Source organism: Rhineura floridana, chromosome 1 (assembly GCF_030035675.1).
Source record: "Rhineura floridana isolate rRhiFlo1 chromosome 1, rRhiFlo1.hap2, whole genome shotgun sequence".
NCBI lineage: Eukaryota > Metazoa > Chordata > Lepidosauria > Squamata > Rhineuridae > Rhineura > Rhineura floridana.
The window spans coordinates 32,256,477-32,833,192 of record NC_084480.1 but is presented as its reverse complement, the minus strand read 5'-3'; the positions used below and the strand labels follow the sequence as shown (position 1 = coordinate 32,833,192).

The 576,716-nt window shown below is 42.6% G+C and overlaps 1 protein-coding gene, 2 long non-coding RNA genes and 1 pseudogene across 5 annotated transcripts in view; 1 reads left to right on the top strand and 3 right to left on the bottom strand.

Moving 5' to 3' along the window:
- The first annotated feature begins 5,140 nt into the window (after positions 1 to 5,140).
- Positions 5,141 to 13,018, top strand: LOC133375671 (uncharacterized). The gene is made up of 3 exons (XR_009760296.1): positions 5,141 to 5,253; positions 9,133 to 9,214; positions 12,902 to 13,018. It is a non-coding gene; the product is annotated as an uncharacterized LOC133375671 (long non-coding RNA).
- A 75,777-nt stretch (positions 13,019 to 88,795) lies between these two features.
- LOC133375927 (5S ribosomal RNA) lies at positions 88,796 to 88,909 on the bottom strand (annotated as a pseudogene).
- A 202,387-nt stretch (positions 88,910 to 291,296) lies between these two features.
- Positions 291,297 to 535,506, bottom strand: PARP8 (poly(ADP-ribose) polymerase family member 8). 2 transcript variants are annotated; one of them, XM_061617598.1, is made up of 27 exons: positions 535,213 to 535,506; positions 534,379 to 534,480; positions 533,336 to 533,396; positions 411,339 to 411,376; positions 407,042 to 407,131; positions 403,024 to 403,094; positions 394,118 to 394,195; positions 367,744 to 367,838; positions 358,786 to 358,846; positions 350,544 to 350,634; positions 341,882 to 341,948; positions 340,836 to 340,961; positions 336,231 to 336,795; positions 333,286 to 333,339; positions 333,088 to 333,183; positions 312,570 to 312,662; positions 304,835 to 304,960; positions 302,966 to 303,031; positions 302,018 to 302,085; positions 301,371 to 301,419; positions 298,939 to 299,051; positions 298,636 to 298,708; positions 297,625 to 297,694; positions 296,827 to 296,903; positions 295,686 to 295,755; positions 293,981 to 294,065; positions 291,297 to 291,822 (listed from the first exon to the last, which is right to left on the bottom strand). In XM_061617598.1, exons 2-27 carry the CDS (start codon positions 534,467 to 534,469, stop codon positions 291,720 to 291,722), a joined length of 2,577 nt encoding a protein of 858 aa, XP_061473582.1. In that variant the 5' UTR covers positions 534,470 to 534,480; positions 535,213 to 535,506; the 3' UTR covers positions 291,297 to 291,719. The 2 variants fall into 2 exon arrangements, with proteins under 2 accessions (XP_061473582.1, XP_061473591.1); XM_061617607.1 differs by having other exon boundaries at positions 533,342 to 533,396.
- Positions 535,507 to 574,946: 39,440 nt separating this feature from the next.
- Positions 574,947 to 576,716, bottom strand: part of LOC133375670 (uncharacterized) — an 11,788-nt gene continuing 10,018 nt past the window's right edge. The window contains exons 5-6 of one of the 2 annotated variants that reach the window (XR_009760295.1): positions 575,938 to 576,307; positions 574,947 to 575,840 (exon numbers count right to left, since the gene is read on the bottom strand). This is a non-coding gene — a long non-coding RNA (uncharacterized LOC133375670). Of the gene's footprint in view, positions 576,308 to 576,716 lie in introns of both variants that reach the window. The other variant, XR_009760294.1, reaches the window with a different exon arrangement.

The following is a 576,716-nucleotide window of genomic DNA, read 5'->3' as shown; positions in this document are numbered from 1 at the left end:
ATCAAGGTGATTGGCACGTTAGCCATCAAATCCCTTGCTTTGTTTTTGCCACCAGCTGGGGAGCAGACTAGAGGAAGAATGTGCTCAGTTATTGTGATTCCTGAGCTTCTCTGTCTTCAGACTACAGTCGTGCGGCATCAAGACCAAGCAGGTCCTTACCAGTTGTTTTCAGAAGCAGTACTATCGGCTTAAAAGACTGTGCAGACAGTTTGACTTCTCCACATGTTTGATGATGTGCTTCATATGTATACATACAGGGACCACAGAAGCTGGCCTTTACACTAGTGAGAATTTTTCCCTGAATTTAATCCATTTTAATCTATCTGACACTTATGAAAGAAAGAAAGAAAGAAAGAAAGAAAGAAAGAAAGAAAGAAAGAAAGAAAGAAAGAAAGAAAGGAAGGAAGGAAGGAAGGAAGGAAGGAAGGAAGGAAGGAAGGAAGAAAGGAAGAAAGGAAGAAAGAAATCTACACAATAAAAATGCAAGTGTACAAATCAATGCTGTGCTGAAATCTGTCTTCAAGTTTCTCACAAGTTTTCTTCCCCTGTGGAGGCATCCATTTCTCTCCTTCTCAGGGTACTTGAGAATTTCTCCAGGTGTGAGATTTTAAGCTTACCTTATTGTTGTGAGGTGGCCATAGGTGGGATGTGTGTTTTTCTTTCAAGTACACATTTCTGCAGTGCTTTGCAGCCTCCCCAACTGCCCATCTTAGCCATCTTAGCCAAGGGGAAAGGCATTGCAGGACAACAGAGTGCTATATTAAAATGCAGTGCAGTACCTCAGTTTCAATTCCATTTCTGACTTATTGTGGAGTAGCAATTGCCTCAGATGCCATAAAAGGCTCTAGTGTGGAAGCAAACCAAGAAACAAAGCTCAGAATCTAAGAAAAGCCTTGTTTTTCAATGGGTGGGGTCACTAGGGGGATGAGGGTGTTAGCTGCATAAGCACAAGGGCCAGTAGGTGGTGCTGTGCAGGGAGGTTAGAGGTTGCAAACAGGAATGGGAGGCAGAGATTTAGATTCCACACCAAAGGTGTTTCTGAGTGCGCTTCTTTATTTTCTTTCATATACATGGATGGTTGTGTTTAATTTCCTTGAAGAAAAATAAAGTTATGTGAATCAAAGTGCTTTCACCTGGGGATGCTGGGGCAGTGAAGGCAAAATGTGCCCTCCAGCTCTGACACTGGACTTCACTGGCCTGGTCTTTGCTGACCTAGAATTCAGCAGAAAGCTGCAATGTGTCTCTGTGGGTACAGTACAGGCAAATTACAGCCTCCCCTGGTGTTCTTTGCCATATAAATCCCTCCCGCAACACACATACTACTTGTCATAATGATAGGAATTTTTGCCGTCTGGTTCTGTTGAATAAATACAACTTTTCCCCAAATTGTACTTTAACATATTTTAAACACAAAGGGGGAGAAAAAAGAAAGCTTTTCATTGCTTTGAGACTTCTTTTGCTATGCTGCTATGTTGTAAAATGGAAACGGATCAAACATTCCCATTACAGGTCACACTAAGTATGCCAAGCTTCTCATTTCTATATACTTAACTTCTGCCTTAAGTTGTAAACTATTTCCCCTCTTTTAATAAATTGTAGCCTTTTTCAATTGGACTAACGCAACAGGGCTGGCTAATTTTCCTTAGAATTTCCCAAAATATCTCTTTAGGTTTTACAGCCTCATTTTTTGGGCATCCTGGAGTTTTGTACAACCAAGAAAACCTTTTCAGGTATCTGTTGAAGGAAGTGTCCAATTTTCATAATTCAGCAGTAACAGCAGCAGCAATATTACTTATTTGCTTAACACCTCTCAAGTTCACACTTGTGTGGAAGTTTTTAAAAAAAAAAGCATTTTGAATTTACTAAAAATAAATTAGCTACTTTCTCATCAGGGGAAGACCTGACTTTTTACAGTGTATTTTATTTATTTATTTATTGCATTTGTATACCGCCCCATGGCAAAGCTCTCTGAGCGGTTTACAACAATTAACAATTATTTTAATTCCCTGACCACACTGCTTTTACGATGGGGAGTAGTAATGCAGCTGTAGAAAGTGCAATCTTCTGGCAATACAATTCCCTCATCATGCTCACTTTGATGAACAGTGTTTTTAGACTTTAGAAGTGAGACTTCTAATTCAAAAATCCATAATGCTATCATTGGCGTGAAATGGACTTACACTTTTCTGAGATCAAAGTCTACACCAAGCATTGGATATGACTTCAGTTCATTGGAAGTAAATAGTGCTATGGCTCAGAAAAACGGTGCATTAACTAGTTGGTATTATTTATCATTTCAACTGAAGTTGAATTCATGTGTGGAATCCAGTTGGCACCCTTGTGTTTATGGAAGGACAATAGCTCAGTGGCAGAGCATGCGCTTGCTTGGGTTCAATCCCTGGTGTTTTCAAGCAGGGCTGACAAAGATTTCTGCTTGAAACCCAAGAGAGTCTCTGCCAGTCTAGACAATATTGTACTAGATGGACCAATGGTCTGACTTGGTATAAACCAGCTTCCTATGGTTCTATGTTCCTAAAGGATTTTGATCCAGTGAAGACATCTGTTAACAGAAGAGGAGGGGAGGGAGAACTGCAAATAGCATGTCCCTCCTGCAGCTACCCATTCTCTCTGAAAATCAGCTCCAGAGAATTTGGAGACTCTCCAGAGCTGCATGAAAGCTGGGGTAGTGGTAGTGGTAGAAGGGGATATTTGCAAAAATCTCCTTCATTTCCACTACTGGGCATCTGCACTGGATCAAATACCTTTCTGTATGACCAAGGCTGCTAATTGGATTCCACTCAGAAATTGCAGAAATATAGATTTTAGTTGGACCTCTTCTCTGTAATAGTTATCAGTATAATTAGTGTCCTTGTAAGCTCTCTGTATCTTGATCCTCACAATGAGGCTGCATTCAGACAGCAATATTCCATTTTCCTGACATTTCCTTACCTGATCATTTCTGCATTTTATTTGATCTTTCACATGATATAAAAGCCACTTTTGGAAATCTAACGGAATATAGTGGAAGTTTTGCACTCATTTCTGTGTTAATTGCTCCAGAAAAAAAAATCCATTTGCAACCCCATTAACCCAGAAAATCATGGGAGTAAAGTGACAAAATTTGGGCTGGTATGCCGGCATATAGTTCCTTCTCACTGTATTCATGGGGGAATCATGGGGGTACAGAAGTGCACATGTGTGGAAAGGTTGGAGAATAGTGATATCTCCAGTAATGTTCATTACTGTGTCGCACCACACCCACTGGCGTTAATGAAATTTAGCATGATATGGTGGTATATTGGTCAAAAAGCCATGTTTCCATAATGCAGCAGGTACTGCAATACGAAAGGTATGTCAGAAAACAGGACAGAAGCATTATCATTACAATCAGTAAAACTAATGCAATAAACCCCATGTCAGAATGCAGCCTGAGTTTAGAAGTCTTTAACATCAATAGAAATTTTAAATGTTCAGTACTGCTTGCGGTTGCTAGATTGGTTTACACTCATCACTGGCAACATAAGATATATATTTGAAATGAGAATGGCTGGAAAATTGTGGGATATTCTTTACTAGTAAAATTGACTGCATACCATAAGTCCCCAAATACATTTGATCGTGTTAACAAAATACAGAGCCCACAGAGTTTTGTATACAATTAACTCTTTGTCACTTGGACAAGGTCAGAATCAATTTGAAATAATGGTTCAGTGCCATATCAAGATCAATAGTTTGCCTATAGTAAATGTCTTCATTTTTTCAACTTTTGAAAAGCAAATGACCTGAAAACAAAAACAGGAAGTAGAAGGAAGGCCAAACCACAAAGGAAAAGTACAAACAGGATGCACAGAATTGCAGGGATGATTTCAGGAAGGCTAAAGCTGAGAGTGAGCTGAGAATGAGCTGAGGATAGGGTTGCCAGGTTCAGGGCCTGAGACTGATCCTGTATCTTTACAAGAAGAGAAAGTCAGCCAAGTGCAGGTGTTCTTGCAACACTGTAATGGGAAAAACCACAAGGTGGAATTCTCCCTTCCCCCTGCACAACTTTTAAAGATACAGAAGACCTCTTGGTGGCTGGGCTTGGCAACCAAGAGGTCTTCTGTATCTTTAAAAGTTATGCAGGGGGAAAGGAGAATCCCACCTTGTGGCTTTTCCCATTGCAAGAACACCTGCACTTGGCTTTCTCTTCTCCTCAAGATACAGGATCAGTCTCAGGCCCTGAGCCTGGCAACCCTAGTGAGGAATGCTAAATGCAACAAAAAGCTTTCTTCAGGTACATGTATGTTACAAACAAAACACCCCAGTCCCTTTGAGGGGTCCTGGTGGCTTGAGTTCGCTCCCAATACTCACCCCAATAGAGTTCAGAAACGACGAAACAAGATGGAGGAAGAGTATATTTATTACTAACATGTGCACGTGGAGAAACAGCCAGAGCTAGTTCTGACTAAGCTGAACACAGCCAGCCTTCTTATTAACTTTGATATGTTAATTATGCACACATCATTATCATCATGACTACATCACTTTCATTTTCCTTACATCACTTTAATCCATGCCCATTTTCCTCTGGTAACTTCCCTTCTCTTCCTAGCTCCATATTTGGAAGTTGTTATTCACACTTGTTTTTCTCATTTCAACCTTGGATGTTTCACCCAAGTCTGATACCTTTGTCTACAAACACAGCTGCATATTGCAACAAAATCTAATATCTCATTCTGCAAGCACAGCTTTAAACAAACAAGGGCAGTCAGCAAATTAGCATGTCTTTTAACACACACACAAGTAAATTAACTGTGTTCAATTCCCAAAATGAGCAATTTTTATGTTTAACTTAAATAAACAAAATTCAGTGTCACATGTATAGTAAAAGAGAAAATAAATGGTGGTCCAGCTAGTCAATGAGGATGGCAAAATGATAACAGATGACAAAGAAATGGCAGAAGTGCTTAATTCCTACTTTGGCTCAGTCATCCCCCAAAAGAGGGTCTATGACTGTGGAGTTCCCCTTTAAGACCTCTTTGAGTCAGCTGAGAGTAATGGCCTGCTGAAGGGATGTAGCTCATTAAAAGGACGTGGGAAGCACAGTGAATTATGTCTAGGACTAGGTATACTTGTTATGTTTGTTTTGCTTGTACTTAGAATAATGGTTTTTATTACCTACTTCTTGTCTCGCCTCTTGGACACAACATATTTGGTGATAAAGGATGGCTCTTGTATCACTGAACCCACCGGTACCTTTCCTTCAAAGTCCAGGTGAGTCTTCAATTGCATTTCCTGTTTGGATTTGAATGTCTGAAAACTATCTGCTTGCAGCTAATGACATAGAAATCTCTGAAGCAAGGAAAATGTGCATTGCTTATCCACTGTTTGGGAGTTGAAGGTCAGTGTATATTTTGTACACTCCCACTTGATGATAAATATGGGATAGCATTTAAATATCAGACAAATATGACAGATGATAAATATGAGACAGCTTTAAAGAACTTTTTTGTGCCAAAGGTGAATAGTAGCTAATTGCTACAAATTCCATCATGTGAACAGAAACCGGGGGAGTCTACAGTACAATATATTGCTACTCTAAGAGATTTAATGAGCTCCTGTAATTTTGGAGATATGGCAGACAAGATGATAAGAGACCAGTTGGTTGAAAAGACAACTGTGCCTCATGTACGAGAATGCTTACTCGTAGAGACTGATCTTACACTGGAGAAAGCTATGACTATTGCGACCCAAATGGAGACTGCTTTGGCAGAAAGTAATGAGCTCAGATAATGGGGGCATGGTGCAAGCAGGAGACTCCCAGCGTAGAAGTTCTTTTACAAGACAGACGGAGGACCCCAATGAGAGAGCCAACCTGAAACAGCTGATGCTTCAAAGTCAAAGTGCAGTAAAATGTTGTTTTTGTTGTGGGTCTTCACAACATCTTGCAGGTCATACAGGATGTCCTGCTAGGATGGTTCATTGTAATTATTGCAAAAAAGGGACACTTTGCCAAAGTATGTAGGAATAACCAACAAGTACATGCAGTTACAGTGCCAGATGTTACTATTTTGAGTGTGGACAGGATTAGACCCACACATATTGCTGAATTATGTGTACTGTTAATAATTCTGCTATACCTGCAGGGGTATCCAAAAATATTGAATTAATGCTGGATACTGGTTTAGCAGTTTCTATATTATCTAAAACAGTCTGTTTGAATTACTTTGGGAATGTGCCACTTACAAAACCAAAATTGCAGTTGGTATGTTATTTGAAGAACCAAATTCCTGTATGTGGATGTCTGCCTGTAAGTGACTTTTGGGCCATGTTGTGCATCTGTAGAGTTTTATATTGTGCATAAGGGCACACCTATTCTTGGCAGAGATGTATTTGCTGCATTGAATCTTAGAATAGTTGATGGACAAGTTGTTCCTTCTCATTTAAGTGTTACTGCAGTGCAAACACAAATTCCCATGCAATTGGAAGATCAAAGTTAAGGCAAACGTGGTTGTGCATATGGATTTATTCATAAAGTTAAAATGAAAGAATGTGACACCTGTACACCAAAAGTTATGATGTTTACCATTTGCAGTGAGAGATGCAGTATTGGAAGAGATTAAGAATTTAGGATATTATTGAGAAGGTTGCTTCCTCAGAATGGGTTTCACCTATAGTAGCGGTAAGGAAGAAAAATTGTGGTATCCGCCTTTCTGTGGATTTGAGGGAACCAAATAAAGCCATTGTGATTTATAGCCATACTCTTCCACATATAGAAGAAGTCTTTGTAGAACTTTGGGGAGCAAATATGTTTTCCACACTTGACATGCAGAGTGCATATCATCAAGTCATGCTACATAGAGATAGCAGCATCTATCAGAGCATTTATTACACAAAATGGATTATTTCATTTTTAATGTGTCCCCTATGGATTGGCATTAGCACCTAATGCTTTTTGAAAAATGATGTCATCAATTCTTAGGAATGAGAAGGGGGTTCAGTGTTAATCTGTATTACACTGTATTAGCGGAGCAGGCTTGAAGCTTAATTTGGATAAATGTAAGCTTAGACAAACTGAACTTTCCCTTCTGGGGCATGAAATTTCACCACGAGTTGAAGCCTAACCCAGATCATGTGTTAGCAATCCTAGAGGCACCTGTTCCTAGATATAAGCAAACCTTGCATTCCTTTTTGGGTCTTATTTCATGGTATGCCGAATTTATTCCAAATTATGCATCTGTTGTGGAGCTTCTTCGGGAATTGTTATGAGGAACTTCAAGTTCGATTTAGACAACAGCTGCAGAAGTCAGTTTTGAGAAAGTGAAGGGGCTGATTGTTAATAGTCCTGCACTTGCATTATTTAATCCTGTATTACCTGTAATTGTGACAACAGATGCTTCTGATTATGGACTGGGAGCTGTACTTACCCACCTTCCTGGGGATAATACTGAAAGGACTGTGGCATTTGCATCAAGAACACTTACTGAGGCTGGAAGGAAATATTTAACTATTGAAAAAGAAGCACTTGCTTGTGTTTGGGCTACAGAAAAGTGGAGGACATATTTATGGGGCCATGTACTTAAATTACTTACTGATCACAGGTCTTTAACATCATTATTAACTACAAAAGGAGTGGGATGAGTAGGAAACCGTATTGCCAGATAGTCAGCAAAATTACTTTCCTTTACATATGAAATGGAGTATAGACCAGGGTCCCAAAATCTGACAGCTGCTTGTTTATCTTGGTTGTCTTTACCATCATCTGAAACCCCATTGGAAGGTGATGAAGAAGTAGTTGTATTTATTGCTACAACTCTTACTGCAGTTACACAAGAGCAGCTTTTAGCTGCATGTCTGGCATGCCCTATCCAAAAAAAGTTATGGGAATTCTTGACAGGCAGATGGCCAAATCAGAGAAATCTTGACCCTGCTTTGCTGCCTTATTTTACAATATGTAATGAACTCACTTTGCAAGGGGGTTACTTATTGCAGGGAACACACCAGCTACTTGTCCCAGAGGAATTACAATCAATGTTCATACGTTTGGCATATCAAGGGATTGTTAGAACTAATCAGAGACTGAAAGATTTGTATTGGTGGCCAGGGATGGACTCCCAAACTGAGGCAGCTATAAAATCATGTATTACTTGCCAATTACATGATATGACAGCAATAACTCATGCATCACCACTACAGCCTGTTCCATTCCATACTAAATTGAATGTGGCTGGAGTTTTAAAATCTAATCCAGATAGATCCTCCAAATCTGTTATGAAGGAATTTGTTGAGGAAAAAAAAAATCTAAAGGGTATATAGACTATCACTGGGGTGCTAAGGAACAACAATTTGAATGTGTCTCTTTTGTTCGAATTAAGAGACCTGGAATGTTATGTAAGGGAGAATATAGATTTACATCTCCTTGTAAAGTTGTTGAAAGAAGAGGCCCTTATATTTATAAACTTTCCGATGGTTGTGTGTGGAATGCTTCTTATTTAGTTCCAACAGAGTATAGAAGTGAAGCAGATGAGCAGTCTGGGTTGGATGAGTTTTCCATGTGGCCAGCATCACAGACTGTATCAGAAACTGTCACAGATCAATCACAGAGTGAACTAGAAAGATGGACTGTCCGAGTTAGACGACCACCTACTTGGACTAAGGATTATATTATGGGGATGTGAGAGTATGTGGGTTTCTTATGAGAAGGAGAAATGTGGAGTTCCCCTTTAAGACCTCTTTGAGTCAGCTGAGAGTAATGACCAGCTGAAGGGATGTAGCTCATTAAAAAGAGGTGGGAAGCATAGTGAATTATGTCTAGGCCTAGGTATACTCATGCTTGTTTTGCTTGTACTTAGAATAAAGTTTTTTATTACCTACTTCTTGCCTCACCTCTTGGACACAACAATGACTCTCCTGGCAAATGTAGAGTGCAAGTAGAAGGGGCAGGATTGCAGCTTGAGACAAATGGTCAATCAAAACCTAATTACTTTTAACAAGTGCAAATCTCCAGGGCCCAATGAACTGCATCCTAGAGTAATGAAGGAACTGACTGAAGAACTCTCAGAACCACTGTCTATTATCTTTGTGAAATCATGGAGGATAGGTAAAGTGCTAGATGACTGGAGGAAGGCTAATGTTGTCCCTATCTTCAAAAAGGAGGAACCTGGAAACTTCAGACCAGTCAGTCTGACAACAATCCCTGGGAACATTCTGGAGCAGATTATAAAGTGACCAATCTGTAAGTACCTTGAAAACAATGCAATGATTACTAGAAACCAACATGGATTTGTCAAGAACAAATCCTGCCAGACTAATCCTATGTCATTTTTTGATTTTTTGGTGTTTCTGCTTCTTACTGGGAGGGAGGGAGGCAGTGGTGACTTCAGGGCTTTGTGGGCACACCAGAAATGCCACTCTGGTGCTCCTGTTGGTGCAGCCACACAACCCCAACTTTGCTACCACCCAGTGGCAGCTGGTGGCTCCATGTCAGTGGGGCAGTGGAGTCCATTCCAGGTTTTAATCCAAACTTTGAAACAGCTGTCCAAGATGTGAAACCACCACCTCACTCCACCCCATCTCCCTCCAGGAAAGCAGTAGCAGCACTGCTGGTGGGAAGCTAGCATTGTGGCTCCACCTCACTGGACAAATCACTTCTGATTCTCAGAAACTCTTTTTGACAGTCCAGTCCACAATCCTGCTGCACAATGCAGAATTTAAGCATACCATGATCTTTTCCATCTAAACACATTGAATACACAATCCCTGGGCCTACCTGGGATCCAAAGAGTACACAGCTAATAGTGATTAATGGCACTGCTTTGACATGTGACAGCAGAAATAACTTCTAGTGAGGTCCTTGTGGCACTGTATTCCGGGATCATCAAACCTTTTTGGGTCAGTAGCCACATTTGCAAACTGAAGAAGTTGTTGTTGGCACTACACACACACACTGCAACCAAGCACACACTGTAGCCTATTCTATTGGTTTTGATAGAAAGCTTCTTTCAAGTCTAATTTTTCTGGGAGAATGGTGGGAGAACCTGTGGGCACCAGGAAAAGCCTCTATGGCACATAGGCAGCCACAGGCACCACATTGGCAACTGATTTATTCTATCACTAGAAATTTTGGGACTCCTCTGATTAGTCATCAATTATTCTTGGCTGCAAGTGCCAAGTGCAAGAGAGGAGGGCTGCATCTGCACAGCATGAGTGGAGAACCTTTGGCCTTCCAATGCTGTTGGATGTCAGTTCCCATTTGCTCCATCTAGGATGGTCAATGGTCAGGGATGATGGAAGTTGTAGTCCAACAGCATACTGAGGCCATCACTTGGCTACCCCTACATTTAGAGCTTTATTTCAGGGGGGGGAGGGTACCACATGTGATTTCACAGAAATATAGGTTATAATAATTATTTTGGTACATTGTTGATATTAAAAATAGTAAATACCCATCACTCATCTTTAGCCCAGCCTAACCAATGAATAAGTGACATTCAAATCAACAATATATTAAGACAGCATATCTTAAACCATTTACTCTGAAGAACTCTCATTAAAACCAATATGACAACTCTGGGGTAAATAACGTCTCAGAGCATTCAAATATATTTTTGTTTCCCAAGATATGTTGCAGCATGGCAGGGCAAGCATGGACCAATCAATGTTAGAAATCAGCTCTCAACTTTATTTTGATACATTTCAGCAGGTTAAGCCCTTCCCCCCAATGTGTATTAACATTTGTTTAGATGTAGTTATGGAGTGAGAGCTCAAATGCCAATATGAAAGCTATAGGGCTATTTAAAAAATGCCCCTAAAGCAACTTGGAAACACAAGCTACCTTCTTAAAGAGTTCAGCCTCCTATTGGGTGAATTGGCATTCTTTGAAAGCAGGTAAGAAGTGAAAGCTTAGGAGACTAAGATAATATGTTGGGGAGTGCATTGTTTGCCTACTGGCGCCAAGCGGTGTTCTTAAGATTACAGGTCCTAAATCTTTCATTCATGTTATTACTAACTGACCATCATAATCCATTCATTAAAGCCATGGCACAGAAAAGGCAAAAGAAACAAAAAAAGGCTGATATTTTACAAACACAGAACATCCTGACAACATTTTATGTGTCTAAGGCTGCAATCCTAACCCCACTGACCTGGAAGTAAAATCTCATTGAATTCAATAGGGCTTTCTGAGTAGACGTGATTGGGATTGTGCTGTAACTTGGCAGTATGTTCAACTGAATTCAAAGAGAGTTGCTTCTGCGTAGTCATGTGTGAAATTGCACAGCAAATGGGCACAAAGTAATATTAAGCAAATCTTTGCATGTTTCATACTATGACGTTCTCTCCTGTGAAGGCCTGTTCTCTCCTACTCAATAGAGTGCTTTCCTGCCAAAGAATTATTTCATAAAAGCTAAAGACATTTCATTTAAAACAAACAAACTTTGTAGGCAGCAACAACACTATCCTCCTATCTTAGTCAGACATAAGCCCCATTATGTTGTTATTTTTGTTGCATTTTACACTAAAGCAGCTTACAAAATAAAAATTATTTCAGTGTAGCTTTCATGTACAGGATTGGGGCTTACAGTAGTTGTCTGTGTATAGAACTGCAGCTTTAATAAAGAAAAATGAAGAGCTAGTGTAGGGATGTATTGATTATTTATCTTTGAAACTTCTCCCTGCAGGAAGCCGTTCAACTTTTATTTTAATATTTTAAAGGTTTACAAAATGGACTATTTTTACAATATAGCATTTCTGTAAAGCTGCTCAAGGAACAAAATCCCAGCAATTATTCTTTTTCATTTATCTTTATGAATGCTCTGTGAGTAGAGTGCCCAGATAAAAAGGAAAGGGCTCCTGTACCTTTAATAATTTTGTAGATGATGGTATTTCAGCTTGATTTACCCTTTTCTGCACACTGTTACACGTACAGAAGCCTTGTCCTCTTTTTCACCTGGACACTCTATGCACTGTACATTCATAAAGATAAAATGAAATGGAAAAACTATTAGGATTTCATTCCCTGAAAAGTTGTACAGAAGTGTCATATCACCAAAGCCCCTCTGAGTGCAATGGGACTTACTCCCATTTAAGTATGTATAGGTTTCATTGTAACCAAAATTGAAATTATCTTAAGATCCAAGCTGGTAATCACAACAAACATGTTGAAAGGCATTTACACACTTTTAATTTATGGTGGTTATCATACCACAAAAGCAATATAATCTAGCTCTGAACTGTCAACAGGAGTGTCCTATCCCACACCTACTTAATGGATTAGGTTAGAGAGAAACGGTCTTACTCAAAGCATCCAAGCAGCCCTGTGGTTTCAGATGGGACCTGAACCTGGATTTTAAACATCCAAACCTAACAACCCACCCACTGCAGCTCACACTATTCAAAATTGTGCAGGTCATGAATGCTTTCTATTATTCTTTGGCTCCCCATCTGTGGAATAAGCTCCCCAGTGAGGTCCGCCTGGTGCCTTCATTGACATCTTTTTGGCACCAGTTAAAGACTTATCTTTTTTCCAGGCATTTGATAGACTGAGATGATGTTGTTTTGTATTAGTGTGCTGACAAAGCTTTCTGTGGCTGTATGGGGGTGGTTGTTATTGTTTTATTATTTATTTTTATTGAATTGTTTGCAGAGCTTGGAAGTAACTCGTTATTTTTAACGAGTTACTTTTAATTCGTTACAATTTTAAATAACGAGTGGGTAATTCCATTACATTTGGCAAGTAACGGAACGAATAGTAATTTCCCTACTTTTCAGCTTCAACTTTAACGTTTCCACGTTAGGTTGGATGTTACTTGGGGGCGGGAACAAGGGAAGTCAGCTCCTGGCTGTGATTGGTTAACACAAGACATGTGCCTCAAACTGATTGGACCTCTGTGCAGACTGTCTCTTCCCTCGTGATCTGTGTTAGGAGGCACGATAGAAGAGATGAATAGGCAGGGGGAGCCTGCTAGCGTCTGACTCTGAGAGGAAAAAATGGACGCCGGAGGAAAAAGCCAGGGCAAGGAAGGCAGAATGGCGAAGAGCTGTGGAGGTGAGTGACGATGATTTGTGTGTGTGTGTGCCCCGGTGAGTGTGTTTTCGGCTGGAGTCTCTGGTTTGGGGGGGACTCCGGCTCTCTGGCTACCACCCCTTACTCTCTGGACTCTCCGCTTCAATTTTAAAAAAAGTTTCTAGGTGGTCTAATTCCCGAGATATACACCAAAACATAAAACCCCCCTGCACAACTTTTTTTTAAACAGATCATGCTCTAGCTACAACTCCCATCAGCCCAATCCAGTGGCCATGCTGGCTGGGGCTGATGGGAGTTGTAGTTTAAAGTAACTTTTCAAAGCTCTGGCTGCAACCCCGCCCTTTCATGATTGTGAGTAAAGTGCAGACTTGTGTTTGTGTTGTAAATCTCTCTCCCTCCAACCCTATTTTTAAAGAAATTAGGCAGGGTTTATCACAGTTTTTATTATGTAGGAAACTAATACTCATTTTTTAAAAAAATGAATGAAGTTTATTTATTTATTTTTATTATTTTATTTATATCCCATCCTTCCTCCCAGTAGGAGCCCAGGGCAGCAAACAAAAGCACTAAAAACACTTTAAAAATCATAAAAACAGACTTTAAAATATATTAAAACAAAACATCTTTAAAAACATTTTTAAAAGCTTTAAAAACATTTTTTTTAAGAAAAAATTTAAAAACATACTAAAAAGCAATTTCAACACAGACGCAGACTGGGATAAGCTCTCAACTTAAAGGACTTGTTAAAAGAACAAGTTCCTCATCACTTGAGGCTGCAGTTTTCCCTGGTTGAGTAAGCCCCATTGAATACATTGGGACTTGCTTCTGAGTAAACAAACATAGGATTGCACTATAAATATCTTTACAGGTTATATAAATAAACATATTTGATAGTCATGCTTATATAAATATTTTCATAGAATCATAGAATAGTAGAGTTGGAAGGGGCCTATAAGGCCATCAAGTCCAACCCCCTGCTTAATGCAGGAATCCAAATCAAAGCATTCCCAACAGATGGCTGTCCAGCTGCCTCTTGAATGCCTCCAGTGTCGGAGATCCCACTACCTCTCTAGTAATTAGTTCTATTGTTGTATGGCTCTAACAGTTAGGAAGCTTTTCCTGATGTCCAGTCGAAATCTGGCTTCTTGCAACTTGAGCCCATTATTCTGTGTCCTGCACTCTGGGATCATTGAGAAGAGATCCCGGCCCTCCTCTGTGTGGCAACCTTTCAAATACTTGAAGAGTGCTATCATATCTCCCCTCAGTCTTCTCTTCTCCAGGTTAAATATGCCCAGTTCCTTCAGTCTCTCCTCATAGGGCGTTGTTTCCAGTCCCCTGATCATCGTTGTTGCCCTCCTCTGAACCTGTTCTAGTTTGTCTGCATCCTTCTTGAAGTGCAGAGACCAGAACTGGACACAGCACTCAAGATGAGGCCTAACCAGTGCTGAATAGAGGGGAACTAATACTTCACATGATTTGGAAACTATACTTCTGTTAATGCAGCCTGATATAGCATTTGCCTTTTTTGCAGCCACATCACACTGTTGGCTCATATCCAGCTTGTGATCAACAACAATTCCAAGATCCTTCTTGCATGTCGTACTGCTGAGCCAAGTATCCCCCATCTTATAACTGTGCATTTGGTTTCTTTTTCCTAAGTGTAGAACTTTTACTTCCACCCAGTTTTGTCATGCTGTGTCCCTATAAGTATCCAATTGCATACTATGGTTGTACAATACTTCCTTTACATTTTAAGTATGCCTTGGGGTAGTCATGGTTCTCCATTGTTTTCATCCTGAGGGGCCGATAGGCTGAGAAATGGTGAGTAGCCCATGGTCACCCACTACACTTTATAGCTTATTTTCATTTTCAAAAATTAATTAGAACAATTTACATGCAGGCAAAATTTATTAAGCGGATTCACACAATATGTGTAAAGCACATCCAACTCGCATTTAAAGCGCATGACTTCCCCTAAAGAATTCTGGGAAGTGTCATTTCCCCCTCACAGTTATAGTTCTCACCACTCTTAACAAACTGCAGTTCCCATGATTGTGTGGTGGGATTCATGTGCTTCAAATGGGTGTTGAATGTGCTTTAAAGGAATGGTGTGGATCTGCCCTAGGTATGATGTTCATTCAAGAGTGAATTGAAAAGAACAATTTTAAAAGATACTTCTTACTCTTACTCATTTTTCAGACCTCTTTCTGAAGTAAAGGGTCAAATCTGTAAAAACATTTGGAGCAGCCACATTAAAAGATAAGGGCAGGGTATTCCAGGCAGGGGGTTGCCAACCCTGCTTGGATATGGATGTCTTTGCAGAAGAACCCTAGTCAAGGTTTACCAACAGCACAGTCCAAACTATATCTACTTAGAAGTCAGTCCTGTTGAGTTCTATGGGGCTTAATCCCTTAGTAAGTGTGTTTAGAATTGCAGCCTTCAGGAGCCTCCATCTTTATTCCCCAAAGCTCCCATCTAACATCTCCACAACACTAGGCTCCTTTGTCTCTGCTGTGGCCTTCTGGTGACTGCCCTAGCCTGAAGGCACTTAACCCTTCTTGCTGAAAGCAAGTAGGCTAGATTAAATGTTCCCTACCCAGGCTCATATATATAAAATATAAACGGCATTATGTCAAAAGTATTTTTTTCTACATTTTATACCTCATCCTTGGTTTTCCAAGCTTGGCATGGAATGCTTCTCATACAGAATTAATTTGAAATGCTGCATATTTATTATCATAATCATCATATTCAAAATAAAAAATATATGTACCGCCTTCAAGTTGATTCCAACTTATGGTGACCCTATGAATAGGGTTTTCATGAGGCTGAGAGGCAGTGACTGGCCCAAGGTCACTCAGTGAGCTTCATGGCTATGTGGGGATTTGAACCCTAGTCTCATTTTGTTCTCACAACAACCCTGTGAGATAGTAGGTTAGACTGGCCCAGGCAGGGTTATTCAGTGAGCAAATAGGATCTCTTTTAATTGTGCTATCGACCTGCTTACTTCCACTCTGACTGGGGCATCTTGCAGCATGGGGAAGAGATGGGGGCACATCACAGCTGAAGTTCACCCATATAGGAGCATTATCTCTTGTTTATTACAGAGACGCCTGTTGCAGGTTTTGCTGCTGAGAGCAGCAGTCAGTTAGTGTGGCCACTTGAGTCACAGCTTGTTGATCCTGAGGAGGCAAAACTAGAAAGTGAGGTTCAGAAAGGAGGCCCTGTGCACGAGGAGGAGGAGGGCATGAAGCAGTGCCAGTTGCCCACAGCCACATCTGCAGAACAGCAAGTACCATGGTTTGGCTTTGAGAAAGCTTGTACATTTGTGAGCCAGAGTGGGAAAAATGTTGTTGTACGATGCAATTACTGCCTTCCAAGGATCAAAAATCTGAGATCAGCTGTTTCCCCCTCATCCAATGTGAAGAAACATTTTGAGGTAAGCCTTTGTCATGCTGGTCCTCAAAGAGTGTCCATTGTCTATTTATGTTTAAATTGTGAAGTTCCTCTTCCATTTTTTCTTGGATTCATGCTTTGTTCTTCTTCCTCAGAGGGCACACCCTGAGAAGCTGAGAGCAATTGAAGAAGCAATAAAGGCAAGGAGACGTGGCCTTCCTGAACCAATGCATGACACCCCTCCTCCCAAAATGCTGAAGCAGCAGCAGACAACCCTTGAGAGGTGGGGATCTGGCAGGGATCTGCTTCTTCTGGCAGCCTGCGTACACCCTCGCTTCAAACTAGATCGGCTGGAATCGTGTCAGGCCACCACCCATACCAACAAGTAAGAACATTAGGGAAGCCCTTTGGGTGGATTACTCCAAGGGAAATGTTGTCTCAAGGGAGGCATCAGAGGGCTTAAGGTGGTAGGCAGGGGCTGGGCCTTTTCTTCCTGGGGCTCCTCATCACAACCTTGGGTTGCTGCAGGTAATCCTTAAGGGTCTGCTGTGCTGCCCCATGAGTGTGGTGACTTGGTCACCTTCCTACCTTCCATGTCATCATCCACAGGCTCAGGCTGGACCCTGAACCAGGGGACATGACAAGCATCAGGAAATGAAGAGCAGATGATGGTTTCCTAACATATATGTGTTAACATATCCTCTCTTTCTTAGATACGCAATGGAAGCCTTGTTGAAAGCTGAAATAAAGATGGGTGTACTTAATGAGGACAGTGATCAGTCTTCAGATAAAGACCAGGAAGGAGATGACTTAGCAGATAACTTCTTTAACTTTCTGCCCCAGGGCAAGAAGTCAGCAGTGGACACTGCTGAGGAGGAACTGGTGAGGTACCTGAGGTCTCCCAGCAGGGAAGTGTCATCACTCCATGGCTTTCCACGTGTGCTGCGGTGTTTTTTGCAGCACAACACAGGCACACCTTCAAGCGCCGCAGTAGAACGCCTGTTCAGTACTGGTGGCAACGTAATGACTGTAAAAAGACATTCCTTGTCTGACATGCTCTTTGAGCATCTTGTTCTTTTGAGACATGACAGAAACATATTATAAAAGCATTTCAAGTGTAAAATTTGATTTCAAGAGTTGGGGTATCTTCATTGCTTGGGGGGATGTGAGATTCTGTTATGCCATTATGTTAATCTTTTGGATAAATTTTTTTATTCTACTACCCCCTGTGTGTGTGTGTTTATTTTTAATATTGTTTTAGGCTTCTTAGATGTGCAGCAGCCAAGGCCAGCACATTGTAGGAGTTTTTTAAAAAAAGTAACTGAAATGTAATTGTAGTGATTACTTTTGAGAAAAAGTAAAGTAATCAGTTACTTTCAAAGCAATTATAGTTGTAACGGTAATTACTACTTTTTGGGCCAAGTAATTGTAACTGTAATTTATTACTTTTTAAAAGTAATCTTCCAAGCTCTGATTGTTTGTAAGTGTAAGTTGCTTAGAGACCTTTGGTTAACAAGCAACTAATAAATATAAATAATGATAATAATTTCTAAAGATTCGGAGTGAACTGGTTTCCCTCCTATGCATGTCTACAAGAAGACTTCAGATTCAACACACTGTATCTAAATAAAAAACTAGACTCTCATTTTTGCAGTAGTTTCCTCAAATCTTGCTTAATTTCAATGGGTCTAAGCAAGAAATATAATCTTTTATGGTTTTTGGCAGGTCCTGGCCTCAAACTGTATTTAAAGCTTCAGAAAAATGAGTTTGTGACTGTTCTTTTTGCAACCAAAATCAGAGTGGGGGGAACCTTTGGCTCTCCAGGCATTGTTGGATTCCAACTCTCATAAACCGCAGTCAGCATGGCCAATGGTCAGGGATGATGAGAGATGTAGTTCAACAGCAGCTCCCCTCCCCTCAGCCTAAATCCTACATTATCCAGAGAACCTTGGTAAGCCACATACAGCCCTGTAGCCAGGGTGGGGCAAATTTATTTTTGGAAAATTATCTTTTTAATTTGTGACATGATAGACAATGACAACTTCCATTGAAAGAATGCTAGCTTATTTTAAGAACAGGAACAATTTAAGGTAAGACCCTCTGAAAAATTCAGTGAGTAAGGCAGAGCAAGTGCACAACAAAAGCCTCATTTGGGGAAGAGTCTTCAAAAGGTTGCTCACTCAAGACTTTCCCTGACTGCGTGTGAATTTTTCATGATCACAATTGCCCTATAATTACTTAAATGATCCTGAAAAAAACCCCAGTCTGTATAGTACCACGGGCCTTAAAGTTAAAAATTAGAACTTTCTCTTATGGGCTAGAATTAGATTCCACCACTTGGATTTTCCTTTGCTCAGCTTTTCAGTTTCTGTTTCAGTTGTGTTCTCTACCCAGCCAGCAATAAAGAAGCATGTTTGTATGCTTGCAGTAAGAAGTAAGAGTTTGTTTATTCAGCACTTAATATAATGAGTAGAGCAAGAGAGGGTGCTTATTGCTAAAGGGTAAAATAAAAGTAATTGGAAAAAAATCTACACTAAATTACCCTTTACTGTTTTAAAGCATTCACAATCATAGTGGCTATTTTCTTCTTTTTCTTAAATACTTGACAGCAAAGGATGAAAACGGTACTAGAGGAATAGGATATAGTGAGTGCTTTAAAAAAGTAAAGTTAGCTTTTAAAAAAATCCAGTTGCTTTGCACAATTAGTTAGACCTTTATAGAGGAACCAGTTAAAAAGTTTTCCCTTGATTGTCCAACAGAAATAAAATTAAAATGGTCAGGAGACTAGAAGGAGGGACCCTCCAGGAGGAGTTAATGCCTTTTGGTATCCCCTTGTTCACTGTATCTTTAACATCCCTTCTCTTGGCTTCCAGTTGTTTTCCGGGCCCAATTCAAGGTGTTGGTGTTAACCTTTAAATCCCTATACGGTCTCGGCCCAGTTTACCTGAAGGAGCACCTCCAGTACCACCAACTAAGCCGCCCGACTAGATCAGCCACACAGGGCCTTCTCTCCGTCCCACCAACGAAAACAGCTAGGTTGGTGGGGACTAGAGAGAGGGCATTTTCAGTGGTGGCCCCCACTCTCTGGAACTCCCTCCCGTTCGATCTTCGCCATGCCCCTTCCCTAGATACATTTCGCCGAGCCTTGAAAACATGGCTCTTTGGACAGGCCTTTGGGATCCCCGGGGTGGGCTAATTTCTTTATATTGTTTTAAAACTGTCTATTGATGGCCCTAAACTGTTCTGTACTGCTGCTTTTAAAATGATTATTGTTGACTGCACTGTATTTTATTATGTATTTATATTGTATTTGAACTTTAATGTTGTACGTCGCCTAGAGTGGTTTCAGCCAGATAGGCGACACAAAAATTAAATTATTATTATTTATTATTCTCTTATGAAACAAAAAGTATGGCAGTCATTTAATTATTGGTGTTCATACTACATTTTCTGTTAACTTGATCTTTACCTAGCCGATTATGTAAGTTAATTGATTCTCAAATCGCCCTGGGATAGCTCTGTGAGGGGAATAGGGGTCTCCTAAAACCTCTCAGCATCCTTCTCAAACTACAGTTTCCATGCCTTTTAAAGTGGTATAACACTGCTTTAAATGTAAGATGCAGCTATGGCCATAAATAGACAGATAGACAGACAAGCAATTAGATATGGGGATCAGTATTTAGGTCTGTCAAAAACTCCCTGGTCTGGATGCTTGAACTGAGTCAGATCTGTCACCATCTAGCCTAAACTGTGTTCTCCGCCTGGCAGTGACTCTCCATAGTCTCAGCCTGAGCTCTTTCCCAGGACTGTGAAGACAATATAGACTGAACCTGGTCTCTTCAGCAGTCAAGGAATTGTGTTCTTCTACTGATCACAAAGAAGTGACACAGCTCGTTGTTTAATGCAACAATCCATCACTGTTTAATGATCAACTTCTTTTTCCTCCTGCCCAAAGCAAAAGTTTGTGTTCATTAACGACATACAAATATTCCCGTGAATGGTTAGACAAAATGTTTGTGCTGTGCCTATTCTCAGCCTAACCTTACTTATTGTAAGGAAATAAGAAAAATACTGTTTTTTATTGGGAAAGAAAATGTTTTCTCTTACATTTGTAATGATGCTGAATGTGTATCATGGCAACTACACATCCATTCACCAGAGACACCTGGCTGAGCTTTTTTCTATGAATTACTTTTTTTAAAAAAAGAAGTAATTCAGCCTGGCAACTTTATAACCCCAAACCTTTCTCCTCCTTGTCATCCTCCTTCCAGCAGACAACCAGACAGCATCAAAACTGTCAGGATATATAAGAGTGCATGGCTGTGTCATTTGGCAGCAACCATTCCATTAGGCTGCAGCACAGGAAAAGAAAAGTGAGGCCGGCCCCTCTCCATCAACTCTGCTGGGAGATCAGTCACCTTTGTCTCTTCCTCTTTCTTGGGGCCTGTCCATACCACTGTGTAATCTGCAACTTATAGCTTTGTGTCCTCATTAATTCACCATTGGTCATATGATGTTGCAAGCTAGTACAGATTTTCGCATTCACAAATCCACATTAGAAATACCGCCAAAAAACAGGTGTGCTTTCTTAAACCAATAATCAATTGCATTAACATCCGTGCACTCGGATGCAATGTTGTAGACTTCCTGCAATAGGCAGTCCATGTTTGGTATTTTAAAAATATAAAATGAAATAGGAACTAAGTTTTGTGGTCCTATTTCTTAGCAGAAATATAATTGCAAGCAGCAGAGTGAGATAAACCAGTCCGCACCTTTCCCTAGGCACAAATAACAGACACAACCTTCTTAGGTAAAAGATACTAAAGAATATTTACTCACGACCTTTCATATGTTCAGAAACATAGGCTTTAGCTTAAATGAAAGAAACAGTAGGTCTTAGTCCATCTTAGTCTTTGGTTGTGATGCTCTCAGAGGAGAGCATCTGCCATGCGGCCTCTCCCAAAGGTAAAAAGCTCAGTAATGGAGATTATTCAGAAATCTCCAGGACAAAGGAAGAGGAAGCCAGGTAACTAATCCCACCCATTAGGAGGTTACATCATGGTAAACAGGTACATGGGATATTTCCCCAAATATCCCTTAAAGGGAACATCTCTCTTTTTACAAGGGAACATGCAAGTTTGTCTATTCTAACAGTCCATGGGCGTTCTTCCATCTTATGCCAAGCCCCTTGTCTCCTTCCCACCCAGCAGCACATCAACAAACCTGCAAATGCGTAGTAATTTTAAAAAACAAAGATATATGTTTCTGCACTCTTCCAAAAGTGTGAAAAGCAAACTACCATTATGGACCAATCACTGAAAAGGGGTGGAGTTAGGGGAGTAGCAAATGCTAAAGCAATTTAGACCAAAAAAAAAAAAAGCTCACATATATGGATGTTTGATAATCGGGTTTTCACAATAATCTGACCACAAACAGGACATGTATGGATCTCAAGGCCATCAACCAAATATGGAAAATGCAGAATTTGTGGTTAAGTATGGACGGGCACTCAGTTTTTCCCATCCTAGATGGTCCGTATAATAACTTTATAACTCCCTAATGATATGTGATGCTGTAACATTGTTCTGGGGGATCTGGGGAAACGTAAAATGGCAGCCACTGGCTAGGAGAAGCCAGAAATGGACCAGTGAATTTAGTGACCCCATTGTCACGCTCAAAACACACCCCTGACTTGAAAATAGCCAAAATGGCTTCCCCACCTTTGTGGCTTGTGAAGAAGGTAACAAAAATATGTGTTTTCTAGGTGGTAGATTTCATGTTAGACGGATCCATGAAAGGTAGGGTGGGCAGATGTCCTACTTTACACAGGGCAGTCCTCTCTTTGATGGGCTTCCAAGATGACAGTCCTCTGTTTAAAAGTATCCTCTATTTAAAGGACTGTCCACTGTAAAGAACCATAAGAAGGGAGAGCACTGCAGCAGGGGCCTTGAAGTTGCTCATAAACAGTTAATATCTGGATAGCAGACTGAGCAGGCATATAGGCCACCTGCTCACAGTCTTCCCCACAACGGTATGATGTATAGCATTAGTATTTAATTTATACCAATTGGCCAGTATTCAACTAAATAATTGCTCTACTGCAAGAATTAACACTAGTGCAATGGAACTTCCCCCGTCTCCTCTCCCTGCACACATCCACAGTGTCCCTTAATCTGCTCCGATTAGAACCCCCATAACAGATCTAAGGACTGCACAGGGAAGAGTCCTGTTGCACAAGGAGAAATCCTTGCGATGATGGAACAATTTGCATAGCTCTATGATGTATACAATCTATTGTTTCTAAATTTGTATCGCTACATATACAATTAGCTTGTGCAAATGTTATGCAGATCTTGTGCTATTTTGTCTTCTTTTTGGTGATGCATTTCTTCTCACACAGCTATGGTGAGATACATTGAATTAGCATTTAAATTAGGAACATAGGAAGGTGCCTTATCCTGACTCTTTCCCAGCTTTACCTAGAGATCCCAGGGATTGAAAACTGGGACCTTCTGCATGCAAAGCAGATGCTCTACCACGGAGCCACAGCTCTTCCCAGTAATTTAGAAATTATAGGAATTATTTCTAAATTTCTATCACTACATATATATAAGCATATGCAAATTTGTATTCTCTTTCATCCTCTTCTTTTTGTGTGTACGTGATGAGTTTCCTCTTTTTTGGTGATGTGTAAGTGAAAGGTATTGTGACTGGCTTTCAGCTGAGCAGTCTGGCAGCTGTGTCCTGGCTCCAGGTCTTTAATCCTATGCAATCTGGCAAGGTAGCACCAGGGCATAGGATAGGACCGAACATAAAATCTGAAAGGAAGCATTTGCCTCTATATATCTTTGAGATATTCTATAGGTCTCTTGCAGCACTCTTAAATGCTGACAACATAGCTTTAACCAGAACAACTTTGCTTAATGCAGCATGATCTTCTTGAGTGCTTTAGCTTCATAAAGATGTTTCTGGAAAGCTTCCCAGCTCATATATCTGCACTTTAGAGGATGAAGCTGACCAGTATTCTAGACAGGATGACTTATTTTAATGGCAGCAGGTAGCAAATATTCCCTTTGTGTGTCAAAGTGATTGCAGCATCTCACCGTCTCTGCTCAGTGCTGAAAATTACCCAGGCTCCTGCTTGCTGAAAGCAAGCTTTAGAGATTGATACTAAACAGGGAACGCTAGTGAAATTGTGAGATTAAGATGGGTTAACTACTTTCTATAGCTGCAAAACACTTGGGGGCAATTCTTTACCTAAATTCTGACTTTCTTATCAGTCAAGTAAATTTATCAAATGCACTGTCTTTCAGATCTGTCACACAGAGGCTGTTTATGTTTTCTTTTCTTTCTTTTCCATTTTTTAAATAAAAAAATCTAATAGTTATTTATTTCTAGGCAGAATATTTTACAGGAAGGTTTATAGCCATGACACTGAAATAATTCACAGGTCTGACTCATAATATCAAGTATGTTCAAAGAATTTAGTGTATCAGAAATGACTTTTCCTGGTAACCTGCCACACAAAATGGCTAAGCAAAGCAAATGTACTAAGGACAATGTACTGAAATAAATATTATGATCAGTGCTGCCACCTGTCAGGTGCCACATCTGCAGCTGGAGAAGCAACCTAGAGCTGAGGAAATACCTAGCAGGGGCAGCTGGTGGCTCCATGTCAATGGGGCAGGGGAATCCGCTCCGGTTTTAGTCCGAACTCTTGGACAGCTCCTTGAAAGTTCAAATTAAAACCTAGAGCAGATAACAGTTTCCATTGCCCCGGTGACATGGAGCCACCGATCGTCACTGGTATGTAGGGCACATAGCTTTGGCTTCATCTACATCTTTGATTTCTCTTTCTACTTTGTTCCTCATATTCAGTTATCATCAAGTTCTGTTGCTTCTCTCTTTACATAATTGCAAAACTGTGGCCCATTCCCTGATAATCTGTCAGCCCCATTTTAGTAATCTTCTTTCCTTTGGTCTTCTGTTGTCTCACTTTGGGCTCTCTCACCTCCACCCAGGAGCCTGCTGATAAAATCATTCATCCTTCTCATCTTTTTGATATGTGATTTGACTGGTTAAAATCTTGACCCAGCTTACTGTCCACTTCCAGCACCTCATTCTTAGCTTCAAAGCCCTCCATGTTCTCATCTCCTTCCTCCCACATCTCTGCTCTCATACTGTGATGCATCCCTGTTCAGGACCTTCATCTCTCCAGCTCCAATAACTCCAGCTATCAAAAGTCTTCTCCCTCGAAGACATTGCCCTTTCTCCCTTGCTGCCTGGAAGACTTAAAACTCAGTGGCAGTGCAACACAGTGGACCACCTGAAGCAGGTTGCTGTTTTTCCCAAGACCCTTCCTCCTCACTGCCTTTCTCCTCCTCCCACCCACCACCATCTCATTCTCTGTCAGAGTGATTTAACAGGCAATCCTTCTTCCCAAAGAATTCTCGGAATTGTATCTCTCTGAGGGGAATAGAGGTCTCCTAACAACTCTCAACTTCCTTCGCAAACTATGCTTCCCAGGTAAGCCCAGTAGTGCAGTGACAAATTCAGAAGTGCAGGATCCCTTCACGATAGTCATGCCACATCCCCTCACAGCCACGCCCCCTTGCTAACTCACTTGTCATCTCCACACTCCTTAGTTCTTCCCATGTGCAACTTCTCCCATAACAACAGACATCCCTAGGAGCCAATCAGCATGAAAGGGGAGTGTGGAAGACACTTCCTTTCACTCTGATTGGCTCCAATCGGCAGGAAAGGACAAGGAAGCATGTTAGAAGACTCTTCTCAGTGGCCAGCACACTCCCCTTTCATGCTGAGTGGCTCATAGGATGCTGGAGACATAGGGACCCTGCTCCCCAAAAAGTAAAAAGTCTAAGGCCTCCTGAGACCCTGGACTACTACACCCCTGACGAAGCCATGACTGTTTAAAGTGGAATAATAGTGGAATAAATGTATGGTGTGACTGTGGTCTAAGCAGAACAGTATAAATTTACCAAAACAGGTGGGTCCCACAAAATAAAACACCTTAAGTGTCAAAAATGAGGGTAAAAAAGATGTGTCTTCAGCATAGGGTGAAAGCTATATGACGAAGATGCTAGAAGCATCTCTGTGGGGAGGGAGTTCCACAAATTAGGGGCTGCCACAAAGAGAGTCCTCTGCCGGACCTGCATTCCCCACACTTCTGAGGGGGGCAGAACTACCAAGAGGTCCCTTTCCGCTAACACCCAAGAGGGTTAGTAGGGATTGAGGTGGTCTTTCAGATATTTGGGGATTTGTTTGATAACTGGCTAATGTGTTGAATAACTGCCTTTCCTGTTTATTTGTTTATTAAATGTTGTTAACCCCTTTGGGCATTTTAATTGAAAAGCAGTTTTATATACAAGCTAACAAGAACATGCCATTATGCCGTGTGCGCTAGCTGTTTTGTAACAAAAAGGGTGAATAAATCAAGCAGGTCCATGTATAGAACTCTGAAGTATTTAGTGGAATAAATTTTGGTCTCTTCAGAAAGTGTGTTTCACTTTTACAAAGGAAGACTTCCTATTCTCTCCAGTTCATTATACTTTATTTCTAAAATAACACTATAATAGAAAATGCTTTTTCTTCTGCAAATGCCTTATCATTTTAATCAAAAGAGTTCCAAGCTGAGAAGATTACAGTAGATTACCCTCCACATTCTTACTTTGGCAGGTTTTGAATGCTGTTTTTAAGAGGCCTACACAATGTAAGCATTGATTAACAGTGTCTCCTTACCTACAACAGAGGTTAAGCAGGGATAAGGCCAGTCAAAGGGGAGGGTAGGGGACTAAAGGAGAGGTCTGAGATGAGCATGGAGCTAGAATGCTCAGATTTGTAACAGATTAAAGGGTACTGATCTGCCTTCTGCCAAATCATCCAGCAAACAGCCTTTCAAGATTCATCATGACTGATTATGGGCCAGTGCACACATAATCACTGTATGGAAGGCAGGTTCAGTTGCTCCATGGGATAGCTGTCATGATATATGAGGATGGTAACTTGGCATACCAAAAGAAGGAAGGGAGGAAGGAAATGGTGCCATGGACTTAATTATCCCACTGTGTAAGCTTCCGCATATCAACAGATGGTCTGGAAGCTGCAACTGGAGACTGCTCACTGGGGTAGGGTATCGCCAACATGTCACCCCACTGCTGAAAGAATTGCACTGGCTGCCCATTTGCTACCGGGCCAAGTTCAAGGTACTGGTTTTAGTGTACAAAGCCCTATACAGTTTGGGACCAGGATACCTGAAAGATTGACTTACCGCTTATGAACCCAGTCGATCACTGTGCTCTGCAGGTGAGGGACTCCTGCAGTTACCATCTTATCAGGAAGTCTGTTCTGCACATCATAGGAAGTGGATCTTTAGTGTTGTGGCTCTTATCCTTTGGAATTCCCTCCCCCTAAATATTAGACAGGCACCATCTCTGTTACCTTTTCAGTGCCTACTGAAGACCTTTCTCTTTCAACAAGCCTTTTAAGTAGAGAGCTTATCCCAGTCTGCGTCTGTGTTCGAACTGCTTTTTAATATGTTTTTAAAGCTTTTTTTATTTAAAAAATATGTTTTTAAAGATGTTTTGTTTTAATATGTTTTTAAGGATGTTTTGTTGTAATATATTCTAATTTTTATGATGTTTTAGAGTATTTTTAGTGCTTTTGTTTGCTGCCCTGAGCTCCTACTGAGAGGAAGAGTGGGATATAAATCTAAGAAACAAGCAAACAGTTGTCATGTGATGGCACCCATTCTGTGAACCAGAGCTGGAATGAAGTTGCTCCCACAAATCCTCTTCCAATTTCTCTTCTGCACATAATCTATCTATTGCCCTTGAAAGACCAGTTCCGCAGCCTGGGGATCATTCTTGACTCCCAGCTGTCCATGGGGGCTCAGGTCTCGGCTGTGAGCCAGGCGGTGCTGTATCAACTCCATCTGATACGGAGGCTGCACCCTACCTTCCCAACCATCTGCTCCCATCTGTGGTACATGCCCTGGTCTCCTCTCGCCTAGACTACTGTAATGCGCTTTACGTGGGGTTACCTTTGAAAATGGTCTGGAAGCTGCAACTGGTACAGAATGCAGCGACTCGCCTGATTAAAGGCAGCCGCCGGCGAGGTCACATCACTCCAGTGCTGAAGGAGTTGCACTGGTTACCAGTTGTTTTCCGGGCCCAATTCAAGGTGTTGGTTCTGACCTTTAAAACCCTATACAGTTTTGGCCCAGTCTATCTGAAGGAGCGCCTCCAACATCATCAGGGATGCCGCTCAACAAGATCAGCCTCAAAAGGCCTTCTCTCTATCCCACCAGTTAAAACAGCTAGACTGGTGAGGACTAGGGAGAGGGCTTTTTCAGTTGTGGCCCCCACTTTGTGGAATTCCCTCCCAAATGATCTCCGCCATGCCCCCTCTATGATGAGCTTCTGCCAGGCCTCGAAGACCTGGCTCTTCAGGCAGGCTTTTGGAGTGGGTTAAGTTTTATTATTATTGTTGAGATTTTTAATGTTTTAATGTATTTGTATGTTTTTATTTTGTACGTCACCCAGAGTGGCTGGACAGCCAGCCAAATGGGCAACTAATAAATTAAATAAATAAATAAATAATCTATGGCCCTACTACCCTGAACACGTCTGATCTTGGAAGCTAAGCAGGGTCAGGCCTGGTTAGTACTTGGATGGGAGACCGCCTGGGAATACCGGATGCAGTGAGCTTAGAGGAAGGCAGTGGTAAACCACCACTGAATACCTCTTACAATGAAAATCCTGGGAATATATTTTAAAAAAAGACTCATAGGATCGCAATAAGTCATAATTGACTTGAAGGCATATATCAACAACAACATAATCTATAAGATATACACAAAATGCCTGATACTAAGAGTCAGTGTTGTGTAGTAGACAGATTGTTGAACTAGGATTGGGAAGACCCAGTTTCATCTCCCCACTCATAGAAACATAGGAAGCTACATTATGCTGTCAGATCACTAGTCCATCTAACCCCTTGCTTATTACACTGACAGGCAGCAGCCAAGGTTTTAAACGAGTCTTTCCCACCCAGCCCTATGACGAGGTGTCAGGGATTAAACATGGAACCTTTTTCATGGAAATATGTGGTTGTCTGCTGAGCTATGGTCTATAACTATGAAACTCACTTGGGCAAACTTTGGAGAACAGAGAACCAGGTTCACCACCTTGAAATCCTTGGATGGTAGGTACGAGTTCCCAAGTATGGTGTGAAGGTACATGAGGCTACTGTGCTGAAGTTAAGCAAGTCTGGGTCTGATCATGGCTTGGATGGGTTACTGCCTGTGAACCACACATATGGTGATTTGGGTTCCATGATGGAAGAAAGTTGGGATATAAATAAGAAAATTAAGTAATTATGTAATGATATTTTATAATGGTTTATTTCATTTTTTATATTTGATCATGGATAGTTGACATTTTGAGTTGCAGTGATGTTTAACACTTGATAGCATTTGATAGCTTGATATGAAACAGTATTTCATGTTTGATAGTATTTGATGGCTAGACAGGGCCAGCCCTACCATTAGCCAGAGGGAGGCTGCTGCCTCAGGCATTTGATTTTGGGTTTCATGAAAGGGCTGCAAATAATAAAAAAATACATAAGTAATTTATTATTAATGTATTTTTACTGCCAGGGAGGGTAAGAGGTGCTTGTCTGATTTTCTACCTCAAGTGCCAAAATAACTTGACTGGGCTTGTGTACCATGGACCTTGACTAAGTCATGGAGGTGGCAGTGGGGCACCATTTCCTGCTCTGCCTCAGGCAGCAAAATGTCTATATATAGCATGCAATAGAACTCAATACTGGACTTCATTTGTTGGCATACAGTGGTATAGCATTTGACATCATATGATAGGTGTCATGTAATAGGATAGTATCCAGCCACAAGAGCATGAATTTTTCACATTCTGCAATGTTAAATTGAAAATACCCCCAATGCCATTCTGATGCTTCCCATAAGCTCATTTCAAAACAAAAACCTTACAAAACGTATAGTCCTGAACTCAGAAATGCTTGCTTAACAAACTTCTAAGTTTTCATGGCAATACACAAAATAGTCAGAGAGAATTGAGAGTTCAAAGTGTAAAAAGAGAGAGAAACCAGACCACTGTTGGACTTTTTCTGTCAGAGTTCTCATAATTTGATGAAATTAATTAAAAAACAGCCACATTCATAGAGTACCTGTAATCCTATTAATGACCTTGCCTCATACTCTGACCTTCATCTTCTGCAGTTTAAAAGTAAAAAAAATGCCTGGCCAATTTTTAATTAATTTAAGAAATTTACCATTGGAGTCAATGATAAGCCCAGACGTGCTCAGTAAGAACCAACTGTCAGTGTTCTAAAAGCCAGACTCACAGCTGCTTGGCTTGGCTAATTGGGGCCACAGCCACGCTAGACCTTTATTTCACTTGAGACAGTCATGGCTTCCCCCAAAGAATCCTGGGAAGTATAGTTTGTGAATGATGCTGAGAGGAGACTCCTGTTCCCCTGACAGAGCTGCAGTGGCCAGAGTGGTTTAACAGTCAGCCGCTCTGACTGAAGCTCTGTGAGAGGCAGGGCCTCTCCTAGCAACTCTCAGCACCCTTCACTAACTACACTTCCCAGGATTCTTTGAGAGAAGCCATGACTATCCAAAGTGAAATAAAGGCCTGGTGTGGATGTGGTCAGGAACAGCTTTGGTTTAAATTTGGGTAGGAAGCTACATGTGCCTGCTGTAGAATAAAAAGGTGGGGAAAATGCTGAAAAACGATACCGTTCACAGTGTTTTCCTTTTGGAAAGGAAAGGGGCTTCCCCTCTGTCAAATGCTCACCCACCCAATCTCCGCCCTTCTCCTCCCCTCCTGCCCCTTCTTCAGGTCAGTTTCACCTACCATAAGCATGCACAGGAGTAAATTCCACTGAACTCAAAAAGCATGCAAATGATCAAACCTGCCTTCCCCTCTAGCTCCTGCCTCCTATCCCATCCCTTTAGCTTCTCCCCCTCCCCTATCCCCTTCCAATCCCCTCTCCTCTCCCCTCCCCCAACTCCTCCCCCATGGCCAGTTTTACCTATCTTAAACTATCTTAATGGAACTAAAAAAAACCACATTTTTCTACAACATATTTCTGAGTTTGCTTGAATGATATCTAATCTTTGCTCCATAAGTATTTGTCTGCTGGACACCTGTTCTTCATTGGTGGTAATATGGATTGCATAGGTTGACCTATATTATTGTTATTGTTATTGTTATATTACTATTATTATACTTGTTAGTAACTTGTTACACAAAAGTTTCCAAGCAGCAAACAACATATCTAAAAACATAAACATAAATACATTATAATATTGACACATTCATATAAAAATACATGGAATTCATAAAGAATATGCAAAACACCCCCTTCTCCCCATAACAGCTGCAGGAAGCTTAGACAGTGCATTAACAGCAAAAACATCATCACCACAGTCCATCAAAAGCCTGGGAAAATATATGTTTTTACCTTGCAACACAAAGATCAGTGAAGCTCCCACTACCCCATGTCTGGAGGAGACAAACCATGAGCCTGGGTTTGGATGAGACGCTTTGCCAAACCATGGCTTTGCTCACAGTGGCAGGACCGGATGATGAGCAAAATGGTTGCAGTCTCCTCTTTGGGAGCCCACTTGTTTGCATGTTCATGCTAAGCCATGGTTTTAGCTAAAATGTTATTTAAATGTGTGGCCTACTTTATGAACGATCTCCTGCAGAAACTACTAGGAAACATGCAAAACAGATCCTTCTTGCAGGTTGTGGATTAGGAACGTGTCAAGTAGGTTCTGACTGTCATAGCTCAGGTCTCTCAAAAGCAGCATTACACCAACAAAAAAGAAATATTGATAAAAGTGTCGGAGCTATTGGCTCTCCATGTTGTTGCTATGTTTCTGTTCTCTCTCTCTCTCTCTCTCTTCAGGGCTGTTTCAAAAAGCTTTTTGTGCTACTGTGGGGGTAATGTTGTCAGTGGTTTCTCATGTTAAGCATTAAACAGTTATTAAGAAAGTTAAGATGCTGCTGATAATCGCCATTGTTTATAAAGTGAATTACAAGGATTTTTTTTAAAAAAAGTAATTGGTTTTGCTCGGCTGAAGTTGGGTTATAATGAGTTAACTGGGATCATTGTTCCTTGGGCTGTTTCTAGTCCCAGACATTCACAGCCCTGGCAAAGACTGACTCTGTAATAAGTCTCACATTACACATGGATTAGATTTGTAGAAATCCTGTAACTCAATAGGTACCTGCCTATTCTCTCCTGGCGTCAGCCTGCCTGTGCTGCTTTGCTCCGTAGACATACCTGGCATTCCACCCATGCCTACTCACATGCTAAGTGGACTGGAGCCGGCCTACCAAAACATTGGGGTATTGTTGAGAAGGAGTGACCCTCTTGATAGACGAGCGAAGTGTGAAGTTAGCCTTGCAATGCTTTATTACCTTCATATGAAGTATACACACAGCTCTTTTAAACCTCCCGAGTGCTACGGCAAGGCTGGAAATCGGATATCCAGGACAGAGCGTTTAAGGTGAGGAGATATCCTCCTGAAACAGACAATGCTGACCTCATTCTCTTTAAGGCCTCCCCTTCATCTTCCAGTATGTTTTTAGATCAGCAGACAAGGAAAACACAAGCAGACTTGGCACTGGCTAGATAGGGGGACAACGACTGAAATGGGTTAATTTCTGGGATTTGTGCCAGCTATTATAAACAGTTCTGTTTTATCATACACCTGTTATTTCCCTGTACACATGATATGCTATATAATTATTGGTTAAAAGAATAATGATGATAAAACAACAATGTTGTATGGCTTTTAAAGCCATTAAAACAGACGTTGCTTAATAAAAACCTTTTAGATGAGGAATGCTCATGTGTTTGGGTGAAGGGGTTTCATCAGTCATCCTCTGTTGATTTGTAAGAAAATAATAACAGCGAATCAGTGACATATTACATACAATTTAGAAAAATCTAAACTCGTATCGGCAATGTAATGTGAATAATATTGATTTACTGACCAGTGAACACTTGTTGGCAATTTGCTGTTGGGAGAGCATGATCAATTCCCCAAATAGGATACAGGACTCTTCTTGAGCTTAGCATCATATTATTTTGATTCTTGGATAATGTGGGACCCAAATGATTGTACAGGAAGCTTCCAAGCAAACACTGAGACTTCCATACAGGTTATGTGTGCTGTCACTGCAGACCCTCAGAAACCCCTAAAATACCCTTTCAGAAAGTGAGGAGAACCTCCAGAGTAGGTTATGAAGTGGCTTTCAGATGTGAAAAGGTGTTCATAACTGGGAATGTTACATTGAGATTCTAACCACCTTGAGAATGTGGGCTGAAGGGTAGTTTTAAAATGCAACAAATAAAAATAATGAAATAAATGAAATTCTGCTGAATTTTTGAATGGGTGCAAAGTTGTATTTCATTTGCAGATCCCTGCCCCATTGAGGAGAATCTGATTGGCTTGATCTGGGCTAAAAAGCACAAAATGTTTTATGTGACCATTCCTAACCATATGTTCCTGAAAGGCAGTGGCCAACTATCCACTGAACAGCTGGAACGAAAAAGACATTTCATCTTACAAATCTGACAAATGTTAACAGAACATTGTGTAAACATTAGGGCTACCAAGAAATTAACTCTCAACAATGTGCTGACCTGTATGCAGATAGTGAGTTTTGGGATAGGAGTTGTCTTAAGGTTTCTCTTTTGTTTCTTTGTTTGTTTCATTTATGAATTGCTTTCCATGAGATATCCCCAACTGATTTAACAATAAAAACAATAAAACATAAATAGAAACACTTAAAAAGCTTGCTCAGAAGTAAGCCTACATTTTATAGCTGCTTCAATAAGGGAGTATCATGCTCCCTGTATAAGTTCTTTGGGACTTACTCCTGGGTTAGTGTATTGGATTGCACTGTAAAAGTAAGGGATTTTTTTTGTAGGATATTACTCGTGTGATTTTTTCCTTTAAGTCAGAAACTACAAGCATCCCTCAGCTGCCTGATATTTGGAAAACTCTGGCCTATTGTAGAGCATTATTTAAAAAATTAAAAACCTTGCAGTCTGATTCAGCAATTTAGAGTGATTTCCTTTCACTTTGCTATGCCAAAGCTTTGAAGACTGGTGCGTATGTGTATATTCATTAGTTCAGTTGCACAATTTTCATGCCAGTTTAATGGCAAGCAAATTGCAGAGAGCTTGTAAGATGGAAGGAGCTTGAATTAGATTCTCTAGTGACAAAGCTTGCCACTGTTCCAATCCAGGTAGATTAACCTTATTTTTTTTGTCCCTGAAACGGCTACCAATTGGAATAAACGTGAAGTCTCCTTGACATGAAACATTCAAATGAGCCCAAAACATGACATTTTCACAGAGGACTTTATAAAAAGAAATAAAGACTGGTTGGTTGGTTGTTTTTAAAAACATATATCATTTGTAAAGCTTCAAATGTGAAAATCTTACTACCCACAAGGAAAACGAACTGTCAGGAGTCTTCTATATAATATTCAGTGAATCCTTTCTTTTGAAAAGAGGATAGTACTTATGTCGTTTTCTTGATAGGAAAATGTTCTGAATGTTCTGCATTTCTACAAAGGCTGATGATGAGAAGGCCCTTTTCCCTCCATTTCTATGCTTCTGTTGAAATACATTCATTACAGCAACTGATTTCCTTTTAGCAGAGAGAGAGAGGAGCAAAAATTATGTTTTCACATGAAATATTTTTCCAGGGTTGAATAGCAACCTCTGCCCCTCTCAAATATGAGGAATTACTTCCCAGTGGTGTGCCAAATTACTTGCTAACTACTCAGGCAATGGGATATACGCAGGTTCTTTATGGTGAGCCCACAATAACCTTGATAGAAGCTTTCATATCTCTAATTTATAGAGCCAACACTTTTAGCAGCACTTCCCATCTCTCCCTTCACAGTACTGAAGTCTGTTACACAACCAGGAACTCACTGAGAGTCGCATCCTATGAGCTGCTACACTGGCACATGAGATCAAGTGCAACAATGCTGCATCTGTGAAGTTTCCTTGGAGCAATAACATCTGGTGGTGTGGGCCCTTGAGCAAAACTACACAGTTCTTGAGCATGGAGCAATTTATCCCACCATGGACTGACAACAGCAAGGGGAACAAAGACAGCTGGGGTGATGACTCCTAACATTACATTATTCTTTCTTGCCTCCACTGAGTCAGAGACTTGGGAACCACTTTCAATCTGTAGTCTGAGTAAGGACAGCAATCTGCCATCATGTCTTGAGACAATATCTAATTCTGCCAAACTAGTATGGTTCTGTTGAGCTGCTCAGAAGCACACTTTTGGACAGTTCTGTGTCTTCTGTGGACACTGTCACTATTAAAAGGAGACACCAAAGGGGTGAATGCTAAAGAAGTGATGCTTGAAGTGTTGGTTGAGAGCAGGGATGGAGAAACTTTGACCCTCCAGCTGTTGCTGGAGTACAGCTCCTATCAGCCCCAGTGAGCATAAGCAATGGTCAATGGTTATGGGAGTTGTAGTCCAATAACATCTGGAGGGCCAAAGGTTCCCCACACCTGTTTTAGGGTAAAGGGATTTCCCCCCCTCTTGACACTTAGCTTAGAAATAAAAGATGTTGGTCTGAAATCTTGGTAGTGAATGGAGGTGGATGTAAAGAATGTCAAAGTAAAACCTAAGAAGCGAAGTAAGACATTTATTCCTCTTCTTGGTTGTCATTCTGTCGTGTATTGAGGAACTGATATTAAAGGAATGGGGGGATCCTAGATGAGAGTGCCAAACTGGCCTATATCATTCTTGGTTGGGCATGGGAACTTCACCATTCATTCCGAGGCCCTGTTTTTTGGAGTAACCCATTCCTTCGTGGCACCATGACCACCATAGTGTTATTCTAGTGTAATATGGGCTCTGCCCATTTGGTGGGTCATAGTCTTGATTTGATGTACCAGCTGTTGGTGACTTTTGTGTAAGAGATAGTCTACAGTTCCCTTCTCATGCATACATAACCTCTTGAGAACTTTAGACTCACATGGTGTCCTGCCCAGAGTGTGAGGCACGAGACACAGACGAGGGTGAAAGAAATTCTTGTTTTATTAGGGTAATTGAAACATCAAAGGCAGCACGTCTCATTAACTCGACTAACTAACTCACTGCAAGCCCTATCTAAGCTACTAAGCATACTCTACAGCATATGAAGGAAGTTGACTCAGCACCCCAGTCGGGGGGGGGGGGGGCACAAGCTTAAACAGGAAAGGTCTTCGCTCGCAATCTCTCACTCCTTCAAAGAACCTCCCTCTGACTGGCGCGCTTCTCACGACGTCTGGCGCGGGGTAAGAGAGGGCATGCCTCCAACGGCTCATCTGACAATACTGACTGGATAGGTGGAGGCTGGAAGTCAGGAGGCGGGGAAGCATTTGAAGTGTCAAGAGGGGGATCCAGGGGGGTTGGAATTGGCACGCGCGCCAGAGATTCCCCCAACGGTTCTGTTGGTGCGTCTCCTTCAGCAGGAGGACTGTCCGTGGGAACTGACATAGTATCAAGTACACTCCCTCCCCCAGTGTCCTTGAAAGTCTCACGCTCTGCCCCTTGCTGCTCTAGGTGAGGGGGCTGATGCTCCTCCAGCCCCCTTCCTTGATTCTGAGGGGGCTGAAGCTCCTCCACCTCCCTTCCTTGATTCCCTTGAAAGACCTGGGGCTCGACACATGGGCATTGAACCTCTGCAGCAGTGGAGGATTCATTAGGTCTTCCCCCAGATGGACCCTGATGGTTTCCTGATAGCTCCTAGGAAGTTCTTGGTGACATGGATGGCATTCTTAGAGAGCAGGTGGAGTAAAAACTAGGGCAGATCTGACTAAACATGGGCTTAAACCCTTTGTAAGGCCTATTCCATAGGTGGGGAATCTGTAGACCTCCAGATGTTGTTGAACTACAGCTCCCATCATCCATGACTATTGGCTATGCTGGCCGAGGCTAATGGGAGCTGGAGTCCAACAACATCTGTAGGACCACAGCTTCTCCACCCTTGGTCTATTCTGTGTGAATCGTGGAAGTAACTACAAAATACTTCTCTGACACTATTGAGTACACATGATATCATGCAATAGAGTTTTTCTGAGAATTAAGGGACTTCCTTTACTCCAAAGATAGTCATAGCCCATATCGACTTGTATGTGAAGCATTTTGTGGATAAAGTCACTCAGATCAGTTCCAATTTGGATGTCACCTTGGGTGCAATAAAATACAGATTTATGTGCACTAAGGTGTGTATTCCTTGGATGGTATTCAGTTCTTCCAGCCTGACGAACAGTGTGCTTGCCAAAAATGAAGCCTACTACCTGCATGCTCAACCCTTGCCCATTGTGGCCAACAACCTTTGGCCAAGAGGACTGAACTCGTTAAGAGAGGGGGAAGTCCCAACCACTTTGCAGGAGGCTATCTGCTTGGGTGTGTTCCTCATTCTATTACTTCCTTTATGTTAATGTGTAACAAGCAAACATTTTTTTAAAAATGTAATTTTATAATACACAACTCTCCCATTATGAGTTTCAATTTACAGTAATTAGGCAATGATTAATACATTTACATTGGAAAATCTATAAAAGAAAACAGTCACAAAAATCACATTAAAACAAAAATTGATTTAAATTAAATAAAAAAACAATAATTTTGAAAAAAAACATGAAAAAGAAAACTCAATTACCCTATGAAATCTGACAAACATGACAAGCAAACTCGAAAGCCTCACTATCACCTCACTCGCTAGAACAAGTATAGTCCATCAATTAACCTGGCACTGCAGTAGATGCCGTAATTCAGGAGTGGGCAACCTTTTCTGGCTCCACCCTGTGGGCCAACTTTGACAGATGGATAGGACAACCCACCTGTCAATCACACTATATTATGTTGTCACATGATTGCCAGATTGAAACACTGCATCATTATGATATCACATAGTTGACAGCAGCCAGTTGGCTGCTTGGGAACCACAGTGCATAGGGCTGGTAAAGTGTTGCTTTCTCCCTTCCCCATTAGCTGAGGGGAAGGGTAGAAAGAAGCCTGTCTTCTGCAAGCATCAGTTATGCAAAGGAGAAGTCCCGCTTGCAGCCAATGCTTGCAAAATGCAGGTTTCTTTCTTCCCCCCTGAGTGACATCAGTGGATTGTCAGATAGGTGTGGTTTGGGGGAAATGGCCTTGTGGTCCAAAGTGGACTCTCTGGTGGGCCAAAATTGGCCTGCAGGCTGGAGATTCCCTGCCCCTGCCATAATTGCTCCTACTCTCAAATAAAATAAAATAAAAGACTTAGAGCTCTCTCCACCACCACCACCCCTCATTCCTGCTCCTCTACATCACTGGTGGCAATAAATGTTCTCAACAGATGTCTGGAGTCAATACTGGAGTGGCTGAAGGCTAAGTAACTGAATCTCAGTCCAAATGCAAGTAAACCATGCTTCTCAGCATGTGCCTGTCTGAGAGAATACTCCCCTTACAAAGAAAGGGTCAAGGTTCAGAAAAGGATACTTAGCACTGTGTCTATGATACGCATTGCCCAGAGTATTAGAATGGAGGAAGAGGAAGTATGGTGATCACATTTCACTTCAGAAAATTATTGTTTTCAGTAGATATTGATAGGCAGAATGTGCTAATTTATGCCACTCAGTGGCCATTCTTTATGTTTAAGATAACATGGCACTGAAAGAATGCAAACATAAACAATGACCTTGGGTGTGGCATAAATGAGTACATTCTGCATATTGATATCTATTGAAAACAATATTTTTGGGGTGGTTGGGTGTTTTTCCCCCCATAAAAAGTAGGACAGATGAAAACATCTGAGGAAGACTGGTCTTGAAAAAAGATTGTAGTTATTGGAATCAGTGTCTGGACAAGGCAGGATGCTTCATCATGCGTGACAACTGTTGTCAAGCTCACGCCATATTTGTGGGCTTCCCATAAGCACATGGTTGCAGGACTGGTGCCAGCAGTCAGCAGGGTCAGGCACTGGTCAAGGACCTCAGGGACTTGAAAGGGCCCTCACCAGCCTGACCAGGCCCCTGGATAATTTTTAGGTCTAGATAGCCCTGTCACTTTTGAATTTTTGAGCTCAGTTCCCCTCTGCAGCATCTCCCCGCTTTTTTAAGTTACCCAACATGGAAGTTACCCAATATATAAAATGAAATGTATTTATTTTGTATATCTACTGTCCAGGTAGGATTATCCCCACCCTCGTTGGGTGTGCACATTGGGGGGCATCTCAAGCACAGTACTTAGGCCCCCCTGAACTCTGGTGCCAGCCCTGCCTGGTTGACTACTCCGAGAACAGAATACCAGACTATATACGATATCGGTCTGAGCCAGCTGGGCTCTTCCTGTGTTTGCATGCTGTACCTCAGTGTTTTTCAAACCATGTTCTGGTGAACCTCCAGTCAGAAGGCAGAAATGGAGGACAGCTGAAGGACAGTCCACCACTACTGGACTTCACTATGTTTTGCAATGCGTTCTTAGCTAACATATAGCTTGCTGGTGCCCTATGTGAGCTTATTCTTCATCCTAGAGTATTCCAGAATTTTGAATAATGCACAGAGGTTCCTCAGCAGAAATGTTAACGGGAAAAAGATTCCCTGAAGGTAGAATAACCACTGCTATGCACATCAAACTCCTGATGATGAACCCATATCATCAAAACCATTGTCTGGGAGAAACAAACAGCACCGCACAGGTGCTGTTGAGCAGAGATTATGGCACACTGAGGTATTGAATGAGGGAATGCTCTCTTGTCATGGATTTGGATTCTATGTGATGGCTGCACTTTTGTGCTGATAGTCCCTTCCCATAGCATATCAGGAGCCATAAGGGACACCATTCTCTCCTTGTTTCAGCACAAGTGATCTTATAGTAACAGTGCCATGCCAAGCTGGAAGCACAGGAATGATTAATAATAGGAACATAGGAGGCTGCCTTACACTACCAAATCAGACCCTTGCTCCGTCTAGCTCAGTATTGCCTACACTGACTGGCAGCAAATCTCCAGGGTTTCAGGCAGGAGTCTTTTCCAGCCCTACCTGGAGATGCCAAGGGTTGAACCTGAGACCTCTGCCACTGATCAACATCCCTCCCCCAATTATTATTATTACATTTTATTTATACCCTGCCTTTTGGCCAAAGGCCCTCAAGGCGGCTTACAAAGAAAAATAAACACAGGTATAAAAATACAATATAAAAATACAATAAAAATACAATAAAAGCAATACAATTTACAAAAATTAAATTAAATAACAAATAACATTATAATAACAAATAAAATTAAATAACAAATAACATTATCATTATCGGCACCACCAAGAAAGAGGAGGTGGTGTTAGTGGGAACAGCAGCTCCCGAGAGGCAGAAGGGCAACATGCATTTGTTACAGCAAAGCTGTGCAAGAAGAGTTGGTCCTTTCCTAAGGTGATCAGATGCTCCATTTCAAAGGAAAACAACTTGGCCTCTCAGCTAGCATACAGTACAAATCAAACTGTTTCTTAATACCTCTGCTTGCTTTTCCCGTTCCGACATGTGCTAAAGTTCCAATATGCACTTGAATTCCTCCTGCAAAATGGTGACAGTAGGCACATACCAACGATGGTGGAGGTTATTATGGTGATGCAGCTCCAATGCAACAGTACCTGCTGGGCTTCTTTTGGGAGGAAGGCTGGGATATAAATGTAATAACAAATAAATAATTAGGTAAGAAGGACGTAAGAAGAGCCCTGCTGGATCAGGCCAAAGGCCATGTTGTCCACGATTCTGTTCTCACAGTGGCCAACCAGATCCCAAGTGAAGCCTACAAGCAGGACCTGAGTGCAACAGCGCTGTCCTCACTTTTGAATCCCAGTACATAGAATGTTGAGGCATACTGTCTCCAACGATGAAGGCAGAACATAGCCATCAGTAGTTCTCTTCAGTTCTGTCTTAAACTTAGGACAATAATCACGCGAAGGAGAGGAGAGGGAACATGCTCTCCTTCCCTCCCGCATCACCACTCCACCTTCTCCTGAAGGCTCTCCATGGGTTGATGGCATGTCTGCATGGGGGTGGGGGTGGGGGTGGGGGGAGTCTGCTGAATGTATGGAGGCTTTCCCTATGAAATGGAACCTTGAACAGTCAGGATTCCAGTTCACAGGATAGCTTATGGATGCTCAGCAGGCTTCCCGGATGCAGACATGAGAGAGCCCATGCATGTTTGGCAGGATTATCAGCTGCAGGTTAAACCTGTGGTGAACCTTTCCAGAGCTGCATGCATTGGGGTGCTGGGGTGGGAACAGTAGTGTAGTGGCAAATTCAGAAGTGCAGGTTCCTTTCATACCAGTCACAGCCATGGCCCCTCACAGCAATGCCCCCTTCTAAGATTAATTAATAATAAGGCTAGGCTTGAATACTGCTTTCTGCTTCTGTGTTACTGTCGCCATTTGACTGCCTTTTCTCACTGTCAGCAATATTGCTTGAATTACTGAGTTCAATATTTACATGTTTACCTCCTGCTGCTAAGAAACTACTTGATGATGTAGATGGGATGCTATCATCAGGATTCACTGTTTCTTCTGCAGTTCCAGACTTCTCACGCTCCACAACTTGGAATTTTGAAGTAGGAGCTAATAGGAACTCCTTTCAGTCTGATTGGCTCCAATCAGCAGGAAACTGGGCTCCTAACTGAGAAAGTGCGGAATATAAATCAAATAATAAATAAATAAACAAGGATGCAAATTAGAAGACTCTTTCCAGTGGCCAACACACTCCCCTTTCGTGCCAGGTGGCTCATAGGACACTGGAGACATAGGAACCCTTCTGAGTCCTGGGTCCCAAAAAAGTAAGGGGTCTAAGCCCCCCTGAGACCCTGGATGACTACTCCCCTGGTTAGGAACTGGGCAAACATGTGCTGTGCCACTCTCCTCCCTTGTGATTATTATAACATGCTTGTGAACACCTGAAGAGAAATCAGCTGCTGCCACAAGGGTGCTACTCCCCTGCCACCATTAGGACGCTTCATCCCATTTCTAGATGCTTTAGCAGGGAAGCGATGGATGCAGTAGAAATGATAGGAATTGGCAACACTGTTTAAGGTGTTTCCTGAACTCATAATAGTTATAAAGTTCCTGTCTTTTTAAAAAGAAATCTAGGATTAGCAGGGTTCTCTGAAAGCATCTGTGTTCTATGCTAGAGGCTCTAATCATAAATGAATCGCAGTCAAATTGTAGCAATAGAGAAGGACCCCCTTACTCTGCGAACCATTCCTGTAGAATAGAGGTGGGGAACCTTTTTCAGCCCCAGGATTGCATCTTCTTCCTGGGCAATATGCCAGTGGTGGGTGGAGCCTTAGACAAAAGTGGGCAGAGCAATGAGTATACATTTTACCTTTGTACAGTAGGCTAGATTCGGCACCCACGCCCTCTATCGAGACAAGCAAGAGGCTTGATCAGAGCTCAAAGTCACATTCCCCTCAGGCAAAAGCACTCAAGGAAGGTGCAAAGTAGGGCCAGCAGGAGGTGTGCTGGGAAGGGGGTGTGGCCTGGGTAGAGTCCTGAGGGCTTAGAGGGCTGCATTTGGCTCCCAGGCCTGAGGTTCCCCACCCCTGCTGTAGAAGAAGAAAATTTATTGAGTAAAGCATGCGCAGATATCTCAAACAAGCTGTTCCATCTTTTGTATAAGAGTCAAAATGACTACAGAGTCAACCATTTATGATGCAAAAGGGAAGCCGATGCATTGATATGAAATGTTGACATATGTTTGGATCTCTCTTTTTTCATGCCAGGAGTTGCACTCTGCCTGCAGAATGCACGCAGGGCACATTCCATTCTCCGCAATTATATGTATATATGAAATGAACACGCAGCACTGTCCAAAGATAGTGAGTTGGGACATGCATGTTTTGTCCTAATTAACGTTCTGCCAATAAGCTAGATAAGAAACCTCTAAGGAGAAATGCTTTCCTGATCTACACCCAACGCTGCCAGTGAATTTCCTCTAGCTCACTTCATTAATCCAGTCAGCACAATGGATCGGGTTAGAGATGTGTCTCAATAAATCACTCTCAAGTGCTGTGAGTGGGAGTACCTAATTAATCAGCACTGTCATTATGTTTGACTTGTTGCTGCCTTATTGTGTATAGGATGAGGATTCAGTGTATTTAACCTGTGTGCACTCTTAAACAGATCTCCACTTCTTATGTAAAATTTAACCCTTGCATAGAATGCACTGGTTGGTTTTATTTTCATTTTGGGTTTGTTTTTTGGTAGAAAAAACTGACTTAACTTTTAGTCCAGTGGAAGTTTTCCGTAGATGACCATTGAAATGAATAGGTCTTGCACAAAGAGTGCAAACGTGTTCTTTTGTGCAACTTCCATTCATTTCAACGTGGATGGGGTGGCAGGAGTGCCACAGTGGACTGTGATCTTAAAATATACACAAATGGTTTTGCAGCAGCAGTTGAAATATCTCCAACTGCCTCACAGTTTCATTTCTCTTATGCTCACGTATTCATTCTTAAGATTTCATGGGAAATACATGTACTGGCCTGTTAACAATTTAGGGAGGGTTCAACCTTGGTGGTAGAGCACATGCTTTGAATATGTAAGGCCCCAGATTCAATCCATAGCATCAGGTGATGCTGCCTGAAAACCCTGGAGAGCTGCTGGCAGTCAGAGTAGATAATACCAGGCTAGATGGGCCAATGATCTCACACAATAAAAGGTGGATTCATATGGGTGCGACTTTCTTGCCAGCAGTTTTAATCCCTGCCAACATAGGAGCCAATGAATTTTTTAATTTATTTGCTTAGTAAGGGTGGCATTTAACTAAATAGTTGCACTAGCGCAAGGATTAATGCTAGCACACTGGGACTCTCCCACACACACACACACACACACACATGCCCCATGCTATCCCCAAATCTCTTCTGGAGAGCAGGGGAATCCCCAGAACAGATTTAGAGGGTACATGAGAGGGGGAGAACATTATGTTGCACTAGGAGAAATCCTTGCACTGAAGAACCAGCAACTTAGCACTATGTTGAATACAACCATAGACATATGTCCCCATCTTTCTTTCCCCATAGAACTCAAGGTGGTGTTTATGGTGTTCCCAGGCAATCTCTTATCCAGGAAACTGATCAGATTCAGACCTGCTTAGCTTCAGCAAGATGCCTGCTGCATGTGCCCTCATACCATGCCAAAGCTGTTACCCCTCAATATCTAGAAAGATTTGGGGTTGGGGAAGACTCCTGTCTGTGTATAACCCCAGGGGAATGGCAAAAGGAAAGGTATTATGCACACAACAACCTTGCATTTATGTGGGTTTCCAGATGTAAATCAATATTGTGAAGCAGTATCTGAAAGGTGGGTAAATGTGCTGTCATTTCATTATTTTTTTTAACTGTGGCCGCGCATGTGGCATCAGGTGCAACCGCCTCTAGCTGTAACAGTCGACACATGAAATAGTGACACCTGCATCCTGCATTAAAGTCTGGGCACCAGATCTGGAATCCATATCAGTCAGCTGTTATCTGCATTGACACAGCAGGTGCCTGAGTGCTAAGTAGTGCCAAAGATTGCCTGAGCAAAAGGGGACAAGCCTCCAGAGGAGCAACAGGGGCCTCCAATTCAGGGGGAGGTGTGTGTGTGTGTGTGTGTGTGTCAAGAGGAGGGGGAGGAGGGTTGTCAGCGTGCACTACTGCCTTAGTCTGGTATCACTGATGATATTGATGACAATTACTGAAGAGAGTTTAGAAGCAAAGGGAAGGGAAAGACTCATCTGTTACATTATCCATCATCTGTACATGGCCTTAGGCAACTGGAGCATGCTGTTGTTTTTACTGGAAGATGAACACACTGTTGAGGTAGCTGGAGCTTCATGTGCCCTTGCTGGGCTGCAAACTGTTCAGTACGGTAGGGTATCTTAATTTATTTTATTGACAATTAATGGTGATATCTAAAGCACATTGAGGCTTTTGCTGAATATTAGTTGATCTGAGCTAAAAGGCTAAGAAGCAATGACTATTGGTAGTTACAGTATGCTATCCATGTTCACTTTTGCCAACAACAGCAACAGTAGCTTAACACAAAGCAGAAGCTAAGGATTATGATGAGCAGGTAAGGAACATAATCACAGAAACAAAGTTAAAATAATAATATATAATTGTAAAATAACAAAGAGAAAAAATGCATGTGTGCGGTGGGGAGGGGGGAAGAGTTGGAACTTTGTAACTACAAGCAATGCAAAGCAATTGTTCCTTTTATCACTATGCTGCCTCCATAACACTTAAACTTGCTCTTACAGCTGATTGGCTCAATAAGAAAAGCCATAAACCAAATTCTCATTTCATTTGGTAGTATAACCTGGTAAAATTTTGGGGTAATATATGGCTTTAGCACATCCATTCATATGTATTAAGCCTCTTTCCTTTTCAAGTTAAAGCTCTGGAAATCTGCTGAAGATGTTTATTCTTGTTTCCTTTAGTTCTTTCTTTGAATCTAGGCTGGTATACCGGACAAAATCAATAATCCATTTCAATCCGGTTTTAGGCCCGGTTTCAGCACTGAAACAGCCTTGGTCGCCCTGTATGATGACCTATGTCAGGAGAGGGACGGGGGGAGTGTAACCCTGTTGATTCTGCTTGACCTCTCAGCTGCTTTTGATACCATCGACCATGGTATCCTTCTGGAGACACTCACGGAATTGGGAGTTGGAGGTACCGCTTGGCGGTGGCTCCGCTCCTACTTGGTGGATCGTCTCCAGAAGGTAGGGCTTGGGGAACATTACTCGATGCCCTGGACTCTCCATTGTGGAGTCCCGCAGGGATCGGTCCTGTCCCCTATGCTCTTTAACATCTATATGAAGCCACTGGGAGAGGTCATCAGGAGCTTTGGAGTGCGTTGTCACCAGTATGCTGATGACACGCAACACTATTTCTCCTTTTCATCTTCTTCAGGTGAGGCTGTTAATGTGCTGAACCGTTGCCTAGCCACGATAATGGACTGGATGAGAGCTAACAAACTGAAGCTCAATCCTGACAAGACTGAGACGCTGTTGGTGGGTGCCTTCTCGACCCAGGTGGTGGATGTTCAACCTGTTCTGGATGGGGTTACACTCCCCCTGAAGGAACAGGTTCGTAGCTTGGGGGTCCTTTTCGATCCATTCCTGTCGCTTGAGGCTCAGGTGGCCACAATGGCATGGAATGCGTTCTACCATCTTCGGTTGGTAGCCCAGCTACGCCCCTATCTGGATAGTGATGACCTCGCCTCAGTCGTCCATGCTCTGGTAACCTCGAGATTGGACTACTGCAATGCACTCTACGTGGGGCTGCCTTTGAAGACAATTTGGAAACTACAGCTAGTGCAAAACGCAGCAGCCAGACTGCTGACGAGGACCAGACGGTCCACACATACAACACCTGTTCTGGCGCGTTTGCACTGGCTACCTATTTGTTTCCGGGCTAGATTCAAAGTGCTAGTTTTGACTTATAAAGCCTTACACAGTGCGGGACCACAATACCTTGCGGAACACCTCTCCCGCTATGAACCTACCCGCTCACTACGTTCAACATCTAAGGCCCTCCTCCGAGTCCCGTCCCATAGGGAAGCTCGGAGGGCTGTTACTAGATCCAGGGCCTTTTCAGTGGTGGCCCCCAAATTATGGAACAGTCTCCCCGATGAGGTGCACCTGGCACCTACTCTTCTATCTTTTCGGCGCCAGGTTAAAACCTTTTTATTCTCCCAGGCATTTTAATGTTTAATGTTTATTGTTAAGTTAATTTTATACCAAGTGGTTAAATGCTCAAGCTGTATGTTTTTAGTCATTTTACCTGATTTTTATTTTACTGTATTGTATTTTATTCCTTGCTGTGAACCGCCCAGAGAGCCATTGGCTAAGGGCAGTATAGAAATGGAATGAAATAAATAAAAATAAATAAATAAAATAAGAGCAGTAGCTTGAGTTGACCTAAATCTTAGGTTTAGTGTTCATTCCATGAGCAACACAAATTCAGTAAAACCCAGGCAACATGGTAACCACTTGGATCCTAAGATGACAACACTGGGATGAGGAATCTAAGGCCCAGGGATCAAACGTGGCCTACCATGCCTCTCCATCCAGCCCTCAGGACTATTTCCAGGTCTCATTCCATCTCTTGAGGCCACACCTCCTCAGCAACTGTGCTCCTCACCTTCCTCAAGTGTTTTTGCCTGACTAGAATATGTCTGAACTGTCATGATGCTTCTTAGTTGCCTGAATGGAGGATGGAGAAGTGTGCATTTGTGTTCATAGAAACCTCTGCCTTTGGTGTGGCTGGGATGTAGACTACTGTAGAAGTGTAAGAATCACTTTTGCCTTGTCCACTTTTGCCTCTGGCTCTACCCACCTTTGACATGCGGCCCCTGGAAGGTTGCCCACAAAGGAATGTAGCCCTTGTGCTGAAGAAGGTTCCTCACCCTTGAGCTAACATAAGGAACTTTGTGACATAAAGGCTTTCCATCCCCTCTTCCCCACCTCTGTGCCCCCAAAAGCCTTTCTGGTGAGTTGGGTGGGCATTGAACTATGTGGAATGGGGCACTGGGGGCTGTGGGAGAGGAGGAGATGGGACACTTTCCTTCTGTGAACTTCTTGAGTTAACTTCTCTTTGGATTTGCAGTCCAATATTGGGCAATTCCTCCCCTTCTTCAGAAGCTCCCCACATCTTTTTCCACATTTTTCAGGAGCGTCCTCCAATTCTCATGGAGATTATTTTTAGAGGATGCTGGGGCTGAACAGGAGAATGGGAAAACTTTCAGTGAATTTCCTTAACTTATCTTAGGAATCATGTCAGTACGTCAAATATATACGTGCACCGTATGAGATCCGCTTTCCCATAGTATGTTTGTAGGTGACTGTGGTGGGAATATTGCATCATGTAAGCAGGTTCCATAGTTCATTGCCTTCTGTTCTTTTAAGGTGGTGATTAGTGGGAAAGACCCTATCCTCATGGCCTTCCATGCGGTTGTGTGGCATTCAATGACGTACTACAGTTGCATGTGACTATACCAAGACTTCCACATGGCTGAGTGTTCATGTGCTTGCAAATGTGTGTGAAGTAGGCCTGACCTGTTAAATCCTTTCCTGATATTTCTGTAGTGAAATTAGGCACCTGTCCACTCCCATACGGGCATTTGTTTCCATAGAGTTGATCCAGGAAGTTGGGCTAATTCAAGGTCTTTCTCAGCCTTAGCTGGAGATACCAGAGGGTGAGAGTGAGACTTCCTGCTTGCAAAGCATGTGCTCTGCCACTGAGTTATGGCCTTCTACTTCCCTCACTGGGGAAAAGGGCCTACGTTATGATAAAGGTTCATAACCTTCTAGGGAGCCAACGTTTTTCAGCTGAGGCTGAAAGACAATTACTTGCCTATGGCTATTTGAGAAGCTCAAACAGGAACTTGCCAAGTAATACAATGTAGAGAAAGCAACAAAACACACCTGTTCAGTGACTGTGACAGATACATGCTGAATACACTAACATTTATTCTTGTTTGTGGCTGGGGTGCATTCCTTTTTAGAATTGGAATGTCTCGATTCACTGAGAAGGGAGACCTTTTCCCATCTTGTATCCTTTATGTATTTTTAACAGTTGTTCAACATATAAACAAAGTTGCACACATATAAACAGAGGCTGAAGATAATACAATATCAATGCAGTAATACCCTGCATACTGATATGGCTTAGATTTCCTGTTCACTTATTGCACAGCTAAATCAACCTGAAATAATCAGATGCATTTATTCAGTGTTATGCGGTGGAGGGAGGAGGGGATGATAACCATCAGATGTATTGGCATAAGAGTGTTCCAGGGTGCAACCAATCTTGGTTTTAAAGCACACCTGAAGTTGGATCATACACTGTTGTCCCCCGCCCCCAATCCCCAAGTTTTATTCCTGGAGTCCAAAGAGATTCATTCTAGCCAACATGTAACAAGAAGGAAAATGGGGCAATGATGACCCAACTGAATTTAATATTCTAATCCTACACATACTTATCTAGGAGAGGCAGAGCAATCCTAACCTGCTCAGACAGCAGTCCAAGGAGGGTTAAGATGGGGGGTGAAAGTACCTCTTTGTTGGTAGGGGGGCTGTGTCTGCTTTTGAGGTCTAGCTAGCGAGACGTCTGTCTGTCTGTCTGTCTAAAGATTTCTTACCCGCACTTCACAAAAGTTCTAGGGGTATACAGTCATATCTAAAATGAAAAAGCATGAAATACCAATCCAAAATATGTGAAAGACTGTCACGTACAGGGGTGCTCACACATTATCTTCAGCAAGTATCTATTCTGAGTAAAGTGTACACAAATGCTTGAGCTTATGCCTATACAGTTATTCACACATAATTTCAATGAGTGTACAGTCTGCATACCTGTGTAAACAATAGCTGAGCTGTGCAAATCAGCACATGTACATTGTTGCGCATAAACACTTGCCCATGTGTACAGACAGCTTGTACCTGTGTTCAGTGTAACATGTGAACAAGCCTATCTATGAGGAAGCTAATTTGTTTTCTGTTGTTCAGTAGGAAAGGAAGACCTAAGCCAATGGGTTCAAATTACAAGAAAAAGAAGCTTGATCAAACATTAGAAAGAATGTCCTGGTGAAATGAGCTGGTTGACAGTGGAATGGCTTGCCTTGGGTGGTGGTGGGCTCTCCATCATTAAACATTTTTTTAAGCAGAGGCTGAAGGGCCATCTATCAGGGATGCTGTAGCAGCAAATTTCCTGCATTGGCAAAGGGGTTGGACTATATCACATTTGAGGTCCCTTACAACTCTATGATTCATTGATTTTACAGATGAAAAGGGACATTTATAACACCCCAATTCTCATACCAAGGATCACTGTGTAGGCCCTATGTCATCCCCATCAGCATCCATTGTACATTGCTATGGCATGTCAGTACGGCATATCACAATTCATGACCAACTGCTGCATTTGATGGGCCACACGTGTGCATGTGTGTGTGTATGAAAGAGAGAGAGATGCACAATACATATGTCAGAATTTAGCAAGCTCAGAGAGGTAGTTGCGAAACCTTTTTCTCTTTCCTTTTCTTAATTTACTAAATGAAAAAAAAAATCCATGAGAGTGGTTTGCTTTTGGAAAAGGTTCTACTGCCAGCAGAATTGCAATCCAAAACAATGTAGGGCCAAAAGAAAGGGATGAATCTCAATTTGGCAGCAAAGGGATCTTTCTAATTAACTCAAAACAAAAAAGTGGGGGAAGGAATAATAAGGAATGGAAAGATTGTCTTGCTGAAGTACATTGCAGAAGCATGAGTTTGTTGTGGGGGAAAAAACAATAGTGGAAAACGAGTTGCAGCTAGTGAGTCATGTTAAAAATAACAAGAAAAAGTTTGGGCAAGTCATGCTAGAAAGAAAAAGATGAGACAATAGAGCAACTGATCAAGTTAGCAGTGAGATGTTAATACAAAACAAAAGACTTTATGCCTGTTTTTGCTTCAGTCTCTTCACAAGGGATGGAGGAGAAATTAAATTCAGTTCATATTTAAAGGTGAATCCACCTAATTCACACTTTCCGAAACAATGTGTTGTATTCAACACAACGCTAAGGTGAACTTTCCATCGGTACAATGATTTCTCCTTGTGCAACAGAATGTTCTCTCCCTCCCCCCCCCCAATCTGTTCTCAGGTTTCCACCAACCCTCTGGAGCAGTTTTGGGGCTGGCATGGGGTGCGCACAGGGGGAGGAGGGGGAAAATCCCATTGCACTAGCAGTAATCCTTGCACTAGCACTACTGTTTAGTTGAATGCCACCCGATAAATGAATAGAAACACAGCCATCCTTTGAAATTCGCACTTCTCCAAATTTTGCAATACAGTTCTGCAGCCAAATCATGTGCACAACAATACATATACTGGGATAAAGTGTGCGCAAAAATGGACATATTGGTGAAAATAATATAATAATGCATTTTATTAGGGGACACTGGTTTGCAAAAATGTTCATATTGGGCAAAATTGCATAGAAAAATCTGTATATTTGAAGAAATCGGCATTAAAATGCTGATAAGTTTTCATGAGATTTTTTTTTCACTCAGGTGGAAATATGAAGAACTGAAGACTGGAAAAATGAGAAACTGAAATGGACAGACTTGCCCATCCCTATTCTTCACAGAAGGAGGCAGTGCGAATAACTACATTGGTACAAGAAGCAGAGAAAGATCATGTGAACAGCAGAGTAAAAGAAGACCATTTCCAACAGAACGATTCTATGGTCCTGATACACAGGGTGGCATACCATAATTCTGATCCCAATGTGGCATGACAGACACTCCCATGGAATACCTGGAAACTCCACTGCCACCCATCAGTCGTTACATTGTGCATCCCCAACAGTCCGCCTTACCCATGTATGGGAGGCAACAACCAAAGCCTAGCTATGGCAAAGTGCCGCCATGACATCACCCAACCTGGTACACAAATGCACAGCCAGAAGAAGACCACAGATGCCTTCCTTTGCACAGGCATTCACAGGACTGCAGGTAGGGGCCTACATGGGGAAGCCAGGGATTTCTAAGACAAAGGGTTCAAATAGTGAGATGAAGCATTCTGTGCCAGGATGGGGAGCCAAACGTGTCCCTCAAAGCTTCGTTGTGTGGCCCTTGAAACTCTTTCTTGCCATCTCCTCTCTCCCCAGGCCAAGGCACTCACCAGTCTTGCTCCATGCACTCCTTGAGTGCTTTTGCCTGGCTGGAACATTGTGATGATGCCATTGTAAATGGGGATATGTGTAGAAACCACTGTATTTTTGTATGGCTGGAATGTAGCCAACAGTACAAAGAGTCATGGCCTTTGTCCTGCCCATTTTTGCCTCTGGCTACACCCACCACTGGCATTTGGCCCCTGGAAGATTGCCCGTGATGAAAAGCGGCCCTTGGGCTGAAAAAAATTCCCTGTCATTGCTCTGCGCAGACAAATGCTATAACCAAGTCCTCTGTGCATCCCTTTCATTGCTGCTCCTGTGAGAGGAACAAGCATTTTGCATGGGAGAGAGGTATGGAAAGGCACATGAACCAGGAAGGACAGCTATCTGGTATGTGAGGCAATGCAGGGAAAACGAGATGGAGGGAGTCAAGTTACACCCTGAGGATATGAATTGTGGTAAGCATAGGCACAGCCTACCATCTGGGGTCCAGACAGCAACAATAAGTTCAGATGGGGGGGGGGAGACAGAGGTAGTGGGACTCGAACCCAGCCCTTCTCGGGCATTTTTCTCTCCTACCCACCCTTCTTTCATGTAGCCCAACACCAGGAGGAACAATAGGGGGTGAATCAGTGGGGGAGCACACACCTTGCAAGCAAAAGGCATCTCCAGGTAGGGAAGGAGAAGATCCCTTTTTGAAACCCTTGTGAGCCACTGCCAGTCAGCGTAGACAACAAGTGAGCTGCAGGGACCAATGACCTTATTTGATATAAAGCAACTTCCTATGTCCCTCTTTGCAATATTCATTTCTCCAGCCATCCACCTTTAAACGTTGATGTGGTGGTTTCCGAGCCTTGTATGCAAAAGCTCCCATGTTCAATCCCTGACATGTCTGGGTAGGGCAGGGAAATATCCCTCACTGAAACCCTGGAGAGCGGCTGCCACACAGCATGGACGACAATGAGCTACAAGGACCAGCTGGTCTGTGTCAGTACAAGGCATCGTTATGCTCCTAGGAGGACACTGAGCTTCTAAGGCATCCCTACCCTGCACTCACCCTTGCTAGTTGGAAAGAGAATCCTCCTCAAAGGAATGTGGTGGTGGGAAGTACATTGCTTCCCATTCTAGATGTGAATCCGGTGGAATTCAGGAACACCAAAAGCTTCCTTCGGGCATTTGACACGTGCACAAAAGCAACACCTGAGTGGGGAGATTAGGGACAAGCATGCTACACTCTGTCCCATCCCCCATTTGAACTCAATGAACTTCTGAAGCAGGGAGCCTCCTGTACTCATGGAGTCTTCTTGCATAATTTAGAACTCTGATCTTCCACCTTAGATTATTCTTTTCATGGAGGACAGACATAGGAACTCAGGCCCTGCTTGTGGACTACCCATAGGTGTCTGGTTGACCACCATGAGATGCTGGACTAGATGAGCCTTTGGACTGCTCCAACAGGGATATTACATTCTTTTTACTTATGAGAGCTAAATAGATGTTCCATGTTCAGAGGCAATGTACCTGTGAATATGTGATGCGATGGCTAAACAATGGGAGATGGCTCTCATCTCCATGCCCTGTTTGTGGTCTTCCTGGAAGCATCTGGCTGGCCTACTGTTAGAAACAATATGCTGGACCCTTGCTGTAAATCAGCATATATATATATATATATATATATATATATATATATATATATATATATATACACACACACTTTACTACCCAATGAAGGCGTGTTGGCAGATCTGACCTAACCTTGTAGTAACCTGTTCAGTTATGCAGCTGGCACCAAACTGTTTGATATTCAAGCAGCTAATTAGCAATAGAGACAGCTAATTCTAGCCTGAGGGTGCTTTTGATCTCCTGCTGCACCCGATTTTTATTAGGGCTTGTACGAGGGACGTGTTCGAAAGGAAAACACGCCACAAGCTGAGCGAGACATTTGGACTGAACAGTAGTTTACTTATAATTTACAGACTTGTAGTACTTAATACATAATGCAATAATCTGTGCTCTGCCATTTGTCATTTTGGGTCCCGGCTTCAGATTATAGCTTAGGGCAGTGCATCTGTGCACAGATCTGGCAGGAAATGGCTTAAAAATCTTGAACAGCTGAGCACGATGTCTCAGTGTACTCAGAACCCCCAACCTCTGCTCCAGAGGTCACTGGCGTGCTTTAGACCTGACAGGCCAAATTGTTAAGCATGTGACTAATATGCATACAGAACACAGGGCCGTCTGACATGAGGGGTGCTACAAGCTTGATGGCTGGTTAGCGGCTAGTCTTAATTTTATGTGACAATCCTATGAGGGAAGTACCGGGTGGGTGACTAAATGGAGCATATTGATATCCCACTGGGTGTAGCCCCTGTTGTTTTGACAAATTCTCCTTAGCATTTATCAATCAAGCCTACAATGGGGGAGTGCGCTGAATATCTAATCCAGACAGGCTAGTCAGGCCTAATCGAGGCAAGCTAGCATGTTATTCAATTTGTACTTGTTAGCTCTGTCCCACTGTCACTGGGCAATTTACCTCCATACTCAGCAAATGAAAAGAAGAAATTTGCTGCGCTTCAAACACTTACATGAGTTACAAGCAAAATTTTAATTAGCATGTCATTACAGTAATAATTTATTGCTTCTTTGTAGTTGCTCCAGCGTACAGATTACATTTTGCCATTCCCCCTCCCCCACCTCCATCCCCTTTGGAAGGAATGTTCTTTAATATTTATGAGCTTGATAACTTAAAAAAAAGTAAGAAAAAAACAAAGAAATAAAAGAAGAAACAGAGTCAAGAAATTATGTAACAGGATGCATTTCAATATTCACTCAGGCACAGTGACTTATCCATGATATAAAGGATGCTTTTCACTGACTCGCCATCCTGCGATGAAGAAATTGTATCACATTCTTACATTTGCATCCCTCTAAGAGCTGCCTATTTGAATTCCCCCAAGAAGCTCAGAATGGTGTATGTAAGACTATCCTATTTTAATCTGCCCTGTGAAATAGATTAAGATGAAAGAGGGTAACTTGCTTTTGTCAGCATACCAGAAACTTTTTTTAAAGCATCACTCTACTTTCTTCTCCATTTACAGATCACCTGAATTCAGTGCCACTAGATTCAGTGTCACTCAGGGTTCCATCCTCAAATTTTTGTTTTCACTTTCCACAAGAGCCTTTGTGCCTAGAGTCAATGCAATCCCATCCATGCGGAGTGGGCTAGACAAAAAAAGGAGAGCATCAGGTCTTAATGATTCATATCCAGATGGTCTATAGGTCTTCTCAAACTTTCTACCCCCAGGGCCTACTTGAGATGACTGAAAATTACTGAGGCCCACCAGTCACAAAATGGTGGTGCAGAAGCAGAGCCAGTCAGAGAACAGGAGGCAGAATTTGACATAAACAGCTGCCAGTTACAGATGTCACTTTCTGATGATATCTAATATCTGATATTAATCTTTGGAAATTGCTACATTCTTTGCACAGTGTCTTCCTTGTGAGGAGGAGTTCCACAGATCAGCTTTCCTCAAACTAAGTACTGATATTTGCTCTGGAACTATTATGACTCAGCCTCCCCATTTTAGGCAGAATCTGTTGATCCAGAGGCTCTAATTGGAGAAGGCTTTTTTCTTTTATATTTCCCCCGTCCTGCCCCCCCATGCTGCTCAAAGTATTTCTACCCATCTCCTGTAATTTCATCTCCCATTCTCTTTCATACTCAGCTTGTACCTTATCCCCTACATCGCCAAACTGCCATTTTATTTCATCCCTCCTCCCTGGCCCTCTTACATTCACATCCTCCTCTTAATAATAATAATAATAATAAATTTAATTTTTGTGTTGCCTATCTGGCCGAAGCCACTCTAGGCGACGTACATATTTAAATTCAATAAAATACAATATAATTACAGAATAAAATACAATGCAGTCAACACTAATGCAGGCGTAAAACTATGTAGGGCAATCAGAAACAATAAACAATCACAGAAAAATTAGCCCACCCCGGAGATCCCAAAGGCCTGTCCAAAGAGCCAAGTTTTTAAGGCTCGGCGAAATGTATCCAGGGAAGGGGCATGGCGAAGATCAAATGGGAGTTCCAGAGAGTGGAGGCCGCCACTGAAAATGCCCTCTCTCTAGTCCCCACCAACCTAGCTGTTTTCGTTGGTGGGACTGAGAGAAGGCCCTGCGTGGCTGATCTAGTTGGGCGGCTTAATTTGTGGTACTGGAGGTGCACCTTCAGGTAAACTGGGCCAAGACCGTATAGGGATTTAAAGGTTAACACCAACACCTTGAATTGGGCCCGGAAAACAACTGGAAGCCAATGTAGATGAAATAACACTGGTGTGATGTGATCGCGGCGGTGGCTGTTTGTAAGCAACCGAGCCGCCGCATTCTGCACCAGTTGTAGTTTCCGGACCGTTTTCAAGGGTAACCCCACGTAGAGCGCATTGCAGTAGTCTAATCGAGAGGTGACCAGGGCATGTACTACCAGTGGGAGCTGATGAATCGGGAGGTAGGGTTGCAGCCTCCGTATGAGGTGTAGTTGATACCAAGCTGCCCGGCTCACTGCCGAAATCTGCGCCTCTATGTACAGTTTGGAATCAAGAACAACCCCGAGGCTGCGGACCTGATTCTTCAGGGGTAAACTCACCCCATTAAGCCTCAGGTCAACAACACCCAACCTTCCCCTGTCACCCACAAGCAGCACCTCGGTCTTATCAGGATTAAGCTTCAGCCTGTTCCTTCCCATCCACCCACTCACGGATTCCAGGCACTTGGACAAGGTCTCCACAGCCAACTCCGGTGAGGATTTAAAAGAGAGGTAGAGCTGCGTGTCATCAGCATATTGGTGACACCGCAGCCCAAAACTCCTGATGATAGTTCCCAGCGGTTTTATATAGATGTTAAATAGCATGGGAGAGAGGATAGAACCCTGTGGCACTCCACAAGTGAGGGGCCAAGGGTCTGAAACCTCATCCCCCAATGCTACCTGTTGATGCCTGTCAGAGAGAAAGGAACGGAACCACTGTAAAACAGTGCCTCCTATTCCCAATCCTTCCAGGCGATCTAACAGGATACCGTGGTCGATGGTATCAAAAGCCGCTGAGAGATCCAGGAGGACAAGAAAGGTGAATTCTCCCCTGTCTAATGCCCTCCTCATATCATCCACCAGAGCGACCAAGGCTGTTTCAGTACCATGTCCAGTCCTGAAACCCGATTGGTATGGATCCAAATAATCCGTTTCATCCAAGTGTGCTGACAACTGGCTAGCCACCACTCGCTCAATGATCTTGCCCAAAAATGGCAAATTCGAAATGGGGCAAAAGTTGTTCAAGACTTGGGGATCCAAGGAGGGTTTTTTCAAAATGGGTTTTATAATTGCCTCCTTGAGGGCCGGTGGCAGTACACCCTCTTTCAAGGATGCATTTACCACCGCCCTGATCCCTTCGCCCAATTTCTCCTTGCAATTCATAAGGAACCATGATGGACAAGGATCAGTCAGACAGGTGGTAGGCTTCACCGCTGAAAGTACCTTGTCCACATCCTCAGAAGGAAGAGGCCGGAACTGATCCCACTGAACCGGATTGCAACTGGTCAACTCTGGATCTTCTACTGCATCCACAGCTTATGGAATCGAGTTCTTCAGGTGTTCGATTTTATCAGCAAAGTGCCTTGCCAATTTGTCACAGGAAGCCTTAGAGTGCTCCAAGGGTTCCTGAGCAACTGGACCGACCAGGCTTCAGACCACTTGGAACAGCTTCTTGGGACAGCACTCTGCAGATGCAATAGAGGCAGCAAAGAAATCCTTCTTTGTTGCCTTTATTGCCACCTGGTAGGCAGCTATTGCTGCTCTAACCTGTGTCCGAACATCTTCAGAGCGGGATTTCCGCCACCGGCGTTCTAGTCGTCTCACCTCCTGTCTCAGACTTCGCAACTGGGGTGTGTACCATGGTGCGGTCTGAGTTCTGTTCAGGGGGAGAGGACGTTTCGGAGCCATCCGGTCTAATGCCCTGGTGATTCCCTCATTCCACTCCATCACCAGGGTTTCGACCGGGCGACCTTCAGCAGGTTCCAATTCCCCCAGCGCAGTCAGGAATCCATCCAGATCCATCAGGCGCCTGGGGCGGACCATTCTAATAGGTCCTTTACCCCTGCAGAGGGTGTGTGGCAATGAGAGGTCAAAGTTCACCAGATAGTGATCTGACCATGACACGGGGGTAAAAGAAATAGCCCCCAACTTCAGAACACTCCCCGCCATTCCCAAGACAAATAAAAGGTCTCCTGTCTTCTCCCCTTCCTTTCTATGCCCAGTTTGGTTGCTTTTGATGATGATGTCTTTATTGCAATGTTTATTATTGAGAAGAAGAATAAAAAATATTAATGTTTTCTCTCACTTGCTCGTTTCCTTCAACACCTCCTCTGACCCTTTGCTCTCAGAGGGGAGAGAGAGTCCATCCTTCCCTCCTCTCACCCTGAACTTCTCTTTATTTTATTTATTTTATTTAATTACATTTCTAGACCGCCCTATAGCAGAAAGCTCTCAGGGTGGTGTACAACAAATAAAATCACAATTAAAATATGAGCAAGTGTGGAAAAAAATATATATATATAGTACAATTATAAAACATTAATAAAATTGCCATTGAGATTTATAAATTAAGATCATATTAAGTTTAGAATGTTAAATTAAAATATTTAAAAATTTACAAAATTTAAAAAGCCTGGGCGAAAAGGTAAGTTTTTACCTGGCGCCGAAAAGATAACAGAGAAGGCGCCAGGCGTATCTCGTCTGGGAGGGCGTTCCATAGTTCGGGGGCCACCACCGAGAAGGCCCTAGATCTAGTTGTTGATCTCCGGGCCTCTTTATGGGTTGGGACCCGGAGAAGGGCCTTCGACGTCGAGCGTAGTGAACGGGTAGGTACATAGCGAGAGAGGCGCTCCATCAGGTATTGCAGTCCAATGCCGTTTAGGGCTTTATAGGTAAGAACCAACACTTTGAATCTGGCCCGGAAACATATCGGTAGCCAGTGCAGCTGCGCCAGGACAGGTGTTATATGGTCAAATTTCTTTGTCCCAGTGAGAACTCTGGCCGCAGCATTTTGCACTAGCTGAAGTTTCCGAACCGTCTTCATAGGTAGCCCCACGTAGAGTGCATTACAGTAGTCCAATCTAGAGGTTACCATAGCATGGATAACTGAGGCAAGATGCTCCTTGCTCAGATAGGGTCGTAGTTGGGCTACCAGCCGGAGCTGGTAGAATGCATTCCGTGCCACCGAGGCTACCTGAGCCTCAAGTGACAGGAGCAGATCTAATAAGACCCCCAAACTACGTACCTGTTCCTTTAGGCGGAGTGTAACCCCATCTAGGACAGGTCGAACGTCAACCATCTGGGCAGAGGGTCCTCCCACCAACAGCATCTCAGTCTTGTTAGGATTGAGTTTCAGTTTATTAGCTCTCATCCAGCCCATTATCGCGGCCAGGCAGCGGTCTAGTACATCAACAGCCTCACCTGACGAAGATGAAAAGGAGTAGTAGAGCTGCGTATCATCAGCATATTGCTGGAAACGCACTCCAAAACTCCTGATGACCTCACCCAGCGGCTTCATATAGATATTAAAAAGCATGGGGGACAGAACTGAACCCTGCGGAACCCCATATTGGAGTACCCAGGGACTCGAGTAATGTTCCCCCAGCATCACCTTCTGGAGACGATTCCCGAGATAGGAGCAGAGCCACCGCCAAGCAGTGCCTCCCACTCCTAAATCCGTAAGTCACTCCAGAAGGATACCATGGTCGATGGTATCAAACGCCGCTGAGAGATCAAGCAGAACCAACAGAGTTACACTCCCTCTGTCTTTCTCCCGACAGAGGTCATCATACAGGGCGACCAAGGCCGTTTCTGTACCAAACCCCGGCCGAAAGCCCGATTGAAATGGGTCTAGATAATCAGTTTCATCCAAGAGAGCCTGGAGTTGGCGAGCGACCACACGCTCTAGAACCTTGCCCAGGAATGGGACATTTGCTACTGGCCTATAGTTGTCCAAATTATCAGGGTCCAAGGAGGATTTTTTTTAGGAGCGGTCTCACCACCGCCTGTTTCAGGCAGGGTGGGACCACTCCCTCTCGTAAAGAGGCATTAATCACCTCCTTGGCCCAGCCGGCTGTTCCATTCCTGCTAGCTTTTATTAGCCATGAGGGGCAAGGATCCAGAGCAGAAGTGGTCGCCCGCACCTGTCCAAGCACCTTGTCCACATCCTCGAGCTGTACCAACTGAAACTCATCCAATAAAACAGGACAAGACTGTGCTCTGGACACCTCATTAGGATCAACTGCTACAATAATGGAGTCAAGGTCCCGGCGGATGTTCATGATCTTATCACGAAAGTGTCGCGCAAACTCATTACAGCGGGCAATTGATGGTGTTATTGCGTCCTGGGGACCAGAGTGTAAAAGTCCCCGGACAACTTTATAAAGTTCCGCTGGGCAGTTAAGGGATGACTGAATAGAGACAGCAAAGTATTGCTTCTTTGCTGCTCTCACTGCCTTCACATAGAGTTTGGTAGAGAGCTTCACAAGTGCATGATTACAGCCGTCGGGAGTTCGCCTCCATTTGCACTCAAGCCGTCTCCTTTCTTGCTTCATCACTCTTAGCTCTGGAGTAAACCAGGGAGCCAATTGAGCTCTGCAACGGAGAGGGCGCACCGGGGCGATCGTGTCAACTGCCCGGGCCATTTCCGTATTCCACAGCATGGCCAGGGTTTCGACAGGACCATCAATTCTATCAGCCGGAAAATTCCCTAGAGCCATCAGAAAACCCTCAGGATTCATTAGTCTCCGGGGACGGACCATCTTAATTGGTCCTCCACCCTTGCAGAGGGGAGAAAACAGTGTGAGTCTAAACCTTAATAGGCGGTGATCTGACCATGACAAAGGAATAGATGAAAAATCCCTCACTCTCAGATCACCATCCCCTAATCCAGTGGCAAAAATCAAGTCCAGAGTGTGCCCCAACACATGCGTAGGGCCAGTAACAAATTGAGACAGCCCCATGGCTGTCATGGAGGTCATGAAGTCCTGAGCTGCTCCAGATAAAGCGGCCTCAGCATGAATGTTGAGATCCCCCAATACCAAAAGTTTGGGGGAACGCAACAATAGATCCGAGACCACCTCTGTCAGCTCAGTTAGGGAGGCTGTTGGGCAGCAGGGTGGACGGTACACCAACAGAATTCCCAGTCTGTCTCGCTGACCCAACGTTATGTGCAGACACTGTAGACCATTAGCCATCTGGATAGGGTGCCTAACAAGAGGGATGGAACTTCTATAGACCACAGCGATTCCCCCTCCCCGACCCTCGGATCTACCCAGATGCTGAACCGAATACCCAGGTGGGCACAACTGGGAGAGATTAATACCTCCCAGATCGCTCACCCAGGTCTCGGTAATACATGCCAGATCGGCCACCTCATCCACAATTAGGTCATGGATGAGGGAGGTTTTATTATTTACCGATCTGGCATTAAAAAGCAGCAACTGGAGATCCAAGGGTTGGCTGATAGAACTACCAGCAATCCTGTGGGTGTGAGGAGGACCGGAACACGTCACAGCCACCAGTTGTCTGGGGCGAGTTCCCCTTAACTGGCATGTCCTACTCACAGCGCCATACCTCCCATTACCCGTCACTACACTAATAGGGGCCCCCTTTGGTCCTCCCTCCCACAACACTGTCCTCTCGCCCAGGCACATAATAAAAATAAAATAAATAATAAAACTCATGGCATATACACACAATCACACACTCACTCATACAACCCACTCATACATTCAGACAACACAGCAGCATCCGAGGAGCTTCAGCAGCCGATAATCCGTAGTAGCTGATGTAATGGGGCCCAAGAACGATGGACAGCAATGACCCCCAACCTGGTGATAATGACAGCAGCAATGGTGGCATACACCTCAGAAGAGGCAGCAGCAGCACTTCAGTCTCGCATTCCAGGACAGCCCAACGGCAGCAACAGAAACGTCCACGCCCCGATCAGGATCAGGCCTGGGGCCTGGTCCTGCCAGGCAGAAGTCCCTCTGGGAAGGGTGGTGGAGATGGTGGTCCCACGGCGGCGGCAGCAGCGGCGGCAGCAGCAGCGGCAGCAGCAAGAGCAGCAGCAGCAAGAGCAGCAGCCTCTCCTTCCCTTGGGCGATGGTCTCTTCCTCCTGCAGGCCCTGGGTCTCCCAGACCACCTCAGCCAGCCGGCTTATGTATCCCTCCAAAGAGGGACAGGTGGTAAGAATCAGTCCTGGCTGGCTGGGTACCTGGGGCCTGGTCCTGCCAGGCAGAAGTCCCTCTGGGAAGGGTGGTGGAGGTGGTGGTCCCGCAGCAGCAGCAGCAGCAGCAGCAGCAGCAGCAGCAGCAGCAGCAGCAAGAGCAGCAGCCTCTCCTTCTCTTTGGCAATGGTCTCTTCCTCCTGCAGGCCCTGGGTCTCCCAGGCCACCTCAGCCAGCCGGCTTATGTATCCCTCCAAAGAGGGACAGGTGGTAAGAATCAGTCCTGGCTGGCTGGGTACCTGGGGCCTGGTCCTGCCAGGCAGAAGTCCCTCTGGGAAGGGTGGTGGAGGTGGTGGTCCCACGGCAGCAGCAGCAGCAGCAGCAGCACAGCAGCAGCAAGAGCAGCAGCCTCTCCTTCCCTTGGGCGATGGTCTCTTCCTCCTGCAGGCCCTGGGTTTCTTTTTGCCACATGCAAGGAGTTGCTAGTGTTGGTCCAATCAGAAGGCTATGATGCGGCTTGGGAACAGGGCAGACAAGTGAGGAGGTACTGGAGAGGCTTTGGCACTGAGACCCATCTAAAAATGATCCAAGATGCATGGATGGGTCGTAGGCCACGGCTTGAGAAACACTGAGCTAAGGCATATGTAAGATGTCAATTTAGAAATCAGTACTAACATTGATACAGAAATACAGTACATCTTCTTACCTTAGTGAGGAGACTCTGATCAGGTGACCTGTGTGCCCACTCACACTGCTGTCCATGTGCTAATTGGTGGGCAGCTTCAAGAGAGCCAGTGTGGTATAACAGTTAGAGTGTCAGACTGAGACCTGGGAGACCTGGGTTCAAACCCCCACTTGGCCATGAAGCTGACTGGGTGACCTTGGGCCAGTCTCTGGTTATTGTGCGGATAAAACTAGGAGGGAGCACCATGTTTGTACGCCACCTTGAATTCCTTGGAGGAAAGGAGAGAAACTTAATAATAAAATAAAATAAAAATAAATGGCCCCTGCTCTTCCTTCTTATGGTTCTTTATCTTTAAAGCAGCCTTAGACCAGAGACCCCTTCAAATAGAGGAGTTAAGTAGGACGCATGTCCACTCTAATTCCCATTCTAGTCCCAATCCTGCTGTGAACAGCAGGTATGTTTGATGACCTGTAGCCCAGTGTTGACAAAGGCCCATGGACGAGTTAACACCACATATTCATTCATCTACACAAACAGACATGGAGATAATGGCTATCCTCATTTTTTCAACTAGAAAACTGAGGTTGGGAAATTGCCATTTGCCCAAAGTCCTCCTCTGAGACCTTGAACGCAGGGAAGAATCAGGAAAGGAGAAAATGTAAAGCCTCTGTCATCATGAAGGAATTGCATAGCTGTGTGCCCAACACATCAGCAACTGATACCCAAGTTGCAGCAGAGGCTAGTTAGTAACTTGGCACTACTGCCCTTTATTTGACTTTTGCTTTGAGGGGACAGGGGAGACAGAAGGAAGACATAGCAATTAATATTTATCTGGGTCTAGCAAAGATGGATATGATACTGCAGTGTAGACTGAAGCCATGATCTAGAGGTGTGCGCACCAGGCTTGGTTAGAGTTTCCCTATAACAGCAGTTTCCCAATCACTCCTAACCTCTTATTGAATAAAGAATTCATAAATTTCTCCCAATTCAAAAGTGTGTGGAGATGTTTTTAGGAAGGCCTTCAGTTCTTAAAGTTATTTTAGTGAACTTTAGTTGACAGGTTTTTATTGCTGTTGTTATGCTTTTTACGTTTCTGCGTTTTGTTTGAGTGTCTCCTTTTCCATGAGTTTGTATTAGTGTTTTATTGTTCCTTGATTCTGTTTTTATTGTATTGAGTAGAGTTATTTGTATTGTATTGTACTGAGTACAGATATCTATCTATATGCACACACGCACTTTAACAACATCTAAAAACTTATCAGAATTCTTCCCACAGGGCAGTTGGTGGTAAAATGGCTCTATTGACCGGAAGGGGAAAGAAAGATCTGGTTGAAAGAACCCTGAGTTAGCTTTCACCTGCCTGCCTCCTTTTCCTGAACAATTGATGATAGATTGACCTATGTGCGTAGGGAGGGGAAAGTCCAGCTGGAGCAAACCCTGAGATGGTCTTCATCTGCCTCCCTCTCTCCCCTGGAATTCTTCCCACAGAACAATTGCTGGGAGAATGGTCCTGGGGGAGGGGGAGGTCCAGCTGGAACAGGCCCTTAGATAATCCTCACCTCCTTCTCCTGGAAACCTTCCCACAGGACAGTTGATGGTAGGTGGTGGCCCTTAGGGGAAGGGAAAGTCTAGCTGCTGCAGGCCCTGAGGTGGTCTTCACTTCCCTCCCTCTTTCTTGTGGAATTTTTCCCACAGATAGGAGAATGGCCCTGGGAGAGGGAAAAGTGTATGTAGTGTGTGTGTGTGTGTGTGTGTGTGTGTGGCTCTTACTGGGAGGAAGGGTGAGATATAAATCTAATAAATAAAAAAAATAAATGATCTATACTTATATCTATTTCTTTATAAGGTACCTTGACATTTTTGGAAAAAGCACGATATAAATGTTTTAAACAAGCAAACAAATGCAGTATGGGGATAGCGTGAAAATTACTGAATTTTAACTCCTGTTGTATGAGCTCTACCTCACTGAGTTTGCCTTTCAGAAGCTCTTGCTTTAAATCTCAGAGAAACTCGGAGAGCTGTTTGAGAGCCCTCTTTTATTTGTCTGTCGTTTCTCATAGAAACTTGGATCTGTGATACGAGTCCATACCCTTGCGTTGGGCCCAACATAGACAGAAAACAGTGGAATAAGGGCTGATCCACACCATACATTTAAAGAACACGGCTTTCCCCCAAAGAATCCTGGGAACTGTAGTTTGTTAAGGGTGCTGGGAACAGTAACTCTATGAGGGGTAACCACGATTCTTTGGGGAAAGCCATGTGCTTTAAATGTATGGCGTGGATATGACCAAAGTATAACACAAAGGATTAGCTTTCTGTCTATCAGTAGAGATGGATGATGCCACAAAGAGGGGGCCATCATGGTTGAGAGTGAATTGTAATGCAGCAAGTGGAAAAGACAGACCTGTCTCAGCTCTGTTAACAATACATGATGTTAGGGGTGTTGAAATCTCGTTTGAAAGAGATTTAATCTTGCTAAGGATTGTCTTGCCAGGGCCTTGCTTGTTGGGGACTGGGACTTGTTATTTATTTATTTATTTAATTAATATCCCACCCTTCCTCCCAGTAGGAGCCCATGGGAAGAATTCTGGGGGAAGAATTCCAGGGGAGAGAGGGAGGCAGGTAACTTCATGTCATTTCATCCTAAAACAAAACCAGAGGTGCTTTGGCTCAGGATTAGACTTTCTTGGTAGTGGCCCCACACCAGGCCTGTAGCCAGGGGGGAATGGGGGTGCTGCCCCCCTACAGCTGTGCTCCACACCCCACCCTGGATTTCTGGGGAAATTGTCTTCTTTTGGGGGGGAATTTGGGGAAATTGTCTTCTTTTTAATTTGAGACATGACAGATAATAACAAAGGATATTATTATTCTTTGTAATCATAATAATATTAATATTATTATTATTAAAGAATAATAGCTTGTTTTAAGGACAGGAGCAATTTAAGAATATGATCCTCTGAAAAAAATCAGTGAATAAGGCAGGGTGAGTGCACAACAAAAGCCTAATCTGGAAGAGCTCCCAAAAGTCTGCTCACTCACAGGTGGCTGTAGGTGGATTTTTCATTATCACAATCACCCAATAATAACTTAAATGATCCTGAAAAAAACAGCCTGTAGCATGACACTTGAAGAGTTAAATATTTAAACTTTGCATTATGGGCTAGAGATAGACTCCACCCCTTTGCTCTGCTTTTCAGTTTCAGTTGTGCTGTCTTCCAGCCAGCAGTAAAGAAGCGTGTTTGTTTGCCTGCAGTAAGATGTAAGAGTTTGTTTATTCTGCAGTCATTATAATGAGTAGAGCAGGAGTTGGTGCTTATTGCTAAAGGATGAAATAAAAAGATAACTTAAAGTGATCTGAAAAATGGCTACCCTTTATTCTTTTAAAGTACATACTACTCATAATCATACTGGCTATTCCCCCCCTTCTTTTTCTTGATTAATTGATGGCAAAGGATGAAAACAAGCATAGAGGCATAGAAACCTTGCTGTGTATACTAGTGATGGGCTCAATTTCTGCAATAATTGGATTTGCCATTGGATTAATTATTATTTCTGTTATTCTCTATCTGTATGGAGAGAATTTTGAAGTAACACTCTTTACGCCTGGTTTTCGATAAATTCTTCGTTTCTGATTCATTTTTTAAAAATTTGCTTTGAAATCATCAATAGTGTGAGTTATACTTTTATCAATCTACTTTCAGTGTGAGCTCTTCAAATGTGTATTCCTTTCACTGATGTAATGAAGTGTTGATTGTAACTGACAGACAGAAAGCAGTACGGTGGAATGAAGTGTTGATTGTAAGCAGCAGGGGGGAAGACACTGACTTGATTATCTGCCTAAATCTGCTCTGCAATGCACTTGAAAAGGAATGTAATCATTACAGAGTTCAGAATAAAGGTCGATACCAATGGAGACTAAATAATAATAATGATAATTCAGAAAAATTAAAAGATATAAGAGGAAAAAGGAATCAGATCATTAACGACCACCCAGGGGGCCATACTTAAAAATGAAGCATAAAAAAGGGATTCCATCTCTAGTGTATACTACAATTAGCTAGCTAGGTGGTTGGACACCTAGGCTGTAACTCAGGCTAATTTCTGATTTTCCCAATATGTGCAGCTCAGCCCTGCAACCAATAAACAAAATCCAATTGCTTTCCACAGTTAGTTTCCAATTGCTTAGTTCATCCTTTACATACTAGCCAGTTAAAATGTTTTCCCTTGATTGTCTAACAGGAAGGAAAATCTAAAAGCCAGGAGCAAGACTAGAAGGAGGTTCTCTCAAGGAGGAGTCAACAAACACACCCTATAGTATTTGTTTTCTTGCTGCCCTTCCCTAAACTTGCAATATGGACAAGTTTGTTTTTCCAGTGGAATCTAAAATTGAGATACCTAATGGACCAGAGGGCAGGGGGATCGGATGGCACTCTGCGCCTCTCCCCCCCCAGTGCCCCACCTAGAAATGTGGCTGCCCCACCTAGAAATGTGGCTGCCCCACCTAACAAGGAAGTTTGGCTACAGGGCTGCCCCACACCTGTTGAATGCTCTTCCCCCTAAGGTGCAACTGTTACCAACATTGTTCAGCTTTTGGCACCAGCTGAAACCTCTTTCTCCAGTCCTTGGAGTGGGGATGGGGGTTGAGATATTGAGCCACCTGGTATTGTTATAGGAGGCAGATAACGTAAACTATTTATAATTGTTTTATCAATTGATTTTATTTTATCTTTAAAATTTATTTTATTTTTAAATTTTTGTTTTTGTTTTTATCCAAATGTGACCTGCCCTCAGATTGTGTGTGATGAAGGGTGAGACATAAATACTATAAATAAATAAATCCATGAGCTTGGCAAGTTCATTTTACAAAAGAACTAGTTCAATATGTCCAAAAAGGAACTAATTCCAGTTGATGTTCATCCTATTACAAAATAAACTTGTTTAGTTCACAGTCCAGTTGAAGTTCATCCAAATGATTCTTAGCATTTTATTTCCAGCATTCAGAATGTTCAAGCTGCTGTGCTGAAGTATAAAATATGAAGACTAAGGAAACATCAAAACAAACACAGAGTAGAATGTGAATTGTTTAATTTATTTCCCCCAACAATTATGATGTTTAAGCCTACAGGCCCAAATGCTGTAGAGAAAAACACACACATGTAACTGTTGTTTGTTAAGGGTGCTGAGAATTGTAGCTCTGTGAGAGGTAAACTACAGTCCCCAGGATTCTTGGGGGTGGGGAGGAATGTGCTTTAAATGTACGGTGTGTACACAGCCATAAATAACATTTCATTTACATCTCAGTCCTAAATAAGTGAACGTAAAACTGCAACCTTCTGTCTCAATCCCTGTGGAACCACTGTATTCTCCCAATCACTCTGGCTATGTGTGGTGTGTGTGTGTGCGCGCGCAAGAGTGTGGAATGCCCATACCCACCTTTTGGGCACACCTGCTTTTGGCCACCCCTAGTTCTGCCATGCGGCCCCCACAGGGCTTGCAACAAGCCAATGTGTTCTGGGGCTGAAAGAAAGCTTAACCACCCCTGCTCTACACATATATCTCAACACACCAGCTTTCTTGAGTGCTGCCATTTTAGAATGTGTTTTATTAGTCTGTTTTGACTAACAGCAGTTTTTTCTTAATAAAAAAAAAGAGAATAGACAGGATGTTTGTAGACATTTTGGTTTTGCTTGATGGAAATGGTTTTATGATTCTTCTTTTGGAATGCAAAAGTTACTTAATGTATTTTCTGTACTTGGTGCAGCTGGTTGTGTCTTAATCTGTGCATGGCATGCTTACAACATGTATGGGTCTGTGCATCATTCTTGTAGAGGTGGAAAGGAAGTCCTTTTGTAGTGTCTAAGGTAACATGAGTTCTTTTAGTCTGCAGAAGCTAGTGATGTTGCCAATAATAATTACCTGTTAGGAATATTCGATTTGGCACTCTCATAAAATCTGCCTGTATTCTGAGCTGTCTGTCGTCCCTCCCTCCCCGCAGCATCCCACCCGCTCATTTTCTGGCTTGGATGGATTGTAATCTGAGCTCACCCACTCACTTACCTTGGCTGCTCCCACAGCTATGGTGGTAATGGTGATGGCAGGCAGGAAGGGAGGCCTCCTTCTATCTCCCTCTGCAGCCAGCCCTCTTCCTCTTCCTCTGGCATTTGGAACACTGCTACAGAGTTACCGGAATTGGAAAGCATCGGATAAAAAGAGTCCACAGAGATTTAAGACAAACAAAATAACATCACCCTGTAGAGGAGCAACCACCAGAGGTTTATTTGTGTCTCTGACAGTACAACTGAGCTTTAAAAGCAGGGCATGTTAAAGCCATGGAAGTAGGAAATGGAAACAGCAAGGCAGTACAAGCATTATAACGCTTAGGACATGAATAACCTCGGTACTGAGTCAAAGAAGTCACTCCTCCCCCCACAAACATTTTTCAACAACGTGGAAAAATGCCTCCCCTTTTCTGTAGTTTTTTTTTTAAATGCACCTTGAGGGGAAAAAAGTGGTTAGAGTGTTGGCCTAGGACCTGGGAGACCAGGGTTCAAATCTCCACTCAGCCATGAAGCTCACTGGGTGACCTTGGGCCAGTCACAGTCTCTCAGCCTAACCTACCTCACAGGGTTGTTGTGAGGACACAGTGGGGAGGAGGAGAACCATGTGTGCTACCTCGAACTCCTTGGAGGAAAGGTGGCATATAAATGTAATAATAAATAAAATAAAATAAATTGCATTGTTGTCACTTTCCCCAACTTCTTAATTGCCCTCAGGGATGACTTCACATAGCTAAATTTGCTTGGCTGTGTAGCACACATATCATCCTCTTGTCGGTGTGATTCTTGACTAGGTGAGGATTTATTTATTTATTTATTAATAAAGTTCAGTGACTAATACAGAACAGGGAAATCAGCAGCAGCAGTACCTAGGAGAAACCATGGTATTCACAAAGATCACAAACAGCAATTATTTACACAATCAGGTCACATTTCAGGGGAAATATCTCTCTCTTTGAGATTACTATTTTAAAAATGGAAAATACTTGGTACACTCTTTGTCATCTTTATAAATCTTGTTTGGAGCAAATGCCATACCTGTGTAGAACTGGTAACAGTGATGCAGGCACTACAGAGACGTGGAACTTGGGGCCAGATGTCCAACTCCCATCATGGCCAGGGATGATGGGAGTTGTGCAGCGGAATCCTAACCATGTCTACTCAGCAGCAAATCCTATTGAATTCATTGGAGGTTATTCCCAGGTAAGTGGGGTTAGGATTGCAACTGTAATCCAACAGATGGAGTAGAACAGGAGGGTCATCATAGGTTCACCTTCCCGGCACTACACAGAGGAGATAGAATGCTGCTGTGTCTTCTGCTGAGGCTGTACATCTTCCAGCCACCTTGATTATGTATATTTCTGGTTCATTGCCATGTTTCTCTGGGTTCTTGTTTCACTGTGTGCACTGGACTGAATAATAATTGGGGGGGGGGTTTGTAGATGCAAAGCTGTTCAGAGAATGGAGCTGCTCTCTTTGACAACTTTCTGGATAGATCAGCTTGGCCATGTGTCCCATTTTATAGAGAACACTCCTTTATTTGAAGGGTTCTCCATTTGAGGGCTGTGTAGTCCAAGTCCGGCTTAGAGATACGGAGCCATAAAAAGGGGGAGCAGGAGCCTTAAAGTTGCCCATCAACAGTCAGCAGTACATGGTCAGCAGACTGGGCAAGCATACTAGTCACCTGGTGTATTTCTCTGGATGGCGAGATGTATGGCATTCCTATTCAAGTTATAGTTATTGTTTCTAAATTTGCATCTATACATATAAATTACCTCATGCAACTATTATGCAAAACAGTGTCCTCCTTTGTAGTGATGCAAATCCTCTTTTTTGGCAATGCATAAATCGCCAGCCTATTTCAGACAGCTTACCCTTTTATGTTCTTAGAAATATCTATATCTATATGATATATGACGATATCATGCTGCATCCTGAGGTGTATGAGAACTTATTGGCCCTTCCCCTTTTCCCCATCTTCAGAAGAAGAGGCATAACAAAAGCTTAGCTCCTGTTAGGGATGTTGGAGAATTCCGATGAAAACAGAATCTATTGCTCCTTCACCAGAATGGGATGAAATTGCAATGAAATAAATTGGGTGGCATAACATGATGACAATGTAACTTACGTATTTTACATAATTAGTTACATAAATTAGGTAAATTGGTTAATTTCACCACAGTGGACAGCGAGACGTGTGATGTAACTTTTGGCAGAAGATGAACTGCAGCAGAATGGAAACAGTGTTGCATGAGATGAATCCAGGGCAGAATGGAAAACACTGCCTTCTTACATCCCAAGCTCCTGTCTATAGGTGTTATATCCAACATGGACTGATTGATATGGCCTTGGACAAGTTACTATTACCCAGCTTCACAGGGGAAGAGTAGTTCTTTGGATATCCTGTAAATAAAATAACCTGGAGTATGTAAAACAGCTTGGTCCCCTTCCTAAGATGTTGGACTCCAATTCCCAGAATTTCTGACCATTGGCTGTGCTGGCTGGGGCTGATGGGAGTTGTAGTCCTATGTTCAACTCCAGCCTAGCATCAGGTTGGAAAAAGTTGGCCTAGAACACCTACTTTGTTATTATGTAAGAGTTACACAGCATTATGAATGCAATTCTTTTTCTTCCATGCTTTAGTTTCAGTGTGTGTAATTACAACCTCCTCCACTACCAAAATGTAAAACAAAACAATTAACTATTTTTGCAAGTTTAGAAGTCCTAAACATTTGTTCAAAAGCAGTAGATCTACTTATGGCTATTGTTAGGTACTGCATATTTTTGGAGAATCCATCAGGTGTTGTTGATGATGATGATTTTTACAGAGCTTTACAAGCTTTATTTAAGATAATCAAAGAATATCAAATACGGTAGGTTCTTTTGAGGATATAGCATGACATGCACATTTGTAGCATAATTTCAATGGAAGAGTGTAAAAATTAAAGGCAATTGTCTTTGAAACACCTTTCTCTTATTTATTTTTAAAAGACACTTTACAAATTATACAAAAGTGAAGGGGCACCAAAGTGAACGGGGTAGGCTTACAACATAATTGAATTAAGTTGTGTGCGCCACATATGATCACAATGCAGGGCCAAAGCTTGTGTATTCTGAATGTCGGGAGCCTGCCAGTCAATGGGGGAAAAGGACTCTTTAAACTGGTTAAATGCATGGCAAGCATGTGTGGAACCCTCCTAGCTAACAGGTGGCTGAATAAACCTCAGCTGGTGTTGCACAGAGCTCTAGCATTGACCTTCTTGAGGATAATTTCAGGCCTCTTTTTTTTTAATGTTACTGTACTTGGTGCAGTGGAAACAATTTAAGGATGAATACTTTCTTTTAGTCCCTTGAGTTACCAGTGGCCCGCTCTTCCACTCCCCACTTCTCCCCCCTCCCCAACCCCCTCTCTCAGCTGAATTAACATAAAGGAACAGTGACAACAGCAAACTGAAAAGCGTAGCTGGTGGGAGGATTAAGTATATCATTGAAAGGAATTATGTTGTAAATGACTGGGAGGGGTAGGGGCTTCTGTTCCCTGGTCCCATCTGGTCCTTAAAGAATACCTTGTTGTAATTATCCCCAGATGGCTTTGTGCTACGCAGGGTCTGGACAGCCAGGTGCCACTGTACCCTGCTGGGTGTGATATTCATTGCTGCATGCACTAGCAAAAGCGAGAGAAAAAGAGTGAGAGAGACTTCATTGCAACCTCATTTCTTTCTGGGTATTACACAAATATGAAATGAAGCTAGCTCATCCGCACAGAGGCTTGTTTTTCTGAGAGCCAGAGGGTGGCACACCTAATGGAAGACTGACTTTTTATTTCACTTCTTTTTTTTTTTTGCATTGCTATTACAGAAAGAGTAGAAATATAAATGATTTTACAGTGCTTTCCCCCTACTAGCTAACGCATGGCTATTGCTGGCATGATATAACAACAGCCACATTAGAACAGGGCTGGATGAGCCAGTCCTGCAAAGACTGATCATTTCTTAGAATGTCACAACAAACCTGGATTTGCCAATGTGTATGCAGGGAGTCGCAATCAATCACAGCTCTTCAACGTGTGTGCCTGTATGATACATGTGTTTTTAAACACCTGCATATTTATTATTATTATTTTATTTATATCCCACCCTTCCTCCCATTAGTATCATACATCACATTTTTAGGGGTATACTTACAAAAGTAGGGTGGTATTCAACACTAGTCCTACTCAGAGTAGACCCACTGAAATTAATAGGCTGACTACAACCCATAACGTATGAAGAGAGCTTTTGGGCTTAACTAAATAGGGTTTGTTTGTTTAAAAAAGATCACTTAATCTGTTAAATATGTCTCTTCCACAGCAAAGGCCTGTGAATGAAGAAGAAGCAGTAAACAACCACTGCTACTCATTTGAGAGGCAGGTGATGCAATAGATGGCTTGGACAACACTGTGCAGGTGTGCTGTTGGTGGTGACTGACCAGCAACATCCCATGTGGGTATGGGACAATGACATCATTAGCACATACTAGGAAGCTAGTCTGTGGCCCACAGGTGGTGGAAGATGCTGCCCTATCACCCATGTTGAAGTAAGCTTTGCCTCTCACTCTGATTGGCTTCTGTACATGGAGGGGAGGCACCATCTCCTCCTCCTTTGACTGGCTTTGACTGCAGTGTCTATCGTGGCTCTTCTAAAAGAAACTAACAAGCAAGCAAAGCATCAGTGGTTCCCGTGCCTCTGAAGGTTTTCTGAAATAATAACCTCAACGTCAGGGATGGGGAACCTGTGGCCCTCCAGGTGCTACTGGACTACAACTCCCATCATCCCTGACCATTCACTGTGTGGTTGGCTAGGGCTGATGGAAGCTGGAGTCTAACGACATCTGGAGGACCGCAATTTCCCCACCTCTGCTCTGCAACCACTTCTCATAAAGGCAGCAAGTTTGAACAAGCAGCTACTCTGGTTGTTCTTCATGTGTTTTAAGCACGGGAGAGTTCATGATGGGGAAGAGGAGGAGCAGTCATCCACTTTAATTGGCAATTTCTATCCAAGAGAAAAAGAAGATGCTTCCAAGAATGAAGGGCACAACACAAGTCATCTTTGTGGGGGAAATGGGAGGAAGCAGCCTAACACAGTTGGTTACACCTCACTAGGCTTCTGGTTCAGTATGTAACAGTGGTAAATATGAATGCTATTATGGTAGAGACATTTCACTCTGGTGAAAACTATGGTAAAAAATGAATGTCAGACTCTAGTGTGAACTCTGCCTTTATTTCTCTCCTGCTTCCTGGCAAGAAGTATATAGCATGTTTCCAGATAGCTCTCATCAGCAACTGTTCCAGAATGCTGAACTTCATGTGGCTTCCATCATTTTTTATGATTCTGTTCAAGGGAAATAAAAAGTGTTAGCCAAAGAACAGACAAAGACATGTGCATTAATCAGCCAGTACTTTGGCTCTGAAATGGATTGGGTGAGTGATGTAAATAAATGGGTTAGATGAATGATGTAAATGTCTGTCTACCCATGCATCCAAACTATCAAAGCTGAGCCAGATTGATATTTATTTATTTATTGGAAGCAATTTTACCCCACGCTTCATTTGAAAAAGGCTTCCAGCCCAGCTTACAAAATCAATAATAAGACAGTCCCTGCCTTGGGGCTTACAATCTAAAAGACACAACACAAAAGGAAAAGAGATTTGGAGGGAGAATGAAAAAACAAAACAAACTCAGACACTAATTCTTAGTTACAACATTCTAATAATGAACAGCTGGGATGGTAACAGTTCAAAGGAGAGGAGGGGTCCAACATTGCGGGCCTCTCTAAAGAGCCAATGGAGTGATTCTGTAGCTGGATGGTATGGCTGCTGCCAGGTGACAGTTGATAAAGGGAGGGTTGTTGAATGGAAGAGCCTAATGAAGCTGGCTTCTCAGCAGCACTAAGGCCTATGTGCTCCTCCATTACATTGTAAAATTTGTAATAAATAATAAAAAGAGTAAAAGTTAGTGCACATGGGCAGAGAGAGAAGGCACACAATGTTGGGACATGTGCAGCAAAGATTCTGTGGCTGGGGTGGGGCCAGGAAGTGCAATTCCATTCTGTGTTTCTGCATGTGGATTCTCCTTCATTAGACATTTCTAAGCAGAGGCTGGGCGGCCTTATGATGTAATAGTGAGTTTCCTGTATTGGCAAGGGTGTTGGACTAGATGCCCACTGAGGTTCCTGCAGCTCTATGACTCTGTGTGGAGAAAATGTCTCAAACGGGTTCAAGAGAGCTATCTATCAATGAATGGATCCTACATGGCCGAATGAACACCTCAAGAGCACCTTAAAAGTGTCTAGAGGGTGTGAAGGCTACCGTCTTGTGATATGTACTGAAAAATCCTGCCACTGTAAAGTTAGAGGGTTGCAAAGGTTGCAAAGGGTTGCTACTGCAAAGGATGGAAATGCACATTCACTTTTTGGCTTAGGGGACTATAACAACAGCTATAGGACTTTACTTTCAAATAATTCTGTTCAGGAGCATTTCCTTTGAATTTATCCATAGTCACTGGTGGTTTAACACACCCTATACGGCTTGAGACCAGGATACCTGAAATAACATCTTACCCCTTATATACCACCCAGTCAATCACTACACTCTGCAGGTGAGGGCCTCCTACATCTTATCAGGAGGTCTGTTCCACACTACACAGGAAGCAGACCTTTAGTACACTGGCACTTACCCTTTGGAATTCCCTCCCCGTAAATATTGGACAGGCACCATCTCTGTGTTCTTTTCGGTACCTACTGAAGACCTTCCTCTTTTAACCAGTGTTTTAAATAGAGATCTTATCTCAGTCTGTGTCTGTGTTGGAATCGCTTTTTAAATATGTTCTTAAAGATGTTTTAATATGTTTTGTTTTTAAGATTTTTAAAAAAATGTTTTATAGATGTTTTTAGTGTTTTATTATTTATTTGCCACCCTGGGCTCCTTCTGGGAGTAAGAGTGGGATATAAATTTAATAAATAATAATAATAGTAACAACAACAACAACACAGAACTCACTCCACAAATGAAAAAAGTTTGTGGAATCTATGGATGGGCAATTCTGTCCCTTTCAGTTTCTCTCCGTTTCTCAGTTTTTTCAATATTAAGTTCAGTTCTCCACATTTCCTCATCAGTTTGCACTTAAAAAGAAAAAGAAAATTCATTAGCATTTTAGTGTGAATTTCTTCTAATATACATATTTTTAGATGCAATTTGCCTAATATACACAATTTTGAAAAGCAATTTCCTCTAACAGAACATATTTTTTTGTCGCAGAGTGGCAAAATTGGGAATGGAGAAACTGAGTGAGCCTTTATGTGTTTGAATCTTTGCTAAAGATTACACCTTCCCTGCGAATTAGTCAGACAGAGACTTTAAACTTTAAAATAAGAAATAACTACTTTATTCTGGAAGTACATGCTTGATAGGAAAGAGTTCTACATCTAGCTAACTAGCTAAGTTGGAGATGCAAACACTAAGCCTAGTGTTTGCCCTCGTGCTTGGAGGAAAGGGAGAGACAAAGAGAAGATGTCTGCTCTCCCTCTCAAGAGAAAGAAGAAGGAAGGAAGGAGATGTGGTCAGCATCCTATGCATATCAGTCTAGCAGGAAGGGAGAGTCAGCAGGAGATCAAAGGACAGGTTTGATCAGCAATCAGGAGGTCTCCTCTCTAGCTACCCTTTTTAACCCCATGCAGCCTCAACCCACGAGTTGGAGTTGAACCACATATTCCAACAGTTTTTGCATGTTATTCTCACTAATATATGCATTTCTATGCACACTTTACAAAAATGTTTACTTAGGTAAACATTACTTGGCTGGGGAACAGCATTGCAAAGGTTGGTAAGTGCGAATTTCAAAGGATGGCTGTGTTTTGGTTTGTGTATGCTTTTGGAACATGAGAATGGGGTAGGTTCACCTATAAATGTGAACTGAATCTAATTTCTCCCCCATCCTCCATCTTTCAAAAGAAATAATAATGGTGGTCTTTCTTAGTCCCCAACTTCCCCCCACACCCCAAAGGATGCTTCAATGTTTTGCTTTCCTCCTTTTAAAAAAAAGCCATTACAACAGGAGCGGGGAATAAACTGCCTCTTGAAATGAAGTACATCAGAATCTTTTTGATAACAATCTGAAGAAACACAAGTGTTTCTTTTCAGGATACAGTGGTTACAGATTTCCACACAATGTCTATATCAGCCTTTCCCAACCAGTGTGCCTCCAGATGTTGTTGGACCACAACTCCCATCTTCCTGACCATTGGCAATGCTGGCTGAGGCTGATGGGAGTTGTGGTCCAACAACATCTGGAGGCACACTGGTTGGGAAAGGCTGGTCTATATGATAAAAACCCTGTTTTCAAGATGCTGCTTAAAAGCACAGTGTGTGATCAATAATTGCAAAGAGCAAAGATCTAAATTGCAAGAACCACCTTCTCCCTCTCAGTCTCCTCTTCCCTCCCTGGAATTTTTGAGAACAAAATATTCTGGCTACCTCGGTACTGTATTATGAGTAACTGGAGCACTCATAAATCTGAAAACACACTTGTATGTTTCTTGCTTCCTGACGGAAAGAAAACATTGCAGATGTGAAAGGGATGGGAAGATCTGTCAATTTCAGTTCTTTCCATTTCTCATTTTTCCAAACTCGGATTCAGTTCTCCACATTTCTGCAGCGGTTTGCATTTTTTTAAAAAAAAAATCCTCATGAAAATTCATCAGCATTTTAGTGAATTTCTCCTAATATATTTGTATATGCATTTTAACCAATGTGCACACTTTTGCAAGGAATTTCCCATAATATGGTACATTTGTATATATTTTCACTGATATATTCATTTTATGCACACTTTTCCTTAATTGTGATACATGCATTTTTGTAAACGTGAAATTCAGATGATTGTGAATTTTGAAGGATTGCTGTGTTTCAGTTCTCAGTTTGTTTTGGAAAGTTGATAGATTTATATATGTGAATGGGATCAAATTCCCCATTCCTATAGTTTACATAGTTTTATGATCCAGTACAGAATATTACACATATGCTTGATATAGGATTCAATCATTCTCAGTCCCTTCCCTTCCTTCCTGCTTCCCCCTGTCCCCCAGCCAAAGGATTTCTGTCACTAGTGATTAAAAGTCATTAACTGTCAGCAGCCATCACAAACTGCATGGGACAGCATTTGTACAATCTACAAAAGTACAGAGCTTTGAAATCAGAAAGAAAGGGGGTGTTTCAAGATGTAATTAAATTACACTGAAATGGGATTGTCTAATTTAGAGGTTTGTTTTGAAAGGAAAGCTTTATATATACAGGATATGTATATGTATATATGTGTATGTGTATACGTATATAGATATATAGATACACACACATTTGTGCTATAATATGAATATCGCTGATACATTAGTCATAATATTAGACCATTCTTTGTTAAGATTCTTTATTATTTTCTCATATATTCAGTGTGCATGGTATTTGCAGCACATTTAGCAAAAAACACACACCCTATCCAGGCTTTTATTTAGATTTTCAGGCAGCATTAAAAAAAAAAAACAGCCTTTCCTAATACTACAAAAATTTAGCCTCATTGAATTCCTTGCACTACAAGGAAAGTTATGAAAGCCAGAAGGTTGGGGAAAGTTCAGTTGGACTTTCTTCTAAGCAAATTTGTTCCGTATTAGGCCTTCAGATTAGAATCTGATTTGTAAAATTAGAGGCAGAGAGGGATATCTGCAAAGATGATGATCTCAGGAAACATTTACACTTGTTCTCAGCTATGAGAGGGCAATAAAATTATTACATATTTTTATGAATTTCACTCATTGTAACTTCTCTGCATGAACTTAATTTCAGTGTCAGGAAAAAATATTGTAATGTGTGAGTATGGCTCACAGGAACTTTTTTGCGGTGTATACACCAAACAGGAATCTCACATGGTTGTTATGGGAATTAAATGAGGAGGGGGAGAACCATGTACATCACTTTGAGTTCCTTGGAGAAAAGGTGGGCTATAAATGCAATAAATAAATAAAAGCACACATTGCTGTTCCGGTTGTGCAACAGACTTCTGCTTGTGCAATGGAACCTTCCCTTCCTCTTCTCCCCCCTACAGCGTAAGGTTTCCAACATGGGGATTGATCAGGCTTTCTGTCCTTCTGTTGGAAACCTCATGCACAAGTAATATTGTCATATTGTTATTTGATAAATAGTGATAATGTTGTTAGTTGATTGATAGCAGCAGCAATATAACAACAATAATAAAACATTGAAAAATGATTTCTCTCCAATCAGTTCAAAATACAGACATCTTTGGCTATAAACTCACACAACCTGTTTCATCCAAGCTCAGTTTGGATGAGATTTCATGTCCAAACAAAATAAGAGTGCATTTCCATAGCAATTTGGTAATTCAAAAGCTGTATGTCCGTATGAAGGGACCCCAGGCTCATGGCAGTTCAATATTCAATTGATTAAATTCAAAAGAGATCTCAAGTGTACCAAAGACTCATTTCATGACTTTTATGGAAGAATACATTGTTCAGGGAATCACCTCCTCACTATCATCCTCAACACTTGCTCCATCTCTCTCTCTCTCCACACATTAGCTCTCAGGCAGTGGAGACTGGCGGCTCCGATGTCTGTGGGGCAGTGAATCCGCTCCGGGTTTTAGTCTGAACATTCAGGAAGCTCTCCAAGGACCTGAACCTGTTTTATGAATAGGTTTCAGCACCTTGTACAGCTCCTTTAAAGTTCAGACTAAAACCTGGAGTGGATTCACTCCCCCTCTGACATTGGAGCCATCAGCCTCCACATCTCTCAGGTCACCTCTTCCCCCCCACAGCAAAACTGTTCTGAAGGTGTACCAAGCAAGACAGAGCTGTCAGTTACTGGCTCTTAGAGAATGGCTTACCATCTCTCCCTTTCTTTACCAAGACTGACTATAACAGCAGTCTTTTTTCCTAATCATTGGGGGGGGGTGAGCCTCACCTGGCCAATCTTAGAAGGGCTTTAACTTCCCTTGCCGCTCCCGTTTTCTGGGGTCCCTGCCTGTGCAGATATCTGAAGCAGACCCCAAAGATTTTTTGGTAGATGAGAGGGACAAGAGAGGTGGAATGCTGACTGAAGAGGGTGAGGTTTGGGAAAGATGGAGAGTTGCTTGAGGAAAGAGTCTGGCTAGCATCTGCCTCTCTGAGTTTCCATTCCAGTTTGCATAAATATTTTCTGGATTTAGGGAGCAAGCTGGGCCTTGTGAACGAAGGGAGGAGGAAACAGATGACAGCTGTCATGTTCCACTTGTGGAACTGCTATCCACCCAAATAGCAAAGGGCTGTTTTACCCCTGCGTTTTGCTCAAGGACATTAACTCTTGTGTCATTACTTCATATGTTGTCTTGAGTCCTGCTATGGAACACAGATTTCAGGCCTGAACTTCAGTGAGCAACAGTTCTAGTATTAATGCCTTGCCTTGCCCACTCTCAAAACTATAATTCCCAGGGTTGCTGGGGGAGAGACCATCATAGTTAAACTGTTTTAAGTTTATAGTGTAGACAGGATAGGCTATTAACCATTAATGGCTCAATAATAATGGAATCATTGGTCTAGAGCAGCCTTTCCCAACCAGTGTGCCTCCAGATGTTGTTGGACCACAACTCCCATCAGCCTCAGCCAGCATTACCAATGGTCAGGAAAGATGGGAAATGTGGTCCAACAACATCTGGAGGCACACTGGTTGGGAAAAGTTGGTCTAGAGCAAATGACCATGCAGTCAGTCTGGCACTTTCCTTTACACATATAGTTTTATGTGTGCATGCCTGGGCATATGTATGTGTACACCATGTAATGCAAAGCTTCACCTTGAACCAGACTTCAAAATAGTTCAATATGACACAGCTTCCCAGTCCAGTATTGATAGAAAAGTGCTTTTATCAATAAATATGTCATCCGCTATGCTCTGGGATGCTGCGTTGTCTATAAATATTTGTCTCATATTCCAGAACAAGACAGAAGTGAGATGTCAACAATATAGTCATCAAGAATATAGTCATTCCAAACAAAATCTGAAAGTTTCTGAGTAATGACTAATCTTTAAAACACTACTAAGTTCAGCATCATCTGAAAATGATAATGGATTGAGTCATATGCTACCTCACCATAGGCAGGCCTTGTCAAGGTCTTAACATTTGAACAGCATACAATCTGGTCTGGTAAGCATCTCGACAAGAACTGAAATTCACTTTGAAACATTCCTTAGCTAACCTTCCTGCAGAACAATGCAATACAAAACAAGGACAGTATCTGGTTGGAGACAAGGACTAGAAATATGCTGGTGGTGCATTCTACTTTGAAGAAGACAGTCCCCTATTTGAAGGAGTCTTCCATTTCAAGGGCTGTCTGATCCAACTATGGTTTAAAGATGAAGAACCATAAGAAAGGAGAGCAGCAGAGGCACTGACGTTGCCCATCAGCCATTAGCACCCAGGCAGCAGACTGCAATATTGATGTATTGTATTTCAATTTAAATTATAGTAATTATTCTAAATTTGCATCTACATGTATAAGTCAGTACATACATATTTTATGCAAATATGTGTCCTCTGTTATCTCTTTTTTTGGGGGGCAGTGATGCATTTCCTCTCTTTTGGTGATGTGTGTGGCCACCCTACCTAGAAAGAGGTTATCCCAAATAAAAAAGGGACAGTCAGAATGCATCATATTCATAAGTCCCCCTCCCTCCCCAAAAAGGGTTAAGAGGGGAAATGGGATAGTATCCATGGGGCAACATTGAGAAGAAGTAGCTCTAAATAAGCCCCTCTTCCCCAAACTCCCTTTATTTCATTATGCATTCCTTTATTTCATTATACATTTATGTCAATCATCCTATAAATGTGAATGGCAAATTATACTGGAAGTGGATGCTGAAGGACTAGCCCCGTTATTCTGTAATGAAATATCTTCTTAGGTCTAATCAGTAAGCAGACAAGTTAGCTAAAATGCTAGTGCACATCTTTACATGATATTCTCATTGTCAGCTGAACCAAGACAAATATGTAGAGCTCGACTCCTTGGAGGCCAGCTGCAATATTGATTCTTTATTAAGCTACTTAGGAGCTTGAAAGGGGATTTCTGCATGATTGTTCAAACACGCTGTTGAAAACACCCGAGCTGCAAACACCTTCTTTCACTAATTTTAATTTCCACTTTAGGAAACAGCTCAATCATAATTTTGAATTTAGACCATTGACTTGAAGAAATCATAATTCCTTTTTAGACAGCTGAAAAGGTTATTGAAGATTCTTATTCTTCCTCTCATAGGATATCGACCCATTTCTGTCTTACAGGAAAGAAAGAACATGGTAATTATGGCAAGCCCATACCAGCTACTTTACTTGCAGACTCTCTCTCTCTCTCTCCCCCCCCCCCGTGTGTGTGTAAGAGAGAGAGAGAAACCCGAACTTCAGTTGCATCTGCACCTTTGTTCAGCTGTTCAATTCAGTTGTAGACATTCCCCCATGAAAGCAGCAGGAAAGAACTGTATGCTGGTATACCATCCCAAAATTCATCACTTTACTCTCACAATTTTCTGGGTTAATGAGGTTGCAAACAGATTTTTTCTGGAAGTAATTACTACAGAAATGAGCATTTAACTTCCACTATATTCTGCTAGATTTCCAGAAGTGACTTTTTCATCATGTGAAAGATAAAATAAAATGTGGGAATTATGAGTTAAGGAAACGTCACGGAAATGGAATAAACTGTTGGCTGAATGCAGCCCAGGATTGAGGGGGCCCTTGGCATGGTGTTCACACATGGGTTTCCCCAATGGTAGAATTCTCCCAATGGAAGCCAGTCTGCTGCCATTCTAAATTCATAGCAGTGTTATGCTCTGGGACTTTGTGAGAAAATGTAAAATGGTTAGGTAGTTAGTGTGGAGATTGGTCACATTCCTCACTGGACTTCTCCTGTGGATTCTAAACAGCAGCTTGATTCACAGACATTAGTAATTTATAAACTTTTTTTTGCAGTTGTAAAATTTAAACCATGAACTTATACTGTTTTTGTCTTAACTTAGATTAAAATAATTATTTAGATTCCCCTGTCCCCCAATCTTCTAAATGAGACATGGCCTAAATCTCTGGCCCGTGGGACAAATTAGATGTGTCAGGTCCTAATTAGTTAATTAAATGTATATCCTGCCTTTCCTCCCAGAGGAGCCCAGGGTGGTAATACAGTCCACAAGGCTGTTCCCCCCCCAGCCATGCCCACCCACCCTACAGGGACAGGTAAAGCTGCAGCTCCAAAGGAGCGAATGGGAGCCATAAAATGTGCTTCTGATCAGGGCCAGCACAAAAAGGCAGCCACATTTGGCCCTGGTCAAGGGTGTGGGGGTAGTGCTCCCCCTCTGCGATCCTTGGCAGGGTTGACTCCCGACCCTGCTGCAGATCGCAGAGACAGAGCTCCCAGCACAGACCATGCAAGCCCACTGTGCCTGCCTGCTCCACTTACCTCTCCTCCTTTTCTGTGAATGCCCTGCGTGCTATGCATGCAGCTGCCATCAACCAAGATGGCAGTAGAGGCTTCTCTAAGGGGCTGATGCCCCTACCACCATTTTGGTTGATGGCAGGCTTGTGCGCGAGCACACACAGCATAGCATGCATGTGTGCCATCAACAAAGATGGCGGTGGGGGTGTCAGCTCCTGAGAGAAGCCTCCACTGCCATCTTGGTTGATGGCAGCAACCTGTGTGATCAGCATGCAGGGCATTCACAAAAAGAGAGATGAGGTAGGTGGAGTGGTTCCAAGTCGTCTGTAGGGGGGACTGGGAGCAGGGGGCCTGGGACAGGCTGGCGCCCAAGGGCCCAGTCATGCCTGGTGCCAGCCCTGTTCCTGATTGTACCTCTGCAAGCAGGCTTTGCATCTGGCACCTTTTACATGTGGCACCAAATGCCAGTCCTGCTGGGATCGGCTCTGCTCAAGAGCTTCTGATGGGAGCATCTGAGTGCATCCAATCCCTGGCACATGTTAGCATTTTGGAGCTGATTTCTCAATGTGTGAAAATGTGCATTGGGATTTGCAAAATAAACAAACATTCAGAAATGAGTAAGTTTTTAAAAGAAGTTGAATAGGCCAGGTCACCATTTTTGACGTTACAGAGTGGCAGCTTATATAACCCTGAAAATTAATTTATATGCATGTTGAGGCTGCAGATAGAAGGTAAGAGAATCACATAGGGGGGAGAGCTCTCCCTCTGTCTCTCTCTGTCCCCTCAGTTATAACTAAATAATTACTTTCCCTATCCCTACATTAAATGTATATTATTTAAACAAAAATTGTTACAAAGTGCTTCAGTGAAAATATTATGTGCCCATGTGTACATCTTGCATCTAGTTTGAGCTCAGATTGGTTTAACATTGCTTAGTGGCTTACTATATGCAAATTGTGATTAAAAAAACCCCACTTGATGAAGTTTATTGATAGAGACTCACAATGTCATTTATTTAGGGTGGCCTTTGTTGTGAAGGGATATTTTCTCTCTCTCTAGGTGACAGGAAAGGCTACGGCAAAATGAAGCCATGGCCCCTGGGAGATGCCTAACATATGCTGGCACAGATGCTATCAGACGTCCCCCACTGGGAATGATTATTGAATATTAGGGAAATTTGTACCAATGAGGATTAAGGCTTTTTGAGGAAATCATGTCATTGCTCTGCTACAGAAAAGAACAAAAGGCACAAAGCTGAAGTTCAAGTTTCTAGGTTGCCATCCTTTGATATATGTAAAGTATTGCATTCTGAGCAACAGTGGGTTAATGTAAAGATCTCCTCCCTCTGGAGACCGGCATTTAAATCTAGGTCAGCTCCTTGTGGTATCTGTTTGTGCCAGAGTATAAAAATGTTGAACTTCTGTTTCTGGAAAAAAAATGCAGGTCCTCTGAGGTCACTGCTTTTGACCTGTACTTTGAACATACACAAACATAAGGATTTTATTTTGATAATTTTCATTATTTTTAAAAAAATTATTGTTGTTGTTGTTGTTGATGATGATGATGATAAGCAACTTTCTTCTTTTGATTACATCACAGGAAAAAAAAGTGGTAAATGGTAGAAGACAACAAGGCAGGGCCACAAACAGAAATGATCCTTTTTGAGAGAGGAGGGGGAGAAAGCTCTCAACTTATTTTACTTGTGGAAGAGTCTTTATACAATTGGATGCTCAGAGATATGATATGTGAACCCCATTTGAGAATGATTATGGGCAAATCCACACCATACATTTAAATCACAACCAACACACATTTAAAGTACATGACTTCCCCCAAACAATCATGGGAACTGTGGTTTCCCCATTAGAGAGCTACAACTTCCCAGCAGCCTTAACACACTACAATTCCCATGATTCTTTGGAGAAGGTCATGTACTTTAAATGTATGTGGGTTGCGCTGTAGATGTATGGGGGTGGTGTGGATCTGAAATATGATGGACAAATGGATGAAAATAAAATACAATAATAAATTCAGAAATAAACTTTGCCTAGCACCAGTGGAAGGACTTTCCATTAGTTCAAACTCACTGTTGGATACATCCTCATATTTATTAATTAATCTTGAATATGTATGATGCCATTCAATTCAAAGCATCATTTTATCCATTGTTATTTTGACAAAATCACCACCATTCTTTTACACCAAAATATCATTGCATGCTCCTTATCTCATTCCAACTCATCAGTGTCAAACAGCTTCCTCCTATTCTGAGTTATACTGATTCCAGCATTAACAAATTTTTAGCAAGTGACCTTCCTCTTATTTTAAAAGAACATAGCAGCAGCAAAAAAGCAAAAGTATGTGGTGAAGTGTGGGATGTTAATGCCCCACTTTTCTGCCTACATACTCCTGTCATGTGGGTTCATTGTTTTGTCTTTAGAAATAACATTGCTACACATCTGGCCTTTGGCTTCTTTTTTATCTCTGGCAGAAAGAGGGATTTTGTAAATAATGGCTAAAATATCAAAAATTCTCAGATCTGAGAAAAAAAATCCTGAAAATATTGTTTTGACCAACATGGAAATGGAGAGTGATCTAAAGAATAGCCTGCATAGCTGATGTTTGGAAACAAGAATCACCTTTTTTAAAAAAAAATATGGCTACATATGGTCCTAAGCATAATTGCGTATGCTTAAGGAATTGAACCAATGGGACATACGTTTGAGTAATGATGGGTAGCATTAGGCTGAAAGAAAGCAGGCTGCCTATCCACTTGCTTGTCTGATGAGTCTTCCTGCTTTTCCCTTTTCAGTTTGTGAGGACAGTAATCTGGCTACTTGTATATACCTTTCTGACTGTTTGAGATCACCACACAAAGAGTCTACTAAACCACAGATAAGAGCATCAGAACAGGGTGAGGCTAATTAAACCTAGCCCTGGCTGCCAATTTACAGAATCAGGAAGAAGAGGATTAGGTGCCATTAAAAACCTGTCTAAAATTTCATAGAGATCTTGGCCTGCCCTTCAGACCACCATCAATGAAACTACCACTGAACCTTCAAAATGAGTGGTTCCCTCCCCTCCTTTCTTAACAGTTAGCCAGCTAGCCAGGCTGCCTGCATCTCACACTCTTTGCCCCCTGACTTGGTCTGAAACTGGCATCGGTGATTGTGGAAAGCTGGGGAAATTAAGCAACAGAAAAAAACATTTAATTTGCATTTAGCACTAATCCCACTTACCTGGGACTAAACCCCTATGGAATTCAATAGGATTTATTTCTAAGTAGGCAGAATTAGGGATGGGAGAGAAATTCAATTGAGTTCACATTTAATGTACCTAATTCACATTTTCTGAAACAGTATGCAAACCAAAACACAGCTGTTTCCCCCAAAATTTACACTTTTCTGAATTTTGCTATGCAGTTCTCCAACCAAGTGATGTGCACAAAAATGCATGTACTAAGGTCACTACTGCATAAAAATGCATATATTAGTGAAAATAATGCATGATATTAGGGAGAGATGATTTGAAAAAATGTGTATAGTATAGGGTTGCCAGGTCAGAAGCATCCTAAACCCTGAGATTTCAGGGGCAGGCCCTACTGATGTCATAGTCGGTGGCCCTAGTGATGTCATTAAGCATGATGCATTAAGCATCAACCACAGTTGCTTGGAGCATACCACTCAAACAAAAAAAATTCTCTGATTGGAAATTAAGATAGAAATCTTAGCTAAATGAAGGTGTTTCCAGGTCCAGCTGAAGTGACAGGATCATTCCTTCTCACCTGCTTAGAGCTTGGGTAAGGAACATTTAATCTAGCCTACTTGCTTCTGGCAAGAGCGTTTAAGTGCCCTCAGGCCCAGCCTGTCACCAGAAAGCCATTGTAGGAAGAAGGGAACCTAATGTTGTGGAGATGTTAGATGGGAGCACTCGGGAGTAAAGATGGATGCCCCTGAAGGCTGCCATTCTAAACACAGTTACTAAGAGACTAAGCCCCATAGAACTCAAGAGGACTTACTTCTGAGTAGATATTGTTAGGATTGTGCTGTTGGTAAGGACTGACTTGGGATCCTCTGCAACAATATCCATATCAAAGCAGGATTGGCAACTCCCTGCCTGGAATGCTCTGCCTGCCTTTTAACATTGCTGCTCCAAACTTCTTCACAGACTTGACCCTTCACTGCAGAGAGAGGTTTGAGAAATGAGTAAGAGTAAGAAGATTCTCTACTCTTTCCTGCCTACTCTGTGGCCTGCTATAAACTCAGTTTGACAGCCAAACCAATTCCAGTGAGCAATAGTTGACAGAGAGAAAACACACATGGTTTGGACACACAGAGTAGATTGGGAACAACAGCAATTGAAGCCACACTTCCCAGTATGTGAATTCTCTTTTAGCACTATTGGGCAAGAAACAAACCATCATGCAAATAACGAGGTGCATCATCAGCGGGTTTAAGGGGATTGAGCTGACGTCTATGGATGTAAGGGAGTAAGGTCAGAGGTAACTGAAATGAAAATAGAAAAAGAAAAACCAACAATAGTGATGATTTCTTAAATACAATGCCATACCAACCACAACAAGATTCCTATGAGTAAGGCAGAAAACTCAGCATCCCACAGCCAGCAAGGGTTCCTAACCAAAACTAAAAAAACCTGGCAGCCAGTTAGCCAAGGTGACAGAAATCCCCATGCAGCATAACCTGACCCAGGGGCTGCAGTTAGTACAGAATGCTCCAGCACGATTGCTGAAATGAGTGAGACCCTATCAGCTCATAACACGTCTGCTCTGAAATCCACACTGGTTGCTGATTTGCTACCAGGTCAAGTTCAAGGTGTGCTTTCCATGTTATGGGTTCCACATAGTACTTGTTCTGCTCTTGTAAGAAATTGATCCTTTAATGTGACAGCACGTCAAGAAGACTAAAGTAATGACAACAGAAGATTTATGTAACTTTAAAGTTGACAATGAGGACATTGAACTTGTCAAGGATTATCATTATCTTGGCTCAGTGCATATGTGGATCATGCAAAGTGTCATATGGAGTAACTATAAAAATGAAGAAAAATAAGTTTTTTTGATACATAGCTTGAAACATGTAAACAGTAAAAGATAAGGTCATTACTACACCTAGTTATTTGAAAGACAATTCATTAGCTTTCCAATGCAGTTTTAAAATTTTAATTAGACACGTCATTCACACATTATAGCTTAAATTAGAAACATTGGAAAAAGCTGGTTTTGGCTGTCTTGATTACATTATAAAAAGCTTAAGCAATCAGTCAGAATAGGCTATCACATGAAAATACAATTCAGATACATAAACCTTTCAAAATATCATAATGAAATTTTGCCACCTTACATGATATCAATTTGTGATCTGGCCATGGACTGGGCCTGTGCTTTGTAATTTGTTCATAAATGATCTAGAATTAGGAGTGAGCAGTGAGGTGGCCAAGTTTCAGGGTTGTGAAAACAAAAAATATCTCTCCAGACTGAGTGAGTGGGTGCTAAAATAGCAAGTGCAATTCAACGTAAACAAGTGTAAAGTTATGCATATTGGGGCAAAAAAGATATTAATTTCACATATACATTTATGAGGTCTGAGCAGGAACAAGACTTTGGGGTCATAGTGGATAACTCAATGAAGATGTGGACCCAGTGTGCAGCAGCCGTGAAAAAGGCAAATGCTATGCTAGGAATCATTAGGAAAGGAATTGAAAATAAAACTGCTAATATTCACTAATAGGAAACCAAAAAAATAACACCCTTGTGGTTTAAGAACGCACCTGTAGCCAACAGATATTTCTATCAAACTTTAAAAAGCAGAGAAATTGGACAGCTATAGTGAATGCACCAGGGGAGCAGGAGACTTGACCTCCTCTCTGAGATATTGTGAAAATGGAAATGGACTGCCTTCAAGCTGATTCCAACTTATGGGCGATCATTTGAATAGGGTTTTCATGGTAAGCAGTATTCAGAGGGGGTTTACCATTGCCTTTGTCTGAGGCTGAGAGGCAGTGACTGGCCCAAGGTCACCCAGTGAGCTTCATGGCTGTGTGGGGATTCGAACTCCCAGGTCATAGTCCAACACCTTAACCACTACACCACACTGGCTCTCCAAGGAGGAAAAGCCTATGGCACCTGGTATTCCCAGGCTGTCTCCCATCCAAGTACTAACCAGGCCTGACCCTGCTTACCTTCTCAGTCGAGATCGGATATGTTCAGGGTAGTATGGCCGTAGACCTGAGATATTGTAGTGCCCTACAAATTTGTCAAAATGCAAACACAATTTGGGTTGCTCTTTCACAGTCCCCTCCACTTCCTGTGCAGCTTGGAAGAATTTGGTGCACCTTGTTGCTCAGATGGAAAAAAAAAATCTAGGAGAAATATAATGACTGGATGGGTAATCTAGGCCAGATCTGGAATGTTTGTCCCTGAGGGGCTGCAGTTCTGTGGTTCCCCAACATGGGGCAGTGGTCAGTATTTCCTACAGAACGATTTTTACTGAGAGGTTCAAATTATGCAGCTCAGTACATGGGGGGGGGGGAGTTCCTGACAGTGCTGCCCTGCTTCCACATTAATCTATGATTTTTTTTTCAAAAAAAAATCTGCATGGAAATCTATATTTAAATACACATTCCCAAGAGAATTTTTCTCAAAATATGCATTTCTAAATATGATTTATCTCAAAAGTATGTATTTTAAAAATCAGTTTGATTTTGAGCCAAGAGCCTCATCACAACATTCAGAGAACTATAATATCTGACAGTCACATTCAGATTTGCACATTTATCAGCGCATATCAGAATTCACAAATATCAAATTCCTTAAATACCCTTAACTGAGAGGCACCTTAAGCTTTGTGGATAAGGTGAGGAACATATAAATACTAAATAAAATAAGAATTGTGAAGCACATTTTGTATAATACTCCCCACACAGAGAGAAAGCCCTTTACCCTTGTAGAATCAATTCTGAAAAGATTACATCACTAGATGCGCATCCATGCAATGGACCAGTCCTATGCTAAGAAACTACTGTTAGAAAAGTATATATTTCACTACTTGACATCTTACTGCAGCAGCTGCCAAGTCTGGCTTCAACTACCGACTTGACTGTTCAAGGACATAAGGGAAAAGAAAAGGAGCAGTGTGTAAGCAAGTAGGACAAGGTGATCTGTTTTCAAAAGAGTCTGTGTGGACATGTGGTTCACACGGTGCTGGCTCTAGGATTCTGAAGGATCTCTCTGCAGTTCAACATGCAAACCAAGAATTCTGGCAAACTTCATCTGACCTTCCTAGGCTCTTGTGGGTAATGTGAGGATGGTTGCATTGCAACAAATGCCCACCCCTGATAACGTCAGAAGCTAGCCCTGAGTTTTAATGTATTTATTCCATTTGTATATCACCCATATAACTGAGATCTCTGGGTGGCTTACAACATACAAAACAAAATTGAAACAATAAAATGCAAAACAAAACTGAAACAATTAAGAACACTGAAATCAATTATAAATGAATCAAAATATTTTGCGCTAACACCAGCACAAAAGCAGCAGGTAAAGAACAATGTAAAACCAGAGTAAAATCGACAAAGGAGTGCGCAGATCTAAAATGTTTTTAAATATATTTATATAGTCTTAATATTTTTAAATATGTTTTTATCTTATTTTTAACTGAATTGTTTTTCCACTTTGTTATTTGGCATCCTGAGCTCTTTTGGGAGGAATGGCAGGCAATAACTTTAATTAATAATAAGAATAATAGCACTAAAATATATGTACCCATTGTCATTAAAAGGCCTGGGAGAACAAAAAGGTCATCACCTGGTCACAGTGTGGGTGCTAGGTGAGTCTCTCTGTGGAGGCATTCCATAAACAGGACACCACCACCAAGAATACCCTTTACCTGGTCGCCACCTGCTTCACCTCACTAGGTGAGGGATCTGGAGAAGTGCCTCTGATGAAGATCTCAGGATCCATGCAGGTAGAGAAGGTAGCAAGTACCCTGGCCCCAAGTCATTTAGGGCTTTAAAATTAACATATGGACTTTTAATTGGGCCTGGAAATAGCCTAGGAGACAGTGCAGATGATGAAGCACTGGTGTGATGTGAACATATTTACTAGTCTCCATCAGTAACCTAGTTGTCCCGTTTTGGACTAGAGCGGATGAAGTCAAGAATATAGTGTTACCCAGTAAATGGGAAATTAATTGTGGGTCAGTTGTCAAGAGCACCTTTGCGCACGATTGCACTGTCCAAACTTTGTGTACGGGTCGTTTTCCTACAAAGATACACTAAATTAATCATAATGTTTATCACAATTAAATATAGAGGAGTGTCTGAAGAAATTCACATTTTCACATTTAAGATTTTTTGAAAGAAAATTAGATTATTCATCTTTAGTTGTGCTTTTAAAGCCTTTACTGTAGATATATAATTTCTTCCCAGCAGCTGTAGAAAGGTCATTTCTCTCCCCCCACCACCACCATTCCTGTAACTCGCAGTCAAGTGGTGGGTTTATTCATTCCAGAAAGTCAGTTTTATGGAACTTTGAAATGTATTTATTAAAGCAATAGGTTGGCATGATCTGTTTCTATAATTCCTATAAACCCTATGAATCCTCTGCATTCCAACATGTTTTATTTCATATTGATGAAGAGTTCTGGAGAACTCAAAAGCTTTCATATTTGGGGACATTTTAGTTGGTCCTCCCAATAAAGGTATTACCCCACTGTGACTTTTGGATTTTTTTTGCATTGATTACCTATGATATATGTGGGCTTTGGAAGATATTGAATTTAGCTGTACAAGGAGTCAGTCTTTAAACTGGAAGGAAATCATATTTTTACCACCTGAAGATGAGACTTAACTTTTTACTTGGTATGGGGGAGTGTTTACATGTCCTCCAATCACTAGGTAATACTACCTAGCTAAGTTTCTCAGAACATAGGAACCTGCCTTATACCAAGTCAGAATAATAGTCCATCTAGCTCAGTACTGTATACACTGTCTGGCAGCACCTCTCCAGGATTTTAGACGGGGGCCTCTCTTAGCCCTACCTGGAAATGCCAGGCACTGAACCTGGAACCTTCTGCATGCAAAGCAGATGTCCATAGCACCGGTGTGGTGTAATGGTTAAGATGTTGGACTATGACCTGGGAGACCATGGTTTGAATCTCCACTTAGCCCTGAAGCTCACTGGGTGACCTTGGGCCAGTCACTGTCTCTCAGTCTAACCTACCTCACAGGGTTGTTGTGAGTAGGGATGGAATCCACCCACTGTTGACCCACCGCCAATCCACCCTCTGCCTGCCCACCCCCACACCACAGAGAAGGAGATAGAAGAGCCCCCCCCCCAGTGGAACAATAGATGGAAGCCATGGCAACAGCCTCCCCGAGGAGAGCCAGATTGCAGAGGAAGAGATGGCATCACTCTGCAGGGCAAGCATCAGGCTGCAAGCTGGGATGGGTGAAAAATCTGCTTAATTCCATATGAAAGGGGTTGGAACTAAGCAGATTATTCACCCATCCTAGCCTGCAGCCTGTCGCTTGCTCCATGAGGTAGCGCCTCCTCTTCCTTTTCCTCCTCCACAATCTGGCTCTGCTGGACAGCCTTTTGCTGTGCCTCCCCTCTATCATTCCACTAGGGGGAGGTCCTCTTCTCCTGCTTTCTCCTTCTCTGTGGTGCAGGGGCAGGCAGGCATGGGGATGGGTTTCATCCCTAATTGTGAGGATAAAATGGGGAGGGGAGATCCATGTACCCCAACTTGAGCCCCTTGGAGTAAAGGTGGGATATCAGTGTGAGATAAATAAGTAAATACCACTGAGCTCTTCCAAAATAGACTCTGTACTGACTCTCCCCATTGCATCGCCCTATAATCCATCTATAACTTTGCAAATACAAAGATTAACATGCTGCCATTCGTTTCTACTCTCTCTCTTTCAAAGGACCCGCGTTTCTGAATAGGAATGCAGACAGAGCATCTAGATGCTATAGATTCCAGAATGGGAGGATCACCCACTTGTGTTTCTTTATCCCTGTAGTCTTTAGTGCATCTTGAAATCTGTCTTGTTAAGAACGTAAGAAGAGCCTGCTGGATCAGGCCAGTGGCCCATCTAGTCCAGCATCCTGTTCTCACAGTGGCCAACCAGGTGCCTGGAGGAAGCCCGCAAGCAGGATCCGAGTGCAAGAACACTTTCCCCTCCTGAGGCTTCCGGCAACTGGTTTTCAGAAGCATGCTGCCTCTGACTAGGGTGGCAGAGCACAGCCATCATAGCTAGTAGCCATTGATAGCCCTGTCCTCCATGAATTTGTCTAATCTTCTTTTAAAGCCATCCAAGCTGGTGGCCATTACTGCATCTTGTGGGAGCAAATTCCATAGTTTAACTATGCGCTGAGTAAAGAAGTACTTCCTTTTGTCTGTCCTGAATCTTCCAACATTCAGCTTCTTTGAATGTCCATGAGTTCTAGTATTATGAGAGAGGGAGAAGAACTTTTCTCTATCCACTTTCTCAATGCCATGCATAATTTTATACACTTCTATCATGTCTCCTCTGACCCGCCTTTTCTCTAAACTAAAAAGCCCCAAATGCTGCAACCTTTCCTCGTAAGGGAGTCGCTCCATCCCCTTGATCATTCTGGTTGCCCTCTTCTGAACCTTTTCCAACTCTATAATATCCTTTTTGAGATGAGGCGACCAGAACTGTACACAGTATTCCAAATGCGGCCACACGATAGATTTATACAACGGCATTATGATATCGGCTGTTTTATTTTCAATACCTTTCCTAATTATCCCTAGCATGGAATTTGCCTTTTTCACAGCTGCCGCACACTGGGTCGACATTTTCATCGTGCTGTCCACTACAACCCCGAGGTCTCTCTCCTGGTCAGTCACCACCAGTTCAGACCTCATGAGCGTATGTGTGAAATTCAGATTTTTTGCTCCAATATGCATAATTTTACACTTTATATTGAATTGCATTTGCCATTTTTCTGCCCATTCACTCAGTTTGGAGAGATCTTTTTGGAGCTCTTCACAATCCCTTTTTGTTTTAACAACCCTGAACAATTTAGTGTCGTCAGCAAACTTGGCCACTTCACTGCTCAGTCCTAATTCTAGGTCATTAATGAAGAAGTTGAAAAGTACAGGTCCCAATACCGATCCTTGAGGGACTCCACTTTCTACAGCCCTCCATTGGGAGAACTGTCCGTTTATTCCTACTCTCTGCTTTCTGCTTCTTAACCAATTCCTTATCCACAAGAGGACCTCTCCTCTTATTCCATGACTGCTAAGCTTCCTCAGAAGTCTTTGGTGAGGTACCTTGTCAAACGCTTTTTGAAAGTCTAAGTACACTATGTCCACTGGATCACCTCTTTCTATATGCTTGTTGACACTCTCAAAGAATTCTAATAGGTTACTGAGACAGGACTTTCCCTTGCAGAAGCCATGCTGGCTGTGCTTCAGCAAGGCTTGTTCTTCTATGTGCTTAGTTAATCTAGCTTTAATCATACTTTCTACCAGTTTTCCAGGGACAGAAGTTAAGCTAACTGGCCTGTAATTTCCGGGATCCCCTCTGGATCCCTTTTTGAAGATTGGCGTTACATTTGCCACTTTCCAGTCCTCAGGCATGGAGGAGGACCCGAGGGACAAGTTACATATTTTAGTTAGCAGATCAGCAATTTCACAGCTGAGTTCTTTGAGAACTCTCAGGTGGATGTCATCCGGGCCTGGTGATTTGTCAGTTTTTATATTGTCCATTAAGCCTAGAACTTCCTGTCTCGTTACCACTATTTGTCTCAGTTCCTCAGAATCCCTTCCTGCAAATGTTAGTTCAGGTTCAGGGATCTGCCCTATATCTTCCACTGTGAAGACAGATGCAAAGAATTCATTTAGCTTCTCTGCAATCTCCTTATCGTTCTTTAGGACACCTTTGACTCCCTTATCATCCAAGGGTCCAATTGTCTCCCTAGATGGTCTCCTGCTTTGAATGTAATAGTTGGTTTTTATGTTCTTAGCAATGTGCTCCTCAAATTCTTTTTTAGCATCCCTTATTGTCTTCTTGCATTTCTTTTGCCAGAGTTTGTGTTCTTTTCTATTTTCTTCATTCGGACAAGACTTCCATTTTCTGAAGGAAGACTTTTTGCCTCTAAGAGCTTCCTTGACTTTGCTCGTTAACCATGCTGGCATCTTCTTGGCCCTGGCGGTACCTTTTCTGATCTGCGGTATGCACTCCAGTTGAGCTTCTAATATAGTGTTTTTGAACAACTTCCAAGCATTTTCGAGTGATGTGACCCTCTGGAGTTTGTTTTTCAGCTTTCTTTTTACCAATCCCCTCATTTTTGTGAAGTTTCCTCTTTTGAAGTCAAATGTGACCGTGTTGGATTTTCTTGGCAATTGGCTATTTACATGTTTGTTTAATTTAATAGCACTGTGGTCACTGCTCCCAATCGGTTCAACAACACTTACATCTTGCACCAGGTCCCGGTCCCCACTGAGGATTAAGTCCAGGGTTGCCGTCCCTCTGGTCGGTTCCATGACCAACTGGTCTAGGGAATAGTCATTTAGAATATCTAGAAATTTTGCTTCTTTGTCATGACTGGAACACATATGCGGCTAGCACAGGCTAATCCAATGAAGTCTGCTGCTCTTCTCCTGTTGCTTTTATTTATTAAGATGGTGACACAGTGCAAAGTTAACACCATGCCCTCCCCCCCCACTTAATATCCATCTTGATGGAGAGTTCTCGGGAACTAAAAAAAACTTACTCATAACATCGTGACATTTTGATTGGTCTTGAAGGTTTTACCATACTGGGGATATTCAGGTCTGCCTTCCAAGCCATTTGTGAAGTAAAATGCCTTATCGGGCTCTTCAGAGACAAAGAAACAGGGATCATGGAGGATTAGGCTACTAAATGGCTATGTTCTACCACCACTGTCTGAGGTAATATGCTTCTCAATACCAGTGGCTAGGAATCGCAGGAGGAGAGAGTGTTGTTGCACTCAGATCCTGATTGCGGGCTTCCCATGGGCATCTGCTTGGCCAGTGTGAGAACAGGATGCTGGACCAGATGGGACATTGGCCTGATCCAGCAGGGCTCTTCTTAAGTATTGATGATCCATTACAAAAACTTGTCTGGAATTTTCCTCCTTTTCCTACCTATATTGAGTTCTTCTAAGCAAAAATTAGGATTTGAACCTTTGTAATGTGGACTCTAAATTGATAATCTGGCAACCCTGACATTGGGTTCCATGGGCTTGAGAGTAAACACACCTAACTCTGTGTCGCATTGTAACCCAAGTGTAAACATTTATTTATTAAAGAATTTCTACCTGGCCTTCTACCGAAGCCAAGCAAATGCTGGTCAGTTTGAACCTCCAGAAGAAGAGGACAAATACGTTTACCCAGCGTGCTCCACACAAGTATTTCCAAACAGAATTGTCTGCCATGTTGCCGCATTTCCATACAAGCACATGAGACTTAAGTTTGAATTGACACTGGTGCATCCACGAATGTGATGGCTCAGTGTGCATATGATGCATTCCCTCAGAAACCACCACTACAGAACACAACAGTAAAGACATTTGCCTATGGAAGTCCAGAACCATGATCAGTGTGTCATTTTGCAGGACCACCTTACCTTCAGGGGCATATAAGTCCAATGTATGTGGTAGCTTCATGGCACTGATACATTGCTTAGTTACAAGACAGCCAGTGTGCTAGGACTGATTAGGATGATCCAAGAAATACATGTTAACAGACTGACTCAAACTCACCATGAAGAAATGTTTCAAGGAATTGGAAAGCTAAAAAGAAAGCAAGTAAAACTTCAAATTGATGACACTGTGCAGCCAGTGAGTCTACCACACAGAAATATTTCCTTCTACATCAGAAAAAGTAGTTGAAGAAGAATTAAACATCTAGAAAAGCTTGATATTATTAAGTGAGCAGAAGGTCTTACCCCTTGGGTGTCTCCAATGGTAGTTGTCTAAAAGCTTAAGCAACCAGGCAAAATCTGGACTTGTGTGGACATGCGCCTCCCTAATCGAGCTATTAAGTGAGAGAGTCACATTACTCCTATTGTGGATGACATCGCTGCAGATTGAATGAAGCAACATTCTTCTCAAAACTTGACCTTACAGCTGACTCATCAGCTCAAGGTCCATCCAGAATCCAGGTACATAACAACCTTTTCATGTTGTTCTTCATTGCTACAAGTGCCTCAGTTTGGGTATTTTTTTCAGCTGCAGAAATATTTCAGAATATCATACATGAAGTTCTAGTTGGACTCCCAGGAGTTCTTAATGTACGTGATGACATTTTGGTATTTGGTATCACATCAGAGGACCATGGCAATCAACTTGAAGCAGTCTTAAAATGATAACATGAGGAGAACCTGCTACTAAACCAAATAAAATGTGAGCTCAAAAAACCTACTTTGGAATTTGTTTGCTTACATACTCTCCAAGGATGGTATTTCAGCTGATCCCCCAAAAGTTATGGCTGCACATAATGATGACTTCCAGGGCTGGCTCCAAAGGGCTGGCTCCAAAGGGCTGGCTCCAAAGGGTGGCCAGGTGGGGCCCTGGCCAAGGGCCCCTGGAGCTACAGGGGGCCCCTAACATGCCCCTCTACTCCCCTTCTGCTATTTCCAGCAGGATCACTGCCATGGATCACACAGCGAGAGCTCCAGAGCTCCCGCCACTCCCTTGCTCAACCTGCATTTCTTAGCTGTTGTGCAGTTGCTTGCACAGCGCTGCCCTTAACCAAGATGGCGGCTGAGGTTTCCCTAAGGGGCTGAAGCCTCTGCCACCATCTTAGCTGATGGCACACATGTGTGCTACGCATGCGCATCCCTGATATGAGCCAAGATGGCGACAGAGGCTTCAGGGAATGATGAGGGCTCTGAAGTTCTCACCTTGGTATCCGCAGCAGTGATCCTGCTACAAATCGCAGAAGGGGAGCAGAGGGGCATGTCAGGGCCCCCCTGTAACCCCAGGGGCCCTTGGCATGAATTGTTTACCTAAGACCAGGGCCAGACCAAGACATTTAACTGCTGGAAGCAGAACAAGAAGCCACCCCCCCCTTCCAAGTCAAGGTGCATTGTACCCAAATCTGGCCAATTTATTTTGACACCAGAGGCAGAAAATACCACAAGCATCTCTACCTCAGAGTAAAACTACAAAAATAATAATGGAAAGAACTAGCAATTTGCTGTCCTTTCATGAAGACCCACAATCAGTTGCCTGAAATGGCCACCCGCATTCTGTTGAATGGTAGTGTCAGCCCTGTGGGAATACACAAAGGAAGGAAACATCACTTACTTCCATTTCCTCTCCAGGTGCTTTCTGGTGATGGACAATGCTATTTTCAGCTGGACTATCTGGGATCTAATTTAATTTGTGGGAAACAGGGTGTTGGACTCGATAGGCCTTCAGTCTGATCCAGCAGAGCTCTTCTTACATTCTTCTGAACATTCCAGAATTCTAGACTCAGTGGATCCTAATGTGACCAAATGTACTGATGGACAGGTCTCTTTCGCCATGAAAAACCACAGCTGGTGTAACTTTTGTCTCCCTGAGTGACGTATCATACTTCAAACAATTTCCTGATATATGCTATGTTTAAAGATGCAGGAAGTCTGTCCACTAGGGGGTATTGGATAAGAAGCGCTGAACCAGTGCTACTAGATCCATCTGCTGTATCCACCTGGAATTGATCTTGCCTCTGGTAAGCAATGCTAAGACAGAGTGTTTTTTTTTCTGCACCAGGCAATCAGAGCAGAGAGAGTTGGCCCACAGTCTATCAACAGTATTAAAAATGAACAAAGGATCTTAATGCAGCTTTATGAAGACGTGACGGCTTTAATAATTGATGTTAAAGCGGATGTCTGCTCCTACACAGATTGAAGTTGGCTCAGACATGAGGGGAGGTTGTACTTCTTGTTCCCTAGAGCCTCGTTGGGCAATGTGAACGCATTGTTCATACTGTTCTCTCACCCTTTGCATCGACGAGAAAGCACTCTGAATGGCATCCCCCTCAATTTGGGATATGAGCTAGCTGGAACCATCAGAGCAGCTTACACTTTTCTACCTGCCTTTTGATGCATAATAAAGCATTGAATACCAAGTCCTTACCTATACTAGGGGGTCAAAGAATGGATACTATATTCATGTCTAGAGAGGAAGAAGACATTGTTCCAGAGTCGTGCAGAGATTCAGGCAAGGAACACAGCTGAACCTATGGGAGACCCAGAGCTCTGGGGAGGGTTTCAGTGGAGCTGAATGTTGGAAGATACAGAGGAGTCAAAAGAAAGTACTTCATACAGTGCTTAGTTAAGCTATGAAATTCACTCCCACAAGATGTTTCAGGTGCTCACATTAATGTTGAAAGCCCTAAACAACATAGGCCCAAGTATCTGAAAAACTCCCCCTCCTCCTTTACAGAATCTCTTGGGTGAAGGGACTCTTTTGGTAGTTCCTCCACTCTCAGAGGTCCAGGGAGTGACTGCCTTTGAGAGGGCATTCTCTGTGGCAGCCCCTACATTGTAGAATTCCCTCCTCACCAAGCTGGCATCATATGCTGGCCTTTGACACCTGAGATTTATATTTTTAGGACCCACCCTATTCTTGCGACCACTTTTAATATTGTATTTTAAATTGATGTAACCAGACCTGGGTCCTTATGGTGAAGGGCAGGTACTACTACTACTACTACTACTACTACTACTACTACTACTACTAGTAGTAGTAGTAGTAGTAGTAGTGCCATCAACTAGGATGGCTTTAAAAGAGGAGTAGATAAATTCATGGAGGATAAAGCCGTCAATGGCTATGTTCTACCTCCACTGCTGGAGGCAGTATGCCTCCCAATATCAGTTGGAATCACAACTGTGGAGAGTGTTGTTGCACTCAGATCTTGCTTGTGGGCTTTTCTTGGGCATCTGGCTGGCCACTGTGAGAACAGGATGCTAAAGCCTGATCCATCAGGACTCTTCTTATGTGGGTCCTAACTCAAAGAAGCAGTCATATGTTGACATCACACCCTGCATGCAAAGTATGGCTGAATACTACTGCCTTTTCTTTTCTCATGCCAGGATGTCTGTCTGGTTTCATCATCCGGCCTCTTTGGGCATTTGCTTGTGTCCTAGACCCTGACAGGGACCCCTGCTGATGCCTGACCTAGGCCCTCATTTATAAATAATTCTGGCCTGCAGCTCCAAGCAGTGTTGAGTAGCCTGGCCCAGCAGCCGCAAAAAGTTACTGAAGCTGCATCACTTTGAAGCATTGTGGGAATTTTAAATGGTGCCTGCAGCTGCTGGGCAAGCTGAAGGGAGGCCATTAACAGAGGAGGGGGACCACCAGATGTCACATAGCCCAGGTGCTGAGGTTGTCTCTACTCCATTCCTCCCATTGCAAATTGTAATGGGCTTTATACTGACTCTAACTCCTTTGTGCTGTGCTTAGTTACTCTGCAACAGGCTATCCTTCACTGATTTAGAAGCATGATGGTGATGCTTTAATGCTAATGGGCATGCACTTATGTGCATGTGTCCTAGACACAAAATGTGTCCACCTACTCAGAGATTTAACTTCTAGTGCAAGGATGGGGGAACATCCTCTAGATATTGCCGTGTCCACCAGCCCTGATCATTGGCCATGCTGGCTGGGGATGACGGGGCCTGGACTCGGACAATACCTGGAGGGCCATAAGTTCTCCATTTCTCTTCTAAAGACTCTGGGGAAGGGACTGAACCCTGAAGAATAACTCTGACAAGTCACAGTAAGAATGTTTTAATAAAGCATTCCCCAAAGGAAAAAGAGACAAAACGGGGGCAGGGACAGATACCAGAAAATAGGAACACTTGGAGTGAATGGAATGCAAATAGCATATTATTATACAAATAGCATACTGCAGAGATGGGCAGACTTCAGGCTTTGGGTGCTGCTGGTTTTTACTAGAACTCTAAGATCCACAAATTGGAGCCTGATACAAGAGGCATGCACATCATCTCCTGAAGCCCTATTTTAGGGTCTGTCCCCAAAGAGGTTTGATTGGTGGGAATGTGGGACAGGGCTGCACCCTGGGTATGGAATTCCCTCCCTAGAAATATTTGACTAGACCAGCTTTTCCCAACCTTGGGCCCCCAGATGTTGTTGGACTACAACTCCCATCAGGCCCAGACAGCATGGCCAATGGTCAGGAATTATGGGAACTGTAGTCCGGCAACATCTAGGGACCCAAGGTTGGGACTAGACCCTCCCTGAAGATCTTTAAATGGCCAGGAATATATTTTTTTAAATTCCATCTTTTTTTTTAATGGTTGTTTAATTGACACAGAAGGTTTTAACTCTGCTCTTTCTGGCTCTTAATGCTTTATTTTAATTTTGTTCCTGTTTATTTATGATTCTTTTGAATACAGTAGGGCCCCACTCATACAGCAGGTTACGTTCTGGACCTCTGCCAAAAAGCGAAAACCGCTGAAAAGAGGAACTCATTGAATAGAATGGCACGCGATGCTCGAAAACAGCCGTAAAAGCGGAACAAGCACCGTATGAGTCTAATTGTGTCTAATTGAGACCACCACATTAGCAAAGCGCTGTAAAGCGAAGTGCCGTAAAGTGGGATCCTACTGTATTTTTTTCTATTTTGTGAACCACTGCCCAGGGCAGGGGCTTGACAGGGGCAAAAGGAAGTATAAAGTATGTTAATGAATAATAAATAAATAAATAATACATGTGTATCAAAACTGAAAGGAGCCCACAATTCTTCCACAGGCAAAAATCCATTCCTAGTTACTCAAAGCTTTTCTTAATTTCAGCAGAGAGCCATTTGTTTCCCACTATTGTTAAACAATTGGAATTCAGGAATCTTTGCTAACCTATTGCAAATCACTCAGCCATCTACCAATTGATGCAGAGCTACCTTCTGATAGGGATGGGAGAGAAATCCATTGCAGTTCCCATTTAGAGGTGAACCTTCCTAGTCCACACTTTCCAAAACAATACGAGAATTGAAACACAGCCATCCTTCCAAATTCGCACTTCTCTGAATTTTGCAGTGCAGTTTTCCAGCCAAGTCATGCATACATAAATGCATATACTGGGGTAAAGCATGCATGAAAATGCATATGTTTGTGAAAATAACATACCAAAATGTATCGTACTAGGAGAAATTTTCCTGCAAGAATGTGTAGAGGCAACATGGCATACAAATGTGTATAGTAGGAGAAATCCACACTAAATTGCTGATGAATTTTTATGAGGACTTTAAAAAAAAGCAAACTGATGTGGAACTGAACTTAAGACTGGGAAAACAAGAAACTGAGAGAAATTGTAATTGACAGATTGACCCATCTCTCCCTTCTGCCCACCCCAGGTACAGTGGGCCTGGAAGATCCTCTTCCTTTCTGTTCTTCCTCACTACCTCCCACTTGGACTATGTAAACACCTGGCTTCAATCAATAAGCAGTTTTTTGGAGGGAGGGTTGGTGATCTTGTGAAGTCGCTCAGCTCAGAATCAGTTCTTATCAGGAAGTCAGTTGTTGCAAGAACTTCTTGAGTTTTGCCAACCAAAGCTGAGCATGACCAGCACCAAAGAGAGGTTACATAAAAAATAACAGTGGGTTGGTCTTCATCTGACACTATCTGAAACTATTTGTTTTTTATTATTATTATAATTCTTTCTTGTTTAGGTTTTAATGTTGTATTGTTTTTAGTCTTGTAAGTTGCTTTGTGTATCCACAGAGAGAAAAGCAGTGAAAAGCAGTATGTCGCATCGAGTCTATATAACCACAAGGAAGTAGCTCTAACTTAGGGCATTGGGCTCATTCGTCTATTCTGATTTGTCATTTTCCATCAGTAATCTTCATTCTTTTGAGACGCTGGGACAGGGGAAAAAATTTGTTTCAGTTTGCATTTAAAAGCAAATTTATGTAACTCACAATGCAAACCAAAACACAAAAATTCCTTGAAATTTTAACTTCTCTGAATTTTATAATGCAGTTATCCAGCCAAGTTATGTGTACAAAAATACATACATTAAGGTAAAGTATGAATATAAATGCATGTATTAATGAAAATAACATAAAATGCATAATATTGCAGAAACTTGTTTTGCACATGTGTAAAATTACATACAAAAATGTGTATATTAAAAGAAATACACACTAAAGTGCTGAAGAATTTTCATAAGGCCTTTTTAAAAAACAATACAGATTTGCATCAAAAGGAATTAATTAGCTTCTTGTCGGCAGCAAGGTCAGTGGTTGCATGACACTGGAAATATTTCAAGGGGGTTAATATAGAGGAATGATGTTAAATAATATGGCAATTAGCCCTTTTGGAAAAAATGACTCAAAAATTAAAAATGAGTCATGGAGTGAAAAAGAAAGATAATTTTGTTTCTGTGTGGTGCAGATTTATAGAATTTTTGAAAGTAATGGATTATGACTGAACTCTACCAAAACCCCTAGCCCATCTCTGGATGAATTATTTTTTCTATTTCTTTTTCCCCCTTTTGAATCCTTGGTTGTATGTAGGATAGAAGATCTTTGCTGGAAATTTAAAATATTATTTCAGGATTCTGAGATTCATTTTTGAAATCTTGGGTCTGTATCTGTATTTTGACTGCTGTAGTTGATGAAAAATGTAATTTCACCGGTGGCGGGAGGGGGAAGCTTTGAATTGGTTAAGATATAATATTATTTGTGGAGAAAACTTGATAAAAGTTAATTGAAAATGCAAGCTGGTATGGAAAAGTGGAGAAGTGACCTTAAGAATGGAAAAAAGAGAAAAGTGAGAGAAGCCAATATTGACAGATTCTTCCATCGCTACATATGACCCACTTTTAAGTAACGTGCTGGAACTAAACCCACAACATGTACTCTGTCTGTATTTTGTCCTGAACTTTTATTTTGATGTAAACTTGAAAAATACAGACAATAAAAAGACTATCATGTTAATAGTACAATAAGATTGCCAATTAAATGGGGGAAAGAGAAAGGGAAACTCATTGATGACAGTCTTTGCGCTATCAAGGGGGCGGGAAGCAAGAGAGAGTATGGGTGCTTCCAGACCAGAGCTTAATTTGCAAACAGGTCCTTGAGATGCTGCAAACAGGTTATTGGGAATTCTTCTCTTTTCTTTTTTACTTCATGGATTTCTCCCAGAAAGGGTGAATCTAGCTTAAAAGGGGGGGAAATACGGGCTGGCATTTTGATGCCAAGAATGCGATTACCACATTGGCAACCACTGGTATATACCCTGTGTGTGTGTGTCTATGCATCCTGTACGTGGTCCAAGGAGCACCTCTTCTGATACCTGCCAACCCATGCCTTGAGGGACCCCACTTATAGTCCCATCAGCGGGCATGGCCTGTTGCGTAGTAATGTGAAACAGGATCTTTTCTGTGAAGGCACGCCAATTGTAGAATTCTCTCCCTGTGGAAATATGTTTGTCCCCTTTGTTGACAAAACAAAGATTCATCTGTTCCTTCGGGCGTTGCGGAAATAAATGTGAGGGAGTCAACAGTTACTATTTTTATTTTATTTATTTAACAAAATTTATATACCACTCGATTGTAGAATCCTCTAAGCAGTTTACAAAAACGAAGTATTGTTTGGTCGTCTTCATAGGGAAATTGTTTGGGCTGATTTTGTTTGAAAGAATATAGTTTTTAAATGTTTTTAATTGTTGTTCGGTAGAAGTATTGTATTTTATTACCTTGTAAACTACCCAGGACTCCTGTGGATGGTCTAGTAGTACAATACATAAATAATATATACCAATATCAAACACAGTTCTCACAAGTTCCTGGTCTCCTGCTGGGAGGAAGGAAGGGTGGGATATAAATCAAATAAGTAAGTAAGTAAGTGGATTCTTATGTAGCCAGTGCACAAGCGGGGGGTATCAGCTGACTTGAAGGAACCCCGAGAACTGCAGAAATAAAAAAGCAATAAATCCTAAGGGGGGAGACCAACCCCAAAGTAGTCTTTATGTCCCAACTTTTCCTTGAGCTAGGACTGAAAGCCGTTCACATATAAAACCAGTATAACTGAATCACAATTAAATAATCATAAGGATCAATAAAATAGTACACTCAGTGGCTATAAGTCTGTTGAAATGTTTAGATATAGAAATACCTTGCACTCTCTACAACCGAATGAACAAGCCAGCTTTCCCCAGAGAGCCATTTCCATATGTGTAGAGTACTCTGTGACTACACAAGCTTGAATTCCAATAGAGGAGACAAATTGACCAAGGCATGTCTGGGGTAACAAAAAGAACCAAAACCACAAGGCACTTCCATATTATTGGGAATTTGCATATGTGGCTGCAAGGACTTGGTGTTTATAGTAATTATCAATACTCCTTTGTGTACATGCTTAATAATTCTCCAGTTCCAAACTAGCTATGATTTTCTTGTAAACTGCTTAGAAGTTTTATTACAGTCAAGCAGTATTTAAATAGTTAGATAGATAAATAAAATTATATTGTGAACTTTTTGAAAGCAGCACCAACACCCTTGCGAAGCCTATCTCTGGAAGAGCCCTTTCATAGCCTCTGCAGCTCCTCCACTAGAGTCTCCATCCATTCATCCATCCATCTCCCCATCTTCTTGTCCATCCATGTCTCAATTAATTCTCTATTTCTTTCACAGGGTGACATACATGGGGGTTATCACATTTTATCTTCAGAACACCCCAGTGAAATGAGGTTAAGATATAATGACTTGCCCAAAGTTTCCTAGTGAACTTCATTGCTCATTTGACTCCAGTTCTCTATTATCCAAGTCCAGCACTCCATCCTGAAGCCTCTGAAGCCCATCACATTGGCTTTCATTTGGACTGTGGCCATGTTGAATGTTTGCTTTAGAGGAATTGCAGGATGATAGGTGGGTTTAGGAGAGCCACATTATGGTCCCCCTGAGAAGCATGCAGAATTTCCATAGTAGCTTTACTCTTGTACTGACCTGGAATTAGTGCAGCATATTGTACTGTGATCAGGGACTTCAAAAAAAGGTCACATAAGTATGGCTAATACAAAAAGAAGATTGATGCTGAAAGCTTTCTTTTCCTTATGCATATTTGCAATGCAGCCCTTCACCAACTGACTGTATTTTTATAGAATGCAGATCACATCTACAGTCTGTGTAGATTGGCCTAATTCCATTCATTTAAAGGAACCATGATGACTTAAACAAGTTGAGGGTATATTGAGCCAGGTAGTCTTTAGACAACAACAGCAACAAAACACCTGAGACTGAAAACCTCAGACTGGAAGAGCCAATATAATTTCCCTTCAGCCTTCTCAAGATGAGTTGTCTGAAGTGGTCTGGATTTCTTACACAATATGTCATATCCCTTGTGGCTATAGAGTTGTTCTCTTTGAGAGAACAAGGTTTATATATTGAAAAATGGTCAAATGGCAGATATGGCAGAGGTCAAATGTACATACTGTACTGCAAATACAAGCAGTAATTCGTCCACCTGTATTTTTGGAAAAAGATTCCTTTGTGCGCCAAGAGCAAAGTGCTTTTGAGTGCTAGGAATGTCTCATGTGATATTGACTTAAGTTTCCTTTTCACCAGGAGATCTTAAAATGCAAAGAGGGGCTGGGAAATAGTGGCTTCAAGTGGGTTATTTCAGTTTGCAATTACAAAATAGATTATTTACATGATTTCAGTGTTTATCTCTTACTTCAAAGATGTGTGACATGTTTTTGTGTGTAAAGTATGCATAGGAAACATAGAAATGAAGTCAATGGGGCCTTATAATATACATAAAATTATACCTTGCAGATGATAATGAAGGAAAATTCTAATATCTACATATGCTGGCATGTAAATATATATTACACATTAGCTGGGAGATACTGGCTACAAGCAGTATTAGGCTAAAGAAAAATATTTAAATGCTTTAGGGGTGAACTAGACATAACACAAATAGCAAATGTGTAAATGGCTTTTTAAAAACATTAATTGCAGATGCAATGGGAGCAGGTGCATGGGGCCCAGTCTGGATTGAGACCACAGCCAGGGGGCAGAAGGATTTAAAAAAACCCTATCCCCACACCAGGGTCCCAGTCTGGATCGGGCCTCCCATACCCACACACACCCCTGCAATTTTTTAAAATGACAACACATAATTACTGGTTATGTAAATTGCATCTTATCTAGTTTGGACCTTTCAATAACTACATGGGGCAATGCAAAAGCAGAAGCATTGCAAAAGATGATGCCCGAATAAGTATATACTCCATTGCTCAGGGCTGGCCCTACTATTAGGCAGACTGAGACAGCCTCCTCAAGGAGGTAGATGCTAGAGTGGAGGTGGCTACAGTAACACACACTCCCCATTCCTCCTGAGCTCCACAGTTGTCCCTCTCTGTTGGAGGACAGAGCTGTCTCTATCACATGCCCTGTTCCCCCTACACTAGCTTGCTTTCATAGAATCATAGAATAGTAGAGTTGGAAGGGGCATATAAGGCCATCAAGTCCAACCCCCTGCTCAATGCAGGAATCCAAATCAAAGCATTCCCGACAGATGGCTGTCCAGCTGTCTCTTGAATGCCTCCAGTGTTGGAGAGCCCACTACCTCTCTAGGTAATTGATTTCATTGTCGTATGGCTCTAACAGTTAGGATGTTTTTCCTGATGTCCAGTCAAATCTGGCTTCCTGCAACTTGAGCCCATTATCCCATGTCCTGCACTCTGGGATGATCGAAAAAAGATCCCGGCCCTCCTCTATGTGACAACCTTTCATGTACTTGAAGAGTGCTATCATATCTCCCCTCAGTCTTCTCTTCTCCAAGTTAAAGATGCCCAGTTCTTTCAGTCTCTCCTCATAGGGCTTGGTTTCCAGTCCCCTGTTCATCCTTGTTGCCCTCCTCTGAACCTGTTCCAGTTTGTCTGCATCCTTCTTGAAGTGCAGAGACCAGAACTGGATGCAGTGCTCAAGATGAGGCCTAACCAGTGCTGAATAGAGGGGAACTAATACTTCATGCAATTTGGAAACTATACTTCTGTTAATGCAGCCTAATATAGCATTTGCCTTTTTTGCAGCCACATCACACTGTTGGATCATATTCAGCTTGAGATCAACGGCAATTCCAAGATCCTTCTCACATGTCGCATTGCTGACATCCCCCATCTTATAACTGTGCATTTGGTTTCTTTTTCCTAAGTGTAGAATTTTGCATTTATCCCTGTTGAATTTCATTCTGTTGTTTTCAGCCCAATGCTCCAGCCTATCAAGGTCCCTTTGAATTTTGTTTCTGTCTTCCACGGTATTAGCTATGTCCCCCAATTTTGTATCATCTGCAGATTTGATAAGCATGCTCTGTACCGCCTCATCCAAGTCGTTAATAAAAATGTTGAAGAGCACTGTGCCCAGGACTGAGCCCTGTGGTACCCCACTCGTTACTTCCGCCCAGTTTGAGAAGGAACTATTGATAAGCACTCTTTGAGTACAATTCTGGAGCCAACTGTGGATCCACCTTATAGTTGTTTCATCCAGCCCACATTTAGCTAGCTTGCTAATCAGAATATCATGGAGCACTTTGTCAAAAGCTTTGTTGAAGTCGAGATATATTATGTCCACAGCATTCTCACAATCTACAAGGGAGGTTACCCTGTCAAAAAATGAGATAAGATTAGTTTGGCAGGATTTGTTCTTCATAAATCCATGTTGGCTCCTAGTAACACTGCATTGCTTTTAAGGTGCTTACACATTGACTGCTTTATAATCTGCTCCAGAGTTTTTCCAGGGATTGATGTTAAGCTGACTGGTCTGTAGTTCCCCGGTTCCTCCTTTTAGCCCTTTTTGAAGATAGGGACAACATTAGCTCTCCTCTAGTCATCTGGCACTTCACCAGTCCTCCATGATTTCGCAAAGATAATAGACACGGTTCTGAGAGTTCTTCAGCCAGGTCCTTCAATACTCTAGGATGCAGTTTATCGGGGCCTGCCGATTTGAACTCGTTCAAAGTGATTAGATATTCATTGACCATTTGACCTTTCCTCATGTGCATTGGAAGATGCTCCCCATTCTGAGTGTTAAAGTAAGATTCATCTGCCAGAATACTTGACTTCTGTATATGAAGTGTGTGTGTGTGTGTGTACCATCTTGCCCTTCACCTGAAGCAACAGAATATCTTGAGCCGTCCCTGCCATTGTTAAATGGGTAAAGGCTGTAGCTTAATAGTAGTGCATCTGATTTGCATGCAGAAGGTCCCCAGCATCTCCAGGTAGGGCTGGAAATGTCTCCTGTTTGAAACTTGGAGAGCCTCCGCCAGTTGGGGTAGACAGTACTAAGCTAGATGGACCAATGGTCTGATTCAGTATAATATTCCTATGTAATATATACCCATAGGGTTGGATCCAAAATAACACAGATAGAATTTTGCTCAAGCAGCAAGGCTTTTTTGCCCCATCTCTTTGCTGTTGAAGTCTATTTTGTCTTCTGAAAAGTTGCTCCCGTGGGTCAGGAAATCCTCTCATATGGCATTCCAATGAAACATAGGAGGTGGCAGTAGAGGGTGGGAAGGAATTGGTGGAAATCAGCAATGGGAGTGTCTTCTGCTTGTGCAAGGGGATAAAAAATCAGATCCATAATGTGTATCATAAAGTATGTAAACCTGTTCATAACTGGCTTATAGACTGCAAAGTTTTTGAAAGATTGAATAAGAAAGGTGATATTTCCTGGCAGAAGTTAGGAAATAAGGTATTTTTTATGCCGTATCTACAAATATTTTATAGTAAGCTGAGTAAAGATGAGAACAATCCAGTTTTGAAAAGAGCCATCTAGAAAGCAATAAGTATGTAAGCTATGCAGGGCCGGTTCAAAGGGGCGGCCAGGTGGGGCACTGGCCTGAGGGCCCCTGAGGCTACAGGAGCCCCTGAGGGGCCCCTCTGCTCCCCTTCCACTATTTGCGGCAGGATCGCTGCTGCGGATCGCACGGCAAGAGCTTCGGGGCTCCGCCATTCCCTTGCTTAACTTACCTTGTTCTGCGGTTGCACACGCAGTGGTGCCCTTAAGAAAGGTGGCGGCTGAGGTTTTCCTAAGGGGCTGAAGCCTCTGCCGCTATCTTGGCTGATGGCATGCATGCATGCTGCGCGCTTGCATCCCTGCCATGAAGCAAGATGGCGCCAGAGGCTTCAGCTCCTTGGGGAAACCTTAGCCACCATCTTTCTTAAGGGCACTGCTGCGTGCGCAGCCGCAGAACAAGGTACGTTAAGCAAGGGAATGGCGGAGTCCCAAAGCTCTCGCCATGCGCAAATCGCAGAAGGGGAGCGCTGAGGCCTGGGGCAGGCTTTTGTCCAAGGTCTCCAGCGTGTCTGGGACTGGCCCTGGGCACACACACGGGTGTATGTGTGCATGCGCACATGCATGCCAGGGCCCAGGGCAAGCTGGTGCCCAAGGGCCCTGGCATGTCTGGCGCCGACCCTGAAGCCATGGGACACAGCTCCATCCACACACATTCCCAGCCTCCAGTGTTTGGTATTCAGCAACTTCCTGTTCTAAATTGCAGAATGATTTTTAAAAGTAGGTTGGCCATTCACATTTGCAGCTGCTTAAAAGGAAACAGACAAGGGTGGGTGTGGCAGGGTTGAGTGGGAGAGATGCAAGCAGATCTGGCACTTGGACTCTTGGGGACCATTCTGCTGCAGTTTTCTGACCTAGCCAAAGGACCAAGATAGGCATCAAATAAAAACGTTGGCCTTAAACGGTTCATTTAACAAATGTGCGAATCACAAGGTATTTTTGAATTGTTTGCATTTACATGTACCAAGTGTGAAAATCTTGCAGAGTTGTTTGTCTTTAAAAGACATTTCAGTAACAAAGAGGTAGACATTTAGGAATGACAGACAACCTACATGGCTGCTATTGTACTGTATAGCTGCATCCACATATGTTGACATTTGAAAGACAAAGAGGATTCTACAACATGTAAGGTTATTGATGACAATGGTGAAGATAATATTATTACAATGATGAGGAAGAAGATGCTATACATAAAAAATCAGTATTTCTTCAGGCCAGTTGTATTTTGTTATGTTTGTCTTCTTGAATTTCAGCATGTTTAGAATTCCCCCCTTTTTTCTTTTTTCTTTTTTTTTGCCTGAGCAAGGTTGACTTTTCTAATGTTGCGTTTTTAAAATCTGACAAGGTCACATGAGCTTTTTTTTTTTTTTAAAGGAGAAGCAGGGTCATCAAAAGGGGAAAAAATAACAGAACTGTGGTGAAATGGCTCTCTCTTGGCCTTTGTATTGATTCAGAGTGTGTCAAAAGGGGTCTTTTGTCGAGCCCCTACCGCAGCATACTAATTTGCTAGATCAAGTCTGTCAGAATATCGACTGGAAGTAAAGAACCACAGTGGCAGCTTTTGTGTTCCATCCAGCGGGGAGCCTGTGTGTGAAACAGGATTATCAGGGGGTCATGGAGGAAGTCAGGGGATGTCCATCACTTCTCTTCTGGTAATGTAATGGGGCGGGTGCCTAGATGTGATTAAGATGTAGAAGACAGGAGGCATAGCAGTGAACAAATCAGGAACACGCGCATGCAAATCAGCTTGGCTGCTGTTAACCACATATTTCTAATGAAAGAAAGAAAAAAATGTGAGAGCAGAACAAACAAATTGCTAAACAGCTGCATTCAGATAAAACCCCAAACAACTCATTGATAGTGTCTGTTTGTGTGTGGAACATAATGTGGGTCATGGGGGGGGGATTCCATCCTTAGGTTTTTGGGATCTAACATTTCTGCTCAACATGCATTGCATCTGCTTTTTAAATGAAATCTTGGATTGCTATCTGATTTCAACAAATATTATTGGGTTCTGTGTACAGATGAAAATTATGCTTTGTGCGACTCATGGAAAGACACACTCAATCAGGATGCTCATCACTCAGCTTTTGAGCCTAGCCTTGACTTATGTGCCATTGTCATTCAAATGTAGCATGAGCAAAATATCTCTGTAGTAACTGAGGAGGAGGGGGAGATTATTTGTGCAATTGAACAATGCGTAGCTTGATAAGTGCTGCTTTTTCTTTAAAAAAAGTGCATGATAGAGAGTGTTTTGCATTCTGGGGATGCAGGCAGCTTGCCTCTTGCTTAGAGCTTTTGTAATACACACACACACACACAATTTCTAAGTTGGGCAGCTCTACAATCTATATTTAAAGACATGTTTAAATTTTGCTAGGACTATCACTTGATCAAAGTATTAGAGTTATATATATATATAAGCGGAGTACAGAAATAACTGGTCTGTTAAGATTGGTAGTTGAAGGAATAATGAAACTGAAGGTTTATTACTATAAAAAGGTAACATCATACATGCTGAAGCAGCCATGCAGCTTCCACTCATGGAGCCATTACTAGCAGAGAACAAAGTCAGGAAGAGAAGGGAGGAAGGGGAGGAGCGAAGCCTGCAAAAACAACAAACACTTTAGAGGAGGAATCAGCAGAGGGAAGAATACTTTGCCTTTCTGTCTATCACCCCACCCCCTGGTTCAGGTCACTTGTAACATGTGTTCGGAAATATTAGTCAGACATAGATAAATGTTAGGCAATTAATCTATTAATTGGTTATATTTGCATATGTACTAAGCCAGTTGTTCCAGGGGCAGGGAGGGCTTTGTGAGATTTTAAAAAAGAAGAAGAAGCCATTTTTACCTTTAAAATAAATGGAACATAGTGCTGTCAACTTTGATTCAGCATTTCAGACAAAGCAGCTTAAATCTGAAAAGTCCAAGGAGCAGAGGGAGGGAGGCAAGGTCCACCTCAGGCCTCTTTGCTTGGAACCTGGAAACTTTGGAGCTCACTCTTAGGAAAACCAAAGCGAGGAGGCTCTCAGTATGTGCCTCTGATCACCATACATTGCCAGTAGTTGGCCGGCACCATCCTAGAATTAGCATTCCTTCTTCTATCACACAAAGGAGGAATTCCCATTTTTAAGAAGGCATTTACCACTCACTGTGTAGACCTGTGTGCACACAGACCTCAGATTGGATGCCAACTGAGAAGTGATGTTGTCTCTTCTGTGTGAGAGAGGTAGAGCTAGTGAGAAACAGTGGCTTGACCAAGAAAATCATTAACATAAGAACATAAGAGTCCTGCTAGATCAGGCCAATGGCAACATCCTACAGTGGCCAACCAGATTCCTTTGGGAAGCCCACAAGCAAGACCCGAAAGCAAGAGTGCCCTGCCCTGCCCTCCCCTCCTGCGGCTTCTAGCCACTGGTATTCAGAATCATACCACCTCCGACTATTTATAATGTTTAACAAACGTAGAGGGAGACCTAATACAAATATCCATCAAAGGTGCAGGTGTTTCAGTTATGAATAAGCAAACTTTTTTGTAAAAAGTGCCTAACATTTGGCTTGGGGAGGGCAATATCTAAAATGTTTAAGAGAAAACATTAGTTTTAGCTCAGCTCTAATACAGGATGAACATGTGTCCCACATTACAAAAGATAGTTCTCGATTTGAAGGACTGTTAGGTCTAACTCTGATTTAAAAATAAAGCACCACAAGAAGGGATGTTTGTGGTTCCCCTCAACCATTTAGCACATGGACAGCAATCTGAACAGGCACCCAATTGCGGTCTTCTTCACTCTAGTGATTATACAGCCACGAGAGTGGCTGTATACTATAGTCAGCGTGGACTTTCACATTCTGCAATGTTAAATTGAAAATACCCCCATGCCATTCTGATGCTTCCCATAAACTCATTTCAAAACAAAACCTTACAAAATGTATAGTCCTGAACTCAGAAACGCTTGCTTAACAACCCTCCAGGTTTTCACAAAACAGTCAGAGAGAATCCAAAGTGTAAAAAGAGAGAGAGAAACAGACACCCTTTGGACTTTTTTTCTGTCAGAGTTCTCATAGCCTGTTGAAATTAATTAAAAATCAGCCATGTTTACAGATTACCTGTAATCCTATAACTGATCTTGGCCCAGACTCTGACCTTCATCTTCTGCAGTTTAAAAGTTAAAAAAATGCCTGGCTGATTTTTAATTAATTTAAGAAATTTAGCATTGAACTGAAGGATGTCGGGCATGCTCAGTAAGAACCAACTGTCAGTGTTCTAAAAGTCAGACTCACAGCTACTTCACTTGCCTAATCAGGGGGCCACATTCACACCAGACTTTGATTTCAGGTGAGACAGTCATGGCTTCCCCCAAAGAATCCTGGGAAGTGTAGTTTGTAAAGGGTGCTGAGACTCCTATTCCCCTGACAGAACTCCAGTGGACAGAGTGATTTAACAGTCAACCACTCTGAATGAAGCTCTGTGAGGGGAACAGCATGTCTCCTAGCAACTCTCAGCACCCTTCAGTAACTACACTTCCCAGGATTCCTTTGGGGGAAGCCATGACTGTCTAAACTGAAATAAAGGTCTGGTGCGAATGTGGCCAGGGACAGCTTTGGTTTAAATTTGGATGGGAGACTACATGTGCCTGCTGTAGAAGAAAAAGGTGGGGGGAAACCTTGAAAAAGAATGATACTGTTCACAATGTTTTCCTTTTGGAAAACAAAGGGGCTTCCCCTCTCCTCAGTGCCCACCCATCCAGTGCCCACCCATCCAATCCCCTCCCCCTTCCTCCCCCTCCCCTTCCTGCCCTCCTTCTCCCCTCCCTGCCCCTCCCCCAGGTCATTTTCACTTATCCTAAGCATGATTGCACAGGAGGAAATCCCACTGAACTCAAAAACATTGCAAATGATCAAACTTGCCCTCCCTCCTCCTCCCTCCTATCCCCTCCCTCTTGCCCCTTCCCTCCACCTTCCCTCACTCCCCTTCGCCTCCCCTCTGCCCTCCCCCTCCCCTCCTCCTCCCCCATGGTCAGTTGTACCTATCCTAAGCATGATTGCACAGGAGTAAATCCCACTGAACTCAATAAACATGCAAATGATCTAACCTGCTCTCCCCCTCCCTCTCCTGCCTGCTCCCCTCACCCTCCTCCCCTCTCCATCCCCTGTGGTCAGTTTCACCTATCCTAAGCATGACAAGACATGTGCTGTGCTGATCTTGTTTTAGCAGGAGGAAGCAACAATATTAAAACAGTTGATATCATTCAGGTAGTCACTTTAAATATGTTTGAATTTCTTAATAGGCCCAAAATTGAAATAGAGCATAACCTCCAGTTTGAAACACAAAAGGCTGTCTTCACCATCATATGACATTGACCAATAAAAAGGCTTTGAAATTAATAAAAATAAATTTGACACAGATTTCTAGGATGAATAATGAGGGAAATATAATTTTCTAGGTTAGATTCTCTGTAGAAACATTAGTAACACAGAAAAGAAGCAAAGTAAGAAAACACCAACATACAAAAATGTAATTCTCCATCTTTGGAGATGGCAAGTGTTGCCACCAATCACCATATGCTCAGAGGCACATGTTACCAAATTGTTCCAAGCTACACATGAAGTGGATTGGACTGTGAAAGACCAACCCAAATTATGTTTGCGTTTTGAGAAATTTGTAGGGCAGTACAATATCTCAGAGAGGAGGTCAGGTCTCCTGCTCTCCTGGTGCATTCACTATAGCTGCCCAATTTCCCTGCTTTTTAAAGTTTGATGGAAATATCTGTTGGCTATAGGTACATTCTTAAACCTCAAGGTTTTTTGCTTATTAGTGAATATGCATTGTATTTGTATTTAATATAAAGCGGGGATTCCCAAACTGTGCTCCATGGACTACCAGTGGTCCATGAGCTTCATTCAAGCGGTCTGTGGTGTGTCTGTAAAAATGCAATTAAAAATCATACAGCATCTAGCACAGCACATTAGCAATTGCTATAACAGGCAGAAAAATCATTAAGTGGTCTGCAACATCCCTCAACAATTTTCAATTATTTTTAATTGAAAATTAATTGCACCTATACATGTATATTAGAACCCTCAAATGCCATGCAAATCTGCATCCCCTTTTGTATTCTTTTTGTTGATACATTTCCTCTTTTCTGACCATCCTCCTTTTCTGCTCTGGTACAAGGTTGTGCCTTTGATCCTGGATGTTTCTAGTCAAGGGATATCAGAGCCTGGAAAGACTTATCCTTAAAGGTTGCCGTTTAAGTTACTTTCCTTTACACATGTTCCTAAGACAAAGGTAGGAAAGCACTATGAGAAGTGTGTAGCCGTATGGGGCAGCAGCTAGGTTGCAGGTGCATTATGCAAGCAGACTTGGAGCATGGCACGGGGGGCATTCTAATGCTGTGCTCAGGCCAGGAGAAGAGTGCAGGTGTAATAATTAGCCTACTCCCTTCTGAGTCACTTTTGCAATACATTGAAGGAGTAGAAAGGTGAGATTCCTCTGCAAAAGCTGTCTTGTATCACAAAGTGGGTCATTTGTAACTGGTGCATGGCTGAGAAAACATTTTGGCAAGCCTCCCAGAAATAAGTTGACTGCCTGCCTGCCTGCCTGCCTGAGGAACCCACCTCACTATTGCTAAGTTACAAATTTGCAAAGGCACATCCTTTTGCCTGCACAACATCTTAACAAAACGTGTCTAGAAAAATGTGATAATCTGCCTTGTAATTATTAGGGAGATTGATTAAAGTCATACTGTGGTTGCATGGTGCTATAAGAACCATTATACGGAGTCAAGCTTTCTAACTAAACTATTTGTTCTTATCCACCCAACCCGACACACAGAGTTGATGCCACTATGGACTAATCTGAAAATAGAGATTGTGGTCTGAGGACTGATAACACAGGTGGCCCAGATCCTAGTAAAACTCAGTATAAGGTACCCTCCTATGTTCCTATGTTGGACTCCCTGATCTGCTCTACCAGTTGCTATGGGTACCAGCCTCCACTGGTCCATTCTATCATACTTTGAACATTCTAAAGCACTATATCAATGTGCTAAAAGTATCATTATTGGCTCTATTGTGTTAAGCACTACTCAGTCATATTTCACCCCCACAGGTATTGCTAAAAAGAGCTTTTGTTTAATGTTCACCAATGGACACCAGGAGTCAGCAATCCATGCTGGATATGCTTTACTCATTCATTGATCTTCATGGTTGTTGAACCATGCAGTGAGAAGAGCCTTCATTTTCCTCCTCCTTTTTTTGCTGGGGGTTATGGCTGACCATTATAGTTGCTGAAGTGTATTATATTATGTGTAAACTACTTGCCGCCAAGAATGCTTGCCAAGCTATTCAAAGCAACAAAGAAATACTATCTTGGCACCAGATCATGGTGCCCTTAGCATACTGAACAGCACCTTCCAACACAAGGGATCCATTTGCCATAATGCAGTGACATCCAGTCCCACAATCCAAAAATGGGAGCAGTTTAATCCTGTGCTGAAATCTATCCTCCAGTTTCTCAAAGCTTTTCTTCTTCCGCAAAAGAGGTTTCCATTTTTCCACATCATTCTCAGGGCACTTGAGGATGTCTTTAGAATGTCAGTAAATGACCTGATAAAGCTCTGTGGAAGGAATGATGTCTTCTCCTTGATTTGAAGTGCAGGCATCCAAGAAGGCTGCAGAGTGCAGACTGCTGGTGGGATGATTTGCAGAATGAAAGAAAGGGCGCCCACAAACACCCTTCAGCCATCTTAAAAGTAAGGTAAGCGGAACAAAAGCCCATGAGAATGTTGATGACATTTTTTCTCCCCATGGATAATTTTTGGCTGCTGCTTCTGAAAAAAATATGGAGCAATTTCTTTTCCCATTAATTGTCAGAGAATGTTAAAACACAGACACACAGACACTGAGAAGAATTCATCATCATTATCATCTGTACAGCACTAAAGCAGTAAGGATCCCCTTACTGAAGCCCAGAACAACACATTCCAGCCCAGGGGTGAAATGTGGCCTTCCAGGCCTCTCTGTGTGGCCCTTGGAACTTTCCCTGGCCCACTCCCCCTCTCCCCAGGCCATACCCCTCAGTGGCACTGGTTTGCATCCTGAATGTTTTTGCTTGCGTGGATTGTGTCCTTGAACTCTGACCCTCTTGTTGGTCTGGAGGGAAGTTAGAGAGGGGTATGCATGTAGAAATTAGCCTATTGTACAAAGGTAACAGTTACTTTCGTTGACCTTCCCACTTTTGGCTGTGGCCCTGCGCACCACCACCATGTGGCCTTCAGAAGAATGGAATGCGGAGGTCCTCTATTTTACACACACACACACACACACACACACACACAAAATACAGGCTAAGACAGAAGCCCTTCCTAAGGAGGCCTATCAATCTACATTGCTTGTCTTTCAATGAAGATCTTTAACAGAGCTTTGGGCTTGATTGAATTGTTATCTTTTGTGAATCTTTGTCTATTTCTTTTATCTATAGCTATTCACTATAGCTGCCCAATTTCCCTGCTTTTTAAAGTTTGATAGAAATATCTGTCTTTAGGCTATAGGTATATTCTTAAACTGCAAGGGTTTTTTGTTTTTTTTTGCCTATTAATGAATTTCTCTGTTTTTTAATCTGGGAGGTGAGAAATTGGATCCTATGCAAGTTTGCTGAGAATGGGTTGATCATTTGCATGTTTATTGAGTTCAGTGGGATTTACTCCCCTGCAATCATGCTTAGGATAGGGGCAACTGACCATGGGGGAGGAGGACAGAGGGAGGGCTGGAATGGGCAGAGGAAGAGGAAGAAGGGAGGAGAAATGGAGAGGAGAGGAGAGGGAGGGGAAAGGAAGGTCTGATAATTTGCATGCTTAATGAGTTCAATGGGATTTACTCCCATGCAATCATGGTTAGGACAGACAAAACTGACCATAGGGAGGAGGAGGAGGAGGAAGGGAGATGAGAGGCAAGGAAGAAGGGAGGGGAGTGGAAGGGGGGGGAGGGAGGAGATTGGAAGGGGAGGGACAAAGGAAGGGGGAGGGAAGGGGCAGAAGTGAGGTGATGGGAGGGAGGAGGAGGGGGCAGGTTTGTTCACTTGCATGCTTATTGAGTTCAGTGGGATTGACTCCTCTGCAATCATGGTTATGATAGGTAAAACTGACCATGGGGGAGGAGGGGGAGGAGGGGATTGAAAGGGAAGGGGGAGGGCAGAGCAAGAGGAAGGGGGAGGGGCAAGAGGGAGGGGATAGGAGAGAGGAGGAGGAGGAGGAGAGGAGGGCAAGTTTGATCATTTGCAATGTTTTTTGCATTCAGTGGCATTTACTCCTGTGTAATCATGCTTAGGATAGGTGAAACTAACCTAGGGGAGGGGCAGGGAGGGGAACAAGAGGGCAGGCAGAGGAGGGGGAGGGAGGAAGGGAGAGGGGAGGGGATTGGGTGGGTGGGCACTGAACAGAGGGAAACCCCTTTGTTTTCCAAAAGGAAAACATTGTGAACAGTATCATTCTTTTTCAAGGTTTCCCCCCACCTTTTTGTTCTACAGCAGGCACATGTAGTCTTCCACCCAAATTTAAACCAAAGCTGTCCCTGGCCACATCCACACCAGACCTTTATTTCAGTTTAGACAGTCATGGCTTCCCCCAAAAGAATCCTGGGAAGTGTAGTTACTAAAGGGTGCTGAGAGTTGCTAGCAGAGGCCCTGTTCCCCTCATGGGGCTACAATCCCCAGAAGAGGGGGTGACTGTTAAATCACTCTGTCCACTGGAGTTCTGTCAGGGGAATAGGAGTCTCCTCTCAGGATCCTTCAGGAAATACACTTCCCAGGATTCTTTGGGGGAAGCCATGACTGTCTCAAGTGAAATAAAGGTCTAGTGTGGCTGCGGCCCCCTGATTAGCCAAGCCAAGCAGCTGTGAGTCTGGCTTTTAGAACACTAACAGTTGGTTCTTACTGAGCATGCCTGGGCTTATCATTGACTCCAATGCTAAATTTCTTAAATTAATTAAAAATTGGCCAGGCATTTTTTAAACTTTTAAACTGCAGAAGCTGAAGGTCAGAGTATGGGGAAGGTCAGTAATAGGAGTACACATACTCTGTGAATATGGCTGAAATTTAATTAATTTCAACAAATTATGAGAACTCTGACAGAAAAAAGTCCAACAGGGCTTGGTTTTTCTCTCTCTTTCTACACTTTGAACTCTCGATTCTCTCTGACTGTTTTGTGTATCACCATGTAGAGGCTTGTTAAGCAAGCATTTCTGAGTTCAGGACTATAGGTTTTGTACAGTTTTGTTTTGAAATCAGCTTATGGGAAGCATCAGTATGGCATGGGGGGTATTTTCAATTTAACATTGTGGAATGCGAAAAATCCATGCTGGCTATAGTATACAGCCACTCTCATGGCTGTCTAATATAGTAACTTGATATGCTAAGGAAGACTTCTCCAATGTACCTGTTGATTATATCATTTCCTGAACTGTATTATACAAACAAACTCATCAAAATGAAATTAACTGAACATCCCACATCAGATGTGTCCAGGCTACCAAATCAATTGCTATGATGCCCTATGTGTGGCAAGTAGGTCAGTTGTTTCACTGCAACAGAGACTTGGTACATGAGAGATGGGGCTTTTTATCACACAACAGCCACACCACACAAAGGGAGGACTTACATGTGTGCATAATAGTGATCACCGATTAAACACAACAATGACAACTTTTTCATCCCACTTTGTGCTATCTCAGAAACAACGTTTCTCAGTGGTGTCAGTGTGCAAACAGCAACAAGTTGCTGAATGGTAAATTATTGAATGGTAAAATATCAAGGTCTATACAACTAGCCAGTGTGAGACAGTCTCTGTGCTGCAGAATCTTGTGCAAAAGCCATCCAATTAATATGTTTGAGGGAGCAATCTTATGAATTGAAGTAGTTTTACCATGCCTTCTTGAGCAGGGAATGCTTTATGAGTGTAGGTGCTTTGCTCCAGAATGACTGTTGTCTGCACTGCTCAGTTTCACAGCAGTCTTTCTGCACCTGTAGCCTGCATACTGTTTTCATGTCATACAGCATGAGCTGCCTGCCTGCCAGACTCAAGAAAACTGCACTTGTTATTTGTAGGGTAGATTACACCAAGATAAATAAAATCAAACTATGTAGCTGTTTATTCTCTCCTTTCGTGAGAGCCATAGCTCAGTTGCAGAGCACACACGTTTCAGGCAAATGTTTCCAATTTCAATCCCTGGCATCTCCAGGTAGGGCTAGGAAAGAGCTCCATCTGAAACCCTGGAGAACTACTGCTGGTGAGTGCAGAGCAGTCTTCCTCAACCCGGTACCCTTCAAATATCATTACCTGTGCTGGCTGGACTGATGGGAATTATTATTATTATTATTATCTTTATTTATACCCCGCCCTTTTTCCAAACTGGAACTTAAGGCGGCTTCCAGATAAAAATAAGTACATATCATTAAGAACCTATAAAAATATAAAACATATAAACATATAAAATCAGCATTAAAACAGGATTAAACTATTAAGATGTTAAAACCAATTAGATATACACTTACAATACTGCAACCCAGTTTAGGGGCATACAAGTCAAACAACAACATATAGCATCCTCTTCAGTCACTACCCTTAAAGCCTTCAGTTCGAAAGGACTGCCGGAAGAAAAAAGTCTTTAGCTGTCAGCGGAAGGACTGCACAGAGGAGGCCATTCTTGCCTCCCTAGGGAGGGAGTTCCAGGGCCTAGGGACAGCCACCGAAAAGGCCCTATCTCGTGTCATAAGAACATAAGAACATAAGAAGAGCCTGCTGGATCAGGCCAGTGGCCCATCTAGTCCAGCATTCTGTTCTCACAGTGGCCAACCAGGTGCCTGGGGGAAGCCCGCAAGCAGGACCCGAGTGCAAGAACACTCTCCCCTCCTGAGGCTTCCGGCAACTGGTTTTCAGAAGCATGCTGCCTCTGACTAGGGTGGCAGAGCACAGCCATCATGGCTAGTAGCTATTGATAGCCCTGTCCTCCATGAATTTGTCTAATCTTCTTTTAAAGCCGTCCAAGCTGGTGGCCATTACTGCATCTTGTGGGAGCAAATTCCATAGTTTAACTATGCGCTGAGTAAAGAAGTACTTCCTTTTGTCTGTCCTGAATCTTCCAACATTCAGCTTCTTTGAATGTCCACGAGTTCTAGTATTATGAGAGAGGGAGAAGAACTTTTTGCTATCCACTTTCTCAATGCCATGCATAATTTTATACACTTCTATCATGTCTCCTCTGACCCGCCTTTTCTCTAAACTAAAAAGCCCCAAATGCTGCAACCTTTCCTCGTAAGGGAGTCGCTCCATCCCCTTGATCATTCTGGTTGCCCTCTTCTGAACCTTTTCCAACTCTATAATATCCTTTTTGAGATGAGGCGACCAGAACTGTACACAGTATTCCAAATGTGGCCGCACCATAGATTTATACAATGGCATTATGATATCGGCTGTTTTATTTTCAATACCTTTCCTAATTATCGCTAGCATGGAATTTGCCTTTTTCACAGCTGCCGCACACTGGGTCGACATTTTCATCATGCTGTCCACTACAACCCCGAGGTCTCTCTCCTGGTCAGTCACCGCCAGTTCAGACCCCATGAGCGTATATGTGAAATCAAGATTTTTTGCTCCAATATGCATAATTTTACACTTGTTTATATTGAATTGCATTTGCCATTTTTCCGCCCATTCACTCAGTTTGGAGAGGTCTTTTTGAGCTCTTCACAATCCCTTTTTGTTTTAACAACCCTGAACAATTTAGTGTCGTCAGCAAACTTGGCCACTTCACTGCTCAGTCCTAATTCTAGGTCATTAATGAAGAAGTTGAAAAGTACAGGTCCCAATACCGATCCTTGAGGGACTCCACTTTCTACAGCCCTCCATTGGGAGAACTGTCCGTTTATTCCTACTCTCTGCTTTCTGCTTCTCAGCCAATTCCTTATCCACAAGAGGACCTCTCCTCTTATTCCACGACTGCTAAGCTTCCTCAGAAGCCTTTGGTGAGGTACCTTGTCAAACACTTTTTGAAAGTCTAAGTACACTATGTCCACGGGATCACCTCTATCTATATGCTTGTTGACACTCTCAAAGAATTCTAATAGGTTACTGAGACAGGACTTTCCCTTGCAGAAGCCATGCTGGCTGTGCTTCAGCAAGGCTTGTTCTTCTATGTGCTTAGTTAATCTAGCTTTAATAATACTTTCTACCAGTTTTCCAGGGACAGAAGTTAAGCTAACAGGCCTGTAATTTCCGGGATCCCCTCTGGATCCCTTTTTGAATATTGGCGTTACATTTGCCACTTTCCAGTCCTCAGGCATGGAGGAGGACCCGAGGGACAAGTTACATATTTTAGTTAGCAGATCAGCAATTTCACAGCTGAGTTCTTTGAGAACTCTCGGGTGGATGCCATCCGGGCCCGGTGATTTGTCAGTTTTTATATTGTCCATTAAGCTTAGAACTTCCTCTCTCGTTACCACTATTTGTCTCAGTTCCTCAGAATCCCTTCCTGCAAATGTTAGTTCAGGTTCAGGGATCTGCCCTATATCTTCCACTGTGAAGACAGATGCAAAGAATTCATTTAGCTTCTCTGCAATCTCCTTATCGTTCTTTAGTACACCTTTGACTCCCTTATCATCCAAGGGTCCAATTGTCTCCCTAGATGGTCTCCTGCTTTGAATGTATTTATAGATTTTTTTGTTGTTGGTTTTTATGTTCTTAGCAATGTGCTCCTCAAATTCTTTTTTAGCATCCCTTATTGTCTTCTTGCATTTCTTTTGCCAGAGTTTGTGTTCTTTTTTATTTTCTTCATTCGGACAAGACTTCCATTTTTTGAAGGAAGTCTTTTTGCCTCTAAGAGCTTCCTTGACTTTGCTCGTTAACCATGCTGGCATCTTCTTGGCCCTGGCGGTACCTTTTCTGATCTGCGGTATGCACTCCAGTTGAGCTTCTAATATAGTGTTTTTAAACAACTTCCAAGCATTTTCGAGTGATGTGACCGTCTGGACTTTGTTTTTCAGCTTTCTTTTTACCAATCCCCTCATTTTTGTGAAGTTTCCTCTTTTGAAGTCAAATGTGACCGTGTTGGATTTTCTTGGCAATTGGCCAGTTACATGTATGTTTAATTTAATAGCACTGTGGTCACTGCTCCCAATCGGTTCAACAACACTTACATCTCGCACCAGGTCCCGGTCCCCACTGAGGATTAAGTCCAGGGTTGCTGTCCCTCTGGTCAGTTCCATGACCAACTGGTCTAGGGAATAGTCATTTAGAATATCTAGAAACTTTGCTTCTTTGTCATGACTGGAACACATATGCAGCCAGTCTATGTCCGGGTAGTTGAAGTCACCCATTACTACCACATTTCCTAGTTTGGACGCTTCCTCAATTTCGTATCTCATCTCAAGGTCTCCCTGAGCATTTTGATCATGGGGACGATAGATCGTTCACAGTATTGTCCCTCCTGGGGCATGGTATCACCACCCACAACGATTCTGTGGAGGAGTCTGCCTCTTTTGGGGTTTTGAGCTTGCTGGATTCAATGCCTTCTTTCACGTATAGAGCGACTCCGCCACCAATACGTCCTTCCCTGTCCTTCCGATATAGTTTATATCCAGGGATAACCGTATCCCACTGGTTTTCTCCATTCCACCAGGTCTCCGTTATGCTCACTATATCAATGCTCTCCTCTAAGACCAAGCACTCCAGTTCTCCCATCTTGGTTCACAGGCTCCTTGTAAGCAGTGTCTCTCTTCAAGTGTCTTTGGCACTTGTGTCCCCACCAGTCGCACTTGTGAAGGTGTTGGGATTGTGAGAAGGGTCTCTCCTGAAGATCTCAGGGCCCGGGCAGGTTCATATAAGGAGATACAGTCTGACAAATAGCCTGGACCTAAGCCGTATAGGGCTTTATAGGTCATAACCAGCACTTTGAATTTTGTCCGGAAACAGACTGGCAGCCGGAATCATTATACAGAACATCTGTAGAGCACCAGGTTGGGAAAGGCTGGTGTAGGTGTTAGCTAGATCGACCCAGGATCTGACTCTTGTGTAAGGCAGCATCTTATCTTACAGTACTGTCCCAGTTGAAAATGGAAATGGACTGCCTTCAAGTTGATCCTGACTTATGGTTACCCTATGAATAAGGTTTTCATGGTAAGGGGTATACAGAGGGGGTTTATTAAGTCTAATTTTGAATTTTTTCAAAAATAATAAAGATATGTGTTGATAACACTCTCCTGGTTAACTCATACAGTGTCTCAGAAATTGCCTTCTGTGGCACAGAATAATTAGCTTCAAGCTTCTTGAAAATGAATTAAAATGAGATTTTCACAAGGGCTTATTTTCAGGGGTGGGGTGAGTTTACACAAGCATGTTGTTTTATTGGTTTGTTTTTGTTTTAGAAATTTATATGCCACTCTATAGTCAAGTTCTCAGGGTGACTTACAACAATAATAAAATCAAATAAAAACATGCATACAGTAAAACAGTTCAACAATAAAATAAAAATAGCATAAAACTAAATATTCTCTCATCCATGCTCTGGTAACCTCTAGGTTAGATTACTTCAATGTATTATATGTGGGGCTACCTTTGGAGACTGTTCAGAAACTACACAATGGTACACAATGCAGCAGCCATGTTGCTGACCAGAGCAAGACAGTCTGAACACATAACACCAATCCAGGCATGACTGCATCAGTTTCCAGGCCCAATTCACACAGCAAAGGAGCAGGGTGATATGCTCATAATGCCCAGTCCCCGTTAGCATTTGCAAGCTGCGTTTCCAGATCATACCAAGGACAGTCCCACGTACAATGCATGACAGTAGTCCAATTTGGGAGGGGTATTTCCATACAAAAATTAAACCAAATGTGTATGATCAGCAGATAACAACTTCATCATCAACTGCTCTGGAGATATATTTACAGGTGCTAGCTAAAAGGGATTTCCAGAGCTGGCTCTTCCTCATTCAAGCTAAACCAACAATAGAACATTCTCCCCTCTCTGTCACAGAGACAAATGTGAATTTATTACATCAGACTATCATAGAATCATAGAATAGTAGAGTTGGAAGGGGCCTGTAGGGTCATCAAGTCCAACCCCCTGCGCAATGCAGGAATCCAAATCAAAGCATACCCGACAGATGGCTGTCCAGCTGCCTCTTCAATGCTTCCAGTGTTGGAGATCCCACTACCTCTCTAGGTAATTGGTTCCATTGTCGTATGGCTCTAACAGTTAGGATGTTTTTCCTGATGTTCAGTTGAAATCTGGCTTCCTGCAACTTGAGCCCATTATTCTGTGTCCTGCACTCTGGGATAATCGAGAAGAGATCCCAGCCCTCCTCTGTGTGGCAGCCTTTCATGTACTTGAAGAATGCTATCATATCTCCCCTCAGTCTTCTTTTCTCCAAGTTAAACATGCCCAGTTCTTTCAGTCTCTCTTCATAGGGCTTTATTTCCAGTCCCCTGATCATCCTTGTTGCCCTCCTCTGAACCTGTTCCAGTTTGTCTGCATCTTTCTTGAAGTGCGGAGACCAGAACTGGATGCAGTACTCAAGTTGAGGCCTAACCAGTGCTGAATAGAAGGGAACTAATACTTCATGGTATCCTTACAATGTTACCCATTCTTAAAAATGTTAGACCTGCTTTTATCCATAAACTGTGTTTCACAGTTTGTGGGCTACAGCGAAAAGAGGTATTTATATTTATATTTCTGAATTATCTTCTGGAGAAATAATACAATGTTTGTACAATTTTATACCATATATAAGTGAGCAGTTGCCATCTACTAGGAAACTTGTAAAATGTCTTGGCAAGAATTGTAATACCTGGAGACTAACACTTTTCACTTTGGAGTAATTCTAGGATTCATATTCTAGAATACTTTATAAGTTAGAAAACTGAAGTGTACCTTGCATAAATTTAACATGGGGAAAGGCATGGAAATACCCAGCAGCTTACTTTTACACCAGCATTTGTCTCAGAGATAAAAAGGAATACCTGTAAAAATAGTTTTAAAAAATGAAAATTAAGCTGTTATTTCCTAGCATAAGTCTCAGTGGGAAATGATGACATTCCTTCTGTTTTACATGAATCATTAGGAGCTTTCAGCCAAAGAAATGGCTGGTTAGTTCAAATCAATATGGGATAAAGCACCTGCCAACCTCTTCCTTCTACCATTGTTTCTCCTTTAGGGTTGCAAGGTCATAATGCTCAGTGACAATAGGGGTGTTCATAGGTTGCATTCAGTGACTACAATCTGTCTTCCTGTGTAAGCAAATAGTTGAGTTTTATACTTGCACAGTTATCCACATGTAATGTTCACTAAGTGCACATTCTGTGTGTGCCCTATGTACACAAGGAAGACCTGTACAAATCAACAAGTGTATACTCATTCACACAAACATTTGTGCATGTGTAGGAACAGCTTGTATATGTGGTTGGTGTAATGCAGCCTTTCCCAACTAGTGGGCCACCAGATGTTGTTGGACCACAATTCCCATCTTTCCTGACCATTGGCAATGCTGGCTGAGGCTGATGGGAGTTGTGGTCCAACAACATCTGGTGGCCCACTAGTAGGGAAAGGCTGGTGTAATGTGTGAACAAGCTTAATAGGAGGGACAAACAGTAGTATTCTCCTTTCCTCAAAACTTAACCATCTGACCCTCGGATGCCTTGCCTGCTGTTCTGAGGACTCCAAACTGAGGCCTTCCAAACAGGCTTTCTTATAGGCAGGTTGCAAAAATATATTTGCCTTTCTTCTTATTGCATGTTTCTCCTCAGTTTCTTTGGAGAGACAAGGATGGGGGTGGAGGGATGCAGCATCCACAGAAAAGATGTGATTTGGCTGAATGCATAAATGCTGGTCTAAGAACCTTGCTGATGTGCAGGACATAAACGGCCACAACCATAATGGGCTAGTTCCAGACTCAGTCATCAATCAATGGGACAAGTTAGTCATGACTAGAGATGGAAGATGAAGTTGATTAAATTTAATCACCCATTTAAGGCAGACCTTCCAAATTCGCATTTTCCAAGCCAAAACACAGCCCTCCAACCTCCACACTTCTCCAAAGTGTGCAATGCAGTTCTTCAGCCAAGTATTAATTTTTTATTACATTTATTCCCCACCTTTCTTTCATCATCGAACCCAAAGCAGCATACATGCAGTTCTCAGGTGATCTCCCATCCAGGCTCTGACTAGACTAGACCCAGACCTGCTTAGCTTCAGCAAGGTACTAGCCTCATGTGCCTTCCGACCATAGCCTAGTCTTCTTAATGTATACTTAAATGCATATGCTAGGGTAAAATATGTATCAAAATGCATATACCAGTGAAAAGAACATACAAAAATGCATTAGGGAAAATGGTTTTGCAAAAATGTGTCTATTAGGCAAAATGACATACAAAAATGTGTATACCGGGAGAAAATTGCACTAAAATGCTGATGAATTTTCATAAAGATTTTTTTTTAAAGAAATGTGTACAACTGAACTTCATATTGGAGAAACAGGCAACTGAGAAAAATGGAACCTGACAGATTCTCCATCCCTAGTCATGACTAACTTAGGTCCTATTGTTTATAGGTGGTGTAATCTGGTTATGGCTAAGTCTGGATCTAACACAGTACTGCTAATAATCACTGAGGAATACTAAGAAATCTCACTGCCTATAAGTCTACATGCAAGCAATAGTATTGTATGTATTCTCCTACTGTTTATACTTATACTCTAAGGAAGAATTACCCCTTATACTAACAGAAAACCATAGATGGCAAAGGTCTCTCCCCCCCCCCTCAGCTTTATGCTTTTTCACCTTAAGGTCACAAACATAACATCTCCAGCTGGACTTATCAAGATTCAGCTTTGTAAGAGTGCCTGGATGATTTGCCCTTCGATACTCCCCTGCTGTGTGCCAAGTCACTCATGCACTACCAATCAATTCCTACACAGCTACAGTTCAAGAAGTGACTTGGGGAGGGGGGAGAGAAGTTTCTTTGAAAGGAGTGTCATCAAAGAGAAAGACAAGGGAAAACCAGGAGAGGAGATGCACAGAGATACTCAGGAGTTTCTGAACAAAACACTAGGATAAAGAACAGTGAACTACAGAGCAAAAAGATCAAGGGGGAACAAAAATGATAAATATGGCATGGATTACAAAACAGAAGCTAAAATTAGTAAGGACAATCTAAGGAATGTTAGGCACACCAAAGTCCCATTATCAAGGAGACTTAAGCATGCAGAGAAACATTTAAACCCCACTGTTCTCAGTGACACTAAGGCCTAGCTCTTGCTAAAATGGCAAGCCCATACAAAAAAACTGTCCATATGCATAGACAGTACAGACACCCTGTTTATGTGTTATCCATGAACAAGGTGCCCCAACCCATGTAGAGTTTGCTGAGCCATACAGGCCAGCACCAGCACCCCATCGTCCTCATGCACGCCACCCCTCCTGCTTAAGAACATAAGAAGAGCTTGCTGGATCGGGCTAATGGCCCGTCTAGTCCAATATCCAGTTCTCACAGTGGCCAGCCAGATGCCCAGGGAAGCCCACAAGCAGGACCTGAGCACAGGAGCACTCTCCCCTCCTGGGGTTTTCAGTAACTGGTATTCAGAAGCATATTGCCCCCAACCATGGAGGCAGAGCACAACTATCTTAGATAGCAGCCACTGAGCCTTATCCTCTATGAATTTGTCTTATCCTCTTTTACAGCCATTAAAGTTTTTAAATATTATTTTGATTACATTTTCAATTTAATTAAGAAGAAGAAAAAGAAAGAACAAAAAAAGAGGGAGAAAGAGAAAAAGCTTGTCAGCTCACATTACCAAAACATATAACCATCAATACTTCTATTTTAGCGTATGCGTATAGATCAATACATGCTGTCCAAATAGTATCCAGGCAAAGTTGGTGTTTATAGAAAATATGCTCAAATGTAGCAAGGGTAGCCAACAAGCAGGACATGAGTGCAAGAGCACTCTCCCATCCTGCAGTTTCCAGCAAGTGTTATTTAGAAGCATATTGCCTGAGACCATGGAGGAAGATGATCGTGGCTAGTAGCCATTGATAGCCTCATCCTCCATGAATGTGTCTAATCCTCTTTTAAAGACATTCAAGTTAGTGCCTATCATTGTCTGCCATGGGAGCAAATTCCATAGTTTAACTATGGGCTATGTGAAGAAGTACTTCTTTCATGAGTCCTGAACCTTCCAACGTTTAACTTAATTGCACGCCCCTGAGTTCGAATGTTCTGAGAAAGGGAGGGTGTTTTTTCTCTATCCACTTTCTCCATGTCATGTACACTTTTGTACACTTTTGTACACTTTTATCACTTTTTACACCTCTGACTCACCTTTTCTCTAACCTAAAAAGCCCCAAGCGCAGCAACCTTTCTTCACAGGTGAGTCACTCCATCCCCTTCATCATTTTGGTTGCCCTTTTCTGAACCTTTTCCAACTCTACAATATCTATTTCGAGGTGAGGCAACCAGAACTGTACACAGGATTCCACATGCCGTCGCACCATAGATTTGTATAATGGCATTATGATGTCGGCAGTTTTATTTTCAATTCCAACTCCAGCCTTCCAGCATTTAGGTGAACACACTAGAAGCCTCCCCATAACTGGGATTGGGAATCCTGTGTTATCAGGGTCCGGACCAGGCTGGGCAGAGCTGTGCCTCAGCAGCCTGTTCAGCTCCATATGGCATAGGGACGAGCAAATCTGTCAATTTCAGTTTCTCTCAGTTTCCCATTTTTCCACTCTTAAAGTTCAGTTCTCCACATTTCTGCATCAGTTTGCAATTTAAAAAAAGTCTCATGGAAATTCATCAGCATTTTAGTGCATTTTCTCCCAAAATACACATTTTTGTATGCAATTTTGCCTAACATACATATTTGCAAAGCAAGTTTCCACAATATAATACCCTTTTGTATGCTATTTTCTGTAAGATATGCAAATTTATACACACTTTATCCTTGTATATGCATCTTTGTACACATTACTTGGCTGGAGAACTACACTGCAAAATTCAGAGAAGTATAAATTTCACAGCATGGCTTTGTTTTGGAAAGTATGAATGAGGTAGCTTCACCTTTAAATGTGAACTGAATCAAATTTTGTCCCATCTCTAAAGTGGAGTAAATGTAAGAGCCTGTATGTGCTGAGAGTTATTAAGAGACCCCTAACTCCACCCTTCACAACCTCAGTGCTGCTCCCCATCATCTGTTTGCATAGGTGACTGCCTCACTCTGCCTAATACTTATTTGTATTCATACACCCCATCTGCACTATACATATAAAGCGCTATCATACAACTTTAAACAGTCATGGTTTTCCCAAACACTCCTGGGACCTGTAATTTGTTAAGGGTGCTGAGAGTTGCTAAGAGATCTGTATTCCCCTCCCAGCAGTATAGTTACCTGAGTGGTTTAACAGTCAGTCCCTCTTCCCAGGGACCTCTAGAAATTGTAGCTCTGTGAGATGAATAGGGGTCTCCTAAAAATTCTCAGCACTCTTTAACAAACTACACTTTCCAGGATTATTTGGGGGGAGCTATGTCTGTTTAAAGTGGCATGATAAATGTATAATGTAGCCAACACAGTGTAGTGGTCAGAGAAATATTGTGCTTTTCAGAGAAATATTGTGTTTATATTAACATAAAGATATTCTACTTTTATATGCATTTAGAGGTAAAATGGGGGGATTTCAAGGCCCTTACATGCAGCAACTCACAATTATTTTGTTTTTTAAAAGTCATTGAATTCTTTGTTGACCCTCATTTTTATTATTAATGAAGAGCCAAAGTGAAATTTAAAATTATGCTTCCCACCTTACAAAAGCCTTTGACCTAAGACCTTGTTTCTCCTGTGCATACAGCTTGAATCTACTGGCCTTCAGGATATGCAGCAAGTACCATTTAATTTCTCATTGGGTTTTTCCCTCTCCCCCTTTGTTTCTGGGGAGGAGGGGGAAAGGAAGACAGATAGATGCCTGGAGGGTGACACTGATGTTTACTCATACATCTTGTTTGTGCAGGAGAAAGGAAGATACAGTCAAGAGAAACTTGATCCCAAGAGACCTGAGTTGAATTTCTGGATCATTCACACACCTGACCTTTGTGACTTTAGACAAGTCTGTACCTATTCACCTTGTTCCTTTATTATTCATCTGTAACACTTTTTAACTAAAAAAGAAGGAAAGCATTCACAATTGTACATAGATGGCTGTATGTACAGATGTAAAAAGGGTTCATTAATATCACCCATGTCTGAGTGATGGAGAGCATGCATGCAGATGTCTGATTTTAAAAATAACTCCCTCCAATACTTAGTTCCTTGAGTTAGCTTAGGAAGGTGACAAACAATGCAATTCTATGCACGTCTCCACAGAAGTGAGCCTCATTAAAATCAATAGGACTTATTTCCTACTAGTAAACAAGTATAGGATTGCAGCTCAAAGAGTTGCTCAGCTGCAAGCGATAAGGCTGCATGTTTAAAGTCTATTGGTCCCATGAACTTTCTAGATGGCCTTAGGCAAACTGGTGAAGTGTAATGCCGGTGAAGTTTGAGAGCAGACTGTAGAGTTTGAGCTAGAAAAGGGAACTCCCGATTCTCAGAAAGGTGCACTCCAGTATGAGCCAACCCCAATGCTTTTGAGTCTGGAATCGATTTGAAATGGGGTTCTCTGACCATTCCAGCTACTGCTAGTCCATTCTCTCACCTCATGAGAGAATGACTCCACCTTGCCATAAAAAAAGCCCCTCTTCTCTTTCCAGATGGTGAGTGGGTAAGTGAAAGCCAGGAAGTCACACAGACAGGCACTTCCTCTGATGAAGATCACCTCCAGACTGGTGCTTTTTGGTTGTTTTTGGATGTGTGTGCTCTGCATTAGTGGTGGATTTATACTGGGCCACCCATAAATCATAATGCTTTATTAGTTGTTCTGTGATGCTTCCCCAATGCTGCACTCAGGTCTTGCTGGTGGGATTCCTATAGTCATCTGCTTGGCTACTCTGAGAACATGATGCTGGACTAGATGGGCCACCGGCGTGATCCAGCAGGTTCTTGGCCAGTGATCAGGAATGTCCAACAACAATTAGAGTGCCACAAGTTTCCCACTGCTGCCCTAGTTGAGCTCCAATCCTAGACTTGACAAAAACGTCTCAGCTCTGACCACCTTATATGCCCTTAGCTGGGCTCAGTTTCTGAACTGTTCCCAACCTCCATCCCAAAAGCTTTTGGACCGTTCCCAACCTCCATCCAGGTACTGGAATTTATTGTTTCAAGAATAGGCATCCCCACTTCCTACTGCTGTGCAGTTCAAACTTAAGATAGGCCAATTCCTTGCTGTTCATTATAGAATGGAATACTCCATGTCCCCATCAAAAGTATTCCTCTATAAATGCCATTTGGACAGGTAAGGGATGGGTTAAAAAATGTGTCCCAATTGGTAAGAATGAACCAATAAGAAAGTCTGCAGACTCTGTGGTGTAAGCTGACCCTAGAGCTAGCAGATCCAGTAGTTCTCTGGATTTAATAGCCCCAGATCATCATTCACCAGGATGTCATGGGGACAGGGGTGTAACAGATCTCTCTCTCTCTCTCTCTCTCTCTCTCTCTCTGATGGGAGGAAATGGATTTGTCCCATTTTTCCATTGTGTGTCAGTTTCAAAACATATATGATTATTTCTCAGGAAATATATATATTTCAGTGCAGCTTGCAGATAAGAAGACCCCTGCTGATTCACACCAAAGGCCCATCTAATCCAGCATTCTGTTCTCACAGTGGCCAGTCAGATGCTTCTAGGAAGCTTACAGTCGGGCAATTGACTTCTCTACACAAAGGCAATAGACCTCTCTGCTGTTGCTCCCAGCAGTTGGGACTTTTGGAAGCATACAATCTCTAAACTTAGAAGTTCCGTACAGCCATTGTTACTAATAGTTATACAGACAGATCCTTCCTCCATGAATTTGTTCTAATCCATTTTGTAAGTCATCCGAGCCTGTGGCTGTCACCACATCTTGTGGTAGAATGGCCACTTACACATTGCTACAAAAGAAGACAAAGACTTGTGTAACATTTATATGAATGGATGCAAATGTAGACATATAGCAACCATAATTTAAATAGAAATACAATGGTGGTATTCAATGCTAGTCCTACTCAGAGTGGATCCATTGAAGTTAACAGACATGACTAACTTAGGTTCCTTAATTTCAGTTGGTCTACTCTGAGTATGACTTATTTGAATACAACCTAATGTATTTTGCCATAATGAGGAAGACTGTGACCAGGTGGCTTGCTCAGTCTGCTCTCCAGGCAGGGCCGGTTCTAAAGGGCGGCCAGGTTGGGCACTGGCCCGAGGGCCCCAGAGCTACAGGAGCCCCTGAGGGGCCCTCCACTCCCCTTCTGCAATCCGCACCCCCCCACGCCCCCACTTACCTGTCAGCCAGCTTTTTAGCATTGCCCTTAAAGAAGATGGCGGCCGCAGCTTCCCTAAGGTACTGAAGCCGCTGCTGCCATCTTAGTTGATGGCAGAGATGTGTGTGCGTAGCACGCACGTGTGCCATCAACAAAGATGGCAGCTGAGGCTTCATTCCCCTTGGGAAACCACAGCCGCCATCTTCATTAAGGGCAATGGTAAAGACTAGACAGGTAGGGGGGCCATGGGGGCATACGGGGGGGCGCACATGCATGCATATGTGCACACATGCACACACCCACACACCCACCGGGGTCCGGGGCAAGCTGATGCCCAAGGGCCCCCGCATGCCTGGAGCTGGCCCTGTCTCCAGGTGCTAACGGTTGATGGGCAACTTCAAGGCTGCCCCTGCATTCCCTTCTTAGGGTTTTTATCTTTAAACAGGACTTTGACTGGACAGCCCATCAAACAGAGGACTCTTCTCTGTAAAGCAGAACACTTGGTCACCCTATCTTGGGGTGATTCAACTTACACTGGGAGACTTTTGGTATAAATTATAACCGCTCATAATTGGCCTGTGCCAGATATACATGCTACCAATACGCTTCCGGGCCAGATTCAAAGTGTTGGTTTTAACCTGTAAAGCCTTATACGGCGCGGGACCACAATATCTGTTGGAACGCCTCTCCCGATATGAACCTGCCCGAACACTGCGTTCTACATTGAAGGCCCTCCTCCGAGTTCCGACTCATAGAGAAGCTCGGAGGGTGTCAACAAGAACTAGGGCCTTCTCGGTGGTGGCCCCCGAACTGTGGAATAGTCTTCCTGATGAGGTGCGCTTGGCGCCGACATTGCTATCTTTTTGGCACCAAGTTAAAACCTTCCTCTTTTCTAAGGCATTTTAATATAATTTTAATTTAGTTCTTAAGTTTGCTGTAATTGATTCTGATTTATTATTTTTATTTATGTTTTTGTTTTTGTTGTATTATATTATGGAATTTTATTGTTATATATTTGTATTCTTGTTGTACACCGCCCAGACAGCTATGCTAGTGGGGCAGTATAAAAATTTAACAAATAATAATAAATAATAATAATAAATGCCCAACTTGATTTTTTAATTTAAGATTGTAAACCTTTTTTAAAAAACTGTCAGGAGGAAGATGCATTTTTAACATAAATAAAAAAGAACCCCTTGCTTAGCAAAGGGATGTTTTTGTTCTATGATCCCATGCTATTTATCTTACTGGTTGCCGTTTTGCAATTTAATCTTGAATGGACCTAGTAGAAGCCTTTAAATCATACCTAGAATCTTCCGCCCATCCCCTGTACTAAAGTCCAGGCCCAGGCCGCAGCATAGCTTACTGGCTCACCCCTTACATTTTTATATATATAGATTAGGATAAATTGGCACTAAAATGCAGATGAAATTTCATGACTTAAAAATAATATACCCACTAACTCATCTGGAAATGTGGAGAATTCAAGGTAAGATTAGAAAAATGAGAAACTGAGAGAAACCAAAATTGACAGATTTATCCAACCTTAGGGGTGAAGGATCATCTGAAATGCTATGTGATTGGGCATGAGAGGCTGCAGCAGGGCTGCCTTGCACAAGCAATAGTGCCTTGCCACTTGTGCAAGATAGCTCTGGATCCTGTATTTTTCAGAATCTGTATCAGCATGCCCTTAGTATATCCTTCAGCATAGATTCACTATCTCTACTTTATGATACAGTATATTGATGTTTGTTATATAACCTTATGTTGTTTAAAAAGCTCAAACCCTAAATTGTTTTGCCTTTAGAAATAGAAACTGCCTGTGAGTTTATAGACTGTGACAAACACTTATGTGTTTCAATGTGTAGCAAGTTGAACGATTGGTACACAGACGCATCCTAACCTATGTAGAGGTGTGAAGTCATCAATGAAAAGGTTGATAAATTATGTGCAACCACCGGTGTGAAACTATCCATGATTCATCGCCTTAATTCACCTCCTAAATAACTACCATGCAATTGACAAATCAACCAAAGAGTTGCTCCCAGAGATGGCCAATGTCCCGTGACCAGTCTGTGCATGGCTTTTTGCTTCTTAGAGCTTCAGCTCCTTTGAAGAAATGAGCAAGATGTGAGATGACAGGCTTGAAAGCCTAAACAGAAAGGCTTCTGATTGTGAAAATTTAAAAGGCTTCTGAAAATTTAAAAATTGAAAAAGAAGTGCATATTGCCATTTAATATTGATAAGGGAGCCAAGACTTCCAGGTAACTCCAACTCCCCCTTTGTTTGAGCTTTTTTTGTTTCTGTAATCTTTATTTGAAGGTTAGTGAATGGGTTCAAGGTGCTATTGTTAGTCTGCTAAAAATACAGTAAGGCAGATTTCCCCAACCTGATGCCCCCCCAATGTTTAGAACTACAACTCCCAGCAGCTCCAGCCAGCATGGCCAATGGTTATGGATGATGGGAGTAGTCATCACAACTCATATGAAAGGCACCAGATTGGGGAAGGCACAATAAGACACACACTGGAGATACTGCAACATATAAATTCAGGTAAAGCAACCCATACTTCTCCAACCTGGTGCCCACCAAATGTTTAGGACTACAACCAACAACGGGTGAATCTGTGAATTTCTGTTTCTCTTGGTTTCTCATTTTCTACTCTTAAAATCAGTTCTCCACATTTCCACATCAGTTTACAATTTCTAAAGTCATCATGAAAATTTGCCTGCATTTTAATGCAAATTTCTCCTGATACATAATTTTTGTATGCAATTTTGTCTAATATAAGGAATTTATGTATGCTATTTTCACTAATACATGCATTTTATGCAGATTTTACTCTAGTATGTATTTTTGTACACATTACTTGGATGAAGAACTGTGTGGCAAAATTCAGAAAAATGCAAATTTTGCAGGATGGCTGTGTTTCAATTTGTATACTGTTTCAGAAAATGTAAATTTGATAGCTTCACCTTTAGATGCAACCTGAATCAAATTTGGCCTCCATCCCTACCTACAGTTCTCATCAGCCCCAGCCAGCATGGCTGTGCTGCCTGAGGTTGACAGGAGCTGTAGTCCAAAACATCTGGACACCAGATTGGGGAAGGCTGATCTAAGAAAACTACACATATGTATAGGATTCAGAAATATCCTGAATCTTGAGACAAATCAGTGTGTCTTGCAGGAATTTGGGGCTAAGCAGAGACTAAACAAGATCTGTTACAGGTGGCATGAGTTGAAACAGGGACCTCTACAGTGCTCTGTGACACCTTAGCGATCCAGATGTAAAACAAACCCTCTCCAAACAACTATTTGCTAAAAGCGAGATTCATAGAAGCCATCACAGTGACTGAATAAGGTTACAGTGCTATATACCAGGGATGTGGAACCTCAGGGCCAGGCCCTCCAAGTCTTTCTATATGGCCCTTGGCATTCTCACCGGGCTACACACCCTTCCAACCACACATACCCTCCCAAAACTATACCACTCGCTAGCCCTGTTTCATGTGCTCCATAAGTGGTTTTTGCCTAGCTAGAATGCGCCCTTGATCTCTGATAATGCCTCTTGCTTGTCTGAATGGAGGAGAGAGAGGGGGGAGTATGTACAGAAATTAGCCTACTGTACAGAGGTAAAATTTACATCCATTGCTCTGCCTAATTTTGTCTCTTGGCCTGCTCACCACTGACGTGTGTCCCCTGGAAGATTGCCCAGAAAGGAATGTGGCCCTTCTGATAAAGGTTCCCCACATTTCATATGCACACTGACCTGGGAGTAAGTCTGATTGGATTCAGTGAGCCTTGTATCAGCACAGACATGTGTGGTGCAGGATTGCATTGTAAAATTCCCAGAAGTGGAGGAAGGGCCTCCCTTGCCCTATACAGCACCTTGATCTTACCCAAGATCCCAGAGGACCCTGATTACTGGCTGACCCATTCCAGGCATTCAGTATTGCCAAATGGATGAGAATTCTCATATGTGCATGAGAATTATGGATGTTCATAAGATTGCCATCAGCAGAGGCCCTCTTTTTAAAAATTTGTATATTTGCTTTTAATGTTTTTAATTGTTGTAAACTGCCCAGAGAGCTTTGGCTATGGGGCAGTATTAAATACAATAAATAATAAATAATTATTTGTTCCAAAATCATGGTCAAGTCGGCATGGTCAAACAGAGAATAAATCTTTTTGGCAGTTGCACCTGGACACTGGAATCTCCCTGTCTAGAAAAATGCACTTCACCTTTTCCCAGACGGCTTTTCACAACTGTGTGAAGGTCTCCCCCCTCCTTTTTTTTTTTTTTAAGGAAGGCCTTTGGTTAGAAGGCCTATTCACTGCTTTTGCCATTCCAACCAGGGGCAAAATAGAGTCCACCCTCCCAGTAACAGACCCAACTACGTGGGGCAGTGCGCTTCCTCTGTTATGTAAACTGTGGGGAGTGCTTTTGAGGAGAGCATTGCAGAGTTGCAGGTTTATTGAATTTATAAATCACTTCTCACATTGACAACAAACAAAAATACAATAAGAAAAATACATAAACATAATTTTAAAAACACAGAGTAAGAACAATGAATCATTGGCTCCTTCCCAAATGCCAGTGGAGAGGGGACATTGCCTGGTGCCAAAATGATAACAAAGTTGGCACCAGGTGGGCCTACCTGGGGAATGCATGCCATAAGTAAGGGAGATACTACAGAAAAGGCCTGTTCTCTCCTCACTAATCCCTGGACCTCCCTTGGAAGTGGCACACAGAGAAGGTCCTGGGCTGGTTCATTTCGGGAAAAGTGGTACTTTAGGTAGTCAGGTTTGGAGCATTTTTTTATTACTTTGGCTGATTTGGAGGCATTTCTCCCTCCTCCCATGAATTTTTTTAAAACTTTCAAAAAATCTTTGGGGTTTGCACACTTCGTGCATGATATACTGAAAAGCCCACCTTTTTACTATTTTACTGCTAAGTGCTTCTCTTTTGCTTCAGAGGTAGATTATTTACTTGCCACATATCTGTTATTTGTTATTCTTTATTTAAAGTATAATTTATTCCACTCTTCAACTTAAGGCTTCTGGAGTGACTTACAAATATCAGTTATAAGATAGTCCCTGCCCTCAGGTTTATAATCTAAAGGACATGACACAAAAGGAAAAGGGATTGGGAGGGAGAGGAAAAAAGAAACGTTAAGCACTACTTCTTTGTTACAGAGTTCTTGTAATGACTAGCTAGAGTGGAAAGATTTCAAGGACAGAAGAAGCCAAAAGTTGCTGGTCTTTCAGCAGAGCTGATGGAGAGATGCTACAGTTCCATTTTTCTCCATCTCCTGTAGCCTGATGGAATAATCACAACAAAGAAAGAACAAAGAAACAAACAAAAACCCTCTCCCCCTTTTTCACTAACAAATACAGATGTATGACTGATAGCTTCATCCAAAGAGCTGATGTTGATGATAAAACTGAAATCCCCCTTCACAAGCTGTGAAATACTGCTAAACAGAATTAGGCACAAATATAGATACAAGCACATACTACTAAAATGAATGAAACGTAAAAGTGTTTAGGAGTGTAATCCAATACATGTGCACTGTGGTATAAAACAATGGGACTTAAGTCCATGGGCAGGGTAGCTCTGGCAGAGCCATTCCCATTGTGAAGATATGTGTGTGTGTGTTTGTGTGTGTGTGTGTGTGTGTGTGTGTGTGTGTGTGTGTGTGTGTGTGTGTTGGAGTCAGATCTATACTCATCAATTCATGTGTCATTAATATTGGTAGCCTTCTGTCATCTAGAAATGGAAGCTCTTTTTTGCTTTACACTTTATGGAAACCAACTTACAGGATACAAGAAGACAATAATTACCAAGTGGTACCAGTTTCAACCATGTTACTGTATGCTGTAATTAATGCTCCAGTTACCCCTTTTTGGAGAAGTCAAAAAGTGTAAGTCCCATCAAAGTTGGTCAGACTGGATAGTGTGGAATCGTGTACACTATTCCCCCAACAGGTATTCCTTGTTTATGATGTAATTATTGGATCCAGAAAGAGTGTTGTTGTTGTTTTGCCCCAGTGATTGCTCATAAGACTAGCAATTTTGGAATTGCTGCAACTTCTGTGAGATATCTAGATAGCCAAAATGTTTGTATTTTATGTTGTAAGTATTTTAATGTAGAATTTTGGATTAAATAAGGTAGCCAAGCAAGCAGACATAGAACCCACAAGGCTCAAAAGCATGAGGGTTGATTGAGACAATGAAATTATCAGTAGAATGGAAGCTAATTTAAAAAAAAAAAAAACACCCCACAGATTCAATCTGAAATTATTTCTATCTTGGCACAGGCTGTTACTTGTTCTATATCCATATAATTTTGCTAGACAGAAACAAATGTCTGAGTCTCAGATATGTAACTCAGAGGCATGTCTCTATGTGGCACAAACTATCAACCTCCTCCCTACTCTTAGGAAGGCCATACATGTTAGTTACAGAAGGCCATGGCAATGTCATATTTTTTTCTCCCAGTATGACTCAGCAAATTCGCCGAGAGTTTCAGAACTCTTTTTCCTTAACCCCCAATTTTGTTAAGTCCTCAGGAGTCTACAGAGGCTTGTTGTACTGTTCTGTGGATTCCACACAAAATTATGTAGCTCCTATATGGGTTAATTGTCCCTGTCTCAATATGTTCTGGTACTTGTCCCTATTTTTGCTTTTGCGGATCCTTCCTGGGGAAATAGCAACTGTGGGAGCTCCGCTGCTCCTGATAGCATGCTGCTTCCAGTGACTTACTCTGCTGCTTCCAATAACTTAGTGAACTGCTGAAGTCTATACCCCCCTTGTCCAAAGTCATTTGATATCTACTGTGTCATGCTGGCAAAATGATCTTCATGAAATAGAAATCAAGCATAGCTTCATGTGCCTGGTGTGCCAAAATTAGGGATAAGCTGTCCTGAATTTGCTGCTCCACTCACAGGTGGTGAATAACCATTTCCGTTCCATTTTAGGAAGGAGAGGAATGGAAGGGCTTACAATTTTGTCATGGGGAAGGTTCTTATCTTTTCCCATTTCTCCTAAATCTCTACCCCCCCTTTATATTAAGTCCCCCCCCTTTGACTGGGATCCAAATACAGTCATTATAGCTGGTCAAGATGTGACTTATCCCTGTCCCAGCATGATGAGTTCATGATGTCATGAGAAGACATGATTCACTAGAAAAGACAATAATGCTGGGAAAACCAGAAGGGAGTAGGAAAAGAGGAAGGCCAAACAAGAGATGGATTGATTCCATAAAGGAAGCCACAGACCTGAACTTACAAGATCTGAACAGGGTGGTTCATGACAGATGCTATTGCAGGTCACTGATTCATAGGGTCACCATAAGTCATAATCGACTTGAAGGCACATAACAACAACAAAGCATGATGTCTACGAAACCATGCCATGTGATGTGACACGACATCATCATGTAATGAATATTGCCACTTCATGTCAATGACAGCCACTCCTGGGACAGGGAAACTGACTACATGAAGACTCTGTATCACATAGCATGTGTTTGTAGATGTTTCAAAGCAGTGAAACAACTCAGAGTAAGTGGCAGAGGTATCATCACCTTCTGTTTATTTGTATGCCACTTTTCCTAAACATTATGCCAAAAGTGACTCACAACATATTGAATGAACAATAAGTCTAACAATTCAGACAATTTATTTATTTATTTATTTTATTTATATACCGCCCCATAGTCGAAGCTCTCTGGGCGGTTTACAATAACTAAAAACATTAAAAACAAATATACATACTTTAAAACACATATTTTAAAAACAATTTAAAACACAATTTAAAACACATGCTAAAATGCCTGGGAGAAGAGGAAAGTCTTGACCTGGCGCCGAAAAGATAACAGTGTGGGTGCCAGGCACTCCTTGTTAGGGAAATCGTTCCATAATTTGGGGGCCACCACTGAGAAGGCCCTCTCCCTTGTTGCCAGACTCCCAGCTTCCCTCCAAGTAGGCACCCGGAGGAGGTTCTTGGATGTTGAGTGTAGTGTACGGGTGGGTTCGTATCGGGAGAGGTGTTCCATCAGGTATTGTGGTGCCAAGCTGTGTAAGGCTTTATAGGTTAAAACCAGCACCTTGAATTGAGCTTGGAAACATACAGGCAGCCAATGCAAGCGGGCCAGAATCAGTTTTATATGTTCGGACCGTCTGGTCCCTGTTACCAATCTGGCTGCTGCATTTTGCACAAGCTGCAGTTCCCGAACCATCTTCAAAGGCAGCCCCACATAGAGCGCATTGCAGTAATCTAGCTTGGAGGTTACCAGAGCATGGACAACTGAAGCCAGGTTATCCCTGTCCAGATAGGGGCGTAGCTGGGCCATCAACCTGAAGTTGGTAGAAAGCACTCCGTGCCACCAAGGCTACCTGAGCCTCAAGTGACAGAGATGGTTCTAGGAGAACCCCCAAGCTACGAACCTGCTCCTTCAGGGGGAGTGCAACCCCATCCAGGACAGGTTGGACATCCACCATCCGGTCAGAAGAACCACCCACTAGCAGCATCTCAGTCTTGTCTGGATTGAGCCTCAGTTTATTAGCCCTCATCCAGTCCATTGTCCATTGTATTAGAAATAATAATAATGTCAATAAGTAAATTTAAAAAATCGATCCATACACCATTGTAAAAAACAATACAAATATACTAACCTAATTTAACATCGTAAAACTAAACTGGAGAGAGAGAAATGCGTAACACAGAAATAAAATAGTAGTATACAAAAGTATCACCGTGTTCCAGATGATGCACTTGTTTCCAATAATTTGGACTCAAAATCATCATACATCCAGGGCAGAGCTTGGAAGATTACTTTTAAAAAGTAATAAATTACAGTTACAGTTGCATGGCCCAGAAAAGTAGTAATTACCGTTACAATTACAATAGCTCTGAAAGTAACTGATTACTTTACTTTTCCTCCAAAGTAACCACTACAATTACATTTTAGTTACTTAAAAAATGCCTACAAGGTGCTGCCTTGGCTGCTGCACATCTAAGTAGCCTAAAACAACATTAAAAATAAACAAACACATACAGAGGTAGTAGAATAATTATTTTTATCCATAAGATAGCAGTGGTGGTCTCTCCACTGGTAAGGGAAGTGGCGAGGGAGGCTGAGGCCACTACTCAGATCTTTGCACATCAAACCAAGTGCAACCCCCCCACTCAGCCAGCCAGCATAATCTCTCTCACATAACCACCTCCCAGACCCTGCCCTGCCACCAACTAAGGGACACTCACTCAAGCAAACATTTTCCCCTCAGATGCAAAAAAGTTAAAATACTGCAAATGCAACACAGTAGCCAGAGAGGGTGGTGGAGGCCACTTTGTGTACCAAGTGCGAACACAGTATTCATTCTCTCTCGCATGCACGCATGCACTTTGTCATCTTTCACCTCCACAGTTCTTTCTCTCCATTCTGCTGCTGCCTCCTTCCCCTCCTTTATCCATGTTCTTGGCCTCCGGATCCTTTTCCCCTCCACTCCACTCTTCACCACCACTATTCATTTTTTAAAATAATTGTTTTCTCCACTCCACCCCATCTCATTCTCCGCCTCCTCCCTCGTCGCCTCCTACCCATCCACAGAGCATGAGGAAAGAGCAACACTGCACAGAAGCCCAGTTTGAGGCACATGATTTTCATCCACAAATCAGAGGAGCAGAAGATTTCCCCTGCCACCCCCCAAGTAATGCCCAAAAGTAATTCTGGAAATGTTACAATTACTCCACAAAAGTAGTAAAATTACTCCTAGTTCTATTACAATCAAAATGTAAAGGAATTACCCACTCGTTACTCAAAAAAGTAATGAATTACAAGTAGTTCGTTACTTGTAACTAGTTACTTCCAAGCTCTGATCCAGGGGCCCTACCCCAGCTCTCCCCTGGGATAGTGCAGACACTACCACCCTGGTTTTTGCCCAGAGGGGCCTTATTCCCACTGCTACCTTGGGTTCTCACTCCACATGGTAGCCAATAACTTTCCTTCCACACACCCCCACTAATTAGCATACATTCATCCAGGATGGGAGTCTTGAACAAAGTATTTGGGTGTATGCTTGCCTTCATGATGAACCCCAAAATGGTGATTCTGCAAAGGGAAAACTTCCCTTGGTGTTTCCCTCTGAGGTCGGCCTTATGGCAGTGGCTCACCACACTGCAGTGCTCTGCCTTTTAGGTTGTTTTAGTCCAGTGAAACTCCCACCAATTTATCTTTCCTAGTATAAAAGGCAATGTCTAGATCAGCTTCAGCAAATCTATCATCCTACATGAGCTACGCATTTACTCCTGTAATGTGGACCTTAACTCTGAGAAAACGTTTGCTTAGAGGCAGCACGGCACATCAGTAGCAGTCATCGGTACACACTGGTCACAAATTATGGGGTATGGATGAATCTCTTTAACTTTTTCTACTTCCAAGACAGTGCCGTGCCTACACATTTTCATCTTCCTGCAAATATATTTCCCCTCGCACACACATGAGAAAAAAACAGAAGGATTCAGCATGCTACTGAAATAAAAAGGAAAACAATCGTATAACATACCAGGACTAATGGGATGGGGGGAGAGAAAAGAAAGGGAGGGAGGGAAACTATAACAAAAAGAGCCCCACACTGGTAAAATTGTTGCTTTTAACTATGATGCATTGCTGATCCTTTGTACTCCGAGTCATTCTGAAAATAGAAACTTGATGTTTAATTGATGTATCTGTAATGATTTCTGGCTAAGGGTAGAGCTTCTCTTTGAAGCTGATTGATCACTGCGACGCGCTTAAAATTTCATACCACAACAAACCTTTTTGTACTAATAAACAGTGGGGCAATAATGCTCCAGGGCACGGTGGTTCCCTTCCCATTAAAGTGAGGATTTGCAACTTAAGTATGTTCAGGACATAGTTTATGTGCTCCCAAGAAGCCAGCATAATGAACTATTTCTTTTAATGGCAGATTATCCCTGTTTCTATTTCCTGGAGTGAAGACCTCGCAAATTGATGTATCTGTCCTCTGAGGTTTTCAGAGAGGCATTATGGCATTTTAAAATATTAATATGAGAGTACATTTAGCTGAAAGTAGCTAGGCTGCTAGTCTCTGGTGACTGCCGCACGGGTCACCAGAGACTGCCTGTCTCTCAAGGCAAATGATTTACTCTAAGTGTATCATTAAGAACTACTTTTTTGGAATTTATGAGCAAGCCCGTGCACAAAGTTATATGTTATTCCATAAAATTTTTAGTATTTTTATGCTGTTTCTTTCTCCCCTCTCCTCTCTCCCCCCCCTCTTAAAAATCCGGTCAGTGTCACACACAATATGAGTGTGTCACACCTACAGTACTGTTCAGATCCACGCAGAAGACAGGGCTGGATTTTCACATCTTTTTATAAGCTTTTCTTTTTTCCTGTAAGAGGTGAAAAGATTTGCAATTATTTCTCCAATGAGGGTTGTTGTTTTTTTTTTTTTGTGGGGGTGAGCAGAGAAGTGAGAGAAATTCAGTAAATGAGGGCCAGGTGAGAAATAGGGGTGAAAAATAGCATTCAATTCCCATATGCCACACAGAGTCTTCGTTTTGTGGAAAGCTCAAACTCAATAATCAGTCCATAGACATATTTGTTTAACATTTTCCTTCTCGTGACAAATGACATAGTAAATTAGCCTCTGACCTTTCAAATTCCACGTCTGAGTTTTACCAAGTCAACTAAATATTAATCAGAAAGGCATTAGTCCAACAGGGTTCATTTCTGCCTTGTGATCTACGCCTCTAAGCTTGCCACATTGTTTGAATGTTTCTGTCTTTCATTCTGTGTGTGTGTGTGTGTGTGTGTGTGTGTGTGTGTGTGTGTGTGTGTGTGTGTGTGTGTGTAAGATCCCCTGCCATGACATGCTCCCCACTTCCTCATGCAGAAAAGCTTCAGGGTCGGTATTATTGCATAAGAAAGCAGTGTTCCTTTTGGATGAGAAAGAATTGGGAATGTATTATATTTTTGCATGATCTGTTTATAAAAGAGGTGAGACTTTCAAGATCTGTCCCACCCTTTCTGGTAAGCTCCCATTATCTTGATAACCTGAGTTGTTCTGCCAACTTCCACTAAGCCCATGCAATGTTGTTACTGAATGCCAGTTCAGTCTGTAACAAGTTGTCTATTATCCATGGCTTGATTCTGGGCACCAACCTGATTTGCATTACCAAGACTTAGGTGGAAGAACTGGGAAGATGTGTTCTCGTTCAGATGTGCCAACCTGGGTTCTTAGGTTGGTACATCAGCTGTGTTCGCTCCTGGGGAGGGATAGTCTGGTAACAATGATCAATGCTCTTCTAATATCCAGTGTAGACTATTGGCATGAGCTATACATGGAGCTGCCTTTGAATATGGTTAGAAAGCTGCAGCCAGGATTTTAACGGGATGGCTCCCTGGGAACATATCTCACTCCCCTTAAAAGATCTACACTGGTTGCCAGTTCACTTGCAATTTCAACTCAAGGTGTTGGTTTTAACCTTTAAAACCCCTCATGGGCTAGCACATTGGCTCCCTGGCTTGGGATCATCCCTGGCCATTTGCCATGCCAGCTGGGGCTGGTGGGAGTTGGAGTCCAACAGCACCTGGAGGGTCACCAGTTCCCATTGCTCTCATAAAGGAACCAATGGATTGTATTTTGGTACCATCCCCTAGTCCTCTTTGTGGCCGCCAACTGGTGATCACAATTTTTTCCCACCAGAATGTCTTCAGGGCCCTCACCAAAACCTGATATGCCCTCCATGGTTGGAACAGTATAGTTCAGTATTCAATGCCAAGTTGATATTTCTTTTGTATTATTTATTATTATTTATTATTTATTATTTGTTAAATTTCTATACCGCCCGACTAGCATAGCTCTCTGGGCGGTGTACAACAGAGAAATAATACAACAAAGAAATATAAATATACACAGTATATAAGTAGCCAAACAATAATAATAAACAACAAACTAATGAAAACATCTCAATAAATATACAATTAAGCAATCCCCACACACTTCACAACAGTGTCTAACAAAAATATGCTGTAGTCCAAATAACAGCAAAAATCTCCAAAATTAAATCTTGACCCCAAAAACAACTAAAAAACAACTAACCCCAGTAGTCTATAGACATCCCGAGCAGCAGGTTCACGCGCACATACACACACACACGGTCTCTGGCCCCTTCAGCAGTTGCTGTTTTTTGCTGTTTTAGTCTGCAAAAACAAAAACAAAAAATCCCACTGACTTCCAGATATGGCAGGCTCTCTTCCTACTAGCTTTTCTCCTATTCTGGTCGCTCCATGAATTATTTAAAAACAAAAAGCTACAATGCTGTCAGCCTAACCTACCTTGTTGTGAGGAGAAAGTAGAAGAATTTTGAACAAATCCAAATGAACTATTTGGATGAAAGGACTGGATACAAATGTGACAAATAATTATTCCATTATTTTAATTAAAAGTTTGACACTTTGCACTTCCAAGGATTTCAACAGAAAATACTGAAGTATAAACTTTGGTTTCCCTCTGAAATCAATGGGATATTTCAGTGAGAGAGTAAAGTTCATGCTTAAATTGTTTCTGTTGAAAAACGTGGAAGTTAAAATGCTGCGTTTTGTCCATTTGGCACAATCTAGGAAAATATAAGCACTTTTGAATCCCGTTGATTTCATTGTGAATGATTCTAAGTGTGTGCTTAAAGCAATAGGATCTTGAAGTATTCATCCTTGTGTGGGACATGCTCATTCTTCTTCTTTTCTTTTTCCTTCTTTCTTAAATAATTTTTTCCTGTTCTTCCTCTCCTTACTGCAAGAAAAAAACTGATAAAAAGATGATGGAGGCAGAGCCGGCTCTACTATTATGCAGAGTGAAACAGTTGCTTCAGGTAGCTGATTTTGGGTTTCACAAACAGACAGCAAACTGTTAGTTGTTGTTGTTGTTTGCAGCCAAGGATAATAGGTGCTTATGATGTTTTCTGCTGCAGGTACATAAATATCTTGGCTGGTCAAGAGTATTAAGTATCTTGACTTAGGCTTAGTAAACACCATGCATTCATACATTTGAAGCATATCACTTCCCCCAAAGAATCCTGGGAACTGTGGTTTACTCGTCATAAAGCTACAGTTCCCAGCACCTTTTATACACAGCCTTGATTGGGAGTGGGAGATTGGGAGTGGGAGGCAGCAAAACATATTGGGCTGGTCCTGGATGGAGGAAAATGCAAATTATTTAACCATAGTGCTTACATTGGGGACCACTGGGGACAAGATAGCAGGAGATATCTGAGAGCAGCTATGAGGGGGCTGGAATCTGATTAGGTATCAGAACAGTAGGGGTGGGAGAGAAATCTGATTCAGTTCACACTGAAAGTTGAATCTATCAAATTTGCACTTGCCAAAAACAATGTAAGAACTGAAACACGGCTATCCTTCAAAATCCACACATATCCAATTCTTGCAAGATAGTTCTCCAACCAAATAATATTTACAAGAATGTATATATTAGGGGAGATTGAACATAAAAATGAATATATGAGTGTAAATAACATACAAAATGCAGAATACTAGGAAAGGGTGCTTGCAAAAATGTGTCCATTCATCAAAACCACATACAAAAATGAGTTTATTAGGAGAAAATTGCACTAAATTGCTGAAGAATTTCCATGATCTTTTTTAAAAATCAGAAATTGCTGCAGAAATGTGGAGAACTGAACAGCACCTTGTTTGGTTTTCTCCACAAGGCAGATAGGAGTTTGGGGAGGGGGTTCATTGGTAAAAGGGTTAAGGGTTAAGCTCCCCTCCACCTGAGCCATGATCCTGGTCATGTTCCATATCCCTAGTCATGGCTAGTATCCAACATTTTAAAAAACAAAATAAAATAGAAAAAGCAAGAGATATAACCACAACGCTTCCTCTGTCTCATCTAGTTTGTTCCTGAATACAATTTTTTTAAAAAGAGAGAGAATGGTAAGGAAACCCTTCTCCCCCATTTTTTAAAAAAGTTATTTTTTGTATAGAAGTATGCTGTAATTGATATTTTAATTAGTAGTAATAACAATAATAATAATAATCTGATTGTGCCTTCTATCTCTGAAACAAATGCTAAATTTATTATTGTTATTGTTAAATACAAATAAATTGGCTATAAAGCCTTTTAAACAAAAGATGAGTTTTGATTTAAAGTTCACAGTTACTGAGACACTCATACACATTTCAAGAAGTATTTACTTCTTGTTGTGACCTCTCAAAGGGTTTAAATGTGTTTGGGAGATTGTTAGAGAGGCTACAGGGACGAACTCACACTTTCACTGAGTCTTCGCTTACACCAAGCCTTTCCACTTGTGTTTCTTTATTCTCAGATCAATATTGACCTTTGTATCAATGTTTTCAACATTGAGCAGTATCTCTGAAGTGCCTCAATTGTTTTGAAACATAGTTGATGCTCTCCATTAATGTAAAGTGGGTCCCAGGGCATCCCTTCATTTGGTAACCTTGTATTCTACTAAATGCCCTCTACTTGATTTCAGTTCAACCAAGTATGGCTAATGGAACTTGGTTGAGTATGTGTGCCATTCTACAAACTCCAAAGATGCTCAGAAGATCAGAGATGCTTAGAGAAATGACAGGTCACTCTGTTTTCTTCTGTTGCCCATGAATCATTTACAAATATATGTGGAAATGGAATGCAATATCCAGGTTGAGTGGGAGCAAAGTCCTAAACAAGTATACTGACACCACAGGCATAAACTAGTTTAATAGTCTGTTCCCCTTTCCAGAGAATGTTAGTTCTGTGGCCAGGGCTAAGGATCTCTCACAAATAACTCTCAGCATCCTCTACATTTCCCAGAATTCTTTGATAGTAAAACTGACAAAAGAGCACTGTAAGTTTGTTCTATTGACATCTTCAGAGATCCAAGGTAGTGCAACCTGAGGTCCTCTCATACAACGGGGCTTCTCCTTCTTCTCCTGCCTGCACTCCCCCCACATGCCCTCCAAATCTATCCTTGGAGGTTGGAAAGTCCTATTGTGCAAGCAGGTGGGCATAATTAGTGGTCTCTCACAGACTTTCTTGTTCAGGAAAAAAGATGGCTGTCCCCATGTACTAATCACTTTATGATCTCCCCTCATTTCCTGGAAGCATTTTAAAAGGGATTTTGCGTGAACACAGGGCTACTCTAAGGAGCCAAAAATGTTTTAAAAGTTAAAAGAAAGAAAGAGGCAGCCCTTGGACCACCTTATAAGTACAGTGCTTACAGTACTTACTATCAGTGGTTTGGTCAATTGTTTATGGGGCTTAATCCACATGGATCCGGGGGAGGAGTGAAATGGGTTGGTTTGCTCTGAAATGTGAAGCAAACCAGAATTCTCCCCAAGCTTAGTAGTGTATTTGCTTTTCTTCCCATTACATATTTTATTTATTTATTAAATTTATATCCCACCCTTCATCCCCAAGGGAGCCCAATGTGGTAAACAGATGATAAACCAGTAAAAACATGTTTAAAGCAAAACATCTTGAAAACATTTTTAAGAAGAGTTCCAATGCATATGCAGACTGTGATAAAGTCTCTACTTAAAAGGCTTGTTGAAAGAGGAAAGTGTTCAGTAGGTGCCAAAAAGACAATAGAGACAGCACCTATCTAATATTTAAAGGGAGGGAATTCCAAAAGGTAGGTACCACAATCCTAAAGGTCCACTTCTTATGTTGTGTACAATGGACTTCCTGATAAGATTATATCTGCAGGGGGGCCTCAAATATTGTTCCAACACTCTGCAGCCTCCCCAGCTGCCTATGGTTTCTGATCTGGAAAAGCCCCATAGGAGGAGTTACCTCATGACATTTTCTCCTAGATTTTAATTGGGAGTCTCGGAAGCCAGCAGGGTGGTTACTGGGCACCTGAGATCAATCTGGTTGCTGATCTTGAATTTAAGGGAAGTGTTCTCTTTTACCTTTTTTAAAAAAATATATCTTTCTGCACTCATTTCTTTAAAAGTAAAAACTTTTTTAAAAAAATAACAACAAACAACAGCCAGGCACATAATAGTAGCTTCCCTGTCTTCTGCACTTATCAGAAAGCCCAGCTGAGGGTGTCATGGAGTTTTCAGGAAGGCTGAAGAATACAGGAGAAGTGTTTGACACAGCACTAATATGTGCATTATACGTGCAGGATTCAGGTGGGCTTTGCAGAGATATGCATATCCATTTAGATGGTCCCTTAAATGTGGTAGGAGAACATACCTGTAATTTGGACACCATGCTTATCCTTCAATGATAAGCACGAAAGAGCCACTTACAGCTTGATAATTTTGAAGTATTGTTGGCTGCAGAGTGTGAGCCTGCAATGTTTGCAGAGAGAGTCATCACCTCCCTCATAAACGCTTTGGTTGAGTATTTAGCTTGAGAGACTACTAAGTGGTGTTAAAGCCCCTTCCTCTTCATGTGCAATAAAATAATCAGTTCAAACTACAGGAGTACTTACCTTCCCCACCCCCAAAAATTAGGTTGAAATCCTCTGTATCTAGCCTGAGACAGTAGTATTAAGATCAGCTTTTAAAAAAAAAGGCACTGAGAAGCTTAGGCATAGCAGTGAGAGATGAAAGGGGACTAAAATCTAGATTTGACTGTTTGTTATGTTATGTGATGATTGTTGGTGCTGCATAGATTTTTTTTAAAAGAAAGAGCCAATCTGAGGCATGGGCCAGATCAGGACTTTGTCATGGGTGGATGGTCACAGTGGCTTTAACCACTTCCCCCATGCCATATTCCCAATCTGACTAAGCCTCTGCCCTCCACTCATCAGGGCAGACATCAAATCTGGTTTTATTGACATACTGATTATTTGCAGTCACTGTATAATGCACAAGGCAACATACAGCAAGTAGATTTAAAAACAGAAGTAAAGCATTGCATAGCTAGAACTATGCCTCAGCATTTTATTACAGGCCAAAATGTGCTCAGTATAGACATCCATAACATATAATTGGGCGAGCGTATGCGAGTGTACACATAGACATACACACACACTTCATCACATATATATCTAATGAACAGATAGCAAAACTCAAAATTAATCAAACTATTTGGAATCATTGTCACAAACTTTTTAAAATGTTTGTTGTCCACACACACTGTTTTTAGTTAAACACTTTACTTTTATCTATCTTTATTATTATTATTATTATTATTATTATTATTATTATTATATTTATTAGTCACCCATCTGGCTGGTTATCCAGCCACTCTGGGCGACGTACAAAATAAAACGTACTTTCACTTTGGGACTGCTCATAAATAATTGCTTATGGAGCATTTATAGAGAACTTTCCATGGATGTCCAAATCATTTCACAAACATTAACTCCTAGCCAGTGTTCAAATGATGGGAGGGGAAGAGTATTTACAGGATGGCCACATGGCCTGCTTTACAGAGGGCAATTCTCTATATTCACAGGATTTGTGGTGGCTATGTGTCCTATTCTACAGAGAACAGTCCTCTATTTCAAGAAGCCCTCTGTTGGAAGGGCTGTCTAGTCCAAGCCCAGTTTAAACGCACACAAAAAAATCATAAGAAGTGAGAGCAGGGGCAGCCTTGAAGTTGTCCATTCACACACCTGTAAAGCAACTGAGCAGACACACAGGTCACCTAGTCACACTATGCTGAAATATATTTCTCCTTAATTTAGGGGTCAGGAACTAGGTCATTCTGATGGGTGGGGCCTTGGTGGGACCCTCCCACCTGTCAATCATCTGATGTCCCCAGATGGCTGCCACTGTCACCCACTGTCCAAGCTTTATTTATCTGGGCCTGGTACAAACTTGAAAGATGCCTTTCCCTTAGGATCCCTAGTCGGTTTTGTTGTTGTTAAATGGAGGGTCGTTTCGTGCATTTCGGCTTCTTTTAGCTCCCTTTGTTTAGTCTTCTTTCATTTCTGGTTCTCTGGTTTGTATTTATAGACACTCATTGCAGTATGACAGATAATGCATATTAATAATGCACAAATGACAAAGGATTTTTAACCCTGGGGATCTAGTGCCACCTATTTGATACACTCTGGAGTGCAAACAAGAGGCTTAACACATTTGTTCATATATGGCCTGCAAAACCTTTTAGTAGCATTGACTTCCACTGTCCCTGGCAACTCAAATAATTATGGTACTTGCCCCCTCTTTCCACTGCCAATCAACAACCATACCTGTTGCTTCCTCCTCCTTGTACATCAGTCACATTAGCCAGGAATCTAGACAGGATTCCTCTCTATATCTGTACCCAGGGCTGGATCCAAAGGGTGGCCAGGTGGGGCCCCAGCTGAGGGCCCCATGGCCCACAGGGGCCCCTGAATGGCCCCTCATTATGGTGGGGGAGTAGTACTCCCCTTCCACGGCAGGCTCCCTGCCATGGATTGCAGGGAGGGAGCTGCCCGCCTGCTTGCTGGCCCACCCGCACCTCCCTCCCCCTGACTGCTTGCTCACTTGCCCACTCCCTTGCTTGCTCACCCTCCCCCACCCCCCACTTGCTCGCTCACCCGCCATCCATGGTTCTGACCTTTAAAACCCTATACGGTTTCTGCCCAGTCTATCTGAAGGAGCGCCTCCAACATCATCAGGGATGCCGCTCAACAAGATCAGCCTCAAAAGGCCTTCTCTCTATCCCACCAGTTAAAACAGCTAGACTGGTGAGAACTAGGGAGAGGGCTTTTTCAATTGGGGCCCCCACTTTGTGGAATTCCCTCCCAAATGATCTCCGCCATGCTCCCTCTATGATGAGCTTCCGCTGGGCCTTGAAGAGCTGGCCTTTGAGGCAGGCTTTTGGGGTGGGTTAGGTTTTATTATTGTTGTTGAGATTTTTAATGTTTTAATGTATTTGTATGTTTTTATTTTGTATGTTGGCTAGAGTGGCTGGACAGCCAGCCAGATGGGCGACTAATAAATTTAATAAATAAATAAAATAAATAAAATCCCCCCACCTGCTCCCTTGCCCGCCTGACCTCCTGCTCCTCCACCCACCAGGTAGGTAGATAGGTAGATAGGTAGGTGGGGCATACATGCAGGTGCCAGGGCCCAAGGCAGGCTGGTGCCCAAGGGCCATGGCATGTCTGGGGGCGGCCCTGTCTGTACCATTAATTTAAAGCACTCTTATACCACTTTAACAGTCATGGTTTCCCCAAAAGCATCCTAGGAATTTTAGTTTGTTAAGGATGATAAGAGTTGTTAGGAGACCCCCTCACAGAGCTACAGTTCCCAGAGTTCCCTTGGAAGAGAGACTGAGTGATAAACCATTCTGTGAGAAGAATAGGTGTCATCTAACAACTCCCAGCACCCTTAATACATTAAAGTTCCCAGGATTCTTTGGGGGAAGCCATGGCTGTTTAAAGTGCATGGCTTAATTGTGTTTTAAATGTATGGTGCAGATACGGCCTTTAGAAAAGAACAGAAGAGCTATATGAAATTCCTGACTCCACCCAGATAGAACCAAGTCCAGAATTGCCTAGTGACTAAACATATAATGGCTTATATGCATACTATTGATGCAGGATGATAACCTATCTCTAAGATAGGAATGGGTGAGAACTTCGATTCAGATCTCATCTAAAGCCAACTTTATCTAATTTGCACTTTCCAAAACAATATGAGAACCGAAACACAGCCATCCTGCAAAATTCACTCTTATTTGAATTTTGTGATGTAGTTTGTCAACCAAACAATGTTTACACAGATTCATATATTAGGGGAAAGTGTGCATAACAATGAATATATGATTGAAAATAACATGCAAAAAGGCATTATATGATGAGAAATGGATTGCAAAAATGTGTACATAAGTCAAAACTGCCTACAAAATGAGAAACTGAGTGAGACGAAAATGAGAGCTCTTTCCATCCCTACTCAAAGACTACAAATCCTAGAGCAAGGGTGTGGAACCTTAGGCCTGGGGACCAAATCAGCTCTTTGAGAATCTCTATCTGGCTCTCAAGACTCTGCCCAGACCACACCCCTCACTGGCCCTGTTGCCTCACCCAAGTGTTTCTGCATGGCTGGAATGTGCCCTTAAAGTCTGATATTACCTCTTGCTTGTCTGGATGGAGGGCAGAGAAGGTGTGTGCACAGAAACTTGCCTATGGCACAAAAATGTTGCACCATTGGAAGGTTGCATGGGAGAAATCATGACCCTTGGGATGAAAAAGGTTCCCCACCCCTGTCCTAGAGTATTCTGTACATGCGGCTCTTTCACCTGGGCCAGCAGCTGTTCAAAACACTGCTTATTCTGTTCTAACCCTGCCTCAGAAAGGCACCAGCAAATCTCACAAGATCTTGGCAATTTTGGATCCCTATACCCAGACACACCACACGGAAATAAGTCTGTATAAACACCCTCAAGCATAAAGTACTATTTAGGCTGCAATCAATTTACCTGGAGTAAGACCCATTGAACTCAGTTGAACTGACGTCTGAATAGATATTTCTAGGATTGTGCTGTTAGCCTCCTTTTACCCATCATGTGATAGGCTTGCAGCTTGAGCCTGAGCACCGAGGCTCCAGTAAACTGTACTCATTCCACCACCTCCACACCATATGCTTGGGCCCTGCAGTCACAGTCACCAACACCACATCAGCAGCCTTCATCTTAACTGACGTTTCCCCAGAGCTTGGAAAAGTTACTTTTTTGAACTACAACACCCATCAGCCCCAGCCAGCATGGCCACTGGATTGGGCTAATGGGAGCTGTAGTTCTAAAAAGTAACTTTTCCAAGCTCTGCATTTCCCAAAGTACTAGGAATACGATGGTACTCCGACTGGATCCTTAACCCCTGTGCAATGTGCAATGCTTGCTAAGACTACATGGTTGTGATTTTCAATTTTTAAAGAGCAATGCCAATAAACATTATATTGCCTGGCTCCATCTAGAATCCTGCCCTGAAAATTTCTCATGATCTGGTGTTTATGGAGTGCCTTGGGTAGAGCACAGAGAGCACTGTAAATAGGTCAGATTTTATTGTTTATTTTAACAAATGGATTGGCGTGCATTAGCATTGGAGAAAATGTATAAATATTGATTTGAAAACCTGGTACATACAATAAAAGAGCTACCCTTGTAACCCTTTTAGAGAAAGACAGTCATAAATAAAGTCCATCTCCTCCACCCCCTCTTGTTCCCACACACAGCAAAACAATTAATGCATAATTCATCACCAAAAAGTATTATCCTCCCCATTGCTGCTTGTAAGAAACTGGAATTTCTTAAGATGGCAGTCTGCAGTTGACATTTATTTTCAAAATGAAAAGGAGATCATCATCAGTTATAGGACAGATGTGCCATTTTCTATGGAGAGCAACCAGTAAGGGCAACTTTGAGCATGGCGGGCTCAAGGATGGAGCTGACAAATGTTTGAATTATTCTAACCATGACGAAAACAAAATCAATATATGCTAGTGGGAGGGGGATGGAGAAATGATAATACACTTCATAGGATATGCCTCAGTCATTTACTGTGTGTCTTCCTCTGGTTTGCAGCCTCCATCCAGCCACGTTAATAGCAGACAGCTGTATATATTATATATTTAAGGACCTTTTTGGCTAAGTAAACTTTTTGAGAAAGGAGGATGCTGATTGACTGGCTATGGCCCATTTCTTCAGCCAGGACAAAACCCAAATAGAGTTTGGAACATCTTCTCATTGATGAAGAGAACCAGCCTTCATCACAACTATTTGAACCTTCTGATTGGGATTGACCACCTACATGAGAAAAAAAAACCCCACAGATGATGTATGTGTGCTTGGGAGACAGATTGGCCACCAGGCAAAGCCATGTTCATAAAATCCCTCTGTATCAGGCAGAGTAGAATTGTACATCAGGGTAGAATGGTAAATCAGGACCATTGATCTCACGTGACCTAGGCAAAGAATGATGGGAAGTCAGATGTGGGTTCTTCAAATTCCATGTCCATCCTTCATTCATGATGGAATGCATTATTATACAGCCACGAGAATGGCTGTATACTATAGTCAGCGGGGATTTTTCACATTCCGCAATGTTAAATGGAAAATATCCCCCATGCCATTCTGAGGCTTCCCATAAGCTCATTTCAAAACAAAACCTTACAAAACTTATAGTTCTGAACTCAGAAACGCTTGCTTAACAACCCTGTCAATTCTCATGGCGATACACAAAACAGTCAGAGAGAATCGAGAGTTCAAAATCTAAAAAGAGAGAAAAAAACTCAGAGCCCTTTTCGACTTTTTTCTGCAAGTTCTCATAATCTGTTGAAATTCATTAAAAATCAGCCATGTTCACAGAGTACCTGTAATCCTAATAGTGACCTTGCCCCATACTCTGACCTTCATCTACTGCAGTTTAAAAGTTAAAAAAATGCCTGGTTGATTTTTAATTAATTTAAGAAATTTTGGCTGGAAGCCTATTATAACGCGGGGCATGCTCAGTAAGGACCAACTGTCAGTGTTCTAAAAGCCTCACAGCTGCTGCGCTTGGCTAATAAGAGGGCCACACCCACACCAGACTTGATTTCACTTGAGACAGTCATGGCTTCCCTCAAAGAATCCTGGGAAGTGTAGTTTGTGAAGGGTGCTGAGAGGAGACTCCTATTCCCCTGAGAGAATGGTTTAACAGTCTAGCAACTCTCAGCACCCTTCACTAACTACACTTCCCAGGATTCTTTGAGAGAAGCCATGATTGGCTTGAGCCATGGCTTTGAGAGAAACCATGATAAATTGTTTTAAATTGTTTTTAAAAGATGTGTTTTTAAATTTGTATATTTGTTTTTAATGTTTTTAGTTATTGTAAACCGCCCAGAGAGCTTCGGCTATGGGGTGGTATATAAATACACTAAATAAATAGATAAATAAATAATGATTGTCCAAAGTGTAATAGAGGCCTGGTGTGGATGTGGCCAGGGACAGCTTTGTTTTAAATTTGGGTGGGAGGTAGGGTTGCCAGGTTCAGGGCCTGAGACTGATCCTGTATCTTTAGGAGAAGAGAAAGTCTGCCAAGTGCCGGTGTTCTTGCAACATTGTAATGGGAAAAACCACAAGGTAGAATTGTCCCTTCCCCCTGCCCAACTGTGAAAGATACAGAAGACGTCTTGGTTGGCAGGTCCAGCCTGGTCAGTTTTAAATATCCTAATCATGATTGCATAGGAGTATATCCGATTCAACTCAATAATCATACAAATGATCAGACCTGCCTTTTCCCTCCTTCCCCTTTCCTCTCCCTTTCTCCTCCCCTGCCCTCTTCCTTCTTCCGCCTTCCCTGCCCACTCCAGCCCTCCGTCCCTCCCCCCCAGTCAGTTTTACCTATCCTAAGCATGATTGCACGGGAGTAAATCCCACTGAACTCAATAAATATGCAAATGACCACATCTGTCCTTCTTCTCCCCTCCCCCTCCTGCCTGCTCCCATCCCAGTCCTCCCCACTGCCTTTCCACCCCTCCCTCCTCCCCCTCCTCCCTTCCCCATCCCCTGTGGTCAGTTTCCCCTATCCTAAGCATGATTGCCTGGTGTGTGTGTGTAAATCCCACTTAACTTAATAAGCATGGAAATGATCGATCCATTCTCAGCAAACTTGCACAGGATCCCATTTCTTACCTCCCGGATTAAAAAGCAGGGAAATTCACTAATAGGCAAAAAAACTTGCAGTTTAAGAATGTACCTATAGCCCACAGATATTTCTATCAAACTTTAAAAAGCAGGGAAATTGGGCAGCTATAGTGAATGCACCAGGGGAGCAGGAGACCTGAACTCCTCTCTGAGATATTGTATTGCCCTACAAAGTTGTCAAAATGCAAACACAATTTGGGTTGGTCTTTCACAGTCCAATCCACTTGCTGTGTAGCTTGGAAAAATTTGGTAACCTGTGCCTCTGAACATATGGTGAGTGGTGGCAACACCTGTAATCAGCCCAAATAATAGAAAGAAGATATGTCCTGTGCTGATCTTGTTTTAGCCGGGAGGAAGCAACATTATTAAGACAGTTGATATAGTTCAGATGGTCACTTTAAATATGTCTGATTTACTTTGCAATTTTAGTGAAGTTTTCTATAGGAAATCAGTTTCTTTTGCTTTTGTTTCTATGAATATGTGAAGTACAGCAACACTTTGCAAAATTTATACTAAAAAAACTCCAAACATAATTGTGGAATAATGGCACTGACTTCTGCAAAATAGTCTCCAGTGGACCTCAGAAGTGTCTCAATTTGCACAAGATAAAACAGTGGGAGGTGAAATATATTCTAGCAAAATTCTAGGTGTGCTCTATGTTTTTAATTGATCGTGAACACCTTGCCTTAAATAAAGTGGTTTAAACATAGCAGGCTGAAAACATGCATCCTCTTTTTTCCAACAACTAGAGTCATTGCTAAAGTAGCAGCATATTGTAATCAGTCTGATTTTACATTAAACTGCAGTTTCAGGTCCAACTGTTAATGCACACAAAATAGAAATAGACCATAACCTCCAGTTTGAAGACTATCTTCACCATCATATGACATTGACCAATAAAAAGGCTTTGAAATTAATAAAAATAAATTTGATACAGATTTGTAGGATGAATAATGAGGGAAATAAACTTTTATAGTTTAGATTCTCTGTAGAAACATTAGTAACACAAGAAAGAAGCAAAGAAGAACACCAACAAACATACAAAAATATAATTCTCCATCTTTGGAGATGGCAGGTGTTGCCACCACTCACCGTATGCTCAGAGGCACATGTTACCAAATTCTTCCAAGCTACACAGCAAGTGGATTGGACTGTGAAAGACCAACCCAAATTGTGTTTGCATTTTGACAACTTTGTAGGGCAGTACAATATCTTAGAGAGGAGTTCAGGTCTCCTGCTCCCCTGGTGCATTCACTATAGCTGCCCAATTTCCCTGCTTTTTAAAGTTTGATAGAAATATCTGTGGGCTATAGGTACATTCTTAAACTGCAAGGTTTTTTGCCTATTAGTGAATGTTTTTATATTTCTCTGCACCACCGTGATATTTGGTGGGAGGACAGCAGTATATAAATACTTTTATCAATAAATAAATTCACTGTCTCTCTCAAGCCACTCTTTCATCCTCACTTTTTCAATTTGATATGCCTCTTTCCCAGCAACCAAGGTGAGCTCAAAGTAGCTCACAACAACAATAAAGCATTAACAAATAGATACAACACTTCCTAATGCAGGGAAAATATATACAATACAGATGCATTTAGTTAGTTAGTTAGTTAGTTAGTTAGTTCCACGACAGCCAGTGTGGTGTAGTGGTTAGAGTGTTGGACTATGACCTGGAAGACCAGGGTTGGAATCCCCACACAGCCATGAAGTTCACTGAGTGACCTTGGGCCAGTCACTGCCTCTCAGCCTCAGAGGAAGGCAATGGTAAAACCACCTCTGAATACAGCTTACCATGAAAACCCTATTCACAGGGTCGCCATAAGTCAGAACTGACTTGAAGGCAGTCCATTTCATATTCATAATCCACCCTTCCTCCTGAAGGAGCCCAAGAGGGTAATAAATTATAAAGGGACAAAGCAATCCAAATCACGGGGAGCTGGTTGAAGGGGGGCCAGTGGAGGAGGAGCTGGCGGAAAGCCCTGCGGGATCCTCCTCCCGCTTGGGACCTGCCCCCACAGCTGAATACCAGCTCCATTGGGAGCCACATGCACGAGCCAGCCTGGAATCACTGACTCCCACAAACAGGCCTCCTGGGGAGTAAGCACTTGCGATAAGCCATCATGGGAATGTTTTTACTGTGCCGGCCTTTTGGCTGGTGGGAGTTTCTGGGTGGATTGGGACCCAGGGGAGGACTCTGAACACGAGGAGGATCTCATGCAAGTCCTCCATGGCTCCGCCCTGCCACACCCCTAGAACACTCCATTTTTGATGCTTCCGCCAACCCTCCATCTGCTGGGTGGCCATCCGAGGCGGACCCCCCTGGCTGCTCTGGTAGAGGGCTGCTGCTGGCAGAGGCTGGCGGTGCAGGAGCCTGCCAGTGCAGTGGTGGGTACACAGCATCCAATTCCCCCAGCCCAGCAGAAAGGTGAGTTGGATTGCTACTTAATAAGATAAATAAAATAAGTACCAAAAAAAATCAAAACCATAAAAGTACAATAAATACAATACACGAAATAAACAATGTAAATCACACACACAAAAATTGACTTAGTCCTGCAAGATACATCCAGGAACATGTAGCAAAATAATAATAATAATAATAAAAAATCAAGCCATGCCCACCTCTCAACCAGGGTGCACATATTCCCCACCTGCCCCTCATCCTGGGGGACACGTTTCACCAACACGCTCTCCCACTGGGGCAGAAACCAGTTTTCTGAGCATAGCCAACCACCCAGCAGGCAAAACATTCACCCAACCCTACATTGTAACAACTAGAGCCTGTACAATGGTAATCCTATAAGGTATACAACACCCCACTCTCCTTCTGTTTCCTACCTTGGCAGGGGGGCAAGATCCAAGACAGCAGGAGCTCATCCTAGAGTATTGAACAACTACCATTCTCCCTCTGCCAGTGTCCCCACCAGCAGATAGTAAGTATTCTGTACAATACTACATGGTTACATAAGACCATAGATTTTAAAACAGAAAGGATCAGATCAGTAAAATAAAATCCAAAAGAGAGGTGGTGCCCTCACCCTCATGGAAACTCTAAATTTCTATCTGTCAATTTCTGTCTGTTAAGTTTGAATAATAGTTGCCTATTAAACCTGGGCTGTAAGTAGATTTGGCCAAGTTGAATCAGACAGATGGGGCAAGAGTAAGGATGGTGGACAAATTTGATTCAGTTTGCATTTAAAGGTGAACCTCTTTAATTTGCACTTTCTGAAACAATACACAAAACACACCTTGCACTTCTTGAAATATTGCAATGCAATCCTCCAGGTGTATACAAAAATGCATATGCTAGGGTAAAGTGTCCATAAAATGCATGTATTAGTGAAAATGACATACAAAAATGCATTATATTACAGAGCATTGCTTTGCAAAAATGTGTCTGTTAGGCAAAATTGCATACAAAATGTGTATATTAGGAGAAATTTTCATTAAAATGCTGATGAATTTTTCATGAGGACTTGTTTTTTTTAAAAAGCAAATAAATGGGGAAATGTAGACAAGTGAGCTTAAGACTGGGGAGGGGGTATGAAAAACTGAGAGAAACCGGAATTGAAAGATTCGCCCATCGCTAGGAAGGAGGCAGGAGACTTTGGTTCCAGACAAATGTTCTGTCAAGGTAGGAGTGACAGCAGAAAAAGGGGCAGGGAAAAGCACTGGGTTGTAACAGGAAACAATCGAGGCACAAACAAGGTTTACAGTGCAACCAGGGGCAGATTAAGACATGCTGAGGTCCTAAGCCATGTCCAGATTCAGACGCTCCATACCATAAAAATGACAAAAAAGTGTATTACATTACAATAGAAACAGTAATGAAAAAAGTGGTAAACTGTTATATTTGCATATATACATAGGTAAGTATGAAATGAAAGACCTGTGTGGTGATATATGGAGGGGTGGGGGTCCGGACCCTGGCTGAGGGCCCCTACTACCCAGACGGGCCCCTGAAGGGCCCCTCCTTAGGGTGGCACTCCCATTCCATGATCTGCAGCAGCAGCTGTCCTACAACTTGACCCTGCTGCGGATTGCAGAGAGGGAGCTTCCAGGCACCTCCCCCCTATACAGACAGCTCGGACTTCAATAAGCCTGCATGCCCTACCTACCTCTCTCATCAGTGTGAATGCCATGCACGCTGTGCACACATGCCTGCCATCACCCAAGTAGCAGTGGGGGCTTCCCTAAGAGGCTACTGAACCCACTGCCATCTTGGTTGATGGCAGACATGTGCGCTACATGGACATGTCATTTGCATGACACAAGAGATAGGTGGCGCATGTGGGTGGGCTTATTAGCCCTGAGCTGCCTGTATGGGGTGTGTGTTAGATTATGGTGCTGCAGGCGCAGGGCAGGCTGATGCCCAAGGACCCAGTCATGCCTGGTGCCAGCCCTGATGGGGGCAGGAAAGTGGCAAGGAGGGGATCAGCGGAGATGATGCCTGGTGTGGAACGGGACTTTAGAATGTGTTGATAGGCTAGATCCCATTGTCTCCTCTTGAAGTCTGAGGTGAGGTTGAGCAACCTGTGGTTGATGCAAGTAGTCCAGCAGTCCTGGAAGGGATGTTGATGAGATTTGGTGTGCGTTAGAATAGGGAGATCAGGGTTCAGAATTTGGGTGGTGTATCTGATATGAAATATTACTTAAGTCAGAGTGATTTCAGTTCTAATAAGTCCTCTTAGTTATCTCTAACAAATTTAGAGGTCCCTCATAACGTAAGGGCCTAAGCCATGGCTTACTTGGCTTGTTCCTACGTCTGGCATTGAGTGCAATGTATAGTGCAAGTGCCCTGTGAATGACGGAGAAAAACAGATGCAGGACAAGTTTTGGCACCCTAATCTGAGGAACAATAGGAAGGGAGAGTTTCTGGAGGCTTTAGTTAAGGGGACAGTGCACCGTTGTGCAGTACCCAGATACAACATACACAAAGGGGAGTGTACAGGGTCTGGGCAAATCAGACTGTGTGGATCCCCTGATGCCATCTTCCCCCTGCTTCTGCCATCCCTGCTCTATGGCTTTGGTGGTGCAAGCAGCCCTCCCCCTGCTTACTTGTTATTGTCATTTCTCCACATGTGTTTGTGAATATGACTTCCAAGAGTTTGTATAAGAAGATTAATGTTTTACATGAATTTTTAATGGTATAATGTATTTATGTATATATTTTTAAATGTAAATCACTTGGAGACTTTGGTAACAAGGTATTTTATTATTATTATCATTATTATTTGCTGTTGCTGCTGCTGCAGCAGCATATTGTTGCAGTGCACATAGATAGCAATGGTGAAAAAAATTAAGTCTTGATTTAGGAAGACTTCTTTGATCTAGGAAAGGCATTAAACTGTAACCTGAACATGATAGGAATAAACACAGGGAAACTGAGACAGAGAAACTTAACAATGGATCACATTTTCAACACTATGGCATACGAATTTAGAGCATTTTCCCCAAGCCTAAAATAGGTTCATTTAAAACTGTTCATCATAGTAAGATCTGAACCAGGATTCCTCTGTTAGTGGCAGAGGTCTGGACTAAACAGCCCTAGTGGCTCCGAGATAAATCAACAGCCTTTCGTCTATACTCAGATTGGTTTTGATTGATTTCACTGAATTTCTGGTAGGATAAAGACTGCAGATTAAGTCTTATTATTCCATACAAACGAGAAAATGCCCAAGTAAATGTAAAAATACAGGTCATTATCCATCTCTACATGGTGCAACGACAGGCTATCCTGCCAGTATTATTCTGTGTCCATCAAAGTGTCAGCTGGCAGAATTTAATCCATGGGTTTCACACAAATTGCTGATGTCATCAAATAATGCCTGAGATAGAAATTATTTGATCCCTTGTTTGCCCCTTCCCTCAGCCCCATTCACAGATGTGAGCATGGCATGAACTGTACATGCTGTCAGGCAAATCTGCAATTTTTAAAATGTTTTAAGAGAAGCATTGATAGCAGAGACATTTTTACAGGCTTTAAATTAAATCCATAATCAACAAGATTGAATCAGAAGCATGGTTTCTCCTGCCCTGCACCCACTGTTTTTCTGTCCACATTAGGGCTGCTTTCACCCATGGGGATTATTGCGTCAGTTTTGTGGATTAAATGGTAGCACTTCTGTTCCGATTTCTAAATCACACTGCAGTACCTTAAGAAACCGTGGCTTTTTCTGCTGATATTCTGGCATTTCACACAAATGTCTTTCCCACTGCTGCAATGAACAACATCTCATTTTTGTCCCTCAGCTGTTATACACATGTGCACTGTAATTCCCTCATCATTCACTGTGTGATTAGCGGACACATGGGGGTGGGAAAAGGGGAAAGGAGAAGCTGCTACCTGGGCCTATACTGGAATACCAGTACAATTTTTGTCAGACAAAAAAGAAATGATGCAAGCCTAAAGGACGGGACTGCATTGCATGCCGCGATGGCTATCACATGAGCAGCTGCAGCTAGTGAGTTCCCAAACTTGCAGGCTGATTGTTTCTGGAATAATTTATTGCATAAATGAGCACTAAACTTCCACTAGATTCCACTTGATTTCCAGAACCAGCTTTACACTGTGTGAAAGATCAAATAAAATGCACAGATTACCAGGTAAGAAATAGTTGGAGTAATGGAATAAAGTGCAGTGTGAAAGCAGCCAAGCTATGGAAAAGCAGAGACAGATTTCCTTCACAAGCACGCCTATCTTCCGGTTGTGGAATCGCTAGAGGGGTGCAGTTCAACAGTGGAAACCCCCCCATTTGGCCTACAAGGCTGTTTCAGCCGAGCAACACCCATTTGCCCATCAGCTGGCATCATCTGACATCAGGGGTGGGAATGGTGGTCCACAGCACAGCCAAATTCAAAAGGAAGAATTGGGAACACACTGTAAGTCCACTCTTGATTCTTTGTAGGAACACAGGAAGCTGGCCTATACTGAGTCAGACCATTGGTCCATCTACCTCAGTATTGTCTGCACTGACTGGCAGCAGCTCTCTAAGGTTTCAGACGGGATCTCTCCCTGCCCTACCTGAAGATGCTGGGGATTGAAGCTGGGAACTGAGGCATATGTGATGTTCCTGCTTATAGTGTAAATATGGTAAGACATATGATAAGTGGAGTTAAAGAGGAGGGGGAAGTACATGAGCAGTAGAATGCTGGATGATTGGCTGAGCGTTTGAATGGCTGGGAGTATAAATGGAAGAATGACAGTTGAATCTGGGTGGATGTTGGGAGTGTGGAGAAAGAGGTGTTTGAGGGTGGAGGTCAGGAGTGTGGAGAAAGAGGGAGTTGGAGTTCTGATTAATAATAAGTCAAGTACAAAACAGGAATAGATGAAACCATACGCTTGTGAAACATTCTAAAACTAATCTTGTTATTTCTGATATTTAATAAATACTTATTTGGTTTACCAAAGGCCTGATCCTTGGCTGGGGGATATACATACCAGAAGGGAGGGCAAGGTAATCACCAAGGCTGAACAGAAACAGTATCTCATGGTGGCAGCGGTGAAGGGAGGAATAATAACAATTCAAGTATCCAGAGCAACCCAGAGTTGTATGCGTTATCTATAAAGATACAAGGGGGTTGGGAACAGCATAAGCACGCAGTCACAAAAGTAACCAGCTAGAGAGAGACTCAGGCAAAGTCTCTGGGAGTATTGGTTATAGGGTGTGACTGGTGGTGTTGCCTAGCAGGGGGATCTAGTGAGATCTGTGCTAGAGCAGAGTGAGAAACCATATAAAGGACGGTCTGGACTGGTGGTATCCCTGGTGGTGCCTAGTGAAAGGCAGTAGCCACAAGCAGGTGGGAACCTGACAGGGAGAACCAGGGGGAGGACGTCACAGCATACAAAGCAGATGCTCTACAACTGAGCTATGGCCCTTTCAATTGCAGCCAGGGCCTATCTGAATTTTAAAAAGCACCAAATTCAAAAGCTGGGGAGGGAGATTGAACTCAAAATCACCTGAGGTTCAATAATGGGCATTGAGACGGTGCAGCTAGGCCACCATTGGTCTCCTGGCTTCTGAACACGGCAGGGTACTGCCACTGACTGAAAGGAGGAGTTACGTGCAGAGAGTTTGGCACAGTGTGGTTGGTGGCAGCAGGAGTTTTGGATTGGCACCGCCTCTGTGTGCAGCACCACACCAAACTCCCCATACCTCACCCATCCTCCACTCACTCTTGGTCAGCAGCAGTGTCCCACCATGTGTGGAAACCAGGAGAGTGACAGAGCCACATCTGTGCTGCCTCACCAGCCACTACGGTGATATCATATGAGGAGTGACTGGCGGTTGGCCCCTCCCACCTGTCAAAGTGGCCTGCAGAGGGATGGCCATTTCTGTCTCTACTTCTCCACCCCTAGTGTTGTGGGTACGAGTGGGGGACTTCAACGCAGTACTTAACCCTGAGCTTTTCTAGGTGGACTTGGTGAAATAATCTCTCAGCGTTTTCAGGTAAGGGCTGGTTAATTTGGTTAAAAACTGGAGACTTGGTTAAAAACTGGAGACTTGGCAACACTATGGGCCATATTCAACTAACTCACTGTGCTAGCAGAAGGCAATGGAAGGATTCCTGTTAGTTCAATGGGAATTTCCCCTCTCTTCCCCCATGCGCCTGCACACTCTCCCCAAATCAGCTCCAGAGGGTCAAGAGAACCTCCAGAACACCAATCAGGGGGTGGAGTCCCCTTGTTCCATCAGGCAAGACGGAACAATCTCCTTAGCTCTATCTTGAGAACAACCCATTGTGAACTGTCACAAGAACTTTTCTTAGTAGATGGGGTATAGACATTCCAAATCAACAAATAGATATCTCAGGGCCCAATAACATCAGCCATAATGTCACCTGTTCATCTTCCAACATGATATGTACTGCCACCACCCACCCACCATGTCCTTCTCCTTCCTCACTTGGACAAACAGGCAGTGTCTATGAAAAACAGTAAACAGAGACAGATCTGGCGTCAGATATGGTAACCTTTAGAATTTGCTTCCCTGCAATGACCACCCTTTGTTTACAAACCTACCCTCTGAAGCAACAGAGAATAAGTCTGCCACATCTTCTCCTTGATAGCCCTCAGAGATATTCAGGCTAACATCTCATATGCTCTTTTCCAAGGGTTCATCTGCACTATACATTTAAAGCAGTATTATACCACTTTAAACAGTCACAGCTTCCCCCCAAGAATGCTGTTAAAGATGCTGAGAATTGTTAGGAGACCCCCTAGTCCTCCCAAAGAACTACAGTTCCCAGAATGGTTTAACAACCAGTCTTTCTTCCCAGGGAACTTATCACAATTATTTGTGGAAAGCCATGATTTTTAAAGTAGTATGATACTGCTTTAACAGTATAGTGCAGATGGAACCCAAGTTAAATATATCCAGCTCTTTCAAGTAGTCCTCATAGGGCTTTGTTTCCTGAACCATCCTGGTCATCCTCTGAATGTGCTGTTATTTGCCACTGGCCTTCTTAAAATATACTCCCATAACTGGACATGGTATTCCAGATGGAGTTTGATGGGCAGAATAGAGCAGACACTATGTTTTGTTTCAATAAGCCTAAGACTGTATTTGCTTTTTTAGCAGCTGTATCATACTGCTGGCTCGTGTTCAGTTTATGGTTAAGGCTGCTTTCACACTGCACTTTATTCCATTGTTCCGTCAATTTCTTACTGGGTACTTTGTGCATTTTATTTTATCTTTTACACAACATAAAAAGCTAGTTCCGGAAATCTAGTGGAATATAGTGGTAGATTAGCACTCATTTCTGTGATGTATACTTTTCCACCAGGTGTTGGAGAACGAGGCCCTGATCAACTGTAGAGCGCCCTGACCTAAAACCCGCTTGTTCATTTTCTAGGATGTTTTCTTCCTCCAGCCAACTTGATAGTTTCTCGAGAAGATGACTAGCGTATAGCTTGCTGATAATACTCAGCAAACTAATTGGTCTGTAGTTTGCAGGGTCAGATCTTTTCCCTTTTTAAAAAATTGGTATAATAATGGCAAGCCTCCAGTCCTCAGGTATGTGTGCTGACTGGTCGATATAAGTGAACAGGGCCGCTAGAATCGGAGCCCATCAATCTATATTGTTCTTAAGAAGTTCTGAAGGGATGTTATTACCCCCAGGTGCTTTACCCGGTTTTGGTTTGTTGATGAGACTAATAATTTCGGGGATATAAACAGGGGGCCATTCGGGGAGAGTATTTATGTCAACCCACGCCGTACAGACACTGCTTTGCCTCTTGGCATAAATGCCAGTGAAATAGGATTCCCAGGAGCTAACCGGTATATGATAGTCCATACTGGCTGGTAGAGACTGCCAACCCCTGGAGACCATTCTCCAGAATGCAGCCAAATCGTTCGTCCTAGATGCTTTTATTAAATTTTGCTAGGACTCTCTCTGAGCCTGTTTCTTTTTTTCCTTAATTAGGCTTTTATATCTCATTATATTAACTCTCTGGTCAAAAGCTTAGCGGAGATAAACTCCCACCCATCCCAATCTGGCAAACAGATTTTTGTCCAGTCTTCTCTATGCAGACGATGCAGTGCTTTTGTCTTTAACAAGTGTTGGCCTCCGATGCCTTTTAAGAGTTTTAGATTCCTACTGCAAAGATGAAATGTTGGAAATTAATTATGCCGAATCCAAGATTTTAGTCTTTACTCGGAAAAGGATTAAACATCGTTGGCAAATAAATGAACACCCAATTGAACAGGTTACAGTTTATAGATATTTGGGAATAATCTTCCACTCCTCCGGCACTTGGAAAGCACAAACAAGTAATGTTATTGCAAATGCCCAGAGGAGTGTGAAGGCATTATTTCCTTTTTTTTACATCAAAGGAGGACAACATATTCCTTCGCCCATGCAGGTTTTTACTGCAAAGGTTATAGTCCATATGCTATATGGATCACAGCTATGTGCTTATGGCAATTATGCCCCACTGGAAATTATACAAACTAAATTCCTCAGAAGCATACTTGGTGTCCCCAGCTGTGTACCCAATGTAATCTTACATCTAGAGGTAGGGCAACTTCTTATAGAGTCCCGTGCTTGTATGTACAGGATAAACTTTTGGTTGAAGATGGTATTCTCCCCCTTAGGACTGGCTCCATTGACGTTAACGGACACCTTCCAGTCAAAATGGAAATGGGCAGTGAGCAATAAAATACAAGATCTCGGCTTCTCAATGAATGCTATTTTAGATCTAGGCTATATTAAGGCTAAAGCAGCCATTTTCCAACGAATTAGTGATATTGAACTGCAAAATAATTTAAGGTTAGCTGCAGCATACCCCAATTTTAGGAATAATGGGAGGGTATTTTCACCCGCGAACTATCTAGTACATCTGAACATTGCCAAATACAGAAAAGCATCCATGTTAGCCAGATTTAATGAGTTACCCTCTGCATTGTTTGAAGGAAGATTCAAGAGGGTCCCCTATTGTGAGTGGGTTTGTCCTTGCGATGCGGGGGAAGTGGAGACAGTAGGTCATGTTCTATTGCATTGCCCTTTCTATCGGGACCTACGTTACATTTTTATCACTCCGATCCTACAAAAAATGCCCAGGGGTTCCGATGCAAGTTATGTACACGACTTGCTGGCAGATCAGAAGCCTCAGGTTACAACTAAGGTGGCCAGTTTCTACGCAGCCACTATTGTCTGTAGGAGGAGGACGCTGCGAGAATTTTAATGTTGTTTTATGATTTTATCATGATGTGTATATACTGATATTAGTGACGCAGTTTTAAAATGCTGCTGCCTTTTTTGCTACTGTGTACTTTTGGTGCTACTTATGTTATATCTGCTGGTCTGTGACCGAAATAAATAAATACATACATACATTTCTGTGATAAATGATTCCAGAAACAAACAATTTGCAAGCTTGGGAACCTAGAAAGTCATGGGAGTTTTGCACTAGCTTCAGCCACTCATGTGCCAACCATCCTGGCATACAATGTGTTCTTGCCATCTAGGCACACACCAATTTTATTTGCCTGATGAAAATTGTACTGGTATTCCAGTATAGGCTCAAGCAGCAGATTCCCCTTCCTCCATTTCTGCCTCTGCCTCCTTGGGTGAATTAATATGTTCTGGACTGTTGTTGTTAGAAAACAATCAAAGCCTGAAGATGGAGATGAATGAGGTTTAATAAAACTATAAACTCTTTTTTTATTAAAAGCTCAACCACACTCTGTAGCTGAGGATCTACCAGTATATCACCAGCACCAGCAGAAATGGGGGGGGGGGAAGCCCATGCTTAGTTGCACAGTGAATTATGGGGGAACTGCAGTGTACATGTATATCACAGGTGAAGGACAAAAACAAGAAGTTGTTAATTGCAGCAGTGTGAAAGACATTTGCACGAAATGCCAGTATATCAGCTGAAAAAAACACAGTTCCTTAATGCATCAGGTATTGCAGTGTGAAAAGAATTTTAGAAATTTGGACAGAAGCACTACCATTTTAATCCACAAAACTGATGCAATAAGCCCCATGAGTGAAAGCAGCCTAATTCTGGTGGCACCACATGTGGAATCCAGAAAGATCCATTGGTCCTTGCTGTTAGGATTTTTTTTTCCCCTCTGGCATTTTCACACTGAACTGTTGCAAACATTCTTGTTTGCCTTCTGTAGTATTCAGTGTCTTAAATTTTGTTTTACCGGTTTGGGCAACGATATTAGGCTGCAGTCCAAACCCTGCCTCAAGAGTGGCGGACCTTAACAGTGGCAGGGCCATTGCTGCATCCTCAGCCTTGCTGCTCATGTCAATTGAAGCAGAAGATAGGAGAAGTGGCAAATAGCTGCACAACCTTGGAGCTGGCATAGGAACCTGGTCCAATCCCAGCAGATCCCAGGCCACCTCGGCCCCTCTCTGACCCCAGGATGCCCCATTTGGTGGGGTAAACAGGGAGCTCTGCACTGAGAGAGTGAGGCTGATGTCACTTCTACAGTCAGAGACTAGCAGGGCCGGATGGAGGAACACCCCACCCAATCCAACTCCTTCTTCCCCGCCGCCACCTGGCAGAGGGAGGGTTTAAATTGCAGTGTTACTGTTTGGCTATTTTCTAGTTATTCTCTTTTAGCACAGAGAACTTGAACATTACTTTTGAGTATATTTTTGGTGGCAAACCAACTGATAAATTATAAAATAAATCATCACAACTGAAACTGAAATATGACAAACAAACTGTGAAAAAGTGGTGCAGGTATAAAGTCCCTTAACTTAAATTCTGGAAAAGAATTTAGAAAGAAGGGGGGGGAGGAGGAGGAGGAGGGTATGGATTTGTACAAAATGTGCATAAACATGCAAATTTGGAAATAATTGCTAGCTTTTAAATCAAGCCCTTCTCTCCAGTGCATCACTGCCTACTCACTCATTTTTTAATTACATTTCTTAGTCACTAAGTCAGAATGACCAGGGCAACTTACAGAAAAAATTACAGAAAAGTTTTTTAAAAACCATATAAAAATATAAAATATACAACTTTTAAAACCAAACAGTAAATCAACACTGAATCCATAGTATACTAAAAATATCCACCACAAAATAATTAAGAAAAGCAAACTCAACAGAATATACAATTAACCAAAAACAAATAAAAAACGAATGGTCAAATAAAAAACGAAAAACAGCCCATCATGTGCTATCAAATGCCTGAGAGCAGAGGAAAGCTTTAATTTGCCACCAGAAAGAATAGTAATGTCAGTACCAGGCAGGCCTTGCTGGGGAGAGTTTTCCAAAGAATACCAGCCACCACTGAAAAGGCCTATCTCTCAGAGGGGACACATGGAAGAGGTCCAGGCAGCTCCAGCAAATGGCAGTGAGCCCTCTGCAGGGGTGTGGACCTCAGCAAATGTCCAACAATATCTACTCCTGCTAAAGGCCAAGGCTCATGGAATCTCACACTCATCAGCCTCAAGAGAGATGAAGATGTGCAGCCTTGAAGTAGAATTAAAGGCCACAGCTTGGGAAATCTCTCACGGTCCCTGAGATTTGTTTACCTTTGCACTCTGAATTTGAAAATCCAGATAAGTCAGGCAACTGTTTTGGGTCCCTATTCTGATCTGTCACAAACCCAGAATTCAACCAGATTTCTATTCTGAATTGTATTTGTTGGATTCTGGGGCAATCTAAATCCATAATAAAACATCACAAATGATCTTACTCTATTCACCTCATGTTTTTCACTGATTCCTTCTTCAGCTCTATGGCTAAAGGGGATTTTGTCCTCATTTTGAGATTACATGGATAATGTCATTAAATAGTTTAGTCACTAGATGGCACTGACTTGACAGCAGTTTCCTGTTGCTGTTCTGTTTTGTTGGAGAGAAACAATAAAGTTCTTGCCTTAGCTTCCCGACTGTAATGTCCGCTCAAGCTTTCCTTGACAGCCCAGCTCAATTTCAGTGTTCCAATATTGCTTTTATATGATACCTAGACCCTCCATGGTGCAGAGTGGTAAGCAGCGGTAACGCAGCCAAAGCTCTGCTCATGGCCGGAGTTTGATTTCAATGGAAGGAGGAAGTCGAATCTCCGGTAAAAGGGGTAGAGGTCCACTCAGCCTTCCATCCATCCGTGGTCGGTAAAATGAGTATGCGGCATATGCTGGGGGGTAAAGAAAGGCCGAGGAAGGAACTGGCAATCCCACTCCATATATATGGTCTGCCTAGTAAACAGCGCAAGACGTCACTCTAAGAGTCGGAAACGACTCGCACTATAAGTGCGGGGACACCTTTACCTTTTTAGATACACTATGCTCTCTCTGTCTATATCTATATCTATATATATATGCACATGCCTCTTGGACTGTTGATTGTATCCATACAGGTAAATGGATTGTTTGCAAAGTTCATTTTGGAAACACTGTCATACAAAGCACTGAGACCCTTCCCCAGCTGTCTTGTTTCACAGTGTAAATATTGAATAATCTCATTTGCCTTCACTTGGGTCGGGAGGTTTGAATAATTTAACAATAGGTCATTTGAGCTCTGTTGTGTCATCAGCTAATTACTGAATTTATGTCCATCAATAGCAAAGCTGTGGTAGTGTTTTAAATTCCGTTTATTGCACTTGAGCTTAATGCTACTGTTACTCTTCCTTTGCATCTTTTCCCATCATGAAAATTAACCCACAATATATCTTCCCCCCTCCCTTTTCTGAACAGAAAATAAACAGCTTCCTTGCCAAGCCCTTCATTACGCTGCTTCTTTCCCTCGTGAATTGTGATCTAACAGCAGCCTAGCAGAAAGCTTGGGGCCTTTGAAGTGTTGCACTAATTTGATTAATACGTAGTTACATCCTGTTATGATGCACTTTGTCGTGTACATTTTAAATGGAAAATGCAGAGTGGATTTCATCTGAGTTTTTTAAAAACAACAACACAGCATACTAAATGAACAGCACAGAAAGTGGTCTTTCATAACAAGCAAGGCAGGCACTTTCAACACGCAAACGGGCTATTGTCTGTCAGTTAGCAGGGATTGGGCTAAAAAAATACATTTTTATAATCACTAAGAAACCCAGAGAAATACTGGTGAGAGCTAGACTGTAAAACCTGCAAATATTTTCTTGCCTGGTGATTTTATTTTTTAAAAAAATCTCAGAAAGATGGCTATTTAATGTTGCTGCTGCGGCTGTTGTTGTTTTACCTATTCAGAAGAAACCTCTAGCTTAAAAATGGACCAGCCAAGTATAGAAATTGCATGTGATGTCATAAATTATCCTGATCTGGTCTGTACAGGGCTGTGGCCATAGTTGTGTCCTGGTGCCCTCACCATTTTAATTATGAAAATATACATCATACATTTAAAGTATATCTAAAGCACATATAAAGCACATGGCTTTCCCCAAAGAATCATGGGAACCATAGTTTATCCCTCATAGAGATACAGTTCCCAGCACCCTTAACAAGCTACAGTTCCCAGGATTCTTTGGAGGAAGCCATGTGCATTAAATGTGCTTTATTTCTATGGTGTGGATGTCAGCATAGAAACTGACCATGGAGCTTTCTACCCAATTGCTCATGAAAAAGTAAACTTGGATTCTGAATGATTGCAAAGGCATGGGATAACAGACAAGGACTAGACCTCCTCCTCATTTTTACTGTTATAAAATTTCAAATTTTTTATTTTATTGAAATTGAATACAATTCAATAACTTCATATGGCCCTGGACCTGTACCAAGTGATGATCCAAGCTTATCAGTCATTTATTGTAGCTTGGGAGATATATGACAACCTATATTTATAGTCCCAGGCAGTAGGAAGTTTAACAGGCTCTTGATGGACCACCACACATGGCTGGTAAGGAGGGTCAAGGTAAGGGGAGTTAGGATTGCCTAAAAAAAGAGTGATCTCTGTCAGGGAAGCTAGATTAGGCATGGACTGTCTAAATTGTTGGTTTTTTTAAGTTTGGTTTATATTCACAACACAATTCTAACCATGCCTACTCTAAAGTAAATCCCACTCTCTTCAATGGGACTTACTCCCAGGTAAGAAGGGTTAGGATTCCAGCCCTATAGAAGAAACAGTTTGGGGGAGGCAGAGAAAGGGAAGGGAGAGACTTTGTCTATGGCTCTGCTCACAGTACAATCCTAGCCATGTTTACTCAAAAGTAAGTCCCACTGAGCTCAATGGGACTTACTCCCAGGTAAGTGGGGTTGGGATAGGATTACAGCATCACTTTGAAGGGAATGTAGGAAGAGGTGAAAAGGCAGCAGAGAGGTAATGAAGAGAGAAAAGCTGGGGGGGACCCTAAGACTCTGAAGCAGAGCGTGTCTGGCCCCTGTGGGCTCAGAGAAGTTAAAATTGCTATCTTGAGAGAAGGTGGAAGGATGTACCAGTGATCTAGTAAAGGGGGTGGGGAGAAAGTCTAGAAATCTGACATCAGTGCCATCCTAACCATGTCTACTCAGAAGTAAATTTCACTGATTTTAATGGGGCTTACTCCTGAATTGAAACTGAACATAGAATTGCAACCTTTAACATCTAAATTCAATTATTTCCTTTAAATACTACATGGTTTATTAATAAATAATAGAATATTTGTAAAACTGTTAAATGGTCAAGGTGTCATCATGTGACTCTTGTTGTTGCTTGCTATGGAGTAGCACAGCTACTCTTCAGGATTGTGCCACAGATTCCAAAAAGTCTGCTTTAGACTTGCTCCAAATCCCTGTGACATGTAATGAATAATAGCTGCAGTCACAACTGCAATAATAAAACAACTTAATGGCTAGGTAACACATTGCTCAAAAATGATAGTAATCAATAAATAACTTTGGGTAATAGTTATCCCTTGTGTCCCAAGCAGGTTTACTCAAAAGTAACTTTTACTGTTCAGTGGTGCTTACTATCAAGTAAATGTGCATAGGATTGCAGCTTTAATTGTATTTAATACCTTGTTTCCTTTATATTTCAACTTTGCTGCAAAGAGCTCAGTGTGACACACACGGCCCTGCACCTCCCCCATATATCCTCAGAATAACCCTATGAGGTAGTTTAGGCTGAGAAGGTGACTAGCCCAAAAGTCACCCAGTGAGTTTCATGGCTGAATGAGGATTGAACCCAGGTCTCCCAGGCCCTACCCCGATAGCCTTATCAATGAACTGCAGTGGCTTTTGCAGAACCTCCACACTATAGTACCTCTATAAAGCATAATATAAATTACCCACTATTTTTTTCCTTCCTTGTTCTTTTAAAACCTATTGAAATCAATAGTAATATAAATTATGTTGTGTGCTTTACATTTCCTCCTAAAGGTCAAGAGAGAGAAATATAGCCAGGACTCTTCCAATAATTTGATGCCATAGGTCAGCAGTGACAAATGGGGGGAGCAGAATGGCAGTGGCACTGAGATGGCAAGGTTGAGGATGTTTTGGCGGAGACAGCAGCAGCTGGCAGGTGCGTACCCACATGCTGCAGGATGGCAGTGCCACCAACCCTGAACTTGCAGGCACCCATTCAGTGAGTGGTGGTGCTGCCATCACCAGGAGACCAAAGCTGTTGCAAAGTCTGGGATCTAGCCTGTGTTTTACTAGAACCCCAAGAACCACCAACTACAGCCAGCGGCAAAAGACATTCATTCATTCATTCATTCATTGGTGATCACTCGTGGCCGAGTAAGATTGTCTTCCAAGATAAGGTCTTTAACGGTGGGTCCGTAAGTGACTGTGGAGGCCAATTCTGGATCCACACAGCCTCCCACAGTGAGGACATAGGTTTCCAGATGGAAGATGGTCACAACGAGGATTTGCTTGACGTGCTTTCCGCTTAGCTTGTTCGTCCCTTTCGCCCTGTACTAGTGCTTCTTCAAAGTCCATAGCCCCTTTTATAATGGCCAACCTCCAATTGGGACACTCATGGGCCAAGGATTCCCAGTTCTCGATGCTTATGTTACTTTTTTTTAGATTAGCTTTGAGAACATCTTTAAACCTCTTTTGCTGTCCACTGATATTCCGTTTTCCATCCTTAAGTTGGGAGTAAAGTAGCTGCTTTGGAAGATGGTGATCAGGTATTCAAACAACATGGCTGGTCCAGCGAAGTTGATTGGAGGATCATTTTTTCAACACTGGTGGTCTTTGCTTCTTCTAATACGCTAACATTAGTCCGTCTGTCTTCCCAAGTAATTTGCAGAATTTTCCTGAGGCAGCGTTGGTGAAATATTTCAAGAAGTTGGGACTGGCACGTTTATAGATAGTCCATGTTTCACAGGCGTACAGTAAGGTTGGTAGTACAATGGCTTTGTAAATAAGCATTTTGGTCTCCCTGGGAATATCCTGATCCTCGAACACTTTAAGCTTCATTCGGGAGAATGCAGCACTCGCAGAGCTCAGACGATGCTGAATTTCAGCGTCGATGTCAGCTTATACAGAGAGATGGCTGCCAAGATAAGAAAAGTGATCGACATTCTCCAGTGTCGCACCATTAAGCTGGATTGATGGTGCTACAGAGGGATTGATTCGCACTTGCTGATGAAGCACTTTGGTTTTTTTGATGTTAAGTGAGAGGCCAAGCTTTTCATATGCTTCTGCAAAGACATTTAGGATAGTTTGAAGATCTTCCTCTGAATGTGTGGAGACTACATTATCATCGGCATATTGAAGTTCTATGACAGAGGTTGTAATTACCTTACTTTTTGCTTTCAGCCTACTGAGATTAAAAAGCTTTCCATCTGTTCGATATATGATTTCCACGCCAGTGGGCAGTTTCCCTTCAACAAGGTGTAGAATCATGGTGATGAAAATAGCAAATAAGGTGGGAGCAATGACACATCCCTGTTTGATGCCTGATCCCACTTTTAATGAATCACTTTGAGAGCCATTGTTATCCAAAATTGTCGCTGTCATGTTGTCATGGAGGAGTCACAAAATATTCAGAAATTTATCAGGGCATCCAATTTTCAGAAGGTTGGTCAATTTTCAGGGCAGTTCGATTTACAGTATCAAAGGCCTTAGTCAGAGGTCGGTATACACCATATACAGAGGTCGGTTTTGCTCCCTGCATTTTTCTTGAAGCTGTCATGCAGTGAAGATCATGTCCACTGTCCCCCTGGAAGGGCAGAAACCATTTTGGGATTCAGGGAGGATGTCTTCTGAGATAGGTAGGAGGCGATTTGCAAGGATCCTTGCAAGGATTTTACCTGCGGTAGCAAGAAAACAAATGCCTCGGTAGTTCCCACAATCTGTTCTATCACCCTTCTTGAAAAGAGTGATAATTATGGCATCTCTAAAGTCTTTTGGGAACTCCTCCCTCATCCAGATTTTTTCGATGAGTTTATGAAGTTGTTGTGTAAGTTCAGGCCCACCTTTTTTAAAGACTTCAGCAGGAATCCCATCAGGTCCACTAGCTTTGTTATTCTTCATTTGATTAATGGCTTACTGACTTCATCCAAATTAGGGGATACTGCAAGCTCATCTCTAATTTGTTGTTGTGGGATTTGTGAGAAGACCTCATCAGCCACAATAGAGTTATGATTAAGGAGGTCATGGTAATGCTGTTTCCAACGCAGTACAATAGACTCTGTCCTTTAGAAGTTTGGTACCATCCACTGAACGCAAGGGATTTGTACCGTAATTTGTTGGACCGTAGATGGCCTTTGTGGCATTAAAAAAGCCCTGTGCATCATGAGCATCTGCAAAGTGCTGGATTTCTTGATCTTACTTTATCCACCAGGCGTTCTTAAGTTCTCTAGCTCTTCTTTGGACCTCAGTTTTTGCACTGGCATAGATTTTTTTCTTAGCAGCACAGTTAATGTCTTTTTGCCATATCTGGAAGGCTTTCCTTTTCTTGTCAATGATATGTTCAATCTCACTATCATTCTCATCAAACCAATCCTGATGTTTCTCAGTTTGGTATCCAATAATTTGTTCACATGCTGTAATAATGGAAGTCTTCAGTTTAATCCAATGTTCCTCAACGTTTTCAGGGAGTTCCGTAGCTAGATGTTTCTTGAGAGTTGTTTGGAAGCAAGTTCGTTTAATAGGATCTTGAAGGGCATGGATGTTCATTTAATGCCTTGGTTTTCTTCCTTGGAGCCTACATTGAGGAACAATATTAATGGCCATAGTGGATCAAATTAATCGATGATCTGTCCAGCAGTCATCAGTACTCATCATGGCCCTAGTGAGGAGTACATCATGACGATCTCTGGCACGGACAATTACATAATCCAGGAGATGCCAGTGCTTCAACCAAGGGTGCTTCCATGATGTTTTAAATTTATCTTTCTGGTGAAAGAGTGTGTTTGTGATAACAAGATTATGCTCTGCACATTTAGTCAAAAGTAAAATTCCATTCAAGTTGCTATTGCCAACTCCTTCTTTCCCAATGGTTTCTGGCCATAAATCAAAATCACGCTCAACTCTTGCATTGAAATTGCCCAGGAGGATAATTTTATCCTCCTTAGGTATCTCTGATAAAATGGTGTCCAGCTGGGTATAAAACTTTTCCTTGATGTCTTCATCAGCATCTAATGTTGGTGCATTAGCACTTAGAATAGTTGCCTGCTGGTTTTTGGCGAGTTTTAATTGGAGAGTTGAGAGTCGTTCATTAATGCCAGTAGGAACTTCTGACGAGCTTCACAAGATCATTTTTAACAGCAAAGCCTACTCCATGTATTCGTCATTCTTATTCAGGCAGTCCTTTCCAAAAGAAGGTGTAACCTCCTTTTTCTTCCCTCAATTGTCCTTCTCCTGGACTTCTTGTTTCTTGGAGTGCTGCTATGTCAATATTAAAATGTCTCAACTCCCTATCTGTATTGTCCAGCGATGTCCGTATATTCCACGTTCCAAAGTTCATTTGTCTTTTGTGACTGCTAAATGGTGACCCCACTGGATGCGGTGATCCAGTCAGGGAGAGAGAAGAGGCAGACTATGTTTAGGGCACCTTTTCTATCCCCCATATGGAGTGAGCAGAGTGGATCCTGAATAGGACTGCTCAGTCATGGATACAGCTGCTGAACTACTCAACTGCCTCAGTCCTGTATCCACCGCCCATGTGCCGGTCCAATCATTCGAGGGTGAAGACTCTGAAATGCCAGCGGGAACATGCTGCTGCAGCTGCAAGGCAAAAGAGGCAAGATTCAAGGGAGGAGCTGGCTTATATGCCCTGCTCCTTCCTTACTCAGATTGGCCCAAGTGGCCCATGTGGCACAATTTTGAACCCTTCGGGAATGTTCCCGAACCTTCTAGCAAGGTGGGGTGGCGGCAAACATGCCCCCACCTTGGCGGGAACGGCATTGTCTCAGTTCCTCAGAATCCCTTCCTGCAAATGTTAGTTCAGGTTCAGGGATCTGCCCTATATCTTCCACTGTGAAGACAGATGCAAAGAATTCATTTAACTTCTCTGCAATCTCCTTATCGTTCTTTAGTACACCTTTGACTCCCTTATCATCCAAGGGTCCAATCGCCTCCCTACATGGTCTCCTGCTTTGAATGTAATAATAGAATTTTTTGTTGTTGGTTTTTATGTTCTTAGCAATGTGCTCCTCAAATTCTTTTTTTAGCATCCCTTATTGTCTTCTTGCATTTCTTTTGCCACAGTTTGTGTTCTTTTTAATTTTCTTCATTCGGACAAGACTTCCATTTTCTGAAGGAAGACTTTTTGTCTCTAAGAGCTTCCTTGACTTTGCTCCTTAACCATGCTGGCATCTTCTTGGCCCTGGTGGTACCTTTTCTGATCTGCAGTATGCACTCCAGTTGAGCTTCTAATATAGTGTTTTTAAACAACTTCCAAGCATTTTTGAGTGATGTGACCCTCTGGACTTTGTTTTTCAGCTTTCTTTTTACCAATCCCCTCATTTTTGTGAAGTTTCCTCTTTTGAAGTCAAATGTGACCGTGTTGGATTTTCTTGGCAATTGGCCATTTACATGTATGCTTAATTTAATAGCACTATGGTCACTGCTCCCAGTCGGTTCAACAACACTTACATCTCGCACCAGGTCCCGGTCCCCACTGAGGATTAAGTCCAGGGTTGCCGTCCCTCTGGTCGGTTCCATGACCAACTGGTCTCAGGAATAGTCATTTAGAATATCTAGAAATTTTGCTTCTTTGTCATGACTGGAACACATATGCAGCCAGTCTATGTCTGGGTAGTTGAAGTCACCCATTACTACCACATTTCCTAGTTTGGATGTTTCCTCAATTTCTTTGTCTGGTTCCTCTCCCGTGACCTGACCGCCATGGGTGACCCTGCTGGGAGTACATGACTCCCAATGGCATCGCTCACAGGGTTCATTGGAACACACAAGCCCACTCACCACTACAAGGTGATGATCCAGCAAGGGGGCAAAAAACATATGTCTAGTATGAAAGAACATGGTGTCTCTGAGTAGTTGCTGAGCACAGAGTTATCAGAACTGAGAACAGCTCACAGTCTTTCCACACATAGATCTATTCCTAGTTTCCACAAGCACTCTTAATTTCAGTTAAGTTTCCAGATAGGAGTGTGTCCTTTTGTCGCTATAGGTAAACAAGTGGGAGCCAGAAGCTCTTGACAATTGATTATGTATCTCCCAGGGATCTACCAGTAAATTACAATCTACCTTCTGGCCACCCCTGCAGTAAATCATTTGTATGGACACAGGCCTACCTTGCAGGGGTGTAGTAGCATGGTTCAAAAGTGTGCTTACAAGAATTAAACTCTAATCGCAGAGGTAAGACTTCAAAACATTGCCAAAGAAGGCATTCTCAAAACAGCAGTGTCATCTTTCTACTGTGTACCCAGGAACTGAAAAGAAAACTATTTATTTATTTATTTATTATTTATTTATATCCTGCCCTTCCTCCCAGCAGGAGCCCAGGGCAGCAAACAAAAGCACTAAAAACACTTTAAAACATCATAAAATCAGACATTAAAATACATTACACAAAACAACTTTAAAAACATTTTTTAAAGCTTTGAAGACTTTTTTTTTTTTTTAAAAGGTTAAAAAACATATTGGTTGATTTTTTTAAAAAAGGTTTAAAAGCATATTAAAAAGCAATTCCAACACAGAAGCAGACTGGGATAAGGTCTCAACTTAAAAGGGTTGTTGAAAGAGGAAGGTCTTCAATAGGCACCAAAAAGATATCACAAATCCAGATGCAGAATTGCTCATCTCTGTGCAGCTCTCACCATCTGCATCAAGTGCCATGCATCAAAATTAGATACACCTGAGAACTGCTACTAGAAACAGCTGCACATGGCTTTATGGTAAAACAAACCTGCCTTGTAGGTTGTAATACTCTAGATCAAGATGGTTAGACTTCAGCTTTTTTGAATTTTTATTATTACAAAAACCCGAGATCCACCAACCAGAGCAAGCCACAGAATATATACGCTTAGAATTAAATTTACTAATAGGCAAAAAAACCTTGTGGTTTATAGCCCGCAGATATTTCTATTAAACTTTAAAAAGCAGGGAAATTGAGCGGCTATAGTGAATACGCCAGGGGAGCAGGAGACCTGACCTCCTCTCTGAGATATTGGACTGCCCTACAAATTGGTCAAAATGCAAACACAATTTGGGTTTGTCTTTCACAGTCCAATCCACATGCTGTGTAGCTTGCAAGAATTTGGTAACATGTTCCTGTAAGCATATGGTGAGTGGTGGCAACACCTCCCATCTCCAAAGATAATTATATTTTTGTATGTTTGTTGGTGTTCTTCTTACTTTGCTTCTTTCCTGTGTTACTAATGTTTCTACAGAGAATCTGAACTAGAAATTTTATTTCCCTCATTATTCATCCTAGAAATCTGTGTCAAATTTATTTTTATTAATTTCAAAGCCTTTTTATTGGTCAATGTCAATGTCATATGATGGTGAAGATAGCCTTTTTTGTTTCAAACTGGAGGTTATGGTCTATTTCTATTTTGTGTGCATTATGTTTGGAGTTTTTTAGTATAAATTTTGCAAAGTGTTGCTGTACTTCACATACAGCAGGGCTCCACTTTTGGCAGTTTTCGCTTTTTGGTGGGGGCCCGGAATGTAACCTGCCATATGAGTGGGGCCCTACTGTACATTTGTAATTTTGTGTACTTTGCATAAATTTGTTTTTTTGCTGGTCGGGAGAATGGACAGAGAGTCAGGACATTAAAATCCTAGCCCAGAACGACAGGAGGTTTTACTGAGTTCCCTTCTGGCTTTGGTGATTTAAACTGTCATTGACCACACACTTTGAAGCCTTTCTTCAGAACCTCAATAGGGCTGGAAACTAGCTTTGTAAAATATTTAAAATATTATATATTCAAATATTAATTATTCATTTATATATATTTATATTATTTAAATATTGAAATGTGTCTTCCAGATCTTGAATTTTGAGCCCTCTACCAATTTGTGTTTACACTGTGTGCAGCCATGGGATACACACAACCTTAATCCTAAAACACAAATGGATGTATCTTAATTGCATAGTTCAGATAGATCAAGGGGGATAAGTGGTTAAGGACAGTAATTTGAATGAACCTTATTTTTACACTGTCCATGGAGCACAGTTTGGGAATCCCCGCTTTATATTAAATACAAATACAATGCATATTCACTAATAAGGAAAAAAACTTGAGGTTTAAGAACGTACCTATAGCCAACAGATATTTCCATCAAACTTTAAAAAGCAGGGAAATTGGGCAGCTATAGTGAATGCACCAGGAGAGCAGGAGACCTGACCTCCTCTCTGAGATATTGTACTGCCCTACAAATTTGTCAAAATGCAAACATAATTTGGGTTGGTCTTTCACAGTCCAATCCACTTCATGTGTAGCTTGGAACAATTTGGTAACATGTGCCTCTGAGCATATGGTGATTGGTGGCAACACTTGCCTTCTCCAAAGTTGGAGAATTACATTTTTGTATGTTGGTGTCTTCTTACTTTGCTTCTTGTCTGTGTTACTAATGTTTCTACAGAGAATCTAACCTAGAAAATTATATTTCCCTCATTATTCATCCTAGAAATCTGTGTCAATTTTATTTTTATTAATTTCAAAGCCTTTTTATTGGTCAATGTCATATGATGATGCAGACAGCCTTTTGTGTTTCAAATTGGAGGTTATGTTCTATTTCCATTTTGGGTGCATTAACAGTTGAATCTGAAACTGCAGTTTAATGTAAAATCAGACTGATTACAATATGTTGCTACTTCAGCAATGACTCTAGCTGTTGGAAAAAAAGAGGATGCATGTTTTGAGCCTGCTATGTTTAAACCACATTATTTAAGGCAAGGTGGGCATGGTCAATTAATAACATAGAGCACACCTAGAATTTTGCTAGAATATATTTCGCCTCCCACTGTTTTATCTTGTGCAAATTGAGATGCTCCTGAGGTCCACTGGAGACTATTCTGCAGAAGTCAGTGACATTATTCCACAATTATGTTTGGAGTTTTTTTAGTGTAAATTTTGCAGTGTTGCTGTACTTCACATACTCACAGAAATAGGGGAAAAAAAGAAAATGATTTCCAATAGGAAAGTTCACTAAGATTGCAAAGGAAATCAGACATATTTAAAGTGACCATCTGAACTATATCAACTGTCTTAATAATGTTGCTTCCTCCCTGCTAAAACAAGATCAGCACAGCATATCTCTTCTTTCTATTATTTGGGCTGATTGCAGGTGTTGCCACCACTCACCATATGCTCAGAGGCACATGTTACAAATTCTTCCAAGCTACACAGGAAGTGGATTGGACTGTGAAAGACCAACCCAAATTGTGTTTGCATTTTGACCAATTTGTAGGGCAGTCCAATATCTCAGAGAGGAGGTCAGGTCTCCTGCTCCCTTGGTGCATTCACTATAGCTGCCTAATTTCCCTGCTTTTTAAAGTTTGATAGAAATATCTGTAGGCTATAGGTATGCTCTTAAACCGCAAGGTTTTTTGCCTGTTAGTGAATTTCCCTGCTTTTTAATCTGGGAGGTAAGAAATAGGATCCTGTGCAAGTTTGCTGAGAATGGATTGATCCTTTGCATGCTTATTGAGTTCAGTGGGATTTACTCCCCTGCAATCATGCTTAGGATAGGGGAAACTGACCACAGGGAATGGGGAAGGGAGGAGGAGGAGAAGGGAATGCAGAGGGGAGGACTGGGATGGGAGCAGGCTGGATGGGAAGGGGAGGAGAAGGACAGGTTTGATAATTTGCATGTTTATTGAATTCAGTGCGATTTACTCCCATGCAATCATGCTTAGGATGTTTTACCTAAAACTGACTGAGGGGAGGGGGGAGGGCTGGAGTGGGCAAGAGAGGAGGAAGAAGGAAGAGGGGAGGAGAGGGGAAGGGAGAGGAGAGGGGAAGGAGGGGGAAAGCAGGTCTGATCATTTGCATGCTTATTGAGTTCAATGGGATTTACTCCTATGCAATCATGCTTAGGGTAGGAAAAACTGACCATGGGGGAGGGGGAAGGGGAGGGGGAAGGGGAAGGAGTGTATTGAAGGGGGCAAAGGAAGGGGAGGGGAGGGCAGGTTTGATCATTTGCATGTTTATTGAATTCAGTGCGATTTACTCCAGTGCAATCATGCTTAGGATAGGTAAAACTGACCGGGGGGAGGGGGGAGGGCTGGAGTGGGCAAGGGAGGAGGAAGAAGGAAGAGGGGAGGAGAGGGGAAGGGAGAGGAGAGGGGAAGGAGGGGGAAAGCAGGTCTGATTATTTGCATGCTTATTGAGTTCAGTGGTATTTACTTCCATGCTTAAGTTAGGTAAAACTGACCATGGGGAGGAGGAAGGGGAGGGGGAGGAGGGAGAAAGGGAAGCGGAAGAGGAAGGAAGGGATTAGAAGGTGATGGGGATGGGGAGGGAGGGGCAAAGGAAGGGGGAGGGAAGGGGTAGAAGGGAGGGGATAGGAGGGAGGAGAAGGGAGGATGGGTTTGATCAGTTGCATACTTTTTGAGTTCAATGGGATTTATTTCTGTGCAATCATGTTTGAAAATGGAAAAGGACTGCCTTCAAGTCGATCCCGACTTACATTGACCCTATGAATAGGGTTTTCATGGTAAACAGTATTCAGATGTGGTTTTACCATTGCCTTCCTCTGAGGCTGAGAGGCAGTGACTGGCCCAATGTCACCCAGTGAGCTTCATGGCTGTGTGGGGATTTGAACCCTGGTCTATCAGGTCATAGTCCAACACTGACCTGGGGGAGGGGAGGAGATTGGATGGGTGGGCACTGGGCAGAGAGGAAGCCCCTTTCCTTTCAAAAAGGAAAACATTGTGAACAGTATCATTGCATTTTAGGGTTCCCCCCCTTTTTATTCTTCAGCAGGCACATGTAGCCTCCCACCCAAATTTAAATCAAAGCTGTCCCTGGCCACATCCACACCAGGCCTTTATTTCACTTTGGACAGTCATGGCTTCTCTCAAAGAATCCTAGGAAGTGTAGTTAGTGAAGGGTGCTGAGAGTTGCTAGGAGACCCCCTCACAGACCTTCAGTCAGGGTGGCTGACTGTTAAATCAGTCTGGCCACTAAAGCACTCTCAATGGAACAGGAGTCTCCTCTCAACACCCTTCACAAACTACACTTCGCATGATTCTCTGATGGAAGCGATAACTGTCTCACGTGATATCAAAGTCTGGTGTGGTTGGGGGCCCCTGATTAGGCAAACCCGGCTGCTGTGAGTCTGGCTTTTAGAACGCTGACAGTTAGTTCTTACTGAGCATGCCCAACATTATCACTCAGTTCAAGCCAAAATTTCTTAAATTAATTAAAAATCAGCCAGGCATTTTTTAAACTTTTAAACTGCAGACGATGAAGGACAGAGTATCGGGCAAGGTCAGTATTAGGATTACAGGTCCTCTGTGAACATGGCTGATTTTTAATGAATTTCAACAGATTATGAGAACTCTCAGAGAAAGTCCAAAAGGGCTCTGGTTTTCCCCCCCTCTTTTTAGACTTTGAACTCTTGATTCTCTCTGACTGTTTTATGTAGCGCCATGAAAATTGACAGTGTTGTTAAGCAAGCGTTTCTGAGTTCAGGACTCTAAGATTTGTAAGGTTTCATTTTGAAATGAGCCTATGGGAAGCATCAGAATGGCATGGGGGGTATTTTCAATTTAACATTGCGGAATGTGAAAAATCCACACTGGCTATAGTATACAGCCACTCTTGTGGCTGTATAATAATTCTTGGCCCAGGGATTTATTTTTAAGAATAACAGGCAATGAAAAATTCAATATTTTAACAGCTATAATTATGATAGTTACAGAAGTTGGTATTTTCTTTTTAAAAGTTGGTGTTTTAATTTTAAAGCTTAAGAATCTGCAGGAAAAAAATGAAAAGAGTAAAACTATATTCCCTTTTCTGCCAAAACTCTTTCTATTGAATGTAAGCCTTGACAGGAAACAGTTTCAGGAAGTATAACAGGCCCAGCATGCCTTGCCTTGTTGCCAGTAAAAGAGAATTGCTTCAATGCCGCATTTAATAAGTGTCATTGAAGACATTTTCTTTTCCTGGCAGCAATTGTGTATATAACGGAGATTGTACATTCGTTGAATGTTACATGTGAATAACTGTATGAGTGTACAGCTCAACTACTTGTGTACCCAGGTACACAGACTGTACACTCGTTGAATGTAACATGGGAACAGGGCCTCTGTGATTCTATGAAGACCCAGGGCCTTGAAATTGCCCATCAACAGTTAGCACCTGCACAGTGGACTGAGCAGGCACACAGGTCATGTGGTCACAGTCTTGCCCACTGCACTGAGATGATTGCATTTCCAAATTTGCATATATACATGTAAATCATATTCAAATTTTATGCAAATATGTTTCCTTTTTGACCTCTTTTTTGGTGGTGCATTTCATCTTTGTGTCTGTAAGGCCATCCTAGATATGGCTCATGGTTTATGGCAGGAAGCCATCTGCACACAATCATCATGTGTGCAAAATGTCTGCACATCTATAGCAGGGGTGGGGAACCTCAGGGCCTGGGGCCAAACACAGTCTTCCAGGTCTCTCTGTCTGGCCTACATAATTCCTCCAGGCTACACCCCTCTCTATCCCTGCTTCATAGTGGGGATGAAAAGATCTGTCAGTTTCGGTTCTCTCTATTTCTCATTCTTCCAATCTGACATTCAGTTCTCCACATTTCTCAAGCAATTTGTAATATTTTTTAAAATCCTCATGAAAATTGTCCAGAATTTTAAAGTGAATTTCTCCCAATAAACACATTTTTGTAGGCAGTTTTGACTAACGTATACTTTTTTGCAAGCAATTTTTCATCATATAATGCATTCTGTATGTTATTGTCACTCATATATTCCTTTTTGTTCACACTTTCCCCTAATAGACACATTTTTGTAAACGTTGGTTGGTTGGCAAATTGCATTGCAAAACTCACTTAAGTGTGGATTTTGAAGGATGGTTTATTCTCATTCTTTTGGAAACTGAAAATTTGATGGATTTGGCTTGAAATGTAAACTGCATTGAATTTCTTGCCCATCCCTACTCCACACCCCAGAGGTTTTTGCCTGGCTAGAAGGTATCCTTGAATTCTGATAATGCCTCTTCCTTGTCTGGATGGAGAATAGAGAGGAGTGTGTAACTGTTTGCAGAAACTCCTCTGCTGTACAAAGATAAAATTCATCTTTTTTTGCTTTACCCACTTTTGCCCTATCTCTGCCCACCACTGGCAGATGCCCTCCAGAAGATTGTCCAGAAAGGAATGCAGCTCTTGGGCTCAAGAATGGTTTCCCACTCTGGTCAATGGAGTAGATTTAAGGCATATCGTTCAGGAACCATGTGTGCAAGCATAGTACCTTATTTATTCCAGGTTACATATCTTGGGTGTGATCAAGGGATGCTATCCTAAATGTGTGAAGGCAGGTTTCTCTTGGGCCCTTTTTTCTTTGGTTCCAATTACAATTTTGTCTCCCTAAATAAGTTTGGGACTGAGTTCAGCAGAGACTGGTGGCTCTGATGTCCTTGGGGCAGTGAATCAGCTCCAGGTTTTTCTCCGAACTTTAAAAGAGCTGTCCAAAGCACCTTGGACAGCTCCTTGAAAGTTTGGACTGAAGCCCAGAGTGGATTCACTGCCCACTGACATCGGAGCCACCAGTCTCCACTAGCTGAGTTCCTTCAGTTATGCATGCAGGGGACATTTTAAAAGCATTGGCTCCGTTGCTGTTTACTTGCTTATAGCAATAAAACACAAGCATGCTTTAAGTTCAATGTAAATCCCAAGTCCAGTGCGTTAAATAAGTCAAATGTTTTAAATCAAGATGATGAATTGTTGGGATACATTAGAAGAAACAGTTTCAGCAAATATGGTGCAGAAAAACAACTCTTAGTCAAACCCCATTTCATTGTCTCCACCCCATGTGTAATTCATGAAGCTTTAAATGGTACAGGATTATAAATAGCTAAACTGACATTTTTACTTTCACTTAGTGGCCTGAATAATTGGAACACTGTGAACATTTGAAATGCTAAAGTAATCATTGCCTTGAATTCATCTTGTGATGTCATACCAGCTGATGACTTACATAATAAATTTGAAGGCTATGCAAGCCTAGAGAGAATACTGGAGATGTTCCGGGTTTGTTTTGTTGTTTAAATGCACAACAATTAAATGATCTATAACAACCACTAAATTCTCATGTTTTCTTTAATGAAATGCACTTTAAAAGTATGATATATTGTTATTGTTAATCCACTTATGGGCAAGGAGTGGAGTTTCATTTACATTTTTAGTGCAATTTCCCTCAAAGTCAGAGAACTGTACTGTGTATGAAAAGAATATCAAATATCATTAAGACACTGAAGAAGACTCAGATAGAGCTACTAAAAACTCAGTGCACAGTCTGGTAAGTCAAAGGGACTGTAGCCCTATTTGACATGGTGTTTGCTCTCATGTACATGAAAATGTACCCCTCTGATGTCCACACATGCAGTGTGAGTGCACAGAGGGGGTCTTTATGCACATATATGTACATGCATGAAGGCTTCCTCAGGATCTAGAACTCTGAACAATTGGGATTCCAGATCCTGGGGCAGGCTACATGTATACAACTATCTTCGGGATCTGGAACCCTGAATGATCGGGAATCAAGATCCAGGGAGGCCTACGTGTATGCATCTATGTATATGAAGCCCCCTTCCTATAGATCAGGGGTTCCCAAACTGTGGTCCATGAGCTTCATTCACATGATCCATGGTCTGACCACATTAAATATTGATTTTCAGTTGTATTTTATTGCTTCTTTTATTTCTTATATTTTATTTTAATTTTTGTACTTTATATATATATATAGTATTTTATTGTATTACAATTTGAATTTTATGGAATGCAAATTGCAATACCAAAAAATACAGTATAAGAAATGAAAGGACAAAAAATACACTTACAAATCATACAGCATCTAGCACAGCACGTTACAATTGCTACAGCAGACAGACAAATCATTAAGTGGTTCTCCAAGACCATCAGCAATTTTCAGGTGGTCCATGGCAAAAAAAGTTTGGGAAACACTGCTATATATGTTTGTGCTGCCCACATGGATATTGGGGGAGGAGTATGTTCCTTTGGGGTGGGGCTACTTGGCACATTTCAGTGACAGCTGATGGCTCCATGTCAGTGGGGCCATGGAATCTGCTCTGGGTTTTAGTCTGAAATTTCAAGGATTTGTCCAAGGTGCTTCAGCTCCTTGAAAGTTCAGACTAAAACCCAGAGTGGATTCCTCCACCCCACTGACATGGAGCCACCACCAGCAACTGGCACAGCCCCACCCCTTGCTCTCATGTTGATGTACCACAATTCCTAGCTCTACGCCTTCTGGGGAAGTGATCACTGCTTCAAAGAGCCATAGCTGATTCTTCAAGCATAGCCTCCAGCAGAGGTGGTGGTGGAGGCTTGCAGCCTGGTCAAGGGTTTGGGGTAGGAGTCTTCTGTCAGAAGGCTAAGAAGAGCAACCTCCTCAGATTGTGGAGAGTTGGCTTCTGGGACTCTTCTCTCACAGAGGTTCATTCTGGGGACGATTCACATAACCAGTTTCCTTTCTCCTCAATGTCCTCTGTAGAACCCCTCCCCCCTCCAAGAGAACAGGCATTCTCCTTTGGAATGTTTCTACACATTCACATTCAGGGTTGTGTGCTAGCATCTGAACCATGCACAAATGATAAGGACTGCTATCACCTGAATCAATTAATTGTATTATGATTATAATTATATTATGATTACACTTATGGTAACAACACTCTTCCTCTCAAGAAGCACAGAGAGATGCACAACATAATAAAATAAAATATAATAATAATGATTACAAACAGTCTGTAACTAAGATAACAGCAGTCACAACACAACAATATCAATAGCACCAGTACAACAAAACATAACCTTGAATAATAGCACAATATCAGCAGTAATATCTTAGCCCAGCCTTTCCCAACCTTTTGAGTCCCCAGATGTTGCTGGGCTACAGTTCCCATAATTCCTGGCTGTTGGCCACGCTGGCTGGGGCTAATGGGAGTTGTAGTCCAGCAACATCTGAGGACCTAAAGGTTGGAAAAGGTTGTCCTAGCCTACGCAGTGCACCCAAAGCCTGGGTGAATAAGCCTGTATTTAGCTTCCACCTACAACTTAACATTGTAGGGGCTAGCCATATTTTCCTAGGGAGGGAATTCTGTAAAGGAGGTGCCACTGTTGAGAAAGCCCTGTCTCTTGTCACTCCACTCTAAGCCATGTCATGGTGGGATCATGAGTAGAGCCTCCCAGCAAGATCTTAGAAGACAGGTTAGTCGGTACATTTTGGGGGAGGCTCTTTCAAATACTTGGGCCCTAAGTCATTTAGGGCTTTGCACACCAGTACAAACACCTTGAAGTGGGCCCAGGAGCTCACTAGTGGCCAGGGCAGTGCCTCCAGGGTTGGTATTCTGTGATCCCATTTTGCCACCCCACTCACCAGACTCGCAGCTGCATTCTGTACCAGCTGCAGCTTTCAGACTTTCTTCAAGGGAAGTCCCACATAAGTGCATTGCAGTAGTCTAACTGCAAGGTTTTATTAGAACATGGGTCATGGAGGCAAGGCTATCCCCATCCAGAAATGGACATTGCAGGTGAACCACCTGTAGTTGAGCATAGCCCATCAAATAAGTCAGGTAATCTATTAATTCATAGACTGTATTTGAATACATTTAAATATGTATCACCCTGGGAACTCCTGAAAGCCAAAGGTACAGGATAGAAATCATTTAAATAATGATAACAATAACAAACAACAACAACACACATGTTGCATCAGGCTCTGTCTCACCCAGGAGGGGGTGCCTCTTAAAATTTTTTATCATGTGCAGTTTTTATTTTATTTATTTATTAAATAGAATCTGCTCCTTAGTTAATGGACACCATTTTAATTGGTCAAAACATAAGCACATATGTACATCAAAACTTGTTTGTTTATTAAATGTATGTCCAGCACTTCCTCCTAAAGGAGCCCAAGTCAACATACTTATAAAATATTTACCAAAAAATTACATGTGCTAAGGGCCGCATTCCCTTGGTGGTGATGTGTTCCAGGCCACATGCCAGTGGCAGGAGGCGACAAAGCCAAGGATGGGTGGAGCCAAAGACAAAAGTGTTCTGGATGAACTAATCAGGAATTAGAATGACTTGCTTCTATTTGCGCTATGGCTACTTCAAATTTGAATTCCCGGTCCCAGGCACATCTGTTCAGCAGCAAGTCCCACTGGGCTTGATGGGATTCTTCTCTAATAAGTATACAGACCAATACAGAACAGATACTATTCTGGAAAGCAAGTGACAACAAATGGTGTTTTTGTTTTAAAAACTTTAGTGTGCTTTCCCACATACCAGTGCTGGCTGGTGGTACCATGTTTTAGTCTGAGCTTTCAAGAAGCTGTCCAAGATGCTTCTTGGAAATTTGGACAAAAACCTGGAGTGGATTCCTCTGCCATACTGACATGGAGTCACCAGGCGCTACTGCTATACACACACGTACAGCAGAAGGCTATCTATTAGTTCTCAGAGAGTGTGTGTATGTGTTGGGGGGATATTTTCCCCAAGCTATACTACCAGGATTTTAAAAAATTAATTTATTTTTATCAAATAAAATACTTCCCCTTCTTATCATCCTGAAGTTGCATAGAAAGAAGGGACAATCTTTAAAAAGCCAGGAAAATCAAGGAAGAAATGGACAGGAAGGAAGGGACTGTTCTACAGGATCTTAATTTTCTAGATCATATTATCAGTGGTGTTTAAGGAGGGTGAAGTCTAGCATATGCCTCTATTTATACAGATAGACTATTTGCAGATGCTGGAAGTCATATTGATTCCAGGTTTCCTCTCCCTTCACCATTCATTCTCGTGTCTGTTTGGAGATGCAGGGCTTTGACATGAAACTTCAAATAACAGGGACTTGTTTGTGCTCCTTCCGTTGCTAATGCACTCCCTTGCACATGGCGTGAAAGGCTTTTCACCCATGTCAATGTGCTCCTCACACACTAAGCACAAAGTCAAACGTTGAAAAATATTAGTTGGACTTGCTGAGTATCAAAAATCACTAAGAAATGTGGCCGCTCTACATGTTGTTGAAGCTTGTAACAGGAAAGCATCATTTCACAAAGTGCAAGATGGAACATACTGTGCACCTGACTTCATTGTTAAATTATCACAGGTCCACACTCATTAACCATCTTGAAGGAAAACTCCTTGAAATATAGTGGTGCATCTTGTCTCTAGATCAGCGGTTCCCAAACTTAAACACACACACAAACCACTTGAAAGTTGCTGAGGGTCTTGGCAGACCACTTAATGATTTTTCTGCCTCCTGTAGCAATTGTAATGTGATATGATAGGTGTTGCATGATTTTTAATTATATTTTCTTCTTATAATGTGTTTTATTGTATTTCTATTTGCATTCCATAGAATTCATATTAGAATTAAAAGAAGCAATAGAAATGCAGTGAACATTTAATATGATAATACTTATCAGGAAAATCTTCCTAACTGTTAGAGCCATATGACAATGGAACCAATTGCCTAGAGAGGTAGTGGGCTCTCCGACACTGGAGGCATTCAAGAGGCAGCTGGACAGTCATCTGTCGGGAATGCTTTGATTTGGATTCCTGCATTGAGCAGGGGATTGGACGTGATGGCCTTGTAGGCCCCTTCCAACACTACTATTCTAGGATTCTAGGATTCTAGGATTGTATGAATGTGGACATGCCATGGACCACCTGAACGAAGCTCACGGACCACTGGCAGTCCATGGACCAGGGTTTGAAAACTTCTGCTCTGGATTGTTAACACTTATGATTCAAATTTGTAAGATGCTCATGGGAAGAAGCATCTACTACAGCCTTTCCCAGCCTGGTGTCCTCCAAAGAGTGATGGACTCCTCCCAGCCCCTCCTATGGGAGGGTGTGAGGGGAGCTTTAACCCCTTGGTCCCTGCTATGGTCCTGATCCAGACCAGGTGCCCTGCATCAGCAATTTGTACAAGGGGGAAAAATCACCCTACCACCGTCTCCTTCACCTTCCACAAACAGGACAGTAAAATTTTGAAGTGGAGAGCCACCTGTGCTTGTAGAGTCTCATCAGGGGAAGATCAGGGGACCTCCACAAGCACAGGAGGGTCCCTGCCTCAGACATACACCCTCCAACTCATGGAGCATTATGGGAATGGCAACGGAGCTAAGTGGATTGGTCTCATTGTTTTAACACACAAGTAGAAAGCTTGAAAAGGGCTTTGTGAACAGAACAATATAAGCATATCCATGTCCTAACAATTTCCCCTTTTATTTCTCTGCTGTGTTCCTATATTTCAGACATTAAATAAGTAGATCCATCCTAATGTGGACTCAATAATACTTGTCACACACACACACATATATATATACACACTGCATCTCAGCTCTGCAGCCCTCAGGCCATTCTCAAGGATGCGAGTTCCATCCTTATCCCACTCACAGAGGGACAGTTTAATTGAGTTTGGAGCATCCATAACTTACACCTGTGCTAGAGGTGAGGCTATCACAGGGGTCACCAACCTGTCACCCACAGGTGCCATGGCACCCACAAATGTCTTCAGTGGCACCCTCAACAGGTAGCCCAGAATGTGACCTTTCTTCGTCTTTTTTTAAAGTAAGTCTCTGTGATTTTAGGTTGTTTTTAATTGTTTTTCATGCTGTATTTTAAAATTGTTGAAGGGCGGGTAACAAATGTTAATGTTAACAACAACAACACTCCTAGAAAGAAGGTTATGGAGCAAAATGTGCAGGTTCTCTTCTAAGCAATTTCTGTTGAATGACCCAGTCTGGCTGCTCCTACCTGTCAGTGTTATTAGCCAATTAGTGAAGTCAGAGCTATCATTGATAAGTGAGTTGTTTGGACACCAGGCAACAGGAATACCTGGGATTCTAAAGAGGTGCTGTTTGCCCCTCCCTTTTAGTGCACTTTTCCTGTTTCTGTCTTTTCTCCTAGTCTTTGGAATCTCCATAGTTTGCTCTTGTTTTTTCCCTAGCAGCCATGATGCATCTTTTCTGTGCTGAGTTCACCTGAGATCAGGAAGTGCCTAGAAATTATTTTCTGCAAATACTGCTACACAGTTAATGTGGGTTGATGTAAAAGAATCCACCTTCCCTCAAAAGGCAAAGGTGAAAACATTGCAAAGAAGCTTTACACATGTTTTCTGCTTTGCAGGAGTTAAATATCAGGGACTTATTGAGAATTCACTGTATTGTTAATTTACAGTAGAATGGTAAAAATGTCTATTCAGAGGTAAATCTGAAGTCAGAAGTAAGTGGGTACCGGATAACAGCTTAGGATTTGGTTTACGGTCAACGTTGGGGAACAACAGGGTTCTTGTGCATTTAACAGCTGCATGGCAGGCAGAAATTCAACAGCTCATGTCTTTTCTAGTATGGAAATACAATTACGGGAAAAGCTTCACCATGACTGTACTCTCTAATTTTGTATTATGCCCCCAAAGCAGCCATTTTGTGTTATGCCATGCTTCCCTGGCAGCCATTTTGTGACTGGTGCCCCCAGCACTGTATCAACATTTCAAATGTGCCCTCTGGTCCAAAAAGGTTGGCAACCCTTGGGGATAGGGACATAGATCTTCTGCTCCTGAGAATAACCTAGGCACATGCATCAACAAGAGGAAGGCATGCCAGGTGTGCTATGCTAATCCTTCCATACATGAACCCTATGTCTTCAGCCAACCTTCACCAGCCTGATGCCCTCCAGATGTGTTGGACTACAACCCCCATCAGGCCCAGCCAGCACAGCCTTGTGGAAGTCACATTCCTAAACATCTAGAGGGCACTGGCCTGGAGAAAGTGACCCTAAGCTTAGCAAAGGCACAACCCAGCCCACATCAAGCACTTTGAAGGCCCACTAGCTTCCATATGAGAGATTTAAACAGATGTTTAACTCTCTCTCATTTAAATCAATGGAATTTTTGAGTTTGGCCCGACTGTGCTCTAAGCAAGTAAGTTTATCTGACTCTGTCTTAGATCCAGGGAGTTTTTGCTCTGGGATTTTTATTTTATTTTATTGCTACTACAAATACTTTAGGGAGTCTAGTCCAAGATTCCAGCTCCAGCTAGCTGGCCTGCATTCAGCCCACAACTGGAGCCAGAAACCAAGCCAGATGTAGATAAACCTCAAGGCCGCCTTTTGTGATTCCTCTTGCTGTTATTGTCCATCGGTTTTCCCATTCCTATCGCCTGGGTCCTGCTCCAAATCTTGTGAGCAATGTGTGAGATAAAATGCTGCCTAGTGAGAATGGAAACTTGCACATATGTTGCCTGCACACGAACAACAGAGGGAAACAAAAAACCTTTTTCTGACCCACAGCACATGTCTGTATTTTTTTAAAAAAGGGGAAGACTGAGACAAGATAGCAGAATAATACAATACCACAGTTACATCTCACAACAGATGTTTCCATTGCTTCTTTAAAAGAAAAGATGTCTAACAAAAGCAACTTACCATTTAGCACACAGATGTCTTCTCAACTTAAAAAGGAATCTCTGTTTCACAAAGAGGGGAGGAATTGGAGGTTTATCCTCTCTTCACTGTAGTTCCAGTTATGAGTTCCATTATCACGAAAGGAATACACATGCACAAGTCTACACTACACTGAAAGGAAAAGAGATACTCACAGCTGGAAGTACGAGTTACAAAAGCCCCTCCTTAGACAAATAATTCTCTCCAGGTAAACGGGGGAAGTGGGTAAAACAAAACTAACAATGCTATAACAGAGGCCAGACAATGCTGTAGATGAACCAGAACAGTTGTTTTAAATGAGAGCTCATCTGAGAAGCCATTAAATAATTTTTGGGGTAATGTAACAAGGAACTTAGCATGCAGTTGGTCCAAATAACATGTTGTAGTAGCAGCCTAATAAAAGGCATGTTCTGTGGACTATGGAATTCATTTATGGGTTGCACATTTGCCATACTGAATATTTTACAACTGTAAAGAATCCCAGTCAAGCCATATGTATTCTTTATTTTTCTCTTTCTTAGGAAGAGAGTGAAAATTTTAGAGGCGACCATAGATTGAGGTGTAGTATAAACAAACTATGGCACCCCAGGCAAATGAAGCCCAGGATACCTTAGGGACCATCTGAACCCCTATATCGCAGCTTGATCATAGATCATTTGTAGGAGTGTTGTTGGTCATTCCCCAAACTGGTGAGGCTCATTTAACACTGACACGAAACCGAGCCTTTAGTATCATCAGCCCAATGCTGTGAAATGCTCTTCCAAAAAAGATTTAGCAGGCACCTTCTACTTTAACCTTCAGTTGTTTGCTGAAAACTTTTCTGTGCCACCAGGCTTATGAATGAATGAATGAAACTTTATTTTTACCCCACCTTTTTTCCAAACTGGAACTCAGGGCGGCTTACAAATAAAACTACATGTAGTTAAAAACATAGAAAAACATACAATTTAAAATACAATTAAACAATGCACAACCTTAAAACCTTAAAAGGCACTTAAAAATCTAAAAACAATTTAAAATAATACAAATAATAATATAAAACAATAAAACAAGCCTTGTAAAGCCCAATTCTAAACACCTTCTATCCCAAAAGCCTGTCGGAATAAAAAAGTCTTTGCCAACAGAAGGATGGCAAGGAGGGGGCCATTCGTGCCTCCCTAGGAAGGGAGTTCCAGAACCTAGGAGCAGCCACTGAGAAGGCCCTATCTCGCGTCCCCACCAATCGCACTTGCGAGGGTGTTGGGACTGAGAGAAGGGCCTCTCCTGAAGATCTCAGGGCCCGGGCAGGCTCATACAGAGAGATACGTTCTGACAAATAGCCTGGACCTGGGCCGTATAGGGCTTTAAAGGTCAAAACCAGCACTTTGAATTGTGACCAGAAACAAACTGGCAGCCAGTGGAGCTGTTGTAACAAGGGAGTTGTATGGTCCCTGTAACCAGCCCCTGTTAACACTCTGGCTGCAGCTCTTTGTACCAGTTTAAGTTTCCGAACAGTTTTCAAAGGCAGCCCCATGTAGAGCGTGTTACAGTAGTCTAAACGGGATGTAACTAAGGCATGCATCACCATAGTCAAATCAGGCATTTCCAGGAACGGGTGCAGCTGGCGCACTAGTCTTAAATGGGCAAAGGCACTCCTGGCCACGGCCGAGACCTGGGCCTCCAAGTTCAGAGCTGAGTCCAGGAGCATACCCAAACTGCAAACCTGTGTCTTCAGGGGGAGTGTAACCCCATCCAGCACAGGTTGAATCCCTATTCCCTGATCTGCCCTTCTGCTTATGCAGACTATTAAGAAAATATATTCTTTAATAGTTAGCTGATGATCTGTGGTTTTAAATTTTACATGATTTTTATTGTATATATGCATATAATTGTGGTAACCGAATAGGCAAATTAATGACCCAAAATTCCGTCACCAACAGATGGCAGGCTTTTGTATGTCCTAGGGTGGCCATGTGTCCTACTTTACAAATGGTAGTCCTCTATCCAAAGGTGTATTCTATTTGATGAGCTGACCGGCCCATGTCCAGTTTACAGTTTACAAACAGAAAACCCTAAGAAGACGGAGCAAGGGCCCTGACGTTGCCTATCAACAGCACCTGGGCATGAAACAAGACCAAGATCTCCCTGTCACAGTCTTCCATGCTGTGGTGTGATGTATTGCATTTCTTGCATTATAGTAATTTTTTCTAAATTTGCAGCTGGACGTATAAATTAACATATGCAAATTTTATGCAAACCTGTATCCTCTTTTGTCTTCTTTTTTGAATATGCATTTCCTGGGATGGGGGGGGTAGTGCATAAGTGGCCACCCTGATATAGGATGATTTATGGTTATTATAAGCAGTGTGAAATTTCACTGAAATCTGTGGGCAAGTGCATAGGCCACAATTGTTCCCATTCTAGAATTTTAGCTGAGACAACTTTGCTAAATCAGACCACGGCTTCATCTGGTACAGCAATCTGTTAGCAACTGTGGTCAGTCACATGCTTCTGGGAAGTCAAGCAGGGCATGAAGTCAATTGTGACGGGTAATGGGAGGTATGGCGCTGTGAGTAGGACATGCCAGTTAAGGGGAACTCGCCCCAGACAACTGGTGGCTGTGACGTGTTCCGGTCCTCCTCACACCCACAGGATTGCTGGTAGTTCTATCAGCCAACCCTCGGATCTCCAGTTGCTGCTTTTTAATGCCAGATCGGTAAATAATAAAACCTCCCTCATCCATGACCTAATTGTGGATGAGGCGGCCGATCTGGCATGTATTACCGAGACCTGGGTGAGCGATCTGGGAGGTATTAATCTCTCCCAGTTGTGCCCACCTGGGTATTCGGTTCAGCATCTGGGTAGATCCGAGGGTCGGGGAGGGGGAATCGCTGTGGTCTATAGAAGTTCCATCCCTCTTGTTAGGCACCCTATCCAGATGGCTAATGGTCTAGAGTGTCTGCACATAACGTTGGGTCAGCGAGACAGACTGGGAATTCTGTTGGTGTACCGTCCACCCTGCTGCCCAACAGCCTCCCTAACTGAGCTGACAGAGGTGGTCTCGGATCTATTGTTGCGTTCCCCCAAACTTTTGGTATTGGGGGATCTCAACATTCATGCTGAGGCCGCTTTATCTGGAGCAGCTCAGGACTTCATGACCTCCATGACAGCCATGGGGCTGTCTCAATTTGTTACTGGCCCTACGCATGTGTTGGGGCACACTCTGGACTTGATTTTTGCCACTGGATTAGGGGATGGTGATCTGAGAGTGAGGGATTTTTCATCTATTCCTTTGTCATGGTCAGATCACCGCCTATTAAGGTTTAGACTCACACTGTTTTCTCCCCTCTGCAAGGGTGGAGGACCAATTAAGATGGTCCGTCCCCGGAGACTAATGAATCCTGAGGGTTTTCTGATGGCTCTAGGGAATTTTCCGGCTGATAGAATTGACGGTCCTGTCGAAACCCTGGCCATGCTGTGGAATACGGAAATGGCCCGGGCAGTTGACACGATCGCCCCGGTGCGCCCTCTCCGTTGCAGAGCTCAATTGGCTCCCTGGTTTACTCCGGAGCTAAGAGTGATGAAGCAAGAAAGGAGACGGCTTGAGTGCAAATGGAGGCGAACTCCCGACGGCTGTAATCATGCACTTGTGAAGCTCTTTACCAAACTCTATGTGAAGGCAGTGAGAGCAGCAAAGAAGCAATACTTTGCTGTCTCTATTCAGTCATCCCTTAACCGCCCAGCGGAACTTTATAAAGTTGTCCGGGGACTTTTACACTCTGGTCCCCAGGACGCAATAACACCATCAATTGCCCGCTGTAATGAGTTTGCGCGACACTTTCGTGATAAGATCATGAACATCCGCCGGGACCTTGACTCCATTATTGTAGCAGTTGATCCTAATGAGGTATCCAGAGCACAGTCTTGTCCTGTTTTATTGGATGAGTTTCAGTTGGTACAGCTCGAGGATGTGGACAAGGTGCTTGGACAGGTGCGGGCGACCACTTCTGCTCTGGATCCTTGCCCCTCATGGCTAATAAAAGCTAGCAGGAATGGAACAGCCGGCTGGGCCAAGGAGGTGATTAATGCCTCTTTACGAGAGGGAGTGGTCCCACCCTGCCTGAAACAGGCGGTGGTGAGACCGCTCCTAAAAAAATCCTCCTTGGACCCTGATAATTTGGACAACTATAGGCCAGTAGCAAATGTCCCATTCCTGGGCAAGGTTCTAGAGCGTGTGGTCGCTCGCCAACTCCAGGCTCTCTTGGATGAAACTGATTATCTAGACCCATTTCAATCGGGCTTTCGGCCGGGGTTTGGTACAGAAACGGCCTTGGTCGCCCTGTATGATGACCTCTGTCGGGAGAAAGACAGAGGGAGTGTAACTCTGTTGGTTCTCCTTGATCTCTCAGCGGCGTTTGATACCATCGACCATGGTATCCTTCTGGAGCGACTTACGGATTTAGGAGTGGGAGGCACTGCTTGGCGGTGGCTCTGCTCCTATCTCGGGAATCATCTCCAGAAGGTGATGCTGGGGGAACATTACTCGAGTCCCTGGGTACTCCAATATGGGGTCCCGCAGGGTTCAGTTCTGTCCCCCATGCTTTTTAATATCTATATGAAGCCGCTGGGTGAGGTCATCAGGAGTTTTGGAGTGCGTTTCCAGCAATATGCTGATGATACGCAGCTCTACTACTCCTTTTCATCTTCGTCAGGTGAGGCTGTTGATGTACTAGACCGCTGCCTGGCCGCGATAATGGGCTGGATGAGAGCTAATAAACTGAAACTCAATCCTAACAAGACTGAGATGCTGTTGGTGGGAGGACCCTCTGCCCAGATGGTTGACGTTCGACCTGTCCTAGATGGGGTTACACTCCCCCTAAAGGAACAGGTACGTAGTTTGGGGGTCTTATTAGATCCGCTCCTGTCACTTGAGGCTCAGGTAGCCTCGGTGGCACGGAATGCATTCTACCAGCTCCGGCTGGTAGCCCAACTACGACCCTATTTGAGCAAGGAGCATCTTGCCTCAGTTATCCATGCTATGGTAACCTCTAGATTGGACTACTGTAATGCACTCTACGTGGGGCTACCTATGAAGACGGTTCGGAAACTTCAGCTAGTGCAAAATGCTGCGGCCAGAGTTCTCACTGGGACAAAGAAATTTGACCATATAACACCTGTCCTGGCGCAGCTGCACTGGCTACCGATATGTTTCCGGGCCAGATTCAAAGTGTTGGTTCTTACCTATAAAGCCCTAAACGGCATCGGACCGCAATACCTGATGGAGCGCCTCTCTCGCTATGTACCTACCCGTTCACTACGCTCGACGTCGAAGGCCCTTCTCCGGGTTCCAACCCATAAAGAGGCCCGGAGATCAACAACTAGATCTAGGGTCTTCTCGGTGGTGGCCCCCGAACTATGGAATGCCCTCCCAGACGAGATACGCCTGGCGCCTTCTCTGTTATCTTTTCGGCGCCAGGTAAAAACTTACCTTTTCGCCCAGGCTTTTTAAATTTTGTAAATTTTTAAATATTTTAATTTAACATTTTAAACTTAATATGATCTTAATTTAAATCTCAATGGCAATTTTATTAATGTTTTATAATTGTACTATATATATATTTTTTTTTCCACACTTGCTCATATTTTAATTGTGATTTTATTTGTTGTACACCGCCCTGAGAGCTTTCTGCTATAGGGCGGTCTAGAAATGTAATTAAATAAATAAATAAATAAATTGTCTAAAACAATTGCTGGTCCCCAGTATTTCTTTTCTTTCTTTATTCTGAACCCATGTCATCATGCATGAAGTTCCCAGGCAGTCACCCATCCAGTATGTAATAGTCAGAGATACACCATTCCCGAACATGGAAGTTTTATTTTGCTATTGTGGCCAATAGGTCTTGATAGACCTACCCTCCATTAATTTGTCTAAACACATCTTAAAAACCACCAAAGATATTGACCATCAGCATATCTTGTGGTAGTGAATTTCATAAGCCACATATGCCTTGCCTAGGCCCACCCACTGAGTTCTCAGCCAGGGTGGGAGTTCAGCTCAGGCACGCATCCAAGACTCAAGAATACTGTTTGTGAGTGTGTTGGATAAAACTAAATGCAGTGGATAAAGTTTGAATGTATTCATTTGAGTTCTACAACTGTACTATGCAAGGAACAATTCATCCAAAAAGAAAAAAAGAAAAACAATCCTTGGAAGAATTCAAATAGCACCACAAACATTTACATGGAGGACTTAAGATCACATTATTTTTCAATTACTTATCATCATTGATCAGTGCAACAGTTTGACACATTATTTATGGGCTACTGTGATGGATCACATCCGTTTCCATGGTAAAGTAAGCAAATTCTCTGTTTATATCTGATTAAAGTTGAAGGTCGGTTTTTGATTATATTTTCTTTTCTCCTACAGCAATATCAGTCGAGGTCTTTAGACTCAAGAATTGGCAACCAGTCATAACAAGATGCCTTTATACTTAAAAATTGACCACAAATCAGGAGTAAAATACAGTTGTCTATCTGAGAAATGGGAGAAACTGCCAGAGGAATGCAGTTAAAAATGTACAGAGACCATTGATTTTATGTTTTCTAATACATTATTGAATTTTTTCAAACAGCACCTAGTTTGAAGCAACAACAATACTTGGCATTGCATTTATAAAGTTCTTTAGAGTGACTCTGAAGCACTTTACATAAGATAGTTTGTATCCATCCAAATTCTACTCAGAGTAAACCCATTAAAATTAATGGTCCTAAACATCTTGTTACAGCTGGTTGCCAATTCTTGAGTCTAAAGACCTCGACTGATATTGCTGTAGGATTTAAATGGGTGTACTGTGAGTATGATTCATGGTGAGTGCAAGTCGTTATCTCAATAATGTTTACAACACTTCATATGAAGCTGCTTTACAATGTTGCACCACTGATTCATCTAGCTCACTCAGTATTTTCTGCTCCAAGGATGGGAACCTGTGGCTCTCCAGATGTTTCTGAGGTACAGTTCCCATCATCCCTGACCATTGGCTGTGCTGGCTGGGGCTGATGGACATTGGAATCCAACAACATCTCAAGAGGCCAAGAGGCCACAGGTTCCCTTGGCCTGCTCTCCAAGGCTTTGGGCCGGGGAACCAGTTTTGAGCTAGAGTTGCCAAAGATTGAATCTGATCTCAGGGGCTCAGTAGCCAGCCTCCCCAGCTTCCTATGCTTCAATTAAAGTCAAGGGGAAGATGTCATGTACTAACCCCTCCTATGGGGCTTTTCAGATCAGGAAACATGGGCAGCCAGGGAGGCTGCAGAGCACTGGAAAAACACACACACTGCCATCAGCCATCTTGGATAAGGTAAGCTCAGTCCTGCACCCCCTGAAATAATTATGAAGGAATGCAAAAGCACCCACTAAATGTAGTAGAAAAATGAAGCCTCTTCCACAGGGAAAGAAAATGTTCAAGAATTGAGAGGACCGATTTTGGCATAGCACTGACTATTACCCCTGTACTGCAGGTGTGAGAGTTGAGATTTACTAGGGCCACCTATTGAATGTGTAGCAGAGGCAGGATTTGAATTGGGGACTTCCTGCTTTGCTGCTCAGTGTCTTAGGCACTAGGTGTCTGAGTGTTTATGATGGTTAGCATGTCAGAATAAGAGCCGGGAAAGTACTAACCTTTCTGTGCTTAGCTTGTCATGTGGTATTTATCTAACCCTCTGGCCCTCTGCTGTTGAACTTCTCTACCAGTGTATATCTATCAGTAAGGCATTGGAAGGTGCAAATGAAACTCCACAGGGTACAGAAATATCATGTTTAAATGTGATTTAACCCTTTCCCTAGTAAAGGATTTCTGAGCCAGAGTAATATTCTCAAACACTGGAACGGTCAAATTGACTGAATCTTTGCATCTTTGCCCATCTCAGGAATCATTTGGTGATATGATGTGAGTAGCTCATGGGGAAGGGGGTGAGCTCAGGGATACGTTCACATCTGCCTGTTCCTCATTCGATTGCTGCAACTCAATGAATTGCATATGTGACATGGCCATTACAGATCAAAGATCATAGGCAAAGATCACCTTAAATCAGGGGTCACAAATGTTTGTGGACCAGTGGACACATTTCAAAGTTTGAGAGGGTTCTGTGGGCACCAGTAACAAAATAGCTGCCATGGGGGGGTGGCATAACACAAAATGCTAGAGAGTAACAGTCATCATGAAGCTTTCCCCATAATTGTATTTCCATACTAGAACAATTTAACCTGTTGAATTTCTGCCTGCCATACAGCTGTTAAAAGCACAAGTACCCTGCTTCTCCCCAATGCCAACCCTAAACCAAAGCTTAGGCTGCCATCGTGTACCCACTTACCTGGGAATAAACCCTATTAAACATAAAGAGATTTATTTCTAAAGTAGACATGTATACAGTGAATTCTTAATAAGTGCCTGGACATCAGCTCCTGCATAGCAGGAGACATGCCTAAGCCTCTTTGCAAACCTTTTACATTTTGCATTTGCCAATTGGGAAGGAGATTCTTTGACATCCACCCACACTTATTGTGTAGTAGTATTTGCATAAAATAACTTCTAGGGACAATTTGCTCTCAAATGAACCCACCACAGGAAAGATATATCCTGGTTTCTAGGGAAACTATAGATTCCAAGGACTAGAACAGCCTTTCCCAACCAGTGTGCCTCCAGATGCTGTTGGACCACAACTCCCATCAGCCTCAGCCAGCATTTCCAATGGCCAGGAAAGATGGGAACTGTGGTCCAACAACAAATAAGACAGAAGCAGGAAAGGTGCACTGAAGGGGAGGAGGAAATGGCAGCTGTTTAGGACCCTAAGGATTCCTATTGCCTGGTGTTCAAACAACTCACTTATCAATCACAGCTCTGACTTCACTCACTAGCTAAAAACACCAGCAGACAGGAGCACACAGGCTGGCTCTTCTCACAGAAATTGCTTAGAAGGGTACCTACACATTTTGCTTTATAAGTTTCTTTCTGGGAGGGCTAGAGACTTACTAAAAAAGAAAGAAAGTTCAAAGTCTGGGAATCCTTCCTGGGGGTGCCAGTGAAGTAATTAATGGGTGCCATGGCACCTGTGGCAACCCCTGCCTCAAGTGCATTATGTTTCACAATGGAGGCATTTCATGCATATACGAGTCACTGAGGAATAAAATTACCAAGTGATGTGGCAGAAATGTGTGGATCTCTTCTCATTAAGAGTCAGAAAGACTGGGATTCGAAAGGGGTCAGAAGACTGATGGTAGAGGACTAGTATTGAAATAGGGTAGGATGCCCCATTAGACCCCACTACCAAATATTGAAAGAAGTGATGGAACAGTACCCAATGGGGCATGTTTGAGGAATAAAATATGACTGAGGTCTCAAGAGCATTAGGGATTGCATCAGTGGTGCTAATCTGTAGACAATGGACTAATGAAAAGAACCCATTTATTCAAACGTTAGACCACAAAAACTCAGAATAGAGAAAACAAATGTGTCTTTGTCAGATATGGGGGCGGGGAAAACCTCAGGGAAACCTCAGACCAAGCATCTACTATGAGGTCCTCAGAGAACTGGGCTTCTCTCACTGGGAAGCAGACAGTAAAAACATAAAATGAAAAGCCTTGCTAGATCAAACCAAAGTCCATCTAACTGAGCATCCTCTTTCCCACAGTGGCCAACCAGGTGCCTCTGAACAGCCCACAAGCAGGGCATGAGGGCGTTGCTCTCTAGCAGTTCATATTCAGCAACATACTGTCTGTGAATTTGGAGACAGCATATAGTCAACATGACTCCAATCCCCTTTTAAAGCCTGAATCCATCATGAATCACACTGCCACAGGGGTCCTATATGCCCTACAAAGCCCTTTTGAGGTGAAAGAATTCCCTTCTTGGTCATACCACTAGAGCAGTGGTGTCCAATTTTTTTTCATATTTGCCAAAATTGTGGCGAATGTGTTAACATTTTTGTCACATGACAAAAAAATTAACTTGGTTTTTGAGGGTAGAAAAATACATAGTAATTTGGATTATTTATTGATAGAATTAGAGAAAAATCTGACATATATTTTCATTAAGTAGTGCAGGGAAATCAGACATAAAATCAGCTAGATTACATCTCAACTCCACCTCCAAATTTCCATCCAATACATGTGACCTATATTTTGATTTCACCATTTTTACTGCAGAAAAAGCTGATTCGCAAAGCCACATTGAACCAAAAATTGAAAACAGTTTTGTAATAACTGTATATGGAACTGCAAACTCATTTTGATTTAAAATATGAGTCCACATTGCAACAATTGAATCATTTTTCAGATGCTGAGTGCTCTGGAGTAAAATCACATCCATCCAGAAAAGGAGCCTCTCCAAAGAAAGAAAACTCACAAGCTCTTCAAATAGTTGAGAACTGTTGATGCCAAAGCGAAATGGATCTTGAATTTTACAGTGTATAGGACCCAAAGAAGAAAGTGTGATTGTTGAGGGTGGAGGGTGGACACTTTTGTGAACTGGCACATTTATAAAAGATTTTTTTCAAAAATTATTTAATAAATAGATAATAGAAGTAAAGCACCAATTCGCCACAAGTCGGTAGCCATTTCACCACATGTGATGAGTGGCAACCATGTTGGATGCCAGAGTGCTTGAGAAAAGATTGGAGATTGGACAGAGTATATGCTTGTTGCATGTTGTAAGGTTGCTGAAAGGGAAGGAACTGGCATGCTGGGAGATTGGGAAATGTGGGGGTGAACAACAAGGGACTTGGTGAAGGTGGATGTCACTGACAAAAATAACCCTAACCAATTATTTCATCACAGATTTCATACTAAACTGGAACAACAATGGCCGCACCCACACCACACATTTTAAACACTACTATATTAGCCATGGAAATGGTAGTTTGTTAAGAGTACTGAATGTTGTGAGGAGACTCTTATTCCCCTCATTGAGCTACCATTCCCAGAGTGGTTTAACGATCAATCCCTCTTCCCAGGGAACACTGGGAATTGTAGCACTGTGAGGAGAATAGGGTGTCTCCTAACAATTCAAAGCATCCTTAACAAACTACAGTTCCCAGGATTCTTTGGGGGAAGCCATGACAGTTTAAAGTGGTATAGTAGTGTTTAAATGTATGGTGCAGATGTGGCCAATGTCTCTTCATTTTCATAGTCATCCAGGCTTCAAAAACTATGCGCATTACAAGAAAGGGATTTCAGCAATAACAAAAACAGGTCCTAAATCACACCCAATCAATTGTTCTTCATTGACCTCTCCACTGCCAGACTAAGACTATCTAACACTCGTATGCTCTAATTATTCTGTATAATTTTTAATCAGCTAAAAGCGCTCTTTACAGCTGCTACTCTGTTAAAGTTTCACCCAGACGTGCTATTTTGGTTTTTAGATGGTTAACCCTTGTTGTAGTTACGATGGTGATTATCTTCCCAACCAGCTTACTTACCACCCTTATGCGATCATCACCTAGTGTTTAATTTATAAAGCCCATCCAAGCCATGGCCAAGAGGGAAAAAAGTCTCCAATATTTCTCACAACTTTCTTTGATTTATTTCCCAGTGTCAGCCAAGGCATAACATTTATTATGATTCACCTTAGCCTGATGACATTCCATTTTTCTTATTGAAGAAGATGTTCCTGGAAAAGAATATCAACATCCCCTTAGACTTTGGGATATCACATAATAAATGGGAGGTCTGGTTTTCCTCAGGGCCCCAATAGGAAGGAGTGTTTATGTTGAAGGATCAAGCCCCCATGAAATATTTACAAAATTTGTTGCGAGGTGTCGAACTATAAATCTTAAGTTTGAAGCCTACATCAAATAGAAGCGAAGACCTATAAAACACAGGGTAAAACAAGATGTCAGGAGACAAAAATGTAAATATTTTAAAGAATTATTTAAATCCTTAAGTGTCTGCCACATAAATAATGCAAAATTTATGTTATCAAATGGACTTTGGGACTGACATTCTAAATATTATAAATGAATTAAATATTTTCATTATAGCAAGCCAACAGGAAAAATCCAAAGTGTGGGCTTGGCACAGGATGATGCCCCCCCATCTGTATTTTTATTTTTTTGCTCCAGATAACTTGAACATTTTTAAGTCTTCAGTGCACTTTGATAATTTTTTCCTCATCCATATTGTGCAAGCCACAATAAATAGTCCCATTTTACAGTTGGGGACCTGAGGCCAAGAGATTAGTGACTTGCCCAAGGCCACCCAAAGAGTTTTCATGGCTGAGGAATAAGGGGGGAATTCAATCCAGTTCACATTTAAAGCCCAGCCAAATTCGCACTTTCCAAAACAATATGAGAATCGAAACACAGTCATCCTTCAAAATTTGCACATATCCAAATTTTGTGATGCAGTTCTTCAACCAAACAATCTTTACAAAAATGCATATATTAGGGGCAAGTGTGCATAAAAATAAATATATTTGTGAAAATAGCATACAAAAATGTATTAAATTACATTTGCAAAAATGTGTATATTAGTCAAAACTGCATACAAAAATGTGTTTATTAGGAGAAATTCACACTACAATGCTGAAGAATTTTCATGGGGATTTTTTTTAAAAAGAAAAATTGCAAATCACTGCAACAATGCGGAGAACTGAATTTTAGACTGGAAAATTGAGAAACTGAGAGAACTGAAATTGACAGATCCTTTCACCTCTACTGAGGAGGTAAATTCAGTGGCAGACTTGGATTGTGCACAGTTCCAACCCACCCTGAGAAACTTATCTAATGTTATCAAAGCTTTAGTCTCCCTTGCTGCTCTCAAGGAGCAGCCCCCAAATTGTCTTCAAACTTCACTTTGCATGAAATATGGTTGAAAACTCTTTCCTAGAGTCTTTTCTGTGGTAGCTCCCTGTCTATAGAATGCACTCCACAGGAATGCCACCTTGTCATACTTTCAGCACCTGACAAAGATGTTTTTGTTTTCCTCGGCATTTGGGGCAGCACAATAATTGTCAGGGTTGGTTTTTTTTACTCTGTTTATGTTTTTAATTTTTTTTACTGTATCACTGTATTTTATCCATGTAAATTGCTTTGGGGCATTCTGTAGTGGGAAGTGATTAGTAAAATCAATAAATTAAACTAAACTATTATGTACACCTGATTTACATGCCTGGATGGGAGTCCATAGGAAGATGAAGGTAAACTGTTCTGAGGTTTCTAAAGGATAAAGTGGTATAAAAGTATTATGTATTAGAGAATAAGGAGAAGGAGAATATTTTACATCTTCCAGCATGTGCACATCTAGACTGGGGTCAGGCTTTAGAAATCCCATGCTTTTTGTCTAGAAACCAGGCAAATAGCAGGTGAGATGGTAAAATACTACTTCACACTTCAGGTATTGGATATTTGGTTGAATGTTTCCCATTTCCCATTTTAAAAACCCTTGTTCAGTTCTTCTAACTGATATTTTCTATGTGTGTAGAGTGTATTTTTTAGAAACGAATAATAGATGAAAGCATTCAACCTCCCACCTGTTCTCTGAACTAGTACAGGAAGGAACCATTTGATGCTAATGTGAGTAAGACCTGTCTCGTGGCCATTTTCAGATGTTGTGTAACTGAGTTCTCTCCTAATTGCTCCCCATTAACAAACATGAAGTTTTTGGGATTTGATAGATCATTGGTTCTGTAGCCCAGCCTTCTTCAAACATGGATTTCCAGATATTGTTGCACTGTAACTCCCATCCTTCCTGACCATTGCCTAAGCTGGCTAGGGATGATGGGTCTTGTAGTCATTCAACATCTGGGGAACCAAGATTAAAGAACTGTGGGCCAGATGAAACTAATGCTTCAAAATCATATATTTTAATTCTGTCATATAGTCAAGTGACATGTACCCCTTTTAACAGTCAAGTGATTTTGATCCAAAAGCCTACCAAAATTGCTGGAACCTTTTCTATGCATGGTGAAGGTTTTCTGGGTCAGGGTCAAAAAGGGTGAGGGTTGATTTGCTCCCAGGGTGACTCTTCAGCTCTATATAGATGATCTATATGTTGTAACTTAGAAAACATGAAGATGATGTATGATGCATTTTGAAGATGTGCCTGCAAACTTGCGCTTTGTGTTTATGCACAGATGTAACTTTTGGACCTCCCTCTCTTTTGCTACAGTAACTACCCTTGAGGGAGCTTGTCATTTCTTTCTTGATCTCATTCTCTCTCCCTCCCTCTCTCTTTAAAGGTAAAGCTAAGACGCCTGCCACCTCTGCAAAAATGAATTACTTCTGTGAATTTTAATCAGGACATCCTTTTTTGTAATTCATGAGCAAGATGCTAATAAGCCTTTGAGTCATACTTGGGATAAATGATTCATGGTGGTAAGTTTACGGGCAGGAAGACTGTGGAATAAAACTTGTAAATGTGAGATGCTGTTTCTGCTGAGCGTTAGGGTGATCCAAGGAATGACATGCTTCATTTGCAGTCATCTGTGTTTTAGATGCATAGCTGCTTTTGGCTCTTGTTAACAGCTCAAGGGTCTAGTTCCTACAGGCAGATCTACAACAACACAAATTTAATAAAAAGTGTAGAGTCAGGGGTTCACATACTGTGGTCCAGGGACCACCAGTGGTCCACAAGCTTCATTCAGGTGGTCCGCATTAAATATCCACATTGATTTTTAATTGTATTTCTATTACTTCTTTTATTTCTTATATTGTATTTTATTGTATTACAATTTGAATTCTATGGAATGCAAAATGTAATAAAATAAAATGCAACAGAAAAAAGAAGCAATAGAAATACACCTAAAAACCATGCAGCATCTTGCACAGCGCATTACAATTGCTACAACAGGCAGAAAAATCACTACATGGTCAGCCAAGACCGTCCACAATTTTAATGTGGTCCATGTGAAAAATAAAGGTTGGGAGCCACTGAACTAGAGTTTCAGTGATGAATTTCAGATACTGATGTGAAAGACATCATAGACCAGCCCTTTCCAACTTGGTGTCTTGCAGATGTTTTGAACTACAATTCCCATCATCCCTGACCATTGGCAAAAAAATCTGGAGAGCAGAACTGCCATAGTCCCTGATGATTACCATTGTCTTGGTGATGGCTAGGGCTGATGGAAGTTGTAGGCTGAAACATCTGCAGGGCACCAGATTGTCAAAGGCTGCTTTAAACTACCCATTCACTCATTTGTGTAGAATAGAAGGAAAAGCAGGCTCTGCACCTGGACCTACACACATTAATTAGAAACATATCTGTGGAGACCCTGCATGCATAGCTGTATATGCAGAAGGGACTCTGTACTGCAAAGAGAGTTCTCCATCATGTGTAAAGGGACCTTCACACATTTAGCTCTGCACTTAGGGGCTTCCTACAGATTTCTAATGAATGCTGACCCACATGTTTTTACCAATCAATGTCTGAAAAGAGATTAGATCATGGGTGGGGAACCTGTGGCTCTCCTGATGTTCTTGGACTCCAACTTCCATCATGCTCAACCAGCATGGCCAATGGCCAGGGATGATGGGAGTTGTAGCCCAGCAACATCAGGAGGGCCATAGGTTCCCCACCCCTGGCTTAGATAGACAGTGATAGGGGTGTTGCTCTATCCTCACATTTTTGGGATGAAAATCTGATTTGCCTGACACTTACAATTAGAGCAGTGGTCCCATTCATTTTAATGCCAGAAGTGCCAGTCAGAACTCCATTGGACCTGAGACCTTTTGATCTGCACCATGGACTAAAGCTTATTTAATAGGCATTCCCCATCCAGTAGAAAAGCCTGGAATGTGATCTCTAACAGACAATCCTCCTTGTCAAGAATCTTGGGGGAAAGCCATTACAGTTAAACTGTCTTAATATTGATCCTCATTTGTAGCGTTAATATATCCCTATAACACTAACACATGGGATACATGTTACTGGCATGCCTGCGCTACTAACGCAAATAGAATGAATACATCACTGCTCCCCAAAATCCCAGAAACTGTAGTTTTAGTAAAGTTTCACACCCTCAAAAGCACTGCAGTGGGGCATGCCCCAGAGAATTCTAGACATTGTAGTTTGGGTAGATGTCATATACAGCAAGCACTGGAATCAACTTTTTTTCAGTCAACTTTTCCTGAATTGTATCTCCTCTCTCTACTTCTGCCAGTACCAGGATCAACCCTATCATCAGACAGAGTGAGGTGGCTGCCTCAAGCATCTGCTTACAAGGGCAGCAAAACGGTTTGTTATTTAAAGTTGGTCTTGTTATTGTATTTTTACCGAAGGAGAAGAAGAGAGATCTTTGTTGGATTTTCCGGCTCAGGAGCCAAACTAACTTAGCTAGGCCTTGGAGGGACAGAGGGATGCTACTGGCCTCAGGCAGCAAAATATCTTGGGCCAGCCGACTCTCACATCCCAATGAAATTTAATAAAGGAAGAAAAAGACTCTCCCCTTCCTCTTTTAATTATTTTTTATTTTCAAATTTGACAAAGAAGGAAAAAAAGAGAGAGAAACAAAGCAACAACAACAACCATCAGTTTACATTAAAGATACAATAACTATCAGTACATCCATCTTAAGCTAAACATAAAAGTTAACATCAGCCCTCCAGATGTCCAAATAGGTATCAGTGTCTATATAAAATACATTTGAATGTAGGTAGGGCAGTGAGGTCTTCAGACCATTATATGATAGACAGTAGGTGCTTCTTTCCAAAGAACTCCCCTTCCTTAATACAAGATACAACTGTCTCTTTGAGACTGTTTGCAGTGCAGACATATGCATGGAGAGCATCATCCAGAAAGGAGCAGGCACGCAAGGAATAGGCTAAGAAATGCAACATGTTTTTTTAAGTGGTTGTGTCTGGAATTGTCAGCACAATAGACATTCTTAAAACTTCTTTGAGATTATGTTTTCTAATGATCAGGGCTGGCCAGAGGCCAGTGGCCCCCCATTCCACATACAGAAGCCAGCTGGTCTGGCAAGTGAATCTTACTTCAACACTGGGGATAGGACAGCATGGTCCCCTGCAAAGGAGGACAGCAGGCTAGCTTAGGAGGCACTGCATGCAGCCCTCTCCTTCAGCACCTCACCATAGTTCCCTGCCCCTCATCGTCCATTGTCAACCCAGCCAATCATGCCTCCCCAGCATACATCCCTGAGTGTGCCTGCAGTTCACATGTTATGTTTGCTGTGTCCTTGTTATGCATTTGCCACATTTCTGTGCCTCTGTCCCCAAAGGAACCAGTCCTGAGATGAGAATGGCTCTGAAATTTTAAAAGCATGGCAGATTAAATCCCATTGCTTCTGCTCAGAAATTGTTATGCGAAACCAAAACAAAACCAAATGCCACCCTGTTGGCAGCTGTTATTCAGTGTCACTGATTTTCTCCTCTCCCCAGTATTCAGTGGCTGAATATGCTCCACTGTGTTAGGCTGCATTTACAAGGCTCATGAGAAGTGGCAACAGTAGTGGCTCTCTCTGACCTGCTGCCCTCACCAAGTCTCCAAGAAAGAGAGGATCCTCTAAGAACATTAGAAGAGCTCAACGGGATCAGACCAAAGGGCTATCTAGTCCAGTATTTTGCTTCCCAGAGTGGCCATCCAGGCACCCATGAAAAGCCCGCAAGCAGGATAGGAGAGCAAAAGCCCTCCCCTGTTGTTCCCCAGCGACTGGTATTAGAGGCATGCTACCTCTCATACTGGGGGTGCAAGTGTACACTATAGAGCCATCACTACCTAGTCTCCATTATCTTTCATGAATTTATCGAATCTCCCTTTAAAACTGTCCAAAGCAACATTTTAATAACTGTTAATATATTACACAATGGCCATGTGGTATCTCTGCTGAAAGAAATGTCCTTTCTCAGGCATCCTTTATAACCCCACTTTAGTGATGGAACATGCTCGCTGCAGATAATGCAGAGTGGGCTCTTCCCCACTCTCCACATTATCCTCACAACAACCCTGTGAAGTAGCTTAGGCTGACAGTTGGTGACTAGCCCAAGGTAACCCTGTGAGCTTCATGGCTGAGTGGAGATTTGAATCCTGGTCTCCCAGGTCCTAGCCTGGAACCCTAACCACTACACCACACTGGCTATAGACCACACACACCACTTTATTTGCATGAAGAAAACCTCAGGTTTGTTGGAAGTGGGGCAAGAGCAACTCCTGTTTTGTTCTTTTGTTTAAGCTCCAGAAGGAAGATAGAGCTAGGGTCCTCCAGATGGATAGGCTTTGTTTACCTTTTACCTGCGATGCTCTGACTGACTTCCTTCTGTCGCTAGACTGTGACGCCTTTAGGGAAGCTTACCTGCCCCTCCTCCTTCTGCCCTTTCCATTCCTTTGTCCTCCGGCTATCCAGGAGAGAGGAGACTCCCTTTGTCTCTGCTCTCTCTCCGAGCATGGGGCTGACTCCTACACCTGGGAGTTATGCCTCCAACTTAGCTAGTTAGTTAGAACTAGGTATGCCTTTTCTATCTACTATGTATTTCTCTAAATAAAGTAGCTTTTCTTATTTTACTAATTCTCCAGTCTCAGTGATGCTCATGCAGGGTAAAAGCCTGCTTTCTTAGGCAAAACGCACGCACACACTGGCACACTCGCATTTCAACATCTGCTGTTACTCTCTGGCTGCTGTGGTGCTGCTTTTAAACGAAATTAAGCAACACAACTACACACAGCGCAACAAGGTTCAGCTCCATACCATTCCCAGTTAAAAGGATGACAGGAAACAAGATCTGCAAAAGATCCACAGTTGGCTTTTGGAGACCGGTCGCCAATCTGGGTCAATAAGCAGCTGGCCGGGTGGAAGCTTGAACAGCCATCGGCCAGGGATACTTGATTAGACTCTCCATGAACAGGAGCAGTATACCTTAAAGCACAGGTGGCTAACTTGTGGCTGTTGGTCCCTTTACTTCCTATCTCCCCTGTTGGCAGAGGCTGAGTCAGTGCCCTACGACATGTGCTGGCACCAGCTTGCCCACTCTGCCATAGAAAGAAGAGTGGACAGGGAAAACATCCCTCCCCCAGCTTGGGAACTTCCCGGATAGCCAGCCTAAAAGTGGGGGGGGGCATACACAACTAATAGGGGGCAGAAAAAAATCTGCAATAAATTTATTCTTTTGTGTAAAAAATAAAATGGGGGGGGAAGAGAAAATTTTAGGAGGGGCGGGGAGGGGACCGTCGGCTACGGGCCTGTTCCAAGCCGGCTGCAAGAGGATGCCGGACCAAATGCTCTGATCCAACAAGCGGGCTTCTTCCGAAATTCTTAGAGTGGGGCCACTTATGGTCAAATCCTCCTCCCAGCTCTGCGCAAGGCACGCAAGAGCAGGAAAACTCTGGAGACCAGGCGCGCTGGGCCTTTCCCTCCGGCGGCCGCCTTTGTGATTCTCCGCCGGCCTTCGAGTTTGCGGCGACTCTTGCCGGGCTCCAGCGGCAGGGTGCTAACAGCACTTTATTGTCCAGTCTAGGCTTCCCTGCGCTTCAGATCCGGCTGGCAGAGTCGAGGGGCAGCGCCTAATCGGATTGGGGGGGTTGCTCGTAATCCCAGCTCCTCTCTCTCTCTCTCTCTCTCTCTACAATATCACTAATGTCATCTCTATTGGCTGCATTAGACAGATGTTCAAAAGCTCCCTCTCCCGCTTAATCTGATCCCTCTCTAATACTTTCACTGCTATTAAAGCCACATGCATTTCTTTCTCCGCCTCCCCCACCCACCCAAAACTTTTAATTTCCTAAGCAGACTTGAGTGGGGTTCGACCGCCTTTTCCAGGGCAAAACGAGATCTGCTGGGGGGGGGGAAACCAGGCAATAGGATTCCCTCTCTCCACACACGCACAACACACACGCACATAACACCCCCCCAAACCTCCTTATGTTTCAAGAAACACCCACAAACACCCCATACAACTCTATGGGGCCGTCCTCTGCGTTTTCTAAGGTCCCAGCGTAACTGGCATCCTCCAAATGGAACCGAGGAGGGCCACGTTCGATTGATTTTCTATGGGTCCCTCTCGTCCAATGGGAATTCCGCGTTGAGAAACCTCTTGGAAAGGAGGCGTCTGACTGGTGGGCTGATGTCGCTGCTTTTGTTGTAGGGTCTTTCTTTAGGTCATGTAGTCAAAACAGTCCTTCTTCTGGGCCTTTGGAAAGGAAGCCAAGAAGGATCCAATATTGAGACTGGGTTGCAGGCAACGTGAGCCCTGCTCAAAGCAGAGGCATTGCAATGAATGGATATGGCTCACGGAGGTCCACTAATTTTAGTGGACGAGTAGAACTTAGTAAAGGAGAACTCTGAATAGACCGTGGTTGCATACACACCTCTGTGAACAACAGATTTAAGGGGGAAATGGGTAATGCACAGCCACAACATATGTAAACTGAATATGCTCGTCTCCACGAATTGTTTGGTTACTTTCCTTCCCTACCCGCTACCCCATCTCTCTCTCTCTCTCTCTCGCTCTCTCTCACTCACTCACTCTTACACACACACATACACCTTTGCTCATTTAACCCCTTTGTTTCCTCTGTCTCCACTAGGGTTTTTCATTTGGGTCCTGTCTGCATCCTTTTCTGAAACGTCAGCATCCCCAGGCCAGGCTCCCGTTGACCTGAACATCGCACCGCCTTGATCAAGGCCGGCCCATTCTAGCTCTGCCATCCCTACCGCCGCAGCCTGGGGTCAATAGGGGGGGCGTCTTCCTTTTCGCTCGCTGCCCGGACCGGCCGAAATGAAACCCAGCTGGGGGTTCAGATGTGGGCTTTCCTCCCCCCGCACTATTGTCCTCCGCAGTTCACTGAAGGTGCAAACTAAAACCAGATGTACCGAAGATAAGAGAATATATGGGGGGGGCGGGAAGGACGGGGGGGGCGAAGGGATTAATTGGGATGATTTTCCACTAAAAGCGTAGAAAGAGGGGGTGAGGCGACGCTACATAAAAACAAGCGGATTATTATTCTTATTCTGCATATGAGCAGAGAGATTAGAGACACAGACAGATCTTTTCCTGGTCAAGTCGGTGTTTTCTTTGCGCTTGGTCAACAATCGATGAGAGGAGAAATCTTTGAATCAGCTACGGTGTCAGAACAAAATCCAAGCAATGCTTCAATTATTTTCAATCAATAAAGCATGTTTAAGCCCGAAAGATCAGGGCCCTGTGTAGAGCATTTTTTGCTGGGAGCGCTGGGTATGTATGTGTTGCGGCTAATTCCCTTTTGGACATTTGGAGGGAATGTGCCGTTTTCTGCAGAAAACGGCCCGGGAACCTCAAGATGATGATCCACGTCTTTACTAGACTGTGGAAAAGACCTTGTTTAAGCAATCGCATGCATGATCTTAAAAATAAATAAATCCAATCAATCCATAAATACAATATTCCACTAGTCCTCAGTTTTAGAAAGCCAGATAACGATTGGGAAGGAAGTTTTGGCTTTGGTGCACTGCAGTCTCCCCTCCCTGGCGGAGAAGGCCGGTGTATGTGTGTGCGCGGGGGTGGGGGTCTCCCTCTTAATTCTCCACCACTCCAGTGCTTTGTATCCAAACAGCAGGTGCATTCTGAGGTCACTAATTGTTGAATGGATTTCCTCCTCTCCCCCCCTTCCTCTTCCTCCTCCCTTTCCCGCCTCCCCCCCCTTTGTGTTCGTCCTAAATAGATGAGAGTCGAAACACTTTCCGGGGGTTGCATTTTAGTTTTTTAAAAAAAATATGGAGGGGGGGAATTGAGGGAGAGAGGGTGATGGCGAGAGAAAAGCGAGCCGGTCGGCGTCAATGGGAATAACGGAGAAGTGCCTTCAAGCTCCGTGCTTGGGGCGGGGGCTGGAGAGAGAGCCTCTGTCGCTTGTTCTTTTTGATTCAGAATTGTGCCCTAGATCTCAATCTCGAGAGAAAAACGGTCAGGTAACCCAAAGGAAGCAGAGGCTTCCCTTTCGTCGTCTCTGCAACAACTCAGTGCCTTGCTGGTTTGCAAATCTCCCGCAATGATTCCTCCTAACCATTAAAAAACACAAACAAAAACAACCCCACACTCTCCCCTTTGTTGCTTTCCAATCGCCCCGCACGGCTCCATCTGGCTGACATAAACGCGTAATCCCTCTTCATACCATTCCTAATCCATTTTTTAAAAACTCTTCCTCCTCCCCGGAAACACACCAGGATTGAAAAGGAGGGGGGGTAATAATCTTTAAACATGGAAAAGACTCCCCACCCCCAGCCCTCCACCTTTCAAAACAATCACGCCGGGATCGCTCCAAATTAAACAGACGCCTCGCACTTCCTCACTTCCCCCCACTCTTACTTCTTATGATCTGATATAGGACGGGGCGGGGGGGGGGAGTTCATAAATAACCATTTCTCCCGGGAGGCTGTTCTCGTCGTTGTAATAATGATCCCGACCATCATCATCATCATCATTTCCTGCTGGTGGTGCTGCTTTTGCTATTCGTTTGAGAAAGTTCTACTGAGAAAAGCGTTCTGTATCTATTTTTTTTAAAATCAATATTACAGGAGGGTTAAACCTTTCCGAATCAGCCACTGATGAGACAAGACACTGCCTCGAATATTCTGGGGTGGGGGGAGAGAAAACATCTCCTTCAACGCTGAAGGGATATTTGCCCTTTCGTCCAGTATCCTATCCACTATGCTCCATTAAGCCTTCATACTTCAATCTTTTTTGGGGGGAGCGGGTGGCGGATGACTGAGGGAACGGACTTTCCCAGGAAAGATGAAATGGAAGAGAAGAATTGTGGTCTGGGTCGATGCGAATCTGTTCTTCATTCTCTCCAGATTTCATTCTTTCATTCATTCATTCCTGTTGGAATCCTATTTTTTAGCATTTGGAAAAATCGTCCTCCTCGAGCAAGTGGCGCGTTTTCCCCTCTTTGTTCTCTTCCCCTCCCAATTTTCTCGAACTTCTCTTCGCTTTGGGTTGCTGTAAATATTCTCCAATCCTTCCAATTTCCTTTACCGAAAGAGGAAAAAGGGGGAAAAGAAAGTTTTCCTTTTATTCTAATGATTTCTCCCCAGTCCAAGACCATTTCATTTATTGCTGATTTTTTAAAAAAATGACTCGTTTTCCTTAAATTTCCAATTTGCCTTTATTTTTATAATTAATGGGGCTGAAATAATTCCTCTCCAAATGCATACATATATAGAAAAAGAGGTGGTGGTTCAAGAAACGAATAGCAACCCAAGAAACGAATAGCAACCCACAATCCTAAGAATATTCCTCATAATGATGATAATAAATACGGGGCGGGGGTAGAGAAAACAAACAGACCAGGCTGTGCGTTTCTTGTCACTAGAAGTCAGTGGTGAGAAACTTCACAGTGATGGTGGATTGTTTGGGGACACGTCCGAGGCGACCAGAAGACTTTGGTAGAAATGCGACAGAGATGGCGGGGTCCTTCGGCCTCTTCCTCACTTCGTCGTCCTCCCCGCTTTATCGCATGCGTTCTCCTCACCGGGAGAAGGAAGGGAGCGTTTGACACGAGGGATCTCGGATCAGTCAGGAGGCGCAGGACGACGCGACGCGGGAGGTTCCGTCCCCTGCATCACTGCTCAGCCTCCTCTAGTTTTTATTTGATCATTGGGGTTTGTTTGTTTTTTTAATTTGATGATGATGATGACTATTTTAAAACCGAGATGGCGATTTTCGACAACCTGGAAAGGAAACGAGAGAGAAAGAAGTCAAAAGAGGAGAAATGGAGAGCTAGGAAACGTCTCTGCCAGCAAAAAAAAAAAAAAAAAAAAATCCCCAGAACAAATGACCTCAAATTAAAGAAGATCTGCTCTACTTTGAGATCCTGGGTGGCAAGAGAAAATCTGCCAAGGGAAAAATCTGCCAGGGACAGGAGACTCTTTCTTTCTTTCTTTCTTTCTTTTTTTCTTTCTTTCTTTCTTTCTTTCTTTCTTTCTTTCTTTCTTTCTTTCTTTCTTTCTTTCTTTCTTTCTTTCTTTCTTTTATTTAAAATATCATACATTATAAATTATTTGTGTTTTCCAGTCTCCCCTCCTCCGCGCACTGCTCTCGAATCGGCCTGGATGGGATACAGCAGCATATCCGTCTCTAAATGCACGGTGTGCCTCCCCACCTGTAAGGCAGGAATGCGCGCACTGCAAACCAGTATAGGGACACCCCCTTCGAGCGCCCCTTAGAGAACTCGATCCATGTTTGCTCAGGGATAAGGAAGCCCTACTGATTTCGATAGGACTTACTCATAGGTAAGGCCGCCGAGGGTTGCAGCGGAGTTGAAACTGCAAGTCTCATATATGCCTGGACATTTGATTTTGCTACTTTCGTCCCCCTCGCCTTTTTTTCCTTTTAAAGGTAGCAACTCGCCTTTAAAAACGACAGACGGCCTCTTGAGGTAGGGCGTTCAGCGGTTGCAAGGATGCCCATTCCCAAATTGTCCAGAATCAGAAGTTCCCCCCTCCCCCTCCCCCTCCCCCTCCCCCCCCCTCCTCCTCCTCCCAGCTCCATAATTTCAAACTGACTTAAATGCTGGTTCATCATCTTTTCCCTTTCCCCCCGCCCCAGTTGTAAATAATGGTTTGGAGATTAGCTAATTAAGCCGCATTAATCACTGATAGAAAGGAAATAAATCAAAGCCCTGCCCCAAACTACTAACTCTCCCCCCACCAAAAAAAGAGAGGGAGGGACAGAGAAGAAGGGCAACTCTGTCTGGAGCCGACAGGTGCTGCTTCAGTTATTGCAGGCAGCTGGGAACCATACTCGTCCACTTCTCTTCTGATTCTTTCTTTCTTTTTTGGAGGGGGCGAAGATCCATTTATACTTACCAGTTACGCGGCAAAAAGGCTGTGACTTTCGGAAGCCGGTTGAAAGCAGAGCAGTCTGGAACGCAATGCTGGAGGATCGATCGGAAGGGGGGGGGATTCAAAGATTATTTTTGCCGCTGTCCAGTTTTGACTCTCCTCCGCCCTCCCCTTTCAGTCCCGCGTTTCTGAAAAACCTGCGATGGAGAGTGGCAACGTCGGCTCCCATTTCCCGTGGCAGAAGCGGGATTATAACATTAACCCCCCCAACGCCCAATCACAAAATCCCTCTTCTTTCGTCTTTCCCTTCCCCCCCACCCCCACCTCAAAATAAATAAACAAATGGTCTGTCTGGCCCCGTCGAATCTTACTGCGTGTGAGCGCCCTACAATGTAGACGCTAGAGAAAGAGGACTAGAACGTTGACCTGGCGGCACTAGCCTTTACTGAGGAGCCACGGGGGGCGGGAGGGGGGAGACAAGGAGCCAGGTGCACCCCCGGGTCAGAATCGGATCCAGGTCCAAGGCACAATCTTTGACAGAGAAGCCGCCCGATCTCTGCCCCCTACCCCTCGCCCTTAAAGATGTACAGACGTAGATCTAGATCTAAAGGCAACTCCCTCGTTGCGGCCGATAGTCAATTTCACAGTCTGCGGCCAGTGGAAACACACACACGCACGAGAAGCGCTTCCATTTTGCAAGCCTCTTGGCCATACCTTCTTCCAGCCTGTAGCAGCAGCCGCCGCCGCCGCCGCCAAACCAACCCGGGCTCCCTCCGTCCCTAAGTGCCCTCATCCACTCCAGTGTCCCCACAATACAAATTGCACTTCTGTCTTTTGCTGGGCAGCGCTGCCAAGCGCAGGTGGCTCAATCTCCGCACACCAAGCCCTCTGAATAGCTCAGCCGGTCCCCCCACCCCCACCCCCACCCCATCAACCCTCTTCTCCCAATCCCCTCCTCCTCCTCCTCCTCTCTCTTTCTTTCTTTTTTGGTCCAGAACCTTGTAATTAATTTTAACTTAGTCAGTGTACCGTATCATTGCAGACAGTACTCTGGACAAACAGCGTCAGAGACATGCCGACGGGGGAGATGGAGATTTTGGGGATGGGGGGTTAGAGATCCACTCACAGAAAAAGAAGAAGAAGGGAAGAAGGGAAGAAGGGGTGGGAGACAGGAGGGTCTATTTGCATAACGCTTTGTCTTTAGCGCCTGTAGAGCTGCCAAGGGTTATAACGCTAATTGCGCAAGATTAATGTGGCCGTTGTTGCAAGCTGCTGGCTACGATTTTATTTCCCCAAATCTCTCTCTCTCTCTCTCTCTCTCTGTTGAGCTGGGGGGGGAGAAGAGGGGGAGAGATGCATGCGACCTCCGGGCCGGTGGATCCAAGTTGTAAAATCCAGGGAGGGGGGGAACACCTCTTTCTCCCATAATAGCCCCGTCGTTCATATTGAAAGAACCGTTTTATGGGACAGGTGTTTAAATGTGCTTCTCTGCCAGTAAAAGAAGCGGCGTGGGGGGGGCGGAATGGGGGCGGAATGGGGGGTAGAACCTTTGCTACATAAGCTGTCTATCTGTTGTAGTCATGCCAGGATTTGATTAGCGGCAAAAAAACCCTGTGCAATAGCGCCGCTTAGCGGCCAGAGCGGGTATTTCGGAGCCCAAGCGGAGGTTCAGAAAAAGGAGGAGGTAAGAGCGGTGTGGTGCTGTCTCTTAGCGGACCGAGAGGGAAATGGACTATTCTCTTCTGTTATTAGGCAAAGGAAGTAGGGCAATTTTTGGAGAACGTGCTCACAAAGCGTGAGGTAACCCGGACCTGGTCCACACCTGCAGCAGAATTAGGTGGTAAAATCCAGAGGTGGCAGAGGTAGAGTGGACTGTACCACTTCATACGGCAGCAGGGGAGAGGTATATTTTTTAAAATTCCACTTTAAAAGTAAAATGTCATCTTTTCTTTAAAAACAAAAGGGAAAAAAACACACCCAAGAGAGCATTTAAAAAGCCAACCATGCTAGGGATCATTAGGAAAGGTACTGAAAATAAAACTACTGATACTATCGTGGTGTTGCTGAATTTGGAATATTGTGTCGGAGAGTGGCGAAATTGAGAATGGAGAGACTGAGTGAGCCTTTATGTGTGTTTGAATCTTTACTAAAAATTATACCTTCCCTGCAAATTAGTCAGACAGAGACTTTAAGCTTTAAAATAAGAAATAACTACTTTATTAAGAACATAAGAAGAGCCTACTGGATCAGGCCAGTGGCCCATCTAGTCCAGCATCCTGTTCTCACAGTGGCCAACCAGATGCCTGGGGGCAGCCCGCAAGCAGGAAGTACATACTTGATAGGAAAGAGTTCTACATCTAGCTAACTAGCTAAATTGGAGATGAAAACACTAAGCCTACTGTTTGCCCTCATGCTTGGAGGAGAGGGAGAGACAAAGAGAATATGTCTGCTCTCCCTCTCAAGAGAAAGAAGAAGAAGGAAGGAGGGAAGGAGATGTGGTCAACATCCTATGCATATCAGTCTAGCAGGAAAGGAGAGTCAGCAGGAGATCAAAGGATAGGTATTAGCCTAGCAATCAGGAGGTCTCCTCTCTAGCTACCCTTTTCAACCCCATGCAGCCTCAACCCACATGTTGGAGTTGAACCACATATTCCAACACCCCTTCTCAACGAGAACTTAGTTCATTCTACAAGGTGCATCTTGCCTCCCAGCTTCTGGTGTCGGACTTTGCCCAATGGCTTGGTCAATGCATCAGCTGTCATCTCTTCTGTTGGACAGTAGAACATCTCTAGAAGTCCTTTCTCCCTTATGTCCTTCAGGTAGTGGAACTTCACATTGATGTGCTTCATGCGAGAACTTTGTCCTTCTGATTCCGTGAGTCTTACGGAAGCTTGATTGTCCTCAAGTATTCTGATAGGCTCTGGTTCAAATATGCCCAAGTCTCATAGAAGCTTGTGTAGCCACAGCATTTCCTTCCATGCTTCATCAGCTGATACATACTCTGCCTCTGTAGATGAGTGTGCTACAGTTTCTTGCTTTTGACTTGTCCAGCAGATAAGTGACTGCCCATAGTAGAACAGGTTTCCACTGGTTGACTTGCGATCTTTGGTGTCTCCAGCTCAGTCAGCATCAGCTTATCCTAGAAGCTTAGGATCTTGAGTACCTGATAGCTTTAGTTTTAGGTTTGCAGTGCTTTTCAGATATCTTGCCACTCTCTTGACTGCTTTCCAGACTTTCTTGTTTAGCAAGCTGGTTTTTCTGCAAAGGTATCCCACTTTTGACGCCATGTCTGGTCTAGTTATTGTGCTGATGTATAGGAGTTTTCCTATAGCTTGTCTGTAGCTTTCGTTGTCTTCCCAGGGTTGATTGTTCTGGTCTGGTTTCAAGCAGAGCTTGGAAGATTACTTTTAAAAAGTAATAAATTACAGTTACAATTACTTGGCCCAAAAAAGTAGTAATTACCGTTACAATTACAATTGCTCTGAAAGTAACTGATTACTTTACTTTTTCTCAAAAGTAATCACTACAATTACATTTCAGTTACTTTTTTTAAAAAACTCCTACAAGGTGCTGGCCTTGGCTGCTGCACATCTAAGAAGCCTAAAACAATATTAAAAATAAACACACACACACAAGGGGTAGTAGAATAAAAAAAATTATCCATAAGATTAACATAATGGCATAACAGAATCTCACATCCCCCCAAGCAATGAAGATACCCCAACTCTTGAAATCAAATTTTACACTTGAAATGCTTTTATGATATGTTTCTGTTATGTCTCAAAAGAACAAGATGCTCAAAGAGCATGTCAGACAAGGAATGTCTTTTTACAGTCATTACGTTGCCACCAGTACTGAACAGGCGTTCTACTGCGGCGCTTGAAGGCATGCCTGTGTTGTGCTGCAAAAAACACCGCAGCACACGTGGAAAGCCATGGAGTGATGACACTTCCCTGCTGGGAGACCTCAGGTACCTCACCAGTTCCTCCTCAGCAGTGTCCACTGCTGACTTCTTGTCCTGGGGCAGAAAGTTAAAGAAGTCATCTTCTAAGTCATCTCCTTCCTGGTCTTTATCTGAAGACTGATCACTGTCCTCATTAAGTACACCCATCTTTATTTCAGCTTTCAACAAGGCTTCCATTGTGTATCTAAGAAAGAGAGAGGATATGTTAACACATATATGTTAGGAAACCATCATCTGCTCTTCATTTCCTGATGCTTGTCATGTCCCCTGGTTCAGGGTCCAGCCTGAGCCTGTGGATGATGACATGGAAGGTAGGAAGGTGACCAAGTCACCACACTCATGGGGCAGCACAGCAGACCCTTAAGGATTACCTGCAGCAACCCAAGGTTGTGATGAGGAGCCCCAGGAAAAAAAGGCCCAGCCCTGCCTACCACCTTAAGCCCTCTGATGCCTCCCTTGAGACAACATTTCCCTTGGAGTAATCCACCCAAAGGGCTTCCCTAATGTTCTTACTTGTTGGTATGGGTGGTGGCCTGACATGATTCCAGCCGATCTAATTTGAAGCGAGGGTGTACACAGGCTGCCAGAAGAAGCAGATCCCTGCCAGATCCCCACCTCTCAAGGGTTGTCTGCTGCTGCTTCAGCATTTTGGGAGGAGGGGTGTCATGCATTGGTTCAGGAAGGCCACGTCTCCTTGCCTTTATTGCTTCATCAATTGCTCTCAGCTTCTCAGGGTGTGCCCTCTGAGGAAGAAGAACAAAGCATGAATCCAAGAAAAAATGGAAGAGGAACTTCACAATTTAAACATAAATAGACGATGGACACACTTTGAGGACCAGCATGACAAAGGCTTACCTCAAAATGTTTCTTCACATTGGATGAGGAGGAAACAGCTGATCTCAGATTTTTGATCCTTGGAAGGCAGTAATTGTATCGTACAACAACATTTTTCCCACTCTGGCTCACAAATGTACAAGCTTTCTCAAAGCCAAACCATGGTACTTGCTGTTCTGCAGATGTGGCTGTGGGCAACTGGCACTGCTTCATGCCCTCCTCCTCCTCGTGCACAGGGCCTCCTTTCTGAACCTCACTTTCTAGTTTTGCCTCCTCAGGATCAACAAGCTGTGACTCAAGTGGCCGCACTAACTGACTGCTGCTCTCAGCAGCAAAACCTGCAACAGGCATCTCTGTAATAAACAAGAGATAATGCTCCTATGTGGGTGAACTTCAGCTGTGATGTGCCCCCATCTTTTCCCCATGCTGCAAGATGCCCCAGTCAGAGTGGAAGTAAGCAGGTCGATAGCATAATTAAAAGAGATCCTATTTGCATCATTTTTGCTCACTAAATAACCCTGCCTGGGCCAGTCTAACCTACTATCTCACAGGGTTGTTGTGAGAACAAAATGAGACTAGGGTTCAAATCCCCACATAGCCATGAAGCTCACTGAGTGACCTTGGGCCAGTCACTGCCTCTCAGCCTCATGAAAACCCTATTCATAGGGTCACCATAAGTTGGAATCAACTTGAAGGCGGTACATATATTTTTTATTTTGAATATGATGATTATGATAATAAATATGCAGCATTTCAAATTAATTCTGTATGAGAAGCATTCCATGCCAAGCTTGGAAAACCAAGGATGAGGTATAAAATGTAGACAAAAATACTTCTGACAAAATGCCGTTTATATTTTATATATATGAGCCTGGGTAGGGAACATTTAATCTAGCCTACTTGCTTTCAGCAAGAAGGGTTAAGTGCCTTCAGGCTAGGGCAGTCACCAGAAGGCCACAGCAGAGACAAAGGAGCCTAGTGTTGTGGAGATGTTAGATGGGAGCTTTGGGGAGTAAAGATGGAGGCTCCTGAAGGCTGCAATTCTAAACACACTTACTAAGGGATTAAGCCCCATAGAACTCAACAGGACTGACTTCTAAGTAGATATAGTTTGGACTGTGCTGTTGGTAAACCTTGACTAGGGTTCTTCTGCAAAGACATCCATATCCAAGCAGGGTTGGCAACCCTCTGCCTGGAATACCCTGCCCTTATCTTTTAATGTGGCTGCTCCAAATATTTTTACAGATTTGACCCTTTACTTCAGAAAGAGGTCTGAAAAATGAGTAAGAGTAAGAAGTATCTTTTAAAATTGTTCTTTTCAATTCACTCTTGAATGAATATCATACCTAGGGCAGATCCACACCATTCCTTTAAAGCACATTCAACACCCATTTGAAGCACATGAATCCCACCACACAATCATGGGAACTGCAGTTTGTTAAGAGTGGTGAGAACTATAACTGTGAGGGGGAAATGACACTTCCCAGAATTCTTTAGGGGAAGTCATGCGCTTTAAATGCGAGTTGGATGTGCTTTACACATATTGTGTGAATCCGCTTAATAAATTTTGCCTGCATGTAAATTGTTTTAATTAATTTTTCAAAATGAAAATAAGCTATAAAGTGTAGTGGGTGACCATGGCCTACTCACCATTTCTCAGCCTATCTGCCCCTCAGGATGAAAACAATGGAGAACCATGACTACCCCAAGGCATACTTAAAATGTAAAGGAAGTATTGTACAACCATAGTATGCAATTGGATACTTATAGGGACACAGCATGACAAAACTGGGTGGAAGTAAAAGTTCTACACTTAGGAAAAAGAAACCAAATGCACAGTTATAAGATGGGGGATACTTGGCTCAGCAGTACGACATGCAAGAAGGATCTTGGAATTGTTGTTGATCACAAGCTGAATATGAGCCAACAGTGTGATGTGGCTGCAAAAAAGGCAAATGCTATATCAGGCTGCATTAACAGAAGTATAGTTTCCAAATCATGTGAAGTATTAGTTCCCCTCTATTCAGCACTGGTTAGGCCTCATCTTGAGTGCTGTGTCCAGTTCTGGTCTCTGCACTTCAAGAAGGATGCAGACAAACTGGAACAGGTTCAAAAGAGGGCAACAAGGATGATCAGGGGACTGGAAACAACGCCCTATGAGGAGAGACTGAAGGAACTGGGCATATTTAACCTGGAGAAGAGAAGACTGAGGGGAGATATGATAGCACTCTTCAAGTACTTGCAAGGTTGCCACACAGAGGAGGGCCGGGATCTCTTCTCGATGATCCCAGAGTGCAGGACACAGAATAATGGGCTCAAGTTGCAAGAAGCCAGATTTCGACTGGACATCAGGAAAAGCTTCCTAACTGTTAGAGCCATACAACAATGGAACTAATTACTAGAGAGGTAGTGGGATCTCCAACACTGGAGGCATTCAAGAGGCAGCTGGACAGCCATCTGTCGGGAATGCTTTGATTTGGATTCCTGCATTAAGCAGGGGGTTGGACTTGATGGCCTTATAGGCCCCTTCCAACTCTACTATTCTATGATTCTATGAAAATATTTATATAAGCATGACTATCAAATATGTTTATTTATATAACCTGTAAAGATATTTATAGTGCAATCCTATGTTTGTTTACTCAGAAGCAAGTCCCAATGTATTCAATGGGGCTTACTCAACCAGGGAAAACTGCAGCCTCAAGTGATGAGGAACTTGTTCTTTTAACAAGTCCTTTAAGTTGAGAGCTTATCCCAGTCTGCGTCTGTGTTGAAATTGCTTTTTAATATGTTTTTAAACTTTTTCTTAAAAAAAATGTTTTTAAAGCTTTTAAAAATGTTTTTAAAGATGTTTTGTTTTAATATATTTTAAAGTCTGTTTTTATGATTTTTAAAGTGTTTTTAGTGCTTTTGTTTGCTGCCCTGGGCTCCTACTGGGAGGAAGGGTGGGATATAAATAAAATAATAAAAATAAATAAATAAACTTCATTCATTTTTTTAAAAAATGAGTATTAGTTTCCTACATAATAAAAACTGTGATAAACCCTGCCTAATTTCTTTAAAAATAGGGTTGGAGGGAGAGAGATTTACAACACAAACACAAGTCTGCACTTTACTCACAATCATGAAAGGGCAGGGTTGCAGCCAAAGCTTTGAAAAGTTACTTTAAACTACAACTCCCATCAGCCCCAGCCAGCATGGCCACTGGATTGGGCTGATGGGAGTTGTAGCTAGAGCATGATCTGTTTAAAAAAAAGTTGTGCAGGGGGGGGTTTACGTTTTGGTGTATATCTCGGGAATTAGACCACCTAGAAACTTAATTTTTTTTTAATTGAAGCGGAGAGTCCAGAGAGTAAGGGGTGGTAGCCAGAGAGCAAGAGCCCCCCCCCAAAACCAGAGACTCCAGCCGAAAACACACACACCGGGGCACACACACACACAAATCATCGTCACTCACCTCCACAGCTCTTCGCCATTCTGCTGCAGCCTTCTCCTCCGTTGTTGTCCTTGCCCTGGCTTTTTCCTCCGGCGTCCATTTTTTCCTCTCAGAGTCAGACGCTAGCAGGCTCCCCCTGCCTATTCATCTCTTCCCTCATGCCTCCTAACACAGATCACGAGGGAAGAGACAGTCTGCGCAGAGGTCAAATCAGTGTGAGGCACATGTCTTGTGTTAACCAATCACTGCCAGGAGCTGACTTCCCCTTGTTCCCGCCCCCAAGTAACATCCAAGCTAACGTGGAAACATTAAAGTTGCAGCTGAAAAGTAGGGAAATTACTATTCATTCCATTACTTGCCAAATGTAATGGAATTACCCACTCGTTATTTAAAATTGTAACGAATTAAAAGTAACTCGTTAAAAATAACGAGTTACTTACAAGCTGTGGTTTCAAGTATCCTACTTCCATTGGTGTAGGTGCTGGATCCTTCAGTCCTAGACTCTCAAGTAGGTCTTGAATCTTTTGTTTTTGATTTAGAAGAAAGGATCCATTGTCCTCTCTTTCAATTTGTATGCCAAGGTAGTATGTGATGTCACCTAGACATTTCACTTCAACTTCCTTGCTTAGATTATTTACTAACTCTTGCTTGTCTTGTGGACTCTCATAAGCCAGTAGTAAATCATCTACATAAATCAAAATATAAGTCCATTTGTTGTTCTTGAATCTGCTGTACAGGCATTTGTCTACTTTGCCTCTTTTAAAGCCTTGCTTCAAGCGCATTTGGTTCAGATTGTAATTCCATGCTCTTGCAGCCTATGTTTCTAGATGTTCTACTTGCATCTTCTTGTTGGCAGCGACACTCAGGAGTGTCCTGATTGTTGTATGCTTGACTACAGTTTCAATCTCTTTCCAGGTCTCTGGCTCTGGAAGTTCATCAGCTCTTGCAAGGTAGGACAGTCTCAGTGGAGGTACACCTCTGTTGGTGCGGTTAGAGCGTCTTGGTACAGGATTCTCTGCTGCCCCTTCTGGCTGTGCAGGTTCCCCTTCTTGTTCTGATTCCTCACTGTCCTCCAGTGCTGGCATGTAGCTGTAATCTGTAGTATTGTATGGTATTTATCTTCTTCACTGTCGTGGTCTTGGGATGGTGCTCCTTCAGGTTGAAATGCACCTTGACCTTCATCAAAGTAGACAGCTCTTTGGATTTCAATCCTTTCTGTTTTGGGATTTAGGATTCTGTATCCCTTGTAGAATATCCAACAAAGATTCCTTCCTTTGTGGCGTTGTCCAATTTGGTTCTCTTCTGGTGTGGTATGTGACTGTACACATCCAAACACCTTTAGATGGGCCAAACTGTGTATGTGTCCATGCCATAATTCGAATGGAGTCTTGTTGCCATTCACTTTTGTTGGCAAATGATTCTGTAGATAGGTGGCAGTATACACTGCCTCTCCCCAATGTTTCTGTAGGAGATTGGCATCTTCTAGCATTGTTATCACCATCTCAATAACGGTTCTGAATTTTCTCTCCAAGATGCCATTTTGTTCTGGGTTGTGAGGTACAGTGGTCTGATGCTCAATCCCATGTTCATGCAGAAACTGCTGGGTAGCATGAGACATGTATTCTCCTCCATTGTCAGAATGCAGAATTTGTGGCTTTCTCTGGAATTAATGGTGACCATTGCAATATATTATTTGAGTTTCTGAAGCATTTGCCCCTTCTCTTTCAGTATATAGATTACAATGAATCCTGGATAGTCATCAATAAAACTAACAATATATCTATTTCCACCATTTGAAGGAATTGGCATTTCACAAATGTAACTGTGAATCAACTCTAGGGGGTGCTTAGTCTTCCTTTCACTCTGCTTAGGAAAACTTGGTCTTGTACCTTTAGCCTTAACACAGCATATACATCTTCCCTTTCCTTGGCAGGGTTCAATTTTCATGCCTTTTACTAAATTATTCCTTTGAAGGGTATTAATCTTTGCGATGTCTTTGTGTACAAGCCTTCTATGCCATAAGTGCAAATATGGCTTGTTACAGCAGTCCTTCACAATATTAGCCTATGGACTTTGCTGATCAATTTTATACATTCCTTTTCTCTTAGTAGCTGTGCATATAATTACACCATCTTGAGAAATTGCGCAGGCATTTTGATCAAATAGCACTGAACATCCTTTATTGGTTGCCTCACTGACAGAGATCAAATTATTAGAAATTCCTGGAGTCCAGAGCACATTTCTAAGCTAAATGTCTTTAGTACTGCTTGGCGTCTGGCAAACCAGCTTTGCATTCCCTTCCCCTTTTATGGGCACTTCTTGTGAGTCAGCAACTTTAACTGAGCCTCCACGTGGGGTTAGAGTTTCAAATAGGGTCTTTGTATTTATCAAATGAGCACTTGCTCCTGAATCTATATAGACTTTATTATCATTACATTTCTCAACATGAGTTACTTGTAAACTGTTGAAATCTTTCTTGTCTGTCTTTTTAAATCCTTTATTTTGTCCTTCAGAGTTTCTTGTCGCACTGATTTTTAGGTGAGTCTCTGAACCACATAGAAAGCAACCTTTGGATCGCTCCTTTTGTTTTCCAAATCTGCATATTACTGGCATTCAGCCAGAAGTCTGTTTACTAAGGAAAGAGGAAACACTGTCCTTTCCTGCAGCATCTCTTTCGCTTTGCTGAAAGAATTGCTCTCTGACTTCTGATATAATTTAATTTAGAGCAGCCTTTCCCAACCGGTGTGCCTCCAGATGTTGCTGGACCACAACTCCCATCAGCCTCAGCCAGCATTGCCAATGGTCAGGAAAGATGGGAGTTGTGGTCCAACAACATCTGGAGGCACACCGGTTGGGAAAGGCTGATTTAGAGTCTTTTGCTGTTGTTGCAATATGAGGCAGAAAGTATTCATTGATTTTGGGAGGGAATCTAGAAACAGAGCAATCTGTGTGGGCTGATCCAGCTTGGCACTGGCTTCTTCGATTCCCTGATTTAACACCATAAACTTAGTGAGGTGTTCTTCCCACTGGTATGTGGTGCGCCTCTCCCGCTATGTACCTACCCGTTTGCTACGCTCAACGTCGAAGGCCCTTCTCCGGGTCCCAACTCATAGGGAGGCCCGGAGAGCAATAACTAGATCTAGGGCCTTCTCAGTGGTGGCCCCCGAATTATGGAATGCCTTCCCTGACGAGATACGCCTGGCGCCTTCTTTGTTATCTTTTCGGCGCCAGGTAAAGACCTACCTCTTTGCCCAGGCATTTTAATTTTAATTGTAATTTTATTTTAATCTTTGTCTTAACCGTGCTTTTAAAATGTTTTTATAGTTGTATTGTACCCACACTCACCTGTATTTTAATGTGGTTTTATTCTGTTGTACACCGCCCTGAGAGCTTGTCGCTAAAGGGCGGTCTAAAAGTACAATAAATAAAATAAAAAATAAATAAAAAATAAATAATGGTGCGCCATACAAAGGGGAAAAAATTGGGACCCTTCCCTTTGACCTCCCCTGCCTAACTCCTCTTGCAAACTCCTGTTAGCTCTCCCCGTTCACTTGCTTCCTGAGAGTTGGCTTGCTTGCATATCCTCTGGACCACCTGACACAGCTTCCTCCGCTCTGCTCTGATCTGTTAGGAGTCAGGAAACAGGTTCCCCAAGACTACTGGCCTACCCTACACTGTTGACACTGGAGCAGGGGAACGCCTTACTATTACTAGACAGAACAATAAACATCCATTTTATCTTTGTACAGTAGGCTAGTTTTTACTCACATTCACCTAAATCTCTCTATCCTCTACCCAGGCAAGCAAAAGACATTATCAGAGCTCAAGTACACATTTCAGCCAAGAAAAAACAAACATTTGAGGAGGATGCAAAGCAGGACCAGGAAAGGCCATGGCCTGGTGCAGGAAGAGTCCAGACGGCTAGATAGCAAGGTTTGGAGGGCTGCATTTCAATTCAATCCCAAGTCTGAAGCTCTCCATCCCTGTCTTGGAAGTTTAAACGTGTCCTGAGGGGAAGGTTTTGGAAAATTAGTTTAATCATTTGAAAATTTAGGTGTATGGAGAAATACCATTTATTCTTACCCTATTGCTTTGGGGCTTGCATGAGACCAGAATGGTGATGGATCCAGAATCCTATCAGGAATGGTTGAAAGAGCTGGGCCTGTTTAGACAGGAGATGAGAAGATTAAGAGCATGATAGCAGCCTTCATCTGTACAAAGGTTCCCTCCCCTTTAAATATTAGGCAGGCGCCATCTCTGTTTTCTTTTCAGTGCCTTTTGAGGACTTTCCTTTTTCAACAAGCCTTTTAAGTTGAGACCTACCCCATTCTGCATCTGTGTTGGAATTGCTTTTTAATATGTGTGTGTTGTCTTATAGGATATATGGTTTTTATTTACACATATATACAACCTAAGCTTAAGAAGGAAGGGTTCGCAGCATTAACAGTCCAACAGATCTTGGTCCCCAAAGCCCATAGCTTTAGGGGTTCAGACACAGAAAGCAAGCAAGCCTCTCTATCTGTTTTCAGTTCCCAGCCTTTCCTCAGACTATACTAAAAACACAAGCCTCTCTTTGGGTCCTGGGGGTGGGGAGGACCTATCTCCAGAGAGAGTTCTTAATGGCCCATGTTGCTTCCCTGGCCAATTCTTAACACTTGTTACTGGGGTCACTTGACAGGCCCATCAGTTCACAGACAGCTTGGCCACTCTAGTATCTTGACAAACTGGTGTGCCCAGTTTAGCAGGTCTCCCCATTGCAGACTGCATCTCTTACTGGTACACAGCTATAAGCTAGAAGGGGTCTCACAGATATAATCCAAACCCCCACAATCCTATAACAGTATGAATCACCTTTCACATAAGCCTCAAAGTGCTGTACATTTATACAATAAAGATAGCAAAAATAGGCTTAAAACAATATAACATCCCCCCCAAAGGCAGATACTTTTGCAAGTGAAAGCAGTGAAGAAATGCATATGTCCTCTCCCTGCCTAGCCATGCAACATGGACCTAGTGCCAACTATTTTGATGGATCAGTCTATTCATCAGGCTGCCCTCTGAGTGATTTCTACAGGATAACCACCTAACTTTGCAACAGGCAATCAGAGGAAGGCATCTCTCCCTTTGAGCATGTTAAAATCCAGAGAATGAAAGACTTTTCAATCACACACAAACCAGTTCAAACATGTTCATTCAAACATGTAGAGCTGCAGATGTCACAAGATGCTCCATCACCTTTAGATAGAGTCTTGCCGTTTTCATTTTCTGGTTGGGGACTCCTGTCATTGTTCGGCTGCAGTCTGCGAATTTTGTAACCTGCCCTGAGACCTATTGGTGATGGGCAGACAATTTAATAACAACAACAACAACAACAATAATACAGTACCACAAGGTTCTGGAAAGTGCTGTGCCTCTATTAGCTCCTGAGACAGATTGAAATTCAACAGGTGAAATGTGAAAGCTGCATCTGTTGTCATTACACTGACAGAAAAGGGCAAGTCATTCTTAGTTTACTCACAAACACTTTATCTCTACAGTGATACAGGCACAGTTTAGGAAACCAGAAAGAAGAAAATGGAGGTTTCTTTCAGTCTATAGTTTTCAGCTTCTGGCAAGCAACTCCCACACCTATTTGCTCTGTGTGGTAATGGAGGATTCAGAGAAGAGCACATTCAGCACAGGAAGAGCAAGGGGAGAGGAAAAACCAACCAAAAGTAAACTACATCACCGGAAACCATAGAATTTCCCTGAGCCTGGCTAGAAACAGCACTTCTTCCTTTTAACTCTACTAAAGCATTTATAATCCTGTCCCCTAGTAGCAGCACGTGAGTTTGCCTGTTTCCAACACTTGTGAGCCACCAAACCACATGCCATCCACCATCTTCTCAAGTACTGATTTGGCAGGCTTGGCCTAAAACAGGGATGGGTATCCAGCCCCCCAGGCCCCCCATGTGGCCCATCAAGCCATTTTGGTGTAGTGTGAAAGCCAGTGTGGTGTAGTGGTTAGAGTGTCGGACTGGGACTGAGACCTGGGAGCCTAGGGTTCAAATTCTCACTTAGCCATGAAGCTCATTGGGTGACCTTGGGCCAGTCTCTCTCTCAGCCTAACCTACCTCACAGGGTTGTTGCAGGCAATAAATGAGGAGGGGGACAACCATGTATGCCAGCTTGAGCTCCTTGGAGGAAAAATGGGATATAAATGTAATAATCAATCAATCAATATGAAATTCTGGCCAAGCCATGCCCCCCAGCCCTACACCAGACATCAGGTGTGGAGCAGGTAAAGTCACAGCTGGGTCAAAAAGTGGGTTGCAAGCATCACCAATCAGCTGGAATAGGCTGCAGCCAAGGAAGATGACGGAAGCAGCTTGTATTCAGATCACTTCCTTCACTGCTTTACATGCAAACTGATTTGTGAGGAAAGAAAAACAAATCTCCATTTTTAAACAAGAGCATTTTCCCCTGTTGTCTGGTGACACATATTGTATTCAAAGCTCAGGAAGAAGCCCTTCATTTACAAACTGCTTTCTCTACAGAGGAGAAAATGCTGCACTTTTAGGAGTATTTCCTCCTCTGCAGAGACTTCAAAGGGGCTCCCTGTATCCAATTATCAGCTGATGGGCAGTTATAGAGACCCTCTTTGAAGGCACACTCCCAGTGACAATCATCTGATTGGTGTTGAAAGCATGCAGCAGCCAATGGCATGGTGGGGCGGCCCTGTTCTCCTGACCTCCGGTTGGTCTCATTGGTAGAGAGGAAGGGGTAAGCAGCAGGGGGTTTAGCACAATGCAGACATACCACCAAGAGCATTGGATTGGTTCTGCTGGTATGTTTTCACTGTGCTGACCTTGTGGCCGTCTCACTCACCTCCCAGTTCAGCAGCAGTGACAGTAGAGGTCAGATGACTGCACCCACTGTCTGTGTCCCTGCACTGATTTGGTACTTCTTGTGTAGGAGCTTTGTGCAGAAGATCAGATGAACATGTGGAGATGGATGTCAGGTAGACTGGGCCCAGTACTTCTTTCTCCTCAATATGTCTAGACAACATGACTGGTCATCCAATTAAGGCCATTGCATTCCTTTTTTCTAATATCCATGCAAACAAAACAAAAATGCTATATATTAAGCACACATTCATGCAGATGTAAAGCTGCTTTGGGGCATGAGGCTGGGACCAGGACCATCTTAACGGCTGCCTATAGTCAGGTTTGGTAGCATATGTATACTTTTCAGTCACTGTGTTGCTTGTTGTATAAGACAGAAGAGAAATAAGCAAAACAAAGAAGTACTGAAGGAAAGAAAATTGAAAACTGTAGTGAGAGTTTCACTACAGTTTCCAGACTACAAAATTTCCCATGTGCCTGGTTGAAAAGCTGGGCTTTTGATGATTATCTGAAAGGAAGTCCTAAACGTTTGGAAGGCTGCCCGGGAATAATCAACACAAGTGAAATATCAGAAAACAGTATATGCTTTGCATTGAAAGTTATGGTGAAAAACCAGCTCGATTTCAAGCTGGAAGTTCCAGTGGGAACTGCAATGGTGTTCGACTCTAGTCTTTTACTTTCTCATGAGGTGGTCTACAAGCCATGTGGCTACTGCCATTTTGGATTTATTAGTATGATAACGATCTGTCAGATGCATCTACCTACCAGGGGTAGCCAATTCAGTGTCCTCCAGACAAATGTTTGTACACATTTTGTTTTGAGAAGTGCATTACAACATTCAGTGATTGATGAGTTTCAAAGGGTAGTTTCAAAGCGTTTTGCTTTGTGTATTGTTTCAGGAAATGTGAATTAGTCTGGTCCACATTAAAATGCAAAGAATGATGTGAATGGTAGTCCAGTAACATTTGGAGGACAAGAAGTTCCCCATCCCTGGTCTAAAGCATACCAAGTTTTCTCCAACCCTCTGGAGCAGATATGGGGAGGGCTCGAGTTGGATTATGCACTTAGTCTGGAACCAAATCATTGTACAGCATTTCAGAATCCTTTTAGTTTAGTTGTGCCCCTTTTGATAACATGAAGGGTCAAACTGTCATTTTACCTCCTCTTTCCTCGTTGCTGTTGTTTACCAACAGAGTTGTTCAAAAGCCTGGAATTTATTACTTGGTGTATAATAGGTTGAACAGGGTTAGCTTCTTGGCACGTTCCTCTTCCTTCTTTTGGGCAAAAGTCCCAAGACATGAAAATGGCACTTTGCACCTTCCACGTGCTTCCCAGACAAGCCAAACTGTTTCTCCAACATCTGGAATCCTTTAATTCATGTCTAGTTTAAGAGCATTTTGAAGGTGGTGGTCTAGTAAAAGGGGGGGGGAAAAGGGGCCATACAAAAGGCAGTTGTCTCTAGCATCAGGCCAAAACTATTTTTGCCAGAAAACATAACAATATCACTAATGTTACTGTTCCTAATAAAATACAATTATCCTTTGGAGCCTTTCTCATGGCAATGCTCTGTAAAAATTCCAAGTCTGATCCACTGATAAATATGCCAAGGTTACACTGATTTTTCTCGTGGTGGCCTCAAAATGAAGGAACTATTTAAAAGCAAACCATTTTGAAGGGATTTTAAGCTATCTTGTGAAAAACAATTGCATTTGTTATCACATTGATCTACAAAACAAGATGTATTGATGGGTAATCAAAAACAAACAAGCAAACAGATTTTGGAGAGTGTATTGCTAAAAGTTTTGGGTGATGATTGCTGTGTCCCATTGGCACAATGGGACTTCCTGTTTCTCTCCTTTCCCCTGCAACCTCCACCCCAAATCTGCTCCTTTTGGAACATAAGGGCACGGGACTGCAAGGGAATGGAGAGGAAGGACAAGTTCCTTTGCATCTCCTGGTGTGATGATGGATCTAGCCCATTAACACCAACAATAAACATTGGGGAAGAGCTATAGCCCAGTAACAGAGATCTGCTTTGCATGCAGAAGGTCCCAAAGTCAAGACCTGGCATGTCCAGGGATGGCTGGGAGATACCCTTATCTGACACCCTGGAGACCAGTGTTCTGACTCAGTATAAGGCAGCTTCCTAAGTTCCCATACACAGTTTTTTCTTTGGGTCCTTCTCAGTTTGTGACCCTAAGTGAATTAAAACATAGATCTGGTCCACAGTATAGAGCAGGGGTGGGGAACCTCTGGCTAGGGGCCAAATGTGGACCTCCAGGTCTCTCTGTTTGGCCCTTGGGACTCTTCCCAAGCCACATTCTCTCCTCAGCCACACCCACTATCCCCAGGCCACACCCCTTGTCTGCCCTACTTTGCACCCCACTGTTTTTGGCTGGAACTTGTCTTTGGACCCTGATAATTCCTCTTGCTTTCTTGGAAGTAGAACAGAGAAGGGTCTGTGAGTGTGTATAGAAACTAAGCTATTGTACAAAGGTAAATGTTACATTTGTTGTTTTGCCACTTTTGCATCTGCCCACCATTGGAATGTACACCCTGGCTCAGTATCAGGCAGCTTCCTGTATTCCCATTTCTTTAAATATATGAGAAGTAGGAAATCATTCGGAAAAAAGTTGGACCAGATGTCAGAGGAGTAAAATGAGTGCTGAAGAAGGACGGGAGACTGCAGAAAAATGGAATGACTTCTTTATGTCTTGTCGTCACTGCAGAAAATGTAGCACAGACACCTGTGCCTAAACTGACTTTTTCAGAAAGAGTGTTCCGAAGAATTGAGTCAAATGGAGTTGACAAGGTTCAAGGGCTTATTGACAGATTTATAATTAACAAAACGCCAGGGCAGATGGCATCCATGAGAGTGTTACTGAATATGTTAATCTTCTAATAAAAATATGTAACGTCCCTAAGATTGACCTCCCTACCAGATGGTTGAAAAGTAGCTAATGTTACAGCAATATTTAAAAAGGGATCCAGGAAAGCAGTTTGTTGTCTCTTCTAGGAAACTTGGTAAGAAACCATTGTTAAAGATAAGTTAGTGAACATGGAAGAACAAGTCTTGTTAAATAAGAATCAGCATGGTTTCTGCGAAGGGAAGTCCAGCTTCAGTGACCAATGATACTAATGAATTTATCTAATATTTATTAAAACCTCTCATCACATCTTGAGACAGTGAATTCCATTACTGAATTATGAGTTTTATGAAGAAATACTTTCTTTTGTCTGTCTTGAATTTCCTGCCAGTTAGTTTTACTGTATGACACCCATGTTAAATTAATAATCAGGCATCACCAAGAATTATATCTAGATCTTACACCTATGCCAATTAGACCTGTATCTATATTGTTATAACCCGCCCTGGGACCTACTGGTGAACAGTGGGTAATAATAATAATAATAAAAAATGATAATAAAATAATAATAATGTCTTTTCAAATACTAGCCTGACAGTCACACACTAAAGCTCACTCACTCCAGCCATGCATGCAGACACAAAAACTGCTTTTGTTCTCCCAATGCATTTCAAACATTGTTTACCTCAAATGCTAGTGTATCGTGCTTTCTTCTATACCACTCTTCCCTAACCTGGTGACTCCAGACATAACTTCCCATGTTGGTTGGGACTGATGGGAGTTGTAGTCCAGAGCATCTGGAGGGCATCAGGTTGGGGAAGGCTATCCTAGTGATAATGCATCACCACCATAACCTATAGGCCTGAGGTTCCCAAACTGTGGTCCATGCGCCACCAGTGGTCCACCAGCTTAATTCAGGTGGCCCACAGTATGTTTGTAAAAATACAATTAAAATCAAATAACATTTAACACAGTGCATTCAGTTGCTACAACAGGTGGAAAAGTCCTTTAAGCAATTTTCAAGTGGTCTGTGGTGGGGGGGATGTTTGGGAACCATGCCTATAGAAAATAATGCATTTTCAACAGCCCAAACCAGTTTCAGATGAATTAAAATGCAGCTCACAGGAGTATCTATCCAGGATCCTGTAATAGCTTGCAAATATAGAAATAAAGTGAGATTGTGTCTAAATCCCATTGAAATCCATTGGACTTAAGAGCAAAAACGTAAGCGCTTAAGTCACCAGTATAGATTGTATTTTGCTTTGCAACCATGCAATACAATCTGGTCGAAATTAGGACTCACATCATGCCAAGATTCAAGAAATTGCCCCAGTGAGTTTTATTTATGCATTTATTACAACCAACAGACCCTCCTGCGCCAAACCACAAGCAGCTTTTGAAAGTTACCTAATTTTCAGAATTGATCTCCCACATGGGATGAGAGCAGGGCAGGGGCAAGATCACACTGCTGTTGAGGAAATGGCAAGCCCTTATTGGTCATTAGTGTTGCTGCCAGGAAGGATTTTGCAGCAGATTGTCCAGGGTTTCACTCCGCAGAATGAGCAGGAGGGCCCGCAAACAGAGTAGGCTGGCTTGCCGTCTTTCGAAGTGAAGTAATACACATTACCATCTAATGAGAGAGACCCCCATAAGGCCATGAAATCTAGAGTCTAAAATTACCACGCTGCACCATTGTCAGGCATGTGGAACTAGTTACCTGGTCTAGTGCTGTGCTAAAATCTGTTCTCCAGTTTCTTGAAAGTTTCCTTCCCCATAAAAGATGCTTCCACTTTTCTGCATCATTCTCAAGGCACTTTAGAATTTCAGTGGGTGTCAGATTCTCAATTCACCTTATCATGATGGGGTGGCCAAAGGTGGTGTGTGTTTTTCATCCCAGCAAGCATTGCCCCAGCATTCTGCAGCTTCCCTGGCTACCCATGCTTCCTGATCTGAAAAAGTCATCATGATTTCTTTAATTGCAGGCTGTAGAATGCAGCCTATTGGTGAGATGAATTGTCCAATGAAAGAAAATATACTCGCAAACACCTTCTGGCCACCTCAAAAGAAAGCACAACAACAAAAATCCTGCACCTAGGCATGGGGGAGAAATCCACTTCAGCTCACATTCAAAGCCCAATCTATAAAATCCACACTTTCCAAAACAACATGCGAAGCGAACACAGCTTCTTCTTCTTCCTTTGAAATTTGCACTTATCCAGATTTTGTGAGGCTGTTCTACAAAAACGCATTTATTAGGGGAAAGTGTGCATAAACATGAACTTATTAGTTAAAATAACATACAAAATGTATTATACTAGGAGAAATGGCTTGCAAAAGTGTATGTATTAATCAAAACTGCAAACAAAAAATGTATTTGTTAGGAGAAATTAGCACCAAAATGCTGAAGAATTTTTATGAGGATTTTCTTTAAAAAAAAACAACAACCGCAAATTGCTGCAGAAATATTTAGATTGGAAATATGAGAGAGCCAAAACTGACAGATCCTCCAATCTTTACTGCACCTTATCCATGGGAATTTAAGCAATCTTTTTATTCCCATTTTGTCATCTTCAAGTGCAACTTCTTTGCTCATTAATTGATGGAGAATGGTCAGGGAAAATATTCAGCACAGAACCATTATGTTTCTTTGGATTGTGGCCATTGATATGAATGGAAGCCATGAGTTCCAATGGGGAGGAGTCCCACCTAAATATGCACACAAAACTGAAACCTCCATTTCTCGTTTTAAGTCATGGGAACCTCAGGACAAACTAGATGTGCCACAGGAGACCCATGCATAGGGCCTTCAGTGTTGTCTTTTTAAACATCGGTAGTGGCTCCAGAGAGGAAGTTACTTTGAATTGGGACTATTTATTTACTTATATAGAGTATTTCTACCCCACCCTTCTACCCTACAATGGGGCACTCAGGGCGACTCACAATGATATCATACACAGGAAATAAAAACACCCAAAGCATTAAAATAGATAAATAGACATAAAATACAGTTAATAATTCAAGGGGAGTGATAGTAAAAGGGAACTAAAGATATAAAACTAAAAAGAGGAGAAAAAATAAAATCAGTTTCAGACTATCCTTTCAATCCCTCCCATAGGCTCTCCAGAACGAGATGGTTTTCACAAGTCTCCAAAACACCATCCGGGAGGGAGCAGAGTGGGCTTCTTGGGGTGGGGCATTCCAACACACATTAGAACTATGGTTCTAGAAGGGGGATGAGAGGTTCCAGGTGGAGAGCTTATTTTAATTGGGAAGGTTTGGAAGAAGCTAGGGGGAAGGCTTGACTCCTTCCTGGGCCCTGTCCTGCTGCAAGCACTGAGATCCACACAGACGGCTGGTGCCCATTGGGACTGGCAGGGCAGAAGGCAGGGAGTCCAAACAGTAGGTGAAGCCAGAGCCAACGGTGAGAGGCAGAGCCAGCTAATTGTATTTTTGCCCCCCTCCTCTTCCCTGCCGAGAGCCACTGTGGTGTAGTGGTTAAGGCAGCCTTTCCCAACCGGTGTGCCTCCAGATGTTGTTGAACCACAACTCCCATCAGCCTCAGCCATTGGCAATGCTGGCTGAGGCTGATGGGAGTTGTGGTCCAACAACATCTGAAGGCACACTGGTTGGGAAAGGCTGGGTTAAGGTGTTGGACTACAACCTGGGAGACCAGAATTCGAATCCCCACACAGCCATGAAGCTCACTGGGTGACCTTGGACCAGTCACTGCCTCTCAGCCTCAGAGGGAGGCAATGGTAAACCCCCTCTGAATACTGCTTACCATGAAAACCCTATTCATAGGGTCGGCATAAGTTGGGATCAACTTGAAGGCAGTCCATTTCCCATTTTCTTCCCTGCTGGGCAATACTGAGATTAAGGAGGAGGAGAAAGCAGTGTCAGTGCCACCCCCTGGACTAGTTGTAAGTAAGAAGTCAGGTAGAGCTGGCTGAGGGCAGGCTGAGCCCCATTCACCCTCATGGACTACTCCACTGCATTGACAGCAGCCAGGCCAAACTGCCTTGACCAGGGCTCAAGCCAAAAGAAAACTCTGATGTTGCTTCAGCAACAGTCAGCCTGAGATTGAACCGTGTATGGGTGTGGTAGCTCTGTCCCACTCCATCTTCACTGAAATGTGTCTCTTCAGTTTAAAGGGGCCCAGCTCATAGCTATGGGCTTTTACTTTGATCGAGTAGTGGAGACTCTGCAAAGGAGTTCTGTGAGTCAGAGGGTGGCCATGTGATATCTTGCAGAAGTGCTTCTGGGGTTTGCTGAGTAGTTGCCATTCCCCCTCTGAGTCCTCAGCCTTGTCTGCTGAAGAAAAGGATCTGACTCCATGGTCTTGACAGCCCCCATTCAAATGACTCTTGCCTGTGACCACTCTTAAAATACTTTTCTATATGTGAGAATCCTATTATTGGTTCTCCAGCAACATGTCTCCCTTGCATTGCTGTTGTACTGTTGTTACTGTTGTTTACAGTAAAATTCAAGTTTCTCTCTGTTGTGGTTGTGTTTTGTTTATTGCTTTCCCTATTTTTTATTTACCAATATTAATACAAATATTATTTGATTTTTTTTAAGTGCTTAGGGTAAGGACAGGGAACCCATGGCCTTCCAGATGTTCAGCGGTTGGGAAGATGGAGTCCAGCAATGTCTGGAGGGCCACACATTCCCCATCTCTGATTTAATGCTACAATCCTATACACACTTTCCTGGGAGTACATACCATTGAATTCAGGGTAGGGATGGGGGAGATTTGAATGAGTTTGCATTTAAAGGCAACCCTACCTAATTTGCACTTTCTGAAACAATCTATGACTTGAAACACAGCCATCATTTGAAATTCACACTTCTCTGAATTTTGCAGTGCAGTTCTCTAGCCAAGTAATGTGTACCAAAATGCATATACTGGGCTAACATGTTCATAAAAAACAAATATAGTAGTAAAAATAACATACAAAATTGCATTAATTTAGGGGAAATTGCTTTGCAAAAATGTGCATTTAGGCAGCATTGCATATTAGGATGTGCATATTCCACATCCATAAACCGACGTGGTAATGTGGAGAGGTGAACTTAAGATAGGGAAAATGAGAGACTGAGAGAAACCAAAATGGGCAGATCTGCCCAGCCATGCTTAGAGGGGCTTGCTTCTGAGTATACAGGTATACCATTGTGCTATCTGTTTGGCTGGATTGTTCTCATTGTGATTAGGAAAGAAAGACAGAAAGACAGACAGATTGCTGGAGAGATAAATTCTCCTTGGAAGAGAGAGAGAGAGAGAAAGATACAGAGGCAAAGGATAACATTGTACTGATGACCTGTGATGGCTGTATAGAAAAGAAAACTAAAGGTTAACCTTTCATTGGGTGCTATCATTCTCCTGACCCTTCTAATCACGGTGCTTATCATCAAGCCTTTTTGTTTCTAATTTTCCCTTTTCCCCAGAAGAGTACCTTCTCCCTCTAAGTCAAGATCATTCAACAATCTCATGTTTCAAATTCGCCAGCTGAAGAAAGTGTCATGTTGTGTTGGATGCGAAGAATAGGAGGGTGCTCATCAATCAACGGTTTTGCAGGGTGCTAATCCCCGCCACAGTTAGCTGATTTGGCACTCTGAATTTTGACCACTGCCATGGTCAATCACTAAGCAGTTCTATTCAACTTCATCACCTACCTATTCTTGTGAAGAATTTTTTCCCCTTCATCTTGGACACCTAGATAAATACAAGAGGGAAAAAAGGGGGGGGGGAGGACAAAACAATCAAAACTCATAACTCCTGCAGGAAATAGACAATGTGACAGGAATTCTTTCTTTCATTTATGAGCCAAGACAACTTAACAGTCTTTCACAGATCTGTTCCTATTTATCTGTCTATTACAGCTACACATTTACAATGCTTGACAGTGGTTTCTTACACATATCTACTCAGAAGTAAGTCCCATTGAGTTCAAAAGGGATGACTCCCAAGTAACTGGGTAAAAGATTGCAGCCTAGCAATTTAATCAATGGAATCTTTTGTTTGATTACTCAATGGGGGAGGGATTGAACTGGTGGGCAGTAATCTCAAGGGCACACACGGCTATTTTTTCCCCAAGGGTAATTTAGTTATGGTGAGCTAGTGAAGTAGGGAATGAAAAAAAGAGAAAAAATTAAATTTGAAGATAAGTCTTCTCACATATGTAAGTCTGCCCCCCATGAACTGAGATTGGTAGATGAGGTATTACTTTGGGTTCTATCTCCTCCTGAGGCACAGCTAGGAAGTACTAGATTGAAATCTTGCTTTTGACAGCCTCCTATTTGTTGAACTTCCTTCTGAAGGTGATATGTCAGAGCAGCACAATTGGTGGTGGTGGTGGTGTTGCCCACCCTTCACCAGAAGGTCCCAGGGTAGGTTACAAAACTTTAAAACACAGCATTAAAAACCATATACATTCACAGAAATAGGGGGTGTCCTGAAAACATACACCTCAAGTGCCGGAGGCCTGGGTAAAAGGTTTATCTTTAGCATTCGCAAAAAACTGTACAGTGAAAGTGCCTGATGCACCTCTGTGGGGAAGAAATTCCACACTTAGGGGCTGCCACAGAGAAAGCCCTCTCCTGAGCCACCATCCCCCAAACCTCTGAGGGTGGCAGAACTACAAAGAAGGCCCCTTCTGCTTATCTTAACACCTGAGAAGGTCTGTAGGGAAGAGGACAGTCTCTGAGATATTTGGGGACTAAGTCATTTAGGGCTTTAAACATTTAACGTGAGCATCTTTCATGGGGCACGAGAATGAACTAGCAACCAATGCAACTGTTTTAGGAGTTATATGAGTTCTAGAAGAAACCAGTAATCTGGCTGCTGCATTTTGGACCAGTTGAAGTTTCTGGGTCATCTTCAAGGGCACTGCAATAAGCCAATCAGGAAGTTACTAGAGCATGTTGCCAAGTCACCCCTGTTCAAAAGGGGCAGCAGCTAGCAAACCAGCTGGAGCTAGAAAGAGGTTCTCATAGCCACCAAGGCCACCTGAGCCTTCAGTGACAATGTTGGATCCAGGAATACCTCCAAGCTACAAACCTGCTCCTTCCAGGGGAGTGCAATCCCATCCAGAACAGGCTGTCTTCCCATCTCCTGGACTCAGAAACCTGGAATTCACCACACCTCTGTCTTTTCAGGATTCAGTTTCAGTTTGTTGGCCCACATCTAGCCCATCACTGCTTCCAGACACTATCTAGCACCTCAAATGCATCTCCAGATTCAGATGGAACAGACAGGTAGAGCTCAGTGTCATCCGCATATTGGTGACACTTCAATCCAAAACTCTTGATGACCACTCCCAGCAGCTTCATATAGATGTTAAATAGTGTGGGGGACAAGATGGGACCTTGCGGGACACCACAGGAAAGCTCCCATAGTGTCAAACAGAAGCCTCCCATAACTATTTTCTGGAAATGTCCCTGGAGCTAGGAGCCAAATCATTGAAGTACAGTACCCCCACCCCCGAGCCATTCCAGAAGGTCAATAGTATCAAAAGCCACCAAGAAATCCAGAAAAATGAGCACTCTACCATCTCTCTCTCTCAGAGCTTGGAAGTAACTCGTTATTTTTAACGAGTTACTTGTAATTAGTTACAATTTTAAATAATGAGTGGGTAATTCTATTACATTTGGCAAGTAACGGAACGACTAGTAATTTCCCTACTTTTCAGCTGCAACTTTAACGTTTCCACGATAGGTTGGACGTTACTTGGGGGTGGGAACAAGGGGAAGTCAGCTCCTGGCTGTGATTGGTTAACACAAGACATGTGCCTCACACTGATTGGACCTCTACGCAGACTGTCTCTTCCCTCATGATCTGTGTTAGGAGGCACGAGGGAAGAGGTGAATAGGCAGGGCCTGCTAGCATCTGAGAGGAAAAAATGGATGCCGGAGGAAAAAGCCAGGGCAAGGACAACGGAGGAGAAGGCAGCAGCAGAATGGCGAAGAGCTGTGGAGGTGAGTGACGATGATTTGTGTGTGTGTGTGTGTGTGTGCCCCCCACGGCCCCTTCCGCCCCCGTGGCATTTTTGCCCCCCTGCCTCCCCCCACAGCCCCTTCTGCCCCTCCCACTGCCTCTCCTTGCCTTGCTGCTGCCCCCCCATCAATCACAAGGCACTTCTGAAACTTCGGCCTACTCAGAGCTTGGAAAAGTTACTTTTTTGAACTACAACTCCCATCAGCCCTAGGCAACATGGCCACTGGATTAGGCTGATGGGAGCTGTAGTTCAAAAAAGTATCTTTTCCAAGCTCTGGCTACTTCTCTTCCTTCTCCCCCTTTTTGAACTCTCCCCCTTGTTCCTATGCATACCTGTGTGCTGTATTTATCCAGACAGAGCACTCCTGCCTTTTAAAATGCCGGCTAGCTTTTTATTGTATATTTATTTGAACTCCATCTTTCTTTTTATTTGTATTTTTGTCCTGTTTAATCACAAGACTGAATTGTATGTGGGACAAAAACTGTCTCAGTAATAATTATAATAATAATAATAATAATAATAATAATAAATCATTAGGCATATAATAAATGGCTTAAGGCTGATTTTTTTGTTCTTGGCAGAGATGAGGTGAGAAGTAGGGTCCTTGCAGCTCCTCCTCTCAGTCCCCCAGCTCTCAAACTCATGTTCTGTGAGAAAGAGAGAGATTCCCAGTCCCAGAGAGAGATAGACTGTTGACAATCTCTGCTAATATCTATACAAATGTACATAACATGCATCACCTGAACTCACATGATCTCGAGTTACCTTAGATCTTGCAAGATTTGCAAATGAGAAGCAATAGGGTTTTATATTAGTTCTGATTGTCTATTGGGCCATCATAGGTTATATGTTTTTTTCATTTTATATGGCAAAAACTCCAGCTTCAGTGGAATTTATGTGATGTGTTCTAATCATTTGAATTTGGCTAATGAATACTTTATTCTTTCATCAGAACTTTAGCAGTAGTACTAAAATATTAATAAAAAAGAAAAGGGAAAGAAAAAATACTTTACATACATCATTCAGCTGTATTGCTAATTATAGATATAGATATAAAAGATAAACGGCATTTTGTCAAAAGTATTTTTGTCTACATTTTATACCTCATCCTTGGTTTTCCAAGCTTGGCATGGAATGCTTCTCATACAGAATTAATTTGAAATGCTGCATATTTATTATCATAATCATCATATTCAAAATAAAAAATATATGTACCGCCTTCAAGTTGATTCCAACTTATGGTGACCCTATGAATAGGGTTTTCATGAGGCTGAGAGGCAGTGACTGGCCCAAGGTCACCCAGTGAGCTTCATGGCTATGTGGGGATTTGAACCCTAGTCTCATTTTGTTCTCACAACAACCCTGTGAGATAGTAGGTTAGACTGGCCCAGGCAGGGTTATTCAGTGAGCAAATAGGATCTCTTTTAATTGTGCTATCGACCTGCTTACTTCCACTCTGACTGGGGCATCTTGCAGCATGGGGAAGAGATGGGGGCACATCACAGCTGAAGTTCACCCATATAGGAGCATTATCTCTTGTTTATTACACAGACGCCTGTTGCAGGTTTTGCTGCTGAGAGCAGCAGTCAGTTAGTGCGGCCACTTGAGTCACAGCTTGTTGATCCTGAGGAGGCAAAACTAGAAAGTGAGGTTCAGAAAGGAGGCCCTGTGCATGAGGAGGAGGAGGGCATGAAGCAGTGCCAGTTGCCCACAGCCACATCTGCAGAACAGCAAGTACCATGGTTTGGTTTTGAGAAAGCTTGTACATTTGTGAGCCAGAGTGGGAAAAATGTTGTTGTACGATGCAATTACTGCCTTCCAAGGATCAAAAATCTGAGATCAGCTGTTTCCTCCTCATCCAATGTGAAGAAACATTTTAAGGTAAGCCTTTGTCATGCTGGTCCTCAAAGAGTGTCCATTGTCTATTTATGTTTAAATTGTGAAGTTCCTCTTCCATTTTTTCTTGGATTCATGCTTTGTTCTTCTTCCTCAGAGGGCACACCCTGAGAAGCTGAGAGCAATTGAAGAAGCAATAAAGGCAAGGAGACGTGGCCTTCCTGAACCAATGCATGACACCCCTCCTCCCAAAATGCTGAAGCAGCAGCAGACAACCCTTGAGAGGTGGGGATCTGGCAGGGAGCCTGTCACCCAGAGCAATCTCGACAGGAGAATCATTGATTTCATTGTAGAGGAGACATTACCACTTCAGACTGTGGACAAACCATCATTCATTAATCTGGTTCGCATTGGACTCCCCAAAGATCTCACCATCATATGTGCCAAGACTCTGAGAGACAGAATTGAGAAGAGAGCATGCCACATGAGAGAAACTCTTGCAAACCAAATGGGTGCTGTGGCATATATAGCAACCACTGCAGATTGTTGGACCAATGGCAAGAAGAGTTACTTTGGGGTAACAGCCCACTGGATCAACCCAACTACCCTGAAACGTGAGGTCGGGGCCTTGGCTTATAAGTGTCTGAAGGGGCGCCATACATACAATGTCCTTTCAAAAGCACTGCATGATGTACATGTGCAGTACAGGATCCACAACAAAGTTATGTGCACTACTACAGACAATGGCTCCAACTTTGTGAAAGCGTTCAGAGTTTTCATGGCCAAAGAACCAGTGGAAGCTGCAGGCACCAGTGACGATGATGGTGATAACCAGGAGGAGGAGGAGGCTGAGGTGGAGTTTGTGCCTATCTGTGAGATCCTGGACACAGGACCTGAGGCAGAGGAAGAAGCTGCAGACTCAGGAGAGGATTTTGTTTTACCACCACACCAGAGATGTGCTAGCCACACCCTCAACCTTGTGGCAACACAAGACATAGAGGCCATGCTTTCTGACTCCTCCAAAAGTAGTCTTCTTGGTCCTTTCAAGAAACAGTTTCGTTCCTTGATGGGAAAGTGCAGCAAGTTGTGGTCCAAGCAGAACCAGTCAGCCCAGATTGCTGAGTATATCCGTGCGCAATGTGGTGTGTATCTGAAGGTACCGAATAAGACCAGGTGGAATTCCACCTTTGATGCGTTGAAGCAACTACATGAGCTCCTGTCAACTGTGCCACTAAAAATGCATGCCATAATGGACCGCTGCTCCTTGTCCAGGATCACAGCTGCTGAGATCGAAGTGGTACAGGAATACACAGAGATTATGGAGCCACTAGCCCAGTCCCTAGATATCCTGCTACGGGAGAACGGCATGTTCATGGGGTATTTGCTACCAACGCTCTGCAATCTGGACCGCAAGTTAGAAGGACTGGAAAACAAACCTGAGAGGTACACATATTGTTTTCAGCTGCTGAGAGGTGTGTGTGAAGCCCTAAGAAAGCAGTTTGCAGCTATCTGGGAGGACAAGAGGCTTCTTCTGGCAGCCTGCCTACACCCTCGCTTCAAACTAGATTGGCTGGAATCGTGTCAGGCCGCCACCCATACCAACAAGTAAGAACATTAGGGAAGCCCTTTGGGTGGATTACTCCAAGGGAAATGTTGTCTCAAGGGAGGCATCAGAGGGCTTAAGGTGGTAGGCAGGGGCTGGGCCTTTTCTTCCTGGGGCTCCTCATCACAACCTTGGGTTGCTGCAGGTAATCCTTAAGGGTCTGCTGTGCTGCCCCATGAGTGTGGTGACTTGGTCACCTTCCTACCTTCCATGTCATCATCCACAGGCTCAGGCTGGACCCTGAACCAGGGGACATGACAAGCATCAGGAAATGAAGAGCAGATGATGGTTTCCTAACATATATGTGTTAACATATCCTCTCTCTTTCTTAGATACACAATGGAAGCCTTGTTGAAAGCTGAAATAAAGATGGGTGTACTTAATGAGGACAGTGATCAGTCTTCAGATAAAGACCAGGAAGGAGATGACTTAGAAGATGACTTCTTTAACTTTCTGCCCCAGGGCAAGAAGTCAGCAGTGGACACTGCTGAGGAGGAACTGGTGAGGTACCTGAGGTCTCCCAGCAGGGAAGTGTCATCACTCCATGGCTTTCCACGTGTGCTGCGGTGTTTTTTGCAGCACAACACAGGCATGCCTTCAAGCGCCGCAGTAGAACGCCTGTTCAGTACTGGTGGCAACGTAATGACTGTAAAAAGACATTCCTTGTCTGACATGCTCTTTGAGCATCTTGTTCTTTTGAGACATAACAGAAAGATATCATAAAAGCATTTCAAGTGTAAAATTTGATTTCAAGAGTTGGGGTATCTTCATTGCTTGGGGGGATGTGAGATTCTGTTATGCCATTATGTTAATCTTATGGATATTTTTTTTATTCTACTACCCCCTGTGTGTGTGTGTTTATTTTTAATATTGTTTTAGACTTCTTAGATGTGCAGCAGCCAAGGCCAGCACCTTGTAGTTTTTTTTAAAAAGTAACTGAAATGTAATTGTAGTGATTACTTTCGAGAAAAAGTAAAGTAATCAGTTACTTTCAGAGCAATTGTAATTGTAACGGTAATTACTACTTTTTTGGGCCAAGTAATTGTAACTGTAATTTATTACTTTTTAAAAGTAATCTTCCAAGCTCTGCTCTCTCTCTACAAATGTCATCAACCAGGGCAACCAAAGCAGTTTCAGTGCCATGACCAGGCCTAAAGCCAGTCTGAAATGGATCCAGATATTAATTCTCCTCCAAGTATGTCTGAAGGTAGACTGCCACCACCTTCTTGAACGCTTTGCCCAAAAAGTGGATATTTGCCACCAGGGAATGATCCATCTATGACAACAGATTTACAAACAGCCCTCCCCCTCAACGGAGTATTACCTATCCACTCTGTGGCAAAGACCAGGTTGACGGGATGTCTGGCTACATGTGCCGGACCAGTGATGTACTGAGACAGTCCCATGGTTGTCATAGAGGCCATGAAGTCATGAGCTGGCCCATTCAAGGGAGCCTCAGCATGGATATTAAAGCCCCTCAGCACTAGTGTGTAGGGGTTCTCCAACACCACGTCTGACACTACCTCTGCCAGCTCAGCCAGGGAGGTTGTAGTGCAGGTCTTGGGTACACATGCCAAGTCACACACCCCCATCCACAATCAAATCATAGATGCTTTATTCTGGCATTCAGCAGCAACATCACCAGACCAGTGGGTTGGCTGACTGGCATCCCCAGTATCTGAGATACAGTGGGCAAAGAAGAGTGGGCAAAAGTGGGCTTTGAGGTAACTAGCCCTCCTCCTCCCCCCTGTATACCATCGCCCACCTCTGTACCTGGCCCTACCGACCATCATAGGGATGGCTGTCCCACTCTCCTCCTCCACCTGTCCCTGGACCAAGCACATAATTTTGTTAACCCACCTCTAATCATAGCAATAGAATACAGGCAACCTAATAGATCCACCAAAAAAAAAATTGTTCTCAGAAAAAAAAGAAAGAAATCAAATCACTTCTCACTGTGGTGTTGCAAACACTGCCCCCATCTCTCACCCAGGGAGATTCTCTTCCACTCACCACTGACCAGTCTCTCACCCCAGCAAAAAAAATGCTCAAAAACAGGACACTTGTTGCGCTGTGTGTAGTTGTGTTGCTTTATTTCGTTTAAAAGCAGCACCACAGCAGCAGAGAATAACAGCAGATGTTGAAATGCGAGTGTCTCCTCTCTCTTGGACAGCCAGAGGACAAAGGAAGTGGAAAGGGCAGAAGGAGAAGGGGCAGGTAAGCTTCCCTAAAGATGTCACAGTCTAGCGACAGAAGGAAGTCAGTCAGAGCATCACAGGTAAAAGGTAAACAAAGCCTATCCATCTGGAGGACCCTAGCTCTATCTTCCTTCTGGAGCTTAAACAAAAGAACAAAACAGGAGTTGCTCTTGCCCCACTTCCAACACCCCTTCTCAATGAGTGTTTGGTTCAGTCCACGAGATTCGTCTTGCCTCGCAGCTTGCAATGTCTTGACTTTGCCCAACGCCTTTCGTGAGAGCGTCTGCAGTCATGTCTGGTGGGTGCTTCACATCTACGTACTTGGTGCGTGAACTCACCCCTTCTGACTCCAAGAGTCTGTTGCATCCTTGCTTACTTCCCAGTACCCTTTGGTTGGCGAGCTGGTTCTTCAGCACAGGTATCCCACTTCTCCCACCACATCTGGCTTGGTAACAGTACTCATATGCAGGCTTTTCTTTAGCATTTGGCTTCTTCTTGAATTTCCTCTTGTAGCCTGAAGCTTTCCTTCCTTGAGGAAGCTTGGTTGGTGTCCAAGTTTTACTTTGGTGTAGAGATTCCAGCTCTTCCTTGGCTGGCTGCCTCCACCTCTCAGCTTCAGCTTTGGGTAAGGCATCAATCTCTTTCCAAGTCTCTGGTTCTGGAAGTTCATCTCTTACAAGGTAAGCAAGTCTCTCAGGTGGTACACCTCTGTTGGTGTGCTCAGAGCTTCTGGGTGCTGGCACTGCGGCTGCCCCTTCTGGCTCTGATGCCTGTTCTGGCTCTGTTGCCTGTTGTGGCTCTGTTGCCTCTTCTGATTCATACTCCTCACCTTCCTCTGCAGGTATATTGTTATACCTTCTGTGGTGGAAGAATAACTCCGCTTCTTCTTCCTTTTAGCTGTCATCCGTTTGTGGCGCCTCTTCTGGTCAAAATGGACAGCTCTGCATACTTCAACTTTGCCAGTTTGGGGATCTATTACTCTGTATCCCTTTTTCATTGGAGAATATCCAATAAAACTCACTTTCCTGGCATTGTTGTCAAGTTTGGATCTCTTTTCCTTTGGGATGTGCACAAAGGCCTTGCACCCAAATACACGAAGGTGTGACATACTTGGTACCCTGTCATGCCACAGTTCAAATGGTGTTTTGTTGGTTGCAGATGCAGGAAGTCGGTTCTGCAGGTAAGTGGCAGTAACTGCAGCTTCTCCCCAGTACCTCTTTGGTAACTGTGCATCATCCAACAGGGAATGAATCATTTGTTCAAGGGTCCTGTTCATTCTCTCCGAGATCCCATTCTGCTCTGAGTTGTATGCAACTGTAGTCTGGTGCTCTATGCCTTCCTCATGGAGAAAGTCTTGCATACCTCTGGACACATACTCCCCTCCATTGTCAGATCTTATGATCTGTAGCTTTCTGCCAAATTTGTTGGACACAATTCTAACATAGTCCTTCAGTTTTTGAAGTATGTGACTTTTCTCCCTTATCAGATACATTGTAGTATACCTGGAGTAGTCATCTATAAAAGTCAGCATGTATAATTTTCCACCTTGGGAGGGCATTCTCATTGGCCCACCTAGATCTGTGTGAATTAACTCTAGAGGCCTTTTGGTTTTCCTCTCACTTTTCTTAGGAAATTTTGGTCTCACACTTTTAGTTTTAATACAGCATTCGCAAGTCTGTGTACAATTGCACTGTCTCACTTTAATGCCTCTTTCTAAATTCTCTTTTTCAAGAGCAGTTACTCTTGTTAAGCTGGCATGACCCATCATTCTATGCCAGGTATGAAGGCATTGAGAATCACTGGTTTCCTTGACCACATTTGCATGCATAGTTTCCAAGCAATCAAGAATTAAAAGTCCATCTTTCATTTTTGCAGTACAACTTATTACTCCTTTACTTAGAACATGACAAAATTCTCCGCTAATATGAAATTCGCTAAAGTCCCTAAAGTCTGGAACATAAAGACAGTCCTTCAGTTCCACCGATGTCTGTCCATGTGGCAATTTACATAATAATTTCACTGTCCCTTTTCCTTCAGAGAAAATTTCCTCTCCAGATGCTGTCAGTAACTTTTGCCTGTGATTTTCAAAAATTTTAAACAGGTTCCTATCATTTATCACCCTGAGTCAATTAAAAATCTGCTTTTACAGTCACTCTTGCTTGGATAAGACACATAGCTAAAATCCTCTGGTGAAGATATCCTTTGTCTTTGTTTAAACTTAAAGTCAGTTTGCCTGGGGGCCTCTCTCACCTCAGCTGGCCTCTGTTTGAAGTCAGGCCTTTCTCTCGTCTGCCCCCTATCGCAATTTCTTTGAAAATGGTTTTGAGAGCCACATTTGAAACACAGATCCCGCCTGTCTCCTCTCCTTTGTGGATTGAGGTGACTCATTCTTTTGTCCCTTTCTTGTCTGCCTCTAGCAAGGTTTGCTTCCTGTTGTTCTGACACAGCGTCCAGTTCCCGCCTTTCTTTAAAATCTTGATATTTCAAGTATGATATAAGCTGACTTAAACTTTGTTCAGAATTTTCCAGTACACAGCAAATTAATTTATGATCCTCATTAAGAGAGCTTAAAAGCAAAACCTTTTTCATATCCTCTTCTAAACATTTTCCACATCTTTCCAGTCTAGCAAGAAGGCTTGTAAAATTCTCTAAGTGTTTACTTAGACTGCCCCTTTCATTAGTTTCTTTCAGAGAAAACAACTTTTTGTACAGAAATAAGATGTGGCTCTTTGTTTTCTCATTATAGACTTCTTGCAACTTTTCATCCGTCTAACACTGTTGCAGCCTGTGCACAGATTCAGTGCTTGGTCTGATAGGGCAGATATTAGCAGAGCTTTTACTTTAGCATGCTTACGTATCCATGAAGCTGTTGCATCTTCATCCTCAGCCGAGGGCTCTCTCTCAGTCAGGATTCCTTCCAGACCCTCTCTGCCAAACAGGGCTCTGAATCTTAAATCCCACAGATTGAAATTATCCTGTTGAAGCCTTGGAACACGTCTCTCCAGCAAAGTTACTTCGGTCATCTTTTCTATCTCTGTTCTGCTTTTCTTTCTAACTTAAAGTCTCCCTGTAAATTGACTTCCGGGAAGGGTGACTTAGCCTGTGCCTGCTTTTGAGACGGGCTCCTGCCTCAAAAGAAGCTTATTCAGATATATCAGTCAGTTTTTTCTTTTTTTTTGACTGATTAAACTTCTCCCGGGTAGGGAGAAACGAAGAGATTAACCTCAAAGCCTATTTTTGTTGGGACGACCAGATCTCATTAATTTATGGGACGAGGTCCAGCCGACGAAGGTGGGACGGATTTTCAACAGCAAGCTCTATCTGATAAAGCGAACGTTCATCTTATCTTCTAAGAGAGAACGCACTAACAGGCAAGCACCCTTCTTTCTATATTTTTCTTTTACTTGACTTAAATTGTTGCTGTTTAAAAGAGATTTGCCAGATTGATCGGTTTTTGACATCTCACTGGGGAGCCATAACTTCTCTCTGCTACGCACTAATTAATAGCTTATCTCTGTTTTTGTTGCAAAAAGCTGTCCTGGATTTGCATTCTAAAGATATACACAGAAGAGGGATTTCTATTCCAGATTTTTATTTTGAAGAATATTATATTGTCTGAGACTACTCTCTTTTTGGTCTATTTTATTTTGACGAATCTGTTTTCTGACGACTGCCATTAATTGTTTCGATCCTGGGAACTGCATTTTGTTTACTTAACTATGGAGAGATAAGGCTGTCTGCTCTGTTTATACTGTGATGTCACCAAGTTTGGAGTATTAACCCAATTGTTGCTGAAATAAGAAGTGGTTTTCCTATATTTTTCTTTTAAAATGGCAATTAAGAAAGTGGCTGAGAATCTGGAAATAACTATGTTTCAGAAAATAATGGATGAGATTGAGATAACGAAACAAAACCTGCGACAGGGTTGTAAGGAGTTGAAAATTGAATTGAGTAAAATGACGCAGGAGATTAAAGATATAGGGGTCCCTGTGAGAGAGGTGACCCTGGAAGGGGTCCCTGTGAGAGAGGAGACCCCGGAGATTGGAACAAACGTGGAACAGGAAAAAGATTTGGAGTCTATGGACTTTAGAAATAAAATCTATTGTTTGGAGACACAGGAGATTAAAGACATAGGGGTCCTTGTGAGAGAGGAGACCCTGGAGACTGGAACAGGGGTCCCTGTGAGAGAGGAGACCCTGGAGACTGGAACAGGGGTCCCTGTGAGAGAGGAGACCCCGGAGATTGGAACAAACGTGGAACAGGAAAAAGATTTGGAGTCTATGGACTTTAGAAATAAAATCTATTGTTTGGAACTCAATGTTATCTCTGAAGAAATTAATGAAGATTCTAGAGATAAAGTTATCAATGGCATAGATAATCTTCTGGACTGGAATGACGTGATGGAGCCCAATATAGAGAAAATCTATGGAATTAACTGCAGCCATGTGACAATGGAAAAACTTTCAAGAGATGACCCAGTGTATTTTGAAAAAAAGAACAGAGATATGATTTTACAGCAGTATTTCAGCAACCTATTCAGAATGGATGGCAAGAAAATATTTGGGATAGAGGTAATTCCCATCAGACTCTTACTATATGACTATGGCTTTGACAGCAAGATTATTATGGAATACTGATAATGGAAGATTGGATACTGAAATTACTGGACTTAACAAGACTACTGAAGATGGAAGATGGAAAATGGAACTAATAGGGATAATAGAACAATGGCTATTGAAATTACTGAACCTAACAGATTCTGATGTGATGGATTAATTGAAATGTTTATTTTGACTATGGTTATGACAATAAGATTATCATAATTAGTAATGAGATGGATTAATCGATATGCTTATCTGGAAAAAAAAATTGATAGATATATTTCTTAAAGAATTGAAACCTCTCTTTGACTTTTTGTGGAAAGAATAAAGTAATGTTTATGAGATTTGATGATTAAGTAAGATAACTATTGGAGGAAAGTGATTTTATAATATGACTTAAGAGACAGGATTGTTATATATTATAGACTTATAACTGATCTGATCTTTGACAAATGGGAAGTCAATATTTTACTCTTTATTTTTTATTTTTATTTTTTTTTTTGTTTAACTATTTTTGATTTTGTTTTTTGTCTTTGAATGTTTTATGATTTCGTCTTGTATGTTTTATGAAAATTTGAATAAAAATTATTGAAAAGAAAAAAAAAAAAAGTCTCCCTGTAAATTACAGGCAAGCACCTTTAGCTTCAGCTACAACTTGCATTCAACTTAGTTTGCTGGGCCCGTAACCCTTGTTGCGCTGTGTGTAGTTGTGTTGCTTAATTTCATTTAAAAGCAGCACCACAGCAGCAGAAAGTAACAGCAGATGTTGAATTGCGAGTGTGCCAGCGTGTGCGTGCGTTTGCCTAAGAAAGCAGGCTTTTACCCTGCATCAGCATCACTGAGACTGGAGACTTAGTAAAATAAGAAAAGCTACTTTATTTATAGAAATACATAGTAGATAGAAAAGGCATACCTAGTTCTAACTAACTAGCTAAGTTGGAGGCATAATGCTCAGGTGTAGGAGTTAGCCCCATGCTTGGAGAGAGAGCAGAGACAAAAGGGATGTCTCCTCTCTCCTGGATAGCCGGAGAACAAAGGAATGGAAAGGGCAGAAGGAGGAGGGGCAGGTAAGCTTCCCTAAAGGTGTCACAGTCTAGCGACAGAAGGAAGTCAGTCAGAGCATCACAGGTAAAAGGTAAACAAAGCCTATCCATCTGGAGGACCCTAGCTCTATCTTCCTTCTGGAGCTTAAACAAAAGAACAAAACAGGAGTTGCTCTTGCCCCACTTCCAACAACACAAACATCTAACAAACATCCCAGGAGGGGAAAAAAGAGGGGTGGTGTCTTTGTCCTTGGACCAACCCTGAAGGAATGGCTTCAATGGGATGACACCCTTTGGGGCTCACCTGCCAGTGGCAGCCTGACACTCAACATGGGAGAGCAATAAAAACACTTTAATTTCACCAGTCCTTGAGCTTTAGGATACTGGGAACTAACAGTACAATCCTAACCATGTCTATTCAGGAGTTCCTATTGAATTCAATGGGCTTAATCCTAGGAAAGTGGGATTAGGACTACAGCCTAAAACTATCTGAGATATTGTCTCCTGTTGGTGCTGCACAAAAAGATCTCATTTTTTTAACCATTCCCCTTCAGTTGAGGAGAAAAGAAAGTACTTTCAGAAACAACCAAGATGAGAGAACATGTTGGTTACATTCCCATGAATGAGGTGTGGGGATTTTCTCATGGTTCTGTTACTTTTGAGGTGGCCAAGGGATGTTTGCGAGTGTCTTTTATTTCATTATACAAATCTGCAGCCATTGTTGTTTATATCTCGCCCTTCCTCCCAAAATGAGCCCAGGGGAAGACATCATGAGGGTAATTCCTCCCATGGGGCTTTTTCAGATAAGGATGGGTGGGTAGCCAGGGAACCTGCAAGTGCTGGAACAATGTTTACGGGGAGGAGGGCACATACACTTTCCAGATAAGGTAAGCTCAAAACCGCATGCCCACTAACATTCTGCTGAGGTTTTCAAGTGCCCTGAGAATGAAACAGAAAACTGGAGGCGTCTTTCATGGGGGAAGAAAACTTTCAAGAAACTGAGGGCTAGATTTGGGCACAAACCTAATTAATATACTTACTGCATTTTATTGAATTTCACGTTAGTAGGTTATAAAAAAAATATTATGTTTGGGGTGAGCTACCTTAAAGATTTTTGTTGTCAAATGGCAGGATAACAAGGCTTTGGTAATGTGCACATATATTGATTTGTAATCATTAGACAGTGAAAAGACCAATGAGTCATCAGCTAAAAATGCTTTTAACTCCTTGACAGCCACGTAACAGATTCCATACTTCATGTAACAAACCAAGACACATATAGTCCATGCCCAATGTGAATTTTATTTCAATGGATTTTTATTCCATTCTCATTCCCTTGGGTCTTTAGGCTGATGTTATTAGACGACAACGGCCATCATTCCTGACCATTGGCTATGCTGGCCGGGGTTTATAGGAATTATAGTCAAATAACATCTGGAAGGCACCAGGTTGGTACCATTGGAGGTCATTCAATGACTGTACAATCAGGTAAGGGTTTATATTTGTGAAAATAGCCATCACAGACCAAACACCACAAGCAGAGAAGATCTGTTTTAAGTTTGGACACAAAACATGTCAATGGGGCAGTTCACATGTTCAGCTACAAGTCCTCTAATGATAATAAATTAAGTTATTGCACACATTAGTTCTTTAGTCAGAACTAAAACAGTACATTAGGCCTTGTTTCAGGAGACTTCTGTGGTATGCATAAGAGGAATGTTGCTCATTCTCACCACTTTTAACATCTTTGGTCTTCGCTTTTCCATTTTGCTTTTATACAGATTTTTTTAAAAAAAAATGGGTTTTTTTTTTAAAAAATAGTCCAAACAATGAAATCATTTTGCTCTGCTCACCACACAGTAGGGATGGGGGAGAAATTCAGTTCAGTTCACATTTCAAGGCGGATCTATCAAATTTGCACTTTCTGAAACAATATGAGAATCAAAGCACAAGCATCCTTCAAAATTTGTACTTGGTCGAATTTTGCAATGCAGTTCTCCAATCAAAGAATGTTTACATAAAAGCAAGTGCGAAGGGGAAATGTGTAAAAACTGAATGTGTTAGTGACAATAACATTCAAAAATATGCTCCGTTGTGGAAAATTGCTTGCAAAAATATGTAGATTAGCTAAAACTGCATACAAAAATGTGTTTATTAGAAGAAATTAGCACTAAAAAGTTGATGAATTTTTATGAGCATTTTTTTTTAAAAAAATCACAAATTGCTGCAGAAATGTTGAGAACTGAATTTAAGATTTAAAAATGAGAAATTGAGAGAACTGAAATTGACAGATCCATCCATACCGCAGATCAGAAAAGGTACCACCAGGGCCAAGAAGATGCCAGCATGGTTAACGAGCAAAGTCAAGGAAGCTCTTAGAGGCAAAAAGTCTTCCTTCAGACAATGGAAGTCTTGTCCGAATGAAGAAAATAAAAAAGAACACAAACTCTGGCAAAATAAATGCAAGAAGACAATAAGGGATGCTAAAAAAGAATTTGAGGAGCACATTGCTAAGAACATAAAAACCAACAACAAAAAATTCTATAAATACATTCAAAGCAGGAGACCATCTAGGGAGGCGATTGGACCCTTGGATGATAAGGGAGTCGAAGGTGTACTAAAGAACGATAAGGAGATTGCAGAGAAGCTAAATGAATTCTTTGCATCTGTCTTCACAGTGGAAGATATAGGGCAAATCCCTGAACCTGAACTAACATTTGCAGGAAGGGATTCTGAGGAACTGAGACAAATAGTGGTAACGAGAGAAGAAGTTCTAGGCTTAATGGACAATATAAAAACTGACAAATCACCGGGCCCGGATGGCATCCACCCGAGAGTTCTCAAAGAACTCAAATGTGAAATTGCTGATCTGCTAACTAAAATATGTAACTTGTCCCTCAGATCCTCCTCCGTGCCTGAGGACTGGAAAGTGGCAAATGTAACGCCAATATTCAAAAAGGGATCCAGAGGGGATCCTGGAAATTACAGGCCAGTTACCTTAACTTCTGTCCCTGGAAAACTGGTAGAAAGTATTATTAAAGCTAGATTAACTAAGCACATAGAAGAACAAGCCTTGCTGAAGCAGAGCCAGCATGGCTTCTGCAAAGGAAAGTCCTGTCTCAGTAACCTATTAGAATTCTTTGAGAGAGTCAACAAGCATATAGAAAGAGGTGATCCAGTGGACATAGTGTACTTAGACTTTCAAAAAGCGTTTGACAAGGTACCTCACCAAAGGCTTCTGAGAAAGCTTAGCAGTCATGGAATAAGAGGAGAGGTCCTCTTGTGGATAAGGAATTGGTTAAGAAGCAGAAAGCAGAGAGTAGGAATAAACAGACAGTTCTCCCAATGGAGGGCTGTAGAAAGTGGAGTCCCTCAAGGATCGGTATTGGGACCTGTACTTTTCAACTTGTTCATTAATGACCTAGAATTAGGAGTGAGCAGTGAAGTGGCCAAGTTTGCTGACGACACTAAATTGTTCAGGGTTGTTAAAACAAAAAGGGATTGTGAAGAGCTCCAAAAAGATCTCTCCAAACTGAGTGAATGGGCAGAAAAATGGCAAATGCAATTCAATATAAACAAGTGTAAAATTATGCATATTGGAGCAAAAAATCTGAATTTCACATATACGCTCATGGGGTCTGAACTGGCGGTGACCGACCAGGAGAGAGACCTCGGGGTTGTAGTGGACAGCACGATGAAAATGTCGACCCAGTGTGCGGCAGCTGTGAAAAAGGCAAATTCCATGCTAGCGATAATTAGGAAAGGTATTGAAAATAAAACAGCCGATATCATAATGCCGTTGTATAAATCTATGGTGCGGCCGCATTTGGAATACTGTGTACAGTTCTGGTCGCCTCATCTCAAAAAGGATATTATAGAGTTGGAAAAGGTTCAGAAGAGGGCAACCAGAATGATCAAGGGGATGGAGCGACTCCCTTACGAGGAAAGGTTGCAGCATTTGGGGCTTTTTAGTTTAGAGAAAAGGTGGGTCAGAGGAGACATGATAGAAGTGTATAAAATTATGCATGGCATTGAGAAAGTGGATAGAGAAAAGTTCTTCTCCCTCTCTCATAATACTCGAACTCGTGGACATTCAAAGAAGCTGAATGTTGGAAGATTCAGGACAGACAAAAGGAAGTACTTCTTTACTCAGCGCATAGTTAAACTATGGAATTTGCTCCCACAAAATGCAGTAATGGCCACCAGCTTGGACGGCTTTAAAAGATTAGACAAATTCATGGAGGACAGGGCTATCAATGGCTACTAGCCGTGATGGCTGTGCTGTGCCACCCTAGTCAGAGGCAGCATGCTTCTGAAAACCAGTTGCCGGAAGCCTCAGGAGGGGAGAGTGTTCTTGCACTCGGATCCTGCTTGCGGGCTTCCCCCAGGCACCTGGTTGGCCACTGTGAGAACAGGATGCTGGACTAGATGGGCCACTGGCCTGATCCAGCAGGCTCTTCTTATGTTCTTATGTTCTTATGTTCATCCCTACTGGGCCAGTACACTTTCAGTGCCATCTTCTACAAATCTCTGCAGAAGTAAGTCCTGCTGAATTCAAGGTGCTTATCCCTAGGTGAGTAGATGTAAGACTGCACCCTACACTATTCCTCTGTGATGACAGTTATATTGACCGTTTGTTTGTTTGTGCTGTTCTGGCCTTTTTAGTGTCAATTACGGCTGTGCACCAGATTCAGCTAAAGCCCAAATCCTAAGCCAAATGAGCCCAGTTTGGGGGAATTCGGGCTTCTGCTAAATCTGGTGGTAATAGCCAAAGATTGCCCTGGGCCACCAGAGAGATCTGGGGTTGTCAGGGAATGGGGCATGGGGTGGGAAGGCGGTAGGGGTCTGCTTGGGTAGAGAAGCAAACCCCAGCAGGCTTGAATCCTTTGCTCACCAACCAGCTGGTGAGCAGAAGATTCAAGCCTGCAGGTTGCAGGTCTCCTATGGAAGCTTCTTCCCCTCAGGGAGATTTCTTGCAAAGCAGCACCCTGCAGGATTGAATATTCCTCTCAACAGCTGCTGAGAGAGGACGATTAAAGCCTCTTGGGTGTGGGCACTCCTTGGCAAGCCCCTTCCCCTCATGGAAGGCCGTCACAAAGGTGCACCCTACAGAATCCCAACTCCCCTGCCCACCAGGCCTCCTTGCAGCCAATTCCCGAGGCTCTGTTGCCATAGCAATTGCCTAGGCCTGCTACCACAGCTGGGCTGCAGCAGGCTGGTGGCACCGGAGGAGCTGGGCCCTGGCCAGGGACAAGCAAGTGGGGAGCTTCAGTGGCAAAGGTAGGCCCAGGTGGTTACTGTAGCAATTGGGGCTTGGGAACAGACCACAAGGCCTGGCAGGGAAGTATTTGGGGAGGGAGAGTTCAGATTAAATCCTCTAGGGCACATTTGTGAAAGAGCACCCTGCACCCCACAGTACTGAACCCTCGTGCTCATGGTGGGTGGGGAGACACAGCATTTCCTTTCCCCCCCTTCCTGACCATTTGTTTAATTTTCAAAACCTTAATTAAAATTAGCCCTACCCCTCAAGTTGATTTGGGCCAGATCCAAGGTGGACAGGTAGTCCCTGGGTTGGGTTTTCCCAATCTGCGCCCCCCAGATTGAAGCACTGAGTCAGGGGGAGGGTCTGTGCAGAGCCCTAGATCCAATATATTTTGAAGAATATCAGTCTGAAGGGGGGTAATCTCCAAAGTGAAATGCTTATGTATATGAAGAGCAATTTAATCATAAAGTTGGAAAGGACCTCAAAGGCCATCTGGTCCATCCCTGCCAATGGACGGTATCTACTGATAGGTGGCTCTGCTTAAAAGCCTCTTGCAAAGGAGAGTATCCCATTTTCAAAGCGGCACATTCCACTGTTGAAGTGCTAAGATTAAACCATCAGGAGGTTCTTCCTAAGGTTTAGTTGAAATTCCCTTTTTTGCAGTTTGAACCTAGTGGTTCAGGTCCTGCCTTCTGAAACAATTGAAAACAAATTTGCTCTATCAACCATGTGACCGCTCTTCAGATATTTGAACACTGCTATCATATCACCTCTTAATCATTCGTTCTCCAGGGTCAGCCAGCTCCTTCAACCTTTCCTCACAGGATTTGGTCTCCAGGACCCTATCCATATTCGAAGCAGAAAAGCCATGAGCATCATATCAGACTGTTAGATATTTACTGTATGCACTCATACAGCCCTGAACAACTCTGGACCAGGTTACCTGAAGGACCAACTGCTCCTGCATAGACTACTTGTGATAGTGAACCCTGCAGAATAGCATAAGGTGGTGACCCTTATAGACATTTCCTGCTATTGCCTCTGTACTATGGTATATCCTTTCCTTTGTCATACATACAGCAACTGTCAGTTGTTTCAGACATCTTATAAAGACATACCATTTTGCCCAAGCTTTGCCTGACCTGTAAGATTTTTTCATTCATCTGTTTTTTCATTCATTTGAGCTGCCTGAATTATTGTTTTTATTTGTTTTATATGCTCTAGGATGCACACCTTAATGTGGTAAGGGGGGTTGAGAATATTGAAGAAGCTGAGAGCAATGCCGTCGGGAGTCTAGACCAAGAGGCTAGAGTCCTAGCAAGGTCACCCAAGGCAGAATGGTCAAAGCTAAGATGTATCCAAACTCAGAGGAAGGCAATGGTAAACCACCTCTGAATACCTTTTACCATGAAAACCCTAAGAATAGACTATCCAAAATGCAACACTCAGTAGTGCTGGAAGATGAAACCCCAGGTCAGATGGCACTCATTGAGTTACTGGGGAAGAACAACAGACAAGCATGAGTAGCGCTGTGACTAATGACACAGCTGGGTCAAAGCTGAATGGAAGCCCAGAGGCTGATGCGCACAGATGCAAAAAGAGAATCTGGAGTTGTATGTCATACACAATAGGAACATGGAATGTGAGAAGCATGAACCAGGGAAAGGTAAAAATTGTCAAGCAAGAAATGGAACATATCAATATTACAATACTTGACATGAGTGAATTAAAATGGACGGACACTTTCAGTCAAGCATCTACAAAATATTTTATGCAGGAAATGATAAATTGAGAAGAAATGGGGTTGCTCTGATAGTGAGAAGTGATATAGTAAAAGCAACTAGGAACTATAACGCAAGATCTGAGTGAGTGATATCCATGAGCCTTAACTTGAAACCTATCAACATAACCATCATCCAAGTCTTTGCTCCAACGGCAAACACAGAAGAAAGGGAAAAGGAGAGATTTTATGCAGAAGTACAGGAAGAAATTGATCACACACCAAAACAGGATGCTCTGATAATCATGGGGGACTAGAATGCAGAAGTAGGGAACAGAGAAGAACTAGAAATTGTGGGAAAATTGGGCTTAGGGGATAGAAATGAAGCAGGAGAGAAACTTACTGAATTCTGTGAAGTCAATAATTTGTTTCTTGCAAGCACATTTTTTGAGCAACCAAAAAGATGACTGTACACGTGGACATCACCAAATGGTCAATATAGGAATCAAATCGATTATATAATTGGAAGCAGAAGATGGAGAAGTTCCATTCTTTCTGCAAAAACCAGACCAGGAGCAGACTGCGGTACAGATCATGAACTGGCAATATCAAAAATCAGAGTAAAGCTAAAGAACAACAACAAAGCAATCATAATCCCAAAATGCAATAACATCCCAGAAGAATTTGAAGATCAAATATGGAACAGATCTGAGGCTTTAAACCTAGCTGATAGAGAACCAGAAGAACTATGGAGTGAAGTCAGAGACATTATCAGGGAAGAATGCAGAATGGGCTCCCGCTGGGAGGAAGGGCGGGATATAAATCAAATAATAAATAAATAATAAACAAAAAGACAATACCTCTAATTAAAAAGAGAGAAAGACCTCAATGGATGACTGACAAAACTCTTAAAATGGTTAAAGAGAAAAGGAAAGCAAAAGCAAAAGGAGATAGAAACACAATCAGAACCATAAATGAAATAATAGAGCAACTAGTACGCAGGGACCAAGAGAACTATTACAATAGTTATTGTATAGAAATCGAAGAGGACAACAAAAAGGATGGAACAAGAACCCTATTCCAAAAGATTAGAGAAATTTAAAAGAAATTTAATCCAAAGGTAGGGATGTTGAATAATCAACAGGGGAACACACTGACTGACTGAGATGAAATAAAAGGAAGATGGAAGCAATACACTGAAGAACTCTATAAAAGAGATGCCAGGATGACAGATTCATTCATGGAGGAACCGTATGATGAAGAACCAGAAATTTTAGAATGTGAGGTGAAAGCTGCTCTTAAAATACTTGGAAGAAACAAATCACCAGGAATAGATGGCATACCAATAGAGTTGCTACAAGTTACTGAAATGGAATCTGTCCAAATTTTGACAAAAATTTGTCAACAAATATGGAAAAGAAAACAATGGCACACAGACTGGAAGCATGCAATATACATCCCAATTCCAAAGAAAGGGGATCCCAGGAAGGCAGTAATTATCAAACTATTGCCTTAATATCCCATGCAAGTAAAGTAATGCTCAAGATTCTACAACAAAGGTTCTTACCTTATATGGAATGAGAGATGCCAGATGTCCAAGCTGGATTTAGAAAGGGAAGAGGCCAGAGGTCATATTGCAAACATACATTGGATAATGGAACGGAGCAAGGAATTTCAGAAGAAAATCATCCTGTGTTTTATAGATTACAGCAAAGCCGTTGATTGTGTAGCTAATGAAAAACTATGGAATTTTGCTTTAAAAGAACTATGCTTTAAAAGAAATGGGGGTGCCACAACATCTGATTGTCCTGATGCGCAACCTATACTCTGCACAAGAGGCTACTGTAAGGACAGAATACGGAGAAACAGATTGGTTCCCTATTGGAAAGGGTGTGAGACAGGTGTGTATTTTATCACCCTGTTTATTTAATCTATATGCAGAACATATCATACGGAAAGCAGGATTGAATCAAGATGAAGGAGGTGTGAAAACTGGAGGGAGAAATATCAATAGTTTAAGATATGCAAACAATACCATACTACTAGCAGAAACCAGTAATGATCTGAAACCAGTAATGATCTGAAACCAGTAATGATCTGTTGAAAGTTAAAGAGAAAAGCACAAAAGCAGGACTACAGCTGAACGTCAAGAAGACTAAAGTAATGACAACAGAAGATTTATGTAACTTCAAAGTTGATAATGAGGACATTGAACTTGTCAAGAATTATCAATACCTTGGCACAGTCATTAACCAAAATGGAGACAACAGTCAAGAAATCAGAAGACGGCTAGGACTGGGGAGGGCAGCTGTGAGAGAACTAGAAAAGGTCCTCAAATGCAAAGATGTGTCACCGAACACCAAAGTCAGGATCATTCAGACCATGGTATTTGTGATCTCTATGTATCGATGTGAAAGTTGGACAGTGAAAAAAGTGGATAAAAGAATGTACTCATTTGAAATGTGGTGTTGGAGGAGAGTTTTGCAGATACCATGGACAGCGAAAAAGACAAATAATTGGATGTTAGATCAAATTAAACCAGAACTATCACTAGAAGCTAAAATGATGAAACTGAGGTTATCATAGTTTGGACACATCATCAGAAGACATGATTCACTAGAAAAGACCATAATGCTGGGAAAAACAGAAGGGAGTAGAAAAAGAGAAAAAGCAAGCAACAGAGATGGATTGATTCCATAAAGGAAACCACAGACCTGAACTTACAAGATCTGAACAGGGTGTTCATGACAGATGCTATTGGAGGTCGCTGATTCATATGGTCGCCATAAGTCGTAATCAACTTGAAGGCACATAACATACACATACATATACTGCTGTCCAAGTGGTTTTATGTTGTATTTTTTGTTTTAATGATATGTTTAGAGATTTTTAACGTTTATGTTTTATAAATGCTTTTAATTAAACAAACAAACAAAAATAAATAAATACATCAGGTGTACCATAGCTTTAAGAACAGCAGTAGGATGCCAGGAGCCACTGGGAATGAACCTAGGAAATGTTGGCTGGCCTCAGGAGAAGAGACTGTTGGATCTGCCCAAGCAGTAATGTGCTTTGGACCAGCCCTATCTACTCAGGTTGGCCATTGGCTCCTCCTCGGTAGGAAGAGCTATAAAAGGCTTCCTGGTTGAGCTGCCTAGCAATAGTCTTTATGGTTCTGGTATGCAGCGGTTTGTTTCTTGGCTCTGGCTCCCAGGTTTGTTTCTTCAGCTAGAATGCTACCTCTCCTGTCTTTTCTCCTTTAAAGCTTCTTTTGGTACAATTTACAGGCCTACCAAGTGAAAGTAAGAGTTAGTGTTATTGCTGTTTTAAAACAGAAAAAAAAGTATGGACTAAACTGACCTCTTGTGGATATTTTGATAACTGCAATAATATCTTGTGGTTTTGTTCTTCAGAAATGTAAATAACTGTTGTTCTCACACAGAGATGCACCTCACCACATGCAATTATTGAATGTCTGATTGCTGTGTATCTAAAATGAGAATATGGAACAGGTGTGGGAACCTTTTGTCCTCCAGATGCTGCTAAACTACAACTCCCATCTTGCCTGGCAATTGGCAATGCTTGCTGAGGCTGATGGGAGCTGTAATTCAGCAACTTCTGGAGGGCCATTGTTTTGGTCCAGTTCAACAACAGGTAGGATGTGTATTCTGAGAACACTTAACATGTAACTTAATTTTAAGAGTATAGTACTCTCAATGTGTTGCCATGAGTCCTTCCTTTTTCAACAAGTCTTTTAAGTAGATACCAGTCTGCGCCTGTATTCTTTGTTAAGATGTTTTGTTTTTTAGATGTTTCTTAATGCTTCATCATTGGTTTACCAAATAGTAATGTTTGGGACCTGGATTATATCAAAAGATGAAGAAAGCAGTGAGTACAGGACATACAATACAAATTATGTTATCATGCAATGGATCTTCCATGGAAATTGATGGTTTAGGGGCAGAGGCAATAGAACTGGTGAAAGAAATCCTCCTATTATAAGAGAAATGGACAAGTAAAACTATCAACTAAGAAAACTGTATCAGATTAAAACTCAAGGATGCAAAATGAAATATTCTTATCTATCAATTGTATACCCCACATTTCCATTGGCAAGCAAGTGGCTAATACGATTAATATAACTGGGGGAAGGAGTGATCATATTCCCAGCTTCTCATGTTTAATGGAGAAAAGTAATGTCCTTTCACATTGATGTTCAGGACTGTTTATTTATAAAATAACAATGCAAAAAGACTCAAGCAAGCTATTGATTAACTTGGGGAATGTTTCAATTTACCTCACAAAGACATCTATTCATTTATGGGTTTTATAAATAAGATAGGTCTGGCTGCTAGGAATCTAATTTCAGGGTTTTAATTCTATTCACTTTAGCTGCATTTACTAAACTACAGCAAATTTATTTTGGGGCTAAAAATGCATTGCTTGGTTCTTTGACAACATTTGCCTTAGGGCATAATCTACTGGGAAGTTCTCCGGCAAACAACTCATTGAAATGCCTGGGAACAGTGCAGGAGCAAATATTTCTCAATACACCACAGCTGGGGAAACCTGTGTTGCTGGACTACAGCTCCCATCATCCCTCACTACTGGCCATGCTGGCTGGGGCTGATGGGAAGTGGAGTCCAGCATGATCTCTAGGGCCACAAGCTCCCCACCTCTGCAGTACATCATTCAATTCTCAGTGGATTATGTCTCTGGATGTCATCCTGTCATTGACCTCTAGATGGGGGTGCTTTCATATTACAATTCTTAGTTTCTTTCTACTTAACTCCCTCTGTGGCTGCTTGCACACTTATCCATTTGTAGCACAAAAATGACATTTTTTTCAGTACAGAATCATTCATGCTTGTCATCAACATGCTGCTTTCACTCTAGATTGATGATAGATCCTGCTGTCCAGATGGGTGGGTGTGGTTACTTGATATACTTGAAAACTGATGCATAATTCAGCAGCCAGATTGCTCACCAGGGCAAGACGGTCTGAGCACATAACACCAGTTCTGGCACAATTACACTGCCTACCAATTAGTTTCTGGTCAATTCAAAGTGTTGGTTTTGACTTATAAAACCATACATGGCTCAGGACCCCAATACCTCAAGGACTGCCTCTCCCCATATGAACCAACCTGGACCCTGTGTTCGGCATCTGATGCCCTTCTTCATGTGCCTCCTCTGAGGAAGGTGCAGAGGGTGGTAATGGGAGTGGGCCTTCTCAGCTGTGGCCCAAGGGAGGCACACCTTATGCTATCATTATTTTTAGGTGCCAGGCAAAAACATTTCTCCCAGGCATTTGGCTCTTCATTTTTGAGAAGTTTTGGAGTGCTCCTGATGTAACCTCTGGTGGGGGTGGGGGTGGGTCCACCCCTATTATATTTCTGTGTTTTTAACTTTATGTTTTGTTTACATTTCTATGCTGGTTTTAACTTTTTTATTGATTGTAAGTCACTTTGGGTTCAGTTTTGTGAAGAAAAGTGACTACCAAAAAACACAAAAATAAATCCCTCCCCTTAGTTAGATGGTGCATTTGAAAACACTTCCCTTGCAATCTTGTTGTACACTCACCCACAATGTCACTGGGCAGGTATGGATATACTCTCAATTTCTGGGACCACCTGCATCTGTTTTCAAATGTGCACACTGCGGGGGTAATGCAGAATCAATCTGCAATGAGCTTTTACTTTTGCAACAAAACCAGTTTGTCAAGAAGTGCTTTTCAGGGGCAAAAAATATGCAGTAGATCTAGATTGTGTGTGAACTAGGTGAATCCCCCCCCCGGTTGAATCTAGAAAAAAAATGTTGTATGTGCACAGCACACACACACCAGTAGCCTCTCCTTCCCTTTTTGTCTCTTAAAATTCTCACTTCATCCTTTACTGAAGGTCACTGGCAACAATAAGACCAGCTCTGGAAGAATTATTTATAACACTCTTGGAAAAGATCTTAAAGAAGTTATTAACGCCCTCAACAAACCCCCCCCCAAACAAAAATTTTATGTTGAAGGTGATTCCAAAAGCTGAAAAGAGCTTCAGCTTCAGGCCAAGAGCTTTAAGCAAATCCTTCTTTTAAAAAAACCACTTGACAGTTTCATGTACTTTGAGCAGCGTGATACCTTATAAAACATTAAAATGTTCATGTGACTCTTCACCCAAGATTAAGAGCTGTTGGCAGTAGCACAACTTAATAACACATTTTTCCCCGGGATGGATATTCGCTTCTCTTGGAAAACGTCAACACTTGTTTTTTCAGCAACTGAAGGACATTTCCTTTCCAGCCTGCCAGCCATTTCTGTGTTGGGGACAGAAAAGCTGCAAGGATGATCTAGAGGATCATGACAAGGCTAGGTATTTAAAAGAGGATTAGACAAATTCTTGGAGGAAATGGCTATCAACGGCTACTAGCTACAACGGCTATGTTTTTTCTCCACTGTCAGAGGCAATATGCCTGGTGGGAATCACAAGAGGAAAGAGTGCTGCTGTCCTCGCATCCTGTCTGTGGGCTTTCTATAGGCATCTTTTTGGCCACTGTTGTGAGAACAGGATGCTGGCCTAGATGGACCACTGGCCTGATCCAGCGGGGCTCTTCACATAGTCTTAACCTTATCTTTAAGTAGGTTATAGCTAAGGAAGATACACGTTGTTGGGATGCTCTTCCATAAAAAACAACAGGTCATATAGAAAACTATCATACAAGGTCAGCTCCAGATTTGAGACTGCTGTCAGCATAACACTTTTTTTGTTGCTCAGTGGCAGGCAGTGATGCACTGTTTGATGGATGGCTTGGAGGTGCCTTTAAAATTTCCCACAGCGTCTCTGACAGAGTGTTGCTCTGGGAGATAGTAGGAAATTAAAATGACAGGCAGCTCCCAGCTGCCTGGTTTGCTACTGAAGTGGAAAACCCCATCCTCAGGGGTCATTGGTATTAGTATGTAGATAAGGTGGGACGAATATTGCAACAGGGCAGGGCAGACAAAAGATGGGTACGTGCATTTTATCATCCCAATAATGGAGAACTACCTGACAAATCACACGGCCAGGTGGCAGTGAGGACAGGTAAAGCCCCTTATTGGGTACCTTGGGACACATGACTGTACCTTGTACAAACCTATAAAAACCCATGAAGTGGGGAAGAAGGCAGTCTCCTGCCATAGCACACGCTAGCAGGGACTCCTTGCAATTGTAAGTATAATAAACAGCTGTAAGCTTCAGACTGCCTCTGTGTCGTTTCCTGGACAAGGACTCCATTAAGGAGAAAATTCCACAACACTACCTCTCCCTGCTCTGCAGGCCCCAGTGCAATGATAGGCCTTGCAGGGATATAGGGTCCAAGCAGTAGCCAGATACTGCTACATGCTGGCAACAATCTGTAGCATGTTAGGGAGAAAGCTAGGTGAGAATCCCCCTCGCCTTACATCTATTTTCCTATGTGAAGTGTTATGTGTGTGTGGGGGGGGGTTGTTTGGAGGTGCATTCAGTCCTGTGAGCTTCTACTTGTAGTCTGAAGAGGTGTAGTCTATAACAATCAGGTTTAACTAGGCTTCAGACATTATGAGGTTGTGGCAAGGCCAATTTTGGATCCTAATACAAATTTGGTCAGTGAGCTGAATTTCACAGCATATGTAGGAGGCAGGCTAATCCGGAACAGTCACCATCAAATGAATGGAATATGCACTTGAAGTTAGGGGAAGGGTTGTAGATTAGGGATAGTAGAGCAACTGCTTCTCATGCAGAAGGTCTCTGATTCAATGCCTGGGATCTCCAGGTAGAGAAGTGAGATGGGATGGAAAGATCTGTCAATTTCGGTTCTCTCAGTTTTTCATTTATCCGATCTTTAATTCAGTTCTCCCCATTTCTGCATCAATTTGCACTTTGTTTTTTAAAAAAGTTCTCATGAAAATTCTCCAACATTTTAGTGTGAATTTCTCCTAATAAACACATTTTTGTAAGCAGTTTAACAAAGGTACATATTTTTTGCAAGCCATTTCTCATTGTCTGACACATTTTTGCATGTTATTTTCACCCATATATTCATTATTATGCATACTTTCCCCTCATATACTGTATGTATTTTTTGTAAATATTGTTTAGTTGGCAAACTGCTTCACAAAATTCAAATAAATGCGAATTTCTAACGATGGCTGTGTTTCGGTTCTCATACTGATTCGGAAAGTGCAAATTTGATAAATTCTGTTTAAAATGTGACTGTATCAAAATTCTCATCAATTCCTAGCTATTCAGACCCCCGTCTGAAATCCTGTATAGTGTAGCACAAGCATCCACAGAATTATTTTTGGGGGGGGAGGGAGTAAAACACTGAAAGGGGTGAGCAGGCTAATTTCTCACAAATACTGAGAAGAATAATGTCTGTACTTTTTGCCTCATGTCTCAGATTCTATAAATGCTAGATACAAAATGAAAGCTGGGAATCTGGTTATTATGGTTCAGGAGCCACCTCCCCGTGGTTGAGCCCCTGTGGATGCCCATGGAGGGTAGACAGTACTGAGCTAGATACACCAGTGGTTTTATTCAGTGTAAGGCAGCATCCTATGCCTATAAGTGTCCTGCCCAGAGTGCGAGACATGAGACGGAGGCGAGACTGGAATTAATTCCTGTTTTATTAGAGTAACTTTTACATTAAAGGCAGTGCTTCATAGACTTAGCTATGCTAACTCACTACAGTCCCTAACTAAGCTACCTAGGCATACTCTGCAGCGTGTGAAGAAAGTTGACTCAGCAAGCCTTAAGTAGGGAAGGTCTTTGCCCATAATCTCTGACTCCTTTGAAGTCCCACCTTCTCGCAGCGTCTCGCACAGGGCAAAGGTGGGTGAGCCTCTGACAGTACAGGCTCGATAGGTGCCGGCTCGGCCTCAGGAGGCGGGAAAGCATTTGAAGTGCCAGGTGGGGAGTCCTGGGGGGGTGGAGCTGGTGCGCTGGCCCAGTCATCCCCCAATGTCTCTGTTGGGGCATCTGTAGGTGGAGCAACGTCTGCTTTGGCGGGAGAGCTGTCTGTGGGAATTAGCAGACTGTCAACTACTCCCCCTCCCTCATTGTCCTCAAAAGCCTCATTTACCTCTGATTCCTCCCCCTGTTCTATCTGAGGAGGCTGGGGCTCAGCCGGCTCCCCTCCCTGATCCTCCTGGGAGAGCTGGAGCTCAACAATAAGTATAGATGCTACTTAGTACAAAACGCTGAGGACTTAGGGCCAAACTAGATGTTATGTCCATCTTTGCATTTGATGTGTAGGTGTTTGTCCAAGTACTTCTTCCCGTACTGACCAGTCTGAGCCCTGAGAGAGATTGCGGAGGAGGGGAAACCACTTATGGTCTCACAGATGGTATAGCCCATTGTTTAGGCACCCAGAGCAGGGTCTTCTTGGTAATCATGCCCACTTATGAAACTCCCTTTCTGAGGCATGGATTGCCACAACACTGATGGAATGTTCCCTCAGGGTAAAGATGTTCTTGTTTTCCCAAGATTTTGCAGATTAATTTCAGGCTTTGTCTCTCTTGATATTCTCATGTTGATGAGAATGGTTCTGTGGTGTTTTTTTTTTAAGTTTTACCTGTATTTTATGATTTGTGTTTTTGTTGTGATATCCAAATCACTTCAAGATGCCTCATAGGAAGCAATTAATATGCAAAAACTGTGAGGTCAGTTGTGACAGTAAGCAGTATACAAAAATTTTAATCAGGATCTAATAAATATTGGGGCTAATAATAGGATTGCTGCTTCTATTAGTAACTGTCCAGTGTGGCTGGTGGTTCCATGTTAGTGGGGCAGTGGAATCCAATCTGTGTTTTAGTCCATACTTTGCTGAGTATCTTGAACAGCTCCTTGACATGGAGCCACCAGTCACCATTGTAACTGTCATTCAGTGATTTGTTGTTGTGTTCTTAATAGATTGTATGCATAGATGTATAAATCATCAAAATAAATAAAATAAATAAATGATCCCTGGCAATAGTATCTAGCAATCATGATGACTAACAGCCATTAATATCCTTCATGAATTTCTCTAACCTCCTCTTAAAGCTGTTTAAACTGGTGGGCATCTTGCAACAGCAGATTCCGCAGCTGAACGAACTCCCAAGACCTTCCTGGCTGAGAGGGCTGGGGGCTGATGGGAGTTGCAGTCCAGAATATCTGGAGGGCACCAGACTGGGGAAGGCTGGTTTAAAGAGAATGCAAGGCCTCTGTCTGGAAATCTTTCATCTTGTAGGAGTGCCTCTTTGCTTGCAGTTAGGATTTACTTTTTCTGCAAGTGCACTGTTAACTCTCCAGTGGCCTCACATTCAAGGAAAACCAAACGGTGGTAGTGCTGCCCCTGGAATGTCCCATTGCATGGAAGTTGGGAACGCACAATAACAATATTAATAACCATGACGATTATAATAATAAAAACAGGTTACAACAGATTTAAGAAATGTAGTTAGATTGCAAACCCAGACAAATGAGGAAGCCCCAAGAAAGTGCCAAGTGCAGGAAGACTAACTGTGAGAACAATATGGCACTGAAAGGTGATGCTTCTTGGTACATATAAGGCTTTCTATGTTTCTGCTTTTTTCATTTACTTGCCATTATCCGACATCCACAGGATACGTTGAAGTTGAAGAGATTTTGAAAAAGGCTAATGCAGAAGGCCTCGGGGTCGCTACAGACTGCTAGAAATTAAGGTAAAGAGGTCTCGCAGCCGGCATTGCTCATACGCCTTGTTTTCCAGTCTTTGGAAATTAGTTTATATATAGGCAAACAGCTGAAAATGTAATTTACGGGGGGAAAGCAAGTAAATTAGTAATAAACAAGGACTTCGGAAAGAGAAAAGCGAGTGCATTCTGCATGGATTGGAAAAACAAGAAGCTCAGTAATGAGGAAGCTACCAAAACAGACCATGTCTCATGTGGTTTGGCCAGACTGTGTTATTCCAGGGGAGAGTGCTCTTGCACCCAGGTCCTGCTTGTGGGCTTCCCGTGGGCATCTGTTTGGCCACTGTAAGAGCAGGATGCTGGACTAGATGGGCCACTGGCCTGATCCAGCAGGCTCTTCTTATGTAAAGGTTTGTGATGGCTTGGCAATATGAAAAAGAAGATACAGAAAGGCAGCATGGTGAATCCCAAGGGAAATAATATATATCAAGTAATGTTCAAGATAAGCTTCAAATTAAAGAGATCAAGCCAAAGACATCCTTTGGATGGGGTTTAAAAATAAATAAACAATACTAGTATCCAAATCCTCCTAACTTTGTATATACCCAATTTTCCAGACTACTTTCTTACCATTTATATGGCACCTTTACTCTTTAAAGTACTTGGCAGTCTTTGCTTTCATTGTCTTCATCTACAACCACCCTGTGCTGAAGCAGATGAACTATTATCCCGATTGCTTTACAGATAAGGCCTCAGCCTTATAGCAATTTCCCCAAGCGTACTTGACAGATCAACAGCAGATGTGGGACTTGAACCGAAGCCAGGTTTCCACAGCACCAACAGGGCCCTGGGTGTTGTTTCTGGCCAGAGAGTTTGCCATTGAATATTGGGACAAGGGCCAGCAATATTGGGATGATCATGGGAGATTGCCAAGGTGACCTGATGGGAAGGTAGATGGCAATTCTGTACCTGTAATACTTGTGAAGAGGAGGGAATTTTGACCAGTGCAGATTCTCTCATCTCTGCATGAAAAGCTGTACTTACCAAAAATCCCTCTTATATACAACTATTAAAGTTCTTATTGTATCAGTGAATTAAAATGTGGCACAGTGGATAGTATTGGATTTAAAGGAGTTAGACTAGGATTCATATCTTGATTCAGTCAGGAAGCTCTGGGCCAGTTACTGTCCTGTGTAATGGGACTCTAGTAAGGCTAAAATGGGATAACTCTCATGTATGCCACTTTGAGCTCTTGGAAGGAAGAGAAAGGGGGTAGGTAGAATAGAAATGTAATAAATAATAATCATGCAGATTGTGCCATTGAAACAGATGCTCATTCAGAATCCAGTCTTTTAACTAAATTAATTGAACCTTCTGCTTAGGTTTATGTCTACAGCGATGGTGGGATGATTAACTACCAATCTTTAACATCAAAAGCAACAGGCATTATAAAGAACAAGTAGACACCATATAATCAATAGAGGGCTATAGCTCAGTGACAGAGCTTTGCATACCGTTTCAGTCTCCAACATCTTCAGATAAAGATGTAAAACAAACATACACTATAGTTGTATGTGTCAAGAATGCTCAACATTCCCACTGGGGGGGGCAACTCCCCAAGCCCAGGGCAATTGATCCCAGCCAGGCACAGCCCATGCCTCCCTTACCAGGGCTGAGTTAATCAACAATCCTGCAAGGTAGATAGACTGCCACCAACCTGTCAGGATGTATGGTTGGGATTCTGATGTTTCTGAGGATAGGTAAGGAGAGGGGGGCAGTTGGGCTGAGTCGTCTGGAGAGGAGGCTTCCCAGATAGAGGGGGAAAACCTTGAACAGGCAACAGACTCGTTTCCCACGCACTCCCCCCCCTAGGAATGTGAAGCCGTTACAGACAGAGGGGGAGGAGGAGGGAGACCAAGGCCCCTCGGCTGCAGAGAAGGGTACAGAGAAATCGCCTGAAGTGTTGGGCCAACCCGCCACTCCCTACCATCCTTTCCGAATCAGAAGGGGAGGAGGTAGCTGCCCCCCCTCACCCCGCACCCAAAGACAGTTAAAAAGGCGCCAAAGAAAAGAGGAGGGAAGGGGCGTAGATGTGGGCAGTTTGAGGTGGAGCGAGAGGATCTGTGCCCGAAAGCCCCCTTGATAAGGGACAGGGGATGTTTGATATTCTGTTCTATCAACTCTCTTCCATGCCGCGGGTTTTGGTTCATGTTAAGAGTTCATGAGGCGGAGAAGCCTATGTCTGGAAATTACTCTAATAAAAACTGATTTGCTTTCATCAAGTGATTCTGTTCTTGAGTCCCAACCCGGGCAGGACACAACCCTTAAACCTGCTCACTCACTCTGGGCCAAGGGGAAACCCAAAGTGCCAAAAATAGACGTGCCAAGGATTCCAGAAGACAAGAGCCAAGGATGTACTCTTTGTCTTGGAGCCTTAGGGCAAAATATCCCACTATACTGCAGTCTGTGGCTACATGGCCAAGGTACTGGATTCAGAGCCAATTTTCCCCTGAAATGAACACACACTGGTAAATAAGAGGTAGCTTTATTAAAATAAAATATAAGTGCAAAACAAACAGCAAAATAATTCCTTAAACCAAACACCCCAAGGGCTAGGTAAAATGCAAAAGGCAGAGAGTTCAGGTCACAAGCAAAAAATAACAAACCTGTCTAGCCTAATCTATACCTCCACCATATAGGAAGACAGGCAAAGTAACTTCATGGTTCCACATCTCCCCAGAGATGTATAGCCTGGATAGCAGATGGAAGATAAAACCCCAACATCAGGTAGTACCAAGGAACATTGGGGAACAAAGTCCTAGGCTCTTAGTTCTGTTTTTATGGGGGGGGGGACCAGCAACAGCCAGGGATTAATTAGCTAGTCAGGGGGCTTTCTGATGATGCAGTCTTCTAGAGCATTCACGCTTAACGATTGCTTGCATCTCCAACCTTTCCAGGCCTGTGGCCTTGAGGCACCAGTCTCAGGCTGATAAGCAGGTGTTCTTGGTCACTGCCTAATTAACTGAGTTCAGCTGTGAGAACTGACAGTTCCCAGAGGCCCTAATTCAGGCAAGATGTTTTCCCCACAATTCCTTACCATAGAACCATTTTAGTTAACAACCTTACAAACCAGGCATTCTCAACAGCATGCAATCTGGATTTTTAAACAAAGTTGATGGTCTTTATTTATTTGCACATGGACCCCAAATGTGCTATCCACCTCACATTTTAGATGTCTGGCAAGCTCTTTTGGGATCACTGCTTGGTAGGCTGGATAGGAGAGCATACAATCCTTTCCCCCTGCAATATGTGTAGCCTGTAAGATCATCTGAATAAAATCCCGCCTGTTACTACTGTAGATCCACATTCAGAAATATTTAATTATCAGGTTAAATACGGAACACTTTTATTAGCATGCTGATGTTTTTGTGTGTGTGTGTTTTCCCACTTAATGAAACATGGGGAAAAATAGAAATTAGAGGAAACACAGATGTGATGAGCAAGACCCAACATTGTGACTTGCAAGGCAGTTTTATATGCAGCTGGCTTGTGTATAGCAAATTTGGGGCTACTTTGGGAGGCCATGAGCTCATGGTAACAAGCAGGATTTGTCTGAATATGTCCCATGTGTGTTCTTCATTAAATCTAATCCTTTAATGAGCCCCCCATCCCTGCTCCTTGCTTTAATTCCCTGAAAATATAGACTAGCACTCTTATAAAGCCCGTTGGTTTGCCAACAGACGTTAAAGTGATGCTTTTTTGTTATACATTGCACCTGTGGTTTCTCTGTCAATGCCCAGGCCATCAAGGCCATGGACAGAAGAGGCACTTGCTACAAAAGCCCCCAGCATCCTAACACCCTAAATAGGGTTTCTCTCCTTCCATTCCTTTATTGCCCTACAGATTTGCTCTGCCCTGGGTTTTACTCCTTTGGAAGGCCAATTTCACTAGAGGAAAAAAATATAAAATCAGTTCCAGAACTAGAGTACGTGCAGCATGCAGCAGCCTTTGGTTCATCTCCAGCTTCACAACCTCTCCTTGCCAATCTACATTGCTGATTACACACCCATGCAATGATAAAGCACTACCCAGTGGGCCCAGAGCATTCTGGGGAAATTAAGATGGCATCTGGCTTTGCAGTGTACTGGCTGGCTGACCCGGCTGTAAAATGAAAAGAAGGAAAGCTATGGTTTCCCTTGCACCTTGTAATTGAGGAGGGGGGAGCAGAATGAGTGGCCTTACCTGTCTTTGTGGTTTAAACCAAGCTGAAGACTTTCTACATGTTGTTATATACATTGCTTTATATGACCCTCTGAGGGAGCAATATTTGGAACAGATTTTAAGGAGTGATGGGGTAAGGTCTGACTATGAGGGCAGTATTCAACTAACTGTTTGCGTTAGCACAAGGGGATTCCCTCCGACCCACCCCTTTTCCTTCCCCCACGCCATGGCCAAATCTGCTCAGGTGTTACATCGGCAAGGATACAGTTGCCTGTTTATTTTGTTGATCGGACCAGTTCAGTCAGAGTTAAGTCATCACAAATCTACAGCAGAATGAAAAGGGTTCACTGTCCTATCCAAACCAAACCCTGCAAAATCTTTGTGGATATTTTGTGCTGTACAACCCTGCCATTATCACTTAGATAATAACCAGAGGTGCTGTCAGGCTCAGGGATATCATTTCTCCAGCTGTGATTTAGGGCTGGCTTAGTGGTGAGAATGAAAGCGTCTGGCCACCATGCATAAGGTCCGAGATCATGGCTGAATTTCGGAGTTCTCCCTGAAAGCAAGAACTTGAAAGATTGCATGGGAAAAGCTTTTGAAATAATTTGGTTTAAGACTGGCTTTTAAAAAGGAGGCTGCTACAAAGTCCCCAGCCTATTTCAAACCACTTCATCCACTCATCCACAACTCCTGGATGGTTGCTCAGTCGTGATAGAAAGATGCATACTCTTGCTTTCATCGAATCCTAGAATAGTAGAGTTGGAAGGGGCCTATAAGGCCATCAAGTCCAACCCCCTGCTCAATGCAGGAATTCAATTTCAAGCATATCTGACAGGGGGAATGTTTAATTTAGAAAAGTTTAATTTAGAAAAGTATGAATCTACTACTCAAAATCTGGGAAACAGCATTCTAGTGGCCATTGAGCATGTTTTGCTGATGATAACTGTTGACTTTCATTTGAATGGGGCTTAAGCTAAGAGTTAGTGGAGTTTTCCAGATGTGAACCCTTGAGGCTCAGACTGTTCTTTTCTGACTCGACTAGTAGTTCAATTTCCCTTGATACTTTTAGCTGGTCAAATCAAAGCACTGATAAAAGGGGAAAACACCACTTTCCAAATAGCCAGCCAGGTTCTCCATTGCCTGTTGATAAATTGCACTTTGCCAGAAAATAGTAAAACCTTCAGTTATTAAAATATGTGCACAGATGCAGCACCAAGAAGCTGTGTGTTTGTGTTGACAAAATGCAGATGCATTCATAGAGTTGCCTTGGAATGTCAGCAAGGTTTCTTTCCATCCCTGAGTATGAACCGTCATCCATTTGCACTACCATGTGCCACAAGAAACTACTGGATTGACTCAGTTTAGGAAGCTCTGAGTTCAAATGTTCACTCGCCCACTGAATGGCCTTGGACCAGACTTACTCTCTCAGCTTTACTTACCTTGCAGGGATGTTGTGTCAGTCAAAATGGGGAACACCCTTGTATGCTCATTGGAGGAAAGTTGGGGTTCAAACGTGTTACCAACATTGCAAAACCCTAGTGATGTTATGGGATTTTGGAGGGTCCGTGATGGGTTATACAGAGCCTATTTTTGTACATTGTGTGTATATAGTATATATGTGTAGTCTGTATTCATAACTTTGGATGACTCTGGGGAAAAAAACACCAATCCCAATTTTTCATTTATTTTTTGGGGACTTCATGTCTCTAGTATAGATGTGAGAAACCAGCAGACTGAATCTCATTCACTTTCCCCAGTATGCATTTATATCCCCACATGCCATGTGAAGGGGATTAGGAATTTATTTTTAAGGCAATGGCAGCTAGTGGCTCCATTTCAGTGGGGCAGTGGAATCCGCTCTGGGTTTCTCTGGGTTTTAGTTTGAACTTTCAAGTTTGAAAGTTTGGACTACAACCCGGAGCAGATTCCACTGCCCTACTGACCTGGAGCCACCAGCCTACACTGGTTAAAGGAGCAGGACTGTAGCTCAGTGGCAGATCATGTGCTTTGCATATAAAAGGTCCCAGATAAGGCTGGGGAAGAATACATCTGAAATGCTGGAGTTCCACTGCCTGTCAGACAATTTTGAGCTTGATGGGTCAAATGAACTGACTCAGAATAAGGCCGCTTCCTATGTTCCAAAAGACAGCAGGAGTGGTAGTTTGTGATCCAAATATGGTTAGTGAGCCATATGAATTTTTTGCCTTAGTTACCATTTTACAGAGTTTTCCAAATAGTACTCAGATACTCAGTACACATTGAACAAATTCAGGATTTATTGAAAGTAAACATTTGCATCGGCTACAACATTGTAACTATTATAAAGCTGAATAAAAGAGTTTCAATAGCAATAGAAAGCAAGTGCAGTAAAAAGTGAATAGAGAAAATATTTGGCCTTTGTGATCTTTTGGCAGTATTTACAATATGTACAAATTGTTAAATATTTGTAATAATTTGAAGGCACCATAGGCTAAAAATAGCAGGCTGTTTTTGTGCACAAAATTAAAGATGTTTGCTGGAAAACAGGTTGTTGAGAAACAGAGGCCTATCTTAATAATTAAATAATGAAGTGGTTGCATTTTCTTTAAAATTCAAAGATATAGGTAAGAATTGGATGATTTTTTAATTGTATTTTGTAAAAAGAGTCACTTCAAAGAGCGCAACATGATGCAGTGAGATGCTGTATAAAGACTCCATTTTCTTTGAATTGCTGGCAGTAAACGTTTGATGTGACCTATGTATTTAACAGAGTTTCATATTCTAGATTCCCACCCCCCCAACAACTACTTGAAATGTCTTTGTCTACAAAATACTAATATTTAATCTATCCCACTGAACTACAAAACTGCAATGCGAAATTGAACAAGTTGAAATATACATTTGGGCTGCCTCACTTTGGGCAGACTTTAAATTGAGCAAGAAACAAATGGCAAATATCCCATCTAGTACGCAAAGTCTAGGTTTTTTTATTTTGTTTGGGTCTTGTCAGTGAACCAGCAATTGTTAAGCACATCCCACAGCACAAATGATATATAAGAGCCAACAGGCATATCTACACAACAAACCTATATCAATTTCAGGCCACTTGAACTACCATGCAATTCTGCTCCAAAGAATTCTAGGAATTGTAGCTGGATGAGAGTGCTGAATATTAGAGATCCCTCCCTCTTGCCACCTCCAATGTCCATTCCCAAGTTCAGAGAAAAACCTATTAAACTAAATTATGTCTAGATGTCGAAAATGCTTCATATGTTGAACTCCTAATACCAGACCAGAATCCAATGTCCTTTTTAATTATTATCATTTAAAAGCTTTGCTTACTTGTTGTGCAGTGGCCAGCTGCAAAGGAAGCCGTTGGCTCCTATATCTTAAAAAGTTGGCTAGGATAAGTCCAGTCGATGAAGCTGTTGCCAGTATGACAAACATGGAATTTGCTCCCACAAGATGCAGTAATGGCCACCAGCTTGGACGGCTTTAAAAGATTAGACAAATTCATGGAGGACAGGGCTATCAATGGCTACTAGCCATGATGGCTGTGCTCTGCCACCCTAGTCAGGGGCAGCATGCTTCTGAAAACCAGTTGCCGGAAGCCTCAGGAGGGGAGAGTGTTCTTGCACTCGGGTCCTGCTTGCGGGCTTCCCCCAGGCACCTGGTTGGCCACTGTGAGAACAGGATGCTGGACTAGATGGGCCACTGGCCTGATCCAGCAGGCTCTTCTTATGTTCTTATGTTAACACCACCTGCCAAAATTTCCTCTTCCAAACAACCTTTAAAGAGAAAGAGCTCTGTCCTCCTTTGCATTCACCCTCCCTAGTCAAGTACGTGACAGGAAGATAAAGTGAATGGTAACAGTTGGGGTTACACTCCCCTTGAAGGAACAGGTTCGTAGTCTTGGTGTTCTTTTCGATCCTTCCTTGTCTCTGGAGGCGCAAGTGGCCACGGTGGCAAGGAATGCATTCTACCACCTTCGGTTGGTAGCCCAGCTACACCCCTATCTGGACAGGGATGACCTCGCCTCAGTTGTTCATGCTCTGGTAACTTCTAGGTTGGATTACTGTAATGCGCTCTACGTAGGGCTGCCCTTGAAGACAGTTCAGAAGCTTCAGCTAGTGCAAAACGCAGCAGCCAGACTGCTGACGAGGACCAGCCGGTCAGCGCATATAACACCTGTTCTGGCCCGTTTGCACTGGCTACCTATTTGCTTCCGAACCAGATTCAAGGTGCTGGTTTTGACCTATAAAGCCTTACACGGCGTGGGACCGCAGTATCTTGTGGAACGCCTCTCCCGCTATGAACCGACCCGGTCACTTCGCTCAGCGTCTAAGGCCCTCCTCCGGGTACCAACCCATCGGGAAGCCCGGAGGACAGTTACTCGATCTAGGGCCTTTTCTGTAGTGGCCCCCGAATTGTGGAACAGCCTCCCCGAAGAAGTACGCCTGGCGCCGACGCTTCTATCTTTTCGGCGCCAGGTTAAGACCTGGCTATGCTCCCAGGCATTTTAATGTGTTTCATGTTACAATTTTAAATCTCTTTGTTTCAGTTTATTTATTGTGATATTTTGTATTTCTGTATTTTTAATCTTTTGTACACCGCCCAGAGAGCTATTCGCTATGGGCGGTTTAAAAATGAAATAAAATAAATAAATAAATAAATAAACAGTTGCATCTTTACCAGATCAGGTTACCACTGGTCCATGCCCTACTGTCAGGTATGTCTACAGCCATCATGTTGACTGGAAAAGCTGCTCCCTGTCTTTGGCACAAACCATAAAGGAACAATAAAGGGGAAGAAGGGTCATAGCTGAGTGGTAGAGCATCTGCTTTGTATCCAGGTCCCAGGTTCAATCTCTGGCATCTCCAGGTGGGGCCGGGAGAGATCCCTGCCTGAAATGCAGCAGAGCCACTGCCAGTCAGTGTAGATAATATTGAGCTAGATGGACCAATAGTCTGACTCTATGTAAGGTAGTTCCTATGAACTCAAGAATGCTGTCAGGGTCTGGCAATCCTGGCACTCTGAATGGTGAACTAGTCTGGGAAGTACAAGCAAGGAGTTCCTGGTTAACTTTGGAGCCTGTTACTTTTCTAAACATTGTAACCCCAATCCTGGAACCTGAACTCTATCTGTATGCTGGGACGTGCAAGTGGAATTCTTGCATACACAATCCCCCACTCACTTTAATGGGAAGTTCAAGTTTGAAGGCCAATGCCTAGAGCTGATCCTCTCCATTTGAGTCTTTGAGGGTGTGGTGGTGGTAACAATCCATACACATGAAATGATCCCTGCAAGTGATCACAGGATCAGGTCAGTGAATCTAGCTGCACTGACTTGAGCATAATTATTTTTTAAAAATTCCCAAGCAGTGACCTTTAGTGGATTTATGTACACTGAATTTTTTAAAATGTTTCAATGTAATAGGTTTCCTGATCTTGTCCCAATACATCCTAGGAAATCTTTAATGAATAAGATTGGATCCAGACAAAAAGACCAAGCTAAAATTGGAGTTTCAAAGCCAGTTTGTCAACAAACAGTTGCAGAGCAGTAGCAGTGAGAATAGGCCTTGCATTGGAGAAGTGGTAGGGAAGTGTTCAACTGTCTCCCACCTGCGACTTTTCCCCTAGAATTGGTCACCTTTCCTCCATGATGCAACTAACAGGCATCCAGGACCCACTTGGGGAGAGGGGCAAGTTTTCAGGGGAAAGTAGCAGGCTGGGGATGGGGTTAAGCAATCCCCTACCAACCCCTACTTTTCATTGCACAAATCACACCATCTCTCCACTGCTTCACAGCCATTCATTGGCAACCTGGGCTCCCAATAGGATGGCCAGATGCAATATAGGACTTGCATCTGACCCCCGTAGTTCGCAGAGCCAGTTCTCCTGTTCAATATTTGGTATGTGCAATCTTACATTGGAGCATTTGCAATACCCACACAAAACCTAACAAAGAAGTCAACTTGTAAATGGTCCTGAGGTTAGGACTTGCTTCTGAACAGATGTGTTTAGGATGATGGTGTTAGTGCTGTATTAACAGGCGCAGGCAATATTCCTACTTCAGAGCACGCCACGTATGCCCTGTTCTAAAGAAACAAAGTAACGCCTCCCACCCTCCCGAGTAGGATGGTACAATTCAGCACTAAATACAGAAATCCCTGTAGAATGCTTCAGGGCTAGGAAGCCAGTGTGGATTGCTTTGTGCAAAGATCTTATTTAGATTTATCAATCCAGAATCCAGATAATAGCTAGACCTATAGCAATCCGTTTCATCTCCATACACAGGTTTGGCCTTACCATTAGACAGAGTGAGACAATGGCCTCAGGTGGCAGATGTCCAGGGGCATTGGTGGTAGCCCCACAGAGCTGTTCCTCCTGAGCCCCAAGGCCATTCACTTATGATGGGATCACAGGTATGTGGGCCACACAATTATTGTGCACTCCCTAAAGAAGCCTGCTGTCTTCAGCACATGAGAGGACACCGTCCCATTGCCACTGGAGAAGCCAGTGCATGAAACAGGGAGGGGGTCACACTTGCCCTTTGCTTCAGGCAGCAAAATGCCTTGGGATGGCCCTGTCTCCGTATAATGTCTCTTTCACCTCCATATTCCCTTTCGAGTTTCTGTGCTTTGCTAGGAGTTATGAGACACCTTTTTGGCATTCAGAGAGGATGAGGAACAAAAAATCAGATGGACCTTGTCAAGAAGGATCTGAAATATCTACACACTGTATGAGCTATTATGATTAAGTGCAAAATTAGTATGGGAGTAAGGTTGCTAATTTCTTAATCACCCCATAGCTGTGCTTTCAACAGCAGTCTGATAGGCAAGAATGAGGAGCAGCTTTTCAGGGAATGGAGATAAATGCTAATCGCCATATACTACACATCAAGCCATTGTTAGCGACAGAGCAATAGGACAGAATGGGGGTAGAATCAGCAGTCGTTAGCTCTGTGTTAACTAGCATAAGTAAACACCCCAGGAAAGTGGTCTGTACCCCTCTTATTTTAGGTTTCATGGGTAAGTGGAGGTCAGCACCCACCATAGTGGTTAAGGTGTTAGACTATGACCTGGGAGACCAGGGTTCGAATCCCCACATAGCCATGAAACTCACTGGGTGACCTTGGGCCAGTCACTGCCTCTCAGCCTCATGAAAACCCTATTCATAGGGTCGCCATAAGTCGGAATCCACTTGAAGGCAGTACATATATATATATTCAATCAACTGAACTGGATTAAAGTAGAATAAAGTATCCAAGTTCTGTTTCTATATCCAAACAGATCTTATGTTAGATTAGGGGTGCAATCCTGTCACCCTTGTCAGCTGCAGTAACTAGGTGCAGATTTCAGCCTAAGAATCAGGCTGTCTACATTTATCTTGAGGTAGTACTTGGTAATAAAGACTTTCAGTGAGACATCAGAGGAATACCCTAAACTGGATTTGGGGGGTGGGTGGAGAGCTAGCCTAGCCTTTTATTTGATGTAAAGTAATTTCTCTTGCCCCTTCTGGAGATGAGAGGGCTGTGCCGTATCAGTGAATACACTTGAAATGGCTGACTATCAATAGATAGGGTTGGAAGGCAATGGAAAAAATCTAGGAGGAATTTCTCTGATGTAATGCCCATTGGAAGAAGTGGGAATTGCACTAAACACATCATACATGTAACTTTTAAGTGAAACTTGTATTAGATATTTTGCTCCTATTTTTATGTAGAGAGAGAACTTCAGCAGTCTAACAAGCATAAATTCCCCAGATAAAACATTCCACTTGTCACGCAGGGTCCTGTCTATCTAGAAAAGCTGGCTACTCTACTTTTGGGCTGTGTTTTACCCATCACTGATTTTTTCATAACTATAGCAGATTCCAAAATGGACAAGAAGAACAGATTTCTAACATTCAGAGTATGTTAATAAAATTCCCATTTATTTTCTGGCAGCACTCTGGGGCCTTTAAACAATGGCAGGCAGAAATTCAACAAGTGTAGGGTTTTCCCCAAAACTGGCAGGCAAATTCAGCAGTATATAAACTCTTCTCCCCGACCTGGCTGTTCTTGAACAGAGAGGAGGCTGAAGCTCTGCAGAAGGGTGGGGAACCTTTGGCCCTCCAGATGTTGTTGAACCACAACTCTCATCATCCAAAGTCATTGGGATGTAATTGGGTTGTAATTGGAAGACCAAATGTTCCCCACTCCTTTTCTACAGAAACCTTGTGACAACATCTGTTATGTGTTTGGTGGCCTTCTTTTGCAGCAATTATGTCAGAGCTGAAGAGCCTATGGCCCTCCAGACAGCTTTTGATGACTACACTCATCATCCTTGGCCATGGCGCTAGGGCTGATGGGAGTTAGAGCCCAACAACATCGGGGGGGGGCACAGGTTTTCCAGCCCTAAGTTATACAAATAAGAGAAGCAAGGATTTGGTAATTCATTTGGTAATTCATTTGGTACTCCCATTACCATGGGAAAGAATGGTGTCTAACATTTACTCCAAAAGTGTCTGTGTTTCATACCTATGTTTGCATTTGTATATGCTTTAGTAAGTGAATATTGGTGTTTATTGGCAATTCTTAGTTGGAGGTCTGCAGGAAATATCAGAAATGTCTGTTCATTCATCTGGGATTCAGATATATTAAAAAATGTTAGCATTTTCTATGACCTCATAAAATCTTTGGAATTACTGGTAAATGTCAACATTCAGAGAAAATGAAATCCAGTGCTGTGGAAGTGGGTGTCTACTTGCACACTGGGACTTCCCCTTCTTCTCTTCCTGTCTGAAGTTGCCCCCCCCCCCAATCTGTGGAGGATCCACCAACCCTCCACAGCAGATCTTGGGACATGCAGGCGGCTGCATGGGGGAAGGAAAGGGAGGGAAACTCCCACTGTGCAAACCTGCTATCACACAGTTTCTTCCATTTACAGTAACGTGTAGAATACTTAGGACATGCAAAGGTCATTGTAACCCATTCATTTTACTAAATGTTTAGTTTGGCATCAAGAAAACTGCGTTAACAAACTTCTGTTAAATTAAGCAAAAATTAATTTGCAAGATTTCTCATGAGGGGATGCCCCAGGCCAAGCTTCCCAGCTAATTATCATTTTATTAGTCAGGTGAAATGTATTCCAATAGGCATACATTGTCTTACCTATTAGGTACTGGAACTAGTAGGCAACCTCATATTGCATTGGGAAATCTTTTGTTTCAGTGGTTGTTTTCCATCAGGCTAAAATATTGTAGAAGTGATTGCATTGCTGTCAGCAATAATGGTAATAACAATAATAAAAATATTCCTGCAGTTGACTGACAATAGATGCTCAACCTCTTATAGGATTATTCCTTAGATCTGGCTGTCATTTTATATTCATATTACTGGATGAAAGAACTTCCACTTCTAATCTGGCAAAAAATTAGGCACCAGTTCTTGCACTGCCCAGTGATTTTAGGTGATCCATGCATTGGGTTGCGAGTGCAAGCCTGGGCCCATGCATCCTCCCACACCGCAAGTAGATTCTTCATTGTGAAACAGTGCCTATGCAGGTAGTACCCATTTATACTACCTGCCACAAAAAAGGCAGTGGATGAAAGTAGCTTACTTGTGTGGTCCTCACTTCACATTATAAAGGCTACACACACTGTCTGAAGATGTCTGAGCATGAAACTCACTTCTGCACCTTACCGGATCTATAAACAACACGTTGCATATGAACCAGCTCCATGTGTTTGATAGAAGTGGTTCTCCCTCTTTATGGATGCATAGATTAACAAAAATGTTAAATTTCAAAAGTATATTTCTATTGCAAAAAGCAAAATACAAAAATAAAAAATAGTACTGGACTAATTGAAACACACGGAGGCTTCTGTAAAACACTTATGCATATACCTGTCTTGAAGCCCGTGACTACTGCCACATAACTTAAGCAGAAGCCTAAGAAAGTAGATGAACTTTCCAAGAAATAAAGACACAGTGCTTCACCTATGGTAACTTGAACATTTCACAGAAAGCATTGATAGCTCAGGTGCTAATCAGCCCCTTACACATTGATCACCTCTAAGGTTTGCACATTTTTTTCTTTTACATCTAATAACTACTTAGCAGACTGTCTTCAAACAACGAAAGATGGATGTACTGGTAGAATCCACCAGGACCTTTTCTCCAAAAGCTGCACCTAAAGGAATGAAAGTTTTGCAAGACCAAGCTCATGTCCTTTTGCTGATCCTTAGTAAAGCGATTGGGGTGTTTGTTTTTTTATGTTGGCAAATATGTGAATACAACAGAAAGATTTCCTTCCTGTAACATTTTGGGTCTTGTACATAATTTATATATAGCAGAATGAATGTACTGCAGCTAACTTTCCCCATCTTTTTTTAACATTTCAGGCAACCAGTTTCTATGGTGTATTAAAATGTGAATATTCTACTTATTGCAAAATATCCTGTACTACGCAGGCTTCCACTCTTTATTTATTTATTTAAAAAGTATTTTTGTTTCAGTTGTTGTAAATTTAAAATACAGGTATACAGTACTAAAATGATCCAGTTCAAGTCTTTAATATAAAAATATCAGCACAAAACTCCTTTTCAAATTCTGTTTATTGTGAACAACCGAAATGTCTGTTTGACTATCAGCTGTATTGTACCAACTGTATCCCTACAGATGCTTGCTTGTATCCCTTTCAGATATATTTCCCCAACCCTCTCCCCGGTGTGATAAGAAAGGCTAAGTAAGAAAAAAGTATTCAAAGGGTTAACCTGTTCAGAATAACAATTAGGGCTTTTCTCCTCGCCACCCCTCTCATCTTCTTCAGTTCAAAATCCAGCTTTGAGACTGAGGAAGGGTTCCAAATCACATCAAGGATTTAAGAGTGGTCCTTTTAACCAGTAGCAGTTTGATTACCAATGACCCGGAGAATTTCTTTATGAATGCTTGGCTCTTGAGTGTTTATACTTGTATCCCCTACTTGGCCATCTTCATAGCTAAAAAAACAAAAACAAAAAGTATACAAAAGAAAACACGTATTTAATATTTTGAAACTTGCCACCTTACGAAAACAGCTTGATCCTCCACCCTATGTAACAGGAGTAGCCAACGTGGTGACCTCCAGATGCTCTTGGACTACAGCTCTCATCAGCCTCAGCCAGTATGGCCAATGAGCTGAGATGATGGAAACGGAGTCCAATAAAATCTGGTGGGCACTGTAATTGGCTATCCCTGCTGTGTATGGTTTGCATTGAGGAGGAGGAGGGGAGTCATGCCAAACTTCTGGCTCATGCCAGTTGTCTCTACTGAGGCTGGGAAGCAGAGAAGCAGGAGTTACCCTGGCACTGGCTGCAGGTTTACCATGCCTTCACTGACTCCCATTTCTCTTTGCAAGAAATGAAGTGGAGTCTAGGAAACACATGGGTGTCGATTTGACAATGTCAGATGCTTATGCAGGAATATGCTGCTGCTCATGAGGAATATACTTTAGTGGCAAGGACAACTTGCCACTAAAGGACAGTCCATATCTTTCTCTCTGCATCTTCTGACTCCCAGGTAGCCTGCTTCCAACCTGCTTGCCTCTGAGGTTTTTGCTTAACCTTGGCCTGAGGACCAAACAGGCAGATGAGGGAAGATTATTAGGACGAAGAGATACATGCCAGTGAAAATGATCCATTCACCTCTATGAAAGCATAGATTCCTTTTGGAAAACTGGCTGAAAGTCCATAGAATTCCAACTTTTAAATGATGAGGACTGCCTTCTTGACTTTACCAATTACCTGGTGAATTGTTGCAGTGTGCAGTGATGAAAACATTTTGTGGATACTCAGCACTTTTTTATGATGGAACTCACTGGTACAGAGTACTGTCTCCTCTTTTATTCCTGCCATTGGTAGCCATTTTGTGCTGGCACCCTCAGCACTTTTATCAAGGTGTGAGTTCTGGCACCTCATTTTTTACCAAAAAAAAAGCATTGTGGATATTCTATAAGAGCCAGCCCCTAGAACAGGGACTTTATGAGGCCAATCTCCTTAAGTTTTATTTATTTAATTACATTTATACCCTGCCTTTCTTTCATGAAGGCAGCATCCAGATGGTCTCCCATCCATGCACTAACCAGACCCAGACCTGTTTAGCTTCAGCAAGGCGGTGGCCTCATGTGCCTTCAGACCATACCCTGGTCTGTATGATTGTAGAAAGGCATGGATGGATCAGTCTATTTCCAGTGCATGTCAGGTTTGCATGTATTCATAAGTTTGCTCTATCCTGTTTCCACATTAACCTTTTTAAAAAAATGCATCTTCATATTTAAATACATTTTTAAAAATGTTTTTCCTAACAAAATTCATATTTTATCCAAACATTTAATATGCATTTTAGAATGTTCATGATGGACAAGTAATCTTTCAGTTGTGCCTGCCATGACTGAGCTCAGTAAAGAACTCCTGACAAATGACTTGAGTGCTCTGGAGTGTGTGTGTGTGTGTGGCGTTACCTAGAAAACAGTTTGAAAACCACTATCCTAGAGGCTAAGGCCTGCTGCAGGGGCTTAAGTGAAACAAAAGCATGAGAGAAAGATCTGAGCCACAGAAGAAGACACTTATATGTTGGGAGGGCTGCCAGTTTGTTTGATGGGGGCAAGCAATAGTGTAGTGGCAAATTCAGAAGTGCAGGGTCCCTTCATACTAGTCACAGCCATGGCCCCTTCCCCCCTTTTTTTGCTGCTGGGTTGGGAATGATGCCTTTGTTGATGCTTTCTCCCACAACAGACATTCCTAGGAGCCAAGAAGCATGAAAAGGGATACTATTAGCTACTGAGAAGAGTCTTGAAGGTGAGTCAGTTACTCTGATTGGCTCCAATTAGCAGGAAAGGGCAAGGAAGCATGTTAAGGACTCTTCTCAGTGGCCAACACACTCCCCTTTCATGTTGATTGGCTCATAGGATGCTGGAGACATAGGGAACCTGCTCCAAAAAATGTAATGGGTCTAAGACCCCCTGAGACTCCAGACTACACCCCTGGGGTCAAGAGGCAGGCTACATCCTCTCTTGTTTTAGCATGCTGTTTCATTAAAAAAATGAAAAGCAAGTTATGAAAGTTACATTGCAGGAAAGTTTTTTTCAAAAAGTACAATTGAGAGCCTTTCTCTACTTACACAAAGAAGAATCTTGTACACACATGATCAGTGTTGGGAACTACCCATATCTCCCCGTGTTTGTGCAGATCAGGTGAAGTTATCACTATAAGGAAGAAATAAGTTTTTGATACATGGCCTATGTAGACAGAAATAATATTTTAGAGCAGCATCTGCCAACGTGGTACCCTCCAGATATTGTTGGACTACAACTACCATCAAATCCAACCTGCATGGCCATGCTGGCTGGGGCTGATGGAACACTGAATGGGGCAGGGCAGGGCAGGGGGAACCAGGGTGGCAAAGGCTGTTTTAGAGAGAGAGAGAGACATTTTCTTATCACATCACTCAAGAAGTGCGAGCAGAAGGCAAGTATTCAGAATATGTCCTGTTTTATAATGAGAGTTCAATCAATTCCGCTGAGGTTCTTATAAACCAGCCTTAAGGGCTTCTGTTATTGGATGCCAGCCTAGTCCCACAGCAAGATCATTACAGCATAACAACATTGACTAGTTTTACCAGATAGTAAAAACTGACTGTAAATCAAATGGATAATAAATTTTTAACACTCACCTCTAGAAAAAAAAATGTACAAGGGCACTGACTACATAGTAGGGTGAGGTCTGTAACTAAAGACTAGATGTGATCCAACACAGTTTCTCTTGTGGCAAAGCAGCATACAGATTAAAGTCTAATCCTAATTCAGTCGCAATCTTGTGACTAAACGAACACTGTCTACTCAGAGGTGAGTCCTGTTGAGTTCAGTGGGACTTACTCAGAGAAAATAAGTAAAGGTTTGCAGCCTAAAGCAGTGTAAATGAATCACTCATTGCTAGCCAGAACCTTTTAACAGAGAGCATTGGTTTTTCACAGAGAAGAGCGATTGTATGCTATGTAAGCACTCCTTGGTACGGCACCCATCCCCTGATACCCAGATGGGCTGATTATGTCCCTTTAGGTATGCAAGGCCCTGAAGGGATGACAATAGGGCTGGAAAGATTGGAGAGGATTAGGAGAGAGCCTGGCATTATGGCAGATTCTTTGGCTAAGTGGGGGTATTAAGGTAGCACAACCGGCTGGAGAGTTGGGAAGGGGTTACTTCTGCTCTGTCCTCTAGTAACATCTTGCAGTTCCATAGTTTTGCATCCTCATACTGGTTTGGCCTTATCTTCAAACTTCTCTTACTCCTGGATTGTGATATTTGGTGGGCCCCTATTCAAATACAGAGGACATTAATGAATATTTATTTTTGAAATAAGCATGGGTATGAGCCAGAGAGGTGCAATTCACTGAAGACATGTGCATCCAGTGCTTTCTCAGGCGACATCTGGGAGTGACAGCAGCAATGTATTGACGAGAGATGAAGCACTGCTGAAGAGAACAGCTTCTGTAACTTATTTATCATCATTCTGTTGAAGAATTCTGGAAATTGTAGTTTGGGCATGATGTTGAGTAGGTGTACCCAAACATGGTTCTTTCCAGATATTATTGGGACAACAATTCCCATCAGCCTCAGTCAGCATGGCCAATGGTTAGGGAGGCTATGATTTGTAGTCAGATGTAATCTGGAGGGTACCATGTTGGCTACCGCTGTAGAGAATTCTGTTAGAGGACCCTCACCCCCTCTCAGGATTCCCAAGTTCCCTGTGAAGAGGAAGTGACCATGAGACTAACTTAGGTGCAGTTGCTTAGTTCTGATTGCAGGAAGGAAACCTTCACTGCTTACCTTCACATAAGGCTATGCATTTTAAGTTTCGGCTTTGCAAAAACTGAGACTGCTGTCCTTTCTTCTGCAACTGTAGAGGAAAACAAGGAAAACAAGTATTGGAATAAAAAGTTACACTAAATGCTAAACACTGACTAAATAGTGACTAAATACAAAGTTGCCCTCTATAAGTAAACCCATTTGGGGAGGGCCGCACTCAGTGGTAGAGCATTGGATTTGCATGCAGAAGGTCCCAGGTTCAATCCCCGGCACCTCCAGGTAGGGCTGGGAGAGATTCCTGCCTGAAACCCTGGAGTGTTGCTGCCAGTCAGTGTAGACAATACTGAGCTAGATGGACAGATGGTCTGATTTGGGATAAGATGGATTCCTGCGTTCCAATACAAATTCTTTCTTTAAAAATAATGTTGGCTAATGAAGGATTTACTAACAGGCCTGGCTGATGTGTTCTTGCTGGAAGCATTGATTTCGTCTTTGTTCTGAAAAACTGTAAACATTCTCAGTAATATTGTTCATAGCTATCAGTTCAAGACCCTGGTTTCATAACAGAGCAAATTTCTCCAAGCATTAGGAGAGCAGAGGAATTTCCTTAGAGGAGTCATATATTTGCTGACAGACGAGTGAAAGATTCCAGATTAGGATATTATCTGTGGCAGTGTAAATCTTTTTGCCTGCCAATCAAGTATGAGATATTTGAACTGTCATTAGCCCATTATGTACATTTGGATGTGTACCAGTTGTGTCTGATTGCAACAGGCACCAACATACAGCAAAGGGCACTAGAAGAGGGATGGGGGAAATCTGTGGTCCTCCATATGTTGCTGGACTACAAATCCTATCATGCCTGACCATTGGCCATGGCGGCTGGGGCTGATAGGAACTGGAGTCCAACAATTTCTGAAGGGCCACACATTCCCTTTCCCTGCAATCAAGTAATGACAGTCTGGCAACTTATTATTTGGCACCAAGAAAACATTTGTTGTAGGGTTCTCAGTTGTCCACGTAATTCCCATATGGATCTCCCCCAGCCACCCTACTATCTTATGCTCTGGGGCTAAATAAGCTTCATCTCCAGTACCTGCTCTGAGCTGGCAGGGACATAAAAATAAAGTGTCTTTTAGAAATGCTTCATATATTTCTTTACCTGTAACACACTGCTGTTTTTACTGCCTGAAGCAGGCTCATCCTTCGCTGACACCTTCTGCTGTTTCTTGTTCATCCCTAAAGACATTAGATTTACATCAGACATACTGGTGCATAAAATGTCAGATGTTCCACTTCATATAAATGGAGAGTGCAAGCAGACACAGATGTCACAGCTGATTCGTCTTTCCAGCAGCCTATGATCCCAGCAAATTTAGCACTTTTTATGCTGCCATCTGAGATGGCACAATCACATAGTAAGAATATGTGAAACACATAGAAAACCCACCTCTAGATTCAGCCCAGCCCCCTAACCGTTTCAGGACTTTCCACTGGCTACCGCCAGCAGGGATGCCATCAGCAGGAGCTTCTGATTTGGATCCAATGAAATCACTGGATTTCTGACAATGCAGCAAAGCTTCCCCTTCCTCTCCTCCCCCTGTGTGCCCCCCCAAGTCTGTTCTGGGGTTTTCCTCAACCCTCCAGAGTAGATTTGGGAGCAGTGGGGGGTGGGCACACCCTTCACAAACTGCACTTCCCAGGATTCTTCAGGGGAAGCTGGAATCCTTCAGGAACAATAGTGGAAAAAATGTATGGTGTGAATGTAGCCTATCTGACTTCCTATAAACTTCCACTTTCCTGCTCTATCCTTAATCTCTGTAACAAGTACAATCTTGGCCTGTACGTAGCTTGAGGGAAAAAGTTGCCATAAGCTAATTCAACAGTTTTTTTTAAAAAAATTCTCCCCTCCATATTCTGCCCCCCCCTCCGAAAACATAGACAGATGTATAAACATCACCTGAGTAACCAAAAGATATGCTTGACAATGGACTAAGGTAGATTCCACTTCCAAACATTGCACCGTGGAGCTGAAGGAACACAAACAAAACACTCATTCTTAAATTTGCTATGTTTTACAATATATATGAATTATTCCCATCCCATCTCAAAATCTGAATGGATTTGGCATTCAGTGGTATACTGCCTCTGAACCTTAAAGGTGCATTTAGTTGTACTGGCCAATAGATACTGAGAGCCATAGTGGAAGTAATTGAAGGGACCATTGCTCAGTGGCAGAGCAGCTGCTTTGCATGCAGAAGGGGTCCCAGGGTCAATCCCCAAAGACATCTCCAGGTAGGGCTGGGAGAGAACCCTGCCTGAAGCCCTGGAGAGCCACTGCCAGTCAGTGTAGACCCTACTGAGTTAGATGGTCTGCCTCGATACAAGGCAGCTTCCTATGTTTCCATGAAAGCCTTGTCATCCATGAATTTGTTTAGGCCCCTTCAAAGCCATCCAAGCTGGTGGTTATTGCTACATCTTGTGATAGCAAATGCTGTACATTAAACAATGCATTATGTCAGAGGTGGGAAACTTGTGGCATTCCAGATGCTATTATTAAATCTGTATCCCATCCTTCCTCCCAAAGGAGCCCAGGGTGGCAACCATATCAATAATATAAGACATTTTTTAAAAAAGCATTCTAACAACAGTTTAAAAACATTCTACAAACATTCAACCAGTGATTTCAGGGTTGCCTGGAACAGTGTCTTTAAGCCATCTAATGCCTAGGTAAACAGGAATGCTTTTACCATCCTCCTAAAATGTTTTTAAATTCCTCCTGGATGTTGATAGTGAGGGAGACAGGCACACATCATCAGGAAGGGCATTCCACAAATGATGAACCACCACTGCTAAGGCCCTGTCACTGGCAGCATGTAAGCATGCTGTTTATAGGCTTGTAACTTCAATGGCATGTGCCCAAAGCTGTATTTAAGAATAATTCTATATATTTTCCTCTTTTTTTTTTTACCTGCAATCTTGTATTGGAAGCAACCACCAAGCCATTCCTCAGGATAGAGTGCCAGTTTTCAATGTGTGACCCACTTTAAAGGAAAAACAAAAACACACAGGAGAGAGGAAATTGATACTGTTATAAAGCAACCACAATGAAATTAACAATTTGTTCTAAAACCACGTGCTAGGAGAGCAAACCTCTGAACTTGAACATATTTCATATGGTGGTTCTTGTCTTTTGCTCATTTTTCAGCTTGGCTGCTGAGACTGGGACAACAACTTCTGATAATACTTTTTATTTATATATTTTAATACTCACTGAAATGCAAAGGTACTTCCATAGAGATTTTTAGCAGCTCTGAAATTGGATTCTTTGGCTGGTGGACTGCTGAGCAGAAGAAACTGATGGGGTGTGTGCATAAACTTCAATTGCTGAAAAAGAACAGGAGCAAACCAGCAAAGTGATGTTAGCGGCATATTCGAATCCCCATGAATTAAGCACACCCTTTGGCATACTTGTTCAAGTGTAATCATAATTTTAAGGACCAATCTGTTCCCTGTGTTACGGAGGTCCAACTGGCTTCAACTAGAAGTCAGGCAATTAATGCCACTGGTCCAATGCTGTGCAACACTCTTCCAGCAGATATTTGGCAGGCATTCTCGCTATTGATGTTCAGGTGTCGCCTGAAGACCTTTTTATGCTGATAGCTCAGGTATGGGGAACCTTTGGCCCTCCAGATGTCGCTGAACTCCCATCATCGTTGGCCATTGGCTATGCTTGCTAGAGGTGATGGGAGTTCTAGTTCAACAATACCTGGAGGACCAGAGATTCCCAACTCTGGCAACAGGCCTTTGCAGCTGTTTAAATTTTCTTGATTAGCCAGTCATTTTGATGATTATTCTGCTTTGTTTTTCATGTTTTTTAAATATATTTTATTGTATACATATTGTTGTACACTGCCCTGATATTTTTTGAGAAGGCTGCATATAAATAATTTTCAAAATAAATAATAAAATAATAAAACAAAATGAGGATTCTGCCAACAAGATCTGCTTTTAAAAGATCAAAGCAACCAGCCCCTCCCTCCCTTAAACCGAATCAGCTCCTTGGTCCTGGGGAATGGAATTCTAACTATTCTCCTTTGCACTGTTTTCCTGTCCCTTGACTACTGTTTATTACAAAGGGCAGAATATGATTGGAACCATATGGGTTACCTGTATTCTTTTGCTGCAAAAGACAAAAAGCAGTTTCAGCAGAGCAGGAGAAGGTTCAACCACGAAAACAGTTCAGGGTTAACCTTCCCCCCTCAGTGCCAGGACCCTGATCCTATTCAACCCCTCCATATCTTCTCTAATCTGTAAAAATAACCCATCAGATATCCTGTTCACAGATCTTTTGCTCATGTACCTACTGTGCTACAAGAAATGTTTTTATTTATTTATTATTTGATTTATATGCCGTCCTTCCTCCCAGCAGGAGCCCAGGGTGGCACACAAAAGCGCTAAAAACACATCAAAACATCATAAAAACAGACCTTAAAATACATTAAAACAAAACAACTTTAAAAACATTTTTTTAAAAAAAGCTTTAAAACATCTTTAAAAAAGGTTTAAAAACATATTGTTCTTTTTTAAAAAACACATTAAAAGCAATTCCAAGACAGACACAGACTGGGATAAGGTCTCAACTTAACAGTCTTGTTGAAAGAGGAAAGTCTTCAAAAGGCACTGAAAAGATAACAGAGATGGCGCCTGTCTAATATTTAAGGGGAGGGAATTCCACAGGGTAGGTGCTGCCACACTAAAGGTCCGTTTCCTATGTTGTGCAGAACAGACCTCCTGATAAGATGGATGCAGAGCGCAGTGATCGACTGGGTATATAAGGGACAAATGTTCATATCAGGCCCTTAATCAACATTTTATGAAGGGTTCACAGGATATTATCAAAGTGATATTCTCTGAGCGTAGCACACTGGAAGCACTGTAAGAGATTACACCTCTTCGCCACCTTCCTGAACGTTTTGGTTCCCCTGACTTCAACATCACCTCACTCCATCCCTGCCCCAGTGAATATAGCGCCACCACCAGCAGAAAAATGCCACTGCCATTTCCCCACCCCTTGTCAACAGCTGTTGATAAATTATGGTTTTCAGTCTTGGAGAATGTAACTTTCATGTCTAACCTTTTGTTTTCAGCTTATCTGAAAACTTGAATTTGTGTTTTTAAAAAATCCAACAAAGAAAAAAAATTACTTACTGTGTATTCCTGTTCTTCATGACTTTCAGAATAAATGGTGACAGGCATTCAATAAAAGTCGGGTGAACAGCCTTTGGCTCACTTTTTAGCTTTCTAAAAAGTGCTGCTCTTTCAGGACAACCAAAATGAGCCACCTGAAGCAGCCTTTCACTGTGCCTAATAATAGGACCAGCCCTGCCATTTGTACCTTTAATAGGATAGCACATCTATGCAATCTATCAATAAATAAACCCAAAACAGAGTTGTATTCAACGAAGCATTAAGGTGAATGTTCTCCATGCACAATGGAATATTCTCCCTCTCTCCTCCCCCAAAATCTGTCCTGGGGGCTCGCTCAAACTTCTGGAGCAGATTTGGGGATGGTGCGGGGCGCATATGTGGCCAGGAGAGGGAAGGTCCCATTGCGCTAGTGCATTGAATCCCACCTGTAGTGTTTAACTTTACATTATAGAAAATGCAACCTTTCAGGGGGCAAGAGGACAACATAACACTTACCCTGTTCACAGGTAGCTTCACAATATGTGATCTGTTACTTGAAATAACCCTGAAATTAACAAAATAAATAAATGTATATATTTATATAAAGATTTATATTATATTCCACCCTTGTAGAGCTAAAGTGTCACTCAGAGTAGCTAGCACCAGTTACACACACACACACACACACAGAGAGAGAGAGAGAGAGAGAGAGAGAGAGAGAGAGAGAGAGAATATTTTTTCTGGAAAAGCTGGGCTAAAGAGAAAGGTTTTTGTAATACAGTAAAACACCACGAGTCAAGTGAACCTCATGGGGCATAGAGTTCCACAATTTACTCATTTTGCGTAATGGGAAGCCTGTCCATTCCCTCCTGGACAAGAAACTTGTGCTCTTATCACAAATAAAGTGAGGTTGCTAAAAGAGCATGATAAATGAGTATGCATGGACTTCCCGCTACACCAGATAGTCAGGCACCCTGCACTGTGCTGTCATTTTATGTGCCCCATGGGAGACAAGGTAGGAGACTACAAGGGCTCTTTTGAGTATAACAGGATCTTTTGTCCCAGAAGGTGATGGATTATGTCCTACGTTTAAAAAAATGGGATCTGCTAAGAATAAGCAATGTAATTAAACAGCTGGCATACAATCTAAGTGAGGTTTTTACCATTGCAGAAGAGGATGAGCAAGTGGGTCTTGTTTGTCCATCTGCTTCTTTATTTCTAAATAAGGTGCCTAGGAAAGAATAATAAGCTATGGTTAGTCAAGAGGCATTCTGGAACCAGACAGAAGCTATTGGGGATTCTGGTAACTTCCCCCACCTGGAAAGTTTCAGGAAGTTCCACCAATAATTTCATCTTATGCACAACAAATGAAATCTCCAACAAAAACTTGCAGTTATCGTTTCTGCCTACCTGACATTGGTTCAGGGTTTGAGTTAGCCAGCCCCATTCCATCCTCCGCCCCGTTTCCCATTTTTCTTTTCCATCTTTCACCCAATAGCTGTTTTTTAAGGGGTTGCAGCCTTAGGGTTTTTGTACCTCCTTAAGTCTCAGCATTCCCCTGAATAAAGGGATGATTCCCCCTCATCATGCCTGCTACCAGCCTTGAATATAACTGCCTCTCCCATTTCACTTAAGTGAGCAAGTTTTTTGTTGCAAAGCAGTCATCCATTGGCATAAATGAAAACTAAGTAGTCATGATCCAGCCCAGTGTCTGTCCCCGCTTCCTGCCAATCCTTTGGAAGGGTTTGGCTTGGCTGTCACATTGCATCCAATTTAATAAATAAATGAATGGATAAAATACAGTAAGTGCTACTGATCAATGTTCCATTCAGCATTCTGCGGACAGTGGGAACAATCTCCCCACTCCTAAGCAGCCCCCACTGAAATTAAGTACTCTTGTATACTCCTGCTTATTTCCATTCAAGCTTTATATGCCTGCCTTCTCGTTCATTGATTTTATGTTGTAGTTTGCTGGACTTTCGAAGTCTGTTGCTTTGATAGGCTTTTTTCGCATGGCTCTAGTAGAACAATAATTGCACAAACAATGTTGCAAACTCGTAAACAGATGTACCTTACCAACATTTAAGGAACTAAATGAATTTAATGCCTACCTGTGTCATTTCTCTTATAGAAGTAATACTATCCAGTGCTTTCATAACTCGGTCGTAATTCTTCTTCTACAGTGAAACAAATGAATAGATTTTTTCCCCCAAAAGCATTTCATTTTTTTAAAAAAAGCATACTCACTATGCACAGAACTCTGTACAACAGCACATAGACATCATGCATTATAGCCAGCACAATAATCTTCTATAATAAAAATCTACATATTTGCAAATCTTGCTATCTGCTTTCTCTTTGGAATCACTTAGCTGATGTGGATAGGGGAGGGACCGCTGGAAATCTGGGATGGAGTAAAGCCTGATGACTCATTAGTGGGAAGACTCTTCTTTGTGTTCCATCTATGGAGGAACTAAGGTTGGTTGGAACAAGAAATAGACTGCACTAGTGTTATGAAACACCTTGCCCTATGAGGTTTGGATGGGTCAACATTTGCCCTTTCACCAGCTTGTGAAGACTTTTTTTTAAATTCCAGGAGGTGTATAATTTTCAGACTGAGTTGATGTTAGTAGAAAACTCTTTTATGTCTGATGTGCCTGTTTTTGTTGAATTTGCTGCTACTGCTTTCGTATTTTTAATTTGTGGTTGTTATTTTGTGATTTTTATATCACTGATATTTTTGTACTTGTGATTTTCACTGATGTAAGCTGCCTTTTGTAATAGATGTGCATTAGAAAGGGAGGGTATGTATTTTAAATAAATAAAGGTGTTTGGGAAATCTGAAAACTTTCTACCTCAGAGACTGCTACCAAATATCCCTTCTCTTTAGGAACTGCATGGGAGAATATTGCTTTGCAACATTGACAGCTATTACAAAGGGATGGACAAACTGTGGCCCTCCAAATGTTGTTGGGACTCCAAGTCCCATCAGTCCCCAACCTGCATGGCCAATGGGATGGGAGTCATGATGGGAGTTGTAGTACAACCACAGCTGGAGAGCCACATGTCTACATTAACATCACCAGTATCAATTATGCAGGTGGCTTTAAGTTTCTTTCCATCTATGCAACAACAAGCATTGTCGTTATTTTTAAAAAAAATATCACAATGCTAAGTATAATTTGGTTGGCCCTTATTACAACTTGTTTTTATTACCTTCTTATTCAAGTCATATTCTTGAGTTTTGTTTTCATTGGATTGCATCAAGAGTCCCCCTGAGCTGAACTCCATTCATAAGATATTCCCACTGGAGGAATGTGGGCACTGGGGAGAGATGATTTTAGCTGATTCCTCCTTTTCCCTATATCCCTTGAAACATTTCTCCAGATACATGGGGCACCATCCAAAATAGTGTGGGAGGTGGCATGGGGGGCTGCAGGAAAGACAGATCATCGGAAATCACCTCCCTCCCCACCTTCCTCCAGTAGGAGGATACAACCCCCATTATATTTCATAGAAATGGTTTATATGTGTATGTATTTACACCTCTCCCACTCTTCCTCTTCACGCGAGTCACATGTGAAACTGAGGGGGGCACACCTGCAATTTTTTATTTACAAAACATAGGAATGGAAGCGACACTTTCTCAAAGTGGCCATGTTTAGCCAAGCCTCTAACCACTCTACTGGGCTGCATTTCCCAAATGGAATCTGTCCATCCTTTTATACATAGCATTTTTATTGTTTAATATCAACCAAAGGGTTGGACAATCTTTGGCCCTCCAAACTTTGTTGGGAATTTTTGGGGGGTTGATATTGATAAGCTATATATTTTCTTAATATTGTATAGTGCCTCTGAAGAAGGATTTATATTCAAAACACATTAGACTGAAACAATATACTACCGTGCACCTGAAGGCTTCCTCTCTTCTTTCGCTACCCATACTCACTCAAACCCACAAAACTGCAGTACATACATACCCTGGGATTAAAGGCCAGCATCTGAGGGTCATTAGGATCAACTACAGAAGGATATGGCTCAAAAATGACAACTTTCCTGGGTGATTCTAATGCAGAGCGACACATGGATACCAACAAGTCTACAACCTAGAGATACAAAAAGATACCTTTATTTTATTTGCAGGAAATAGTGTCATTGGCATTTTTTACATGCCTGATGCTTCCGCGGTATAGTGGGGAACCCTTTCCTGCCTCAGGACTACATTCTCTTCAGAGGGCTACCAATGGTGGGCAAAGCCAGAGACAAAAGCAGACAGGACAACAAATTTAATGGTACCTTTGCACAACGGGCTAATTTCTACACACATCCACACAAACACCTCTCTCCTCCAACCAGGGAAGAGGCATTATCAAAGTTCAAGGACAGATTCTGGCCAGGTAAAAACATTCAACCTGGGTGAGAAGTAGGGATGATGAGGAGCGTGGCCTGAGGATAGGAGGTGCGCCTGAGGAAACAATGTGGCTTGGGAAGAGTCCCAAGGACCAAACAGAGAGACCTGGAGGGCCACATTTGGCCCCCAGACAGAGGGTCCCCACCCCTGCTCTATACTGTGGACCAGATCCATGTTTTCATTCACTAGAGGTCTCAAACTGACAACTCTAGCAGAAGGACCCAAGGACGTAACTGTCTACGGGAGCTTAGGAACATATACTGATTCAATCCATTGGCTCATCTAGCTCAACATTGTCAACACTGACTGGCAGCAGCTGTCCAGGGTTTCCGACAGGGAATCTCTCCCAGCCCTACCTAGAGACGCCAGGGATTGAACCTGGAACCTTCTGCATAAAGAGCAGATGCTCTACCACTGAGCAACAGCCCGTCCCTAAGGGCCTGGCTGAGAAAGAAGCAGCTGGCCTGATTGCTATTGTGCTGCAGAGCCACCACTGCAGATGGCTATATGGTAACCCTGCAATGATCAACTCAGAAGGTTGAGCGACATAAGCGGCTAATAAGGCTCCACCTGGTTCCCTAAAAACTGCTGGCTCTGTCCTGGATCCTCAGTTTGAGCAGCTCATTCTTCAGGTAAAAGTCCCCACCAGGCATTCTATAGGGCAGCAAGGTCTGCTATTCTTGGTACACACATTCACTTAATGCCTGAATGGGGCCCTCGCGCATACAGATGAATGCATGGGAACTTCTTTCTGTACAATCAGAAAGCGATGTGGTGGCACAGTTTCTGATCCTGTGGACAAAGCCCTATGTGTGCATACATCTCCACGGGCAGGGTATTCAGTGGATGTGAGGAAGGGAAGCAGTGGACCCTGCTGTCCTCATCCAGCACATATCCATTGAATGTGCAACCTAAATACAACAATGCTAAGGGCGAGGGATGGAAGTATCTGTTGGTTTCAGTTCTCTTAGTTTATCATTTTTCCAATCTTAAATTTGGTTCTTCACAATTCTACAGCAATTTGCATTTTTTTTAAAAAAGATACTCATGAAAATTCTCCAGCATTTTAGTGAGAATTTCTCCTACTGAACACATCCTTGTATGCAGTTTTAAACAATGTACCCAATTTTTCAAGTGAAAAATGTAATGCATTTTTGTATGTTGTTTTCACTAATATATTCATTTTATGCACACTTTTGCCTAATATATGGTTTTGCAAACATTGCTTAGTTAGAGAACTGCACTGCAAAACTCGGATAAGTGCAAATTTTGAAGGATGTCTGTCTTTCAGATCTCACATTTTGGAAAGTGCGGATTTGATACATTTGGCATTAAATGCAAACTGAATAGAAGTTCTCACCCATCCCTACTAAGGACTCAGCTGCTCTTGGACTGACTCTTGTCCTTCAGCATGTCAGCCACAACACCATTTCAGTGAAAATTGGTCTCTTGGTGATGTGCTCATAAAACCCTCCCTTCCTCCATCACCAAAGGGATGATCTGTACAATCATTGCTGGACAGCAGTGCTCAACTCCTAGGAGTTCAAGAGTAGTCTGGCATTGTTTGCCCTTTCCAAACAGATGGCCCATGCTGGTGGAGACATCACTGATCATCTATTCAGTAGCATGGGCATAATCCAAGATGCATGGGAAAGACCAGAGTACACTTTTTTGCACTGCACAGTACTCTTTTTGCATTGATGGAAGCTTTGAAGCACTTTAAAAATGTCATGCATGAAACAGCCCTTGATGGATTGCAGTGATAGCCTACATGACAAAATATGTATCACTGATACTGTTTACAGGGTTGGAAAGTGTTTTTAACCCCCCTACGTCATTCCAAAACTCATAAGAGCAAAACAGGAATTCTGTTCATCTATTTGCTGCTTTTACCCTGGATAAGTGGGAACCCAGTTGTCTAGCTGTTCAGAAGGGTAGTGGGAAGAAGGTGATAGACTGGTGCCAAGTCTTATGTGCATTGTTGAGTGGGAAGAATGATAATGCTTTCATTCATTTATATAATTCAGGCTACAGTCGCATTTCCAACATTCTCCCCAATCAAAGCTATGGATTAAATCCAACTAACTCATACTAAGAGTAAACACATTGGAATTGTTGATTTCAATGGGTCTCCTCTGAGTATGACTGAGTTGGCATCAACCTTATATATTTAATTGCTTAAAAAACAGAAAAAGTATCTCTTTTTTAAAATATTAACCCTTTCAATGGATTTCTCAGCTAATGATTAAACTCCTGAACTGACAACTTTACCTTTCATTATACATAGAAATATCAACTCTTCAAAGTATAATGTAAACTTATTTTGATAAATTAATTAGCAAAATTAATGACACTCTAAAAAGAGAACATTTCTGAAGAGGATTTTTAAAACAAACAAATAAAAAAAATTTGACCACATTCTACATTGCAAACATATTTTTATATAATGACATGGCATGAAAATGAATGGATTGTTTTGTTCATGGTCCCTCCATCTTTCTGATAACAGTTCTTGATTTCAGACTGTGTTCATTCGGGAACATTAAAATGAAAAAGATAAATTTTGATTAACACATCCCTTTGGTTCCACCCACAATCCCAGATGGACTCTTGACTCATACCGGTTCTAAAACCTTTATGTTCAGATCTCTAGAGGGAAATTAAAAAAAGAGATCCTTTCAAGAAGTTAAATAAAAAAAGAGAAACATCAGGAAGAGGATGTTTTACTTTTCCTTCTCTGCACACTCAGTATGGTGCCCATAATCTTCTTTCCACTGAGCCAGAAAGACGAAGTGTATGCATTGCCAAGAAATAGGGATTCAAATGTCAGCTTAGCCAAAGAATCACTGGGTAGCTATAGGCCAGGTGTGGGGAACCTTTGGCCCTCCAGATGTTACTAAATGACAACTCCCACCAACCCTGGCCATTGGCCATGCTTGCTTGGGCTAATGGGAGTTGTAATTCAGCAACATCTGAAGGGGCAAAGGTTCCCCACACCTGCTACAGGCAAGGGTAGGGAGGCAGCCTTTTAAGGAGACCCAACCCAATCAATTCCTAGAGCTAGTTTACCAGGTGCTGGGAATCACAAGTGGGGGAGCATGCCATTGCACTCAGGTCCTGCTTGCAGGCTTTCCACGGGCATCTGGTTGGCCACTGTGAAAACATAATGCTGGACTAGATGGGGCTTTGGGCTGATCCAGCAGGGCTCTTATGATGTTCTTAACCAGCATGGTGACCACTATTGTGACAGGCCCCAGATGACTGTATTTAGACATTTAACAAAGAACCAAACTCTCCAAGGAGGGCCAGAAGAAAACTGTTTTGGTGGACAGCATGAATCTCATGGGAATGTTTTGGAGATTGCTAAGTCTGAGTGTTATCCTGGTGCCTGATGTGAAAACCGCCAGCTCAACTGGCCTTGCTAGCATGTTTGAATTCCTGACTGAAAAGAGTAATCAAAGCCTTAGTGCAGGAAGAGCAAGAGAGGAAAAAAGGTTTTAAGAATGGGGGAAGAAAGACATGTTTCAGTGCCTGGTTTATCCACCTGCCTGCTTTAATATTATGATCTTGGGACTTTAACAGAGAAGTGAAATTAATTATTTAATGATGTTAGCACGGGCTACCGACTTTTGATCCATCCTGTTTTATTAATATCCAAAAAATGTGGTTTTTTTAATAATAAAAGGCTAAAATAAGGAGAGTGGCACCTCTTCTTAAGAGCCTCAGCAGTGCCCTTTATTGAGCCAGCCTGCTTGAGATAATGGCTTTAATCAGCCCGGGAAACTTGGAAGTAAAGCTGCTGACATCCTGCCTTCTAGGAAAAGGCTGTTGTGATGTTCCTATATTAATGTATATATGGTAAGTGTTGGTTGTTTAGAAGATACATGGTAAGTGGAGTGAAAGAGGAGGGGGACTGAATGGGCAGTAGAATGCTAGATGATTGGCTGAGTGTTTAAAATGGCTGAACGTATAAAAGGAAGAGTGAGAGTGGAATCTGGGGGGAGAAGAGAAAGAGTGGGTTGTTTGGTGGGTTTGAGAGAATGGTTTGCCAGGAGAGAGTGGAGAAGGAGGGGGGTGGAGTTCGGATTAGTATTGAGTAAAACCATATGCTTATGTGCCTTAAGAAGAAATCTTGTTAATCTTGTTAGCTTTGTTATCTTTAATAAATACTTAATTTGGTTTACCAAAGGCCTGATCCTTGGCTGGGGTTTCACAGACCAGAAGGGAGGGTAAGGTAATGACCAAGGCTGAAGGGGAACTGTAACAAATGGTGGCAGCGGTGAAGAGAATAACAATACCAGTATTCAGAGTCTCTGGGAATACTAGTATTAGGACGTGACTGGTGGTTGCCTACCAGGGGGATCTGTTGAGATCTGTGCTAGAGCGGGGAGAGAAACAATAAAAAAGGACAGTCCGGACTGGTGGAGTCCCTGGTGGTGCCTAGTGACAGGCAGTAGCCACGCGCAGGTAGGAACCTGACAGGGAGAGCCAGGGAAGGGCGTCACAGCTGTCACTCAGGTAGGTGTCCTTGGCTGCTAATGCTACGCTGCAGGTAGTCTTGTCTCTTGCCTCTCACTCTGACATAGGGGTCACCAATGCAGTGCCCACAGGCATATGTGCACCTGCAGAGTCCTCCTTTCCTGATGCCTGCAGAGTCTTCCTGTACTTCCCCATTGAAAACAGGCATTCTGTAGTAGCCAACAGATTAGATTGCACTGTGCGAGTGGCGCCCACAACAGTTTCTCCAGTTTGTAAATGTACCCCCAGGCCCAAAAAGGTTGGCGACCCTTCCTCTAACAGCTACCTGGGAAAATCTATGGGCAGCCCATTGTACACAAACCTGGTTCCTAACCTGGATAAGCTTACTGAGTCTGCAGAGTACCAAAGACGTACAGAATTAGGCATTGGAATCTAAATTCCTTCACTTATTCACTCAGCCGTGAAGCTCATTGGGAAACCTTAGGCCAGTCGATTGCTCTGTCTAACCCACCTCCTAGGGCTGTTGTTAAGATAAAGTGGGGGTAGAAAAACCAACTTGTAAGATACTCTTGAGTTCCTTGGAGGGAGGTTAGGATAAAAATGTATTGTCCTCCTCATATTTCTTTGCCTGTCCTAAAGTACATCAACCAGGATCCAAGAATGGTGAAACTGGAAGAGAAGCTCGTTAATTGAATGGGATTTATTTTTGAGTAAAAATGCAATGGTATTGAAATCACTCTCTCAACCCACACATACTTGGGGCCTCCAAAATGAGATGGACTATAGAAGCTCCCTACCACACACATGCACTTCAACTCAGACCTCATGGACAGGTGCCTCCTTCTCACTCACCAGAACATGGAGATTAAGCAGCACCCTCCCTGCAAACATGCACACACTGCTTTAGTCCCAACATTGTCCTGCCCCCATCCCAGGTTTATTTTAACATGCAGCTAGACACATTTTGTGCAGTGTCAAAAAAATGGTCCAGTGTAAAATACGTTTTTGTGCAGTTGAGCCTATGGGATTTAATAAGGAGCTAGGTAGTTTCTAAAAAAAAGAAAGAAATAGATGAGAAAAGATAAAAAGAAATAGAAAATGAAGATAAATACTGGTTCCTTTCAAATCTTCATAACCTTATAATACCAGTCAGTGCTTTTTCAGTAAAAAAAAACTAGGTGCCAGTACTCATATATTGATAAAAGTACCGTGGGTGCCAGCAGAAAATGGCTGGCATAGGCAGCCAAAAAAGAGATGCAGGTACTCTGTACTGGTGAGTACTGTAACAAAAAAAGCCCTGGTAGTAGTATATTATAGGACAAATTACTTGACTGGTTTGGGGGCGGGCAGTGTGCTAGCTGCTTGTGCAGTAGGAAAAAAAAGCTTAGAATAAATCCTGCCCCCATCTCCTTGAAATTTTCTCTACCCAAATTAGAAAACAGGCTATGAAACCTTTCTTCTCAATATGATTGGTTAATTGCCGTTGCTGGGGGAAGGTGTCCCTCGTTCTACCTAGTTCATATATTTTAGGCTACCAAAAGCTTTTGTGTCCATGATCATCCATCAGATGCTTCAGAATATGTGAACACCTCCAGGGTTTGTCTCCCAATGTTATGGCTAGGTCAGTTGCACTGATGATTATAATCTCTGGGAGCTATTCTTAATAGTTTATTAGTGTCTTAAGTCGAGCAGTATGTAACGTTACTGTGTTCATATAGGTTTTTAACAAGACACTCCCCCTCAGCCCCTTCACTGGTAACAGTAGGGGGCTTCAGATGAACCTCTCTGCTCTGATTACAGCAGGGATGGGATCCATTGGCCAGTGCCAGTTCGAAAGCATTCCGTCAATCTAATAGGTTGGCACTGATTCAAGTTCATTCTTTATCCGCTAGCTGCTGCTTTTCCCAATCTGTGGGGTTTTTTTCCTGCTTGGAAAAGATATTAATATCAATATTTTGAAGGAAATATCAATATTTCCTTAAAATATTGATATCTTGAAGGAAATATCAATATTTTAAAAGAAAATATGTATAAATTATCATTCTTAAAATGATATTTTAGAGGCAGGTTTTTTAAAAAACTCTATTTTCAAAATTAGCCGTGAAAATTTGCTACATTAAAATCTAATCCTCAATAATTGGGAATAAGCAGATTAATGGAAAATTTGGTACCAAATCCAAATTGGGTGGAATTCTAGCACATCTCTACAATACAGTGCTGGCAGGGCTCAACAGTGCCACCCACTGGGCATTTGATTTTTAAAAAGCCAGATTGTTTGGGGTGCTTCAGGGGCCACCAGAAATTTCTTGGGGACCATATACAGCCTATGGGTTATCCAGCCCTGCCCGAAACCTAGTGTGGCTCCGGAACATTGCAAGAAGAAAATGGTGATTGCCACAAATAAAAAAAAAGATGGTAAAGAATATTTGGAGAAAATTCTGTGAAGTGGTTTTCTTCTAGAGGTGAAAAAAAAAAAAATCTCAGAAATTTTCTCAGAAAAAAATGTCATCCAAGATATTTTGGTTCAGCTGTAAGTGACATGGTAGTGCACTTAACATGAACTTTCTTATATGCAGTGAAGGCAGAGTTTCAAAGGAAGAAAATGAAAGCTAGAACTTTTACTCAGCTTTTCATTTGCTGTAATGTAAAATTTGAGTACTTCTGAAAATGCCAACTACTCAGTCAAATCACAGAACCATTAGACCTCTGTGTTTTGCATCCATCGGGGAAAATAAAATGTAGCAAAACGACATGAGGAGATGCTTAATAATAATTGAACTGACAGCGCAAACATCATTCACGTTCATATATTTCTTTCACTTTACCTGAGCCCCTGTTGCTATTTCATCTGCAGCTTCATTCATCACTCCTAGAGTTTGGAAAGCAAATACACACAGCTCCCGTTCGCACACAGTAGGCTGAAATGGGAGGGGAGAGAGAGAGAAAGAAAATATATGTGATTTGCATGTATAAATCTTATATTCTGTTAGCAAAATGCCCATTAATAGGAATGGTTGTATAATGCAAGGGCTTCACTGAGTGTATGCATGTACGGTGCATCTTTTGGATTATGAATAAAGAATAGTGATTGGAGATTACTCCCCCCCCCTTCCCAGGACCAAGCGCAATGAAGAATGAGATTTGTTAACCTGATTCATTGTCCTCCCACTATTGTTTGCTTTTAAGTTCATTCTAAGGTTCAGTCCCATTACATTCTCAATGACATCGATCGGAGTGTAAAAGGGCCCAAGCACTTCTCCCATCCACTCCTATCATTCACAAGCCCCCCTCCTCCAAGACTTACTTGGTAGTGGTGGTGATGGCAGAAGAGGAAAATATAACAGCCTGCTGGATCTGGCCAATGGCCTATCTAGTCCAGCATCCTATTCTCACAGTGGCCAAACAGATGCCTATGGGAAGCCTAAAAGTAGAACCTAACTGCCATAGCACCCCACCCGCGAATCCCAGCAACTAGCATGCAGAGGCACACTGTTTCTGATGGAGGTACAACACAGCTATCATTGCTAGTGGCCATTGATGGGGCTTGTGATGGGGTGGCGTCACGATGCAGTCTCTACTGTGCCATAAAATGCCACTGCAGTAGTGTTCTAGGACATAAACCTTGGGAAATGTAGATCCCAGCTAGGGCTCCTGATGTCCACAGGAAGAGTCCTGAGAAAGTCATTTTCTAAGGCAGCATTTTAGGAGGAATTGGAGACTGGATCTCCAGTAATCTCTGCTGTCGCTGCGATCATCCAGTTTGTGTGAGAATGAGATACGGCTAGCAGCAGAAGGGAGGGCTGAAGAACAGCCAAACTCACTCCAAACAGGAACTCCTTGCACAAGGTCAGCCTGCTTGTCCTTCCAGCTCAGTGCTGTCAACCCTGACTTGGCAGCAGCTCTCCAGGGTCCCAGGCAGAAGTCTATCCCATCAGCTGCTATCTGATCCTTTTAATTTGAGATGCCAGGGACTGAACTTGGAACCTTCAGAATGCAAAGTAGGTGCTCTACCACAGAGCTATCCTCTCTCCCACTTTGGAGGAGTTTTGGCCTGATTATGGATGGGTTTGTGGGGGCAATCCCCCCCCACTTCTTCTGAACCCCTCTCCAATTCCAAAATATAGAGCCATTACCAGAAAAGAGGGTCTTTGTCCTTTTTGTTTGGGTTTTAAATTTTGTATACTGCATGTTATTAAATTCATTTTATATTGTATGCTTTTAAAATGTGTTGTAAGTCTCCTAGAGACCACTAGGTATGAGGCAACTAACAAATTAAAGATCACCACCGCTACCACCACTACCATTAGTTGCATTAATGGCTTTCCATTGTCGGGTTCGGAAGGTCTTTCCCACTTTATTGCAACAGCATTCCCAAGAGGAAGGGTTAGGAACACAGGGAGCTGCTTTATACCATGTCAGACCATTGGTCGATCCAGATCAGTAGTGTCCACACTGACTGGCAGCGGCTCCCCAGGGTTTCAGGCAGGAGTCTCCCAACCTTACCTGGAGATGCCAAGGATTGAACCTTGTTCCTTCTGCATGCAGAGTAGATGCTCTAACACTGAGCTACTCTTCCCCGTATTTTTAATTTACCCGTTTATCCCTTCTCCCATGTTTTTATTTTAATTTACCCTCTTCCTCCATATTTTTCCCCACAGAAGTGAATGGCCAGTAACCTCAGTGCTATCACTGACCTTGACGTTCACAAACAGGCTGAATTTTCTGAGCCTTTCTTAATATATGAAGAAATTCTGTGTATATTTAGGCCTGCTTGTTTTGTTCATTTGCAAAACTTTGATTAACACAGAATCAGTTCTGAGTTTTCTGTTCAACCTCTCGAGTACTTGCAAAACTCCTTATGATATGCCAGGGGAACCACTCCAAGGCCTACCATGGCAATGCTTTTATGCCTTTCACTGCCATCAAGATAACTGACAAATCAATCGTACTCTGCTCTAGGGGTCACTCTCAGCAGAAATGAAAACCAAACAAAAATATGTGCTGAGTGCTGGGAGCAATAAATTTTTTACAAATAGGAGAAATTTGCTCTCAAAATATTGCTTCTCTGGGCACACCTGCACCAACAGCTTTCCCTTGCTTCTTTAAGAGCATCTAGCAGTTCTGTTTGCAGGAATGTCTCTCCCTCAGTCTCCCTCTCTGTACCTCAATGACTGCCTGATGACTGCAACACTGAAATATTTTCACAGAGATTGCTTTCGAAAAGCCATCATCTTTCAAGTCCAATATAGCATCAGTCACTTGATTTATCTCATCTGCTGTGTTACGTTGAATTAGGCAGCAGATGAAGCCGAACACTATCTAATTCACTGTAGCATGGCATTCTAGTAAAAAGAAGAAAAAATGTGTGTTTATTACTTCCAGCTGCTCTCTGTGCACACATTTTTATTTTGGAGCATCAAGCCTATAATTAGGTACTCCAGATTTGGCCCATGTCCTTCATTGGGTCCAATTCTGAAGATACCACCCTGGAGGTTGTCCACTAAACATGTACAGCTACCAACCCTAAGAGACAGAACAGTGAGAGGACTAGCCTAAGATTTAGGAGAGGGGGCATGGCTAAGGAAGAAGGGGGCATCACCATCACCGAAACAAGGAAAGCTACTCCTGCTGAAATCCCCTCTTCCACACATCCTACTTAAAAGACAGCCCTCTTTTTGAAGGAATCCCTCTTTCAAGGGCTGTTCATTAACAGTTAACAGCAGAACAAGCAAGGCACACAGGACACCTGGTTGTATCCTTCTCTATTATAGTGTGATATATGGTATTTCTATTTAAATTGTAGTTATTAATTCTAATTTTGCAACAATAAATACATATTACCATATGTACATTTTATGCAAATTTTGTTTGCTTTTGCTTTCTTTTTTGGTGATGCGTTTCCTTTTGTGTGTGTGTGTGATGAAGTGCATGTGGCCACACTGTATCAAAGGTGTCGGAGCCCTATCCAGATTTACATCTGGACACCCTCCTAGCGGATAGAGGACATGCTTTGCACAGAAGACCCCAGATCCAATCACAGGCATCTCCAATTAAAAGGGCCACGTAACAAGAAAGACCCTGGACAGCTGCTGCCAGTTCAGTGTAAATGACACTGGTCAAAATGGGCTGACTCAGTACATGACAACAACTTCATATATAGGAGGTTAAAGAATGGCATTTGGCAGGTTGGAAGTGGCCCATTGGTCTTGCACCAATAGCTGCTCTAGATAATTTATCATTATATTTTAAGCACACATGTTAGAATCCATTTGGATCCTCTAGTTCGGCTCTCAACACTGAATATTTAGGAGCTAAAAGAGGCAAACTGTGCAATGTTGGAGATTTGCAAGATGGATTGCTCTTTGCAATCACCCTGAATTCCCCAAATGCCACCATTAATATCAATCTGGTTGGCCACAGCATGAGAGACAGGGCCTTCTTAATGATGCCTTCTCATGCTTATGGAAAGCTTTTTTGAGAGAATTATGCTGGGCCCCTACAGACTGGGCTTTCAAATGGGCCTTAAAAATTACTTCTTCCAGGTTGCCTGAAAATGTTTCTGTAAAATTGGCTTTATATGACTCTGAACTGTTTGTTTATTGAAATTCTTGTGATAAACTACTATTGATCTAAAAATAGTGGAGCAAAAGGAACAATAATTTCATAGTAGGTGTCATTAAGGAGGAAAAAGTTTCCTAAATCCTACTAAAAGAAAGTTTCTGCAGTAGAGATCAGCCTTAAAGGCAATCTGCTTTTTGCTCTTTAGCTATCAGGACATTTTCTTCATGAGACTAACAGAGAAACTTCTACTCTAGTTACAGCCCTAAGGCAAGAACAGGGAGAATTGTTCCTCTTAAATCTGCGCTAGAGACATTTCTTCAGATTTCCTTGTAAATCTTAAATGGGTAGAAATCATTTTATTTATTTATATCCCACCCTTTCTCTCAGTAGGAGCCCAGGGTGGCGTTATGTATGCCTCTACTCATTTTCTTAATGATGAAAATTCAGCATTGTCATTTTTTAGGGGGGAAAGTGTTGTGCGAATGTGGTGTGGCTGATTGACATTTGCACAGCAGACAGAGCATTCTCTATATCAGGAGTGAGCAAAAGGGATCTACTGGTAGATCTCTGGGTGACTTGCAGTAGATCAGTAAGCATTTCTGTATTCCAGCTTTATAATGACAGCAACAACTAGAAGGTTTTTTTCTCGTTCTCTCTCTCTGGCTACTGAAACAACGGAAACTCATGGGGAAACCAGGAATGTGTTTTTTCTTTCACTAGAGGGCAACTGGGCACACTGCTAAATGCAGCGCTGGTGAGGCCCCAGCCGTCCACTCTCTTAATTTCCCCAAAGGCATCTATACATACAAATTAGCATATGCAGATTTCATGCAAATCTGTGCCACTGCCCTGTGCCCCATGCCCTTTACTCTTCTATAGTCCTATAAGGGTAGATATTGGGGATCTAGTAACAAAATGAAAGGGATCCCACATGCTTGAAGTCTGCCCACCCTTGCTGTAGATCAGGTGTTGAGAACCTGTTGGCCCTCCTGATGTTGCTGAATGACAACTCCCATCAGCCCCAGAAAGCATGGCCAATGGCCAGGAATGATGGGACTTGTATTTCAGCAGTATCTGGAGAGCTAAAGGTTCTCCACACCTGCTGTAGGTGATGCTTCAACCCTCATATTCTAGGAGGATAGTACAGGGCATATAAAATAAATAAATACTTAAGTACTATCTTCATTTGAAATTTGCATAACCATAGTTCCTCCTCCATGGGACCATCTTTTTAGCAAAATATAAGAAATCTGTGTACGTATGCATGAAAGTAGATCAGCAATATAACTTGGAGATGCTCTCTTGGTCTTGCAAAACTGGCCATTCATTAAGTTGATCTCAGAAAGATGTGCAGCAATGTATTATTCTTATCATTGCTCATCCTCATCAGCTGTTTATGTCCGCAGGCATGGTCTGAATGCACATGAGGCCCCCACCTTGCCCAGGCTTAATGAACCTCTGGGAAGAAAGCCTGGGTTTGGTCAGTTCCTGGATGGGAGACCACTTAGAAATCCCATGTATACCCCTTTGAGTTCCAAGATGAAAAAAGGGGAGGATATAAATGAAAAAAAAAATCAATATTTTTTTAAACACATGTTCTCTGCTGCATTACAAGAAAAACACCCTATCCCCTGTAGAAATACGCCGTGATTGCTAAGAACTCTATGGGGACTGGGAAACACTATGATACAAAGCAGCAAGGGTGTGTATAGAAACTTTTTTAGCCAGAGGGCCACATTTCTTCCTGGGCAACCTTCCAGGGGCCACATGCCAGTGGTGGGTGGAGCCAGAGGCAAAAGTGGGTGGAGCAATGAATGTAAATTTTAAATTTGTACAGTAGGCTAGTTTCTACACACATTCACATGCCCCTCCCTCTGTAACCTCTATCCAGGTAAGCAAGAAGCATTGTCAGAGTTCAAGGACGCATTCCAGCCAGACAAAAATACTTGGGGTGCAAAGCAGGGCTAGTGAGGGGTGTGTTCTAGGGAGAGTTCTGAGGGCCACACAGAAAGGCCTGGGGGCCACATTTGGTCCCCAGCTCTAAAGTTCACCACCACTGCAGTAAGGCATGAAAATTGCATTTGCATCTTCCAAGGACCCTGCAGTACCAATCTATATTATGACAATGCCTCCCCAATCACTATGCCAGAAGCACCATAAAACATCCTGAGTGCATAAGAGCTGGAGGCTACAAATGTAGATATTATTTATTTATTTATTTCCCTCCCTCCCTTTCTCCCAGTAGGAGCCCAGGGCGGCAAACAAAAGCATTAAAAATGCTATAACATCATAAAAATGTATTTAAAAGTCTGTTTTTATGATGTTTTAAAGTGTTTTAGTGCTTTTGTTTGCCGCCCTGGGCTCCTGGTGGGAGGAATGGTGGGATATAAATCAAATGATAAATAAATAAATAATAAAAACAGACTTTAAAATGTATTAGAACAAAACAAACATTATAATGCTTTGACATTGGATTTGCCTTTCCTTTTGCCTTCAAAGCATCTGAGGCAGAGGAAGGGGGTGGAAACTGTTTCAGCAGAAAAGAAAAATGCTGCCTAGATGCAACTTTGCAAAGTGGGATTCCTTCTCTAAGACACAAGGAACAAAGACAAGAGAGGCTCGTCACTCATCCCCTAAACGCTCTCCCACTCTGCCCTGTCCTACCCGCCTTCCTGTGCTTTGCGGCAATGTCCTGTAGTTCATCTCAGGACAGACTGTGCAAAGTTTGTGCAAACAAGCCAGCAGGGAAGAAGGCAAAGACTGAAATTATTATGATTTCTGTACTCTGGAATTCAAACATATAGAATGATACATTTCCCCACAAAAGAAGCAATTTTAGAATAGTTGTATGTTGCAGAGAAAAGAAAGGAAAAGCTATTGTTCTGGTTTGTACGCTGTACTAAGCCAAACCATGCCTAATGTGAACATGTGAGTTCTAGGAGCAGTAGTGAAGTGGCAAATTCAGAAATGAACAGTCCCTTTATAATAGTCATAGTCACACATACACACATACACACACTTTTGTTTGTTGCTGGGATGAGAATGAGATCATTGTTAATGCCTTCTACCACAACAGCAGACATCCCTAGAAGCCCAATAAGCATGAAAGGGAAGAGTGTTACCTAATGAAAAGAGTCTTCTCAGTGGCTGGCTCACTTCCTTTCACTCTGATTGGCTCCAATCAGCAGGAAAGGACAAGGAAGCATATTATCAGGGGTGAACACACACCCCCTTCATGCTGATTATCTCACAGGCTGCTGGAGACACAGGGACCCTGTTGGAACCAAAAACGTATGGGATCTAAGCACCGAGACCATGGATGATTACACACCTGTCTAGGAGAGATCACAACCACTGTGTTCCCACCCTGTCATCCTGCTATTGCACTGTGCTGACCTAAGCCATGGCTGGACCTAGTACAGGGGTAGGGAACCTTTCTCAACCTGAGGGCCATACTCCCTCATAGGAAACCTTATGGGAGCCACATGCCAGTGGTGGGTGGTGCCAGATGCAAAAATTGATGGGGCAATGGATGTGATTCTTACCTTGGTACAGTAGGCTACATTCTAGCCACAGAAAAGTCAAAGGATTTTACACATGCACCTCTTTCCATCCTCCATTCAGGCAAGGAAGAAACACTAGCACAGTTCCAGCCATACGAAAGCACTTTAGGAGGGTGTGCAATAGGGCCTGTGTGGGATGTATCCTGGGCAGGGGGAATGACTTAGGTGGAACACTGAAGGCCAACTTCCGAGCCTGATGTTTTCCACCACTGGCTTAGCGTGTCATCTAAACACAGGCTCATGGTTTAGACAAACCATGAGCTATAACCGAGGGCTGTCCTATGGTTTATGGCTTGCCCATGAGAGCTAAACTATGAGCCTGGGTTCAGATGCTAAGCAAAACCATGTCTTAGCTCAGTGCAGCAGCAAAACAACCAGAGAGGAGCAAAGCGGCCTCAATCTCCTGTCCAGGAGCCTGTACATTCATTATAGGCCATTGGGTCAAACCACAATATTCATGTTTTTATATAAGTGTGCTTAAATTGCTCACTTTTGGAGGGGGGGAGCACCCATGGGGTCCTAAGTCAAGATCATGCACTTGATCAGAATTGACTACCCATACCTGTTTCCTGGCAAAAAATAACACCCCCACTGGTGCAATTTATCCTGAAAAAACTTTTAAGGGCTAATGGGAGACAGGAGTGGAGAGTCTGCAATGGGGCCCTGATCCAGACTGGGAACATGTTCTGGATTGGGGCCATAAGGCAACTTTTCCTTCAAAGTAAAAGCAGCCAGTTTAAAAAGTGGGGTGGGTAGAACAAGGTTTAAGTGGGGTAGGTAGATGAATGTCACTGTTTTTATCTGATTTTGATGTATTTGTTATTTTATTTTACTGTGTATGTTACTTCGAGGCACTTGAGTGCAAAAAGGCAACTAAAAAGTTAAGATAAAAGCATGATGAAAACTCTGTTGTGACCTTCCTTTAACCTTTCCTGCATTAATGACCATTGAGCAACTGGGATTGCAGTAGAGATGTGCTGATCTGGACCCAGACTCATTCATTTTTATTTAGGGGCAATCCAGACAGTCACCTTTTGCCTTGGCAGAGGCTTCTACAACAATAGTAGATAGCAAAACATTTAACTTGTGCCAACAATGGAAAACAGTGATTACCACCTGCTAAACAGTTTATCATCTGTGATGGGCAACAATGAAATGCTGTAGCAGAAAGGTCAGCATTTTGCAATTAGGATGATGTGCAGTTCTGCCAGCTATAACCACTTGAGATTCTTAAGGGCTTGTTACCTATATATAGTGCATTTTGAGCATCTGAAAGACTTTATACCAGTGGTCTTAATAAACCGTACAACAACCCTGTAAGGTAAGCCATTATTAATTTTCCATACTGCAGATTGCAGAAGGAATGTAGGAAGCTGCCATGTGCCTCATCAGACCATTGATCCATCTCACTCAATATTGTCACTGCACATAGAAATGGCAGTGGGTCTCCAGGGTTTCAGACAAGGTTCTCTCATAGCGCTCCTGGAGATCTCAGGGATTGAACCTGGGACCTTTTACATGCAAAGCCTGGGCTCTGTCTACCTCTGAGCCATGGCCATAAAGCTAAAAGCTGAAGCTAAAAATAGAGTAACTTGCTGAGGAAGACACCTAGCTGAGTTCATACATGGCTTAAGCCAGGGACTTCCCAGCTTACAGTTCATATTTATAGCCATTAAATGACACTCGTTCTATTTGCAATGTGTATCATAGCACCAAGAATGCAACCTTTAGTTGATTATTATCAGTACTGTATTGAAACAGCAGATAACTCTATTAGAATATTGATCAGCTAAAAAGAAGTCCCTGATTACTCATCAGCAGGTTGTTAACGTCTTTTTTTAATACGACTACTGTTAAAGGATGGTATTCAATGCTAGTCCTACTCAGAGAAGAGTCACTGAAGCTAATCGATAAGGCTAACTTAGTTTCATTAATTTCAGTGGGTCTACTCTAAGTAGGATGTAATTGAATACAACCCAAAAATTGCAGATGACAAGTATTAAAAGAGGGGATAGGGGAATGCCCATTATTAGTGTGCATCATCTAATAATCATCATAATTTAATGGCAGATTTACATTTGCCCTATAAATGTCTACCTAGAAATAAACCCCAATGAATGCAGTACAGCTTACTTCCAGGTAAGTTGTGCCATATTTTAAGAAAGTTGTGGACAAACTGGATCGAGTTCAGAGGAAGGCGATTAAGGGGTTCTGAAAACCAAGTCCTATGAGGAATGGTTTAAAAATTTGGATATGTATAGCCTGAAGAAGTGAAGATTAACAGGAGACATGACAGCGGTCTTCCTGTGAGCACAGTTTTTGTGAGTTTCACTGCCACTCTTCCTGCTGCTTTGACATCAAGGGGGAAAATGATCTGAGATTTCAACACAAGATGGCGCCCTAGAGGAGAGTTTGAAAGCTGAAGGAGAAAACATAGTGATATGTTTCTGTGGGTTCTCCTAGCCTTCTTGAAAAGTTCTATCACCATTCATTCTGGTTACCATTCAGTCTAATGCCTGAGACGTTGCTGCTGCTGCTGTGGTTGTTGTTTAAAACTATTTCAAAGATGCTTCTTCCTAGGTAAATTATTCAGGAACAATATAGAAGAACTTTGTCAAACAGAACACATGTAATTTATGTAGGCTGAGAAGGCAAATTTGCTGTGTCAGACACTGACCATCACCATAACCTGTCATGGCCCCCGTGGAGGACTCCTGGCAGCGTGAACAGGAGGAGGAGGATTGGGATCTTGGGGATGGGCCTAGTGGACTGTAGCAGCAGGAGGCTGAAACAGAAGAAGCTTCAGCAGTTTAAAAAGTGGTAGCTCCACCCCCTTAGTTCCAGTTGCAATGGAAGAAGCGCTGTCTAACAGTGAGACAGCCCTTGTCCCGCCTCTCAGTCCGGCCTACTTGCCTGAGTCGCCACTTGTGCCTCATCCCAAAGAGGAGGAGGAATTGGAGGCTCAACCACAGGCAGTGTAAGAGGAGGATCTGGCTGAAGTGCCGCTGTTGCCAAGGATGCACCACCAGATGAGCAGGCGCAAGCAGACAGCACCAGCTTTTCAACCTCTTTATAGGAGTGTTCGCTTGCTCACACAGTCCGGTTCAGAGAAACCTTCCCACCAAATAGAAAGCCTGCCCTGAGCCTATTTAAAGGGTCTCAAGAGGCGTGTCTAATTGCTGTGACTTTAGTTTGAGTAGTCATGTCTAATTATGCTTGTGTAGAAAAGGTCCTCAAATGCAAAGATGTATCGATGAACACTAAAGTCAGGATCATTCAGACCATGGTATTTCCGATCTCTATGTACGGATGTGAAAGTCAGACAGTGAAAAAAGTGGATAAGAGAAAAATCAATTCCTTTGAAATGTGGTGTTGGAGGAGAGATTTGCGGATACCATGGACCATGAAAAAGACAAATAATTGGGTGTCAGAACAAATTAAACCAGAACTATCACTAGAAGCTAAAATGATGACACTGAGGTTATCATACAATTGACACATAATGAGAAGACATGATTCACTAGAAAAGACAATAATGCTGGGAAAACAGAAGGGAGTAGAAAAAGAGGAAGGCCAAAGAAGAGATGGATTGATTCCATAAAGGAAGCCACAGACCCGAACTTGCAAGATCTGAACAGGGTGGTTCATAACAGATGCTCTTGGAGGTCACTGATTCATAGGGTCGCCATAAGTCACAATCGACTTGAAGGCACATTAACAACAACAACAAAGATGAAGAGTGCTGTATAATCTGTAAACTGATCTATGAAATGCCCTAAGCTGAGATACCACATTAAACATAACAGAGAAAAACACACCAGTAAGTCCAAGTCTGAATCCAACGGGGTTGGCCATTTTTGTAATAATTCACCATCTTAAGTATATTGGTATGAAAAAACACCAGAAAATAAAGAATGTGCTGGATTCCTAAAACAGCACCGTTACAGGGGTTTGGCTAAGTTGAGAGCCAAACAGACATTTCACCAACCTAGACAGAGACCTTGGCATGGAAGATAAAGGGTTTAAGCCCTTTGCCCCCACTGCAGTCCTAATTTGGATCAGGGGCCTTGTGCCTGCAATTTGCATGGGGTGGTGGAATTTGCATGTAGAATGCAAGTTCCCATGTTCAATCCTTACCATTTGCATTTAAAGGGTCTTTCATAAGAAAGACCAAATATACTGGAGAAATGCTGGAGCTCAGTGGTAGAGTGCCTGCTTTGCATGCAGAAGAACCCAGGTTCAATCCCTGGTATCTCTGATAGGGCTGGGAATATCCCCTGCCTAAAACCCTATAGAACTGCTGCCAGTCAGTGGAGACAATATTGAGCTAGATGGGCCAATGGCCTGGCTTGCTGCAAGACAGCTACCTATGTTCCTACACGATCTGCTGCCAGTCAGTGAAGACAATACTGGGCTAAGGGGTCTAAGAATCTGAGCCATATATGGCCGGTTCATGTGTTCAAACAATTGCAACATTAAGAGAACTCTTTCCTATAATATTAAGGCTGTTCTGCAACCATGCTTATTATGTCCTCAGTATACATGTTGCTTCACAGAGTAGTATAACCAAACAGTCTGCCCTGAGGATCTTACAATGTTGCAGTCCGACAGGGCAAAGTGTGCTTAACTCTACTGAAAAGTGGCTTCTGCACAGCCAACTCAGAAAGTTTAAAGAGATCCTATTCACTTTTGAATACAGAATCAAGTTGGTACAATGAGATATTACATTTTCTGCCTTCATGGATAAATTCAGGGCTGTGTGATTTCTGCAAGCATAGGTACTGAAGTCAGCATTGCATCATAGGTTTCATTTTCTTAATGCCAGCTTCTAGGACTTGTGTTTTGAAAATGGGGTACACCTTGAAAAATCTCAAAAGCCAAAGGAGAAGGAAGGGTAGGGGATCCTTAATTTAGCATGGTGCAGGGTGTGGACTCCCTTGATGGAGCACACACAGAGATGGCTAATATAATGGAAGAATGCCTCTAGCTGCTGCCTCAGCGAGGAATGAAGAGCCTCCCTCCTTAGAAAGAGAGGGTCATAAGTGTTCCAAGGAAAAGGCAGGGCTCTCACATCAGAGTGAAATAACTTTCTTGCTCACCCCCACCTCCCCATGAAAGAGGGCTTGTTCATTTGCTTCTGGGAGTGCAATTCTTGAAGCCTTGTTTTGGGCTACATAGACCTTGCCAGCCTGTGTTGTACCTCCACTATTGGAGACAGTATGCTTCTGAATGCCGGCTGCTGGGAATCACAAGTGGAGAGAGTGCTGTTGCACTCAGGTTCTTCGGTGGCTTCCCATAGGCATGTCCTGGTCTCTCCAGGCTCCTTAAGGAGGCGAGAGACTCCGCAGCAGAAACACAAGTGAGGACAACACAAGGGTCAGTCCAAAGTCATAGTCTACCTGAAAACCACGGGGGTCATGCAAGAATTAGGGTTCGAGCAGTCTGGGGTCAGAAGCCAAGCAGTCGGTAAGCAATGCAGGTAAGGGGCAAGGCAAGAGACAGCTCCAGAGCCCACAGGTAATCATTAGACAGGGCAGGTACACAGCTAGTGTATAGATGTTGCTCTAGCCTATCTGTTTTTTATGCTAGAACTGCTGAAGCACACCCCAAGCTGACTCCCATTGATCACCTGCAGCCAGACCTTTACTCCCAAGGAGGAGTCCGGGCCTGTAGTCGGGCACTCCTGCAGATGGGCCAGGTCTCCATCTGGTGTCGAAGGAGATGCCTCTCTCTTGGGCTTGCAGCTGTTCAGCCTCAATGTCAGATGCTGACCTTGCCTCGGGTGCAGACGGCCCATCCTGAGCCTCGTCATAGGATCCTGACCCCACACCTGCAGATGGAGCCTAAGCCAGGGCTGGGTCCAAGACCAGAACCTCCTGGTCTTCCTCCCATGATGACTCCTCTAATGAGGATTCCCCTGACTGGGATCTGACAAGGCATCTGGTTGGCCATTGTAAGAAGAGGATGCTGGACTAGATGGGCCTTTAGCCTGATCCAGCTGATCTTTTCTTATCTTCTCCCAGAAGAACCAGCAAACCCTCTTTGTTTTTGCTCTTGGTGTTAGGGCCCAATAAAGGCTATACTAGCTGGGAATTTGGGAGCCCAGTAGAACCCCATAGAATCAACCATCCTTATAAGAACCAATATGTTCTGGTCCTTTCTGTGACCCAAATCCAGAGTGAGCCTGCACCCATTTTGTGTGACCTGAATCCAAAGCGAGCCTGCATCCATCTCAATGCGCCCATCTGATGCACTAAGGAATGCCATTTCCCTTCCCTCAGTCACACAAAAGAGCAGACACAGACCAGAACTAGACACTATACTATGGCATACCACACATACAGTGCCTTGCAAAAGTAAGCAGACCCATGACCAGTGCTCTCATATTATTGAATTACAAATGGTATGTTGTAATTTTGTTCTGTATGATATTTTATTTTGAAACGCTGAAACTCAAAATCAATTATTGTAAGCTGATATTGGTTTTATGTTGGGAAATGTTTGTAAGAAACATAAAAAAACCAAAACATGTTGCTTGCCTAAGTATTCAACCCCCACACATTAATATTTGGTAGACCCACCTTTCACTGCAATAACAGCTTTAAGTCTTTTGGGGTAGGTATGTACCAGGTTTGCACACAGTGTCAGAGGGATTTTGGCCCATTCTCCTTGGCAGATTTGCTTCAGGTCATTCAGGTTGCTTGAACGTCGCTTGTGGACCGCAAGTTTCAAATAGCGCCACAGATTCTCAATAGGATTGAGATCAGGACTTTGACTGGGCCACTGTAGGACATTCACCTTTTTGTTCTTGAGTCACTCCCATGTTGCTTTGGCCTTGTGCTTGGGATCATTGTCCAGCTGAAAAGTGAATTTCCTCCCAAGCCTCAGTTTTTTAGTGGACTGAAGCAGGTTCTCTTGCAGTATTTCCCTGTATTTTGCTCCATCTATTCTTCCTTCAGTTTTAACAAGATGCCCAGTCCCTGCTGATGAGAAGCATCCCCACAGCATGATGCTGCCACCACCATACTTCACTGTAGGGATGGTGTGTCTTGAGGTATAGACAGTGTTAGGTTTGCGCCACACATAGTGCTTTGAGTTTGGGCCAAAAAGCTCTATCTTGGTCACATCTGACCACAAAACCTTTTCCCACATTGCAGCTTTCCCCACATCTCATGCTTTCTGGCAAACTCCAGAAGTGCTTTCAGATGGTACTTTTTGAGTAACAGCTTCTTTCTTGCCACCCTCCCATACAGGCCAGTGTTATCCAGAGCTCTTGATATGGTTGACTGGTGCACCATTACTCCACTTTCAGCCATTGAACTCTGTAGCTCCTTCAGAGTGATTGTTGGCCTCTCTGTGGCTTCTGTCACAAGTTTCCTTTTTGTATGAGTGCTGAGTTTTGAGGGACAGCCTTTTCTTGGCAGTGCCTGGGTGGTGTGATGCAGCTTCCACTTCTTGATTATTGATCCAGCTGTGCTCACTGGGATATCAAAACACTTGGATATTATTTCATACCCTTTTCCTAATCTATGCACTTGTATTACATTATCTCTCACTTCTGTAGAATGCTCGTTGGTCTTCATTTTCCTTCAGATCCACAGCCTGACCAATGATCCTTCAACAGTGAGGTTTTTATTCTGACAACGACAACAACTTTAATGGTTCACTGGTGGACACCAATGGTAAGGTAACTGTGTCCTTGATATGGCAATTTATTTCATCTGTGTAAACTGGGAGCTTCCACACCATAGGGGTTGAATACTTATGCAAGCAACATGTTTCAGTTTTTTATGTTTCTTACAAACAGTTCCCAACATAAAACCGACATCATCTTACAATAATTGATTTTCAGTGTTTCAAAGTAAAATATCATACAGAACAAAATTACAATGTATCAATTGTAATTCACTAATATGAGAGCATTGGTCAGGGGTCTGAGTACTTTTGCAATACACTGTATGTCTCCTGCTCATCTCTCCTGGGTAACATCATCATCCCAAATGTATGACATGTTGTCAGTGCATTGCAATTTTACCTGTCCTGCTGGCAGTATTCTGGCTGTGTCGACTGATGGCCAAGCCAGATGCTTACCCAGGTGCACATATTCATCTCACAATGGCTTTTAAAACTGATTATTTATAGAAAAGTGACCCTGGCAGGCTGCCACTTTGAGCTGCCAAATGGGAAAGGGGATCCTCTAGTGAGCTTCTCCAAAGCTGCCTGCTTTAGGTGTTTTCCTACCAGGGACGTCATGATCCCTGGGGTCATAAGGCAAGGCTTCAAGGAGGTACTGAAGTGGAAGAGGAGTCTGCTCTCAGAACTGGTCTCTACTGCCCCCAAAAGCTCTAGTGCAGGTGTGGGGAACCTCAGGCCCAACATGCCCCTCCAGTCCTTTCTATCTGGCCCTTGGAACTCTCCTCAGGCCACACCCCTTATCCTAAGGCCACACCCCCTCATTGGCTCTGCTTCATACCCCAAGTGTTTTTGCCTGGCTGGAATGTGTCCCTGAACCCTGATAATACCTCTTGATTGACTGGATGGAGGATAGAGAGGGATGTGCTAGTATATGAAAAAACTAGCCGAATGTAAAGTTTATATTTTTGCTTCTGCCCACTTTTGCTTCTGGCCTCGCCCACCACTGACATGTGGTCCTCAGAAAGTTGCCCAGCAGAAAATGTGGCTCTTGGGCTAAAAAAAACCTCCTGCTCTATCACTCTATCTGGCCATCTCCCCAGCCTGAGGAGGTTGGATTGCTGTCCTCAGGTTCCAGCCGAGGGCCCAGCAGAACCAGAATCTGCTGTCAGAGTAAACAGCTGCTTAAGCAGGTGAGTGCCCTTTCAACTGAAGAGGCTTTCCTCACTGGAGGCAGAGCTAGGCACCCAGGTGAAGTTTCAGCGGTATTTAAGGTTTGGTCTGGGTTTCCTTGTTGCTGAAGTAACATTTGAACTAGTTTCCCTGATGTCAGCCTGAGCAACACATGGAGCTGTCCAGGGTGCTCCCTCCTTTGCTTGGACTTTGCCTTGCTGGAATCCGATCTCTGCTTTGCTTGGACTTTGCCTTGCTTCCCTTTCTGGAGCCCAAATCAGGCCTAGAATTCCTTCCAACACTTGTGCTAGAATCCTATCTGGCTTGTTGCTGAAACAATATTTGAACTTGCTTCTGTGATGCCAACCTAAGTATTCCATGGATAAATCGTGGGTGTTCCCTGCTTTGCATGGACTTTGCCTTGCTTCAATTGCTATCACCCAAAGTCATGCTTAGTACCCCTCCCAACACTTGGGCTAGAATCCTATCTGGCTGGTATCTCTGCCTGGGACAATAGGGGGATAGGATATATACACCTCTTCCCCCCCCAAAAAAATGTATAGAAAGTCAACTGGAAAGCTGAGATTTTGAAAGGGAGTTGAAGGAGGGAAAAGGGTTAGCCCCCCCCCTTCAATTGTTTCTTAATCCCAGCTGGCAAATTCCTAAAGCCAGTCTCTCCTGTTGGGATACTATCTATTACTCATGTCTCCCACATAATCATAAATTGGCACTTAGGACACACAAGAATTCTTCTGGTGGGAACTTCTGGTGCCTCTCTTCTCTGCAGTGTTTGTAATGCAGGGTGGGGATTGCAGATGGGATCCTGGGGGTGGTTGAGGCCTGCACGGAAAGAACGGCCCAATATGGGTGCTTTCCCAAACAGTGTGTCCAAAGGAAACTCCATCAAGTTCCCTTACTTCATTTAATTCATGCCACAACTTGCATTTTCTCTCTTGTAAAGGTCAAATTGCATGCTTTTGTCTTTTACCTTAAAAAAATCACCTACAAATAAATTGCTTGGCCAAGCTCAAATCTGTTACAAGTCTGGTTTTAAAGCAAAGATGCAAGAGAACCAATATCCCCAGTAGTCTTTGTTTGCTTGCTTGCTTGCTTGCTTAGTCCCAGCTGTGGATTGTCACCTCTTCAGTTCTTAATCTTCTTCATTGTTATTCTGGGATTCCTTTGAAGCTGTTTATCTAAAGGGAGATGGCAGCCGCAGCTAGCTTGCTCTCTGCTATGTGCTAAGAAGCTGAATAAGAAATCCTGACTCCCTGAGGTTCCCCCTCAAGGAGCCATGCCTAATGGGCACAAATTAAATGTACATATCCCAGCAGCTCCATTTGAATAGAGATGGAGGGTGTTGGGCTGACAAGGAGGGCGAGAGAAAGAGCAAAGCTGTCCCAGCAAGAAATCCACCCTGGGTATTTAAACTCCAAACGCATGGCTGTTATTGTATGTCGGTGTCCCAGCTGCTCCTTTTCAGTGCAAAGTTCTACCTCCCTTTGACCTCATAACCATTAACGTTCTTAAGCACACAGCTTGTAGTTACAACAACTGACTTGAGAGCAAAAGGAGGTGGAGGCATGGGCTGTTGTTGCCAGCCGCACACTGCCAATTTTGATGGTCAAGGGCTAGGGAGAGGTTGTGAACCATCGCATCCTCTCAACCTAACCTACCTCACAGGGTTGTTATCAGGATAAAACAGGGAGAGGAGAGCCATATATGCCACCTTGGGCTCCTCGAGAAAAAGTGGGTTAGAAATGTATGAATAAATACAATAAATAAATAAATCTAGCTGCAAACTCAGCAGAGTCCATGCCGTGTGAGTCTAGATCAGAGGTTCCCAAACTATGGTCTGTGGACCCCCAATGGTCCACAAGCTTCATTCAGGTAGTCCGAGGCATGTCCACATTCAATATTCATATTGATTCTTCATTGTATTTTTATTGCTTCTTTTATTTCTTATATTTTATGTTATTGTATTACAAGTTAATTCTATGGAATGCAAATTGTGATACAATACAAGAAATAAAAGACGCAATAGAAATGCAATAAAAAAAACCATTCAGCAACTAGCACAGCACATTACAACTGCTGCAACAGGAATAAAAATAATTCAGTGGTCGGCCAAGACCTTCAGCAATTTTCAACTGGTCTGTGGGGGGGAAAAGGTTGGGGAACCACTGGTGTAGGTGGAAGGGTGGGGAACCTTTTTTCATCCTGAAAACCACGTGCCTCATGGGCAACCTTCCAGGGGCCACATGCCAGTGGCAGCCAGGTCCAAAGGCAAAAGTAGGCAGAGCAAAGGATGTGGCACTTAAGGTTGCATTCCCGCTGTGCAGAAGTCAGACATCTCTACAAACACACATAAGGAGAGCCCTGTGGGATCAGGCCCATGGCCCATGTAGTTCTATTCTTGTAGTGGCCAACCAGATGCTTATAGCAAGCCCCAGAAGCAACACACACCCCTCCCCGACCTCCTTCCAGGCAAGCAAGAGACATTATTGCAGTTCAAGGATGCTTCCAAACTGGGCAAAAGCTGGAAAGGAGGGTGTGTCCTAGGGAGGGGCCCAGAGGGCTACATTTGGACCCCCAGCCTGTGGCTCCCTGCTCCCGAGGTAGACTTTGTGCAGTAATATTCTCTCCTACTACTGCTGATGGCAGCCTATGCAGTGTTTGCAATGGCTGGCTCAGTTCCGATGCTACAGGTGCACCACATTAGGCCTTTTTGCACAAACCTGGACCTAGCCATCACTTGCCACTGGGCAGAGATGGTCAGTACATGCATGCCCACTTGGCTGGTTAGTTTTCTGCCTCTTTTCCACTCAAACATTCCCCACTCCTGCTTTTCGGTTGCGTTGGCCAACAAGTTCAGCTGTCTTTTGTGTCTCTCCTACAGTGGAAACCTGGTAGGGAGGGACAAAAGAGGGGGCCTTCTCAGTAAATGCACCAAGATTATGGAACACTTTCCTCCATGAAATGTGGTCGGCCCCTCCCTCACTGTTTTTTGTCAGTTATGGGATATCTTTTTATTCCAGCTGGCTTTTATGAAGTAGGCAAGGATTTATGATTTTTAAACTGCCTGTTTTGTACTATTTTAGGACCGTGATTTTTAAATTTTATTTTTATTTATTTATTTATTTCTTACATTTATATGCCACCTTTCCTCTAAAGAGCTCAAGGTGGCATTCATGGTTCTCTTCCCTATTTCATCCTCACAACCCTGTGAGGTAGGTTAGACTGAGAGACCCTGATTGGCCCAAGGTCACCCAGTGAACTTCATGGCTGAGTGGGGATTTGAACCCTGGTCTCCCAAATCCTAGTCTGACACTAACCCCTATGGCGCAATGGTTTACATGCTGCAAGCCACCGTGAGTGGTGTATTTACATTAGGAGGGTATAAATATAAATGCAGCAAAAAAAAAGTTAAAATCTGTTAGTCCCAAAGGCAGTTGTGTAGGATTTGGCCTTCAATGTCTTTGTTTTAAGATCTTTTATCCACACAAGGGCACAGGACACTAGAGGGTATCAAAGAACCAAATTTTTCTGACCGGAGCAATTTATGGATAGACTACAACTGCTATAGGCCACAACCCTGTTTCCCAGTCGCATCTCAGACAGAACCAGCTGAGTGCCAACACCAAAGGTCTCTAAAGAGTTCTGGTTGCACTGCTGGGAGAAGGACACAAGAGACTCCCACCACACAGTCCCATACACTCCCTTTTTTTTTTTTAATTTCATCTCTGAAATGTGAAGTGGAAGAAAGGAACAGGTTATTTCTTCCTTTGGCTTCCACTCATATATGCCAGTTCATTGGTTAATAAAAGCATTACAGCGGCGGCAGTGGGGGGGGGCAGGAAGTACATAATAAAGATTTTGTGACAATTAAGCCTAGGGAGCGACACAGAGTACAGGGATGGGACAATGAGTGAGTGGAAAATGTTACATCGCAGCTCTTCACAAATGCCAGAAAGGGCTGGGGATCAGGAGGAGAGATAGCCAGGTCAAGCTATTTACCACGTGGGTGGATTAGACAAGCTGCTGTTCTCTCAGCCTGAGCTCCTCATCTGTAATATGGAGGTGATATTACTGGTCTACCTGATAGGGTTGCTATGAGGATTACTGAGGCAAATGTAAATGAAGGCCTTACAACATTGAGGAAAAAAGCTATATAAATCCTAAACATTATTTCCATGCTTAGGACACGGAATATAACATTATTTCCACTGAATATGGAGCAAGATTTCTGTGGCTTTATCAATTGGGTAGAAGTAAGAATTTTCACAGGTGCAGGTTCTTCTTCTCAGCAGAGTGCTACAACTCCTTGTGCTATGCTGGCTGGAGCTGATGGGTGTTGTAGTCCAAAAAATATGGAGGGTAAATTTTATGTTAGTTCAACAAGAAAAAAACATACCCTCAGCATTGGCCCATTCTGAAACACATGTGGCTCATCGCAGACCACGCAGTATTCATTCAGTACTGGAATCCGCTGCTCTGCAAATTCAATCGTCTGAGGACAATGAAAAACAGAATAATACAATCTGCTTAAAATAATTAACAAGCAGCTCAACATCCTCCAGGTTTCTGAAATAGATTAGGCATTCTGTCTTACCTGCACAAGGAAGCCATGGTCTCTTATTGGAATGGATTTTGCACCATAATTCGGCTGTTTTAAAAGAGAAAAGTAGAAGTAGCATCAGAATGAGAGAAGTGTATGGAAGTACTAGGTTCAGAAACTGGAAATGCATTAAATTTTATATAAACCATGAAATTGTTGCTGTTTGCATCTGAAATGCTATTTGCTCCTTGCAGACCACTAAAGAGAAATCTATGTGGTATTTCACTGGTTTTTGCTTGAGCATGCTTTTTTTAAAAAAAAATCGAGGCTGAACTAGCTGAGGCACCATTCACACAGTCAGCAATTGCATGAATGACTATTAAAAGTAAATGGCAGTCGTGGGGGCCCCAATCAAGGTCAGGACCACAAGGGAAATGTTTAAAGCAGGGATGGGAAACCATTTTCAGCTTGAGGGCCACATTCCCTACCGGGAAACCTTTTGGGGGCCACATGTAGGGCAAAAGAAAAAAGCAAGCAGGACAATGAATGTGAATTTTACCTTTGTGAAATAGACAAGTCTCTAACATACTCCTCTCTGTCCTCCATCCAGGCAAACAAAGAGTGTGATCAGCATTCAAGGACCCATTCCAGCCAGACAAAGACATTCAAGGAGGGTTCAAGCAGGAAAGAAAAGGGGTGTGTGCCTGGGGAGAGGAGGTATTGCTGGGGAGGAATGTGTAGTCTGGGCTCAGAGGGCCAGATAGCAAGACCTGGATGGAGACATATGACCCCCGGGGCCTGAGGTTCCCTGCTCCTGGTTGAAAGTGCACCCAATCCCTCATGCCTGAATCACAATCTGGATTGGGGGCCCCATGCCTGACGTTTTCTTTAAAGAAGCCATTCATGCAATTTGCTAATTGCGTGGATGGCATCCCATCTTGTTTGGCCCTCCCTCTCTGAAAGCTGCTCATCTGTTCCTAAATGCTGTTCTATGTTCTGCAAAAGGCAACTGAACACATTTCTTTCAAGAAAAAGGCAACCATCCCTCCTTTTAAAAGCCATGCTTCTAAGTATCCATAACCAAATCCTGAGTGAGACCAATGCTGATTGGATTGTTTTCATATTGATTACTGGGATCAGAAAGGGTACTGTACTAACATCTGCTGCTGAACTGCTCAGCGGCAGAGCACATGCACTGAATGCATAAGGTCTCTGTTTCAATCCTCACCATCGCTGGCTAGGACAGCAGGTCTAGGAAAGTTCTTTGTTTAAGTGCTGCTGCTGCTGCCTCCAGAGTAAGACCATACTGAGTGAGAGGAACAAGTGGCCTTGATTGGACATCTGCTAAACCATAGTTTAACATGACAAAAATGAGCCTCCCTTTCACCTCTTATCCTCTGGTGTAACCACAGGGAGGAGCTTGAAAGCTTTCACTTAAATTCCAATTGTCCTCCAAAGATCCCACAACAGCATACTCTGGTCCCCCCACCCCTACCAACACACACCAACTTTATGATCACCATAACCCCATCAGGTAGGCTAGAGTGAAAGTGATAGTCAATCCATAGAAGCTTCATGGCTGAGTGTCCCCACTGTTAATCATGACAGGATTGAGCGTAGGCTCCTCTGGGGCACACAAATCCCCACATCCACTTTCCTTCTCCGGCAAGACCATGAGGAAATGCTCAGAAGCTTCCAGTTTTGATTAACCACAGATATTGCATCACATGTATCCAAGAAACTGTGGTTAATGGTAACAGCTTGAAACAACCCAACTTTTAATCATGGGTTGTGTAGCTTTACTTATGATTAAGCACAGTTTAGGGTTCAGACACAATGCTAGCACGTTTAATCAAAACAGAAGAGAAAGCTTCCAATATTCTTCTTCCACCCATGCCAGAGGAGGAGAGCAGAGCATGTGAAACTGAGGCTCACATAAGTTAATTCCCATCACAACAGACCATGTTTTATCATGACATCCTAATGTAGCCATTGTGGATTCTGGAGCATTAATTTGCCAGTCCTGGACTCACTTTAATGCGTCGGGAATAATGCATTGTGCACCAGGTCCTACCTCCAAAGGCTTAAACCATCATCAAAAGTAGTGTTATAAAAATTAGTTACTGAAATTTATCCTTGAATTTACAACAGGAAAACCAATATGGTGAGGAAGATAGGGTGTCACACCTTACATTCTCTTCGCACTATCTTCCCACAGCAAATAATAGCTGATTGCATGAAGATTTTAAATGTCATGCACTTCTCCCATGATCATTTTCCTACTCATTGTTGAAAAACAGACCATGTCATTCTTATCCCTAAAGATTCCCCATAACACTTAGTGGCAACTTTTAGATATGATTGCATACTTCCTTGGGAGATATTCCCAGAATACACAGTGTGATAAACAATGTAATAGCTGATAGCAGAGGAAGCCTGGCTAGGCTATCACTACTAGCTATTGGTACAGTGTCAAAATGTGCCAGACACCGAGTATATAAATGTATCATCTTCTTGAAACTGATTGCATGTATTTGAATTTCCAGAAATCTCTACCCATCCAGGATAGGCACATAATACAGTGGTGAGTGATTGCATTATGTTGCAAATTCACAAAGCACATTCCTTAATTCACACCACACAGACACACAAACACCCCAAAATACCATGCAATACATTTGTCAAGAGTAAGTTCCAAGGGGACAATTCAAATCAGTTAAGTTCACCAGTGCAAGTGGAAGCTGAAATGCTTTCTAAGGCTGTAACCAACAACATATAACTAACTTTTCAAGTTGGAAAAGTTCCACTGATTTTAGTAGAAATATTTTGGAGGCGAAAAATGGGCGATGGACAGAACACCAAGTGTATGAACAAAGGTACAATTCTATGCACTTTACCAAAACTCTGTTTCCACTTCTCTATGTATTGTGTGCTTAACTGTTTCAGAAATATGTGGGGAAGAAAAAAAGAAAACCCACAGAACAAATCTGGTTACGCACAGCGGATTGTGATGGGGATGATGAAGATGGTGTTAAGATACCAATAAGCCCTGAGGTAAGAGAGAGCCTCCTGCCCTCTGCTATGGTGGGTTCTTTGAAAAGCTCCATTTTAGAAGACTTGGGGACCCCAGAATACGTCTTGCTGAGCAACTTGTGGTTCTTCAGCCCATCTAATTCATCCATCCTAAGGTTACTGGAATAAGACCTGCTTAAAAGTTTGTGGGGCTTCAAAGTACTGTTGTGCTCACATCGAGTATCCCCAGAGCATGGTCTACTGAGCAATTTGTGGGGCTTTAGAGTGATGCACTCATCCTGCTTGATGGCTGCCGAGCACGAGTGGTTCAACAGTTTGTGCGATTTAATGGTCATTGTATGTTCAGCCCTGGGGTCACTGGACAACGAGCGGCCAAAGGTTCTGTGGGACTTTGTGACACACGCATCCTCAGCCTTAACTGTGCTGGAACAAGTCCTTCTCAATAACTTGTGGGTTTTTGAGATGCCATCTTGTTCAGGTTTCAGTTTCGATTTATTTTTTCCACAGCCTGGTGGAGGATAACTTGGCGACCTTGGAAACAGACAGAGAGAAAAGTTAGCTAGAGCACAAGCTGCTGCCAGCATACTATGGCTGCGTACATGCCATACGTTTAAGCCACATTAGAAGCACATCTGTTGTAGTTGTTATGTGCCTTCAAGTTGATTTCGACTTATGGCAACCCTATGAATCAGTGACCTTCAATAGCATCTGTCATGAACCACCCTGTTCAGATCTTGTAAGTTCAGGTCTGTGGCTTCCTTTATGGAATCAATCCATCTCTTGTTTGGACTTTACATAGCTTCCCCCAAAGAATCCTGCGGACTGTACTTTATTAAAGGCACTCAGAAGTGTAGCTCTGTGAGGGGTATCCAGGATTCTTTGGAGGAAGTCATGTGCTTTAAATGTATGTTGTTGTATTCCCAGCCTATGATAAAACCAATAAAAGCTTGTTTTTGTCCAGGTCTCAGTTTTTCCCCTTACCTGAAGTGATCCCTCTCCTTCATTCCCTACATCCTTCTTATGAATGCCAATCAACAAACTGCCAAGCCAAGCCACAAAGAGGGAAAGGCCACAGTTCAATAGTAGAGCACATACGTCCAAGTTTAATCCTTGTCATTAGCAATTAAAGATATCACTGAATAACATGTGCTATTAAATGTAGCTTGAGGACAGATACAAGGCAATACTTCTTCACACACTGCATGACTGACTTGTGGAATTAAATGTAATAGGACGTGGTGAGGGCTATTATCTTACATAGCTTTAAAAAAGTAATGACACAAAACAGCCTTTTCCAACCTTTGGGTCCCCAGATGCTGCGGGACTACACAACTCCCGTCAGCCTCAGCCAGCATTGCCAATGGTCAGGAATTATGGGAACTGTAGTCCAGCAACATCTGGGGAGCCAAAGGTAGGGAAAGGCTGATATAGAAGATTCGTTTATAGCTGAACCAAATGAAACCACTGAATTCAGAGGCAGGCAGTATATCATTCCTAACCAGATGCTAAGGATAAACAAACAACAGAGAATGGTTAGCTACCATCATGTCCTTGAGAACTTGCAGAGACATTGGCTGGCTGCTGTTTTTAGACAAAAGGCTAGACTAGACACACCATGGTCTGAGCCACCAAGGCAATTCTCCTGTTCTTTTGATGCTAGGGAGTTGCTGCAGTTTCCCGTTTAGACCATGCATGGGGAACAGAGCCAGATGTTGTTGGGACTCTTTGCCTCCTTCAGTCCCAGTCTGAATGGCTAAAGGTCAGGGATAATGGAAGTTGGGAATCCAACAACATCTAGAGGACCACAGGTTCTCCATCCTTGTTTAAAGAGTAGTAGAATAGCTAAATCACATAAGCCAGGATCTTGTAAAAAAATTTTTTTTAATATATATATATATATAAACAATACAGTATTACCTAAACACAAAAATCTCTAAGCTTTCTAATCCAAAATAATGATTCATGTACATAATAAAAGGATTAAAATGGGTTTGTATAAGTTTTACATTTCTTCTGTAAAGAGTATCAGTTAATTTGTCCATGCACACATTTTGAGTGCTTTCCATAACCATTATACCTTTTTTCTGAAGCTTGTGTGGGACTTCCCAATCCACTCCCCCTCCCCACCTTTAGGGCTGATACCCATTTTGTTCTTTTAAAAAAACTGTAATCATATGAGTTTTAGTTTGCTAATTGGTTGGTTAAATTTGCATAAATTGTATATAAATTTAAAAACCATTCTAAGGAAAAAATACTTTTTAAAAAGAGGTGCACATATGTGCTGTAGCAGGCATCACATTAGAAAAAGCATCCTCTCCTCTGATGAACAAACAGTGAATTTGTCTTCTTAGATGGTGTTTCCAACAGCAGGTTTTTATCTTCTAAAATTAAAAATAGCATTTGTTTTTCAAGGGAAAAAAGTATGCTGCTTGATTAATCATGGGCAGCCTTTTGTCCATCAAACAGTATTTAATCAATTAATGTAACTTTTGAATTAACCAATTAATTAATTAATTAAACTATGTAGCCCACTCTTTGCCAACTTGGTGCCCTACAGTTGGTTTGAACCTTCAGCCCCATACAGCATTTTTAAAGTATGCTAAAGGAACAGCAGTGTGGATCCCAACCAGCCTTCCATGTATGGAATGGTTCTGTACATGCATGGATGGAATTGAATCTAGCGGAGGATCCTGCCAGTGGAATCTGGGATGGTAACTTTCACCAAATGCCTTCTTCCCTGAAAGCCCCCTGCATTACTTCTGATGCTGCACTGGAGAATCCCCCACCCTTCAGAAAGAGATCTTCAGAGGACACAAATCCCTGTGGGGAAAGGGGAAATTGGTGAAAGTAATCTCTTCCACTGGTGGGAGCAACTGAGGAATGGAACTCTTCTGAAGGGATACTCCCACCAGTAGAAACCTTGTTAAGATCCAAAGCATTCAAATCACCGACAAGGCAATAAATAAGGTGCTTTACAAATAATGCAAATAATCTATGAACAAATATGAAAATATTATCTATAGAGTTACAAATTAATTGTTATTTCATGGTCTTATGAATTTCACAACAGGGTTGACCAAGCAGGTCAGCCGCACCCTGAATGATGGGCTCTTAGCAGTGGTAGCTAAACATTGCATTGCTATTTTCACACTCCACAGTGTGAAAGCTGCCTCTATGGTTGCTGTTAATAGATCTCCACAAGGCACTGCTGAAAAGTTTGCTGGAAGTGGGTTGAAAGAGAGCGCATGATGAGAGCCTGGATAACTCTTGTGTGTGAAAAGCCTGACAAAACTGTAACTTTCTCAATAGTCACTCCATCACAGATCTACCAACTAAGTTATACCCATATCCAGATCTATGTGCACAGGGCTTCTCCACATGAGGTGGAATCCTGATTAGCCCAGAATTCCCCCTGGCATGGAGGAGCCGGACACATGTATCAGCAGATGCAAATGGCCTCTTCACACTGCTGCCAAATGCACAGCTGGTAGGGAGGGGGCTTGGCCAGTGCATACATCAGCAATAGGGGTGTGTATGTAGCCGGTATGACACTGTGGTCCCGTCATGCATTGTAAGTATGTCTGAGGATATCTGAGTGAACCTCTGCTACTGTCTCTCTCTGAAGGAAGCCAAAAGACTTTGGCTACTTTCTTACATGGGGCTTATTGCATCAGTTTTACGGATTAAAATGTAACCTTTCTTTCCTGATTTCTAAAATTCCTTTCACGCTGCAGTGCCTGTTGCATTAAGGAATGGTGGCTTTTTTGGCTGATATACCAGCATTTAACACAAATGTCTTTCACGCTGCTGCAACAAGCAATGTCTTGTTTTCATCCCTCACCCACTGTACTTATGCGCACTGTAGTTCCCATCATGCTTCCATCCTCAGATCTCCACTTCGGCCGTGCTAAGCGTCATGGAGCAGCTTGCCACAGAAGAGAGCTACGTGTGAGTTAGCAGTCTGCAGTCATGAGCAAACCTATTATGGCCCCTTTTTATCATCTCTTTTGAAATGTCTTCAAATATATCAATATTTCTGTGACAGATCCTTAACTGAAGCTGTATTGTTTCCCCTCAACCCTCAATGTGTTGGAGGTCTAGGATCTTGTCCCATTGCTATGCAACCCCTTTAGCATCTGACATTATTTTTGTGGGATGTCTGGACACGGGAGTGTATATGGTTAAAGGAGTAGTGGGAAGATGTCATCTGCACCTATGCCAAAATACAGGTACAATTTTCGTCAAGCAAAACAAACAAAAAAAGATGCATCCCTAAAGGGTGGAAACACATTGCATGCTGGGATTCCTGAAACATAAGCGGCTGCAGCTAGCACAAAACTCCCACAATTTCCCGAGTTCTCAAGCTTGCAACGGATTATTTCTGTAATCATTTATCACAGAAATGAGTGCTAAACTTCCACAAGATTCCACGAGATTTCCAGAAGTAGCAAATAAAATGTACAAATTATCAGGTAAGAAATAATTGGAATAATGCAATAAAGTGCAGCGTGAAAGCAGCCTTTATTCAGTCTTTTGGTTGAAGACCACCACACTTTATCACTTCCGCCTACCTGCGCAGTGTAGAAAAGATGTGCAGAGGAGATTTCACCTTCTTCTCTGACATTTTTTTGTTGTGCGTACTGTTTGATTTTTCCTTGCCGTTTTTCCATTGCTGCGTAACAAATGTTTGCATAATTCTGCAAATTAAAAGCACGAAAGACAAACCTTTTATGTACAGCTGCACACATACACACAATCCAAAGGGCTGCCTTTCCCACATCTCAGTGCCTATGGAATGCTGACTGTTGCAGGGTGGGGGGGCAGGCGAATGGAATACCAGGTGGAAGGGATGGACTGGAAACTTATAAAGGACTGACTGGTGTGAATAGGAACATCCCCTCCCTACTGAAACATTTTGTGCAGGTCCCACTTGTCATTTTTGACTTCATTCACTGGGTGTTCCTTACACACAAGACTTTAAAAACATATAGATATGGCCATCCTAAACCATGCCATATAGAGAATCAGGGAAACTATGAAAAGTTAATAGTTTATATAAGTCTTGAGTGGGGGTGTGGCTTCTAGTTGGGTTCTCCAGCTGCAATTGGCTACTGCTTGCCAATAAGTGTACATCCCATGGCAAACCTGTAATGCAGAGGTGGGGAAGCTGTGGCTCCCCAGATGTTGCTGGATTACCAGTTCCATCATCCTTGACTACTGACCTTGCTGGCTGAAGCTGATGGGAGTCCAACAACATCTGGAGAGGTTGCAGGCTACCAGCCCCTGCTGTAATGTGTGAAGGAATATCTAAACTGGAGTAACTCTGCCTCTAACCTTTCCCAACCTGGTGCCTTCTAGATCCTGATGGACGGTAACTACCATCATCCCTGACCATGCTGGTTGGAACTGATAGGAGCTGGAGTCCAAAACATCTGGGAGGCACCAGGCCTGGACTACAAGAAATATATGCCATGATAAATCTCTTCCTTTGAGTCCTTGGAAAACAAGTGCCCATGGCAATGTTGTTAATTCAGTTTACATCAGTCCTAAAACAGTCAGAAAGAATACTTTACAACTGCACACATGCAATATGGGATGTAGTTTTTGCAGAACTCACTTCTTCAACTGATGCCCCAGTCCAAATCTTTCCTTAGTAGAGATCTGAAATACATCAACGGTGGGCACTGTGGAATAGAAGATATTGTTGAAAAACATATGTAAGGTCACATATTACAAAGCTTACTGTTACAGTAGTGGGGTAGCCAGAGACTGGTCCCCATTATGTCTGATGCAAATTATGTACATGCAAAATTCACAAGACTATGAAAGAGCTGGATAGAGGAAGGGCTCTGGAACTCATGGAATACAGTGAGTTCCCTGCACATAAACAGATAATGCCTTTCTTTCAGGATCCCTACTGGGAGAGGCAATGATGCCTGGCAGAGGCCATGTCACACAGCATCCAGGATAGCCAAGATTAAGTTTATCTGGGTTCAATGTGGAATTGTATTGCTTATTTGGACTCCATTGAGATAGGTTCTGAATTAGCTCATTTTCATCTCAGGCCATTCAAAGCTCCGGGTCTAGTCACATTCCTAGTGTAGTAATCAGAAATGCAATGCAGCATGAGGCCAATGGGGAAGGGCCACAGCTCAGTGGCAGAGCATCTGCCTTGTGTGCAGAAGGTCCAAGATCCAATTCCCAGCATCTCCAGGTAGGGCTGGAAGAGACTGCCAGTCAGTTTACACAATACTGAGCTAGATGGACCAATGGTCTGATTCAGTAAAAGGCAGCTTCCTATGTTCCTCTGTAATTTATTTATTTATTTATTTATTTATTTATTTAATTACATTTTTAAATCCCCCAGCATGTTCTCCCACTCAATTCCTTTCCTGCAAAACCAATCTGGCAGTACTGGAGTCAACAAGAAAGGCCGCTGTTGAGGCTTTGATTAGGCATTTGAATGCTGCAGCAGTGCCATCCTTGGCATAAGAATCTACTTTCACAGGACGTCTGGGTCCTTAATAACAACTCAGGATCCGAGGGAAATGACAGTTTCCCTGGGCCCTTTCTATCACCATTGCCACCACTAGATAAGTTTATGATGGAAAGAAAAATAGGCTTCTGTAGTGGTGAGAAGGGCTTTGGTGCTGAAGCTAAGCAAATCATGACCAGAGATGTGAGCTCAGCTTGTAATTTACCTGGAACTTCTGAAATGGGGACATCCATACTCTAAACTCCCAATTCTAAACTTGGCAGCTAAATTAATCAGGAATACAAGGGCAGCATCAATCCCACAGCAATGTTGTCCCCATGAGCAGCACTTTAACTGCCTGCATGAGAGTGGATAGAAAGTCCTGCTTGGCTCTGTCTCCAGTATGTGAAGAAGCAACAGGGCTGTACATGCCAACCCTGCCCTCAAATGTCTCCATCCCTACCAGTTGCAGCCTCTGACTTTTGTGCATTGAAGAGGAAGATGTGAAGGGGGAATCTCTGTGTGATTGCCTGGATGCACTTCTCCATGTGATCAGGAACTCTACGTACTGTAAATTGGGGTTTCTGTTCATGTGGAAGATTCTCAATGTGTTCATTTGAACACATAGAGAATTCCCCCTTCAGGTCTTCCAGTTCAACATTCAAAGGTCTGAGGCTTCAGAGACGGAGAACAGGAATGTTGGGAGCGAGGCTAGCTTGCTTGTTTGGAGAAGGCTAGTAGCACAGCAGTGGTATCTTGCTTTGCATGCAGGTTCAATCCCAGGCATGTCCAGGTAGGGCTGGGAATATCCCGCCTGAAACCCTGGAGAGTTGCTTCCAGTCAGTGGAGACAATACTGAGCTTGATAGACCAGTGGTCTGACAACCTCCTATATTCCTTCCTCTGCGTATTCTGAGAACACCAGGAGGTAAGACCTGAACAGGGATGTAGCCATTAGCTTATATGGGAATAAATAGGAGATGCGATATCCTAAAAGGTCCAGGTGAAATCTGCCCCTTGCCCCAGGTAAAACTCAGGATATGGGGCAGTGAGCAGACGTTGCATGCATGTTTGTGTCACATATACAGAGAAAACCTGCCCCAAATTAATGCCCTCTTGTATCTAGCTGACAACTAAATAGTCCCACCTTGGGTTCTGTCACCCTTGGTCAGGGGTAGCCAATGTAATGCTTTCCAACAGATGTTGGTCTATAACTCACATCATTCCTGTTTATTTATTATTATAATGCTAGCTGTAGCTGATGGTGGATGCTAAGCTGACTACCCCAGCTCTAGAGTGATGGAATGCTGGGGACTGGCTGTCTAGATACTTTTGGATGCAGAAGGACCCAAGTTCAATCCCTCATCATTTGGGATGAATGTTTGGGGCTGCAAAAAATATTTGTACATGCAGAAAAATATGGGGAGAATACACAAGTTTACTTAAGATATATGCTAGGATAGGTATACACAATAAATTCTCATAAATAGGGGGATCAGATAAAGCAAGGTTCACAAAATCTGTGTCCTAGTGCATTAGCAAGAGAAAAACTGCGGATCAATATATGACACAACAAATGTCTGAGGCTCCCCAGTGCAGAGCCCACAGGCACGTGTCCCTGCCACTACCTACAATGGCACCCAGAAAAGGCCTCTGTAAATATCCCCACAAAAATCCACAATGCATAAGACAATGTTTGCTTTTCCTGCTCGACCTCTCCTGCATTAAACGTGTTGGACACCCAGCCTCCCCTATGATTTGAACAGTGGAGGGATGCACACAGTATCTCTTTGTGAGCAAGTACAGTGGTGACTGATATAGGTGCCTTTTTTTCCACAGATGGAAGGCCTGATGGGGGACATGCCCTCCTCTGTCTCTGTCTGCTCTTTTAGATGAGGCAGCCATTTTATGTTATGCCACATCCCTGCGGCAGCCATTCTGTATTATGCCACTTCCCATGGCAGTCATTTTGTGAGTGGCGCCCACGGCACTTTCTCAAAATTCCAAACGTGCTTACTGGCAAAAAAAAACACTGGTGACACCTTCTCTCTTTAAAATGCTATTAAGTTCATTAATGTGATGGTGGCAGCTAGCACATGAAGGCATTGCATTCTAACACTTCCATAGGGATGAATGATCACCGAGTATTTTCCAAATACTTAGAGCAGCCTTTCCCAACCACAACTCCCATCATCCTCAGCCAGCATTACCAGTGGTCAGGAAGATGGGAGTTGTGGTCCAACAACATCTGGAGGCACACTGGTTGGGAAAGGCTGACTTAGAGGCAAGGGCTAGATGGTTGCGATCAGGCTTTTCTTCTTTTTTAAAAAAGCTCCAGAAAATCACCGAATGAATTGCAGAAAAAGAGAGGTCATGGCAGTCTGGCAATAGTGTTGCCAGAATCATTGGATTTCCAAGAGTGCTAACAGAGAAGCGGAAGAAAATGACTAATGTGCTGTTGCTGATTATTTCTCAAGAAACAGGCTGAGGAAGGAGGAGAAGGATTTTTACCTTATGTAATGTAGAGCAGGACTCATTACCCACTTTTTGCAAACTGCCATTAGCTGTAGCAGCAGCTTTATTACACCCAAAATTTCAATCAGAGCCCAACTCTCTGGACATGCATTAGCCTGCATTTTTATTCCAGAAGGTTCAAGTGCTTTTTGCACTCAGCTTGCGCCATCGGGGCTTGCCACCTTGGCTTCCAGCTTGCTAAAGATGACAGATTATTGTCACATTAATTCTCTCAAGGGCACATCCAGGCAGGAGCTGATCTGGTTGCGCTGCCACTTACTGCGCCTGCTTCGCTACTGGACATAATGCAAAATTCACAGAAGGGGGATATTTTTATTATGACCAACAAAATAATGGGCAAGCGTTCACATTCTCCAGAACAGTAAATAGACCGGGCAGGATGTTAAACAAGGATATAAAGCTGAGAGTGGTGTCGTAGCTCCAAGCCTGCAAGTTATAGCAATCATGAGCTGGAACGCTTGGCTGCCTGTGCTTTTCACAAGACTATTGAATAGGTCTGACTTTGGACACGTGCAATTTTATGTGAGTCATTACTTGGCCATGGAGAGAGAACCTCTCCTGCTTGCTGCAGGGACATCACCTGAAGGCTTAATATAAGTATTGAGGAGAAACGAGAGGGAAGGGAGCAGAGAGGACAAGAAAGCAGATAAAGGAAAGGAAAAGTATTGTATAATTTATAAAGCAAGGCATCTGCTATGAATAAATATTGTTACAAGTTGAACATTTTGGGGAAAAATTATAGGAAGGGGAAAAGCCAAGGGGTGGCTAACCTTTTTCAACCCACCTACATTGGGTCATTGTTGTTGGAAGTACGACAGCAGGGATCATTCAGTTTGTAGCATAAGGATTAATTCTGTTAATGTGAAAGTAAACTAGCCAGAGGGGGAAGGGTGGAGGTGTTGCTTAGCAACCAGGCAGAGTGGCATGATCCTCAGTGAGTTAGCCCTTGATCTGATTAGCTGTATAGTGCTGTGGGACTATTCCTCTTTGTGTTTGGCTGTATGTCTCCCTGCTACGTAGAAGGCCTGAACTGAAAAACAAAATTTCTCTGTTCCTTTTCCCTCAAATTATACAGTGTTTTTGTTCAGTTTGCTCAGTAAAGTGTTATCTGAACTCTGGCTGTATTATTTACATCACTTTGTTAAAACTGGTAACCCTTCTGGGAGCCAAACTTCAGTGGTGACTGTGGCGTATGGATACCCACATTCTTGCACATGCATTTCCTCCCTCTCTCATAATACTAGAACTGAATAAAGCTGTATGTTGGAATATTCAGGACAGACCAAAAGGAAGTATTTCTTCACACAGCATATAGTTAGTTAAACATGGAACCTATCAAAATCAATGGGACACGCTAGTCATGACTGAAATCCCATTGATTTCAGTGAGAACTATGTGCAACTAATTTAGTCTGCAATCCTAATCTCACTGATTTGGGAGTAATCCCCACTGAATTAAATAGACTTCTGGGAAGGCATGGATTGTATTGTAGCCTTAGTCTGGATCCAACTAGAGATGGGAAGCCTAACAAAATCAAACCTGGATTTTTTGGGTGAGAGTTTCCCCCCTTTTCTCAAAACCTTTCTTGTTTCCCCCCCCCCAAAAATGGGGGAAAACAGGGAAAAACCAGTCACCCCCACACAAAAAAACCCATTTGGAGGGGTTCACATCTCTAAATCCAACCCAAAGAAGATTTAGGCTGCCATCCTATTAACACTTACCTGGGAGTAAGTTCCATTGAATCTAGTGGAACTTATTTCTGAGTAAGCATGGATTGCACTGTTAGAAGATCTGGAATCTTTTGGAGACTGATATTAACGATGATATTAAAAGTATCCCTTTCTTTTTGTTCTAAAGACTATAATGGTATTTTCCTAAGCACTGCATTTCCCATTCTTGCATGTATGCAGTGAGATAAATAATGTATTATGTAATTATAACAATAAAGGCATTTCACTCCATGGAAAATCTCAAAAAGCATAAACAGCACAGATTGCTACTGGGTTTATAACGAGGAGATCATTGAGTTCCTTCATGAGGGCAGGAAGGCGATGTCTTTCATATAGGGGGTTGTGGGTTAAAATAATAAACAATTTCTGGAAGATTATCATTAGTACAATTTCAAATATGCTAAATGTTCATCTATCCACTTCTCTCTTTTTTAATAAAAACAACTTCTTGCTTAATGTTATACAGAAAGTTACCTCTAACAATTACTTCGAATTAGTGTTAATTGTTGCAGCTGGACAAGAAAGTGCAAAAGGAACTACTCATTTTAAAATGAGCTTTATTTAAGCTCACCTTATTTAAGCACAGCTTTATCATGTGATGGAACAAATTGTGCTAGTGAAATAACAGCTGATCAAAAGGCCATTTCAAAGTTTTTAAAAACCAAGTGAAGGATGGTCCCGTGATCATTTATATAACAAATTTTCCATCAGTCGAAAAATCATAGCACAGCTCAGACGTATTATGAAATGTTAATACTATATATTATTGCTTAAATAAATAACTGTAATTATTTTCTCCTTTGATTTTGTGTGTACCCAACTAAATCTTGCTCAGAGTGGGGCCCTTTCAAATCAATGGACAAGTATGGCTAATGTTGGATATCAAGTGTAATTTCTTCTATTCATTATTTGTTTGTGTAACTTCTGCATCAGGAGCAAAAAAGGAAAACAGAACAGGAAATATGGTAAGAACTCATCTCTTTGAAGTGTTTTGTTAAAGGGCAGCATCCAGGGACACAAGTAGACACTTTTGGTGAGATGACTGGTTGTTAAAGCATCACGGGCCCTCTCCTTTAGGCATCTTTAATGCTAACTAAACATGTGAGGGAGCCATAGGGATGGGTCTGACAGGTTCACTTCCCCTCATTGTCATCACCCTTCATAAGGTAGAAGGCATCCTTTTCTCATGGAGGCTGCCTATGCATTTTGGAACCTTGGAAAATCAGGGTTCTAAAACGGGATGAGGGAGGGAGAGCCTTCACAAGTACAGGAGGATCCGTGCTCCAGACAGTTGCTCTCCAGCTCGTGAAGGGCGATGGAGGGTGGAGCTGGCCTACTCATCCTCATACCTTCACAGCCCGCATTGTGTGTTTAACACTGGATGTGAATGCCTGAAGAGGACTATGGGAGGTGATGGCTTCCTGGCTCCTGGTAATGACCCTGATCAGGGAATGACCTTATGTGATCTGGATTTAAACTTGATACCTAGAGATAATATCACTTGAAGTGGACTCCCCCAACTAGGCTTCTTAGACAGGCCTATTGCCTGTTCTTCTATTTCTATTAACTCGTACTTGGGTGATGGATCTCTCGTAAGATGGAACTACCATACTACAGAGACTACATGGCTGCCGATAAAAGCAGCAGCCCTGTGGGTTGTATCCAATCCTGCAGCAGAGTTCCATTCATGCACCAGGACTTCCATTTCCTTGACTTCCCCAGTGCACCCTCAAAATCTGCTCTGGAGGGCCTCCCTGCCCTTTGGAGATGGACTGGAGGGGTCAGGGGAGGAAGATGAAGTTCCACTAAGTCTCTGAGCACACACACCATACATTTAAAGCAGTCTTATAAAACTTTGACAGTAATGACTTCCCCCAAAGAATCTCGGGAACTGTAGTTTGTTATGGGTGCTGGGAATTGTAGCTTTGTGAAGGGTCTAACAACTCTCAGCACCCTTAGCAAACTATAGTGACATCAGACTGCACCAGTGGAGCTGCAGTGTTAGATATAGCCATTTGTCTCTTTCTTCCCTTCTGCCCTGTATTATGAAATGCAACAAATGGTATGCACTTTGGGAGCTTGTTCACTCCAGAGTTTGCTGTGTGTTTGCAACTGTTTGCTTTCCATTTAATTTGTGCAGTCCATCAAGCAACATCAATCTCCATGGTTTTCCCCTGTAAATTTGGGTTTACCTGCGGGGATAATCTGTTAAATTGGGAAAAATCAAGCTCCAAACCGCTCAACTCTGGGTCACAGATGATTTGTTTTGGTGTGGATGGATCAATCGTCACTTTCTGCTACTCCCCTTTCCACAGCTACTTCTTTCTCAGTGATTTCATTTCTTTTCTGGATGTGCTCTGTAACTATTACTGGCACGCTCCTGAATCGAGGCGCATAGCCTTAGTTATTTTTTCTTTTGATCCCTCAGATTTGCACAAAATCAGAAAACTGCAAACATTGTGTGCTCAGAATTTACAGTTGCCTGGGGTGGGGATTATTTTTTTTAAAAAAACAAGGTGTGCAGGGAGCCCACATGCCCTGTTGATACTTATTCAGCATAACAGAATCAACAAATTAGAAGGCAGGGACAAATACAAAAGGGAACACCTACTGGTATGTACAGGAAAGACTGAAGTTGCTCCTCATATAGAAATTCAAATATGTGTGAGTGTGGACTATTCTGATCTAATTCAAATGGGAGGAAAGTGGATTAACAGCGAAATAATGTTCAAACGTGGACAAGCCATGAAACTCTCCTCTCTTGTAATGAAGTGGAATCAAGGTAGGGAAAACATAAAGCACAATGTTGTAGCATCACACACTTTGGAGCATTATGCAACACCAATAGGAAAGGCACAGGCAGCTACTTTCAGCAGCAGACATGCATTCTCCATAACATTCCTGACTTTCAAACCATGTTCCTCAAAACCCTGGAGTTTCCTGGAAGCTTACAAGACCTTCCTTAATGAAATGACAGTAGCGGGGGGGAAAATTTCCTGAAAGACAGTTTGCCAGCCATTACTGGTCTTTCACATGCAGTATACAGGCACAGGAAAACTTTGGGATGTGATCTAGGGCTCACTGGAGCCCTGATTCAACTAAAAGCAGCCACAGAATGTGTCCCAGAATCCTCTGTAAGGCACAAGCATTCTTCAGAAGACAATCCAATGCAAAAGGGGGTTGTTTAGTGTATGAAGCTGCAAATTACAGTCTTAAGAAGGATAAAAAATCCTGGCCTAAAAACTACACAAGATGGAGAGTCCATCACTTTACTTCATTAGCAATCCATTCCAATTGTTAATTACACAAACAGATTTAATAACTGAAAGTCTGCAGGATTAACATCCACTGATTGATTACTGTTACGTTTCCCTCCACTAAATTAAAGACCCCTTTAGAATCCAATACTTTCTTCCTAAGAATATAATTATGCACCGCCATCGAGTCTCATAATTGCTTGGTGGAGAATGCTCATCACAGATGCTGTGCGTAGGACTCACTATGAAGTCATTGCATAGGAAAAAGAAAAACATGACTTACCCGGGCCATTTAGATATTGTGTGAGTGAACAGTGCAATCGCACAATTATAGGCTCTGTGCGGATTACATCCCATGCCACTGCAATCTCTTCCTGAATCAAGAGCACAACAGAAGCCATTAGCCATTATCATCAGGTTTAAATCTACCATTCTCACTTCTAGGACTGGCAAAGGACATGAATGTTCTCACCTAAGTTGTTGTCTAGATTAATTTGTCAAGATATGAGTTTTATCAGCTTTTACCTAATATTAGTAACTGGAAGAGAAGTGAGTAGTAAAGCATGAACTGGATTTTGAGAGAAACTGGATTCATGAATGAAAAGAATATGAAAATTTCTCCTCGTTACAGTCCTATACAAATCTCTGCCCTGGGCATCATTGGCTCCATAGGCTTCCAGAAATGAACAACAGTCAGCCTTCATGTTTCACTCCCCCAGAACATGTGGAAGGGGGAAGATGATTTATGCAGGCATTTATGCAGTATGTCCAGTGGTGGCTGGTGACTCCATGTCAGTAGGGCAGTGGAATCTACTCTGGGTTTTAGTCCGATCTTTCAAGGAGTTGTCCAAGATGATGAAATTGGTTTCAGCAACTTGACAGCTCCTTAAAAGTTTAGAGTAAAGCCGGACTTCCCGGAAGGAGTGCTGGCTGGTGGTCGTCTCTGAGTGAGCTCTATCTCAGAGGCTTATTTCAGTTAAAAGCCAGTCAAGAGGAATTTTTGACTGGCGTAAATGTTCTCCAAGATAAAAGGGGAACCGAAGAGATTATCCACGGAACTCAGTCGAGCTGTAGATTGCTAGATTTGATCAGGAATCCCCCTGAGATAAGAAGGCATTTCTAGCAGCGGAAGACAGAGTCTGGATTTCCAACAGGCTGTGCTGAAAGTAAGCGAGACGTTTTTTTCTTTCTCTTTTAAAAACGTTTTTAACGAGCTAGCCTCCTTCTGTCTAAATCTTATCAACTAACTTAAATTACTATCGTAAAAGAGACTTGTTTACGAATCGGCAACTCAGAAACTTGGGTGAGTCACACTTTTTTTCGTATTATACAAAGCTAAGGAAGAAGGGAGCAATTCAAAGAACCTGCTTTATTTTTTATGACAAAAAGCTGGCTTAAAGCTGGAACTACAAAGATTAAACGGATAAGAGGCAACTTATTAGATAAGATGATTTGATTATTTGAAGGAAATATATCTGAGAATATTTTTTTTTATTTTTTTTATTTTGGATTAAAAAATTTTTTTTGAATGAATCTGCTGTTCGTGTATCTTACTAACTGCTAGATGCTGAGAACTGGATTTGTTTTACATTCCTGAATGTGCTGGAGATAAGAACTGTGTTGGTTAAACAGGCCTGGAATATTAACTTTTTTGTTGCTGGGAGAAAAGAAACTGTTTGCCTCTACATTGGCTAATAATAGAAAAGGTTTTTTTTTTTCAAGAATGACATCTAGGAAAGCAGCCAAAGTTTTGGAGCGAAGAGTTTCAATTGATACACAGGAAGGGATGGACATGTTCCAGAAAATGGAGGGATTTAGTGATTTTAAACAAGAGATGAAACAAGAGATGAAACAGGACAGACAACAACTTAAAGATGAATTTTGCAATATGAAAAAGGATTTTAAAGATTTACAAGATCATATTAAAACAGAAGTGGGTGAGATTAAAAATAACATTGGGCAATTAACACAGGATGTAAAAAATGTTAAAGATAAGGTGCAAACCTTAGAGAATAGAATAGATATTACAAATATGGAATTGGAAAAAAATTTGGACTATATTGCTGTTATGGAACTTAGAGATAAAGAACATTGCTTGAGATTCCGTGCAATTCCTGAGGAAACAGGTGAAGATATCAGAGAGAAAATTGTTAATGTTTTGGCAAAATCCTTCGACAGGAATGAAGATAGGATGGAATTTGAAATAGACAAAGTTTATAGAATTAATTCCAGATATGCAACAATAAAAAAAATCCCAAGAGATGTGCTTGTTTATTTTTTAAAAAAGAGGACCAGATATATGGTTTTGCAACATCATTTTAACAATGTCTTCAAAATTGACGGTAAAGAAATACAGGTGATGAAGGAAATTCCTGTTAGGCTTCTACGTAAGAGAAAAGATTACGTTTTCTTCACAGAAAAACTTAAACAATGTAAAATTCAATTTAGATGGGATGTTCCACAGGGAGTGATTTTTACATTTAGACAACAGAAGTATTGATTAAATACTGTTCAAAAAGCAAGGGATTTCTTGAGAAAAGCTTCAAAAGACATGGAAGAAGATAAACTCAAAGATATGGACATAATTCCTGGGAAACAAAGTCAACAGAAACAGGTAGAGGAAGAAAAGGATGATGATGGATCAAAGGGAGCAACAGGCACAGACTTTTCTAAAATACATGCTTGAAAATGGATTACAAATATCTAACTTGGAATATAAATGGAGCTAATTTGTCGCAGAAGAGAAAGAAAGTATTTCATTATTTGAAAAAATTAAAATTGGATATAATTTGTTTACAAGAAACTCATATTAAGAAGAAAGATTCTAAATATTTAATTTGTAAAAATTTGGGTGAAGAATTTATTTCGGCAGGATTCAAAAAAAAATGGTGTGGTTCTTTATATTAATTCACAATTGTCTCCTAAATTGATATTATTGGATGATAGTGGCAGATTTGTGGGAGTTGAAATCACCACTCAGGGTACAAAAATTTTGATAGTGGGCATTTATGCTCCTAATGAAGATAAAACAAGGTTTTATACTGGACTTATGGAAAAATTATCAGAGTTTGTATATGATCACTGGTGTGTCATGGGTGATTGCAATGGGGTAATTTCACCAAAAATGGATAAACTTTCTGAGAAAAATATTAAAGAGACACAGGGCAAATAGCCGAAGATCTGTTTCGAATTGATGGAAAATTTAGAATTGGTGGATGCTTGGAGATATATAAATGACAATGCAAAGGAATTTACTTACTTTTCAGAAAGACATAAAACATTTTCGAGGATTGATATGATTTGGATGTCTAAAAATTTAGTGAAAGATATTTCCAAGATGGATGTGTTACCAAAAACCTTTTCGGATCATAATCCAGTGATATTGTCTTTTAAAAAAAATAATCTTGGATTTAGATGGAGACTAAATGACTCTTTATTACAGAATGATAAAATAGTGCAGGAAAGTAAGAAGAAATTAAAAGAGTTTTTTGAACACAATTTACATAAAGGAACAGATGAAAATATTGTTTGGGATACAAGTAAAGCATTTATGAGGGGATATTTTATTAAATGTAATTCTGAATTAAAAAAGAAGAAACAACAGAAAATGCAATTGATCTTGGAAGAAATAAAACAAAAAGAGGAAGAATTGAAAGAATCCAACTAAAGCTTCTACTGTAAATCAAATTAAAATGTTACAGAAACAAGTGTCAATGTTGACAGTTAGAGAAATTGAAAGGAAATTAAATTTTGCTAAACAAAGGACTTTTGAATTTGCAAATAAACCGGGGAAATTGCTAGCATATAAATTAAGAAAAGAACGACAAAAAAATCTTATCTTAAAGATACTAGAAGGAGATGAGATGTTGACAGACAATTTAAAAATCCAAAGGGTTTTCCATCAATATTATTCAACTTTGTACAAGTGTCAGGAAATTCCCTCAGAAAAAATAGAAGAGTATATATCCAAACAGAATTTGCCTAAAATTACAGATCTTCAGAGACAAGCTATTAATGGTCCTATTACGTCAAGAGAAATATCTGAGGCTATAAGTAAAATTAAATTAGGAAAAGCGCCAGGACCGGATGGGCTATCAGCAATGTATTACAAATGCTTGGAGGAGGAACTTTTACTACCTTTACAGTATACAATGAATTCTATTTTACAAGAGGGGAAGATACCGGATAGTTGGAAAAATGCCAATATAACATTAATACCTAAAGAGGAGCAGGATTTAACCAAAACAAAAAATTATCGGCCAATATCTTTATTGAATAATGACTATAAAATTTTTACAATGATTTTGGCTGAAAGAATAAAATTAATATTGCAACAATTTATTCAGGAAGATCAAGCGGGGTTTTTACCTAAAAGACAATTACGTGATAACGTCAGGAATGTTTTGAATGTGTTGGAATATCTAGAACAACGAAATGACATACAAGCTGCTTTGATTTTTTTGGATGCTGAGAAAACATTTGATAATTTGAATTGGAAATTTATGTTTAAGGTTCTAGAGCAAATGGACTTTGGAGATAATTTTATAAAATGGATCAAAACGATTTATACATCACAGAAGGCACAGATAATTGTCAATGGGGATTTAACGGACTCATGTGAAATACAAAAGGGTACAAGACAGGGATGTCCATTGTCCCCCCTTCTATTTATTCTGGTTTTAGAAGTGCTGCTTAGAGACATAAGGCAAGACAAAAGGATTTCGGGAATAAAGATAAAAAAGAGGAATATAAATTGAGAGCATTTGCTGATGACTTGATAATTGTATTAGAAAATCCCTTGGAAGGAATCAAAGTATTGATGGATAAACTAGAAGAATTTGGACCATTAGCAGGATTTAAGATCAATAATCAAAAAACGAAGATGTTGGTGAAAAATTTATCTTTAAGAGATCAAAAAGAGTTAATGGAGAAGATAGATTTTAAAATAGAAGAAAAGGTGAAATATTTAGGTATCATTATGACAAATAAAAATTCAAAGTTGTTTCATAATAATTATGAAAAACTATGGACAGAGATTAAGAAAGATTTGTTAAAATGGGATAAATTACAGTTGTCATTAATGGGTAGAATATCTGTAATAAAAATGAATGTATTGCCGAGAATGATGTTTCTATCTCAAACAATACCTGTCATATCCTCTGAACTACCTTTCAAACAATGGCAAAAATATATTTCTAAATTTGTTTGGGAGGGGAAAAAACCAAGAGTTAAATTTAAATTATTACAAGATGCCAAAGAAAGAGGAGGGCTGGGATTACCAAATTTGAGACTTTATTTTGCTGCTTGTTGCTTAGTCTGGATAAAGGAATGGATTCTATTGAGGAATAAAAGATTATTGGATTTGGAGGGTCACAACCTGAAGTGGGGATGGCATGGATATCTATGGTATGATAAAGTAAAAGTTAATGTGGATTTTAATAATCATTTTATAAGACGTCCTTTGTTGAATATATGGAATAAATACAAAACAAGGTTTTTTTCGAAAATACCACTGTGTGTTTCAAGTCAAGAAGCATTTTATAGAAGAGAAATGGTTGGAAAAGAGAAATGGTTAACTTACCAAGAACTATTAGAAAATGTGCATGGTGAATATATAATGAAAGAGAAAGAACAACTAATAAAGGAAGGATATAGTTCACAATGGTTTGCCTATTTACAATTGTTAGAAAGATTTAAAATGGACAAGAAAATGTATGGGTTTGAAATAAATAAATCTGATTTTGAAATAGGTTTGTGTACAAATGATGAATGTATAATTGCAAAAATGTATAAATTTTTATTAAAAATGGACATGGAAGAACAAGTAAAAGAGTGTATGGTTAAGTGGGCAAAATTTTTTGGTTATAATATACAAATGGATCAATGGGAAAATATGTGGAAAAAAGGTTTGAAATTTATATTATGCTATAATCTTAAAGAAAATTTTTATAAAATGATGTATCGTTGGTATATGACTCCAGAAAAGTTGTCAAAAATGTATAGTAATGTTTCTAATGTTTGTTGGAAATGTAAACAACAGGAAGGATCATTTTATCATATGTGGTGGTTGTGTAAACAGGCAAAATTATTTTGGACACAGATAGGTAGGATGATGCAAAAAAATTTAAAGATAAATATTCAGTCAAAACCAGAATTTTTTTAATTGGGTTTTATGGATAAACAAAAGGAAAAGAAATATGGAAGAATAATATTATATATGATCACGGCAGCAAGATTACTATATGCACAAAAGTGGAAAATGGAATCGATACCAACAATGGAAGAATGGCTATTGAAATTAATGGACTTAGTTGAGATGGACAAATTGACATGTCTTATTAGAGAAAAAACGACAGATACATTTCTTAAGGAATGGAAGCCTCTTTTGGACTTTTTGTTGAAAGAAAAAAATGAAATGATGATAGTGGGATTTGATGATTAATTAAGATAGACTTTGGAAAAAAGTGAATTTCATATGTTTTAGGAGACAGGTTTGATATATATTATATACTTATAGCTGATCTGTAACAAATCGGAAGTCAAGTTTTTCTTTTTCTTTTATTTTTTTGTTGTATTGTTTTTGTTGTATTTGTATTTGTTTTATAAAAATTTGAATAATAAAAAAATTATTATTAAAAAAAAAAAAGTTTAGAGTAAAGCCCAGAGTGGATTCCACTGCCCCACTGACATGGAGCCACACTAATTATATCAACCATCTTCAGTCACACGTAGCCTGATTCTGAGCAGGTTTACTTGAAGTCAGCCCCACTGAGTGGAAAGGGTCTTACTCCCCATGAAAGAATTCAGGATTGTTGCCTTTGTCCAAATAAATCCAACACGTTACTTATTATCTCTGAATATGATCTATAACCAGCAATCAAAGAACCACACAATCTGCTTCATGCGCCCAAGAGGGTTGTGGTTCTCAAAAAGCAGGCCCACAAGACATGTGGCAATCTGCTTTTAAAACTGATGGACATTTCAGAAGCAAATTGTGATATTATAGGGAGCCTGATGGAAGGAAGGGTGGGATATAAATCAAATAATAAATAAATACATAAATAAATAAAAATAAATAAAGTGAAAAGTCATCAGTCCTTCGGTGCACCTAAAATAGTTCTTTAGATGCCCTTCCTTAACTGTGTGCCCTTTGTCTCATCTTGCTGGCTGTAGCAATCAGCTCTCCACTAGTTTACATATATTTCACTTTCACAATCAGCACTGGGGTTGTTTAATTAAAGTACAACCTATGCTTATAGCTTTTAATAAGTAAGATGTGATTTATCATGATGTAGGCTGTTTTGTTCCCACAAGTTGCCCTGAACTCCATCCATCAAATATACTTATCTATATTTAAAAGAAAAACTCTTATTTAAGCACAGTCAGAGGAACATATAGTCCTATATCTTAGAGCTTTTAAGTAAGACATTGATCTTACAAATTATTAGAATCATTTGAATCGTGGCAGATTACAATTTACCAGATACACCAAAAACTCTAATATTGGAGCATAGTTAAAGGTATGTAAAGAGAGGTCTAGAACCCAATTCAGTATTTATTGGTCACTGTTATGATAAATTTTGGAAAGATCTAAATGTCCCAGATGTTAAAAGTTGGCTGAGTGAGCTCTCAGGTCTTGCTGTCATGGAAAAGTTTAAAAATTGTTTTAAATTAAGAAAGGACAGAATTTGTCCCAATACAATTAAAACAAGACAGTGCTTTTTCCCATAGAAACACTGCTTGAATTATGTATTTCTTGGCTTGGACTACAAACCTTGGCAACTTGAAACCCTCATATGCGAGGCAAGCACCCCCGCCCTCCAAATTCTTCTGCAGCTCAGATTCTAATCCAAGTCAGAGGTGAATGCAGCTCCTCCTTTCAATGGGCATCCAATCCCTCTGGGTGTGGAAGGAAAATAACCACTAGCACTGCTTGGCAAAAGCTTGCACAACAGCTTGTGGAAGAGCTCACACAGTGTTATAAAAAGTAGGCACACACAAACACACACACAATTTCTCATGCAACACTGTCCCTTCTGTGAAAGGCATGTGCAAAATGCAGAAAGGCACTTTCCTAACAAAAACTTTCATCAATAGAATAAATGGTTATAGGATATGCAATATATCCAGTGTGTGTGTGTGTGTGTTTCTTGCCTTTTCCAAACCTTATGCAATTACTTGCAAGCTCCGCAAGGCAAAAAATTAACATGGAAGATGTCAGGTCTCCTGTTCCCTACTGTTGACTTTTAACATTAAAGGCCAAATCAGTATAATTTTAAGTCATCATGAGGAAAAATGGAACGCACACAACTACACCAAATACCAAAGAGCTGCACAGAAACTTGGAAACTGTCTTGGAGATATTTCCACTGAAAACAGAATCATAATGGAATCATGCAACAGACATTTTTGAGAGTTAAAAAAGCTGGGAAGTACCATTCCATGGCTGACTACACATCTTGATGAAAAACAAAGTTAGACATTCATTAATGTTTGCTATATTACCATATGGTTAGATTACTTACATCAAGAAAGCTGACATCAATATGCAGATCAATGTCTACATCATCAATGGCTCCATATTCCCTGAAACGAAAGAACAACATTACAGCTGTGATACTCTTGACCATCCAAAAGAGGTATAATCCTATCACCAGACTGAAGATTATGAAACCAGAAGAAATTCAACCATATACTTAAAACAGTTTTTTTTTCTTCTCAGCACAGAAACTGACTTTTTGTAGTATTGCATAGGTTCTGATGCATCCACTGCAAAATGACTTTCTCCTAGGGCTTGGAGAGACCACAGTTCAGTGGCAGAGCAGATATTTTGCATGGAGCAGATATTACGTTCAGTCTCCAACATCTCTGGTTAAAACATTCAGGTAGCAGATGAAGGGAAAGACCTTAGCCTAAGACCCCAAAGAGATACTGCCAGTCATAGTAGATAATACTGAGGTAGATGGACAAACAGTCTGATCTGGTATGGAGCAGTTTCCTATGTCGCTGGCACAGAGAAGCCACAGGAGACTGAGGTAGGATCACCTTGGGGAGGCAGCCTTTGGGAAAGGAGTGACATTTCAGAGCTATTAGGTTACATTTGGGGATGTGGTTTTAATGGCCAAATATAGTTTCATGTTAAGCAACAAAAATGGAAGAAATGAATGCACAACAGAATAGCCAAAACAATGTTAGAACATAGCAAGTGTAATGCAGTGGCCCACAGGAGTTATGAAACAGCACTGGCTTGTTGATTGCACATATTATTGACTCACTATTCACCAAGTCATTTTACAAGCATGCTCATGTTTTGCACAATCATGGTTCCTATTTATTAACTTTTTGAAAGGCCACACAAAAGACACCTCCGTGAAAACAGTAGGATCTGCACAGACTATTCAGCCTGGGAAGGTGAGGAAATAAATAGTTTATGTTTCAATTGTGTTTTCACACATTCTGCTCTTGGTACACTTGGACTTGTTTTGTCTCTAATTGAGAACAAAACCACTATCCTACTCAATAAGGAAAAGCCTGGTCAAGCACATTGCAACCATTGCATATGTCCAATCTACCTGGGATGGCTGTTGTAAGATTATTGAAATAATGTATGTGAAACCATTCAACCATCAGAAAGAAAGAAAGAGCACTGTATACATGCCAAGGCACAATTCAGCCAACTTTAAGCATTTTTAAGTTGCACTCATTTCAGTGGGTGAGATTTAAGTATGTACTTAACTCTCCCACTGAAATAAAGTGACTTGATTTAAACTTGGCTGGAATATGTCTTAAATATTTATAACAAAACAAGCATACAACAAAAGCAGTAACTTAAAATATGAGGGTACATTGGCTGCTCTCTTGCTGAGTAAGCTACGCACAGAAGACATTATTCCAAGAGTGACTGTAGAACGTATTGTGAGCCCATGAATGCAGTTCAAGAGTGCATATCCTGTGTGACTGATAAGTAGTCACTGATTTTGTTACTTTATAATGCTTTGATTGATTGATTGATTGATTGATTGATTGTACTTTTATAGTATCTTTCTTTTGTATTAAATTGTCATTTACCACTTTGGGGGCCTTTGGACCAAAAAGTAACATATGAAAAAAACAGATATAGATATAGATAGATACAGGGAGAGAAGGAGGAAGGGGGGAGAGAGAGAAAGGGATTCAAAGGGAAAGCTGTAATAGCATGTTGGAACAAGAGCAATCCACCTGTATTAAATATTTTGATTAATGTGAATCAGGGGAGAGAGAAAAAAATGAGCTGTAAAGTCCTCCTCTTAATGTTGTCATTGTCAGTGTTTGCCTGGCCTACATGCTACATGCACTAAATACATGCTACATAACAGCCTCTGGAAAGGGACAGAGCTATTGACTCCACGCTAGTGAGTTTCTCAAGGGCAATGAGAAAGACGGACCAATACTCTGACTCAGTATAAGGCAGCTTCTTATGTTTCCTCCACACACACACACACACACACACAGAAAGAGAGAGAGAACTTTCATAATAATGTAAGAAGATCCCTAGCAGATGAGACCAAAGACTCATTAGGTCCAACATCCTCCTTCTTGCAATGGCCAACTATTTCCTGCTTTCTCAGCGCCTTTGAGAAACTCACTAGCATGGAGGCAATAGCTCTATCCCTTTCCACGGGCTGTTATTCACTGGCATACTACCTCTGAATCCAGCGATTCTGAAGCTACCAAGTTGACTAGCCATCGACAGACTTCACTTTCATGAATTAGTCTAATCCCCTTTTAAAGTCATCTAAGCTAGCAGACATCACTACATACTGTGGCAGGGAATTCCATAAATTAATTTGAAGTGCTTTCTTCTGTCTATCCTGAATTTACTGCCAATCAATTTCATTGGACAATCCTGAATTTTAGTATTGTGTGCAAGCGGTAAAGTCTCCATCCATTTTCTCTACATTTATGTAATTTTGTGAACTTCCATCATGCTCCACTAAGTAGTGTTTTTTTGCCTGAATTAAAAGGCCTGAAATGTTTTAACATCTGGCCCTCCAGATGTATTAGACTACAACTCCCATCATCGCTGACCATGAGCCACACAGGCTGGGGCTAATGGGAGTTGAAGTCCAGCAGGTTCTGGAAGGCCACAGGTTCCCCTTCCCAGCTTTAACCCAGTGGAGGTTGGTCCATTAGGGCAAATGGGGCATTGCCCCATGACTCACATTCTGTCTTCAACCAGGCCTCATCTTCCCACTTTCTTACTCACAAACCAGTCCAAGGACTGGTTCTGCTTGTTATTGGCTCTGGATCCACCTGCTGTTGATTTCCTTGCTTTCTGCCCCTACCAGTTTCAGTGGACACCACCCACCACTGCCTTTCACCTCTGATCATTTCAGTACCTTTTCTAGCTCAACAATTTCCTAAAAGAGAAGTGAGAACTGTGTTTGTGACAGGGGGAATTGGAGGGGGGAAAGCAGTAGATAACAACAGAGTTAAGAACCCATCCTCTGTTTCATACAGTGGAGATAGAATGCCTTTATGCCAGTATGGAGATGCCTCTAATTCTACAAGCAGTTCTTACTTTTGAAAAATTTAGCTATGCTCTACACATACCTGGATTACAGCAATGACTATTGACAGATGGGCTCTTAGGGCAAATCACATAATTAAAAAAACTGTTTAATCAATGCCTACAACCTATTGAGTACAGAGAAGAGATTAAAATATACTTGTATAGATCTTCAATGTTTACTCAGGTTCTCATTAAGTATATAGCTGGGCTTTATAACGACCAGGTTCAATATCTTTTGTTTGTTTATGTACAGTATTTTTAACCCACCCTTCATCACAATGTGGGGTACAGTAAAAATGTTAAACCCAGAACAATCTACAAAAACATGATTATAAATAAGAACAGCAGGTAAAATCACAACAGAATCAATAGCAGCAATATTAAGTCAAAATCCTGGTCAAGGTAATAAAGCCTCCATAATAGCCTGCAGTTATAGGAGAGTTTTCAGCTGGCACAGAAAACTCATCAGAGTTGGCACCAGACGTATATTACTCTGTATCCCTCATGAAATCTACAACTGCAGACAGACAGGCATTGCGTAAAGATATCTTAACAATGCAAAGTTCCTACCCCAAGGACTCTTTGCACATGCCCTGGAACACTCAGCACAATAAGGGTATGATGGCATCACTCTATACCATGTTATTTGCTCATGGTCTTTCCATGTATGAGGAGGTCATATTGGGAGACTTGCTCTTTGGATATTTTATCCCAGGCACAAAATGTCTTAGGCCTGCTGTATGGATAGTCTCATTATATGGTTTAGTCACCAAGTAGCAGTGGACTGAGTTATAAATTGATAGAGTCAGGAGATTCCTGTTGCTGTTCTGGTCTCTTTGGAGAGAAACAATAAAGTTCTCATCTAGCTTCCTGACTGATGTGTCCTCTAAGTTTCCCATGACACCCAAACTACCTTTCTGGTGCCTGGGATGAAGGTATACTTTAACAAAGCACAGTCAACAAATCACAACCCTTAAAATTTCTGTCCATTGCATGCAGACAGAAACTGATCTCTGCAAGAAAAGCCATATAATGGTCATACATCTAAAGAAAGCACTTTAAAAATTAAAAATTATTATAAAACTGTACTATTGCAGATTGGAATCTGGAAAATGGCTGACTGCTTGGGGATAGAGTGGGGGAGATCCTCATGTAAATTGCAGTTATTCCCCAGTTGCCAGGGAGTACTGCAAGTCAGAGACAACCAATGAAACAAAGAATGAAAACTAATATTTAAGAGAGCATTTTTAAACAACCAAATAAGTTATAAGCACCCCATAAGCACAGGGGAAGTACCATAGCTCAGTGGTAGAGCATCTGCCTGGCATGCAGAAGGTCCCCAGTTTAGTCCCCAGCATCTTCAATTAGGGCTGGGAGAGACTCCTGTCTGAAACCCTGGAGAGCCACTGCCAGTCAGTGTAGACAATACTGAGCTAGGTGGGCCAGTGGTCTGACTCAGTATAAAGCAGCTTCCCATGTTCCCATGTTCCACAGTTGCACAGAGAAGAAATAAGAAAGGGTTTTTTTGCAAGCCAGAAGTAGCTAGTGTTATTAAATGAATTGAGCCTCAAAAGATCAAGCAAATTATAATGAAGCAGTTACTACAGAAATCAAGCACACCGAAGTTTTTATAAGAAGTTACATTTACTTTCATAGTCTGCAGAGCCTGAGGGGGCTTATTATGAAGGTATGTCTGGCTTCCCCAAGTACAGCTGTTATCGGCCTTGCAATTAAATGATTATCTTCTTCATTTCCTGTCTGGTCTTTAATTTCCAACATGCTCTATACTTAATGAATTTCCACTTAATTCAAACAGCATGTAATGAAAATAAGATTTTCCTGTAGTCATACTGGCCAAGGAACTGGAACGTATGCTCACAAATTCAATTCATATGTCCCTCAGCAGAATGAAACAAATGAATGTTGTTGTTGTTGTTATGTGCCTCCAAGTCGACTACGACTTATGGCAACCCTATGAATCAGCGACCTCCAAGAGCATCTCTCGTGAACCACCCTGTTCAGAGCTTGTAAGTTCAGGTCTGTGGCTTCCTTTATGGAATCAATCCATCTCTTGTTCGGCCTTCCTCTTTTTCTACTCCCTTCTGTTTTTCCCAGCATTATTGTCTTTCTAGTGAATCATGTCTTCTCATAGTTCTGGTTTAATTTGTTCTAACACCCAATTATTTCTTTTTCACAGTCCATGGTATCCGCAAAGCTCTCCTCCAACACCACATTTCAAATGCGTTGATTTTTATCTTATCTGCTTTTTTCACTGTCCAACTTTCACATCCATACACAGAGATCGGAAATACCACGGTCCGAATGATACTGACTTTAGTGTTCAGTGATACATCTTTGCTTTTGAGGACCTTTTTTAGTTGCGAGTGAAGGGGCGAAATAAGACAAGGACACATCAGCTTGGGTTGAACAAGGGCCACTTTATTAAACTATACAAAAACACCTTTTAAAGTGACCTGCAGAGGGAAACCTAGGTGCGGAACTATCTATAAGCAAGCATCTTGCCATACAGCTCACGGGCGACCAGCCCCTGCTTGGGACAAGGGCAAGCCCCATCTGCTTACCCCTTCCGCCAGCCACACCCAGTAGGTGAGTAGGGGGGCCTTCTCAGGTCACCACCCCCCGGGGCCGCACAACCCTCGGGTGGATGAGTTAAGTTGGCCCCAAAAGCAGCCCATATCCTGCCCTCAAGCCGGAAAGCTCTGACAGACAGGCCTCTGGAACCGCCAATCACCTCCAAAGGTGCCTAAGGGGTCCACCGAGCTGTCCTTACCTATTTCCCTTTCCGCACCTTCCCGCCACAAAAAGGGGACAAATCTCTATTTAGTCCCCTTTTACCCACTGCCGAGAAGCACCTCTCGCAGACACCTCTGCAGGTCTGCCAAAAAGACGTTACCCGCGTCAGACAGGTGAACGCCATCGACCCTGTACAGTTCACCCATCCAATGCTGAATGCAGGGTGTGAAATAGCCAACCCCCCCCTGCCCCAGAATAGCCAACCGAATTTGCCGGTTGGCCTTCTTTCGCGCTTAGTCCATCCCTATCAGGCTCCAGACACCATGCCAAACCCTTCGCAGGAGTATGTCTGACCAAAGCAGACGTACCCAAGGCCGACGTTGCCTTATTAACTGCATGCCATGCATGCCTGCCTAACTGAGGGCCATGCCCTTTCGTTGCAACTGAGGGCCATGCCCTTAAGTAACCGAGGCCATCGTTGACTCCTGAACTGCATGTCCACACATGCCTGCCAAACTGAGGGCCATGCCCTTCCGTTGCCTCCTGAACTGCATGTCCGCACATGCCTGCCAAACTGAGGGCCATGCCCTTCCGTTGCCTCGCCAAATTGAAACAGTTTATAAAGAAAATTGAGGTGCAACATGGCACATACATCCGTCAAATCCGATCAGACCAAGGTGGGGAATTCACCAGCAAATCATTCGAGCAGTATCTGTTACAGAAAGGGATAGAACATGCGTTGACGGCCCCATTTTCTCCATTTCAAAACGGAATAGTGGAGAATTCCCGGGCCTAGCAAGAAGTTGTACCTATGCCTGGGCCTAGCAAGAAGTCATAAGCCTCACGAAAGGGCTCTGCCATCACATCATGCATCCACCCTGTAATAATATAATAAAGAACCAACCTGTGTATATCATCGGGGGGGCTAAGCTGGATAACCTGCGGGGGTGGGCAATCCTCCCCCTATGTCTGGGCCTAGCAAGAAGTCATAAGCCTCACAAAAGGGCTCTGCCATCACATCATGCATCCACCCTGTAATAATATAATAAAGAACCAACCTGTGTATATAATCAGGGGGGGCTAAGCTGAACCTGTTGGGGGGAGAGTGCTCAGAGGGAACTTAAACTAGAAGGATTAGATACAATTTCTTTTGTTCGTCCCTTTTATTCTGATTTATTTTTAATTTCCCTTTATGTGCATGAGTCTGTCTTTAACCAGTGTATTAGCATGACTATACTTAATTTTGTTTGTATATCCAGTATAGTCTCACTTATTTTTAAACTTCCTATGTCTTTCTTTTAACCAGCAGCAGCACTAACGTCGCGCTGCTCAATAAAAAGCCTCAATCAACCCCTCCACAACTGTTAGGTGGGGGGGTATCGGACGTGCCGCTGCTAGGCCCCACTACGAGGCCCACTGGTCAGGTCCCTTTACAAGGCCTGCCCCAGTCGCAGCCACGCTGCAACGCTACCACCCACAGCTGTTGGGGCTCACAAAACCCCCTCTGGGGGTAACCAATTAGGCCGAATAGGCCCAACCAACGCCGACTGTCCTGCAGCTTTCTCTGCTATGTCCCTCGTCGTTCTCTCGTCGCTCGCTGAAAGAGGAGGTAGGAGGGGCGGCCTGGCCTTAAATAGGCCCATGGCCCCTCCCCTCCCTGCCGCACGTCACGCACACATAACGCTGCGACACACGACGTTGCCCTCAACGAAGATGGCCGCGGCAGCATCGCTCCCTCCTCGCAACTATGCCCCGCTTATCCATGCTGCGCAGGTAAGTGGGGCTTCATTTCTCTCACAGCTGCCCTCCCCAGTCCTAGCCTTCTTCTGATTTCTTGACTATTGTCTCCATTTTGGTTAATGACTGTGCCGAGGTGTTAAGAAGTATTAATTTGGTTTCACTAAACTGTCTGACTAGCTGGAGAAAGCAACACATACATAGGCTTTTTCTTTTTCTTTTTTTTAAAAAAAAGCTTTGTAAGGTCTTGTTCAAACCTTGACAACTTTTTTTAAAGAAAAAAATGAAGGCCATAATCCAACAATATAATTGTAAGGCTGGAATGCTGATAACTGGTGACTTGTAAAGTACTCTAGGAATCTGATCTATGAAGATGAAATGCCGCATAAAGCACACCATCAAATACAGACAATTCTTTTAGATGTTCTTCAGGTTAACTTGGACAAACACATCTGTCTGTCTTTGTTTGACCCTGATCTCTTTCACTTAAATCATATTGGATACACAAGTACCATTACGTTTATGAATGGATGAACATCCTGACAGAGGTCAGAAATAATATTAAGCCAAGCCATGGCTTAATGTGAATGAACAAATGTGCAGGTTCCTGGAGAGAAGATTGTGACTGTTCTGCTCCTCCTCTGGTCCTGCTTGCTGCCATGCTGCTGTGATCTAAGCCATTGTTCGGTTTAGCATTACAAACGCAAGCTTGCGGTTTATCTCGCTCCAGACAAACCATGAGTTGTAGCCACGGTTTGTTCTATGCCTTACTGCTCTTGGTTTGTCTCAGGGAGATATATCACAAACGTGAGTTTAGACATTAGCTTAAGCCAAACCATGGCTTAGCTCACAGCAGTACTGCAGCAACAGGACCAGAGGAAGAGCAAAGAGGCTATGATCTTCTCTCTGTGATCCCACACATTTGCATGTCCATGCTAAGCCGTGGTTTGGCTTAGTATTATATGCCTAACTATGATGCAGCACAATCCTATGCATGTTTACTTGGAAATTAAGTCCCACTGTGCTCAATGAGACTTACTCCACAGTAAATATGTTTAGGAAGGAGCCCCAAACTGCTAACTGCTTATTTAATCCTATAGAGTTTTCACTGTGTATTCAGAAGTCCTGAAATGGCCAAAGTCACTTGGAAGTGAAGCCAAAAACAAAGTTTTAAGTTTCAGTAGATTTAATACTACCAAAAAAAATCCACAGGCCTGAAAAGACCATTCAGTTTATTCTTATTCTGTACATAAATGTACCCCACCAATAAATTACAGGGCATACTTGTCCTATAACAGAGATTCCCCATAGAAGCCTATATTGACTCAGTTTGAAATATGAGATGTACAGCTGGCCCTCAGCGCTAGCTTATTCATTCACTATCGTCTTCTCCGCTACAAAGTTACCCTTAACTCACCCTCAAAAATACAGATATGAGTACCTGAGAGATACTGCATTTGGCCCATAGATCTCTCTCACTGCTGCCAAGTCAGCCTCCAACTGTGGGTGCTTGTGAAGTTCTCCATCATAACTAACCTGCAGAGAAAAGAAAATTGCATTTTAATGTCTCACAAAATGAGGCAGCAAATAAAGGATTTCCCTATCAATAACAATCCTCCTTGCCCCTGTCATTCAATGAGTGGTCCAAAGCTGAGGTCACCTTGTGGTTGAAACACTGAGAAGTGTAAGAATATACAAGAACGTCAAAACAGAATTCTCAGTGAGTGGATTAGACCAAATGTTCATCTTGCTTTCAGTAGTACCAGGCAAGTGCTTTTAGGATGCCCACAAGAAGAGCAGATGGAAAAAGTGTTTCTGTATACTACTCAGGTATTCTCTGATAGTACAGTGATTTGTAAACTCTGAAATAAATAAATAAAATAAAATAAACACCCTTGCCTGTTGGTTCTCTAAAGCAACTGGTCTTCATAGACATACTATCTCTGAACACAGAGGTTACAATATCATTCGGTGGCCTTGTATAAATAACAAGAACAGATTCTATGAAGGTGAGTGTATGAAATCCCATGCTGGCAAGTGAGCAGGCTGGTGGAAGGGAGATGGATTGCTCCAGTCCTCCTCTGCCAGTTGGCGTGGGCTACATTCACATCATACATTTATTCCATTATTATTCCACTTTAAGCAGCTATGGCTTCTGCCAAAGAATCTTGGGAATTATAATTTGTGAAGGGTACTGAAAGGTGTGAGGAGACTCCCCCTTTTCGCCTCAGACAGCTACAATGCTCAGAGTGTTTTAACAGTCGGTCCCTCTTCCCAGAAAACTCTGGGAACTATAGCTCCGTAAGGAGAATAGGGGTCTCTTAACAACTCTTAGTACCCTTCACAAGCTACACTTCATAGGATTCTTTGGGGGAAGCCATGACTGTTTAAAGTGGAAAAATAGTGGAATAAATGTATGGTGTGAATGTGGCCTGGATTTCTGTGCTATGTACGGAGGAAGAAAAGCCTCTTCTTTCACAACTGGTGAGAGCCAGTGTGGTATAGTGGTTAGAGTGTTGGACTATGACCTGTGGGACCAGGGTTTGAATCCCCACACAGCCGTGAAGCTCACTGGGTGATGTTGGGCCAGTCACTGTCTCTCAGCCTCAGAGGAAGGCAATGGTAAACCACCTATGAATACCGCTTAGCATGAAAACCCTATTCACAGGGTCGCCATAAGTTGGGAATGACTTGAAGGCAGTCCATTTTTCACGACTGGCAGAAAAACACGGCAGGCTGGTGTACAGAATGATCTGTCCCTCCTCTGCAAGCCCCCTTGGTAGAATTCTCTCTTCTTTTTTCTAGCTTAAGAGGCTAGTAATGGTAAGGGACTAGTAGCTCTTCTCCACTGCTAGCATGGAAACAGACAAACTACTCCCCTCTTAGTAGGCTAGTCTTTTTCTCTTCTTTTTTAAAATTGCAGGCTAGTAACTTTTGTCGGCTTATTTACAAGGCTCAATAATAAGTAACTAATCATTGATAGGCCTATCTCCATGAACCCAGGCAACCTTTTTTCAAAGCTGCCCAAAGAAGTCATTGTTGTCACATATTGTGGAAGTGAATTCTTTAAGGTAATTGTACCCTGTGTTAAATTACAGTTTATTCCATATCCAGTCCACTGACCTGAGAAATGTAAGACAAATGGGATTTCTAGGCTTACGTGAGGGCATCATGTGACTAGTACTAGGAATCATCACCATAGTTTCCCCATCCTGCCCCTATAATTTCATTTTCATCCTAGTTTGCTGGGTATCTTTCCCACTTCAATAGGAAGAGGAGGATGTAGCACATAATGGTTTTATGCATAACTCAGGGTATGCTTCCCAATTAGTTTGGCTTAGTTTATTACATTTATATATTGTTTTACACATCCGGAGGCATACTGAAGGTACTTACAATAAAAATATGAAATATGTGCAACATTCAGTAAAACAATACAAATATGAAGTACCAAAAAGTGTTCATAAAAAAAAATCTAAAACAACTGAAAATATCTCCCCCTTCACACAGTAGCCACCAAAGCCTAGCCATCAGTGCTGTCCAAATGCTGATCACGCCAAACTATGAACCAAATAAGGTTCACCCTGATTGTCCAACGAGTCCCAAAGCCTGCTTCCAACAGTGGCCAACTAAATTTCCAATGGGAAGCCCATAAGCAGGACAAGAGGGCAATGATTGTCTCCTTCCTATTCTTTCCCTGCACCTTCAGCGGCATTCTGAATCTGGAGGTTGTATATCGCCACCATAACTAGTAGCTATTGATACACGTATCACCCATGAATTTGTGCAATCCCCTTTCAAAGTCATCTGTATTGGTGGCCATCACCACACTGTGCGGAAGCAAATTACATAGCTTAACTATATGTGGTGTGAAGAAGTACTTTCTTCTGTCTGATCTGAATCTCCCACCATTCAGCTTCACTGGATAACACTGGAAGCAGCCATATACACAATCATGCCATTGGCGCATCTAGCTCAGTATTGTGTGCACTGACTGGCAGTGGCTCTCCAGGGCTTCAGACAGGAGACATTTCCAGCCCTACCTAGAGATATTGGTGACTAAACCTGGGACCTTCTGCATGCAAAGCAGATGCTCTACCACTGAGCTATGATCCTTCTCTGGGTTCCAGTAGAATGAGAGATTTTTCCTCCCTGATCATTTTCTCTTTATCATACCGGGCCCAATTCAAGGTGTTGGTGTTAACCTTTAAATCCCTATACGGTCTCGGCCCAGTTTACCTGAAGGAGCACCTCCAGTACCACCAATTAAGCTGCCCGACTAGATCAGCCACGCAAGGCCTTCTCTCAGTCCCACCAACGAAAACAGCTAGGTTGGTGGGGACTAGAGAGAGGGCATTCTCAGTGGCGGCCCCCACTCTGTGGAACTCCCTCCCGTTCGATCTTCGCCATGCCCCTTCCCTGGATATATTTCGCCGAGCCTTAAAAACTTGGCTCTTTGGACAGGCCTTTGGGATCTCCGGGGTGGGCTAAAATTTTTGTGATTGTTTATAATTGCTTATTGATTGCCCTACATTGTTTTATACTGCTGCTATTTAAAATGGTTATTGTTGACTGCATTGTATTTTATGCTGTATTATATTGTATTTTATTGAATTTCAATGTGTACGTCGCCTAGAGTGGCTCCGGCCAGATAGGCGACACAAAAATTAAATTTTACTTTTTTAAACTTTTATAATTGTATACATCTCTATCATGTTCCCCCCATTGTCGCCTTTATTTCTAAAACAAAAAGCTGTAAACGTTGCAGCCTTTCCTCCCTAAATAATTAGTGATACAATCCTGTGGTTGTTAAGAAGTTACAGAACAGTTGCTCTCCTCTCTGCATCTTCTCTCCTTGGAACTAACAATATTTATTTTACTTATACATTTTTTAATATGGAGAACTCAGGTGGCTTCCTGCCAAGACTGAAAGAAAGCAAGTCAGTCATTGGTACAACTTCTAGGCTAGGATGACTTCAACATGGCAAGGGTCGTAGCATTACAGTGGGTGATCGGCATACTGAATCAGGCAGCCTATCACCCACAAATCAAACATTCATGTGGAAGAATGATGGTAAGATGGATGATCTGGGTGTCACTGTATCTAAAACAGTGCACTTGGCTCAAATCAGCCCTCTCACTTTGGTGAGATACTTTATGTTTCTGGAGCTGTCTTTCTGGTGCCTTCATAATTAGCAATGCCATCAGGAACACAGAAACCTTTCTCATACTAGGTTAGGCAATTGACCTATCTACCTCAGTATCAGGGTTCTCCAGGGGTTTTGGTAGTTTTCCCAATACTGACCTGGAGATACTAGGGAATGAACCTGGGACCTTTTGCATGCAAAGTGTATGCACCTTGGACAGCTCCTTGAAAGTTCAGACTAAAACCTGGAGCAGATTCCACTGCCCCACTGACACGGAGCCACTAGTCACCACTGATCTACAGCCCTTCCCAAAGACAAGACCGGTACCATTCCCCACCGCCCCCCAAAAATAGGATCCTGATGTTTGGGAAGGCAAACAGATGCAGTTCATTGAGTCAATGATCACTAAGTGATAGGACACTCTGATTAAAGGCATCTCTTTGCTGTGTAATCTCCAAACACACACACACCAAAGGAGGTTCTGCTGAGGGAATTTTATGTGACTTATCTCACATTCCCTCTGCACTATAACCCACACAATACCGGCAACCATTTAGCCCCCTTCAGCAGTCATTTTCATCTCATTTGGAACCATTAAAAATAATTATCATTCATTATGCAGTCTCTCTTTTCTTGGAAATGTAAATTAAAGGGTTTTGCAAAAAGTCTTCCATTTGGGGAAAAATGAAAATGAGGGAAAGTGATGCAAACATTATTTGACCTGTTTAAATTAAAATAGGACTCATCAAACAATGTTAAGTTGCATTACTTACTGTGGAGTTAAAATGGCAACAAATAAGCCACATTCCCTCATGCAATTCTACTTTAGACTAAGTCCCAGATAAAGACATGCAAATCCTGCTTCAAGAGAGGTTTTCTATGATTTAGTGCAAGTAAGAATTTCTGGTATCCTCCTTGAATAATGTGCAGATTGGAACACAACTATCTACTGAATTTTGCATTTCTCCAAATGTTGTGACACAGCTAAAAAAAAGTATCAAAATCTGTTTAAAAATGCATACTTTGAGATAAATGTTCATTTAGAAATGCATAGTTTAAGAGAAAATACATAGGAAAATATGCATTTAAATGTGAATATTTATATAGCTTTTAAAATAAATAAATCACAAACTAATACAAAAATGGGACAGAAGTGACTCATGAGTATGACAGTAACATATATTCATGGAACAGAAACACAAGCATCCATCCATCCCAAACCTAGGATGCATTGACCTCTATATCAGGCAGATTGTTTGGGTGGACTGAGAGCTTATCACTTCCAAAGCCCTAACAAAACTTCATCTATGTCAGGAAGAGTTAGCCTCAAGTATTACTGGATCAGTGGTACAGGGCTATAGTTTGATATGCCACAGCTCTGGTTTTAAAGAGTTTAAAAATCATTTTTACACAATAGGATTAGGTATTTGCATTAAGAGAGTGGCCATAACTTGGTGGTAGAGCTTTGCATGTAGAAGATTCCAGCTTCAACCTCTGGCATCTTCCCTTGAAAAAAGAAGAAGTAAGTATCAGCAGGTGATGTGAATGACCTGTGTCTAAGATCTTGCAGAGTCACTGACAGAGTAGACCAGGGATAGCCAATGTGGTGCCCTTCAGATGTTGTTGGATTACAGTTCCCAACTTCCCTGATCACTGGCCATGTTGACGGAATCTAACGGGAACTGGAGTCCAACAATATCTAGAGGGCACCATGTTTGCTACCCCAAGAGTAGACAATATGGGACAAATAGTCTTAGCTTGGTATAAGATAGCTTCCTAGAGTAATAACAACTGCTCCCCATAGCTCCATTCCACACTTTTCCAATAACATTAGAAGGCATGGGGCAGTGACGAATTATATGGTTACTTTTCATACTAGCATCACCTGGGAGGGGGAAATCCGAGCATGGAAAGCAATCACACATCTCATTGTTTTCTTTTGTTTTTACCAGACTGATTTTCAAAGTCACAGCCTTGAGGAATGGCCACCACAGAATTAGTGATGGGTGGGTAAGGAGGGGGGGGGAGCAAGAAAGGGAATGAGTTTTCAAAATCATTACATGAGAATTGCAGGCACTCTGCCCACTCCTGTTCTGGACTATAAAAAGCTATGGCTGCTGTGAACCTGGTGTGGCAGATTGCAGAAAATATTATTCATCGTGTCGTAAGGAGTCGAGAACTTCCATTATCCCTAGCTCATCAACCAGACCCAGGGGAATGTTCAATGAATCTAACAGCCCATAAAATCAAGACACGAATGAAGTAAATACAAAATAGATTTACACTAATATCGTTTAAAATGTGGAGATGGGCTGGTAGTCTTGTGTCTCACAGAAAGTCAAATTACCTAGCATGATGTCAGATAGTCTCAGACCTTAATTAGAATGGTGTATATATTAGATGGCTCTCCTGCTAAGGTGCTAATGACTTGGCATTTAGAGAAATCACATTCAAAGGATGCTTGGTCTGAGCCTTGATTGTAAAATCGTATTTATTTATTTATTTATTTAAAAACTTGCTTCCAAGGTGGCTAACAAATCAAAATATCAGAAATATTTCAAACATAAAACAATCCATAAATTAAACCAATCAATGATAATTAGGGCCTGGCCAGGGGCATAACTGTAACACAGTCATATTACAGATGCTTGCTAATAACTCTTCTATAAGACAGGAATCTGAGCTTTTATTCGGGATACTGTTGAAATCAGGAAATAACTGGATTCAGACACTGATTATAACTGTATGATATAAAATGTTTTCCAGAATTGGAGGACCAGTTGCTAGAGGCCAATAAATAACTGGAGCATTCAGAAACACCAACTAATGTGAAATAAGGTAGCACCAATGCCTGTAGAGGGCACAAGTGTGGACCACATTACACCAATTCTTTACTGGCTGGCTAAAGGTGCCAGTTGGTTTCTATGCCCAATTTGAAATGCTGGCTTTTGATTGTGCACCAAGCTATCTGAAGGACCACTTATACGAATATGAATCTGTCCAGACTTTATGATTAGCCACTGAGGCCTTGTTCTCTGGACCATCCATAGGTTGATGAGTATCAGGGACAGGGACTTTTCAGTGGTGGCTCTGTATCTCTGGAATTCAAACCCCCCCCAACCAGAAAAAATGTGTGGCCCCCTCACTGTTATTTTTTTAAAAAATCTTAACATTATGTATCAGTCCACTTTTTATTAATTGTATTGTTACTGCTCATTTTAAGGGGAGGTAAAGAGGTTTTAACTGATGATATTGTATATAATTATGTTCTTAGAAATACATACAAACATTCAATTTCCGGATCTGTTTTAGAAATACACATTTGTGTTCTAGATTTGCATAAGGACATCATGCAGGCATGATGCTATGGATGAACCAGGCATACACTGTATTTGTGACAGGCACAGAGCAGTTCACAAATGAACTGATTTACAGAAAATAACTCACTTTCTGATTGACCTCTACACCAAACTTCAGAATCAGAAATATTGATGTATTACCTAAGCTATGCTTCAAGCGGAAACTGGCCTCCCGCCACTGGGCGCGCGTATACATCTAGCCCTCCTAAAATCTATGAGACTGCCCACTTCAAACCAAGGTAGGGAATTACTTAAACTTTGTTTTGCCCACCCATTTTTCCATTCCATATGGGGCAGCAAAATTGAAGGCATTCTCCATAGATACCATATAACTCTCCAACAATTCACTCATATAGATACAAACAAGAGACTCCGCGAGTTAATTTTTAATCATTGCAACTATTTAGACCATTTGACTTTAATTAACTGCCGTATTGCCCCATGGTATTGGAGATTTAAAACAGATCATAATTGCTCTCCATACCTCTTACAGGCACTACCAGTGCCTCTCAGACGCACATTCACGGCCCTTCGCTTTTTCACATTACCGAATTCCGATAGAGAGGGCAGAATATCCAATACCCCAAAGGACCAAAGAAAATGCGTCTGTGGTTTTGATGGGGTAGAGGATCTCCCGCATATTATGTTATATTGCCCAATTTATCAGAATCGTAGAGTAAATCTTCTACAGGAGTGGCTCAATTTCCGTGAGATGCCCACGGAAGAGGAAAAAATATTATTCTTATTATCTGATACAAACCACGAGATAACACGTAAGGTATCTCTCTTTGCGCTGGCGGCTCAGAAGCTAAGAGCCACTTTTATTTTAAGTTTACAACCAAATTAAACTATTTAATAAAATTTTAACTCAACTAATAATTAACTTTAGTTCTTTTAGCATAATAACTTTGTGTCTTATTTTTATATTGCATGTTGCTTTGTACTTGTGTTGGCCTATGGCCCTACAATAAAATTGAACTTGAACTTGATGTATTACCTAAATATGTATTTCACACTGCAATCATGAACATGCTTCCTAGAGATGAAGCAGCATTGAACTCAGTGGGACTAATTTCTGAATAAACATGCTTAGAGTTGCACAAAGAAAGTTTTATGGAGTCCGATGGAGCACCATCATACATCAGAAACTCATAATGCCTCACTGTAGAATTAGTGTATATAAAATTGGGGATGTTCCTGGTCACAGAATTAGGTTCTAGAATAAACCACACAGCCAGAGGACATATAAAACAGTAATTCACTCAGCATGTTAAAACTCAAATTAACTGTAACCAAATAGGTTTATCTGTTCCTAACTATGGCCCCATGCTCAAAAACCTGTAACTGAACTGAACTATCCACTGTGGGAAGCTGGGGCTGATGGGAGTTGTAGTCCAAAACATCTGGAAGGTGCCTGGTTGGCAAAAGGTGCACTATGCACATTGGTGGAATGTTTATGCTGTTGGCTCTCAGAGAACTGGCTGGTCTACATAGCCAGCATAGAATCCTTCTAGGACTGCACCATTCAAGACTGGAGGCGGGGGTGGTGACTAAGCGACACATAAATGAGAAGGTGGGACAAGTCTTCTAGATACATGGAATATTTTCCTTGAGGAAAGCACTAAAAAACAAAAGTATCCCTTACGTGTACTCAGAAGTGTGTAGCATAATATCTTGAGAAATAAATGGTTTTCTTCATTTTCATGGGACTGAGCAAGATGCATCTGCTCAAGCAGATGTCTCTGTGGATAATGGTCTATCACTCCATATCTGTATGTGCTTTGGATCTGTCTTTCTCTGTGTGAGCAAGGATCTGTCTGTCAAGACTCCCTGTGCAATTGGCTCAGCTTGTGTTATCCTTTGGTCTGGGAACTTTTAAAGACAAATATTTTGTTTCTCTAGGTATGTTTGAACAAGCCTTTTCTGTGAGAGAGGAAAGAGGTATGGTATTTGCACTTAAAGAAACCATTTTCATATAAATACATTAAAACATCCAACTGGGGTGGGAGGCAGAGGCTGGATGTTTGTGTACCACATTTCAAAAAGTCTTTCTTTCAGGGCATTTCCAATGAGTAGAAACAGAAAGTGGCAAATGCTATAGGGAAAAAAAGTGTCCCACATTCTAACAAGATATGTGTACAAATAGCCGACAAATGTGAGTTTAAATGCAGTATTGTTGTATGTCTATCACTGATTCTAGCAGCAGCATGGGTGAAAACTAACCGTACATGTTTTTGCCTGGGCAAGTGCAGCTCTGTTTTCTATTTCCAGAAAAGAGCAAACAAAAACTGTCACAGTCAAAAGTAAAATACTTGCAAAGATAAAAGGTATCACTTGCCTGTGCCTGAAAGGATTGTATTTAGATGAGATGAGCCGTTAAACCGAGACGTGATATAAATATTTTTTTCTAGAGGAGGAAAGCATTTTTTTTGCTGAAAGAACTCTGCACAGGTGACTAGCAGGAATAAAGAAACCCTTTTATCATAGATCAAAGCAAAGTCTTCTCCTTTGCCGTCACTGTCTCATAATCTTTTCATCACTCACAGCTCTTCATCTCACATATGTTCAGATCTGACTACTAAAAACTAGAGTTGTGCGTAAATGGCCTTTTGAAATGCTTCACCCTATTTGTCAGCACAGAAACTTGGAAGATAATTTCAGTGAATTTCTCCAGAGAGAAGGGAGAGAAGAGAAATTCTCCAATAGTTTCTCAAAGCTGTATTGGCAGTCTGGCTGCCAGTTTGGGTCCTCCACAACTCTTTGCACCTAGCTTTGTTGTGGGGTATGGTATGTGTGTGTGGAGGGGTAACAGTGGAGGATGGAGCCATCACACACACCCCAAAAAAATGATGGAGAATATATGGATGAGAATAATACAGTCTGGGAATTACCTGTGCCTCCTTACAAGAAGGATATGGGAGCTTGGGGAAATCCATCTGTTTGTTTTGAAGTCAAAATTCAGGATCTGTGTATCCTTTCTCCTAATGGCATTATTTCTTATCTTAATTATACAGCCACGGGAGTCATGCCATTCTGATGCTTCCCACAAGCTCATTTCATGCCATTCTGATGCTTCCCTTAAGCTCATTTCAAAACAAATTCTTACAAAACTTACAGTCCTGACTCAGAAACGCTTGCTTAACAACTGTCTAAGTTTTCATGGCGATACACAAAACAGATAGAGAGAATCGACAGTTCAAAGTGTAAAAGAGAAAAAAAAAACAGACCCCTTTTGGATGTTTTTCTGTCAGAGTTCTCATAATTTGTTGAAATTCATTGAAAATCAGCCATGTTCACTGAGTACCTAATCCTGTTACAGACCTTGCCCCATACTGTGACCTTCCTCTTCTGCAGTTTAAAGTTTAAAAAAATGCCTGGCTGATTTTTAATTAATTTAAGAAATTTTACATTGACCTCAATGATAAGGTCAGGCATGCCCAGTAAGAACCAACTGTGTTCTAAAAGCCAGACTCACAGCTGCTTGGCTTGCCTAATCAGGGGGCCACACCCATGCCAGACCTTTATTTCACTTGAGACAGTCATGGCTTCCCCCAAAGAATCCTGGGAAGTGTAGTATGTGAAGGGCACTGAGAGGAGACTCCTATTCCCCTGACAGAGCTCAAGTCGCCAGAGTGGTTTAACAGTCAGCCGTTATGATTGAAGTTCCGTGAGGGGAACAGGGCGTCTCCTAGCAACTCTCAGCACCCTTCACTAACTACACTTCCCAGGATTCTTTGGGAGAAGCCATGACTGTCTAAAGTGAAATAAAGGTCTGGTGTGCATGTGGCCAGGGACAGCTTTGGTTTAAATTTGGGTGGGAGGCTACACGTGCTGCTGTAGAATAAAAAGGTAGGGGAAACCCTGAAAAGCAATGATACTGTTCACAATGTTTTCCTTTTTATTTTTATTTTTTTTTAAAGGAAAGGGGCTTCCCCTCTGCCCAGTGCCCACCCACCCAATCTCCTCTCCTCCCTCTCCTCCTCCTCTGCTTGCCCCTCCCTCAGGTCAGTTTCACATATCCTAAACATGATTGCAAAAAATAAATCCCATTGAACTCAAAAGGTATGCAAATGGTCAAACCCACTCTCCCCTTGTCCTCCCTCCTATCCACTCCCTCTTGCCCCTTCCTTCCCCCTTCATTTGCCTGTCCCTTCCCCTCCCCTTCCAATCCCCTCTTTCCCCCTTCCCCTCCTCCGCCCTCCCCTCCCCTCCTCCCCATGGTCAGTTTTACCCATGTTAAGCATGATTGCATGGGACTAAATCCCATTCAACTCAATAAGCATGGAAATGATCAAACCTGCCCTCCCCTCCTTCCTCCCATCACCTCCCTTCTGCCTCTTCCCTCCCCCTTCCTTTGCCCCTCCCCTTCCAATCCCCTCCTTCCCTCTCCCACTTCTTCAGCTCCCCTTCCTTTCTCTTTCTGTTTCCTCTCCCCTCCCCCTTCTCCTCTCCCATGGTCAGTTTTACCTATCCTAATTCTATGATTGCATGGGAGTAAATCCCATGAAACTCAATAAGCATGCAAGTGATCAGACCTGCCTTTCCCCTCCTTCCCCTCTCCTCTCCCTTCCTTCTCCCCTCCCCACTCCAGCCCTCCCTCCCTCCTCTGGTCAGTTTTACCTATCCTAAGCATGACTATCCTAAGTAAATCCCACTGAACTTAATAAATATGCAAATGATGAAACATTCCCTTCTCCTCCCCTCCCCCTCCTGCCTACTCCCATCCCCCTCCTCCCCTCTGCCCTTCCTCTCCTCCCTCCTCCTCCTCCCCTCCCCATCCCCTGTGGTCAGTTTCACCTATCCTAAGCATGATTGCAGGGGAGTAAATCCCACTGAACTCAATAAGCATGCAAATGATCGATCCATTCTCAGTAAACTTGCACAGGATCCCATTTCTTACCTCCTGGATTAAAAAAAGCAGACAAATTCACTAATAGGAAAAAAACTTGCAATTTAAGAACATGCCTATAGCCAACAGATATTTCTATCAAACTTTAAAAAGCAGGGAAATTGGGCAGCTATAGTGAATGCACCAGGGGAGCAGGAGACCTGACCTCCTCTCTGAGATATTGGACTTCCCTACAAATTTGTTAAAATGCAAACACACTTTGAGTTGGTCTTTCACAGTCCAATCCACTTCCTGTGTAGCTTGGAAGAATTTGGTAACATGTGCCTCTCAGCAAATGATGAGTGGTGGCAACACCTGCAATCACCCAAATAATAGAAAGACATGTGCTGTGCTGATCTTGGTTTAGCAGGGAGGAATCAACAATATTAAGATACAGTTGATATGTTCAGATAGTCACTTTAAATATGTTTTATTTACTCTGCAATTTTAGTGAAGTTTCCTATAGGAAATCATTTTCTTTTGTTTCTATTTCTGTGAATATGTGAAGGACAACATTTTGCAAAATATACACTAAAAAAACTCCAAAAACAATGGTGGAATAATGGCACTGACTATTCTGCAGAATAGTCTCCAGTGGACATCAGGAGTGTCTCAGTTTGCACAAGATAAAACAGTGGGAGGTGAAATATATTCTAGTAAAATTCTAGGTGTGCTCTATGTTTTTTAATTGACCATGCCCACCTTTCCCTAAATGAAGTGGTTTAAACATAGCAGGCTGAAAACATGCATCTTGGGCAGGACAAGTTTGTTTTTTCCAACAGCTAGAGTCATTGCTTAAGTAGCAACATATTGTAATCAGTCTGATTTTACAACAAACTGCAGTTTCAGATTCAGCTGTTAATGCGCCCAAAATAGAAATAGAACATCACCTCCAATTTGAAACACAAAAGGCTGTCTTCACCATCATATCACATTGACCAATAAAAAGCCTTTGAAATTAATGAAAATAAATTTGACACAGCTTTCTAGGATGAATAATGAGAGAGATTAGATTCTCTGTGGAAAGAATAGTAACACAGTAATGAAGCAAAGTAAGAAGAACACCAACAAACATACAAAAATGTAATTCTCCATCTTTGGAGATGGCAGGTATTGCCACCACTCATCATATGCTCAGAAGCACGTTACCAAATTCTTCCAAGCTACACAGGAAGTGGATTGGACTGTGAAAGACCAACCCAAATTGTGTTTGCATTTTGACAAATTTGTAGGGCAGTCCAATATCTCAGAGAGGAAGTCAGGTCTCCTGCTCCCCTGGTGCATTCACTATAGCTGCCCAATTTCCCTGCTTTTTAAATTTTGATAGAAATAGCTGTTGGCTATAGGTATGTTGTTAAACCGCAAGGTTTTTTGCCTATTAGAGAATACTTCTCTTGGTTGAATTCCAGTATATATGTATAGAATGAGTCATAACACAAACTCACTTTCTCAAATAAAATAAAATAAAATCTATCAACTGTAGATGGCCAAAACTGATTATTAACTCATTTGATAGTTTTACACTGTGTAGATAGTATCATTACAGGAAGTAGTCACTAGGTGGCACTGGGCTTAGTTGTAGGCATTTTCTCCTATGTCTTGTTTCAGAGAGACAATATAGTTCTCTAGCTTCCTGACTGGTGTGTTCTCTAAGCCTTCCATTACATACTCCAGACATTATTGGATATACTAAACAAAGCTACACATTATTATGGGGCCACAGACATGGCTTATGATAAGGGTGAGTTGGCTGAATTGCCTTCAGCCATTTTAATGAGAAATTGGGGGGTGGAGAGAAAGCTGATAGTTAGAAAGTGTTTCAACAGACTGATTTGGAACTTGGCAGTGTGGAAGAGGTATGTTTAAGGATAGTCCATGCCAAATTTTAGGTAGAACGTATAAGAAATGGCTTATTGTGAACAAATTAAACAAGTGAAGAGTGACTTGCAGAAGCTGCTGTCAGGCCCAGGATGCGACTCAGGAACCAGACCAGAGGTTGTAGTTAATTCGTGTTTTATTAGAGTAATATCCAACAAAGACTGCGCTTTCTCATGAAGCAATACAGGGATACAGGTCCTGCGACATTGGGAGAAAGTTGACAGAGCAAGGGGCTGCTTCCCGCCTGTTCTTTAAGAAGGGGCTAAACGGGCACGCAACCTTTCGCTCCTCCTTAACTCCCCCTCAGGTACTGCCCGCCTTCCCCCCCTTCTCTCCTGTCTTTTCAACCGTCTGCGTGTGCGTGGTGAGGGGGGAGGCATCACCTCCTCCTCTTCTGAAGTGTCCGATTCCCCTATGGGTGATAAAGAAGGGGCTGAGGGTAAACCATCTCTACGCCTTTCTGCTGTGATCAGCCCTCCCTCTTGCTCTGAGCTGCGGAGAAGGGAGGGCCTGGGAATGTCTGGGGGGGGATTCTAAAACTTCAAGGCTCTCAGGCTCCCCGTTGCTAGGCGACCCTATCTCTGGCATGTCCTCTGTTTCGGCTTCGCTCCACAGAGGGTAAGTTCCTCCCTCCTCCCTCTGCCAGCCATTTGAATCCTCTTCTGACAACCCCCCAGGAGCCCAGCTTATCCTCCCGACACCATCCCCCTTCTCAAGCTGTGCCCCCCTCCCCCTGTCTGGCTTGGGGCGGTGAGGAAAACGTTGATGGAAAAGTTTTACTAACTCTGGAGCATGCACATCATCTGCATTTTCCCATGATCTGTCAGCCACTCCATAGCCCTTCCAGTGAATCAAATACTGCAGCTTGTGGCGTCTGATCCTGGAATCCAAGATTTCCTCAACTTCAAATTCAAGCTGCTCATTTATCAGGAGTGGGGACCCAGGAGGCTCCTCCGGCCGCAGCTCACTGGGAGGGGCAGCTTTCGTCAAGAGGGATCGACGAAACACAGGATGTATTTTAAACGTGTCAGGTAGCTTCAGCCGGTACGCCACGGGATTAATTTGAGTTTCTATTTCAAAAGGACCCACCCTTTTGTCTTGTAATTTTCTACATTTGCCCGGCATCTGGAGGAAACGGGTGGACAGCCATACCTGGTCTCCTGGTTGAAGGGGGGGGCCCTCCTTCCTGTGCAGGTCAGCAACTCGCTTGTACTCTGTTTTGGCTTCGTTTAACTGCTGTTTCAGTGTTTGTTGCGCCGCTTGCAATTCTTTTAGGAAGTCCTCAGCTGCCGGTACCAGCATTCCTTCTGAGCTGCTTGGAAAGACTTTAGGATGGAATCCATAATTCATGAAGAATGGGGTTTGTTGAGTGCTGGAGTGTAGAGAATTGTTGTAGGCGAACTCTGCAAAATGCAAATATGATACCCAGTCAGTCTGTTGATAGGACACATAACTTCTTAAATATCTTTCCAAAACGGCGTTCAAGCGTTCCGTTTGCCCATCTGTCTGGGGGTGATGGGCGGAGGAGAGTTTTAATTCCGTCTGCAATTGTTTCAACATTGCTCTCCAAAATTTGGCTGTGAACTGAGTTCCTCGGTCTGAGACTACACTGTTTGGCAACCCATGCAGTCGGTAGACTTCTTTGATGAATAACTTGGCCGTTTCCTTAGCCTCTAAGGCCCCTGCACAAGGGAGGAAATGCGCCATTTTGGTGAGTAGATCTACCACGACTAAAACGGCTGTCATTCCTTGGGATTTGGGTAGATCAGTTATAAAATCCATGGAGAGATCCTTCCAGGGTTCATGTGGGACAGGTAGCGGTTGTAACAGTCCTGCTGGTTTTCCTGTTTGTGTTTTTGTCCGCAGACAGACAGAACAGGACTTTACATAGCTTTCAATATCCCTACGCATTTTAGGCCACCAGAAGTCCTTGGCCACGTTCTGAATGGTCTTGTAAATCCCAAAGTGTCCCGCTGTGATGGAATCATGGCACTGGCGTAGGATTCTGAGCCTTAATTCCCCTTCTGGCACATACCTGGCTGTTTTGAACCATAATAGTCCATTCCTCCAGTGAAAGGTTACTTCTGAGTCTTGACTTTGTCCCGTCTCCTGCCCATATTTTAGTACGTCTGCATCTTCTTGTTGTGCCTTTTCGAGTTCCTCTTCCCACGAAGACTGGCATGATCCCAACATTAATTTCTCTGGCGGGATCACGTACTGAGGCTGGTCCTCGGATTCACTTTCTTTGTACTGTGGCTGTCTGGATAAGGCATCAGCTCTCTGGTTTTTGGCTTGGGCTTGGTAAGTGATCTTGAAGTTAAACCTGGTGAAGAACTGGGACCATCTTATTTGTCTCTGGTTCAGCTTTCTGGCAGTTTGGAGGCTTTCCAGGTTCTTGTGGTCGGAGTGCACTTCGATCTGATGAGGGGCCCCCTCTAGGTATTGTCTCCAGTTTTCAAAAGAGTCCTTGATGGCCAGCAGCTCCTTCTCCCAAACTGTGTAATTCTTCTCTGCAGGCTTTAACTTCCGAGAGAAGTACGCACAGGGGTGCAGCTCCTTTCCTTCTTGGTCTAATTGCAGAAGGACCCCCCCCCCGATAGCAAAATCTGAAGCATCTGCTTCCACGATGAAAGGGCGGGTCGGGTCAGCAAAGTGCAGAATGGGTTCGGAAGCGAACCTTCTCTTCAGCTCCTCAAAGGCCTGGGTGGCATTCTCTGTCCATTGAAACTTCTTCTTTCCCCTTAAACAGTCAGTCAGAGGAGCTGTCAATTTGGAAAACCCTGGAATGAACTTTCTGTAATAATTGGCAAACCACAAAAACCGTTGTACATCCTTTTTGGTGACAGGTTGGCCCCAGTCATAAGAACATAAGAACATAAGAAGAGCCTGCTGGATCAGGCCAGTGGCCCATCTAGTCCAGCATCCTGTTCTCACAGTGGCCAACCAGGTGCCTGGGGGAAGCCCGCAAGCAGGACCCGAGTGCAAGAACACTCTCCCCTCCTGAGGCTTCCGGCAACTGGTTTTCAGAAGCATGCTGCCTCTGACTAGGGTGGCAGAGCACAGCCATCACAGCTAGTAGCCATTGATAGCCCTGTCCTCCATGAATTTGTCTAATCTTCTTTTAAAGCCATCCAAGCTGGTGGCCATTACTGCATCTTGTGGGAGCAAATTCCATAGTTTAACTATGCGCTGAGTAAAGAAGTACTTCCTTTTGTCTGTCCTGAATCTTCCAACATTCAGCTTCTTTGAATGTCCACGAGTTCGAGTATTATGAGAGAGGGAGAAGAACTTTTCTCTATCCACTTTCTCAATGCCATGCATAATTTTATACACTTCTATCATGTCTCCTCTGACCCGCCTTTTCTCTAAACTAAAAAGCCCCAAATGCTGCAACCTTTCCTCGTAAGGGAGTCGCTCCATCCCCTTGATCATTCTGGTTGCCCTCTTCTGAACCTTTTCCAACTCTATAATATTCTTTTTGAGATGAGGCGACCAGAACTGTACACAGTATTCCAAATGGGGCCGCACCATAGATTTATACAACGGCATTATGATATCGGCTGTTTTATTTTCAATACTTTTCCTAATTATTGCTAGCATGGAATTTGCCTTTTTCACAGCTGCCGCACACTGGGTCGACATTTTCATCGTGCTGTCCACTACAACCCCGAGGTCTCTCTCCTGGTCGGTCACCGCCAGTTCAGACCCCATGAGCGTATATGTGAAATTCAGATTTTTTGCTCCAATATGCATAATTTTACACTTGTTTAGATTGAATTGCATTTGCCATTTTTCCGCCCATTCACTCAGTTTGGAGAGGTCTTTTTGGAGCTCTTCGCAATCCCTTTTTGTTTTAACAACCCTGAACAATTTAGTGTCGTCAGCAAACTTGGCCACTTCACTGCTCACTCCTAATTCTAGGTCATTAATGAACAAGTTGAAAAGTACAGGTCCCAATACCGATCCTTGAGGGACTCCACTTTCTACAGCCCTCCATTGGGAGAACTGTCCGTTTATTCCTACTCTCTGCTTTCTGCTTCTTAACCAATTCCTTATCCACAAGAGGACCTCTCCTCTTATTCCATGACTGCTAAGCTTCCTCAGAAGTCTTTGGTGAGGTACCTTGTCAAAAGCTTTTTGAAAGTCTAAGTACACTATGTCCACTGGATCACCTCTATCTATATGCTTGTTGACACTCTCAAAGAATTCTAATAGGTTACTGAGACAGGACTTTCCCTTGCAGAAGCCATGCTGGCTCTGCTTCAGCAAGGCTTGTTCTTCTATGTGCTTGGTTAATCTAGCTTTAATAATACTTTCTACCAGTTTTCCAGGGACAGAAGTTAAGCTAACTGGCCTGTAATTTCCAGGATCCCCTCTGGATCCCTTTTTGAAGATCGGCGTTACATGTGCCACTTTCCAGTCCTCAGGCACGGAGGAGGACCCGAGGGACAAGTTACATATTTTAGTTAGCAGATCAGCAATTTCACATTTGAGTTCTTTGAGAACTCTCGGGTGGATGCCATCCGGGCCCGGTGATTTGTCAGTTTTTATATTGTCCATTAAGCTTAGAACTTCCTCTCTCGTTACCACTATTTGTCTCAGTTCCTCAGAATCCCTTCCTGCAAATGTTAGTTCAGGTTCAGGGATCTGCCCTGTATCTTCCACTGTGAAGACAGATGCAAAGAATTCATTTAGCTTCTCTGCAATCTCCTTATCGTTCTTTAGTACACCTTTGACTCCCTTATCATCCAAGGGTCCACTTGTCTCCCTAGATGGTCTCCTGCTTTGAATGTATTTATAGAATTTTTTGTTGTTGGTTGTTATGTTCTTAGCAATGTGCTCCTCAAATTCTTTTTTAGCATCCCTTATTGTCTTCTTGCATTTCTTTTGCCAGAGTTTGTGTTCTTTTTTATTTTCTTCATTCGGACAAGACTTCCATTTTCTGAAGGAAGACTTTTTGCCTCTAAGAGCTTCCTTGACTTTGCTCATTAACCATGCTGGCATCTTCTTGGCCCTGGCGGTACCTTTTCTGATCTGCGGTATGCACTCCAGTTGAGCTTCTAATATAGTGTTTTTAAACAACTTCCAAGCATTTTCGAGTGATGTGACCCTCTGGACTTTGTTTTTCAGCTTTCTTTTTACCAATCCCCTCATTTTTGTGAAGTTTCCTCTTTTGAAGTCAAATGTGACCGTGTTGGATTTTCTTGGCAATTGGCCAGTTACATGTATGTTTAATTTAATAGCACTGTGGTCACTGCTCCCAATCGGTTCAACAACACTTACATCTCGCACCAGGTCCCGGTCCCCACTGAGATTAAGTCCAGGGTTGCCGTCCCTCTGGTCGGTTCCATGACCAACTGATCTAGGGAAAAGTCATTTAGAATATCTAGAAACTTTGCTTCTTTGTCATGACTAGAACACATATGCAGCCAGTCTATGTCCGGGTAGTTGAAGTCACCCATTACTACCACATTTCCTAGTTTGGATGCTTCCTCAATTTCATATCTCATCTCAAGGTCTCCCTGAGCATTTTGATCAGGGGGACGATAGATCGTTCCAAGTATTAAGTCCCTACTGAGGCACGGTATCACCACCCACAACGATTCTGTGGAGGAGTCTGCCTCTTTTGGGGTTTCGAGCTTGCTGGATTCAATGCCTTCTTTCACGTATAGAGCGACTCCGCCACCAATACGTCCTTCCCTGTCCTTCCGATATAGTTTATATCCAGGGATAACCGTATCCCACTGGTTTTCGCCATTCCACCAGGTCTCGGTTATGCTCACTATATCAATGCTCTTCTCTAAGACCAAGCACTCCAGTTCTCCCATCTTGGTTCGGAGGCTCCTAGCATTAGCGTACAGGCACTTGTAAGCAGTGTCTCTCTTCAAGTGTCTTTGGCACTTGTGGTTAGGCCTGTGGTAATTCTGCTCTTCTGAATTTATATCCTGTGCCCCTGCTCTCACAATGCCTACTTCTAGGCCTACCCCTTTTAAAATTTCATCATTTCTTTGGTTTTTATCCCAGGGGGGAGGTTTATTCCGAACCGGACCTTTCTCAGCTCCTGTCGGGTTTCCCCCCTCAGTCAGTTTAAAAGCTGCTCTGCTACCTTTTTAATTTTAAGTGCCAGCAGTCTGGTTCCATTCTGGTTCAAGTGGAGCCCGTCCCTTTTGTACAGGCCCGGCTTGTCCCAAAATGTTCCCCAGTGCCTAACAAATCCAAACCCTTCCACCCGACACCATCGTCTCATCCACGCATTGAGACTGCGAAGCTGGGCCTGTCTGGCTGGTCCTGCGCGTGGAACTGGTAGCATTTCAGAGAAAGCCACCTTGGAGGTCCTGGCTTTCAGCATCCTACCTAGCAACCTAAATTTTGCTTCCAGGACCTCACGGCTGCATTTCCCCATGTCGTTGGTGCCAACGTGCACCTCGACCACTGACTCCTTCCCAGCACTGTCTACCAAAGTATCTAAACGACGGGCGATATCCGCAACCTTTGCACCAGGCAGGCAAAACACCTTGCGGTCTACACGCCCATCACACACCCCACTGTCTATGTTCCTAATGATCGAATCACCCACTACAAGGATCCCTCCACCCCCTGGAGATATATCCTCGGCACGAGAGGATAGCTGCTCATCCCCCAAGGAATGGGTCCCTTCTAAGGGATCGTTTCCCTCTTCCTCAGCTGGATGCTCTCCTTCCCCGAGACCATCGTTCTCCATGATAGCAGGAGAGCTATCATCGTTGGAGTGGGACACAGCTATAACGTCCCTGAAGGCCTCCTCCACACACCTCTCTGCCTCTCTCAGCTTTTCCAGGTCTGCCACCTTGGCCTCAAGGAAATGAAGTCGTTCCCGGAGAGCCAGGAGCTCATTGCACCGAGAGCACACCCACGACTTCTGCCCAACAGGCAGATAGTCGTACATGCTGCAGGCGGTGCAAAACACTGGAAAGCCCCCACACCCCTGCTGGCTTCTTACCTGCATAGTTTTGTTTAAGGTTTATTACGTCAATGGGTTGGAGACTGCGGTTTAGTTGAGGTCAGGGAACAGACGGGCAGAGTGGGGGGCCCTGGCCTCCTCGCCCTGCTGCCGAACTCGCTCTGCTGCTTAACTCGCCTTGACGCTTTGTCAGCTGGGGCTCCCTCTAGCTCGTGTCCAATATACAGCTTACTTTCCCTGGGTCCATCTCCATGCCTTCCGCTGAGATTCGATATCCAAGGAAGTCTAGAGACTTGAGGTCAAATCCACATTTCTCTAATTTAGCATACAGGTGATTTTCTCTCAGTCTCTGCAACACCGTCTTCACATGCTGGTCGTGGTCTTCCTGGTTCTTTGAGAACACCAGGATATCATCTAAGTAACAGATTACATATGTGTCCAACAAGTCTCTAAACACGTCGTTCATGAATTTTTGAAAAAGTCCTGGACATCCACAAAGCCCGAACGGCATGACCAGGTATTCATACTGTCCGTAAGCAGTCAAGAACCCTGTTTTCCATTCATCTCCCTGCTTCATCCTGATCAGATTATACGCTCCTCTCAAATCCAACTTCGTGAAGATTTTTGCAGAGCGCAGTCGGTCCAACAACTCTGAGATCAGGGGCAGCGGGTGGCTGTTGGGGATGGTGATCTGGTTCAATGCGCGATAGTCGTTACAGGGTCTGAGTTCCCCCCCCTTCTTTTTCACAAACAATAGTGGCGCTCCAGCAGGGGATTGTGAGGGGCGTATGAATCCTCGCCTCAGGTTTTTATCCAGGAATTCCTTCAGGGCCTCCCTCTCAATCTCTGTGAGAGAGTAGATTCTCCCTGATGGAATGCTGGCTCCTGGCACTAGATCAATCGCACAGTCGTAAGGGCGGTGGGGGGGTAAAGTCTCTGCCTCCTTTTCATCAAACACATCTTTGAATTCTTCATACTTTGGCGGCAGGGTCACTTGCTCGATCTCTTGCACTGCCCCCGCTAAGGTGTTCTTGATTCCTTCAGGTTGACAGTTCTCCTGGCAATACTGTGAGGTGAACCACACCACCGCCTCCTTCCAACTTATTGTGGGTTCATGCTTTGCTAGCCAGGGCATTCCCAGAATCACCTCAAAGTTTGAGAGATCTGACATGTATAGCGAAATGAACTCTTCGTGCCCGGGGATTTGAAATTTCACTTCCTCCGTGGCTTGTGTCACCCCTCCTGACTTCAGGGGTCTCCCATCAATCGTCTCCACAGCTAGGGGAGCGTTCTGTTTCCACCGGGAAATTCCATGACGCTTGACTAACTTTACATCAATAAAATTTGTGGAGGCTCCACTGTCAATTAAGGCAGTGGAATTAAACACCATTCCTCTGGAAGTTGTAATCCGAATAGGCAAGACCAACACCCCCTTTGAGGGAGGTTGGATCGTTGGGGGGCCTTTATACAATGCTGCCCCCAGTCCACCGGCCTGCACGTGGACTGGGTGTTCTAGTTTCCCGACGGCTCAGCTTTCCCCCCTTTTAGTCCACAGTCTCTGGCCACGTGGCCCGGCTTTGAACAATAAAAGCATAAACGTTCTCGGCAGCGTCTTTCCTTTTCTTCTTCCGACAGTCTTGGCCTAGCCCCTCCCTGTCCCTCAGCTGCATTACCTGCCATTCCAGCAGAGGGAAGGGTCTTGCTGCGAGATGCCGAGGCTGAGTATCTCGGGACCTCCTGCTTCCTTTCCAGGCGCCTTCCTTCCATCCGGTGATCTATCTGTAGGCATAGCCGGATGAGCCCTGGTAGGTCAGCGGGGGGGGGGAGGTCCTGGCCAACTCATCCAGGATTTCAGCATTTAATCCACTCCGGTACATAAACATCAGGGCGGCGTCATTGTAACCAGTTTCCTGGGACAGAATTATAAAAGCGTTAGTGTACTCGGAAACAGTCCCTTTAGCTTGCTTCAGAGCGCCTAGTTGCCGCGCTACTGTTTCAGCTGTTTGCGGGTCTTGGAACATCTCGGTCATCTCCTGTATAAATCCTCTGTACCTTCTTAAGACAGTATCTTTTCTCACGAGATACGGAGTCACCCATTTTGCAGCTTCTCCCTCCAGGAGGCTAATCACAAAGGCCACTTTAGCCCCATCGTCTGGAAACTCCATGTGCCTGACATCCAGATATAACTCACATTGAGCCACGAAAGTTGCCAACTGATCACTTTGTCCCGCGTATTTTGGGGGCAATCCAATGGGAACCTTTACTGCGGCAGCTGGAGCGGCTGTTTGCATCTGGTCTATCGTGGCCTTCAAGGTTTGATTATCCGTCTTCAGCGCCTTGACTGCTGCTAGCAGGGCTTGGACATCCGTCTGCAATTCAGCTACCTTAGTCCTCAAGAGTTTCACTTCTTCCGTCTCAGAAGTGGGGTTCGTCCCCCCCGCTGCTCCCTTTGACATCTTGTCCCAGTCAAGTGACGAGAGCGTTGAGGGTGATTTAGGTGGCTCTGTCAAGCTGTCAGGCCCAGGATGCGACTCAGGAACCAGACCAGAGGTTGTAGTTAATTCGTGTTTTATTAGAGTAATGTCCAACAAAGACTGCACTTTCTCATGAAGCAATACAGGGATACAGGTCCTGCGACATTGGGAGAAAGTTGACAGAGCAAGGGGCTGCTTCCCGCCTGTTCTTTAAGAAGGGGCTAAACGGGCGCGCAACCTTTCACTCCTCCTTAACTCCCCCTCAGGTACTGCCCGCCTTCCCCCCCTTCTCTCCTGTCTTTTCAACCGTCTGCGTGTGCGTGGTGAGGGGGGAGGCATCACCTCCTCCTCTTCTGAAGTGTCCGATTCCCCTATGGGTGATAAAGAAGGAGCTGAGGGTAAACCATCTCTACGCCTTTCTGCTGTGATCAGCCCTCCCTCTTGCTCTGAGCTGCGGAGAAGGGAGGGCCTGGGAATGTCTGGGGGGGATTCTAAAACTTCAAGGCTCTCAGGCTCCCCGTTGCTAGGCGACCCTATCTCTGGCATGTCCTCTGTTTGGGCTTCGCTCCACAGAGGGTAAGTTCCTCCCTCCTCCCTCTGCCAGCCATTTGAATCCTCTTCTGACAACCCCCCAGGAGCCCAGCTTATCCTCCCGACAGCTGGCAGCCAGTGCATTTTGTTGGGGTAGGTTTTGAGGAAAGATTTCTTCATTTGTAACTGCAACTTTTTTGAAACTGTTGTGTTAAGTCAAAAGGAATAGTATGTGCCATTACCTGTGAAGTGTGTGGGGTGTGTGTGGAGTCCTGAGTGGCAGATAAAGTGGCCTGGAAGGCTGCATTCAGCCCCTGGGCCTGAGGTTCCCTTCCCCTATTCTACAGGCATCTGGTAGGTTATTTTTGGAAGCAGAACACTTTTGTTCTGATCCAACAAGGCAAGTTTTATGTTCTTATGTAAGGGAAATAAGAAAGAGCAAAGGATCAAAGGCAGGATATATCGGTTACAAAGAAAGACCCCAAATATTCCCATTCAGTGTATAGAGGATTTCATAAAGCACAGTCTCTAACAATATTTTGTCAATGATTGTACAGATTCACTGACATTTGGTTCTAAACGTGTCTTACAAAGGACCTAAACCACAAGAAGCAACTTCTGAGCACACGCTCACACACGCAAAAAGACAGGTTGACGCAAGCACTCTCATCAAACCTTTCATTGTTCTCACAAAAGACATTACAGTGGGGGATAGCACTTCCATTCCTCTTTTGGAAGAGGCTGTGCTAAGTATTTTCAATTCCACAGAGAAAGCAAGAAATGAGGCAGAAATATGCAGTCTCTTTAAAAAAAAATAAAAAAAATAATAACAATCAGCAAATCTCAAGGTGAATCAGATTTAAAAGCTCCTAAAATGGACACTGCTATTCTGTATTGGAAAAATAAAAGTTATGTAACTTTTTAACACTTAAAGTGGGATGCATTTTTAGTTGGATAGGCAACAACATAATGCCTGTTTTGTTAGGATTATTTTGCAAAAAATCCTAAACACATTTACTTGATTGTTAAATTCCACTGCAACTAGTGGGGTTTATTTCCAAGTAGCAGTACAATTCTGTGCATGCCTACTCAGCAGTAAGTTGCTGTGAATTCAATGGGGCTTACCCTTAGGTAAGTGCATACAGGATTGTAACTGGGTAAATATGTTAAGGATCAATACATGAAATTCAAATCTACACTCCCATATTTTGATTCATATCAAAGGAACATATTTTGCACAAACTTGCTAAATAACTGTATTTTCTGGAAAAGCGACTTTGTGAATCCTTTCATAGGAATGTGTACTTGATCCATTATAAATAAGATCATGCATATGTCTTAAAAAACAAGCCACAGAAACAATCCAAAAACATGAATATATTTTCTGTAAAATTGACTTTGCTAAACCCTTCATTATGTATGTGCTATATATATATATATGCATGTGTGAGCATGCATATGTATTTAAAAAAGAAAACGCATTAGATGCTGTCCCAGGCTCACATGCTCCTGCTTCCTCCTCCGTCATGACTGCAAGGAGATCAGAAGCTTCTCCTTCCATTTCAGATTAACTGCAGCTTGCCATGTTGTCCAAACCCAAACAAACTGTGGTTAAATATAACGATGTTTAGTGGAAACATGCAAACTTCAAACCATGGTTCATGAAGCTGGCATGTTTCACTAAGCATAGTTAAGATTAACCATGGTTCAGGGTTTGGATGACATGCTAAACTGTGGTTAATCTAAAATGGAAGTGGAAGTTCCCAATCTCTTTCTTGTGGTCACGTAGGAAGAGCAGAGGCGAATGGGGAGTACACAAATTGTTCACAAATGTTGCCATAGGAGCAGTTTCACATAGAAGCTATGTAGGATGCAGTTTCACATAGAAGCTATGTAGGATGCACCATAGATCCACAATCATCATATGACCACTGTCATGTGTAAAATGTACACTGTAAAATGAATGAAATCCAATACTGAGTTAATATTGGTGCCATGACACTAAACTGTGTGCATGAAGAAGTTATGGTACAGTTATGCCTCAATTACTTTAAAGGCAGCCTCCATCAAAAAGTCAGCTGTCTATACTAGGGTTTTTTTTTTGTTTTTACAAGAAACATTTTCCAAATTAGTTTTTCCACAGAGAAGACGAAAAAAGAGCTGCAGACGTGATTACCTACCTGCATACTCTTCAAACAACTTCTGTACAGGAATACTCCGCTATACGGACCTTCACTTTACGGACACACGCGAGTATGGACATATTTACAGTAGCACCATTCCCCTGTTTATGTACGCTCGCTTCGCAAGAACAGACACTTAACGGCATGACACCACTGCCCGATCAGTTTCCAACTACAAACTTTTTCTGAAAATAAGGCCTCCTGTGTTTATTTTAGTTATAAATGTGCTATTTACATCAGTTATGCCCATATATGACGATTGCCGTGCAATATATGCATCAATAAGTGAAAAAAGGTAGTGCTTCACTTTAAGTACATTTTCAGTTTACGTACTTGCTCTGGACCCATTGCATACATTAATGCAGGGTATTCCTGTATTTAACTTTTAACTAGATGGACAGTTATTCTCTCTTACCTGCCCTCCATAGTAAAACTCTTCTGAGTCATTATCCCCTTCTGAATCTTCTTCAACTGCACTACCATGTCTTGACTCCTAGTCAAGAGAGAGAGAAAAAGATGAGATTAAACCTGAATGACACCTTTTTACCTTCCCCTGTTTCAACTACACAGTACACACACTGAAAGCTGCCACAGCAGTGGCTAAGTCTGAGCAATGAATCTGGAAGTCCCGGTTTGAATCTCACCTCTGCCATGAGAAAGCTTTAAGCAAGCCACTCAGCTCTCCAGGACTCAATATCTGGCCCTCGGGACTATCCCCAGACCACACGCTGTCACTAGCCTTGCTTCGCACCCTCACTGAGTGTTTTTTAACCTGGCTAGAATCACTGGAGACTGGTGGCTCTAATGTCAGTCGGGCAGTGAATCTGCTCTGTGTTTTAATTCAAAGGGTCAAAGCCAAAAGGAAGCCCAGAGGCTGATGTGCACAGATGCAAAAGGAGAGTCAGGAGTTGTACGACGCACACAATAGGAATATGGAATGTGAAAAGCATGAACCAGGGACAGTTAGAAATTGTCAAGCAAGAAATCGAATGTATCAACATTACGATACTTGGCGTGAGTGAATTAAAATGGATGGGAATGGACATCTTCAATCAGGCAACTACAAAATATTTTATGCGGGAAATAAGAAATTAATAAGAAACAGGGTTGCGTTAACAGTGAGAAGTGATGTAGCAAAAGCAGTTAGGAGCTGTAACACAAGGTCTGAGTGATTATCAATGAGATTAAACAGGAAACCTATTAATATAACCATCATCCAAGTCTACGCTCCAACAGTAAACACAGAAGAAGAGGAATTGGAGATATTTTACAAAGAAGCACAGGAAGAAATTGATTACACATCAAAACAAGATGTGCTGATAATCATGGGGGACTGTAATGCAAAAGTAGGGAACAGAGAAGAACTAGGAATTGTGGGAAAATGGGGCTTAGGAGACAGAAATGAAGCAAGAGAAAGACTTATTGAATTCTGTGAAGCCAATAATTTGTTTGTCCCAAACACATTGTTTGAGCAACCAAAAAGACGACTGTACACGTGGACATCACCAAATGGTCAATATAGGAATCAAACTGATTATATAATTGGGAGCAGAAGATGGAGAAGTTCCATACTTTCTGCAAAAACAAGACCAGGAGCAGACTGTGGTACATATTGAAAATCATTGTAAAGCTAAAGAAGAACAAAACAATCATAATGCCAAAATACAATTTAAATAACATCCCAGAAGAATATAAAGATCAAATAAGGAACAGGTTTGAGGCTTTAAACTTAGTTGACAGAGAATCAGAAGAACTATGGAGTGAAGTCAGAGACATCATCAGGGAAGAATGCAAAAAGACAATACCTCTAGTTAAAATGAGAAAAAGACCTCAATGGATGTCTGAAGAAACTCTTAAAATGGTTAAAGAGAGAAGGAAAGCAAAAGCAAAAGGAGATAGAAACACGGTCAGAATTCTAAATGCAACAATACAGCAACTAATACGTAGAGACAAAGAAAAATATTACAATAGTTGTATAGAAATAGAAGAGGACAACAAAAAGGATAGAACAAGAGCCCTCTTCCAAAAGATTTGAGAAATGAAAGGGAAATTTAAACCAAGAGTAGGGATGTTGAATAATCAACAGGGGAACACATTGACTGACCGAGATGAAATATAAGGAAGATGGAAGCAATACACAGAAGAACTCTATAAAAGAAATTCAAAGATGACAGATTCATTCATGGAGGAACCATATGATGAAGAACCAGAAATTTTAGAACGTGAGGTAAAACTGCTCTAAAATACTCGGAAGAAACAAATCACCAGGAACAGATGGCATACCAATAGAGTTGCTACAAGCTACTGAGACTGAATCAGTCCAAATTTTGATAAAAAATTGTCAACAAATATGGAAAGCTAAACAATGGCCCACAGACTGGAAGTGTTCAATATACATCCCAATTCCAAAGAAAGGGGATCCCAGGGAATGCAGTAATTATTGAACTATTGCCTTAATATCCCATGCAAGTAAAGTAATGCTCAAGATTCTACAACAAAGGCTCTTACCATATATGGAGCGAGAAGTGCCAGATGTCCAAGTTGGATTTAGAAAGGGAAGAGGCACCAGAGATCATATCGCATACATACACTGGATAATGGAATGGACCAAGGAATTTCAGAAGAAAATCACCCTGTGCTTTATAGATTACAGCAAAGCCTTAGATCATGAAAAACTATGGAATGCTTTAAAAGAAATGGGGGTGCCATAGCATCTGATTGTCCTGATGCGCAAGCTATACTCTGGACAAGAGGCTACTGTAAGAACAGAATATGGAGGAACCGATTGGTTCCCAATTGGAAAGGGTGTGAGACAGGGGTGTATTTTATCACCCTATTTGTTTAATCTATATGCAGAACATATCATATGGAAAGCGGGATTGGACCAAGATGAAGGAGGTGTGAAAATTGGAGGGAGAAATATTAATAATTTAAGATATTCAACCATACTACTAGCAGAAACCAGTAATGATTTGAAACAAATGCTGATGAACGTTAAAGAGGAAAGCACAAAAGCAGAACTACAGCTGAATGTCAAGAAGACTAAAGTAATGACAACAGAAGAGTTATGTAACTTTAAAGTTGACAACGAGGACATTGAACTTGTCAAGGATTATCAATACCTTGGCACAGTCATTAACCAAAATGAAGACAATAGTCAAGAAATCAAAAGGCTAGGACTGGGGAGGGCAGCTAGGAGAGAACCAGAAAAGGTCCTCAAATGCAAAGATGTATCACTGAACACTAAAGTCAGGATCATTCAGACCATGGTATTCCCGATCTCTAGGTATGGATGTGAAAGGTGGACAGTGAAGAAAGCGGGTAAGAGAAACATCAACTCATTTGAAATGTGGTGTTAGAGGAGAGCTTTGTGCATACCATGGACTGCAAAAAAGACAAATAATTGGGTGTTAGAACAAATTAAACCAGAACTATCACTAGATGCTAAAATAATGAAACTGAGGTTATCATACTTTGGACACAAAATGAGAAGACATGATTCACTAGAAAAGACCATAATGCTGGGAAAAACAGAAGGGAGTAGAAAAAGAGGAAGGCCAAACAAGAGATGGATTGATTCCATAAAGGAAGCTGCAGACCTGAAATTACAAGATCTGAATAGGGTGGTTCATGACAGATGCTCTTGGAGGTCACTGATTCATAGGGTCACCATAAGTCGTAATCAAATTGAAGGCACATAACAACAACAACAGAGAATCTACTTGGAATATGCAACATGTCCATTCTGTACATAGAAAGACTGTCATTTATACACTAAAGATCAGAGACACTACATAGCCAACGGAAAGTTATTTTATCAGAACAATTATTTTGTTCTGATAAAAGGGTGTTATTTGCCCTGCCCTTGACATGACAGGACTCCCCATTCCATCCCCCTCCCAAACAACCTTATTCTGTACATGGATATATGAATAGAAGACCTATGTTTATCAGCTTCTGTGCATGCAGGCTTCTATGCAATCTGGAATCCTGATCATATAAGTTTTCAGATTGTGTCAAAGCCTTGCTCCCTATCTGTACAATGGAATTTACCAGATATTAGAAAATCTACCCAAACAGTGAAAGATGCTCATTAACAGGATACACAGTAACTGACTGCAATGTCAGTTAAATTCTAAATATTAGGGAATCTACACAGAAAATATTAGGTGTAAAAGTAAATCTTTGGGCTTCTTTTCCACCTGTAGTGACCATGTCAGCTCCGATTTTATATTTACATTTTTATACACTGTGAATTAGGGCAGGGAACCTGTGCAGTCAGGTCCAAAAACAAATAAATCCCAGGCATCTAAATACTTGATGCTGGCACTTTAGACTTTTAGCATTTTGTCATTCCGTTGTATGGCTGCTGTCTACACATACAGGTCAGACATGAAAAACAGAAAATAGTTTTCCAGCATTTTATGCAATATAGTCTGTCCTAAAGGAACTGTTTACTTAATAGTGTTCTTTGTCCATTTCTTTATTTGGAAGAATTTTCAGCGTTTGGATAATCAGAAGACTGGATAACCAGGCAGATTGCTATTTAAATAAGGTTCATAAATACTGAGCTGCTCAGAGGACACACAAGAGATAACTAGCAATGCCATATCTCTGTAGTTTACGTAATGACTATATTACTGTATATATTAGAATCCTATTGCCCACATTTCACGAGCAAGAGAGAAATCTGCTCAGAATTACATTCTATTTGTCAACAATTTTCACAGCTTGTGATTTAAATCTAACTTTCTTGACAGTTATCTTCAAATTCTTGCTTTACGGTTCATGTAAACAGGGAAACTGTACTGTCAAGCAGTATTAAAAAACAAGATGCTTTTTTGAAAAAGGATCACCAATCCTTTTCATGTTTGTGTGTGTGGGGAATGGTGATTTGTTTTATTTACACTGTAACGAAAGAGGGAACATGCTGCAACCCCTACGGTTTGCATAAACCAGGGAACCTTTTCAAATGCAGCATCACAACAAATGACTGAATCATAAAATGGAAGATTATGCTGTGAACATAAGTAGGCACAACTCTTGCCCTGTTCCCACTGAAAGAAATGAGAGTTGCACAGCAACATTGTATTTGATGTTAAGAGAAATGCCTAAAAATACTCTTTCTGTTGAACTAGGACAAAAATCTCCTTTTCCAGGCTTTCCTATACCTGCTTGGATGCAAAGATTGTCTCTGCCATGCAGACCCTCCTAGAAACAAAAGGAGCTGTTCTGTACCTAAGACCACTGACCAAGGTAAGGGGACAGCTCGCAGAGTCTCTTTATCTGACTGGCTATTTGGTTAATAATGCTCGGTTAGATAACCTCAGTGGCTTCACAGGCTCTTTCTTCCCACAGCCTCACCAGTTTTTGTTTACACAAGTGTTTTGAGCTTTAAAAATAATAATAATAATAATAATAATAATAATAATAATAATTTAATTTATGTGTCGCCTATCTGGCCTATGGCCACTCTAGGCGACGTACATCTCTGTTACAATAAAATACATCATAATAATATAATACAACGATAAAACTATAAAACTATAAACAATGACAGTTCAGAGTAATAGGCAATTTGTCATAAATATTAACCCTCCCCGGAAGTCCCGAAGACCTGTCGGAAAAGCCAGGTCTTCAAGGCCTGGCGGAATACATTCAGGGAAGGGGCATGCCGAAGATCATACGGGAGGGAGTTCCAGAGAGTGGGGGCCGCCACTGAGAATGCCCTCTCTCTCGTCCCCACCAACCTAGCTGTTTTAGTTGGTGGGACTGAGAGAAGGCCCTGTGTGGCTGATCTTGTGGGGCGGCATAATTGGTGGCGTTGGAGGCGCTCCATCAGATAAACTGGGCCGAGACCGTGTAGGGATTTAAAGGTTAATACCAACACCTTGAATTGGGCCCGGAAAACAACTGGAAGCCAGTGCAGATCGAACAGCACTGGAGTGATATGCTCCCGGCGGCAACAGTTTGTAAGTAGTCGAGCCGCCGCATTTTGTATAAGTTGTAATTTCCGGACCGTTTTCAAGGGTAGCCCCACGTAGAGCGCATTACAGTAATCCAAACGAGAGGTGACCAGGGCATGTACCACCAATGGGAGCTGATGAACAGGAAGGTATGGTTGCAGTCTACGTATGAGGTGTAATTGATACCAAGCTGCCCGACTCACTGCCGAGATCTGAGCCTCCATGGACAGCTTGGAATCAAGAACAACCCCAAGGCTGCGGACCTGGTCCTTTAGGGGCAATCTCACCCCATCGAACATCAAGTCAATATCTCCCAACCTTCCCTTGTCTCCCACGAGTAGCACCTCGGTCTTATCAGGATTCAGCTTCAACCTGTTCCTTCCCATCCATCCACTCACGGATTCCAGGCACTTGGACATGGTCTCCACAGCCAACTCTGGTGAAGATTTAAACGAGAGATAGAGCGGAGTGTCATCCGTATATTGGTGACACTGCAGCCCAAATCTCCTAATGATTGTCCCCAGCGGCTTCATATAGATATTAAATAGCATGGGAGAGAGGATAGAGCCCTGTGGCACACCACAATTGAGAGGCCAAGGGTCTGAAACCTCTTCCCCCAATGCTACCTGTTGATGCCTATCGGAGAGGAAGGAACGGAACCACTGCAGTACAGTGCCTCCTATTCCCAACCCCTCCAGGCGATGTAAAAGGATACTGTGGTCAACAGTATCAAAAGCCACTGAGAGATCGAGGAGGACAAGAAAGGTGAATTCTCCCCTATTTAGTGCCCTCCTCATATCATCCACCAGAGCGACCAAGGCTGTTTCAGTAACATGTCCAGTCCTGAAACCCGATTGGTATGGATCCAAATAATCCGTTTCATCCAAGTGTGTCGACAGCTGATTAGCCACCACTCGCTCAATGACCTTGCCCAAGAATGGTAAATTTGAAATTGGGCGAAAGTTGTTCAGAACTTGGGGATCCAAGGAGGGCTTCTTTAAGATGGGCTTTACAATTGCCTCCTTGAGGGCTAATGGCATTACACCCTCCTCTAGGGATGCATTAACCACCGCCTTAATCCCCTCGCCCAATTTCTCTTTGCAGCTCATAAGGAGCCACAACGGGCAAGGATCATTTAGACATGTGGTAGGCTTCACAGTTGAGAGCACCTTGTCCACATCCTCAGAAGGGAGAGGTCGAAACCGATCCCATTCGACCGGCTTGCAACTGGCCAACTCTGGTTCATTTACTGTATCCACGGCGTACGGGATCAAGTTCCGTAAGTGTTCGATTTTATCAGCAAAGTGCTTTGCTAATTTGTCACAGGAGGCTTTTGACTGTTCCAAGGGTTCCTGAGCAACTGGACCGACCAGGCTTCGGACCACTTGGAACAACCTCCTGGGACAGCACTCTGCAGATGCAATGGAGGCAGCAAAGAACCTCTTCTTTTCTGCCTTCACTGCCACTTGATAGGCAGCTACTGCTGCTCTAACCTGTGTCCGGACATCTTTGGAACGTGATTTCCGCCACCGGCATTCTAGTCGTCTCACCTCCTGTCTCAGATTATGCAGCCGTGGTGTATACCATGGTGCTAACTGAGTTCTATTCAGGGGAGAGGACGTTTCGGAGCCACCCGGTCCAATGCTCTGGTGATTCCCTCATTCCACTCTATCACCAGGGCATCGACCGGGCGGCCTTCAGCAGGTTCCAATTCCCCAAGCGCAGTCACGAATCCTTCTGGATCCATCAGGCGCCTGGGGCGGACCATTCTAATAGGTCCTTTACCCCTGCGGAGGGTGTGTGGCATCGAGAAGTCTATGTTCACCAGATAGTGATCTGACCATGACACAGGGGTGGAAGAAACCACCCCCAATTTCAGAGCATTTCCCTCCCCTCCCAGGACAAACATAAGGTCGAGAGCATGACCGGCTACATGGGTGGGCCCAATGTTACTAAGGTGCAGTTCCCAGGAAGCCATGGTTTCCAGGAAATCCCGAGGGGCTCCAGTGAGAGTGGTCTTGGCATGCACGTTGAAGTCACCCAGCACTAATAATTCTGGGGACAACGCCCGTACAGCCGAGACCACCTCCAGCACCTCGGCCAGGGAGTCTGCTGTGTAGAGGGGTGGGTGGTACACAAGCAGGATCCCCAAACTGCCCTTCGGGCCCAACCTCCAGTACATGCAGTCAACAAACTTAGTCCTGTGAAGAGGAGGTCTGGTGAAAACTAAAGACTCCCAATAGATGACTTCCACTCCCCCTCCCCGCCTTCCTACCCTCGGCTGCTGTGCGTAACGGAAACCCGGCGGGCACATGGCCTCAAGAATGGGAGCTGAGGTCTCATCCAGCCAAGTCTCCGTAATACATGCCAGGTCTGCCCGCTCATCCAAAATAATATCATGGATGTGTGATTTTTTTGTACTACAGACCTGGCATTACACAGCAGCAGTCGAAGGTCGGTAGGAATCCTGCATCCCCCAGTTATCATCTGGTTCTGGACAGACCCGGAACATGGGATGGGTATTAAGCATCTATCCCCTGTTCCCCTAATCTGGCCTGGTCTGCCAGCAGTACCATTCCAGCGCCTGCCGCCCACTTTTTCTATAGTTTGGCCCCTTACCCTCCCTGTCACATCCCCTCCTTGCTTGCACATGCCCCTATCCTGGTCCGCCAATCAGACAGGCCACCCACCCTAAAACAATAGTGAATCGGAGACCCACCTCTATCACACTCTGTAACAGTAAATTAATTTAAATTAAAATTAAAATTAAAATCAGTACAATTTTCTATCACATCCACACATCCATACACACCCCACATTTCCACAGTCAATCAATGCTCTTCTCCCTGCCATCCGCCCAATGTGGTGTGTGCTTCTCAGCTGGTAGCCAGTATTAAAAACTGCTACAAGTTAAAAACTGTTCTCCGATGTTCAGAATCTTCTTTTCACACTCTGAGCTGGAGAGAACTTAGGAGGGAAATAACAGTTGACTCTTATTGTTTCTGAGCTTTACAAGCCTGACAGATTTGTAATCCAAACCAGATTAAAACAAGTTTCTGCAACATCACTACTGATGGAAGATCACACCATTTGTATTTATTTTTTTATCATGTGTCTTTTATTTATGATTGGACTATCAGCCAATCCTCAGGCTTCCTAAGATCATCCTACCTATTTCCCTAGCAGGGACAGTCTTCTAAGAGCGCTAAGGAGTCCACAGACCTTTGGATGAAGGTTGATGTACTTTTTTTGACCATGCTAACTTGGAGGAAATGTTTTCTCTGGCTTTCCAGCTTGTTAATATACTGTGTGCTCTCTTATCTTCAAGCACTGCACTAAGGAAGCAATACTGTACCTCTCCATTTTCTCTTTGCAACTTGGATTTTATGGATAAACAACAGTTGACGTCACTGGTTTTTCGCAATTCTAAAAAAAAAGTGGGGGAAAGAGGACAAAGTTAGCAGGTAAGGGGTGCTAATGGAACATTTATATTCAGTGACCCTGGACATAGATATGAACAGTCATGTCCACAGTTCTGTCCACTCAGACTGGTAGTAAATCTCTAGGGTCTACGACAGAGATCTTTCCCACCTTCTCCAACTTGATCCTTTTAACTGGAGATCACAGCTATTGAGTGACCCTTTTCCACACTGAGATCCAGAAAGGGGTGGGGCAAGAAAAGAGACATGGGCCACATTCACACCATACATTTATTCCACTATTATTCCACTTTAAATGCTCATGGCTTTCCCCAAAGAATCCTGGGAAATGTAGTTTGTGAAGGGTGCTGAGAGCTGTGAGGAGGCTCCTGTTGTCCCCAGAGAGCTAAAGTTCCCAGAGTGGTTTAGTAGTCAGCCCCTCTTTCTGAGTAACCCTGGAATTATAGTTCTATGAGGTGAACAGGGGTCTCCTAACAACTCTCAACACCCTTCACAAACTACCCTTCCCTGGATTCTTTGGGGGAAGCCATGACTCTTTAAAGTGGAATGATAGTGGGGCAAATGTATGATGTGAATGTGGTCATAGTCGAGGGTTCTGGTGCATGATCCTCAAGGATGCTGAAAATCAGATTCCCCACAGTGCATTTTCCATGCCTAGCCATACTATTTTGAACTTACAATATCTGAACAGGGTGATTTATAACAGATGGTATTGGAGGTCGCTGATTCATTAGGTCGCCATAAGTCGTAATTGACTTGAAGGCACATAACAACAAAAGCTGTACTATTCAGAGCACCTTTCCGTACATACTGCCACCTTCCATTGAGAGTCTTTGCATTCCTGCATGTGATTGCTAGAAACCTCTGTCAAGGACATGGAGGCTCTTAATGTGATGGTGATGATCTGTGTGACAAGGCACTCAGAATGTTACAAAGGGTGTGTAATTTACCCCAGGGAAGATGATTTCAGTGCCATCCCCATGATAAGTGTGAGGCATCAGCACTAACTAAATTTTTCATACTCTTATAAATCTCACATTTCATTTTCCCACCAGCTGGCATTACAGTGTTACTTTAAAATTAATGCATAAAGAACTTTATAATCACATCTGAGTTGTTGATTTTAATTACAAATCATGTAAAACTAAAGTAAAATGAATTCCAAATGCAATTTGTATTTTTAATCATGGAGGGGAAAATATCCATTTATTATTGGTGAAAAATGCAAAATTGATGAATTAAAAACATGATGAATCATGTGTAAAGAAAATGGTCTATGTTTACTGAGCCGAATCAGAACTGGTCTAGGAATTATTGGCTACCTTTAGGCACAGGTATGGGGAACATGCGGCCCTCCAGACGTTGGACTCCAACTCCCATTAGCCTTAGCCAGTCTGGCCAATGCTCAGAGGTGATGGGAGGTGTAGTCCAATAACATCTCAGATGTTCACAGATTTCCCTTTCCTGTAACAGCATAATCCTATATATGTCTAGTTGGAAGTAAGTCCCACTGAGTTCAGTGTGGTTTACTCTTATGTGAGTACAGGATTCCAGCCTAAATGTGTTGTTACAACTGTACTACCTTCCTCCAAGCCCTCAGTCTTAAAGCCAAATGCTAAACACCAGCCAGGAAATATTTATATGTTAAATACTAACCAGCCTCTTTCAAAAATCTCTCCCAATCTTTTGTCATATCTTATCCCAAAAGTACCTCCTTCATCTTTTCATTTCCGAAAGAATCATCTGTCTGCTATTTATAGAAACCATGTTGACATCTACAGGTGACTTCAAGACTTTTTCCTCCATTTCCTTGTGCCCTCAAGTATATTGGGAAAACTTAGCTATCTCTGTGTCTCACAGGAATCATCAGTTCCAGACTATCTTGTGAAATCTTCATAACTTCAAGAGCAACCACTTTCTAAAATAGATGTGGGTAACCTGCCGGCCTCCAGATGTTGCTGGACTACAACTTCCATCATCCCTGACCACTGGCAATGCTGGCTGTGGCTGATGAAAGCTGGAGTCCAACAATATCTAGAGGCTACAGGTTCTTCACCCCCACTTCAAAACATTCCATCCTATTCTTCTTCATCTGCTGGTATGGATTTGTGTCATTTTAGGCACAGGGTATTTTCCCTGGTCTTGGATTAGATCAGACAACAAGCCAAGAACTTTCAACAAAAAGCATGGAATAGCTCATGTTCCAACCCAGTCCAACTTCACAAAGAAGGCACACAGAGACCGGCACACTCTCCCACCCAGCCCTCTGAACTCTAAACCTCTTTCCATAAAAGCCCCACTTACAGACTTGGCCAGCCATGGCAGCACCAGTGGTGACATTTTAGTGGCTGTTGGGAGAGGGATCTTTTTCTTCTTGCCCCTCTCCAGGGCCTGGGAGTAAGTGGGGCTTTTACAGGGAAGGGGCTGGGGCGGGGCAAGGACTTGCTTGACAAAGGGTAAGTTTGGGGTTCTTTTCCAGCTTGAATTTTAATCCAAGGTGTATTTGCAGCTCCCAATGCTCAACTCTTCTTTAAAGTGAGCATTACAAGTCCTCTGAAGCTCGTATTTGATCTAAAGCCCTAAGGCAATATTTGAAACAGTACCCCTCTTCTATCTCTTCTTCCTTGCAGGCATTTTTTAAAAATTAATCTTTATTAATTTTCAAAATAAACATAACCAACAAAATAACATAAAATAATACATTGTGTGGATCCTAATCATATTGCTTCTAAAGATTACATTTTGATTATCCATAGTAAATTATTAACACAGCTTTCATTCATATATTGATACGTTACCTTTCTTTTTCTTTCAGGCAGGATTGTTGAACATCATTCCTATCCTTTCATTTGTGAACCATTTAATAATAGAGCCCTATCCACATGTATTCCATTGGCAGGGGAATCCTTGTATCTTGTAAATTTATGTAAACAATAAAATCATACCATACAGAAAGGATACTAGTCCCTTTACTTTGTCCCTGTGCTCTCTTTAAATTATCTGTTAGTTTTCTAGCAGCGCTATATCACAGACTGTTTTATACCAAGAACCTGTATTTGCTCCTTTAAAGCAAAAGTAATCCCTGCTGCAACCATCATTGCAGCCATTTTATGATGGCCACCCACTGCCTTATAATGTTGAGGGCCAAAGACAACCCCTTATTTTCCCACTGGTCTTTTACTGCACTTGAGCTCCATTCCATAATGGAGACTCGCTACAAGTACGAAGTAGCCAACCAGAGTGCGGCCCTGCTGCCTCCAATTCTAGTTGAAAAAAGGCCAAGCTTCAGGCCACATCTTGCCTTTTGAGAGTTTCCAGTTGATCCACTGTGCTTTTGTTACACCCATTCTCTTGTGTACTGAGACCATGTCCCAGTCACCATCATATGGTTTCTTAATATGCAAGCGTGGTCAGTGCAGAGGGGTGGTGCATCGCTGTCACTTATTGGGGCAGGGCAGTGGCAAGGTCAGGGCTAAGTGGGTTCACAGGTGGAGCTCCCACTGGTGCACCGATGCAACTCTGCCCCTGAACTATCCTGGTAAGAAGCAGCGACACTGCTGTCAGGAGGCATGGACATATGACACGTGAACACATACCTGACTCCAGCCTCTTAATAAATTACACCTGGCAAAGTCCATGTCTCAACAGTCACTCTGAGCAGAAGTTGCATATGACAGATGGCAGCAGGTCAGGGATGTATTAACCTGACTAATCACTGAATTATCACTAGTATATGGGTGATAGCTGGAGTAAGACATTATGTTGCCTCTTTGGCCTTGATAAGTTTTGAGGAGTGTTGAATGGATCCTCCTTAGCTTAGGAAGCTTTTCACTGGCAAAGCTGAGCACTCCCATCTCTTAAGCGCAAAAGTCATATTCTCTCTGCCTTATTCAATGGATAATATAAAACCGAGTATGGCTATTGCAGCGTTACCTGTAGAAATTCGGTGGAAAATTATTGGAATTGGCTCTGTTGTAACTAATACATCTTCATCATTATCTGAACTGGACACATAGGTATTATCTGTAAAAGGGAAAAATAATATGCATTTAATATGCATCAGAAAGTTTAATGCAAAGACCACAGACACACCCTAGTCCTCTGCAGTAGCAGTGAATTTCCCTCATTTTAGGATAAAAAGAATTTATAACTGGTAATCATTACAGTACTTTCCCCCCAAGCCCAGCAGTAGCTATAACCCTGCATCTTCAGGTTAAATCCTGAGGCCTGGTAATCCAAGTGGGGTAGGGCAGTGGCAAGGTCAGGGCTATGTGGGTTCACTGTTGGAGCTCCCACTGGTCCACCGACACAACCCCAGCCTTGTCACCACTCTGCCCCTGAACTATCCTGGTAAGACGCAGGTCCACTCTCTCCAAGCATGCTGCAATACAGAACTTTCTAAATCCTGATGCATTTAGGTAAGCAACAAGGAGGCAACAAATAGTAATGTGCAGAGGCTTCATCAATGGTAACAGGAGGAACTAGTGCTGTGCTGAAATCTATCCCCCAATTTCTCTAAGGTTCTCTCCTCCTGCAAAAGAGGCTTCCATTTTAGTGCTTCATCCTCAGAGGTTCGGTGGGTGCATGGCTTTGAGCTTAATGTATTGTTGCAAAGTGGCTGAGAATATTGTGTGTGGTGTTTTTCCCCATAAACGTTTCCCCAGCACTCTTCAGCCTCCCTGGTTGCCCACACTCCCTGAGCTGATGTCTTCCCCTTTAACTGAAGCACGGGCACACGGGAAAACTTCAGAGTGCAGACTACTGGTGAGATGATTTGTAGAATGAAAGGAAGGACACTCACAAACACCCTTCAGTCACCTCAAAAGTAGTCTGCACTCACACAAATAACCCATGAAAATTTCACCAACATTTTCTCTTTCCTTTACTAATTTTTAGAATGTAATTTCTTTTCTCATAAATTGATTGAGAACGGTTGGGAAAAAAAATACAGGAGGAATTTTCAGCCCAGCACTACCTTCAACAAGCCAAAGTCAGAAAGCCAAGCTGTGAGAAACAGCCTTTCCTTGCCTCTGATGAATGCATGATTAAAGCATACTCAATAATCGGTTGTATAGATTAAGGCTGCAATCCATAACTCACTTAGTTGAGGCCTTAAAGTACTTTTTCTTTTTTTCTTTTTTTACTGTTCATTGATTTTCAGTCCCATCTGGAAACTAGAAAATGCTTCCCCCGCCAACCCATTTCTCTTTGATTTGTTTAACCCCTGCGCAGAATATAATATAATAAAACCTGAAACAAGGATACCCATTATTTTTTATTTACTTTATCTTGTCTCTACCAGGATACAACCCAGTGTTGGCAAAGTCACCTGAACACACTGCTCAGAGGAGAAAGTTCCATCCTCCTTGAGCTCAGAGACTGAATTACTGGGCTTCTCTATCCAAAGTATGATAACGAGGAGGCAGGAGGCAGCCAACTTGGGTCTCTGAATATCTCTTGCTAGCTAACAAAGCTCAGACAGACAGACAGACTATTAGCATAAGAGACACTAGTGCTTCTGCAACCAATGTCTGTCACCAGGCATTAGCTTGGGCACTTATTCATTGGAACATACTTTGTAAAGTATAATGACTCCTCAAGGACTCCTAAAAGAGTCGGTGTGCTAGATTGTATTGATTCTCAGTAATGGAACTTTTAGTCTCCATAATGTGTACTGTAAGCTTCCTATGTTTTTATCAATGCTGCAAGGATTTCCGCATCCCTCAGATATGTACTGGAGTTAAGGCTACATAGCCTACTTATAAGAAACTTTAGTAGGCTTGCAGCACAATCTTAACCATGTCTACTGAGAAGTCCTACTGAATTCAATAGGGCTTGCTCCCAGGTAACTGGGCTGAGGATTGCAAACTTAGTCTAGACTGAGTTGTGGATTGCAACCTTTTTAATTCCTAAAATTAGTTATGTTATTTGCATGGCTGCAATAGAGCATATCAGCAATCATAAGAACCTATCAAGAGCTTTAGACCAAAGACCTATCTAGACCAGCCTCCTGTTTCTCACCATGAACAACCTGATGCCTATGAGAAGCCCTCAAGTAGGACATGGGGAAAATAGCTCTCTTCCCCTCTTAGTGACTGGCACAAAGAGGCATGCACCCTTGATCTTAGATGTTGTCTATAGCCATCATGGCCAGTAGCCATATCCTTCATGAATCTGGCAAATCCCCTTTCAAAGTGATCTAAGTTAGTGGCCATCACCACAACTTATGCTAGCCAGTTCCATAGTTTTACTATGCACTGGGTGAAGAAATACTTCATCTTGTCTGCCTGCCTAGCATTCAGCTTGATTGAATGACCCGAAGTCTAATATTATGAGAAAAGGAGAAAAACTGTCTCCCATGTCTTTCGTCATGAAATCCAAAATCTGGTACCCAGAATAAATGCAAAAGAAATTAATTGGAATAATTTCCTACTTTGCCATTTATTCATCTTCCCAGACATGATTTTCAAACAATTTGAGACACTAAAGATTAATCCTATCTGATCCTATTCAACAGGGTCATCCTATTTTCTGATACCTGCCCCAGGTTTTAAAAGATGTCCCTACTCTGACTGAGTTATCATCCATTTTCCTCTCCTTGGTCTATAGAAGTTCAGTATCTGAATGGGAGGGGTGTTTTGTCTCTAGTGCACATCCGTGTGACTACATGTTCATGCACACTGCACAGCCTGCCCTTTTCCACAGCTGCTGAGGTACACTGGGAACTGCTGATAACATATTGCAGAACAATGATGTTTTCCTCACATTCCCTTCAGCAAATGAAAAACACTCTCTTGGCTTTTAAACCATGGGAGGCTTGGCTATCGCAGAATAAACCAATATAGCCCCCAGCAATGTGCAACAGTGCTCACATCCACATCATATATTGAATGCACTGTCATGCCACTTTAACACTTATGGCTTCCCCCAAGGAACCCTGGGAACTGCAGTTTGTTAAGGGTCTCCTAACAGCTCTCAGTACCTTTAACAAACTATAGTCCCCAGGATTCCTTGGGGGAAGCCATGACTGTTAAAGTGGCATAAGAATAATTTAAATGGATAGTGTGGGTGTAGCCACTGTAGGGATGGAGCAAGCATTCCAAAATGGGGGGTGCTCAAATATACAAGTCCCCTGGTGCAAGAGGAAGTGACGTGAGCTCAGCACACCTATGGAAGCTCCCTGCCTTGATTCTGCTCACCCTCACCCCAGGCCTGCCCCTCCTTGCCCTTTATGCAAGGCTACACTGGGCTGTCTGTCTTTTAGAACCTGAAATAATGGGTGCCAGCATCGCTGTCAGCACCCATGACCTCTGCACTAACCTGCAACTCCAGAAAAGGAACACAAGACCGTAAAGGAAAACAATGCAAATCTTTGGGGGAGGGAGATGAAATCATACAAGAAACAGCACCATTCAAGCGGTTCGCTAGATGAAACCTCTGGCAGCAGCTGTCATGGCAACACAGAGGGAAGGAGAATTCCTGCCCTTACCTTTAAGAGGTAGCAGAGGAGGGTGAGGGGTACAGCAGCCAGGCCCATGAAAGTGTACAGTTACTGAGGGGACAGCCACTCCTGGGGATATCAGCGCTTGTGCCAGGGAGACTACCTGCTAGGCAGTCATGCACCTGTACTCCATCCCCCCCCCAGACTGCTACCTCCCAGTGGAAAAATTCCTCTCCCACTCTAGCACCATACAGCAGCCATCAATGGTTTCACGTAGCAAACGACTTTGCCAGCTGCTGCTGATTGTCATATGCATCATAACAATATGAGAAAGGCAAAATCTCTGCAAAAGATCTGAAAACATCCCCCCTCCCCAAGCCTTTACTTGTTTTCAAGTGAGCCCATGAAGCTTAGAAACTCCCCTTAGCTTCTGAATGAGATCAGGGAGTGGGCCCTTTAGTTATATTGTCAGTAGATTACCCCATCATTCATGGCTGCAGGCAGAGAAAATCTGCCCCTCCTTCTCTCTCTCTCTCTCTCTCTCACCCACCCAGCCACCCACACACATACACACACACACACACACATCACACCCAGTCTTTCACAAACTGGATCCCTTCATTCTCACCCTGCTTACAAACGAAGGCAGAAAAACAGAAATAGCAGTGCAAATGAAGTAGCTAATGAAATACGATTAGCAAAAAGGTGATCCAGGGGCACAATAATAGTTTCAAACGCCTTCAGCTGAATCTTTGAAAAACAGCAGCGGCACAGAAAGTAGCACTTTACCTGGATAATCCTCTGAGACGTGCACTGAATAGGATATGCTGTTTAAAAAAAGAAAAAGAGAAGATAGATAAGGAAGACTGTAAGAAGCAGAAAAATAATTGTACCAAACTGTCATTGTCTATTTATAGATTTCTGAGTAGCTCTACAAGACAGCTACTTTGACAGCTTTCAAAGCGCTCAGTGCAAATAAATAAATAACTTCCATGTGAGGGCCCCAGTTCCAACTTTTTCTCCTGCTCAAACAGTGCAGCTCCAATCCAAAACCCAATTTCAGGGGAGGGTGGGAGAGGAAGAATAGAGACTGTCTGCACATCAGCTCAGCGTAGTATTTCTGCACCGTCTCTTCTCTCTGCCTTTTTTTATTTTTATTTCTAAAGGAAAACATATTAGGGCTGCAACCTACAAATCACTAACAAAAATTCCTGCAAAGATTTATGAATTCCTTCACGGCTATTCTCTGACAGTCTGGAGCCTGCAGTGTGTGTAGTGCAGCCTTTCGTCCCCAATGTATGAGCGGATTTGGTAAAAAGAGCACCCTGTCCCTTCCATGACAGCTATCATTTACTGATTGCCTTTAGGGAATTTTTGAGAAAGAGAAGGAAATTAATCATCCTGCAAACTGTGGCCTCTATTCCTCTTTCGAAAAGACTGTGTCACGAGTGTTCTTTGTGCATTAGTGTCCAGCAAGCATTTACAGAACACAGGAAACTGCCTTATACCAAGTCAGATTATGGTCCATAATCCAGTATTGTCTACACCAGTAGTCTTCAGCCTTTTCAGACCCAGGATCCACCTTTAACCCAAACATGTATTTCGAGACCCATGTATTAATTCTTTTGCCATGTATTTGTATGGCATCTGGACTTCTGCTGAAACCCACCTTAGATCAGGCTACGACCCCGTAGTAAGTCCCAAACCACCAGTTGAAGACCAATGTCTACAATGACTGGCTCTGGTTATCCAGGGTTTCGGACAGGGTACATTCTTAGCCCTCCCTGGAGATGCTGGGAACTGAACGTGGGACCTTTTGCGTGCAAAGCTGATGCTCTGCTGTTGAGCTACAGCCCTTCTCCTTAAGACAGGCAATTGGTCCACTGAGCTCACTCCTGACTGGCAATAGCTTTTGCTCACTCAGGTAAAATAAATGTCTGCCTTTACAGAGATCATCTTGCAAATGTCAATTCAGGGTCTCTCATATTTTATCTGTTTGACATGTTTATGCAGATCGGCAGGATTGACTAGACGGAAAACTATGTGATCTTGCGGCCTCCCCTCAAAAAGCTTTTCTCTTTTTTCCCCCTTTCTGTTACCCTATACAGAAGCCAATCTGTGAAATGTTATAGCAACTGATACCTCCACAGCAGGTGGTGAACAAGAATGGTGCATTTGGAAAAGGCATGGCAACAGCCATCTCTGCCTAAATGTCATCAGTTTTACAGCATAACGCTACAAACTGGGTCTATAATTCGCAAAAGTATAAATACTGGTCTGGTTCCTACATGAATGTATCCCACATGATGTCTCATTTCACTTCAGTCCTTGAAGTGGAACACCACTCCCTGCTGTTGAGTGGGACGGGGGTGGGGGGATATTTCCATCTGCTCCTTTGGTTCCTAGAAGCCTTCATTGGCTGAGGAGATGGCCTGCCATCTGGAGCCAAATCCAGTCCACAATTCAGCAGCAGCAGCCCCAGAGGCAAGCCTGTAACACCTGGCTTCAATTAGTGCTCCTGGGAGGTAAACAGTGGCAGCCTGACTCCAAAGGGAATTCCAAAAGGGAACCGTCCCTTTACAGTTGTTCCTTTGGGGCCAATCCGAGGCCAAGGGTGCCACCCCTCTTTGTTTTGTTTTGGTTTTTTCCTGGGATGCTTCTTTGATGTTTGTGTCCTGTTTCCGAGTATGTGTTTTTGCCAGGATGAGAGATCAGTCGGTGTGTGTGGAGCATGAGTGCAGGACAAAGCCACTTGGCCAATTCAGGATGAGAGCCTGTAGTAAGAAGGGGAAGAGAGTCTCCCTGGGTGAGGGACAGAGGGAAGTGTTTGCAGCATCCCACGTGAGAGGTGGGGTGGTTTCTGTTTTTTGGCTAGAACAGGTGGATCCATTGTTGTCTTCATTCTATTCCTGTGATTTGAGTGGATTAAGGGAATTACGTGCCTGGGATAGGGACTGGTGGAGGAGGGAATAGGATTGCCAACCCTATGATGGTAGGTAAACGTAGGTATGGAGGTGGCAAAGATTTACAGGGGGGATGAGGAGAAGGTGCTAGACAGGTGTCTGGAGGCAGTGATGGTCTGTATGTGGGCCAACAAATTGAAACTGAATCCTCAAAAGACAGTGTGGTTTAACATTCCATTTCTCTTCCCACAGGAATCTGGAGATTGTAGCTCTGGGAAGGGAATAGGGGCCTCCTAACATCTCTTGGCACCCTTAACAAGCAATAGTTTCCAGGATTCTTTGGGGGAGGGGGAAGCCATGACTGTTTAAAGTGGTGTGATACTGCTCTAAATGTGTGGTGCCGATGGGGCCCTTATATGCATCAATAAAAACAAATAAAACAGTTACAATTATACAAACGAGTACAGCAAGTAACACCATTCCAATCAAAACAGAACACTATAGGTTTAGCAAAAGAGGCAAGTCCCAAAAAAGAACAATGCCGTTTATTTTCAGTCCATTATATGAAGTCTGTCCACTGAAAGGTGTTGAAATGGCATTGGGCAACACAAAATGTTATTATCTCTGGTGATTAACCTGTGATGCTTCCTTCACACATTCAAATCAATAGCTGATGCCACAACCGATGATGATGACTATACAAGTGTTAATTGCCCCACCAACTGGTGCCGTAGTAATTAAAGTGGGCTCCATATCCTGGCAAAACAACTCTAGATTCAGTTATTCAAAGACAGGAGAGTGAACATGCATAGGGCAGGATGGGAGTTTGCTGCCACAGTCCCTTTTCCTCCATCACTGTCTACTCTTTCACATATGAAGAGTGTTTCTGGCTTTCATTATGGCGTACAAAAGATCTACAAGGCTGTAGATACTATGTAAAAGAATAGGTTTAACGTCTGTGCTCATCATACTTCAGAATCCAGAACTGCATAAAACACAACATGAATCACATTTGTACAAAACTATATAGAAAACCACTGAGATGTAATCAAATTTACACGTTGTAAACAACTCTTTGGCTGCATTCAGACATCACAATAAACAACACTGAAGTGTGACAAGAAGGAGCTATAATAAGCTGTGAGCTTGCACACTCCCCCTTCCCTTCTCCTCTTCCAGTAAGGCTGCAAAGAAGAGATTGGAAGCTTTCACTTCTAATTGCAATTAACCATAGTTTAGCATTACATCTGAACTCTGCACTGGGGTTCATGTTAACTACATCCTGTTTAAACATGCCATCTTCATAACCTATGCCTTGAAGTTGGCTTGTTTCCAGCCAAACATAGTTAGGATAAACAACAATGTGAAGCTTTATGACCTGTTTGGGGAGAAGCTTCATGACCCATGTGTGGGCGTGAAACTTGGCAACCCATCTGTGTGGTGCGGGAAGCTTGCTGACCTGTGGGGTTAGCACCAGCTCCAAAAACAGCAGCCAAGGCAGCAGGCAGGGCACCTTCACCAGGCCTCTGTGTCACTACCATACTGCCTGCACAGGAGACATTTTGGCAACCCACGGGGTGGGGGGAAGAGAGGAGGAAACTTCGCTGTTGAAGGGAGAGCAGAAGAGGATGCTTTGCCATGCGCCAATGCCTGGAGGCACTGGGAGTATTGCGAGGCGGGTTAGCAAGGGAAGTGGGGTGCCTGGGGGTGGTGGTATGTGTTTGGCAATCATGGGGGGTGTTTGGGAGTGGCTCTCTCTCTCTCTCTCTCTCTCTCTCTCTCTCTCTGTGTGTGTGTGTGTGTGTGCGCATGTGTGTGTATATGGGAGTGTTTGTGTGTACATGTGTGGGGTTGCTGCAAAAATGTGCAGGGGCAAACCCCCTAGTTATTAATAACAAGAATAAATGTTCTTGATGGTAGGAAACGTAACTGTCATTAAAGAGGATTTTTTTTAAAAAAAGATGTACAATGTAACTTTAAATCAATAGGTGACCTCTTTGCTAAAATTTGCAGCAACTATTCCAGGTAATGCAAACAGTCGAGTCTGTGAAATTGATGGCATACACTCAGTCTGGCTTAAAACTGCTGACTCTTCCTGCATGGGTACTTGTACAGCTGTTGGGTGCCACCATTTCCTATTTTTTCACTAGTTCAGCTGTCTTAGTGCTTAGTAAGAAGATTGTGCTCACTGCTTGTTTTGTTGCCTACGGAAAGCTTACAGAATCCTTTACATTAAATATTAAGCAAATGTCATGAAGGATTTTCCCACCCCACCTGAACAAACCCCACTGTTTCAGCACCCTGTGAAAGTTTCAGCACCCTGTGAAAGTATAAGCTATGAAAACGAAGCTTCAACAATAGAGCTAATTTTTTAGGGTCTTATCACAGGAATATAGGAAACTCTCTTGTATCGGGACAGACCACCTGTCTGTCTGGCTTGGTATCATCTACTGGAAGTGACTCTCCAAAATTTCAGACAGGGATCTCTCTTAGCTCTACCTGGACGTAACTGTATTCGGGGCATACTGTCTCCAACACTGGAGATAGGACATTTCTATGACATCTAGTAGCCTTGTTCTCCTTACATTTGTCTAATCCCCTTTCAATGCCATCTAAGTTGATGGTCAATCCTGCATCTTGTGGCAGCAAATTTCATAGTTTAACTATGAGTGCATATAAGCAGCAAACTGAACTTCATGGCTGCAAATACAGGATATCATTCACTACAGATGATTCCTGTGTGTGCCACACTATGATGAATGGAAGCAGTGTTAACACAAAACCAACACAGACTTCTGTTCTATTCATAAATAAATAAATAAATAAATAAATAAATAAAGCACGTTATTAAGGAGAATCTGAGGACTTCTTATGCAAGTAACCCCAATGTCATCAGAAGAGCCACTAGGCTTAGATAGTTCCTTGCAGGTCAAAATCCTTGCAGTTGGCGTGGGAACTTTCATACTAACATCACTCTTATTAGAAGGAGATGCAAAGAAGGCCCCATCCATTTGGAGAAGGGCTCAGGCTGCAGACAGGCTCAGATGATGCTTCTGAAGTTTATGAGCGTAGTGGGTACAGTAGATCCACTCACACATGAGTGGATCTACTGTACCCATTATGCTTATAAACTTCAGAAGCATCATATATACACAGAGCTTGGAAAAGTTACTTTTTTGAACTACAACTCCCATCAGCCCAATCCAGTGGCCATGCTGGCTGGGGCTGATGGGAGTTGTAGTTCAAAAAAAAAAAAAACTTTTCCAAGCTCTGTATATACACAGAACCAATGGAGACCTATCTGCAACCTACAGCAAGTAAACATCACTTTAATTCATTTAAGTAATCAGTTCCACATTAGAAATGAGAGGCAGTTCTGTGAATTACCAGGTGCTCCTTGTTCATTCCTGCTCTCTATGATACACAGCAAAATGGAGTATATGGATTTTCCATAGGATGTTATCAGCCAACAGGACTGACTACACAATCACAGCCATCCTTCAAAATTCACACTTATCCAAATTTTGCAGTGCAGTTCTTCTACCAAGCAATGTTTACAAAAAATGCATATATCAGGGGAAAGTGTGCATAAACATGAATATATTAGTAAAAATAAAATACAAAAATGCATTATATTAGAAGAAAATCCTTGCCAAATGTGTACATTAGTCAAAACTGCATACAAAACTGTATTTATTAAGAGAATTTCATACTAAAATGCTGAAGACTTTTCATGCGGATTTTTTAAAACACACACACATACACATTGCTGCAGAAATGTGGAGAACTGAATTTAAGGTTGGAAAAATGCAAAACTCAGAGAATCGAAACTGGCAGATCCTCCCATCCCTACATGACCTTTTAGCCACCAACCATCTGGCTCTATGATGCAGTACTGTCATGGGCCCGGCAGAATGGGGGTGGAGCGGTGAGGTGGCAGAGGAGGAGGAGGATTTTGAATGGACTGATGCTTCCCATGTTGAGCCACCAGGCACACAGGACTCTGAGAACTCTCTCGCTCTGAAGCTCTGGTTACACATGAGGAGGCTCAGCCCAGTCAGGCAGTTGCCATCCTGCCTGACACGCCTGCTCTGCTTGCTCTGCTGCCTCCCCAGCGCATCGCCCCTCCCTCTGACAAGGATCGTCCTTCTGAGGCAGAGCAGCCACTCTCACCTCTCTCACAGAGGTGCCAGCACGAGGAAGAACAACGCACCCAATGGCCCCCTCAGGGATCCAAAAGTGCAGTGTGGCTGCAAAAAAAGGCAAATGCTATTTTACACTGCATTAACAGAAGTATATTTACAAACTGTATGAAGTACTAGTTCCCCTCTATTTGGAACTGGTTAGGACTCATCTTGAGTATTGTGTCCAGTTCTGGACACCACACTTTAGGAAGGGTGCAGACAAACTGGAACAGATTCAAAAGAGGGCAACAAGGATGATCACAGGGGACTGCGAGGAGAGACTGAAAGAACTGGGCATGTTTAGCCTTGAGAAAAGTGAGGGGAGATATGATAGCACTCTTCAAACACTTGAAAGGTTGTCACACAGAGGAGGACAAGGATCTCTTCTCAATAGTTCGAAAATGCAGGACACACAATAACGGGCTCAAGTTACAGGAAGCCAGATTTTGACTGAACATCAGGAGAAACTTCCTAACTGTCAGAACGGTACGACAATGGAAGCAATGACCTAGGGAGGTGGTGGGCTCTCCAGTACTGGAGTCATTCAAGAGGCTACTGAACAGGCACCTGTTGGATATGCTTTAAGTTGGATTCCTGCATGCAGCAAGGGATTGGACTTGATGGCCTTATAAGCCCCTTCCAACTGTTCTATGTTTACTGGTCTATGATTCTATGGCATACATGGGGTGCTGCAGCAGTCACCCATCCAATCACTAATCAGATGCAGACCTGCTCAGATTCAGCAATGTGGTGGTTTCATGTGTCCTCAGACCATACCCTGGAATCTCTTCCTTATTCTAGGGCAGTAGTTCTTCAACAAGGATCACACAGTGAATTTGGATGGCATCACAAAACAGTGTAGCTAATCAGAGTTGAGTATGTGATGAGGATATCGCTGATAGTAAATTAAAACAACTGAGAGTAAAATTAAGAAAAAACAATGTGAATGAATAAGCAGAACAAGAAGTGCCGTCCAAAAAAATAATCAAATAAGGCTTCTTCTCAGCTCATCCTTATGGAAAAGTAGCTTGCAGCTTCATAGCAGTGCAAGTAGCATCACTGGAAACACTTAAGAATACAAGGAATGGAATCAGTGAGAATTTGGTTCCAGTAGAAGGGGAGGAACCGAAGAAGGACCAAACATCATACCATTTGATAGTTGTACAATAAGAAAATGTGGTGGTCCACCAAGTGGAAGCAAATCAGAATAGTGATCATCAGACAACAAAGTCTGAGAGCCACTGGTCTAGGGCAAAAAAAATTCACTCCACATTTGGACACACTTTTGTATGACTGGTATAGGCTAAATGGACAGGAATATTGGGTAACATCGAATATTAGTCATATTCAGAGCAGACCAACTGAAGTCAAGGGATGCAAGTAACTTAAGTTTCTTGATTTCAAAAGGTCTACTCTGATTATGACTAACACTGGATATTACCCATTGTTTACAGAAGATTCCAACTCAGTGCAAGGCAGCTAGACTAGAAAACAGGCTGGATTATTATTATTTTTATAAAATATTTTTATTATTTTCAACAGATACATTAAACATTGTACACTTAACGATTATTTAACTGACAGTCATACACAAATGCGTTGTTTGATTAATTCCCCACTTACAGGGTATCCTAGTTCACCATGTTATAACACATGTTACATAGCCTTTCCACATGGTTATCTGAGCAGGGGGGACATCTAACCTCTGGGAACCATTCACATAGCTGAAAAAGGGGAACCATACTGCATAAAAATGATCATTTTCTGCTTTTCCTCCAAGAACTTAACCATGTTGAGTCAGTTGTTCAGATAATACTGTTTCCCAAATTGCTTTCCACCATTCTGCTCTAGTAGGGCAATTTGAAGACTTCCAGTGCCTCACTATAACCAGTCTAGCTGCAACTAATATTTATTTATTTATTGCACTTATATACTGCCCCATAGCCAAAGCTCTCGGGGGGGGGGGAGGGTTTACAGTAACTAAAAACATTAAAACAAATATACAAATTTAAAAACACATCTTTTAAAAACAATTTAAAACACAATTTTATAATTTAAAACAATTTAAAACACATGCTAAAATGCCTGAGAGAAGAGGAAAGTCTTGACCTGGCGCCGAAAAGGTAACAGTGTTGGTGCCAGGCACGCCTCGTCAAAAGAATCATTCCATAATTTGGGGGCCACCACTAAGAAGGCCCTCTCCCTTGTTGCCACCCTCCCAGCTTCCCTTGGAGTAGGCACCCGGAGGAGGGCCTTTGATCTTGAACATAGTGTATGGGCGGGTTCGTATCGGGCGAGGCGTTCCATCAGGTATTGTGGTCCCAAGCCGTGTAAGGCTTTATCGGTCAAAACCAGCACCTTGAATCGAGCTCAGAAACATACAGGCAGCCAGTGCAAGCGGGCCAGAATCAGTTTTATATGTTCGGACCGTCTGGTCCCTGTTACCAATCTGGCCGCTGCATTTTGCAACAAGCTGCAGTTTCTGAACCGTCTTCAAAGGCAACCCCACGTAGAGTGCATTGCAGTAATCTAACTTGGAGGTTACCAGAGCATGGACAACTGAAACCAGGTTATCCCTGTCGAGATAGGGATGTAGCTGGGCCACCAGTCGAAGTTGATAGAAGGCACTCCATGCCACTGAGGCTACCTGAGCCTCAAGTGACAGAGATGGCTCTAGGAGAACCCCCAAGCTACGAACCTGGTCCTTCAGGGGGAGTGCAACCCCATCCAGGACAGGTTGGACATCCACCATTTGGTCAGAAGAACCACCCACTAGCTGGCCCGCAACCACGCGTTCAAGGACCTTGCCCAGGAATGGAACATTTGCTACTGGCCTATAGTTATTAAGAATAGGAATGAGAGTAGTTCCTTATGGCTTAGTTTAGGATTTTGATCATTTTCCAGCATTAGTAATGCTAAGCCTATCTCAGGATAAGGTGTTGTCTCATTATTGCAGAGAATTCATCAAATATTTTTATCCAAAACTGTTTCACCACACTACATTCCCACCACATATGTAGCTGCATTAATCTACTGTTTTTCTTGATAAAGGTGCAACACATCAGTGAAATATAAAAGGGGGACTTTTCTGGCCCAGAATATTTTTACACTTATTGTTACTGGCAATCAATAAATGAACGATGTGTGCCAGGTATCCCAAAGTGGAATCTCCCATGATGTACAATGTGGTTTATATATAACCCCCACCTTACCCCATAGTCACAGGGTAGACAAAAGCATATCAATGGCTCAGGTCTCCCAAGCCTGACAACATAGCTACTGCCCACAAAGGACTGATAAGTCCCCCATTCTGAGAAAACCAGGACTGGGGAAAAAATGTGCTTTGTAATATCTAGAGGACCCAAAGCAAATCTGTCATTCAACTAAACCAAAGCTACATAAGATATATGAGCGGGAAGTCAGTCATGTATTGAAAATTTTTCAGTTCTCTCCTTTCCTACAGTGGCTCTTAGAGGATGACGGGTGCTGAGTCAAAGGTACTGAACATTTGCATTTTTCACTAAGAATAATTCTCACAGCTAGCTCACTCACATGACTCAACCACAAGTGAACTAAATGGCAAATATCACTTGTAAATGGATGCTTGAATTAACTTGCTATGCAAATAGACTAGTGGAGAGCTTCTGCAGCACAGTCGCCTCTGCTTTGCAAAGTTTCCATTACAAGACAAGGTCACAGCAATTCCACTTCTAAGATTCTGTTCATGACCTCATGGCTAACAGTCTCTTCTTCAGGGCACCGGGAGACCAGCACCTTGAAACACCACATTCACTGGCCAAACTGATTTGATAAAAAGTAATTTCTTTTACTTAACATTAAAGGTGAGAGTTGTTAAGGGACCCCTTATTCCCCTCACAGAGCTATAATTCTCTGAGTCCCTGAGAACTTTTGATTGTTAAACCATTCTCGGAATTGCAGCTGTGTGAGGGGAATAGGAGTCTCTTAACAACTCTCAGCATCCTTAATAAAGTACCGTTTCCAGGGTTCTTTGGGGAAAGCCATGACTGTTTAAAGTGTATGATACTGCTTCAAATGTACAGTGCAGATGGGGTCCTAATCCCAGAACCATAGATCAGGTCTCCTTAGACTAGGAGGTCCTTAGTTCTAGTCTCATAAGTTCCTGACACTTTGCCAATAGCAAGTGAACATGTATTGTTATGAGTTGTTAGCTTCTTGTCACCATTCTGATAAGCACCCCATTCTATAATTCCACTCTCTCTGTATTTATCTGCGCTATATTTGGGGAAAGTCAGACTTACAATACGGTGTGTGATCGATCTAGGGCTAACTACTGAAAGCTCTAGGATGACCAGAGCAGCAGCAGTCTGGAGAGGAGTGTTACACTAGCTCTCTATGGGAGTTCCTCTGCACCATGCTCTACATTCATGAAGGGTGCAGGATGGCAGCCCTGAAAGGCAATAGCAAAACTGGCAGCAGTAAAAGAGGATTTGTAAGTACCTGGTGTACATTATAGGCGCTATAGAAGAGATAAACAACAGCCAGCCAGCAATGGAGAAGTAGGTCAGTCTATGACAGGACAATATGCGCATTCTGCAACTGCACCACATAAACACAGAAGTTTGACACTGTACATGCTGTTTAGCATCTTAAGAGTGTCAAGGAAAAGAAAAAGCAGTGACATGTAACCTGTGAATAAAGGTTTTTATAATCAAACAAATAAAAGTGTGGATAATCCATATATGGAGACGGGAAAGCAGAATAGTGGGACTACTCAAAACTCTCCCTCTCTCATAAGCACACACACACACATTCATACACATCCACCCACCATGTTCATTCCCATACATAACACACCCTTATTCATTCATTCACACATGCACTGATTCATTCACTGTCTACCTCATGTCCTCTCACACACCACCCAAATACTGGAGCCCATGGGAGATTTTTTTAAGCCTAATTGCTGCATTGGGGGGACAGGGTTGGATGAGGAGAAGTCTCAATGCGCCAGAGGTTCCCCTCCCTGCCACAATCAAATCTGATTGGACTACACGGCATTGCGATGATGTCATCCCATTCATTGTATAATTGCTATTTAAGGACTACTTTCTGAGGCCAAGAAACAGATTAAGGAAGGAATGAAAGAAAGAACTAAGGTCAGTGAGATGGCCTGTGTACAATCATTGGGTCAGAGGGATGAATGTGCATAGGTCATAACGCACAAGGTGAACGTGGATGGGAAAAGCAGAACAGAAACCAGATGGGAAGTCCTGTGGTCAGAGGGTCAGGCTTCACTGCTCTACATAATACCACACTCCATTTCACCATGACAGAAGCCAAATAAACTATGCAAAATAAGCAAATCATATTATGCACATTTACATACCTTAATCAATGCGTTTACAGAATTCAGCTTTTAGGGGCTATGCACAGGAATTTGTTCTTTATTTTTTATTTAAGCACAGGCTATTGATAGATCAATTTTGAAATGAAAAAGAATCATATAAACATCTGAAGAAGTCAGTATCCCCACCCACCCACCCCAAAATACTGATATCAGAAACCATGCAAAGACCACCCTGTGGTCAACATGATTATGGTTTCCAGTCACAGGCAATTAGCAGCATTCGAAACAGGAGAGAGGTTGAACCAGGACCACAGATAGATACATAAGGCTGACAAACATCAACTATCTTAATTTGTAAGCCACTTGCAGAATTTGATCAATCTGAAAGGTGGAATAGAAGCACTCCAAGTACATTTAAAAAAAGAAAGATCCTGAAATAGATTGTGCATATGTATGTACTTATATATATTGCACAAGAATCAAATAATATGTTCATATTTGGACTTATTTTTAAAATAAGCATCCACAATAAGAAAATTCTGGTATCATTTTAAGTGCTGACATCCTGTTAGATCCATTATGGATGGATGGATGGATGGATGGATGGATGGATGGATGGGTGGATGGATGGATGGATTTGGGTTGGAGCATAAACCTCCATTTTGTATTGGTTTTCCTTTTTTAATGAAGCACTGTCCTGTTACTTTTTATACTATAATAAAGCATCCAACAACAGTAGTTAAAGTGAAAGTCTGCATTATATTGTTGGTCATATTTAAAATTTTTGGGAACAGTCTAAGTCCGCAGGATGGAGGCAAAATACTGCTTAAAATGTCTGCATTAGATGCCAGGTGTCCCAGTACCATAAATATGTCAAACAAATTGGTGAGAGTTCCGGAAGCAGTAACCTCAGTGTATTTCATAGTATGAAATGCTAACAGTAGTGATGGAAATAACAAACACATATAGGGTTGTATTCAACTAAGTCCTACTCAGAGGAGACCCACTGAAATTAATGAAGCCAAGTTAGTCATGTCTACTAACTACTACAATCGGTCTACTCTGCACAGGATTAGCATTGAATACAACCATAGAAACAAATCCAGAAGACAAATAATGGGCAGGTCCGCACCATACATTTAAAGTACATGACTTCCCCCAAAGAATCATGGAAACTGTAGTTTGTTAAGGGGGCTGAGAATGTGTAGCTCTGTGAGGAGAAAATCACAGTTCCCAGGATTTTCTGGGAGCAGCAATGTGCTTTAAATGCACATTGGATATGTTCTAAGTGCATGGTGTGGCTCTGCAATGAGGACATGCAAGTTATATGCTGAAAGCTGCTTATACCAAATCTGATTGGGTCCATCTAGCTCAGCATTGCCTTCACCAGATATGCCCTACAGATGTTGCTATACATCCCTAACCACTGGTCATTCTGGCTGGGGCTGATGGGAGTTAGAATCTAACAGCATCTGGAGGGTAGCACACTGGCTACCCCAGGTCTACACTGACTTGCAGCGGCTCTCCAGTGTTTCAGAAAGTAGTTTTCCTCAGCCCTATCTGGAGACACTGGAGACTGAACACCTTCTGCATGCAAAGCATTGCTCTGCTACTGATCTTTGACTTTACATGGCTTGGAAACTGGGTAACTGAAGAAACACCTACTTCCACATCAACCTGCCCATACATTTTGGTAGGTAATCTATGGTGTTTGTGTTGGACTGCCTTCAAGACGATTCCGACTTATGGCAACCCTATGAAAGAGGTAGGTGACCCTCCTACAAATGGGTAAGAGGTAGGTGACCCTCCTACAAATGGCCATCACAGGTGTAACAGGTGGAGATTGGTCAGGGGGACTTCTCAGTTATGATGCCCCTTGTTTGGAATAATCATCTGACACCTATACTGGCATATTTTCAGCACCAGACAAAGTTGTTTAATGTTCATAGAATTTTTAATCCTTGTGTTTTATGCTGATGGGTTTTTGCTGATTTTGTTTAATTTTCTGTAGGTTTGAAACTTAAATTATGTATTAAATAAATAAAGAAGATCTCATGAACCTGCATCTGTCTTCTGTCTGGAATATACTCTTGTCTAGCAGTTTAATGTTAAGTTATTTATTTATTTATTAACATATTTACATGCTGCCCAAAACAAGGTCTCAAGTGGCTCACAATAATGATTAATACAAAAATACAAGCATAAGACCGTAAGATCTAGATATTAGCTTGAATATGAGTGACAATTGAATGGACTTTTTTAAAAAAGTATTTAAATTGTACTCCTTTTTACTTTTCAAATAAATAAATAAACCAAAAGACCTAATACAATATAAAAATTGGTTGGATTTTTATTACAGAAAACATAGCCAAGTTCCTCAGTGTAGCCATGGTCACAACTATTATGGGAAAGATGAGTTCTCAGTCAAAATTGTCTGTATTAATTTTAACTGTTTCTGATTGTGCATGGAATGTTATGCTCTTATTTTAAAAGACATAGATTGTGTGCATGTATGTTGCAGTTTTTACCCCTCTGCTGTGGTTGTCTTGATAACACTATACTGTATTTGATGTTTAAGGTTAACCAAATAAACTAAACTGAAACATAAAAAAGACCATAATAGCTACTGCAGTATTTATTATTATTTATTTATTAGGCTTATATCCCGCCCGACTAGCAATAGCTCTCTGGGCGGTGAACAGCAGAAAAATACAATACAATAAAAAACTATACAGTACAAAAATCCAATTAAGTTATATTAAGTTAAAAAGTACAGTTAAAATGCTTTGGGAAAGAGGAAGGTTTTAACTTGGCGCCGAAAAGATGACAGTGTCGGCGTCAATCGGACCTCCTCGGGGAGACTATTCCACAATTCGGGGGCCACCACTGAGAAGGCCCTAGATCTTGTCACAACCCTCCGGGCCTCAGTGTGAGTTGGAACCCGGAGGAGGGCCTTCGTAGCAGAATGTAGTGTACGGGCGTGTTCATAGCGGGAGTATAGGACACCAGTATCATTATTAGCAAATAGGGACGGAAGGATCTGTCAATTTTAGGTTTCTGAGTTTCTCATTTTTCCAATCTTAAATTCAGTTTACGATGCAGTTCTCTTATGTTTTCCTAAATTCAAGTGTCCCATGTTTTGCAGTAATGAAAATTCATCAGCATGCTAGTGCGAATTTCTCCTAATAAACACATTTTTGTATAAAGTTCTGACTAATGTACACATTTTTGCAAGCAGTGTCCCCCAATATAATGTATTTTTGTATGTTATTTTCATGAATATATTCATTTTTATGCACATCTTCCCCTAATCCATGTATTTTGTAAACACAGTTTGGTTGGGAAACTGCGGCAGAAAATGTGGATAACTGCAAATTCCAAAGGAAAACTGTGCTTCAGTTCGCAAAATGCTTTGCAAAGTGCAGATTTGACAGATCAGACTTTAAATGCGAACTGGATCGGATTTCTCCCCCATCCCTATTTGCAACCATACATGACTAGTAGCAACACAGAAAGCTGCCTTACACTGAGTCAGCTCATCCAGCTCAGTAATGTCTACGACGCCTGGAAGTGTCTCTTCAGGTTTTCAGACAGGAGACATTCCCACCCCTTCCTGGAGATGCTGGGGATTGAACCCAGGACACTCTGCATGCAAAGCAGATGCTCTGGCACTGAGCTACAGTCCTTAAAATGATACCCCTATTTGAATTAGTCCCAGAGACACCAGTGGAATAATTTCAGAGTACAGAGTCTGAGAGCGACTAGCTACTTTCCAAATTAAAAAAAAAAAATCAGGGTTTTTGCTTCCAGGACTGAAAATATATCTTGGGAAATGTGGTGTAAAATGCAAAAAAGTAAGCCCCCACTGGCAGCTGCTGCTTCCTCCCAGAAACCCTCATTAGAGTGATGTTACATCAAGCAGTTATTCTGGGAACTGGGGGGGGAGCTGGCAGCAGCTGGGAGGAGCTCCAGAAGAGGCAATGTCACTTGCACCCAAATATTTGATCCCCCCTCCCCAAACTAGCAAGAATTTCGCTCACTATGCCTCTCCCCACATTGAGCCAATGGATATCTTAGGAGAACTCTCAGCTCAGACAAACTGCCATCTGCAGTCTGAAGTGGTCCCACCCTAGAACTCTGCCAGTGCACTCAGTGCAACTTCAGTAACGGCTGCAAGAAAAAAAACAACCTACCCTTGTTTTCCAATTCTTGTTGATGACGGGGTTAAATACAATGCTGCCATTCCTCTCATGGAACAGCATTTGCTCCAGCGGAAGCATTCACCCATTTAAGAGAAGAGGAGGAGATTTTCTCCAGTGCCCCATTCCCCTGCAGCCCTGTGCTGTTCTGGAGGGCCCTCCAACCCTCCAGAACAGATTTTCAGAGAAGTGGGCGCAGAGGGAAGGGGAAAATTCAGCAAAACTGCCTCCCTTATATCAGCAGATATCTCCCCTAGATCAAAAGCCATTCTGCAACTGGCACGGCAGCACAAGATTTCAGACAAAAATTTTCAGAAAAAGAAGATTATGTGCAACCCGTACAAATATATACTGTAAGAAGGCATAGCTGACTGACTAGAGCAGCTAACAGGACCACTCCATGCTGCAACATTTTGTTGTAGGTTCCATTTGCTCTTATTCTTGCATGGTTGTCCTTAATAAGAGTTGAAAAACAATTACCTTTTGCTTTTTCTTGTTACTGTTGCAGAAGTTGGGGCAAATGAGTGAATTGGCAGGGTTCTAGGATTGGATCACTTCAGACTGCAGGCTTACATTTTAGAATGCTTTCAGATATATAGAGATAGATAGATATATACCCCCTTTTTACCTGGTTTTCCATTCCCCTCCCCTCCACAACCATCTTCAGTACTCCATGGCTACTGTGAATGCTCAGACCTAATTGAGTTGCTTTGGTTCTCCTGTCCGTTCAGATCCCCCCCTCCAAAGTACTTCTGCAAACCTTGGGATCAGAAATATAGGGAATAATGCTGTTGCATGAGTCCAGTATATATGTGTCACACTCGTTTGGCTTCTTCCAAGGTAAAACATGCTAATAAAATGGGCAATTGAGCTACAGCCCTCTGGCTTATGATCTATTTCTGACATGGCCCTCAGTGCTGAGCAAGTCTGCCAACCCTGGTATGGAAACCAGGGAAGATTTTAGCATATTTACAGGATTCCCAAAGGAGAAATTATAGGCAAGTGTAATGGGGCTGATTAGAGCAATTACAAAACATAAAATAGCCTTCCCAAGAGAAAGGGATGGAAGCCGTATCATTCAATAACATTAACATGTGGAATGAAAAATACACTAAAGTATAATTAATGGAACAGTTCCGCACTAGCAGGGTCATGAACCAAATATGATTCCCGTCACTAATTCTTACAATTCTGTGATGGGAAACTTTGCTAGAAGCTTAAGAGAAGAAAGACACAGACCTTGATTATTCTCGATGTGACATGTTTAAAAAATAGAAAGAGAAGGGAAGTTCACAGCATACCCTTCGAAAAAATCTCAGCAATATGTAGAATACTGTCAGGGCTCAAGTGTTCAAGACCATTATTAGCATCTGAACTGGCAAAAGCAGCTAAAGGGTATGATCTACCAGTCACTGTGTCTCATCCAGGCCTTAGTCAAATGAATGAGGTTGTGAAAGGGCAATGTTTGGTAGATTACCAAAGGCTGAAACAGTCCTTTACAAACTTCTCATTTATTCAGGCAGTTCATATATTTTTCTTTGTCGCCTGTTGCAAATATGATTTTAATTCCAGACTTGCTGCAACTCATTCAGCAATAGTTTGAGCTCTCTCTCTCTCTTTTCAAATCCACCTTACAGACATCGTATGTAGATGAAAGATATGGTGGTAATCCATAAGGTTCCATTTCAAAAGCAGTTGTTATCATTTCATTGGTGCAAACAGGTATCCCAAAAAGCTTCCTAGTGCCCAAATCTGATTTACTTTCTGCTGGGAGGAAAATGGCTGCTGGATACACACAAGCTAGGTGAAGGGGGTGAAAAAAGTGTTTGGGTGAGCATCGCAATGCACACCTGCCTCTGGATGTCTGATGGCACTCAGTTAAATGCACATTCATATCCACAACTAGTCAATATTGCATGTGCCACCCTGCCAATATAATGCAGAGTGATTTGCGCACTTCTTTTTTCAGGGAGAAGGGAAGGAGGACCAAGACACTTACATGCGCAGCTGTTTGCAAAAGGAAGGATATCTGCAGCATGTCATGGATTTTTCTGCAGATCTCTGACAGAGCAAGGAGGCAAAGCGTGGAAATAAAGGGAATGGTTTTACTCTAATTTGAATACCTGAACTGAGTTATGGCTTATTGAATTGAGCACAGTGCCTTTTAACTGCTGCACACCAATTCAGGCAGTAGAGATTTCCCTGACATTTATTTATTTATTTAAAATAAATAAACAGTCTGCTCAGGTATGGTTAAGACGATGGACTCATCAACCTGAATCTGTCTTTTCAAGCAATTATTTTAGGCTTGCATGGTTTTGTTTTTTTTAAAGCAAGCTTTAATTCTTCTGCAGCTGCTCTGTTGTTAGTGGTGCTAAACTGTTAGAAGTGAAACTTAAAGCGGAAAATGGAAGTAAACAAGCAACAAGACAAAACCACAATGAATTCCTCCGTTTCCTCAGGTACAGTTACTTGCTGCCTCATGTAACATTTTGTGTACGTGAAGGCATTGCTTGGATAAGCAACTACAAGGGGGGGCACAACCATTTTTTCATACTTTTTCAGCAGAAAAGACTATATCTGCTTGCCAGTTCTCAAAAACCTGACACGGCATTTTAAAATTACTGATCCTGTACTCTCTGACCTTTCTAGGGAGGCCATGTGTCCTCCTTCACAGAGGGCAGACCTCTGTTTGAAAGGCTATCTGGTCTAAATCCAGTTTAAAGGTAAAGAGCCATAAGAAGAGAGCGCAGCAGGGGCTTGAAGAATGAATGAATTATTGAATGAATGAATTATTTATTTCGGTCATAGACCAGCAAGAGCAATACAAAACAATTCACTTCTAAAATAAATATTTACAAAATACAGCCTCAATTTGCAAAACTGTAACGTTAAAACTAGTTGTCAATAAAAACTAGTGGGACGTTTTCAAATCTTTGACTAACACCCTCCTACGAGCAATAGCGGCTGCACAAAATTTCACCACCACGTCTGTGACCCCAAGGCAACGATCGGCAAGTATTCCGAGAGAAGGTTGAGCTGGGCTTTGGGAGTAGTGCTGGATTTCCTATAGTCCCGAGGAAGAGGGGAAAGGCAGCTTGATGTTGGTCCGATTGAAGGATTGCCTTGTCAGCTTAGTTCTATGATCTGGTTGAGCTCTCCAGTCAAATCCACGTAGACAGCACCAGTTTGCGCTGGGGGGGGTGACAAGCTTTGTTTTTTTGTTGTCCAGCGTGCTCAGGTGGGGCGATGAAGGTGTAGGGCCCAGTTCCTTGGGACCCGGGAATCTGGATTGTAGCCAGTCAGATCCAAACTGTAAAGGTCTGGTCGGATAGTTTGGTGGATATTCCTTTAGGGACCTTGAGCACCCTGTCGCAATGTCGATCAGCTTTGTTGTAAGCGGTCCTAGGATAGTAGGGGCCTCAGTACAAAGAGGAATCCCCGTATGCCGTTTAGGCTGGCCAGTCGAAAACTCAGATTTCCTAGGTGCTGGTGTCATTGAAGGGCATGGTGATTTCAAATCTCGCTCCAGAGGCTTCATGGCATTGTCCTGCATGGAATGAATGAGCGTGTCTCTTAAGAGAGTGAGTCTGGAGGTTATTTCTTCCTGAGACTGTAAAGGTAGTAATAAGAATGAGTCTACGAGGTCTTTTTCTTCCGGAAGTTGAACTGATTTGAAATCGTAGAGAGAATTGGAGAGCATACATTTTGAGCCGAGTCCGAGGCTCGGGGAGCTTTGGGTAGCCTGGGGGTTGTCTGGGTGAATAGGCGAATTACTCAAGATGTTATTTTCAGAGAAATGCATGTTGTTGTGGAACAGGTCGAATCAATTATGACTCTCAAATAATCTAAATATTAACATTCCGGCGTAGAGAAATTTGTCTTTTTCTTTGTAGAGGAGTTGTACAGATGCCCAGGTCCAAAAGGTTATCACGGCTAGGGCGTACTGGTGATTGTTAAATTGATATTTGATATCAATGATGTCGGCGATAGTGCCACACCGGGGGGCGATCTTTTTTGCCAGGTGAAGGAAATGAGCTTTACGGTGATCAAAGGACCAGGCACCTGGAAGCTTTGGAAAATTAGAAAGGATTAGGCTTTGGCGGCTGAGAGTCAGTTTCCAAGCCTGGCTGGTTATGGGGTTTGGAGTAAATCTGGGCTTAATTTGGTCCTTAAGCTGGAAGGCAGAGCCTGAATCAATAGCGTGTTGCCTTTGGTCCTGAGGTCCAACTGATGAGTATATGGAGGCTGCTTTTTGTTCTGGAAGGGCCGGGGGGGGGCTGGCAGGTATTTGTTTTGTCAGCTGAGGGATAAGATGAGGGGGGATCTGGCTCTGCCGTGTGTTCGTAGATGTGCTCCATGTTAAGACGTTGTGTGGTCTTTCCCTTCTGGGAAGTTTTGAATGGAACCTGTTTTGATTTTTCAAGGTCGAAGAGCCTATTGAAATTCAGTCCCTTGATGTTTGCGGCTGCTTTCAGTCTTTTCCCCTTTGGTTTGACGTTTTTGCTCTTTTTCTGGGTAATGGGTTTATGTTTTCCTTTTCCACGATGTGGCTTTGGTGGATTTGTTGGTACTATTTCTGCCACTGGTGCAATGGGTGTTACTTGAAGGGGCCAAAAAGAGGAGATGCCTTCATTGCTGGATCTTTTGCTTTGCTTGTGGAATTCGGCTATGACCATCAGCAGATCGTAGCATTCTGAGAGAATTTTTTTTATTTTGGCAAGTTCAGTTACGAGCAGCGCCGACACGTTCTCCATTTTGGGAGGGGTTGGTTTGTCTGGAGTGATGGCCAGGAATATTTGTCATAGGGAGGAGAAGAAAGGGAATTGGAGATCTGGTTGTTCTTAATATATCCAGGCATTATAGGACTCAAGAGGCATTCCTGGAGTGCTGAGGGGTTTACTCGCGATTCAAAATAAGTGGCGTGGTTCCTTATGGGTTGTTTTGAGATAGTTTTTTCTGGATCAGTCTGGTTCTCAGGGAGGTTAGATGCCAGGAGGAATGCTTGCGCGAGTTCTGTTGCAAGGTCTAACCTGAGGGGGGACCTTTCTTCTGGATGAAGAGCAAGACTGCGCCTGGTGTAATCCACGGACCAATAAAGGTTGGTGGGGGCTTCGATTTCTACATCGTTGGCCTTGCCTACAGCGTTCGAGATAGGGAGAGAGAGTTGACCACCGCCTCCCCCAGGCATCTCTTTCGGTGAGAAGTAGGAATAGATTTTCGTTTGTTTTCCCTTGTTTTGCTTAGGTGAGGCAGTGGGGGGGGGAGAATAGAAACCCCCAGCGTCTTACTTGCGAAGGACTATATTGTATCCAAGGGTTTGTTGGGGGAGAGACCTAGATTCGTTTGTTGTAACGAATGGATGTAGAAAAAAGCCTCCAAGTTAGTTCTGAGGCATGAGTTATGAGACAAAGTCGTTGTTACACCCGAATGAGCAATTTATGCTTCTTTCTCTGAGGCGGTTATCTCACCGTGAGGGGGGGGGAGGAGTAGCTCAGCAGTTCTCTTGGCATTTTCTTGATTTTCTCCTCCCTAGTTGATTCACTGTCAGCCTTTGTTGTTCCAGTAAACGGACAAGCAGTTGGGGCTGTTTCAGATAATTTACAGTCTCATAACAAGGCCAGAGCTCACCTTAGTTAGAAGGAAAACTCAGCAGCACTCGGGAGCCATTTTGGATGCAGCCAGCTGTGCCACCGCCATCTTCCCCATTCGATGCACAAATAGTCTCAGGGGCTTGAAGAGGTTCGTCTACAGTCAGCAGCTGGACAGCAGACTAAGCAGCCACACAGGTTACCTTGTTAATATCTACCCCACTATGGTGAGGCGCACTGTAGTTCCGTTTAAATGACTGTAATCATTTCAAAATCATCATACACCAATTTTATGCAAAACTCTCTCCTCTTTTGTAGGAACATAAGAAGCTATTTTATACCAAGTCAAACCATTGGTCCATTTTGCTTGGTATTTTCTACACTAACTGGCCAATGCTCTCTGGGGTTTCTGGCAGGAGTTCCTCCGGGTCCTACCTGGAGATGCCAGAGACTGAACCTTGGACCTGCAAAGCAGATGCTATCCCAGGGACCTATGGCCCAGTGATGCATTCTCTCTTCAGTGATGAATCACAGATGGCCACCCTGCTCCTGTCTTTTCTGCAACCAAGCCAGCTAAACCGGACTGACTCCTACCTATTCTATCCCACCATCTCTGACAGCCTCTTCTTCTTTGGTTCAGGAACTTACACCCATTTAAACCTTCATTTGTATGTGAAATGGGTGCTCTATCTCAAGAGTCTTGGTTGCAAACATGACATTCTGCAAATAAATCTTTCTTCCAATGAGATTTGTGGGCAGTTCCAGGGGGTGGTGGTGGTGGTGTTTTTTTTTAAAAGGGCAGAGAGAAAAATCCATAGGATTTTGGATAACACGTAGCAGGAGGAACTGAGTACTCTTTGACACAATGAACCCAATTCCCATGTAGACACAGATTAATATGTGCAGGTTTTCATAAGCCAAGGGACAATAGGCTGTCGAGGAGGAAGAGGAAGGATGGACATGAATCACTCACATCCAGCAGCCCCACCTACATAAAACAGAAAACCAGACTGGGTAGCCATAGGCTGTGTGTCCCTTGCTGGCAGAGTCCATCTCAATCCTAATAAAGAAAGAATCCTCAGGGTCGTGTGGTGGTTATAGATCTCTAGATACAGGCAAAAACATAGGAAGCTGCCTAGTCAAACTGTTGCCCCATCTAGCTTCATATTGACTACACTGACTGGCAGCAGCTCTCCAGAGGTTCAGACAGGGGTCTCTCCCAGCCCTAACTGGAGATGCCGGGGATTGAACCTGGGACCTTTTGCATGCAAAGCAGCTGCTCTACCACGGAGCTACAGCCCTTCACAGTTAGTCCCCTTCACCAGTCTCTCTCCATGGATTCATGAACACATGAAGGTACAGTAGATAGTGGGGCACAACTCAGAATAAGGTAGATTCCTATGTTGAACCTTACCATGGAATTCACACTACAGGGAAGCATGCATGCATAGCAGATGTGGAGTAAATTATTTATATTTATTTATTTATTTATTGCACTTGTATACCGCCCGATAGCCGAAGCTCTCTGGGCAGTTTACAGCAATCAAAAACATTAAAACAAATACACAATTTAAAAACATATTTTAAAAACAATTTAAAACACAATTTTAAAATTCAAAACAATATAAAAACAATTTAAAAACATGCTAAAATGCCTGGGAGAAGAGGAAAGTCTTGACCTGGTGCCGAAGAGATGACAGTGTTGGCGCCAGGCGCACCTCGTCAATGATACCATTCCATAATTTGGGGGCCAGCACTGAGAAGGCCCTCTCCCTTGTTGCCACCCTCCGAGCTTCCCTTGGAGTAGGCACCCGGAGGAGGGCCTTTGATCTTGAACGTAGTGTACGGGTGGGTTCGTATCGGGAGAGGCGTTCCATCAGGTATTGTGGTCCCAAGCCGTGTAAGGCTTTATAGGTCAAAACCAGCACCTTGAATCGAGCTTGTGGTCCAACAACACCTGGTGGCCCACTAGTTGGGAAAGGCTGCTCTAGAACTATGGGCTTTGCAAGATGTGAGGCTGTCCAAAATATGGGTCACAGTAGACGGCTAAGTAGTTTATTTTCAGACTTGGAACATCCTGCTCATGGATCTCCTTGCATTTATTGCAGCCCTTCACTTCAGTTTTAAATATGACTAATTTTCTCTGGATTAGAATCATATGCTTTTAACATACTCTTTATTTTAATGGAATGAGCTAAATCCACCAGTAAAATCAATAGGACTTGAAACTGTGTACATTTGGTTGGCTCATGCTCTAGTTTATTTTACTGTATGAGATTTTTGTTTTAAATACTGTCCTTATATACAAACACCCAACAGAGCTTACAATTAATACACAGGACTACATACTGATGTATTTATCACTTGGTTTTCCCCCTATTCCCCTTTTATAAAATTTGTACGGTTTTTTTTTACATAGGGGAACAAATGACAGTGGCAATACTAAATCTACCTTAAACCAGTAATTTAATCTGGGTTCCATAAAATAGAAGCGTTTCTGGAACAAACAAGTTGTTCTTCGCAGCTTGAATGTATATGAAAGCTGTCACAAATTAACTATTTCAAAAGAAAATGTAAACAAGATCTCATTGCAGCTCCAGAAAAAGGAATGATCCTCACTCCCTGAAAACTCAAGATACTTGTGCTTCAGTTGCTGGAAACCACAGGAGGGATCCTGTTTGTAGGCTTCCCATAGGCATCTGATTGGCTGCTGTGACAACACAATGCTGGACTAGATGGGCCACTGCTGATCCAGCAGACTCTTCTTATATTCTGTGTTCTTAAATGACTTTACTACCTGATGGGAGGACAAGGTGTTCAAATCTTTTTCACACCATCAGCCTTGGTGGTGGGTGGAAAAGGCTCTTATTGGTGCAATTTGAAACTATTGGACAATAGTTTCACCGGGCCCAGATGGCATCCACCCGAGAGTTCTCAAAGAACTCAAATGTGAAATTGCTGATCTGCTAACTAAAATATGTAACTTGTCCCTCGGGTCCTCCTCTGTGCCTGAGGACTGGAAAGTGGCAAATGTAACGCCAATCTTCAAAAAGGGATCCAGAGGGGATCCCGGAAATTACAGGCCAGTTAGCTTAACTTCTGTCCCTGGAAAACTGGTAGAAAGTATTATTAAAGCTAGATTAACTAAGCACATAGAAGAACAAGCCTTGCTGAAGCAGAGCCAGCATGGCTTCTGCAAGGGAAAGTCCTGTCTCAGTAACCTATTAGAATTCTTTGAGAGTGTCAACAAGCATATAGATAGAGGTGATCCAGTGGACATAGTGTACTTAGACTTTCAAAAAGCGTTTGACAAGGTACCTCACCAAAGACTTCTGAGGAAGCTTAGCAGTCATGGAATAAGAGGAGAGGTCCTCTTGTGGATAAGGAATTGGTTAAGAAGCAGAAAGCAGAGAGTAGGAATAAACGGACAGTTCTCCCAATGGAAGGCTGTAGAAAGTGGAGTCCCTCAAGGATCGGTATTGGGACCTGTACTTTTCAACTTGTTCATTAATGACCTAGAATTAGGAGTGAGCAGTGAAGTGGCCAAGTTTGCTGACGACACTAAATTGTTCAGGGTTGTTAAAACAAAAAGGGATTGTGAAGAGCTCCAAAAAGATATCTCCAAACTGAGTGAATGGGCAGAAAAATGGCAAATGCAATTCAATATAAACAAGTGTAAAATTATGCATATTGGAGCAAAAAATCTGAATTTCACATATACGCTCATGGGGTCTGAACTGGCGGTGACCGACCAGGAGAGAGACCTCGGGGTTGTAGTGGACAGCACAATGAAAATGTCGACCCAGTGTGCGGCAGCTGTGAAAAAGGCAAATTCCATGCTAGCAATAATTAGGAAAGGTATTGAAAATAAAACAGCCGATATCATAATGCCGTTGTATAAATCTATGGTGCGGCCGCATTTGGAATACTGTGTACAGTTCTGGTTGCCTCATCTCAAAAAGGATATTATAGAGTTGGAAAAGGTTCAGAAGAGGGCAACCAGAATGATCAAGGGGATGGAGCGACTCCCTTACGAGGAAAGGTTGCAGCATTTGGGGCTTTTTAGTTTAGAGAAAAGGCGGGTCACAGGAGACATGATAGAAGTGTATAAAATTATGCATGGCATTGAGAAAGTGGATAGAGAAAAGTTCTTCTCCCTCTCTCATAATACTAGAACTCGTGGACATTCAAAGAAGCTGAATGTTGGAAGATTCAGGACAGACAAAAGGAAGTACTTCTTTACTCAGCGCATAGTTAAACTATGGAATTTGCTCCCACAAGATGCAGTAATGGCCACCAGCTTGGACAGCTTTAAAAGAAGATTAGACAGATTCATGGAGGACAGGGCTATCAATGGCTACTAGCCGTGATGGCTGTGCTCTGCCACCCTAGTCAGAGGCAGCATGCTTCTGAAAACCAGTTGCCGGAAGCCTCAGGAGGGGAGAGTGTTCTTGCACTCGGGTCCTGCTTGCGGGCTTCCCCCAGGCACCTGGTTGGCCACTGTGAGAACAGGATGCTGGACTAGATGGGCCACTGGCCTGATCCAGCAGGCTCTTCTTATGTTCTTAATAAACGCAGCCTGAGGTCTATAGCTGGCTTATGGTTATAGCAGAGGTGTGAAAACCTCCTGGAAAGCACAGACACTTTAAAGTAACTTTAAACAAAAAATACACATATATATGTATTGAAGTCAAAACTCCTCATTTGCTTTTGTGGCTATCTGCACCCAGACACCTTCAGGGAGTCTGGATCAATGGAAAAATAGATGTTTCTGTACAGTCAACAACTGGGGTTCTGCAGGGCTATTACTCATCCTGCTTGGCAGTGCTGGAAACGAAGACCAGACTGGGCACTGTGATTATAGCTCTTTCACTGGAAAGGTCACTCACCTCTCATCATCCAATAGTGTCATTAAGCTTGGGAGAAATGGGAATGCCGTGTCCAGAATCACTGCCCAGAGTGAAACTGAACAGTAAAACAGAGTCCCTTATTTGCATCAGGAAAATTAACATGCAAAACATATGTCATTTCCCCCTTTTGTCTTTTCTTTTTTTTTACACAACACCACGGACAGCAGACAGCTGAAAATCATTCTAGCATCTGATTTTAAAAGGTTCTAAATGACATTTACACACACACACACCACTGTGGACAAACAGTCTTGCAGAATCATATGACTTCCTAATATAATATTATACAGTCTCAGTACCTATTAAGGTTAACATAAACTGACAGTTAGCACGTGTCTGATAACATCTAAAGAGGCGTAAATAATAATACAGACTGTAGGAAGGAAATGGCTAAAAAAGGGGGGGTACCAAAAGCAGCATAATACTACCATTGCCCACAATCAAAGAGCTCCTTGAGATGACCATGAGGGCCTGCCCGTGCATATGGCAGTTTTGAAAATGGTCAGAAGACATTAGAGCTAAACTAATAACTGTTAATTTTTGGACCTAGGCAAAATGTTTAACTTTGCCATTTAATTTTTTTTAAATGAGAAACTTTAAAAAGCAAGATGAGAAGATGCCATTTTGAGAATGAAATGTCGCAGTCAGAATCTGAAGACTTAGGACTTGCAGCATCTCCTAATTGCTTAGATTTTGGCAGGCTTTATATAGGAAGTTTGATAAGCTCTCAGCTGTCAGATGCTAATCACCATTGCACTTTCTTTCAAATTGTAAAATAAGATAAATACTGTCAAATATTACATACCACTGATTTTCAGACTACTTTCTGGGAGTCCTTGACAGGTTGAGCTACTGGAGAATGCTGGGTGTGTTCTGTGGTAAACACTCATGTTCCTTACGGACAACTGTGAAGTCCAACACTGCCCCTTTCAAACTGAGTGCTCTTTAGAATATCCTCCAGAATCCTTCATGATATGCAGAGGCTGAATTTGCATGCCATGCCAAACCATCGTTAGCACGATGTTCATGGGTAGGTATAAGTTGCAGCAGGCTTCAGCACTGGATGCTTTCCCCCGGCCTTGTTCTTCTTGCATGGCCAGCAGGAGGAATTTGAAAACTTTCACTTCCATTTAACTGTGGTTTGACATATTGTCTGGAATGACAAACTGTGGTTAACATTAACTATGATTAGTTTAAACCAAGCTTCCCCAACCTGGTGCTTTGGACCACAACTCTAGTTGTAGTGGTTGGGGTTGATGAGAGTTGTATTCCAAAACATCTAGAGGGCACCACGCTGGGGAAGGTTAGTTTAAAACAAGCCAACTGCAAACCATAATTTATGAAGATGGCTTAATTAAACTATTATAAAAATTAACCACAGTTCCAGTTCTAGATATGACAAGCTGTAGATAATCCAGAGTGGAAGTGGAAGCTGCTAAATTCCTCCTCTTGACCATGTGGAAGGAGAGGGGAAGGCAACACAAGGGCCCAAGGCTTGCTGCTACTCTTTCCTACTTTGCATGTTGAGCTAAACTATGGTTTAGACCAAGCGTTATAAGAAATCTCATATCTAAGGGCTGAATGTGGCCCTCCTGGCCTCTCTACCTGGCCCCTGGAACTCTTCCAAGGGCACATGTACCCCTCTGCAAGCCATAACCTTCCCTAGTCCTTTCTTTGCATCTTGAGTGTTTTTGCATGGCTGGAATGTGTCTTTCAACTCTGATAATTTATTATTTATTTATTTAACAGAATTTGCACAGTGCTTAATCATAAAAACCTCTAAGTTTTTTTACATAAAATATACATTAAAATTAACAATAAAAGTCAGGGTTAGAAAAGGTGTTAGCCTAAAAAATATAAAAATAAAATGAACAGTTAGAAACATATACGTTTTAAATTACATATTAAAATATATGCCAGTGTTACATATCTGGGTAGGCCTGTCTAAACAAAGAAGTTTTTAGCAAGTGCTGAAAACAGCAAAGAAATTAGACAGCAAAGATTAATACCAACAGGCAAGGAGTTCCAGGGTGTAGGTTCTGCCATGGTAAAAGATTGATCCTTTACAAGTGTGGCTTATTACTGGCCCCTAGTTTGTCATCTGTGGTCCTAATCTTTGTGTTGTATATAGTCATGCTGGATGATGGTGTTATGAGGTATCTGAATGGGCAAGTGGCAGGGAGTGACAAAGATGATTTCCCAATTTTGGTGGTGGTGGGCAGGGGAAGGTATAGTTTGAGTGGAGGAGCTTACTACCAAATGGGATGGAGGCCTAGATGTTTGGCCTCCTGCTTGTCTGGATGGAGGACAGAGAGGAGTGTGCGCAAACTAGGCCAGAGGAAGGGAGGTCTGACTCTGAGATGTGTTTGAATAGGAAACCACATTAAGGAATGGTATTTAAAGTGCCCTCAAATTCCATACAACAGTATACTATAAATATAACGAATGAATAATGTATGTACAAATTAGCTTGCCAAGTAGCATGTACAATTGCTGTTCTCTAACCCCCCAAAAGATGCTAAAGTTCCTGATTCATCGAAATCTGGTTCAGATTCTCACTGGCCCTCAACACAAAAGCTTGTGTGAGTGTATAGGGTGTCCAGAAGGCTCACAACCCAGCTGGGATTGTGGGGAGATGCCAATAGTAAAAAACTGATTCTACATGGAGGACAGATATACTGCTGCTCTCGTTTATAAAATGATGGAATCCTTCACACGTTACTGGACCAGTTCTCAGTTGGCTTGTCTCCAAGTCAGGCTCTGAGACTTACTTGCACAAGAACAAAGCTAAGGGAGAAATGGCCTAAGGGAAGGGGCTACGTAGGCTGGCAGAGGGCGGAGGAAATAATTCTCTCATTTCTTTCCTCTGTTTCTCTTCATAGCAAATGGAGCACCATTTCTCCCAAACCTGTAGTGCTGTTTGGCAGTGACCAATACTGCAAGACACCGATCTGCCGCTGTGACCTGTAGTTCCTGGCTACCTAACGGAGTTGCACGAACAAAGGTAAGTAGTAACAGCGCAGGACAGATAGGAACATACGAAGAGCTCTGCTGGATCAGGCCAACAGTCCATCTAGTCCCACATCCTGTTCTCACAGTAGCTAATCAGATACCTATAGGTAGACTGAAAGCAGGACATGAGTGCAACAGTACTTTCCCCGCTTGTGGTTCCCAGCAACTGGCATTCAGAGGCATACTGCTTCCCACAATGGAACCAGAACATAGCCACTGTGGCTAGTAGCCAGGGATAGCTTTACCCTCCATGTATTTGTCTAATCCCCTTTTAAAGCTGTTGGTATCCATCACTACTATATGATTTTTCATTGCATTGGCCCAGTAGCCTTATTAGGTACTACAAAGTAACATGAATGTAGATGTGGGGCCCTATTGGGAGCCCCATACAAAAGGAGGGTATGCATGTAACAAATCATACATTTCTTAAAGAAAAAATGCTGGTGTAATTACTCAGAAAGGGGAGCATTTTCTCATTTGTAATTCATATGCCTAGATACCACGGGGGGGGGATTGTTTAGGAGTGACTGCTGGGGCAAGATTTAGGTTTGGAGATGTATTACCTTTTCCTGTTACTCTGGGTTATGTTCTTGTATTTGGTATCAGACCTTATTATGAAGTATAATAAGTACTTATTAGGTACTACCTTAATAAACAATCATAAAATTAGAACTGTTTAATTTTATTGTAGATTTGCTTGTGAATATGAGATGTTTTCATTAGTTAATTGTTTATATGACTATTTATATTTTGTTATGTCTTGTAATTGTTAGTGAATTATGTAAAACACTTTTGATATAATGAGCTGCCTTGAGCACGGTTTACTATAGAAAGGCAGCACACACAAAACAAGAATGGTGATAATGATGTTGGTAAGTAATTATAATTAACAATTCATACACACAGTGTATATTCAGCAAATTATATCTGGATACATCAAAATATTTGCATCAGCAGGAATACAATCCAAACCCAGGAAAAAGGTAGTATGATTTATTCAGACAGATGACATCGAATTCAAGTTAGGTTGCAACCCTCTGCACACTTTATCTGGGAGACAATCCCACTGAACTCAGTGGGGCTTACACCTGAGTAGAAATGTACAGAAGTGCAAAATAAAGCTTTTGATCATATGTCATCTCGGTGTGGTGTTCATTTTGTGTTGAGCTGGATAAAGAATTTGAACTGCACAGGCAGAGAAAAGGAAACAGATCTCCATTGCTCCTGAGGAAGGATTACTCCAAAACGCATTGAGCCTTAATAAACCTACCAAGCACCAGAGCCTGCCTCTCTTTTCTGTCCATATGTCATCTCAACAAAATATATGCTCACTCGATTTCCATACATGACAGTGAACACATTTTGTACACAGAGATTCCTCAACCTACATGAGGGGAAAAAATGCCTACACTGGTTTTCAGACTAACAAGCAAGCTACATCAAAAGTCAAAGGTGGTGACATGTTTTTCGTATCTACGTTATCAGGTTTTCTCATTTTATACTTTTTTAGGCACCATGTTTTATTCTAGGAAGTGTTCAAAGGGAGGTGGGGGGGACACTCCCCCCTTTGGAGATATTTAACCAGAAGCCAGACAGCCATCTGCCAGGGATAGTGTAGCTGCATCCTGACTTGCAGGTCCTGCATTAGCTGGGGATTGACTAGATGATCTCCAAGATCCCTTCCAACCCTAATTATATGGCTGTATAATCTATTGGGCTTTATTGCTATAATAATGGTGCTGTTGGTTTTTAGCTGCAAAATTATTTAAAAATTTAATTGTTTTATTTGACTGGACTTTTTAAAAAGCTTATTCTAAGTCATCTTATATGTTATGCACACAAAGGTGGGATATTCATTTCTTAAATAAATATATTTCTTAAATTTATCTTAAATATACATATCTTAAATATATTTTTATTTAAGGATGTTCTTAACCCACCCTTCCTCAACAAGCAATCTCAGTGAGAAGTTCAATAAAAACAAGATAAAATCATAAAACAGCAAAACCATCAAAATCAAATAACAGAGCAGATAAAACAGCAAAGCCAGAGGGAGAATATTGCAGAAATAAAAATTCATCTACTCAGCCAATAAATGACTGCACAAACCAGGATGTATTCATTGGGCACCAAAAACTCAACAGAGTCTGTGCCAATCATAACTTGATATAAGTGGAAGCATTCCTCTTTACTTATTTCAGTCCCAAGCAGTTTAGGGCTTTATAAATCATGACCAGAACCTTGAATTTGGCCCAGGAGCCTCCTGGAAGCCAAAGTAACTCCTTCAGACCAGTGTTATATGCTCCACCTAAGTTCATCTGCTTAGCAACTGAGCTTTCACATTTTGCACAACCTGTAGCTTCTGAACTATCCTGAAGACTAGCCCCACCCAGAGTGCATGATTCAATGTTCCTAATAAAGGTGGAATATAGGATATTATGTGGAGTAACATTTGGAAGTTCTTCAGTTCAATATGATTTAGCCTTGGTTTGTTTGTTTCTTCCTCTGTCTCTCCCTCTGACAATTATGAAGAGGGGGATATCTACTTTGCACTACAAATGTATATAGGGTTGCCAGGTCAGAAGCATCCCAAAACCTGAGATTTTAGGGGCGGGCCCAAGTGATGTCACAGGGCGGGCCCGAGTGATGTCACAGGGCGGGCCCAAGTGATGTCATTAAGCATGATACATTAAGCATCAATCACAGTTGCTTGGAGCGTACAATTAAAAAAAAATCTGACTGGAAATTAAGCTAGACATCTTAGCTAAAAGACGGAGCCTGGGTAGGGAACATTTAATCTAGCCTACTTGCTTTCGGCAAGAAGGGTTTAAGTGCCTTCAGACCAGGCCAGTCACCAGAAGGTCACTGTAGGAAGAAAGGAGCCTAGTGTTGTGGAGATGTTAGATGGGAGCATTCAGGAGTAAAGATGGATGCCCCTGAAGGCTGCAATTCTAAACACGCGTACTAAGGGACTAAGCCCCCATAGGACTTACTTCTAAGTAGATATAGTTTGGATTGTGCTGTTGGTAAAGCTTGACTAGGGATCCTCTGCAAAGACATCCATATCCAAGCAGGGTTGGCAACCCCCTGCCTGGAATGCCCTGCCCTTATCTTTTAATGTGGCTGCTCCAAACTTCTTTACAGGTTTGACCCTTCACTTCAGAAAGAGGTCTGAGAAATGAGTAAGAGTAAGAAGATTCTCTACCCTTTCTGTCTGCATAGATGCCCTCATCCTTCCCCTGCGCCCAGCAAAAGCTCTGGGCCAGGCAGGACACAGTGGCATCTTGTAGAGGACACCCTCTCCTTTTCTGGGGTATATGATTTGTCCTGTCCCAGAGCAGAGTTTGGGGTGGGCACCCCCAATTACTTATTTTTCCTGTATGTCTTTTTCTGCTTTGATTTTGTATAGATGTTCTCTTCTGTGCCCTGCGCCCAGCAGAAGCTCCGGGCCAGGCAGGACACAGTGGCATCTCATAGAGGACACCCTCCCCTTTCCTGGGGTATATGATTTGTCCTGGCCCAGAGCAGATTTTGGGATGGACACCCCCAGTTACTTATTTTTTTCTACATGTTTTTGTCCATTTTGATTTTGCATAGATGCCCTCCTCCGTGCCCTGCACCCAGCAGAAGCTCTGGGCCAGGCAGGACACAGTGGCATCTCGTAGAGGACACCCTCCCCTTTCCTGGGGTATATGATTTGTCCTGTCCCAGAGCAGAGTTTGTGGTGGGCACCCCCAGTTACCTATTTTTTATGATTTTATGACATCATTATGTATTTATGATAATATCAAAAGCCTGATGATTTTGATTGCATAAATGTATTGTTATTCTTGATGGGGAGAGTCCCCTGATCACAGTGATATATCATACAGGGTACCCCAACATATATTTTGGGGTTCAGAGACATGTTAATTTTGGTTTGAAGTTGCTGTAGTTGTCAACTCTTCTTTTTTAGTGTTTTGAACTTTTAAGCAAATAAGAAACTGGGAACTAGGAACCAACTTCAGCGTCGTATCAGTTAAATAGATTAAATAGTCGTGGGGGGCTGACATTTTGGTGTATATCTCGGCAACCAGACCACCTAGAAACTTAATTTTTTTTTAATTGAAGCTGAGAGTCCAGAGATTAAGGGGTGCTAGCCAGAGAGCTGGAGGGCCCCCCAAAAAACCAAAGACTCCGGCCAAAAACTGGAGACCTGGTAACTCTAAATGTATATAATGGAACATGTACGCAGGAGGGTGACAAAGACAGCAAGGAGCCTGGTGACTAAGCCTGCAATTCTAACCCCTCATACCTGGGAGTAAGTCCCAATCCATTCAGTGAGACTTACTTTTCAGCAGACATGATCTAGATGATCTCTGATCTCCCTTCCAATTATTCAATTATTTTATATTTTCTTATGCATGTTCTGCTAACTTCTACTATTTTGCATAATTTATTCTTATTTGACTAGTATTTGGGTGGGGCATGGAACCATGAAGAGTGCTGAAGTAACACCCTTAACCGGTGGAAATCTCATGCAGCCATCCCTGTGGCTTCTAAAATTTCAAAGCATCTTTTGATTCCATAAGGACTAGAACCTTGCTCTTTATTTTATTTTATTTTATTTTTAAAAAATCTCTTTTAAGATTTTCTGGATGCTGAATGGTGTGCAGGATATTACATTATACCAGTTCTTTGTGCTTCTGTAGTATCACAATATACACACAGCCCTGTTTATGAATAATGCACTGAGATCCCTGAATATGCAAGCAGTGACATTAACAAGGATCAGGTGGGCACCCATCTTTATAACCAGCTGCTGAGAACTCAAAATGAGAACCAATAATCTTTTGGGATTTATCAGCAACCTTTTCACAGAGATGACATTGGGAATTGGGTGTGTGTATGTGACAATTTGCCTAAATTGCTTCACCTTTAAATCATGCAGCATATAAAGCAAATACACTAGAGAGTTCAGTGAGTTCAGTTACACTTGAAAGTGATCGTGGGCACATTAATCACTGTACAAAGTTTCTAAGTTGCTGAAGAAAAGCGAATTATCTTCCTGTAAGAAATGCCCTTGACCTCTATGAATTAAACATTTGGCATAGTCACAAGAGGTGTATAATGAGCTATACTTTTTTAAAAAAAGAAATAAATTACAAAGCCTGTCATCTGTATAATTCTGTTATTCACGTGGGGGTACGGGGAAATAGGGACATTCACAACTGTGCTCAAGTAATCACAGAATAAAATATTCATAGTTAGTAGTCCTATATGAGGAATACTTTTCATTGATCCACCAGCACATGTGAGCTATTACCAGAGCTTGGAAAAGATACTTTTTTGAACTACAACTCCCATCAGCCCAATCCAGTGGCCATGCTGGCTGGGGCTGATGGGAGTTGTAGTTCAAAAAAGTAACTTTTCCAAGCTCTGGCTATTACTGAGTGCTCAGATTAACAGGATACACAACAGCAGTTCTGCCTGTAATTCTGTTGCTGACTGTACCTCTCCAGGTGGAAAACACCCTCAACTCCACCCCAAATAAAAGCTCTCAGCACCCACACAGCCAATTTGGAACCTTTTCATGGACATTCTCATCATTCTAAACATGCAGGCAGGGCCCTTTTTCACAGGAGGGAACACTGATACATTTGATACTCCTCCACACCACCTAGTAACACAGGAAGCTGCCTCATACCAGCTCAATTTGTCCATGTGGCCCAGCACTGTCTACTATGACTAGTAGCAACTCCCCAGGGCCTCAGGCAGCAGTCTTTCACATTACTTGCTATCTGATCCTTAAATTTATTTATTTTTTAAATGGAGAAAGGGCATTGAACCTAAAAGCATCCTGAACTTCCCAGGAGGATCCCTCCGCCTGTGCTGCCTCTGAGACGGGCTCCCGTCTTGGATGAAACTTATCCAGTTTTAAATTCAGTCAGAAGGGTTTTTTCTGACTGGGGATGATTTCTTCCGGATAAGGAAGAAGCGTGAGATCTGCCACATAGTTTTGTTTTGATTGTTGGAGCCTGGAATTCGTCAGAATTGTCTGTCTTCCAGCAGTTCAGACAGAGCGAGGATTTTATGCTAGCTCAGCTGGATAAGTGACCTGTGTTTTTTTAACGGACTAGCAGGCAAACCTCCTGTCTACATTTATCATTTTCTTATCTATATAGCTAAAGAGATTTGTCAAAGTAACAGCAATTAAGATAACCTAGATGAGGTAAGACTTTCCTTCTTTATTTACGGAACTAAGGGGGAAGAAAATATAAATAGCTTATCTTTTTTTTTTATTATTGCAAAAAGCTGACATGGAAAATTGCGTTTTAAAGATTACAACGGATGAGAGCTTTCTGATTGGGAGAGATAAGAAATCTTTTTGATTTACAAGACTTTTGTGTAATATATATAAGGGACTATTTTTTCTGATCTACTTTTTTTTGTTGTTGTTGACGAATCTGCTCATTCTCTCTGCTACTAGTTATTTGAACGCTGTGAACTAAAAGCTGTTTTTGCACTTCTGGACATTTAAGAGATAAGGACTGTCTAGCGTGTGACGTTAGTTGGTTGGAAAGATTAACTCCTTTGTAACTGGATAAAGAAATAAACTGCTCTTTGCTTGGGACATTGAAAATTGAAGGAGTTTTGTTCTTTTGGTTTTAAGAATGGCAATTAAGAAGATCATGGATGTACAAGAAGGGACTTTATTTCTAGACATGCTTCAGAAAATAATGGATGGGATTAACTCAATAAAACAAGAACTGAGAAATAATAGACAAGCGTGGAGAACTGAATTTCATGAAATGAGACAGGAGCTGAAAGAAACTCAGGATTCTATGAGAAAGGAGAATAAAGATAGATCTGGAAAACAAAAAAAGGACGAAAGAGAAATTAAAGGCAAGGTTCAATCTATGGAGATTGGCTTAAATATGGACATGAAAAAAGATTTGGATTTCCTGGTTGTGACGGATCCTGGAGATAAATATTACAGTTTGGAATACAGCGCTGTCTCTGAAGGAATTGAAGAGATTGGAGATAAAGATATTATCGGTTCAAAAAAATTCCTGGACTGGAAGGATTTGATGGAACTTGAAATGGAGAAAGTTAATAGAATTAATCCCTGTTTTGGGTCAATGGAAAAACCTTCAAGAAATGTACTAGTGTATCATGTGGAAAAGAGGAGCAGAGATGCGGCTTTGAAACAATACTTCAGTGTTACGTTTGGATTTGATGGTAAGAAAATATCTGTGATGGAGGAAATTCCTATCAGACTTTTATTATATGACTATGACAGCAAGATTTTTGGGTGCGTAAAGATGGAAGATGGACCCAATATGGATAATGACAGAAGAGCGATTTGAAACTACTGGACTCAGTAGATTTGATGAGTTGGATTAATTGACATGTTTATTTAGAAAAAAAAATTGATTGACATATATCTCAAGGATTGGAAACTTCTCTTTGACTTTTTGTGGAATATTAAAATGATATGATGTTAATGAGATTTGAAACCAACTAAGATAACCGCTGGAGGAAGGTGATTTTATAATCTATTAAGAGATAGGTTTGTTATATATTATAGATTTATAGCTGAACTATGACAAATCGGAAGTCAATATTTTTATATATATGTATTTTTTTTGTATTGTATTAGTTATTGATTTGTGTTGTTTTCTTTTTGTATTATTTTGGTTTTGAAAATTAGAATAAAAATTAATTGAAAAAAAAAGAAAGAACCTGAAAGCATCCTTCATGGCTCCTTGTCCCACCCCACTGCTAGTACTGTAAAACCAAGAAAAAGGATGCAAAAGAGTTTTTTAAAAAACTGGCAGAAACCTGGGACTTTTCGCCATCATAGGGATGTGCTCTACCACTGAGCCATGGTCCCAGCTACAATCTGAAATGATACGGCCCAGTGAAAGATATGTCATGTGAGGCTGTTGCTTGTGTGCTTTGCCTTTCAGTGTAGGAGGAATCAAATCGTCCTGCTTTCAGCTGCCCACAGGCATCTGGTTGGCTGTTATGAGCACAGATGCTGGACTGGACAGAGCACTGCTCTGATCCACCAGGTTCTTATTAAGTTCTTATATCCCAGATGTAACCCTTTTTGACTGTGTAAGCCAGCTCCTTAAAGGGAAAAATGTTACCCCATGTTATCCCATGGATGAATTATCTTCATATATTTTGTCCACCATCAGTACACTCATTCACTCCAGAGTGAGTCCCATGATGATGGTGGTGGTGATGTTGCTTCAATTGTGGAAATGGTTTCATTAATCACTTGGGGAGTTGCTGCCCAAATCACCAGGAACTGTTTTGTTCCATTTGTAAGCTTTTCTATTTCATCCTTGGCTACAGAATTTTGAGAATTCCAACTCAGAAGTGTTTTTTCCAGTCCACACATATATCAAACCACCAATTTTTATTTTATTTTATGTTATTTTTATTTTTTGTATTTTTGTATCTGCAAGACTGCACTGCATCTTTTCCAGAGCAAAATCTCCCACTCATTTTATAGTCCTGTAGATCGAGGCAGCTTCATGCCGTTTGAATAAAGACAAGTTTTCAATCTCAAATGCAGTTCAAGAGAGGTCACCCAAAACTTCTTGCCTATCTGTTGCTGTCGAAAAATATATTTCATGGATGATTCACATGCTATATAGCAGCCCATCCGAGGATGAGGAAGAGAAGCTAAAGTGCTTTTGCTTACTGAAGCAAAATGTGCAGTCAGCCTTAACTCTCGCATGATGTGGACTTTGGGTCCTCATGCTGCAAAATTCTCCCTGCAGGTGAATGTCTGTGATTTGGAAAAGTGTGACCATTTCAAAGCCACTGTTTCTCTGCACAGGGTCATAGAAGACAGAGGAAGCTTAAAGGAGTGATATTCACAAGGCATTGCTTCAGGTCCCTTCCACATCTCCTATTCCTGCTGCCATTTCCCCAAATAATCCTCTCCAGCATGATAACTTCCCCTTCCCTGAAACCCTGTGTTAGCAACTTCCCTCGCCTGGTCTACACTTGCAACAGCATGAGACAGTAGCATAGACTGCATCATTTCAAACTGCGGATGTCATTTTGAAAGCTGTTCTAAAGTCCATGCAAATGGAAAACTAGAGGGGCAGGCAGAAGTGCTGTACTAGAATCTTTCACCCTGATGTGCTTGTTGCAGTTGTTTTGCAGAGACTGTTTTGTGTTTTTTTGCATGGAATAAACATTCAAATGTGGTACCCCTCCCCAGTACTCCAAAGGGATACAGACCATTCTGAAGCCTCTGCCACTTCATTCTAGGGCAAGCATGGACCTTACTTTGGACTGGTTTGGACTATCTGCCCAGGAGTTCTTACATCCCCTGAATCTGTTGGATCCGGAGCTTGTGGTAGGCAGATCATACCTTTTGGAATCAGCCATCCGCCACCGAAGAGACTTCACCCAATGGAGAAGTCAGCATAATCCAAAGCTAATCAATAGCGCCATAGTGTAAGGCTTGAAACCAGAACACTGCCATTTCAACATTCTACTTGAGGAATGGCGCTTTGGCAGTCATTGGGCTCTGCTGGAGAGAACACAAGGGCTCAATTAGGCCTTGGACTCTTGTCGGATCAACAGCTGCCTTCCCTGGGAGAGATTTCCTAGATTCCACAGAGCCCACCACTACTTCCATTAGCAGAAACTTGTACTCTGTACAATTTGACTCCAGGTCTGGCTTAGTGCCTTTTGGGATCATAACCAAACATGAGCAAGATATTTATTTGGAAAACGTGATGGGTCTGCTTGAAATCACCTTCCAGTCAGTCTGTACAACAGGCAAGCTGGATCACATGGATCAGTCCTCCTGGGGCTATGCATGCAGGGGTTGCATGTCTGAATGCTCTTCCCACATGCAAACAACAACACCCAGCATCCTTCTAGGTAAAGTAAAATTAGCACATCAGAAGGATGAATTTTAGGCTAGCCTTCTCCCCCATTGTTTTCTATGCATAGGGAGGTACAGTTTTTACCCGCTTCTTCCTTTCTTTTCTTTTGGCCCGGTTGCCTTATTAAGTATTATTCTCTCCCTAAGTTCTTAATGAAACAGTCTCAGGCACGCTGTACCACCTGACGCTTCTGAAAATGTAGTTTGACTCTGAAAACCACTTACAAATGAAGCCAGAAAGCACAAGCCTAAGAGGGTCATACATGTATGTGTGTGCACATGCATGCGTGTGGGAAGTAGTGCTGTGCCAAAAAAAATTCTTCCATTTTATACCAATCTCCATCAATTAATGAGAAAAGAAATTGCATTTGAAAATAATCAAAGAGGGGAGGACTTTTCTGTGAAATTCGCCTGGGTGGATATTGAGTTTTTGCTGTGCTTATCTTACTTTGGAGGTGGCTGAGGGGTTTTGTGAGTGTCCTTTCTTTCCTTCTGCAAGCCATGTCTCCTGTGGTCTGCATTCAGCAGTCTTCCCAGATGCCTGTGCTTCCTGAAAACACCACGGTATCCTTGTCTCAGCTTTTCTTCTAAGCACAGGAAGACAGAGAGGCTATCTTCTCTGCTTCTGACAGCTTTTCGCTGCTGGTCTGGTTAAGTGAAAACTTTTGTTTGAATAGGCAGACTTGCATGTTCCCTTGTAAAAGGGAGATGTTCCCTTTAAGGGGTATTTGGGAAATATCCCATGTACCTGTTTACCATGATGTAACTGCCTAATGGGTGGGATTAGTTACCTGGTTTCCTCCTCCTTTGTCCTGGGATTCCTGCATAATCTCCATTATTGAGCTTTTTACCTCTGGGAGAGGCCACATGGCAGATGCTCTCCTAAGAGCACCGCTACCAAAGACTAAAATGGACTAAGACTTCTACTTTTTCTTTCATCTAAGCTAGAGCCTATGTTTCCTGAACATATGAAAGGTTGTGAGTAAATATTCTTTATCTTTTACCTAAGAAGGTTGTGTCTGCTGTTATTTGTGCCTAGGGAAAGGCGGGCTTGGTTTATATTCTCACTCTGCTGCTTACGTTTATATCTTTGCTAAAAAATAGGACCATGAAACTTAGTTCCTATTTCATTTTATATTTTTAAAATACCAAACAACTTTTTACTCTACAAGAAATCCGTGCAGAAAGGTTTGTTTTTTTAAGGTAAAAGGAAGGACTTCTCTGAAAAACAATCAATGTCTGCAATGATCTCAGGTGCTTGGGAAGTTGAGAGGAGATAACTCCTCCTGTGGGGCTTTTTTCTTCCAGAAGCCAGGGAGTTGCAGAATGTTGGAGGAACATTTACTAGAAAGAAGAAATACATCACTGTTGATCTACCTTGCAATCAGTGGTGGCTGGTGCACATTGGAAGTGGCAGGATGGAAGGAAGGGAAACTGACTGTAAGTGGAGCCATAGCCAATGACAGGTAAAGCCAACTCATTCTGGTTTTGTCCCCATCTTCCTCCTTGTTCAGTTCTGCAAGGGCACTGAGACTGAGCAGGAGGAAACTGACAGCCAGGGCCACCCTCTGGTCTGGTTGTTGTAAGAAAGAAGGCAGGGCAGGTGGGTGCTGGCTGAGGTTTGTGGGGCGTGTCCTATTAGCCCCAATGGGCCAACCTCCACTGCTTGTGAAAATAAGGTAACCCTGCACCCACTGAAATGTTCAAGTGCTCTGCAAACAAAGCTGAAAAACGAGCCTCTCTTTACAGGTGAAGAGAAATTTAAAGAAGATGGAGAGCAGCTTTCAGCACTGGGAAGTGAAATCATTTTCCTTACACATAATAAAAAGATGTTCATCCCTAAAAGTTATTACAGTTAAGAGCCTGTCAAACATTTCCAGTATCCTATTGTGGCAATTTCCCCAGCACATACCTCTGGGTTAACATTTAACACAACTTCCAAAATTCACTTGAATATATGGAAGTCCAAGGGATGGAGAGAAGGATGGTGTCAAGAATAGCTAACTTTGGTCAAGCTGACATGGGGCAACCAGAGAGAATTCTGGGAGCTTGTGGTTCCTTAGGACTCCCTACTGGGGGAGACCACGGCTCAGTGTCAGACAGACAATTTGCTACCTTACAAGATGCAACTGATCCTTAACTGTTTTCCCTTATCAGCTTCCTGAGATTAAAAGTCAGGAAGCGGGGGTGTTGTAGAGCTGTCTAGCTCCCTTATCTTCAAAGGCTTCAAAGGAGGGGATCACGGCAAGGGTGGAATATGGCAGTTTGCCTCCCCCCCCCTTGTTGACCGATAAACTCCATAAAAATGAAGGAGGCTCCTTCAGTCTTTGTTCCCTATTTCCATCTACTTCGACTTGCCTGAAGTTTGACAGAGAAAAGCCTTTTTGGAACCAGGCAATTCTACTGTAAGTATAGGATCTTAGCTTAGAAAGTTCTTTGTTATTTTTCATGCTCTGTATTGAACCTCTCACCTTTGTCATGCCAAAGGACCTCGTGCAGCCCGTCTGAGGGTGATTAGCTTTAAGGAATCAAACTGCTGTTCTCTTTTGTGTATACCATTCTATTTACTTTTAAATAAACTATCCTTTTATAAATGGTGTGCATTGGCTTGGAACTAGCGATTCTAAATCTAGTCCTTGATTGCTAAACGCTACTGATTACCATTGTTTAATGAGGGTTAATCCCTTTAGAGTCACATAGGTCTCTAAGATCCCTTCACTCAGAGAAAGGAACCAGGAAGAGGGGTGGTGGCAGTACTACGGTGAAATTACTCCTGCAGGAAGAAGGGTTGTGCCTGGGAAGCAAAGACCCAAAGGAGTTGGGACTGTTCTCAGAAGCAAAGAACCCCCCTTGGAGTACTGAGGGCAAGGGACCCCAGGGGGACAATTCTTTGACAGGTGGGATAAGCAAAAAAAAATCCAGGGAGTAGGTTGGAGTTACTGATGCAATTTTTATTCCACAAGTAACATTTCTCCCCACAGCTACCCTCCAAATCACTCATCAGCAAGAAGCTAAGGACAGACAAGCCTAATTTAAAAAAAAACCAACCTTCTATCTTTCTTAAGTTCATATTTTTTCCCCTGCCATCTCCATGCATATCCAGTCTACGATGCTTGCTTGATAATCACTACATAAATATTAGTACAATCCAGAAATGTAGTTCTTTATTGATGATGCACTTCTTGTCACAGAGACAGATTTCAAGGGAAGAGCCTGTTTGTCTGTAACAGAAATAAGGAGAAGGGGGAGGAGTAGAAACAAGAAGAGCAATGTGGCAATTCAGAGATTGTTTGTTGTGGCCTGATGCACCTAAGTCATGTTAGACCCTGGATTTAATGGTCCTAAGCCTGTAGATGTGTATTATTTCAACTGAAGCTCACCATTAACATTTCCCTTTCCCCCATCCCATGCCCGCATCCACCACCATTCCTCTACAACTGTTTCTACATCCTTAATATGTTAGAGCACGTGCACACAGTTTGCCAACCCAGATTTTTTTTAAGAAAGCAACTCTCTGAGCATGCGCAGTGTCACATTTTAATCCCACTTAAACCACAGTGCCATTGTGAGTACACAAATAAAAAGAAACTTGCTTCTGCTGCCCTGACACTAAACACATTCATAGTACAAACGTAACCATGACTACTTTGAAGTAAGTTGTACTGAATTCAGTGGGGCTGACTCCCAGATAAGGGGTTAGGACTGCAGCCTTACTTGGACATAAGCATAATTTTGTTCTATAAAAGGATGGCACATTTTTGTCTGTATTTTTTGTTCTATAACCATGTCCATGCCCAGATGAGTGCCCCCAACTACAGGACATTTTTGGAAGGAAGGAAGGAAGGAAGGAAGGAAGGAAGGAAGGAAGGAAGGAAGGAAGGAAGGAAGGAAGGAAGGAAGGAAGGAAGGAAAATGGGCTCAAGTTACAGGAAGACAGATTTCAGCTGAACATCAGGAAAAACTTTCTGTTAGAGCTGTATGACAATGGAACCAATTACCTAGGGAGGTGGTGGACTCTCCAACACTGGAGGCTTTCAAGAGGCAGCTGGACAGCCACCTGTTGGGTATGCTTTAAGCTGGATTTCTGCATTGAGCAAGGAATTAGACTTGATGGTCTTAAAGGCCCCTTCTACTATTCAATAATTATATGAAAGAATGTAGCAATAATCCGCATCAACCCTTGTCCTGGTATGCACATGCCAGCTCACATGAAAATGCCAAGCCTCTTTACTGCTGCTCCTATCATCTCCTGAGCTCTATGAGAACTTGTGGGGGCCCTGGACCTCAACCCTGAGGTCCAGCTGTAGCTGCCCCACTGGTTGTTGAGATAGTCAATTGCAGTATTCTCAGGAGCCGCCCTACACAAGCCCAAGTGCCAGAACTGCTATAGGAGAGGATGCAGCTCAGTGGTGAAGCACATGCTTTACAGGCAGAAGTTCCCAGGTTTGATTACTGGCAAACTGGGACAGACTGCTCTCTAACCACCACCACCACCACCACCACCACCACTACTACTACTACTACTGTTATCACCACCACCATTATCATCATCATCATGCCACCCATGTATATGAATCTCTACAAAGAATAAGAGAACAGGTTTTATAGCCTAGAGCAGCCTTTCCCAACCAGTGTGCCTACAGATATTGTTGGACCACAACTCCCATCAGCCTCAGTCAGTATTGCCAATGGTCAGGAAAGATGGGAATTGTGGTCCAACAACATCTGGAGGCACACTGGTTGGGAAAGGTTGGCCTAGAGCATGGGTGGCTAATCTACGGCCCTCCAGATGTTACTGGACTCCAACACCCTTCAGTCCGAGCCAGTGTGGCCAATGGTGAAGAATTATGGGAGGTATAGTTCAACGACATCAGGAAGGCTACAGGATAGCCAACTATAGCCTAGAGCAGCCTTTCCCAACTAGTGGGCCACCAGATGTTGTTGGACCACAACTCCCATCAGCCTCAGCCAGCACTGCCCATGGTCAGGAAAGATAGGAATTGTGGTCCAACAACATCTGGTGGCCCACTAGTTGGGAAACGCTGGCCTAGAGGAAGGAGAAGAAATGTAGCAGGAGTAAAAGGGAAAAGGGAGGGAGGGAAAATATGTGGTTTGTTCAGTTAGATAGTCTTGTAGTAGAGCAGCTTTCCACAGCCTGATGCCTTTTAGATGTTGTTGGACTCCAGCTCCCATGAGCCCACAATAGTCAATGGTCAAGGAGGATGGGAGTTGAGGTCCAAAACCTCTGGAGGTCACCAGGCTGGGAAAGGCTGCAGTGGGGTATGGAAACTAGGTGTTGTTCCTCATGGTTAATAGTTAGTTGTCCAATAAGTTGTCATCACTAACTTCACAGAGGAATGCAGTAACTTGGAGCTCAAACTTTGAAGGAGTTCTGCCAGCACAAGCTCAACTGGGCTCCTGCTGGGAGGAAGGGCGGGATATAAATCAAATAATAAATAAATAAATAAACTGAAGTGTACAATGCTCAGGCTGAGAGAGCATTATGTGAATCAGGCAGCTCCATATCATTATTTCTAAGCCACATTGCAAGTTGATCATCTTGCCTGACAATATCTACATCCTAATGGATTTTACTTAAAATTATTGCTTGGGTTGTATCAAGCTAGGCTCATTAGCAGAGAGTTTATTTCTCCACATTAATTGCTACATTTTCCTTCCAATTTCTTTTTCAAAACAAAGAAGTATGTTATTATTGACCCGCTTCAAACAAAGACAGGGAAAAGGGATCGTGCACTGCCCACATCTATGCCAGAAGGCATGTTAGCAGATTATAAACAGTGGTAATGCAAGGCACACATTTTATCCTAAGGGCTAGGTGCAATAATCAGTAATAAAGGACAGTTAGAGCTGCCATCACCCAACCAGCTCTATGATTTATTTTTCTAGGTTGCAAGGGGGGGGGCTGTTTCAGTTCCTCCCACCATCTCATCTGCAAGGAAGCTGAATAAGTCAGAGTCCTGCTGTTCCTGTGTTATAAAGCATTGGAACCGACCAGCATTAAATATATGACTAGATATTAGTGTATCAAACCCGATGGAAAGCTGCCCTATTGTATCAGGTTTCTCTTAGCAAAGGACAACCGAACAGATTGAAAGTGTTGTCCCAGTGAAAACTTAATGTGGGGCAGGGGGAGGGAGTCTAGGTCAGGACGGCAATGGGGGAACAAATGTTTGCAGCCTGCCCTAACCCCACCATCACCCCAGGGCACTGTCCATACCTGCAATATGATGCATTTCTGTACTGGTTGGGGAGGAAGAGAAACCCCTCCTGCCATAGCCAGCATGGAAGCTAAGGGCTGAGGAGGAGAGGTACCACAGGCCAGATGGGAATCCTCCAAAGTCTGCATGCTGAATGTTTTAGATAGTGGACTTTTAGACAGAGCTGAGTTATTAGAGGGGGGGCAGCAGGAAGAAGGTTGTTGCAGTCAAAGCAGGATCATAAACCAGAGAAAGGCAGCCCCATCTGCACTATACATTTAACACAGTATTATACCAAAGAATCTTGGGACGTGTAGTTTGTTAAAGGTGCTGAGAACTGTTAGGAGACCCTGTTCCCCTCATACAGCTACAAAGCTCAGAGTTCCCTGGGAAGAGGGAATGATTGCTAAATTACACTGGGAATTATAGCTCTGTGAGGGGAACAGGGGTTTCCTAACAACTCTCAGCACCCTTAACAAACTACAGTAACCCAGGATTCTTTGGGGGAAGCGATGACTGCTTGAAGTGGAATCATACGGCTTTCAATGTAAGGTGCAGAAGCGCTGTAGAGGAGTTGGTGGGTGGCCACATAAGAGCCTACTGGATCAGGACAATGGCCCATCTAGCCCATCATCCTCTTCTCACAATCCTCTTTGCCAACCAGATGCTCATGGGAAGCCCACAAGCAGGACCTGAGCACAAAAGCACTCTCCCTTCCTGCAGTTTCCAACAACTGGTATTTGACAGCATATCACATCCAGCAATGGAGGCAGAGCACAGCCATCATGGCTGGTAGTCATTGACAGCCTTACTCCCCATAAATCTGTCTAATCCTCTTGTACAGCCATCCAAGTTGGTGGCCATCACTGCCTCTTGTGGGAGCAAATCCCATAGTTTAACTATGTGCTGTGTGAAGAAGTACTTTCTTTTATATGTCCTGAATCTTCCAACATTCAGCTTCATTTGGTGTCCACTTTTCTCTATCCACTTCCTCCATGCCATGGAAAAATTGATACACTATCATGTCACATCCTGTTCGCCTTTTCTCTAAACTAAAAAGCCTCAAATGTTGCAACCTTTCCTCATATGGAATCATTCCATCCCCCTAATCATTTTGACTATTTTTGCTAAGTCACACAGGGAGAAACAGATTTCTTCTCCCAGCTAGTACTGCTAATTGGCTAGTGCTTGTGAAATCACTAGTGGTCAGTGACACTATCCCATCCGTGCCATGCCTGTATCATTTTGAATCAAATTGTAAAGCCAGGTTATAAAGGGTCAAGCACATCAGAAGCAGTAGGCATGTATTCTTCTAAGCTAATCACCCACGTCTGATGACCATCAGCATATTTCTGTGGCATCAGAAAAACAACAACATGAAGCTACATTTTTTTCTTTTTTGTGAAAAGCAGAAACAAAATACTCAAGTGCTGAAGAAAAGGGGATTCTCCAATCTTAGCACAACTATAACATGCACATGCACAGTCCTGTACTTACATCAGTGAGGAAAATATATTGTGCTGCTATCCAAACATAATTGGGTCTAGCAATTAGACTTTAGTGGAATTTTCAGCACTGAGAGACATTTTTAAGAATCTTTCCCCTTTAACAAGGGAAATCCAGAGTGAAAATCTGCTTCCAAATGCAAATCCCAGTAAAGCAGTCACTGTAAAGCAGTCACAGCTGGTGGCCCCATGTCAGAGGGGCAGTGGAATTTGCTCTGGGTTTTAGTCCAAACTTTCAAGGAACTGTCCAAGGTGCTTTGACTAAAAACTGGAGCAGATTCCATTGCCCTTATGACGTGGAGCCACCACGTCAGTAAAGTCGCGCTCTCATATTTCAGTATTTTAATCTGTCTGGGTAAATGAGGCACAAAGTTTCAAGGCACCTAGAATAATGTGATGGTCACCTATCTCATGCTGTTTTGAAATGACAAACACACCCCTGCTGGTATAATCAATGCTATATATTGTAACAAGAATGGGAAGCCGTTTTTCAACCCGAAGGCCACATTCCCTCCTGTGCCACCACCAGAGGGTCATGTGCCAGTGGTGGATGGGGCCAGAGGCAAACATAATGGATGCAGCAGAGGCAAAAGTGGGCGCAGCGATGGGTGTGACTTTTCCATTTCTAAAGTAGGGTACATTCAAGCTATGCAAAAGTCACTGTTTGTGCACGCCCCATGTACACATCTCTCCATCCTCTATCCAAACAAGAGGAATTTTCACTGTTCAAGGACACATTCTAGCCAGGCAAAAGCACAGAGAAGGGCTGATGAGGAGTGTGGCCAGGAAAGAGTCTCAAGGGCTTGGAGGCCTGAGGCGTTTCACCCTCAGGCCTAAGGCTCCCTGCGCTCCCATTCTAACATGTCAGAATCAAAGTCCAGAAAAGGAATATCCCTGCAGGCTACACAATAATACTTTCCTTTATGCAGAGAAATAGGCAGTGCCATCTCCTGGACTGTTTGGTTGGTTGGGTCTTTTTTTTAGAGTAGTGCTTGGCCAAGATTATTTTAGCATGCCCAATACTTAAACGAGTCCACCTTTCCCTACTGCCCCTTTATTTTGACCGTTTCTTTTGGCCTCAATCTGTACGCCAGCCGAGAGGGAGAACACAACATGAGGGGTGCAGGCCTTGGCAAGTACCCGACGATGCCACCCTTGGAAATGCTCATTACATGGGGGGGAGAGAGTGGAACACAAGTGATTTGCACATCTAAAATAATGGGTGAAGAGGATAGCTGTAAGAATATGAGAGCCCTACTGGATCAGGCAAAAGACCCATCTAGTCCATCACTCTGTTCTCACATCGGCCAATCAGATGCCTATGGGAAGCCTGCAAACACACTTTCCCATGCTGTGATACATGTCTTCCATGTGCTTTTGGAATTCATGCATTTGTCCAAAGGAGAGGTGAGCCGAAGAAGAGTTGGGCCACTCCGGCTTCTTTTTATGTCACTTGTTTGGAGAGTGCAAGGCCACTTCACAAGATCAGTTCCTAGTAATACTGTCCATGTGGTGTACAATTTTATTATGTACATGTTCAATTTTTATTGTAAGCCACCCTGAGTGCCCTATTATAGGGTAGAAGGGTGGGATAGAAATATTTTAAATAAATAAATAAATAAAATGTTGCAACCCAGGACAGAACACCACCTTATCCTCAACATGAAACATTAGCCACTGCACACCACCAGCCTTCCATGATCCGCTGCCCAGCTCTTTTGGTTCACCTACCAATTGGTGCAGGACAATACTAAAAACCCAGTTGGTACTACAAGTGGTGGAAAAGGTGAGCAGAAGGTCTGAGGGAGGGATGGGTAGACATAACAGCCGCTGCACAATCTCACAGTGCAAAGTTCAAGGTCAAATCAAATTCGGCTCTCCAGTTACCAATTATTTCAGCTTCATCTCTCTTATTCCTTTTCAATGCACAGTTGCACATAGTGCTCTGGCCATTTTAATCCATATTTCTTTTCCTGTCTCATATTACTGTTGTCATTTTCCTGTCTCATAATCTTGTTGTCAATCAGTCTCAACAGAATGCTAGGCATTTAATAGAAATGCATGACTTTTACCCTGAAGAGCTTACAGATAAAAGGATCTAGTTGCAGTTTCGTGGATCCCAGAGCAAATGCCTTCTTTTAACCTAGAAAACCTGCACCAATCCACAGTGTTAGACCTTAGTCTCTGACCTTGAACATACCATGGAAAACAAACCAAAATAAATAAATATAAACAAAAGGGAATTCCCCCCCCCCAAAAAAAAAAACTTATCCAAACAATTAAGTACTATCATGAGTCTTTCCCATCAAACCTATTGAACCTGGGGAAAAAGAGGTAAAATCCTGGTGGAGACAATGAACTCCTAGGATTGCCTTGTATAAATGACTCTCACTCAATCCCTGTTCTCTAAGAGGAGAAATTCTGGTTGTATGCTTACATATATTGGGTTGAATTCAATGTTGCATGAGTATAAGGCAGCTCCTGCAACTGAGCTTCACCTTCCCCTGCAGCCCACCACTGACTTGCCTTTTCTCTAAACTAAAAAGCTCCAAATGCTGCAACCTTTCCTCATGGGGGAGCCGCTCCATCCCCTTGATCATTCTGCTTGCCCAGTATGGGACACAACACATTATTTTCATACCACTTTTCAACGACAAAGATTCACAAATTCAAGGGATGTACTTAAAAACCTAAGACAGCCTCCTAGTTCAGCATCCTCCTTTCTGCTACAGCAGTCAGCTAGAAGCCCACAAGCAAATTATGAAGGCACAGGCAACAGCCTTTCCCTATTCTCATTCTTCTCAGCTTCTGTTATTTGACATTTGAAACTGGGGAATAGCTCTAGTTCAGTGGTAGAGCTTCTGCTTTGCAATATGGAAGGTCCCGGGATCAATCCCCAGCATCTCCATGTAGGGCTGAGAAATACTGCCTGAACCCTGGACAGCAGAGCTGTGGAGCCGGAGTTGGAGTCATGGAGTCGGAAGCAATTTTGTGTGGAGTCAGAGTCAGTAGAAATGTACCGACTCCGACTCTGGCTTCAAAATAAAAACTTTCACAGGAATTTAGGAAAGTTTTCTTGTTCAGAATTTTTAATCAAATAAATATATTTTATGTTCTATCAACCTAGCCTGATTCACGTGGTGGTGATGAAATGCCTTGTGCTACCATTTTACTACAGTAAATTTGTTATTACTAGTTAATATACATTTGCCATTTATGAAGGAGTCGGAGTCGGACAGTAAAAAATAGAGGAGTCAGAGTTGGAGTCCAAGATTTGGCATACAAACTCCACAGCCCTGCTGGAGAGTCGCTACCAGTTAGTGTAGACAATAATGAGCTAGATGGACCAGTGGTCTGACACAGTATAAGGCAGCTTCCTATGTTCCTAGAGACATACTGCCTCTGAGCATGGAAGCTCTCTTTAGCTTGCCTTGCTGATACATAATCTTTTTCCAGTTTCCCTTTTAATTCCATCTAATTCAGTGACCTCTTGGGGCCATTTATGCAATTCACTAATTCTGCATTGTGGGAAGGTATGCTTTGTTTTGTCTGCCTGGAATCTACTGCCCATCAGTTTTATTGAGTGGGTGAGGCTGGTCTGAAGGCACATAAAACCATCAGTTTGCTGAAGCTAAGGAGGTCTGAGTTTGGTCAGTGCCCGCATAGGTGACCACCTGGAAACCCACATGCATGCTGTCCTGGATCCATGATGGAAGGTGGGGTCTAAATGTGAGAAAATAAAATAAATAATATAACGGAGGGGGGGAATCTCCATATCCACTTTTGCAACACCATCCTTAATTGTAACAATTTCTTTCAAGCTCACACCAAATTTACTTATCTATTGTGAGCGGTCATCAGATGACAACTCTAAAGCTATGAATGATTAACAGCAATACAGTTTTGGTTTTTGAGATGTTTTAAGATGTTTTTAGCGTTTTGTTCTTTGTTTGCCACCCTGGGCTCCTTCTGGGAGGAAGGGTGGAATAGAAGTTTAATCATAAAGAAAATAAATAAATAAATATCAGGAACTATTGGGCAGAACTCTTTGAAAGCTGCCATATTTATTTCCTGTAGCTACTGAAAGTTAAGTGTTTTCAACACAAGGATTGGAAAAAACAGCAGAAATCAGATTGCCATGAAAGTTTTTGCCATAAATACAGTTAGTGATCTTGGGCTTGTTAAGATATTGGATGCTACCTATCTGAATGATTGCTTCAGCCTTCAGCTACAGCTTATCATATGGCCTAACATTCTTTCAAGACCAGGTAAAAACCTTTCTTTTATCTCAAACTTTTGTAAATTTTAACGTGTTCTATTTGACAGTGCTGTTGGGGTTGTTCAGTCTAGTGCTGTTAATTTTAACGGTCTCTGTGCTTTTGCTTGAGTGAAAGGGTAGGTTTCCGCTGCTGTGTTGATGTTTTTCTGCTATTTTAAATTGTTGGTTTATTACAGGAGTAGCCAATGTGGTGCCCTCCAGATGTTGCCAAACCACAACTCCCATCATCCCTGACCACTGGCCACACTGCTAAGAGACAATGAGTCTTAGAGTCCAACAACAACTGGAGGGTCCCAGGTTCTCCATCCCTGGTGTAGATGCATGTGTGATTATATGTGCTCACAAGTCTCCTGCCACCAAGCAAAACCATCCACACATAATTATCAGACCTCCAGAGATCAGTCAAATATAATCCAGACTAAAACTGTGTCCAAAGCACAAAAGCAAGTGCTAAAAGTCCAAGGAGACACCAGAGACACCAGACAATCACAGAAATCAGCCAAAACAATTCTGGCAACTGACTCAAAGCCACTTCACAACCTGAACCCAGCCTCCCAGCCAGCCATCAGTGATCCATCTTAACTACTAGGGCCAATACCTTTGCTCTTGGGAAACTGCTGAGACACTTCAGCTATCTCAAGATATTAGCCACCTTATTGAACAAACCACACAGTCATATATCCTTGCTTGCAATGCTCTGTTCTGTTTTTCTTTGAAAATACACCAGCTGCTGAGCTATATGGGAAGCTTGTGGGGGAAACATGTATTTGAGTCAGCTGCAGCAAGTGTTCTGGAGCATTTCATAGTGGTGGGTTGGGAATCCTGATAAACCACAGGATATTCAGATGAAACTGCCAAGGCTGTAATTTGACTCTCTGGAAGCACTCAAACAGCTGCAGGTAGAACTAGCAGAAGAGTCATACAAAGAAAAAGACTGAGGATGCAATCCTGCGAGCCTGGCATTCACATGACAACATGCAGAGCTACCCCATGGAACAGAAGCTGCTTTATACCAACTCAAACCATTGGTCCATTTAGTTCAGTAGTGTATACAATGAATGGCCCTACCTGGAGATGCCAGCAAGAAGCCTCCTGTAGATACCATCTTATCAAGAGGTCTATTCCACACAACACAAGAAGCGGATCTTTCATGTTGTGGCACCTACCTTTTGGAATTCCCTCTCCTTAAATATTAGACAGGCACCATCTCTGTTATCTTTTCGGTGCCTACTGAAGACCTTCCTCTTTCAACAAGCCTTTTAAATAGAGGCCTTATCCCAGTCTGTGTTGGAATTGCTTTTTAAGATGTTTTTAAAGCTGTTTTTTTTTAAAGATGTTGTGTTTTAATATGTTTTTAAGGATGTTTTGTTTTAATATGTTTTAAAGTCTTTCATTTTTAAGATGTTTTAGAGTGTTTTTAGTGTTTGCCACCCTGGGCTCCTTCTGTGGGAGGGGGAGGGTGGGATAGAAATAAAATAAAATAAAATAAATAATTTTGCAGGCAAAGCAAGTGCTCAACCACAGAGCAACATCCATTCCCCATGGATGCGATTAGAAGTCCTTCCCTCTCCCAACTCAATCACCTCTGCTCTATGCCACTGACATGCCATTGGGCACAACCCTCAAAATTACAGTCTTGCCCATTTCATCATAACCAGACCTTTTGATGAGAAGCTACAATAAGAATGGTTAGTGAAACCTATGGAATCCAATCATGAAATTTCCCCTCTCCTGAAACTGAAGGCACTGCCCTTGGTATTTTCTCTCCTGTGCATCCGAGCTCTGACTTTGCAGCTCTGCATTTTTATTAGTGAAAACAAGGCCTCAGGTGCCCCTGGGTTGGAAAGGTAGTTTAGAAACTTTCCAAATAAAATAAAAAACAATCAATGCAAGGAAAGGAAAGGTTTCTTTCTGTGAACTGGTGTCTAATAACAAGGGCAGAGAGAGCAAGCAAAACTGTGATGTGCACAGCGCTCCCAAACAGACTTACTCATAAGCAGGTCCCATGGAGCTCAAAGAAATTCTAAATTTCTCATGGTTGCAACCTCATTAGGAAATGTTAGGTGAGGGTTTCAAAAGACATGGGAAGGTGTCTTACACCAAGTCAGACCATTGCTCCATCCAGCTCAGGATTATCTACACATACTGACAGCAGCTCTCCAGGAATGATGATGATGATGATTTCTTTTATTTATTAGATGTATATCCCACCCTTCCTCCCAATAGGAGCCCAGGGCCGCAATGATGATATAAACCACCTTTCCCTGTCCTTCACTATGTGGTCCCAGGATCACAATTTAAAAATAAGTATTAAAAACAGATTACAATCAAGAAAATAGGGAACATTCCCAGTGGTCATTCTAGCCTGACTTGGAGATGATAGGGATTGAACCTGGGACCTTCTGCATGTGAAGCAGATGCCCTGCCACTGAGCTACAGCCCTTTCCCCATGGCAGCACAAGTCAAGACATGGAAGGGCTCAACACCAAGGGCAACAGCCACAAGACAGATGGGGAGATGCCACGTGGCCAATAGGGACCAACCAAACAGCACTTCATGATGGCAACACAGATTTGTTGAGCTATCCCTGGATAGGGTTGCCATATTGCCCGGTTAGCCGGGTTTTACCCGGATTCTTTGCATGCCACCTGGCGCCCGTTTAGCCCCTTAGGTGGCCCAGAGTCTCAGCTTTAATTTTTTAAAAAATTAAGTTTCTAGGTGGTCCGGGTCTTGAGATATACATAAAAACGTCAGCTGCCCCCCGACTGTTAAATCTTTTTTTAAACAGTACTGTATAGCACTTTGTAGCTTTAATCCCGCCCCTTCAGGATTGCAGCCAATCAGTGAAGCCAGGGTTGTGTTTCAGTTTCACTGACCTGAGGCAGTGTCTAGAGAACCTCATTGCAATGCCAGAAAATGGTGGTTCCCCCCCCCCCGCGTTTATCTGAAAATCTCATAAATTGGGTAAGTATATACATTTCAGTTTTTTTTCCTCGTTTGCAGGAGTCAGATCCTGGGCAGTGTTTTCAAAACCTTCCCAATACTTGCTTTTGTAAAAGCAATGCTAATCCCATATGCCCAGAGTAAATCCCATTGAATTCAATAGGACTTACTTTTGAGTAGACATGGTTATGAATGTGCTGGAAATCAATGGGACGTTGGACTAAATGTAAAAAAGAATTGTGTTTGTGTTCTAACTCTTTCTGTTTCCCTTCCAGTCCTATATTAAAGCAAGTAGGCAGGGCTTACTTAGGTATTACAGTTTTTATTCTGTAGGAAACTAATACTGATTTTTCTGCAGTGACCAACTGGTTTGACAATAAACTGTTATATGGGCTGTATGTATTTACACATCTGCAGTGTGTGCGTGTATGGAGTCTTATGATTCGGAATTTTGGGTTGTGTGAATGAAGTTGCTTATCACTTGAGGTTGCGTTTCTGTCCCTGTTTGAGTAAGCCCCACTGAATACACTGGGACTTGCTTCTGAATAAATAAACCTAGGATTGCACTATAAATATCTTTACAGTTTGTGTAAATAATAAATATATTTGATAGTCATGCTTATATAAATATTTCTTCATTTAGATATTTATTTTCTTTCTGAGCCCAGGACTGGGTCTTTCATGATGCCCGGTGGGGGGGGGGAGCAGGAGAGTAGCCGATAAGACAGACATCCTGGCATTGGTAATCTAATTAGCAAGGTATGTGTAGGGTTGTTGCACACTTCCAGGCCCAGTTTCATTTTGAGTATGGAGGTGGAACCTGTGTAGATGTGGTTGATCAAAGGGAGAAGAAATTTTGAGTAAAGCAAAGCTCTGCTTTTATAAAACCTAAGAAACATACAGATACGTTGAATGTCTGAGTGCCTGCACCAGTGGAATACTGGAGGAACTTGTAAAACTTGCTGCAACAGTATTTAGAACTGAGTATGTGGTGTGAAAGACTCCTTTTCCTAACATTTTGGCTTCTTGTTTTTCTCCACCCACCACATCTTTGAAATATATCATATATGGTTAACCGTACTGCTGCCCTGACTTACTTTATGTTTGTTGCTATGTCTTCTGACTACTGGCTTCTGTTCATGAAACTATGCACTGGGGGTCCCTGGGTTGGAAAGGTAGTTTAGAAACTTCCAAGATAAAATAAGAACAATCAAGGAGAGGAAAGGAAATGTTTCTTTCTTTGAACAAGGGCAGACAAAGACACAGACCTTTCTACAGATTCAGAAATGCGGGCAGGGGAGATCATTCCTGCTGACCAGGTGTGCTGGTGGCTGAGCATGCAGCAGCAGTGTCAAAGGGCCATACATGCATACAAGTGAACATACACAGAGCTCCTCGAAGCAAGGGAAACCTGCATCAGCATCCAGTGGGTGCAGCCAGCAGGCACCATCTTACTCCCCCACCCGATGCATGAAGGGTGTTCATTTACTGATGAACTGACCAAGTTGGAAAAGGCTGTCATTTTTTCTGGCCACTATCTGAAAACTCAAGCATTTAATCTGTATGAATTTGTGTGTGGCTGTTTTTAATGAATTCTTAGTTAGCCAGTTTCCCACTTAGACATTTTCTAGTTCTTATATTTAGCTCACTTCTAATATAATTGTGTACGGGGTGTCACGATTTATTTCAGGTTAAATAAGCCATATTCCCAAACTCAAATTATAGGAGACAGGTTGGTGAGATATGAGAGGGAGAACATGAAATATGATGTGCATATATTTTACAAAGTATTGGCCAATTAAAAACATTTTTTTAAGCTGAAAGGAGATTTTGTGGTACTGACTCGCTTTAGAAACATGACTTAAAGCAGATTGAAATTTGTCTCCCAATTTTTGTTCACAGGCCACACTCCATGCTTGTGGTAGAGTTTCCATTATGGCAAAATCAACTTTTTTGAGACTCAGATGGTGTGAGCATAGTGATGGTAAACTTCGCCTTCAATTTGGCAGTGATCTCACAATCACCATACAGTAGGTATCCATGACACCTGTGCATTGACGAGCCACACTACACTCATTAAGGACAATGTATATACTTCCAGAGTTGAGTGATGGGATCACATTTCCCTAGCAACAGTGCTTGTGTGTTAAGATCTTCCACTGAAACCTTTCTCGAATCGTCTCCTCTATCAGAAACACATCATTCAGTCAAAAGGGACAGGTCTTTTTCAGGGCTAGCACTTCCCATTTGGAATGCCCTTCCTAATGAGACTCACTTGCAATAGCTCACATGGGAATTCTTTTGGCACTATACTAAACATTTTTATTTACCCAGGCATTTTAATTGATCAAAACCTTAACCTGCAGAATGGTTCCAATTGCTGTTTTTTCTTTGTTTTTACTACTGTTAGTGTGTGTGCATTGTTGCACACCACTCTGGAATCTAAACTGTTTCAAATAAATAAATATTGTATGAGCGTTGGGAAAATGTGATTTCTCCCACAAGATTCATGCTTCCTCAAAGAAGGCCACTCAGACTCCCTGCTAGAACTGAGAAACCCCTATACCAGCCTTTCCCAACCAGTGTGCCTCCAGATGTTGTTGGACTACAACTCCCATCTTCCTGACCATTGGCAATGCTAGCTGAGGCTGATGGGAGTTGTGGTCCAACAACATCTGGAGGCACACTGGTTGGGAAAGGCTGCCCTATACATTGAACATTGGCAAAAGTAATATAAAGAGCCTTGTTGGATCAGGCTGATGGCCCATCTAGTCCAGCATCCTGTTCTCACAGCCGCCAACCAAAAGCAAGTCAGGCTATCTGTCCATCTAGTACAGAGTACCTGTGGCCCTCTAGATGCTGTGGGCCACAAACTCCCATCAGATGCAGCCAGCCAGCATGCCCCATGGCCAAGGATGACAGGTGTTGTAGTCCAGAAACATCTGGACAGCCACAGGTTTCTCATCCCTGACCAAGTCCAATATTGTCAGCTCTCCAAGGGCTCAAACAGAGGTATTTCCCATCACCTGGACCCTGAGCCCCCCTCCCTTTTTAGGGACTGAAACAGAGACTGATACTGGGGGCTTTTCTACCGTTCTATGGTTTCCTCAGACCTAGTCAATACCCTACTACTATCAAATAAAAACTTGCTTCCTTTTGCTGTTCAGCTTCAGAGTTCTAGCCACATGAAATCTCAGAAACAGGGATTGTGAATCACAGGCAAGCAAAATATAATGTTTAATCTACGCATGCTTCCAATGAGCTCTGTGACAAAGCTAAGTGTTTGCGGCATCTTTACCGACTGGATTAAATCCATGAAAATAAAACAAATTTCAAGAAACCACTTTTAAAAATCATAATGAGGAGACAAAATTATAGGAACAGGGTGGTGGAGGGAGAGGAATTAGTCCCTAAGGCAGTGGCATCTGGTGGCTCCAGGTCAGTGGGGCAGTGGAATCTGCTCCAGATTTTAGTTCAAACTTTCAAGAGCTGTCCTTGGACGACTTCTTGAAAGTTCAGACTAAAACCCAGAGTGGATTCAACTGCCCCGCCAAAATGGAGCCACCAGCTGCCACTGCAAGGTTTTTATTCAAAAATGGTTTTAAATCCAAAAATGAAAGAATGGTATCAGTTCAGTTCTCAAGATGAGCCTGTATTTGTTCCCATAGTTGTGTCCATACTTCTCTGCAAAGAGTTCTCTCCCTCTTTCTGAGGTGACTCTTTTGGAACCATGGTGCTTACCAGAAAGAGATACAGAGAGTTAGGGATTGTCCCCTGTACTGAGGAGGCTCCTTTAAAGCCTTGTGCTCACCAAACTAAAATCACTGAGTTTTTTTCTTTTACTTCGGGAGACTCTGTCTCTGAACCAAGGGAAGAGTCCTTGAAACTATTGCCTTCTCCAAACTTCCAGTTGGATTGGTCCCTGGAATTATAAACCTCTCACCAGTAAGGGGCTATCGCCCAGCAAGGCACATAGTGCACGGATTCTGACACCGTCCCTGCCTTTTACCAGAAAGGGCTGCCCGGCGGCCAGGTTACGCCCGGCAAATCCTATAAAATTCTTATCCTGGAACATTGCAGGGTGGGCTAACAAACTAGTGGACCAAGATTTCACCCTTTACCTGCAGTCTTTTGATACTATATGTCTCCAGGAGACCTGGCTCCTGGAAACTAACTCTCTTTTACTGCAGGGTTTTAGGATCTGGGAACAGCCTGCTGTGAAATCCTCTAATCGAGGCCGCGGGTCCGGAGGTCTTCCTATTCTGATTTCTTCATCCCTGGAGGTTAAGGCCTTAGAGGCCGGTGGGCCCACACCAAGCGTGTGCCAGGCCCTGGTGTTGCAGGGATCTATGGTGCCTCCCTTGGTCTGTGTCAATGTGTATATACCCCCTTATTCTTCTAGAGCCGATTTGGGACACTGGCCTGAGCTGGAGTTATTTGTGGAAAATCTTTCAGCTGAGTATCCTGCCCACTCGCAACTTATTTGCGGGGACTTCAATGCCAGAATGGGGAGCAGCTATCCCAGGTTGGGCAAAGATCTTGGGTTTGACCCAGATGAATTGACGAGTTTCCCTCGTTTGTCCCGAGACTTGTCAATTAATAAGTATGGGCACGCCCTTTTTTCCTTAATTTTTAAACTCCAACTGGTGTGCCTTAATGGATCTTTCCTTGACCATTCTAAGGGCTATTATACGTACATCTCTGGGAGGGGAGCCAGTGTTGTAGATTAACATAAGAACATAAGAAGAGCCTGCTGGATCAGGCCAGTGGCCCATCTAGTCCAGCATCCTGTTCTCACAGTGGCCAACCAGGTGCCTGGTTATATCCTTGGCTCATCCTCTCTTGTCCCCTTTATCCAGGAGATGCTTATAGAGGACAGGGCGGATAGCGACCATCTTCCACTAAGACTTACTCTCCACTTCCAGGATTACCGTCCTTCTGTATTGTCAGACTCCCAAATGCTAGGTCACCTACAGGGGTTTAGACGCCTTAAATGGTCCCAGGAAATGGACGCCAACATAGGCCAGGTGTTGGCGTCAGAAAAACTTCTTCATCTTCGTCAGCTGGCCGTTGAATCCCCGGGGTCTATTCTCTTAATCTACCAAGACATAGTTCACACGATAAGACCCCTTGTCTCTACCACTTCAGCTGCCAAGCCTCCCGGTAACTGCCGGTCATGGTTTGACAGCGAATGCAGAGCAAAGAAAAAGGAGCTTCGGCAGCTGACAAGGAGGTTATTACAGGTGGGATCCATCTGCAATCCCGCCGAAGAGAATACAAAATCCTTCTTAGGAAAAAAAAAAGGGCCTTTTATGTGGATAATTGGAAAGCTCTAGGACTTGCACTGAGCAAATGGAATGATCCCAAATTTTGGGAATTGATTCAGGGAGGTCTAACCCCTAATGATTTCTGGGTAGTGCCCCCAATCCCTCCCGATACTTGGGTCTCCCATTTCTCCAATATTTTTGGTGGCAGTAAAAGTCCATTTCCTGATCCGTTGGAGAATCTTTCTATGCTTCCTACGCTTCCCCCTTGGCCCCCGGTTTCCACCTCGGAAGTATTGGAGCTAATTGTACAGCTCCGCCCTGCCAAGGCCCCTGGTGGAGACATGATCCCTCCAGAGGTTTTTTTGACTGATGCCAACTGGTGGGCTTCAGTTTTAGCCGCACTGTTTACGCATATAAACTCAACTGGTGACCTTCCCCCAAGCTGGCGATCTAGCATTATTGTTCCCATTTTCAAAAAAGGCAATGCCTCAGATCCTCAGAACTACAGACCAATTAGTTTCCTGGACGTTGCCTCCAAATTGTACGGACAGTACCTTCTGAACAAGCTGCTTGAGTGGGAGGGTAGTAATTCTATCCTCTATGAGGAGCAGGCAGGGTTTAGAAAGGGCAGAAGTACTGTTGACCAGGCCTTGGTTTTGCAACATCTCATCAATAAAACAATCAGGGGTCCAAACAAATCTTTATACGCAGCCTTAGTAGACTTTACCTCAGCCTTTGACCTTATAGACAGGGACCTACTTTGGCAAAAACTGGCTGAGACCAATATTGATAGGAGACTGTTGTTCCTGATTCAGACCCTTCATCAGGACAACACCCTACAGGTTCATTTAGGCCTGCAGGGCACCCTTTCCCGGGAGGTTAAGATTGCTAGAGGGGTAAAGCAGGGTTGCATCCTGGCCCCCTTCCTGTTTAATTTCTTTGTCAACAATATTGTCCCTGTAATGGCCTCTCCCTCCTTTTTTCCTCCCTCAGTTGGTAATCGTAAGACCCCATTACTCCTTTATCCTGATGACTTAGTATTGCTATCCCTAAACAAAATTGGCCTTCAAAGGATGTTAAACCATCTAGGTGCCTATTGCATGGCCCAACGTTTAACACTCAACTATACCAAAACTAAGATCCTGGTCTTCGGCAGGAAGAAAAAATTTCCAACTGGACCTTGAATGGGCACCCCTGGGAACAGGTTCGCCTATTTAAATACTTGGGCATCTGTTTCACTGAGAACCTTTCTTGGAAGGCCCACATAAAATCAACCAAACTGGTAGGTGCCAGATCCATAGCACAACTCAGAAAGTTCTTCTGTGCTAGAGGGGGCCAATTGGTTAATCCCATGATCAAGGTCTCTACTGCTAAAATTACAGCCGCTATACTTTATGGGGCAGAACTTTGGGGGGAAACTGCTAAGAGGGAGATAGAGACCCTACAAAATAAGTTTCTGAGGCAGACATTGGGCCTCCCCCCTGGAACACCGGCAGCTCATCTCAGAGCGGAGTTTGGTCTTCCCTCGCTTGCAGCCAGAATTGATCTTGCCTATTTCAGGTACTGGCGCAGAGTCTTTAGGATGGCCGATCAATCCCTCACCCAATCATGCTGGTTAGAGCAACTTACAAAGGGGGGGTGGGCCTTTGGCTGCCAGGCAAAGCTAGAGATGTACAACCTCACTATGGGGGAATATTTAAGTCTAAGCCCCCGAGCCCTTAGGAACTGGGTCTTTGATCAGGATGCGAGACAGGATCGGGCATCCATCGTAGCTGCCCCATTTTTTAGCTGGTATCCCTTATTGCATGTTAATCACGCCAAACCACGTTATTTCGAGAGGCTAACATTTGCCCCTGTCCATAGAGCCTTTTCAGAACTAAGGTTTCAGCTGATGCCCTCTGCCTATTTAGACGGGAGATTCTTGGGCATTCCAACTGACGAACGGAGATGCATCCTGGGGTGCAATTCAGTGGAAGACATTGTTCATTACTTGTTAAATTGCCCATTGTATGATGAGCCTAGACAGAAATTCTTGGCCCATCATATTTACACCTCGTCGGATAAATCCACCCAGGAACAGGTCGTGGAGCTTTTATGTGATAATCAGAATCACGTGACATTAGCTGTAGCCAACTTTGCGTTGGCTGCCAGGAAGCTGCGGGCGACCCATATTCAGAAATATAAAATCTCCTGAGCACTTTCCTATTTCTGTACTTTGGCTCATTTTATTTGCATGTTGTTTTAACTGTAACTGTTACTGTTTAATTGACGACATTGCAGCCGATCCTGTGTTGGTGGCCAAGAAGTCGCATGTGGCTCGTATGCAGAATCATAATATTCTTTGAGTATTTCTGCTCTTCTGTATCTTGGCCTATTTTAATTCTATGTTGTATTAATTGTTAAAATTGTTGTATTTTGCAATGGTCCATGGCTGAATGCAATAAATCGAAATCTCCAATCTCCAGTTCTCAAGAATGGCTAGCATAGGTCTCCTTGCATTAGCTTTGCATAGAAGATGCAGGAAAGTGTGAGACTTCATTCTCTAACCATTTCTTTACAGAAAGGGCAGCACAAGGATTTTGCAGAGGGCAGGCAAAGTTTTACTACAACTCATTGCCGTACACGTTACTTTATCACTCTTGCATCACTCATGCAAAATGAGCATAGAGTCCAATGGAGTGCAATCACCTCCAGTCCACCTTTTTAATCTCCCTACCTCCTTAACTCCCCTAGGCAGAAACACTCTGTTGTTCTACACAGAAATCTGTTCAGATGCTGTGCATGTATGTTTGGCCTAACAATTAGCTGAGGATATAGTCTTAGCTTCGCTAATAACATTCCCTTTTGTATAAGCAAGGAATATGCTCACAGGATCAGCAGCAGCCATAGCCATTGGCTTTTCATGCACTGGACCTCTTATTGATCCACTGGAGCTCTAGACCTCTAGTAAACCATAGCCAAGAACTTCAGCCAATCAGCATGCAATGCAAGAGAAGCCAATCGTGCCAGTTCTGACCTATATCTCCCCTCTTCGCTGCCTTCTCCTAGTTTCCATGTTTAAAAGTCACATTTACTAATTTCCTCCTTTTTTTCTTTATGCATTCATATATCCATTTCTTGCTAATTACCAACAAGGGAAGTTACAATCGACTTAGTGCTCAGTAAGCCAACAATGGGAGCAAGGTAGAATGAGCAAGTTTAGCTCTCAATTAATTCCGATTTCATTTGTTTACCTGTAGTGAAAGTGCCTTGGGGTTCTGCCAAGATTTAATCAAGTGTTCTGTTCAGAATTGGCAACTGACTGCAAGAGTTGCAGCAGGACAAAATGGGGAAGTTGGAGCCAACTTCTTCTGTGATTTATACCAATGTAATGCAATTAATCAAATCAGGTGGTTGAAGGAAAATTGTGTACATTTTGGGGATTTGGAAGAGTCTAGCAAGTAACTTATTTCTAGGGCAGTGATACTCAAACTACATTCTAGGGAAGCATGGGTTCCTTGAAAGCTCACCAGGTGTTCCCCAAGAGGAAGATCAGTATTGGTGGACCCCTCACCGGCCCTTGAGTATTTTTGCCTGGTTGAAAAGTGTCCCTGAGCTTTGATCCTGCTTCATGCTTGCCTGGGTGGAGGGGGGGGGGCACGTGAGTGTATGTAGCCTACTGTACAAAGGTAATATTCACATGTGTCTAACACAATCTGCGTCTGTGTTAGAATTGCTTTTAATATGTCTTTTAATATCTTTAACCCTTTTTAAAAGATGTTTTTAAAGTTTTTTTAAAATGTTTTTAACATTGTTTTGTTTTAATGTATTTTAAGGTCTTTTAATGATGTTTTAAAGTGTTTTTAGTGTTTCTATTTGCTGCCCTGGGCTCCTGCTGGAAGGAAGGTTGGGGTATAAATAAAATAATAAATAAATAAAATGTGTTGCTCTACTCACTTTTGCCTCTGTCCCCGCCCATCACTGGCATGTGGCCCCTGGAATGTTGTCCAGAAGAGAATGTGGCCCTCAGGCTGACCTAGGGCCTCAAATTACAAGCCTCAGGGCTAGGGCTAGGCCTTTTATTTTCTTCAGTGCTTAATCAGTATATACACTTCAGAAGAAAATAATGCCCATTCAACATTGTGCGTCTTTCATGCTAAGCATTGCCTTCTACTCTTCAGGGGGGAGACTATTCTATTATTTCAGCAAGAAAGCCTGAGGTACCAGAGAAGTAGCATTTCATTCTGAAGGGACACCTGGAATTGCGATTTAGAGCTGGCCCTGCACAAGCACCTCCAGCTGGAAACTGCTGGCTGTTGTGTATAACACTGGTGGCCCCAATCTGATTTTCAGTCTATTTTTAGCAAATGAAGGACATACAAAGTAATATGAAGGGTAAAGCGCCATTTTTATCCCAAAATGCATAAGGATGACAACAGCAACAATGATAGCCAGCCTTTCCTGTGATGTTTCCACAAACCCTTGAGTGTTTTGTCACATAATGAAATGCGACAATGAAGTACACTCAGTCGAGACATACAACCACAGAGCAAGGGAAATTATGGCAATATTTGCATAATCAAATTGATTTTAAGGATCTGCAGCGGAATTGACCTAACAGTGCTATGCACTGTTGAGAACCCCAGATGTCCATGCTGATATAATACAATGTCATTTTATTGTACGCCGCAAATAAACATCCTCAAAATGATTCAGAGATCTCAGATGTAAATGACTGTATTCCTATCATATGGTTTGTGGGATTCATAAATTCCTAATTGAATTACACCATTCAGTTAATGCAGCTGTCCATCTGTGAAAGATAATCTCCACCTCATATGCTTACTTCCTTGTAACAATTTATGAACTACTGCCTAGGAAAGCACTTCAGAATAGGAATTGGTTATAGAGAATGTTACGTCAAGAATGAGGAGGAAGGGTAGGATATAAACAAACAAATAAATCAGGTGAATTTTATGGCAGTATTATATTCATTTTGGTCTCCAGATAGAAAAGCTAGGGAGACAGATTTAAAAAATCTCTTAGTTTAAAGGGTGAAGCTAGAAAAAGGAACACAAAATGTTTCAATGTTGTTGACCATATGGGGAATAAAAGCTAGGACTGAAGGCATAAGCAAGCACAGAAGGCCTCAGAAGTATGGGAGATTTCTACCATTCTGTACTATTGCCAGGAGTGTAGTCGTCCAGGGTCTTGGGGAGTCTTAGAACCCTTACTGTTTTGGGAGCAGGGTCCCAGCAGGATCCCTATGTCTCCAGCATCCTGCAAGCCAATCAGCATGAAAGGGGAGTGTGTTAGCCACTGAGAAGAGTCTTCTAACATGCTTCCTTGTCCTTTCCTGCTGATCGGTGCCAATCAGAGTGAAAGGTCAGTCAGCCGCTGAGAAGATTCTTTTCATAGCTAACACTCTCCTCTTTCATGCTTATTGGCTGCTAGGGATGTCTGTTGTTATGGGAGAAGGCATTAACAAGGATCTCATTCTCAACCCTGAAGGAAAAAAGGTGGGGGAGGGGGTGTGGCTTTGACTAAAAGGAAGGGACCCTGCACTTCTTGCCACTCCATTACTAACTATTGCTACTGCTTTCAAGGTTTAACTGGGTTTTTTAGGGTCTGTCAAGTAGCTGGAAGATCCTTCCATCTTAACAAAACACTTAACATTCTGTCCTATTGCCCGCAAGTGAAAGGGTTCCATGTGCTGATCAGTCTAAGATATCTCCCCAAGCTGTTAACATCAATCTTCCCTAGCTCTTTCCTAGTTCTGCTGAAAAACTGCCTTTGCAGACACCTGCTATTCACTTATCCTATAAATTCATTAAGGATCTTGTTCATCCAGTCTCCAGCTCTCTACTGATCTCCGCATTTTTTATTTTATATTTCTAAGCTGCATTACTGGGCAAGTTAATCCAAAGCACCGTACAATATCTGAAACCCCCAAAATTGGTGGACAATGAACAGATACCAAGATATATATTGCCAAATGTTTCAGATTTTTCTTTGGTTACTTTATAAGCAGAGTTGAGGAAGCTGGGGCCCTCCAAGTATTCTTGGGCTCCTGGGCTCCTACTGAGAGGAATGGCAGTATAGAAATCTAACAAATAAATAAATAATCCACACCATCCCTGACCACTGGCCAAGCTGGGTAAAGCTGATCAGAATTGGGACTCCAACAACGTCTGGAGGGCCACAGATTTCCCATCCTTGGTATATGTCTATTAATTGTGAAAGATCAGCTCAAAAATCCATTGGGTTTTGCCAGGCTTTCTAGGAGGTCTGGGATGAATAGCAAGGTTCCACAAAGCCCTTCAACAGTGTCACTTCCCAGAGTTCCCTGGGAAAAGGGACTGATTAAATTAAACCACTTCAACAATTGTACCTTTGTACTTCCTGTAGCCTCCTCTAGGATGCACAACCTTAACGTGGTGAGGGGGTTTGAGAGTGTCAAAGAAGCTGACAGCAATGCTGTCAGGAGTCTAGACCAAGAGGCTAGACTCCTAGCAGGGGCATCCAAGGCAAATGGTCAAAGCTGAGACACCAGACTAAGATGCATCCAAACTCAGAGGAAGGCAATGGTAAACCACCTCTGAATATCTCTTACCATGAAAACCCAAAGGACAATGAGGACATTGAACTTGTCAAGGATTATCAATACCTTGGCACAGTCATTAACCACAATAGAGACAATAGTCAAGAAATCAGAAGAAGGCTAGGACTGGGGAGGGCAGCTGTGAGATAACTAGAAAAGGTCCTCAAATGCAAAGATGTATCACTGATCACTAGTCAGGATCATTCAGACCATGGTAATCCCAATCTCTAGGTATGAATGTGAAAGTTGGACAGTGAAAAAAGTGGATAAGAGAAAATCAGCTCATTTGAGATGTGGTATTCGAGGAGAGCTTTGCTGATACCATGGACTGCAAAAAAAGACAAATAATTGGGTGCTAGAACAAATTAAACCAGAACTATCACTAGAAGCTAAAATGATGAAACTGAGGTTATAATACTTTGGACACATAATGAGAAAACATGATTCAAGACAATAATGCAGGGAAAAACAGAAGGGAGTAGAAAAAGAGGAAGACCAAACAAGTGATGGATTGATTTCATATAGGAAGCCACAAACCTGAACTTACAAGATCTGAACAGGGTGGTTCATGACAGGTGCTACTGGAGATTGCTGATTCATAGGGTAGCCATAAGTCTGATTTTATTTTTGTAAGCCGCCCTGAGTGCCCTGATATAGGGTAGAAGGGCAGGATAGAAATATTTTTAATTAATTAATTAATTAAATAAGTCGTAATCAACTTGAAGGCACATAACAACAACAACAACTTCCTGTAGAGCTTTGGAGAAGGCTACCAGTGGTTTGAATCTATCTCATAGCTTTTCCCTTCCCCGGGGATTTCACCGGCATTTGAGGAGGAAGAAGAGTCAAGGAGTACTCTCAGGAGATGAAGTCTCTACGTCTGCAGAAGCAGCAAGAACCTCTGCAGTAATCTGTCAGGTGCAGATAACTTAGTGGAGGAAGGGGCCAGTGGCAGCTAATAACTTGGCTGGCTTTTAAGCCAAACAAAAAATACATGCACCCATTATGAACTATGCATGTCCAAAACTTTTGTACCCGCTCCCTGTATGTGATTTGCACTTTGGATGGGTATACACAGATGTATTATTAGCCACCTTGGGCCTCTTGCACTGGAAGGAAGAAATGGATTAGTCTGGTTGTCTGCAAGCGACAAATAGGAAAGATTTACAGTCGCTGGGTATTGTTTTACTTTCAGGCCATAAAGTGATGGGCAGAACAATCCAAATCCCCCCTTATGCTGGGCTGATGGGACAGGTTGGATTAGACAGAGGTGTCTCTCCGCCCAGCTCTGCTGGCTAAGTTGGCCTCCTGCTGGCTGACACCCACTGAGCAGATATTCCCTGCCAGCAGTATTCACCAAAAGGCCCTGAAATGGGGAGGTCCAGAGGCAGGGAAGGGCTGAGTCAGTCCAAGATCCATTGGATCCCAAACTGGTATTACTGGCATCAGGTCCAGATCAAAGCTGATCGTCCTGCCCCGCAACCTTCAGTCACATCCACAAAGCTCTACTGGTGATGGTGTGTGGGGGGGAGGGGGTTAGGATTGCATCCTAATATGAGTCTGTTTGGCCAGACTGGCTATTTAAAATGTTTCTTGTGGACTAGTAACTTTTGCAGGCTTTTTTGCAAAGCTGAAATGACTATCCCCTATGTTATTTAATATTTACATGAAACCACTGAGTGAGCTCATCCAGAGTTCTGGAGTATGTTGTCAGCAATATGCTGATGACACACTGCTCTACTTCTCTTTTTCATCTGCAGGTGTAGCAGTAGATGTGCTAAATTGGTGTCTTGCCTCAGTAATGGCCTGGATGAGAGCCCATAAACAGACAAGACTGAGGCACCGTTAGTGGGTGGTTCTGTAGACTGGATGAATGAGTTGTAGCCTGCTCTGGATGGGGTTGCACTCCCTCTGAAGAAGCAGGTACATAGCCTGGGGGTACTCCTGGATCCATTACTGTCGCTTGAGGCTCTAGTGGCCTTGGTGGTATGGATTGCCTTCCATCAGCTTTAACTAGTGGCCCAGCTGAGTCTGTATCTGGACAGGGACAGCCTAACATGAGTGTCCGTTCAGTCGGACAGATGGGCGTCTGCTAAATAAAATTTTATTATTATTATTATTAACATCTGTTGTCTACGCTCTGGTAACCTCTAGATTAGACTACTGCAATGCATTACACATGGGGCTGTCTTTAAAGACAGTCTGGAAACTCCAACTAGTACAGAACTCAGTGGCCAGATTGCTGACTGGGGTAGGTCAGTCCACACATATAACACCAATTCTGGCACAGGTTCACTTGCTACCAAGTAATTTCCCGGCTCAATTCAAAGTGCTGGTTTTGACCTGTAGAGCCTCAGGACCTCATATTTCACGGACCACCTCTCCCCGTATGAACCAACCTGGACCCTGCATTCATCATGTGAGGCCCATCTTCATGTGCCCCCTCCACAGGAGGCTCAGAGGGTGGCAACACAGTGGTGTTCCCCCAGCTGTGGAATGATCTCCCCAAGGAGGCATGCCTGTGCTTTATCCATCTCTAGGTACCAGGCAAAGACCTTCCTTTTCACTCAGGCCTTTGGTATGCTGTCTTAGTCCTTTTTACTTGGATTTTAAATTTTGTATATTGTATATTTTAGAATTAGTTTAATATTGTACATTTTTAAAATGTGCTGTAAGTCACCTGGACACCACCAGGTATGAGGTGACTAACAAATGCAATAAATAATAATATGCATACCTCAATCTGCGATCTACTGAGAAATGCTGCCCTAGATACTAGTTTAGTGATAATTAGAGTCCCTTGGGGGAAGCCACTTTGCCTACCAAAACCAAGTTAAAATTGAAGATGAACAATCTTTCTGCATTATGGTTATGCAGCAATGCATGAGATTTGGTTTATGCAACTGCTGTGCAGTCATTCTCTATGCATGATGCCAGATGTTCTAAAGAGGTCCCATGATGCAACTCCATTAAAATGAAATGAATATTCCTTGTTTGCAATGGCTGCAAAATAAAGCTCATGGAGGACAGGCTGCTTGCCACAGCAATGCATTTTCTCCCCTGCCCCCCCCCCCAAAAAAAGATTTCTATTATAATCCTACAATGTTTCTGGTGTAAAATGACTCACTGAAAATGTGGCACTGCAAATAGACAGGAAAGACCTGTTGCTTCAAAAGCAGAGGTGGGCCACATGCCCTCATGGGCAACATTCCAGAGGCCACATGCCAAAGATGGGGGTGGTGAGAGGTGAAGAGTGGACAGAGAAACAGATGTGATACCAGGTCCAGCACCAGCAGGTAGCCAGGTAGGGCACAGCTCAGAAGGGCCCTGGGGATCAGAAGGTTCTGGGAGGGTGGAGTCCTGCTCTGCAATCTGCACCACTATTGGCTCATGCGATCTGCACCACCAAATGTGGCCCTCCAAGCCTCACTATCTGGTCCTCAGTACGCTCCCCAGACGACACCCTTACTGTCCCTGCTTTGCACCCCAAGTGTTTTTGTCTGGCTGGAATGTGTCCTTGAATTCTGATAACACCTCTTGCTGGTCTGGATGAAGGCTAGATAGAAGTGTGTGACTATGTGTAGTAACTAGCCTACTGCACAAAGAAATAATTCACATTCTTTGCTCTGCCCATTTTTGCCTATCCCCACCTGCCACTGGCATGTGGCCCTCAAAATGTTGCCCTCAGAGGAGTTCAGCCCTCAAGCTGTTCTGGAGCAAAGCTACAATGAAGCCAATCGTGTGGAAATTCATCCTATTTTAATAATAGAGCAACATCAAAAATATCATTTCTATAAATACTTTCAGACAGGGCAGGAAACTGTTGATCATTTTGATCAGATGAAGGTACGTGGAGATGACAGAAGTTATTTCTCATTTGCTGTTTCTGACTACTTTATTAACTTCAAAAGGGCAAAATAAAAGCAAGCCTGAGTTCTTTCCCAAGAGACACCAGGGAGTTATTTCTATCCATCAAATACTGTCTCTCAAGCCATCATCTGCCCTATCATTAGCTACTCCATCAGAAATAGCTTCATGCTGTCTAGAACTTATTATCTTGAGAAATATGATCCCCTGTGCTCCCAAAGCTAATCCCAACCCACATTGCTTGAAGGAGAATCCCAAAGTTGTGTGAGCAAAAGGTCACACGAAAAATTTATTTGAATCTCTTTAACGAATGGAGGCTCAACTAAGTACAGATTGTCCCACCAATGTTATTTAAAACAGTCTATGAACTGAGCAGTGCAAATGGAAACATTATTACGATTGTGGTCAAAAGAAAGTGTATGCCTGCCTACAGCTAGAACCTTATTACTGTTAGTTCCCATTCTCAAAAAGAACACATGACACATCCATGTGGAGAATGAAAACAGAGATTCCCAAAGGTACCACATATTCTGAAAGGGTCCCCCTCCCAATGGGGTGGGGGGGAGGAAGAAGAAGAAGTCATCTGTGGAATTCACTGTCACAAGATGTGATGATGGCCACTTAGGTTACCTCCAGTCTGTCAGTATTTGGCAGGAGGGATTCCAGAACTTTAGGTTTGTGCAGTTAAAGTGGATTAAAGTGCTCTGTTGCCCTGGCACAACAAATCTACTTTAAAAACAAAGTGGACATTTTGAGGTTAGGAAAGTGATAGGTAAATGCGCTGAACAGTGAGGGATTAAAAAGTTATTAATGGGAAGATATGTAAACATCCCACAAGCAAATCAGGATGAATGCTCATTGTTGTGTAACTGCCCCATAAACAGTAGTGCATTGGCAAATTCAGAAGTGCAGGGTCCCTTCATGAGAGTCATGCTACTTTTCCTCACAGCCATGCCCCCTCACTCAGCCTTCTCAGTAGCTGACTCACCTTCTTTCACTCTGATTGGCTCCAATTAGCAGGAAAGGGCAAGGAAGCATGCTAGAAGGTTCTTCTAGTGGCTAACACACTCCCCCTTTGGCTCATGGGATGCTGGAGACATAGGGACTCCGCTGGAACCCTGCTCCCAAAAATGTAAGGGGTCTAAGACCTCCTGAGACCCTGGATGACTATACACCTGGCCATAAACAAATCAGAACAAATGCTCAATAAAAAATCAGACATGGTAAAACATAGTCTAGCCATGAATGCTCAATTAACAGGCCATCTGGAGGGGCCCCAAGTGTGTCAGTGACAGGAAGTTACATGCCATGAAAACAGAAGTCAAAAAGTCCTTGCATTGACATGGGCTACTCACATGGCATTTCAAAAATGTTGTGCTCTTTTTAGACCTCTGTGAATAAGATTCAGACCACTTTAAGCCCTTTTAAGTCTGAACGGTTTCAAAGAAGAAATTTACAGTGTAATCCTATGAATACTAACTCAGAAGTAAGTCCCATGATGTATAGTGGGGTTTTCTTCCAGGTAAATGTGCCCTGGCTTAAGCCTCACTGAAAGCAGTGGGATTTTTTTCTTAGTAAACAGACAGAGGGTTGCTCTGTTAAGCATGTGCTTAAATCTCCCTGGAGGGGATACATAAACTGGCTGGCTGAGGTGGCTTGGGAGACCCAGTGCCTGCAGGAAGAAGGGGACTACCACAGCCCAGGGAAGGAGAGCTATCTGCTGCGGCTGACAGCCTGCTGCTGCTGCTTGGCTACCATCACCGCCCACTCCCTGTTGGACTTCTGTGCTGCAGGTTGCCATGCCTTGCAAGACCAGGCCCCCAGGTACTCAGCCAGCTGTTGCTGATTTCATCCACCTGTCCCTTCCCTGGAGGGGATACATAAGCTGGCTGGCTGAGGTGGCTCCTGCTTTGTAGATTCCCTGGCTTTTTGTGGGACTTGAGGGTCTTGACTTAATGTGCCTGGGAGAGAGGACTCGCAGCCAAGCGGGGAGACTTGTGGGGGCCCCAATCAGTGTAGTGATGGGTAGAGGGAGATATGGCATTGTGAGGAGGACTTGCCAGGTAAGGGGAACACAGCCTAGGCAGTTAACGGCTATGCCATGTTCCGGTCCTCCCCACACCCACAGGTTTGTTGGTTGCCCTATCAGCCAGCTCTCAGACCTCTGGATGCTGCTCCTAAATGCAAGATCGGTGCATAATAAGATCTCCCTCATTCATGATTTAATTGTGGATGAGGCAGTTGATCTGGCATGTATAACCGAGACCTGGGTGGGTGAGCAGGGAGGAGTCAGTCTCTCCCAACTATGTCTGCCAGGGTACCTGGTTCAGCATCAGGGTAGGTCTGAGGGTTGGGGAGGGGGGGTTGCTTGGTCTATAGGAGCTCCATCTCCCTCTGCAAGCACCCTGTCCATGTGACTACTGGTCTGGAGTGTTTGCACCTTGTGTTGGGTCAGCGGGACAGACTGTGGATTCTGTTGGTGTACCATCCACCCCACTGCCTAACAGACTCCCTAGGTGAGCTGACCGAGGTGGTCTCAGGTGTACAGTTGAGATTCCCCGGACTGTTGGTTCTGGGGGATGTCAACATCCATGCCGAGGCCACCTTATCCGGGGCAGCTCAGGATTTCATGGTTTCCATGACAACCATGGGACTGTCCCAACATGCCATTGGCCCAACACCAGGGCATACTCTAGACTTGGGTTTGCAACTGGACATGGAGATGGTGATCTGAATGTGCAGGGGGCTTACATCAGTCCCTCTGTCATGGACAGATCAGTGCTTGCTGAAGTTTAGACTTGCAGTGGCTTTTCCCCTCTGCAAGGGAGGGGGACCTATTAAGTTGGTCCACCCCCAGAGACTAATGGATCCGGATGGTCTCCAAAGGGCTCTGGGGAGTTTTCTGGCTGATAGGCTGGCGCTCCTGTCGAAACCCTGGTTGAACTGTGGAATGCAGAAATGACCCGGGTAGTTGACATGATTGCTCCTGAGCGCCCTCTCCTGTGTAGAGCTTGTATGGCTCCATGGTATACCCCAGAGCTGAGAGCGATGAAACAATATAGGAGACAGCTTGAGTGCAAATGGAGATGAACTCCTGGTGGATGCAGTTACACACTGGTAAATTTATTATCATTATCATTAAATGCCTATGGTAAGCTGTATTTAGCGGCAGTGAGGGCAGCAAAAAAAGTTTTGCTGCCACTATCAAATCATCAATTTGCCGCCCAGCGGAGCTCTTCAGAATTATCCGGTGGCTGTTACACACTGGCCCCAAGGACATGGTAGAACCATCTGAGGCCTGCAGTAATGAATTTGCTAGGCACTTCCAGGATAAAATCTTTAGCATCTGCCAGGACTTAGACTCCAGTGTTATAGCAGGTGAATCAAGCGAGGTATCCAGAGCACAGCCTTGTCCCAAATTCTTGGATGAGTTTCAGTTGGTACAGCTTGAGGACGTTGACAAGGTGCTTGGACAGGTTCGTGCAACCACTTCTGTGCTGGATCCTTGCCCTTCTTGGCTAATAAAAGCTAGCAGGGATGGAACAGCCGGCTGGGCCAGGGAAGTGATTAATGCCTCTCTGTGAGAGGGGTGGTCCCTGGCAGCCTGAAAGAGGCAGTAGTGAGACCACTCCTGCAGAGACCCTCCCTGGACCCAGAAAATCTTAATAACTGTAGGCCGGTAGCAAATGTTCCATTCCTGGGCAAGGTCCTTGAATGAGTCGTGGCAGGCCAGCTCCAGACACTCTTGGATGAGACCGATTATCTGGATCCATTTCAGTCGGGTTTCAGGCCTGGTTTTGGCATGGAAACAGCCTTGGTAGCCCTGTATGATGACCTCTGTCAGGAAAGAGACGGGGAGTGTGACTCTGTTGATTCTCCTTGATCTCTCAGTGGCTTTCGATACCATCGACCATGGTATCCTTCTGGGAAGATTGGCTGAGTTGGGAGTGGGAGGGACTGTATGGCGGTGGTTCCACTCTTACTTGGCAGGTTGGCTCCAGGAGGTGGTGCTTGGGCAACATTGCTCGGCACCCTGGACTCTCCAGTATGGGGTTCCACAGGGGTCAGTTCTGTCCCCCATGCTGTTCAACATCTACATGAAACCGTTGGGTGCGGTCATCCGGAGCTTTGGAGTGAATCGCCATCGGTATGCTGATGACACGCAGCTCTATTTCTCCTTTTCATCTTCTTCAGGTGAGGCTGTCAATATGCTGAACCGGTGCCTGGCTGCGACAAAGGACTGGATGAGGGCTAATAAACTGAGGCTCAATCCGGACAAGACTGAGATGCTGCTAGTGGGTGGTTCTTCTGACCAGATGGTGGATATCCAACCTGTCCTGGATGGGGTTGCACTCCCCCTGAAGGAACAAGTTCGTAGCTTGGGGGTTCTCCTAGAACCAACTCTATCACTTGAGGCTCAGGTAGCCTCAGTGGCACGGAGTGCCTTCTACCAACTTCGGTTGGTGGCCCAACTACGTCCCTATCTGGACAGGGACAACCTGGTTTCAGTTGTCCATGCTCTGGTAACCTCCAAGCTAGATTACTGCAATGTGCTCTACGTGGGGCTGCCTTTGAAGATGGTTCAGAAACTGCATCCTGTGCAAAATGCAGTGGCCAGATTGGTAACAGGGACCAGACGGTCCGAACCTATAAAACTGATTCTGGCCCGCTTGCATTGGCTGCCTGTATGTTTCTGAGCTTGATTCAAGGTGGTTTTAACCTATAAAGACTTACATGGCTTGGGACCACAATACCTGATGGAACACCTCTCCCGATACAAACCCACCCGTACACTATACTCAACATCCAAGGCCCTCCTCCGGGTGCCTACTCTGAGCTTAGCTGGAAGGCTGGCAACAAGGGAGAGGGCTTTCTCAGTGGTGGCCCCCAAATTATGGAATGATCTCCCTGACGAGGTGTGCCTGGCAGCAACACTGTTATCTTTTTGGAGCCAGGTCAAGACTTTCCTCTTCTCCCCAGCATTTTAGCATGTGTTTTTAAATTGTTTTTAAATGTTTTAAATTGTGTTTTTAAATTGTTTTTTGTGTTTTAAAATTTGTATATTTGTTTTTAACGTTTCTAATTGCTGTAAACCGCCCAGAGAGCTTCGGCTATGAGGCGGTATAAATAAATAAATTTATGTAATAAATAAATAAATTGATACCACCAGGACTTAAAAGTGCTTATCTCTGGCTGAACTGTACCGTGAGTAGTCACAAGCACATTGTAATCACTACCTGCTGTAATAAGCTTGATGTTTGCTGTTTGGAACGTGCCGTTGCCACAGCAATGCCTGATCGCTGTCAATTGTATTGTAACTCTAGAACTCTGTGAAATCAATTAATCTAATAGGGAAATTAGAAATGCTGCAAACAGATCAGTCAGTATTTTCCTCCTGTTTGGATTCTCTTAATTCATCTGAACCAAACACAGAAATATGCCTCATAAATAGAATTCTATCTACTGAAGAGAAAAGATCTCCATTTCCCTCAGTGGGATGAAGAACTGCACATCTAAAAGCATGATGGCAATAGGAACAAGTGTCCTGTTACCTTCACCACAAAATGGCACTTTTATTTAGGCCAATACAGCCTTTCTCGCCTATTACTTTTAGCTCAATAAACTTGCTGCTTCTCATTCTTTGAAGGCCGAGCCAGACATATTTTCTCTTTATAGGTTTTCTGTTGCAGGGCTGTGACATTTCTTCAGCAGTGAAAGCACAAGTTGCTGTTGCTGGGGAACTGTGACCTTGTGTGGCCAGCAGAGCAATCCTAAATGGAGCTGGGGAGGATTGTAGCAGCAGAACCACTGCCGCATCCGAAGGGTCAAGGTGGGGGTGGGGTGATTCTTAATTTGGCCGCACCAGCTCCAGGGCTGGTGCAGCTGAAGGGACTAATTATCAGACTCCTTGGGGGCTCCACAGGCCTTTTGATCCTGCCCCTGGTAGCCCATCCCAAAATGTCTGATTTCAGGGCTTTCCACTGGCTACCATGGGCAGGAGAACCACCAGCAATAGTTTCCTATCCATTTGGGTGGACATTGGGCCTCTGTTGCAGGAGAGCTTCCTCTCCCCACTCAACAGCATCACTCCTCCCCAGTGACAGAGAAGGTCCCACACCGCATCTTAAACCCACTTCCCCAGCCATCGACATTGGGTGGAGAGGGGGCTAGGATTGCAGCTGTAGTGGTTAAGAACCTGAAATTGTGAGTTTGCAGCTGGTTTGTTGGAATCTCACCAGTTTTGCAACCTCAGCTCCACATCACTGAAATGGACATAATAATACTGACCCACCTTGCAAGGCTCTTGAAAGGATTACAACTCCTGCAGTTAACCTGTGTGGGTGGCTGGCGAAAGCCCTCGCTTGCAGATGTGCTTTAGTAACCAATAAGGTAGTGGGTTTCATGCCACCAATACCTTGCGCTTTCCTAGCCTAGTGCTGTGCTGAACCCTGCCCACCAATTTCTTGAAAGTTTCCTTCCCCTGTGACAGAGGTGTCTGTTTTTATGCCTTATTCCCTGGGTGCTTTAGAATTTCTCCAGTACGTTAAAGAGGAAAGTACAAAAGCAGGACTACAGCTGAACGTCAAAAAGACTAAAATAATGACAACAGAAGACTTACGTAACTTTAAAGTTGACAATATGGACATTGAACTTGTCAAGGATTATCAATACCTCGGAACAGTCATTAACCAAAATGGAGACAATAGTGAAGAAATCAGAAGAAGGCTAGGACTGAGGAGGGCAGCTAGGAGAACTAGAAAAGGTCCTCAAATGTAAAGATGTATCACTGAACACTAAAGTCAGGATCATTCAGACCATGGTATTCCCGATCTCTAGGTATGGATGTGAACGTTGGACAATGAAAAAGGAGGATAAAAGAAAAATCAACTCATTTGAAATGTGGTGTTGGAGGACAGCTTTGCACATACCATGGACTGCAAAAAAGACAAATTATTGGGTGTTAGAACAAATTAAACCAGAACTGTCACTAGAAGCCAAAATGATGAAACTGAGGTTATCATACTTTGGACACATAATGAGAAGACATGATTCACTGGACAAGACAATAATGCTGGGAAAAACAGAAGGGAGTAGAAAAAGAGGCAGACCAATCAAGAGATGGATTGATTCCATAAAGGAAGCCACAGACCTGAACTTACAAGATCTGAACAGGGTGGTTCATGACAGATGCTCTTGGAGGTCACTGATTCATAGGGTTGCCATAAGTCGTGATCTACTTGAAGGCACATAACAACAACAACAACAACAACAACAAAGCTTAAGCTTACCTCATTGTTGCTAAATATTTCCAGATACTGACTGTGCAGTTTAAGTTGTATGCAAATGGATACCAAAAAGGTGCAAAATTAGATTATATGGATAATGCATATCCATGTCATGAACTCACTAGTTGGTCTTAGTCATTGTTCCTGCCTGAATCTCCAAAATGGGGATAATAACACCTCACAAGATTGTTGCAAGGCTTACAAGGCCTTTGAGGAAACAGCCCTCAGCATGCTCAGAACAGATATATTTACTAGTGGGTCTACCACAACAGCAGACCTACAAACGTTATATTCTATAGCTAAATTGCCATCATGACAACAGGAGGGGGAAACTGCACATCCAGGGTTAAGAGCTACTAGCTCCAGTAAGATACAAATGTATTATTTGGTTCTTCTGCCTGGAGACAGATGGGGCGAGGGGGAATCTCCTGGCCATAACAAAAAAAATTTATTGAGATTGGCTGAGTGGTATAGAGAGCTGATTGGCCAGAAAACAGGAGACTGACAGAAATGTCTCCAGGAACCTCTCTAAATTCAGATGGATCAAGGAAGGATGTGTAGGACAGGAAAGAGTATCATTACTGGTTACTGCTAGTAGTATGGTATCATCTGCATATCTTAAATTAGTGATATTTCTCCATCCAATTTTCACACCTCCTTCATCTTGGTCCAATCCTGCTTTCCGTATGACATGTTCTGCGTATAGATTAAATAAATAGGATGATAAAATACACCCATCTCATACCCTTTCCGATGGGGAACAACAAAAGACTCATTTGACCAGCAGAGAGTTCCTCATTCCAAGGCACAGGATTCCAAATCAGAGGCTGGAAAGGTGACCCACAGGGATCATCCATTCCACCCCCCCATGCTCATAACAATATGTTCTGCATATAGATTAAACAAATAGGGTGATAAATTACACTTGTCTCACACCCTTTCCAATTGGGAACCAATCGGTTTCTCCATATTCTGTCCTTACAGTAGCCTCTTGTCCAGAGTATAGCTTGCGCATCAGGACAATCAGATGCTGTGGCACCCCCATTTCTTTTAAAGCATTCCATAGGTTTTCATGATCTACACAGTCACACAGTCAAAGGCTTTGTTGTAATCTATAAAGCACAGGGTGATTTTCTTCTGAAATTCCTTGGTCCATTCCATTATCCGGCATGTGTTTGCAATATGATCTCTGGCGCCTCTTCCCTTTCTAAATCCAGCTTGGACATCTCATTCCATATATGGTAAGAGCCTTTGTCTTGAGCATTACTTTACTTGCATGGGATATTAAGGCAATAGTTTGATAATTACTGCATTCCCTGAGATCCCTTTTCTTTGGAATTGGGATGTATATTGAACGCTTCCCGTCTGTGGGCCATTGTTTCGTTTTCCATATTTCTTGACAGTTTTTTGTCAAACTTTGGACAGATTCAGTCTCAGTAGCTTGTAGCAACTCTATTGGTATGCCATCTGGCCCTGGTGATTTGTTTCTTCCATTTTAAGAGCAGCTTTCACTTCACATTCTAAAATTTCTGGTTCTGCATCGTATGGTTCCTCCGTGAATGAATCTGTCATCCTGGCATCTCTTTTATAGAGTTCTTCTGTGTATTGCTTCCATCTTCCTTTTATTTCATCTCAGACAGTGTGTTTCCCTGTTGATTATACAACATCCCTACTCTTGGTTTAAATTTCCCTTTCATTTCTCAAATCTTTTGGAATAGGGCTCTTGTTCTATCCTTTTTATTGTCCTCTTCTATTTCTATATAATAACTATTGTAATAGTTTTCTTTGTCTCTACGTACTAGTTGCTGTATTGTTGCATTTTGGGTTCTGACCGTGTTTCTATCTCCTTTTGCTTTTGCTTTCCTTCTTTCTTTAACCATTTTAAGAGTTTCTTCAGTCATCCATTGAGGTCTTTCTCCCTTTTTAACTAGAGGTATTGTCTTTTTGCATTCTTCCCTGATGATGTCTCTGACTTCACTCCATAGTTCTTCTGATTCTCTGTCTACTAAGTTTAAAGCCTCAAACCTGTTCCTTATTTGATCTTTATATTCTTCTGGGATGTTATTTAAATTGTATTTTGGCATTATGATTGCTTTGTTGTTCTTCTTTAGCTTTACTCTGATTTTCAATACGACCAGTTCATGATCTGCTCCTGGTCTTGTTTTTGCAGAAAGTATGGAACTTCTCCATCTTCTGCTACCAATTATATAACCAATTTGATTACTATATTGACCATTTGGTGATGTCCATGTGTACAGTCGTCTTTTCAGTTATTGCATATTACAGATTATTGCTGTTTACTGTTTAGCCCCTTCCTATTTTGAAATCAGTGTGACAACATAACAACCAGAAAGGAAGGGAAGAGTGAAAGTGTCCCCTCTCCCCTAAGTTCCAAGGACTCATTCCTGGCATCTCCATGGATAAATCAACAATTCCTACAGCAATGGCAATAAAACCTTAGTAACACTGATAATCACAGCAGTAATTTACCATTAGCCTAAGTTTCATGACTAATTCACACAGGAACCAAGAACTAAAGATAAAGGAAAAAAGGAAAATATATAGATCTCAGATTGTTAAAAAAAACCCAAATAGGTAGAACAAAGGAACAAGACTTTCCAATGCAAGATTTTCCAATATCATATGTTTTATTGGACCTGCATGTATTTTTGTACAAATTGTTACATATCTATCTATCTATCTGTCTATCTATCTATCTATCTATCTATCTATCTATCTATCTATCTATCTATATCTATATCTATATCTATCTATCTATCTATCTATCTATCTATCTATCTATCTATCTATCTATCTATATAGATATAGATATAGATATAGATATAGATAGATATAGATATAGATATAGATAGATAGATATATCTTAGGGTAAATATACAAACCTGCAGACTTCATTATATCTACAGTCATTTAACCCTCTCTCCCAGTACTTGCAAAAAAACTGAGCATAATTAACTAGGCTACATTCCATGGTATATTAGTTTCATCCAGCCTTTCCCCACCTGGTGCCTTTCAGATGTTTTGGACTACAAATCCCATTGGCCCCAAAGAGCACACCTATGCTGGCTGGGGCTGATGGGAGTTATAGTCCAAAACATTGGTACCAGGTTGAGGAAGGCTGGACTGATATAAGAAGTGTTCTCATTTGGGTTCCACAATGGCAGAGTTTTCTACCCTAGCAGTCTCTACAGTATTGGTATTGTATGTTTTTACAGACCCTTACAACACACCAACTTTAACACAATCCACACTTAACAATGTAATAATTATTTCAGTGATTACTTGACTTATGCACTACACTCCATCGCTTAAAGCAGTGGTTCTAAAATGTTTTTCCCGTGGATCATTTGAAAAATGCTGGGGGTCTTGGTGGACCACTTAATTATTTTTCTAATAATGTAGCAATTGTAATGAGCTGTGCTATATTATTTTTAACTGAATCAAGATTAAGCATCTTATTTCTAGCTGCCCATTAACTTCGCTGCTGATTCTCTCCACTCCTTTCAAGTGCCTCCTCCTTCCGTCACTTCTGGTCTGTTCCTCTCACCTTCCGGGTGTACCACCAGGTTTTAAGAATGATGGAGCAGCCACTGTGCCCGATGTTCACAGCCCCTGCTCCCACCAATTGTCACAGACATGCTGATATTCACCTGAATGAAGCTCCACAGTTTGGGAGCCCCTAGCCTGAAATATTGTTCTTTGCAGCATAAATATAGAGCTTGATTTCTTGATGAAAGACTGTCCAATAATTATGAGAATCACTTTACATTATTTTTTATTTTTCTCTTTTAAAATTCAGCTGACACTTTCATGTACTATTCACCACCACTACCATCAGCGTAACTCGAAACTACTGTTTCACCTAGAAATTATTTTGAAGCTATTTTTAGTTCAATATTAAGGATGCATTCAATGGAACTGGCAGATTTGGCTTTGCTTAAAGATTTAACAAATTACTTTCCTTAGAAATTAATTCTGTGGCATCCCTTTTCTCCAACATTAAGGTTGAAAAAGTATCAAAAGAAAAATACGACTTTCAGAACTGGTTTTCTAGCTATCTCTGTCCTCTGAAATTGCAAGAACTTGATAAGAATACATGAAAGGATTTTCTCCCTTAGATAAATTGCAGGTCTCCCACCATCTAAGAAAGTACTCAAAAATGAGAACATCGCAAAAGGCACCCATTATAAAAAAGAACAGGGCACATCATAACTGCCCCAGCATGAAAAATTACTTGCATTTCAAGACACCAGAACATTCAGGGTCAAGTATACTATTCAACTGTAGTGAAATAAAACTACTGCACCACTCCACATATCGAATCTGTTTCTTCTAGCATCCATGAAAATGCACTGAAGCTGATTTTCAGATGGTAACTCACTCCCCACACCCTACATAGAATCAATAACAAGCTCTCCCCCTTGTGTTTGAGAGGGTGTGAGGAGCGAGGTACATTTTATCATATGTGGTGGTCTTGCGTGCTGATTGTTCCCTTTTGGGAGGAAGTATTTAATGAAATCAACAAGATTACCAATCAATTCCTTCATTTAGACCCATCTCTGGCTCTGCTACTTATAGCTGATGAAGCCAACAGTAAAATCATACACAAAACTTTGACAAACTTTCTTCTTATAGCAGCACGACTGGTGATAGCTGTTTCCTGAAAAACACTTGACCCACATATGATTCATAAATGGTATCAGGAAATATGGAAATTAGCACTTACGGAAAAACTAACACATAGCTCAAAAGCAATGAGACAAGGAACAGACGCAGACAAGTTCTATGAACAATGGTATAGCTTTATTGTTTTTGTTAGTCAAAGTGATGGGGCTTGCAAGCCTCCAACCTCGCATGGTCAGATTTGGTGGTCCACATTGGGATAATTATCTGGAAAAAAATTCAGGACAATAACCATTTAATACATGCTTACCTCCCTAGAGCATTATAGGTACAATAACACCTTTTGTCAACTGCACTATTTTCTCTCACTGTTGTATACGTTATTCTTGTTTTGTATTCTGTTCTACCCCAAACCAATAAAAACATTATTAAAAAAATGAAGATTCTCTGGATTTACATCCATCCTTACAAGAAATCAGAATTTAGTCTTCCATTAGGCTTATTATCAGGTTTGCAACTTGTTCTCCGGACCTAATGTGACACAAAAGCAATGTCAATTAACATTGCAGCTTTACTTACCATGGATGGCTGAGAGGAGCCCTTGTCATTAGAGAGAGAGGACAGAAAGAAGGCACACAAATGGGAAACAGAGCAAGAAATCAAATATTCTACCATTAGCACAAAAGTCAATGACTCAGCATGTCTTCTGTATGCTTTAGGCCAGGGCTGGGGAACTTCCAATCTGTGGGTCTAATGGGGCCCACCAGGCCTCCCCATTTGGCCTGAGAGGCAATTATGACCATGCTACACCCACCTGCCCTACACCTGATGTATGTAAAAGTAAAACCTGGCCAGGGTGGTCATCTTGGGGCCTGGCTGAAGGGCCCCTCCTTAGGGTGGGAGGGTAGTGCTCCTGTTCCACAATCTGTAGCAGTGATGACTCCCAACTCTGTCGCAGATCACAGAGAGGGAGCTCCCAGCCCCCCTACACAGACCACACGCAGGCCCATGACGCCCATCCACACACCCCACACACCTCTCTAGTTGGCGTGAATGCTGTGCATGTTGTGTGTGCATACCTGCCATCAACCAATATGGTGGTGGAGGCTTCTCTAAGGAGCTGATGCCCCTACCACCATCTTGGTTGATGGCAGGCATGTGTGCATATAGCCTAATGAGCATGCATGCCATCAACCAAGATGGTGGCAAGGGTATCAGCCCCTTAGGGAAGCCCTGCACCGCCATCTTGGTTTATGGCAGCCGTGCACACACAGCGCACACAGCATTCCTGACAACTGGAGAAGTACGTGGGGCATGCAGATGGGTGTCGTGGGCCCACACGGTCTGTATGGGGGGCTGGGAGCTTCCTCTCAGGTCATTCTCATAAAGTGACTGAGAGGTAGGTGAGGCGTGCGGGTAGGTGCTGTGGGTCTGGGGCAGGCTGGTGCCCAAGGGCCCAATCAATCATGCCTGGCACTGGCCCTGAACCTGGCTCAGCTTAAAGGGGGTTTGCAGACACCACCAATCAGCTGGTCGTTGATGCCTCCAAAGTCCTACTTTGCTTGAAATTCTTTACAGTGAATCATAAAATGACTCTGAACAAAACAACTGATATTTTGCAGGAATGGAATTTAAGGTGAACAGGCATTCTTGACTAAAAGCTACCAAGCAGACAGAAAATGAAGGGTGCAATGGGTAGTGGGAAAGCATCCTATGCAAAGTGTCCTTTGGGGCCCAATATAAGGTGCTCATGTTAGCGTAAAAAGCCCTAAACTCAGGCTCCAAATATCTGTGAGACTGCTTCCTTACCTACAGACACTTTGGGGTGTTAAGATCAGCAGAGGGGGCCTTCTTAACAGTTCCATCATCCTCAGAAGTGGGTGGTGGTTTGGAAGAAGGTATGCTCTGTGGTAGCCCTAAGTTGTGGAATTCCCTCCCCACAGAGGTGCGCCTGACACCTTCACTGTACAGTTTTTGGCAAATGCTAAAGACGCACCTCTGTACCTTTGGCACTTGAGATGTATGTTTTCAGGACCCATCCTATTCTTGTGAATGCAATTTTTTTAATTGCTTTTAATACTGAATTTTAGATTGCTGTAACCTACCCTGGGACCTGTTGGTGAAGTGTGGGCAATACATATTTTTAAAAAATTCAAATGAAATGGATGGGAATCAGTGTAATCCAAGGGTGGGCAGAAGGTGGTTTGGGATCTGCTGGTAGATCTCTGGGTGATTTGTAGCAGATCTGCCCACATTTCTGACTTACAATTATTTTGTTTTTCTACGTAAATTAGGATGCTGAAAGCTAACCAGGAGTGAGCTTATGTGTAAAATGACTGTGAGCTCAGTTCAATTCTGATGGTGAAAACAACTTCCTAGACTTAGAATGTGCTCAGAGGGAACAATTCTCTGCATTAATAATAATAATAATAATAATAATAATAATAATAATAATAATAAACAACTTTATTTCTACCCCGCCCTTTTTCCAATAGGACTCAGAGCGGCTTACAACTAAAAACAACACCATTAAAACATACAGAAATATACAATTAAAATAGAATTAAACTATGAGAAAAATTAAAAACCATAAAACATACGTTAAAAATAGTGGATGATTTAAAATAATAAAATCATATACTGTAGACACCAATCCTATGACATTTAATCTTGGTCATTCTCTATTCCAAATGCCCGTTGAAATAAAACAGTCTTTACTTGTCGCCGGAAAGACGGCAAGGAGGGAGCTAATCGCACCTCACTCGGGAGTTCCATAGCCTAGGGGCGGCCACCGAAAAGGCCCTATCTCGTGTCCGCGTCATATGTACTTGCGAAGGTGTGGGGAGCACAAGAAGGGCCTCACCTGAAGATCTCAAATCCCAGACAGGTTCATGTAGGGAGATACAATCTGTCAAATAGCCTGGACCTGAGCCGTATAGGGCTTTGTAGGTCAAAACCAGCACTTTGAATTGTGACCGGAAACAAATTGGCAGCCAGTGGAGCTGTTGTAACAGGGGAGTTGTATGGTCCCTGTAACCAGCCCCGGTTAGCACTCTGGCTGCAGCTCTTTGTACCAATTTAAGTTTCTGAACAGTCTTCAAAGGCAGCCCCACGTAGAGCGCTACAGTAGTCTAAGCGGGATGTAACCAAGGCATGCATCACCCTAGTCAGATCAGGCAGGTCCAGGAATGGGCGCAGCTGGCGCACCAGTTTTAATTGGGCAAAGGCGCTGCTGGATACAGCAGTAATCTGGGCCTCCAAATTCAAAGCTGAGTCCAAGAGTACACCCAAACTGCGAACCTGAGACTTCAGGGGGAGTGCAACCCCATCCAGCACCGGTTGAATCCCTATTCCCTGATCTGCCCTCCGACTGACCAGGAGTACCTCTGTTTTATCAGGATTTAATCTCAACTTGTTTGCCCTCATCCAGTCCATCACTGATGCCAGACACTGATTTAGGACCTGTACGGCTTCCTTGGCTTCAGGTGGAAAAGAGAAATAGAGTTGAGTGTCATCAGCATACTGATGGCACCGAACCCCAAAACCCCGGACAACCTCTCCCAGCGGTTTCATGTAGATGTTAAATAACATGCGGGACAAAACTGAACCCTGAGGGACCCCATAGGTCAATGGCCAGGGGGTCGAGCAGGAGTCCCCCAGTACCACCTTCTGGGTTCGGTCCTCCAGGAAGGACTGGAGCCACTGTAACACAGTGCCCCCAAGTCCCATCTCAGCAAGGCGGCCCAGAAGAATACCATGATCGATGGTATCGAAAGCCGCTGAGAGGTCCAGTAGAACCAACAGAGACACACTCCCCCTGTCCAGTTCTCTGCGTAGGTCATCCACCAAGGCGACCAAAGCCGTCTCTGTCCCATAGCCAGGCCTGAAACCAGATTGAAATGGATCTAGATAATCCGTATCGTCCAGGAATCTCTGGAGTTGGGCGACCACCACACGCTCTATTATCTTGCTTAAAAATGGAATATTGGAGACTGGCCGGTAGTTGCCTAGTAAAGAGGGATCCAGGGAGGGCTTTTTCAGCAGTGGTCTTATAACTGCCTCCTTTAAGCATGATGGAATTCTGCCTTGTTGTAGAGAGGCATTAACTACTCCCCTGACCCAATCGACCAGTCCCCCTCTGGTACTTCTAATGAGCCAGGAAACGCAAGGGTCCAGTACACAAGTGGTGGCATGCGCCGCTCCAAGGATCTTGTCCACATCCTCAGGCAGGACAAGTTGAAAAGAATCCATTTTAATTGGACAAACAGGTACCAAAGTTACATCCTCAAAGACTGTATCAATTTTAGCATCCAAGTCAGAGCGAATCTGAGCGACTTTGTCTGCAAAGTGCCATGCAAATTCTTGACAGCGGTCTGCTGAGTGGTCAGAATTACCCTCAAGGGGGCTGGAACTTAAAAGCCCCCTAACCACTCGAAACAGTTCCGCTGGACGGCTCCCAGCAGACGCAATGGAGGCCGAGAAGAAAGATTTCTTCTTAGCCCATACTGCCTCGGAGTAGGCCTTCAAATAGGCTCTAGCCCGAGATCGATCAGCTTCGCTCCGAGTCTTCCACCAACGTCACTCTAGTCCCCGTCTGACACATTTCATCACCACCAGCTCCTTGGAAAACCATGGGGCCGGTTTGGCTCCACTCCGAAAGAGGGGACGCTCAGGAGCGATCGTGTCCACCGCCCTGGCCATTTCTCTATTCCAGAGGTCAACCAGGGTTTCGACAGGATCGCCTGCCAAGGTGACAGGAAAATCTCCAAGAGCCGTCAGGAAACCATCTGGATCCATCAGCCTCCTGGGACGGACCATTCTTTAATACTAACTGAATGTCTTTTGTGCAAGAATCATCCTTTACTCTGCACAACGATGATAACCAAGGTAATAAAAAAGACCTTTCATTTTCAGATTATGCTGGGACGGCTGATGGATGCAATATGGGCTTTAGGTACAATCTACCAGAAAGGTCTAGCTTGACTGAAACAAAACTGGATTGCATCTGACAATGCTCTTGCATTGCTTCCATTCACTTCAACAAAACATCCCCAGATGAAATCCCCCATAGCAAGGACAGGGCTTTCCAGATATTGCTGACCTCCAACTCCCATGAACTCCAGCCAGCATGGTCAATGGTCAGGGATAAGGAGAGTTACAGCCCAATAACAACTGGAGGGGTGCAGGTTCCCCACCCCTGCCCCCAGATGATTGAAAACAATGACTTCAGACTAACTCTATTTTTTAAAGAAAATCATTTATTTCAATGGTTAATGGATTGCTGTTATGTGCCTCCAAGTCGATTATGACTTATGGCGACCCTATGAATCAGTGACCTCCAACAGCATCTGTCATGAATCACCCTGTTCAGATCTTGTAAGTTCAGGTCTGTAGTTTCCTTTATGGAATCAATCCATCTCTTGTTTGGCCTTCTGCTTTTTCTACTCCCTTCTGTTTTTCCCAACATTATTGTCTTGTCTAGTGAATCATGTCTTCTCATGATGTGTCCAAAGTATGATAACCTCAGTTTCATCATTTTAGCTTCTAGTGACAGTTCTGGTTTAATTTGTTCTAACACCCAATTACTTGTCTTTTTTGTAGTCCATGGTATGTGCAAAGCTCTCCTCCAACACCACATTTCAAATGAGTTGATTTTTATCTTATCCGCTTTTTTCACTGTTCAACTTTCACATCCATACCTAGAGATCGGGAATACCATGGTCTGAATGATCCTGACTTTAGTGTTCAGTGATACATCATTGCATTTGAGGACCTTTTCTAGTTCTCTCACAGCTGCCCTCCCCAGTCCTAGCCTTCTTCTGATTTCTTGACTATTGTCTCCATATTTTATATATATATATATAATAACATAGGATGCATATAACTTTCATCGAGTTCAATGAGATATTGATGAAATTGCAGTTGTATGTTCTGATCTCGCAATGCAGTCAGAGAGGTCTGCACACTTCTGCATCAGGGAATATGCTATATGCTGCAGCCAATACCTCTGGGGTATAATTTTTTGATCCTTATCTTACTTTGGGGTGAATCCAGTCCACTATGTAGTACCTCTGGATGAGGCTATTTACTGTATATGGTACATGGATGTTGCATGTTATTTTTTTTCAAGTGCAGCTTCTTGTCATGTGTCATCAGACACATATTTCCTTGAAAGAAGTACTCTAAGTTCCTTTGTGCCTTTAATGCAGTCCACATAAAACTTCAGAGAAAACATAATCATCATTCAGAGGCAAATAATTAGGTCAGCTTTGCTGAAAAAGCACATTAGTTAGGCACTTTGCAGGGATTCTTTTAATATATGCAAGGCCAGAAACATTTGTAGGTTTATTTATTTATTTTGCTCTAGATTAATTCACATTTCAAAGTCTGTATCATCATAACCATAAGTATAACAAACTGCTGGTGACATCAGACAAACTGATAAAGTATTTCCTCCAGGTGAAGGCTATCAATGTAGGGCGGGAATGGAAATGAAAATCACCATTGCCAGGGCTGGCCAAAGAAATGTTGGCTGTGTACACACCATACATTTAAAGCACATTTAAAGTCCATGACTTCCCCCAAATAATCTTGAGCACTGTAGTTTACCCCTCACAAAGCTACAATTCCCAACACCCTTATCAAATTACAGCAGTTAATAGAATACATTTTATTCAATATTTCCAGGTGAAGTACCATCTTAATATAAACTTACATTGATGTTCACAAATTGATAGACATAGGAAGCTTTTATCTATCAACCCCCAAATTTTTACCCACAGGCTTTCCAGAATTACACTGCCAATATCACTTTCCCATCTTCTCCTGTAAATAATCTCTTTTGTTGTTATATTCATTATTGTAATTTTGAGAGAAAAGTCGAAGTACTTTTTCCATGCTTTTCGCTCAGGCTGTCTGTTGTCTTAAAGCAACACTAGGGCCAAAGATATTCAGGACAAATTTCCAGACTTGGAAATACTGCATCCAGGGGGATGATCATCCTGCCATTTTCAAAGCCATCTCCTGCCTTGTTAAGATCCTGCCTTCAACTATAAGATCCCCAAACCTCAATACTCCTTTTTCTTCCCACACACAAAATTCAACACAACGATTTATTTGTAAGAAATTTTCATGTCGTATTACTGAAGTCTATTGTGATATACCAGGGCTCAGTATTTCTCTATATCTATCCCAAGTTCTCAAGAGTTGTTGTAGTACTAAACAATGGATGAGCAGAGAAGCCCTTTGTCTATTCAAAGACCATAACAAAGAATCTAATGGTATACCCATTTAATGCTATTCAAAATTGAAGAAAGTTTTATTCTCATTTGGAAATAACCAAAGGTACAACCAGGAATGTTGAGCTGCCTCATAATACTGCCACAAATTTGGAAATGCTAATCTACCGCGTTGTTGGGGGGCAGGGGCTTGCATCATGTTTGTGTCTATTCTGGGATGTTTGTCCTGCCAAATAAATCTGTCCAGCTCCTTCTGCCAACTTTTCACCTCCATGAAATCTAAAGTGAGTAGTAACAACAAATAGGAAGAAAAATCTTAGCATGATAGTCATTTTAATTGTCTTTATTCTCACTAGCCAGGATAATTTGAGCCTTTTCCACCTTGTGAGATCTTTTTTGACAACTTGTGTTACAGCATCATAATTAATCTTAGTGATTTTCTTTACATCCTCTCCAAGCTTAACTCCAAAATATTTAACTATACTGTTGAGAGTCTGGATGCCAAGTTGTTGCATAATATATTGCTTCTCATTTTCATCCAAATTTCTTGTTGAAACATCTGTCTTTTGCTTGTTTGCTTGATATCCTGAGATTTTTCCAAAGGACTCTATGATGTTAATATTGAAGGCAGTGAAAGCCATGGGTAAAGTTTGAGGATCATAACATCACCTGCATATAATGTACTTTTAATGAGAACTTACAAGATCTGAACAGGGTGGTTCATGACAGATGCTCTTGAAGGTCACTGATTCATAGGGTCACCATAAATTGTAATCGGTATGAAGGCAGATAACAACATCAACTCCCCTTATTGCACTAGCCAGTGGCTCTATCACAAGGCCAGATAACAATAGAGAGAGGACAACCTGCCAGGTTCCTCTGCACAGCTTAAAGTCACTAGTGAGATGTTTATTGACCAGAAATTTGTGCTGAGGGATTAATTTATTGCCTTGTCATGACACCACAAATATGTTGCCTAATGTTAGGGCAAATAATTGGGTGTTAGAACAAATTAAACCAGAACTATCACTAGAAGAAGCTAAAATGATGAAACTGAGGTTATCATACTTTGGACACATCATGAGAAGACATGATTCACTAGAAAAGACAATAATTCTTGGAAAAACAGCAGGGAGTAGAAAAAGAGGAAGGCCAAACAAGAGATGGATTGATTCCATAAAGGAAGCCACAGACCTGAACTTACAAGATCTGAACAGGGTGGTTCACGAGAGATGCTATTGGAGCTCGCTGATTCATAGGGTCACTATAAGTTATAATCAACTTGAAGGTACATAACAACAACGTTAGGGTCAGTCCTGTCCATTCTCTATCTCTTTTAATTTATTTATTTATTGTATTTATATACCGCCCCATAGCCGAAGCTCTCTGGGCGGTTTACAGTAACTAAAAACATTATACAAATTTAAAACACACCTTTTAAAACACAATTTAAAACAATTTAAAAAACATGCTAAAATGCCTGGGAGAAGAGGAAAGTCTTGACCTGATGCCGAAAAGATAACAGTGTTGGCGACAGGTGCACCTAATCCAGAAAAACATTCCATAATTTGGGGGCCACCACTGAGAAAGCCCTCTCCCTTGTTGCCAGCCTCCCAGCTTCCCTCAGAGTAGGCACCCGGAGGAGGGCCTTTGATATTGAGCATAGTGTACGGGTGGGTCCATATCGGGAGAGGCTCTCCTCAAAGACTAACTCCTCTCCAAAGCCATTCCTAAGCCACCACTGAGCACTGAGACAAGTCTCCGGTTCTAGTCTGTCAGTCTCATCAAGCTGTCTAATCCATCCACAGACACTTTCCTTTCCCTTTTGCTTCTTCCATGTAATTCACGCCTCAGTCCTACAGACATTTACTGGGAGCCCAGAGTATATTTGCAAAAACAGTGCCTTGGACCCTAAAGCAAGTAAACAGGAGGAAGTTCACAGAAAGGTTCTGTCCCCACAATACCTTGCAGAACTGTGCTCCCTCAAAAGCTTCTCTGTAGGTCTGGGGATGGATTGCTTCTGAACAACGTTGGATGGGGAGCAGGGGGTCATCCAAAATCAGAAGGCGATACCACCTTCTTTGGGGGAATTCCCCATATCCCAGCAACCTTCTCTGCATCCCATCTCACCTTGTTCGGGCAGGCCCCACACCCTCCACAAAGACATTTAGGGGGATAGAAGTGGCTTCAATCTTCATCTCAGGGTATTAAAATGTGATAGGTTGTATCCACTGCTGCCGTTCCACTCCCACAACAGATTTCCACTTGCTTCTGCACAACAGAACTTCTTGCTTCTCTCCTCTCTCCTGCCATTCCTCATGCACCCTCAAAGTCTACTCCAGAGAGTTGGGGGACCCTCTGGAACAGATTTGGGGGGCATGCGGGGAGAGGAGAAGGAGAAGTCCTACTGCATGAGCAGAGCACAGCTCACACAAAAACAAAACAAAACAGTTCACACATTGGATGCAACACATTAACTTTTTAATTATTTGAAGTATAATCTTAAGCCTGTTTACGAAGTAAGTCCCATTCAGCTCAGTGAAACTTAGCCCCTAGTAAGTAACCTCAGGATTGCAGCTTCAGTTCAGCTTTGTTTATCCTTCACAGAGAGTTTTGTCTTCATGTTAGTACTTTTAGCTCATATGTTATTGATTGTTAATTGATTGGTATCAATTGCATCTGATACGGAGGCTGCGACCCTACCTTCCTGTGCATCTGCTCCCACGAGTGATACATGCCCTGGTCTCCTCTCGCTTAGACTACTGTAATGCACTCTATGTGGGGTTACCCTTGAAAACGGTCCGGAAATTGCAGCTGGTACAGAATGTGGTGGCACGTTTGATCACACATTGTCGCCGCCGGGATCATATCACCCCAGTGTTAAGAGATCTGCACTGGTTACCAGTTGTTTACCGGGCCCAATTCAAGGTGTTGGTCTTGACCTTTAAAACCCTATACGGTTTCAGCCCAGTTTATCTGAAGGAACGCCTCCAGCATCACCAATTAGGCCGCCAAACAAGATCAGCCACACAGGACCTTCTCTCTGTCCCACCAGTCAAAACAGCTAGGCTGGTGCGGACCAGAAAGAGGGCATTTTCGGTTGTGGCCCCCACTCTCTGGAATTCTCTTCCTTTGGATCTCCGACATGCCTCCTCCCTGATGGGTTTTCGCCGAGCCTTAAAGACCTGGCTATTCAGGCAGGCCTACAGAATCCTCGGGGTGGATGAGTTTTTATAATGTATTAATTGATGTTTTAGACTACCTTTGTGCCTTTTTGATTGTATACTGTATTTTATTATGTTTGTTGTAAGTCGCCTAGAGTGTCCATTAATTCGGACAGATAGGCGACTAACAAATAAAATTTATTATTATTATTATTATTATTATTATTATTCAAGCATGAGTCCACTCATTTTCATGACAATGAATTTACATCAAAGATATTGTTAGACACAAGTACAAATCAAAGTGTCAGAATGTTTATAACTATAAAATAGATATTTTGGTTTCCACAATATCTTGCAACTATGTATTATCATTCGCTATGATGGCAAACTCAAGTGGCAAATACCAACAGGATAAGAGCCATAACGGGGCCACTGTGAAGTGTCAGAAAGGTATCACCATGCTTGGGGGAATCCTAAGGTTTGCAGAAGTAGGAAAAAAACTATTAAAAATAAAAGTGAAAGGCAGAAAACTCAAAACAGCCTAATGAGGACTGAGTATCTTCAGAAGCCATGGAATACTGACTATCAACTGGAAAAGAAAAATTGAAAATGAGGAAGAGGGATGGATTGGAGTATCCTAGATGAGGGCATGACTGAGTGGCTGGCTGGCTGGCTGAAAGCCTGAACAGGACCACTAAAGTTAGGAGGTGATGTGAGGATATGATGCAACATATGTCCCCATCTGTTCTTTATTATGAATCCCATACCATTGAAATACATGTATTTTAAAAACACCAAGCAGCTGTGTAATTTTTATGCAGCAAATAAATATATAGAGGCAGCCTCTCCAAAGTAGTGTTGGCAATCATTTTAATATGAATGGTTGCTTATTCAATATTTATAGCACCAAAGAAGTAAGAAAGAACCCATTTATAAAAAGGGAGAGGGAGTTATTTACTTATTGAGGTATTTTTATACTGCCCTTCACCACAGCAGTCACAAAACAGTGTGAAGTAAAATAAAATACAACGAAACATAATAAACAATACAATCATTAAAACCAAATTCCCATAAAATACCTACATTACTAATATCACAGCAGCAGCACATTTAAAACTGACTTCACCCTATAGGATTCTCCTCATCTGTGTTGAAGTGTTTATGGAGCGAGAAACGAAGGATGGTAGCTATCTCAGAATAGTATGTTTTTGGCGTGTAAATCTATTCCCTCACCATTATCACCTCTCTCTTCCCAAAACACTTAAAGTGTTCTGAACCATTGTGTCTAAAAACACTCATTCCTTCACAACATACAGTGCAATCCTACCCATGTCAACAGTAACACTCAATGAAATATATACATTAAATACCCATTTCTTTTGACCTGTTTCACATCTTGGCAATATATAGTTTGTTCATGATTCATAGAGTTCTGGGGTGGCTTACACATTGGGACTTGAGCAAACTCAGAAGTTATATTAAGACTTTTAGGGGCCCCTCCAAGAAGCTCAGAGCTTGGAAAAGTTACTTTTTTAAACTACAACTCCCATCAGCCCAATCCAGTGGCCATGCTTGCCGGGGCTGATGGGAGTTGTAGTTCAAAAAACTAACTTTTCCAAGCTCTGAAGAAGCTGAGGGCAACAAATGTGTGGGTTTCATGGGGTCCCCCATCCAGATACTCTCCAGGCTCAGGCAAGTTTAGCTTCAAATTTACATCCAAAAGAGGAAACCTCTCAAAGATGAGAGGAGAAGCTAAAGGCAAGTTCAAAGGGAGAATAGAGCAGAGCTTGGAAAAGTTAGTTTTTTAAACTACAGCTCCCATCAGCCCCAGCCACCATGGCCACTGGATTGGGCTGATGGGAGTTGTAGTTCAAAAAAGTAACTTTTCCAAGCTCTGGAATAGAGAGAGTCAATTCAGAAGGTTAGGTCAAATCAAAGAGCTGACGTTCTAGGGCAAATCGACAAATTAAAAAAATAAAATATCACTGGATCCAGAAAGTATATACCCAGGAGTTCTGAAGTACCTCAGTTGTGAAATCTTCTAGCAAAAAGTATTTATTTGCTTAAGATATTTTTAGTGCCCTTTTCAATTTAGGTATGCACAGTGAGATGAAGCTACTCTCACCATTTTGGAGAAAGAGAAGAGTACAAGTCCGACAAAGAAAATAATATTTGACCTTATCTAGATTTTAGGCCTCTATTATCTTAAGACACTACCAAAATGTAAAGCATTTTTTTTAAGTTTGGAGCACCCCAAAATGAAAGGTTACAAGAATGACCCAGACATGACTGCAGATGGTCTTCCTTTAGCCTTAATAGCTGAAAATGAGGGGAAGGTCCCCACCAGAACATTGGGACAGAAGAAACAGTCATATTTCAAAGTGTGATGTAGCAGTTAGAGCAGGGATGGGGAACATTTTTCAGCCAAAGGGCCATATTTCTTTCAGGGAAGCAAGAGGCATGATCACAGTTCGAGGACACATCCCAGCTCAGCAAATGTAAAAGAAGGTAGAGAGCAGGGCCAACAAGGGGAAACCAAGAAAAACCCTTGGCTGCAGCTCGTGGTTAGTCTAGAGAGTGCTCAATCATGTGCTCTGGTTTGTTTTTTTTTTTTCAATAATTTTTATTCAGATTTTCATAAAACATACAAGACAAAATCATAAAACATTCAAAGACAAAAAACAAAATCAAAAATAGTTAAACAAAAAGAAAAAAAGAAAAAAAAAAACAAAAATAAAAAATAAAGAGTAAAATATTGACTTCCCATTTGTCAAAGATCAAATCAGTTATAAGTCTATAATATATAACAATCCTGTCTCTTAAGTCATATTATAAAATCACTTTCCTCCAGTAGTTATCTTACTTAATCATCAAATCTCATAAACATTACTTTATTCTTTCCACAAAAAGTCAAAGAGAGGTTTCAATTCTTTAAGAAATATATCTATCAATTTTTTTTTCCAGATAAGCATATCGATTAATCCATCTCATTACTAATTATGATAATCTTGTTGTCATAACCATAGTCAAAATAAACATTTCAATTAATCCATCACATCAGAATCTGTTAGGTTCAGTAATTTCAGTAGCCATTGTTCTATTATCCCTATTAGTTCCATTTTCCATCTTCCATCTTCAGTAGTCTTGTTAAGTCCAGTAATTTCAGTATCCAATCTTCCATTATCAGTATTCCATAATAATCTTGCTGTCAAAGCCATAGTCATATAGTAAGAGTCTGATGGGAATTACCTCTATCCCAAATATTTTCTTGCCATCCATTCTGAATAGGTTGCTGAAATACTGCTGTAAAATCATATCTCTGTTCTTTTTTTCAAAATACACTGGGTCATCTCTTGAAAGTTTTTCCATTGTCACATGGCTGCAGTTAATTCCATAGATTTTCTCTATATTGGGCTCCATCACATCATTCCAGTCCAGAAGATTATCCATGCCATTGATAACTTTATCTCTAGAATCTTCATTAATTTCTTCAGAGATAACATTGAGTTCCAAACAATAGATTTTATTTCTAAAGTCCATAGACTCCAAATCTTGTTCCTGTTCCACGTTTGTTCCAATCTCCGGGATCTCCTCTCTCACAGGGACCCCTGTTCCAGTCTCCAGGGTCTCCTCTCTCACAGGGACCCCTGTTCCAGTCTCCAGGGTCTCCTCTCTCACAAGGACCCCTATGTCTTTAATCTCCTGTGTCTCCAAACAATAAATTTTGTTTCTAAAGTCCATAGACTCCAAATCTTTTTCCTGTTCCACGTTTGTTCCAATCTCCGGGGTCTCCTCTCTCACAGGGACCCCTTCCAGGGTCACCTCTCTCACAGGGACCCCTATATCTTTAATCTCCTGCTTCATTTTACTCAATTCAATTTTCAGCTCCTTACAACCCTGTCGCAGGTTTTGTTTCGTTATCTCAATCTCATCCATTATTTTCTGAAACATAGTTATTTCCAGCTTCTCAGCCACTTTCTTAATTGCCATTTTAAAAGAAAAATATAGGAAAACCACTTCTTATTTCAGCAACAATTGGGTTAATACTCCAAACTTGGTGACATCACAGTATAAACAGAGCAGACAGCCTTATCTCTCCATGCTTAAGTAAACAAAATGCAGTTCCCAGGATCGAAACAATTAATGGCGGTCGTCAGAAAACAGATTCGTCAAAATAAAATAGACCAAAAAGAGAGTAGTCTCAGACAATATAATATTCTTCAAAATAAAAATCTGGAATAGAAATCCCTCTTCTGTGTATATCTTTAGAATGCAAATCCAGGACAGCTTTTTGCAACAAAAACAGAGATAAGCTATTAATTAGTGAGTAGCAGAGAGAAGTTATGGCTCCCCAGTGAGATGTCAAAAACCGATCAATCTGGCAAATCTCTTTTAAACAGCAACAATTTAAGTCAAGTAAAAGAAAAATATAGAAAGAAGGGTGCTTGCCTGTTAGTGCGTTCTCTCTTAGAAGATAAGATGAACGTTCGCTTTTCCAGATAGAGCTTGTTGTTAAAAATCCGTCCCACCTTCGTCGGCTGGACCTCGTCCCATAAATTAATGAGATCTGGTCGTCCCAACAAAAATAGGCTTTGAGGTTAATCTCTTCGTTTCTCCCTACCCGGGAGAAGTTTAATCAGTCAAAAAAAGAAAAAATCTGACTGATATATCTGAATAAGCTTCTTTTGAGGCAGGAGCCCGTCTCAAAAGCAGGCACAGGCTAAGTCACCCTTCCCGGAAGTTCCAATCATGTGCTCTGGTTTGGATAACACACTAAGTCAAACTTTGGCTTAGTTCAGCGTGGCATAGCAGCAAAAAGGGCCACAGGGGAGCAAAGCAACTGGAAGCTCCTCTCCAGGAGTCCATTTGCACTAAGCCAAAAATTGGCTTATCATGGCATGTGAACCAAGCCAGTATGTGTAAACTAGCCCTATGTTTCTCAGCTGCTTAACCGGCATAAACCGCCCTCTTTTCATTTCATTTCATTTTTAATTTGTATACCGCCTTTCTACATCACTGCACTGAAGGAGGTTTACAACCATAGAAATGTCAAAAATATACAGAAATAATCATACTATCATCCTATAATGCTAAAAAATATAAAATAATACAAAAAACACTTCAACAACAAATGTTACATAATGTTACATAATATTACATATACAAGTGTTGCACCAATACAAATTACTAATAAATAAAACCCATATCAATGTTGTGCCCCAAACTGAGGGGGAGCTAGATCGGGGGGTGGAGTCAGATGAGGACGAGGTTCCTTGGGAAGCGGGAGGAAGGGAGAGTAGTGGGGAGGGTTCTGGCAGACCCCAAATTCCGATGCCCAGCACTTCCACGGATGCAGTTCCTGCCCCTCCTGCGAGTCCAACAGCAGAGCAGTTGGGAAGCGTCTCCCCGACTGCACCATCCATGGCCGCGCAGGAATCCCCACCGGACACTTCAAACGCTTCCCAGCCAATCAGGGTTCAGCTTCCAGAGCCCACGCTGTCACCTAACGAAGCCCCCCACTCCAATGTGCCATCTGAGACTCTCCACCCTCGCCCTGCGCAAGGAGGCACAAGAACTTTCAAATTGTGAAACTCAGATGGAGCTGCCGCTTGCGCACGAAAACCTTCCCTACTTAAGTCAGTGCCTTCCGAGGCACAAGTGCTAAGTCAGCTTTCCCCAAATGCTGCAGAGACTGCTTAGTTAGGATAGTTAGGAAAAGTAGTGAGTCAGAGTAGACAGGTGAATGAAGCACACCGATTGAATGTAACTATAACTTTAATAAAAAGAGAGGAAGACATCACCTAGCCTCAGTCTGAATCCTTCCACTCTGGGCAAGACAATCAGTTCCTTCTACTTCTAACATACACACCCTCTCAGACTCCTGGCTCTCACCCAGGACTCCATGAATCCATCCTGGCTCTCACCCAGGACCCAAACACAGTTCACCCCCAGAATCTCGCAACAAAGAAGGGACCTGGGAACTGCTTACATCATCATCCGATATTACTTACATCATCATAAAAACAACTTAAAGCTTGTTTTTATGAATGGACACTTTTCAAGGCAATTGCTGAGGTGTAGAAATGCTTGCCTTATGTACTTCCTGGTCAATGTTTGTGTTGCACTCTGAGGAATTGTATATCTTAATTCCACTAAAAAGTCTCATCCAAAGGTGTTCTGGGGCTCTGTCTTAATTCTGATTGCTAAAGGGAAAATGGCATTTTAACAGACTGACCATGAATTTCTCCATACCTCTCTTTTTTCCTGTTTTAGAAGCACAGTTAAATAGATATTGTGACAAAAGAAGATTTGTTGTTGTTATGTGTCTCCAAGTCAACTACGACTTATGACGACCCTATGAATCAGTGACCTCCAAGAGCATCTGTCATGAACCACCATGTTCAGGTCTTGTAAGTTCAGGTCTATGGCTTCCTTTATGGAATCAATCCATCTCTTGTTTGGCCTTCCTCTTTTTCTACTTCCTTCTGTTTTTCCAAGCATTATTATCTTTTCTAATGAATCATGTCTTCTCATTATGTGTCCAAAGTATGATAACAGTTTCATCATTTTAGCTTCTAGTGATAGTTCTGGTTTAATTTGTTCTCCAGAATCACCGACTGTGCCGCCTGACGAGATCAGCCTCGCAAGACCTTCTCTTGGTCCCACCGGTGAGAACAGCTAGGCTGGTACGGACCAGAGAGACGGCATTCTCTGTTGTGGCCCCCACCCTCTGGAACTCCCTCCCTTTTGATCTCAGACATGCTCCCTCCTTGTCCAGCTATCGCCGAGCCTTGAAGACCTGGCTGTTCAGGCAGGCCTACAAGATTGGGACAGATTAATTTATGTTATAATTGAATTAACGGATGGTTTCTTTAGCTTAAAATTTGATTATGTTGATGTATATCTATTGCTTTTATTCTTGTTGTTCGTCGCCTAGAGTGTCCCTAACCCGGACAGATAGGCGGCTGAAAAATAAAATTTATTATTATTATTATTATTAGTTCTAACACCCAATTATTATTATTATTGCAGTCCATGGTATGCGCAAAGCTTTCCTCCAACACTACATTTCAAATGAGTTGATTCTTCTCTTATCCACTTTTTTCACTGTCCAGCTTTCATATCCACACCTAGAGATTAGGAATACCATGGTCTGAATGATCCTGACTTTGGTGTTCAGTGATACATCTTTGCATTTGAGGACCATTTCTAGTTATCTCATAGCTGCCTTCCTCAGTCTTGGCCTTCCAATTTCGTGACTATTGTCTCTATAGTGGTTAATGACTGTGCCAAGGTATTGATAATCCTTGACAAATTCAATGTCCTCATTGTCCATAGGGTTTTCATGGTAAGAGGTATTCAGAGGTGGTTTACCATTGCCTTCCTCTGAGTTAGTCTGGTGTCTCAGCTTTGACCACTTGGTTTGGGTGCCCCTGCTAGGAGTCTAGCCTCTTGGTCTCTAGACTCCTGACAGCATTGCTCTCAGTGTCTTCTTCTTTGACACTCTCAAACCCCCTCATCATGTTAAGGTGTGTATCTTAGAGAATATACAGCATATAGACTAAACAAATAGGGTGAAAAAATACATCCCTTTCCGACTGGGAACCAATCGGTTTCTTCATATTCTGTCCTTACAGTAGCCTCTTGTCCAGAGTATAGGTTCTGCATCAGGACAATCAGATGCTGTGGCACTCCCATTTCTTTTAAAGCATTCCATAGTTTTTCATTTGCTACACAGTCAAAGGCTTTGCTGTAATCTATAAAGCACAGGGTGATTTTCTTCTGAAATTCCTTGGTCCGTTCCATTCTCCAACGTATGTTTGCGATATGATCTCTGGTACCTCTTCCCTTTCTAAATCCAGCTTGGACGTCTGGTATTTCTTGCTCCATATATGGCAAGAGCCTTTGTTGTAGAATCTTGAGCATTACTTTACTTGCATGGGATATTAAGGCAATAGTTCGATAATTACTGCATTCCCTGGGATTCCCTTTCTTTGGAATTGGGATGTATATGGAATGCTTCCAGTCTGTGGGCCATTGTTTCGTTTTCCATATTTCTTGACAGATTTTAGTGAAAATTTGGACAGATTCAGTCTCAGTAGCTTGTAGCAACTCTATTGGTATGTCATCTATTCCTGATGATTTGTTTCTTCCAAGTATTTTAAGAGCAGCTTTCACCTCACATTCTAAAATTTCTGGTTCTTCATCATATGGTTCCTCCGTGAATGAATCTGTCATCCTGGCATCTCTTTTATAGAGTTCTTCAGTGTATTGCTTTCATCTTCCCTTTATTTCATCTCGGTCATTCAGTGTGTTCCCATGTTGATTATTCAACATCCCTACTCTTGGTTTAAATTTCCCTTTCATTTCTCTAATCTTTTGGAACAGGGCTCTTGTTCTACCCTTTTTGTTGTCCTCTTCTATTTCTATACAGTAACTATTGTAATAGTTCTCTTTGTCCCTACGTAATAGTTGCTGTATTGTTGCATTTAGGGTTCTGACTGTGTTTCTATCTCCTTTTGCTTTTGCTTTCCTTCTCTCTTTAAGAGTTTCTTCAGTCATCCATTGGGGTCTTTCTCTCTTTTTAACTAGAGGTATTGTCTTTTTGCATTCTCCTCTGATAACGTTTCTGACTTCATTCCATAGTTCTTCTGGTTCTCTGTCAACAGAAGATTTATGTAACTTTAAAGTTGACAATGAGGACATTGTCAAGGATTATCAATACCCTGGTACAGTCATTAACCAAAATGAAGACAATAGTCAAGAAATCAGAAGAAGGCTAGTACTGGGGAGGGCAGCTATGAGAGAACTAGAAAAGGTCCTCAAATGCAAAGATGTATCAATGAACACTAAAGTCAGGATCATTCAGACCATGGTATTCCCAATCTCTAGGTATGGATGTGAAAGTTGGACAGTGAAAATAGCGGATAAGATAAAAATCAACTCATTTGAAATGTGGTGTTGGAGGAGAGCTTTGTGCATACCATGGAATGCGAAAAAGACAAATAATTGGGTGTTAGAACAAATTAAACCAGAACTGTCACTAGAAGCTAAAATGATGAAACTGAGGTTATCATACTTTGGACACATCATGAGAAGACATGATTCTGTAGAAAAGACAATAATGCTGGGGAAAACAGAAGGGAGTAGAAGAAGAGGCAAGCCGAACAAAAGATGGATTGATTCCATAAAGGAAGCCATAGACCTGAACTTACAAGATCTGAACAGGGTGGTTCACGAGATATGCTATTGGAAGTCGCCGATTCATAGGGTCACCATAAGTTGTGATTGACTTGAAGGCACATAACAACAAACAAAGCTTTGCCTTCAGTTTGTCAGACATAAAGTTCACCTTCCATTCTCACAACTTGGAAGAGGAGGGTTAAGCTCTCTTGCTTCCAGGCCACCCATTCTTGGAAAATCCTTGAAAGGAGACATCCATTCATTTTTATATGCTTCCCCACAGCTATGCTAAAAAGGTCTTCAGATTTGTTCCCCAAGAGCTTCTTTACATACTGCAACCAACATATGAAGCTGCCCTTACACTAAGGCAGATTATTCTGTCCATCTAGCCCAATAGTTTCTGCTCTGAGTGGAAGTGATGTTTCAAGGCCCCCGGCAGGTCGTTTGTTATTCCAGTTCTGTTACTAGATATCCTTTAACCAGAAGTAACTGGAACCTTACTTTAAGCAAGCAAGACATGCTCTTCCACCAAGCTATTTTTATTGCTCAGATTTATCGATGAAAACTATTTTTCCATCAACTGAGAAGTCAAGGCCGGCTCTATTATTAGGCAGAATGAGGAGGCAGTGGCCTCAGGTGGCAGAAGCTGAGGGGCAGTGAGTGGACAGAGCTGCATGCACATATGTCATGCAGCCTGCCCTGCATCCCCTAAACTAGCCTGATGCTCTCAGCCGCAGTAGAGGATTTTGAAGTAAGATTCAGCTTCCAGTCTGATCAGCTTTTTGTGCATGCAAAAATCTCTTGGGACAGCTGTTTAAAGGCATCCCCCATTTTTATGTGATTTTTTTTTAAAGTGCTTCTTTTTGGGGGGGAAACTGCAGATGGAAAGTACCAACTTAAAATAGGGAATGAGGGGATGACTCTTTCAAGATGCCACCTGCTGTGACGTACAAATGCACAATCTAAAAACAAAGTACAATTTTGTTCAATTTTTAAGAAAATGTTTTTGTGTCAATTAAAACTAATAAAAACTAATTTGCTTAATCAACTAATATGTTTCCTCCAAAGACCCAAGGCAGTATACACAGTCCCTGTCCAGGCACTGACCAGGCCAAGGTCTGCTTAGCTTCAGCAGCATTGCTCCATGATTTGCCTTCAGGCAGTGCCCTAGGATCAAGCTACTGCCCTGTTTACCACTGAGTATGTACTTATCTGAAGCCGTGGCCAGTCCCAGCTCTCTAGTGCTTGGGTCCTGTTCAGTTGACTATAGTCAAACATTGTCAAACTATTCCATGATTGCCAGAATGTCCTTCTGCGCAGTGTTATCTGGATCACCCTGATATCATGGTGTCATCTGATAGGAAAGGTAGGACTCATGTTCCTTGTTCCATATGCACACATACCTCTTTTAGGAACATAGGAAGCTGCCTTACACTCAGACCATTGGTCCATCTTGCTAGATATAGTCTACACTGACTGACTCTCCAGGGTCCCAGACAGGAGACTCTCCCAGTCCTACCAGGAGAATATGGGGACTGAACCTGGGACCTTCTGCATGCAAAGAGGATGCACGACCATTGAGCCACAGCCCATTCCACAAGGAGTCCCTTCATAAAAGGAGGCAGCTCCTGCCCTGTCCTGTCATCTATCCATACCCAAATTTTAAAACTACACTTTTCCCTCTAGTTTGCTTCCCCCAGCCCAGTTTGTTTAAATCACTTTTATAACAACATACAAAAACATAACCATTAAAAACGTTTTCTTTTATAGTTGTCTCTGTGTTTTATTTGTTTAATTTCATTTTTAAAGCAAGTCTTGTAACTGTTTCAGCTGGTTCCTAAGATTCTAGGATAATAGCCAAGTGGAGATGTTCAGTCTCTTGAATATCATCCACATATGTTCATATTTGCATTACACTGTGAGCTATAAATAACAATTGATTACAATAGTTTATCATAGTGACAGTTAACTAACTTGGTTTTTTGCAATTAGCATTCATCTCTCTCTTTATTACTGTTCTAATACATCAGTGCTCTAAGTACTTGACCAGGATTTGGAAAGAGAGAAGCGTCAGGAACAGTCAGAAGTGGGAAGTCAGCCAAGAGGGTGCTCCTTGCAGTTGCTAGGTATCACAGGTGGGGCGAGTGCTGTTGCACTCAGGTTCTGTTTGTGGGCTTCCCCTGGGCATCTGGTCGGTCACTGTGAGAACAGGATGCTGGACCAGATGGGCCTTTGGCTCTTCTTATGCATCCAAGGGAGGTAACAAGGCCCTGTTACCTTTTTTAATGCACCCTCTGTGGCGCAGAGTGGTAAGTGGCAGTAACGCAGCCGAAGCTCTGCTCATGGTCGGAGTTTGATTCCAACGGAAGGAGGAAGTCGAATCTCCGGTAAAAGGGGTCGAGGTTCACTCAGCCTTCCATCCATCTGTGGTCGGTAAAATGAGTACCCGGCATATGCTGGGGGGTAAAGAAAGGCTGGGGAAGGAACTGGCAATCCCACCCCATATATACGGTCTGCCTAGTAAATGTCGCAAGACGTCATCCTAAGAGTCGGAAATGACTCACACTACAAGTGCGGGGACACCTTCACCTTCACAATTTTAATTACATAAATTCCAAACATATGAGGTAGGATTACATATGAATTGGTTTTGTTTGGAATTATTATAATTTACAGGTCATTTGTATATAAGAGGGATGGGCAGCCAATGGCCCTCCAGATGTTGTCAGGCTCCAATTCCCATCAGCTCCAGCCAGCATGGCCAGTGATCAGTGATGATGACAGCTGAAGTAGATTCCCCATCCCCATGGTAGATAGATAGGGTTACTTCCTATCCAAGGGAGACAATAAGGCCAACTAATTGATGTTTTGTTTTTCAGATGTTTTAAAGATGTTTTACTGTTTTGTCATTTGTTGTTTGCTGCACTGGGCTGCCTTTTGGAAGAAAAAATAGAAATGGACTGCCTTCAAGTCGATTCCGACTTATGGTGACCCTATGAATAGGGTTTTCATGGTAAGCAGTATTCAGAGGTGGTTTTACCATTCCCTTCCCCTGAGGCTGAGAGGCAGTGACTGGCCCAAGGTCACCCAGTGAGCTTCATGGCTGTATGGGGATTCAAACCCTGGTCTCCCAGGTCGTAGTCCAACACTCTAACCACTATGCCACACTGGCTCCTCCTTTGGGAAGAAGGGCAGGAAATTTATTATTATTATTATTATTATTAAATTATAATTATAATTAAATTATTATTATTATTATTATTTCCAAATAAACCTAGGCATATGGCAGAAGAGGCTATGTTCAACCAGTTTCAAGCTAAGTAACTGGGTAGTGCTTAGAGCAGCAGCCTTTGCAACCTGATGCCCTCCAGATGTTCTGGACTACAACTCCCATCATCCCTTATCATTGGTCATACTGACAGGGACTGATGGGGGCTGTAGTCCCAACATCTAAAAGGTACCAAGTTGGGGAAGGCTGGACTAGACTGTCTGGTCCACACCTGGGAAGCCCCAACTTAAATCACAGCTCAGTCATGAGACTTGTTTGTTCCTCAATGCTTTTAACTGGAGATGCTAGGGATTTAATCTGGGACCTTCTGCACGCAAAGCATGTGGGCCCTACCAAGAGGATGCAGCAGGCCATTCTTTTTCAGTCTAAACCTCCTACTCTGCTTTTATTTTATGTATTTATTCTAGTTGTATAATTATTTATGACAGCGCTATACATTTTTAAGAGCATATTACAAAAATCCAGTGTGGAGGTTCATCCACACTGTCTACAGCAACATTTGATCCTCAAGGAAAGGGTGGATCAGGGTTATCAGTAGAAGTGAAAGGCATCTCTAGTCATTGCCACCACCTGAAGATTCAAAAGCAGTGATGGATCAAGGGGAACTCCCAAGCTGCAAGCCTGCATCTTCTTATAATCACTACCCCACCGTCAAAAACAGAATGTGTCTCCAACAATGGACACTTAAAGTGGCTTACAAAACTGTAATGACATGATCATTTATAGTGGGGTGGTTTAGACATAATGCTAAACCAAAGTTTAGTAGTACAAGAACATGCCTAGACAATCCTTGGGCTTCTGCACTCCCCCTTCCTCCTTTGGCCTAACCACGAGGAGGAGTCTGGAAGCTTTCATTTCCATTTTAAATTAACCACAACTTGCTGTGTTGTCCAAACATAACAAACTATAGTTAATCTTAGCTATGCTTAATCTTAACGATGGTTTAAAGAATCTTGTCCACTTCCAACCATAGTTTAAGAAGCTGGCTTCTTTAAACAAGCAATAGTTAACATTAACCACAGCTTAGGGTTTGGATATAATACTATGAACATAATGCTAATCTGGATAATCTAAAATGGAAGCTTCTGTTCTCCTTGTGATCACACTGGAGGAGGACAGGGAATGGGAGATATGTGGGTGCCCGAGTTTTGCTGTGTCTTGTTCCCATAACATTTGCGCGTGAGAGCCTCTTCATGAACTCAGACTATCTTCATGCATTCCTAAAACAACCGATTCTGATATATCTTACAACAATATTGTAAAGATTACTAAGATAATATCGTGAGGGGCTCTAAATACTCAAAAAAGTGCTACATAAGTGTTTGGCAGTATCTATTGTGTGAAACAGTCCCAAGCGTGGCCTTGATTTGATGAGCAAGACTCATTACCCATTGCAGGTTCAAGGAATGAGATTGTGGCTTGTGACAACCATCATTAAGAGTCAACTTCATATATCTAAAATAAAAATCAGCAAACCAAATCACCAGCATCCATTTGCATATTTTTTTTAAAACGCCAGTTTTCACAATATATCACACAGCACAGAAAAGGACATCAAGTTCCAGCCTTAAGCTATTGACCACTTGCATAAAGCATCTTAACATCGCTGATGAGAAATTATGAAATTTAGTTGTAAATACTGTTTGCATTTGTTTCTTGCTGAAGGTTAAGGGACTCAAAGTCATGGGTTAGTATTACACGAGAGCTGGGTCAGTATCAACTGTATTGTCATTTGTGAAGATCCAATTAACCCTATGTGCTTGGAGCTCCTTAGCAGAAGAGCTGGATATGAATATGAAAATTATATAAAGTATGGATACTCTAGAATCAGGAATGAACCCATTATCGATAGGGAAAGAGAGATCAATCTGAAAGATGTTTAGCATACGATGTGGAACTGATAATAGGGGACATCAGAGTGAGTCACACTGTCCCAAGTCATAACTTAAGAAACTTGTGCAAAGGGAACTCATGTGCTGGGTCTCATTTATGGGCACACACAAATACATCCCAGAGGGGAAAATTCCTAATGTCTTTTTTGCACAACACTCTGGAATACAGTTTTTTGTTACTTATTTGGAGTACTTGTATCCTGCTTTACAGCCCCAAGAGGCTCTCAAAGGGAGTTAGAACAGATTTGAGCAATGCTATTACAGTACGAAGAAGTGCAGAATGCCCCAATAGTGCTGGATGATTCAAGATTATTCATTTTAAGGCCCTCAACCTTGGTCCTCCATGGGTCACCCTTTGGAAGTACTTTACTAAACTGTAAGCCCACCGACTACCTCAGAGACAATACAATGGGGCAGAAAAGTTGGAACTCATCTAGCCATGATAGAGTAAGTCTCCCCTTGCTGTCAGCTGGCAGTTACCAGGACTCCCACTGAAAACCTCTTGAGGCAAGGGAGTGGGGCCAAGCAGCAGGAACTTGCTCAGCCAATGACGGTGGCAAGACTTCTCACTCACCTATCTTTTTCAATATGTCTGCATCAAAGTGATATGCCTGTTTCCCTTTCCTAGGAACATAGTTCCCTGATCCTGGGAGGATGACTGCATTAGCCTTGGCAAATTTTTGAGAGAGCTGATCATTTCAACCACCTGCAGCCTAGAGAGCTGAAGGCTTTGTTTCTCCCCACTATAGCACAAGCTGGTGGGATAACACAACATCTCCATTTGTTACACACTCCTGTGGAACAGGATAAAATGCTTTTTGGTTCTCTCTATAATACTGTATCTCAGCTCTCCTGACTGAGGCCCCAGAAAATATTTGATTTACCATGGTAACCATGGCACAAATGACAGGTTTCTCTGTTTCAATGTGCTTGATCTGCTGCATGTACAATCACATGGTAAATTCAATTAAGCTGTTGTAATGGATGGTCCTCAGAAATCCTGTCAGTATCCCATTAAAGGAGAGAAAATTAGCAAATGTGAATCCACTTAATCTTCGGTTGTAGGGAAAGGAAATCTCTAACTATAAAACATGAAGAGGACTAGAGATGTCACGGATCTGTCCAAGGTTCTGATACAGGCTGAGTGTGTATATAAGTGTCCAGTCTCTGAGCAGGGCTCAGGAACCAGTGGTCTTCCATATGTGACTGGACTTCATCTCCTATCATGCCTGATGCTGGCTGGGGCTGATTGAAGCTGAAGTCCAACAATATCTGGAGAGACACAGGTTCCCCATCCCTGGTCTAAATTTGCCCCCACATGCTCACACATACCTAGCCTCTCATATTAATCTTCTCCACTGGCTTTTCAGAGCAAATTATTTTTAGTGTTGCATCCACACTGGCATATCCACTAACCTTGGTGCCAAACTGCACTGTGCAACCACAGCTAGAAGCAGGTTCTCCAACTGTTGTTTGGCACTAACTACAGTAAAGCAAACCTGCCGGTGCAGATGTAACACTAGGTCCAAAACTGGACAGGATCAGCAATTTAACCTGTCAGCATTCGACAGATTCTTCCATTCTTTGGAGCAATGTCTATCTCCTAAAGCAAAAATTAATAAAAGCTTATTGTGGTATTTTGTCAGCAAATTTATACCATTTGCCATCACTTTAGCCAAAACTCTCCTCACAGCTGCAGGAACTGCTCTGTTCAATTCCAGCCTGACAGCTTTCCCTGCATGCCTGGGACTAATGTTGCTATCATCATTCCTCTCGTGTAGAGGGAAGAGCACATCATGGTCAAAAGCTGGTGTGCAGAGCTAAGCGAGAATTTTGCTCACAAAAAAAATTAGTTCAGGAGTCTCAAAAGTTTTGGCTCACAGCCTGATTCTAGGAGCCTCGGTGACAAGACAGAGGTACATGGGATCAAGCAAACAGGTGCCTTCACTGTTGCTTGGACCAACCCATATCCAAATCAATGGGTATCAACACCTTTGGTGTTGATGTGCTAGCATTCTACCCCTTTCCCTTTGCCCGGCCTTTCCCAACTAGTACGCAACCAGATGTTGTTGGACCACAATTCCCATCTTTCCTGACCATTGGCAATGCTGGCTGAGGCTGATGGGAATTGTGGTCCAACAACATCTGGTGGCCCACTAGTTGGGAAAGGCTGCCTTTGCCTCTCAGATGCGTTGCACAAGGGACCTACCCGGGCAAGGCATGGGGAGAGCTGGCAACAGCCCATTTCTCACATGCGCCCACCATTCACACCACTTTTCTTCTGGGTGTTATCTGAGGAAATAGTGCAAGATGACTGATTCATTTATTATATTCTACCTACACTGTCATACAACACAGAAGCTGAAGTGACTAGCTTCTCAGTTTCTTATTCTTTTAATTTTTTTCAGCATGGCTACACAGGCACAGGGGGGGGGTTGTGTGTGTGTTTTTAACCACTGGATATATTAATGCACCTCTACCATTCTGACCGTCACTGTCCATAACCACATTCTGCGGCAATCCACAGCAACTCACCAAGCCTAGGCAGTTTCCTAGTCCCTGTATCTGCTTCTAAAGGATAGTTTCAGTTATCCATAGAGCTAACTGTAATACTCATAGAATTAATGTTAATTTTGCACTGATAATAGCAGTAGTAATAGAAAAGTAACACTAACTGTTAATACTAAGCTTCACTTAAGGAAGAAAAAAATGTTGGGCCTTTACTAACAACAAAGGAAAAATATCTTCCAGCAAACAATCCCTTCATGGACAATGCTAAGGATCCCTAACTGTGTTAAGTAGCTACCACATATTAAATGAAAATGCATGTAACAGAACCCTGACACATTTTTCTTTTAGAAAAAGAAAGGCTGCCTTGGGAAGGGCTGAATGAAGCAGACGGGCATTCAGCCTTGCAAACCCACCACCACATAAACCAGAAAGTGGAACATAATTTGATTTACTTTAAGGAATTTAAAAATAAAAAAAATCCCAAAATGCTCTTAGCCAGGGATGAGGAGAAATGTGTCATTCCTTGTGGCACTAGCACTATTTGGGGCATTCACCATACTCACAGGGTAAGCAATCACATGAGGAATATAGGAAGTGGGAACTTAGGAAGCTGCCTTGCACTGAGGCAGGCCACTGCTCCACCTAGCCCAGTATTGCTGGCACTGACTGGTAGCGATGCTCTAGGGTTTGAAGCAGGTGACTTTCCCAACCCTCCCTGGAGCTGCCAGGGATCTTCGGCCCGCAAAGCACATGTTCTACCACTGAGCTACAGTCCTTTGCCTTTTAGTAATTGGTTACTCACTAGGACTAGCTGATAGGAACCCATCTTGCCAGCTCTAAAACACCTTCACTGGCTGCTGGTCCATTCCCAAACAGCTGCTTCTCTTACCTTTAAAACAACCTTCACCAACCCAGTATCCTCCAGATGGACCAGACCTCACAGCTCCCATCAGCCTCAGCTAGCAAAGCCAAGGAATAGTGGGGGTGGGGTGGGGGTCTGCTGCCAAGACCCTCCCTTCAGGCACATCATCTGTATTTCATGCAGAGCCCTTCATGGGTCTAAGGGTAAAGGTCTGCATCAGGGAAGTCTCCTCTATATGTGGAGAGTCCCCGTGCAATTTGAAACCTTGATTGTGGAAGGTTTTACTCCAAATAGGCAATTAGAATTCAGTTAATTTTGTTAATGAAGAGGAAAGGTCTGTAGGTTTTAAATGAGAGAGAGGGAGCACTAAGACTTCGTTTGACATAAACCAAGTCAAATGTCTGCAGACTCCACGGCATCACGTGGCATCCTTGCAAAGCTGTCAGATCAGCACTCCTTGTAGTCTGCTGGATTGTGGAACAGCCAGAATCCCACAAAAAATAAGACAGCTAGTAGAACAGCACACACACAAACACAATCTTAACGTCTTTTTCATTCCTGCAAAAACAAACAAATAAATATTTAAACACAGAGCCAAGCTGACTCTTACATTCTGACAGCAATTTAAATGAGCGTAAATCTTGTTCCGTCACAACACCTGACTGAGCATCACTCATGATGGGGAAACATCTCTCAGCTTGTCTGCAAGCTTTCTGAAAATTACAGTTTTAAAAATTATTAAAATTGCTATACAGTCTGTTCCGTATTTAGTGCCCAGATTATTCCACAAAGATGTTCTCTGCTAATAAATTCCTAATTACAGTCTTCCTCAACCAGCAAGCACTTCAGTCCTGTCAAATGGCTCCAATAATTCAGAAATGTGAATGCAGATCGTTTTTCGAAAAATGAAGCAGTGCCTGGCCATCCAGCCAAAAAATGATTACTCAAGCCTCACAGGGAAAGGATTATTTATGATAATCCATGCAATTCACATACTTGAGCTCCTTGGAAGATTTTCTTTTTTCTTCTTTTAACTTTATTTGAAGTGGCCGGTGGTGGGGGGGAGTGCTAAAGTCCTTTAAACGCTTGCCCTGCTTTTCCCATATTTATGTCCAGCCTAAACCTGACTGTCACGTAATTTCCACAATATTGCTGCTCAATACCGCTTATAAGTGAAGATGTTCTTATTGATCCAACAACCAAAGTTGCATGCCGGGCTCCACAGGAGGCCAGAATTGAAATGACAGCAAAACTGTGGCTTTAGATCCTGTACTTAAACTAGGGTGAAGAACACCTTCCCTATCCCCATTAATTGCATTGTATTACTATTCTGAGAACAGACCCTGAGCTATTAATTGCTTGGGAATCCATGATGCTGCATGGCCACAATGACACTATCGAACAGAAATGATGGGATGCAGTGGTTCGAGCATTGAATTAAGACTGGGGAGACCTGGGATTGTGATCAGCTATGAAGCTCACTGAGTGATTTTGTACCAGTCATTGTCCTTTGGGTAAAGGCTGTAAAACTCAATGGTAGAGCACATACTTTTCATTCACAAGGTCCTAGGTTCAAACCCTGGCATCTTCAGGTAAGACTGGGAGGGAAGGCTCCTGGGAGAAAGGGTGGGATATACATTTAACAATAAAACCTGGAGGACCATTGCCAATCAGGGTGGACTAAGGAGAGTCAACATGGTGCCCTCCATATCCTACTGAACACCAACTCCCATCAGCCTCAGCCAGTATGCCCAATGACCAGTGATAATAGGAGCTGTATTCTAACAACATCTGGAGGGCACCACATTGACTACCCTTGGTGTAGACAATACTGACCTGACTCTACATAAAGTCAGCTTCCTTTGTTCCACTTCCTGTGTTCCTACATCTCTCAGCCTAACTAACCTCATAGGATGGTTGTGTGGATAAAAGATGAGAAGAGACTTGCATAGTGCTCTGATCTACTGTAAGGTGGAATAAAATGCTAATAAGCAAATCATACATTTTGTACAATGCCTAATGAATACATGGTCTAATTAACTAATTAACTAAGCCTAACTAGTTAATAGCCTTGTGGCACCTTGTAGACTACGGCTGCTCCTCTATTAATAACAACAACAACAATAATATACCTCTTACATGCCAAAAATGGCATCCATAATTAAAATACACAATAAAACAATTCCATCAAAGCATTGAAAAGATCCATAATTAAAACAGATACGAAAACAAAACCAATTAAAGAAGAACAATTAAAACACTTAAAAACAAATAAAACAATTAGATCAGGAAGTTCAAGATTAGGGGAAAGCTTGCCTGCACAGGTGCGTCTTTAAGAGCCGGCAGAATGCCAGTACTAATGGAGCCTCGATGCTGATGCTGATGATTTACATTTATTTGTCACTTTTTTAACAAAAGTGATCGAAAACAACTTCCAAAAGAGGTATAAACATTAAAACCAAGTAGTTTTAAAAAACAGAGTAAGAACCTAAAAACACATCTACACATAGATAAAAAGGCAGCATTGAAACAACTCAGCCCTCTAAAAGAGGCAACAAATACCTAAAACCTTCCCTTATTTCAACAGGAAGGGCATATATCTTATCCTCCAGCTACTTTTCCATCACCACCAATTAGCCACAGTAGCTAAAATGAAAGTCCCTATTGAGCAAGTATTAGTTACCAGGGTCAAACAACAGAAGAATGTTCTCCCCTTCACATCCCACTTGTGATATTCCAGAGGCATCTGGCTGGCCATTGGGGTGGGGGGAATGCCATATTAGATAGGCTTGCAGGCCCAACACAGCAAAGTCATTCTTAAATGTACAGTGAGGTTTACTATTTGGAATATGGCACTTTTCTAGAAGCATAGGAAGCTGCCTTATACCTGGTCATACTATTTGTACATCTAGGTCAGTACTGTCTACTTTGAATAGCAGTGGCTCTTGGGTCTCAGCCAAAGAATCTTTCCCATCACCTCTACCTGAATTCATTTTTTAAAAAATCCTGGAGAATCCACCAACAGAACTTAGGACCTTCTGAGTTATAGCATTGAATGTGGCTGCAGTCATGAGGTTACAATTTTAAGTGCAGAAACTTACAAACATCATCAATATTTTGCAAAGCAATCTTGACAGCAAGGAATGAAATGCAGATGAACTGGCAATTCTTGCCATAAAGCCAAGTTGGGGGATGGGGGTGAGACCCAACAAATCTGTACAGTACTATGATCTCTGGGCTAGTATTCACTTTTATGGTAAACAAATTCCTGTTTATCCATCTGACTCCACCAACTACAGTTTGATTGACTGTAACATCCCTGAAAACACACAGTACACCTCTGCCCATCAGCCTCGGCCAACTGTTCCTTTTGGTCACACATTTTCAACTGTGAATCTCCATTCTGGACACAGTAGAGCAAACAAGAAAATATTTTTCCCCATCATGCGTGCAGCCCAGCTGAGTATCCCATCCTGCATGCACCTGAGCAAAGCCAACTGAGAAACAAGTATTCTTCATTGACTTCACAGTCACCTACATACATAACAGTCACGGAAGAAATCCTAACCTCTCTTTGACTTGGTCGCAAGGGACACATGTCTTCAACATTATCCATCCTAATAAACTGTCATCAGGCAGCCAGTTTGAAATCCCCTTTCTTCAGCATCAGACCTCAAGAATTATAATCAACTTTCAAATACTTAAGTCAGGCTGGTGAAAGGAAAAACTAGCAATGTCCCTCCCAGCAGGTTAGCTTTAGAGGGCCTTCAATCACATCTAAACTTAGCAGTAAAAGGACTATCACACACAAAAATGGAGCAAACTTGTTCTATTCAGAGAGCAGAACTAAAGCAGTGGGTGGAAATTGCAGGGAAGCAGATTGTGACTAATCTTTAGAGGCAATTTCCTAATGGGAAAAGTTATTTGACAGCGGAACCAAGGGAAACTGGTGGCTCTGATGTCAGTGGGATAGTGAATCTGCTCCAGGTTTTAATCCAAACTTTCAAAGAGCTATCTGAAAGCTGAAAGGACCTTGGACAGCTTCTTGAAAGTTCATACTGAGACCCAGAGCGGATTCACTGCCCCACTAACACTGGAGCCACAAGTCTCCACTGAGTGGAAAACACTGCCTTGGGAAATGCAGACTGTCTCTTTACTGGAAGTGCATAAGCAGAGGCTGGACAAGCATCTGTCAGGGATGTTGTAGTTGTACCCTTTGCTGTAGATCCAGCACTGCCCACCAACATCCCTTCTAAACTCTAAATGGGCATTTCCACACAGCACTTTACTGTATTCTCAGTGTTGCTCACGCATGCAAGTTTTTCAAAGACTCCACACAACTGGACAGATCCACACCATATATTTAAAGTACATGATTTCCCCAAAAAAATTCTGGGAACTGTCTTTTTCTCTTCACAGAGCTAACAAACTACAGTTCCTATGATTTTTTGGGAGAAGATGTGTGCTTTAAATGTGTGTTGAATGTGCTTTAAATGTACGGTGTAGACCCATTTATCCTCATCAAAATGCCATACCCCCCTCCTCTGGTTTAATCCAGATTTACCATTGCTACATTTTTTTTCAGCAACTCATTGGATTTTCCTAGGAAATAGCAAATCCAAGTTAAACGTAAAACACTAATATAGGATATCATGTGGACAGTGCAAGAAACTTGCAGCACCAAGTCCATTTTCCATGTGGAAACCAGCAAATTCTATGGGTTGTGTTCAGCTTACTCAGAGGAAAGCCATTAAAATTAATGAACCTACATTAGTCATGTCTATTAAGTTCAATAGGTCTACTATGAGTTGGAGTAGCATTGAATTCCACCCTGATTCAATGAAAACCAAAACAAAGTTTGATGAACTCTTTATTACAAGAAGGTGTACCTTCTTTCAGTGTTATGAGCCTTCCTCTTCAATCCCCTTGCCTACCCATCTGGTTACCTGCCCACCTGGCATGCTGCTGGCAGTGGTAATGGAACCATAAAGGAATACATGTGTGCTAGAACAGTTGCCTACAGTGGAACAGGAGAGGCTCCATTACCTCCATCACTCCCATGCATCTGTCGCTGGAGGACCAGATGAGTGCATGTTATAGGAAGATACTCTACTTCAAGAGCCTTAACACTTGGCAGGTCTTCTGGCAGCTTCAAACTTTTTATCCTTAAATTGCACTCCAATTTACTACTTGAAGCTGCTCTTCTCCACCCCACCTCGGGGTAGAGCCAACCATGAATTACAGCACAGCAACTCCTCCCTGCATCAGAGAACATCCGCGTGACAGTTTTAAAGAGGGTCTTGAGGCAAGTAATCAATGCATATCTAAGCCACAAAATCCAGAAACACTGATCACTTCATTCACCGCGGACTCCACCCCTGAATACAATAAAAAAGGCAACTGCAAGACCAGTGTAGGACTCAGGTTTTAACATGGGAGTCAGGAAAGAAGTAGTTGCTTCTTCTTGGCCCACTAGCACATCCACTCCATTGGTTTAAAAAGCAGCTCTCTTGCAATCCCTGTTACCTACTTATGTTACACTGCCACAGTTAAGGGCTACGCAAGCACCTCTGGGCAGTATTCAATTAAAAAAAACACTAGCGCAAGGATTAGTCCTAGAGCAACAAGACTTTCCCCCCTCTCCTCCCCCATGGACATCCCGAATCTGCTCAGGAGGTTTGGGGGAGAAACCAGAATGGATTTAGGGGGAGCACTGGGGGAGGAGAGGAGAACATTACACTGTTCTTGAACTGATGGAACCAGCGACTTAGTGCAATGTTGAATACAACCCTGTGGCTTTAACAGCCTTATTAAATCCCCCCTTAGAACATAATGTGCATTATTTCATCTAAATCAAAATGTGGTAAGCTAGCCCTGTTGTGTTTGGAGGATAAGTGAGGCCATGAATGTCTGCCCCAAAGTCCTGCAGTGATGGCACCACTTACATGCACACATCCCCACCCACCTTTCACACCAGAATAGCTTGATTCTGTGAATTGGGGTGTTTATGTTACAGAAGTACTACTAGCAGTGCGACCCTATGTATGTTTACTCAGAAGTAATTCCAGTCACGTTCAGTAGAGCTCACTCCCACGTATGCATACACAGGATTACAGCCAAACAGCAAATCCTATGCACGTTTGCACAAAAGTAAGCACAACAGAGCTTACTCGCAGGTAAACATGCATAGAACTGTAGCCTTACAGAGCCATCCCAAGTGGGGTGTGTGAGTTAAGTGGTGGATGATCTCCCACTTCTAACGTCCTGACAGTTCACACCAGCCAAGGAGGAAGGGGGAGAGGGTTTCTAACTGACAGTTTTTCTCCCTCCCACCAAAACCAATAGGAGGGAATTTAACTACCCCATTTTCTGGCTGGCATACTTACTGGGCCTGTAGTGAAGAGGCCTGACCATTGGGGGCATGAGGATGCTTTTGATCCAGTGGACCCAAGGACTCCCACAATACACCCCTGGCATGGCCCTGGAATAAGCCCTACCACCAGTGGTAAATCTACATCTGTGGAAATCTTTATGGGGGAATTGAAAGCCTCCTGGGTGGATGGACAATCCAGCAGAGCTGCACTCCCACCCCATCCTAACTCTCCTCAGCCAGCCTTCAGCAGAGGTTAGGATTGCCCTATCCATCTATGTCACCAGCTAGTAAAGCCTTTACTGTCATAATGATAATGCAAGCATGGTTCATCTTCTGGAGATTATACAGTATTATCGGCAACAGCAAAGCTATACAATCATCCCTCAGTACAACAAAACCAGCTCAAGCTGGCCATAGCCGTTAATATAATCTGTTGCTTATTCTTTCATTTCCCTTTTCTCTGTGCCTAGTAAAGAAGGTACTGCCATTTAAAGATAATCCCTGTCCACCGTGAAACTATGGTTTGCCCTGGTATGGAGAGGGTTAAAAAAAGCCAGCACCTGCAGTAATGTAAAGAGGAAGGGTGCCGTGCAGGCCACTCTGAGAAATAAGTTAAGGTGTCCCCAGATGTATGAATTGGGACTGGATTCACACACGCACACACATTTTTTCCTCCATGCAATCAGTCCTGATCTTCTAGGACAAACAGAAGGAATATGCTAAGCAATGACAGTCAACAGCATCACCATGATTGCATTGGCACCATCTCCAGCTGCTACAATAATGGAAATTGCTGCAAGCATTTATCTGCAGTTGCCCAGTTCACACATTATGTTTGTCCATCCAAATACATGCTTGCTCATGTGGAAAAACAGTAATAACACTGAGAAGCTGGTGTGGTATAGTGATTAAGAATGTAAGTCGGAAAATCGCCTGTTCAAATTTCATCTCAGCCAAGAATTCATTCCACTGTCTTAGGCAAACCGGTCCTTCTCAGGCTCGAGCTAAGAACTGCAATTTTGGGAAAATAATATCCCTGTTTAGGTGTTAGGTATCATGGGCATTGCACCCATTTTCTAGAATGTGCCTGGCTTTTCCTGCCCCCTGACATCAAAGTATGTGTTTCTGGGTGATAAGTGATAGACAGCATTTTGAAGGGGCCTATGCATGTACAGATGAATGCATATAGGTCTGCACATCCCCATGGAGGGAGTCCTATGCATGTAGTACATCCATATGCACGCAAGGCCTCCTTCTGACCGACACCAATCGTGTAATAATGGAAGATAGACCTACCAATGCCAATAAATGGTTGGCAAGCATTTGGGGAAAAGGACTAACATAGTTATGCATGAGAGCCCCTTCATGAACTCATACTACAGCTTCATGCATTCCTAGGACAGCTGAATCTGATCTATATTACAACAATATTGTAAGGATTACTAAGGTAATATTGTGCTCTGAATAAGCAAAAAAGTGCTAGGTAAGTGTTTGGCAATATCACCATTCTATTGTGTGAACCAGTCCCAAGCGTGGCCTTGATCTGATGAGCAAGCTCATTACCCATTACAGGTTCAAGGAATGAGACTCTGCCTTATGACAATCATCATTAGGAGTCAATTTTATATATCTAAAATAAGAATAAGAATAATCAGCAAATCAAATCACCAGCACCCATCTGCGTATTAAAACAAAATTGCAAGAGTTTTCACAATAAATCACACAGCACAGAAAAGGTCATTGAGTTCCAGCCTTAAGCTATTGATCACTTGTAGAAAGCATCTTAAAATCGCTGATGAGAAAGCAAATACATTAACTCATTATGAAATTTAATTGTAAATGCTGTTTGCATTTGTTTCTTGCTCGAAGCTAAGGGACCTAAGCTGAAAGGTTAATGTGCAATTCCAACACCATATAAAACCTAAAAGCATTTTCAAGTCTAGTTCTTTTTTCACTAGATAAACATTTTAAACTTTTTTTAAAAAACGAGCCTTTTTTGTGGACACATGCACTCATCTGTACACAATCCAAAACAGAGATAAATACATTAAGCTCACTGATGTCAATAGATCTGTGGAACAATTCTTTGCATTATCTACTTAAAAGTAAGTCCCTTTGATTGCAAAGCGGTTTACTTCCAAAAATGTGTCCACAACATTGCAGCCTAAGGTGGCAATCTTAACACACCAGTGTGCATCATACTGGATTCAATGGGACTTACTTCTGAGAAAACATGCTTAGAATTTCACTCTTAGGCATGCATAACTCTAACATTATATACACATTTACATGGAAGGAAATCCCATTGAAATCAGAGGGCCTTACTTGTGAGTAAACATTTTAGGATTGTACTGTATCTGTCTTTTGGATTGTGATCTAAGAAAGTAACCATTTTTGTTTCTGTTTTCACAACCATTTGTGTTCCATAGAAGACTTCACCCATTCAAAAACCTCACCTGTGACTTAAATCACAATTTTCATAAGGCCATTTCTATTTGTCATGTATTGGGAATATAAAACCATGTTTGCCACAAACATATATCACAAGCTAAATTGGTTTAATAGAAAGTTATTCTCATTAATGTGTTCATAGCATTTTCAACATATTACTCCTGAACCTAAACAGATTTCCTAGGAAGGAAGTTCTATTGATTACTCATATCCCAATTTAGTTTCTTGGAAGTTAAGCTCCCTTAGAATGGATGGGATTATTTCCAGATAAATGCCCAACTCCTCCCTACAAGGAAAGTCTAAAACATTTGGGGGCTTTTAGTTGATAAAATAAGAGAACTATGGGTGAACTTAATAAGCATAGTATAAATATTATGAATCGTGTGGAAAAAATGGACACTGAATTTTTTCCCCTTCTGATAAGGGATGCTGGATCAATCTATTCCCACTCCATGATGGATTAATATGTGTTGATTCATAAATCCATTTCAGCCTTCATCTACATTGGTCTGAGAACTGTGGATTTTTTAAAAGTACACAAAAATTTAATTTATGTATATTTGAATACATTTTCTCACAAAATAATTATTTCAAAATGCACTGTCACATTGAGTGTGCATTTCTAAACATATTTTATCCCAAAAAACACATTTTATGTTCATTTTGACATCCCAAAACTTAGAGAAATGCAAAATCCTCAGGATAGCTTCATTGTTATCCACACATTCATTTTGGAGGTGTAATCAGGTCAATTTGATATCATAATTCACAAAGAACAAATTCCTCAGGAATCCCTATTTACAATGCTGGAACCCATGGTCATCCAATAAAGTTGAATGGCGGGAGATTTGGGATAGATTTCTTCACGCACCACATAATTCACTACCAAAGTACTGATAGCCATTGGCTTAGTTAGCCTACCAATGGTTATTAGCCATTAGCAGAGGGGCCACCACTTGCAACACACATTTTGCAATCAGAAGGACACAGGTTCAACCTTTGGCAACTCTGGTTAAAAGAGTCATGCAGCAGGTGATCAGAAAGACCTCTAACTGAGACCTTAGAAAGTGGCTGCCAATTCAAAAAGAACCAGAGCTGGCAAAAAGGAAATCCCAGCCCTGGAAGCTGATTTTATCCTCTGTACCAATGCAGTAACAGCAATCAACACCTGCCTTAGTTAGATAAGACAGTTTTTATGTTGCAGAGAAACGTTACAGAAAGGTATTTTTGTCCTCTGGTGTGTTATCCTAAGAACTGTAAAATGGACCACCAACTCCTCCCACTAGTACATATGCACACCAGCGATAGCAAGGAGGTTTCCCTTGCGTTTAGGAAACTAGTGCTGTGGAACTATCCAGCTCTTCTCAGCTTGCCTCACGCGAGGTGCCACGATAGCTGTTACAACAGGAGCTTGGCTGTTGTCGCAACACCTACAAGAATAGGTAGGAAGTCTGTTTATAGTGCTCATGCATTTAGGATCAGGGGCCTATCATCTTATATCTGAAGCAATTCAGCTTAGCCACTATTTAACCACATCTAGGCTGCAGATTCAGTGAAAGGTGCCCTTCATGTTTCTCCACAAGCTCTTAGGGCAGGTGGAAATGACCAAAATGCAACCCTAAAGAACAACTCAAAAGAACATTTTGAAGGGAGCCTCATCCCATGCTCATTTGGGGGCGTCAGCCTAAGCCCACTAGGTTAGGTGTGCTTAACTCTGCATATGATGGGGCTACAGAAGGGACTGGAGTGATCTAGAAGTGGATAAATACAGATTAACCTGAAGAATATGGGCCAAAATGCTAAAGTAGATAAGATGCTGGGAAATGTGTAATTAATATTTTGATTGAAAAACCGAAATGCAACTTTAAATCTGATCAGAGCTGTGTGTGTGTGTGTGTGTGTGTGTGTGTGTGTGTGTGTGTGTGTGTGTGTGTGTGTGTGTGTGTGTGTGTGTGTGTGTGTGTGTTGGGAGGGGGGCTTAATTTTGCCCCCTGGGCCACTTATTCAGCCATGAAGTACACTGACCTTAGGCCAGTCACTGCCTCTCAGCCTAACCTACCTTACAGGGTTGTTGTGGGGATTAAATGAGGAGGGGGAGAACCATGTATGCCACTTTGAGCTCCTTGGAGAAAAGGTAGGATATAAATGCAATAATTGAATAAATAAATAAATATAATAATTTTAATTGGAGGATTTGACATTTGAATAAGTCACAAAACTACAGTGTCTTCCCCTTCCACACTCAAAAACTTTCACACTGCCACAAAAAGCAGATATGTGCTATTGAAGCTATCACCAAGATTTGCTTTCATTTCAAAACTGACCACTCGTTCTTAACATTTGATTTATAATGCTACCACAGTCAGGGTCAAAATAACACTGCCAAAAAGCAGGTTTATCTATACAGTGAGCAACAGCGTTTAGTATGAAAGCCCTTCTGCCTTACAACCAAATCTCTTTGCCAATTAATACCACATTTTACACAATTCAATAAAAAATACTTACATAGCTATTGTAGATTTTTATAAAAAAAGAAACACAAAGAGAGACTTATTCAAGAATGTGATGGTTACTGTAGCAAAACAATGTTCACAAACGGTGAACAACTTCAAAGTGTGTCGCATTTAATTGGTTCAATGTTTGGTTGTTATGGCAGTGACTGTTATGTGCACCATACACGTTATTGAATTATTTTTCCTCTATTTCAATTATCTGCAGCATTAACATGGAAAATTGCAAACAGTGTTGCATACTGCAGCCTTGTCTTTGCTGCTGTCATTACTTGTCTTTACTTTTGCTGAACCTGGATACGGGTGCTGAATTTCCATGGATGTAGCACTACAAACATTGCTCATTCTGCCTGTGCTCTCTTCTACACCCACGCCTATCAAAGCACTTACTTTGTGTTCTGGTGATCCTCTTCCCTTTACACCTGCCAAGCATAACTCTGCATATCAGAGCAAGACAGAGAACAAGTAAAGGCAAAGCAAGCAAGACCAGAACTCTTGATCAATGAGCCTCTGATGACGAATCATCGCCCCACAAAACACCTGTTCCAGGCCAATTTTTTTTCTAAAAGAAGCCTCAAGGCATCACTAGCTCAACAATATCTTCAAAGGAGAGGGGGGCATTCCTCAGTTACTGAACACAAGCTGGTTTGGAATCAGCAGAGAGGCAAAGGAAATTAAGTTGTTTCACTTACTCATACCTTTTAGATCCTCCAACGTAGGTGAAGGTAAAAGTAGAATCTGCGTATCTGAAATCTAAAACACAAAAGAGCTGTATTGTTACCAATGAAGACTTTTTGTTTGTTACATCCATCATGCCTGGCATGTTAACCTGCCTCACTTGCTCTGCCTCCCCCCGCCTGCAGTCATCCACAGATATGGGGAAAGGAATTAGTTTGAACCAGAAAAAAAGGAAATAATATTACAGCAGGGACACCCCCGCACCCCACCGCTCCCCTCAACAAGTGCCTGGGTGCTATGGCAACGGCAAGAATTCCCATTGTCAGTAAAGGCAACAGGCAGCAACAAGCCAGACTGCTAAGGGCATATTAAATACTGCAAGTAAGAATCAGAGGAAAGCAACAAGCAAAATGTCGAGTGCTTTGAACCTAGGAGGGAAAGACTGGGTGGAGAGAACAGATCGCAGAAAGGACATAGTCCAGCTCTGGACATTTGTGGATAATATCTCTTATGTCCTACCCTGGAAGGAGCCCTTTTATACCACCATCACCCTGCTCCCCATGTACACAAAATATAATGGGCAGATCCTAACTCATTATTCAGGAACACTTTTCCCCCACTCTTTATTTTTTCTTGCTTTGCTCTGCTGATCACGCAAAAAACAGAACTGTGGAGCATCTTGTGAAATCTGTGGTGGAGACCTTACCAAACAGACAAGAAATGCAACCTAACTGAGGAAAACAATGTATGTTTGAGGTTCAACTCCCACACCACTTGGGTGCCAAATACAGCATCAATGCTGCATATGTGTGTGTGCATGCTAAAAAGGGGGGGGACATCCTTACCAGTTTTTTTTTAAAAAAACACAAAAGATCAGCATTGTTCTATAGAATAGAAGATAATATCACCAAAATGAGAACAGCCAACCTGGGATCATCATGTCATACTGGCGGGCAAAACAAAAACAAAAAAGACCCCCCCCCCAAAAAAAATGTCTGGTAACGGGAGGGGAAGGGGGTGTTGAGGAAGAACCCAGAGCACAGGTTGGCAAACTCACCTGCAAACAGGCAGTCCTTTTCCGCCTTGCACTTTTGGATCACAATGTTAATATCCTTCTGAATCCTCTCTTGCCTTGAACACATCCCCATGAACTAAATCCCTGGGGGAGGAAATTTTTTTTTTTTAAAAAGAGCCTTTGGATTTCCGCCCCCTCCTCTTCCTCCCTCCCTCGTTTGCTTCCTTCCTTCCTTCTCTGCCAGTGTTAACAAGCAGTTAAAAGATGGAAACCTCCGTCCGAGGAAGGCTGGGTGGTTAGCAAAAAAGAATAATGATGACAATCAGAAGAGGAAGAAGAAGAAAGGGTCTCCCTTCTTGCTTCCCCCCCGAAGGATCCAGGAAAGGTCGATGTTGCATGCCCAGATGCGCTCGCCCAGATGTTGAGCGGCTTCGACAATAGATCCGAGAGTCGGGGTCAGACCGAGGGATGCTGCTGGCGCTGGGGAGCTGGGGGAGGCGGCGCGGCGACACCCCGGCGATCAAAGCTGAGTGCACCGAATCGAAACCGGAGGCTTCACATTCCCGCTCCCCTCCGCCACCGCTGGGCTGGGGAGATGTTGACAAGGCGGAGATGGCCGGCGAGGTAGAGGAGGAGGAGGGAAGGCGAAAGAAGACCAGCCCCACAGAAGAGCCTCGGCGGCGGGGGCAGCAGCGACGGCGACTCCAGGCGGCGGGCAGGCGAGCCAGGCTCTCCCACACACAACATCCACACACGCGCACACAGCGGCGGCTCCCCGCGAGGCCGACACTTCTGCAGCGACGCCAAGCCGCAAACCCCTCCCCTCGCCGCCGCCGCCGCCGCTCCCAGCCCAGACACTCCGCCCGCCACACGTACTGTTGCTTTCCTAGGCTAAAGCCAGAGGAGGAGAAGGAGAGCTCCAGGCGAGCGGCAGTCGCGCTCCCTCCGGGCGGTTCTTTCGCGGGGACCTGGCTGAGGTGGCTCTCGCAGAGGACCGGCCGGGGCAGGACGCGAATGGCGGCTGCTCTTGGGAGCAGGCAACAGTAGCCTGCCTTGTAATAACGTCTGCCGCCGCCTCCTGCTCTCCTCTTTCGGGTACAGAGGTTAGCTTAGGCCACAGGGAAAGCCCTTCCCGGCCACGGAGGAGGGGACCTGTGGCCCTCCAGGAGTTGATGGCCCACAGCTGCTATGGTCCCTGGCTATTGGTCCTCATGCTGGCTGAGGCTGATGGGAGTTGGAGTCCAACGACGTCTGGAGGGCCACCACCGGTTCCCCATCGCCCCTGCTTACCCGAGTGGGCTTTCCACCATCCTTGGTGTGTGCTTTCATTGGGGATGTTCGCACATTACCCTCAAAGAGTGCACAATCAGTGTACCAGTACTTGAACTGTACACTTGTACAGCTATTCACATGTAAGCGTACAGTGTGTCTACCTGGGTAGGAGCAAAGGAAGCTGCTTTATACCAAGTCGGGCCATGGGCCAATCTAGCACAGTACTATCTACACTGACTGGCAGCAGCTCTGCAGGGTTTCAGACAGGGTTCTCGCCAAGCTCTACCTAGAGATGCTGGGGACTGAATCTGGGACTTTCTATATGCAAGTCCACTGAGCTCAACCACTGAGCTACAGCCCTTGCCAGTACTCGAACGGTAGAAATCAAAACAGTGAACACTTTCACACAAACACTTGTAAAGAAAATGTATATGTGTGAACCAGTCTACCCACTCACCTTGATGGGTATTGCGCATCTGAACATGAGATTCATGTGACATGGTGGTTACAGTGCTGGAGGACAGCAGAATTCAAATCCCCACTCAGCCTTGAAGCTTCCTGGGTAACCTTCGACTAAGCACCATTTCTTATCCTAGACTACCTCACAGGGTTGTTGTGAGGATAAAATGTAAGGAAGGGACAGAGAAAAGCCTGAGCTCATTGAAAGAAAGGTGAGATAATAAACATGTATGTGGGTCCATAGTTTGTGGAGAATGTATTTAAATGTTACTAGTCACAGGTGGGAAGCTCACATAAGTAAAGGCGTTATGCCCTTGCGCCTGGTTTGGAAGCGCCAGTTGGTGCAGCACTCAGCAGCCAGACTGCTGATTGGGGCACATGATTGGGCCAACAGCATGTGAGACCATTATTAAAACATCTGCACTTGCTGCCCATCTACTACCAAGCCAGGTTTACAGTCCTTGTATTAATTTACAAAGCTCCAGGGACCACCTGAACTCTTGTATCCCAGCTCAGTCACTGAGATCAGCTGCAGGAGCATCGTTGGTCGTCCCTGGAGTTGGCGAGGCTCATTTGACAACAAGAATTTGAGCCTTTAGTGTCATCAATTCAGCAGGTGCCTTCTGTTCTCACCTTCTGAAAAGTTTTCTGTGTCACCTGGTTTATGCAGGCAATTGAGAAGATACATATCCGCATCAGTTAGTTAATGATTTCTGATTTTATATGGATATATATAAAATGGCAGCTGATGAAGGCGGAAGCTGAAACGTTTTGTTAATATAATAAAAACCTCTGTTTGGTTAATCACAATTACGTTCATACATACATACATTGTAAACCACTTTGATTTTTTTTAAAATGAATAGCAGTATATAAATATTTTTATGAATAAAATGCCTGGTCTGTGCCCTGTTTAAATTGGGCTTTATAATCACTTATCTTCTCCTGGCTGTGAGCACTGCATACAAGAGGCATCACAACCTCAGGGCAAGGCAGATGTGATTGCCATGATGGGTGAAGGCCTTGCCAGTGCAACTCTTTGGTGTGCACCCCATCATGTTTATGCATGATTATCACCACTCTGGGTCACTGGTTGTCACTGTGCTAACTCTGCACACCAGAGAGATGGAGGGGCTGTAGCTCAGTGGTAGAGTGCATGCCTTGCATGTACAAGGTCCAGCCCTTGGCATCCCCAGGTAAGACTTGCAAATTCCATAGTCCCAGGAAACCCACCACATCCAGGCCCTTGCAAGAATTCTCCATATGGCACTAAAGGGACCCATACACCTCTCCGGGGTTTGGTTCACATCTGCACTTGATTTCTCCACACTTAATTACTGTGTGCCCATACTGACAGCTGAATGTACCAGCTGGTTCCAATGAAAAGCACTGCATTTTAACCAATGAGAGAGGATACGGAAATTCTATCTGTACTGTAGCGTCTGCTGTATCCCATTTGCCCAGGGTGAACATCAGCACCCAATACTCAGGCAGTTGTCATGGCCCACCAGCACTGACGCCTTTGGGTCTGTGAGCTACCTATTTTAATTCCCCACAATGCCCCTAATGTAGCGCTGCTCCAAGGCATTGTGGGCACCCAAGTGGCTGCCTTCTGCTCTCACCGCTGCTGCTAGGCAATCCCACTTTTACACAGGAAAGGACAAAACAGTTTGCACATGCAAGGCATCACTTGACGGGCAGTCAGCAAATGGCAAACTTGCCCGTGTGTAAGCCAGCCCCTGGGCTATAGGTTTGCACGCGTGAATGCTATTAAGATGGGCTATAAAAGGGCAAGAGAAGTATTCCTTATATCAAATCTGCATTCTGGCCGATGTAGGTTTTTCATTAGAAAAAAGGGGGGAAATAGTGCATGATAATCACACAAATACACACACTGTGATCATGTCAAAGATTCCACATGCTTGCTCCCAAGAGTACTCTCCATAGGGGATTCTAGCCAGTCATGACTCCCTGATGAGCATTGACTGCATGATAAAAGTGTCCGCAAATACACATTTCCCATATTCATGTTAGCTCTCTCCAGGCATTGGCCTGATCATGTGTGGCATAAAGTGTGCACAGCAGCCCCATCCATGTGGATCTTGTCCCTCCACTCCTAACCTTTACCCAAAGGTCTGCAAGGGCATTGTAAACCCGTTCAGCTGAAGGTGTTGACGTGCTCCTTCCAGGCCTTCCCGTGAAGTTGAGGAGTGGAGATATGGGGCTCAGAGACACTGGGGGCAAAGCTGCCATGAACAGCCCCTTATCTCCTACACCAGGGATGGAAAATCCCACACTTGGGGGTCAGGCCTCTTTATCTGGCCCTCTGGACTCTTCCCAGGCCATACCCTGCCCTTGCCAGCCTCTGTCCTCTCCTTGAGTGCTTTTGTATGTATCCTACAATTGTGATAATGTTTTCTGCTTGCCTTGATGGAAAGATGTGATTGGCAGGGTGTGGAGAAGATAGAAGCTTCTGGCTTTCACGTGGCTGGAGTCTCCTGTACAAATCCATTGCTCCATCGACTTTGGCCTCTGGCCCCGCTCACCAGTGGCATTCATCCCCCAGAAGGTTGCAGGTGAGAGAATATAATCTTCTCTGCCTACACTTTTTGCCCTTCCATGGACAGGGCTATAGAATCATAGAATAGTAAATCAGAAGGGGCCTATAAGGCCATCAAGTCCAACTCCCTGCTCAGTGCAGGAACCCAAATTAAAGTATACCCAACAGCAGGTGGCTGTCCAGCTGCCTCTTGAATGCCTCCAGTTTTGGAGAGCTCACCACCTCCATAAGTAATTGGTTCCATTTGTCGTACCACTCTGACTCTTAGGAAGTTTTTCCTGATGTTCAGCTGAAATCTGGCTTCCTGTAACTTGATCCCATTATTCCATGTCTTGCACTCCAGGATGACTGAGAAGAGATCCTGGCCCTCCTCTGTGTGACAGCCTTTCAAGTACTTGAAGAGTGCTATCCTATCTCTCCTCCCCCTTCTCTTCTCAAGGCAAAACACGACTAGTTCTTTCAGTCTCTCCTCATGGGGCTTTGTTTCCAGTCCCCTGATCATCCTTGTTGCCCTGTCCTCTGGCCATTATTAGGTGTATCTCTGAAATTTGCCCCCCTTTAAAAAAAATATTGTGTAACAGAGGCCCTGAGAACCTTACAGGCCACTGATGTGCAAGGGTGGGTATTATTAAGGCTCCACATGAAACAGGAAGAGGGTCATTTTCAAATGGAAGGTGTATGGTTGATTTGCCAACACAGGAAACACACAGAGCACTTTTAAGTACTATGTGTGAAAATGTCTTCAGCTTCTGTGGAAAAAAGAAAATAAAAAGCCCATATGCAGCAAATACAAACTGCAGCCCACCACCAGGTAGAAGAGGCCATGAAACCAAAGGCTGACCTAGAGTGAGCCAGTGGCTAGAGTGCAAAAAGGGCACCATATTTCAGGAGAAGGGCCATAGCTTAGTAACGGTGTAGTAGCGAGTGTTCTGTTTTGCATGCAGAAGGTCTTAGGCTCAGTCCTTGGCATCTCCATGTAGAGCTGAGAATGTCTCCTGCCTGAAACCCTGGAGAGTTATTACCAGTCAGCATAGACAATACTGAGCTAAATGGACTCATAGTAAGGGGCAGTTTCCCATGTTCCTGTTTTCCTACAATGGAAATGGACTGCCTTCAAGACGATCCCAACTTATGGCTACCCTATCCATAGGGTTTTCATGGTAACCGGTATTCAGAGGGGGTTTACCATTGCCTCCCTCTCAGGCTAGTCCTCCCCAGCTGGCTAGGGCCTGCTCAGCTTGCCACAGCTGCACAAGCCAGCCCCTTCCTTGTCCGCAACTGCCACTTGGGGGCCCACTGGGCTCCTTGGGACTATGCAGCTTGCCCACAGCTGCACATTTTCCTAAGCAGGTGACCAATCTTGTTGGAGCTGACACTGCTGATTGTATGAAAAAGTAATGTGCTTGTGGTCGTTGGGAGCTGGATGCAGGTTTTTCCAGCCGCAACGCTATTTGGACCTGGTGGTATGAGAGATGCCCATTCTAAAGGAAAAATACAGCACAATCCCACTCATGCCTATGCAGAGTTAGGCTATAAGGCAGCTTCATATGTTCCTAGGTACCTGAAGCAAAGTTGGAAGTTTGCTTCAACAGTGTGTGTGTGGAGGATGTCTGGCTCTACCATTAGGCAAGTGAAGTGGCTGCCACGTACAGTTGATTCTGGGTGTCATGAAAGGGCAGCAAATTGCTAGTGATATAATTTTTTATAATTGCATTTTTACTGCCAGGAAGGGAGATTTTCCTGCCTGAGGTTCCAGATACCTGACCTTGTATATTAGGTATGGGGGCAGCATTTGCTACTCTGCCAAAATGTCTTGGGCCAGCCCTGATAAGAGACACTGGGAAGCAGCAGGTATCTTCTAAATCAGGAGTGGGAGGAAGGCAGTGGCAGAAGGTAGATTTTGATATACTGGTATATTTCTGGGTGATTTGTAGTAGATCAGCAAGAATTTCATATTCCCAATTGTTTACCAATGGCAGCAACAACATTTTCCCCTACCTGCTGCCGCCTTAAATCATACTGCTGAAATGAATAAAACTTTGAGGATTTTGTGTGTGGAAAGACTGTGAGCTTCATTCAGTACTCAGAACAAATTCCTAGGCTCAGAATTCTTTAATTTTAAGTATATGCCTTTTGCACCAGCCTCTGATTGGTAGATCTTTGTGTTCTAGCAAAACAAAACAACAAACTGGATGTTACAAACCTGAAGTCTGCCCACTGCTACTCTAACAGAGCAATCCAAAGTATAGGAAGCCAGTGTAATTTACACTGGGGTAAGTCTGCCCCTTGCCCCGTTCTGCCATGCGATGCCCTTGGAATGCCCCTTTCCTTGATATCTCCGGCCTTGGCTCAGCCGAGCTGGCTGAGTCAGGATGGAGGGCTTATATCTTCAGCTGAGCCAGGACTGTGCTCTTCCCAGTAGATCTTAAGTGTGGATTGCTCTCTGAGTGACTCCAGATTTTGCAATGCCCTGGGCAAGATGTTTCTACTTCTCATCTGAGCTAGTTATATTGCCTAACAGCTTCAGATCCCTAGTAGTATGCTGTCTCTCATTGTTCTTTCTCCCCAAAGTGGGCTACATTTTTTATCCTCTGTGGCATGTCTGACCACTTCCTAATATCTCTATCAGCATATCTACCCCTGCAAATTCTGTCACCCATGCTGATTGACCGTTGGGTTATGAGAACAGGAAACTATGGTGAGAGAAGAAATGGAACAGAGATTGCGGGAAGAGGACACAGCTGGCTGCCTTCAACCCTGAATAGGAACAGTCTACACTGCAACATTTTGTTGCAGGCCCGACTTGTACACTCTTGAATACCCAGTACAAGGAACAAACAAAAGAGGAAAGCCATCACTGCCATCCTTCACATAAGCCTTTCATAGGCATCTGCTAGGCGCTGCTGGGAATAGCATACTGAAGATAGATCTTGGTCTGATCCAGCAAAGCAGTTCTAATGTGCACAGACATGTTTTTATTACTGCAGAATTGCATGTGCAAACAGCTCCCTTGGCGTTCTCCATGCTTGGCTGCAGAGCAGATTACTTTGACCCCTGCTGAGTGCTCAGTAAAACCATTGTAAGTTAAACTACCTAGTCACCGGGTGCCTGAAAATGCCGGGACAGGAGGAACATAAGAGCAAGGGAGAGTGAAAGAAAGAAAGAGCGAGAGAGAGCGAGAGAGAGAGAGAGAGAGAGAGAGAGCAGGTAGGGGGATTTGTGTTGGCAGGCAGCCAGACAGCACAGAGCAGAGAAAGCAGAAGTACTACATAACTTGTCAAAATGTCATGAACATCTTGGCAAGGCACTGAAAGAAGGTGTGCTCCTCTAACTGCCGTCTGTTCAACTAGGACTCTCAAACTAGATTCTTGCAGGTGACAAGAAGGGGAAAATGGAGGCAAGGGGTAGTAGAGAGAGAAAAGCAGGTGGCAGAGAGAAGGAGGAAGGAGAGGGTGACACAAAGAGGGGAAAGGAGGCAGAGAAAGAGAGAAAAGGAAAAGGAGGCCTTCAGGGACGTTATAGCTGTGTCCCACTCCAACGATGATAGCTCTCCTGCTATCATGGAGAACGATGGTCTCGGGGAAGGAGAGCATCCAGCTGAGGAAGAGGGAAACGATCCCTTAGAAGGGACCCATTCCTTGGGGGATGAGCAGCTATCCTCTCGTGCCGAGGATATATCTCCAGGGGGTGGAGGGATCCTTGTAGTGGGTGATTCGATCATTAGGAACATAGACAGTGGGGTGTGTGATGGGCGTGTAGACCGCAAGGTGTTTTGCCTGCCTGGTGCGAAGGTTGCGGATATCGCCCGTCGTTTAGATAGTTTGGTAGACAGTGCTGGGAAGGAGTCAGTGGTCGTGGTGCACGTTGGCACTAACGACATGGGGAAATGCAGCCGTGAGGTCCTGGAAGCAAAATTTAGGTTGCTAGGTAGGATGCTGAAAGCCAGGACCTCCAAGGTGGCTTTCTCTGAAATGCTACCGGTTCCACGCGCAGGACCAGCCAGACAGGCCCAGCTTCGCAGTCTCAATGCGTGGATGAGACGATGGTGTCGGGTGGAAGGGTTTGGATTTGTTAGGCACTGGGGAACATTTTGGGACAAGCTGGGCCTGTACAAAAGGGACGGGCTCCACTTGAACCAGAATGGAACCAGACTGCTAGCACTTAAAATTAAAAAGGTAGCAGAGCAGCTTTTAAACTGACTGAGGGGGGAAACCCGACAGGAGCTGAGGAAGGTCCGGTTCGGAATAAACCTCCCCCCTGGGATAAAAACCAAAGAAATGATGAAATTTTAAAAGGGGTAGGCCTAGAAGTAGGCATTGTGAGAGCAGGGGCACAGGATATAAATTCAGAAGAGCAAAATTACCACAGGCCAAACCACAAGTGCCAAAGACACTTGAAGAGAGACACTGCTTACAAGTGCCTGTACGCTAATGCTAGGAGCCTGCGAACCAAGATGGGAGAACTGGAGTGTTTGGTCTTAGAGGAGAGCATTGATATAGTGAGCATAACGGAGACCTGGTGGAATGGAGAAAACCAGTGGGATACGGTTATCCCTGGATATAAACTATATCGGAAGGACAGGGCAGGATGTATTGGTGGCGGAGTCGCTCTATATGTGAAAGGAGGCATTGAATCCAGCAAACTCAAAACCCCAAAAGAGGCAGACTCCTCCACAGAATCGTTGTGGGTGGTGATACCATGCCCCAGGAGGGACTTAATACTGGGAACGATCTATCGTCCCCCTGATCAAAATGCTCAGGGAGACCTGGAGATGAGATATGAAATTGAGGAAGCATCCAAACTAGGAAATGTGGTAGTAATGGGTGACTTCAACTACCCGGACATAGACTGGCTGCATATGTGTTCCAGTCATGACAAAGAAGCAAAGTTTCTAGATATTCTAAATGACTATTCCCTAGACCAGTTGGTCATGGAACCGACCAGAGGGACGGCAACCCTGGACTTAATCCTCAGTGGGGACCGGGACCTGGTGCGAGATGTAAGTGTTGTTGAACCGATTGGGAGCAGTGACCACAGTGCTATTAAATTAAACATACATGTAAATGGCCAATTGCCAAGAAAATCCAGCACGGTCACATTTGACTTCAAAAGAGGAAACTTCACAAAAATGAGGGGATTGGTAAAAAGAAAGCTGAAAAACAAAGTCCAGAGGGTCACATCACTCGAAAATGCTTGGAAGTTGTTTAAAAACACTATATTAGAAGCTCAACTGGAGTGCATACCGCAGATCAGAAAAGGTACCGCCAGGGCCAAGAAGATGCCAGCATGGTTAACGAGCAAAGTCAAGGAAGCTCTTAGAGGCAAAAAGTCTTCCTTCAGAAAATGGAAGTCTTGTCCGAATGAAGAAAATAAAAAGGAACACAAACTCTGGCAAAATAAATGCAAGAAGACAATAAGGGATGCTAAAAAAGAATTTGAGGAGCACATTGCTAAGAACATAAAAACCAACAACAAAAAATTCTATAAATACATTCAAAGCAGGAGACCATCTAGGGAGGTGATTGGACCATTGGATAATAAGGGAGTCAAAGGTGTACTAAAGAACAATAAGGAGATTGCAGAGAAGCTAAATGAATTCTTTGCATCTGTCTTCACAGTGGAAGATATAGGGCAGATCCCTGAACCTGAACTAACATTTGCAGGAAGGGATTCTGAGGAACTGAGACAAATAGTGGTAACGAGAGAGGAAGTTCTAGGCTTAATGGACAATATAAAAACTGACAAATCACTGGGCCCCGATGGCATCCACCTGAGAGTTCTCAAAGAACTCAGATGTGAAATTGCTGATCTGCTAACTAAAATATGTAACTTGTCCCTCGGGTCCTCCTCCGTGCCTGAGGACTGGAAAGTGGCAAATGTAACGCCAATCTTCAAAAAGGGATCCAGAGGGGATCCCGGAAATTACAGGCCAGTTAGCTTAACTTCTGTCCCTGGAAAACTGGTAGAAAGTATTATTAAAGCTAGATTAACTAAGCACATAGAAGAACAAGCCTTGCTGAATCAGAGCCAGCATGGCTTCTGCAAGGGAAAGTCCTGTCTCAGTAACCTATTAGAATTCTTTGAGAGTGTCAACAAGCATATAGATAGAGGTGATCCAGTGGACATAGTGTACTTAGACTTTCAAAAAGCTTTTGACAAGGTACCTCACCAAAGACTTCTGAGGAAGCTTAGCAGTCATGGAATAAGAGGAGAGGTCCTCTTGTGGATAAGGAATTGGTTAAGAAGCAGAAAGCAGAGAGTAGGAATAAACGGACAGTTCTCCCAATGGAGGGCTGTAGAAAGTGGAGTCCCTCAAGGATCGGTATTGGGACCTGTACTTTTCAACTTGTTCATTAATGACCTAGAATTAGGAGTGAGCAGTGAAGTGGCCAAGTTTGCTGACGACACTAAATTGTTCAGGGTTGTTAAAACAAAAAGGGATTGCGAAGAGCTCCAAAAAGACCTCTCCAAACTGAGTGAATGGGCGGAAAAATGGCAAATGCAATTCAATATAAACAAGTGTAAAATTATGCATATTGGAGCAAAAAATCTGAATTTCACATATACGCTCATGGGGTCTGAACTCGTGGTGACCGACCAGGAGAGAGACCTCGGGGTTGTAGTGGACAGCACGATGAAAATGTTGACCCAGTGTGCGGCAGCTGTGAAAAAGGCAAATTCCATGCTAGCGATAATTAGGAAAGGTATTGAAAATAAAACAGCCGATATCATAATGCCGTTGTATAAATCTATGGTGCGGCCACATTTGGAATACTGTGTACAGTTCTGGTTGCCTCATCTCAAAAAGGATATTATAGAGTTGGAAAAGGTTCAGAAGAGGGCAACCAGAATGATCAAGGGGATGGAGCGACTCCCTTACGAGGAAAGGTTGCAGCATTTGGGCTTTTTAGTTTAGAGAAAAGGCGGGTCAGAGGAGACATGATAGAAGTGTATAAAATTATGCATGGCATTGAGAAAGTGGATAGAGAAAAGTTCTTCTCCCTCTCTCATAATACTCGAACTCGTGGACATTCAAAGAAGCTGAATGTTGGAAGATTCAGGACAGACAAAAGGAAGTACTTCTTTACTTAGCGCACAGTTAAACTATGGAATTTGCTCCCACAAGATGCAGTAATGGCCACCAGCTTGGATGGCTTTAAAATAAGATTAGACAAAATCATGGAGGACAGGGCTATCAATGGCTACTAGCCATGATGGCTGTGCTCTGCCACCCTAGTCAGAGGAAGCATGCTTCTGAAAACCAGTTGCCGGAAGCCTCAGGAGGGGAGAATGTTCTTGCACTCGGGTCCTGCTTGCGGGCTTCCCCCAGGCACCTGGTTGGCCACTGTGAGAACAGGATGCTGGACTAGATGGGCCACTGGCCTGATCCAGCAGGCTCTTCTTATGTTCTTATGTTCTTATGAGGTGCCCTACCTATTTCTGTCCCAGGTTCTACCCACTGGCAGCGTGCACCACCCAACGTTACCCCTGGGGGAATTCACCAGGAGAAAGGATTCCCCTGCCCCTGGTATGGATAATACTGAGCTAGATGTGCCAATGGTCCCATAGGCCGTAGGCTAGTGGCAAATCCAGAATTGCAGGGTCCCTTCATGACAGTTAAAGCCATGCCCCCTCACAGTCATGTCCCCTTTCCCCTCATCTCCCTTGCTCTCCCTGTCATCTTGCAAGCCCACACTCCACTTCAATAGACACCTCTAGCAGCCAATCAGAATGAAAAGGGAAGCCATGTGTTAGCTGCTGAAAAGAGTCTTCTCAGTGGCTGACTTGCCTCCTTTCACTCTGATCAGCTCCAATCAATGCAAAAGGACAAGGGCTCTTCTCAGTGACTAACAGGCTCCCTTTTCATGTTGATTGGCTCATATATAGGGACCTAGTTGGGATCCTGATCCGAAAAAAGTAACAGATCTATGACTACTCCCTGTGACCCCAGATGACTACACCCCTGAGTATAAGGCAGCTGTTCCTAGAAATGAGACAGCATAGAATAGCTGGCTGTCCTGACATCCAATACAGAATATTCTGCCAGACATAATCAGGTTTTTCACAAATAAATTACTCAGAACCCTGGTCTTATTTATGGCAATACGGTGCAGGCCAATATAATTTATTACCTCTCAGGCCAAAGCCAGCCCACCAGACAAGCATTTTGGTCTATCAGATGCCGGACAATCTCCTCCCCCACTTTTTTTTCTGCTGTGCATGCCCCAATAGCAAAAATAGACCACCATTAACAGCTGAGGAAGCTGTGATTGGCTTTGTGGGTCACAAGTTTTGCAGACCAGATCTGGTGTTTGTTAGTTGATCAGTGTGCTTCATACTCTTCCTCCATCCCAGTGCCACAGCCAGGGTTGGACCAGGAGGCACATACCGGCATTGGCTTGCCCTATTTAAGTTTTTTTTTTTTTTTTAAACCTGCTGATAAGCTTCCGTTTATGTATTTATTTGCCGCTTATATCCCCCCTTTCCTCCAAGGAGTTCAAGATAGCATGCATGGTGGGGAAGGGCCACAGCTCAGTGGGCAGAGCATCTGCCTTGCATGCAGAAGGTCCCAAGTTCAATCCCTGACGTTTAAAAAAAGTATATCCATGGCAGCCAGTTCCCCTACACCTCCAAAGCACAGGACTCCAAATCCCACTCACATTACACACCCAGATCATCCCATTCCATCCAAGATTCCTCTTGGCTCAGGGTGGATGGTTCAATGCCGCTGTCACCTTTATCATGCTTAAGAGCAAAAACAAATAAACCCTCCTTTAGCTACAATGACTCTACTGTGGCTTTTAATACAGCAGGCACTTAAACTGGGTAAAGGTTGACTTGAGGAAATTATTGTTTAAGGAAGATTGCCATTGTAAGAAGGCGAACGCTTCTGAACCTAGAAAAATAAAGAGTTCTTATTTAATTTATGTCTTTCTGATGCTAACAATTCATAAAGACTAACAGACTCTTAAACACTTGGAAAGAGAGTTCTGTGAGTGTTGTATGGCAGCCCCACCTAGTGAGGAAGGTTAGCCTGCTCCTCTCTTTGTGGTCTACGGATATATTGATTTGGTACTGGTGGTATAGGATCTATTTCCAATGCATCCTCATATTGATGTGATAATCTGTATAAATAGTATGGATTGTGTATAATAATTCCCACCTAACATAGGAACCTGCCTTATACCAAGTCAGAACATTAATTCATCCAGCTGGCAGTGGCTCTCCAGAGTTTCAGGCAGGAATCTTTCCCAGACCTACCTGAAGCAGCTGGGACTGAACCTAGGATCTTTTGCATTAGAAGCAGATGCTCTACTACTGAGCTATGGCCCTTCCCTATAACTCCCCACATTCCCTACCATACTTCCTTTCCATTCTGAAAAATCTTGTCTGGTGCCACAAACTTTCCGCTGCTCCTATCCACTTGTCTCCCTTGCTTGGCAGATCGTAAGATCAGGCCATGCAATCTGCAAGTTTGAAAAATTCCATATGGTAAGCAAGGCTAAAGAATGATCCTGGGAATTTACGTTTACAGCACTCCAGAATTCTGAAAACAATGGATTAAATGGATTCCTTAACTTCACATACATTACTGTGTTTCTTTCACAATGAAACTCGTATTGTCTCAGAACTATTTGATGTTTGCTGAGTGCTTTGTTGCTAACAATCTTGTTTTCATGGAGATAACACTTCCATTGTCCATTTATAACTTTCTTTGTATTTAAAGCCAAAGAAGAGTGCAGCAACTTCTGAAAGTTGATGCACTTGGTAACAGGATGCTGGACTAGATGGGCCTTCAGCCAGATCCAGCAAGGCTTTTCTTATGTTCTTATCATAAGACAAAACAATTAATGAAAGACAGCTGCCTGAAGATATTTTTCTGAAAAGTAGGCAAGTTGGACCAAAGGAAAAGGAAAAGCTGGCAGCTTGATACAAAACATCTTCACCCAGAAGAAAATGCCACTGATATCAATGGAAATTACTTCTGAGTAAGTGTGCTCAATGATTTCAGATAAACACTGGCATCTCAGAAAAAAACTAAGTCCCATCTCATTACTAGTAATTAAACCAGTTAACAAAACAAAAAGCACAGCAAGGATTAATTCTTGCATGGGTCATCCTTCATGGACTTAAATTAATTAGAGTGTAATGGGTGTCCTGCGTTGGCTAGATGACTTTTGAGGACACTTTCAGTTCTGTGCTTCTGTGATCTCTCCCTTAGTGTTTCAATAACACCACCTGGACACAACCTAGCCCAAAACTAATGACCTTTCCACAGGGGTATCCCTTGGTATTAAAATATCTGGAGGACAGCCCCATGATGCAAATTTGCTTCTGGGCAAATTAAGAGGGCAGGTGGCTGGGATCTCCCGAGAACTGCACTTTCCTATGCACCCAGCCGCTCTGTGAGTAAATCAAAATAAATAAATAAAGGCTAACAGGGGTGTCGGAGAGGGGGCAGAAGATCAGGGAAGGGGTATAGTTCAGTGTTAGAGCATCTGTTTTGCATGCAGAAGCTCCCAGGTTCAATCCTTGGCATCTCCAAGGGCTGAAACCTTGGAGACCTGCTGCCAGTCACTGTAGACAAAACTGAGCTAGATGAACCAGTTGTCTGGCTCAGTATAAGGCAGCTTCTTATATTCCTATCTGAGACCCAGTGCAAAAGACCGAGGACTCATTCCCCCTACGCCAGTATCCACAATGTCCCTGCCTTTAAATTCAATTGTTTCCCATTAAAGAGAGTTGTGCTGAACTCTTCCCATTGAAATCAATGGGACCTAAAAGCACCTAACTATGGCTGGTTTATGCTGACACTGTTTCAGATCATTGCCACTTTTACCGAAAGCAAGAATACTTGGCCTCCTGCTGGGAGGAAGGGTGGGATATAAATAAATAAATACAATGTTCCAGTTTTGACAGCAGGTGCAGCAGTCCAAGTACAGCTCTCTGGTTCCTGGACCCAAACAATGCTGATAACCTCAGACGTGATTGTAATGACACATGAATGTGCAAAGCCTCCCAGAGAAATCAGGCTACTCTTTGTGTCCAAGCAGAACTCTCCAGCATGATCTCAGATCTTAACTTCAGGTAGAATTCAATGGCAGCTGGAGGATGTCCAAGGAACCAAACAAACGTAGGAAGCTGAGCTGACTTATAACAGGTGAGACTATTGGTTCATCAAATCTAACATTGTCTACTCCATGGGTGGGGAACCTTTCTTAGACCAAGGACCACAGTCCCTCATGCACAACCTTCTGGGGAGGGGAGGGCACATGCCAGTGGTGGGCAGGACCAGAGGAAAACTGGGTGGAGCAATGGATGTGGTGATACAGGTGGGTAATACAGTTGGGTACATTCCAGCCATGCAAAAGTCAGAGATTTCTACGCCACCCACCCCTGCCTCTCCATTCAGGCAAGCAAGAGGCATTATCACAGTTCAAGGACACATTCAAGGCAGTCAAAAGCACTCAAGGAGAATACAGAGCAAGGCTTGAAAGAGCTTGGGAGATAGTGTGGCCTGGGGAGAATATCAAGGGCTATATCAAGGGCTATACCTTCCTCTTTTCTCAGGCATTTTAGTTTAGTAGTTTTTTAGTTTTTGGTTTTAAATATGTTGTAACTGATCTTAGATTTGTGGATTTTTATATACATGTCCCTTGCACTGATTTATTGGATTTTATTGTGTATATTTATATTCTCTGTTGTACACCGCCCAGAGAGCTATGCTAGTCGGGCGGTATAGAAATTCAACAAATAAATAAATAAAAATAAATATGGAGAGGCTTGGAGGAGCACATTTGGCCCCCAGGGCTGAGGTTCCTCACCCTGATCTATTCACTGCTCTTCAAGGTCCCTGGAAGAAATCTTTCTCATCACTTGCTGCCTGATCCTTTTAACTGGAGATTCTTGGGACTGGATGTGGGTCTTCTGCATGCAACGCAGCTGTGCTAGTGCTATCACTGAGCTATGCCCCCTCTCTGAGGACATTTCTGCTTACACAAAAGCTATGAGTTTATTTTGAAATTCCTAAGCAACAAGTCCAAGATTTCATTTCAGGTAAATTTGGTATATATTGAAGTGTGGCTACTTGCATTTTGGAAGGGTTGAAGCTCAGTGGCAGAGCACATGCTTTGCCACCAGAACATCCCATGTCCAATCCATGGCATCTCCAGATAGGGCTGGGAAAGACCTTTGTTTGAAACTCTGGAGAGCCATCGTCAGTCAAAGAAGACATAAGCTAGATGGACCAATGGTCTGACTTGGAATAAGAGAACTTCCAGTGTTTCTCCAGCCAGTTAGTTTTTCAGATGGGAACAGGCTGTTGCTCAGTGGTAGAGCATCTACTTTGCATGCAGACCTCAGGCTTAATCCCTCGCATCTCCAGGTAAGGCTGGAAAAATCTCCTGCTTGAAACCCTGGAGAGCTGATGCCAGTCAGTGTAGACAATACTGAGCGAGATGGACCAATGGTTTGACTCTGTATGTGTCAGCTTCCTACATTCCTATTTTCCTAAACAGATGATCAAACTGACAGCACTGATTATATGAAAAATTATGTGCTTGTGGTCCTCGGGAGCTAGATGCCAGTTTTCCCAACCACAATACCTTTTTGACCTAGTGACATGGGAGATACCTACCCTAAAAGAAAATTACAGCACAATCCTACTCATGCCTACTTAGAAGTGAGTCCTCATTGAGTTCAATGGAGCTTAGTCCAATGTAAGCTGGTATAGGACTGTAGCCTATGAGGACCCAAGCAAGTCTTATTTTCCACTGAAATGAATTGGAATGGTATGGGATTAACTTGGTGGCTTTTGCCTGAGATACATATTAGTGCCTTTGAGTATTCTAGTATATAAATAGTCAAATATTACACAGTAAAATTCAAATGGGCTTCTTAAATCCAGCTTCACACCTGGAAAACCAATTACTACCTTTCTGCCCAAGAGGTTGGTGAATAATTCATAACAAATAAATGGGTATGAAAGGGGATTTGTTTAAGAATTCAAAAGAATATTTGTAGATTTTTACACCATACAGTCTCTGTTAATCAGCTCCTATGGTTTATTCATCAATGAGTACAATTGCTTTAGTGTTTTTCCATTAGGCTAGTCTGTATTAATCATGTATTGTTAATGTCAAGCACAGGAGAACAAATGCATTGTTTTTCATGAGTGCTTAAAACTGCAAATTTAAGAAAAGAACTAATGCCACTGCTTGACATTTATTTAAGTGGGCTTTGCAAAGTTAGATCACAGGCCTATTAACCTGCAGGCTTTGATAAGGAACTGTTAGATAGCAAGTGACTCAAATCAAATGTCACTGGATTCTGTGTTTATTCTTTCCACCAACTGATCACTTTACATTGAAAGAAAGTGAGATGCTGCCAATCAAAACGTACAGAAATATGTCTAGTTCCAGTGGTGGCTGGTGGCTCCATGTCAGTGGGGCAGTAAAATCCACTCAGGATTTTAGTCCAAACTTTCAAGGAGCTGTCCAAGGTGCTTCAGACTAAAACCCAGAGCTGATTGCACTGCCCCATTGACACGCAGCCACTGGCCGCCACTGTCTAGTTCTATAGGAGTGGTGGCTAAACTGAGGGAGAGAAAGACCAATCCCAGAAAGATTTCCAGCCTGGCCTTTCCAGTTACTCACTCCAGTCTGTGTAGGGCTCTGATGTGTGTGCATGTTCCTTGTGTCTTCAGGCCTTATGTAGGAGCACACCATAGAAGTCCATGGAGCACACCAGGTCATCTGAGAGTGGTACAGTCTAGCAGGGAAGATTGGAGTTGCAGGACCTCAGAGAGCAACTTTCTCCAGTAAAGGATGTCTCCTATGATTCTTCTTCCAGACTACCTGTCTGGCCTCTTTCCTGGAGAGTGGTTCATTTTAAAAGGCCAAATTCCTGCCATGCAGCCTAGCAGTCCTTCTCCTTTCCATTAGTTCCCTCTTAGCTTGTTGCCTGAATGGGTATTCCAATGATAAGAGCATGGAATGCCAGATGCAAAACGGTCCCTTCACTGGAGATCTCTGCCTTAGGGGCTGTATTCTCTGGGGATCTCTTGTCCGTGTCTCTTGGTGGGAAGGGTCTGGCTCTGGACCAATGTAAGCACTTCTGTCCTGGTCTAGCTCTTCTGTAGCCTTTATTGCTCATCCTTCTGACCCTGGCTGGCCCTTTTTGTGTAGGTCAGAATCTGAAATGCTGCCCAGCATCTCACAATGTGAGCACTCTTTTTACTGTTGGACACTGCTCTCTACGTGCAATGGGAACATAGGAACATAGGAAGCGTCCTTGAACTGAGTCAGACCCATTGGTCCATATGGGTCAGTATAGTCTACACCGACTGGGAGCGGTTCTCCAGGATTTCAGACAATGTTCTCTCCCAGCCCTACCTGGACAAGCTGGGGATTGAACCTGGGACCCTCTGTGTGCAAAACATATGCTCTACCACTGAGCTATGACTCTTCCCTGAGTTATCCAGCATAAATCTTCCAGTACTGAAGCACATAAGACATGCTTTCAGTCTTTTCTGATACAGAAGAACTTTGAACCACTTGCTGTCCTCTCTCCCTGCCCGTCAACCCCATTTATGGCACCACCTCATTATGGTATGTTAAGAGACAAATATTAAGGTATAGCAGCTCCTTTGTGAATCGAGAAGTTCAGCCAAATTCTGGGACAGTTACTGCACTGCTGTAGCCTTCATTTTTTATAATGGTGCTGCTGGTCGCTGCTAAGATGACATATTTTTTTTCTTTTTGTAGGATATTACGCCACATTGGTAGGCACAATATGTAAGTTATTATCGTTTCAGTAATGTGCCATTACTCTGTATTAGTCAACTGTTAATGACGGTAGAGCTTATGATGCTATACAAGTACATTGTTTTTTCTGTACTGTTTTACCTATCATCACCTTTTATTACAAACCATTGTGTACCTTAGGGAAATTTGCCCATCTTCTTGAAATCATAGCTTTTAAAAAGATGTTCAGCACATTTTTTTAAAGTTAATTAAGAACATGGAGAGCTATAGAGAAGCAGAGGGAAAGAACTCATTCAGGAAACAGAGCAATGGAAAAAAGGTCACCCTACCCTGTCAGAAATGAATTATGCCACTTTCATAATAGCTTAGTGTGAGGTTCAGATTTGTAGAATTTAGCTCCAGAACTGTGAGGATCCAGGGAAGAGGGCAATGGAAAGAAAGTCATCTCTCCCCCTTTCATTGTGGTTAAGTGTCAGCTTCAGATTTTTAGGATTTAGCCCAAGGTCTGTGAGGGGGAAGGGTCATCTTCTAAGATGAACTGTAGATCTTTGATGATAGACTGAAGAGGTTTTAGCTGAGAACTGAAGGTGACAAGTGATGACAAGTAGGTGCTACTTTCTGTGTTGGGCCAGAATGCCTTTCTCAATGACAAATCTTAGGGTTTATCCACATGGGAGCATTTATTTGTAGCAAATACACTGCTTTTCCATTGTAATAGATTTGCAAGGTCCACACTTTGTGTTCAATGGTAGCTTCAAAGCCATTGTTTTCCATTCCCACAGGTAAGCATTCCTCTGAGAAGGATTTGTGTTTCTGTTTCCTTGTGGCTCCACCCTCTAATGCCCTCCGGTTGCTCAGTTCCTGGGCAAGTGCAAATATTTTTGACCTGCACAGTATTTCCACTCCCTCCTGCCCCCACTGCTTCCTGAAGTTTGGCAGTTGAAAAGAAGTGGGGTCATCTGTCCCCCATTTCTCTGCTGCCCCTTGCGTTTTCTGAGTTAATTTTTCCCTGCCGGAAAAACAAATATATTGATATTTTATTATCAATATCAATATTTTGACAAAATATCAATACCAATATTGATATTTTCTTTAAATATTGATATTGATACTGATATTTTTGAGGCGACTTTTTAAAAAATCCACTTAGCTTTTTTAGGGGGGAAAATCGGAATCCAGACACGGAGAGATGTTACTTCACGATTCTCTCTGCAAAGATAGAGAATATGAGAAAGAATGATAAAATCCAATAGCAATTCCCATTGCTTGTTATAAGGAGTGAAGGAAGTTTATACAGAGAGACAGAGAGGGAGGGAGGGAGGGCTGCAGCAAACTGTGAAGAGGGGAGGACACAGCAGTCAGAGGTTGCTAGATAAACCACTGGAAACAAAGTGGAATTCATGGGAGAGTTAGTGGGCAGAGAAAGGGGAAGAACTGAAAGTGATGATTCACCCGCCCACTAAAAACCATTGAAGCAAACCATCTTCAAAGACGTGTGGAGCGGAGTGGAGCCATGTTGTTCTAAACTTTTGTATTATCAGCAGATTGGGTTAGTATGGATTTACAGGGGAAAACTGTGTGATAGCTTCTGTTTGCCAGTAACATCTTGTGAACCATGTGAATAAAAAAGAGATGTGAGTAGCACCAAACACATAGTAAAGTGGATAAGAGAAAAATCAACTCATTTGAAATGTGGTGTTGGAGGAAAGCTTTGTGGGTACCATGGACTGCGAAAAAGACAAATAATTGGGTGTTAGAACAAACTATCACTATAAGCAAAATGATGAAACTGAAGTTATCATACTTTGGACACATCATGAGAAGACATGATTCACTAGAAAAGACAATAATGCTGGGAAAAACAGAAGGGAGTAGAAAAAGAGGAAAGCCAAACAAGAGATGGATTGATTCTATAAAGAAAGCCACAGACTTGACCTTACAAAATCTGAACAGGGTGGTTTATAACAGATGCTATTGGAGGTTGCTGATTCATAGGGTCGCTATTAGTCAAAACTGACTTGAAGGCACATCACAACAACAAGGTGAACCCTTAGTTCAAGAACAGGGGAGGCTGATGTAAAGCCATCAACAACTAGAGAAGCATAAATCCCTATTCTTGCCAATACTTTTTCCAAACACCATGCTCCTCTTCCTGTAAGAACAACTGTTGTATTCAGGTATTCAAATCCCCATGATTAGAATTGCATGAGGGAAAGCTGTAGGGTTGCCAGGTTCATGGCCTGAGACTGATCTTGTATCTTTAGGAGAAGGGAAAGTCAGCTAAGTGCAGGTGTTCCTGCAACAGTGTAATGAGAAAAACCACAAGGTGGAATTCTTCCTTCCCCCTGCACAACTTTTAAAGATACAGAAGACCTCTTGGTTGCCAGGCCCGGCCTCCAAGAGATCTTCTGTATCTTTAAAAGTTGTGCAGGGAGAAGGGAGAATTCCACCTTGTGGTTTTTCTTTCTACATAGTGCACTCATCCCCATTCTCTCTCGTCACGTAAGGGATCAGAATATCTTAACTGGAGAACAGCAGGCAATGGTAGCACTGGTGGGGCAGAATGCAGGAAGTCCAAATAGTAGGCATAGCCTGAGCCAATAAGAGTTTAAATCTAGCTTGGGCCCTAATCTCCTCCCTCCTGCGTTCTACAAGGACAACTCTGAGGCTAAGGAAAAGAAAGGTGGTGCCACCCCCTCCTGGACTGCTTTAAGTAAGAAGGCAGACAGAAAGAGACTGGCTGAGGGCAGGTTGAAGTTTGTGGGGCAGTGCCTCGCTTGCTCTAATGAACCAGCCCCCACTGATACCAGGAGAGCAGAACCTCAGGCCCCAGGATCAGTAATGCAGTGGCAAATTCAGAAATGCTGGATCTCTTTATGATACTCATAGCCACACACGCAACCTTTTTTGCTTCTGGATTCAGAATGAGATCCTTGCTAATGCCTTCTCCCACAGCAACAGACTTCTCTAGGAGCCAATCAGGATGGAAAGGGGGAGTCTTAGCTACTGAAAAGAGTCTTCTTAGTGGCTGACTCACCTCCTTTCACTCTGATGAGCACCAATCAGCCAGAAAGGACAAGGAAGCATGTTAGAAGACTCTTCCCAGTGACTAACACACTCCCTTTTCATGCTGATTGGTTTGTAGGATGCTGGAGACATAGGAACTCTGCTGGGACCCTGTTCCCAAAAAGGTAGGGTTACAAGACCCCCTGAGACCCTGCATGACTACACCCCTGCCACGGATTGAATACCACCCTCCAGGACTCTTTATCAGGCCTCTGACACTCTCTTCAGGCCACATCCCCTCACCAGCCACAACCCTTCTCTCAAGTCTAGGCTATACTGCACAGTATTCCTGCTTTGCACCCTCCTTGGGCTTTTTTGCTTGGCCGGAATGAGTCCTTGAACTCTGACACCAGGATGGCGTTATCAGAATGAGTGTGCGTAGAAAGTCGCTTACTGTACAAAGGTGAAGTTTACATGTGTTGCTCTGCCCACTTGGTTTCTGGCCCAGCTTATCACTGGCATGTGGCCCCCAGAAGGAGTCCAGAAGGGAATGTGGCCCTCAAGCTGAAAAAGGTTCCCCAATCCTGGGCTACAAAGAGACAGAGAGATGGTCATAGTAGAAGGCTTGATGTTTCATTGAATGTCATATCATTATAACTCCTGCCCATATTGAACAGACACTGAGGGGGGAGCGCTGTCAGCAGAAAACAGGGGCACTTCATAGTTACCAGGGACTAGCTGTGCGTGCACTGGTTGTCTACATAGCCGCCAAAGAATGGCCTCTGCATGTACCTTTTGTTATTTTTTTTTAAAGCAAATAACATTTCTTAACTTGGAGAAAACTACAATGCTCTTTTATTGTTATTGAGTTTTGCTTTTTTGTATTAAAAGAGAAACAAAGAGACTGTTCAGGGTTTAGTAATCTTTCACAGTTATAATACATGAACGTTACAAAAGGTTTATTTCTGCTCTCAGTCTTCGAGGCAATCAGAACCTAATCCAACACAATAAGTCAAAACCTTTAAGAATTTTCATCACTCAGCTTTCCCACCGTGTTTTATTTTCGTCAAGTTTTGACGTTACTTTTGTTGAAGAGCTTTCTCTCAAAGGAAGCATTTTGTTATTTTTGTTTTTAACAGAGCTATCCACTTAGGCTTGGCTTTGAGTATGACCAATGGACTTGTGACTGCAGAGTGCTTCAAGATGCTTGTTGTAGCATTTGCTCTAAGCCAGAGGTTTTCAAACATTGTTATAGCAAGTCACCAGGAATCAAGAAAACACTCTTGATCTTTTCCAAATGTATCTGCTCTTCCCTTCTGTCTTGTGAATCCCTTGTTCCCCTTACCTTTTCTCCTCTGCACTTTCTCCTAAAGTCAATAGTTAAATGGGTTATGTCACCAAATGTGTTGTAATAGCCTAGTGTGAAATATGAACGTGGCATGCTTGCTTGTAAAGTGTGCTGTTATTCCAAAACGGGCCATTCCCCTCCAAAAGTTCTTCTGTAGATCATATTGTAATCTGAGCCAAAGAAGTTGTCTACTCCCACTCAGTCATCTGGCAATAGGTTGTAAATTGTTGTTGTTGTTAGTAATAGTAATACTACTACTACTACTACTAGTAGTAGTAGTAGTAGTCATCATAGTAGTAGTAGTAGTAGACCAGACATGTGCATTGCTACACATTGTCGACTAGGGATTAGCTGTGTTATCTGTGTGGTTGGTGGAAATGCTTGAGACTGAGGCTGAATGTGGAAGATTGCTAAGAATGTATTTGGAAGATGTTGCAGGAGGGGAGTATGGGTGCAGCTTCTGTTTGTTATTTTGTTTAGTTGCTAATTATGCTTTTTTGTGGGGTTTTATTGTATATTTTAATATTATTTTTATTTGTAAAGTTTTTTAATATTTAAGAGAATATTTTGTTTTCCGGTTAATCGTGTTGCCTTAAATGTGTACTTTGTATTTGACCTCCATTTCTAATACTGTATTTTGATGTTTTGGCAAATGGTCAAGGATGATGGGAATTTTAGACCGCAACATCTGGAGGGTTGGCTACCCCCAATTTAAACCATTCTAGGTTCACCAACACTGTTCTTCAACCTTGGGTCTCCAGATGTTCTTGGACTACATCTCCCATCATCCCTGGCCACCTTAGTCACTGGTCAAGGGATGATGGGAGTTGTAGTCCAACAACATCTGGGGACCCAAAGTTGAAGAACACTATAAGGATGAGCTACAGTCTTCTGTCAGTTTACAGGCTGTCAGGTTATCTGTTAATGAAAGTTCTGAGTTTATTCTCATCTTTCTATAGTCTCACAACATACACATGCTATCCGCTGTGGGCACGTCTTCGGTTGCTGTGGTAATAATCAAGCTGAAGATCTTCCTCACTGTTTCTTCAGTTTCCAGCAGTTGTAGACTGCAACAGAAAAAAATACCACCAGGTATATTGAAGAACATGGATTTATGTTTCCAAAACCAGATTTTTAAAAAACTGCTAATATCAAAGGAACTCATAAAGAGGCTTTATTTGTTTTTCTTTTAGCAAATGTTTGTGCTGGATTTGTTTAGCATCATGTTGTAAGTTCTACTGTAGAGATTTAATATTTTCTAGTTTAAATAAGTGATTGGCATGGGTGGGGACCACTATACTGTATGTCCTCATATTTAATGGCTTAAAAATGGGTTGTATCCAACCACAAGGACTTCTGTTTGCGTAATGGGTCCTCTGCTCCTTCTCCTCCTCCTGCACACACACCCCAAAATAAAACCCTGTTCTGGGTTTTCCCCAACCCTCCAGAGCAGATTTAGGGGAGGTGTGGGGAAAGGAAGTTCTGTTGCTCAAGTAGAAGTCCCTGTGCAAATGGACGACCTCGCTGAATGCAACCCTTCCTTGTCCTCCTGGATCTCTCAGCGGCTTTCGATACTGTCAACCACAGTATCCTTTTAGATCGCCTGGAGGGATTAGGAATAGGGGGCACTGTTTTACGATGGCTCCGTTCCTATCTTTCAGACAGGCATTAACGGGTGGCATTGGGGGATGAGGTTTCAGACCCTTGGCCTCTCAATTGTGGAGTGCCACAGGGTTCTATCCTCTCCCCCATGCTATTCAACATCTATGTAAAGCCGCTGGGGGCCATCATCAGGAGATTTGGGCTGCAGGGTCACCAATATGCGGATGATACTCAGCTCTATCTCTCGTTTAAGTCCTCACCAGAGTTGGCTGTGGATACCATGTCCAAGTCCCTGGAATCCGTAAGTGGATGGATGGGAAGGAATAGGCTGAAGCTAAACCCCGATAAGACCAAGGTGTTGCTCGTGGGAGATAAGAGAAGGTTGGGAGATATAGACCTGATGTTCAATGGGGTAAGATTGCCCCTGAAGGACCATGTCTGCAGCCTCGGGGTCGTTCTTGACTCCCAGCTGTCCATGGAGGCTCAGGTCTCGGCAGTGAGCCGGGCAGCTTGGTATCAACTCCATCTGATATGGAGGCTGCAACCCTACCTTCCTGCCCATCTTCTCCCACGGGTGATACATGCCCTGGTCTCCTCTCGCTTAGACTACTGTAATGCGCTCTACGTGGGGTTGCCCTTGAAAATGGTCCGGAAATTACAGCTGATACAGAATGCGGCGGCACGCTTGATTAAGAACAGCCGTCGCCGTGATCATATCACTCCGGTGCTAGTAGATCTACACTGGTTACCAGTTGTTTACCGGGCCCAATTCAAGGTTCTGGTGTTGACCTTTAAAGCCCTATACGATTTCGGCCCAGTTTATCTGAAGGAGCGCCTCCAGCATCACCAATTATGCCGCCTGACAAGATCAGCCACACAAGACCTTCTCTCGGTCCCACCAGCTAAAACAGCTAGGCTGGTGCAGACCAGAGAGAGGGCATTTTCGATTGTGGCCCCCACTCTCTGGAATTCCCTTCCTTTCGACCTTTGCCATGCCCCCTCCCTGATAGGCTTCCGCCGAGCCTTGAAGACCTGGCTGTTCAGGCAGGCCTACGGGATCGCTGGGGTGGGTTAGTTTTTAATGCTGTTGATTAAATGTAAGAGGGGTGATTAGTTTAATTATTGAGTGTGGTTGTATTGGTTTTATATTGTATTTTTACTTTATTGTGTTAATGTACATTGCCTAGAGTGGCCGTTAATTTGGCCAGATAGGCGACTCACAAATAAAATTTTGTTATTATTATTATTATTAACCCAGTAAAACCTAGGGTTGCCATATTGCCCAGTTAGCCGGGTTTTACCCGGATTCTGTGCATGCCACCCGGCGCCCGGCTAGCCCCTTACGTGGCCCGGATTCTCAGCTTTAATATAAAAAAAAAATTAAGTTTCTAGGTGGTCCGGTTCTCGAGATATACATAAAAACGTCAGCCACCCCCCTCGACTGTTAAATCTTTCTTTAAACAGTAGTACTATAGCACTTCGTAGCTTTAACCCCGCCCGTTCAGCATTGCAGCCAATCAGGGATTGTGTTTCAGTTTCATTCACCTGAGACAGTGTCTAGAAAACAAAATGGTGGTTTCCCCCCCTGTTTATCTGAAATCTCATAAATTGGGTAAGTATATACATTTCAGTTTCTTTTCCTCTTATGTGCAGGAGTCAGATCCTGGGCAGTGTTTTCAAAACCTTCCCAATACTTGCTTTTGTGGGGGTAGAAGCATTGCTAATCCCATATGCCCAGAGTAAATCCCATTGAATTCAATAGGACTTACTTTTGAGTAGACATGGTTATGAATGTGCTCAAAATCAATGGGACTTTGGAGTGAATGTAAAAAAGAATTGTGTTTCTGCCCCCTTCTCCAGTCCTATTTTAAAACAAGTAGGCAGGCCTTACTTAGCTATTACAGTTTTTATTCTGTAGGAAAGTAATACTGATTTTTTTTAAAACTAATACTGATTTTTCTGCAATGACCAACTGGTTTGACAATAAACTATTATATGGGCTGTATGTATTTATACATCTGCAGTGTGTGCGTCTGCGTGTACGGAGTCTTTCCAACACCCCTGTGAGGTAGGGTTGGAAACCAAGGCAGCTCACAACAAGAAATAAAGCCATTTAAAATCCAATAACCATAAAAACAAGTATAAACAGTTGCAAAACAGCGTAAAGTGGCATGATTCGGAATTTTGGGTTGTGTGGATGAAGTTGCTTATCACTTGAGGTTGCATTTCTGTCCCTGTTTGAGTAAGCCCCACTGAATATGCTGGGACTTGCTTCTGAATAAATAAACCTAGGATTGCACTATAAATATCTTTACAGTTTGTGTAAATAATAAATATATTTGATAGTCATGCTTATATACATATTTCTTCATTTATCCTATTTTTGGTTTTTGGTTAGGAATCCTGACTGGTTGTGAGATGCTTAGTTTTCTGCCTTACTCATAGGAATCTTGTTGTGGTTGGTATGGTATTACATTTAGGAAAGTGTTACTGCCTTTTGTGTTGTTTTTTTCCTGTTTGCATTTCACTTATCTTTAACTTCACTCCATTACAGCCATAGAAGCAACAGCAGCATATGCAAGATAATTAACTCCCATTAGTGATAAGAACAAGAATTTATAATTATTATTTCAATTAAAACAAGAGGCTTATCAATACTTTGAAGAGGACCAGATATTTATTTTCTTTCTGAGCCCAGAACTGGGTCTTTCATGATGCCCGGGGGGGGTGGGGGAGCAGGAAAGTAGTCGATAAGACAGACATCCTGGCATTGGTAATCTAATTAGCAAGGTATGTGTGGGGTTGTTGCACACTTCCAGGCCCAGTTTCATTTTGAGTATGGAGGTGGAACCTGTGTAGATGTGGTTGATCAAAGAGAAAAGAAATTTTGAGTTAAGCAAAGCTCTGCTTTTATAAAACCTAAGAAACATACAGATACTTTGAATGTCTGAGTGCCTGCCCCAGTGGAATGCTGGAGGAACTTGTAAAACTTGCAGCAACAGTATTTAGAACTGAGCATGTGGTGTGAAAGACTCCTTTTCCTAACATTTTGGCTTCTTGTTTTTCTCCACCCACCACATCTTTGAAATATATCGTATATGGTTAACTGTATTGCTGCCCTGACTTACTTTGTTTGTTGCTATTTTGTTTTTTTATTATGTTTTTATATTGATTGTGTATTTTTATTGTTTTTATTATATTTGTAAGCTGTGCTGAGCTCTGTTTTTAACAGCAAAGGGGCAGGATATAAATTATCTTAATCAACCAATAAATACTCCCTAGTGTTGGAAACTAGAGTCTAGGCATTTAAGGCTGAAAATGTTGCTTTAAAAAAAAAGATTTCTCACATCTTTCCCCAGTTTTTGGTGGTAATTCCTAGGCACAAAAACAAAACAACTGGACAATCCAAATTTTAATATGCAAATAATATGCATAATATGCAAACAATATGCAAATAATTTGCATAATATGCAAATTAATCTGCCCGGATTTGTGGAAATGGAATATGGCAACCCTAGTAAAACCTAATCACAAATTGGTTTTAAAATATGAGAATGAAAAAATAGACAAAACCCTGAGTCACCTTGGAAGTAAAGTATTTCTAGAAAACTCAAAAGGCCAATTGTATTGTTATTTGTTGATTTGAAAATCTGAACAAAGCAGCTGTTCCCAAGGATGCTTAATAACATTTGAAAAAAATGGAAATGGACTGCCTTCAAGTCAATCCTGACTTATGGCAACCCTATGCATAGGGTTTTCATGGTAAGCAGTATTCAGAGGGGGTTTACCATTGCCTCCCTCTGAGGCTAGTCCTCCCCAGCTGGCTAGGGGCTGCTCAGCTTGCCACAGCTGCACAAGCTAGCACCTTCCTTGTCCGCAACTGCCAGCTGGGGGGCAACTGGGCTCCTTGGGACTATGCAGCTTGCCCACGGCTGCACAGGTGGCAGGGCACGTAACCCCTGAGCCACTCACTGTGGGGGTGATCTTTAGCTGGCCCTTTACACCCAGGAGACACGAGCAGGGATTTGAACTCACAGACTCTGGACTCCCAGCCAGGCTCTCCTCCCCACTGTGCTATACCAGCTGTTAATAACATTTAAAGCCATGCAATAGAATTATCAATCAGCAAAAGCAGAAACATTGCATTAACTTATAACAGCAGGAAGTCAGCTTACTCTTAAATTAGAACAGCAACAATCTTAATTAATTAGATTTATATCCCACCCTTCCTCCCAGTAGGAGCCCAGGGCAGCAACTAGATGAGATGTGGAATTTAAAAGTGGGTGCCATTGCTGAGAACCTGTTTTCTCACTAGATGGCCATCAGAAAAATGCCTCACAACATCTCAGTGCTCAGGCAAGTTCATGTAATTGGCAGGAAATCTCAGGCCCAGGGACCAAATGTAGCCCCCCCCCCAGCCTCTCTATGTGGCCCTCAAAGCTCTCCCCAGATCGCACACCCTCCTGAGTCACACCCATCAACAGCCCTGCTTCACACCCTCCTTGAGTGTTTTGCCCGGCTGGCATGAGTCCTTGAACTCTGATCATGCTTTTTGCTTGTCTGGATGGAGGGTAAAGAGGGGTGTGTTTAGAAACTAGCCTACTGTAGCAAAGTAGAACCCACATGTGTTACTCCACCCATTTTTGCCTCTAGCCCTGCCCACCACTGGCATGTGGACCCCAGAAGGGAATGCGGCCTCCAGACTGAAAAAGGTCACTCACCCCTGAAGTAAGATACCAGTTCTCATTCCATACAAAGGTTACGATAAGAACTTTTGAACTGTGCCAAACAAAAGCATGCACAAAAACAGATTGGTAGCTATTGAAGGAAGTAGTACTGAAAAATGCACTTCATCCAGCTGGTCCTGATCAACAGTCTAGCGCAAAGCTGGCCCAAGAACTTTTGCTGCCTGAAGTGGAGCAGCAAATGGTATCCCCACCCCACCCCCGCACCAAGTCAAGGTGCATATTAGTGCCCAAGACCAGCCAAGTAATTCTGGCATCTGAGGCAGAAAATCCCATAACCACCTCTCCTCTTTTCTGGCAGTAAAAATACAAAAATAATAATTGTATAACCACCAGTTTGCTGCTCTGTAATGAAACCTAAGATCAATTGCCTGAAGTGGCTGCTAATCCCTGTCAAATGGTAAGGCTGTCCCTGATAGCAGTTGTAAACTGGACCAATAAATGTTTCTGAGTAGTCTTCAAAAGCATCCCCATATGCAACATCTTGCAGTAGCCTAGTTTGGAGGTTATGAGAGCATGGATGACAGTGGCCAAGTTATTCCCATCCAAGAGGTGTTGCATTTTAGTGCACCAGCCATAGGTAGAAGACACCTCAGACCACCAATGCCACTTGAGCAAACACTGGAGTGGATCTAACAGCATCCCCAAACAGTGAACCTGATCCTTTGAAGAAGAGCCCAGTCCTATCCAGGACAGGTTGAACACTACTTCCTAGGTAAGCTAAAGAAGAACCAACCATCATTACCTCCATCATGAGATGATCAAGACTGTGATCATCTACATCAGTGTTAAAAACATAAAAGCCTGCTGGATCAGGTCAATGGCACATCTAGTCCAGCATCCTGCTCTCGCCATGGCCAGTCAGATGCCTATGGGAAGCATGCAAGCTAATCTGAGCACAACAACATGCTCCTCTCCTGCGGTTTTCAGCAACTAGAAATCCTGGATTCTCAGTTGTTGTTGGACTACAACTCCCATCATCCCCAGCCAGGTTAGCCATTAGTCAGGGATGATGGAAGCTGTAGTCTAACAGCATCTGGTGATTTAAGATTAAAGAACACCTGTCCTACCACCGTGTTACCTTCTGGGTTGACCTCCCGCCTTGTGTCATGCAATTGCATGAGTGCAATTGCATGTCGTAAATACCTTGCACTGCCTTAATTATGCATGGACAGCACAATGACTTGGAGAAAGAAATGTCCTACTGGAAATTTTATTGTGTCATCAAGCTTCTCTTTATAAATCTGCAGCTCCTTTAAATCAATTATTAATACATCAATTGTCATTGTTGAGCCATTTTTGTTACAGCTGTTGGTTACAGGGAAGGTTGTGGTGTGCAAAGCAAAGATAAAATGTTACATAAGAAGATTTATTTCAGTCATTAGGCCTTGGTGAATTTGCTATGCATCAACAAATACAGTTGTGTCCTATAAACTCTATTTTTTGTATGAAATTAATTTTATATCTTCCTAAGTAATTATCTCAAATTTCAAAACTACTTGGATTTGGCACAGAGTTGTATATCAACATGAATCTTTAAACAGAAAAATAAAGAAAATACTTATGATTTATGAATTTAGTAAACTGAGAAATGCTTCCATAATAGTAGCTCAGAGGTAAATATATTAATAATTACTCTGCTAATTTTAAGCAAGATGTCTACATTTTTAATTATTTTGATTGTACTTAGGAACATAAAAAATTGCCTTATACTCAGTCAGACCTCTGGCCCATCTAGTTCATTATTATCCACACTGACTGGCATAATCTTTCCAAGAGTTTAGGCCAGGGATATTCACATTCCAGCCCTACCTGGAGCTACCAGGGATTGAAATTGGGACCTTCTGCATGCAAAGCAGATGATGTACCACCACTGAGGAAGGGCTGGTAGAATGTCTATAAGCAAACATGAATATCTCTGTATTGCCATTTTGTACAAAATCCCAACAAAAGCTGCAGTAAATCCATGTGTCTTGGATTATACTGATTCAAACGGCCTGAATTCACACACACACACACACACACACACACACACACACACACACACACACACACACACACACACACACACACACACACACACACACACACACACACACACACACACACACACACACACACACACACACACACACACACACACACACACACACACACACACACAAAATAACCAAATAAAAGGATAAGTGAAATAAACCTTCAGAGAAACTTTCTAATGTGTCAAAATGCATAGGGTTGTGTTCAGACTAACAGCACAATCCAATGCGTTCTGAAATAAGCTTCACTGAGTTCCATGCGGTTCACTCCCAAATAAGGGCATAAGATTCTAGCCTTAATTTGTTGTACTTACTTAGCTGTACGTGAAATCCAGGGGATCTCAGTTGTCATGCTATCTATCTATCTATTGGCTTTTTCTTTTCTTTTCTTTTCTTTTCTTTTCTTTGAACAATACAAGTAGCATCTAAAAAATTAAAAGGAGGGGGCAAGAGGGCATGGTGAAAAAGGGAAAGTACCTGGATTACATTTCTTGAAAAGAATCACTATCAGTCCACAATACATTTGGCTCATTAAACAGCAAGCAAAGGGTTAGGCGTACAGATCATAAGTCAAATGACTATTTAGTTCTCTCATTGATTACAATGGGACCTATGCTAAACTAACAGACAGAGTAATCCTAACTCTGGCTGGGGAACCGTTGGTCTCTGGGTTTATTTTGAAAAAGAAAATTGAGATATACATTATTTTAATAATAATAATATCATTATATTATATCAATAATATGATATATTATTATATCATCATCTGGGCAGATAAAACAGCAAAGCAAGAAATATAGTAATATAAAAATGTACTTGCTGGTGCAGACCAACTATCCATGTTCAGCAACAGGAACCCCTTTGCCATTGGGAGCCCATAAGAAGAGTTATATGGCCTTTCTCTATGTTCCCTCCCCTATCTCCCAAACCTACTATTCAGAGGTATACTGCCACTGTCCATGGAGGTTCCTTTTTGCTAACATGGCTAACAGGCATTGACAGACCACTCTGCCTGAGCTCCTCTAGTCCTTTTCACAAGCCATCAAAGCTGTAGTAAAAGCTGAAGAAAGATTGAGGAGAAGGGAGAGACAATGTCTTAGCAGCATGGAAAGCGAAACTAGAACATAGAAGGACTGGAGTGTGAGGAAGGTGGATTTTAAAGGGCTGCTTTGTTGGGTTTTAGACAATAAAGGAGTTATTCTTAAATTGCGGCACTCCCTGTCATTCATTAAATGTCAATACTATTTGTTACATGTTTTGTGAAGTGTTAAATGTTTTCTCAAAATACTTGCCCCAAGCCCTAACTCTGTTTCCAATTTCAATGAGTGACCTCACACCCAACTGGGGGTGGAGATCTTTTTATAGTTTGTACACTCTTTCCAGACTGTTCATCATTCTTTTTATAAATCAGATTCATGCCCCCAAAAGTTGTCTTCTGTTTACAGAAAGTCCCAAGTGTTGCAATCTTTCCTCTGTGGAAACTTCTCCTAGCCTTTCATCATTCTAGATCGCTGTTACAAGAAGGCCCATAGCTCAGTGGCAGAGCATCAGCCTTGCATGCAGAAGGTCTCAGGGTCTGTCACTGGCATCTTCAGGGATAAGACTCCGTGTCTGAAACTCTGGAGAGCCGATGTCAGTCAAGGGTGTGCCTAAGGCCTTGGAGAGCTGCTACCGGTCAGATTAGGGCAGGCAATGCCAGGCTGGAAGGTGAACCTTCCCTCCCACCTGGTGGCACTGCTGTTGCATGCCCAGGCAATTCATAATAAAGCGTTCACAACTTGATTGTGGGTGAGAGGGCTGGTGTGCAATTCTGACACCTGCATGGACAGATGGGATGGTCTAGATTTTACCCAGCTCTGTCCACTCACATATTCAGTGCAGCACCTGGAATAAAGCAGGTTCCTATGCAACTGGTTTTATTATTGTTGTTGTTGTTGTTGTTGTTAATTACATTTGTATACCGCCCCATAGTCAAAGCTCTCTGGGCGGTTTACAACAATTAAAAACATTAAAAACAACTATACAAATTTAAAAACACTTAAAAAAAAAACAATTTAAAAACACATGCTAAAATGCCTGGGAGAAGAGGAAAGTCTTGACCTGGCGCCGAAAAGATAACAGTGTTGGCGCCAGGTGCTCCTCATCAGGAAGATCATTCCATAATTTGGGGGCCACCACTGAGAAAGCCCTCTGCCTTGTTGCCAGCCTCCCAGGTTCCCTCTGAGTAGGCACCCGGAGGAGGGCCTTTGATGTTGAGCGTAGTGTACAGGTGGGTTTGTGTCGGGGGAGGTGTTCCATCAGGTATTGTGGTCCCAAGGCGTGTAAGGCTTTATAGGTTAAAACCAGCACTATGAATTGAGCTCAGAAACATACAGGCAGCCAATGCAAGTGGGTCAGAATTGGTTTTCTGCTGTTGGAGGCACCAGGATTTGCTGGAGGCTGATTCATACTTTTTTCTTTCTTTCTTGTGATGTGATAATTGTTATGCCAGAAAGAAAAGAGTCATGTCTGAAGTGCTGCACATGGTGGGGGGGGGGTTCTGCATGTTTTTAACATCACTGTTGTTGTTGTTGTTGTTATGTGCCTTCAAGTCGATTACGCCTTATGGTGACCCTATGAATCAGCAGTCTCCAGTAGCATCTGTTATAAACCACCCTGTTCAGATCCTGTAAGTTCAGGTCTGTGGCTTCCTTTATGCAATCAATCCATCTCTTTGTTTGGCCTTTCTCTTTTTCTATTTTTATTTATGTGGCACATCATAAGTGATGGTTTATACAGTGTTTTCTTTTGGTTTTTTAAAATGCGTACAGCAGGGATAGCCAAGGTGGTGCCCTCCAGTTCTTTTGGTCCACAACTCCTATTAGCCCCAGCAAGTATGGGCAATGGTGAGGGATGATGGGAACTGTAGTCCAAAATATCTGAAGGGCACCACATTTGCTACCACTGGCACAGTTATCACTATACAGTACTGAATCCATGGGATGGGGAGGCTTGAACACGATGCTCTCAATGGGGCCACCTCCCTGAGTAGCCCCCCTTTCCTCCTCCTTCTTCCTCCCTGCTGAGCTGCAGCCCATTTGTTTGCTGTGACCCCATCTCCTATAGAGAGAAAGAGGATAAAGTTGTGCTAGGTGAATTGCATACTGGGATTTGTAGTTAAAGACATGAAAAGGACCTGGGGGGAATAGAACAGAAAGGATGGGGTTGGAGTATCTGAAAAAGGGTAGAGTTAATTGTAGTTTCAGTGATCAGTGAGTTGCTGGAATAAAGGGGCTTCAAGCATTTGTCTCTGGTGTTTTGGATTTTTATTTTTTTATTTTTATTTTTGCAATATAACAAAAGAATGAGAAGGTCAATGTGTCTTGCTCCTGTTCATGTTTCTGATCCTATGCACTCACTTGGAGAGGGCAAAACAGCAGCCAGCAAGAGGAACAGCAGAGCCAATCTAGAGGCTCCTGGGATCTGGCAGTGGGACCTACAAGGGTATGGGGGCCTTGGCAGGTGCCTAGTGATACCAACCCATGATGCCCCTGTCACGATGCGTGGAAACTGCAGGGAGGAGGATAGGGACAAAACCAGCATTAGTTGGCTCTCCCTGTCATTGGCTCTGGGTCCACCTACTGTTTGGGCTCCCTGCATTCTGCCCCACCAGTCCCAATGAGCACCAAGCACCGCTGCTATGTACAGTGAAGAAATGAGAGGAAATGGATTCTCAAAAGTTACTAGAGCATACTGAAGCTCAGTGTGAAAATTGAATTTCCAAAAATGTGTTGAGCTTCAATAAAAATTGGACACTTCTGAGAATCCTTGTATCTCTCATTTCTTCCATGGGCAATTGCACCATTCTTTCCTCTGAACCAGCCAGAACTTCAAGTCACCTGCGCGTTCTGATCACATTATTTCCCCACTTGATGTGCTGGTCTAATCCTCTGCTGGATGGCTTGTAACATTCCTCCCACAAATTTACCCAACCTAAAGACAACCAGGACACCCATAAATATCCATTAGAATATACTGTTCCTGGAACTCAAGATGAGTTTGTTGACATTTATGACTACACTCTTGGTTTGTTTGCCCATCAAAAAAGTAGAGTTAATTATGAATATTCCAGATTGCACTTAAACTGTACGAGTCCTTTTGGAACAGTAATTTTTACTTATGCACATCATTCCACAAATCAAGTTGCTTGCAAAATACGAGAGAGAGAGAGAACAGACCATTCTAGATTGGCGAAACTAAAACCACAGCAGCTTAATGGGGGGGAATGATTGGTTTATGGGCTTGAGATAATAAAATATATCCTCAAGTCACCTTATATTTTATTTGAGCCAAAGTTAGCTAGTGGTTGCAATCTAGGGTAGAAACACACTTGCAGTTGTGATGGCTTCAGTGTGTCTCCACCTCCATTTTCTGAAGTTGGAGGCACACAACATTTGTCAAATTCTGCCCCCAAAACCTGGGGAAATGCAGCTCCTGTGTGTTTCTCCATGAAATCATCTTCACACAGAAATCAAAATTGTCTGGTAGATCAACTTGTTGCCAATCTGTGTTGTATCTAATGAAAACACTTTGCTGTAGGGTGAGCAGAGACAGTGATTGGCCCAGCGCTTTGATGTGGGCAGTCCTGAAAGGTCTGAGATCCCCAACAGGGAAGGGAGATATGTACAGCTGTGGGCAAACGTGTTTTAAATGGATTTTAAACCAAAGCCAGAGAAAATGGTCTGGCTGCTTTTGAAGCAGCTAGTTTGTCAGCAGCCCTAGATACAGTTACCCAATAAGTAACAAGAGTTAGGGGAGAATTTTGGATACTAATTTGGTTCCCATTCTAATAAGAGACAATGGTCAGATGCCATGCAGAGGGGGGTGGCCATGCCAGGTGAGGTGAAGAAGTGTCAGATGTCTTCAGGTTTTCATCTCTTCTGGGCCACTCCTCAGTCAACCTGCCATCTCACCTGGTGGTGCTGCTGTTGAATGCCAGGTCAGCTCACAACTTCATTGTGGGTGATGGAGGTGACCTGTCGTAAATTACTGACACCTGTGTGGACTAGCTACTCACCTCTGTCCATGCAGGTATTCAGTGTAGCACCAACACAGGTTGGATGGTTGGCGGGTGCTACTGCCCATAGAAATCCCATCTTGTTCACCAGGAAACCAATCTGCCTGGGAGCCAGGGTCATTATTATTGTGTTTATTATTATTAGCAGTGTTTATTATTTATGTATTTATTATTTGATTTATATTCTGCCCTTCCTCCCAGCAGGAGCAGGAGTTTTGTGACTGTACTCAGTTGCTTCTTTTTTGCTGCCTATGGCAGCCATTTTGTGCTGGCAGCCACAACCCTTTTATCAAGATCTGAGTACTGGCACCTCATTTTGTCCAGAAAAAGCTATTGTTGTTGTTGTTGTTGTTGTTGTTATTTACTGAAGGCACATGAGGCCAGCTCCCTGCTGAAGCTAAGCAGGGTCAGGTCTGGTCAGTGCATGGATGGGAGACTGCCTGGGAACCATATGTAAGTCTCCTTGGGTTTCTATCATGAAAAGAAAGGTGGGGTATAAATGAAACAAACAAACAATTATTATTATTGTTGTTGTTGTTGTTGTTATTGTTGTTGTTATTGAATTGCTTTCCATAAAACATCCAAAAGCAATTTACCAATACAAACATCAACAATAAAAACATTCATTAAACAGGTTCTGGTCCAACACAGATACAGACAGGAATAAAATACTTAAAAGGCTTTTTGGAAAAGGAAGACCTTCAACAGGTGCCAAAAACATAATAGATACGCCACCTGTGTGACATGTAAAGGGAAGGAGTTCCAGAGTTGAGAAATTGTTTCTGATGTTGGGTCAATGAGACAAAATGGTGGTTTTGTTGGTGTACCACCCATGTTGCTGCCCAATGGTTTGCCCACTTGAGCTGCCTGGGCACTCCCAAACAGTTGTGTCAGAGAACATCAATGTTCACAGTGACATTACATGGTTCCCATCGCAACCATGGGACTGGCTCAATACATTGTGGGCCTAACACATATTTCAGGACATATCTTTGACCTGGTCTTTGGAATGAAATGGACTGGGAATGATCTGGTGGTGAGGGAGTGCAGATTACCTTGTGGATAGATCACTGCTGAGTTTGGATCAACATTGGCTTTATCCCACTGTAGGGGTGGGAGACCTTTTAAGATACTCTGCCCCTGAAGACCTAAGGATTCTGAGGGATTCATGAATGCTTTGGAGGATTTTCATCTGGCACCATTGAATATAGGAAGCTCTACTGAGCTCCATACAATAAGACAGGCCAGATGTTGAGTAGAGTGTAAGTAGCACATGTTCTACAGTGATGATGACCAAATATAGGTGGAGATGGTAATGGCCAACAAACTGAAGCTGGATCCTCATTAGACTGAAGTACTGTTAGTGGTACTGTTAGTGGATAGTTCTCATGTCTGGGAATTGGGTAGACAGCTTGTTCTAGATGGAGTTTTGCATGTCCCCTGAAGGAACGGGTATGCAGTCTGGGGGTGCTCCTTGACCCAGTGTCATCACTGGAGCCCAAGGTGGCTTCAGTGGCCAGCAATATCTATTTCCAGCTATGGGTGATTCACCAGCTATCATCCTCCTATGCTTAGATAACCTGCCAACAGTAACTCACACTCTGGAAATCTTCCATTTAGACTCCTGTAGTATGTTCTACATGGAGTACTCCTGCAGATGGTCTGGAAGCTCCAGCAGGGACAGAATGCTGCTGTGAAGGTTTTGGTTGGTCCATCAAGAATGAACCATATAACACCAGTTATGCAGGAATTGTTCTGACTGTCAGTTCACTACCAGGCCTAATTCAAGGTGTTAACTTTGACCTAGAAAGCGCTTAACGACTTGGGACTCAAATACCTGGAGGAATGCTTCTCCTGGTATCTAACTCAAGCTTTGAGACCTTCAGGAGATGCCCTCCTGTTGGCTCCACCTGCAAGTGCTGCTCGATATCTGGGCACATGGGATAGGGTCTTCTGCGATGGTGCCCTGTCTGTGGAACTCTTTCCTGTAGATGTGTGGCTGTCTCCAGGAGCAGCCGGTGGGGCAGAATAGCATTGCTTACCTGGTTTTCCCAATGTGGAGGTCACTGCTGATAACTGAGAGGGGGAGCGAGGAGGTGACCAAGAGGTCAGCGTGGTGTAGGATTATCAGATTGGCTCCACTGCTGCACCCACACTGGACCAACCTCTCTGTCTCCGCCATCTCCTCCTTCCCCTCTCAGTTACTGGTAACAACCTTCACATTGGGAAGTCAGGTAAGCAAATCACACCACACCACTCTGTCTTTGCCAGCCACTGCTGGCTGTCTCCCACTTTAAGCTCCGTCAGGCATTCACTTGCAATACATCTTTTTATCCAGATGGTTCAGGCTGTTGACAGTTGTTGCAGCTGACTTTTTGATTTGGTGAATATTTTGTAGTGGTATTGTATTTTAATACGTTTGTCTTTTTAATTGTGTTTTTATTTGCATACTACCCTGGGATCCTTCAGGATGAAGGGCAATTTAAAAGCTTAACATCAAACAAATAATAAAATATGCAGTTTTGTTATAAATTATGCATCATAAGGCTGTCAGACCATTGTGTCTTGCACGGGAATTTGAGAAACAAATTAGGACCCAAATTTCTCCTCTAAACTTGCATCACTCATCAGGTAACATTTAGAGCCAAGCCATACATTTCTGTACTTACATATTAAGCAGCTGTATCTGGGTTTATAACAATAACAACAATAATAATAAAAGTTGGACATCTGTCCTACTTTACGAAAGACAGTCTTTTATTTGAAGGCTTGTCAAGTCCAATTTAAAGTTAAAGATGCAGAACAAGCAGTGGACTTCAAGTTGCCTATCAACACTAGCACCTGGATAGCAGATTAAAAAGGCCCACAGGTTATCTGGTCAGTCTTCCCCACTATGATGGCATACATTATATTTCTCTTTAAGTTATAATAATTATTTCTACATTTACATCTGTACATGTAAATTAGCAAATTACATGCAAATCTGTGCTCTCTTTTTGTCCTGGCAATGTGCTTTTTATTTTTTGGCAATGTGTAAGTGGCCACCTTAAATCCTGTGTCTTGTTGCCTGCTGGCTCTGTAGTTTCCATTCTAGTCAAGGTAGGATGTCCAGAGCTCAGGGAATTGCTGGAGAGGAGAAATTGGTACCTGATGATATTAACAAGTCCACTTTCTCAGCACCAGGAGATGGAGGAAGCACAATCTCCTTGGGATCCTGCCTTCTCTTCATCCATGTAAATTGCGGCAAAAGGATAGCCTTTGCGGCTGCTTCCTGATATGATCCAGGGACTGATTTGGATTCTTGATGTTCCATCTTGATGCAGAAGTGTCCAAGTCCAGACTCTGTGCCATGGCAGTAGCACTTATAGGTAGGCCAGGTGAAAAGAAACCAATATATTGCCTAATACAGGGGCAGGGAATTTTTTTCAGATGGCGCAGAGAGATAGAGCTGATGTCATCAGCATACTGATGACACTTCCTTCCAAACCTCCTGATGACATCTTTCATCAGCTTCAAATCAATGTTAAATAGTTTGGGGGACAAGATGGAACCTTGTGGGACAGCATAGGACAACTCCCATGATGCTGAACAATAGCCTTCCACAACTATTTTCAGGGAAAAACCCTCAAGGTAGGAGTGGAAGCACCACAATATAATGCCTCAACCCCCACATCATGGAGCTATTTCAGGATATCATGGTCAATGGTATCAAAAACTGATGAGCAATCAAGGAGAACAAGTAGGGTCATACTCTCACCATCTCTTCCCTGACAAATGTCATGAACCAGGGCAACCAAGACATGACCAGGTCTTAAGCAAAACTGAAATGGGTCTGGATGATCGGTTTCCTCCAAGCATGGCTGCAGCTGGGTCACCACCACCCTCTCAAGTACCTTGCCCCAAAACAGGTTACTTGCCATAATAAACATCAGGTGTGGGTAACCTGTGGCCGCTGTGATGTCTTTGGACTTCCAGCACCCAACAGTCTCAGCCAGAATGGCCAGTGGCCAAGGATAATGAAAATAATGCTCCAGCAAGGTCTGGAGGGCCACAGGTTCCCCGCTCCTGAGATACATTATCTGAGTAACCCTTAGAAAAAATGTGCAAGTATCACTTTCCCCATATTATAGATTGGGAGAATAAGAACAAGAGAATAGCGGCTTGCCTAAATTCACAAGGTTCTTGTCTGAAATGGAATTTTAATCTGGGACCTCAGCTCACACTCTTCAATTTCACAGGCTTGCAGAGAAGATATTTTAAATAAATGAACAAATGTATGACAAGACTTTTTCATGACTGCATCAATGACACCCAAAGAGCTGGATGCAATTCAGGGCCAAACAATACATTGTCAATAACCCTTCTGCCTCCATTCTTTTGCTCCTAGATTTGCATCATTATCCACACTATTTTCTTGGCATCGCTTCAACTGCTTGTTCCAGGATAGTCCCATTGAAAGAACTGAAGATATATAGGACTAGGTGTCTTATGTCCGTTAACAGATGAGTTTGAACATCGGTGAAATAAAGCATTTTGATATATCGCTCCAATTTCATCAATGTTCCTTTCTAATCATTCTGTTTTGAGCCAGATCATTTGGCCATTCTCAGATGCAAGGAACCACCCTCCTCTCCTTGAAAAGCTTGACAGCTCTCCTGTGTCAAAAGAGAAGTGCAATATATAACAAGGGCAGTTTAACTTTGCAACATGGAGTGTGACATTCATTTTATAAGCGTCTGGAACGCCACCTACCCTAGCTTATAATAGCTCCACCGTCACTCCATATTCATTCTGCGCGTTTTCAGAGAGCATTAAAAAATGGGTGCATTACAAATGATCGTTTATGGCTGGAAAAGAATATTTGAACCATCATTGCCAAATCTAAAAGAAAAACAAACTGATGACAAATTGCACGCATAAAAAAATTCAGGCAAATTGCTGACAATAGAACCACTTCAGCAATTTTTAGTGAAGCTTAAAAACAGTCAGTGATCAGAATTGTAGATGCAGGTGTTATTTTGCTTCAGGAACCACTACAATGTATCCATTGCCCATGGCATGATTGCTTTACATCTCCAGCCAATACACCGCTGATGCTTTCAACTGCTCTTGTCTTGACACTCTGCGGAACAAAACTAAAATAGTCAAAGGAGCTTAAAGAATTAGTCTGTCATTCCTTGAAATATTAAACTCTGGCATTATAACACATTTAACATGGCCTGTTTGAAAGATAATAAAAGGAGACAGGGTTATGTTTATTGTACCACAGTAGAGTTTGGCAATGGTTTTATTTTACTGAAGCGGTAGCTTTCATCAAGGCAGAGAATAGCATTTTTTAGAGTCATGTGCACTGCGTAGATGGAAAATAAATCCTAGGAAAGATTGTGGTATAACAAGCTGCCATTCCTCACAAGAGGTTCAGTGGTTATGAAGGCTGAGGTGATACAATGTCATTGGCCTGGCTAGGCCAGACAAGGCAAGGCAAGGCAAGGCAGAGGTACAGGTTAAAATAAGGCTGGATCAACATATGC

Coding starts and splice junctions, on each gene's coding strand:
- PARP8 (XM_061617598.1), bottom strand. CDS start 534,469: ATGGGGATGTGTTCAAGGCAAGAGAGGATTCAGAAGGATATTAACATT. Junction 304,961..312,569: donor AAATAGCAACAGGGGCTCAG/GTAAAGTGAAAG, acceptor TTGTATCTCTAG/GTTGTAGACTTGTTGGTATC. Junction 295,756..296,826: donor AAAACAGCAGTGTGTTACAG/GTAAAGAAATAT, acceptor TTTCCTCTACAG/TTGCAGAAGAAAGGACAGCA.